General features: G+C 45.3%; 1 protein-coding gene and 1 long non-coding RNA gene across 3 annotated transcripts; both read right to left on the bottom strand.

The window, feature by feature from the left end:
- Window positions 1-165,779: 165,779 nt before the first annotated feature.
- Window positions 165,780-208,502, bottom strand: HAS2 (hyaluronan synthase 2). 2 transcript variants are annotated; one of them, XR_013988273.1, is made up of 5 exons: window positions 207,841-208,502; window positions 182,663-183,289; window positions 172,649-172,750; window positions 167,011-169,786; window positions 165,780-166,479 (listed from the first exon to the last, which is right to left on the bottom strand). XR_013988273.1 is itself a non-coding variant. In XM_081012677.1 (4 exons), exons 2-4 carry the CDS (start codon window positions 183,287-183,289, stop codon window positions 168,857-168,859), a joined length of 1,659 nt encoding a protein of 552 aa, XP_080868803.1. In that variant the 5' UTR covers window positions 207,841-208,502; the 3' UTR covers window positions 165,780-168,856. The 2 variants fall into 2 exon arrangements, 1 of the variants encoding a protein (XP_080868803.1); XM_081012677.1 differs by having other exon boundaries at window positions 165,780-169,786.
- On the bottom strand, window positions 165,780-553,579 carry LOC308480959. The gene is made up of 2 exons (XR_013988357.1): window positions 553,507-553,579; window positions 165,780-166,857 (listed from the first exon to the last, which is right to left on the bottom strand). It is a non-coding gene; the product is annotated as an uncharacterized lncRNA (long non-coding RNA).
- Between the last annotated feature and the right edge of the window lie 23,137 nt (window positions 553,580-576,716).

Here is a 576,716-nt window from a genome sequence, read left to right as displayed (position 1 = left end):
TTTGTTTTGGTCCCCTGGCCACCTTCCCATTTTAAAAGCTGGAAATAGGAGCCGTTTACCACACAAGAATAATCCTGCATAACAAAAACTGTTTTCCCCCTCCAGTCCTTGCATCAATCATCCCACAGTCGAGGTCTGTCACTCACAAAAGGGACTGGAAAGTACAGAATCTTTTGCTTTATTGTTTGTGACTGTCATCCTGTCATGTTTTGTTGTTGTTGTTTAGTCATTTAGTCGTGTCCGACTCTTTGTGACCCCATGGACCAGAGCACACCAGGCACTCCTGTCTTCCACTGCCTCCCGCAGTTTGGTCAAACTCATGCTGGTAGCTTCGAGAACACTGTCCAACCATCTCGTCCTCTGTCATCCCCTTCTCCTTCTGCCCTCCATCTTTCCCAACATCAGGGTCTTTTCCAGGGAGTCTTCTCTTCTCATGAGGTGACCAAAGTATTGGAGCCTCAGCTTCAGGATCTGTCCTTCCAGTGAGCACTCAGGGTTGATTTCCTTAAGAATGGATAGGTTTGATCTTCTTGCAGCCCATGGGACTCTCAAGAGTCTCCTCCAGCACCATAATGCAAAAGCATCAATTCTTCGGCGATCAGCCTTCTTTATGGTCCAGCTTTCACTTCCATACATCACTACTGGGAAAACCATAGCTTTTACTATATGGACCTTTGTTGGCAGGGTGATGTCTCTACTTTTTAAGATGCTGTCTAGATTTGTCATTGCTTTTCTCCCAAGAAGCAGGTGTCTTTTAATTTCGTGGCTGCTGTCACCATCTGTAGTGATCATGGAGCCCAAGGAGCCCGTTTTTTTGATGTTGTCATCCTGTCATAGTATAATAAATCGAGGGAGCTGCCTTATAGCAAGTCAGACCATTTGGTCCATCTGGTTCAGTACTGTCCACACTGACTGGCAGCAGTCAGTTAGGGGACATACCCAACCATCTCTGGGAATGAACCTAGGATCTTCTGTCCACAAAGCAGGGGTGGGCATTCCCTGTCCCCCACTGCAGATGGCTGCACTCCCTTGCAGGTAGTATGTCAGAGGCTGCAAACAGGTGTTGTTTGGGGCCTAGGGACGTTGAAGAATTATGACGGAAATGCGAGTGAAATTTACTTTATTCGAAATTGAATTAGTTAGTTGCTTTATCTTGCCAAGGCAACCCAAAGCGCCTTACAATGATTGAGGCTTGCTCATTCTTCCCATATCTGGAATGGTAATCAATCCAATGGTCTGCATGATCTGTATTTGCTGCTTCTGCTTTCAGCCTGCAAATGAAACATAATTGATTACTCCCCCCACTGCGTTTCCTTTGCAATGGAATCAAATGGTGCGGAATAATGTAATCATTGCACAATTAATTGCGTAAAAATTCTGTCGCAGCAGACAGTGTGAAACCTCATGTCAGAAGCCGAACTGCAGCAGAAAGGAAACAGTGCTGCATGCAACAAACATCTTTACCCTGGCTTTTGACACTTGGGGTGTATCTTGTTAGGACTGTGCATGGGGTGGCCTTAGAACAACTATTTAAAAGATGGATTGCATTTATATCTCATCTTTTCCCTCTGAGGAGCTCTATGTGGCATACATTATTTCCCCCTTCCTCCTTTAATCCCCACAGCAACCCTGTGAGATAGGTTAGGCCTAGAGGCAGTGAATGGGTCAAGGTCACCCAGTGAGCATCATGGCCAAGTGGGGATTTCGATCCTGAGCTCCAAGGTCCAACACTTCAACCACTATATCACCTTGACTCTCTTTGTGTGATTCCCCCTCCTTCTAGGTGAGTACTGTCTGGAGGTAGATCAGGATTCTTTATACTGATCCCAGCCCTCCTAAGAAGCATTCCCAATGATGGTTGCTTTATTTTTAGGGCTGTTGCTTGTAGAAGCATTGAACTTGCCAAGTTTAAATTTCATGTCTTTTCCTCAAATGTTAAGAGAAATCTACAGGAGTCAAGATTTAAGCGTGGGGGGTTTTCAAAGTTGAATTTCATTTCTTTAAAAATCTGAAAACATTTAAAACTCAAAAAAACGCAACAAAGAATTCATTCCAGTGCTGCTTGTACAGAAGGATTTCCTGACCCAGCAGAGAAAATGAGTGGTCAACAAATAGAGGGGCAAAGAATCTTTGTAGAACAACATTTTTGGCATGTTATATATATTTACTGCATAAATTTTGCAGGATAAAGGAAGCAGATTTTTCTTCTGAATTAAAACTCCATGTTTTTAGTGTGTGGTCTGAGTTTAAAGCATTTGGAACTTTTCCAGAAAGATCAAAGGTATCATAGTTTTCTGTCATGTCAATGCTCCTCTCCCTTCATTTATTTACTAACTAAGATTTCAGATAGAAGTGATGCATCTTAACCATCTACTGTGTTCTAAATAATTCAGCAGAGTGTAACCTCTCTGACTATTTTAACAATCAGTCCTTCTACTTTGTCATTGGCATTCGTCTCTCCTGTGAGAAAATGGAGTGTGTCTCTGGGGAGGGGAAGCCCCTGGAGAATCACAGCACCTGGTGTGGTTGCAGAATCCCCTAACTCGTAACTGCTGCCTCCTGTGTTGTTTTTGCTGCTTTAGTGGCACTGAAGTGATATCTCCAGGGTGCAAGCCTAGGCAGCGTGTCTGGAGGTCCTGGGCTTCCCAGACAAGACCCCACCCCTCATCCTTGCTGATGTGGCCCAAAGGAAAGCAGAGCAATATGTATGGCACCAGCTTGGCTGCCGGAGTTGCCGGAAGGAGGCGTACAAGGTACCACCCAACCATTTTAGGGACTCATTTCTGGATTTGTGGACAGTTTACTTTTCAGTCTCTTCTTCTCCCGAAGATGTCCCACAACTTGAAGAAGAAGAAGAAGAGGAGTTTGGATTTGATATCCCACTTTATCACTACCCGAAGGAGTCTCAAAGTGGCTAACATTCTCCTTTCCCTTCCTCCCCCACAACAAACACTCTGTGAGGTGAGTGGGGCTGACAGACTTCAGAGAAGTGTGACTAGCCCAAGATCACCCAGCAGCTGCATGTGGAGGAGCGGAGACACAAACCCGGTTCACCAGATTACAAGTCTACTGCTCTTAACCACTACACCACACTGGCTCTACCATATTTAAGAATAGGGGTGGGCGGATGTCAGGCTTGTGAAATCTACTTTGATTTTTACAGGAGCCCTGGTGTCCATCAATCAAAGCAAAATAGTGGACAGGCATTGAGAAGAAAGGAACAAGGTGCCCCCCAGCACATGCACCCCCAAATCCACCCCCGGTTTCCTCCCAAACATCAGTCCAGTTTAGGACAGAAGGAAGCTTTTAGTTGCTGCTGTGATTGAATGGTTGGGAGTAAGAAAACTTCACTACAAATCACCTTATAAATCATTCTGGCTCAGGTATACGGCCTGCCAGCTCATTTCTAGGTCCAGTTTAAGGTGCTAGTACTAACCTTTAAGGTCCCAAATGGTTTGTGACCTGGGTATCTGAAGGATCACCCCAGACATCAAGATCTACATCTTGGTCCATTTCTCCACTCCACCAGCATCTGCTCTTAGGTTAAGGAGGACTTTCTCTGCCTCTGCCCTGGAATCCCCTCCCTGTCCTGTTCCGGTTCCAAGGAGGAGCCAACATGGCAAGGCTGCAGCACCAAGGAGAGCTCCTAGCAGCAGTGACCCTCTGTCTCCAGTCCACCTCTTCCATACTCTTCCCTTTTGGAGAATTAGAGTCTCTTAAAGGGGCAATACTTTGCTTAAACAACTCCAACCTGATGCACTTCCTGTTTTGTGGGACTGCTGAGGTCCTGTAGGAGGCACTAGACTCCTTGGGTGCTCTGATTCAATGAGTTTGTCGCAGTGTGAACCAACTCAGTGAGCTCCTGCTTGCCAGTCTCTGGTTCAGTGGGCCCCTCACCATCTTTCTTCTTCTTTGGTGATCGCTCTTAGCCGAGTAAGATTGTCTTCCATAAACACGGTTTTAACAGTGAGTCCATAAGTGACTGTGGAGGCCAATTCTGGATCCTCATGTCTTTCCACACTGGGAACACAGGTTTCCAGGCAGGAGGTGATCACGGTGAGGGTTTGTTAAACATGCTTTCCTCTTAGCACATTTCTCCCTTTTGTCCTGAGTTTGAGCATCTTCAAAGCCCATGACACCTTTGGTAAACGCTGTTCTCCAATTGGAGCGCTCGCAGGCCAGTGTTTCCCAGTTGTCGGTGTTTATACTACATACTTTTAGATTTGCCTTGAGAGAGTCTTTAAACCTCTTTTGTTGACTACCAGCATTACGCTTTCCATTTTTAAGTTTGGAATAGAGTAGTTGCTTTGGAAGACGATAATCAGGCTTCCGCACAACATGACCAGTCCAACAAAGTTGATGTTGAAGAACATTGCTTCATCAGCAGCATTAGGTTCAGAGCCAAATTCTTGGTCCAGCAACTCAGGTGGTATTACCGATTTGGAGTTATTACAATTCCCATAGAAATATATAAGGCTCCTTCTTTGCCAGCCCGCAGGAGAGCTTTATGAGGCTTATTCATGGTTGGTGTGAAAAGTGTGAACTTATCAGTTTGTATAACCAAATTATTCCATACACAGACTGTGCACTTATTTAACATCACATGTGAATACCTGTGCAAGTGTACAGCTCACTTGTTGAATGTACCATGTGAACACCCATACTTCCTTATTACAGCCCCCTTATGCATACTGTTCTGGCGCTGTGTTTTAGGTAATGATTTATCTGCTACTACTTCATTTTAATAATCTGGATTTTTGGAAAACTGTTATTGTCATTTGGTTATGGAAGTATCTGCAACTCCTGCAAACAGCCTTGTGAGTACTGGCACCCTGAAAAGGTGGGTTTAAAACCTATGGATAAATAGAATCAGTAAATAAAATGTAGATAAATCTGGAAACACAAATTGCATGCTGCCTCACTCCTATTGGAATAGTTGATAGCACATAGAATTATGTTGTTTTCCAGCCCTTTTATTCACCCAACTATCATTTTTTAAACTAAATATATAAAATTAGCTTCAATATGGAAGAAATCTAGTGTTCTTGTTTAGACAGTCTATGCTTTGGCACCATATGAACCCATTTCTGCTCTCTTGTGGTCTCTGGTAGAAATCAAAACTAAATAAGCAAAGAAGGGAACAAGAACTCTGAAAAAAATAAAGCAAAATATCAGAATAATTAATTCAGAATGAGTTTCCGCTCGGTCCTTCTCACATGTAACAAGAAATGCAAAAGAGTGTTCAGAATCCTAATGGTTTAAAATGAAAAGTTATGGATAAAAGGAAACATTGCCTCTCTGTCCTAGAAATTTTGCCAAATCCATGAGGCCATAATGAAAGCTACAAAAACCAACACTGACATCCTCCTTCCATATTTACTTTTCATAAGCAGAGCAAAGGAAATGTGGGAAGCAATCAGGAATTCTTATTCACACACAATGACCAAATGTTTCTGATTAGAATAAATGAAAAGTAAGGTCATTGGCACCCACTTTTCGTAATATACTTTTTATTTATTAAATGTCTACACCACCCTTCCTCTGAGGATCACAGGGCAGTCTGCAATATAAAAACACAAACATACACAATTGTACTAAGAAACAAAAACAGTATTTTTGCTGTTAGTGGTGTTATGGTTATTATTTACTACTTCCTTGCCAAGGTGGCTTCTAAGGAGTTTACACACATGAAAACAATAGCAAAAAATACACACACAATTAAAATACGCAATCATTTTCATCAAACTTTAAAATAAGCACCCACAATTAAAATGTGCAGTAAAGAAGGTCATTAAAACAGCACAACAATTAAAACAGTGAAAAATAGCAATTGTCAAGGCCAGGAGATCGGGGGAATGCTTTTCTAAACAGGTGTTTCTTCAAGGGCCAACAGAATGCCAATACTGATGGGGCCTTTAGCATTAATGTATTTTGATTATATTTTAAAAGTTTTTAAATGGTTCTATATGACTCTTACATGTGATAATTTGTTGTAAGCCACCCTGGGTAGTGCTTAAGCTTTAGAAGTACAGTGGTATCTCGGGTTAAGTACTTAATTCGTTCCGGAGGTCCGTTCTTAACCTGAAACTATTCTTAACCTGAAGCACCACTTTAGCTAATGGGGCCTCCTGCTGCCGCCGCACCACCGGAGCACGGTTTCTGTTCTCATCCTGAAGCAAAGTTCTTAACCTGAAGCACTATTTCTGGGTTAGCGGAGTGTGTAACCTGAAGCGTGTGTAACCTGAAGCGTATGTAACCTGAGGTACCACTGTACAGGATAGAAATAGATGCTAGACAGACAGACAGAAAGACAGAGATATGAAACAACTTATACTGAATCAAATCATTGGCCCAGGTCTTTCTTGACTCTCTAGGCCAGTGGTGGCTCAAGGGTTTGATGACCTAGATAGGCAAGGATCTAGGCAAGGATGTCTAGAGAGAATGCTGTCAAGGAATCTCACTCGAGGGAGAAGGTTAGGTTAAAGTTAGCAGAAAATGAACCAATGGGGGGGGGACTGAATAACATTATAATCTTAGACTATCTAACTGTGAAGATACACAGAATGAAAGGGTTTAAGGTCAGTGAAAAAGAGGAGGATTGGTTTGAGAAGATATTGAATTATTTAGGTAGGTTTGAACAATTTGGGGCAATTAAAATGTTAAAAGTTAAATAAACCTTGTGGATGGAGGAGTGTTAACGTATATAAAATTGTACATATGGTTAATTTGAATATGTTATTATTGATTATGTATACCCAATGTATCAGTTGCCTGGGGGTTTCACTGTTCGTGCTTGGTTGTTGGTAAAAAATAAAAATGTTAAACATTAAAAAAAATTTAAAGGGTCATCAGAGGAGAAGATTTCCAACTGCATGACCATGAATAAGATAATAAACACATGTTGAAATAATAATTTTAAAAAAGTTAGAAGATAATGTGTGTGTCTGTAATATATGTGTTTGCGTGTTGCAAATATGTGTCTTTGAGGGAGTATTTAAACAAGCAAGTTCTCTGTCAAGTTTCTGACATGTTACAGTCCCAGGAGGGGTATGCCATCGCCTTTTTTCTGAGTGTGCAGACTACCCTTAAACAGGTAGGCGAATAATTTTTAAAAACATATACTGGAAGAATGGAAGTAGAATCTAGAATTGCTTTAAAAACAAAAACCCACTCTACTCTGTAACTCTGCATAATATTACAAGAAAAATATTTACACAGAATAAAATCACTATATATTTTGGATGAGTATCACTTTCTGCTTGAGTTTCTGAATTAACAATTATAAAGGCACAAGAAATATTTTTTCCAGACATGGATGTTTTATATGTCAAAGTTGGTGGCTTTCAGTCATAGGAGCTTTCCCTTAGCTTTTGGAGAAGCTTCCTGGCGGTGGTTGTGGTAAAGAATGACAAATCAATAGCTGAAACTTGAAGACCTATACAAAAATATGGCACAGCAAAGAGGAAATTTGCTTTTTAGAAATACCCTTAAACGGATGCTTTTTTCTACTTAATCAGAACAACATTTACTCTTGTCAGAGATTAGAAACTAGAAATGTGGGTTACACATGTATTCACTTAGGGCTTGTTCATTTTATCCTGGTATAGAAATCCTTCAGCTAGTCTTAGCCTCTTATGCCTTCCCCCAACATGGTATTACAGACCCCCCTAAAACTTAGACATTAATAAATGGTAGGATTTTGATTATTTTGGAGTATTGAAGGGATGATTGAAGGCCAGTGGAAAAGTAAAGACTAAGCTTTCTTTCAAAGCCAGGACCTCACCTGGGATAGAGGCATTAACAAGACCAAAGGGGTTGATGGCCCACCTGAGAGCCTGGGAAGACAGAGGTTGCCATGGTGATGGGTGTGGGTTCAAAGTAACAGGAAAAGAGAGCCTTTAGCAAGGTGTGCTGGGAAGAAGAAGGGGAGGGAAAAAAGACTAGGATCCATATTGGACTGGCCGGCCAAAGGGGGTGAAATATACTCGGAGTTGAGTGTGGATTTCATGCTCTTTATTCAGCTCATAGTAGTGAGGAGGAATGGAAATTCCCCCGCAATGTCTCCTTTATATACATTATTTACACAATGGGCCCCATGTGATTGGCTAATTCCGGGATTCTCCTGTAGGCCAATCAGGTTGCGGATACACTTCCACCTGGACTTGGATTGGGTGGCTCCTGCGGACCAATCAGACTGCTGCATTCTGGATCCTATTGTTCTAGGGCCAACCAGACTGCTGCAATTTGGATCCTATTCAACTCAGTACATAACAGGGTGGTTGGGACTCCCTCCATGCAGGCTGCAGGTGTAAATAGGTGAATAAATCATAGTTCTTAAAGCTACAGCAGTCTCCGCCGTGTCTCAATTCTCCAAAGGAACACAAAAAGCCTGGAACCCCCTGGAATCTTGCTACCGCTTGACAGAGAGTGTGGGGAGGCACCCAGCTTTTGTAACAATTTGTTCTGGACTGCAACTGGCATCAGTTCTATCCAGCATTGCCAATGGTCATTCCAAATAGAGAAGGGTAGAAAAAAAAGCTACTGAGGAATATTGAAAAAGAGGCTCTAGATAACCAGGGGGGTCTGTGCTTCTGCCTCCTCCTTCAGTAAGTGACAGTGCAAATGATCAAGATGGGCAGTTTTTTTGGGTATATAGCGGTGTGCTGATTTTAAAAATCCTTTGTAAGAGCACAATGTCTTGAGAATAAGCCTAACCAGGAAATATGCATTGCAGAGCCATCATGCAATCCTTTATACGTACATGTGGGAAATGGTTGTTGAGTCACAATGGCCATGTTCAATAGAACTTTAGCACCTTTCAGATGATCTGATGCGAGCACAGTGGATGACCATAAGGGGAATGGGACCATGATAGCAAGTCCCAGTCTCCCCACCATACATGTGTACATTTCCACAAACGCAGCAGGCCTATATGTGTCCAAAATGTATTCACAAAGACTTGTATGTATAGCTCCAGACTGGCTGCGACCCACATGTATATCTTTACATATGTACAATTCGTATGCATTGTATGTGTGTACGTGATCCTATTCCTGTGTGTGCATTTGTTGCATACACTTCTGAATAGTGCTAAAATTTATCACCATTTAAACCACAGAGCCTAGGACTTGCCGATCAGAAGGTCAGCGGTTCGAATCCCTGCGACGGGGTAAGCTTCCGTTGCTCGGTCCCTGCTCCTGCCAACCTAGCAGTTCGAAAGCATGTCAAAGTGCAAGTAGATAAATAGGTACCACTCTGGCGGGAAGGTAAATGGCATTTCCGTGCACTGGTCTGGTTTGCCAGAAGCAGCTTAGTCATGCGGGCCATGTGACCCAGAAGCTGTACACCTGCTCCCTTGGCCAATAAAGCGAGATGAGCGTCGCAACCCCAGAGTCATCCACGACTGGACCTAATGGTTGGGGGTCCCTTTACCTTTACCTTTTTACCTCAACTCCATAGGGACGCGGGTGGTGCTGTGGTCTAAACCACTGAGCCTAGGGCTTGCCGATCAGAAGATGGGTGGTTCGAATCCCCACGACGGGGTGAGCTCCCATTGTTCGGTCCCTGCTCCTGCCCACCTAGCAGTTCGGAAACACGTCAAATTCAAGTAAATAAATAGGTACCGCTCCATCGGGAAGGTAAACGGCATTTTCATGTGCTGCTCTGGTTCGCCAGAAGCGGCTTAGTCATGCCGGTCACATGTCCCAGAAGCTGTCTGCGGACAAAACACCAGCTCCCTCAGCCTATAGAGCGAGATGAGCGCCGCAACCCTAGAGTCGTCCGCGACTGGACCTAACGGTCAGGGGTACGTTTACCTTCACCTCAACTCCATGACTGTTCTTTTTATGTATGGCAGAGCATTCCAGAACGTCTTTGCTGACTGTGGTTATTCTTAAGTCACTGCATGTTCATTGCAGGTTAATCTAAACAGTGTTAACTTTGTGTTCCCAATCATGCGTACAAGCCAAAATTCTTTCTCTAGTGCAAAGAAAGCAATGCTGATTGGGGAGATCTCTAGGCGTGCCCATGAGGTGGTGAGTTATTGATAAATGGGGAGTTGCGAATACGTTTAATCCTGGGTTCAGTTTCATAGTGAAAAACAGATGATCAAAGCCATTTACAATCAATGACATGTTTATGCCTCCCACTGTATTCAAAACTGAGGACGTTTTCCCGCTTGGCCTTTGCTCTAGCAGGGGAAATGAGAAAGCAGCTGAGGAAATGAAACCAGAGTTACAAAAAGCCACAACACAGCAGAACCCAAACTGATACTTTGCATGGAAACCCCCCCCCCCAAAGTATATTGTTAATTCACCCGTTGTTCTCACAAGAAGGGATGTGGGAGGCATTGATTCATTTCAGATTTTAATGTGAGCCTATCAGATTGGCACTTCCCAAAACTAATACACAAACTGAAAAACACAGCAGTCCTCTGAAATTCGCACTTCTCTGAATTTTGTGATGCAGTTCTCTAATCAAAGTATGTTTTTTTAAAAACCACATAGGTTAGTGAAAATAATGTACAAAACATGTGCTGGGGAGAATTGCTTGTGAAAGTGTGTGTGCTAGACAAAATTGCACAGAAAAATGAATATATTTGGAGAAACGCACACTTGGGCACACATGGAAATTCAAAAGAATGCAGAAATGGGGGAAATGAACTTATTCTTAATAATAATAATATTTATTACATTTGTATACAACCCTTCATCTGTAGTTCTCAGGTTCACAACGTAAAGCTTAAGATTGGAAAAAATGAGAAATTGAAATTGGCAGATTCATCCATCCTCACAGCATTCTGAATTAGAGCTGGGGGGTGGCACTGCGGTCTAAACCACTGAGCCTCTTGGTCTTGCCGATCAGAAGGTCGGTGGTTCGAATCCCCGCGATGGGGTGAGCTCCCATTGCTTGATCCCAGCTCCTGCCAACCTAGCAGTTTGAAAGCACACCAAAAGTGCAAGTAGATAAATCGGTACCGCTCCAGGGGGAAGGTAAATGGTGTTTCTGTGTGCTGCTCTTGTTTTGCCAGAAGCGGCTTAGTCATGCTGGCCACATGACCCGGAAAAACTGTCTGCGGACAAACGCCGGCTCCCTCGGCCTGTAAAGTGAGACGAGCGCCACAACCCCAGAGTCATCTGCGACTGGACTTAACTGTCAGTGGTCCTTTACCTTTACCTTTTTATCATTTAAAACAAAGGGAACCACCACTCTATCCTCCCACCCCCACCAAATAATAATAATAATAATAATAATAATAATAATAATAATAATAATAACTGATTGTGCATAAAACAGAAGATACTCAATTGCTGGCTTGCTAAAGCATAGATGATCAAGCCTGAAGTAAGTTATGAGACCATGTTTTCCCGCCTCCTTTCCTTGGCACTTCCATCTTAATTTAATTAAACCAAAGTGTATATTTATTCCACCATCACCTTTAGTCCGACAGGCTTCAGATACATGCAAAAAACTGTGTGACTGCATGCGCACCAGAGACATTGATGCCTCTCTCATTTCACCTTAAAAAAAACACCATCCGAATCCAGTCTGAAAGGCTTAGGTGTGAGACGCTTTTCCCCAGTTGCATGGGAAAACATTGGGGACGATGCTTCCAGTGAGGCTACTCTTCTGAGCTCTTGAATGAGAGGCAGCGCAAAGACTGCATGTTGTTTCTTGATCTCTAAGTTAAAGCAGCTGCGTCTGTATACTTTAGAGTTAATTGGAACATCTGGTTCTTATATCTCCTGAGAAAGCTAGGATCATAAATGTTTAAAGAAGAACTTTCCCATATTACCACAACTGGTACTTCTATATCAGCCCCGCAGCCAGGAGGTACTGCTGTTTGCTGACTCAACAACACGGTGCCGTCAATGACTGTAGTGGCCAATCTTGCTTTATCAAGGTGTCCCACCAGACTTCAGCACAAAGTCACTAAGGCTTTCTTACATTATCCAAAACACTGGTCTTAGATCTGCTTGTTTAGGCTTTTGAATGACTCCATAAGACATTCCTTTAAAAAAATGTGCCTGTTGTTTACAAGCAAAGTACACAGCTTTCAGTAAAATACACCTCTGTAGTTTTTAAAATTACGCTCCGCTCCAATAAACTACTTGGCATATAACACCTCAACATTGCACTTTTTAATTGCAGTGAACAAGAGAAGTTAATGTTTTAATTTTGGGAGTCTGGGCATTTCACTAAGCACAACTCCGAGAAGAATAAGAAGGAAAGGAGCATGCAGCTTTCCCCCAGTTATTAAGGTAAAGGGACCCCTGACCATTAGGTCCAGTCGTGGCCGACTCTGGGATTACAGGGCTCATCTCGCTTTATTGGCCAAGAGAGCCGGCGTACAGCTTCCGGGTCATATGGCCAGCATGATAAGCTGCTTCTGGTGAACCAGATTATTGGGAAACTGCAAATCTCATTGCAAATTTGTATTCAGTGAAATTGATTCTATTCATGTGGATGCTGGGGAACATCCATAAAATGAATAATGAAGGAACCTCCCTGAATGTGATGGGGCAGCCTAGGAAGAGTCCTGAGGGCTATAAAGGGAGGCTGGGTGGGGGGTACATTCAGCCCACAGACCCATGATTCTTGGACCCTGATTTAGGGTAAAGTCTACTCTGGCTTGCAGAAGTCCATTATTGTCTCTAGTACAGTAGTACCTCGGGTTACAGACGCTTCAGGTTACATACGCTTCAGGTTAGAGACTCCACTAACCCAGAAATAGTAGCTCGGGTTAAGAACTTTGCTTCAGGATGAGAACAGAAATCGTGCTCTGGTGGCGCGGCGGCAGCAGGATGCCCCAGTAGCTAAAGTAGTGCTTCAGGTTAAGAACAGTTTCAGGTTAAGAATGGATCTCCAGAACGAATTAAGTACTTAACCCAAGGTACCACTGTATGTAGAATTAAAGCATATCATTCTTCTCTACCTCTGGATGTAAGAATTTATTTATACACGCTAAAATATTCTACCATGAATGTTTAGGTTCATTAATCCTTGATATCTGTGAACTTGATTTGAGGAGCTGCTAACCTAGACACCCCCTGATTATGTGAAACAGAGAGCAGAAGCATTGTCTCTGTAGAATATATATATTATGACAGCCTCAGGGCACGCATGGTGGTTACTTTCACAGATTCAGATCTAGCCAATTTTATTTATAAACTCAGGGAGTTCTTCATAAAAGGAAGCTAAAGATTATATGATTTTTTGAAAATCAGGAGCCACCGACCTCTCCCCTCTGTGATATGGCCGCCGAGTGCAAAAATAAAGACTTTCTGAAACCAAACAGCGATGAGAGGCCAGATCAACCCACTGCAGTCCTGAATGGAAATGACTCTCCAGATTCAGCGGACAGGGCAGTCCCAGAAGAGGAGGATTTACTGAGTGATTTTACCAATTTACCAGATGAATAGCCGAGGGACATTATCATAAAACGAGATAAGTTGCGGTCCAGGTTGGCCCAGATGCAACGCCATGGATGGCAGGACGTTGTCGCTCAGCCAGGAGTTCGCAGCCACTGCCTCAGGGTTGACCCTCACCATGTCATGGGGGGGTTGGGATTGCAGGTCCGCATCTGTGCACTCAGATGTTCCTCTGGACATCCTCTTCTTGACTATACATTTTTGGGAAATGGAGGCAGTGGCTGCGAACTTCTGGCTGAGCGATCACAAACTAGCTCCAAATGAGATAGTTACTCCTCTCCTGAGAACCGAGGAGTATACCAGCACTGCTGAATGGGTTTCTACTGATGGAAGGAATGAGACCATGTATTTTAGACAAAACAGGATATCTGGACAAGGTGGAAGCGATGGGCATAGAGCCTTGAGAGAACAGGGGTTAAGGCTGTTGTCATGGAATATAGCATGTTGGCGCTCAAAGCAGAACGACAAATTAGTAAAAATTGCTCTGCTGCAGAATGTAGGATGCAAAGCAATAAATGCAAACTGATCTCATTTTCATAGGTCGAAACTGAGATGCATAATCTGCTTCTATAGGTTTTTGCATTGTTGCCATGATCTCTGGTGAGAAGGTGGTATAGACATATTTTTATAATTGGACAAAGAAACAGTTCTCAGTGCTACATTTTACTTTTAAGGGCCTAATATTCCATTTTCCTTTGCTGAATTCTAAACACTAGGACGAGGGTGAATTCTTACTGAGTATCCAAACTCTGGTTTCATGTTTGGTTTGTCGCATTCATATTAATTGGATTAAATTGGGATCTCACAAAGTCGGCGATGTGACATGTTTTCGTTCTTTGGTGGTGGTGGGGAGGGGGAATCTGTAATAATAATCTTGTAAAGAAAGCCAATTATTTCCTTGCCTTTGTTCTGAAGTTTTCATTAAAGCAGCAGAATATGAATAGCTGTTGCCTACGGGCTAAAAAAATAAAATAAAATCTAGATTACCATAAGACTGGCATTCTTTTTTGAAAAATCTGGAAGTAACTGAGGAGCATAAGTGCTGTTCTATTGGTGGGACAAAACTAGACCCAAATAAGAGTAGTCAACATGGTACCATCCAGATGATTCACACTACAGCTCCCATCAGCCCCTGCCTTCATGGCCATTGACCTATGTTTCAGCTTAATAATAATAATAATAATAATAATAATATTTTATTACCCAACCTCAAGGGTGGCTCATCCTGTTTTGCTGCCTGAGATGAAACAGGAAAGTGCCGCCTCCCACTCCACCCCCCCAAGCCGATGTCATGCGGTTGCGGCTTCCAGCAACCAAGATGATCAAGGGTCTGGAAACCAAGCCATATGAGGAGCGGTTGAAGGAGCTGGGTATGTTTAGCCTGGAAAAGAGGAAGAAGAAGAAGAAGAGTTTGGATTTGATATCCCGCCTTTCACTCCCTTTTAAGGAGTCTCAAAGCGGCTAACATTCTCCTTTCCCTTCCTCCTCCACAACAAACACTCTGTGAGGTGAGTGGGGCTGAGAGACTTCAAAGAAGTGTGACTGGCCCAAGGTCACCCAGCAGCTGCATGTGGAGGAGCGGAGAAGCGAACCCGGTTCCCCAGATTACGAGACTACCGCTTTTAACCACTACACTAAACTGGCTGAGGAGACTGAGAGGAGATATGATAGCCATCTTCAAATATCTTAAGGGCTGCCACATGGAAGATGGAGCATGCCTTCTTTTCTCCTGCTCTGGAGGGTAAAACTAATCCATTTACAGCAGTTCCGATCTTAATCCTTTATTTAATGGCCACTGGTTTCTTGACTTTCATTTGTGGTTGCAAATTTATTAAGTTGCAAAAGGTGATAGAACTCAAAGCAATGGCTTCAAGTTGCAAGAAAGGGGATTCTGACTAAACATTCGGAAGAACTTTCTGACAGTAAGAGCTGTTCAGTAGTGGAACAGACGCCCACGAGAGGCGGTGGCCTCTCCTTCCTTGGCAGTTTTTAAGCAGAGGTTGGATGGCCATCTGTCATGGATACTTTAGCTGAGATTCCAGCATTGCAGAGGGTTGGACTAGATGACCCTTGCGGTCCCTTCCAACTCTATGGTTCTATGAGATGTTGTGGAGCTCACACAAGATTTCACAGAGCTCTCAAAAGATCTTGTGAGAATTCTGTGGGACCACACGAGAATTCCACAACATCTCACGAGATCTCACTGGAAGCCACAGCTTGTCAGGAACCGGGGGCAGGTGAGGAGAAGTGGTGGAGAGAGGGAAGAGAAAGGGAATATGGGTCCGGGTTCATGGTGTTTTGAGACAGGGCACACCCCAGAAGAAGGAAGGAGTTGGTAGATAATGGGTGGTGAAGAACAGAAGTTAGAGAGCAGGTGAGTTAGCCCTGAACAGAGACAAATTTCAGATGTGTTAAAAACAGTACAGCAGCCCAGTGACATGCTGTCTCTGGAGAGGATGCTAGAGACTCCCCCTTATGCTAAAACCAGGCACTTTCTTTGTGTCTCGGAGCAGAAAGCCAAACAGAGGCAGAATGATTTCCTTGCTGGCCACCGTAGGCAGCAGGAGGGGTCTGGGAGCTTGGTTGTAACTGCTGGGGTGGGTGGGGAGCAGGCACTCTGAGCAACAGCTCAAGAAAGAGAAAGCACATCCCATGTCTCCATGTATTTCTGTTGATTTAAATAAAAGAACGGAAAGAAGCTCTCCGTGTCTCTGATTTCACTAGGCAGTTACCCCGGTGAGCTGTTGACGGCACCCTCACGACACGGCTGGGCAACCCCAGTAGTGGTGGGAGCTGTGGGTGGGGATTCCACAGGGCACCAGCCCATGGGATTCTACCACCCGAGGCAGTTGCTACAATTCGCCTCATGGGTGGGCTGGCCTGGCCCACCCTTCACTAGGAGGAGGACCAAGGGTGGGTGATAACAATTTGAAATTCAGAATTAGAAACAGTTCAAACAGATTAGTCACAGGGATAAGATGGATGCTGAAAATGCGCACCTCAAGTGTCAAAGGCCAGAGAAAAGATGTGTGTCTTAGGCGATAACCTTAGGCATGAAGGATTTAAACTTCTTATTGTTCTACCCAAGAGGCTGGAAAGAAACTAGACCCTAGAAATCTTTCCTGGCTGAGCCACTCATTGGTATCCACAAGGTACTGTTTTATTTCAGATTGGGTCAGGTTTTCCAGTGAGCTCATGATCACGCCTTCAAGCATGCCTTCAATATCCAGCAGCTGTAATAAAAAAATAAAAAATAAAAATGAAGGATTAACCAAGCTTGTAGCCAAGCCAATTTTACAACCTATATCTCATGGCTCCCAATCCGGTGTCTAATTGCTTTGAAGATGAATAGGACGTTTTCAGAGGGGTGAGAAAAGCAATTTTAATAAACAAGGTGCCCATCGTCTGACATCAGACCACGGATTGCCCTTGAACAACATTTTCCACCATATTATAACCCAGACATGAGAGGGGTGGTGGGATGTGTTGCAGTGGTACTAACAATTAGCTATACTTGGCACGAGGGACCAAAAGAACAGGTCTGGCAGTAGATGAAGTCATAGAACCTCAAAGAACACCGTAAACCTAAAAGGAGCAGATGCATGTTTATGTGAACAGGGCTTGTAACATCAGTCCCTTAGCAAATGCATAGTTAATGTTTGCATCCTTCTGGGTTTACACATTTCCAGTAAAACGTCTTGCGAGTTGGGAAGGCTGTTCAGTGCCATAATTACGAAATGTTCCATCACTTTCAGCAGCCGTGTCTGAAGGATGAGAAGACAAGCAGGTATCAACAGAGGTTGATCAGCTGGCTTATTGAGGAAAAGAGAAATAAAGGTACCATTCTGTGTCCACCACAGAAAGAGCTAATGTGATTTTAGCATCTACACTATACATATAATGAGCACTCAGACTTTATATGTGGGTGCCCTTTGTGGGATCGCGCGTGGGGCTACAGTTCCCAGGGAACTTACTAGAAATAGAAGGCTGGCTTACTTCTCAGTGTTATTATTCAGAGGTTCACGCCCAGCCGCAGTAATCTAGTTTCTTGCTGGGAGGTGGGGCCAGCCCCAGTTTAAAAAGGGGGTGAGAGCCGATAACAGACAGGCAGTCGGCTCTGGAGATTCACCCTCCCTTTGTTTAATGTTTTCTTGTTTGCAGCTTAACTTTTTCTTCCTGTTTAGCGGGTGCTGCTATGGTCTATGACTGGTTGCTGTAGTGTTGAAGGACCGGGAAGAAATTTTCCTGCATTGGCAGGTTTTGTCTTCCTCATAGCAGGTTGTCACAACTTTGGCGGTTATGGCCTTGGGTGGAATCCTTTAGTATTTTCTTCCCTATAATTGGGGGGGGGGCGTGAAGTGGTGATTCACCCCCCCCATGGCGGCGATTCCAGGGTCCCCCTCTTAAAGGGTTATATATATGGGTGTCACCGGCCATACAATGAAAGGTCGTCAGTGAACGACCCTGCGTGTGGGGATATGGGTTTGGCTGCCTGATACACTTACGTCCCACAGAGCACCCCCATATCCCATTTACCCTGATGTGCCCCAGTTCCCCTGGCTGGGGGGCTGGGAGGGATACACGCTCAAGGCCTAAGCCAAGGTCTTCCTGCATTCGAAAGTTTAAATAAAGTTGTGGCCGAATGTTAATTCCATATAATGACAGAGTCTTTATTCCTTTCTTGTGATCCCTGGAGGCTGGGGCTGTTGCGCCTGGTTACGCAAAGCAGTATCACGTCACTTTAAACAATCACGGCTTATCCCCCCCCCCCGAAAAATGAGGAACTGTAGTTTGTTACGGGTATTGAGAGTTGTTGAGAGACCCCAAGTCTCCCCACAGAGGTGCAATTTACAGAGTGGCTTAAAGGCCAATCCCTCTTCCAAGGGAACTCTGAGAATTGTAGTTCTGTGAGGGGAATTGTCTTGTCATGTAGTTCATAGCTATCCATGATAGTTTCATTGCAAACAAGGATTTAACATTACAGGGTTTTTGTAAATGTGCCGAAGAAGAAGAAGAAGAAGAAGAAGAAGAAGAAGAAGAAGAAGAAGAAGAAGAGGAAGAAGAGTTTGGATTTGATATCCCGCTTTATCACTACCCGAAGGAGTCTCAAAGCGGCTGACAATCTCCTTTCCCTTCCTCCCCCACAACAAACACTTTGTGAGGTGAGTGGGACTGAGAGACTTCAAAGAAGTGTGATTAGCCCAAGGTCACCCAGCAGCTGCATGTGGAGGAGCGGGGAATCGAACCCGGTTCACCAGATTACGAGTCCACCGCTCTTAACCACTACACCAGCTCATGTGGTTAGCTTCACAGCAATAATTAGTTTCAATGAGAGTAAGGGGTTAATACATGAGCTTGACCAAACTGCGGGAAGCAGTGGAAGACAGGAGTGCCTGGCGTGCTCTGGTCCATGGGGTCACGAAGAGTCGGACACGACTAAACGACTAAACAACAAGGGGTTAATATTTTTTAAAAAGCAACCTGATCAGTCTGAGAAAGCTGACCACACATGGGCAGGATCTCAGTTTACATTATGAGCTGAATAATAACTTCTTGGGGGAAACTAATACTTGATTCTTAATATGTCTCCATGTTACAAACTGGATAAATTCATATTTCAGAGTTGTGAACTTTGGTAGCAACTCTGATGAAGAGCGCTTCAACATGAGTAGGCTTCAAGCCAAACCACTGCCCTTTTCAATTCCCCAGATCTCTGCTTGAAGGGCATAACTCTGGCACGCATCAGATTCTTGCTGGGATATCTACAGGCTCTGCTACGCTGGATCAACATCTGTCTCCTTAGGGAGCCATCTTCTTGGGAACCTGTTCCTCTGTTCCTCTGTTTTCTAGAACTCGTTTCCGGCTAGTGAACGATTCCAGCTGAGGTCAGTACCCGCCATCTGGCTCAGTGCCTCGCAAACTTGCAGATTTTGTGCAAAAGGACACTCATTGTCACCCAGCCCTGATGCAGGAATGCCAGGCCACCCTCAAAGCACCAAATCAGGCATGGGAACCACAAGCCCTGTTTCCTCTCACCCGCTTTTTGTCATCTAGAGCCCAGGTCCTCACCGGATGGGCAAATCTCACTCTTGTGTGACCAGCCTCTGCTGTGCCTAAATGAATTTGACAAGGACATATTTACCCCCTTCTGGCCTTGCACAAGGCACTGCTGAAATCAGAAAGACCAGAGTCCACCCCTGCAAGGGAGTATGGTCTTTCAGAACATAAGAAGAGCCTTTTGGATCAGGCCAGTGACCCACCCAGTCCAGCATCCTGTTCTCATAGTGGCCAACCAGATGTGTCTGGAGAACCTGCAAGGACCTGAGCACAAGTGTATTCTCCCTTCCTGAGGTTTCCAGCAACTGGTATTCAGAAACATTACTGCCTCCAGCTGTGGTCTGTTGAATGGTTGCATGGTGAAATGTCAGCTATCTATAACAGAACCAGCAACTCTAAGACTGCCTACTTATTGCTGGCCCATTGTAGCCAGTGAGTTGGGTCAGTATGGTTGTCAGGAACAAGCTAGCAGTAAATCACACCAACCACAGTTGGAGTTAACTCTTTATTAGCAAAAACACGATCTGCACAGACTAGGCGGAGTGTCAGTCTAATTAGGACACCAACTCATCTCTGGTAGGTCTTGCCCTCTGGAAGCAGTTGTTGAGACTGAAGGTCCTCACCTGCAATGGCCTGGGACTCGGGCTCGGACTCGGAGCCAGAGGAGTCTCAGTCTGCACTGGATCCTTTGCCTCAGGAATCATCTGAACCAAGTCTGGGGCCTGACCCTGAAGAGTTCCAGTCTGCACAGGTTCCCCTGCAACAAACACCAGCTGGGCCGAGTCAGGGGCCTGAGCCTACCCTGGCTCCAGATGTGGGGATTACCTCATTGCCTTCAGCTGGGCCATCACTTACAGCTTTTCCACTACCGGCTGGGTCAGGGGAGGCTGAGGCGGCCCCTGGGTCTAGTAACCCACCGACATCTCCTGAGCTGCAGATACTAAGGTCTGAGAGAAGGAGGGACCTGAGTACTTGCAGGAGGAGTGCTCGCCTTCGGGCGAGACAGGGAGGTGAGTTGCCGGGGGATCAGGACCGGCTGTTACCCCAACAAAGATAAAAGGCTGTCAGACTGCACCCCAGGTTGCGGGAGCAACGTTGCCGTATGCCAGGTCCTGCCTGAGATCCTGTACCTATCCTTGCCTGGTTTCCTGCCTCATGTCCTGCCTTGGCCCTGTCAGACTGACTCCCAGAGGAACCTTCGGATTCTGGACCGGTCCTGGACCATCTTTCACAGGTTACCCTCAGGCCCAGCACACCACCCCTCCACAGCTGTCCAAGTCCCCTCCACTCCTGGGTTATTTCCCAGCAATTGGAGACTGGATATGCATGTTGCCAACCTTTCCTGCCTCCTTTTCCTGCCTCTTTTGTGCCTCTTCTGGTTCTGGGAGACAAGTGTGGAGGGCAGCTTGTCACAGCAGGAGGGGGACACACTTTTTTCCAGCCTGTCTTATCTCTGCCTCGTGGCTTCCCTCCTTCTGCTTCAGCTTCTGCCTCTGATTCTGGACTTCTCTCTGCCACAGACTCTCCCAGCTTGCTAAGCCCTGTTGCCTCCTCAGCTTCCGACACCTCCTCTTCCCAGTCTTCTCCCTCTGACCACTCTTCATTGTCCCACCACCGCTCCCCGGGTTCTGAGCTTTCTTCCCTTGGTGGTTCCCCAGCTGGTTCCTCCCACTATTCCTCTGTGTCTGTCAGAAACTGGGCAGAGGAGGAATGGTGGAGACCACCTCCCCAGTCTGACCCTTCAAGAGAAGAAGAAGACAGTTCAAAATTACAGCAAGGGTTTGAGGGAGGTCACAGCTCAGAGGAAGATGAGGGGGAAAGCTGGGAAATAATGGGAGAGGAGGAGGAGGCAGACCTGGAGCAGGTGGCTGACACTTTATCACTAGAAAGCATTCCAGACCCACCATCTCCCAGAACCCGGCAAGCTTTAAAAGTAGGAGAGCAAAGGGCTCAGAGACAGATGGCCCTAAGCGGCAAGCATAGGGGGGGTAGTACTGTTGATGAATTGGGACACGGGTAGCACTGTGGGTTAAACCACAGAGCCTAGGATTTGCCGATCAGAAGGTCGGGGGTTCGAATCCCCGTGACGGGGTGAGCTCCCGTTGCTCGGTCCCTGCTCCTGCCAACCTAGCAGTTTGAAAGCACGCCAAAGTGCAAGTAGATAAATAGGTACCACTCTGGCGGGAAGGTAAACAGCGTTTCCGTGCGCTGCTCTGGTTCGCCAGAAGCGGCTTAGTCATGCTGGCCACATGACCCGGAAGCTGTACACCGTCTCCCTCGGCCAATAAAGCGAGATGTGAGCCGCAACCCCAGAGTCGGCCACGACTGGACCTAACGGTCAGGGTCTCTTTACATTTACCTTACCGTTGTATGTTAATGTTAATGTTGTATGTTAATGTTGTATACATTTACCTTACTGTTGATGAATGAGGAAGTATGAGAGAAGGAGGGAGAGATTTACTTGGAGAAACACTGTTATTCCAAGTGGCTACATTTCCAAGCCTCTCTCTGTGAATATTGAATAAAAACAGATGGTAAGGACTTCCCTTGTCTTATCCCGTTCCTGGCAACCTGCCGTGTGGGTTGGATTCTCTGCCCCCTGAGCAGTGGTGGAGGAAGGGGGTGGGGGCGGCCCGCCATTGGTGCCATCCCTGAGGGGGGTGACAAACCTTTCCCTACGCTGACACCACAGGGCGTGGCGGATCTCCCCCCTACGCGCAGCTTGCCCTGCCGCTGGTATTTAGTGACGCCAAGTGTGCGCTGTACATAGCAGGGCTGCGCATGTGCCTCCGAGCGGTTCGCCCCACACCAGGTGCCAGAGAGCCCTCCTTCACCTCTGCACCTGACAGTGTCCAGCCAGTCTATGACAGTAATATAATAAAAATAAAAATAAAAATAAAAATAAATAATTTATTATTTATACCCCGCCCATCTGGCTGAGTTTCCCCAGCCACTCTGGGCGGCTTCCAATCAAGTGTTAAAAACAATACAGCATTAAATATTAAAAACCTCCCTAAACAGGGCTGCCTTCAGATGACTTTTAAAGTGAAGATAGCTGCTTATTTCCTTCACATCTGAAGGGAGGGCATTCCACAGGGCAGGCGCCACTACCAAGAAGGCCCTCTGTCTGGTTCCCTGTAACCTCACTTCTCACAATGAGGGAACCGCCAGAAGGCCCTCGGCACTGGATCTCAGTGTCCGTGCTGGATGGTGGGGGTGGAGACGCTCCTTCAGGTATACTGGACCGAGGCCGTTTAGGGCTTTAAAGGTCAGCACCAACACTTTGAATTGTGCTCAGAAACGTACTGGGAGCCAATGCAGATCTCTTAGGACCGGTGTTATGTGCCCCCAGTCAAGAGTCTAGCTGCCGCATTCTGGATTAATTGCAGTTTCCGGGTCACCTTCAAAGGTAGCCCCACGTAGAGCGCATTGCAGTAGTCCAAGCGGGAGATAACTAGAGCATGCACCACTCTGGAGAGACAGTCCACAGGCAGGTAGGGTCTCAGCCTGCGTACTAGATGGAGCTGGTAGACAGCCGCCCTGGGCACAGAATTAACCTGCACCTCCATGGACAGCTGTGAGTCCAAAATGACTCCCAGGCTGCACACCTGGTCCTTCAGGGGCACAGTTACCCCATTCAGGACCAGGGAGTCCCCCACACCCGCCCGCCCCCTGTTCCCCAAAAACAGTACTTCTGTCTTGTCAGGATTTAACCTCAATCTGTTAGCCGCCATCCATCCTCCAACTGCCTCCAGGCACTCACACAGGACCTTTACTGCCTTCACTGGTTCTGATTTAAAAGAGAGGTAGAGCTGGGTATCATCTGCATACTGATGAACACCCAGCCCAAACCCCCTGATGATCTCTCCCAGCGGCTTCATATAGATATTAAAAAGCATGGGGGAGAGGACGGAACCCTGAGGCACCCCACAAGTGAGAGCCCAGGGGTCTGAACACTCATCCCCCAACACCACTTTCTGGACACGGCCCAGTAGTGGAGGTACCATGCTGATACTGGTGTTGCTACCACTTACGGGGATGGGGCAGGGCAGAGCATGGCGACAAGGAGATAGAAGATGTGTGGGCACATTGGCAGAACCAAGGGCTCTTCCTCTGGCGCACTCCCAGAGCCCTGACCTTGACACTGCTGATGCACTACCCAGGCAAGCACCCTCAATGCTGGCATTGAGAGGTTGGCTCTGCTGTACCACCTCATTGTGCCCTGTGTTCCTGTCACATGCAGTGTTGCACTTGGATACTCTTTAACTTGGAACAGCTTGTCCTGTCTCCTGCCCAAGAACAACAGCAGGTGTACTTTCTTGTAAGTAAGAAGCCAAACTTTATTCTAACATGTAAACTCACCAACAGCAACTTTTTTCTTTTAAAGAGCAACTTTTAAAGATGGCCTGCATGAAAAACTATGGAGGTAGACACCTGCGATTTGACATGCTTAATCCTCACTTGCAGGGGCTACCTAACAACAACAACAACAACAACAACAACAATAATATTTATACCCCGCCCATCTGCTGGGTTTCCCCAGCAATTCTGGGTGGCTCCCAACAGAATATTAAAAACATCAAACATTAAAAACTTCCCTAAACAGGGCTGCCTTCAGATGTCTTCTGGATAGTGCCTTCTGGATAGCGCAGGATAGTGCGCACCCCGGAAATGATCTCTTTCAGCTTCTGCCTTCTGGAAGAAGGTACAGGGTTATAAAGACTAGGACTAGCCACCTGAGAAACAGTTTCTATCCAAATGCGATTTTGGTTTTAAACATGGTGTAAGGAGTCTCTATGGGAGTATACTGTATACAGAGTTTTTAGGGGGCTAACCAGGTTGGGATAGCTGGGATAGCAGGCTTGTTGGTTTTGAATGTCTTATGTAGATCCCCCCTCCCAATTTCATTGTTCTGTATGGGACAATGACAATAAAGATTATCGTATCATAAAAGTCGGATAGTTGTTTATTTCCTTGACATCTGATGGGAGGGCGTTCCACAGGGCGGGTGCCACCACCGAGAAGGCCCTCTGGCTGGTTCCCTGTAACCCCACTTCTTGTAGGGAGGGAACCGCCAGAAGGCCCTCAGAGCTGGACCTCAGTGTCTGGGCTGATCAATGGCGGTGGAGACACTCCTTCAGGTATACTGAGCCGAGTCTTTGTTAGGGATAGATATGTAAAGATATCCATACTTAAGCAGAACTACGGCCCTGGTATTAACTTTCTATCTACCCTTGTAGGCTGCCCAGGCCCAACTCCCCCAAAAACCCTACCCAGTGTTTATGCACCAGGAGGTTACATTCCCTCCCTGAAAACACGACATTTAGAATCAAGAAAGCATCTCGTAATGTGAAAATGGGCTGATAATAAACTTCGCATGGTTGGCGCTGACAGAAGGGAACCTTGGCGTTTCATTCTTAATTAAGCTCCGATGTCCCGGGTTAGGCAGCAGAAGCAGGACCTCTTAGCTTGGCAGGAAATGAACTTACGGAGGCTTCAATTGTTAACATGTGCTACAATTATGGATTTATTCAAATTAAAGGGGGAAGAGAGAAACCAGAGGTGCTCAGGAGTCCCTTGTGCCGCTCTGAAGCTCTGTGTGGCACAGATGCGGGCTGACACAGGCCTGTACACTTTAATGCTAGGATAATGTAATAAAGATACGTGTGCAGAATTATCCCCATGCTAAAGTGCACGAGGAGGGGGGACCTGCTCCTACAGAGCTTGCTGTTTCCGTTGAACAACTGAGCTGAGATTTCAGACGCTGAAAAATCCATTGTTTCTCTTGCAGAACGATAGCTAAGCGCCTCTTGATGGTTGGAAGTGCAGCAGCAAGGATCATTCAGTTTGTAACCGAAGGGTTAATTCTGTTTCTCTGTAAGTCAGCTAACCCAGAAGGTTGAGGTAGAGGTGCTGCTTGCCGTGAGCACCTACTTTCATTTAACACTTTTTAAAAATTGTGTGCTCATCGCTTTGAGATAGTTGTTTAGAAGGAGATTAATAACACTGGGGAACAAAATTTTTGTTGCATTGACACCTGCAGTTGTTCTAACCTAATTTCGACGTGCTGATTTCATATCTGAAGTTGGTTTTGTTCTCTGTGCTCTAGTTTTCTTGCAATTCATGTTTTTCACTTTTCACCATAAGCTTTGTTTTTCACAATGCAAGAATTCAATATTTTATTAAACACATAGCCAAAGTAGTACAATATGAGTATAAATGTAAGTGACTTAAGTGGTTAGAGGGTTGGACTAGGACCTGGGAGAACAGGGTTGATAATCCTCACTTAGCCTTGCTCACTGGGTGACCTTGGGCCAGTCACTGCCTCTGAGCCTAACCTACCTCACAGGGTTGCTGTGGGAATTAAAGGAGGAGGAGAAATATGTGTGCCACTTTTATATCCTTGGAGAAAAAAGCTGGGATATAAATGCAATAAAACGAATAAAAATAAAATTATTATTTTCTGCCCAGATTGAATTCCAGGTGTGTGTTTTTTTGTGAGATTAAACATGCAGAACACCACACAGAAAAATATGGCCGCAGAGTGGGGTTGTGGGTAGAACGGCAATGGAAAATAACAAGTGCAGAAAGGATAAGTAGCCACAACCAACAAGGTTTTAGAAGATGTGGCAAGCTCCCAGTCTGCGCTGGAGAAGCAAAACAACCTAGTCTAGCATGTTCTCATAATCAGTGAGACTTTGTAATTGCACACCGAGCTTAGGGAAAATATATTGGTACGCCTTAAAAACATTACGGGAGATGAGATTCCGTTATTATTCTCGCAGGGTACATGGAGATCTGTGCAAAAAAACATAGCAGAGATATCTGATTGCAAATGTGTTGGTGGCAGGCAGGACTTCATTGGCAAGACGCTGGGAGCGACATCAATTGCCAGCGGCTGAGTTTTTGGAAATGCAATATATGGAATATTATGTTGATGTACAAAACCGAGTTGACTTCAGATATTGTTGGAAAGGGAAAGTTGATTCGGGTGATGCAATGGAAGCGCTCTGATCCAGTATTACAGCAGAATGGTGGCATCTGAGAATGGCAACGCAAGGAGTGTATTGGCTCTGATACAATGGGTGGGGTATAAATAAAATTATTGTTGCTGTTGTTGTTGTCTGATACGGACTTGCAGTGCATAATGATTGACACTCCATGTCACATTTTTCCGCGGTGTTTGGCATTTTCTTTGGGTCATACCCAATGGTAGTCATAACTTATGTCTATTGATTTTCACAGGTCTACTCTGATTATGACTAATGCTGAATGCCACACGTTAGCCATGTTATTTTAAATATATCTAAACACACACACACAGCTTATTTACTCCAAAGTTTCCCCTATTGCTGTGTTTTTCTCTCCGACAAGAACAGCTATCGAGGTTCTAGAAAATATTTTGTCTGTTTATTTCTAAATAGCCTTTCCAGACCAAGACCTTCCAAGGCAGCAAACAGCTATATAAACATGCAGCTATATAAACACGCAACTTATTTTTTACGCTGCCTTGTGAAAACCTTTTTCTGAAAGGTGGGATATATATTTATTAGTGGAATTTTGATTTATTAGTTATTACTGTAGTGCAGCATACTAGGGAGTCAGACTAAGGAGATCCAAAGTCCAATCCCCATTTGGCAATGAAGCTCATTGGGTGTCCTTGGGCCAGTCACAGTCTCTCAACCTAACCTACCTTACAGGGTTGTTGTGGAGGGGAGAAACAGTGGACACTACCTTGAGTTCCCTGGAGGAAAAGTGGGATATAAATGTTATGATAAGTTGTCCGGGGCTGACGGAATCATATTTTAAAGCAGCGTTTCCCAAACTTGTGTTTCCAGTAGTTTTGGGACTACAATTCCCATCAACCTTGACCACTGGTCCTGCTAGCTAGGGATGATGGGATTCGTTAGCTCAAAAACAGCTGGAGACCCAAGTTAGGGAAATCCTGTTTTAAAGCATTTCTGTCTATTTTTTGGAATTAATTTGAAATCAAATTTCAAATAATGTCAGGTGTTTAATTCTAAAAATGCCGAAATACAATCCAGCCAGCTCATGTCAAATTAAGTCACATCATTTCAAAACAGACAGATTTCCAAAGTCTTTTTTTTTTAAGACGAACACTGAAGGTGGGTGATCTGGTTTCTCCACATGGAACCCTATATATCTATATCCTGTTCTGTTGGGCATTGGTGCTCACAGGGGAACAAATGGCAACGACCAGAGTCTCGCAAAGGCATTGCTGGTAGCAGCTGCCAGGGGCTTCTCCTGCCTGAGCTTTGGAAGACCTGATTGTAGCAAAGCGAGAGAATCATCTGAAGGTTTAAAAAGACTGGCCAGTGGATGCTTAAAAGGATCTGTGGCATTTGCCCTCCTAGGTGTGTGACATCATACTGGGTTCATAGGGAAAGCGTTAACTAATTGTAAAATGACTAACCAATGGGAACCCAGGGGGCAGAGTTAACTGCACACTATGAAATCTCATAGTACCGGCAGTCCTCGAAAGATTCCATCAACGGTGTCTCCGAAAATTTTTACGCATCACCTGGGAAGACAGGCAAACTAATGCTAGTGTACTGGAAGAAGCAAAGAACACCAGTGTCGAAGCAATGATTCTTCAATATCAACTTCGTTGGACTGGTCATGTTGTGTGGATGCCTGATTACCATCTTCCAAAGCAACTAATCTATCCCATACTTAAAAATGGAAAGCGTAATGCTGGTAGCCAACAAAAGAGGTTCAAAGACTCTCTCAAGGCAAATCTAAAAAAAAATGTAGTATAAACACTGACAACTGGGAAACACTGGCCTGCGAGTGCTCCAATTGAAGAACAGCCTTTACCAAAGGTCTCATGAACTTTGAAGATGTTCGAGCTCAGGATGAAAGGGAGAACCGTGCTAAGAGGAAAACACGCTTGGCAACCTATGCCCCCACTGTGGAAGGACGTGTGGATCCAGAATTGGCCTCCACTATCACTTACAGACTCACTTTTAAAACCATGTTTATGGAAGACAATCTTACCTGGCTACGAGTGATCGCCAAAGAAGACTTGGTCTGGCAGGACGGATGAGTTGAAAACCACTCATGCACAAGAGAAGGACAAAAGAATACTAGCAAAACAGCATCCTTGGAAAAGTTTGCTGTAAAGTGGGGTTTTGAGGGGACAGAGGAAGGAGGGCTCCACTCCTGAGATGGAATTCCAGGTGCATTTATTTCAAATTGCCTAGTTTTAGTTTCTGAAGCTGAGCAGCCATCGTCACAATAGAGTAATTTTAGACTCTTAGATGGACTTAATGGCCTTTCAGGGAGCAGGGTCTATTTTAAGTGGTAATGTTCATTACGTCACTTCAAAATATGGTAAACAAACCCTGCTGGATTGGGGGGGGGGGGGCTACTCCTGCCCTGACAGCACCACTCTGACAGAGTCTGCTATCTCACAGCTACATCGTATGACAAAAGTAGGATAATATTCTTATGAGTTGGTTGGGAAAGGAAATGAGTGCCCACCAAATTGTGGATATTACTTAAAAAAAAAAATAAAACAAGAAGAGAAGTCCCCTGAATTGGACAGTAACCATCAGTCCTCCCCCAAGGCTTTGGAGGAGCTTGAATCTAACAAAGTTATCCTGGAAGCCTCTTGCCCTAGACAGAAAGCAGAACTCGCTGGTCCCTTCCCTTGACCCTCTCCTTCCTTAGCTCGTTCATCTCCTCCCATGAAACCCTAGACTTTATCTCTGATGCCGCTGCAATTATGAAATGCAAGTTCGCCGTTTCCACAAGGCCGTATTTACATGACATCATGGAGACAGATGGCACTTTGCAAATTACTTGGCAATGATGCATCCCAGATCCAAACCGCTTAACGGCGCAAGACAGACAGGACAGGACAAGCCATGACAGAAGACAGAGGTGGAGGACAGGAAGGAAGGAAAGGACAGCGGCTGTAACAAACAAGGACCATATGATATCTTTTGCAAAGCAGCCCGCATCTTAGGGAGTTCCAGCCGTCCCTATCTCACCCTCCTTCTTCTCCCCACTCCTGCCCTGAATCTTTCAACATCCTTGCAGGGCAAGGGAAGGAGAAAGAGCAGGGATAACTCATCCCATGGAGATAACTGTAAGACACAGGGACAAATACCATTGTAGATTAAGGGCCAAACCACATGTGGTTTTTAAAAATAGAATTCAGCTTTTATTTTTTTGTTTTTCCCCCCATTCCTGCCTCATTGCACTTTGCTTTTCATCCAAAGCCCTATAAATTAAACACTTCTCCTTTTTCCACCATGCTGCTGATCCGTGTGGGACGTGACTCATGCATCTGCCCAGTTTCTTTGCAGGGCAGTGGAGTAGGCACAGAGCAGAACATCGTGCGCCCGGCGGGTCAATGCATGTAGAGGTCTGGTGGCATGAGGGTCTGATAGGCACGGTTCTTTCCCCCTAAGTAAAAAATGGTACCAATCCGCCTTATGCCCATGCTGTCCTGCTCCCTGCGCCCCAGTGTCACCCCAGGAGGACTTGAATGAAGGTGAATCAAAAGCCACCCACCCAGGGAAGACCCCTTAGCACTCCTGTCCTCCCAACCTGGGGACGTGTCTCTCGCATCACTCTCAGAATCCAGTGAGGACCTTCCTTGTAGCGCCTTCTGTTCTCCAGTGCTGCCAGAGCCAGGGGCTTGGGAAAGGGGGTGGTGGGGGTGGATCACTGAGGGGGGTGACATTTGGCACGCCACTCGCCCATGACTCCCAAGCCTACCTCTAGTTATCGGGGTAAGGGGGTGGAGCTGCGCTGCTTTGCCAGCGGCATTCCCCATTCCCCCTTTCATTTTGACAGCTTAGGAGAGGCTTGGGAGTCGCGGGTGGTGCACCGAATATCTGCCATGGGCGGCTCAGTCCACCCCCGTGGGTAGCTTGCTCTGCCCCCTGGCTGCAGGGCACGCGCACCACTCCAGGCACTCAAGCGGCTATCCTGTGCCTGGGAGGGCACCCTCTGCGCCATGCCCCCCACAGGAGCATGCACACCCTGGGCAGTGCAGGATTATTCTCCCCCACTGGCTGGAGCATACAAGGCTACAGACCCTCACACAGGGTCCCCGGATGTTTAGTGGTCTATTGATCCCTGTGCCACCACTGTGCTTGCTTCCCTGCAGCCACCAACCAGTTACTCTCTGGTAAAACACTGAGTCCAGATAGTTGTTAAAATGAACCAAAAAAAGGGGGCAGTTCAGGGCCAGCACCACCAACCAAACTGTTTGGCCGAATTCTGGCTGAAGCTCAGGGGCTTCTCAGCCAGCAAGCAACACCCCGAAACGGCTTGTACATCTGTGCCATCAAGTAGATGCGATGTCCTGTCCCCTCCTCATCTGGCTTTTGAGCTCAGAAGAATGAGGAGGAACAACCAAGAGTGTGACTTATGCTCCTAAGAGTGGAGGGACCCAGAAGGGCTTGAGCAGATGTTTCTGGCTTACTCAAGCCGAATGCATGTGGGTTTGTGGTTTCTCTTAAGTGTTTGCTAATATTTACCACATTGCACAGTCAAACATCCTTTCTCAACTGAGCTGGCTGCTCATAATGCAACACAGATGAGTTCATCAACAGTTGTCGGGGCCTTTTCTCTTCTTTTTTGGAGATGTGTGAAATCAAATGTTCCCCTCCCAAATCCATTCATTCCATTTATGCCAGAGGCTTTCAAGCTGTATGTTTTTTTGAGGTGGGGGAGGAGTGGAGACTGGTTTTTCCCTGGGTTCCTCAGTGAGAAGATAAATCAAGGTTGCTAGATGTTCATAGGGGCACTGGGAGAGTTCTGCTGGATCAAGCCAAGCTTCTATTTCATCCAGCACCCTCTTGCACGCCACTGCCAAGGATGTGAGGAAGCCCCCAACAAAAGCCTGAGTGAAAAGCAATTCTTGTTGCTGCCATTGCTCCAATATTATTGATGCATCTTGAAGTGGGCTTGCTTGCAAATGAAAAAGAAAATGACTGTTGATATATCCTGTAGAATGTTATGTCTCAGAATCTGACAGTGAAAAAGCACAGCCATTAATTGGAAGCTAAGAGGAGCTCTCAGTGAAGTTTTGTAGTTTTGCAAGAAAGAGGGCTGGGAGGTCTTAATTCAGACCATCACTCCCCTTCAGCCGATTGGTAGAAATTTGCATGTTCTTTAAAAGGAGTCTATGAACACAGCCCCTTTTTACACCTCCCCCAAATCACCAAAAATGAGGGTTAGAACCCCCTCACTTCTTGCCTCTGCTAAATGAACCCAAGTTCCTCCAATTTTATTTCTCTCTTTTTGCCTTCTGCCTTCTGGCAATGCCTGCAACCAAGCTGATGAAAAATGTATTGCTCTGTTTTCCTTTGGACCACATCAGTGATGCTGAGAGGGGTTTATTTGTCATCTGAGCAGCCCAGGACCTCCAGACACACTGCCCAGGCTTGCACCCCAGAGAGGTCACCTCGGTGCTGCTAAGGCAGCAAAAACAACATGGGAGGCAGCAGTGGCGAGTTACCAGTCTCTGCAGCCACAGCAGGCGCTGTGATTCTCCAGCAGTTTGACTTCAGCCCTGGAGGCACACTCCATTGTCTCTTGAGACAGATGGTTGCCAACAACAAAGACACTTTATCTTCCCCAAGGCAACCGAAACCAACATACAACCAAACAGCCTACAAATGTACGCAGCCTAACTTTGCACATCTCATTCCCCACCCAGCTAGGAAGTCTTCTTCTGCTTAGCTGAACTGGGGCAAAAAACAACAACACTTCTAGCAGTTGCCATATGTAAAAAACAACAACTAACCACACATATCATATGTGTAGTCTGGGGTTTCTATAAATATACAATCACTAGTCCAGTGTAATTAATCTTTGCATTCAACAAAGATGTTCTGATCTCTTTGCAATGCAGAGAGGGTTGGTTTACATTAGCTGCCCCAAGTAAAAGATTTCATTCTTTGACTGACATTCTGGGCAGCTTTGATCTTTGCATTATCTATTGATCCCCCTTGCATTGCAGCTTGGCACCGCAGCCAGTCAATGCTTAAAATGAATCAGCTTCCTACTTGGACCACCACTGGCTACTGGATCAAGCCTCTGGCCCCATCTAGTCCAGGATTTATGCTTTTGAATTATGGTACTGGAGGAGATTCTTGAGAGTCCCATGGACTGCAAGGAGATCAAACTGATCCATTCTTAAGGAAATCAGCCCTGAGTGCTCACTGGAAGGACAGATCCTGAAGCTGAGGCTCCAATACTTTGGCCACCTCATGAGAAGAGAAGACTCCTTGGAAAAGACCCTGATGTTGGGAAAGATGGAGGGCACAAGGAGAAGGGGACAACAGAGAACGAGATGGTTGGACAGTGTTCTCGAAGCTACCAGCATGAGTTTGACCAAACTGCGGGAGGCAGTTACAGATGGGTAGCCGTGTTGGTCTGCCATAGTCGAAATAAAAAAATTCCTTCCTGTAGCACCTTAAAGACCAACTAAGTTAGTTCTTGGTATAAGCTTTCGTGTGCATGCACACTTCTTCAGATACACATACACAGGAGGCAGTGGAAGACAGGAGTGCCTGGTGTGCTCTGGTCCATGGGGTCACGAAGAGTCGGACACGACTAAATGACTAAACAACAACAAGTCCAGGATTCTATTCTCAAAGTGGTCAACTAGGTACCTATGGGAAGCGCACAAGCAGTACCTTGGGCACGAAAGCAGCCTCCGTCCCTGCATTTCCCGGGAAGTGGCATTCAGAAGCAAGTTGTCTCCGACAGTGCAGGGACAACTTAGCCATCCGTATTAGTAGCAGTGATTTACTGTGTATGGAAGAACCAGAAGACACTTTGGGGTGACGTTCAGAAGAATTCCACTAGGGGACGGAATTGCGTTCTGAATTAACTTTTAGCTTGTTGGAAAAGCGATAGCTTCCAGAATCTTAAATCTTTCAATGTGGGGACGCAGACAAAGTCCTCTTGTTGCTGTGGGAACAGACCAAAGCAGAGGGTAAATAATTTGACAATAACGAGAGACCATTTAATTTTCTTCCCACTTTTTAATGCTGCAGGTGGGGTTATTTTTTGGGAGGGGTGTGTTTGCATTTTTTAAAACCACTTTAATTTTCAAATTCTCCTTTCGCCCCGCTGTAATTGGATCCATCATTTGTTGCCTAACCTGAGAGCTGCTCTGTGAGAAGTCTGGGGAACACAAGACCCTCCCTACTGCCAAATGGGATCATGGCACATAGGTCTATTTAGACGCCATGCATTCAAAAAGCCCTGGCTGCCGGTACTCCCCGCTCTCCATTTCCTTTCATCTCAGCACCTCACTTTGAATCAAAAAGAGCAGCTGCATTCTTCACATGGACTGACTGGCTTTTTCTCAGAAAGATATTCTGAAGTTGAACGTATGATGTACACAAACACCCTCACAAATTTGGGTTCGTCAGCAGAAACAGAAATTTAGAAGCTGACATTTTATTTTACTGCTTTCGAGCCAAAGGCAACCAGCTCATACCCTCCAACATTTCTCTGATGAAAATAGGGATGTCTTATTCTATTATTAAAAGGGATTTGGGTGGCGCTGTGGGTTAAACCACAGAGCCTAGGACTTGCCGATCAGAAGGTCGGCGGTTTGAATCCCCGCAAAGGGGTGAGCTCCCGTTGCTCGGTCCCTGCTCCTGCCAACCTAGCAGTTCGAAAGCACATCAAAGTGCAAGTAGATAAATAGGTACCACTCCGGCAGGAAGGTAAACGGCATTTCCGTGCACTGCTCTGGTTCGCCAGAAGCGGCTTAGTCATGCTGGCCACATGACCCAGAAGCTGTATGCCGGCTCCCTCAGCCAATAAAGCGAGATGAGCGCCGCAACCCTAGAGTCAGCCATGACTGGACCTAATGGTCAGGGGCCCCTTTACCTTTACTATTCTATTGTTGTTGTTGTTGTTGTTATCCCACCCATCTGACTCTGGCCACTCTGGGTGGCTTCCAACATATATAAAAACACAAAAAAGTAAACATAAAAAACTGCCCAATACAGGGCTGCCTTCAGAGGTCTTCTAAAGGTTGTATAGTTACTTATCTCCTAGGCTCAGGGGTTGCATAACTCCATACCATCTAACATTTCTTCGATGTAAATAGAGACATCCTAAGGAAAAGTGGGACATTTAGGGGTCAAATAAAAAACTGGAATGGATTCTGTATGAAACAACCACCGCCCCTAACAAATTTAGGTTCATCAGTGGGAATAAGAATTTAGAAGTTGACTTTTTATTTTACTGATTCCGAGCCAAAGGCATCCAGCTGATTGCGGCTGGTGGGGAGTGATTCTGGTCATCTGTGCTGCCTGTATTAAGTGACCCTCCTTTGAGAAATACTGAGTTCTCTCTCTTCCACCAGAGATATGTTTAGTAGGGCAAATGGGGGCAATGGCCTACTGTGGCGATCAAACAAGGTCCCCGGACGTTTAACGGTCTATTGATCCCTGTGCCACCACTGTGCTCGCTTCCCCGCTGCCACCAACCTCTTACTCTCTGGTAAAACACTGAGTCCAGACAGTTGTTAAAAGTGAACCAAATACAGTGGTACCTCAGGTTAAGTACTTAATTCGTTCCGGAGGTCTGTACATAACCTGAAACTGTTCTTAACCTGAAGCACCACTTTAGCTAATGGGGCCTCCTGCTGCTGCTGCGCCGCAGGAACATGATTTCTGTTCTCATCCTGAAGCAAAGTTCTTAACCTGAAGCACTATTTCTGGGTTAGCAGAGTGCGTAACCTGAAGCGTATGTAACCTGAAGCGAATGTAACCCAAGGTACCATTGTAAACAAGTTTATTTTATAAACATTAACAAGTTTATGGTTTCTCAGATAATATTCCTGTCAGTATCTATACCTTCCTAATACCTTCTCACTGATTATCTCAACTGTTTGACTGACTCCTCTTAAAAAAAAATTCTCTCACTCTCTCACATCAGACTAGCCCAACCCACAGATTTATCCTCTCTGTCTCTTTTAACTCAAGACTGTCTTCTCCACCCTAACTCTCTCCAAAAAAACAAAAACAAAACCCTCTGTGCTTAAACCTTATATACACTTAACTCTGCCCCCTGGGTTCCCATTGGTGAGTCATTTTACAATGAGTTAACCCTTTCCTTATGAACCCAGTATGATGTCACACACCTAAGAGGGCAAATGCCACACCTAGAAACTTCAGCCTGCCCTGAGCCAGCTCCCGGCTGCCTACTTTCATGTGCACAACCGCAAGGAGGGTAGCCAGGCCCAGGGAGAAGCGGCATGCTGGCATTTTCTGGCGAGAACTCATGAGATTTTGCTGATATATCCACTGGCAGAGCGGGCAGGGCACAAAGGCAGCCTGCTATGGCTTGCCTCACAAAGCAGTGCGGGGGGTACACTCGTGTGCCGCAGTCCAGGCGAGGAAAGAGTGGCGAAGCTGCTGTCAACTCTCCTCCTCTCCTTGTCTTTTGCCGCTAGTGATGCTACAGTCACTGTCCTACCAGGCAGAGGGCCTTCTTGGTGGTGGCACCCTCTGTGGCGATCACACAGGGTCCCCAGACGTCTGACAGTCTATTGATCTCTGTGCCACCACTGTGATTGCTTTCCCGCTGCCACCAACCCGTTTCCCTCGGGTCCAGACAGTTGTTAACATTAACAAATAATCAAGTTTATTTTTATAAGCATGAACAAGTTTAAGGTTTCAGTTAATCCTTCTTGTCAGTTTCCTAATCTTAGTTTCTTTACTGACCTATTCGTTCCTAACAACTTCAAACTGATTACCCCAACTATCTATCTGACTCCACCTAACAGTTCCTCTCACTCTCTCACAACACAACTTGACCAACCCACAGACTTCCTTCTTCCTTCTCCAACTCCCAACTCTCAACTGACTTCCACACAACTCCCACTCTAACTCCTCCCCTTGGGTTCCCACTGGCCAGTCACTTCACACTCATTTAACCCTTTCCTTATGACCCACCTAGGAGGCCAGCACCACACCCGCCCTGTGGACCGCCCTCCCATCAGATGTCAAGGAAATAAACAACTATCCAGCTTTTAGAAGACATCTGAAGGGAATGTTTTTAATGTTTGAAGATTTATTGTGCTTTCAGTTCTGTTGGAAGCCACCCAGAGTGTCTGGGAAAACCCAGCCAGATGGGCGGGGTAGAAATAATAAATAATAATAATAAATATTATTATTAATAGGCTCTGACCCTGGCATGGCAATAGTCTGTGCAACACCCAGAAATGGATGTGTTTGCCTGGTGAAAAATGAGCCGTCCTTTCCCCACCAGTGCTAGGAAAAGTAAAATGCAAATAAACCCATACTTTAAGTGGGGGGGGGGGGAATGATCCTAGGGGTATTTTCTTTACTTCTGCTTGTGTGTATGATGCCTTGAACAAGCGCAACATTCAGTTTTTCTGGGAAATTCTTTGCTTTCAAGTCGCTGAGAGATCTAAGCAACCTTGCTGGTAGCTCCGGGAAAGTTTTACAGCATAAACACACCTACCCGAGGTTCTGTATTTTAGCCCACTAATTAGCCAATAATTATCCTCTCAATGCGTCTTGGAAGTGAAACCACGGCTGTGACACAGGAGAACAAGGTCAGGCTTTGATTGCCTCGCTGCCTCACTTCTTAGCTGAAAAGCAGCCAATTATACCTGTTGTAAAGCGAGGTCAAAGCATCAGGCTGGCGATATAAATAAATTAGATCCTGTTTGGGTTCTTAGACGGGGGTGTATTAATAGCTAGGCACAAATAGCTTAGGTTTGTTTGAATGCCTTTCAAGGAAATGGGGGGAGGGAATACACTAAAAATCATTCTAGCTAGATCCTGGAAAGAGGATAAGATTTGCAAGCCTAAAACCAGCCGTTTTGTCATAAAGGGGGCCTGAGGATACATTAGGAGAGGGTGTGTCATAAGTTGATGTGAAACGGCGCACAAAGCTAAACTAAATTTTGTGTTTCAATTTAAGGCCAGAGCAATCTGAGAGGGAGACCCAGGCAGAGGAACCTTTTCCTATATGACCTGCCAGCTCTTGCCAGCAGAATGGCAGGTGGTAGTGGTCACACAAAGAATATCCTCTTCTATGGACCTTTACCTTTCTAAATCCCTCCTTCCTAGGGTTGTCATACGTCCAGAATTTCCTGGACATAACTGGGATTCTGCCGTCGGAAACTGTGTCCGGGCAGAAATCGCTGAAACATCTGGGAAAATCTGGACGTTTGGCAACCTGTGTCAGTACAGTGGTACCTTGGTTCTCAAACTTAATCCGTTCTGGAAGTCTGTTCCAAAACCAAAGCGTTCAAAAACCAAGGCGCACTTTCCCATAGAAAGTAATGTAAAATGGATTAATCCGTTCCAGACTTTTAAAAACAAAACAAAATTCATGTTAAACAGCAATTTAACATGAATTTTACTATCTAACGAGACCATTGATCCATAAAATGAAAGCAATAAACAACGTACTGCTGTCACACAATCAATCCATCCGTAGCTAAACTGGGTTCCACACAGTCACAAAAACAAAACAAAAAAGCCGCAAAAACATAAACACAAAATAAATAGCAAAAACAAACTTCAACACAACACTCAAAATGGGTGGCACTCAAATCGGAAGCGTAACACTCAAAATGGAGCACGTTCAGCTACCGAAAAACGTTCGCAAACCAGAACACTTACATCCGAGTTTGCAGTGTTTGGGTTCCAAGTTGTTTGAGTAACAAGGCATTTGAGAACCAAGGTACCACTGTAGTGTAGATTCTTATGCACTACCAAAATAGCTCTAAAGCTTCATTTATGGCAACCCTACTCTTTCCATTTCTCCCCATTTGAAAAATCTTCTGGCCCACACTCCCAGGCACCAAAGGATTGCACCCTAAGAGCATTTAATTTATTTTATTTCATGTTCCTTGCTTGATGACTGCAATGCTGGTTAGTGGATTGCATGTGTGAATGAGCCTCTCCAGATAAAAATGCAGACAGAACTTTCATACCTCCTTATATGTGCTGAAAGGAGTTAGTTTGTGGATTAAGTCATGGGTCACCAATTAGCACCCACGGATGTATGTATGAACAGAAGCCTTGCCTGGCACCTGCAGGGACTTCTCCCCCCTCCACCTCAGTTGAGCTCGACAAAAATTAAAATAACTCCTGGACGTTCCAGAGGGTTAGCCTATTGCAGATTTTAATCATTAATTTAAAAAATCTACACATTGTTTTCTAGTGGCACTTGTTGTTGTTGTTTAGTCGTTTAGTCATGTCCGACTCTTTGTGACCCCATGGACCAGAGCACGCCAGGCACTCCTGTCTTCCACTGCCTCCCGCAGTTTGGTCAAACTCATGCTGGTAGCTTCGAGAACACTGTCCAACCATCTTGTCCTCTGTCGTCCCCTTCTCATGAGGTGGCCAAAGTCTTGGAGCCTCAGCTTCAGGATCTGTCCTTCCAGTGAGCACTCAAGGCTGATTGCCTTAAGAATGGAGAGGTTTGATCTTCTTGCAGTCCATGGGACTCTCAAGAGTCTCCTCCAGCACCATAATTCAAAAGCATCAATTCTTCGGCCATCAGCCTTCTTTATGGTCCAGCTCTCACTTCCATACATCACTACTGGGAAAACCATAGCTTTAACAATATGGACCTTTATCGGCAAGGTGATGTCTCTGCTTTTTAAGATGCTGTCTAGGTTTGTCGTTGCTTTCCACCCAAAAAGCAGGCGTCTTTTAATTTCGTGACTGCTGTCACCATGTGTGGTGATGATGGAGTCCAAGAAAGTAAAATCTCTCACTGCCTCCATTTCTTCCCCTTCTATTTTCCAGGAGGTGATGAGCCCAGTGGCCATGATCTTAGTTTTTTTGAGCTTCAGACCATATTTTGCGCTCTCCTCCTAGTGGCACTATCTCATTTATAGTGCCATTTCACCATTAATCAATCAATAAAGAAAAGAATGGGTGGAATTCTTTTGGGGTGATTTGATTCATTTATATTTCTATGCCACTTTTCATTCAAATGAATCCCAAAGCAGCTTACAAACAATAAAGGAGAGGAGCATTTGTCAATGAAACGAAGAAGGAGTCAAGTTATAGTTATTCCGCCTCCCCCTCCCCAAAAATATGTAGATCAGAGCAAATGTGGAGAGCGGAGACAACTACTGCTATGTGGAGGAAGCTTCCATCTCTCCTCATTCTGCAGACAGATGTCTTCCATCAGTGGACCAACACCCATCCACCCTACCAAGAAAACCGACTGTGTACTGCATCCAGGGCGGGAGAAAACATCCCTCCCTGGCCCAGCTTGTGTGTTTTCATAACTGTTGCCTTGAGCTCTTCCCCTCCCCCCCAGCTCTTTATTTTATTTTATTTTGACCAAGTAATAATTATACATAAATAGGAATAAAAATGTGCACCCCACCACCGAGACCATTCCACTGTAACTATCCAACCTCCCAAAATTCCAACACCTCTTGCGATGGTTTGACCCCTTTCCATTTTAACAGTACAAATTCTACAAACACCCTCCATATCTCCTCAAATTCATTTCTCCTGCATATTCCTTGTCTTACCTCAATGGCACATGTTAATTTATCGTTAATAGCTGTATCCTACACCTCTTTATACAGTGGTACCTCTGGTTAAGAACTTAATTTGTTCTGGAGGTCTGTTCTTAACCTGAAACTGTTCTTAACCTGAGGTACCACTTTAGCTAATGGGGCCTCCCGCTGCCACCATGCCGCTGCCACCGCGCAATTTCTGTTCTCATCCTGAAGCAAGGTTCTTAATCCAAGGTACTATTTCTGGGTTAACGGAGTCTGTAACCTGAAGCGTCTGTAACCTGAAGTGTCTGTAACCTGAGGTAAAGGGTAAAGGTAAAGGGACTCCTGACCATTAGGTCCAGTCGTGACCAACTCTGGGGTTGCGGCGCTCATCTCGCTTTATTGGCCGAGGGAGCTGACGTACAGCTTCCGGGTCATGTGGCCAGCATGACTAAGCCGCATCTGGCGAACCAGAGCAGCGCACGGAAACGCCGTTTACCTTCCCGCCGCAGCGGTACCTATTTATCTACTTGCACTGGCATGCTTTCGAACTGCTAGGTTGGCAGGAGCAGGGACAGAGCAACAGGAGCTCACCCCATTGTGGGGATTTGAACCGCTGACCTTCTGATTGGCAAATCCTAGGCTCTGTGGTTCAACCCACAGCGCAAGCTGTGTCCTGCAACCCGAGGTACCACTGTACTATTCTTCCATTTTATTTTCTGCTTGTCCCTTCCACTTCCTAGCCATAATAACTCATGCAGCTGTCAATAAATTTGTGAGCAAGTCCTTCCTGGCCTGCGAACCTTCCACCCCATCATAAATTGATAATAATTTTGGACTTTTGGTTAGCATTATACCAGTGATTTCTGTTATCTCCTTAAACACCCTTTGCCAGAAAAATTGTACACAGCTACACCACCACCACACATGAACATTATTCCCGGTTTCCTGGCATCCCTGCCTTGAGCTCTTGTGTGTCTGGATGGAGGCTAGAAGCGAGTGTGTGCAGATATTAGCCTAAAAGCAAAAATTGAATTTGCTGCCCTACCCACCTTTGCCTCTGGCACCACCCACCGGCGGTACGTTGTGTACAGCAGACCGTAGCCCTCAGGCTAATACACTTCCCCCGCTCCCGAAAGAGAGGAAAGCCAAGATAGATGTTGGGGACGAAGGACGTTGCAATATGTTTTTGCCGGTACACAACTTTTAATGCTGCTATAAACCTGTTGATGTCCCAAACCACTTGCGGTACATTCAGACACAGCAATTGCATTAAAAGAGAGAGAGCTGTGATGGATGATGTTTCAATGGGCAACATTTTCCAGAGCTAAAGGGGAACTTCGCAACTGGAGCAGAAACCCACCCTGGTTGAGCTTCTCTTGCAGCTGAAGCTAGAAGATGACCTTTACTAAAGCAGACCCTCGAGGCTTTACCTTTGAGTCAGTTTCTGAGTCACAAGCACTATTGGTTTTCTTCTTAAAGTGCTTCGTCCCCACCCCCAACCTCCTGTTAGATGCAGGATAGTTGAGAAGCCACTGGGGTGGTTTTTTGTCTCTCAAGCACCAACTAAACTTTAGTTGCTAAAGCCTCAGTTTGCCCCAGGAAGAAACATGACACATTGTGAGAACTTACTTTGAAAGTAATTCTCTTCCCCATCCATCCACCCGCCCCCTTTCAAATCCCTGCTTTTATGGATAGTTGGAAGGAAATAGAAATTAAAATAAATAAATTCCAGCTGGTGCCTTTGTAATTTGCAGATTCATAGGAATCCATCAAGTTATCCGATTAGCAGTTTCTTATGGCTCTTTGGTGAGATTTTACCCAACCCACTAGGCTATGCATAAACTTTTTAAGTCAGTGGGAGAGGGGTGGAGGGAACAAGCACAATGCTAGTAAATGCATTGATTAAACAGGAGCTATTCCTGTTTGGGTGGGTCTATGAACAAGCTGATTTACTCATGCCAAACATCTGTGGTTGTGGGATAAATGTGCATCTGTTTATGTATGCAGTATGCAAATTCATGGAGAGAGAGAGAGAGAGAAATGTCACTGAAAGCTTTGGATGCACATCTGGAACATACAAAATCAGGACTGGTGCTGTAGTGATTAGACAGTTGGACTGGGGCGAATCTGCACTGGCCAGTTATAACATTAAAAATGTGTTATAGAAATGTAACACCAGAGGGCGCTGCAGAGCAGCGATCTGGGGGAATGGGAAATTGCATTGAGAGCTATGTAACTTTTTTTTCATATAGCCTTTAATAGCGTTTTTGCATATCAGTGTAGATCCAGCCTAGGACCTGGGAGCCCAGGGTTCCAATCCCTGCTCAGGCACAAGGTCTACCTTGGTTTAGTCACTAGCTCTCAGCCTAAATTCCTCACAGCTTAAAGACCACCGCCACCACATGGGAGACAAATTGAAGAAAAGGAAACACAAATCGACCGTGCCCCATAGCTTGACCAATCGTGACTATGGGCTAGGTGGAGATCTAAAAAAAAAGTGTAGACTTGTACATGCTTGCCAGCTTCCATTTTGATTTGAAATGTTTGTTTTGGGCTTCTCAGAAGTACATTAAAGCATGAAGTCTGTGAGGGGATCACTGGCCTGCAATGGCGCCCACCTGAGAGTTGCCCAAACTGCACTCGGGAGCGCTCCAGCTGAAAAAAACACACTGATCATAGGGCTTATCCTCATGTACCTTTTACCTCACTTTTTCCAGGCACAGGTCCATGCTTAAAAACTCTGTGTCCAAGCAGTTTCCCCCCCTCCTTATCCCCAGAGCTTTCCGCACAAAAACCTGCTCTTTAAAGCTGAATCAAAACAAACATCAGTTTGGGTTTCCTGCAGATTGACGTTTGTTCTGATCGAGCTTTAAAGCTCCGGGATGAAAAAATGGGACTCTTTCCTGGAAAGAGCAGAAGAAAGGTAAGTGTGGATAAGCCCATAATGTAAAGAGATGGCAATTTTGGGTCTGCAGCCAAAGCCCACTTATTACATGGGTGGGTGACTTGGAGGGTCATGAATGTGCAATTAAACATGTTTTGCCTCTCAGCAAGTGCCCTGTACTGAATTTTGTATTTTCAGTGTGTAACAGTTACCCCCTTTCTCAGAAACAACTGGCATTTCTTTTCTGTTAATAGTTGCAATTAGCCACGATTATTCAGCCAAGGCAAGTTCAAGTTTCCGTTCTTAAATGTCACTTGATCTTCTGGAGTTAGAGGAGTGTTGTGTGGCGACTGAATTCCTACGAAAGTATTTTCAGGTCACCAAAATGTCTTCCCCCGACAATATTTATCGCATGTAATGGATCCAGGCCATTTGGGTGGGAGCTGCTAAGAACTCTCTCGCTGCAAAGTGGAGTTTTAATGACATGGGTGCGATCTTGCTCTCCAGAGTATTTGAAGTCTAGTTTCTAACAGCAAAATTGCCCCGTGGTATGCTATGTCAATTACAAGAACGAGCTTGAACCATATTTGAGTGAACTTTGATGATAGATTGTAATGCAGCTATCAAGGCATCTTATATGATGGCTGTTGTCGAGGGGTGAAGCAGAAATTAAATGCTGCTTTTGTCTCTCCTCTAAGCTGATGTGGGGAGAAAATTTGGAGGGCATTCCTCTATATGTTGCATTATTCTAATTCACTGGAAGCTCACTGCAAATTTCTGTATTGATATAAGGACTTCGTTACTTGCCTCCCCCAATCATGGCTGAAATTTCTGGATACTTTATTATTTACTTATTAATGAATTGCCTTCCCCATTGGTCTCAGGGTGATTTACATGTAGAAACTTTGGCAATTAATGTAAATACCTTAAATAACAATAATAATAATAACAATTTATTTATACCCCGCGCATCTGGCTGAGCCTCCCAATTGAGTGTTAAAAACAATACAGCATTAAATATTAAAAACTTCCCTAAAAAACATAAAAAGCTTTGGTTAAAATTACAAAATAAAACTGAAGGTCTTGTAAAAGCAATACAAAATGAAAATAAGTTTTAATGGTTGTCAGACTTATGCAAATTGACTCTAGACCTGACCTGCGTGATGGTAAACAAGTGTAGCAGTTAATGTTTTGTTGAAATCAATATTTTCTTTATAAGTTTTATGCTGGGTTTCCATTTGGAAGGTGCAAAACGTCCGATGGTCTTTTTTGTTCTTCTTCTAACCGATAGACAATACAAAATTACTTGTTAACAACTATAACTTCTTACTAATACTGGATTTTTTCTGTGGAAAAGGTTCTATTTATTTTTTTTAAGTGATATTTATTAAAGTTTCAAAGAATACAAAAACAGAAAATAAAAATACAGGAAAATACAAAATACAGAAAAAAGAATAAAGTTTTTAAGATATAACAAAAAAAAAGAAAAAGAAAAGGAAACATGCAAAATAAAAACAATTAAAAACACATCGTTAATTTTCCATAACATATCTTCCTTTCACTTATTTCCCCGGACCTCCTCGTACCTCCCTTTTTTGTATTCCAGTTCAGTTTGTTAGATCAGCAAGTCCTTACCATTAAGCTTTTACCCATTTATAAAACCTTTTTTCGTATCTCTTAAAGCATTACAGCTGGAAACCACTTAGTTTCTATCCAACATCCTTCTAAAATTCCTTAATTTTACAATATTTCTGTAAATAGTCTTTAAATTTCTTCCAGTCTTCTTTCACCGACTCTTCTCCCTGGTCTCGGATTCTGCCAGTCATTTCCGCCAATTCCATGTAGTCCATCACCTTCATCTGCCATTCTTCCAGAGTGGGTAGATCTTGTGTCTTCCAATACTTTGCAATGAGTATTCTTGCTGCTGTTGTGGCATACATAAATGTTCTATGTTAGATCATGCGAGAGGGAGACATCTATCTCAGAACTTGCTGCACCTGCTACCATGTTGAGCTTATATTAGGCTCCAACACAGTCACAGATGCCTGACTCCAGAAACATCACCAGATGCCTTCAGGTAATGTCAATCTAGCCTCCTTTTCTCACAGTGGCTGACCAGATTGGGGGGGGGGGTTCAGTCCCATCCCCACATACTTCGGGGGGGGGGTGTGCTGAGATGTCCTCAGACCCATAGAGCCTGTGTGATTTGTGCTTGTTATGGGTGCTTGGAAAACACCAACAAAACAGTTTTTTTATCGACTTGCCTAAGATCCAAGACAAAGCGCCACCTTTTGAAAATTTCCCCCGGATGTCAATTCCACCTTTGAAATCCCGGTGATGCCTGGGAAGTATGGCAGCTCTATGTAACAGCCCTCTGCTAGCTGGCAATGTGGGTCGTTTTAAGTCACTACCTGTATTCCAGATCCCCTCAGGAGCACCTGTGCCCCTTGCTATTATGGAATACAGAAAGGTAACCATAATAACGTGGGACGCGGGTGGTGCTGTGGGTTAAACCACAGAGCCTAGGAGTTGCCAATCAGAAGGTCGGCAGTTCGAATCCCCGCAACGGGGTGAGCTCCCGTTGCTTGGTCCCTGCTCCTGCCAACCTAGCAGTTCGAAAGCAGTTCCCGCTCCAGCGGGAAGGTAAACGGCATTTCCATGCGCTGCTCTGGTTTGCCGGAAGCGGCTTAGTCATGCTGGCCACATGACCCGGAAGCTGTACACCGGCTCCCTCGGCCACTAAAGCGAGATGAGCACCGCAACCCCAGAATTGGCCACGACTGGACCTCATGGTCAGGGGTCCCTTTACCTTTACTTTTAACCATAATAAATGCTTTTAAATGTACAACTTTGGATTTTAATTTGAGCCTACCCAAGAGCCGGCCTATAAATCTGACTCCCATAGCCTGTGTTCACCTTCCCTGCTTCCGAAATCTGAAATGGCGTCCTTGATGAAGCCACTGATTAAACCAATTAAGCTCGCAGCCCTGGCTGTTTGGCAGTGTCAGAACAAATTTCCAGCGGCCTTTTAATTGGGTGCAATTAGTTCATCTTTTTACCGAAAGGAAGGGGAGAGGGGGAAATTGTTGTTGCACTGGGGCTGTGGGGGAATGGCAAGCTATTAAATTTTACCCTTGAACAAATCTAGATGATAACAAGGGCACTAAAAGGGGGGCTGAAGAAGGTGATTGGTTTTGTTTTGTTTATCTTTATGGTTTCTTTCTTTCTTTTTTTGCATGGAAGTGTTTCGATATCGTAGTTTTCTTTGCATCTTTTCATCTCTGTTTGGCAAAGAGCTAATTGTGGCCTCCCGTTCTCACGTTGCGCTGTGCTGAGCTTTCTGCCCTTGCATGAAATGCCTTGATATATCCAAAACACAAATATATACAATTTGGCAACTCCCCTTGCGCTTGCCTTTCATGCCAAGATTAAAGGGCTGCCGGCTGCGCTCTTTTGGAGCTTTTCAAAGTGAGCAGAAAGGCCCCTGAGTCTCTGATGACCAGGCTCACTATAGCTTTAATTCAACTCCCAGGCTCCTATAGAGTTCAGGTTTGAAGTTTTCCTATTCGTTAACCTCTTCACTGAACCGAATTTTCCTCTGATTCTCTAATTAGGTACAGTCTAAGCTTTGGTAACTCTTTAAGAGTTTCCTCTTGGGGAGCTTAGGGGAACAAGGTTCAAAAGATGAGCTGGCAAGGATGCTTTAGGAGCCCTTAGCTAGACAGTTTGATCAGAGGACAACAAAACTCTGCCCACCCCCTTATTTGTGGGTGAAATAAGCAGCGGAGGAGATTAAATCTGCAAATGCCTTAAATGCTTCATTTAAAGTCGTGCTGGTGCCAAGCCTTGCCCTTAGGTGTCTGGAAACTCTTTGTCCCTTGTGAAATGAACTCCCCCTCCACCCCAACTTAGGATGTTCGAGAAATTCTTTTATAATTTCACTTTAGCGACAGAACTTGTACCCCAAGCTCCTCACCTAGAGGGGCAGTACCCTGATGCTACCTTTCCAGAAAGTTTGTTGTTGTGTTCACCGGGAGCGGTGAGGCATCAGGGAGGTTGGCACAATGCAGGTGAAATGACAGAGCTAATTTGGTACTGCCATTGCTGTGCCCACACTGCGACAAATGGGGTCATCTTAATAGATGGTCCTGGTTGCGGGCAGGCTCTCAACCTGGTTCCCACCACCACCCTGGTGTGGGTGGAGCTATCGCGCATGCCAGGGTGGCACCTCAATCACCCAGGGCTATTGCCCAATCATGTCAAAGGGTGATAGTGGGGGAAAGTATAAAAGCAGCAGCGTGATGTGTGCCAGGCTCCTGCTTCGCGCTGCTGAACCCTCCCTTTAATTTAGATCCTTTGGCCTTGCTTTGGACTTTGGTTGGTTGCCTGGCTTGAGTCGGGGGCCGGGTAGGAGAAAGCATTTGGCTACAACAGCCTGAGACTTCCCTCCTCCTCAACTAATGGTTTCCCCACTTATTATCTAATACTGCATTTTGGGGTTATAATTATTACTATTAAATCCTAATTGTAAATCAATAATTCTTAAATTATACTTTTCAAGAATTGATAAAGTCCGCCTTACAAAACTTCTTGCAACCCTACTGGCGAAGTTAGTTGTTTTACAGTTGTCTTTCAAGTATTCTGTAAATTTATTCCAGTCTTTCGGGAAAGTCTGGTCTTGCTGGTTCCAAATTTTCCCTGTTAGTTTCGCCAACTCGTTGGTACTGATTCACACACACACACACACACACATGCTCAAATTTTGCTCCTGAGGATGGGGAGACTCACCAGAGTGGATTCTAGGTGTGTTCTGGAGGAAGAGAGGGTGTTTGGAAGAAGTCCTGTGGCATGAGCAGATCTCTGTGCATGCAACATTGGATATAACCCATAGTATGCTAGGCACCACTAGTCAGGTCTTCTCCCCCAGTCGTGCGGGGCTTGGAAGTATGGGCAGGTTTGCTCGTTTATTGAAAGGCAAACAGTTGAGGGGAATGGGTATAGATTTTAAACAAGAGGAAGGACGTGGGTGGCGCTGTGGGTTAAACCACAGAGCCTAGGCTAGGACTTGCCGATCAGAAGGTTGGCGATTCGAATCCCCGCAACGGGGTGAGCTCCCGTAGCTCGGTCCCTGCTCCTGCCAACCTAGCAGTTTGAAAGCACGTCAAAGTGCAAGTAGATAAATAGGTACCTCTCCAGCGGGAAGGTAAACGGCATTTCCGTGCGCTGCTCTGGTTCGCCAGAAGCGGCTTAGTCATGCTGGCCACATGACCCGGAAGCTGTACGCCGGCTCCTTCAGCCAATAAAGCGAGATGAGCGCCTGGTGTGCTCTGGTCCATTGGGTCACGAAGAGTCGGACATGACTAGATGACTTCCTTGAAGACATTGCTTGTACTGTATTATCTAATATTGCTTGTACTGTATTATCTAATATTGCTTGTACTGTATTATCTAATAAGAAAAAGTATGTGTTTGCTTTAAAGTCATTCATTTTTTTCCCTGCTTGCTAAATTTTGCAGATTATATCAGCTAATGAACTGAAACTAATAGGACGAATCCCCTAAGGATTCTTTAATCGAGTAGTGGCTGTAATGCTAATGCCAAGACCTCTATGGCCCCTTTGTTTATAATCAAATAAATTTATTGCTGCATAAAGCATGTGGTATCTTGTCTGGCCCACCACAGCAAATTGTACATGTTGCTCTTAGTAGCTGTTTCCTTGATTTGGTTTGCGCAGGGAATTATTAATGAAATAAACTAGTCTTGAAAGGCCCACCTGCATTCAGAACCTGGGGGCAACAGCACTCTCGCCTCCTGAGGTTCCAAGCAACTGTTATTCAGATGCATTATTGTCCCTGACCATGAAGGTTGAGTATCGCCATCACAACTAGCAGCCCTCTCCTCCATGAATTTGTCCAATCCTTTTAAAGCCATCCAAGATGGCGGCCCTCCAGGCCTGCTGCGGGAGCAAGTGCAATAGTTTAAGTCTGTGTTGCATGAAGGAATTTGTTTTATCTGTCCTGAACCTTCCAACATTCAGCTCCCTTCTTCTTAGGGTTACCAGCTATTCCATGTTACTGGAATAGGGAAGAGTTCACCTGCTATATCTTCTACCCCACCAAGGGAAACATCATTTCCTTAGCCACTGGCTGCTTCTGCTTTTTCTGGCACCTGCACACATGCCTCAAGCTTTTCCTGCATTTCTGTGGTTTTATTTTTGTGTGTGACGATCTGTTGTCTGCATAAATATGCATTGATGATTGATGGACTAGTGCAAGGAAATACAATCTCTATTTGACTGCAAAGTAAAGGTGGCATCCAAATGTAGCTTTAGGGTTATTTCCTGTACTGAAAAATCCCTTCTGCATAGGGATTAACACGAACTCTGTAGATAGTTGATTGCATGAAGATTTTAAATCCAGCGCTAACCCAAGACATTTTGCTCCCAGAAGTCGAGCGGCAAATGCCATCAGTTGCCCAAATTAAGGTGCAGGCTAGTCTCAGGCTTGTCAAGTTATTTTGGTGCCTGAGTTTTCCCAGCTTCTCATTATTCCAGCCTTAAATTCAGTTCCCACCATTTCCACATCATTTTGCAAATTTGCTTGTAAAATAAAAGTCCTCGTGAAAAATCACCAGCATCTTAGTGAGAATTTCTCCTAATGCACAAATGTTGCTACGCAATTTTGCCTAATAGACACAGACCCTGGCGGACGGAAGGAGCTTCCTAAAGAGCGCTGCTGGCAACTTACCATGTAGCCTGTGAAATGTTATTTACAGTGGTACCTCGCAAGACGAATGCCTCGCAAGACGAAAGAGTTTTTGGTTTTTTGAGTTGCTTCGCAAGACGAATTTCCTAATGGGCTTACTTCGCAAGACGAAAACGTCTTGCAAGTTTGTTTCCTTTTTCTTAAAACCGTTAATACCCAGGGTGCATTGCTTCACAAGACGAAAAATTTGCAAGACGAAAAAACTCGCAGAACGAATTAATTTCGTCTTGCGAGGCACCACTGTATCTATTTAAGGGATTTATATATGCCCTGCTGTTCAGCCCCCCCCAATACCCCCAGAATGGCTTTCAAAAATCAGTAGATGAAGAAGAAGAGTTTGGATTTGATATCCCGCTTTATCACTACCCTAAGGAGTCTCAAAGCGGCTGACAATCTCCTTTCCCTTCCTCCCTCACAACAAATCCGCTGTGAGGTGAGTGAGGCTGAGAGGCTTCAGAGAAGTGTGACTAGCCCAAGGTCACCCAGCAGCTGCATGTGGAGGAGCGGGGAAGCGAACCCGGTTCACCAGATTACAAGTCTCCCACTCTTAACCACTACACCTCACTGGCTCACTTGTTCAGTAGCAAGATGGTCCCTGTCTTCATGCTCACAACCTAAGCCTGAAGGCATAACACGTGAGAGAAAAGAAATGGAAGGAAGGCTTGTATGGTGACGTCTAAATGGACACACACCCCAATCCAGCAAGGGATTCTCCATATGGAAGCAGACTCTGAATATGAATTCCCTTGCAGGATTGGGAGCCTGATGGGCAAATTGGATGAATCAGGCTCAACAACTGCATTGCAATGCAAAATATCTAAGCACCGTTATCCGCATTTACCGCAGGAAAGGAACAGAGATTTGTGTCCTCACCTGTGCTGAAATGCAAAAGGGTTTTCTGCTGGCTAATCTGCTTTATGCAACACAACAGTCACATGTAAGTACAATACGCTCCAATACGATAATCTTTATTGTCATTGTCCCATACAGAACAACGAAATTGGGGGGAAAAATCTACAAAGACATTCAAAACCAACAAGCCTGTTATCCCAGCTATCCCAGCCTGGTTAGCCCCCTAAAAACTCTGATACCCCATTTTTAAAATGCAATAGACTCCCATAGAGACTCCTTACACTGTGTTTAAAACAGAAACTGTTTTTCAGGCGGCTAGTCCTAGTCTTTATAACCCTGTACCTTCTTCCAGAAGGTGCTCACTGGAAGGACAGATCCTGAAGCTGAGGCTCTAATACTTTGGCCACCTCATGAGAAGAGAAGACTCCCTGGAAAAGACCCTGATGCTGGGAAAGATTGAGGGCACAAGGAGAAGGGGACGACAGAGGATGAGATAGTTCGACAGTGTTGTCGAAGCTACCAGCATGAGTTTGACCAAACTGCGGGAGGCAGGAGCGCCTGGAGTGCTCTGGTCCATGGGGTTGTGAAGAGTCAGACACGACTAAACGACTAAACAACAACAACCTTCTTCCAGAAGGCAGAAGCTGAAAGAGATCGTTTCCGGGGTGCGCATTATCCTGCACTATCTCTGCAGCTTTCTTATGGCACCTGGAAGCATAGATTTGATTTAGACATTGTGGGAATGCTTCTCAACCCTGGCTTAAATGTACCACTTTGGAAATGCACTGGGGGGGCGGTGCGCGCGAGGGAAACCCAGGTGTACAACCATTACCTATTGCATCCTTACACAAGGTTTCCCTGTGGACGTCTCCACCTAAGATGCGAGGTTCGACGAGCGTTGTGTTCGAGGCTGATGATTTGCCTCGTTCTGACTGCTCCCCAGTGTGGATACCCAGCAGAAGATGCAGACCACCAACTCTCCTTTGTCTCCTAAGCCGCTGCATATGGATCATATGGTAACGATGTTTGTTCACTACCTAGCGGCGAAAGGCCCTATATCCTATTACGGATCCCTTGGGCTGTACAGTTGACTTGTTTAGAATTCTGTCAAAAGAAATCAGGGATGTTTTTACAACAGGGAGAAGGGGAGGCAGAGGGGGTGGGTGCAAAAGAAAAACAGAAGTGTGTGCAGGAACAGGCATGTCTGTCCACCAAGCTACTATTAGTTTTGGAAGAAAGCCAAGAAAAGGAGAGGTTACCTACTAACTTAACATCTGTGAACAAGAGGTCATACTGGGTGCAAGAGTGAGTTGCCGAATCCTATTCCCATCCCCTCCCCCTCCCTCCGCGCTGATACTTTGGGGGCTTGTGGGATTGTCTGCTCTTGGGTTTGAGTTAGGATGGGCTGAGGCAGATGCTACTTTGTTCTCACATTTCACTTCGTTCTCTTCATTTCGCTTTTAATTTGCACACTGCTTTTCTACGTTAAAATGGTATGTGGCAAATATCACACGTCGTATAACGGCCCCATCTTATGCACATAAGTCATGCTAAGAATATGACTTTGAAATAAACCTATATCAGATAAAGGTATATTCAATAACCCATTAAACTATAAGAGTAAGGTAAAGGTAAAGGGACCCCTGACCATTAAGTCCAGTCACAGGTGACTCTGGGGTTGTGGCGCTCATCTCACTTTACTGGCCGAGGGAGCCGCCGTTTGTCCGAAGACAGTTTCCGGGTCATGTGGCCAGCATGACTAAGCCGCTTCTGGCGAACCAGAGCAGCGCATGGAAACGCTGTTTACCTTCCCGCCGGAGCGGTACCTATTTATCTACTTGCACTTTGACGTGCTTTTGAACTGCTAGGTTGGCAGGAGCAGGGACCAAGCAATGGGAGTTCACTCTGTCCCAGGGATTTGAACTGCCCACCTTCTGATATGCAAGCCCTAGGCTCTGTGGTTTAACCCACAGCGCCAGCCACTCGTGTCCCAGACTATAAGAGCACACAATAAAATTAACTCTCAAAATATCAGCAACTAATTAACCGGGAATTCACTCTCAACAATTGCAATAAATGTTACCAAACGATAATCACCAGTGTTAAAATATATTCCAATACCATTTGTATTTTTGTTACGGCCAATGGTTTTCAGCAAATAAATTTGATGGACTGACTCATGAATGCACATGTCCCAGTGCTGGGAAATTATTATGTTTATTTCCCACCTTACCTCTAAGGTGCTCAAGTCTCCCAGGTACATGGTTCTCCTCCTACTCTGTTTTATCCTCACAACCACCCTGTGAGGCGGGTCAGGCCGAGAGAGACTGTGACTGCATCAGGCAGTGAGCTTTGTGGCTGAGTGAGGATTCGAACCCTTGTCTCCCAGGTCCTGATCCGACACTGCGACCATAACACCATACTGGCTCCCGATTCCCCTCTAAGAGGAGTAGATAAAGGGAGTCTTGTTATAGTGAAAGAGTCTGGCTTCTCTCTCGTCTCCCTGTAATTCAAGTACCAGCATATCTTCTTCTTCAGACGCCCTTCCTTCCTCTCCTATTGACGAGAATCAGCTTGTTGCAACAATATCGTGGGTTCTGTTATCCTCGCTTTCCCCCTCCACAGTTGTTCGACATATGAGCCTATTTGCTCGTCCTGGTTGGTGGTCCCCAATTGGTGGGTGAGGCCAGAATGGAAAGAATAACTTTTCTTTCACGATTGCAGTAGGACTTGAATAGCGTCAAAGCCCCTCCTAGAGGAGGAACGTACGTAGTTTGTTGCAACTGTGTGCTACAGACCTTTAGGGCCTCTCCTTCCACCACGTGCAATAAAAGAGCAACTTCAAAGGCTGCTCCTGAGACTATCGTGGAAAGCCAAAAGGGGTCAGCCTGCCTTCCCACAGAGACTTCCTATGGTTGTGTGAGAGAATCTGTAGCTGCAAAACTTCTCTGTTTCACGCAAGTAATAAAAGGCTCCTCTAGGCTACCTGTTTGTTAAGCATTTTGTCCTGATTTGCTCATGCAGAGGTAAGACAAGGGCCCTGCCTGTATGATACATTTTACCACTTTGAAAAGTCATGGCTTCCCCCAGAGAATCCTGGGAAGTTTGTTTGTTAAGGGAGCTGATCTTCTTTTAGGAGACGCCCTCTTCCGTTCCAATTCCCAGAGTGGTTTGTTTGTTTATATTATTTATTCAATTTATATACCACCCTTTATCTAAGGATCCCAGGGTGGTGTACAGTGGTACCTCAGGTGAAGAACTTAATTTGTTCCGGAAACTGGTCTTAACCTGAGGTACCACTTTAGCTAATGGGGCCTTCTGCTGCCGCCTCACCGCTGCCGCACGATTTCTGTTCTTAGCCTGAAGCAAAGTCCTTAACCCAAGGTACTATTTCTGGGTTAGCAAAGTCTGTAACCTGAAGCGTATGTAACCCGAGGTACCACTGTACAATGTTACAAACACATTATAGAACATCAATGATAAAAACATAATATAAAGCGTACCGACAGACAGCCTAATAATAAATAGTCGTCATAATAATAGAATCATAGAGTTGGAAGGGACCATAGATTATTTAATAGCCAAAGGCCTGGATAAAGAGGAATGGTTTTGCCTGGTGCCTAAATATAAATATATGTAACGATGGCACCAGGTGAGCCTCTCTGGGGAGAGCATTCCACAATCAGGGAGCCACCACAGAAAAGCACTGTTCTCTTGTTGCCACCTTCTGAACCTCTCTGGGAAGTGGGGACATAGATAAGACCCTTTGATGACAACGGCAGGTTGTGGGTCGGTTCGTATGGGGAGAGGCGCTCTTTAAAGTGTTAAGGTCCTGAACCATGTAACAGTCAATCCTTCTTACTCGGGAACTTTTGGAATTGTAGATTTAAATATTTAGCGCAAATGAGGCCTATATCCACTCTAGCCTATCTGGTCCAGCACCCTGTTCTCACAGTGGCCACCTAGATGCGTGTGGGAAGTTCAGAAGCAGCACAATAACCACTCTCCTCTCCTGCAATTTCCAGAAACTGGCATTCAGATTAACGCTGCCTCGGGCAGTGGAGGCAGAACAATAGCCATCGTGGCTGGTAGCCATTCACAGCTTTGCCCTCTGTGAATTTGTCTAATCCTCTTTTAAAGACATCCCAGTTGGTCACCATCGCTGCCTCTCCATCGTCAGTGGGTCTTCCAGAAAGCTTCACAGCCCCTTCTTAAGGCAGCAAATGAATATAACGCAATCAGAAAATTGCACAAATGGAAATAATAACCGAGCACCAGATTACCGATTTAGAAAGTCCACTTTATACGCTACCAAATGTCTAGGCAATACACAAAGGTTTTCAGCTTTGGTGTCTCAAAGCTAATGGAGTTAGGGCTAAATCGCTGAATAACATCAAAACCAAGCTGAACACAGTAATACAGTCTTCCTTTCTCAAGAAATCTGGCTCGGGGAACTAATACTGGCTCTTACATTTCATGGTCTTTCTGGCTCCGCTATTGACATTTTTCTCTCTGTATTCATGTATCTATATAGCTGCCAAGTGAACAAAACACTTTACGCGTCTGGCAAAAGGGAACCTAATGCTGCAATAAATCTGACACGGCCCAGCCCTGTGCATGCTTATTTGGAAGGTAAATCCTGCCGAATTAAATCAAAAGTTTTAATTGTGCATAGGATTGCAGCCTTGTAGCACAATCCTAAATGCATTTATCTGGAAGTGAGTTGCATTTGTTCAGTGTTATTTCCAAATAAGTGTGAGCAGCCAGGCACATTTACTGTACAATAATCCTATGCATTTACCGTTTACTCAAAATTAAATTGCATTGTGTTGAATGTGGCCTGTACCCTGGCAAGTGGGTCTAGAGGCCTGCAGCCTTAATATTTAAGGCGCTACAAGACTCTTGACTAGTTTTCACTGTGATGTGACTAAAATGGTTCCTATTTCTCTGGGACGTAACTAGAAGACCCAGATGTTCTCAGGAATGGTCCCTGGCAGAGCACATCTTTGCAGAAGAAGGTCATTAGGACGCAAGGCTATCTTATGCTCCACAGCTGCAGCGCATTGGGAGGCCAATGTGCTTGTGTGGCCTAGCCGAGGAACAAACACCAAAGCTCAAGAAAGGAAGATGAGTAGCAATTTGGCCAAGGCGGCTTGTGGAATCGACTGAGAACTGGAAGAGGCTCTCTCTGGAAAACCCCTCACAGGAAAATGCTGACGTCGGAGAGGGACTTGCCTGGCAGTGCCCATCTTTTCCCACCTTAAGTCGTGCTATGCCTCCATTCCATGGAGAGATTTTTAAATATATATAGGTTTTTGAAAAGATGCAAAGCAGGCCAAGTGCCTGGTGCCAGCAAATAAACACCAAACATAAGAAGTGAAACAAACGTAGAGTCGTTTATGAATTCTGGATAGTTGGCCTTGGTGAAGCTTTGATGTTTTCATCCCCCCAAAGTTTGTGATTTGAGTTTCTACTGAAATGAGGCTGCATTTTAATGTTGTATTTTAATCTTGTTTTTAAGTTGTATTTTAATCAGTTGTTTTTATACTTGGTGTTAGCCACCCTGAGCCCGGTCTTGGCTGGGGAGGGTGAGGTTATTATTATTAAGAAGAAGAAGAGTTTGGATTTGATATCCCGCCTTTCACGCCCTTTAAGGAGTCTCAAAGCGGCTAACATTCTCCTTTCCCTTCCTCCCCCACAACAAACACTCTGTGAGGTGAGTGGGGCTGAGAGACTTCAGAGAAGTGTGACTAGCCCAAGGTCACCCAGCAGCTGCATGTGGAGGAGCAGAGACACGAACCCGGTTCCCCAGATTACGAGACTACCGCTCTTAACCACTACACCACACTGGCTCTCGACACCACACTGGCTCTATTATTATTATTATTATTATTATTATTATTATTATTATTATTCAGAGTCATTTATGCATTCTTCATACTGTAGCGGATGCTCACCAAGAGTCCATCCTCTCAGTTAAATTGTTCTCAGTACAGTGGTACCTCAGGTTACATACGCTTCAGGTCACAGACTCCGCTAACCCAGAAATAGTACCTCGGGTTAAGAACTTTGCTTCAGAATGAGAACAGAAACCGTGCTCCGGTGGCACGGCAGCAGTGGGAGGCCCCATTAGATAAAGTGGTGCTTCAGGTTAAGAACAGTTTCAGGTTAAGAACGGACCTCCAGAACAAATTAAGTTCTTAACCTGAGGTACCACTGTATATGCTATCCCTGCAACAATGGAGGTGGGGTCTATACTGCATTTTCTTTTTACACTGGTACCTTGGTTCTCAAACTTAATCCGTTCCAGAAGTCTGTTCCAAAACCAAAGCGTTCCAAAATCAAGGCTTGCTTTCCCATAGCAGCCGAGGACTCAATTTACAAATGGAACACACTCAACAGGAATTGGAACATGTTCTGCTTCCAAGGCAAAGTTCACAAACCAAAACACCTACTTCCGGGTTTGCAGCGTTCTTAATCCAAGTATATCCTATTATTGAGTCCCTACCAGCTGCTCTTCTGTGTATTTTGCTCCAGGGCTCCAACAGGTAAGTGGCACAGAGCAAGTGTCAAAGTTTTTGAATATGGTAAACAGTAGAAGACCACTTATGATTTCCTGATATCTGTATATCTATATCTGTCTATCTGTGTGTGCACACATACACACACACACACACACACAGAGAGAGAGAGAGAGAGAGAGAGAGAGAGATACAAACACACAGGACTCAGCTACATTAGTAAAGAAACAGCAGTTTGAATGCGCTATAAACATGCAACACCAGATGGTGCCAGAGAGCAGGGAATTTTAAAACACAATTTTACATAGAGATTTTCCCCCCCTTTGTTATAATGATCTAATTTCTGAGGGTGTTTTTTCCTGGGTCTAGATGCACCCACAGTTTAGCATTATAGTCCTGTGTTTTCAGTTGCATTAAGATTTATTTTTATTAATGTTATTGCCAATTGTTATAAGATGATTAGCAATTGTTTCAATGGTCTGTTGACTGCAAATAAAGTGATGATGATTGTTCTAAAGGGGAGGGTGACTGCAGCGTGGGGAGGGATTGGCAGAAATCCAATCCCCCCTTCTCCACTTATGGAAGGGGCTCCTATGTTCCACCCCAGATGTTTCCCACACATGGGGGGGGGGACAGAAAAGTGTAAGACTTTTTCTATTACTATGAAGAAATGTAACCAAACACTGCTCTGGCAGTAGGTGCTGCTGTAGACCTTGTTTATGTTTGCATGTTCACTTCCACCAGGTCAAAAGAACCTTTGGAAAAGATTGCAGCAAAGATATTGGTGGGGAGGTGGAAATCCTGCGCAGGACCAGGAAGAACCAACAATGCAAGAGGGGAAACGGGATTTCAGGGGGTTAGAAATCGCCACAAACACTTGCCGATAAGCAAACAGCCCTTGGCTGAGAGGAAATCTCATTATTAGTGAGCCAGAATGGCTGCCTGCTGAAAAACCACTGAGCTGAAAACCTAAAAATAGGTGTGTTGAGACTAGAATGAGGCTTGCCAGCTTTAAAACAAACAAAAGCACAAGCCCTGCTTCTGTGCTTTGAAGAACAGCTTGACATGCGGAAATTAAGGAGATAAAAAACATATAGCCCGGCATCCTGTTCTTACAGTGGCCAGCTAGATGCTCATGGGAAGCCTGTGAACAGGACCTGGGTGCAAGAGACCTCTGCCCACTTGTGAATCCCAACGTCTGGTATTCACAAGCAGACTCCCTCCGACAGGGGAAGCTTTTCCCGTTCTTTTATGTTCATGCCCGAAACAGCTTCCTTGGGTCATTTTTTTGCATGCTTGGTTACAGTTAAAGCCACAGCCTTGCAGCCAGTAAAAACAGCTGGCAGCTGTAACAGGAACTTACAACACTGCCTCTTTTAAAAGGGACCTCCTTATATCATGGGCTGCAAGCTTCTGAATACTGGAGGGGTGTTATCACGATCGGAGCAATCATTTAGCCCAGTGAAAGATTTTAGTGCAACCCCAAAGCTTGCACATCTTTAACCTGCAACAGAAGTGGAGAATGGGGAAGCTGTAGCCCTCAAGATGTTGTTGGGGCTCCAACTCCCATCATCCCTGGTCACAAAGGGGTTGGACTAGATGAGCACCGTGGTCCCTTCCAACTCGACAATTCTGTGATTCTGTCACCATCTCTGAGGCTGACCATAACCAGCTGGAGGGCCAGAAGCTCCCCACCCCGGCAGACAGGTTGGTCCAATTGAGCATACATCTGCGCTGCTACTCTGTTTCTGTGGGGCCAACATAAGGTCCATATATATATATATGTATATGTGTGTGTGTGTATATATATATATATATATATATATATATATATATATATATACACACACAGTGGTAAAGGTAAAGGGACCCCTGACCATTAGGTCCAGTCGTGGTCGACTCTGGGGTTGTGGCTTTCATCTTGCTTTACTGGCCGAGGGAGCCGACGTAGGATTTGAACGAGAGTTTTCCTAGAACTGGTCTGACACCCACAGTCATACTTATTGGGAGCTATTTCTTGCTTGCCACCACAGGAGTTAAATGGCTAATGAACAGACATTGCCAGCAGTGATCTCCGGGTTGGTGTGACCCAGCCTACAGCTAGTGGAAGCTGCAGTTACTGAAAACAAAAGGCATTGTTTTTATTTTATTTCTAAATGTTACCTTTAAGTCCAGGAGGCAGAGAAAGCTGGATAACCTTGGTTTTCTATGGGGATAGGGGCCTCCCAGAACCCTCACCCCTAAAATCCCATTCTGCATCAATTTACTAGCGGACTTTTCCTCTCCAAACCACCCATGGTAGTGTACACAAAATACACAAAAGGTCCAAGGCGTTTCTCCTTTCCCCCAAAAGATCCATTTATTGTCTTTGTTCCTCTGACAATACATTCTCTCTAATTGTTTTAGCTGCACCAGGGGGAGCCCTGATTAGATTTTAAAGACTTTGGGACTGTGTGTGTGTGTGTGTGTGTGTGTGTTGCATATCAATTTTTCCAGCTGTGTTAACAAATTGAAGGAAAACAGATGGTGGGGAGGAGGATGAAGAAAAAGCTCAAAAGGGTCTCTGGCACTTGGGCAATCATTAACACCTTCCAACCTTATGACTGCCTTCATAAAGTAAATCTTCACCTCTTGGTAAGGTCAGGAGGAATTCTTTGCAATGTTTTCACATCATACAGGGAAGGAGACGATCCTTTTTATGAGGAAAGGGTCCAAATCTAATCTAAGCAATGTAAGAAGAGCCCGCTAGATTTAGACCAGGGGTAGGCAACCTAAGGCCCATGGGCCGGATGCGGTCCAATCGCATTCTCCATCCGGCCTGCAGATGGTCCAGGAATCAGCATGTTTTTACATGAGTAGTATGTGTCCTTTTCAGGACGCGGGTGGTGCTGTGGCTTAAACCACAGAGCCTAGGACTTGCAGATCAGAAGGTCAGCGGTTCGAATCCCTGCAACGGGGTGAGCTCCCGTTGCTCAGTCCCTGCTCCTGCCAACCTAGCAGTTCGAAAGCACATCAAAGTGCAAGTAGATAAATAGGTACCGCTCTGGTGGGAAGGTAAATGGCGTTTCCGTGCGCTGCTCTGGTTCTCCAGAAGTGGCTTAGTCATGCTGGCCCGGAAGCTGTACGCCGGCTCCCTCGGCCAATAAAGCAAGATGAGCACCGCAACCCCAGAGTCGGCCACGACTGGACCTAATGGTCAGGGGTCCCTTTACCCTTTACCTTTATGTGTCCTTTTATTTATAATGCATCTCTGAGTTATTTGTGGGACCTGCCTGGTGTTTTTACATGAGTAGAATGTGTGCTTTTATTTAAAATGCATCTCTGAGTTATTTGTGGGGCATAGGAATTCGTTCATTTAAAAAAAAAAAATAGTCCAGCCCACCACATGGTCTGAGGGATGGTGGACCAGCCCACGGCTGAAAAGGGTTGCTGACCCCTGATTTAGACCAATGCCCCCATCTGTCCCAGCACCCCATGCCCTCCAACATTTCTCTGATGAAAACAAAGACGTCCTATTCCATGACAACAACAATTTTATTATTTATACCCCACCCATCTGACTGGGTTGCCCCAGCCACTCTGAGCAGCTTCCAACATATATAAAAACATAATGAGACATGAAACATTAAAAAACTTCCCTATCCAGGACTGCTTTCAGGTGTCTTCTAAAGTTTGTATAGTTACTTATCCCCTTGGTTTGTGGGTCGTATAAGTCCATACCCTCTAGCATTTCTCTGATGAAAACAGGGACATCCTAAGGACATGCCATGGGACTGTCGCTGGAAAATAGGGCCACTTGGAGTATCTGTGCCATCAGTCCTAGCCAACATGGGCAATTTTCCAGCTGTAGACATTTGGAGGGCAGTGGTTGGAGAAGGCTGATTTAATAACATATGTCGGGAATGTCTTTTGCATAAAGCGAAACACTCAGAACTGGAATTCACCATCTGCTGATCGACGTCTTCTGCTCCAAGAACTCTGCCGCGTGATTCATCTTGAATGTGTACACCAGCCCCGGGTAATTGCAAATGTCAACACTTGCAAACAAAACAAACAACAACAAAACTCCGCCTGATGGCCTGCTTCTGGGGGTCTATTCATATGGCTACTGGCATGTGAGAGCAAGAGGGGGAAAACCTGTCTTTTGTTTCAGCTGGAGGGAGAACAAACTTGGGAAGCGGTTTGCTGGACTCCAGCTCCCATCCCAACATTGCCAAGGATGATGTAGTTGGCCAACATCTGGAGTACCGCAGGCTCCACACCCTCAGGCTATGTTAACAGCTTCGTGGGAAAGGTGTTTTTATTGTATTTCTTAGGAGAGATCTGAAGGATGAAAGAGAGAGTCGGCTGCTAGCACCGCAGGAGCCCTTAGCAGGCTTTCAGTATGAATTTGCAAAGAGAGCCTCAGGTATGAGTGAGATTGCCTTGCCTTCTAGATGACACACAATATTGTTACAGAAAAATCTAGGTGCGAGGCTGCTCAGTCACCCAGCTCGTCGGGCAGAGCCCGCGGGTCCCTGCGGAATAAAGGAAGGAGTCCAGCCACCAACTGTATAGCTGTAGACCAAAGTTTATTGTGCAACAGGTTCAAAGGGGAATTTTGAATCCTGAGGATAGGATGACAAGGACTTTTTAAAGTTTCTATCTTATCCCAGCATACAGTTCATTAAGCATCATCACTACATCATTGCTACATCATTGCTGAATCCTGATTAACATAGGAGGAATGTGTTGGGGCAACAGGTGGATACAGGATTTGTATTGGGAAGTACATTCTAAGCACCTACTACAAAGGGACAACAGAACTTTGGTTTGCATAGTCTGCCACCTGCGCAAGTCCGGAGGAGTGCCTTTGCCCAGCTATTGACACCTATGAGTACCTTCCTGTGAGTATGTGACCTCCCGCTTGAGGGATTATGGCGGGGACCGAGTGGTTTCCAAGTCCTTGTCCAATGAAGCAAATTGGCGGTAGAATGAAGGAAACTGGCAAAGGAGTTGATTTTATATGATTTTTAAAGCTAGGTAACTTCCCTGAGCTGTCAAGTCAAAAGGATACATTTATGCATAATATTTGTAACATCTACCAACTTTAAAGATGTGCCCGCGCCCCGTAATTTCCGTAACAATATGCATCAGTCCCAAGGGGACCTGACACACTTCTGCACATGGAATGCCCTCCACTGGGAAGCTAAACCCCAGTCAATCAGGGTTCACATCCTGGCAGAGGGAAAATTATAGGTGTACACGAATAGCACTCTTCCTACTGGTGCCAATCATGCACCAGCCAGGCACTCCAAACATTTGTTGAACTACAACTCCCAGCGCCCCCAACCATTAACTATCTAGTTGGGGCTGATGGGAGTTGTAGTCCCAAACATTGGGTGTGTGTGTAAATCTGTCAATTTCAGTTTCTCAGTTTTCACAAATCTGTCAATTTCAGTTTCACTCAGTTTCTTATTTTTCTAATCTTAAATTCATCTCTTCACATTTCTGGAGCAGTTCACAATAGTTCTTTTGTTTAAAAGTGCTCATGAAAATCATTCAGCACTCTAGTTTGTATTTCTCCTGATACCCATATTTTTGTCTGCAATGTTGCCTAATATGCACACTTTTGCAAGGTAGTTTCCTTGAATAAAATGTATTTTTTAAATGTCATCTACAATGAATAAAGGAATTTATATGCATGCTTGCCTTTATTTCATTTCATTTATCATATTTCTATGCCACTTTTCACTCATATGAGTCACAAAGTGACTTACAAACAATAAATGACAACAACAACAATTTTATTATTTCTACCCCACCCATCTGACTGGATTGCCCCAGCCAGACTGGGCAGGGCAATAACATAATAGAACATCACAATTACAGCATAAACCATATAGAATAATTAACAATCAACAGTAAAACAATTGCAAATCATCAGTAAAACAATTACAAATCATCAGTAAAACAACCACCTTCTATAAAACACCATTAAAACAACTAAAAAAAATTAGGCTAAACAGCACAACCATAACAAAAGATTCACAAATCTTTACGGCACTCATAATCCACAAAACAATGCTAACAAGACGTAACAACCCAAAACAAACAAACACTGTTCAATTTATCCTAATACACACACTAATGTACACATTATTTGGTTGGAGAATCACACCACAAAGTGCAAATTCCAAATGAAAGCTGTGTTTTGGCTTTTGCATATTGTTCTGGAAATTGCAGATCAGATGGGCTTGCATCTGAACCAATTTGAATTTCCTCCCTCTTCACATATTCATAATGTAGGTAAAAGGTAAAGGACCCCTGGACGGTTAAGTCCAGGCAAAGGCGACTATGGGGTTGCGGCTCATCTTTTAGCTTTCCGGGTCATGTGGCCAGCATGACTAAACCGCTTCCTGCGCAACACAAACTGACAAACTGGAACGTGTACAGAGGAGGGCAACGAAAATGGTCAAAGGCCTGGAAATGATGCCTTATGAGGAACGGCTAAGGGAGCTGGGCATGTTTAGCCTGGAGAAGAGGAGGTTAAGGGGTGATATGATAGCCATGTTCAAATATACAAAAGGATGTCACATAGAGGAGGGAGAAAGGTTGTTTTCTGCTGCTCCAGAGAAGTGGACACGGAGCAATGGATCCAAACTACAAGAAAGAAGATTCCACCTAAACATTAGGAAGAACATCCTGACAGTAAGAGCTGTTCGACAGTGGAATTTGCTGCCAAGGAGTGGTGGAGTCTCCTTCTTTGGAGGTCTTTAAGCAGAGGCTTGACAACCATATGTCAGGAGTGCTCTGATGGTGTTTCCTGCTTGGCAGGGGGTTGGACTCGATGGCCCTTGTGGTCTCTTCCAACTCTATGATTCTATTCTATGATTCTAACAACACCGTGACGGAAACCAGAGTGCACGGAAATGACGTTTACCTTCTCACCACAGCGGTACCTATTTATCTACTTGCACTGGCATGCTTTTGAACCTCTAGGTTGGCAGGAGCTGGGACAGAGCAACAGGAGCTCACTCCGTTGCGGGGATTCAAACCGCCAACCTTCTGATTGGCAAGCCGTGGGCCAGTCCACCGTCCTTCAGACCTTGTGGGGGGCTGGACTATAGTTTTTTGGGGGAAATGAACAAATTCCTATGCCCCACAAATAACCCAGAGATGCATTTTAAATAAAAGCACACATTCTACTCATGTAAAAACACGTTGATTCCTGGACCATCCACAGGCTGGATTGAGAAGGTGATTGGGCCGCGTCCGGCCCCCAGGCCTTAGGTTGCCTACCCCTGCCCAAGAGGCTCAGCGGTTTAGACCACAGCACCATCTTTACCTGCATAATGTAGACCAAGATAAGGCTATGATTGTATAGGAACAGAGTCCCAGGCAGCAGAGACAGCAAAGAATTAGAGAAGTCTGTTAGGCGAACAGGCAAGTTATCAGTAACTGAATTTCCTAGACTGTAGGGGGTGGGGATCTTGTAGATCTATGACGCAAGCTTGCACCGTTTTCCAGTTGTTATTAGAGGGTAATTAAGTGCCTGGAGCTAGGAAAGGGGTGCATAGACCTAATTGTCGTTTAATTAGATTTTGACATGAGAGAAGGAGGGTTTAGCTTTGAACCTGGCTTGAGAAACCATGTGTAGCAGCTACAGCATCGTCTATGTTTCTCTTACAGACAGATTCCCATGTTAAGATCACACACATACTGCTTGGGGGAGGATTAGTTCTCATCCAGTTGTTTAAACCATGATGGCATCCAGATTTATTTTCCTTGTTAATTAACAACGGCAATGCTTAGGTTTACATCCATCTGCGCGGACAAAAGCGTAGCGTTGCCAGCAGGCTGCACATGTTAACATCTGCTGGCTTATGTGTTGATTACTGGGAAAAGCTTATATACAGTATTTACTACCCTGTGGTTTTGAAAGACGTGGACGTGTTAAACAGCTGGAGATTGTGGCACCCTGAACTTCGGGCTCTTCAAGCTTCCGTCTGCAAGATTTTACCTGGGACCAGCATGCTACCTGTGGGACAAAATGGGCAGATGGCTGCAGCTCCGTTTTTAATATAATATACAAATCTTTATTACGGTCATAGACCAGCATAAAAGGGTGGGATACAGTCATTTAAAATCTGAAAAGCATTTTGGAAAGCTAAAGGGTCTTAAGAAAGAAGGTGAATATAAAAGTCGATCAGAATTTAAAAGAAGCTAAAAGAATTACAAGAAATGGATAGAAGCAATGGGCGGGTGCGGAAGAGCATGAAAGGTTGATATATAAAAGACTTTAACTAGTAATTTACCAAGCACTCTGATGTGTTCATTAAATCTAGTTTGTGGCACAGGTAATCCTCCAACGAATTTTGAGTGCTGCTGTGCAACATTATATGCTGTAGCAGGATTGGTATCTGAGAGCAGCAGGGTGGTTTTTTAATATGAAATGGTAGGAATCAGAAGGCAAAGAGGTTGATTGTTTAAAAAGGCAATAGGACTAAACAGCAGCATCAAAATCAGTGAAAATCTGTTGCTTGCATTTATATGGTTTAGTTCTAGATGCTGGTTTTTATTTGCTTGAAACAGACCTTATGTTATTAAAATGTGCCCAGCATAACTATTCCTCGCGAAGGTTATAAATAATTCTCAATCATCATAAATTATCATGGAATAGTATTGAGTTATTATTACGGTTAATGATTGCATTTATAATCTTGACCTATATATCAGTTTAATTTATTGATTGTATTTGGTGCTACTGATTGCCATCAACCTAGAATTCGTTTGAATAAGGGAATATGAAGATGCAATTAGGTTGGGTAACTAAGAGGTATTCTTTGAATATTGAGTTGATTGTATAAATATTATCAGTCCCTTGATTATTCTTCTTGATTATGAAACTTGATGGTAAGTAAGTGCAATTACATGTGTATATGCATAAATACATTTAAATAGTTTTTTAAAGAATAAACTAAAGGAGAAGCAAAATAAAATAAATAAAAGTTACAAAATTTATGTTGTTGCAAAAAATCTTCTGCAGGTGGAGCTGAGGAATAAAATGGAAGCTGCTGTGAATAATATATGCCTAACCTTTTCACAATTACCACCTCTGTGATTCCCATTTTACAGGTGAGATACCAAGCCCAAGAAAAATTCATTGGCCGAGGTCATTGCCACAATGGTGGTGTAGTGGTTAAGAGCGGTAGTCTCGTAATCTGGGGAACCGGGTTCGCGTCTCCGCTCCTCCACATGCAGCTGCTGGGTGACCTTGGGCTAGTCACACTTCTCTGAAGCCTCTCAGCCTCACTCACCTCACAGAGTGTTTGTTGTGGGAGAAGAAGGGAAAGCGGAATGTTAGCCGCTTTGAGACTCCTGAAGGGGACTGAAAGGCGGGATATCAAATCCAAACTCTTCTTCTTCTTCTGAAATGGTGTCTTTCTAAAATAATGCTGGCTTACTTATGAATTTTAGGATCATAGAATTACTGAGTTTAAAAATTCTGAGTTCAGCAACACAGTAATTCTATGCCAGTAGTTCCAAACGTCCTCCCACTATGGAACACTTAAAAACTGTAATGCACCATGCAAGATGCTAGATGATTTTTAATTGTATTTTTAAAAATTAATTATGTAAAGCTTTCATCTACCACTTACTCGTTCACATTTCAAAGAATTCCATGGAATCCAAATTGTCATACAATAAGGATACAGTATAAGAAACAAATGGGACGCGGGTGGCGCTGTGGGTTAAACCACAGAGCCTAGGGCTTGCTAATCAGAAGGTTGGTGGTTCGAATCCCCACGACGGGGTAAGCTCCTGTTGCTTGGTCCCTGCTACTGCCAACCTATCAGTTCGAAAGCACGTCAAAGTGCAAGTAGATAAATAGGTACCACTCCGGTGGGAAGGTAAACGGCGTTTCCATGCGCTGCTCTGGTTCGCCAGAAGTGGCTTAGTCATGCTGGCCACATGACCCGGAAGCTGTACGTCAGCTCCCTCGGCCAATAAAGCGAGATGAGTGCCGCAACCCCAGAGTCGGCCACAACTGGACCTAATGGTCAGGGGTCCCTTTACCTTTACCTTTATACAAAACAAAAGAAGCTTCTAATTCTATTTAATTGCTGCTTTTATTTCTTATATTGTGTATTATTGTAAATAGTCATATTGTTACATCAGTATTGAATGTGGATATGCCCCAGTCCACCTGAATGAACCATGTTGACCACTGGTGGTCCAGTTTGGGAACTCCTGTTCTGTACCCAGTTACCCATAGTAGATGAGCAAATATGATTTTGATGATCCTCTTCTATAAGCAGAGATCAGAAAATGCCAAAATGCACTGAGTGAACCAAGGACAAAAATTTCATTGCATGGTGTCAATATGCTTTCTTGTTAATCATATCTTTCACCCACCCTTTTCAGTGCATTTCTCTGTCCTAACCACAAAAAAGTCCTTAAAAAGGAAAAGAAAACAGTGGAATTGTTATGCCAGGACCTTTGAATGCAATATAATATTTTTAAACTGCCTTGAGTTTAAAATTCTATAGTTCTACGATTTAGACTTGCAGCTTGGGGAAATGAATAAATATCAGTGTTCAAGAGGTGAACTTGCTTGATATGGCACTTTGCATCACAGCTCAGCTTTTTTTATATATTTCTAAAAGTACTAGCAATTTAGCTTGGAAAGAGCGAGCTCAGATGTTGGATGAATCCATTGCCAATAGCATTGTTTAGGCATGAAGGTAGGGCTTCTGTGATGGAACAAAAAACAAGTTAGGAGATTAATTTTCAAAGCCTGGAAACCAGATACTTCCTGATTATAGCATTAGCAGTTGTGGGGGTGGGAGGAGTGAAATCTAGTTAGAAGCACACCAACGAAGGTATTTGGAATACCAGGGAATATGGGGCTGACATTCTCTATAAATGAGACCGTTTGAGGACACGTTAGACTTTTCCTTTCAGAAATGTAATTCTCCTGAGTGGAATCTTCCGTCAAGGTATGACGGCAAGCGTTAGCTGCAGAATGTATAAACAGAGCGAGCCAATTCATTTGCTGCATGCTTAATGAGCCAGGCTTTTAACATGGGAAGACACCAGCTTCTTTCTTCCACCTCCTTGTTTGGTCTGCAACAGACACATTGAAGCCAAGAAGACGCCATCATAGCATTCACGGTCAAGTCAGCTTCTGCGGTGCAACAAAGTGCTGTTTCATGTTACCCTAAGATGTTGCTATACTCTGTAAGATCTGTAAATTAAGGAAGAAGGCCTCAAAACACCTCCCTTCTGAATCAAAGCATTAATAGGCACTCAAATTCTCTGCAAGATGAGAGAATGACAACAACAACAACAACAACAACAACAACAACAATTTATTATTTATACTCCGCCCATCTGGCTGGGTTTCCCCAGCCACTCTGGACGGCTTCCGACAAAACACTAAAATACAATAACCTATTAAACATCAAAAGCTTCCCTAAACAGGGCTTCCTTCAGATGTCTTCTAAACGTTTGGTAGTTATTTTTCTCTTTGACATCTGGTGGGAGGGCGTTCCACAGGGCAGGTGCCACTACCGAGAAGGCCCTCTGCCTGGTTCCCTGTAACTTGGCTTCTCGCAGTGAGGGAACTGCCAGAAGGCCCTCGGTGCTGGACCTCAGTGTCCGGGCAGAACGATGGAGGTGGTGACCCTCCTTCAGGTATACTGGACTGAGGCCGTTTAGGGCTTTAAAGGTCAGCACCAACACTTTGAATTGTGCTCGGAAACGTACTGGGAGCCAGTGTAGGTCTTTCAAGACCGGTGTTATATGGTCTCGGCGGCCGCTCCCAGTCACCAGTCTAGCTGCCGCATTCTGGATTAGTTGTAGTTTCCGGGTCACCTTCAAAGGTAGCCCCACATAGCAGTAGTCCAAGTGAGAGATAACCAGAGCATGCACCACTCTGGCAAGACAGTCTGTGGGAAGGTAGGGTCTCAGCCTGCGTACCGGATGGAGCTGATAAACAGCTGCCCTGGACACAGAATTGACCTGTGCCTCAATGGACAGCTGTGAGTCCAGAATGACTCCCAGGCTGCGCACCTGGTCCTTCAGGGGCACAGTTACCCCATTCAGGACCAGGGATCCACTTCCCATGAAAGAAAATGCCACTGTTATGTCCATTATGAAAATTATACTTGTATCTTCCATTGCTGTCAGGCAAATGGACTTTTACAAGAGAGAAAGAGAGAGAGAGAGAGAGAGAGAGAGAGAGAGAGAGAGAGAGAGAGATGTGGGAATGTTCAGGGATGCAGGAGAGGATATATTGTTTGATCATAGCCTTTCCAACTTGTGTAAACAAGATCACAATTTAGCAGAGTAACATTCTCCCTTTTAAACTCACAGTGGATGCATTTGCTTAGGCTCACTAAAGCCTCTATAATAACTGTTCTGGTATTTCCCCCTTATTCCCTCATAAAAGGTAAGACATGACACAGTCTTCTATGAAAGTATAAAAAGAGTTTACTCACATTCTGTTCACAGTCGGATACCAGTAGGCAGACCTAGCTTAGAAAAGTAACATACACCTGGAGAGTCCCTTTGTCCCCTCTTGACAGTCCCTTTGCCCCCTCTTGGCAAGAGAGCATCTTTGCCTAAGCAGATGTTACTTCTTCAATGCATGTAGTCAAAGAGAGAGAGATGGCTGCCCTGCCCTGTGCTTTTGTTGTTACCTGCACAGGTGAGGCCACACCCACCTCTAGTCACATGCAGAGGAAGTCTGTCCCAGCCCAGAAGGAAACAGGAAGTTTACCTGCTGGCTGGACAAACATTCCTCCCCGTGTGTAAACATGTTCACTTTAGGAATGTTGTACTTGACTGCTCTTGTGTTTCACACAAGAAACACAAGAGCCAGTGTGGTGTATTGGTTAAGAGTGGTGGACTCGTAATCTGGTGAACCGGGTTTGATTCCCCACTCCTCCACATGCAGCTGCTGGGTGACCTTGGGCTAGTCACACTTCTCTGAAGTCTCTCAGCCTCACTCACCTCACAGAGTGTTTGTTGTGGGGGAGGAAGGGAAAAGGAGATTGTTAGCCGCTTTGAGACTCCTTAGGGTGATGATAAAGTGGGATATCAAATCCAAACTCCTCTTCTTCTTCTTCTTCTTCTTCTTCTTCTTCTTCTTCTTCACATCCCACAAGAGAGAGAGAGATGTAGAAACCCAAGCTAAATCTGCTTTTGTGGAGTTCTGTGACATAAGCAATGGGAAAGGTTAATTTAGGTAAGTGTGGAAAGGCTTCTCTTGTGGAACCACAAAAAAATGGGACTTAGGGGTCCCTCCTGATTTGGGGGAATGGAAGCTTCCCCTCCTGTACTTTCTTCCCAGTTCCTCAGCTCCAACCAGACTTGGGGGAGGAGGAAATTTGTTGCCCTGTGAGTTGGGCAGATGCAGCAAGACAAATTGTGGCTTTTTCTGCTTTGACAACTAGAGAGGAGGAAGAGGGAGGAGGAACATGCTGATCGACAGATGTGAGAAGCTGCTGCAGCTGGAATGCATTTCACAGCTGAAGGTCTTGCTTGCCTCCCTCCAGTCATGAGCAGCTACAAGTTGAAAAGCCAGAACGCATCCTCAGCTATAGCGTCATGAGTTGGGAGTAAATCCATGCAGCTTGATGGGGTCCCTCCCATGTCGCTGGAGTGCAAAACAGGGCCTGGCTTTCAGTGAGGCAGATTGGACAGGAGAGATGGATCGGGCTGTTCATCAACATTTGGGAAACTGAAGCCCTCTGAGTCGAAGCCAAGAACTTGACACTCCTATGTTTCCTGCATTATTTCAGACTATGCTGATTTAGTTCTGCATGGCTTAAAATATTTCAGAATTACATATATCAGCATTTTCCGATTTGGGGTTGTGCTCTGATATATATTGGATGCAGCATGTTCTTCTCGTCGTGCCAAGACCACTGGTAGCTGCTAGCAACACGTTTTTGCAAAGTTCGTTGGGCAAATTGTATAAACAGTAGCTTTGGCTGCTGTCGCCCATTGCAAATGCTTAGATAGATGAGCCAGCTATGACTCTACAGGTTTCTGGGTTGCGGATGTTAGTTAGATGTCAACACCTTGCTCTGAAATTTACCAGTTTTGAAGCATGTCTATGTTATACTTTGGTATATTTCCAGAAAGTGCCAATTTGGGAAGTTGACCTTTAAAATAGATTGGATTTCTTCCCCCATCCCTAAGTGCACTTTGGTTTGGCACCTTGACAGACTGTCAGGCAGCCATGCTAGTGTAGGAACAAATGCATAAGTTTCTCAACTGCTGTCAAAACCGTGTATCTCACCCTGTCCCCAACCTCATGCAGACATGATCTAAGATTTATATGCCTTTGCACATGGCGAAATGTTACATGCACTTCTCACCTGTCACCTGCAAACAAAGGAAATGATGGATACTGGTCTGGCACAACCAGAAGAAGAAATTAGGCAAGCAATTTGGATAATTCAAACGCAGCTTCTGTTCTCAGCCACTCTCTGCTTCCTTTTATTCAAAGCAGGGTCATGGCCTTTGCTATCTACTGAAGATGTTTAAAATTGTCTTAATTAACCTGAGAGTTGCTTATCTGAAACGGCTCTTCAATATCAGCCTTGAATTCAAGATAATCTCGGAAGAGCATCTTGTGTTTAAAAGCGGAGGGGCAGCAATCTTTCATCCTCTGAGGAAAGCTTCCCTCGCTTAATTGTCTCCTTTTAAGTCACCCGTGCTTTGTTCGAGCCAGTAGCCCTGTCACAAAAGAGGACAGGGAGGAAGAGAGGTTAGAAAGTTAAAGAAAGGACAAAGAGATTATCAGGGCTCTGTGGCTTTGCGTGAGGTCGCATTAGGTCAGCAAGCCTCTCTCGCTGACTTTGGAGCACTCCCATTGAAATCTAACATGGGACTAATTTGGGACACCAAACATAGAAGGAGAAAAATCACAAGGATAACCCTGTGAAGAAATACATGTTTGTGTGGTTTTATCAGACCCTCCAAATGTCCTTATTTTCCAGGGACAGTCCCGGATTTACAGAAGCCATTCTGGTTTCTGATTTGATCCTGGAAGGTCCTGCTTTTCCTTAGGACGTGCCGACTTTCATGAGAGAAATGTTGTACTGAGTTATATGATCCCCCAGCCAGGGAGATAAGTAACTATACAACCTTTAGAAGACATCTGAAGGCAGCCCTGTATAGGGAAGATTTTTAATGTTTCATGTTTTATTATGTTTTTATATATGTTGGAAGCTGCTTGGAATGGCTGAGGAAAAACCCAGTCAGACGGGTGGGGTCTAAATAATAAAATTATCTTCTTCTTCTTTGGTGATCGCTCGTAGCCGAGTAAGATTGTCTTCCATAAACACGGTTTTAACAATGAGTCCGTAAGTGACTGTGGAGGCCAATTCTGGACCCACACATCCTTCCACAGTGGGGACATTGGTTTCCGGGTGGGAGTTGATCATGATGTGGATTTGCCAAGCGTGTCTTCCTCTTAGCACATTTCTCCTTTGCGTTCTGAGTTCAAGTGTCTTCAAAGTCCATGACACCTTTGGTAAAGGCTCTTCTCCAACTGGAGCGCTCGCAGGCCAGTGTTTCCCAGTTGTCGGTGTTTATATTACTTTTTTTTAGATTTGCCTTGAGACAGTCTTTAAACCGCTTTTGTTGACCACCAGCATTATGCTTTCCATTTTTAATTTCGGAATAGAGTAGTTACTTTGGAAGATGATAATCAGGCATCCGCACAACATGACCAGTCCAATGAAGTTGATGTTGAAGAATCATTGCTTCAACAATGGTGATCTTTGCTTCATCCAGTACACTGATATTAGTTCGCCTGTCTTCCCAAGTGATGTGTAAGATTTTTGGAGACACCATCAATGGAATCTTTAGAGAAGTTGGAGATAGTGTTTGTAAGTGGTCCATGTTTCACAAGCATACAGTAAGGTTGGTAGTACAATAGATTTGTAAACAAGCATTTTGGTTTCCCTGTGAATGTCCTGGTCCTCAAACACTCTGCACTTCAGTCGGGAGAAAGCCGCACTCGCAGAGCTCAGGTGATTCTGGATTTCAGCATCAACGTTGACCCTTGTGGAAAGATAACTGCCTAGGTAGGAGAAGTGATCAATATTTTCCAATGTTACACCATTGAGTTGGATTTGTGGCAGTGCAGAGGGGTTATTTTGTACTTGTTGGTGCAGCACTTTGGTTTTTTGGATGTTGGGTGACAGGCCAAGCTTTTCGTAAGCTTCTGTGAAGATATTTAGGATGGTTTGGAGGTCATCCTCTGAGTGTGCACACACTACGTTGTCATCAGCATACTGAAGCTCTATGACGGAAGTTATGGTAACCTTACTCTTTGCTTTCAGCCTGCTCAGATTGAAGAGCTTTCCATCTGTTCAATATATGATTTCTACCCTAGTGGGGAGTTTCCCTTCGACAAAGTGTAGGACCATGGCAATGAAAATAATGAATAGAGTTGGGGCAATAACACAACCCTGTTTAACACCTGATCCCACTATGAATGATTCACTTTGAGAGCCATTGTTATCTGTGATTGTTGCTGTCATATTATCATGGAGCCGAATGATGTTTACAAATTTATCTGGGCAGCCAATTTTCAGAAAGACAGTCAACAGGGCATTACGCTTTACAATGTCGAAAGCCTTAGTCAGGTCCATAAACACCATATACAGGGGGTGGTTTTGCTTTCTGCATTTTTCCTGAAGCTATCAAGCGGTGAAAATCATGTCCATTGTCCCCCTAGAAGGCCAAAAACCATTTTTGGATTCAGGAAGGGTCACCTCGGGTATTGTTAAGAGACGGTTTGCTAAGATCCTTGCAAGAATTTTGCTGGCTGCAGCTAATAGAGAGATGCCTCGATAGTTTCTGCAATCAGTTCTGTCACCTTTTTAAAAGAGATTGATAATTAGGCATCCCTAAAGTCTGCTTCTTATAATTATATTATTAGTCTGATAGGTGCTTCTCAGCAGTTTGGAGGTGGGGACAATTTTTGCAGCCACAAAAGGGCAGAGATTTGGATGCAGCCCTGATCTGGATGTTTCCAGTATATACAGGAACAAACTAGTATTTAATTCAATGTTGTTGTTGTTTTTAAAAGACCCTAGAAGAAACTTCTATTTGATTCCATCCGGACCCCACAAGAAAATTTTCTGGCTCCCAAAACTCTACCAATTTTGGCAGCATCTGCAAAGAGGAGAAGGAAATTAAAGTAGACACAGTGCCTGGGTGGGCAGAGCTCAGGGCCCTGAGGAGGATGCAAGCCATCCCCTACCCATCCATCTTTTTTTTAAAAAAAATGATATTTATTGAATTGTTTTTTTTAAAGTTACAAAAGAAAAACAAAAGAGAAAAAGAGAAAAACAAGCCACTTCCAGTCATACATATACAAATTCAAAATAAGAGAGAGAGAAAACAAAAATACACCACAAACATTTAAAAACATTTAAAAACAAATCCATTATTCTCAACTCCTCAACTGTCATTACCCTCTTTCCTTGACCTCCTCCTCCTCCCCTTCCTTGTATCCTGGTTGTTAATTGTCACAGCAAATCCTTTCCATATTTCATAATATTCTGTCATTGCATGACCTTAAACTATTTTAATCTTATCTTACTATAAAAAACCTTGAAACTTAAAACTTAAATCTTATTTTTACCAACTTCTCATAACCATAATATTCTTGCATAATTCTTTAAACATTTTTACTAAAGCCAAGTAATTTCATTCCAACATTTTTCTAACATTCATCAATTTTATAAAACAGTCCTAGTAGTGAAAAAGGAAATAAAAACAAGTCCAATCCAGCGTCCCTTCCTCCTGGTCCCGGGTTTTGTCAGTCCTTATTATCCCATCGATCTGGCGCATTAACCTGGTAACCTTATATCCGAGGCCCTTAAGTCTCTTCCATGTCCCTTCCGCAGCTCTTCTTCATATTTGTAACTGTATTTTCCCTTGTCTCCTGCTCGTTTCACTCGTGGGAACTCCAGCTTAGCAATATTTTTGACCCTTCTCGACAGATCAGCCCCTTTTCCATAATCGACACTAAATTCCATGTGGTATTTAAAAACATGTTTCAAAATCCCTCCAAAATTGAGAGCCGCCACAATCCCAAACATCTCACGGCCCATTGCCAGACTTGACAAGTCCAAACATCCCTGTATAGGAGGGTCTATCCAACCCCCCATTTCCAAACCAAACCAAACTTTTTCTTTCCAAATCTGGCTTTTTCCAAGTTCATTTGTCAAATCCGAAAGCTCATATTCCTGTTGGGCCTGTTCTGTCAGGGCACACTCCTGATTTAATTCCTGGGTGGGCTCCACATATTTTCCCACTGCCTGTTCAAAATTTCTAATCGAATCAGCCATCAAATTCGTCTTCTCATGTAGCTGTTCCAGTAGGGCATTTGTTTTATAGAAAGCACACAACAGAGCTTCTGAATACATTGTCCTGAAGGTCAGATGTCTATTCCCACGATTGTAATCTGTGACAGCTGCCAGCTCCCAGGAGTTGGTTACAGTTTCACAGTCTCCCTCTAGGGGGGAAACTTCTATTTAATCTTTCTTTTAAAGACAAGTCTAGCAACAGAGTTTCCTTTTTTCAGATATTTTGTCAATATTTGTTCCTTTAAGGTGCGAAAGGAAACAATGGAATCACTATGTTTCTCTTCTTTTAGCTATCTGTCAAAAGCGTTTGTCTCTGGTCAATGAGCTTCAAACGTCAGTCCTGACACCCCGCTCCAGGGTCAGGACGGTGGAAAGTTACTTTACTTTAAACTCACTTCTGCAGGTTTAAACAGTCCAGAAAAGATCCCCCTTCTTCTCCTGCTGCCGAAGGGGGGTTCAACAATTTTAAATGATGAAAGACAATCCTTTAGAGGTGATTTTCTGAGCTCTAGTTTACGATGTCTTTGCTTTATTCTGTCTACAAAGAAACGGAAGGCTGACTTCCTGTTTAGACCTTCCCATTTCAGTACCAAATTGAAGTAAAATTTTTAAGTCCAATTCCTTTCTGCTCGCAATTCCTTATTTAAAGTCCAATTGTTCAAAGTTTAAGTACTCACGGGTGCTTATTTTAGAAGCCAAATTGTCCCAGGAAAAAGGCAGCGCTCTCCAGCAACGGCTGTGCGGCTTCGCTCCACGGAAATAGCAGTTGACTCACAGCACCGCTCCACTTCCCCCTCTTCGCTTCGGAGCCCGTTAGTGGGTTCCTTTGCGGGTTGGGGGGCGCTAAGGGTGCCCGCCAAGTCCCATGGTCACAGGCTTCATCCACCTGTGATTTTCAAAAGGGTCCCCGCTTCGCCGTAGCGGAAAAGACCCATTTCGCGCGGAGCTAGTCCCTCCAATTCAGAGGGAGTCCGCCATTGCCGATGGCGCCACCCCGGAAGTCTCCCCCCTACCCATCCATCAGATCAATCATTTGATAAGCATAGAGGGGGGAAAACCTCCTCCTTCCTCCTCTGCTGATTTGCATGGCTGGAAAGACGAGTTTCGTTATCACCTTTGAAGCTAGGAAAAGGAGAAATAATGTGTAGAGAAGGATACAAGCATTCCTCCATCCCGGTAATGAGGCTTGTGACAAAAAAACAGCATAAAACTATTGCAAAAGTTTGCCACTGGTTAGAAGAGAATTGGACAATGTTGGGTTTTGGGGGGATACTTACGGCCACCAGTTTGAGTATCCATTACTCAATTTGGAGGAGTGGCATGAAACTCCTTGGAGGCGGGCTACAAATTCAATAAATAAATAAAGATAAAATATAAATAAATGTGATAATAATAATAATATATTTATACCCCACCCATCTGGCTGGGTTTCCCCAGCCACTCTGGGCAGCTTCCAACAAAATATTAAAAATACAATAAAATATCAGACATTAAAAATGTAAATAATAGTATATCCATTTTTGTACATATTACTTGGCTGGAGAATGGCATTGCAAAATTCAGCAGCATGTGGATTACTATTATCATTTTTATTTCATAAAATTCATACACCTTTTGATTTTAGCAAAAGACAAAACCTCAAAGCAGTTTACAAAAAAGTATAAAACAATCAAATTATCAGTAAAGAAACCCTTCAGCAATGACTTAAAACAGACAAAAAGTTAAAACAACAATAGACTGGAACAAATTAAAACTCTAATCAAGTTTCTAAACACCTGGGCTTGTCTAAACGAGAATGCTTTTAGCAGGCGCCGAAAAGAGTACTGTGGAGGCGCTTGCTTGAGGTCAAAAGGCAGGGAGTTCCAATGTTTATGTGCTGTCACTAAACCTTGCAAATCTTACAAATGCAGAATGGGTGTGTGTTGGTTTTCAAAAAGTGTGGATTGGTTCGCCTTTAAATGAGAACTGAATCAAATTTCTCCCCCTCCATGTTGAGGGTCTGCAGCAGATGTTCAGGAGTTCCTCTGCAGAAATGTTAGTGGGGAGAAATCTCTGAACATAGGGACTTGGAAGAAAGCATTTGCACTCGAGGAATCAAGTGAAACACAAAATGTCACACAAAGAAATGACTTGCACTCTTCCCACCCTGAGAGAAAACCATCACAAGATCTTCCTTGCTCGTGTTTTTAGCCAGAACTGTACTTAACATGGATTTCTCAGTTTTTGGCTCTCTCTGTTTCCATGCAGCTGTGCTAGATTACTATAAAGCCAATTGAGTTAGAAGGAAATTCATCTCTCTCTCTCTCTCTCTCTCTCTCTCTCTCTCTCTCTCTCTCTTTCTCTCTCTCTCAATCTTCTTGCATTTCAAGATGGGAAAGTGAAAGGAAGAGAAGGGGCTTCCATAGAGCAGCAAGTAGTTTCAGTGCTTGATGAACAAGTTGGTAACATTTGAAATACAATTTGAAAACTTACAATTTATTAAAATCAAGGGTCGTAGTACAATTAAATATGATTAGGAGTAAGAGCAGATGAATCTGATAATTTCTCATTTATTCCAATCTTCAATTTTCCCCATTTCTTCATAAATTTGCGGCTCAGAGGTGTGTGGAGGAATCAAATGTCTCCAAATATATGACATTTCACCCAGGATACAAGCATTTGCAAGCAGTTTCTCCCCCTAACAGAATGCATTTTTGGATGTTATTTGATCATCTATGCATTGTTCCATTTTTCACTAACATACAAAGTTTTGAACTGCATCCTTTGGTTTCGGAACTGCATTTCAAGATTTGGAAGAATGCAGATTTCAAAGGAGAGCTGTGTATCAGTTCTTGTATTGGTCTCAGAATGTGTGAATTTTCTAGCCTGGTATTGAGTCCTGAACTAAACTATTTCCAGACACATTTTCAAAGGCGGTCCCATGTACAATACATTAAGATTTTTTTAATTAAAGTTTTTCATAATACAGTAAGATATGGAAAACTGTTGTAATTTTTTTAACAACAGACAAAAACAGCTACAAATTTTTTTAAAAAAGGAAAGGAAAAGAAGAAAGAAGAATCACAGTTATTATTTGCGGCATGGTATCACAAAAAATGTCACAATGGGTTTATCAGTCTTTGGCTGCAACCCTAACCCCACTTACCTGGAAAGAAGTCCCACTGAATTAATTGGAATTTGCTCCTGAGTAGACATGGCTAGGACTGCAGCTTCTAAGGTGCTACAAAGGTCCATGTTGCTCTTGGTTCATCCTTAAAAAGAAAGACAAAACAAGTAGTAAACATGAAGTCTCTGTGACTTCTTTCCTTGCATTCTTCATAGCAAAGGTTGCAAAGTTTTTAGCTGGGGCAATCAGAATAAGAGCCACTATTTGACTATTGATTCAAAACCCTAAAATGTATTTTATATCATTGACATTTCTATTCTTTGTATATCGTATTGTTGTTTTATTGCTATGGCCGATGGCTGACACAAAGAAAGATTCATTCATTCATTCATTCATTCATTCATTCATTCATTCATTCTTCATAAGTAGCATAGGACTGCCCTCCCCCTTCCACCCCCACTTCAATAATAATAATAATAATAATAATAATAATAATAATAATAATAATTTATTTGTACCCCACCCATCCGGCTGGGTTTCCCCAGCCACTCTGGGCGGCTTCCAACAAAGATGAAAAATACATTAAAATGTCACACATTAAAAACTTTCCTAAACAGTATTGTTCCCTGAACAATAAAGTTTTAACAATTGCTAGGTTGATTAGATTAATGCAGGAATGGGGATCCTCTGGCCCTCTACATCCTGTTGGACTGCAAATCCCAGAAGGCACAGCCAGGATGGCCAGTGTTCAGGAATGATGGGAGTTGTAGTCCAACAACATCTGGAGGGCGCCATGTTGGATATTCGACTGGATCCCTGGTTTTTATTCTTGCTTGTCTCTTGCTTTCCCCCCTCCTCTGCTCTTAACTGCTGTTTTACTTTGAGATTTTTAAAGCGTTTTGTAAGGAACCTCTGGTGCAAAGTCAACAGAAGCCGTATCAGGTTGCGTTACCTGGTGGTTGGAAGAGGTTGCCTCCCAAGAGAATATCCACAGGGCTTCCACCTTAGTTGTGGTCTCGCCGTTTGTGGTCTAGCTCCAAAGCACCCCTTTAGTGCCGAGCAAGTTGCCTATGCCTCTTGCAGAACATCTGGTGTTCCTCAGCGCAATTAGATTTAAGAGTTTGGGCAGGCCTAGACCAACACAAACATTTTGACATTAGCAAAGATCCCACTGAGGTAATATGAAATAGCAAGAATTGTTTTGACTAGATTTCTCTAATGAGCGGAGGGAACAGAACACATTTTAAAATAAGAATGTTTGGGAAATGTCTGCCCTGTTTCTATTCAATTCTAAACAGGAGGAACGCCACAATGGCCGATGTGGTTTAGGTACAGATGTAAAGGGTAGGAGAGGTTTAAGATAATGTAAACAATTCGGTAAGGAGGCACTTTGGGAAATCTATCAAAATAAGCCAAAAGGAAGCTAAAAGGATATTGTATTTAGAGAAGCGGGGAGAAATAGTCAGCGCTGATTTTTAGTGGATATCTCCAGCAGCTGTAGTGGATTCGTTATGCATACATACACAATCTATGCAGCGGTCCAGGGGGAACAAAGAGAAAATTGCTCCATTAAAGAAACAAAACGAAACAATTGGAGCAGGAAATCGAAGCCCTCAGAAAAGGAAAGGGAACGCATCGTCCATTTTGCTTCTTTCTGTTCTGAAAGAGTGTGAGGAGGAGGAGAAAAATCAAATGGCAATTTGTGGAAAGTTGAAATAATTAGTAGTCAATGGAGCCAAAAGCGTATTGTGTGTGTTTGTGTGTGTTGACTTTGAAGAGCCCAGCTCTATCTCATATATTAAAGCTCCACAGAAATGTTGTTATATTTCACATTAACGCACCAGCGCCTAGGACATTTATTCCGACGTAACACTGATTGGCGTGTTCAAGTAATTTTCGGATTATTGTAATTTTGTAATGTTGGGGGTGGGGATGAAGGGAACCCTGAAAGCTTATACTCTTTCTGCGATCTTTTGCATTTGTTTACGTAAACTACCAAACAGATGTATTAGATGACTTCGCAATTCTTTACTATAAAAATCAGCATTTTACAGAAACAAACATAGGAGAGCCAGCTATGGGGAAATCCTGATGTGTTGTTTGGTCATCTTATTTATTTCTTGGAACACTCCTCCAAGCCTTTAGGAGATTTTAGTCACACAACCATGGATATGGAGAAACTAAATGAAATATGTTGAATATTTTAATTGCCTCTTTTGTTTGGTCCCCCCCCCCCCCGGCAAACCAGCTCTGAGATCCCTTGTGATAAAAGGTGGGATATAAATCTTATAAATAAATAAAGTGTGTGTGTGTCTCCATATCTCTATAGCAGGGTTTCCCAAACTTGGGTCTCTAGCTGTTTTTGAACTACAACTCCCATCATCCCTAGCCAGCAAGAACAGTGGGTAGGGATGATGGGAATTGTAGTCCAAAAACAGCTGGAGACCCAAGTTAGGGAACCCTTGATCTATAGTGTGAGAGAATGCTAAATTTGTTTTATTTGTTGTAAACCACCTTGGGAGCTAAGGTGGGGTATATTTATACACAATAAAAGTATAAAAGGTGCCAGCTATAAATGCCAAGCTAGAACCAGAGTCTAGGGACACAGGTGGTGCTGTGGGTTAAACCACAGAGCCTAGGACTTGCCGATCAGAAGGTCGGCGGTTCGAATCCCCGTGACAGGGTGAGCTCCTGATGCTTGGCACCTGCTCCTGCCAACCTAGCAGTTCGAAAAAGTGCAAGTAGATAAATAGGTACCGCTCCGGTGGGACGGTAAACAGCGTTTCCGTGAACTGCTTTGGTTTGCCAGAAGCAGCTTAGTCATGCTGGCCCCATGACCCGGAAGCTGTACGCCGGCTCCCTCGGCCAATAAAGCAAGATGAGCGCCGCAACCCCAGAGTCGGCCATGACTGGACCTAATGGTCAGGGGTCCCTTTACCTTTACCTTTAGAACCAGAGTCATGATTCAGTAACACAATTCAGGTAAGGGCATGTGGGCTGTGCAGATAAGGGAAACCTCATCAGAATATACCTGGTTCAGAGGCAGAAAAAAGGAAGTAGTGTTTTTGATAGAGAAAACATAGAAGATGGAGAGGAGCTTGAAAGCTAAGCACGCCTTAAAAGGGGGACAATAGGAATATAACTTTGCCAGCATTTGCCAACTTGGTGTCCTGAAGTGGTTTTGGACTCCAATTCTCATCAGCCCCAGCTAGCATGGCTGTGTTGGCTGAGGTTCATGAGAGCTGAGGTCCAAAAATTCTGGGTGATACCACATGGGAGTTGGAGTAAGCTTGTTTTCTCCTGCTCTGAAGGGTAGGACCTGAATCAACGGCTTCAAGTTACAAGAAACGAGATTCCGACTAAACATAAGGAAGAACTCATCAGGAAGAGCTTCTCAACAGTGGAACGAACTCCCTCAGGAGGTGGTGGACTCTCCTTCCTTGGAGGTTTTTAAGTGGAAGTCTGTCATGGATGCTTTAGTTGAGATTCCTGCATTGCAGGGGGTTGACCTACATCAGGGGTAGGCAAGCTAAGGTCCGTGGGCCAAATATGGCCCAGTCGCCTTCTCAGTCCGGCCCGTGGACAGTTGAGGAATCAGTGTGTTTTAACATGAGAAGAAGGTGTCCTTTTATTTAAAATGCATCTCTGGGTTATTTGTGGGGCATAGGAATTTGTTCGTGCCCCCCCCCCAAATATAGTCTGGCCCCCCACAAGGTCTGAGGGACAATGACCGGCCCACAGCTGAAAAAGTTTTCTGACCCCTGATCTAGATTGTCCTCATGATCCGTTCCAACTCTGCAACTCTGTGATTCAGTCCTTCTTTGTTGTTGTTGTTTAGTCGTTTAGTTGTGTCTGACTCTTCGTGTCCCCATGGACCAGAGCACACCAGGCACTCCTGTCTTCCACTGCCTCCCACAGTTTGGTCAAACTCATGCTGATAGCTTCGAGAACACTGTCCAACCATCTTGTTCTCTGTCATCCCCTTCTCTTTGTGCCCTCCATCTTTCCCAACATCAGGGTCTTTTCCAGGGAGTCTTCTCTTCTCATGAGGTGGCCAAAGTATTGGAGCCTCAGCTTCAGGATCTGTCCTTCCAGTGAGCACTCAGGGCTGATTTCCTTAAGAATGGATCAGTTTGATCTTCTTGCAGTCCATGGGACTCTCAAGAGTCTCCTCCAGCACCATAATTCAAAAGCATCAATTCTTCGGCGATCAGCCTTCTTTATGGTCCAGCTCTCACTTCCATACATCACTACTGGGAAAACCATAGCTTTAACTATACGGACCTTTGTTGGCAAGGTGATGTCTCTGCTTTTTAAGATGCTGTCTAGGTTTGTCATTGCTCTTCTTCCAAGAAGCAGGCGTCTTTTAATTTCGTGACTGCTGTCACCATCTGCAGTGATCCACCTGGAGCAGGAACCGGCAAGCCAATCCAGTATCCCTGCCAAGAAAACTCCATGGACAAAGACAACAGTCCTTCTTTAGCAATCCTAAATTTCCTTGAAGAGGAACATCCTAGCTTAGAAGGCAAACTAAGGAAGCAGGAAGTGGAAATAAATTGCATCTGGAAAAGGGGTAGAAGCCAGACACTGGAGTCTTCTGAGCTTGGGATATTGTTGCTTTGGCAGCAGCTGAAACTTTCCCCCTCCACCTCCGTTGCCTCAGACACATCCTCCCTTCTTTCTTTCCTCAGGTGGAATGTATCAAGATGCTCTGGGAGGAAGTGGTTTGGCCCCTTTACTCCTACACCACCAAGACCATTCTGCCAGAGTCACAGCAGTGCCAGGAGTTCGCCATCTTCATTTGACTGGCTGGAAGTGAGGCGGAACGTTCTGGAAAGTAGGCGTTCCTTCCACAGTCCTGAGTTCAAGCCAACAGCCAACATAAGCAGTGTGGCTGGGGATTTCAGTCTGCCATGAGGCTCCACCGGCTTGGAAATGATGGCAGAAAAATAGGCAGCACAGTTTTCTGGGTGGACCTCAGCCCTCCACCTCCCCTGTGGTCCTGCCTCTGTTTGTAGCATGTCAGTCTACTAATGTAGCATGTCAGTATTTCAGCCAAATGTTTGGATCTATTTTATTCTTTTTTAAAAAAAACAGGACATTTTTATTTGTTTTAAAAGGTTTATTATGTATCAGGCAAATGCCACCACTGTTGTTTTTTTGGTGCCGGCCAAAGGCTTTTTAAAGAAAAAGATGGGATTCAGTCGGTGGAAGAAGACTGGAAAAAATTTAAAGTATATTTACAGAAATATTGCAAAATTAATGAATGTTAGAAGGATGCTGGAATGAAGTCATATGGTTTTAGCAGAAATGTTATAAAGAATTAAGTAAAAATAGATCGTTAATGGACCAAAGTGGAAAATTTAAGGTTAGAGTGTCTCAAGTTAAATTTTAGAATGAAAATCGAGAAAGATGGAAAGGACTTGCTGAAATAGCTAATTGAACTAGAATACAAAAAAGGGAGGTGTGAGGAGGTCGATGAAACAAGTATATGAAAGGTAAAGATATGGAAAGGTTGGATGTGTTTTTAAATGTTTTTGTTCTATTTTTCTTTGTTGTTTTATTGTATTGTTTTATTTTTTCTTTGATGTATTGTAAGGTATTGTTTTGTTTTGTCTAATTCTTTATTGTTTTATTTTCCTGTTCTCTTTTTCTGTAATTTGTAAACTCTTAATAAATATCTTTTTAAAAAATAAAGAAAGAAAGAAAAAGATGGGATTCTTATCAAAGCTACTGAGTGCATCAGTAGCAGAGAGAAAGCCGAGTCACACAAAATGGCGATGTGCAGGCATTCTCCTCATACACAATGGTTTGTATCCAATGGAGTGCTAAGCAACTGTCCTGTCCGCACAACCATTTACACTTGTGCAATGGGACCTTCCTCCTCCCCTCTTATTTGTGCTGCTAAATCTACTCCTTTCAGCAACCTTTCAGAGTAGATTCAGCACAGCTGTTAACGTTTCCCTTTTTAAAAGGGAAATTCCCTTATTCCGAATAGGATTCCTTGCAAGAAAAGGGAAAAGTTGACAGCTATGAGATTCAGGTAGGTAGCTGTGTTGGTCTGGCGCAGTCAAAATAAATAATAATAATTTTTTTTATATATTGTCCGGTAGCACCTTATATGTGGGACGCAGGTGGCACTGTGGTCTAAACCACTGAGGTGTGAGGCTCTGTCAGGATCCTGCCTCCTTTCCAAAGCCTAGTTAGTGCTTTCCCAGCTTACCTTCTTACCTGCCTTAGGGAAGGCAACACAATGCCTTGCACAGGATGCCATACTACCCAAACCCACCACTGTCCATATATTGTTGGACTCTAATTCCCACCATCCCTGACCACTGGCCATTGTCTCTGGGGCTGATGGGAGTTGGGGTCCAATAATATCTAGAGGGCCATCGGCTGCCCCATCCCTCCTTTAGAGGCTGCAATATTCAACTTATCCACATTTACAGTGCCTGTTTCATTTATTAGTGACTGTGTACATGTGCAAGATAGGTATGCAGGTGGTGCTGTGGTCTACACCACTGAGCCTAGGGCTTGCCGATCAGAAGGTTGGCGGTTCAAATCCCTGCGACGGGGTGAGCTCCCGTTGCTCGGTCCCTGCTCCTGCCAACCTAGCAGTTCGAAAGCACATCAAAGTGCAAGTAGATAAATAGGTACCGCTCCAGCGGGAAGGTAAACGACGTTTCCGTGCGCTGCTCTGGTTCGCCAGAAGTGGCTTAGTCATGCTGGCCACATGACCCGGAAGCTGTACGCCGGCTCCCTTGGCCAATAAAGCGAGATGAGTGCCGCAACCCCAGAGTCATCTGCGACTGGACCTAACAATCAGGGGTCCCTTTACCTTTACATGTGCAAGATAGTGCTGCAGGTCATACTAAAGGATGGTGAAAATAAATAACATAAATCTAATCTTATTTAAATAACGTCATTCATGATGGCAAATATAATATGTTTTTTAAAACATCTTATGTAAAATTTTAGGTTTTAAAAGAGGCGAGCGCAGACTCTGTGTATTTGAGCCAAAGATAACCACTGACCATTTTTTAATAAACAATGTGACAGAATAAATGATTAGATTTCTTACAGCTGAGAAAACTATATAAGCCTAATAAATAGTTTGAGAAATGTAACATTTCCAGTTAGCTTACAAGTACAAGCATGTCTGCGCCAACAGCTGCACTAGCAGAATATATCCCATAAGGTAAAGACATCGATTGCTATTGTTGAATGTTAATATTTTGGATCTCTTTATTTCTCTCTGCAGGAGGAAGAAAAATGTGTTTGCTATTTTGCCTCCGTTCCATATAGTAAAATGCCTGTGCCCGTTCTGTGCAGTGCAGTATTATAACATAGAAGACTTGGTCAACTCTCATTTGAGTGGGTCTTCGATGACCACTAGGCAGTAGGTCAGGCTTGTGGCAAGGAAAGAACTACACCACCGTTAAAGGTTCAAGACCTCCCTTTGCACTTAATCTCTTCCTTTCTCTTTCTCTTCAAAAAGAAGGCCAAACAACAACAAAAGAAAGAAAATACAGGTGTGACAGATGTTGGGTTGCAGCTGTGTCTAATTCGGGTTGCAATTGCAGCCCACAAGTGGAAAATCAGTGCATGGAACCAGGCTTAGGGCTTGGCTTGCTGAAATCAATGGATACTGCCTGAATTGTTTGCTGGAAGGAGTAATTGAGGTAAGATGGGATTGGGATCTCATTTCCTTTCTGGCAGAGGTACAACCATTCCTCCATTTTTAGGCAAACATCACTGAGGCTGGTTAATAATAATAATAATAATAATAATAGTAATAGTAATAATAATTTATACCCTGCCCATCTGGCTGGGTTTCCCCAGTCACTTTGGATGGCTTCCAACAGAATTAAAAGCACAATAAAACATGAGACATTGAAAACATCCCTAAACAGGGCTGCCTTCATATGTCTTCTAAAAGTCAGATAGTTGTTTATTTCCTTGACATCTGGTGGGAGGGTGTTCCACAGGGAGGGCGCCACCACCGAAAAGGCCCTCTGCCTGGTTCCCTGTAACTTGGCTTCTTGCAGTGAGGGAACCGCCAGAAGGCCCTCGGCGCTGGACCTCAGTGTCTGGGCAGAACGATGGGGGTGGAGACGCTCCTTCGGGGTTTTTTTAACAATAATCATTTCCCACATACTCTTCAAATCTTTATATGTCTTTTCCCAGGCCTTCTTAATAATTTTACATTGCCACCACATATAAATAACCTCTTATGCTTTTTACCCTCCCTTCCTGTTTCTTCTCTATCCCATTCAGAAGCTCCCAAATCATTTCACACGAGGTGCCATTTTTGTCAGTCAAAGCCTCCCAAATCATTTCAGGTGAAGCACCATTTTTGTCTCGGACTACTCTTGCTTTCCCTTGTGTTTTCCTCGAACCTCATCTCTCTACCATTTCCATGGCTTTAAATTAGGCCCCGTAGCAGCATATGGGCAGGATTGTGTACTCAGGCTAGCAGCGTCAACCCAGCAACTCAAGAAGTTGTTCCAGACATCACCTGGAGGCGCAGGGAACCAAACCTTGTGTCTGCAAGGCAGAAGCTCCCTCACCAGCCTATGTTCCCAACCTGGTGGGAAAATGCTGGCTTCAGTGGTAGCCTCAGTCACCAATGCAGCTGTGCGAGAGCACAAAGCGGGTTCTCCTTCATGGAGAGCACGTGCTGCGGTGGGAGCAACCATGACATCCCCTGTTGCTGGGCGGGTTAGCTTGGATGGCCACAAATTTGATTGGACACCTTCAATTGTTGCTGTGGAAAATTTACTGTTGCAATTTTATTTGATTGATGGGGATGCTATATATGCACAGTATTGAGCTTCCTCTTTTTGCTGCACACATCGGATTACCCACCCACCCTCCCTTTATTTAGGGTTTTTTCGTGCTGACCTTGCTATGCCTGTCATGGGTCGTCTGCTTTGGGGCAGGGGCCTGGTAGGAATTTTACCATATGGCTGATTGTCTGGTGCCATTTGGGTTTTGCCCAAGGTAAAGTTAAAGGGACCCCTGACCATTAGCCAGCATGACTAAGCCGCTTCTGGCGAACCAGAGCAGCGCACGGAAACACCGTTTACCTTCCCGCCGGAGCGGTACCTATTTATCTACTTGCACTTTGATGTGCTTTTGAACTGCTAGGTTGGCAGGAGCAGAGACCGAGCAACGGGAGCTCACCCCGTCGCGGGGATTTGAACCGCCGACCTTCTGATCGGCAAGCCCTAGGCTCAGTGGTTTAGACCACAGCGCCACCAGCGTCCCTGGGTTTTGCCTACTTCATAGCAAATCGTCACAACTTGTAAGGTTGCAGTTCGGCATTGGTTAATTTTTGGTTAGTGGAGGGGATGTGGTTGGCTGTGCCTGCGCCTCCAATGCTGCTGCTGCAAGGGTATTCCGTTAAAGGAATCCAGGGGCTATCCGTGCTTTGGTCTGAATCCCTGGCAAGGGACTAGGGTCATGCAAGAGCCCCTGGGAGCATTTGGGGAGAGGTGAGAGCCTGGCACCCAGCTTTATTCTCTCCCCAAAATTGTTTACCCTTACTGACTTCTGCAAGGGTGTGGTTGTCAGTTCTGTTCCTACCTCCAAGTGGGAACAGATAGTCGCTAACCAATGCCTAAGCAACCACTCACATACTCTAATTCAATAAAGTTGTGGCCAAAATTATGCCAAAAACAAAAATGATGTGTGAACCGTATTTTTATTCAGGGGTGTCTTGGGGGTCCTTGACACGCAAACGTCTATTGCAATTGAAAAGGGCAGCTTTACCGATTTGGTTGCATGGATGCGTATTTTATGGAAGCTGTTTTCAGCCTCTGTTGCGGCGGGTGGTGCGGGGGAGCACGCTATAAATTTCATAAATAAATACCCAGCCTGAACCCCAGTTTTAACTACATTTGGCAACCCATCGGGATAAAAGCAGGCTTTTCTTCCTCTGCCCAAAGCTTAGTAAGAGAATAGAGCATGTCATAGTTCTGCCAGAGTCAACTTTTCCCCCAGCCAGGGATTCGAGCTGAAAAAGTTACTAGGAAAGGTTGATTCTGGCAAAGAGGCCAACTGTGCAAACCTGCCAGTATGGCTCAAATAGGAGTGTGTGCCAACCTTCCAGTTGCACTGGCTCATCTCACCTCACCTCACCGCCCTTTTCCTCTTAGCAAGACTTGCTGCCCAGTGTCAAACCTACTATAACAGACATCAGGAAATGTGCTCATACTGAAGTCTGAGAAATCTTGCACACCACCCCAATCCCCAAAGGGCGCGAGATTCCAGGTGTTCCAAGTGCTTAGTCAGGGTTCGTGTTTCCTTTGGAATGAGGCACGGTGAGGACTGTGGTGTCTTAATGATACATATTTACACATATATACAACCTGAGTCTACAATGGAGGGGCTCACACCCCAAAAAGGGTACTGACAAAGGGTATTGAAAAAATTGTTTAAATATAAAGGTAAAGGTAAAGGGACCCCTGACCATTAGGTCCAGTCGTGACTGACTCTGGGGTTGTGGCGCTCATCTCACTTTATTGGCCGAGGGAGCCGGCGTACAGCTTCCAGGTCATGTGGCCAGCATGACTAAGCCGCTTCTGGCAAACCAGAGCAGTGCACGGAAACGTCGTTTACCTTCCCGCCGGAGTGGTACCTATTTATCTACTTGCACTTTGACATGCTTTTGAACTGCTAGGTTGGCAGGAGCAGGGACCAAGCAACGGAAGCTCACCCCGTCGCGGGGATTCGAACCACCGACCTTCTGATCAGCAAGTCCTAGGCTCTATACTTTCCCCAAAAAACCAGAAGTATTCTTGCTGGGGTTGATAGGAGATGAAATAAGAAAAACAGATCAGAGATTATTCATGTATGCTACGACTGCTGCCAGAATCTTAGCAGCCCAAAAATGGAAAACTCAGGAAATACCAACATTAGTGGAGTGGCAGACAAAAATGGTTGAATATGTGGAATTAGCAAAACTAACCCACAGAATCCGTAACAAAGTTCAGAAGTGAGTGGAGTAAATTTGTGGAGTATATACGTAATAATTGTAGAAGTTTAAAGACTGTAGTAGGATTAAAATAAATCTTATGACTTGAATAGGATGGTGTTAAGAACCTGTGAAAAAAGGAAAGATTAATATGAAAACCTCTGAAGGGAGGGAGGCAAGTCCGTGCTCGATAGAGCCTTGAGAGAATAAGTGTACATAAGATTGTAGAACATTGGTGTATTTATTTTGTTTTGTTTGTGTTAAAGAAAACTCAATAAAAAGCATTTTTTTAAAAAGGGTACTGCTTTTCGCATAGCTGCAAAAATTGGGGGGGGGGGACGACGACAGAAATTAGGCATCACTCTGTCTCTCTGGCTTCCCAGCCTGTTGCTTCCATTTCTCCCTTGTAGTTCATATCACTAAGCTATGGCCTTATTCATTCTGACTACCAGTGAGCTAAGGGAGGGCCCCCCCCCATTTGAAATCTGGCACAGATCCACTTCCTTTGTTACCTTGGCTGTTCCAAGAATTTGGATCCTTGGTTAGATTTTAACATTTGCTGGATCCAGGGATTGGAAGAGTCTTGGCATGAAGCCTAACCCCCACAAACTCATAACACTAATTTCATTTTGGAGTTACATGGAGTTACCTGCATGGAGTGCACTTTCTTTTATTAATTTACAAAAGTGTAATAACCAATTCCAATATCAAGTAAATGACTGTATGAATCCGAATGTGGACAAATGCATTGCATTCATTCACAGATTAAGACCACCACTGTCATGGCTTCCCCCAAAGAATCCTGGAAATTGTAGGTTTTTTAATGGTTCCAGGAGTTATTAGGAGAACCCTTATTCCCCTCACAGAGTTACAATTTCCAGAGTGGTTTAGCAATCAGTCCCTCTTCCCAGGGAACTCTGGGAATCGTAGCTGTGTTAGGGAAACAAAGGATCTGTTCAGAAGAATGAATTTTGAAGGGTTGCTGTGTGGGGAATAGGTCCTAGCTTCCTTACCAAACTACAGGGCTTCATAAGTGGTGTAATAGTGCTTTAAATATAAGTTGCAGGATATTTCGACAACTGAAGAATGGCAACAGAAAGTATTGGAGTATGCAGAAATAGCAAGGCTAGCTGGAAGAATCTGACAGCAGGATGATGAGAAATTCCAAAAAGAATTTATGGTATACTTAGAGAAAACTGTACATAAATAAAGACACTCACGGGACTGAAATAAAACTCCTAACGTTTATTGTAAACATTTGGTTAGACCATAAGATGTAATGCAGTAATATAATAAGGACTGTATGTTTAAAGTATAATACAAAAAATTATTAAGGAATTATAGACATCTATAGAATGGGTATATCGTAAACACGCTTAAGTAAGAGCAATGTAGAGAAGCCAGAAGAGGAGTGGAGGTGAGTTAATTCGGATAAGATATAGATTTTAAGGATAATAATATTGTTAAGCTGTATTGTGCTTAAGATATTTGGTGCAGATATAAGGTGCAGATACATACCCTACAACATTCATCCAATGACAATAGGGATGTGCTATTCTAGGGATCAGCAAACTTTTTCAGCAGGGGGCCGGTCCACTGTCCCTCAGACCTTGTGGAGGGCTGGACTATATTTTTTGGGGGGGGAGAACGAATTCCTATGCCCCACAAATAACCCAGAGATGCATTTTAAATAAAAGCACACATTCTACTCATGTAAAAACACCAGGCAGGCCCCACAAATAACCCAGAGATGCATTTTAAATAAAAGCACACATTCTACTCATGTAAAAACACCAGGCAGGCCCCACAAATAACCCAGAGATGCATTTTAAATAAAAGGACACATTCTACTCATGTAAAAACATGCTGATCCCCAGACTGTCTGTGGGCCGGATTTAGAAGGCGATTGGGCTGTTTCCGGCCCCCGGGCCTTAGTTTGCTTACCCATGTGCTATTCCATAATAATAATAATTTTATTATTTATACCCCGCCCATCTGACTGGGTTGCCAAAGGCAGCTTCCAACATATATAAAAACATAAACAAACATTAAACATTTTTTTAAAAATTCCCTGTACAGGCTCTTCTAAAGATGGTGTAATTGCTTATCTCCTTGGCTGGGAGTTGTATAAGTCCATACTCTCTAACATTTCTCTGATGAAAATACAGATGCCTAAGGAAGAGGAAGAAGAAGAAGAAGAAGAAGAAGAAGAAGAAGAAGAAGAAGAGGAGGAGTTTGGATTTGATATCCTGCTTTATCACTACCCTAAGGAGTCTCAAGCTCCTGCCAACCTAGCAGTTCGAAAGCACATCAAAGTGCAAGTAGATAAATAGGTACCACTCCGGTGGGAAGGTAAACGGCATTTCCGTGCACTGCTCTGGTTCACCAGAAGTGGCCAAGTCATGCTGACCACATGACCCAGAAGTTGTACGCCGGCTCCCTTGGCCAATAAATGAGATAAGCACCGCAACCCCAGAGTCGGTCACGACTGGACCTAATGTTCAGGGGTCCCTTTACCTTTACCTAAGGAGTCTCAAAGCGGCTAACAATCTCCTTTTCCCTTCCTCCCCACAACAAACACTCTGTGAGGTGAGTGAGGCTGAGAGACTTCAGAGAAGTGTGACTAGCCCAAGGTCACCCAGCAGGTGCATGTGGAGGAGCGGGGAAGCGAACCCGGTTCCCCAGATTACGAGTCCACTGCTCAACCACTACGCCACACTGGCTCTCCCAGTGTGGGACATTCCGGGATCAAATCAGAAACTGGGACGGCTTCAGTAAATCAGGGACTGTCCCTGGAAAATAGGGACACTTTGAGGGTTTGCAGAGATGGCCTAATTAGAAAGGATAGCAGGGCATGTTCATAAAGTCAATATTAAAGAGGCACTAACTACTGGTGATATTTTATAAACACAATCCATATCTAACAGTGCCAACCTTTTGGGAAACGGATTGTACATTTTCAAGGAAGGCGCAAACCACAGCAGATACATACGAAAGCCTCTTCCTTCCTTCAGGAAGCAACTGGCTTCTCTAAACTAAGCTGGTGGCCTTATGATTCCTTGCATTATTCTTTTAATGTCACGACCTTTATGTCAAAGTGAGAGGCTAGATGTGGATTTTTCTTGTCCTTGAAAGCTACACTTTCTCCCGAGACAAAGAGCCCCTTTTTTACATCAGCGTCAGGGGCTGCCATGAGGTGGGAGCTGCAAAGCTCTGCAAGTTTGGGCAGTGTGTGTGCTGACATTTTTCATTCCTCATGTCCCACAAGTATTTCCTTTTTCAACGGGCCTTCTGTGTGAGGTGGGAGGCGGGGAAAGGAAGGAGCTTTTCTCTTGGCTCCAGTACATTTGAAAATCCTGACGAGGTTCCCAATTTCTTTGCGGCTTTGGTCCCACGCAGTAGCGACCGGTGCTCATTGGGCAGAAGGCAGAGAGTCTGACAGTAGGTGGCGCCGCAGCCAATGACAGGAAGAGCTGACTAAATCAGGAGCCAATGGGAGCACACGACACCAGGAGAGAATAGCACCCAATGGAACTAGTACAGCAAACGGCAGGGAGACAGACAGTAGGTGGCGCCAGAGCCAACGAGAGGCACGGTCAAGAAATACCAGTTTTAACTCCATCCTCCCCACTGTTGAGTTCTACAAAGGCAGTGCTGAGATGGGTAGGCAACGTAAGGCCCAGGGGCCTGATCCGGCCCAATTGCCTTCTAAATCTGGCCCACAGACGGTCTGGGAATCAGTGTGTTTTTACATGAGTAGAATGTGTCCTTTTATTTAAAATGCATCTCTGGGTTATTTGTGGGGCCTGCCTGGTGTTTTTGCATGAGTAGAATGTGTGCTTTTAATTAAAATGCATCTCTGTGTTATTTGTGGAACATAGGAATTCGTTCATTTTTTTCTTTCCCCCCCAAAATATAGTCTGGCCCCCCACAAGGTCTGAGGGACAGTGGACCAGCCCCCTGCTGAAAAAATTGCTGACCCCTGGCTGAGACGAAGGAGGAAGATGCTGATAGACGGTATCACCCCCTGGGCTGGGTAGAAGTACGAAGGCCAGCAGGTTGACTGAATTAAACTATGGAACTCACTCCCACAAGAGACAATGGTGGCCACCAACTTGGATGGCTTTAAAAGTGGACTGGGCAGATTCACGGAGGATAAAGCTAACAGTGGCTATGAGGCATGATGGCCATGCTCTGCCTGCGTAGTTGGAGGCAGTGATGTTTCTGAATACCAGTTCTGGAAACCACAGGAAGGGAGAGTCCATAGGTATCTTCAGTGCTTTTTTCTGGGGGGGACACGTACCCCCTAAACATTTTGTGAATCTTTGTACCTTTGTCCATTTACAGTGGTACCCCGGGTTAAGAACTTAATTCATTCTGGAGGTCCATTCTTAACCTGAAACTGTTCTTAACCTGAGGTACCACTTTAGCTAATGGGGCCTCCCGCTGCCACCACGCGATTTCTGTTCTAATCCTGAAGCAAAGTTATTAACCTGAGGTACTATTTCTGGGTTAGCGGAGTCTGTAACCTGAAGCGTCGTCTGTAACCCGAGGTACCACTGTATGTGCTCAAAGGAGTTAGTTTGTGGATTAAGTCATGGGTCACCAAATTAGCACCCACGGGTGTATGTATGAACAGAAGCCTTGCCTGGCACCTGCAGGGACTTCTCCCCCCTCCACCTCAGTTGAGCTCGACAAAAATAAAAACAACTCCTGGATGTTCCAGAGGGTTAGCCAATTGCAGATTTAGCGGAGTCTGTAACCTGAAGTATCTGTAACCTGAAGCGTATGTAACCCGAGGTACCACTGTACTGTATTCATTTTCTCCGATTTGAACTATAATATGGTGATTTTCTTGAGTTAAAACGAGAGTACCCCTAAACATTATTTTAGGAAAAAAGCACTGGGCATCTGGTTAGCGACTGTGAGAACAGGATGCTGGACTAGGTGGGTCATTGGCCTGATCCAGCAAACTGATATAGATATAGATATAGGTATAGGTATAGGTATAGATATAGATGATATAGATATAGATATAGGTATAGATATAGATATAGATATAGATATAGATATAGATATAGATATAGATATAGATGATATAGATATAGATGATATAGATATAGATGATATAGATATAGATATAGATATAGTTTTTATTAAATTTTTCTGATTTACATTTCAAAACATTCATTTAGACAACCTTAAATCAATGACTTCCCTTCTTCTCTTTCCATGCTTCATTTTGCATACCACACCTCCCTGCATATTTTACATGAACTCAACCATTCAGTAATCCATTGTTACCCCATCAAAGCTCATTTGCACTGTTGAATTTATCTTAATGCTACCAGTGTTTTTACATGTACACAATATTCACCCATATAATCAACAAACATTTTCCAGTCTTTAAACGTATCTTCTCCTTGTTCTCTTATTATATATGTTAAATCTGCAATCCTTTTAGTTGGGGATAATTCAGAAGGAAATCCCCAGGTGTCAAAAAAAGACCATTTATGTATGCTACTACTGCAGCCCGTGTTTTGCTAGCCCCCAAATGGAAAACGAGCAAGGTCCCAACCAAAGAAGAATGGCAACTTAAACTTGTGAAATACACACAGCTTGCAGATCCAGCAGCCTCTTCCACTGGTCATATGGAAATACTTTTCACATAGCCTTCTTTCCTTTTTAAATAAATGAATAAACAAAAGAGTAGAAAACATGTATTGTTCTTTTCTGCCTACCAGCAAACAGGACCATTAAAATGAATTTCCCCTTCCCGAGATGGCCGCATAAACTATTTTTCCACAAGAGGCTGCTTATCACCATTCACCTCAGCAGTGCTCAAGTGGGCAGAACCGGCCCCTGAAAACGAAGCATTTCAACCCCCCCTTAGTAAACACTAATGACCTATTCATAAAGAGAAGGGCAACAATTTCACACAATAGGAACATTCAGATTCAGCACGGACTGCCAAAGTCAGCAGGAGAAGACGTGTAAATCAGTTTCAGAGGAAATCCAAAGAAATTCTGAGGAAATAAGAACATTCTTAGCAACAATGCGGAGACTAATTTCATTATTTATGGCTTTGAGGAAAGGCATCCCTGGAAGACTGCCTTGGGAAACCCCACGTAACGTGCCTCAAGTTCGGTGGAAGAAAAGCTAAGTACAGTGGTACCTCAGGTTACATACGCTTCAGGTTACATACGCTTCAGGTTACAGACTCCGCTAACCCAGAAATAGTGCTTCAGGTTAAGAACTTTGCTTCAGGATAAGAACAGAAATTGTGCGGCGGCAGCAGGAGGCCCCATTAGCTAAAGTGGTACCTCAGGTTAAGAACAGTTTCAGGTTAAGTACGGACCTCCGGAACGAATTAAGTGCTTAACTTGAGGTACCACTGTATATCATATAAATGTCTTCCTATGCAGGGCTCTCAACATAAAGAGAAATGTTTCCCGCTGAGAGGGCTACAAGGTTATTGGATAGTGTCCATTTATTACCTGCACTCAGTGCTATTTTTCTAGAAAAAGAGGGGCCGGAGCTCATAAAGAACATTTCCCTTGTTCTCTTGGAATGGCAATGGCGATCACCTGAGAGATGCCAGAGTTGAGCTCCAGTGACCTCTGGCTAAAAACAAAGCCCTGCCTGTACCCCTAAGATGGATCTTTGGCCAAGGTCAGAACATGCAGTGCTAAAAAAGAAATACCCCCCCCCCATTTAATTTACCTGCAACCTGCAGAACCAACCCAGCAGATTAGATGGTCAACCTGGTGCCGGATTTACGTATAAGCTAAACAAGCTATAGTTTAGGGCCCCACTCTCTTTCCCTCCCCCCCAAATTGTGAGTCTTTGTAAACTGTGTTTCTAAAAGAACTTTTGTTATTGCCAAATACCAATGTGTTTGCATTATTAAGTTTGTTATGAATAAAAAATCATTTTAAGTCGGAGCTTAATAATTATTTCACAATTAATATACTTCTTCTTAATTGTATTTCACTATTAACATACTGGAGGAGACTCTTGAGAGTCCCATGGACTGCAAGAAGATCAAACCTATCCATTCTTAAGGAAATCAACCCTGAGTGCTCACTGGAAGGACAGATCCTGAAGCTGAGGCGCCAATACTTTGGCCACCTCATGCGAAGAGAAGACTCCCTGGAAAAGACCCTGATGTTGAGAAAGATGGAGGGCACAAGGAGACAGGGATGACAGAGGATGAGATGGTTGGACAGTGTTCTCAAAGCTACCAGCATGAGTTTGACCAAACTGCAGGAGGCAGTGGAAGACAGGAGTGCCTGGCATGCTCTGGTCCATGGGGTCACAAAGAGTCGGACACGACTAAACAACAACAAATTAATATACTGCTTTTAATTGTATTTCAGTTCAACAATTACTTTGATAAAATACATATTTTGTTATGTGCAAATGGCTTTAGATACCTATTAGGTCCATAAATTACTATATAGCACATATTCAACACAAAAAACAGCGACAATTTGTTGTTGACAAAAGACAGCTGGGCATATAAAGGGCCCCATTACCTTCAGTAACTTAGGGCCTCATCAAGCCTAAATCTGGCCCTGGGTCAACCCTAGCAGAAGACAACTCCATATATTTATTGCACTACATTATTAAAATCTGCAGAATTATTATTATTATTATTATTATTATTATTATTCCTTGGGCTGGAAATCAGTTTGCAACAGTTCCCCCCCCCCCCGCCCCACTCCTTTAATGGAAGACAAAGCTAGCCACAAACTGCTGAATATAAATATGCCTCACTCTCCCCCGCAGATGGGATGCTCTCTTCTATTGTGATTTACATTATCCTCATCGAACCACTGTCAGCCTATCGCGTGTCCCCTTGCACAGTTTACAATTCCCGTTTATGAGAAAGCATCCTTGTGAAATTGGACAAGGCTGCCTGTCCGGATATGATGATTCAACCCTGGAGAATTCCTTTTGGCTTTGGACGTTCTCGAAATGTCAAGACCTATAAGGACTCTTGTATGGTATTGTTACACTGGGAAAGAATCTGCAGAACAGGAGTTCAGTACGACGTAACGTGACATGGGACAGCATATTGTCACGGGTTTGTGGGTACCAAAATTTAATCAAAGCAAATGTTTCCTAACCAGGAAATCATCTGGGGTGATGGGTTACTCTTGCACTGCTCAGAGATTGAGCTGGCCTGCAACAATTTCCTTTCGTTCCTGTTTCCTGCATTGCCTTCAGCCTGGAGAAGCACTTGAATCTCATCTGGGGCAATAGCAGTTTCTCTACACTCTAGAAAGATTATTCTGTTTGCTTTTGTTGCTGTTGTTAACCCTTCCAAGCCTTGGGGATAGGACAGGCTATCAAGCTAAGCTGCATGCATACACAAGCAGGACTACAGTATTTTTCTCTCTAGAAGACGCACCAGACCACAAGATGCACCTAGTTTTTGGAGGAGGAAAACAAGAAAAAAAATATTCTGAATCTCAGAAGCCAGAACAGCAAGAGGGATCGCTGCGCAGTGAAAGCAGCAATCCCTCTTGCTGTTCTGGTTTCTGGGATAGCTGCGCAGCCTGCATTCGCTCCATAAGATGCACACACATTTCCCCTTACTTTTTGGGAGGGAAAAAGTGAGTCTTATAGAGCAAAAAATATGGTAACTGCTTCAGCAGTCTTAAAGACTTCATAATCCATAATGTATTGTGGCTGTGAGTAAAATTGCATTCATGAAAATATCTGGCTCTTTGAGGACCTGGGACGGCCAAAGAAATGGAAGCACAACCAAAATCCAGGCAAAGAGGCAGGTGAATTTTCCATGGAAATGCACAATGTGTGGTTGTAAAAATAAATAAAAATGGAGTTGAGTTGTTGTTGTTGTTGTTGTTTTAATCCACCTGCAGTTTTTTGCCCTGCAGCACTATTTAGGATGGTGGAATAAGTGAAGATGCTAGCGTTCCAGAAATGTTTGCAATTTAGAAGGACAAAATCCTGGCTGAGAGCTTTGGGTATTTGCCACTGATCTTGGTTGGACCAGGGTTTGGCTGAAAAGGTCAAATTTGTTTACCACTTTGTGTGAAATCTCAGTACAGTTAAGACCCATGGCAGGCCTCCTGTGGCCTCCTGTGAGATTAGATTTGGCCCTGAATAAGCAAAAAAAGACACTGTTTTGTTAAGTAAGGGGTGGACACGCTTTTCAAGTCCAGAGTGTCTGATTTATGTGTCATAGATTTTAGCTCCACCCTTAATCATCAGCGCTGGCTGCAGTATTTACAAGACTCCAAGGTGGGAAGAGCACATGCGGCTGCCATTGGCAAGTTTGTGCAGTTGCGGAGGACATTTTAATGAGATTGTGCTGTGACCTCAAAGTAAACAGAATCAATCTGTTGATAAAATGTGCAATTAATTAGTCTTAGAATCATAGAATCATAGAGTTGGAAGAGACCACAAGGGCCATCGAGTCCAACCCCCTGCCAAGCAGGAAACACCATCAGAGCACTCCTGACGTATGGTTATCAAGCCTCTGCTTAAAGACCTCCAAAGAAGGAGACTCCACCACACTCCTTGGCAGCAAATTCCACTGTCGAACAGCTCTTACTGTCAGGAAGTTCTTCCTAATGTTTAATGTCTTCTTCTCCTCTACTTTTTATTATCATTATTACAAGAATTGACAAGGCCATGTGGGAGGTGTTCAGACAGCCACTTTGAGTGGCATAATTCGGACAGCCCATCCTGATCTCCCATAATTGCACCAATAATAATAATAATAATAATAATAATAATAATAATAATAATTTATTATTTATACCCCGCCCATCTGGCCGGGCCTCCCCAGTCACTCTGGGTGGCTTCCAACAAAATATTAAAATACAGTAATGCATCAAACATTAAAAGCTTCCCTAAACAGGGCTGCCTTCAGATGTCTTCTAAAAGTCTGGTAGTAGTTGTTTTCTTTGACATCTGGTGGGAGGGCGTTCCACAGGGTGGGTGTCACTACCGAGAAGGCCCTCTGCCTGGTTCCCTGTAACTTGGTTTCTCGCAGTGAGGGAACCGCCAGAAGGCCCTCGGCGCTGGACCTCAGTGTCCAGGTAGAACGATGGGGGTGGAGACGCTCCTTCAGATATACTGGACCCTAATCTGAACTGTGATGATTTGCACAATAAGAAGCTGCCACACACTATGTTGGACCACTGGTCAGGGCCGGCCCACCCATGAGACAACATGAGGAGACCGCCTCAGGTGCCAGGATCCATAGGGACAGCAGATCCTGATGTAGATCTTTATTCCCCCCTTTGTTCCTGATGAAGTTCTTCACTCACTCCTTCTCTGGTGGGGAGGGGGTGCCATTTTGTTGTTTTGCCTCAGGTACCAAATTGTCTTGGGCTGGCCTGCCAGTGATCCATCTAGTTTGCTAAGAATTATTTACACGTTGTTTGACAACACCCGTCCAGGGTTACAACCAAGGGTCTTTCCCATCTTGGGATTGCTGCAGGTGGCAAAGGAGGAAGAGGAGGCAGAGGCAGTAGCAGCATGGGGCATGGAGGTGACACCATTTTCTGTTTTGCCTCAAGCAGCAAAATGTCTTGGGCCGGCTCTAACTCCCACCATTTCTGACCATTGGCCACTCTGGCTGGGGATGATGGGAGTTGTAGACCAAAACACCAAAAAATCCAGAATGCAGCAGCTAGACTGGTGACTGGGAGTGGTTGCTGGGACCACATAACACCGGTCTTGAGAGATCTGCATTGGCTCCCAGTACGTTTCCGAGCACAATTCAAAGTGTTGGTGCTGACCTTTAAAGCCCTAAACGGCCTCGGTCCTGTATACCTGAAGGAGCGTCTCCACCCCCATCGTCCTGCCCAGACACTGAGATCCAGCACCAAGGGCCTTCTGGCAGTTCCATCACTGCGAGAAGTGAGGTTACAGGGAACCAGACACAGCGCCTTCTCGGTAGTGGCGTCCGCCCTGTGGAAGGCCCTCCCTTCAGATGTGATGGAAATAAGCAGCTATCTTCTCTTTAAAAGACATCTGAAGGCAGCCCTGTTTAGGGAAGTTTTTAATATTTGATGCTGTACTGTTTTTAACACTCAATTGGAAGCCGCCCAGAGTGTTTGGGGAAACTCAGCCAGATGGGTGGGGTATAAATATATTATTATTATTATTATTATTATTATTATTATTATTATTATTATCTTGGAGGAACCAGGGTGTGGAAAGCTTCGCTGAACTACAGCTTAACTTGCAAAAGTTAGAAGTATCCTTCACCGAGCTATTGTGAGCTACATTTTAGGTTAATAGTTTTTATTCTCCTTTCAAACCACACTTTCAAAATTCAACTTGGCGACAGGAGATCCCCGGAATGGTCTGCTGTGGAATGCCAGTGTGTTGCAAAGGATTCTGGGGCATATTGCCGGGCACATGTTCAGATCATGTAGGGCAGCCTGATAGACACCCATCCTTCTCCCATGTTAAAACTTCACTGGAAGAGATCAGCAAGCAACTTGAGAAACGGACATTTCTCTGCCGTCGTTTTTCTTCTTGCTAAGGGCCCCCTGGCAAGCTTCCCAGTTTCCCGAGAACACAGTTTGCAAACCACTCGTGTAATGAACTGGATGGCATTGCAATGGGAAGAGAAGTCGGAGAGGCTCAAGATTCTGAGACCGTGCATAACATTTGTCTCCAGGTGCAGCAAGGAAGCGCATTTCTTTGAGCAGATCTCAATAAGCCTCACTTGCTCAGCAGTTTCCAATATCCCACAGACAATTTCTGAGTCAAAACAACAGTTTGTATACAGCTGTGCTAATAGCTGCCACTTGCAGTCAGAGGAAGTCCGCTTTCAATTCCAACCATCTGGACAGATTGTGCAGCCTACAGCAAAAATATATTTCCAATTTCTCAAAAGGGGGGGGGGCACATTGTCCACCTTTGCAGTAACTGTGCTATTGTGTGGTTGGGCGATGTGGGACAGATGTCTTTTTGGAAATGGTTGTCAGCATTTCATTAAAGATGACTCAGCCTACTCTCCACCTTTAGGTTTTAGGTGCTTTGAACAAGAGGGTTCAATAATGTTATGTACTGAGTTGAATAGGATCCAAAATGCAGCACTCTGATTGGTCCTAGAACAATAGGATTCAGAATGTAGCAGTCTGATTGGTCCTAGAACAATGCAGAAGTATGATTGGTCCGCAGGAGCCACCCAATCCAGCTCCAGGTGGAAGTGAATCCACAACCTGATTGGCCTACAGGAGAATTCCGGAATTAGCCAATCATGTGTAGCCCATTGGGTAAATAATGCATATAAAGCAGATATTTGGAGGGAACTTTCATTCCTCCTCACCACTATGAGCTGAATAAAGAGCATGAAATCCATTCTCGACTCCGAGTATATTTCAGATAACAACAACAACAACATCATTTATACCCTGCCCATATGGCTGGGTTTCCCCAGCCACTCTGGGAAGCTCACAACATATATAAAACATAGCAAAACATGACACATTAAATACTTCCCGATACAGGGCTGCCTTCAGATGTCTTCTTAAAATCCCAGGATGAACATACAGTGATGAAGAACATAAGAAGAGACCGCTGGATCAGGCCAATGACCACACCCCTCAATTTCCCCACTTTAAGTGGGACATCCCAGAATTACAGAAGCCACCCCAGCTTCTGATTGGATCCTGGGGATGTCCTGTTTTCACTCCTGCAAGAGCTATTGTGGAAGTCACTTGGTTCCTGCTAGAGTGTGGTCCCGAAAGAAACACACCCCAATTTTCCTCTGTGGCTTATGGAGAGACTCGTAGACTTGGAATGAAGTACAGTGGTACCTCAGGTTAAGAACTTAATTCGTTCTGGAGGTCTGTTCTTAACCTGAAACTGTTCTTAACCTGAGGTACCACTTTAGCTAATGGGGCCTCTTGCTGCTGCTGCACTGCCACTGCACGATTTCTGTTATCATCCTGAAGCAAAATTCTTAACCCGAGGTACTTTTTTTGGGTTAGCGGCATCTGCAACCTGAAGTGTATGTAACCTGAGGTACCACTGTAGAGGCGTACGCAGGTGTGAGCTTCTGGTTTGGCTTGGGAAGGCATTCCTTGCCCAACCTGAGAAAAGATGTGGCCGCTGGCATTTGGAACGCGGTGCGGGCAAACGGAGGCGGGGCTTGCGCAGCACTGGTTGCACCGCGTCTGTGTCGCCCTCGCCACACTTACCCCATAGCCTTATACCCCACTCTCTTTTCAGTGTTTCAGCAGTTAAAACATGTCTTTGCACAGAAGCCGATGGAGCAAGCCGGCTTGCATGCAAAACCGAACTCTGGATTTTAGTCCTCGCTGACATCTGGAGGGTGTTTTGCATCTCCTCCTTCACTCTCTTGGGGGTCTGCAAATCCAAACCAGCCTTGACACGGCCGGGCTGTTGTAAACTGTGGTCTGCCCTAATCCGGAATATAGGGAGAAGAACATACAGTATGGATAGCCTTGCTTACCAGTGGCCCTTTTCTCACAGTGGCTGACCGGAAGCCCACGGGAAACCCTCAAACAGGACTCACCTCTGCTGTAGCAGCAACACCGCCAGATAGAAGAGAGATTGTGTGAGTGAGAGAGTCACCTCCTTTTCCAGAGCAGTAGCAGCAAAGAAACTGAGCAGGCAGTCAAGTAAATCGCAGCCAGAGAAGAACTTGGGCGTTTGTAATATTTGCCTTTTATTATGAACCCTGCATTCCAATGCAGACACCTGTGTTTACAGACAAGTTAGATCCATGTGGTTGAATTAAGAAGGAAGAGAGCAGAATCTCTCTGGAGGATACTGCGAGGGGTAGATTTGCATCCCTTTTGGGAAGACTTGGTGCATGAGTTTTGCTGCGCAGTCGTGGTCTAATTAGCATACTTGCGGTCCACAAGGATTCTTCAAGAATCAGCTTTCCACTTGCGATGGCCAGACTTCCCAAAACATGAATAACCCATAAAGATTATTAAATTTGTATCACGGTCCTGCTTACCAAAGCGTGCTTTCTTCACTTTTCTCACATATAAGAACAAGCAGGCAGTATTTAGATGACCATAATTAGGCCTTGGCCTTTTCTTTTCTCAAGTGTGTGGAAGGATAATCATCACATCCCACAAAAGCTTCCAAATGCATTGTTCTGGGATCGCTTTGTTTTTCCATTGCTTAAACTTTCCATGTTTCTGCTAGCCAAATTTCTGTGCTTTGGGTTTCGTTCCGCATCTGTTGGTCTCCAGACCAGGGTGATTTTGTTATAGCTGGGCATCTATTTCTCTGAAACACCAAGTGTTGGAGAAATTTAAAAGGGGGTTTCTAGACTGGAGGTATCCCTTCCCAGAAACTCCCAAAAAAGGATGCAGACTCCAAGTGAAAAGATAAAGACAAGGTAAAAAGGTAAAGGTAAATGACCTCTGGAAAGGTAAATTTCCTGCTTGGCTCGATGGCCCTTGTGGTCTCTTCCAACTCTATGATTCTATGATTCTATGGACAGTAAGGGGTTTAGTCATGCTGGCCACATGATCCAGAAAACATACAATACAAATGTGCATAAGGACAGCCTCAAAGGTAAGGAGGAGACTGCAAAGAACCATATCCAAAGCAATGTTTTTAATACACTTCCAGATTACACACACGATTTCTAGTCACCAATCAAAAGATCACAGCAATCTTAATAGATGCAACCCAATGTCATCATCCTGAACCAATCAAAAGCATTTGGCTCTTCAGAGCAGCAGTCATCATAATAGCATGTGATTACATAGAACCATTTTTTCAGTCTATTTCCTTATCAAGACTTTGACTAATTTTCCTATTCATTAAATGTCTCCCAATCTGTCTACAAAACAATTCAAGATTAATAACAGTTGACATGCCTAGCCGATTCTCTTTTCATGCATACAATGGTCAGCATGGATTCTAACAGTTTATTCTTTTCAGTGCTCTGGAATGGACATTCGCTACGTCCAGTACTAGTTCTGTATTGAGAAAGGTAGGCAGGCACAGGCCTTTTCAGTTTAGCCAGGCCATAATCTCAAAAGAAAATGGAATCATCAAAATGGTAGAGTGCTGTGAAATTATCATTTTCTCGATTACATATACTGTTTGGATATATTCTGAGCATAGAAGGGTAGACCATAATTGACTGCCATTTTATTGTATATGTAAAAGGTAAAGGTACAGGATCCCTGACAGCTCAGTCCAGTCGCAGATGACTCTGGGGTTGCGGCGCTCATCTTGCTTTATAGGCCGAGGGAGCCGGCGTTTGTCCGCAGACAGTTTTTCCGGGTCATGTGGCCAGCATGACTAAGCCACTTCTGGCGAAACCAGAGCAGCGCACGGAAACACTGTTTACCTTCCCTCCAGAGTGGTACCTATTTATCTACTTGCACGTTTTGGCATGCTTTCGAACTGCTAGGTTGGCGGGGATTCGAACCGCCAACCTTCTGATCGGCAAGCCCAAAAGGCTCAGTAGTTTAGACCACAGCGCCACTCACGTCCTTTATTGCATATGTACTTGGAATTAAATCCAAGAAAGGAGATTCCATCTAAACATCAGGAGGAACTATCTGACAGTAAGAGCTGTTCAATAGTGGAACTGATTACCTCAGGAGGTGGTGGACTCTCCTTCCGTGGAGGTTTTTAAGCAGATGTGGAGGCTAGAGTATGGGTGACCATACTCAACTATTGGCTCAGTCTATCTTTATTTTCCCTTGGACTTGCCCCACTAACTATGAATGGTGATTTTCAATCCACATGGAAACAGGCAGTGGCAACTGAAATCTCAACCCGGTCTTCTACTCAGCATGGGATACGATCAGGCCAAAGCACTCATTAAACAACGTGTAGCAGACACAGAGCACCATTTGGATCTAGCCAGGACCCCAGCTTTTATTGCCAATGAATCCATCAGGTACTCTGCCTCGCCCATCACATATCTAACTAATCTCAAAGTCCCTAAGCACTGCAGGGCCTTTACCCTGGCACAATGTCATGCCCTCCACTCGGCTGTCATTGAAGGTCGATACAGGATGATTGCTTACATGGAGTCTGTCAGTGTGATGGCCTGGGACTTGGGCTCAGACTCGGAACCAAAGGAGTCTCAGTCTGCACCGGATCCTTTGCCACAGGCGGCATCTGAACCAAGTCTGGGGAATGAGAGTCCCAGTCTGCACAGGTTTCCCTGCAACAAGCACCAGCTGGGCCGAGTCAGGGGCCTGAGCCTGCCCTGGCTTCAGATGCGGGGATTACCTTGTTGCCTCCAGCTGGGCCATCACTTACAGCTGTTCCACTACCAGTTGGGTCAGGAGAGGGTGAGGTGGCCTCTGGGTCTAGTAACCCACTGACATCTCCCGAGCTGCAGAGACTGAGGTCTGAGAGAAGGAGAGACCTGAGTACTCGCAGGATGAGTGTTCGCCTTCGGGCGAGACAGGGAGGTGAGTCACCGGGGGATCAGCACTGGTCATTACTCCGACAAAGATAAAAGGCTGTCGGACCCTGCCCCAGGTTGTGGGGGCAACATTGCTGTTTGCCAGAACCTGCCTGTGATCCTGTGCCTGACCTTGCCTGGTTTCCTGCCTTTGTGTCCTGCCTTGTCTCTGTTGGACTGGCTCCTTGTGGAATCCTTGGATTGGGGGCCAGAACTGGACCGCGTTACTTGGGTTAACCCCCGGGCCCAGCACAGTCAGCTGTCTCTCCTCTGGTGCGTCTTCCTCCTCCTCCTCCTCTCCCATTATTCCACAGCTTTCCCCCTCATCTGCCTCTGAGCTGTGATCTCCCACAAACGCTTGTTGTAATTCTGAACTTTCTCCTTCTTCTCTGGAAGGTGCAGGCTGGGGAGGCGGTCTCCAGCGTTCCTCCTCTGCCCAGTCCCTGACACTACCTCTGACCATGGAGCAGAATATAGCCATCGTGACTAGCAGCCATGATAAAATCAAACCGATCAATACATAAAGCAGTACATCCTATGAGCCATTGCCAGCAAAGTGGGAAATGAATTGTTTCCAGGGTTTGGGTTATTTATTGAAACACTAGAGATATATCAAGACATCCGAGATTATTTTTGGCCAGTTTCAATCCTCTCTTCTAAAGCTGACAGCATGTCTAAATATGGTCTCCAGCATAATTTTCGCTTGTGAATTCGTGTTAACCTCACTGGCTCGTTCTAATTAGCACTTTGGTTTAGTCTGCAAGAAATCAGCTGTACTGAAGTGAACAGCGTGCGCCTCCGGCTGTGTTTTCATGCCCCCCCCATGTCCCTCATTTATCTTCCTTTTCTTTTCTTTTTGTTACGTGTCCTTTGCAAATCACTGCCCCTCTCTTGGCATTTTGGAGGGTGAAAATTCTCTCAAATAAAAATGTTGTTAATGCAAAATTTGGGGGCTGAACAGAGTCTCTGCTCACCCCCCCCCCCCCGATTTGCAGGTGATGCCAGGCATTTAAATTGTTTTCCGGGGCCAGTGCATGAACATTTGCACACTGTTTCAAGGTGGGTGGGTGTGTATGGAGCCAGAAGCTTCTCCCCTCCCAACTTATTTTCATTTAAAAGCTGCCTGAGAGGTCACCCAGCAGCTGCATGTGGAGCAGCAGAGACACAAACCCGGTTCTCCAGATTACGAGTCTACCGCTCTTAACCACTACACCACACCATACATTTAAAGCATGTGCAAAGCGCACGCACACCCAAAGCATCATGGGAACTGTAGTTTGCCAAGGGAGTTGGAATTTGTTGCTCCATGGGGGGAAACTACAGTTCCCAAGATTCATTGGGGAAGCCATGTGCTTTAAATGCGTGGTGTGGATGTGACCCAAGGCAGAACCGCAAGAGGCAGAACCAGGAGGCAGAACCAAAGGACAAGCCAAAATGCAAGGACACACCAGAGCCTTGTTGCTCGGGCAAGGTCCTCCCATACTCCTTCTTGTCCAGGAGGACCCAATGGGCAGCCTGGGTGAGAGGAGGAGAAAGTTGTCACTCACAGTTCAAATGTCCAATCATACAGGGGAGCTGCTTGCAAGCAACTCAGGCAGCCTTTTCGACTTGAGAGTGGGGCAATAATGCTTTAAACAAGCAACCAAACTTCACTGGGTCCACTTTGAGTGTTCGGTACAATAAGGGTTGCCATACATCCAGAATTTCATGGACATAACTGGAATGTGTCGGAAGCAGTGTCTGGGTGGAAATTGCTGAAATGTCTGGGACCTATGGCAACCCGTGTCAGAAGTATGTTGTTGTTGTTGTTTAGTCGTTTAGTCGTGTCCGACTCCTCGTGACCCCATGGACCAGAGCACGCCAGGCACTCCTGTCTTCCTCTGCCTCCCGCAGTTTGGTCAAACTCATGTTGGTAGCTTCGAGAACATTGTCCAACCATCTCGTCCTCTGTCGTTCCCTACTCCTTGTGTCCTCCATCTTTCCCAGCATCAGGGTGGTCTTTTCCAGGGAGTCTTCTCTTCTCATGAGGTGGCCAAAGTATTGGAGCCTCAGCTTCAGGATCTGTCCTTCCAGTGAGCACTCAGGGCTGATTTCCTTCAGAATGGATAGGTTTGATTTTCTTGCAGTCCATGGGACTCTCAAGAGTCTCCTCCAGCACCATAATTCAAAAGCATCAATTCTTCAGCGATCAGCCTTCTTTATGGTCCAGCTCTCACTTCCATACATCACTACAGGGAAAACCGAAGTCTAGACTTTACCAAATTTCCTTAAGAATAGCTCAAAAGGGGCAAATAATATATATTTTGAGATTTTCCAAACGCTAGTACAATCTTGGCTTTTAGGAGGGAATGCCTTCTCCACAGAGGAGGGGACTGGGAATGAGAGCTGGTATGTTATGAAGGTGCCCCTATTTTCATCAGTGACATATTTGAGGGTACGCATTTGGCAGTTCAGATTTGCAGGATGGTGGCAGCTCTTTGATCAGAGCCAGCCTCCCCCCTGAGACTATTAAAAGCTTGCAGCTCCTGTGAATCTATTGGGAGAGATCCTCCTGTCAGCATGCAAGCCAAACGTCTCCATAAATATGCAGAGAATGCCAAGACTAATTGAGGAAAGCTACGGCACATAAATAGGAAAGCTTTTAATAAATTCATGCATCCATCGAGTGGTGTGAAATCTGCTTGGCTGTTCTTCGCATGGAAACCGGAGTATTGTGTAAAAGCATTGAATAAGAGTTGGTTGTGGCACAGAATGTGAACGTCAGGGCTTCAGTTCTTCACCGATTTGAAGACAGGTTTCAGGCTAAGCTGACATAGCTCAGTTGGTAGAGCATGAGACTTAATCTCAAGGTCGTGGGTTCAAGCCCCACGTTGGGCGAAAGATTCCTGCATTGCAGGGGGGTTGGACTAGATGATCCTCGTGGTCCCTTCCAACTCTACAGTTCTGTCATTCTAAGAAAAGCTGTATTTCTCCATTGATGCAACTGGCAGAGCCAGCATCACGGATTGGCACAGTTGGGCTGAAAAGTTCCTCATTCAATAGTTAATAGTCATAGCAGACACATAGCTCACCCAATCACAGGCTTCCCTACTTTAATGAGATGCATTTCTGTTTAAACTATCACCATTGTGATAGGAATTTTGTGGTCTTAGATATATGTTAAATGTTCATAAGTGTACCAACCAAGCATGTACATAGATCAGCACAGGAAGACCGACCTGAAACCATTTTTGATTCCCAAACTGACCAAATGTTTTCTCTGCAGGGTCAAAGGAAAATGGAAAAAGCCTCCCCATTGTTTTTTCCTTCACAAATCCTGTCCTAAGGGCACATTTAAGATATGAATAGGGTGTGAGCCTGTGACCTGGCTCAGGAATTAAGTATTTGTCATTACAAAAGACTGGCCAGGCTCCCCAGGCAATCCAGTCAAGTGACCATTAAACAGGTAACCTGGCAGACAGGAGGTAAACAAAGCACTCAGATTTCTGCTGTAGACCGCCCTTTCTGTGGTGTAGGTATGATGTATCTGGGGGGTGGTCTTGAGCTACACCCCTTCTGTGATGTATGTATGATGTTTCTGGGGGGTGGTCTTGGACTCCAGGGAGGGAATTTAAAATGTCTATATAAGGGCTTGCACACCATTGTTCTGGGTTCCTCCTCCCTCCTTTGTGTGGTGAGTGAGGACCCTGTTGCAACAGATCAATAAAGATCAAGCTTACTAGCTGCTTTGCTTCTTTGTTTTTTTTGGTTTTTTTTTATAAGATATTTATTGAGATTTTCCAAATGTTACAATATAAAAATGAAAAAGAAAAAAAAAAGAAAAAAGGTACAAAATACAAAATAAAAATGATTAAAAACCACTCAATTTTTCCATTACTTATTTTTCCTTAGCTTGTTTCCCGGACCTCCTCATACCTCCCTTTTTTGTATTCCAGTTCAATTTGTTGGTTCAGCAAATCCTTACCCTCTTTGTTTATCCTAATCTTTGGTCTTAAAATAGTAACGTTAGATTTTTACCTATTAACAACCCATTTTTCATAATCCCTTAAAGCATTACAGCTGGAAACCACTTAATTTCTATCCAACATCATTCTAACATTCATTAATTTTACAATATTTCTGTAGATAGTCTTTGAATTTCTTCCAATGTTCTTCCACCGACTCTTCTCCCTGGTCTCGGATTCTGCCAGTCATTTCTGCCAGTTCCATATAGTCCATCAACTTCATCTGCCATTCTTCCAGAGTGGGTAGATCTTGTGTCTTCCAGTACTTTGCAATGAGTATTCTTGCTGCTGTTGTGGCATACATAAAAAAAGTTCTGTCCTTCTTTGGCACCAATTGGCCGACCATGCCCAGGAGAAAGGCCTCTGGTTTCTTCAAGAAGGTATATTTAAATACCTTTTTCAATTCATTATATATCATCTCCCAGAAGGCCTTAATCTTTGGGCACGTCCACCAAAGGTGAAAGAATGTACCTTCAGTTTCTTTACATTTCCAGCATTTATTATCGGGCAAATGATAAATTTTTGCAAGCTTGACTGGGGTCATGTACCACCTGTATATCATTTTCATAATATTCTCTCTTAAGGCATTACATGCCGCAAACTTCATACCTGTGGTCCATAACTGTTCCCAGTCAGCCATCATTATGTTATGTCCAACATCTTGTGCCCATTTAATCATAGCAGATTTCACCATTTCATCCTGACTATTCCATTTCAACAGCAAGTTATACATTTTTTACAAAATCTTAGTTTTGGGTTCTAACAGTTCTGTTTCTAATTTTGATTTTTCCACCTGGAAGCCAATTTTCTTGTCCAAATTATATGCCTCCATTATCTGATAGTAATGCAGCCAGTCTCGCACTTTGTTTTTTAATTTCTCAAAACTCTGCAATTTCAGTCTATCTCCATCTTGTTCCAGAATTTCCCAATATTTCGGCCATTTGGCCTCCATATTGAGCTTTTTCAGAGCTTTTGCTTCCATCGGTGACAACCACCTTGGGGTTTTATTTTCCAATAAGTCCTTGTATCTTATCCAGACATTAAACAATGCTTTCCTGACAATATGGTTTTTAAATGCTTTATGTGCTTTGACCTTATCATACCACAGATATGCATGCCATCCAAATACATTGTTGAACCCTTCTAGATCCAAAATATCAGTGTTTTCAAGAAGCAACCATTCTTTCAACCAGCAAAAAGCTGCTGATTCATAGTAAAGTTTAAAGTCTGGCAGGGCAAATCCACCTCGTTCCTTTGCATCTGTTAATATTTTAAATTTTATTCTAGGCTTCTTGCCCTGCCAGACAAATTTAGAAATATCTCTCTGCCACCTCTTGAAACAGTCCATTTTGTCCACAATTTGCAGTGTTTGAAACAAAAACAACATTCTAGGCAATACATTCATTTTTACCGCAGCAATACAGCCCAACAGTGAAAGCTTCAAATTTGACCAAATTTCTAAATCTTTTTTCACTTCAGCCCAGCATTTTTCATAATTGTCTTTAAATAAATTCCCATTTTTTGCTGTCATATTACTCCCCAAGTATTTAACTTACTTAACCACTGCTTCTCAATATTCTTTGGTTGGCCTCTGTTATTTTCTCCTACCAACAGAGAACCTACGTAAGGACTTAATATGGGCTCTTGGATACTCCATAAGGGGGAAAGGGGCAGATTTTTGTTTACAACATCATTATTTTGGAATAATGCCTGTAAATTAACATATGCACATTTTATGCAAATCTGGGCCCTCTTTTTGTCTTCTTTTCAGTGACGCATTTCATTTTCCTTTGGGGGGGGGGATGCTGTGCAAGTGGCCACCCAAGGAGGGAGATGCAAGCCAGCCAAAAGGAAGCAGTAATTCTCATAGAGATCACTCCTCTTTTTAAAGGTATCTTGTATATGAAAGGCTGCCTGGTCCAAGTCCTGTTTATGGATGAAGAACAACAAAAAGAGAGAACAGGGAGGGGGCTTGAAGTCACCTGTCAGTTGTTGGTCCCTGAGCATCCGTCTTCCCTATGATTCTAAGATATATTTCTCTCTGAATTATAGCAATTATCTCTGGGTGTGCATCTGTGCATGTAACCTAGCACACCTGCTTTGGGTGCAGAAGTCCCAGGAAGAGAACCCTATTGAGTTCTTATTTGATATAAAATATATTCACTTTGTAGGCACAGAACAAGAGACTGCTTATTGATGGACAACCTAAAGCACAACTACAAAGGAATCACAAGACAAGGTGGAGTCTTTGCTGTGTGATAGGAATTTTGAGGTCTTAGATATATGGGAAAGTTCATAAGTGTACCAACCAAGCACGTACATAGATCAGCACAGGAAGACGGACCTGAAACCATTTTGATTCCCAAACTGACCAAATATTTTCCCTGCAAGGAGGGGGGGAGGGTCAGGGAGCCTTCCCATTGTCTCAGGAATTGAGTAACCAGCATTTTAATAGGTGACAGACTATCAGGAAAGGCAATCAGGAAAGGCAATCAGATAACCTGGCAAACAGGAAAAACAACATTCAAATTTCTGTTTTAGACCGTCTTTTCTGTGATGTATGTATGATGCTTCTGGGGGGTGGTCTTGATCTAAAAAGATAAAGGGACCCCTGACCATTAGGTCCAGTCGTGACCGACTCTGGGGTTGCGGCACTCATCTCGCTTTATTGGCTGAGGGAGCCGGCGTACAGCTTCGGGGTCATGTGGCCAGCATGACTGAGCTGCTTCTGGCGAACCAGAGCAGCGCACAGAAACGCCGTTTACCTTCCCGCCGGAGCGGTACCTATTTATCTACTTGCACTTTGACATGCTTTCGAACTGCTAGGTTGGCAGAAGCAGGGACCGAGCAATGGGAGCTTACCCCATCGTGGGGATTCGAACTGCCAACCTTCTGATCAGCAAGTCCTAGGCTCTGTGGTTTAACCCAGAGCACCACCCGCGTCCCATGGTCTTGATCTACAGGGTGGCAATTTCAAAAGTCCATATAAGGCCTTGCGCACCATTTTTGGGGATTCCTCCTCCCTCCTGCGTGTGGTGAGTGAGGACCCTGTTGCAACAGATTAATAAAGATCAAGCTTACTAGCTGCTTTGCTTCTCAATATTCTCTGGTTGGCCTCTAATTTTCTCCTACCAATAGGGAACCTACCTAAGGACTCTATATGGACTCTTGGATACCCCATAAGGGAAAAGGGCAATTTTTGTTTACAACAGCTGCAACCCATAAAAATTGGAGACAATACTGCAAACCCTGCCTGAAATCTGGGGGTGATGCTGCTGCTGCCAGCCAGTGTAGACAATACTGTGCTAGATGGGGTAATTGTTTGAATTGGAGTAAAGCATCTCCCTCTGTCCCCGTGTCTGGTGAAGTGCCACCACTTATTTCACAGCAGAGACAATGACGTCATCTGCTGGCGTTCAATTTGCCAATCCTCTGCATGACAAACAAATAAGCTTTTCTTGGAGAGAGAGAGACCCACGAAAGAAGCTAAGCAGAGGAAAAGAAAGGTTGTTTATATTAGCATGCCTATAAGGGTTTAGCAGGCACTTTTTTATTATGGGGGGGGGGGAGTCCTTTTATCTATGACCCAACCGAAATGTCACAGGAACAAGGAGCAAGACTTTGGGTCCAACAGAACTCTTCATCAGGCTGGATACTGAGCAGCAGGAGGAGGAGGTGGGGTAATAAAAAAACAAAGCTGGCTTGGTAATGAAGCCACAATGTCTGCACTAGTCAGATCAAATCTTTATTGTTATGGTCAAGGGCCGGCAAAATAAGAGGCACGTAAATCACATTATGCAAACGTGTACAACAGCAGTACAAAACAAGAGGAAGAAACTAAAAAAGTAAAGTAAATAAAAATAGCACAGAGTGAAATAAAACGGGATCAACATTTTAAAAGCTGTAATCATGTCATGAAATCCCAGGAAGAAAATGCCTGGGGGTCAGTTCCTCGTGGGTTCTGCTTGCTGCAGCACAGTGCTTGGCCAACCTGAGAGTGAAACATGCATTTTGATCTGAGAGGAGCAGGAGGACACAAAATGGACTTGATTGCCATGTTGTTGGCATCCATCTTGTTATGTACTGAAGTTCTCACCCTGGGCCAGCAGGGGGATACTGTAGATAGTTATGCAAATAAGGGATCGAAAGTGACGTTCAGTGATTGGATAGTTTTAGAAAATTGTTACAATTACGTTGTACTGGAGCTCTATATAAGCAGGCTGACTGAACCCTTCAGTTCAGTTTTGTTCTGGCCTGTGAATAAACAAGAGCTGTTTGAAGAATTGCTGTGTCGTCTGATATGTTCACCCACAACTTAACACATCTGGCTCAAGAGGCAATGGAGTGTGCTTCTGGGGGTGAAGTCTAACTGCTGTCTTAGCAGCACCAAAGTGACCTTCCTGGGGTGCTAAATTTCATTAGGGTGTCATGAGCAAGAATTCGCAAATATTCAGAGACATCACTGTCCATTTTTCTTGCCAAAGCTGAAATTTCTGCAATGTCGGCTTGTAGCAATTTTAGAGGCTAATAATAATTAAGAAGAATAATGTTATGTACTGAGTTGAATAGGATCCAAACTGTAGCAGTCTGATTGGTCCTAGAACAATAGGATCCAAAAGGCAGCAGTCTGATTGGTCCTAGAACAATAGGATTCAGAATGCAGCAGTCTGATTGGTCCTAGAACAATGCAGCAGTATGATTGGTTGGCAGGAACCACCCAATCCTGCTCCAGATAGAAGTGAATCCACAACCTGATTGGCTTACAGTAGAATTCCAGAATTAGCCAATCATGTGCAGCCCATTGTGTAAATAATGTATATAAAGCAGATACTGTGAGGGGACATTTATTCATTCCTCCTCACCACTATGAGCTGAATAAAGAGCATGAAATCACTTTGCGACTCTGAGTATATTTCACTGGCGACGAGGATGGGATCCCGCTGAGCTGACTGCCACACACAGCACCGCAGCACCGCCAACTGCCGCACCGCTGCCTCGCACCGTGTATCCAGGCTTCAGCTCCGGGGCACAAGGAACTCAGAATGGCAGCCAACAGCAGCTTCTCGCCATTCAACCCAGCATCTGGAGACTGGGAAGCGTACGCCTCCCGTTTCACCTTCCTCCTAGAAGCCAAAGGGGTCACTGACGAAGAAGACGCCAAGAAGAGGGCGATATTCTTCAGCGTCTGCGGAGAGGAGACGTTTGAAATCGCCCGGGCTCTCCTTGCGCCTGAAGACGTCGCTACTGTTCCATACAAAACAATAATGGAACAGCTGAAGGGGCACTTTTCGCCGCAGCCCTCAGTGGTGGCTCGTCGAAATGCCTTCTACGCAAAGCGGCAAGCCCCTGGGGAAACCATAACTGGGTTTGTGACCTCTCTCCGCCAAGCCGCCCGGTTCTGCAACTTCTCAGAGCTGGAGAACATGCTTCGTGACCGCCTCGTCGGTGGCCTGAAGGATGAGAAGCTGCAACGGCGCCTCTACGCTAAGAAGGACCTAACGTTCCAGGTCGCTCTGGAGGAGGCCCTGGCAACAGAAGCTGCCGAGAGGTCGACCCAAGAGGCACGGCCGAGCCTGCCATCCCAACCGAGGGTCCACCATGAAGACCTCACCGACGACTCAGGATCCGACAGGGAGGAGGTGCACCGAGTACAGCAGCGCACTCAAGCAGCGCACAGACCACAGCTGCCTCGACGAGAAGGAGGGAACTGCGCAAGCTGCGGGGAGAGTCACGAGAGGAGGACCTGCCGTTTCCGCAACGCAGAGTGCAGGCAGTGCAGAAAATCGGGACACATCGCCCGGGTGTGTCGGGCTCGGCCCACCCGACACCAGGCATCAGATGACCAATCCAAGAGCCCCAGGTCCCGGGGCCCAACGCACCAAGGCAACTCGACGGAGCTCACGGACTTCCAGGTATACCAGTTGCCCCACCCCAACGTAGAGAAAATTTATGTAGAGGTACAGATAGAGGGGGCCCCATGCCGCATGGAGCTTGACACGGGTTCAACTCTATCCATAATCTCGGCAAGGACCTTAAGGAAACTGTGTCCCACTGGGGGTCCCAAACTCAGGCCGGCCCCATTCACCCTCCGGGACTTCCAGAAACGTAAGGTCCCCACAATGGGGGTGGGGACCTTCAGGGTGCAATACCGAGGGCGGACGCGGCAACTGGACTTGCTTGTGGTCAAGGGCCCCTACATTAGCTTACTGGGATTGGCATGGTTTGGACCACTGGGGCTAGCTGTCACCGGGGTGAACCACACTAGCTTACAAGTGGACGTGGACGCCATATGCAAGGAATTTCCAGGGGTTTTCGATGGGAAATTGGGACAGTATACGGGCCCCCCCATTGCGCTACAGCTTGACCCCGCAGTACGACCGGTCAGGCTCAAGGCCCGCCGGGTCCCGTTCGCCTTGAAACCCCGTATAGACGAGGAATTGGACCGACTCGTAGAGCAAGGAGTGCTGGAGCCGGTGCCTAATGCTCCCTGGGAAACCCCAATCGTCACACCCGTCAAGCCTAATGGTTCGGTCCGCATCTGCGCAGACTACAAATGTACCATAAACAAGGCCCTCACGGCCCACGCATACCCAGTGCCAGTGGTCAGCCATGTCCTTGCCACCCTGGCTGGGTCGAAAATTTTTGGCAAGCTGGACTTGGCCCAAGCATATCAACAGCTGCCAGTAGATGAGGCCACAGCAGAGGCACAGACGATTGTGACGCACAGAGGAGCGTTCAGGGTAAAGCGGCTGCAATTCGGTGTCAGCGTGGCACCAGGCATATTCCAGAATATAATGGACTCTCTCCTTAAAGGGATTCCTGGCGTCACCCCCTTCTTCGATGATGTGTTGATTGCCGGCCCCACACCAGAGGAGTTTGAGGACCGCCTCCGCACCGTTCTGCATCGTTTCCAGACGGCGGGTCTCAAGGTGAAGCGGGAAAAATGTCTACTAGGAGTGCCTCAGGTGGACTTTCTGGGATTTATGGTGGACGCAGAAGGGGTCCACCCGACTGGGGACAAGGTACGGGCCATTTGTGATGCCCCAGCGCCCAAGAGCAAGACTGAACTTCAGGCCTTCTTGGGACTATTGAACTTTTACCATTCCTTCCTTCCCCACAAGGCGGCGGTAGCGGAGCCCCTACACAGACTCCTGGACAAGCGGGCCCCTTGGGTGTGGGGCCAGCGCCAGGAGGCCGCATTCCAGGCAGTCAAGGACTTGCTTGTCTCAAACTCGGTCTTGGCACACTTCGACGAGAGGCTGCCGGTGGTGCTAGCATGCGACGCCTCACCCTATGGCATTGGAGCTGTCCTGGGGCACCAACTCCCGGATGGAAGAGAGGTACCGGTGGCGTACTTTTCCCAGACACTCAACACAACCGAGCGGAACTACTCGCAAATCGACAAGGAGGGTCTGGCAATCGTAAAGGGAGTAAAAAAATTCCATGATTTCTTGTACGGGCGGCCCTTCACCGTGGTGACTGACCACAAGCCGTTGCTTGGCTTGTTTGCCCCCGAAAAGCAGACCCCCCAAGTGCTGTCTCCTCGCGTCCTCAGGTGGTCAATTTTCCTTGCCAGCTACCAGTATGCACTGATTCACCGACCTGGGAAGGCGATGGGCCATGCGGACGCCCTCAGCAGGCTACCACTACCGGAAACAGGCCCTGACCCAGCACCTGCACAAGAGGTTATGAGCCTGGAGCTGCTTCCCGACCGCCCCATTCAGGCACAAGAAGTTGCACACCATTCCAAGAAAGATAGGGTCATCTCCCGGGTCCTGGACTGGGTGTGGAGGGGATGGCCCAGCAGCAGCCCCGGGCCAGAATTCGCCGGCTACACAACCCGCAAACATGAACTGTCGGCCCACAAGGGGTGCCTGTTATGGGGAAGCAGAGTCGTTGTTCCCCAGCCCCTCTGCAAAAGGGTCCTCACAGCCCTACACGAGACACATCCAGGGGTAGTAAGAATGAAGGCCCTTGCCAGGAGTTATGTGTGGTGGCCGGGGATCGATGGAGAGATAGAGGCCTGGGTCAAACACTGCCAGGCCTGCCAAGAATCCCGCCCAGATCCCCCAAGGGCCCCAGTCCAGTCCTGGGAGTCCGCCCGAGCACCATGGTCACGCCTGCATGTGGATTTCGCTGGCCCCTTTCAGGGGAAAACATTCTTCATAGTGGTGGACTCCTACACCAAATGGCTGGAAGTCGCACTGGTACCGTCCACTTCCACGTCCGCAGCCATCCGGGTACTACGCAGGCTGTTTGCAACCCACGGGCTCCCTGACACTCTCGTCTCAGACAACGGGACTGCATTTACGTCAGGAGAATTCCAAACCTTCACAGCGCAGAACACCATCCGCCACATCCGTTCGGCGCCGTTCCACCCTGCCACCAATGGCCAAGCAGAACGCATGGTGCGGACCACCAAGGACACCCTTCGCCGCATGACGCAAGGGGACTGGGAGTACCGCCTTGCCACATTCCTTCTAGCACAGCACAGCACCCCCAGCTCAACGACTGGCCGGAGCCCCGCTGAACTACTAATGGGTCGGCGCCTTGCAATCAGATTGGACCGCCTTCACCCCGATAGAGCTCAGGATGAGGTAGTGGTGGGGGAAGGCAGGAACCCCCGGACCTTCGAGGCCCAGGACCCAGTGTACGCAAAGAATTTTGGGGCAGGCCCAGCATGGGTACCCGCCACAATCACCAGGGTCACTGGCCCCGTGTCGTACGAGGTGCTAACGGATGGGGGGCAATGCTGGCGCCGCCACTGCAACCAGATACGGCGACGATTCCCGGGAGAAAACCAGGAGGAGGACAGGTCAGAGGAGTCCCAAGGGAACAGCGGGGCAGTGAGGCCCATAGAGCAGGAGGGGCCAGCAGGAGAGGCAGAATCAGTAAATACAGAGAGGACCCGTGAGGCCGAAAGGACACCGGAACCAGAACCACGACTGAGCGAGCCGGTTGCACCAGACCAAACAGCCGCATCACAGCCAGCATCCTTGGAACACGAGCCAGAACCCGGAGCCCGGACCAGGGAACACCCCAGGCCACAACGCACACGTAGGCCGCCGGCATACCTTGAGGACTATGAATGCGACCTCCCGGGCAGGACTGGAGCTTAGAGGGGAGGGGTGTTATGTACTGAGTTGAATAGGATCCAAACTGTAGCAGTCTGATTGGTCCTAGAACAATAGGATCCAAAAGGCAGCAGTCTGATTGGTCCTAGAACAATAGGATTCAGAATGCAGCAGTCTGATTGGTCCTAGAACAATGCAGCAGTATGATTGGTTGGCAGGAACCACCCAATCCTGCTCCAGATAGAAGTGAATCCACAACCTGATTGGCTTACAGTAGAATTCCAGAATTAGCCAATCATGTGCAGCCCATTGTGTAAATAATGTATATAAAGCAGATACTGTGAGGGGACATTTATTCATTCCTCCTCACCACTATGAGCTGAATAAAGAGCATGAAATCACTTTGCGACTCTGAGTATATTTCAAATAATGTGCTGGAAATTATGAAAGTTAGCAACCCTGAATATTGCTCTTTATGGTCTTGCCAAATACTTATGGGACATATTCCAGAGAAATGGTGATGTTCTTTCCCAGATAATAATATGCATCTTGACAATCAGAACTCTGAGCCAATATAAGACCAAGAAGCTGTGCTTTTTGGACTTCTTGGCTGTAAAATATCAAATAGAAAATATGGGGGAGAAAGACCACAGCTCATGCCCAGATCCTATGAGAAAGTTCATGTCTTCAAGAGATCTTCTCATTTCCTCTTGGTTTCAGCTGCAATCTAATATGCACACTTAACGGAGAGGAAGTCCCAATGAAATTTATGTGGTTGACTTTCTTCTAAGCAGATGTGTATAAGATTTCACCGTCAGTGACTTTTGATGTATGCTTGCTCCCATACTCAGCTTCTAATAATTACCTGGATATGGTAGGCTGCAGGTTCTGGGGTTGTTTGGGGCTCTCACCAAGCCACACACCCCTTACTACCTACCCTCTTTGAGTGTTTGGGCCTGGCTGGAATGTGTCCTTGAATTCTGACAGTACCTTCAGGTTCCCTGGATGGAGTACAGTGTGTGTGTGTGTGTGTGTGTGTGTGTGTGTGCAAACAAAAACTACATTTGTTGCTGTGATCACTTTTGCCTCTGCCTCCACTGGCACTGCCCTGTGGCCCCCAGAAAGTTATCTACAAAGGAACATGGCCCTTGGACTGAAAATTATTTCGCACTCCCATTGTTGACTTCCATCTGTCTTGAGAGCCAATGGAGTGTGCCTCCGGGGGTGAAGTCAAACCCCTGTGTTAGTACCACCCAAGTGACCTCCCTGGGATGCAAGGCTGGGCAGTGGTTATGGGGTGCTGGGCTGCCCAGATGACAAGGCCCCCCTCCTGATCTCACTTATGTGGTCTGAAGGAAAGCAGAGCAATGTGTTTGGCCCCAGCTTGGCTGCAGGAGTTGCCGGAAGGAGGCGTACAAGGTACTGTCCTGGGGGCTCCAAATTTGTTAGGGTTGCTAGGTTAGCAATTTCCACCCTGACACTGTTTCCGACTGCCATATTCCAACTGTCCCTGGGAAATTCCGGCCGTATGGCAACCCTAAGATTTGTGTACTCCTTAGCCTTTTCTTCTCCCAAAGATATCCCACAAGGAATCAGAGGTTTAGGATCAGAGTTTTCCTTCCTGTATATAGCATGAACAGAAACCACCTTCATGACCGAAGGAGCGTCTCCACCCCCATCGTCCAGCCTGGACACTGAGGTCCAGCCCCGAGGGCCTTCTGGCGGTTCCCTCACTGCGAGAAGCAAAGCTACAGGGAACAAGGCAGAGGGCCTTCTCAGTAGTGGCGCCTGCCCTGTGGAACGCCCTCCCAGCAGATGACAAGGCAATAAACAACTATTTTACTTTTAAAAGACAACTGAAGATGGCCCTGTTTAGGGAAGTTTTTAATGTCTGATGCTGTATTGTTTTTAATATTCTGTGGAAGCCACCCAGAGTGTCTGGGTATAAATAATGAATTATTATTATTATTATTATTATTATTATTATTATTATTATTACTGGGGGTGGGGTTTGATCTTCTTGCAGTCCATGGGACTCTCAAGAGTCTCCTCCAGCACCATAATTCAAAAGCATCCATTCTTTGGCAATCAGCCTTCTTTATGGACCAGCTCTCACTTCCATACATCACTACTGGGAAAACCATAGATTTAACTATATGGACCTTTGTTGGCAAGGTGATGTCTCTGCTTTTTAAGATGCTGTCTAGGTTTGTCATTGCTTTTCTGCCAAGAAGCAGGCGTCTTTTAATTTTGTGATTGCTGTCACCATCTGCAGTGATCATGGAGCCCAAGAAAGTAAAATCTCTCACTGCCTCCATTTCTTCCCCTTCTATTTGCCACTAGTGGCTCCATTTCCATCCTTGGGGTCAGCGCCTAAAGCAGCCAGGCAGGCCTAACTGCCAAACTAGACAACTCTCAGCAGTTTTCCTTTGGCATTTGCAAGTGCAAGATATTCAGACAATGGACAAAGGATTCCAGGAGAACCCACATAGTCTGCGAGAGCACGAAGAACCCAAATGGCACTCCAACCATGGAGCTCATTTCGGATGGATTCTGCATCTTCAACACCACCCCAATCTCTGCTGAGGGGTAGCAACATTCCACCAATGCCAGGCATCTTTCTGTGTTGAGAATTCAGGGCACAGCAGAAATTAAGATATATGGTTCATTTGTTGATGCTAATTTTATTTAGTTTTCAAAAGTTTACGTACTTAAGCATCAACAATACCTTGAATTTATCCATGGACTTCTCATTCCACCCCCATGGTGTTCTGTGTTTATCAATTAATGCTGCATATTTTAACTTATAACTCTCCATAGGTACACATCCTACATTATTAGCCTAAATTTCTCTTAACCGTTGCTCATATTTCGTATCCTGCGCGTGTTTTCATGCACTTGTAATAGTTCAGGGGTCAGCAAACCTTTTCAGCAGGGGGCCGGCCTACTGTCCCTCAGACCTTGTGGGGAGCCTGACTATATTTTGAAAAAAATAACAATGAACTAAATTCCTATGCCCCACAAATAACCCAGAGATGCATTTTAAATAAAAGCACACATTCTACTCATGTAAAAACATGCTGATTCCCAGACCATCCGCGGGCTGGATTTAGAAGGCGATTGGGCTGGATCCGGCTCCTGGGCCTTAGTTTGCCTACCCATGTAATAGTTCTTTAGATATTCTACAAAAGGTTTCCAACCCTAAGATAATGTGTCGTCATTTTGATCTCTAATGTTTGCTGTTAGCTTGGCGAGTTCAGCATACACCATCATTTTAATAAGATGTTCTTCCTTCATGGGAACCTCATCCTCTTTCCATTTTTGAGCAATATACAGTTTATTTTACACTTATATACATCTGAATCTGCATGGAGAGGAAGACAATTCATAGCATTTCATCTCCAGAGAGTCCCTTCTTGCTTCTCCAACAGCTTCAGCCATCTTGAGTCCAGAGCGGCCAGCCATGCTGCCAAAGTCTCTGGCTTGCAGCCTCTCCAAGATGTCTTTGCCTACCTCCTCCTCCTTCCCAGGATTCTTTCCCAAAAACCCAAACTCCAGCAAAAAAGCAGCACTCCCTTTTCACATCCCTCCCCATCTCCTTGGCAACCTCTGCTTTGCACAGACCTGAGCTCCCTCTTTTGATGTGCTTATGACCAGCAATCAGCACCTTTGCCTGTTAATGACTTTGCTCTCAACTTCATTGTCTGAAGCGTTTCTGCAGCTTGCATTTCCCCTTCCTTTCCCTTGCATTAACCCAAATATTAGCAAGAATCTGATATTCAGTATCAGTGCTCCCCCCCCCCAGTAAAATAGGTGCTGATATTCACCATGAAGTTGTTACAGTAAGTGTCACACTGTTTAACAACAAAAAAAAACACTAAAACAAAAACAAAAAGAGCCGGTACTGTGTACCATTGAGTACCCCCTGGGGGGAACACACTGTTCCTTATTTGGACATTCGGCTTCTGAAAGAACGTTCGAAAACCGGAACACTCACTTCTGGTTTTTGATCGTTTGGGAGCCAGAACGTTTGACTCCCAAGGCATTTGGGAGCCGAGGTACGACTGTATGGAGTGGGATGTCCCTATTTTTATCAGAGAAATGTTGGGGGGGCATGTGAGCACTCTAGCACTGAGCTATAACTCTTGCCTACTGTCTCTGCATTGTTCTTGATTTCTTGAGAACCTGTTTTCCTGATGGCAGAACCCTGGGTCTGGCTGGGTCCTTCTGGGATTGGAGAGGCTGGGCTCAATACCTGGTGGCTATGCTTCTCAGATGTTTGCATGGACCCTTCCTTCCTTCCTTCCTTCCTGGTGAGCCAACTCTTAGGGGTTGAAGTCCCTTTGGACCCCACAATAAAATATTTGAGGCCCCCCCCCAAGTTGATGGGCATTGCTATTCAAATGGTGTGCATGTACCTTCTCATGTGATTACTGTACGTATGTGGGGCTTACCTGCCCCCCCCATATGTTATTCAAGTTGGTGCCCCTTCTTCCTTCCTTCCTAGGGAATCCAGTGATGGAGCTTCTTTGTCATAAGCCCCGACATAGTGTAAACACTCCTTCCTTTAAGAGATGGCTGCAAATATGCCTTCAGTAATGTCTGGAGCCCTAAATATCCAAACCCCTGCTGAAAACAGGGGGTTTGAATTCGAAAGACCTCAATTACAGCAGCTTAAGAGCCAAACAGTTTATAGAATGGTGCCGGGTAGCAAACACAGAGCTGCCCTGCTGTTTTGCAAATGGAGGGTGAGCTCATGCTCTGACTTTCATCCCAGGGATATTTCGCACTGTAATCAGGTATTTTGCATCGCTCTTCCTGCTGGCGGTAAAGAATGTGCCTGGACAGAAGCAGTTCAATACCGGAGCAAAAAGTGTGAAAAACCCCAGCTCAGAATTGGAAGACGTTGAATGTACTTTGGCAAAAACAATGATGCCTGCGTGTGCTATTATGCTTGGGTGCAGAGAGCAGGAAAAGCAAAATGCCCCCTCCTCTCTCCCTCTTTTGCCCTGTGAAATGGGCTATTTGAAATGGCTGATGTGTTTAGATTTCAGGTGCTAATGAGATGGGTTTGACATGAGGAATTGTGGAGGCTGACATAACTTGGTACACTGACTGCAGAAACTGGCCAAGAGCGTCGTCATGTTTCCTTTGTTTGCTATGGAAAGAGAAGGTGTGGGGGGTGGGGAAGCAATGACAGGGCCAAGCTGGAGTCCTGGGCACCAGTAACCAGCTCCAGTTCAGAAGTGTGCGTCCTCCAATACCACAGTCCCTGAAGTCAGTTGCTGGAGCTTGGAGAACGCAGCAGATTGAAGAGAATGCTGTGTTGACTGGAGAAGAGCAGAATCTCAGGCTGTCTGTATTTATATTAGGCCTGCCACTTGTACTGCCTTCACTGCCTAATATTTATATTACCTCAACCAACCTGTTGCTTGAAGCTTCAAGAGATGAGAGTGCTGTTGTGCTTGAGTCCTGCTTGGGGGTTTACCACAGGCAACTGGTTGGCCATTGTGAGACTAGGATGCTGGATTAGATGGGCCATTGGCCTGATCCTGCAGGCTCTTCTTAAGTTTTTAGGCCTGTCTAATCCTGGCTTCATAAAGCCTCTTTGGGTTTCTCAGTTGCAAGAAGCCATGTCAGTGCATTCATGCCTCCTACAGAACTTTGAGCTAAACCTGTGAAGAATGGGTACATAGGAGTATATAAACCTGCCTTACGCTGAGCCAGACTATGGGTCCACCTAGTGCGCCCAAGGGAACGGGGGCAATTGGCAGGCCCCCAGTTGGCTCCAGCCCACTGGCCGGTTGCTGGTTGAACTCCAGTCCTCGGTTCTGCATCAATCAGCGACTCAGAGTTTCAGAAGCTGAGCATGCAAGCCACAGAGATAACAAACTCTTCATGACAGAAGGGTGGACAGAGGCATATGTAAAGCATATTTACAAGCAGTTTATTCAGCATAGATCAGGACAAAGAAAACATGTCTGCTCTCCTTCCTGCCCAAGCAAGAAGCAGCCTAAGGCAAAAGCTATGCACAAACGGAAGTTCCCAGCAAGCTGTGCTGGAATGTAAACAGACATGTGACATACAACAGCTCCACACATCTGTTTAGGTGCAATGGAGCATCAATATCCTAACAGTGACTAGTTGTGGTTTCAGATGGAGATCTCTTCCAGTCCTACCTGGAGATACTGCGGATTGAACCTGGGACCTTCTGCACACAAAGCTTGTGCTCTACTACCACCAAGCCATGGCCCAGTGGAAGGGGCATGGCCATCACTACTGGGGATGAGGCAGAGGGGCTTATCACCCCTCTTTACACCCTTTTCTCCTTGTGTGTGTCCAGGCTGACTGCCTCATGAGGGCTACAGTGCCTTCCAGATAGGGCTACGGGATCTCATGCTTTGGTCCAGAGACTCAGTTATCACCAAGAAGAAGGTACAAGCGGCAGAACCTGGAGCAGGGCTGGGAATCACAGAGATGCCCAATCCAATCTGGAAGCAGAAACAGTTTTTTAGGGGAACTGTGATCTCTCGTTTCCAGTGGCAATGTGGAAAATCAAAAAACGATGGTGATCATGCGTGTTCCTGCTTCACAGAGGGCTGGGAGGGCTGTCAGAGGAGAGTCCTCTATTTGAAGGGCTGTCTGGTCCATATTCAAAACAAGAAGAAGGAAGACAGCTTTGATCAAGTCATTTTTCCAACTCCTCACTCCCTCTTTCTTGTTCTAGTCCATGGGAAAAGCTGCTGCAGGTCCGAGTGAAAAGCCTTCCTGGGGAGCAGTATATAACCTTGTAAATCAGAACTGCCAATATGGCAGTTTTGGACTACAGCTCCCATCATCCCTGATCGTTGACCATGCTGGCTGGGGCTAATGGGAGTTGTAGTGCAAAACATCTGGGGTGGTATTCAACTAAGTTTTACCCAGAGAAATTAATGGTTCTAACTTGGTCATCTTCATTAATTTCAGCGGGTCTACCCTGAGTAAAACATAACTGAATTCCACTCTTGGCTACCCCACTTTTAAGTATGTCAGTTTTTGGTTAATTTATCAACACTTGTGTATGGTCTGATTTTAATTACCAAATTTTGCAGAAAATATGGGCGCTATGAGAACTGAACAGGAATGGTAATTAATCTCAGATGAGAAAGCCATCTCCTTCTCAGTCCATCTTTCCTTCTAAGTCCCAAATTGGTTATCATCAATATCTTATTGATGCATAAGGGCACATTTTCATTCTCCATTGAGGTAACTCTGTCCGGGCCACACAAACAAGTAAGATAATGATCGGCGTTGATGTGGCGCTCCAAAAGTAGCCTATCAAGTGAATCATACATGGTGGGCTCCTTCCAGTTGGCAAGGACAGAGGTGTCGATGGCCCTTCTTGTTCATGGTATTCATGGGAAAAAACATTGCTCCACTTGTCTGCTGGAGCAGGACTGCACAGAGTAGCACTCAGCATGCCACTGGAGAAGATAAATCAGTCACAATATTTGGAAATAACAAGAAGGGAGCTTTATAATATTGTGCACAATGAACGTTTCCCAGACTGGTCCAGCACACAGATGTACAATGGACTATTTGTTATGTTTCTAAAATATGATTTGGAATCTCTGAATAAATTACTTTCTGCTAGGCAATAAACAAAAAGAAAGATGCACATGGAATTGATTATATCCCCCGCCTCCCCCAAAGGCTTGCAGATTCTTGACTTGGCCGCTGCCTGGCAACTTTTGTAGCAACAGTGCCAGCAAGGACCCAGCTGGCTTGGCAATAGCCACCATGTTGGGCCTGGGCTGGCATATGAACAACGGGCTCCCTTGCAAAACTTGGGCTGGTTCTCCTTGTTAGTGGGAAGCCAGAGATGGGAAGCAATGACATTCCCTTAAAAAAGGGTGAGGGAAGTGTGTGTGTGTGTGTGTGTGTGTGTGTGTGTGAGAGAGAGAGAGAGAGAGAGAGAAGCCAACAGGTCTAAGAAATTTGTGGAGAATTTATGGCATTACTCCAAACACAGAAGCTGATACGTTGACGAGGAGTGTTCAGGGTTCATGCCATGAACACATAAACAGACTCCCAGCACTTGTCCTTCTGCTCCCAGGTGTCCATATTGCAGTGCATATCCAAGTGATGTATGGAAGTGAGAGCTGGACCATAAAGAAGGCTGATAGCTGAAGAATTGATGCTTTTGAATTATGGTGCTGGAGGAGACTCTTGAGAGTCCCGTGGACTGCAAGAAGATCAAACCTATCCATTCTGAAGGAAATCAGCCCTGAGTGCTCACTGGAAGGACAGATCCTGAAGCTGAGGCTCCAATACTTTGGCCAACTCATGAGAAGAGAAGACTCCCTGGAAAAGACCCTGATGTTGGAAAAGATGGAGGGCACAAGGAGAAGGGGACGACAGAGAACGAGATGGTTGGACAGTGTTCTTGAAGCTACCAGCATGAGTTTGACCAAACTGCGGGAGGCAGAGGAAGACAGGAGTGCCTAGCGTGCTCTGGTCCATGGGGTCATGAAGAGTCGGACATGACAAAACGACTAAACAACAATCCAAGTGGCACCCATATTAGGTGTTTGCCTCTCTCCTCTCAAAAGAACCACTTGAACCACTGTGTGCAGCACATAGTTCAACTATGGAAGTCACTTTGACAGAAGGCTGTGATGGCCACCAACTTGGCTGGCTTTGAAGAAGGATAAGACAAATTCATGGAGGAGTTGGCTATCAATGGACCATCTTGGCTGTGAGACCTGGAAGACCTGCTTCCTGCCTTGCAGGTATTTTCCCACCTGGCCTGGGAGGATGGGGCTCTGATGGACTCCAGCTACAAAAAAACCCCCAAAAAAACCCCAAGGCTGTTGAAGAGGCCTGAAACCATCTTGGCTATCACTGAGCTGCAGCCTGCCATGAACCCCATTTGCAAGATTGGCAGCAACAGCAGCAGATATTTTCTATGCTTATGATAATATTTTATTCTCTTCCTAATTATGCTGTTTCAAATGTGTGTTTTATATTTGACTTCTTTTAGCAATGTTTTCTTTTGAAATGCTTAAGAAAAAAAATTCTGTTAACTTTGCTGCGTTAAATGTGCATTCTGTAGCTGACCTCCTTTGTAATGTTTTATTTTGGCGTCTTTAAGATAATATTTTAGCTTTCTGTTAATTAGGTAGCTTTCAATATATACTTTCCACTTGACTTTCTTCTGTAATGTTTTACTCTGGATGATTTTGTTTGATGTTTTAATTTAGGTTTGAAACTGAGTTTTTTGTCTTAAAATATAATAATAATAATAATAATAATAATAATAATAGCCATGATGACTATGTTCTGCCTCCCCAGCTGGAGGTAACAATGCTTCTGAATACTAGTTGCTCTGGTGCTCAAATCCTGCTTAATAATAATAATAATAAAATTTTATTTATATCCTGCCCTCCCCAGCGGAAGCTGGGCTCAGAGCAGCTAACCACAATAAAAGTAACACATAAAATCACAATCAGTTAATTAAAATACATTTTAAAATCAATTCATTCTATAATCAATTCAGAATCAAATTAATGGCAACCATTGGGCTAGAGTTCTATGAGGATTACCAAAGGACTGTGCCTTGGCCAAAGGCCTGGTGGAACAGCTCCATCTTGCAGGCCCTGCGGAAAGATGTCAAGTCCCCCAGGGCCCTAGTCTCTTGTGACAGTGCTTGCTGGTTTTCTATAGGCACCTGGTTGGCCACTGTGAGAACAGGATATAGAGCTAGACGGGCCATTGACCCCATGCAGCAGGCTCACCTTATGCCCTTATGTTAATAGAATGCTCATTCCCACCTCTCTCATTGGCAGTTTTCCAGATTGCAGTATACATGGCTCACAGCCAGCTCCAGGTCTGAGGGGGAAGGGGGCTTGGTCGAATGTCTTCTGGTAAACCACAGAGCCTAGGACTTGCCGATCAGAAGGTCAGCGGTTCAAATCCCCACGGCGGGGTGAGCTCCCGTTGCTCCTGCCAACCTAGCAGTTTGAAAGCACAGCAAAGTGCAAGTAGATAAATAGGTACCGCTCTGGCGGGAAGGTAAACGGTGTTTCCGTGCGCTGCTCTGGTTTGCCAGAAGCGGCTTAGTCATGCTGACCACATGACCCAGAAGCTGTACGCTGGCTCCCTCGGCCAATAAAGCGAGATGAGCGCCGCAACCCCAGAGTCAGTCACGACTGGACCTAATGGTCAGGGGTCCCTTTACCTTTACCTATATTGCAAAATTCTCACCAGGATAGAATTCCTTGTCACCAATAGCCACCTGGCGAGCTTTACATAGGGCCATCTTCCATTTGAATAGCTGCCAGAAATTGCTCCTCTTTTTAAACGCATCCTCTAGTTGAAAGGACGCCTGGTCCACAAGAACCATAAGACGATAGAACAGGGAGGGGAATTGAGCTTGCCAATGAATGGTTGGTGCCTGAGCATCCATTTCCCCCTATTGTTGCGAGATATATTTCTAACTGAATTATAGTAATTAGCTCTGAATGTGCATCTGCACATATAAACTAGCACATGCAAATCTTTGTCCTCTTTTCTATTTCGGTGATGCATTTAGTCTTGTATGCGAAGTGAGTGCTTCAGCACAGAGCCGCTTGGCAGCCATGTATCTCATCAAGAACACTTTTCAGAGCGGGACAAGATGGGGTTTCTGCCTTCAGGAGCCTCACAAATACGAGTGTTTTCCCCGCCAAGGGATGGGAGCCAAACAGTGTGCTTAGGAAACAATATTAGAGCCCGGTTGGGAAAGTGCAATCATGATTTTGGAGGGAGCAAAAGTTGTCTTAGGCAGGCCCCAGACCATTGTGTTCTTTCCCTTCCCCTCCTGCCTGGAAGAAATATAACACAAACTTTATTTGCTAATGAATGAAACGAGCGTAATGGCAAAATTCTCTCCCTCACAAATAACCTTGTGGAAGCATTTCTCCTTGGACCTCTGCCTACGCATCTGGTTAGTGGGAGCAATTCAAACCGATTGAATGGGGTGCCGAGAGATGTCCTACAAATTACAGCAAATCTGAGCAACATCGTGATGGAGCCTTAACAAAAGGGTGCAAGAAACAAGTTGTGTGAATCTTATTATTGCCCCCTTTACAAACCCTTCTTCTTCAATGGAGAAATGGCTGGATGCTGGCACACAGGTCAAACCCAGCTATGTCACAATCCTCACTGCCCTGCCCTGCACCTCTTTTCTTGCTAGGCTTGAGAGGATGAGTTGATGCAAAGGCCTTGGAAGACACCCTCTTTTGGAGGCCATCTCATTCGGCAAATTCATGGAGGATAAAGGTGTACCGATGGCTACTAGCCACGATTGCTATCTTCTGCCTCTGCAGTTGGACACAGTGTGCATCTGAATACCAGTGGCTGGGTACTGCAAGTGGGGAGGTATCTGTCGCGCTCAGATCCTGCCTGGGGGCTTCCCACAGGCATCTGATTGGCTGCTGAGAACAAAAAGCACAACTAGATAGGCTTGATGTAGCAGGGCTCATCACACCTTGATGATGGTTGTCATGATCATTCCATCACTCTCCTACTGCCTTCTTGTCATCTCACCATTTCCTATTCTGTTCTGGACTGTTTATGATGTGGATGTTATATTCACCCTAGCACATGGGGTTGAATTTTCATGTACGCAGCAGATTGAGCCGAAGAGACCAAGAGTGGGTCCAACGGTCAAGAAGGTGGTTTCTGAACATGCCCTAGAGCAGTGTTTCTCAACCTGTGGGTCCCCAGATGTTGTTGGACTACAACTCCCATCATGCCTAGCCAGCATGACCGGTGGTCAGGGATGATGGGAGTTGTAGTCCAACAACATCTGGGGACCCACAGGTTGAGAACCGCTGCACTAGAGGGAAGTGAGGGGCAGATGGGGCTCATCCACCTGGGAAGGTAACCCATCTAGGAGAAGGAAAACTCTGATCCTGCTGCCCTGTGGGATATCTCTGGCAGAAGGAAAGGCTAAGGAGGAAACCCTACACAAATCCAGAGTGGGGTCCCTCAGACGGTTGGATGGCACCTTGTACATCGCCTTCCTGCAGCCAAGCTGGTGACAGACATACCACTCTGCTTTCCTTTGGACCACATCAGTGAGATCAGGAGGGTGGCCTTGTCATCTGGGCAGCCCAGCACCCCATAACCACTGCCCAGCCTTGTGTCTCAGGGAGGTCACTTGGGTGGTACTAACACAGGGGTTTGACTTCACCCCCGGAGGCACACTCCATTGGCTCTCAAGACAGATGGAAGTCAACAATGGGAGTGTGAAATAATTTTCAGTCCAAGGGCCATGTTCCCTTGTAGATAACTTTCTGGGGGCCACAGGGCAGTCTCAGTGGAGGCATAGGCAAAAGTGATCACAGCAACAAATGTAGTTTTTGTTTGCACACACACACACACACACACACGCACACACACACACACTGTACTCCATCCAGGGAACCTAAAGGTACTGTCAGAATTCAAGGACACATTCCAGCCAGGCCCAAACACTCAAAAAAGGTAGGTAGTAAGGGTATGTGTGACTTGGTGAGAGCCCCAAACAACCCCAGAACCTGCAGCCTACCATATCCAGGTAATTATTAGAAGCCTAGTATGGGAGCAAGCATACATCAAAAGTCACTGACGGTGAAATCTTATACACATCTGCTTAGAAGAAAGTCAACCATATAAATTTCATTGGGACTTCCTCTCCGTTAAGTGTGCATATTAGATTGCAGCTGAAACCAAGAGGAAATGAGAAGATCTCTTGAAGACATGAACTTTCTCATAGGATCTGGGCATGAGCTGTGGTCTTTCTCCCCCATATTTTCTATTTGATATTTTACAGCCAAGAAGTCCAAAAAGCACAGCTTCTTGGTCTTATATTGGCCCAGAGTTCTGATTGTCAAGATGCATATTATCTGGGAAAGAACATCACCATTTCTCTGGAATATGTCCCAAAAGTATTTGGCAAGACCATAAAGAGCAATATTCAGGGTTGCCAACTTTCATAATTTCCAGCACATTATTCTTCTTAATTATTATTAGCCTCTAAAATTGCTACAAGCCAACACTGCAGAAATTTCAGCTTTGGCAAGAAAAATGGACAGTGATGTCTCTGAATATTTGTGAATTCTTGCTCATGACACCCTAATTAAATTCACATTCATGAGTACTTATGGGGGAGGGATGAAGGCAGACTGATCGTCTCCGTCAGCAGCCTGCTGGCTGGAGTAAAGCACATTAAGATAGGTAGAACTAGCTGCTGCGTGTCATAGCAACAGAACTGGTGTGTATCTAGGAGTAGCTGCAATCACAGAACAGCTTCAACTGATATAGAAGCTGTGACTGTTCCTGGAGCAAGATAGCTTGACCACAGTAGTTCAGACTTATTGGTAACTTCAGATTACTTCAAAGGGCTTCCCTTGCAGTTGATCTGGAACCTGCAGTTAGTGCAGAATGCTGCAGCACAATTGCTGACAGAAGCGAGAGTGTGTTTGCATATTAAACCTGTGCTCAGATATCTGCGCTGGCTGATGATTTGTTACTAGGCCAAGCTCAAAGTGTTACTGTTGGTGCATAAAGCCCTTAATAGCTTAGGACCAGTTATCAGTGTTTCTCAAATCTGGGTCCCTGGCTGTTGTTGAACTACAACTCCCATCATCCCTAGCTAGCAGGAGCGGTGGTCAGGGGTAATGGGTGTTGTAGTCCAACAACAGTTTCAGAAACACTGGAGGGATCACCTTATCCCCATATGAGCCTATTTGGTTTCTTTGATCTACAGAACTTATATGTTTTGCATTTGCAACGAGTCTTTCTGTTAGTGTGGTAGCAGTATTACTTTAGTGCAGTGTTTCTCAAACTTGGGTCCTCTGCTGTTTGTTGGACTACAACTCCCATCATCCCTAGCTAACAGATCCCTTCCAACTTGATGATTCTCTGATTCCTGGAAACATACTGGAAGCCAGCAAAGATGTGTTTTAGCTTAGCCTTATGAGCATCAGGTGATTGAGGTTTCATTGACGCAGCAGATTCTCTGACCTCATTGTTTGGCCTGCCCTTCGCTTGTGGTCTGCCAACATTCAGCCTTGCTGCTTTGGAGAACTGGGTGGTTACCCCAACAAACGAAATAAAAATCAACCCTCAAGGGCGCAATCTGTATAACCCACTGGGCCCCCACCCCATTAACGTGGAGGTTTGTCAGAATAAAATGGAGTTGGCCAGCTCTCCTGAAAGAGCATTTAAGGGCTGGATAAGGGACATCAGCTTAGTCCTGGGAAACATTTTGCTCAAGCTTTTTGGTTAAGTGTAAACATATTGTTGGCTAATTAATGGAACCAGATGTTTTCGCAGTTCAAGGAAACCCATTGTCTGGCTGATTCTCGTCACTGGGAATTGACAATTTTGTCCCTGCCAGAGAAAGGGAACTCTGTGAAACAAGAAAACGGAAAGCGATTGCCCAAATCTAATAAGTCACTTCCAATGAAATTCGTTCCCCAGTTAAAAATCTGCCTTATAAGCAACAGAAACAGTTTGCCTAAGAGTAAGTCATACTTCAACAAATTCTAATGAGGCAGAAACACGGAAGGAAATAAAAATGTTATCTCTGTGCTACACATGTTTTCCCCATGATGAGAACATAATGAAATCTCATAACTTTCTAAGAAAACAAAACACACACACACAAAAAACTTCCAACGTCCCACACCTACCTACTTTGATCTTTTTTATTATATACTTTTCATCCCATTGCCTGGCTGGGTCACGGTTGCCTCCCCATTAGGTCCCTGAGGTAAAAGGTAAAGGACCCCTGGATGGTTCAGTCCACTCAAAGGCAACTACGGGGTTGTGACGCTCATCTCGCTTTCAGGCCGAGGGAGCCGGCGTTTGTCCACAGACAGCTTTCCGGGTCACGTGGCCAGCATGACTAAACTGCTTCTGGTGCAACTGAACACTGTGACGGAAACCAGAGCTCACAGAAACATGGCGGTACCTATTTATCTACTTGCACTGGCGTGCTTTGGAACTGCTAAGTAGGCAGGAGCTGGGACAGAGCAATGGGAGCTCACCCCGTTGCGGGGATTTGAACCGCCAACCTTCTGATCAGCAAGCCCAAGAGGCTCAGTGGTTTAGACCACAGCGCCACCCGAATCCCCTGAGGCACAATGCAGGTAGACCAGAGCCAGGCAGGCGAAAACAACAGACTTCTAAAAGGGGTTTCAAGTCAGGCTTCTTGGCTCAGCTGAGCAGCAAGAAAACTTGACCTGCTCCACCCAGAAATTCACGACCCTGAGATCTGAGATTTCAGGAGTTTCCAGTGCTTACCCACCAGGTTTGGTTTCTTCGGAATGAGGTTACTAGAGACTGTCTGGTGTTTTATGATCTTTGATTTACTTACACATATATAATGGTTGAGCACAGGTGGAGATTCACAGCATTAAACAATGGGGTTTCTAGAGCTCGTTGTTTCTCATCAGCCATTGCACTGCTGGTCCATTCCTGACCATCCAGCAAAGAAAGGAAGAAGGATTGAGAATGAACAAAGATGGCCTATGAGGAGCGAGAAGGGGCAGAGAGTTGCGCTGAGCACCTTTTGCTGGTGCCTATTCTAGAGGACTGTTGTGCATTTTTCTCTGCTGGGAAGTTGAGCTTTCAGTTTAAGGCTGCTAGCCCTGGCCTCTCTGAATTTTTACTACTATTCGTATCAATTTACTTTCAATGCTTCTATTTCAATGGCATTGTTTCAATGCTCTCTGCAAGGTAAAAGTTTTTGAATACCCAGTGCAAGATCTGTGCTCAGTCTGTTTAATAATAATAATAATAATAATAATAATAATAATAATATTACTTACACCCCACCCATCTGGCTAGGCCTCCTCAGCCACTCTGGGCAGCTCCCAATAGAATATTAAAAACATGATAAAACATCAAACATTAAAAACTTCCCTAAAGCCTTTGCCAGGGCTGCTTTCAGAAGTCTTCTAAAAGTCAGATAGCTGTTCATTTCCTTGACATTTAATTGGAGGGCATTCCACAGGGCAGGCGCTACTACTGAGAAGGCCCTCTGCCTGGTTCCCTGTAACCTCACTTCTCTCAGTGAGGGAACTGCCAGAAGGCCCTTGGAGCTGGACCTCAGAGTCCGGATTGAACGATGGAGGTGGAGACACACCTTCAGGTATACTGAGCCCAGGCCAACACATGCTCCATTGCATCACAGAGCCTGACTGCTAATGTTCAAGAGGACACACACCTTTGGGTGTCCAATGTGACAATAATTCCCAGAGGTTCGCTGCAAAAAGAAAAATTCAAGCCAGGCAGGAATTGAACCTGCAGTCTTCTGATCCATCATCAAACAGGTTATCCATTGCGCCACTGGCTGTACGGCTGCCTGGCAAATTCTGACACAAAGAGAAAGAGGAGCAGAAATTTTTAGTGTTCACTTACTTCTCCTAAGTCCGGAATGGAAATCAAATCAGTGAATCAGTATTTGCTGTTGTTATGGCTTGCATTGTGCAAATGTGAGGTTAATGATTCCTCCCCATCCCTTCGCATGTGTTTCCTTTGTACTGAAATGAATAGGAGGGAATAGGGTCATGACAACGCAACTTATGTTAGTAATTATGTAAATTACATGTGCAGGTTTGCCATGGCAGACAGCGAAATGACTAACGTAGCTTTTTGTGGGAGGCGAACTGCAGCAGAACGGAAGCAGGGTTGCATGAAATGAACACAGGGTGGAATGGAAGAGGATACCTTCTCACATTGCCATTGAAGGGGAGACCTTTGATGTTCAGGCTGATGTTACCAAAGACAGGAGAAAGTGTCAAGGATAAAAGAAGATGACCAAACACAAACTGTGAGAAGAAAGAGAGCAATGTGAAAGAGGGCATATCTGTCCAGCTTCCCTCTATGTGAGGTTTCCAGTCCAAAGCAGAACTTCAACACAGTACTATGATGCTACTGGTTCTGGCACCTCAAAGGGTAATGTTGGAGGGCAGAATTCAATTTGGTTCACCTTTTAATGCAAACCTAGCTAATTTGCACTTCCTGAAATAATACAGCAGCACTAACACAGCTACCCTTCTGAATTTGTACTTGCCTAAATTTTGGAAAGCTGTAATCTGTTCAAAAGACATATACAGAAATGTGTACATTACAGGTAAAGTGTCACAGAAATGCACATATTAGTGAACATAACATACATTATATTGGGGAAAATGGCTTGCAAAAATGCAAAACTGTGTATACTGCATACAAAAATGGTTTCATTTGGAGAAAAGTGCATACAAACGACAATGAGTTTCTGGAAACATTTGAAAAAGAAAATGTACAAGCTGATGTGGAGCTGTGGCAAACTTAAGATTGGGAAAATAGGGAATGGGGGTAAACCAAGATAGACAGATTTGCTGTCACTAGGTAACATTGGGTCGTGGGTGGCTCTGTCGTGTAAACCACAGAACCTAGGGCTTGCTGATTGGAAGGTCAGCGGTTCGAATCCCCGCGACGGGGTGAGCTCCGGTTGTTCGGTCCCAGCTCCTGCCAACCTAGCAGTTCAAAAGCACGTCAAAGTGCAAGTAGATAAATAGGTACCACTCCAGCAGGAAGGTAAACGGCGTTTCCATGCACTGCTCTGGTTCGCCAGAAGCAGCTTAGTCATGCTGGCCACATGACCTGGAAAAATTGTCTGCGGACAAATGTCGGCTCCCTCAGCCAGTGAAGTGAGATGGGCGCCACAACCCCAGAGTCGTTCGCGACTGGACTTAACTGTCAAGGGTCCTTTACCTTTATCTTTTTAGGTAACATTTATGCTGGTGGGACTTGAAGCTATATCAGAGGTAGCCAACATTGCGTGCTTCAGATGTTGCTGGACTCCAGCTCCCATCATTCCAGACCACTGGCCATGCTGACTGGGCCTGATGTGATGGGCAGGTTGGAACAGCTAAGCATGTGTACTTTGGAGCAGAATTTGTCAGCGCAGTTATGAAACTGACAACCCTTTGGACTAGGAATCCAATGACAACTTGATTGATTCCTATTTGAAGCACGGCTTCTTCTTGGCGTGGCGGGGGTCCCGTTGGAACAATGCCCCCCGCAGGCGTAATGATGTCATTATAGTTTTCGACTTGGCCATTTTTCTTGACGCTGACAGAGCAAAGGAAGCGGGCGCCAGATATTTTCAGAACATCCCAGCTGTTTTGCTGAGGCAGATGATTAACGACGTCTCTCCCGGATGCTTGATTAATCATTGTAACCTTAAACTATCTTGAGAGCAATTTCAGCAAGTGTTCTTCATGCGGATAATAACCCCAAGCATCTATTAAAATGTCCCATTGTGAAACCTAATCAGACCCTGCAATCATGAAGACCAACCAACGTTCCGTTTAGACAAAAACGTGAGTGGATCAGGCAGGACTGAGGTGGAATATTAAGCGCTGGAGAGATAAATATTAAGGGCTAGAGAGAGAGATCCTTGCAAGCGAGGAAACCAGAAGCAAATGGAGATGTATAAATGGGTTTTTAGAACATAAACAGTAGTAGCACAAGAAAACTCAGCCCACCGAGAACGTTCAAAGGTTTAAATTAAGCAAAGTAGGCAATTGTAGTGTTTTTATGACACATTCACAAAAGATAAATGTATGATGGAGCAAGTCCTGGTTTTGTTTGTTCTTCTTCTTTTTTTTTAAAGACCTCTGAGTTGTCCTGGGATTAAAGAGTAGCTCCAGCAGCTGCAAGGCTACGTCTGTAAGAGAATCAGCAGGTCCCCAAACAGCAGAGGAAGAAACAACTGCAAGCAGGTGTTTCAAGTGGTGTTTTTCAAAATTAAAACTGGGCAGCCCTTTGTGTTGTAGCTCATCATTCAAGTCTTGGGCAGGGATCATCTGTGTGTTCCCTGAACAGAGGTGGACTTGGGTCTTTCAAATTCCAGAAGCACCCTGTGTGAGGCCAAAATTCAGCATCCTCCCGCCTCCCATTCCACTCAATTCATGACATCATAGTTGTGGTGCCCTGCGGCGCCCCCTAGGCTCAGTGCCCAGTGTTGCAGAACCGGTCGCACTGCCCTAACTCCACTTCTGCAGAAATCACATTGGGGAGCGAGCATGTTCTTCTCCTTTCGAGAGAGAAGGATGCAACCCTATTGAGAAATCTTGGTCTGGGTGGGGGAATTGAATGCATAAAGCACCAGAAATTGATTAGGGTGTCAATGTTTCACTGAACTATGTCAAGCTTCTGATTGGTTGATTGATTGATTGATTGATTGAATCTAGAAAGAAAAAACTCAAGAAGGGTGTAGGGTTTGGTTGGAGGTGGTGGCGGCCCTGGGAAAGTCCTGAAGACCAGACAGGAAGGACTGAAGGCATTGTTCAAATACGCAGCAATAAAGAGGGTATCAGGGACTGGACTGAAAAGGAGGAGGACTGGTGGAGATCACACACACACAAACACACACACACACACACACACACACACACACACACACACCACTTTCTCCTGTAGCTTCCAGAGAAGAAGGAGCCAATGTTGAATTACAGCAGAGCTTTGAGGGAGATCAAAGCACAGAGACGGCTGAACAAAAGACGTGAGAGGTGATAGGAGAAATGGGAGGGGAGGTAGAGCCAGCTGACATGTTGTCAATGGACAGCATAGCTGATTCCCCCGTCCCCTAGAACTTGGTGCTCGTTAAGAGTGCAAAAACAAAGGATACAGCGACAGTTGACCATGGGTATGTCGACATGCAGAGGGTCGGGAGGCCAGCTGGCAAGCCCCAGCTCCGCCGACTCCTTCCATCGGCCCATGCTCCAACGTAAATCAGCGACCCAGGCTTCAAAGCCAAGGCACGCTATCAGCAGAGAGAACTGCGCCCACAGAATAGGCGTGAGGCTTGTGGAAGCATACTACAACTACAGATTTATTAATCATAAATCAGGACAAAGAAAGATGTGTCTCTCTCACAGCGTCTCAGAGAGAACAGCTAAAAGCAAAAGCTATACAGACAACGGAAGTTCCCAGCATACTGTGCTGGAATGTAAACAGACATGTGACATGTAACAATCCCATGGATGTTCCTTAAGGTGGAATGTCAACAGGGTGGACACCATAGAGGCAGATGCTGTTGCTAGAAAGGCAGAGGTAGGAGCTCAGAGTGAGCAACTGCCATCAATGAGGAATGACTGGATTTCTTTGTCTTTCGCCATGATGACTGAATAAACTCTTAAGCAAGGACATTCTTGTTTCCTCCCTTCTTCTTGCTGCCAACAGGGGAGGGAGAGAGAGTTCCTCAAGCCTGACAGAGGGACTTCAAGTGGGAAGCTACCTTGCGGCTTGCTCAGCTGCTTCCCTCTCTGCAACCTGAGAGCCTCACTTAGTTCCATTGGTCATGATGGATGGCAGTGTTGGCTGCTGCCCATTGGTAGGGCAGAAGGCAGGGAGACCAACAGTAGGTGGCGCCAGCGATTTGTCCCCATCCTCCTTCGCCCTGCTAAGTTCTGCAAGGGCAACACTTAGACTAAGGAGGAAGAAGCTGACTGGGTTTAAGCAAGACTGGATTTAAGCAAGAAGGCAGACAGGTCTGACTGAGGGCAGACTGCGGTTGGTGGGGCAATGCCCCATTTGCCCTAATTGACGAGCTTCTACTGATTAATGATCATTACTGCAAATGTCATCAGAGAACCTAACATTCACCCCTTAAATGTGGTGCAGCTCTAATCACGTCTGATTAAAGGCTTGCTTGTGCTGATGCTTTATTTGCAGAACTGGCTGGAGACGTGTTGCTGCCTGAGGTGAAGGACGAGATTCACCTTCCCCTCCATCCCATGAGCAGAGGCCTGCTGGACTGGCACTGAATATTACTTCACTGGTAAGAGGGCAGTGCCCTCCACTGCTCCTGAGGGCAGCAAGGCTAGCTTCAGGAGTGTGGCAACTCTGGCCTCCAACACTTTACTGCCTCTCCCTGCCCCCCAATACAGTGGTACCTCGGGATGCGAACAGGATCGGTTCCGGAGCCCCGTTCGCATCCTGAACAAAACATAAGACGCGACTGTGCATCTGCGCATGCGCGGGTCACATTTCGCCGCTTGCACACATGCGCGTGACGTCATTTTGACTGCGCATGCGTGAGCGGCGAAACCCAGAAGTAACGCACTTCGTTACTTCCTGGTCCCCGTGGAGCACAACCTGAAAATACTTATCCTGAAGCGTATTTATCCCGAGGTATGACTGTATCTGCCCCCTGAGGCAGCCACTCTTGCTGCTCAGTGGTAGAGCCAGAGGTGAAGGAAGTGGGGTGCGGTGGGTGTGGGACGCCCCAGGTGTCATCTCTGAGGGGAGTGACAAAATCCCCCCTGGGTGGGGATCGCCGCACCAATCTCTTCCCTGGGCGGGGATCACCGTGCCAATCTCCCCCCTGAGCGGGGATCGCCGCCGATCGCCTCACTGATTGACCCCTGGGCGGGGATCGCTGTGCCAATCTCCCCCCTGGGTGGCCCACCCTGCCCCGTGGGCAGCCCACTTCCGGGTGCACAGCACGTGCGCCGCTCTGGGTGCCCGAGCAGCTAGCTAGGCCACTGGGTAGAGAAGGCCCTGTTAATGACTCTCTGTTTCCTAGTTATTTGATGTAGGGTTGTCTTATACTCCTATGTTTTGTACTGCTTACAGTACAAACTTATACATGTCTAGACACAGGTCTATTTTTATTGTATGTTGTGTTTGAGTGTTCCTTGTCTTATTTTTTTAATGTTGAAGAGGATATTGTGTTTCACTGCTATTTATGCTGCTTTAAATGTGGGCTTTTATTGCGTTTTTGTATTTGATTTGCATTTGTAATATTTGCTTCTGGTATTTTGTAAATGTTGTATTTGTTGTTCTGCAATCTGCTTAGAGGGCATGAAGATAGGGAGATAGACAGAGAGAGCTATAGGAATGAAATGAATTGGGAGTGGAGAGTCTTTTTCAGTCTCAGGGCTGCATTCTCCACTGAATTAATTACCATGTTTAATTTAAATTTCATTCAAATGGGTCTATTCTAAGTAGACCAGGTGTGTATATCTGATGGGTCTCAAACCCTTGCAAATCCTGCATGTGAAGACAGGCTCCAGCAGATAGAGCGGACAAGACCAATAGTGGGTCCAATGGTCAAGAAGGCAGTTTCTACTGGTGCCACAGAGGGAAATGAGGGACAGATGGGACTCGTCAAGCTGGGAAGGTAGCCCATCTAGGAGAAGGAAATCTATGATTCCTCTGCCTTGAGGGATATCTTCAGGAGAAGAAAAAGCTAAGGAGTAAATCATACACAAATCCAGAGTTGAATGTGGTTGGATGGCGTCTTGCACACCTCCTTCCAGCAGCTCCTGAAGCCCAGCTGGTGCCAAATGTATTGCTCTGCTTTCCTTTGGACCACATCAGAGAGGCGAAGAGAGGGCCTTCATCAGTGCCGGAGTTACGTATAAACTACACAAGCTATAGCTCAGGGCCCCACTCTCTTGGGGGCCCCCAAAAAATTAAAGGGGGAAAAACTGGATGTACATTTCCAAAATATAAGATTAAAAACAAATAAAATAAATACAGCAACAGGGTTTTGTGTTGTGTAGGCTCCTATGATGTAAATAACAGGCTCCGCCTGCTCCCTAAAATATCAATGGTTTGCTCATTTCTATATATAAGGTGCCTACATTCTGCATGTGCAAATGGCTTTAGATACCTATTAGGTCCATAAATGACCATATAGCATATATTCAACACACAAAACAGCGACAAAGGACAGCTGGACATATAAAGGGCCCCATTACCTTCAGTAGCTTAGGGCCTCATCAAACCTAAATCCGGCCGTGGCCTCCATACACACTGCCCTGGCTTCCTCCCCAGGGCAGGAACCACTAACACAGTGGTTTGACTTCCCCTCCAGAGGGGCAATCCATTGTCTCTTGAGACAGACAGATACAAACAACAACAACAACACCTCTGAATAAATAGGATATTTATTCAACAACACCTCTGAATATAGGATACAGTTCCATGATTCTATGATACATTCCAGTGAAATTCTATGATACATTCCAGTGAAATTCATGATAATTAATGATACATTCCAGTGAAATTCTATGATACATTCCAGTGAAATTAAAAATTTAAGGTCATATTGTTAGGATATTTGAACCTAAGGGGTCCGGATCCAGTCACCTCGTGCCCTTGCCGTTAGCGTGAAGGAGTCAAACAAACACCAGGGTGGGTTTCACAGAGAAAAAGGTTTATTGCAGAATCTGCGCAGAGACAGCCAGTGGAATAGCTTCCAAAGACTGGCCGCCCCCCCTATTGTCTTCCGAGCATTCTTATACTGAAGCTGCAAGCTTGGCTCCCCAGTTGCTCCCCAATCAACAGGCAGAGATACACTTTATTACCTTATTAGGCTAGCTAAGCCCCCCCTCCCTTTTGCAGATCTTTGCAGATATTATTTGCTTCGCATTATAAATGTTTGCATCTTTCCACAGCTGAGGCGGGAAGTCAGACAGGAAAACCACTACCGGCCTGCAGAGCTGGGCATCTTCAGCTCAGCTATGTAGGAAGCCAGACAGGAAAACCACTGCCGGTCTGCAGAGCTAACCTGCATAGCTCGAAGCAATTGTTAGCTGGAGCTAGCTAAAACACGATGGAGTTTTACCCCCCCCTCCCTTCACTCCCTCCTCTTCTTCTTGATCACCGTCAGGTGCATCAACAGGGACAGGGCGATACTCCCTCAGGTAAGCTATCACACGGGGGCCCATCATGCGAGACATCATTTTCTCCATCATATTCTGCATGCATTGCATCAAGCAGGGAATACAGAAGCAAAGAAGCACTAAAAGCACCAAGGGGCCTGCAACCATAGTGAATATCCTCCCCATCCATCCGGGGGCGTTCGTGCCAGCAGAAATACAAAAGCATCAAGAAAATCAGGGGCATACACAGAACCCAAGCCCACCAAGTCCCGGGAGTCCAGGGCTCCTCCCACCACATATCAGGCATGATAGGGGCGTGGGGAAGGGCTTGGCTATCAGGAACGTTGGGGGTACTGGCGTTGGGTACCCCTCCCATCCTCTCTCTTCAGCCGTGCGTAGAGCTATCAGCTTCCTGGAGTGACAGCCGCAGGGCAGTCGTCCGTCGGGCGCCTGGAGATGGTCAGCCGAAGAGGATCTTGCGGGTTAGGAGACACAGTCCAGTCTGATGATGCCGCCTTCACACGAGTATGGCGGACCCAAGGGGCGATGCCAGCAACCTTGACAGCAGTGGGTGTAGAGAGAAGCACAGTATAGGGTCCCTTCCAGCAAGGCTGTAGCGGAGTTTGGGTCCAGTCTTTCACCCACACATCATCGCCTGGCTTGAAACGGTGTAGGGGCTCGACCAGCACACACGGGGTACGAGCCTGGGTCCACCTGTTGAGAGAAAGAAGAGTGCGGGAGAGTGACTGCACATAATGATCTGTTTCAACATCCTGGACCGGGGTGGGGGAAATCATGCGTACATAGGGAACAGGTCTCCCAAACATCAGTTCAAAGGGAGAGAGATGGGTTCACTTGGATGGGAGACTTCGAACCCGGAGCAGGGCAAGGGGCAACATCGCTACCCAATTGGACCCTGTCTCTTGTGTCAATTTGGACACTTGATTTTTCAAAGTCCTGTTCATCCTCTCTACTTTTCCAGAACTCTGGGGTCGGTATGCACTATGTAACTTCCAATTTATCTGCAAGAGCTTAGCTATCTCCTGCAATACTTTGTGCACAAAAGCTGGACCATTGTCCGACCCTATGGAGCGGGGCAAGCCATAGCGGGGAATGATTTCCCGGAGCAGACACCTAGCAACTTCAGATGACCGCTCAGTCTTGGTGGGCCAGGCCTCCTCTCCCAGTGTCCCTCTTGGCGGCAGATGGCGCACTGGTTGCGTCCCAGGCGGCCGCGCCCTCCTCCCTGGGCAGGTTCCCCCGTGCCGCTGTTGCTGGCGCGCAGAGCCATGAGTTTCTTAGCCTGGTAATTTTCTTTCTTCTTCTGGGCTACCTCATCTCTCTGGTTATACGTGGTTTGTGCCACCTCTAACATCCACTCCAGCCCATGGCCCAGGAACCCTTCGGTTTCCTGAATTTTTCGGCGAATATCGGGAGCGGCTTGGGCCACAAAGGCTGCCTTAACGACCGGAGCATTGGCAGGATCGTCCGGGTCCAGAGGGGTAAACTGCCGGTAGGCTTCCTTCAGGCGCTCCAAATAAACCCCTGGCGACTCATCTGATTTCTGGACCACTTCAGCCACCTTAGCCAAATTAGTGGGCTTCCTAGCTGCCCTCCTCATTCCCGCCAGTACATGGTTCCTGTATGTTGCCAGGGCGGTCCGAGCATTCTGATCCTGATAGTCCCAATTAGGAGTGGCTCGGGGGTAGGCATCATTCATTTGGTTATCATTTAATTGTAACTGCCTCAGATGCGCCCTTGCCTCACTATGGACCCTCCGGACTTCTTCCGTTGTTAACAGAGAGTCCAAAAGATATTGAACATCATCATAGGTAGGGTCATAAGTTTTAAAGATCCCTTCAAAAAGTTTGATGATTTTGGCTGGGTTCTCCTCAAAGGAGGGATTTTGATTGCGCCAATTGCAAATATCAGCAGTTGAAAAAGGCACATGTTGGATTGTGTAGGTGCGTGGTGCTGCTGCCCCATTCTCCCCTGGCGGTCCCGGGGGGTCATAAACTACCCAGAGGGGCATCAAGGCTGTAGCCTGATCTTTCTTCCCTCTCTCTCTCTCATGGTGGGTGGTGACTCTACGTGCTGCCTCCAGCCACCTCTTTTGTTTCTTCTTCCAGCGCCCATCCTCACAACGTGCCACTTCTAAAAGGTGGGGACTAACATCCACCTGGTCTTTATAGGGGTCCACATAGTCCTTTATCCATTTGTCTTGCTTCTTACTCCACTTCTCCCCCTTCTGTACCTTCTCTTCCAACATCTTTAACAGTGTTTCCTCATCCCCCTCATCATTGTCACTTTTGTCCTCCTTATCTGTCTCTGATTTGGTGGGGTTTTTATCCTCAGGGGTTGGGTTGATAAGGCTGCCACCAACTGGGTTCGGGGGGTTATCCTGGGGATTATTCTGCGGGGGTGGATCATTCTGTGGTGGTAGTGGGGCCGGTGCTGGGGGGGTATAAGGAGGTGGCCTCACAATTAGCTCATCTTCCTCTGTGTCTTGGACAACAAGAGGTAATTTCTGCTGCCGGACGGCACAGATCCTTGCCCGTGGTGGAGCAGTTCGGCAAGCCTGCAGCCAAGGGGGGTTTTTATCCACATTGGTTTTCCACGTGGAAATATAGGGAATTTGGTCTGGATGGTTTGCAATTACTCTCTGCCACAAGGGATTGATCAACCGTCCATCAAAACTGCCCTGGGACGGCCAGGCAGTCCCCTGCGTCGGCCAGTCCACTTCACAAAGGGTCCTAAGCCGCTGCTTCTTCAACTTAAACCCCCAATCATCATCCTTGATGGCCAATTTCCAGTTGTTCAGGAAGCATTTCAAAGGGGTACATTTACTGCTTCCTGAACCCATGTTTACCAGAATACTCCGCTCCTAGCCAAAATCAGCACCTTGCCCACTTCACACGCTACAGACTGTGGCTTGGACGAGCTCGCGCTGCCAAGAACCACACAGCCCTAGACACGCTTGGCCACGGAGACGCTAAGCCCCGACCTCTCACACATTCATCCTTTCACTGGAGTATTTGGCCATACAACACACAGTCGACCTCCACACCCACCACCCTTTTCCTTTCCACACCCTGGCAGCAGGACCCCACTGTCCCGGCCAACCCTTCCTGGGGGCACGTTATTGCCACACCCAGGTGAGACTGATCAGATCTCAAGCTCTTCTCTTTCCCCAAGAGCTTACCTCTATGTCCTGAGACACACCCTGTGTCCTCCCTCGGCCGATCCTTTTTCTCCCACGACCGGACGTCTCCACTCAGGAACGGAGTGATTGGTTCCCCCCACAACTGGCGGGTGTGCGCTGGAGCCGTCTATGCCGATCCAAGCTGTTCGTCCAGTCGAGCCTGGCCTTCACGCTCAACCAGCAGGAGAGGTGGGTTCCCGGCCAATGCACCAGATATGTTAGGATATCTGAACCTAAGGGGTCCGGATCCAGTCACCTCGTGCCCTTGCCGTTAGCGTGAAGGAGTCAAACAAACACCAGGGTGGGTTTCACAGAGAAAAAGGTTTATTGCAGAATCTGCGCAGAGACAGCCAGTGGAATAGCTTCCAAAGACTGGCCGCCCCCCCTATTGTCTTCCGAGCATTCTTATACTGAAGCTGCAAGCTTGGCTCCCCAGTTGCTCCCCAATCAACAGGCAGAGATACACTTTATTACCTTATTAGGCTAGCTAAGCCCCCCCTCCCTTTTGCAGATCTTTGCAGATATTATTTGCTTCGCATTATAAATGTTTGCATCTTTCCACAGCTGAGGCGGGAAGTCAGACAGGAAAACCACTACCGGCCTGCAGAGCTGGGCATCTTCAGCTCAGCTATGTAGGAAGCCAGACAGGAAAACCACTGCCGGTCTGCAGAGCTAACCTGCATAGCTCGAAGCAATTGTTAGCTGGAGCTAGCTAAAACACGATGGAGTTTTACCCCCCCTCCCTTCAATATATATATATATATATATATATATATATATATATAATGTTCATAAATGCACCAACCAAGCACATACATTGATATATAAACCACATGTCTGAAACCCCACAGAAAGTCCTGAAACCATTTTGTCCCTCCCAAATTGACCTCAAACATTTCTCTGCAAAGCCTCCCCATTGTCTCCTCCTCCACAACTCCTGCCTTAAGGGTATGTCTCTGTATGAATAGGGTGAGCCTGTGACCTGGCTCAGAAACTAAGTATTTGTCATTACAAAAGACTGGCCAGGCACCCCAGGGTATCCAATCAAGTGACCATTAACAGGTAACCTGCCAGATAGGAGGTAAACAACGCACTCAGATTTCTGTTGTGTGATGTAGGTATGATGTTTCTGGGGGTCGTCTTGGACTACAGGGCGGGCAATTTAAAATGTCTATATAAGGGTGGGCACACCTTTGTTTGGGGTCCTCCTCCTGCATGTGAAGGGGGCAGCCTGTTGCAACAGTTCAATAAAGATCAGGCTTACTAGCTGCTTTGCTTCTCAATATTCTCTGGTTGGCCTCTGTTATTTTCTCCAACCGACAAAGGACTCTATAAGGGCTCTTGGATACCCCATAAGGGAATAAGGACAGGTTTTTGTTTATTACACCAGTCAAGCAAAAATGCTCAAGTAGACTGGAAAGTATTAGGAACACTTACCGAGGTGTGGCCTGGGGGCAGTCTTGGAGGGCTTTTTTTGGCCACTGGGCCTGACATTCCCTACCCATGATATAAATAAATACAAAATCAGTGATTAGAGCCTTTCTCTCCCCCCCCCCCCCAATCAATGAGACTTGCTCCCAGGTACGTTTGTATGGGATTGCAGCATTCATCAGGTAATTTTAGAACACATTGAGGAGCTACATGATGCTGTCCACATGGCTGACCTCTGCAGGCTGAAATCAGAGTGTCATTAAGGCAAAAAACTGACACCGTCCTGGTTTGTAAAATGTTTGCTTTATGGTTCATTCAGGGACGAGTCAGTAGGAAAAGGACTATAAAAACACTGCTGCAAGTTTGGCTATGGGACGCCCTTCGCCTGATGCAGCCAGCTTCTACAGAGGTTGTGCCTCTTGCAGATGGATGATTATTTGGTTATCCTAAACAATAAAAAGAATTATTATTTTTTACAGTTGATGGTACAAATCACTACATTTTTAAACACAAACACGCACCTCCTCCCTGTATAATAGAGGGGAAATGTTCTCATGACATCACAAAATGCACGAAAAGATGTATTTGTTTGTCTTTCCAATAAGATTTCCTCCAGCCTTCCTGTACCTCTGTATGGGCAAACATTGGCATGTTATTCTCGGATAGATGTTTCTGAAACACTGACAGATGGTAGTTAGAATAGGGGCCATACTTTTCCTGAGTCTGAAGCCACACACACACACACAAAACCCACGGTATGAAGTTCTGGACACATACAAGGACGTAATTGTTCTGATGGCTTGCTCCACGATGTTCTTTGAATGTTCGCATTGCTCACCCACAGGTATATTTTGGGAAAGCTGACTCCAAGCCTCCCGAATGGAAACAATTTGCAATTGCAGAAGGTAATGCTTAACCAGTCCCTCTGTTTTCAGTGCTCAGAGTTATCCGTAGAATCATAAAACTGTAAAGTTGGAAGGGACCCCGAGGGTCATCTAGTCCAAACCCCGAGGGTCATCTAGTCGAGGGTCTGGGGGCTGTCTGTCAAGGGCGAAGCGGGGTCCAAGGCAAGGAGCCGGGCGTGGTCAGGAACTCTGGGAGAGCAGGTCAGGGTGCTGGAAGGAACAGGTTTCCAGCGATGTTGCTTCCGCAACCTGGGACTGGGCTGACTGGCCTTTATCTCCTCTGGGGCCTAGGGCGGTCCTGACCCACAGGTGGCTCGCCTCTCCTGGCCTTAAGGCGAGCACTCTTCCTGATAGAACTTAGTTCCCTCCGCCTCTCTGCCCTGAGCCTCTGCAGCTCAGGAGAGGCTGGAGGGTTACTGGACCCAGAGGCAGCCTCACCTTCCCCTGACTGGGCTGGGAGAGGAGCACCTGCAGGCAATGGGTCCTCAATCACCCCCGGAGCCAGAGTGGATTCATCTGGTGTCTGCTCCTGAGGATCCGGCACAGGTGCGGGCCCTTCAGATTCAAGGCCCTGCCCTGGCTCAGCCAGCCCTGGAGGTGGAGACTCCTGTGCAGGCTGGGATTCCTCCGGTTCAGCCTCTGAATCAGAGTCCCAGGCCATCACAGTGAGAATTTCAACACACAGTTCCCCATCCAATTTGAAACCAAACTGGACCCCGCTTAGCTTTGCAAATGTGTTAGCAGCTTTATTGCTGCTGTTGTAAACAAAAAACTGCCCTTGTCCCTTATGGGGTTTCCAAGAGTCCATATAGAGTCCTTAGGTAGGTTCCCTATTGGTAGAAGAAAATAACAGAGGCCAATCAGAGAATACTGAGAAGCAAAGCAGCTAGTAAGCCTGATCTTTATTGATCTGTTGCAACAGGGTCCTCACTTACCACACGCAGGAGGGAGGAGGAACCCAGAACAATGGTGTACCTGCCCTTATATAGACTTTTGAATTCCCTCCCTTGAGTCCAAGATCACCCCCAGAAACATCATACATACATCACAGAAGGGGTGTAGCTCAAGACCCCGCCCCCCGATACATCATACCTACATCACAGAAAGGGCGGTCTACAGCAGAAATCTGAGTGCTTTGTTTACCTCCTCTCTGCCAGGTTACCTGTTTAATGGTCACTTGATTGGATTGCCTGGGGAGCCTAGCCAGTCTTTTGTAATGATAAATACTTAGTTCCTGAGCCAAGTCATAGGCTCATACCCTATTCATATCTTAAATGTGCCTTTAAGACAGGATTTGTGAAGGAAAAGACAATGGGGAGGCTTTTTCATTTTCCTTTGACCTTGCAGAGAAAACATTTGGTCACTTTGGGAATTAATATGGTTTCAGGTCGGTCTTCCTGTGCTGATCTATGTACGTGCTTGGTTGGTACACTTATGAACATTTGACATATATCTAAGACCTCAAAATTCCTATCACACTGCACAGTGCAATTCCATTTTTAGCCAAAACGGCACCATCCATACACAAGAGGGAGGTATTGGCCATCTCAGGGGAGCCCTGTGGTTTTCAGAAATCTCCCCCCCCCAAAAAAAAAAATATGTAGGGGGCAACTCTTTATTTTTGTGGGAGAGGAAAACAGCAAAAACAGCTTACTGAGAACTGACTGTGCCCAGTGGCTGCAGAAATGCTGACTATACTTTGTCATGGGAAAGGGATGTTGGTAGCCGTTGAGAAATTTTCAGTGGTTTGTTCCTCTCAGTTGAGTTCAGTGGTAAATATTTTCCTTCCACCAGCCCTGTGGTGGATGAAAAGTCCTGTCATCAGAGCTGCACTGGCATAATTTTTGAACCAGTGTTTCTTCTTTTGCCAGCCCAGTGAGACTCCCTCTATATCCTACACCCCTCAACCAGGTTATTTCAAGCAAATGATTGCACCCCACTGTTGTAAGGAAACAGAGAGGGACAGACAGAGACAATTTCTGAATTCGGTGTTGATTGAAAGCAGGCGCAATGCTTTAAGGGGGGTGGAGGGGAATGAGCTGATGCACGATTCAAAGAAATAGGTGTTGATTATCTTCCCAGCAGATCCTTGAAGTGTTAATCAACTTTTATAATAGCTTCTGTAAGGACTGATCCAAGAACAATGAGCCAAGCATCTCCTCTTTCATAAAAAAACTCTCTGATACCGATTTGCATTGCCAAACATTCCTGCATGGGTTGCTTTTCCTGGTGTTAACCAAATGCCAGAGAGAGCCACATCAGCCAAGCTCAAGGAAGCCAGAGAAGTAAAGCTAAACTAAATAGGTACGAAGTCAGCTTATTATATGGGAAGGGCTGTAGCTCAGCAGTAGAGCAACTTCTTTGCATGCAGAAGGTCCCAGGTTCAATGCCTCCGAGGAATGGGGGTGGCTCTGTGGTCTAAACCACTGAGCCTCTTGCGCTTGCTGATCAGAAGGTCGGCGGCTCGAATCCCCGCAACAGTGTGAGCTCCCATTGCTCTGTTTCAGCTCCTGCCAACCTAGCAGTTCGAAAGCACACCAGTGCAAGCAGATAAATAGGTACCGATGTGGCGGGAAGGTAAACGGCGTTTCCATGTGCTCTGGTTTCCGCCACAGTGTTCTGTTGCACTAGAAGTGGTTTAGTCATGCTGGCCTCATGATCTGGAAAGCTGTCTGTGGACAAACACCGGCTCCCTTGGCCTGAAAGCGAGATGAGTGCCACACCGCATAGATGCCTTTGACTGGACTTCACGGTCCAGGGGTCCTTTACCTTTTACTTTTTCAATCCCTCCACTTAGGGCTAGGAGAGCCAGTCAATGTAAACAACACAGAGATAGACAGATTAATGGTCTGTATTCTTTCTGAAGGCTATTGAAGACTAGTAGATATCTGGTGGGGGGTTATGCTATTTTCTGCTTCTGTGTTCTGTCTTGCGCCTGCGTTTTGCCCACTCACTATATATTCTTCACTTCGTTCTTGTTGATAGACCCCTTGGATAAGTTAGTATGCGTGCGCGCGCGCACACACACGCACACACGCACACACGCACACACACACACACACACACACACACACACAGACTCCATCTGGGTCTGTCCGAAAGCTCATGTGCTTCAGTGTGGTGAGAGCCAGTGTGGTGTAGTGGTTCAGAGCGGTAGTCTCGTAATCTGGGGAACCGGGTTCGTGTCTCCGCTCCTCCACATGCAGCTGCTGGGTGCCCTTGGGCCAGTCACACTTCTTTGAAGTCTCTCAGCCCCACTCACCTCACAGAGTGTTTGTTGTGGGGGAGGAAGGAAAAGGAGAATGTTAGCCGCTTTGAGACTCCTTAAAGGGAGTGAAAGGCAGGATATCAAATCCAAACTCTTCTTCTTCTCTTCTTCATGTTCTCACCGGTGATGGCTGTTGCCCCTTGGAGCTGATAAGGGGCAGAAGGCAGGGAGAGCTACACTTAAGTAGAGCAAGAACCAATAACAGGTAAAGGTAAAGGAAAAGGGACCCCTGACCGTTAAGTCCAGTCGCGGATGACTCTGGGGTTGGAGTGCTCATCTTGCTTTATTGGCCGAGGGAGCCGGCGTACAGCTTCCGGGTCATGTGGCCAGCATGACTAAGCCGCTTCTGGCGAACCAGAGCAGCGCACGGAAACGCCATTTACCTTCCTGCCGAAGCAGTACCTATTTATCTACTTGCACTTTGACGTGCTTTCAAACTGCTAGGTGGGCAGGAGCAGGGACCAAGCAATGGGAGCTCACCCCGTCGTGGGGATTCGAACTGCCGACCTTCTGATCGGCAAAGCCCTAGGCTCAGTGGTTTAACCCACAGCACCACCCGCATCCCAAGGAACAGGTAGTGCCAAGTAATTCTACTTTTGGCCCCATCCTTCTTCCTGCCAAGTTCTGCAAGGGGTGGCACTGAGACAGAGGAGGAAGCTGGTACAGGCAGTGACACTCCTTCAACTGGTTGTAAGTAAAAAGACAGGCAGGAGGAGGGTGTTGGCTGAGTTTGGAGGCCACTGCCTGAATGGGCTCCCCTCGGGCTCACAGCAGCCAACCAGATGCCTATGGGAGGCCCACAAGCTGGACCTGAATGTGACAATACACTCTTCACTTGTGAGTGCCAACCGCACCCGATTTAGGGCTGTGCCTTCGGTTTCCCTGCACAGGGTGCCAAGCCAAAGGCTTGCATTATTATTATTATTATATTATTATTATTATTATTATTATTATTATTATTATTTCTGGTTTTGTAATAATCTGGTGTAGCAGGAACCCCCCACCCCAATCATTCAGTTTGTACAAACTTCACACACTCACACTCACACACTACATATGCCACACTTCTGTTATAAATTCATAGAAAAAAACAACCATACATCGGATTTGCACTGTTCCATTTTTATTTTACTCCATATGACAAGGACTATCAAAGGGGGGTGGCTTGGTTCTGGTCAGCCATAATCCCTTCACCATCCCAGCACATCCACGGGAGCCCTGCCCAGTTGCTATGCCAACCCTGATGGTCCTAGACAGAAGACCATCAAGATCACAAAGAACTTGCATATGGGAGTGGATTCAGCATGGACTGAAACAAAGGACAATGATCAGATCTTCCCTCTGGGGGCAGGAAACTGCCAACTCCCCTTTGTCTCCTGGAAGTGACTCATGGGCAGGGGGAAAGGAGGAACCAGCCAGGTGACAGGACACTCAGGTTACCACCACAACTCCTCCCTCAACCCCTCCTTTCTGTAATGTATGCATGATGTTTCTGGGGGTGGGCTTGACCTAGAGGATGGGAATTTCAAAAGTTTTTATAAGGTCTTGCACACCATCTTTCTGGGTCTTTCCTCTCTCTTGCAAGTGAGGGGAACACCCTGTTGCAACAGTTCAATAAAGGCCAAGCCTACAGGCTGCTGTTTTGCTCCAAGTTATCCTGGTTGGTGTCTTTGTTTTTGTCCAAGGGAGCCCTCGGATTTTTCCGGTAACACTGGTCTCAGTGAGCCTATTGAGAAGATATGTTTAAATAGCAACTGTACCCAAAGGAAATATTGTGAAAATAAGAAATATTTTTTTGGGGTGCCAAATTTTGTCCTCACTCAGGGCGCTATATTAATGGAGGTAGAGCCAACCCACTGTGGCTAGCAGCCATTGATCGCCATTATCCTCCATTCATTGGTCTAATCCTCTTCCAAATCCATCCAAATTGATAACTGTTACTTTTTCCTGTGGGATAAATATCCATTGTTTGCCTATGCACCGTGTGAAAAAGGTGTTTTTTTTGTGTTTCCAAATTCTTCCAACATTCAGGTCGTGACATAACCCAGGATCTTACTGTGAAATCAAAATCGAAATAGCTGTATGTATACATAGATACAACACTGACTTTACACCTATTTGGTTTCCTGGCTGTGCTTATCTTGGAGCTACAATTTAGCACCTCTGGGAGAGATCTTGCATAGATGCTTGAACTGAACTGATAAATGAAACAAAAAAATATATGAATGAAGGCCAGCTGTGCTTTTGATTGGAGAGATTAAGAGCTGCCGTTTTACACAATATGTCTTGCGCTACACATACCAGAAGAAATCCTTATGCAGCCCAGTCTTATGCAATGAGGCATAACTAGAACTGCAACCCCATCTACGTTTACCATAAGCCCAGTGGAACACAATGGGAACTAGCCCTGAGCAAATAAGCACAGGCTTGCATTGCAAACCAGTTTCAATCCCAACTCTGCCAAGGGTGAGGTTCTTATAAAACAACATGTTTGCAAACCACCCTGTTTGCATTGTCTACTAGATATGGGGGGGATTCCATTATGTTGCTGGATTTTGTGAGTGGGATTCATTCACATACAGCGGTACCTCAGGTTACAGATGCTTCAGGTTACAGATGCTTCAGGTTACAGACTCTGCTAACCCAGAAATAGTACCTCGGGTTAAGAACTTTGCTTCAGGATGAGAACAGAAATCGTGCTTCAGCGGCATGGCAGCAGCATGAGGCCCCATTAGCTCAAGTGGTGCTTCAGGTTAAGAACAGTTTCAGGTTAAGAACGGACCTCTGGACGAATTAAGTACGTAACCAGAGGTACCACTGTACTAACATTTTTAGGTCATGCACATAGTGAATTTGGGCTCATGCTCAGCAAATTCTCTTCCTGTTAAAAACTGGATTTATTAAGGTAAGGGAAATGAAGGGGAAATGCAACAAGAAACCGAGGTGGAATCTACACACATATTAGAAAACACTGTGAAAATGCTTTTAAAAAAACGTTTTTTTGGGGGGGGAAATACATTGAATTTGCCATAGCTCACTGTTGCCATCTAGTGTCACGTTTGTATATTGCACTTTACAACACACTGAAAACGTTTTATTTGCAGTTGTGTAGCTGATTCCTCAAGTGTCATTGGGCAAGACTTGTGGAATGCTCTGTCAATAGGGATTAAGCAGGCGACATCTGTGCCAACTTTCCTATTCTGCCAGAGAGTAGCTTACGCAGGCAATTAAGACTATGTTGTTGTTTAGTCGTTTAGTCGTGTCCGACTCCTCTTTGTGACCCCATGGACCAGAGCACACCAGGCACTCCTGTCTTTCACTGCCTCCCACAGTTTGGTCAAACTCATGCTGGTAGCTTCGAGAACACTGTCCAACCATCTCGTCCTCTGTCGTCCCCTTCTCCTTGTGTCCTCAGTCTTTCCCAACATCAGGGTCTTTTCCAGGGAGTCTTCTCTTCTCATGAGGTGGCCAAAGTATTGGAGCCTCAGCTTCAGGATCTGTCCTTCCAGTGAGCACTCAGGGCTGATTTCCTTCAGAATGGAGAGGTTTGATCTTTTTGCAGTCCATGAGACTCTCAAGAGTCTCCTCCAGCACCATAATTCAAAACTCCATGGACAATTAAGACTATATCTCCCCACAATTGTTAATTTAAGTTGAGATTTTTTTTACATTTTCAATCATTTCTATTGTATGCTTTTATGTTCTATTGCTGTAAAAAAGCTTTGCTGTATTTATACTGACCTAATTGTATATCAATATATTTTTTAAAAAATAAATATAGATAAATAAATAAATAAACCTGGCAAACAAATTGGAATGAATGCTCAATGATACACCCACATTGACCCTGAGGTCTCAATACTGGTAAGCCACAACCAGTTCAGACCCCATATGAAATTATGATATATATATATTTGTCCTGACGTTCATCAATTTACACTTGTCCACGTTGAATTGCATTTGACCGTCCTTTCAATCATTTTGGAGAGATCCTTCTCTTTACAATCCCTTTTGGTTTCAAAGATTATATGACTCCTCTAAAAGTTCTGCAGACTGAAGCAGTTGTGTCAGCATTTGAGGTTAACATAATTAACATATTTATTGTGTGAAATGGTAGTCAGGGTAATTTAATTATAACGCACATGCTTACTTTTGCATGGCAGATATTCTTGAAAAAGAGCTTAAAGCTTGAAATGTGTTGACCATATTATAGACTTAAGCTTGTAATTTACAGCACTGTTTGATTATTTTCCTCTTAAGAGTGGGGCAGGGAATTAGAGATTTATAGGTTGCTCTGCTCCTGAATGTGGCAGGAAAATATCAGATAAAACCATTTGACTGAACATTGCAAAGACATCCTGTTAAAAACATGGGAGGGAACTGAATTCTGTTTTGGGCTCGAATTCGAAGTTGATTTTCAATCAATTGCAAGGCGGCACTTTTCTTTTTAAAGACCTCTATTGAAGTGCTTATCTTCCTCTTCTCCACCCCACAGTCAGGCCAGGATACTTTGTAAGTTGTCTATTGTCAAAATAATTCATTGCCGCTGGGAGAATCTTGAGTTCAGAAGCAGTGGCCATCTCCGGTTTAACAGGGGTCAGCCACATCAAAGGGAGAAATAGATGTGTTCAGTCTCGGGGGTGGGAATGGTGATCATCACTGCTCTTGAAGTTGCCAACTTCCCCTTTCAATCCAGAGTAGGAAATTTACTCCAAAGATGAAAAGCAAAGTGAAAGAGAAATTGGCATGCGTGCCAGCTCTGTTCCAATCCTTCCAGCCCAGCAGAAATCAGGGCAGACAAGGAAGCAATAGGATCTTATTATCTGGTCCTATAAAACTAATTCTGGGTTCGCTCCTTGGTCCAACTAGCATCGCTTAGGAGCAGACTGACGTGCCTTCTTTTAAAAGAGAGTTTTAAACTTAGGCAACCTAGTCAAGCCAAATGACTTATTGAAATCAACACAGACTGTGGAAGCTTCACACTGGACTTCAAGCATCTGGAATTATGTGCCTCCCCATTCTTCCTCCAGACTCTGGGTCCTTGGTTTCCAAATGAGATGCAAAAGCTGCTCTCATCAGAAAAGAGATTTGGGGAGCCATGTCATCAGCTGGTGTTGGTCCACTGTGCTTCATTAAGTCCAGGGTCAACACAGCCATCTACCAGGAGATTTTGGAGCACTTCACGCTTCCTTCCGCAGACGAACTTTATGGGGATGCTGACTTCATTTTCCAGCAGGACTTCGGTACCTGCCCACACTGCCAAAAGTACCAAAACCTGGTTCAATGCCCATGGGATTACTGTGCTTGATTGGCCAGCAAACTTGCCTGACCTGAACCCCATAGAGAATCTATGAGGCATTGCCAAGAGAAAGATGAGAGACATGAGACCGAGCAATGCAGAAGAGCTGAAGGCTGCTATTGAAGCTTCTTGGTCTTCCATAACATCTCAGCAGAGGCACAGGCTGATAGCATCCATGCCACGCCGCATTGAGGCAGTAATTGATGCAAAAGGGGCCCAAACCAAGTACTGAATACATATGCATGCTTCTACTTCTCAGAGGTCCAATATTGCTCTATTTGCAATCCTTGTTTTGCTGATTTCATTTAATATTCTAATTTTCTGAGATTGTTAATTTGGGGTTTTCATCAGCTGTACGCCATGATCATCACAATTATAACAAATAAAGGCTAGACATATCTTGCTTTGCATGTCATGAGTCTATCTCATATATTACCGGTAGTTTCACCTTTTAAATTGAATTACTGAAATAAATGAACTTTTCCACAATATTCTAATTTTCCAAGTTTCACCTGTAGATTGGTTTGTCTGCGAGTGCGGTAGAAAAGGTGGAACCATTTGCTTAACAAAACAGCTTGAAGTCGCACCAAAAAATTACTAGAAAGCTTCCCTCACATCTTCACAATGTTCCAGGTGGCTTATGATAAGAATCTCCCTAAGACTACTGTTGCACTAAAACACACACACACAAACCCATTCTCTGCCATCGATTTAAAAGCACTGTGTTTGTCTAACCGAATGATTATCCCAGCCAATAGATAATGAATGAGCCCACAGGTCATTGTTCTGCTATTTGACTTCCTAATCTGAAGTCCTTGCAATACCCTGAGACAGTTAGCCCAAAGGCAAGAAAAAAAGCTGCTTCAAAAACCAGAAACAATCTCCAGACATGGCTGGCTACCATCTTAATTGCAATCAATTTCTATATGGCTGCAACTTACCTAAGAGGAAGTCCCATCAAAGTCAATGGGGCTTGCTTGTGAACAGAGTTCATGTCAGCATAAATTGGTTAGTCTTTATGGTGCCACAAGACGCTTCATTCTGGTTGCTGTATCTGACGAACATGGCCACCTACCCACCTCCTCTGCCGCCGCGGGAAATGGATAGGATACTTAGGATTGTCACTGTAAAACTCAAATTCTATACTCACTTGGGAGTAAGGGCTTATCCCCACTTACCTTTCGTCCCCTTCTTTCCAGGCACAGGTTAGCACTTGAATGCTCTGTGTCTGAGCAGTTTGTTTGTAAGGTAAGTGTGCTTTTTTTTTGGAGGCGAGTTGGAGGATGGCTGGCGGCTAACAGATTGAGGTTGAATCCTGACAAGACAGAAGTACTGTTTTGGGGGGACAGGGGGTGGGCGGGTGTGAGGGATTCCCTGGTCCTGAATGGGGTAACTGTGCCCCTGAAGGACCAGGTGTGCAGCCTGGGAGTCATTCTGGACTCACAGCTGTCCATGGAGGCACAGGTCAATTTTGTGTCCAGGGCAGCTGTTTATCAGCTCCATCTGGTATGCAGGCTGAGACCCTACCTGCCTGCAGACTGTCTCACCAGAGTGGTGCATGCTCTAGTTATCTCCCGCTTGGACTACTGCAATGCGCTCTATGTGGGGCTACCTTTGAAGGTGACCCGGAAACTGCAATTAATCCAGAATGCGGCAGCTGGACTGGTGACTGGGAGCGGCCGCCGAGACCATATAATACCGGTCTTGAAAGGCCTACATTGGCTCCCAGTACGTTTCCAAGCACAATTCAAAGTGTTGGTGCTGACCTTTAAAGCCCTAAACTGCCTCGGTCCAATATATCTGAAGGAGTGTCTCCACCCCCATCATTCTACCCGGACACTGAGGTCCAGCGCCGAGGGCCTTCTGGTGGTTCCCTCGCTGCGAGAAGCCAAGTTACAGGGAACCAGACAGAGGGCCTTCTCGGTGGTGGCACCCGCCCTGTAGAACGCCCTCCCATCAGATGTCAAAGAGATAAACAACTACCAAACTTTTAGAAGACATCTGAAGGCAGCCCTGTTTAGGGAAGCTTTTAATGTTTAATAGGTTATTGTATTTTAATATTCTGTTGGAAGCCGCCCAGATGCACATTTCAGCTCTCTTCTCGTTCTGGAAGACCAGACGGGAGGGGAGCTTGTTGTAAGGGGAGACACCCAGGACTGTTCACCAGCTTCACTCATCTCGGCCTCTCGGCCTCCCTTCTCTTCTCCTTCAGCTTTTGCCTCTGATTCTGCACTTACCTCTTCCACAGACTCTCCCAGCTCACGGAGCCCTCTTACCTCTTCAGCTTCTGACACCTCCTTCTCCCTCCATCATTGTCCCACCACCAATCCCTGGGCTCTGAGCCTTCTTCCCTTGCAGGTTCCCCAGCTGGTTCCTCCCACCATTCCTTTGTGTTCAACCAAACTGTAACTGCTAGCAGAGAGAGGCAGCCACAACATGGTAGAACCAACATGGTGCAAGGTTTCAATGCATCTTTGCCAAATATATGCCCTTTTGCAAAGGAATTTCTCCTAACACGAGGCTTTTTGTGTGTGCGGATATTGTAGAAATGTGAATTTTCGAAGGATGGCTGTGTTTCAATTTACATGTTGTGTTAGAAAGTGAAGACCTTTAAATGCACTCTGAATCGGATTTCAACCCATATCCAGAACTGTACCAGCATAAGGCTGCAATCCATTGGCCCATTAAACCCCTGTTTAAATATGTTGCATTTAATCCTCCTTAACCAAGGGTGAGATTATTCAACCCTGTTTATTTAACCAGGCTGATTTCATCAGAGAATATCTAAGTGTGAGTGGAGCGTGATTGGTATAATGAATTACTTTGGGTCAAAAGATTGTTCCTTTCTCTGCACGCAAAATACCATTCCTAGAGGTTTGCTGAATTTGCAGGAACAAGCCCAGGGCCTCCTTGAAGAGATCTTTTGCAGCAGTGACGTGCTCTCCAAACCTGTTCACCCAGGGTGGTCTGACTGCATGAGCAGTGTAATGTTGGGAGGAAAGCTTCAACATGAGATTACGGCTCTTTTGCCCGTTTCCACCTCTTTCTAAGTAGCTCCAAAATGTCCTTATTTAATCATACAGCCTGCTTTGCTATATGTTCAAATCATGGCAAACCACCATACCCTCCAATATTTCTCCAGTGAAAATAGGGACACCCTATTCCGTTGTTGTTGCTGCTGCTGCTGTTAATTTATTTATACCCCACCCATCTGACTGAGTGGCCCCAGCCACTTTGGGTGGCTTCCAACATATATACTAAAACATAATAAAACATTAAACATTTAAAAACCTCCCTATATAGGGCTGCTTTCAGATGTCTTATAAAAGTTGTGTAGTTGCTTGTCTCCTTGGCTCACATAACTCCATGGTACCCCAACATTTCTCAGATGAAAACAACAACAGCAACAACAGCAACAGCAACAGCAACAGCAACAACAATAATAAATTATTATTTCTACCCTGCCCATCTGGTTGGGTTTCCCCAGCCACTTGGAAGGCATCTGAAGCCAGCCCTCTTTAGGGAAGTTTTTAATGTTTGACGTTTTATTGTATTTTTAATGTTTTGTTGGAAGCCGCCCCGAGTGGATGGGGATAGTCGGATAGCTGTTTATTTCCTTGACATCTGATGGGAGGGTGTTCCACAGGATGGGAGTCACTACTGAGAAGGCCCTCTTCCTTAGGGACGTCCTAAGGAAAAGCGGGACATTCCAGAATCAAATCAGAAACTGGGACGGCTTCTGTAAATCTGGGACCGTCTCTGGAAAATAGTTAGAGGGTCTGCACCACTAAACCAATATTGAGGAGGCTCCATCTGCAACTGAAACTTCAGGTTTTGCTAGGTGCTTTCAGGTAGCCATGTGTTCTACTTTACAGAGGACTGTCCTCTGTTCGAAGGAATCTTCTATTTGAAGGGATAATTAGGCCCTGGGCAGCTTGCCTCAAGTTGTTAAACAAAACAAAGGGGTTCAAAGAAACTTCTTATATGCGTTGGCATGTTCTGTTCTTTAATGTACATGAAGGCTTAGAAAGCTGGATGTGAATTCTTCTTGCTTTGCAGAGGGAAGTTCTTTTTGAGCTGGCTCATTTTGGACCCTCAATGGAAGAAGACTGTTGCTGCTGTGGATCTTTTCTCCAAACTTACTGCTTATAATTCATCTTCATTGCTGTGATTTTGAGTTAAAGATATTGTTGAGGAAACAGATCCTCTGTGTTGTAAGGGGCATAGCTCGGCTTTAGAGGACCGGTTCTGCCTGCAGGATTTTCCAGAGTCAATTCCCGGCTTCTCCAGGTAGGACTGGAAGAGAACCCTGTCCAAAATCCTTGAGATCTGCTGCCTCTCAATGTAGCCAATACAGTGGTACCTCTGGTTATGTACTTAATTCGTTCCGGAGGTCCGTTCTTAACCTGAAACTGTTCTTAACCTGAAGCACCACTTTAGCTAATGGGGCCTCCCGCTGCCACTGCGCTGCCGCCGCACAATTTCTGTTCTCATCCTGAAGCAAAGTTCTTAACCCGAGGTACTATTTCTGGGTTAGCGGAGTCTGTAACCTGAAGCGTCTGTAACCTGAAGCGTATGTAACCCAAGGTACCACTGTAGTGAGCTAGATGAAGCAAAAGACTGGCTAGTTATAAGGCAGCTTCACACACTCATGCAAAATTCACATCACGTACAGCTGCCCGATATCCTCTGTTAAAAGAACTAAATATCTTTGAAGAGAGTCCCATTTTAGGCTTGGAGTACACAGCACTTTAAAAAAAAAATACCCCAGAGAAATGGAAAACAAATAATAATAATAATAATAATCCCCTGCAACAAAGGTTTTCAAGCTAAGTTTATAAGTATATTTCTTAAGCTATAATCAGAACATAGCAACTTTAATCAGATGCCATGTCTAAATTCCCCACAATTAACAGCGTTTTTGTTTTTTTTAACCCTCTAATTAGATGTACCCTGGAAGAATTTTGGCTACCAAAATATGCCTATTTCATATTTAGGTTTGGGGTGTGTGTGTGCAGACCAGCTTTAAAATAGAAAGTCCCCCCTCTCTTTTTAAGGATCCTTTTACATAATCCGTATTTGCCTGCTCTTGCCTAAGTTTCTTCCTGCTGTTGAAAAGGGCAGTGATCAGAAACAAACACACACACACAAGCTCATAAGCAATTGCACACTGGAACAGTTTTGGCAGCCAATGAATGATGGGCTTCTTTGCCCTCCTATTAAAAACGCTTGCTAAAAGAGACGTTCTCTTTTTTTCAGGGGCTGCCTTTGCGACGTCCTGATCTGCAGCTAAATGAAGGCACTCTGTAGTCAGGTCTGAAAGAACTGCTCTCCCCCAGTCTTACATCTGTGGTCCTCCCAGCTCAAAAACAGGGCCATGTACAGTTTGTTTTGACACCTGCTTAAGGCACACCACCCTGAAGTGTGACCCCAACACCCTGCTTTATTACATTTAAGGTTGGGTCTTCAGAATACGCCCCGCAGTGTGTTGCGGTTTGCAACGAAGTGTCAGTTCGATTCAGGACTGAGACCATCTGACAAGCTCAGGCTCCCTTAAGGCTCAAGCTATGAAATGGACATCTGAAGGCAGCCCGGTTTAGGGAAGTTTTAAAATGTTTGATGTTTTATCGTGTTTTTAATATTCTGTTGGGAACTGCCCAGAGTGGCTGGGGAAATCCAGCCAGATGGGTGGGGTATAAATAAATTTATTATTATTATTATTATTATTATTATTCATTGCTTTCCATGCAGAAGATACTTGGGCCACAGTTTCTCCAGGTAGGGCTGAAGAAATGTCCCATCTGAAACATCGGAGACCCATTGCCGATCAGTGTAGACAGTAGAGCTGAATGGATCCATGGTCTGACTTTGTATCTTGAGGCAACTTGGTTTTCAACACATCTTGTTACACCCTAAACATCTTGCAGATGAAGGTGACCCGGAAACTACAACTAATCCAGAATGCGGCAGCTAGACTGGTGACTGGGAGTGGCAGCCGAGACTATATAACACCGATCCTGAAAGACCTGCATTGGCTCCCAGTATGTTTCCGAGCACAATTCAAAGTATTGGTGCTGACCTTTAAAACCCTAAACTGTCTCGGCCCAGTATACCTGAAGGAGCGTCTCCACCCCCATCATTCAGCCAGGACACTGAGGTCCAGCTCCAAGGGCCTTCTGGAGGTTCCATCACTGTGAGAAGTGAGATTACAGGGAACCAGGCAGAGGGCCTTCTCGGTAGTGGCGCCTGCCCTGTGGAACGCCCTCCCAGCAGATGTCAAAGAGAACAACAACTATCTGATTTTTAGAAGACATCTGAAGGCAGCCCTGTTTAGAGAAGTTTTTAATGTTTGATGTTTTATTGTGTTTTTAATATTCTGTTGGGAGCCCAGAGTGGCTGGGGAAACCCGGCCAGATGGGCAGGATATAAATAATAAATTATTATTAACTATTATTATGGAACTGCTGCACCAGGTGAAAAAGCCCCTTCCCAAGAGGGATTGTCAGCTGACACAATTTCTCAGGACTTATATTTTTGAATTGTTCTAGGTTTGTATGGGCTGCGTTCATTTATTGAATGTATTGTTTGCTATTATGCTACTATTAGAAATGGGTGATTTTGTCAACTTTGTTTTCTCTCGTTTTTCCAATCTCAAATTCAGTTCCCCACTTCATTAGTGTTCTAGTGTGGGCTTCTCCATATGCACATTTTATATGCAATTCCCCGAATAGACACATTTTTTCCGCAAAGCATTTTTTCTGTAACGCAATACATCTTTGTATGTTATTTTCATGAATCAATGGATTTTTACACACATTTAACACATTTTTTTGCACAGGTTACTGGGCTGAAGAACTGCAGTGCAAAAGTTGAAGAGGGCAGATTTCAAAGGATGGCTGCATCGTTCCAGTTCACTTCTAAGAGGTTTGGGAAAGTTTGAATCTGCTAGGTTTGTCTTTAAATATTAACTGAATCAACTTTCTCTTCCATCCCTAGTCATTGTGTTTCGATAGGACTGTATTGGTGGGAACGCTGCTTTTCTAAAATGCTTTGTGTTTGTTGTGGGCCGAGTTCAATGTTGCTATTGGAAAAGTGCCAAATATCAAACCAAATTCGTCAACTTTATGTGCATCATGGGGAAGTTTAAATCCCCTTCATATACAGCAAGGGTGGCCACATGGTGCCCTACAAATTCCAGCAGCCCCAAATGTCATGTCCAACAGCCATGGATGATGGGAGTTGTAGTCCAACAACATTGGGAGCTCAACACCAGGGGCATCAACTTGGCCCCCAGATTATGGGTGCCCAATAGCACCCACACTGTAACTTGATGTTGTGACGTCATGTCACTTGCATTGTGTGTGCTACACCAGTGGGGCCTCAGAGGTCACATCTGAGGCCTCCGTTGTGACCTCCAGTTTCTACTAGAAGTCGCATCTGAGGTCCCATGAGGTCTCAGACACGACTTCCAGGGTCTCACGAAGCACCAGAATTCGCATTAGAGGTGCCCGAATGATGGAGTCTATGTGTTCAGCTGGTGCTCCACCTAGAAAAAGGTAAAAGGTAAAGGTAAAGGACCCGTGGACGGTTAAGTATAGTCAAAGGCAGGCACGTCCAAAGTCCAGCCCAGGGGCCAAATCCGGCCCCCTGGTTGATTTAATCTGGCTCCTCAAGCAATTCTGAGAAATGAATCTGTTGCAGCCTCCAAGCTCCTGCTGTTCAGCTTGTTCTGCCCAGGAGCCAACACACAGACGGAGAGCTGAAGCTCTCCAGCATTGACCCTTGGAACCGCCCACCCGCCGGATCGCGCATGCACCCTATTCAGTTTTCCTGTTGCTGGTTGGCTCGTGCAGGTGCCCTGTGTGTGGCTCGTCCTTCGACCTGCCTGCAGGTTCCTGCAGCGGCTCACCATGCAGCTTGCTTTCATAGTCGCTCTCGCCAGTACAACTAAAAGAAAGCTCAACAACTTCAATCCTAAAAAACTTCAATCAACAACTTTGGGGTAAAATCCTAAAAAAAAAAGGGTAGGCTGTCTGAATTGTGCATTGCTTTGTAACAATTGGTTGGGTCTCTGGACTGTAATAAAGATTGATTGATTGATTGAAAAAAAAGCTCAACAACTTCGGCTGGCCCTCATGCATGTTTACTTCATCAAATCTGGCCCTCTTTTTTGGACACCACTGGTCAAAGGTGACTATGGGGTTGCGGCGCTCATCTCGCTTTTCAGGCAGAGGGAGTCGGCATTTGTCCACAGACAGTTTTCCAGGTCATGTGGCCAGCATGACTAAACAGCTTCTGGCGCACGGAGGACCGTGATGAGTGCCAGAGTGCATGGAAACACCATTTATCTTCCCGCCACAGCAGTACCCATTTATCTACTTGCACTGGTGTGTTTTCGAACTGCTAGGTTGGCAGGAGCTGGGACAGAGCAATGGGAGGTCACCTCATCACTGGGATTCGAACCGCTGATCAGCAAGCCCAAGACCAGGGGTTGGCAAGGCTTACCTTGCCTGGGCTGGTTCACTGCCACGGAGCCCCCTCCATGGACCAGATCGCAGGCGTGCGTTAGCGCGTGTGCGACCAATTTCCGGCATTTGCATCTGCACAGACGCGATTTCCAGCGCTGCAAAAGCGAGTCCCTGTGCCGTGCTGTGCTGGTTTAGTACAGCGCATGGGGACTCGCCAAGTGGATGGCTCTGTTTGGGGGCAGCTCATGGGCCGGTAAAGCGACCCTCATGGGCCGCTTGTGGCCCCGGGGCCTTAGGTTGCTGACCCCTGCCAAGAGGTTCAGTGGTTTAGACCACAGTGCCACCTGCATTCCTCCACCTAGAAAAAGGTGCATCTAGCCAACAATAGGATCAGGTGAGCATTGTGATACGAATGCTATCACATTCGTGTTGGTTGCATATATAAAACCAGCTGCTGTGCAGGTCCTACATGGTAGATTTGGGCTCCTTTTAAAAATACATGTAAGAAGCTCAGGAAAGAACACCAACTGCTCACAATCGTATCAAAAATATTTTATTTATTAAAGTAGCAATTGTACTAAACAACCTATACTTGAAATGTATTGAATAATTGCTAGAATAAATACAGGCAATTATTTCAAACCTTTAAAGAATGAGAGGATTTTTATTTGACACTTGAACGTTGTTACCCCAAAGCTTTAACTTATACAATATAAATAGTTAAAAGGCAAAAGTCAAGTTTCTTTTCTTTTTTTTCTCATTTGTGTCATTTGCATGGTTGTTGTTTTTTTAAAAAAGAAAATTTAATACTGATCCATTTGGTCACCAAAAAGGATCGATTTTCTCCCCCAGTTGCAAGCAAATTAAGGCAAATAATTTTGCGAGCAATGAGATCTCTGTATCATCAGACAAGGTAGTATGGGTGTGACACATTCCACAGCAGAAAAATCAAAGTCATACAGTGGTGCCCCGCAAGACGAATGCCTCGCAAGACGAAAAACTCGCTAGACGAAAGGGTATTGCATTTTTTGAGTCGTTCCACAAGACAAATTTCCCTATGGGCTTGCGAGTTCTTGCGAGTTTGTTTCCTTTTTCTTAAAGCCGCTAAGCCGTTAATAGCCGCTAAGCCGCCAATAGCCGCTAAGCCGCTAATAGCCGTGCTTCGCAAGACGAAAAAACCGCAAGACGAAGAGACTCACGGAACGGATTAATTTCATCTTGCGAGGCACCACTGTATCTGCATTTTCAGGAAGACAACCATATAACCCCCAAAACAACCAGATGAGCTTCCGTTTCACCACAGTGATGGTCCATGTCAAAAAGAATAAGAATAAAATATAGATCAGTATGTTGTTGATACTCTTCCGCTTTTTAACAAATATTCTTAGGGATTAATATGACATTAATTTGCCTATGCAGGAATTGGGACCCATATTTTCCTCTTTTTTAAAAAATGTATTTTTAGGCATTCTTATAATAATAATAAAAAAAACTTTGATAGGTACATCATTGTAAAGATTCATGTTATTCTTCCATTAGGTTGGATCCAGACTTAAGATGTAATCTAATACACATTCACCTGGGAATAAACCCCCCTGAACTCAGTGGGACTTACCTTATTTTTCCGTCTATAAGACGCCCCATGTATAAGATGCCCCCTATTTTGGGGGACTCAGATTTAATAAAAGTCCATCCTCGGTACTATCAGTGTATAAGACACCCCCTAATTTTTTATATTATTTTTTAGGGGGGAAACCTAGTCTTATACCCGGAAAAATATGGTAATTCTGAGTTGACATGTATGGGATTCTGCTATATGTTACTCATGCTTTAGCTCATTGAAATCAATTTGGACAAGTTAAGTCATGATTCAGATAAATCCCATTGATTTCAGTGGGACTAAAGCTTTACTTTAGACAGGACCTATCCCAATAGTTTTCTCTGGAAGCTAATGGATTGCCAACAGCTTCCATTCTAGACTGGAAACGATTTCCTCACTGGGTTGGCATAATTTGAACAAACCAAGATATGCAACCGGGATTTCACCCATCTTTACATATTTTCTAAACTGGAAACCAAGAGTTTCATTCCGGCAACAACACTATGTTTTCATTCATATATATATATATATATATATATATATATATGAGAGAGAACATAGCATTAGGCACCCGGTGGTGGGATGGAAGACTGCTTTTAATGCCTGTGTATCATCTGGCAGAGGGTTATAAGTTTCCTCTTACAAAACTTTTATGGGGAGGAGAAAAAGATTGCACGTATCTATCCCATTGGCCTTTGTGGGCCCAATCCCGCAGAAAGTTCTCCTCCACAATTCGCACTGAAATTGGTGGGAGCTGTGCAGAACCGGAGGTGGAATTTGGGGCTCTGGATTTAATGGTCTCATTGCAACATCAATATTTGGTTAAGTCAAACCTGGTGTTTTTGTCCTCTCACTCTAATTATTCTACTATGTGGGGCACTGGACATCTGCCCAAATGGTGCCCCTGAAGCTGTTTGTGATCATTTAACGCAGCTCCCATGGATTTCAATGGGGTTCCAAGGAGGAGAATATCCTGGGGATTGTGCTATTCCTTGCGCGCACAAAGATTTTGCCTCCAAAAATTGACAATGATGTTAATTTTCCCTTCCACCCCTCAAATAAAGTCAAAAGCACACATTTAAATACTTTCACAGAAATAAACATTCATCAGTTTAAAAATACAGAGACTTTTTAAAAAATTCTTCTTTCAATAGTGGGAGGGGGAAAAACTCAAATCAGCAAACCATTTTCACATTGTGGGCAAGTCTTTTTCTTTTCTTTTTTAAGGAGGAATTTTTCAAAGCCTATTTAGAGGGGGGAAAGCGAGAGAGACTGTAAGAGTGGCGGGGAGGGGTGAAAATAGTGTACTTTTTGGCAGAAATATAAAATACGAGGTTTTTATTTATTTATTTTTTTAAAAAAAGACTGGTGTAAAAAGTAAACAGAGACAAATAATTACAATTATATAAAAATACAAACCCTTGGTCATCAAAACCCTTATAAAAACTTGACTTTGGAATTACAGTTTGCAGCCTAACACACACACACACACACACACACACACACACACACCACATGCTCACTCGCACCCCTTCCTAGGAAAAAAAGTCACAGAACAACAAGAAGGTTCATAAATTAGGTTGCAGATCCTAAAATGGGTTACCAGATCCTTTGCTTGTGTCTCCAAAACTCCCTTTCTTCCATGTCCGCCCACAGGAGCGTGGCCAATGAGGTATATAGGACGTTAACACTTTTGGGCGTACGCACAACAGAAGAAAGTGCATCGTTGGGAGACGACCCACAGGAATGGGTTGAATCCGTGTGATTTTCTTCTCCCCCCTCCCCCACCCTTTCCCGACAAAAAGGCACAATCACATTTAATTATTATTATTATTATTGCTTTGGCATGGTCATGAATTCGTTCATGTTCAAGTCCCAGCAGCAGTGATCCTTTTCCCTTGATGATCTCAAGTACCACAAATGCTAGAAGGTTCGTCGTGTGACAAGAAAGATTCCATGGGCAGCAAAAGAAGAAAATAAAAACAATGGGGTTAAGGGAGGCACAGTGGTTGAATCATACATCAAGCACCATGTCGTACTGTTGTTCCTTCTTCCTCCTTCCGCATTTGGTGATGAGGACCAAGTACAAAGTCAAGAGCATCACCCAATAGCAGGCGTAAAGTATCGTACCAATGATTAGCACGGTCTGTTTCGATTCAGTGAATGGCTTTTTGGATTCCTTGTATATCGTGAAAATGACGCCGCCCAAGAGGATTGTAAACCAAATGGAGACAGGGATGAGTCCTATGAAGTTGACCACGATGGTTTTCCGGCCCGACGTGCCCCAGCCTGCTTTGTTTATGGTGGCAATGGCAAACATCTTTGCCGGCAGTAAACTGGACATGTACAACACTGAGTAGAGAGACATGAAAACCATGACAATGTTCCCTCTAAGGCAGCTGGCAAAGGAAGACTTGATAAGGCCCACCAGCTGGACTGTCAACAAGAAAAGGAGGATGTTCCACAGCTTCCCCCGGTAGAAAAGCTGGATGACAGTGGCAATGAGGAAGAATGGGAAGAAGCCAGTGATGACAGCCTCATAAGTCATCCACAAGTGATGCTTGTGGAACCACATTGCATTGTATAGCCACTCTCGGAAGTAGGACTTGCTCCAGCGGGTCTGTTGGTTCAACCACCTGAGATATTCGATGGGCGTTTCGGTAAGGCACTTGGACCGAGCCGTGTATTTCGTTGCATAGCCAAGGCTCAGGACTCTGTTAGTGAGATGACGGTCGTCTCCAAAGCTGCACTGAGATCCCATGAATTCTTGATTGTACCAGTCTTCCACAAATTCGTGGAGCAAGGCGTTTCTGTACATCCCCAAGGGCCCACTGATGCACTGCACACAGCCAAAGTAGGACTGGCAGGCCCTCTCGATGTTAAACGCCATCCAGTATCGAACGCTGCTGAGAAAGGAGATCCACGAGTCGTACTTGTTCAAAATCTGCAAGCAGCAACAATGAAAAGGGAGTTTTAGAACAAGAAAAAGAATGTGCAACTGTGTTTTCATAAAAACAAAACCCATAAAGTGTATGTCATAAAATACTGCCATTCACATTTTTTTTCTTTTGACATAGTAATAATCATAAAGAAATTAGAATAAAAATGTGCACCCCACCACTGAGACCATTCATTCCATTGTAACTATCCAACCTCCCAACACCTTCAACACCTCTTGCGATGGTTTAACCCCTTTCCGTTTTAACAGTACAAATTCTACAAACACCCTCCATATCTTCTCAAAATAATTTCTCCTGCATATTCCGTGCCTTACCTTAATGGCACATGTTAATTTATCATGAATAGCTATATCCCATACCTCTTTATACAATTCTTCCATTTTATATTCTGCTTACCCCTTCTCCTTCCTAGCTATAATAATGTTTGCAGCTGTCAGTAAATTCGTGAGCAAGTTCTTCATAACCTGTGAACCTTCCACCCCATCGTAAATTGATAATAATGCTACCTCTGGACTTTTGGTCAGCTTTAACCCAGTGATTTCTGTTATCTCCTTAAACACCATTTGCCAATTTTATTTTATTTTTTTACATATTTATACTTCCACCACATGTGAACATAATTCCCTTTTTCCTGGCATCCCCTCCAACATAACACCGGATATTCCTTGTTTATTTGGTTTAATCTGACTGGTGTTAAATACTATCTCCAAATTGACTTATAATAATTTTGCTTTATTCTTACATTATTTTTAATATTCTGATACTCCCTCCCACCCATGTTTTCATAGAATTATAGAATCCTGTAATGCAAGAATCATGCACTTTGTGTTTGTTCTCTCTCACACAATACCAAAGTTACCGATATTTTGTGGCAGTGGTTTTCAAACTGCGTGCAGATCAGCACCATGCATTTAAAGTACATCTGACACACATTTAAAGCACATAACTGCCCCCAAAGAATCCTGGGAGTTGCAGTTTCCCCCTCATAGAGCTACAAATTCCCAGCATCCTTAACAAACTGCAGTTCCCAAGATTCCTTGGGGGAACCAGTGTACTTTCAATGAGTGTGGGGTGTGCTTCAAATGGATAGTGTGGCTCCGCCTTGTGGGATAGGAGAAGACCTGGAATTGCTCAGTGCCTTATCTTGGGGTTCCTCCTACACAGGCATACATATCGTTTCCAAGTTCACAGTCTGCAAAGCCAACAAAGTTCCCCAGACCAAAGTACTCTGGTTTCTGTATATTTCTAGACTCCAGCTTTTCCCAAGGTCTGGTTTATTTTGTTTTTGGCTACCTGAAAATCCACTTTGACTGCACAACTCCACTTTGATCTGGGCACAGGGCAGGCCGAGCCGTCAGGCAGCATAGGGCCCCGAGCCACCGTGTAAGTACCAGGCTCCGCGGTAAATGCCGCCCCCATGGTTTGCCATTTTGTCACCCCCTCAGGGATTACACTGCACCCCCTGCACCCCCTTCCTACTTCTCCACCCCCATCATTCTGCCCAGACACTGAGGTTCAGCGCCGAGGGCCTTCTGGCGGTTCCCTCACTGCGAGAAGCCAAGTTACAGGGAACCAGGCAGAGGGCCTTCTCGGTAGTGGCACCCACCCTGTGGAACGCCCTCCCACCAGATGTCAAAGAGAAGAACAACTACCAGACTTATAGAAGGCATCTGAAGACAGCCCTGTTTAGGGAAGCTTTTAATGCTTGACAGACCACTGTATTTTAATACTTTGTTGGAAGCCTCCCAGGGTGGCTTGGGAGACCCAGCAAGATGGGCGGGGTATAAATAAATTATTATTATTATTATTATATTATTATTATTATTATATTATTATTATTATTACGTCCCTGCTCATTGACACTAAGCACAGCCAGATCAGCAGCTCATTCCATCCCAATCACCCATCTCTGTCTTATGCTCTTTCCTAATCATGTTATTTTACCCCTATATAATTAGAATCTGAACCTTGCCCTATGAGCAAATAAGTCTCCTGAAATGCAATGACTGATTCCAAGAGTCAAAGCTTCATGTGGACTATATTGTGTAAGAATTAGGCTTGGCAGCACTGTAATCAGCACACTCTATTATCTTGTCTCAGTCAGTCTTTTGTGCCCCAGATCTTTTACATTGGGGTCCATTTTATCTATACACGCCCCACACAGGCTTTTCAGATTAGCAGAAAAGCTCAGTTATCCAACCGCCAAACCATCTAAAGGCAGGGATGGATAGGGATGTGTGTGTGTTTAATGTCTTGTCATGTTTTTAGATATGTTGGAAGCCACCCAGAGCGACTGGGGCAACCCATTCAGATGGGTGGGGTACAAATGCTAAACTAATAATAAATATTATTATGGAATAGGACGTCCCTATTTTCATTGGAGAAATGTTGGAGGGTACATGGCTCATGTACAGACAATGACCAATAAAGACATGTGACAGGGTATGGAAGTGGCTGGAAAAGGAGGCAGAAAAGAGGGTGTGAGTGGGCTTATGTCATGCACAATGGCCCAGAACACAACCCTCGTGCAAATCGGGGTTGCCTGAATTACCATTTCCTACTCGGAATGAAATAGCAAGCATATTGTAAATGCATGAACTGTGGCATAACATAGGAATGTCTTCTGTGGAAAGTTCATGGATCAATATTCCCAAATCCAGCCTAGATATCCAGTGGCTTCTGGATCTATGCATCCACTATAGAAGAAATGTTCACAGTGCACATAAAATATGCATGTTACTTCCTGCGTGACTATCAATCTTCACTTGCAAAATTTCAAGGGAGCACATAGAGGCGGTCCTAAATTTACAGTCTTTGATGCAGAGTTTGAAAATTGCTATATTCACCTGCACATCTCCCCCAACGCCTCCAACCATTGGATCTTCTTCTAAAACCTTGACCATTTCCACTGATGAAGCTGGATCAAGCATTGTATCAGAGTCGCAAACCTGTCCATGAGAAAAATAAGTAAATGTGGAATTAATAAAGGAACCAGAGTCAGCACTGCCGAAAACTATGTGTTTCACAAATGGTGCGTTTCGAAACAAATCCTATCAAGCAAATCACAGGTTGTGGGACCCACGTTGGCAAAGCCAGTGTGGTGTAGTGGTTAAGAGCGGTAGTCTCGTAATCTGGGGAACGGGGTTCGCGTCTCCGCTCCTCCACATGCAGCTACTGGGTGACCTTGGGCTAGTCACACTTCTCTGAAGTCTCTCAGCCCCCCTCACCTCACAGAGTGTTTGTTGTGGGGGAGGAAGGGAAAGGAGCATGTTAGCCACTTTGAGACTCCTTCAGGTAGTGATAAAGTGGGATATCAAATCCAAACTCCTCTTCTTCTTCAAAGCTTAGCAACACTTACAAAACTTGAAAAAAGGTCACCCCATTCACATAAGGGGATGATGCCTTTGGCAGATTTCAAATTTTAACTGCAAATTTCAACTATGCACTTTTTCACATTGTAAGGCTTAAAGATTCTCTTTGTTTCCTCACATCTGACTCCGCTCGCTCTAAAACACTTCCCACCGGAATCTGCAATGTTTCTCCTTTTAAACCCTATTTGTGTCAAGCTAGCAGGCATACCCTTTAAATGTAAAAGCAGTTGTGTGAGTACTGTGGCTATAAAGAAATGACTGTTCTCAGAATCAGAGGTAGCACATTGGATCAACTTCTTTGAACAAGGACCGTGTTCATGAGATGAGGCATGGAGAAGAGTGTGTGTTTGTGTGTGTGTGCGTGTGTTGGGGGGGGGACGACTTTGCGGGTGTTCTGCACTTTTCCTGATCCCATTTGACAGAAGGAAACCGGATGCATTTGGTGCCCCCAGTTCAAAAGTTTCCCGCTGTCCTAAGGGGGGAATGAATGATGAGTGAACCTACAGATGCTTATAAAAATTGGCAGAGGATCTGGGAAGAAATACGATAGCCCCCTTTTTTTTTCACTCACAGAAGGTTTAGCCATTCATGTATATATGATTCCAGAAGCTGATTCTGCCAACCAGATCTCTTTGAACCTGCATTTCATGGAGCGCTCCTCATTCACAACACGCCTATAGAACTGTTTCTCATAATCACACACTCGCATTTTATAGCATTTAATGTTGCTCTGCTTGTTATTATGCTCTCGTATTGTTTCAAAAGGGATGCGGGTGGCGCTGTGGGTTAAACCACAGAGCCTAGGACTGGTCGATCAGAAGGTTCGTATCCCCGTGACGGGGTGAGCTCCCATTGCTCGGTCCCTGCTCCTGCCAACCTAGCAGCTCGAAAGCACATCAAAGTGCACGTAGATAAATAGGTACCGCTCCGGCGGGAAGGTAAACGGCGTTTCCGTGCACTACTCTGGTTCGCCAGAAGCGGCTTAGTCATGTTGGCCACATGACCCAGAAGCTGTATGCCGGCTCCCTCGGCCAATAAAGCGAGATGAGCGCCACAACCCCAGAGTCGGTCACGACTGGACCTAATGGTCAGGGGTCCCTTTACCTTTACCTATTGTTTCAAAGGACATTCTGATCTCATTTCTAGCATGTTTGAAATGTTCTGCAGGTATGGCTTTCTTCTCCTTTGAAAAGAGTTGTTGCGGAGTAAAATGACCATGGCAGCAGATGCTCACTTAAGGGCAGAAGACAGAGCAAAACCAGCACAACCGTGAGGCTGAGTGACATGGCTGCCTCAGGTGGCACCGCACAAGGAGCATCAGCCCCGTTCCGATGCCCGGTTTTGCTGCTGGTCTCACCAACCTCTAGGGACACAGACTCACAGAATTGTAGCAACGCAGAAATCTCAGATAGAGCATCCATGACAGATGTACACCCAACCTCTGCTTAAAAAGGAAGGAGAGTCCACAACCTCCCAGGGGAGACTGTTCCACTGTTGTAACAGCTCTTATGGTCAGAAAGTTTTAGTCAGAAATCTCCTTTATTGTAACTTGAAACCAGTGGTTCGAGTCCTACCCTCTGGAGAAGGAGAAAACAAGCTTGTTCCCCCCTTCCATGTGACACTGAATGAATTTTCATGAGGATTGCTTTGAAAAAATGCAAATCGCTGCAGAAATCTGGAGAAGCAAATTTAATATTGGAAAAACGAGCAACGGAGAGAATTGAAATTCAAAGTTCCTTCCACCCACTAATTGTTGCAAATGTTTCTATTCTAAGCGTTCTTCTAATGAGCTCTGGGTAACATTCACTTGGGCCTATCCTTCCTCCCCAGTTATCCTCAAAACAACCCTGTTGAGCTGACCAGTCATGATCAGATCACATAGTGAAACTTCGCAGATCAAGCAGGAGTTCAAACCCAGGCCTTTTATCACCAACTAAACCAGGAGCAGGTCATAGACCTGACAGTGACCCTAGGTGAATCTGATAGGTCAAGGGACAGAGCCAAGGGTGGTGCTAAGAGGTTATAGGGGAGCCTGCTATAAAGAGTTTATTAGTATTTCTGACTCCCATTCATTAGTTTCCCAGTTAGACCAATAGATTAATAGATTTTTTTTTTGATTTTTTTTTTTTGAACTGGAATACAAAAAAGGGAGGTATGAGGAGGTGTAGGGAAGATAGGTTTGGAAAATTAATGTCTTTTTAACTGTTTTATTTTGTATGTTTTTTTTTTCTTTACTTTTTTGTTATATTTTAAAAAACTTTACTTTTTTCTGTATTTTGTATTTTTTGTATTTTTTGAAACTTTAATAAATATCATTTTTAAAAAAATAGATTAATGGGTGGCAAGCAGTTCTATTCACAGCTGGCATGAAAGGCATGAATACTGAAATATGAATGTAAATACACCTTTCCCATTCACTAGATCTACAAATTTGTACCCTCTTCATTTAGAAGCACGGGGGGGGGGTGTTACAGTCACTTGCATATGGGCTTAGAGACCATTAGAGGTACCTTTTTGTCCATCTGGCAACAAAAACAGCCTTCAAAATGCTGATAAGGGGAAGAACCAGTTAGGGGTGTTCGTGCACCACAATGTGGCGATTCTGCTTTGCCTTGGACGTCAGGTGTGTCATGCGACAGGTACATTAACAAGCAAGCTCTGTGAAGCATTGGGTAGCCATATTCCCTGATATTTATGATAAATCTCACTTATTTGAAAGAGCTAATGTGGTGTCATAGGACCTGGGAAACCAGAGTTCTAATCCCTATTTTGCCATGGAGCTAGGAACAGGAAAGATCTGTCCATTTTGGTTTCTTCGGGTGTCCCTCCCCCCCCCCATTTTTCTCCCCATTTCAAAATTGGTTTACATTTTTAAAAAACCCTCATGAAAAATTGTAAGCATTTTAGTGCAAATTTCTCCGGATAAGCACAGTTTTTGTATGCCCTTCTCCTCCTATGCATGATTTCACAATGCTGTTTTCCCCAACAGAATGTATGTTTCCATGCTATTTTCACTAATATAGAAATTTATATCCACACTTTACTATAGAAAACACATTTTTGTACAAATTACTTGGTGGGAGAACTGCGTTGCAAAATTCAGAGTGTTGTGAATTACAGAGGACAGCTGTGTTTTGGTTTGTGTACAGTTTCGCAAAGTGCAATTTAGGTAAATTCACCTTTAAATGAGAACTGAATTAAATATTTCCCCCATCCCTACCTTGGCCTTAGGACGAGGGTGGCGCTGTGGGTTAAACCACAGAGCCTAGGATTTGCTGATCAGAAGGTCGCGGTTCGAATCCCCGCAACGGGGTGAGCTCCCGTTGCTCGGTCCCTGCTCCTGCCAACCTAGCAGTTCGAAAGCACGTCAAGTGCAAGTAGATAAATAGGTACCACTCCGGCGGGAAGGTAAACAGCGTTTCCGTGCGCTGTTCTGGTTTGCCAGAAGCGGCTTAGTCATGCTGGCCACATGACCTGGAAGCTGTACGCCGGCTCCCTCGGCCAATAAAGCGAGATGAGCACCACAACCCCAGAGTCGGTCACGACTGGACCTAATGGTCAGGGGGTCCCTTTACCTTTACCTTGGGCTAGTCACCGGCTCTCAGCTCAACCTCTCTCACAGGGTTGCTGTGAGGATGCTATGGAGCATGGAAGAACCATATCTGCCACCTGAGGCTAGAAATGAAATTATAAATAGTGAATCAAAACATTAAAAAGCCCTCTCCCTCCCCCCTTTGCCAGATGTATTGCTGGGATCCGAGGCCATGATTCATTTTGTGAGAAACTCTGAGGCACTCATATGCAAACAGATGCTCTTGCTGCTCAGAAAGAGCATCTGAAAGGATTGGCAGAGTCTGCAAAAATGGAGAGATTTTAAAGCCCTATAAAAACTTGTTAAGAAGCAGGGAGAAGGCGGCGGTGGCTGGGTGGGGAGGAGGAGGGGAGCTTAGAAATACAAACAGGAGAGATCCCTCAGCCAAAGAGTGTTGGCTTCATCCTTTACAGCTGCATTACCTCACTCAAGGCAAAAGCTTGGCCTTTAAAGCCTCAGTGACACCGTTCACTTAAAAATGAATTAGGCAGCACCCACCCACCCCCTTTGCAAAGTACAAGCTGCAGGCAAGGATTATTTGCCAGCTGGGCTGCATCTGACATAGACACCCCCCCCCTTCCTTACTAGGCCTGGTAAAATGTAAGGGGCAAAAAGCTTACAAAGAAAGAACTAACTCACGCAGGCTACTTGTATTTATAATTGCCGTTCGAGCTTTGGGGAGGAATACATGGGCGTGGGTTTCCCCCATTTTATCCTTTCAAAAACTCACGAGAGGTAGACTGGGGCCAAGAGACAGAAAGAGGGAGGGAGGGAAGGAGACAGAAAGAAGAATGTCCCAATAGGCCACATTCACATGTTTAAAGTACCACGATACCACTTTAAACCATCATGGCTTCCCCCAAATAATTATGGGAGCTCCTTGTTGTGGGTGTTGAGAGTGGTTAAAGAGGCCTCTACTCCCCTCACACCAAGCCACAGTTTCCCCTGATTGTTCAACTACTCTGAGATCTGTAGTTCTGCAAGGGGAATGAGCGTCTCCCAACATCTCTTGTTGTTGTTTAGTCGTTTAGTCGTGTCCGACTCTACGTGACCCCATGGACCAGAGCACGCATCTCTAAGCACCCGCAACAAACTACAGCTCCTAGTATTCTTTGAGGGAAGCCATGAGCGTTTACTAGTGGCACTGTGGTCTAAACTACTGAGCCTCTTGGGCTTGCCAATCAGAAGGTCGGCGGTTCGAATCCCCGCGACGGGGGGAGCTCTTGTTGCTCTGTCCCAGCTCCTGCCAACCTAGCAGTTTGAAAGCATGCCAGTGCAAGTAAATTAATAGGTACCACTGCGGCGGGAAGGTAAACGGCGTTTCCGTGCGCAGGGGTCCTTTACCTTTTTATAGAAGTTTTACATATACAGTGGTACCTCTCTCTGGTTGCAAACAGGATCCATTCCGGAGCCCCATTCACAACATGAGCAGAACGCAACCCGCATCTGCGCATGTCACGATTTGCCGCTTTTGCGCATGCGTGTGGCGTCATTTTGAGTGTCTGCGCATGCACGAGCAGCAAAACCTGGAAGTAACCCTTTCTGGTACTTCCGGGTCGCCGCGGGACACAACCTGAAAAGATTTAACCTGAAGCAAACTTAACAAGAGGTATGACTGTATGGTGTAAATGTTGGCCCCCAATGAGCTTCAGGGCTGAGTGAGGATTCAAAAGCTGATGTCTGCTACCAAAGTTCAAGGCTCTTCACTGTGGAGGAATGCAGATAGGCAGGCCCTGGTGTGAGACATTTGCGGCACAAAGACACTGCCACAGATTGACAGTGTGTTGGGTGTTCAAGGGACTGGGGTGAATTCTGTGTGGCAGGTGACTCCCATATCCTAATGACTGTGGTAGGGCCACTGAAGGCTGCTCCATAACCCCAATGGGGCAGTGCCCAAAAACCTCAACCTACCCCCCTGTCTGCCTCCTTATTTACAACCAGCCATGAGGTGGGGGTCTGCCGCTCATTGGCTCTGGTTTCCCATATTGTAGTCCCCTTGCCTTCTGCCTTACCAGCCCCACTGGGCACCAGTCACCACTGGTAGGAGCACCCAGGACCCAGGCTATGGTACAGATGCTAGGCTTCATCTCCTGGAACAGAGAGGAACACTTGAAGGAGCTGGGTATGTTTAGCCTGGAAAAGAGAAGACTGAGAGGAGAAATGATAGCCATCTTCAAATATCTCAAGGGCTGTGACATGGAAGACGGAGCATGTCTGTTTTCTTCTGCTCTTGAGGGTAGGACTCGAACCAATGGCTTCAAGTTACAAGAAAGGAGATTCTGGCTAAACATTCAAAAAAGGTTTCTGACAGTAAGAGCTGTTAAAGACAGTGGAACAGATTGCCACGAGAAACCGTGGACTCTTCTTCCTTGGAGGCTTTTAAACAGAGGTTGGATGGACATCTGTCATGGATGCTTTAGCTGAGATTCCTGCAGGGCAGGGGGTTGGACTAGATAACCTGTGGGTCCCTTCGAGCTCTAAGATTCTATGACCTTTCTAAGAGAGACCTTATTTGCAAGCAGCAGCAACACGAATGATGCTTTCAACAATTTGTAGATATAAACTAAGCCAGGTTTTTTTTACACCAGTTAAGAAACTGGCCTAGTTAAATAACACAGTGAGGCAACTTCAATCCCATTGGATTGGGTACCCATTACAGTGGTACCTCAGGTTAAGTACTTAATTCGTTCCAGAGGTCTGTACTTAACCTGAAACTGTTCTTAACATGAAGCACCACTTTAGCCAATGGGGCCTCCTGCTGCCGCCGCGCCGCTGGAGCACGATTTCTGTTCTCATCCTGAAGCAAAGTTCTTAACCTGAAGCACTATTTCTGGGTAAGCGGAGTCTGTAACCTGAAGCGGATGTAACCTGAGGTACCACTGTATATATTTTTTGCTTAAAAGCAACTGAGGCAGAAAAAAATTGCCAGAGATCTTGGGTCAACCCCTTCATAACAGCATAGGACACTCTTGTACAGTCAGGTTATGGGACAATCTCGTCTACTATCATCTAAACTTGCTGCCACTGAAACACCTCCATAGGAGCCAGTTCCAGTGGGCCAAGGGTGCCCTGGCACCCACAATAATATATAATTGTGTGTGGGGGGGGTGTAAACACCCACAAAGTCAATGAGAAAAGCTCCACCCTCTGCAACCATTGAGTGGGGCATCCTTTTCTGGGAATGGGGCTCAGATGTGGAGGCAGAGCCTCTGAGATCCTCCCTATGGAAAAGGGTGGCTCGCTGGCTGTGGGGAGGCATGTGTGTGTGATGTCACACCCACAATCCTGAGGGCAAGATTCTTCCCCCCCCCCCCACACACACACATCACCTGTGTTTCACACAGGAATCTCTTCCCTGGAGATGCTGGGTTTGAAACTAGGACTTTTCTGCACAGAAAGCATAACCTTTTCCACTCAGTTCCAGCCTCTTGTCCCTTCCATTTTTCCATGTTAAATTGCTACTTCCTGTAGCTCAGCAAATCAGTCTCTTAAGCTTAAGCCAAGAAAGAGTATTCTCTGTAAGACTGAATAGCAATATACGTATCAAGACTTTGAGATTAGATCACTGAAGAAGCCCGGAAAACTATCTTGGGAGTGTGCTACCTGCAAACCCCATTAAAAGGGCCCCATCGGGGGTGAACAGCGGCCTCTTGATTACTTGGACTGCCAGGGCGAAACAGGTGCAAAACGCAGGCACCCTGTCGTCTACAACTTCATTAACATCTATCTACAACTCCACTAGCATCTCTCGGTATTGTGAATAACACCGAACTTACCTTTTGTTGGTATCTGCATGAACTTATCTAAAAGACTGAGTTAAGCATTTGAAAAACCTATTGAAACCAGACATTATAGGTTCATCTTAGGTTGGGTAGTTCACAAGTCTCTGTGGCTTTGTTTAATGTTTTGTATTTTTCTCAGAAGGTTGATAAAGAATGTATAATTTATTACTCTGTGTATATTAATCGCCAACGTGTTGCATGAGTCGCACTACTTCCTGTAGCTCAGCACTGGTGAAACCTCTGTACTGTGGGCGTAAATTGGGCCTGGTGTGAGTCCCAAGTTTGCTTGCTGAGCTGCTTCTGACAAACTGTGCCCTATACCCCATCATAGGTATGGGGTACCTCTGGATGCAGCCACAAAGGAACAGCTGGGCACTTAAAATTGAAATCCAGAGTGTCCCTTTGTAAGTTGGACTTTTTGTTTCTGACTGGGAGCTCTGCTAGGATCAGCTGCAGTTCAGAGTTCCTCGTTGGGAACTCCCTAGTATAGCTCCATCGCTTTTGCCTTTTGAAGGAATTGGCTTGAATTCAAGTAAGTTCCCAGAAACAGAGCATTTCCCCTAATGATGTAAGCTAATAGATAGTGGGAGATCCCCTCTGAAACAGTTACGTGAGACAAGTAAATAGCAACCCACACTGAAACTGCAATGCTCTTCTTCAGACCAACAGCCCACTGAGAGTCTATAACTGCTGTCTTTGCAGTCTTATAACCCTGATTCATTCGCAAGCTGCTTCTGCTAGTAGCCATCATGCAGGTTACCAGCAGTGGTCAGCAAGGTAGGACAGTGGTGCTTACCTGACCTACTGTCACCTGCATCACTGCAGTGTACTGGGAAGGGTGAGATAGCCATGAATGAGTTGGCCGTGAGGTCGGCAGAATGCAAACGCACTTGGCAGCAGCACAGGTTGGCTCTGCCAGCGCATTTGCACTGCGCTGGCCAAACCACCACCTCTCCCTTCTCCTTCTCAGTAACACAGGTGATAGGGCAGATAAGTGCTACCACCCCACCAACTGCTGTTGCGGGTTATGTAATTCAGCAAGTGATTAATCTACGGATTTAGAAACAACTGCCAATAAACAGATATGGTAAACAGAAGCATGTGTAAACAGAGGCAAAGAATCTATCCCTGCTTTAAAAAATATGACTGGGGAAAGAATATCATTTAGCGAAGAAATGGCTGCCACAATGTTTGTCCCAATTTCAAACTGGTGATGCTTCGGGGTCCAGGTAATCATAGATATCATTTGCAGGTTTTGGGGTGCTCCCCTTACCATATTCATTGCATACTGGACCATGAGTTAAGGTCCAGTATGCAATGAATATGGTACGGTAATCTCTTTGTGAGGTTAGGCATTGAGGTTGGGCATTGGGTAAGCCTTTGTTTGGATGGAGGGGAGGTTGTAGCCTTTGCCTGCCCCTCCTCAGTAAGGGTATCCTGTTAAAGGGATCCGGGGGTGTGGATTCTGTCCGATTCTGTCGGACGTGGGCTAGGGCCATGTCACAACCCCAGTAGGAACCCCTTGGGGTGCCCCTATTTGATGTACGTCATAGGGCTCCCCCTATTGGTGGTTTACTCTTAGATGGACTTCCTGCAGGCAGGTTGGAGTAGAGATCTAGCCTGGCTTCACCCAATGCCTAAGCCAAACTGCTCACATCTGTAACCAATAAAGTTGTGGCCTATTTGAACCCATAAACCAAAATACTCGTGTCCATGTGTTTATTGTCCATTAGGGAACTGCGGGTCACGGGGCCTTGGCACGTAAGTGCCACACACATACCCCAGTGCACTGGTGTCTGAATTTGTTATGGTTTGTGGACACTCCTAAGTTAAGTAACTGCACAGCTCAGTGTCAGATTCTGCCCATCCCCTTAAAACTGGCCCTCCACCAGCATGACGTGTTACTGTGTACAATCTAACCAGCCTTAACTATTTCAGAAGCTAAAGCTTTTCAACAGCCCTGCTGTTTTCCAAATGGAGAGTGAAAGGGGCGCTCTGTTCACTGAGGGACTAGGATAGGCTACGCGCTGCAACGTCCAGCACAAGATGTACAAGACCTGCTTTCTTTGGAGGCTTGTTTTACTTGGCAGTGAAGAAGGGCTTTTTCATACCTACCTGCACATAATCCACGCTTCTCCCCAGTGCTTTGAATGCTGTGTACATCACTTCTCTTTTCCCGCCCCATTTTTGCATGATGCAGACACTTTTGTTGGATAGGACAAGTTGAGTGACTTGCTGCATGCTCTCTTTATGCGACTCTTCCGTCTCCTCGGGGCCTCTCTGGTGGAAGTTATTCCTCCAGACGTAAGTAGCAGACTTATCCCTGCCCATGATTTCGCTAAAAATGTCCATCATGTAAACGTCATCTTCAGAATTCCCATCGATGACCATAATCACCTTAATTCCAGGGTAGGTGAGCCTTTTCACGGAAAGTAAACATTTCCTTAAGTAGTTGGGGTCCTCCTGGTAGGCAGCAATGCAAAGGGCAACAGTTTTGTTCAGCTTGATGGGCGTCTCAAGAGACCGTTTCATTTTCCTGTGTTCGAGGAAGGCAAACAGGCTTTGGATGATGAGGTGCGATGCCAGAATGGCACCGTAGAGTCCAAAGGAGAAGTAATAGTTGTCCGTTTGGATAAACTGGTAGCCAACAATGTAAGCAGCGGAGATCCCAAGCAGGAGGGACACCCCAAAGAGTGTGGTTCCAAGTATTCTCAAGATACATAGAAACCTCTCGCAATGCATCTGCAATGGATCAAGACAGGTCATGGTTACTTAAGCATACTTCTGGATAAAAGAGATGATCGGGTTAGTTTAAGGCAGGGATAAGGAAACCTGTTGGGACGCAGGTGGCGCTGTGGGTTAAACCACAGAGCCTAGGACTTGCCGATCAGAAGGTCGGCAGTTTGAATCCCCGCGACGGGGTGAGCTCCCGTTGCTCAATCCCTGCTCCTGCCAACCTAGCAGTTCGAAAGCACGTCAAAGTGCAAGTAGATAAATAGGTACCGCTCTGGCGGGAAGGTAAACGGCATTTCCGTGTGCTGCTCAGGTTCACCAGAAGCAGCATAGTCATGCTGGCCACATGACCCGGAAGCTGTACGCCGGCTCCCTCAGCCAATAAAGCGAGATGAGTGTCGCAACCCTAGAGTCGGCCACGACTGGACCTAATGGTCAGGGGTCCCTTTACCTTTAAGGAAACCTGTGACACTTGTTGGACTCCAACTCCCTAGCTGATGTATTCAATAGTCAGGGATGATGGAAGATGGAGTAGCAGTGGACTGCATGGCAAGGCTACACTGCTTACCTGATCTTCCTCTGCCTGAGTTGCTGTTATATTCTTGGATACGGGGGCAGTGAGGCTGGTGCGGTGCAAACAGGCAGATGGGAGCACTAGGTAGGCTCCACCTGTGTATTTGCACTGAACCCACCACAACCTCTGCCCCTTCCCTTCTCCATCCTGGGATGCAGCATCGACTCAGCCACAGGGAGGTCAGGTAGCCTCACCAACAACATCTGAAGGACCACAAGTTCCCCACAGCTAGATAGAGGGAAACAGGTTTATGACACCAAAGACACAGCTATAAGCTGCAAGTTATAGCTTCCAGATTCCGATTGAGGGGGGACATATGTAATATTGAAAAAACAGGGAGCAATAATGGTAGAATCATTGCAAACAATCATGTGCAATCTGGTTATAGTTCTACTCAAACTACATAAAATGCTGGCGCGTATTTATCTATCTTGGATGCTGCATTAACAACGGAGCCAAATGAATCATGTTTTGAGCTTATAAAAAGCTACTTCTTCACCATGAGAAATGTAGTTCAAAATTCCCAAAGCGTTTCTATAGAATATCTTGGGAAATGTTAGGTTTTGTCAATAAACTTTTGTACTTGCTACTTTGTCCTGTCTGATACCTGTTGATTGGATCTTGTGCTACAAGCCCAGGCAATAATCACCAGATAAACCATTGCTTTGTTATGGGCTCCATGGTGGGATGTGATGGTCTTCCATATGTTGGACAGTGGCAACAAGGTAGTTGCAACTGTGTGTGCCAGGAGAACATAGCAAGTCTCAGGTCCCTGCATGTCTACTTAAAATGCCTTGCAAATAAGAGCAAAAGCAGGGGGGGAAATGCAAGTCACTATCATTCACCCTTGATTCCCCCCATTTGATGTTCTGCTCCCCTACAAATGTAAGGGCTCTAAATGACCTGGGTTTATCTGGATCAGCACCACGGTGCCTCACATCGCATTGTTTTCTTAGGTCAACGTGACCTGGTTCATGTAGGGTACAACCAGAGGACAATTGAAAGCAGCTGCAGAGAAGACGCAAGCAAACTATATTTCTGGATGCAATTCTGCTTATCTCCTCGGAGACAGATGTGCATTAAGGGTCCTTTTTACGGCTGTATTTTATGTTGCACAGACCAAAATGCAAAACAAGAAAAACACACTAGTGGATAATGGCTCACTTAAGCTGGAAATTGCCAATTCCTACAAACTATGGTGTATCTTATCCCTCTCCTCATATGACTACACCTCTTATTTATGGACTTGAACCAGGATTGTCTACCTAGGAGATCCTTGATCCCCTAAGGAATCAAGTTAGGAGATTGAACCAGGGACTGGCAGATCAAACATTTTGTCCAAGGAATAGAAATTGGCAGTGGCCGCAGTCTAAACCCATTCAGTGGTGCCACATTGCATGGCTCAATTCCAGGGTGCTGTCCCTTTAAATTATCTTTCCCATTTGGGATGTAACTCCTGTAGTCTCTGGGAGCTCTCCCTGGTCCTGCAGTACCAAGATGTAACAGAACCAGCTGCTTCTAACTACCTCTTGTAGTTCATAGAGAGTTGGAAGGGAATTCAAATGTCATCTAGTCCAACCCTTGCTGATGTAGGAACTCTGCTGCTAGAGCATCTCTAATAAGTGGCCATCCAGCTTCCATTGAAGGTTAGACCAGCACTATTTGAAGCAATCAGGTCCACTGTTGAACATCTTCCTAATGTTTAGTCTAATAAATCCCTTTGACTTGGGTACCACCCTCTGAGTTGACGGAAAACATATCTGATCATTTTATATGACAGTTTTTTAAAAAAAGGTTTTCATATAGTCTTTTAATCATATCTTGCAACTCCTTCAACCTCTCTCCATAAGATTAGATTTCCACTCCCTTTTCTGCATCATTGCCACTCTCCTCAGGACACATTCCAGTTTACTGATATCAGTCTTAAACTGTGGTGCTCAGAACTGGGCGTAGTACTCAAAGTGTAGTCCGACAAAAGTAGAATAGAGAGGTACTCAATACTTCTTGAGATCTAGATACTATGCTCCCATTAAGGCTTCTTGTTAGATTCCTGACCTAGAACTGCTAAGTCCCAATGCATGTGTAATAAAAGAGTTGTCCTTTTCATAGCCTTCCTAGTACCTATAAATTGCATATACAAGGAATATACAGTGTAGCAGCAAACTAATGTGTGCAATTCCCTAGTTCAAAGTTCATCACAGCAATCAATTCACAAGGTGTTTTGTATGATTCACTGTTTTCTTGGTCTCAACGTTCCCTCCACAAGATGGGGATAAAATTTGCCTGCCTTACAGGGAGGGAGAACTGAGAAAATGTATATTAAATGCTTCGTACATTTGAAATGCACCATACCTGTATTACGTTACACACCACCAAAACAATATTTGAGATGAAACCCAGCCTTTCTTGGGTATGGAATTCCTATTGTTATGCTTTCATGAATTTTAAATATAAACCACCAAGAGTGACCCCATATTTTTTCAAGCCTAAACACACACACACAGTTTATAAGCTCCCTTTAAAAACAAAACCCTAGAGCAATCATTTTTCCAAGGTGACAAAACCATGAGCAAGAGTTCCAAAAATTCGTACACTTGTCAGTCGGCTGTTACAAGTGTCTCGGAAAAGTTGTACAATATCCTCCAGCTTCAAGTCTTAACTTGCTAGAGAAATCTTGAAGCGCAAAGTGACTTCATCAGCTGTGCTGTTCTTCCGTGTTGCTTATACTAATATTAGAAGGTCTTTTTTAAAGAGAGAGAGAGAGAGAAAGGAGGTGTCAGACTATATATAGGCTGAGCCCTTTCAGAACTTGAAATAGAATCTGGCAACTTTTGGCATCCTTAGCTTGTCTGTCTCTGGAATCTCCGTAATGCTAAACTCCGCAAGTTATGCATGATCTAACAAGAATGCAAGACTTAACAAGTGAACAAGATGCGAAGGCACCACAGTAATAAGCAAAGTGTATATATTAAAACCTTTCCAGGAACAGAGAGACTTGCTGTTTAGCACTGTGCATCTTTACTCAGAAATTCATTGCACAATGCTCAATGCGGCTTACTCCCAGGTCAGTATGCATAGCATTGCGTAAAGGTGGGGATAATTTCAACAGGCCTTACCTCTGAGTAAAGATGCATAGATTTGCATTGCATGGGGGGTGGGGAGAGACAGTATCTCAGAAAGTTCTGCTTTAAACCTGGGTTGCATTTCAATAGGGCAAGACTTAGCACAACCCTTCAAGTCCACTCAGCCTAGACGAGTCTATTCAAAGGAGTTCAATGGAACTGTCTCCCAGAAAACTGGCTATAGGCTGCTTATATGGGCCTGGATCTGTGAGTGGGTCACAGCAGAGGCATCAGCAGCAAGTGACATACTCCTCAGACCCCAGGGTTAGAAACTCAGATATATGTTAGGTACTAAATGGCTCCTTGAACCAGGATTACAGTCACCAAAACAGAATGCCTAGTTGTCATTTTGGGGCCAGACAGCTCAAAGACCGTATTTTCCAGTATGACTTTTTGGTTCCTGAAATTCATTCTGATTGTGCAGATAAAATGTAACAGATAGAATTCTACAGGATGCGATATTTGTGTGTGAAAACAGTCAAGATCCAAGGATAAAAACAGTGGGGAGGAGGAAAAGGAAGGTGGTAGTTAGGGGTGGGTAATCTTGTCAATTTCAGGTTCTCTCGTCTTCTCATTTTTCCAATCCTAAATTCAGTTTTCCACATTTCCACAACAATTTGTCAATCTTCTATTTAAAAAAAAACCTCATGCAAATTTATCCTACTATACAATTTTGTGTGCAATTTTGCCCAATGTAATGCATTTCTGTATGCAGTTTAAAGTAATATACAGTGGTACTGCGGGTTAAGTACTTAATTCGTTCCGGAGGTCCGTTCTTAACCTGAAACTATTCTTAACCTGAAGCACCACTTTAGCTAATGGGGCCTCCTGCTGCCGCTGCACCGCCGGTGCCCGATTTCTGTTCTTATCCTGAAGCAAAGTTCTTAACCTGAAGCACTCTTTCTGGGTTAGCGGAGTGTGTAACCTGAAGCGTATGTAACCCGAGGTACCACTGTATGCCTCTTATGTAATCTTTGCCATAGTATATGAATTTTGTACACATTACGTGAAGACTGGACAGCTAAGTTGAAAAATTCAGAGAAGTGTGAATTCCAAAGGGTTGCTGTGTTTCGGCTCGCATTGTTTCAGAGTGTTAATTAGGCAGGTTTGCCTTTAAATGTTAACTAAATCAAATTTCTCCGCCATCCCTAGGTGGAATAGACCCCCTCCTACATTTCAAACATTTTTATTTGGCATGTATCCTCAGCTCTCATATATAGCAATCAAACACCAGACTTCAAACAATACAGGGAGGGAAAAGGTACCATATGTACCAGTTCAGTGGCACCCAGGGTTGCGTATAATTTTTCTTAGCTTTCAGCAAACATCAAATAAGGGGAAGAACTAGGAGCCTAGCCAAGTCACCATCATTCCTTCATTCAGATTAAGATTTTCCAGCAACTTCTCTGGCTACAATAACTTCCAATTATGATGTGATGCATGCAGTGGTAATATCATGTCAGCCAAGCTGTGCAAGCAACTGAAGTCATTGCTTGGAACAGCAATATTGCAAGCTGCATGCAATCTGAAAAGAGCAGCCCAGAATCGCCTGCAGTTTCAAAGAGGATACTGTAGAATGCTTTCCCCAGGGAGGTTCGGCTGGCGCCTTCATTATACACCTTTAGGTGCCAGGCAAAAACGTTTCTCCTTAACCAGGCCTTCAGCTGATTGACAGCTGAAGCCCTTTTAAAATGTGTTTTGGAAGGGGAGGTTATTGGGTTTTTGCTTTTATTATGTATTTTGTGTTTTTATATTGTGACTTTATGTTGTGAATCACCCTGAGACATGCAGATATAGGGCAGTATACAAATAAATACAGTCGTACCTTGGAAGCTGAACGGAATCCGTACCGGAAGTCCATTCAACTTCCAAAACATTCAAAACCAAAGCGCGGCTTCTGATTGGCTGCCAATCTGAAGCCATGGAAGCCCTGTCGGACGTTCGGCTTCCAAAATAGTTTGCAAACCAGAATAGTCACTTCCGGGTTTGTGGTGTTCAGGAGCCAAAACGTTCAAGAACTAAGTTGTTTGAAAACCAAGGTATGACTGTAATAGTTCAGTTCTTCAACTCCATGGATGGTATTCAGCTTAAGTTTTACTCAAGAGTCCCACCTGCTGAAATTAATGAACATGACTAAAGTAGGTCCATTGCTTTCAATGGGTCTACTGCAAGTAAAGAAATGACTTCAGCTTCGTGCATAGCTTGGCTGGCCATGTGTTTGATCACAGCCAATGGTGGTTGGTGCCCTCTAGATGGAGGGGGCAAATAGCAGGGAGACCATCAGTAGGTGGAATCTGTTGGGAAAAAGCACCAAGGCAAAAGCCAGCTCCAGATGGCTGGAATGCAAAACAGGTTTGCAGATGTACTGTTGGAGAAAAGGTGGAGCCTATTCTCTGTACTGAGCACCGGATGTTAGCTCAGTGTGTCATATGACCTGTACTGGAAGTACAGGGGAGGAGTGTTGAGACTCTTCTGATGGAGACTGAAGGGTGCAGTCACATTTCTATGTACTGTTGAGTGACAGGAATAAAACATGTAGAAAGGACTCCTGTCTGTCTCTTCTTCCCCTCCCTGGGAAGGAATGCAGGGAGGGAGGAAGGAGGAGGGTGTGTCCTGCTCACGTTTGAGGAGGATCGCCGGTTTGTTTACCTAGCCTGCCGGGAGTCGCAGACGGACGGTAAACAACAGTATCTCGCTCAATTGCCTCGGGGGAGGCCAGGTACCTCTGCCTGTGGGCTGAAGATACTGACATATGGTAGCAGAGGGTCAATTAATTCTTGATTGCCCCCTTCCTTCTCACAGCTGCGTACTACAAGGGCAACAACTCTAAAAACATAATACAGTGGTACCTTTGGTTGTGAATGGGATCTGTTCCAGAGGCCCGTTCGCAACCTGAAAAGAACGCAACCCGCATCTGCGCACGTGCGGGTCGCGATTCGCTGCTTCTGCGCATGCGCATGACATAATTTTGCGCGTCTGCGCATGCGCGAGCAGCGAAACCCGGAAGTAACCCTTTCTGGTACTTCTGGGTTGCCACGGGATGCAACCTGAAAATGTGCAACATGAGGTATGACTGTATGAGCTTGCTGGATCAGCCCAATGGCCCATCTAGTCCATCATCCTGTTTTCACAGTGGCTGAATAGCTGTTTGTGGGAAACCATCAAGTGGGATTTGGGCAAAACAGCCCTTTGCCCTCCTGTGGTTTCCAGCAACTGGAAGCAGAGCATAGCCATCATGGCTAGGTAAAGGGACCCCTGACCATTAGGTCCAGTCGTGGCAGACTCTGGGGTTGCGGCGCTCATCTCACTTTATTGGCCGAGGGAGCCGGCGTACAGCCGCTTCTGGTGAACTACTACTTGCACTTTCACGTGCTTTCAAACTGCTAGGTTGGCAGGAGCATGGACCAAGCAACGGTAGCTCACCCCATCATGGGGATTCGAAGCACCCACCTTCTGATCTACAAGTCCTAGTCTCTGTGGTTTAACCCACAGCGCCACCCGCATCCCTAGTAGCCATGAATAGGCCTCTCCTCGAGGAATTTGTCTAATCCATTTTTAAAGCCATCCAAGTGGGTGGCTGTCACTGCCTCTTGTGGGAGTGAGTTCCACAGTTTAACTATGCACTGCCTAGAACGCTCGTACCTACTGGACCGCCTCTCCTGGTATGTCCCATGGAGGACCTTACGGTCTTCAAATAAAAGCATCTTGGAGATCCCGGGCCACAGGGAGGTTAGGCTGGCCTCGACCAGAGCCAGGGCTTTTTTGGCCGTGGCCCCAATCTGGTGGAACTCTCTGTCACAAGAGACTAGGGCCCTGCGGGACTTGACATCTTTCTGCAGGGCCTGCAAGACAGAGCTACACCAGGCCTTTGGCCAAGGCACAATCTGACCCCTTCCTTCGGTAATCCTCATAGAACTCCAGCCCAATGGTTGCCATTAATTTGACTCTGAATTGTTTTTAGAATGTATTTCGATTAATCGATTGTGATTTTATGTAAACTGTATTATTTTTACTGTTGTTAGCCGCTCTGAGCCTCGCTTTGGCTGGGAAGGGTGGGATATAAATAAAATTTTATTATTATTATTATTTTGTCTGTCCCAAATCTTCCAATACTTGAGACTAAGGAGGAGGCTGACAGTCAGTGCCACCCTCTGGACTGGTTACAAGTAAGAAGGCAAGCAAGATGGCCAGGACTGGTGGATAATGGAGGAGCCCTAATGGAGAATTTCAATGAATTCTGAAGTGCACATGTAATGTGCCCTTATATACAGTCTCTGCAGCATAATCTTACGTGTTTTATCAGAACGAGAGTTCCACCAAGTTCAGTGGGACTTCCTCTCTTTAGAGGGATGTGGGTGGTGCTGTGGTCTAAACCAACTAAGCCTCTTGGGCTTGCCGATCGGAAGGTGGGCAGTTAGAATCCATGTGACGGGGTGAGCTCTGTCTGTTGCTCTGTCCCAGCTTCTGCCAACCTAGCAGTTCGAAAGCACACCAGTGCAGGTAGATAAATAGGTACTGCTGCGGCGGGAAGGTAAATGGCGTTTCCGTACACTCTGGTTTCCATCACGGTGTCCCATTGCACCAGAAGCGGTTTAGTCATGCTGGCTGCATGATCTGGAAAGCTGTCTGTGGACAAACGCCGGCTCCCTCAGCCATGAGTGCCACAACCCCATAGTAGCCTTAGACTGGACTTAACCGTCCAGAGGTCCTTTACCTTTTTACATTTACCTCTCTAATGCAGAGTTTAGGGTTGCTGCCTTAGCTAGGAAAACATATGTGTCACATGGTTAGACTTTTTCAAATGAAATGTATTCCTAAACCGAACTCTGGCAGTGTAGCCAGACCCATCCCCAAACTTCTGCCCCTTTCCTCATTATTCACATTTTCCTTACATTCACTATTTTCTGTGTGCATGCTGATAATATTCAGCACACCATCTGTTGGCCACATCTGATTTGGAACTACACCCTCTGACATCATTATATGCTTGAGGACCATCCCTTTGAAAGGCTGGGAAAAAAGATTTTCTACTTAACTATAGCCATACAACACTCATCAACTGTTTACATTTCTGTCTTACAGGGCTTTACGGCATGGGGGAGGGGAGGATGGGGGCTACACCCTTTTATAACTTAGAAAAGGACGTATTCAATCACTTCTAGCAGATCACAAGGACAGGAGTCAAAGAGAAAGGAATCCTTTTTAGAGATTTTAAAGTTAAGAGTGGGGGAGGTTTAAAGAAGGCAGTAAGCTTGATTTCATGTACAGCTTCAGAGAGAGAAAGCTTATTCCAGATTCTGTAATGCAGACACATTCTTAAAAGATCTAAACCCTTGGTCTGGCAGGATCTACAGAGTCACACCCTAAAATGTGTCGCCAGCAGTTTGAAGTTTGAAGGCTGTTTCTTACACGTCTGTGTCCATCACTTGGTTTCTCACTGCCAGATGACGGAGCAGCTGGACATGTGAACTGGCTCCATTGAAAACAATTATGCAGTGGCATAGCAAGGTCAGGTGGTACCCGGTGTGGAAAATTTCTTTGGACTCTAGTTGAAATCTGGTTGGACTCCCAAGAGACTGCCATCTACTCACAGTATAAAAGGACTGACTGTGATCTACCTATTATCATTGCAAGGAGTTGTTGAGCTTTCTTTAGGGAAGGATTGGCCAAAGTTGTTGAGCTTTTTGTGGTTCCAAGGTTTGGGTCCTGAGTTAAAGGACCTTTTGCTTCTTGTCAGGAGGTTGAATCCTGACAAGACAGAAGTACTGTTTTGGGGGGAGAGGAGGCGGGCAGGTGTGGAGGACTCCCTGGTCCTGAACGGGGTAACTGTGCCCCTGAAGGACCAGGTGCGCAGCCTGGGAGTCATTCTGGACTCACAGCTGTCCATGGAGGCGCAGGTCAATTCTGTGTCCAGGGCAGCTGTTTACCAGCTTCATCTGGTACACAGGCTGAGACCCTATCTGCCCGCGGACTGCCTCGCCAGAGTAGTCCATGCTCTGGTTATCTCCCGCTTGGGACTACTGCAATGCGCTCTATGTGGGGTTACCTTTGAAGGTGACCCAGAAACTACAACTAATGCAGAATAAGGCAGCTAGACTGGTGACTGGGAGTGGCCACCGAGACCCCATAACACCGGTCTTGAAAGACCTACATTGGCTCCCAGTACACTTCCAAGCACAATTCAAAGTGTTGGTGCTGACCTTTAAAGCCCTAAATGGCCTCGGGTCCAGTGTATCTGAAGGAGCATCTCCACCTCCATCGTTCTACCTGGACACTGAGGTCCAGCGCCGAGGGCCTTCCGGCGGTTCCCTCACTGTGAGAAGCCAAGTTACAGGGAACCAGGAAGAAGGCCTTCTCGATAGTGGTGCCCGCCCTGTGGAACACCCTCCCACTAGATATCAAAGAGAACAACAACTACCAAACTTTTAGAAGACATCTGAAGGCAGCCCTGTTTAGGGAAACTTTTAATGTTTGATGTATTACTGTATTTTAATATTTGCCAGCAGCTAGGGAGCATGAGGCTATCAAAACGAGGAGGGAAGGCTGCCAGAGTCGGGGTAGGTGGGAGTCGCGGGCAGACGGTGCATCAAATGTCGCCCCCCTCAGAGTTGACACCTGGGGCAGACCGCCCCCACCTTGCTCCGCCCCTGCTGTTATGCATTGGATAAAGGCGTGATGGGCAATCTGTCTTGCGATGTTCTGTATCTGTGGTGGTTCATTGACACACCGCTTGATGCTGCAACCATCTACAAAAACCAGAATCAACAACCACCCCCAACCCAACTCAATCCATTAAGAATGTGGGCATATTGAAGCAACTACTTTACTAAGAAGACCATGACTATGTTAGGATCATAGAATTGAGGGGTCAAGGGTCACTTAGCCCAACACCCTGCAATGCCGGAATCACAGCTATCAGAACCCAAGCCAACCAGTCCTGTGCATCACCATCATCATCATCATCATCATCATCCAAGTCATCCTGTAAGATCCTAGAGCCGTTTGCAGCATAATCTGACAAAATACAACATCACAGAACAATAGCCCCCAAAGGCTCCTAACCAAACACATCATTAGCAGATTCTGTATAGCAGCAGACAAAATAAGAGCTACCAGAAAGCATCATAAGGAGGTTCCAGATCAACAGAGAAGCCACAGGGAGAGGAAGGTGAAGCCTGAAGTCCTACCTGAAAATAAACCCAGTTGAACTCAGTAGACCATAGCTGGGAAACTTGTGGCCCTCCAACCTCCATCAGTGACAACCACCACAGCCAAAAGGCAGGGATGATGGGATCTGCAGTCTAACAACATCTGTCCACAAGAGAGTTTGCTCAGAAATGGCTTGTGAGGTTGGGCAGAGCTGCTGCACCAGCTTCCCAGAGGGTGGGCCCCTGGAGCAGAGGGAGACTTTGGCCTTTCAAATTTCAGTGGCACCCTGTGCAAGGCTAAAATGGGGTGTGTCCCACTTCTCACCTTCTATTATGCACGTGCACCACGTCATAGTTGCAGCCACCCCCTTGGCTCAGTGCCCAGTGTGGGGACACCGGTTGCGCTGCCCTAAATCCACATCTGACTGGGGTTTACCAGGATGGAGAGGAGCAAGGTGGCAGAGAGAGCTAGGCGTGGTGCAAACACATTGGCAGGAGCACCAGATTCGTTCTGCCAGTGTGTTTGCACCATGCCAACATCCCCACAGCCTTCCCCTCCCGGTTAGCAACAGTGACTCTCTGCCAAAAATCTAGCATAGCAGCTATGCTCAACTTGGTGACATGTATGCCAGGGATGGCCCATCCTGTTTTGCCGCCAGAGGCAAAATGGAAAGGTGCCATCCCCCTGCCGCTGCCCCCTCTGGCCTTCCTTGCCAGGGTTGTGTGGCAATGGCTTCTGGAGAGAGATCAAGATCTTACAGAGCTCTCGCAAGATATCACAGAGCTCTCGTGAGATCTCCCCAGAAGCTGCCACTGTGGCTTCTCCTCGCTTTGGTACATATGGATAAGCACTACTGGTGGAGAAGCAGGGGGCACCCAAAATCTGTATAAGTTAAAAGGGTTATTAGCTTGAGCCAAATGGTCATGTGAAAAAAGGCCCCGGGTGTAGCTGATTAAGCCCATAGTTTCAAATGAATCAAAACAACCTGACAGATGTAATTTGGACTGCCTTGAACTCAGTGGGAGATTTGCCACATACTTAAAAGCACAGCAAAAATCTGTGGGAAATTCTTTGACTTCGGTAGCTTGATATGAGAGTTTAGCCAAAGACTGTAGACTTTGCAGCAATGTGACAATTAAGAGATCCCTGCTGCTTGCGGTTGCTTTACAGTTAAGCATCCTGTAGGACTTACAGTAATCTCTGTATCTCACTCACTCTTTCTCTCTTGTTCTCCCTCCCTCCCTCCTTCCCTCATAGCTGTCAACCTTTCCTTTTTTGCGGGAATTTCCCTTATTCCAGCGCCGTTTCCCACTGCTTCCCACTGCTATCCCGGATTGTTAGATATCCCATAGACTGTCCCTGGGACAGGTGAGGTTGCCAATTCCTTATTTTCGAGGCTGCTGATCCCTTATTTTCAAATCTGAAAGTTGACAGCCATGCCCTCCCTCCCCACGCACCCCCAACCTGGCACACAGAATTCATTTATACAAAATACATGTTGAAAGCATGATACCTGGATAGCTCAGCTGGTAAGAGTGTGGCGCTAATAATGCCAAGGCTGCAGGTTCAATCCCCTTCCAACTCTAAAAAAAATATATGATTCGTTTTTCTGCATTTAATTTCATTCCAACCAAATGGAAGGTGTTCACAAGGACATAGGAATTGGCTTGTGGGGAGTAGGCAAGATGAGGTGCCTACGTCAGGCAGCAGATGCTGGGGTTGTGTGGTAGGCCTCCACTGGAGACAAACCCCCAGCCTTTCCCCCTCTGTAATTATCTACATCGACTGGCAGTGGCTCCCCAAGATTTCAGACCATTACTTTGGAGATGCTGAGATTTGAACCCGGGTCTTGTGGTTAAGAGCAGTAGTCTCGTAATCTGGTGAACCGGGTTCGCTTCCCTGCTCCTCCACATGCAGCTGCTGGGTGACCTTGGGCTAGTCACACTTCTCTGAAGTCTCTCAGCCTCACTCACCTCACAGAGTGTTTGTTGCGGGGGAGGAAGGGAAAAGGAGATTGTTGGCCACTTTGAGACTCCTTAGGGTAGTGATAAAGCGGGATATCAAATCCAAACTCCTCTTCTTCTACTACTAGCTACCTTCATGGGCTGAGGTGACCACTCTCTCCCCTATACCTGGAGGTGCTGGGGACTGAGCCAGAGACCTTCCACATGCAAAAGCTCTGTCACTTGCCGCAATGCAATCCATCAGTGCACAAGCTAAATTGATATCCCCAAGCACTTTCCCGATCTGTCCCACTATTAAGACTGAAATCTTGAGTTGCTTTGCCCAGAATCCTGAACACAGCTGAAGCCAACGGGTTTCCAGCAATGTAGCCTTGGGCAGGACTGCAGTCATAGCGAAACACGGACATTTGATACAGGACTTTGCTATCTGATGCCCAGGATCTGATAGTTAAAAATCGGGACCGGATTGTGGCAGCCAATGCTGCTGCTGCGGCTGCTGCTTGGCACCATTCCAGTCGCCAATCTGCTCGTTACAAATTTGATAAGCCTGCAAGAGGAAAGACTTGGTGGCTGGAACAATTCCAAATAGCCAGGAAATCCCACTTGAGGTCAAAAACAGCCACAACTGGAGAATTCCTCACTCACTCGTCTAGCCAAGACAGGCTTTAACCCCCCCCCCCCAAACAAACTGGAAACCTAAGGACTCTTGCTCTGGTTCAGGTTCAAATAATGACTGTCAAACAATGGCTCACGTTCTGCTCTGTTCCAGTTCAAGGGTGAAATAATAATAATAATAATAATAATAATTACTAAAGTCTTGGGTTTTTTTGCTTTTTTCTGTTCTAATTTCATATTGAGGAGCTTTCAGAAGTGATCTCAAAATGACTGCAAGCTAGCCAGGGGTTGGGGAACAAGTGGCAAAGCCCTGGAGCGGATACGGGAGATTGGCACTTGCTAGAAAAGGAGTATCAGGTTAACACCTGTTACTTTCAACCCACTTAGAAAATGAACTGGAATGGACCACAGTCCACGAATGCCTCTCCTATAGTACTGGATTCCCTGCATTGCCCGGGCTTTGACTAGATGAATACACGAAGGACTAAATGATTCTATGTAAATGAGTAAAGTTTCAAGACCAGGAGCAGCATAAATACGTCACATGACTTAAACCACCGAGTCTCTTGGGCTTGCTAATCTTAAGGTCAGCAATTCGAATCCGTATGACGGGCTGAGCGCCTGTTGCTCTGTCCCAACTGCTGCCAATCTAGCAGTCCGAAAGCACACCAGTTCAAGTAGATAAATAGGTACCGCTTCGGCAGGAAGGTAAACAGTGTTTCTGTGTGCTTTGGTTTCCGTCACAGTGTTCCATTGCGCCAGAAGTGGTTTAGTCATGCTGGCCACATGACCCGGAAAGCTGTCTGTGGATGAATGCCAGCTCCCTTGGCCTGAAAGTGAGATGCGCACCGCAACCCCATAGTCTCCTTTGACTCGATTTAACCACCCAGGGGTCCTTTACCTTTACTGATTATCTTTATTCTTCTACCCAATTATATGCTTCTCCACCTCTGCCTAAAGATCTCCCTCACATGACTTGACTTATTCTCCTCTCAGACTGCCTCTTTTCCAGGAACAGCCTCCTCAAATTCAAGACATGATTCTCTATTGTGCCAGGAACCAGTCAGATGAACCAGAGATCTGCTGCATCCTTCAGCTTCCAAAAAGCTGTAGGAGGAGTTTCAGAGGGTGGTCATCTCTACATTCACACTTACTGTATTTACATTCGAACCGTACGCAGGCACCTGTAAATTATAACATTAGCCGATTGCTACATTAGCCGATTGGCACCCCCATTTCTGGGAAGCTGGCTGAGACTTAATTTTGGCAGCAGCAGAAGCAAATCCATCTTTGAAGTACAAATGATTCCCAGCGTTCATTCATTATGAACATAAAATAGCTGTCAGCATTCTTTCCCCTTCCAGTTTTAAGAGCCAATGGAAGGGGAAACTGAACAGTTATGTTACATCTGTACGGCTTTACTGCTCTGCAGCCCAGTTGCCTTAGCTCATTTATCATTTCCAGATTTTTTACATGTCATTGATCTTCGCTGCAGGGATCAGACAGAGCCGATGTCAGGTCTCTGTTTTAAGTGCAAATTAAAGAACAGGAGAGAGCCCAGCTTTCAATAATGAAAAAAGAAATAATAAAAAAAAAATCAGGCCATTATAAACATGAAACCAGCTGTACATTCTCAGAGACCCCAGTACGGGGTCTCCGAGTAGCATTGAATTAAAAGGCGTGGGGCCCTATTCTGAACTGTCAGTTTGCCTACGCCATTGCTCTCAAGTCTTACACCTTTTAGCTGTAGGCATGCTTCGTTAAGGTACGAGGGCTTGCCGATCGGAAGGTTGGGGGTTTGAATCCCCGCGACGGGGTGAGCTCCCGTTGCTCGGTCCCAGCTACTGCCAACCTAGCAGTTTGAAAGCACGTCAAAGTGCAAGTAGATAAATAGGTACCGCTCCAGCGGGAAGGTAAACGGTGTTTCCGTGCGCTGCTCTGGTTCACCAGAAGCGGCTTAGTCATGCTGGCCACATGACCCAGAAGCTGTATGCCAGCTCCCTTGGCCAATAAAGCAAGATGAGCGTCACAACCCCAGAGTCGTCTGCAACTGGACCTAACGGTCAGGGGTCCCTTTACCTTTACTTCATTAAAATGAAGGTCTCTCCCTGCTTCCAAAGAGCGCAGATAAGTCAAAATAAGGGTTCTAACCAATCTGGATTAGTGATAGGGAGTATAAAATCGGCACCCAAGGATGCCAACTTGAATAAAATCTTGGAGGGGGCCAGATAAGTTCTGGTCCGCATAATCAAGTCAGTAGACATGGCACAAACACACCATTTGAATGGCAATTCTGATCAACTTTAGGTTTGTGTGCCCCCCCCCCCAAAATATTTTATTGAGGGTGCCAAAGGGACCTTGGCCCCTAAGAGTTGGAAAGAAAGAAAGAAAGAAAGAAAGAAAGAAAGAAAGATGGTGCAAATATCATTTGAAGGATGCCAATGAGAAAAGTATGGGAATGCCAACATTTTGGGAAGGAATGTTGAGTTCTTAGTAATAAATGAGGGGGAGGGGTGGATACTATACTGAGAAAAAGGAAGGCTTTTGTGAAGCTGGAAGTACCCAGTGACTCACATAACTAAGCATGTGAATATCCTCCATTGAACAATATTGTGCTGGAAGTGAAAGTATTGGGTGTTTGGTAAGTAAGAATAATACTTTGCATTCATATTGTGCAATCCTATGCATGCACATAAACTGCACTTTATCCAGTGCTGTTTACTCCCATGTAAGTGTGCATAGGATTGCATATGCGTGTGTTCAAAGCACATCCTATTTCTTATCCCTGCAATTGCTAGCAGGCTCAGTAAGGGAGGGCAAGTGCTATTGTTGCCATATTGCTGGGGTGAGTGGTGGCCAAAAAGAGCAAAGAGCGAGCCCTGGTGGATCAGAACCAAATCCCCATCTTGTCCAGCATCCTGCTCTTACAATAGCCAAGTGTGCCCAGACATAGCAAGTCCACAAGCAGGACACACTCACCCAACTTGTGATTTCCAGCAACTCACATTCAGCGGTTTACTGCCTCCTGCACTTAAAAGTAATGCATAGCCATCAGGACTAGTAGCCATTGACTAATCCTTAATAAAACCAGGCAAGAGGTGAGGATTTGCCTTAAGGCCACCTAGTTAGCCTGTCCTGTGACCAAAGTGAGGTTTTATCTGGCAATCTTTCAAACCATTCTCCACGTTAGATCATGCAGTAGCTATTTTGCACATTCCTGTCACGGAGTGATGTGTGCATGTACATGAGCCCCTCTATGAAAAGACATGCTAGGAAATAGTCTCTGCAATACTGGATTGGCTAAAAGTGAACCTAACCCCCTATATAATTAGCAAAAAAACACAAAGCACCTCTAGCAGCTAGTTATGTAGAGGTGGCTAAATGTACACATTGCAGAATCGCAAACTGTGTGAATGGCTGGAACGCTAACAAATATATTGATACAACTGTATTTGCCCCCTGAACAGTGGTCTACAGGAGACCTGCAACACATTGCATTATGCGCCTGCTCAGAATTCTAGCTACTCTGTTTACATTCCTCCCTCCTACAAGTTTTCTGTTCAATGCCTCTCAAGTTAGCCAGCATTCTGTACCCACTGAGCACATTTGTGTACAGACAGTATACAGTGTGTTATGTACTGAGTTGAATAGGATCCAAAATGCAGCAGTCTGATTGGTCCACAGGAGCCACCCAATCCAGCTCCAGGTGGAAGTGAATCCGCAACCTGATTGGCCTACAGGAGAATCCCGGAATTAGCCAATCACGTGGGGCCCATTGTGTAAATAATGTATATAAAGCAGACATTCTGGGGGAACTTCCATTCCTCCTCACCACTATGAGCTGAATAAAGAGCATGAAATCCACTCTCGACTCCGAGTATATTTCACAGTGGTACCTTGGGTTACAAACGCTTCAGGTTAGAGACTCCACTAACCCAGAAATAATACCTCGGGTTAAGAACTTTGCTTCAGGATGAGAACAGAAATTGTGCGGTGGCGGCGCGGCAGCAGCGGGAGGCCCAATTAGCTAATGTGGCACCTCAGGTTAAGAACAGTTTCAGGTTAAGAATGGACCTCCAGAACAAATTAAGTTCTTAACCCGAGGTACCACTGTAGCCTTCAAAGCACCTTCAAGGTACATTCTTCCCCTCAAAGAATTCTGGGCACTGTAGTTTTTCAGGTTTGTGAGGAGTGTAACTGTGAGGGGCAAACGACAGTGCCGAGAATTCTTGGAGGCAAAGAAGTTGTTTCAAATATGCTTTAGAAGGTATAGTGTGCATATACTCTTAGTCCTCATCATTGAGCTGTTTTTGGAGTTTCCCCTTTCTATAGATTTGTCATACTTCTGCAAACCTTGGGGTTTCCTCAAGCCTGCTGATATGTTCATGTCACATGATCATGTTACACAGGACAAATGCAACTAAGGGTGAAGGAATCACTGGTTTCTCCTGCTGTAAAAATATGCTGGAGAACATGAATCTCAGCCCTAAAGGTAAAGGTAAAGGGACCCCTGACCATTAGGTCCAGTCGTGACTGCCTCTGGAGTTGCGGCGCTCATCTCGCTTTATTGGCCAAAGGAGCCGGCGTACAGCTTCCGGTCATGTGGCCAGCATAACTAAGCCGCTTCTGGCGAACCAGAGCAGCGCACAGAAATGCCGTTTACCTTCCCACCGGAGCAGTACCTATTTATCTACTTGCAGTTTGATGTGCTTTCGAACTGCTAGGTTGGCAGGAGCAGGGACCGAGCAACGGGAGCTCACCCCGTCACGGAGATTCGAACCGCCGACCTTCTGATCAGCAAGTCCTAGGCTCTGTGGTTTAACCCACAGCGCCACCCGCGTCCCTTGTTCTTCTTATGTATGGGTTTATTTACCATCCTAGCACACAGGTCTTGATACAGCGCAAAGCAAAAGGAGCACTGTTATCCTTGGATTAATCAGCAGCAATTATATTTTGAACTATCAGAAGCTAAACTAGCCTCAAGTTCCAGTTCTCTAATCAATTAACTGGATTTTGCAGCAAAGCGAGCCTCATCTATTTCAGTGGAACAGGCTTCCCAGGGATAGTTTGTGCCTGTGCAGATTTCCTCAGAAGAAAGTCCCAGTGAATTCAAGGAGGCTCATTCCTTTGCATGCCTGTGTTGGACTGCAGCCTCCGCTGGCTTGCAGATTGATGCATCTCATTTCAGTGGGTTGGAAGAGAACTGAAAAGGCCAAGTCTCAAGTTTCAAAGCTGTCTCATTGTCCTGTTCCCTGTGCAGACTGCTGGGTGGTGGTAGGTTTTATTTTCTGCTCCTGCTGATAGCTATTACTTAAAGATGTGTGGAAACTAGAAACCACTGGGGATAATATATGTGGCTTGTCAGTTACACACTATTTCAAAGAGCATTCGGTGGCGAGCCAATGAGGTCCAGTCTGCCTTCAAGGCTGGTGACTAATCTACTTATGGATTTGTTGTGGCCTTGAGAAAGTTATTTCTCTCTAATACCCTGATCCTAAGCATCTTTGCTCAGCATTATCCCATTGATTTGAATGAAGCTTGCTTCCAGTATGTGTGCTCGGGTCCTTGGTTTCTTCAAAGGATCTGAGCACACGTGCTGGATGCAACCACCAAGGTCTTTTGATACAGCCAATTATTAGTTTCCATTGTTCTGTGCTACCAACCGCGATGCCTTTGCTTTGTTGGTCAATCTGGGGCAAGAGGAAGGAGTGCAATTATAGTCATAACTCATGTTACGTTTGCTTCAGGTTGAGCATTTTCAGGTTGTGTCCCGCGGGGACCCAAAGTACCGGAAAGGGTTACTTCCAGGTTTTGCCGCTTGCGCATGCGCAGAAGCAGCGAATCGTGACCTGCGCAGACGTGGGTTGCATCCTGCTCATGTTGCGAACGGGCCTCCGGAACGGATCCCGTTCGCAACCAGAGGTACCACTGTATTGTGTGCATGGAAGGAGGGTGTGGCGATCACACAGGGTCCCCGGACGTTTCACCGCCTATTGATCCCTGTGCCACCACTTTATTTCTCGCTGCCACCACCCAGGCCCTACCTGGGACAATACTGAATCCAGTCAGGGTTAAATTGAAACACACTTTTGTTATTTCTTGCAATTTAACAAGCATGTGGTTTCATAAACCGTACTGGTCAATTACATTCATGGGGTGCCTATCCAGACCTATAACTTCTGCTACCTGCTCTCACTCACTAAACCACCTCTCAGATATTTACTTGTCTTCCTAGCCCCTAACTGTTCCTGACTCAGCCTATTTCGCTACACTAACTCAACCTACCCACAAACTATCCCAATTCACTCCCACTCCAACCAACCACCCAACTCCCAACGACCTTCTCCCTTTGCCCCTCCCAGAGCTGGTTTTATGGTCCCTCTGACTCCACCCCCCTGGGTTCTGATTGGGTAACCCATTTAACTATTTCACCTCCAGGATTCTCTCATATGTTAACGCCACAGAGGGTCCCTTCCCATCATCTCAAACCCCGAGTTCTGTTTATACAAACAAAGCCCACAAATCTAAGGTGGGGCATCTGTGACCTTCCACATGTTGAACACCCATCGTTGGGGGCAGACACCTAGGGGCCAAGGCAGTTTTGGCCCCAACGCCAATGTATTTTTTGAGGGGGCCGGGACCAGGCCTCTTCAATTTCCAGAGGGCGCTTGGCTCCACCCCCTGACTCCCTGAGACTTACGTCAGGCCCCTCAATCATCTGGAAAAGCTGGCACCTTTGACTCCCGTCATCCCTGACCACTGGCCATGCTGGCTAACAATACTGAGAGAGCTAGAATCCAACAACATATGAAGGGCCACCGATTCCCCACATCTGTTTTAAATGGTTAAAATCTAAAATAATCCTTTTATTTGGGAGTGGGGTCACTCTTCCCCGCCCCCAGTTATTTTCCTTTTGTACATGAAACATGTTTACTAAAATGGTAAGACAATTCTCATGCTTCTGTAGGCGAACATAACTGCCTTCCAACGCAGGTAAAACGTTATTAGTTGCAGCCTGCATCTATGGAAATAGGTTTTGTACCTGGGTGACTCCTTTTCGCCTCTGTTTCCTTTGATTTTATTGTACACAACCTTGTGTATTGTATACCTTGGTTTGCAACTGTTTTGGATTACAACCACGTCAAACCCAGAAGTGCGTGTCCCTTTTTTTTAATTACAACCCATTTAAAAAAAATTACAACCCCCCCTTTTTTTTGAGGCCCCATTGGCGAAAGCGCGCCTTGGGTTACAACCTGTTTTGGTTTACAACCGGACGTCCAGAACGGATTATGGTTGTAAACCAAGGTACCACTGTACTAGGAAAAGTGAGCACACGGACTCATATTGAAGTCTAAGGAAATAAATGCAGTTTGTAAGGCAGGGGCTAGAGAAAGGCAAGCCTAAGCATGTTTACAGAGCTCTGTGGGACTCGCTCCCTAGTATGAAGTCACCATCTGAAGCACACAATCACCTGCTTTAAATCTCCCTCCCAACCCCCAAAATCAATGGGATAAAAAAAAAATGCTTAACCTTCAAGCCCCATGTTTCTAGAGCAGTTATATGGTATAATAACCCATCAGCTCTCAGACAGGATGGCAAGCGTGATGGGAAGATTCAAGGGCAATCAAAGAAACAGTTAAACATTTCAGTGCAGTATAATATCAAAATAAGTTAATTTAATTTATCTTTTCAAAATAAGAGCAAGAACATCAAGGGATATTGAGGAAAGTTATCATCCTTATGGTTGCTATGTTTCAAAAAAGTAAAAACCAGGACACCCCAAAGCTGCTGAGCTTTCTTTAGGAAGGAAACACAACACACAAAAACCTGCGCTCTTTTGTAAATTTTCCCCGTCAAATTTAAAAAAAAAAAAAAACAGACGTCAATTCCGCCTATGAAATCCCAGATGTATGGCAGCCCTAATCATCCTATAATACTTAACGTACATATGTAAGAGACTCATTTATAGTTATAATTTGGGAGCGTATCCTTACGCAGATGCTGATTTAAGAACTTTATACTTGATTTTATACTTTCTGGATGTTCTATTTTGTAAATTAAGTACTTCTAGGAGTCCCCGTCCCGCCCCCAACGTATTTCTTCTTTGTTTTCCAATCCATTTCCACATCTGCTGTGGCTCAAATTTTTATTCTGAAATAATAAAAAAGGGGGGGGGGAGGGAGTTTGAGCTCCGTGGGAGAACAGAAGATCCCAGGTTCCATCCCCTGACTCTCTAGGCAGGGCTGGGAAGTCGAAAGGAGCTTCTTATGCTAAGAACCCCCTTGAAACGTCTCCTTTTTCTCTTCCCTCTCAGAGGCGCCAGCTGTAGAAAAAGTCCCCATTTCCCTCATGCTTGTCTCACGGATCGGCCGGGGGAACCCCTTCCAGATCGCCAGAGCCAATCAGGAGACGGTGCGGCGCCGCGTCATAAAGGAGGAGGCGGACCCTCCCACACAGTGACCTCATCGTCGGCATTCCCTGCATCTCGGGTCTTGCCTGCTGCCACGTGGGTTCCCAGCCTGCAATAAAAGTCTGCCTGGCTTTTTGCTGAGCGACCTCGCTCTTCTTTTTTTTGCTCGCTCTGCAAAAAGGGAAGGCGGGGATTAGGAAGCGGCCGGGGCCCCAGACGCCTCTCCCCGGGCTTGCAAGGGGGCGCGGGGCTGCAGGCAGGCCGGGGCTTATTTTCATGCGCTGGAGGGGCGAATGCTTCACACGTGTGGGTCGCCTCTCTGGACTCTGGCCCATAACCACGGTCTCTTCTCCCCGCCTCCCCATAATTGAACCGCTCCAGCTGCGCCCTGTCGAAGCCTTTTGCAACAGGACCCTGCTTTTAAACTCGCTGCGCCTTCCCACGAGGGAAGAAAGGCTGCTGAATCCGGAGCAATAAAAGGGGGGGGGGAGCAGTGGGAACGAAACAATGAGGTGGCTTCTATCCAGGGCATGGAGAGAGAGAGATAGGCATCTTGGAGCCCGGCAGGCGGTTGCCAAGCCGGGGCCAGCGCAGCCTCCTCTCAAGCCTGTCTCTTTGTCCTGCCCCACGGATGGAGGGAGAGCGGATCGGCCCCTGCCTGCACGCGCGCGGCTCCGGAGCCGATGCCACGTCCTTCCATTTCCCTCGCCTGCCGGCGCGCCCCATCCTCCAAGGCAGAGGATCTCAACCCTGCCCACCCGGAAAAAACCAAAGCAAAACCCTCGCCCCGATCCACGGCCACACACCGCACTTGGGTAGCAAAGCATTGAGCCTTGCAAGGCCTGGAGGCGAGGAGTTGCATTGCTCCTCTCCTGTAAAACGGCGCCCAGCTGCGGCAGCGATCCTACGCATAGACAACCTGGGAGTAAGGGGCTTTGAAGCCAGCGAGGCTTAAGGCCTGAGTAAAGAGGCACTGGCAGATCTTGAGGGTGGGGTGGAGGAGTCAGGGTGCCCACGTGTTAATATAGGGTGGGTACCTATCTCTGCTTCCCTCCCCCTCCACGAAGCATTTCGAAGCGTCTTGCAAAAAGGGTTCACCGAACCAGACACACCCCTTTCCTAACACCGAGCAGACAGATGTTTCTTCCATAGAGGGGAGGGGGAGACCGGCTCTCCAGATGTTGCTGGACTCCAAACTCCCAGCAGCTCTGGCCATGGTCGCTGGCGGGGGGGGGGTCAATAGCCAGATGTTCCTCACTACCACCGCAGCATCTGGCTATTCAGATTGCATTTGAACACGGCTCCTTCGTTTCACAGCCTTTGCCTTGACAGATCTGTAGCTCCCATCAATGCGTCTTTCAGAAAAAGAAAAACGAAAGATGCCAAGAGCGCGCCCCAGCCACCCAGCTACCCTCCCATATTGTGGCAGCGCGTTCCGTAGGTGGAAGCGTTGCGGAGCAGCTCCTTTCTCCCGCCAGTCAAATGTATTGGCCGATTCTGGCTCGGTTTGTAGGTTGCTGAGACATCCTCTCCCCACTTCCTTAAATAAATAAATAAATCACTGGGAATCTGACACCCACACCCCTCCCCCTCTCGCCTTCTGCTCCTTCCCAGGTTCCTTCTCCACTCTCTTCCACCCATTTGAAACCGGGAAGGGAGGGGAGGGCGTGGCAAAGTCACGTTTCATGTTTTTACAAGTGTCTAAATAGCTACAGTGTATGCAGTCCAAAAGAGAGAGAGAAGGGGAAAGCAGACCCGCCTTCCGGGATAGACTCGCTCCTTTGATATTTTGGAACCAGATCAATGTCTCCAAATCTCCCAAGAACCTTTTAGCTTACATAGGTGTGTTCATACGTGTGATATATATTTCTTGCAAGCCGAGAGGAAAAAACTATTCCTTTACTTAGGCGTACAAGACACGCCCCCCCCAGTTACTTGCGAGTAGACTTACTGATTTCCCTCCATCGATTTTATGGATGTTCCCACAATTATCACGGAAATGAGAGAAGAGACTAGGAGGACCTAGATGCATTTACTCCTCCACAAACCCCTTCCAATGGGGTTTACTCGCGAGTAAGTTCTGTTCTGCCACAAAACCCTGGCGCTCGATCCTCGATCTTTAATGCATTTGCAGAACTCGGGGTTGGTAAACGATTTATAGACCAGGATAAGGAAAAGGGGCAAGATCCGGCTAAAGGTGAACACTTCCCAATACCATTTTCCCCCAGTAGAAGAGAAGCGCACCCCCCCCCAAAAAACCTAACTATGCTTAGGCCCACACGAGCTTTGCTCCCAAGTAAGTACGCGCAGAATTGCAGCCTTAAAACGCGGTTGACCTTGGCAGGATCGTTTCCTGCGCCCTGAAGACGCGCCCAAGGTAGCCTAGGCGTTAAATTTAGCTTCCCCAAGACAGGATGCAGTAAAGAGATGCACAACATTATCTGAAAGAAGCTTCAGGTGATCAACGGCAATTAAATTAGGCTGTTCCTCGGGGCAGAGACCTGCGTTCCCATCGGTTTAAAAGGCAGACGCGCGCAACGAGTTGCCTCGATGGCGCTCCACAAACACTAACATTTCTCTGTCCCCCTCCTCGGAAGCAATGTCCGCCTCTTATTTAAAAATAAATAAATCCCCCCCAATCCCCCCCACCCGATTTCTTGCAAGAAACCTAAACAGAAATAAAATTGCCATTATTATTATTTTTTAAAAAAGCAACCCTCACTCACCTTGCAGTTCTTCTCTGCTCATCCAAGATCTACAAAGAGGCCGTCGGCGCGGTGCGGAGACCGGGAAGCCCTCTCCCCCCAGATTGAGGTAATAGATCAACTCACGCTTTCGGGAGGGTGTTTGGAGGGGGTGGATCCCAACGGCCTGCAAACCATGGGGAAGAAAACAGGGAGCAGAAGGGGGATCTTTTCTCCCCCACCTGGATCCCAGTTCCCTAAAAAATTTCAAGTTTCTGGCCTTTTCTTTCAAATTTCCTTGCCCCTTCCTTTTTTTTTTCTCAAAGCTGGCTTCCAGAGAGATGGAGACGGTGGGCTTGTTCCTGGCGGTGGAGAGTCCAGGCGCCCGCCGCAGAAGTTGCTAAGAAAAGTTGAAGGCGGCGCAGCATCAACAGGCAAAAGAGGGAAGAAAAAAAAAGTCTCACTCTCTCTCTTTGGTCCGGGCTGAATGGAACTTCTATCTCAGGCTCGGCGGCGGCGGCGGCGTAGCAGCAGCAAGCAGCCTCAGCAGTTGGAAGTAGCGGGTGGATAATATTTTCCAGACGTCTCTTGCCTCTTTCTCTCTCTCTCTCTCTCTCTCTCTCTCTCTCTCTCTCTCCCCCGTCTTCTTTTTCCTGCCTCCCCTTGGCTGCTGAGATTCTGCCTGCTCCAAGTTAAGGGGTCTCTCTCTCTTTCTCCTTTTTTTTTTTTAAACCAGTGAAGGCTTGGAGGTTGTTTTAATAGGGTGGAAAGGGTGGGGGGGGAGAGGAGGAGGGAGAGAGGGAGGGAACTCCTGTAAGTTGGAAGGGGGGGGGGAAGAGCGAGAAAGAAGAGGGAGAGAACTGCCCATTCAACAGGACCAGTTTAAACTCGAGTGAATTCAATTAAATTAATTGCAAACAGAAATTGCAAAAAGAGAGAGAGAGAAATACAATACACATGTGTTACTACCACCTGATTTCCTCTTCGTGTTAGAAGGGGTGGGGAGAGGGGAGTTGGGCTTTTGAAATCCCTCCATTCTGCCACTCATTTCACCTCCCGGAATCATATTGTATGTTTTGGGTAGTAAATGATTTCTGGTGCACATTGCATTTAATTTTTTTAAAAAAAATATATCCAGGTTTCATATTTTCCCCCTCCTTCTCTTCTAAGGAAGCGGGCTGGAGGGATTGCTTCTCTGATGATTTCTTAATTCATTGGAATTGCTTTACACAAGCTGGCTTTGCTTCCTTGATCCAGCCCAGCTTTGCGAGATAATAAGGGATATGGTTGGAAGGAACTCCAGGCGATTGGAAAGGAGAAATAAACCCATTCACGGTCCCTCGCCAACGAGCCTGGCTTTGGAGAGCAAGCCTGGAAGAAGGGGGAGGGGACGACAACTACGAAACAGTCTTTGAAATCATCTTTGCATCAGAAGCTCTGGTCCAAATCCAGCTAGAAAGATCCATGTGCAAAACTGGGCTTTTCTGTGCAGGCAGCTGTTGGGAACATCTTGATATGCAGACACATGGCAGTGCCATCATGTTCATTGAGCCTAGGACTTGCCGATCAGAAGGTTGGCGGTTCGAATCCCCGCGACGGTGTGAGCTCTCGTTGCTCGGTCCCAGCTCCTGCCAACCTAGCAGTTCAAAAGTGAGTCAAAGTGCAAGTAGAAAAATAGGTACCGCTCCAGCGGGAAGGTAAACGGCATTTCCGTGCGCTGCTCTGGTTCGCCAGAAGCGGCTTAGTCATGCTGGCCACATGACCCGGAAGCTGTACGCCGGCTCCCTCGGCCAATAAAGCGAGATGAGCGTCGCAACCCCAGAGTCGGCCACGACTGGACCTAATGGTCAGGGGTCCCTTTACCTTTACTTTACACTGACTGGCTTTTTGATGGGGAGGAGTGGGTGAATGCACACCCCCATCGTGTTAGTCGTGTGAGTTGTGTGGTTCATGACTAAATGTGCACAACTAGATCTGAACCAGAACCTCTCCATTTCTTCCTTTAGTTCAGGTGAGGCGAGAACCTGTGGAACGTGAGATATTGCTGGACTCCAGCTCCCATTGTCCCTCACATTTAGGCCATGCTGGCTGGGGCTGATAACACTAGGAGGCCACCAACAATTGGAGGACCACAGTTTACCCACTCCTGATATCGATCATCCCCTTTAGTTCTCATGTTCTGGGTGTGAATGCCAAAACAGGACCACTCACACACAACTGAGAGGTGTTGGCAGGTTTGGGTGAGTCCTGAGGTTTGGAGATGTAAAAGGTAAAGGTAAAGGGACCCCTGGCCATTAGGTCCAGTCATGACAGACTCTGGGGTTGCAGCGTTCATCTCGCTTTATTGGCAGAGGGAGCCGGCATACAGCTTCCAGGCATGACTAAGCCGCTTCTGGCAAAGCAGAGCAGCGCACGGAAATGCCGTTTACCTTCCCGCCGGAGTGGTACCTATTTATCTACTTGCACTTTGGCGTGCTTTCGAACTGCTAGGTTGGCAGGAGCAGGGACTGAGCAACGGGAGCTCACCCCGTCGCGGGGATTCGAACTGCCAACCTTCTGATCGGCAAGTCCTAGGCTCTGTGGTTTAACCCACAGCGCCACACACACACAAAACCCCCCTTCTTTCGTGGGGATGAATCCTAAGGGAGTAAACTCAAAAAAGCAGCCTATTGAAAACACAGCGTGCTCTGTGACCCACAGAAGGATGAACACGATGAAAAAGATAAGAAAGGAAATGGAGAGCGTAGAATCCTGAACAGGGAGCCCTACACATTGCAACATTCCCCCCCGCCCCCAGACAACGATGATTGAGTGCTTATATTTATATCCTGCCCATCTACACAACGGTGCCCAATACACTTAATGAAATGAATGGGAAATTAGATCAGTCCTGTTACCAATTTTGCTGCTGCCTTCTGCTTGCTTACATCAATATTGTCAGCTGAGAGAAATGGAACTGCTGTGATCAATCAGTGCCCCCCTTTTCTCTGCTGGTGTACAGAAATAATGACTACTAAATTCCTGTCAATTCATGGTACTATTTCATATATATATATAACATTATTTGTGGGGGGTGATCACTCTACATTTTCCCTCCAACAGATTTTCAAGAAAACTGACCACCACCAGGTGGCACTGTTTAGAAAATTATAAGCCATGCGGTTCCTCTGGTCTAGCCAAAGGTCATATGATTTCTAATATTTTTTGCAAATATGTGCACATGGACCCGAGTGAAAAGCTTGTATCAATCTGCCTCCCCTGAGGTTGAATGGCAGAAAAACGCCAGCTAGCTGTAATGCGTCAGAATGGCTTCTCTTGACAGTTCCCATTCATTGAGCATCTGGTTCTGTTAAACAGGCATGCGGATTGTCTTCCCTGACATTTCCCCTTATTAGTATGTGGGCAAACTCCCCATAATCTGCTTCAGATAGAATCCTGAGCGAGCAGTTTGCTTCCTGGACATCTGCTGGATGTCCAGAGGAAGCTAACCCTGAGGAAGGATGCAGGAAATCTTCAGCCGAAGAATCAAATCGGCATGTGGCATTCATGCCTCCTATCCCAGCCACCTGGCCATGGTGCTGCAGTGGCAGCGGAAGCCAAAAGCTGGCATAATCCTATGCCTTTCTATGCAACTCTTTCTTTGCCTTTCTGCGCAACCCTTTCATAAAGGTTTTGCAGCAGGTTCTAGTCTCTAGACCAGGCCTGCCAAACCTCAGCCCGGGGGTCTTAATTTGGCCCTTTATTCCTCTCTTGGCTGGCTCTCAAAACTCTCCTCAGGCCACAAATCTTCCACAGCCACATTCGTTCTCGCCCCTTATCTACTTAAGGGTTGTCATATTTCAAACAGTGACGTTTTCGAGCTATTTTAATGGAAAATCGGCAAAGACGACACCGCTAACATGGGTTGCCGTATGTCTGGATTTTCCTGGACATCATTTTCTGACTTCTGCCTAGACATTGCTGCTGACTGAGGTATTCAATGTAGGTCCAGAAAATTCTGGACATATGGCATTCTGGACATATGTAACTCCCTCCTTAAATGTTTTTTGCCAGGCTATAATGCATCCTTTTTAAGAAAGCAGAGACATCACCTTGCCGACAAAGGTCCATATAGTTAAAGCTATGGTTTTCCCAGTAGTGATGTATGGAAGTGAGAGCTGGACCATAAAGAAGGCTGATCGCCAAAGAATGGATGCTTTTGAATTATGGTGCTGGAGGAGACTCTTGAAAGTCCCATGGACTGCAAGAAGATCAAACCTATCCATTCTTAAGGAAATCAGCCCTGAGTGCTCACTGGAAGGACAGATCCCGAAGCTGAGGTTCCAATACTTTGGCCACCTCATGAGAAGAGAAGACTCCCTGGAAAAGACCCTGATGTTGGGAAAGATGGAGGGCACAAGGAGAAGGGGACGACAGAGGACAAGATGGCTGGACAGTGTTCTTGAAGCTACCAGCATGAGTTTGACCAAACTGCAGGAGGCAGTGGAAGACAGGAGTGCCTGGCGTGCTCTGGTCCATGGGGTCACGAAGAGTCGGACACGACTAAACGACTAAACAACAACAAAATGCATCCTTGGGGTGTAAGGGGTATTAGGGGAGGAATAGTACCCCTGGTGGGGGCACGTCATGCCCCTTCTGGGGTAATTTGTCCACCTTTGGTCCCCACTCAGCTCTCACCTGTGGCTCCTGGGAGCTATCAACATGCAACAGCAGCCGCACGCTGGGAACAGCTTCAACTGACTGGCTAAACTGGGCAAAGGTAGCCGATGGTTCTCAAACCCTCTGTGAGTTAGGGACTTCCCCTACATGTGAAGACAGGCTCCAGTGGATTGTTTAGCCAAGACAATGGTGGGACCAACAGTCAAGGCACACGATTCAGCGCACTCATTTTTTAATAAGCATTTTTAAAAGAAGGGACTCCTGGCTTTGTCGGTAGAGAAATCCTGAATAGCATCATTCTTCCCAAAGGCTCAAGGTGGCCAACACGCATTGATTTCGCTTCCCTCTGTGATGAAAATTATTTCATGTGAAAATCTGTCAGGAAATGCTGTTCCTAAAATTCATAGGCATATACACACAAAACAAAACCTGTTATAAAATTTACTTATTTTTTTTTAAAAAAAAACTTCTCAAGAGACGAACTAAAAGTGGGGGTGCTCTGATATTTACCTGTGGAAAGAATTTGGCCTGTTAGATTTGGAACTTGGCAACCTCTTAACTCTTGATGGTCTAGTACTTAACTCCTTTTGTTTCTCCTTGTTTCTCCTTCATGACAACAATAATAGTTGGCTGGCTTCTGATTTCAACCTTTTTATGTGTGGGGGTTTTTTTTTTGTGTTTACAGCTTTATGTAAAACTGTTATACACCACAAACACACATGGAAGAGTGACATATAAATGTTTCTATAAGTATAAAAGCAAACTCCACCCCTGTATGGAAGATAAGGTGAAGAGAGAGCTAAGTGAGCTTTGTGCCATATATATATGGAGCTAAGGCTTTGACCTCATTTGCCTAGTGGTGACTCTGCTCACCAAATCTCCTTTGCTTCCCCACTTTCTGTCTCAGCCTTTAGCCTGCCCTGTAATAGCTTCCTCTGCCTGTTGGCTTTGCCTTCCTGGAATAGCCTTCCCTAACCTGATACTTTCCAGATGTTGCTGCAGTCCAGCAGCCCATGGCCAGGGATGATGGGAATTGGAGTCCAGCAAAGTCTGGAGGGCACCAGGCTGGGGAAAGCTGGTCTGGAGTCTAGCCCCCAAATGCATCTTCTGGAGAGGGACTCCACAAATCTGTAAGGAAGGTGGGATCCAGGTTATTCACCAGCAGTTTAAGTTGATAATACTGTAGGGATGTTAGTCACCTATTTCAGACCTTGTTCCTGCTGCTGATCAGTCTTAATTTTAGCCACTGATATTGTTGTTGTTTAGTCATGTCCGACTCTTCGTGACCCCATGGACCAGAGCACGCCAGGCATTCCTGTCTTCCACTGCCTCCCGCAGTTTGGTCAAACTCATGTTGGCAGCCTCGATAACACTGTCCAACCATCTCGTCCTCTGTCGTCCCCTTCTCCTTGTGCCCTCAATCTTTCCCAACATCAGGGTCTTTTCCAGGGAGGCTTCTCTTCTCATGAGGTGGCCAAAGTATTGGAGCCTCAGCTTCAGGATCTGTCCTTCCAGTGAGCACTCAGGGCTGATTTCCTTAAAAATGGACAGGTTTGATCTTCTTGCAGTCCATGGGACTCTCAAGAGTCTCCTCCAACACCATAATTCAAAAGCATCAATTCTTCGGCGATCAGCCTTCTTTATGGTCCAGCTCTCACTTCCATACGTCACTACTGGGAAAACTTATATTACACTGCATTATTGTGCCTATTTTACAGATGGCTGTAAGACAGGGGCTTGCCCAATGCCTTAAGGCCAAGTTGGAACAGTTGAGGCTGGAACAAGTGAGACTGGGATGCAAGTCAAAATCAATTGTCTGCTGAACCAAGTGAGCAGATAACGTCATTAATGCTGCCATATTTATATAATATGATTGAGTGACTGATGTAAGTCATGATTGGCTGTCATATTCTGACAGGCTTTTGGCAACTGACTGCTTTTAAAGGAAAGGGCTTTAAAAGAAAATATGTGATTGTGAAGTTAATTGATCAGTCGGCATCAGTTCTGCACTGAAGCTGATGCAAGAATTGACACTTCTGATTCCTGCAAATATTCATGGGAGACATTGGTGCATATGTAAATCCCTCCCTCTGAAATCCATCAGACTTCAAACTGTGCTGTGTTGTGCTCCAGTTAATTTAATCTCTACTGAGAAGTCTTAGTTCACACTGTACTATCTTCCACAAAGAGGAATCCTTGCATTATGCCAGATGGAACTTCTTGTCTGAGTTGCCAATGACCAGCTTATGCTAATGGAAGTTGTCAAAGTCCTCTCCTGTTTACTATAATCTGATGTGATCTGTCAGAAAACGGTTCCTATGCATTTGGCCTTATCTGACTCCTCGGAAGAGTTGATATGCTAACCTATTTGATTATGAGCTCGGAAGAGCTAATCTATTCAAGATGCTCAATTCAGAGGATCCCATCTTAAGGTGCCAAAGGGAAAGGAGATATACAAAAAGAATTTGATGAAGGCCAGTCTGATTCTGACAGACCAAGCAAATAACCCTCCAAACATTTGATTTAATTGAACTGCTTGGGCTTATATCATGAAATTTATGTACCACTTAAAAAGCAATTTAAAACATTCTTAAATGATTAAAATTAACAGTACAAGAGATGTAAACTTATCAACATCTGTCTGGAAAGGCTTGCCTGAACAAAAATATTTTAAGCGGACACCAGAAAGAGTACAGCAAAGGCACCTGCCTGTAAACAGAGTTTCAAATTGTAGGTGCTGCTACACTGAAAGTTCAGTTTTTTACAAGTGTGGAAGTATTATAAGCACCTGTGCCAGTTCTGCAGATCAAGCGTTTGAGTGGGCATGGATGGAGTAACGTGATGCCATAAGTAAACTGTCCCTAACCTGTTAAGGGTTCTCTATACCAACAATAACACATTGAACGTGGCCTGGTATTTTCCTATTTTGATATTTCTGATTGAATCATAGAACTGTAGAATTGGAAGGGGTCCAAAAGTATAAACAGCTTTCTGAAAAGCAGAAGTAGCTTTTGTTAATGCTTAATGCTTTAATATTTCTGTGTAAACACCTCCACCTGAAAAGTTTATATCATACGCTATGCGTGTGTACATACATAAATTTGGTGCAGAATATGGGCTACAGGATGAAATTACGTATGTTTGGGCTTTGTCGCTGAAGGGGATGACGAGCAAGACATGGTTCTAATTATCCTTGAGTCATTGTGGTGTTTGTAGATTCAGGTAGGTAGCCGTATTGGGCTAACGCAGTTGAAATATATAAAAAATAATAATAAAATTGTCCAGTAGCACCTTAGAGACCAACTAAGTTTGTTCTTGGTATAAGATTTCGTGTGCATGCACACTTCTTCAGATACACTGAAACAAAAGTCACCAGACCCTTATGTCTCTCTCTCTCTCTCTCTCTCTCTCTCTCTGTGTGTGTGTGTGTGTGTGTGTATGTGTGTAGTGGGAGGTTGGGGTGGGATTTTTCTTAGGAGGGTAGTAGGAGATGGGTGATTGACTCAATGGGTATGGTAAACCTGTTGACGACTGTTAACGACTGCAATTATCCCTACAGGGATAGTATGCAGATGATTAGCATATGTAATGAGACAGGAATCCAATATCTCTGTTAAGACCAGGTGTCTCCACAGTTTAGTGATAAGTTGCAATTCAGCAACTTCTCTTTCAAGTTTGTTTCTGAAATTATTTTATAATAAGACAGCTGCTTTGAGATCCTGTATTGAATGTCCTGGGAGATTGAAGTTTTCTTCTCCTGAGAAGAACTCCACCTAACCCTCCCACTATATATAAGGGCCTGGTGACTTGTGTTTCAGTGTATCTGAAGAAGTGTGCATGCACATGAAAGCTCATACCAAGAACAAACTGTGGTGTTTGTGTTAGACTCACATTGCTTGACGTGCTGCTCTAAGACAGCTTGACAGGTAGCAAGAGAGTGAGAGAGATGTATGCATTTCATAGCCGAAGTACTAACAGGACTATGACTTCTGAAGGTGAAGTTTTTTTTAATTCGTGGAAAAGCAGCCCATTCCAGGCAATCACTGTAGCTTTATCAAAACTCATTTACGGATTAAGAGTTATGTCTGCTGAAGTTTGATACTATCATCACGTTCATAGCCTAAGGCATTTGCCTGCAATCAGTGTGTATCTGCACAAGCTAATTTGCAGGTACTGATTGAATTTCTAGCCGGGTGTGATAAATGGTGTCTTTACTTTTCTGGCCTTTGTATACATTCAAACATGAAATCAGCCTCAGTTTGTGTGTCAATGTAAATATTTTAGCCGTCACAATAATTAAACCTATACTGATAATGTAAAAATTGTGCTCCTGTCTCAGATAACAACTCTTCCAGACCAATCTACTGTAGGGTTTTTTTTGTTTTGTTTTTTAAAAAGTCATTATGGATATTTGAAGGCGAGGCAATAGCACATAGGGGAAATGTATACGTCTTCTTTTTATAAAGCCTTTGAGGCTTTTTGTGATTAAGCAGTGTAAAAATTTTATGAAATGAAGTTTACATAATGTGTGTGTTTCAGGAGGCCCAATTTAATAGGTTGTTCCCACATGGGTGGCAGAAGTGGTAAAGGTAAAAAAGGTAAAGGACCAATCAAAGACGACTATGGGGTTGCGGCACGCATCTCAATTCAGGCCGAGGAAGCCGGCGTTTTTCCACAGACAGCTTTCTGGTTCATGTGACCAGTGTGACTAAACCGCTTCTGGAGCAACAGAACACCGTGATGGAAACCAGAGCACACAAAAATACCGCTTTCCTTCCCGCCGCAGTGGTACCTATTTATCTACTTATACTGGCGTGCTTTCGAACTGCTAGGTTGGCAGGACCTGGGACAGAAGAATGGGAGCTCATCCCGTCACAGGGATTCGAACCGCCGACCTTCTGATCAGCAAGCCCAGGAGGCTCGGTGGTTTAGACCACAGCGCCACCCACGTCCCCCAGCATACCAAGCCAACCAATAGGGCAGGATTGAACCTATAACTCAAAGGGACAGGAGAAGAGCTTATCTGATGTATCACATGAAGAGACTGTAGATGAGTTTGTTTGGTAAATGCTAGGATGTCCCTCAAGATGTTGATGACAACACACTCTGAGCTTCCCTTCTTTGCAACAGTAGTATCAAACCTGCGCAAATACTTAGGGTTATTTTCTACACCCATGGGGCACCCCTTAATTTATTATCACTCAATCACTCAAAAATTCACAGTTTTGAGCCAGTGTGGCGTATTGGTTAGAATGTTGGACTAGGACTTGGGAGATCAGGTTCGAATCCCCACTCAGCCATGAAGCTCAATGGGTGACCTCAGGCCAGTCACCATCTCTCAGCCTAACCCACCTCACAGGGTTGCTGTGAGGATGAGATGGGGAGGAGGAAAAGCATTTAGGCCACCTTGGGATTCCTGGAAGATAAAGGTGGTCTATAAACAAAATAAATAAATATCGTGTGGACAGACTCTATGGAAAGGCAGGTTTCTGGAGTAACGTGAAACCTCTCTCCCTGCTGCTTGAACTGGAACGGCTGCTTCCATTCGATGGCAACCCTCAGTTGTTCTCCATGTAGTCTGTGAAATGGCCATAAAATACCTGCCACAAACAGGCGTGCCGGCTGGGAAAGTGGAACGGCCATTTAGCAGCAGTTCTGGGTAACAATGTGATTGCTGTCAAACAGTGGTTCCCCCACAAAAGGAACACTTCTTGCAGGGCAGGAATTTGGCTGTTTCAAGCCACGGCTTGTAGAGAACGGCGGTGTCAGGAAAGACCCTGTCTGCTGGGACAGATGGACTGGGTTTCACAACAGAAGTTATTCTTCAGTTCCAGCAAATCAGTGTTGTGACCCCTTTTTTATTTTAGCACACTCTGTTCGTGTGTGGCCTCTTCCTGACCTGCCAAGTCTGCTCAGACGCAACTTCCTGCTTGTTCTTGCCCCTCTTTCCAGAAAGCAGTCAATCTTCATCTTCCCAGGACGCCTGTGTGGGCCTCTTGAGCTGGCCACAGCAGGAAAGACTCATCTCTCCAAAGGACCCTTTCTTTCTCTTATCTTCTGAGTCCTCTTTGGGGAATCCCCAGACTCATTATCACTTGCTCCCCCACACACACATTAAGTGGGAGAAACCAAAATGATGAAAGTGTTGCTAATTGCTCGGCAGACACCCATCAATTATGACTGGAGAACAAAGGGGGCAAAATGTTTATGCGTGTGTTTATAGGGGGACCGCTTACCAGTGGAGGGGGGGGGGGAAGGAAGGATTGCATCACCAAAAAAAGAAGACAAAAGAGGGTGTGGATTTGCATAAAATCTGCACATGTCTGTTCTGACTGCTTTTTAGGTGCTAAATGCGAGTGGTCAACTGCAAGACTCTTATGAGCTCTCCTCTACCCTTTAGGGTTCTTAAATCGTATTTTTTCAGATTTCCAATATTTATACTGAATGGAAGCAATGCAATTTTACAGCAATCAAAGCCACATACATTAAGAGTTAGTTGTGTGCAGTGCTTTTTTTCTGGGGGGGGAGGGATGCAGGGGTACGCACACCCCAAAATATTTGTGAATCTTTGTACTTTTGTCCAATTACTGTATTTATTTTCCCCGATTTGAACTGCTGTCTAAAATGGTGATTTTCTTTTTTAAAAAAAATACATTTTAATTACCGTATTTTTTGCTCTATAAGACTCACTTTTTCCCTCCTAAAAAGTAAGGGGAAATGTGTGTGCGTCTTATGGTGCGAATGCAGGCTGCGCAGCTATCCCAGAAGCCAGAACAGCAAGAGGGATTGCTGCTTTCACTGCGCAGCGATACCTCTTGCTGTTCTGGCTTCTGAGATTCAGATATTTTTCTTCTTGTTTTCCTCCTCCAAAAACTAGGTGCGTCTTGTGGTCTGGTGCGTCTTATAGAGCGAAAAATACGGTAATTTTTTTAACATATCAATTTCAACAGTCATGCAACATAACTTCTCATCTTATACAATATTTTAGACTTCCGTCAACACCTCTGATGGTTTTCCGTTCTGTATCTCTTATTATGCATTTCCTGATATCTATATTACATTTAGTTATCCTTAACTAATAATTCTCCATAGTCTTTCTTGCAATATTGCAAATAATTCACCTTACAAAACTTCTTGCAATCCTACTAGCGTAATCTGCTCATCACAACTGCTTTTCAAATAGTTCGTAAATTTACTCCAGTTTTCTGAGAATCTCTGGTTAAAATGGTGATTTTCTTGAGTCAAAATGAGAGTACCCCTAAATATTTTTTAAGGGAAGAAAAAGCACTGGTTGTGTGTGGCAAACTCATGTTATACTGGTTTCACTGGCACCTACTAGTTGGATTAAAGTCCCGGAGTGCAATGCTGGCAAATGTTTACTGGTTTTTGTTTTTTGTTTTTTTTTTAAATTCTCTCACTTACTGCCGCTGCAGGTCTTTGGGCACTGTCGTTTTCCCAAACCAGTAGCATCCCTCTGCCTTTGTTGTTGTGCGTTTTAAAGGAGAAAGGAAGAAATTGCTGAAATCTGAGCCGTGTGACTGGATGGAGGAGAGGAGGACACAGGCGAGATGAGGTGGTAATTTGACCCTGCCCCGTATTTATTCATCTGAAGGAAGCCTCTTTGAACAGCGCTTCATCCTGGGAGCTCTCCAAAGTTCAAAGCAAAACTGAAGGAGAGCTTGTGTCACTCTGGGGCCTTAATCTAATCACAATGTCCCCTTTGATTTAGAAGTCCACTTGGGAGGTAGACAATACCTCTAGGGAGCTCTGAAATAGGGTGGTTTGACTTACTGCTGCTTCTCCCCACTCAATCCACTTTCCCGCTCAACCCAAAGGGAGAAGGATAGGCAGGCAGCAGGCTTGTGGGATCAACTTTTATTTTGTTTTATTAGAACCCCAGAATCCATCCGTAGAACCATGCAAAATAGTGGCATGGGGAGTGGGGGAGGCACGGGATTAAGGGTAATAATAATAAAATAATTTATTTATACCCCGCCCTCCCTGGTCAGAGCCAGGCTCAGGGCAGCTAACACCAGTAAAATTACAATTAAAAAAACAACAACAATTTAAAATATAATTTAAAATGCAGCCTCATTTTTAATAGTTGCCCATAAATCAAAACCATAAGAGGAGGGAAACGTAAGGGTCAGACTGAGTCCAAACCAAAGGCCAGGTGGAACAGCTCTGTCTTGCAGGCCCTGCAGAAAGATGTCAAGTCTCGCAGGGCCCTAGTCTCTTGTGACAGAGCGTTCCACCAAGCTGGGGCCAGTACTGAAAAGGCCCTGGTCCTAGTTGAGACCAATCTAACCACCTTGCAACCTGGGACCTCCAAAATGTTGTCATTTGTGGACTTTATGGTCCTCCGCGGGACATACCATAATAATAATAATAATAATAATAATAATAATAGAATCTATGCAATGAACACCTATTACTCCTGAAAGTGCATCTCCACAGAACTTTGCTGGATTTATTAGAGGGTGGAGGATGAAACCCTAGCATAATATAATATGTCTGAAGCATAATTTTGCTAGTTCTTTGAGGGACCTCTTGTCCGGAAAAAATATATATCTTAATAATTTGTCATAGGTTGTCCACCTGAGTGTTGAGTTTGTATTATATTCATATAATACAAGCATGTGGGATAGCTCTTACCCTCAGAGTTGTGGGTTTGAGTCCCATGTTGGGCAAAAAAAGATCCCTGCATTGCAGGTGGCTCTGCAGTCTAAACCACTGAGCCTCTTTGGACTTGCCGATCAAAAGGTTGGAGGTTCGAATCCCCACAACGGGGTGAGCTCCCATTGCTCTGTCCCAGCTCCTGCCAACCTAGCAGTTTGAAAGCACGCCAGTGCAAGTAGATAAATAGGTGCTGCTGTGGCGGGAAGGTAAACAGCATTTCCGTGCGCTCTGGTTTCCATCACGGTGACCCGTTGTGCCAGAAGCGGTTCAGTCAAGCTGGCCACATGACCCGGAAAGCTATCTGTGGACAAACACTGGCTCCCTTGACCTGAAAGTGAGATGGGCGCTGCAACCCCATAGTCGCCTTTAACTGGACTTAATCGTCCAGGGGGCCTTTACCTTTTTACCTTTTACTAGATGATCCTCTAGTGATGTATGGAAGTGAAAGCTGGACCATAAAGAAGGCTGATCACCCAAGAATTGATGCTTTTGAATTATGGTGCTGGAGGAGACTCTTGAGAGTCCCATGGACTGCAAGAATATCAAACCTATCCATTCTGCAGGAAATCAGCCCTGAGTGCTCACTGGAAGGACAGATCCTGAAGCTGAGGCTCCAATACTTTGGCCACCTCATGAGAAGAGAAGACTCCCTGGAAAAGACCCTGATGTTGGGAAAGATTGAGGGCACAAGGAGAAGGGGACGACAGAAGACGAGATAGTTGGACAGTGTTCTTGAAGCTACCAGCATGAGTTTGACCAAACTGCAGGAGGCAGTGGAAGACAGGAGTGCCTGGCGTGCTCTGGTCCATGGGGTCACGGAGAGTCGGATACGACTAAACGACTAAACAACAACAACAACAACAGATGATCCTCATGGTCGCTTCCAACTCTGTGATTCTGTGACTCACAGCATTGGCTGGGACCAATCCAAGACTTTTTACTGCTTGAAGTCAAGGATCCAAATGGTGCTTTCCCTCATTGTAAATGTGTACACATACTCCTGGATTTATTGAACGGTATACTTATCACCAAGGTATTACAGGTTTTTTTCCAGCAGCTGAGAAGAACCTGATCAGTTCTGTTTGGTCTACTACTGGATCAGCCACCATTTTCTGTGTTCGGGCAATTTTAGAGGAGCTGGAAGCAAAATAGGAATTAAATCTACGCTGAAATAACAGGAACTATTGGGCAATGATCCCTACTCTGTGGTATGTTTAGCATAATGATTAATCTATCTCTCAAAACATGCCAGCCCAACTTGTTCTACTGGCACCAGGACCCTTGAATTCAAAGACTGTGTCTTCGACAATGTACGCAGCATTGTCTCGTTCTATGAAATGTGGCCAGATTTGTGTGTGTGTGTTTTTTACAATAACTGCTGCTGTTTCTGGTAAACCAAAGGTTATTACCTAGAAATTTATAATTTGCACAACTGCTAATCACATTAAACAAACACGAGGAAGGAACGCAAGCAGCCAGAAAGATATCTCAAATCCATCTGTGCATGTTTGGTACTGGTGCGTTTAAAGAATAATTCCAGATTAGATGACCAATTTTATAACCTCAAATGATGGCGATCTATCCACCAAACCCCTTGTTTCCGTTCACACAAGTCTAGCAAATAAATGGAGCTGAGTTATAAAAGCAATAGGCAGGCCACATCTGAGATAGCCTCACAAAATGTTGCTCTCAGTTTTCCAGGATGTGAATTTGGGTCAGTACTAATAGCCTGACCGACGGCCCATTTAAGTTGGTGGATGTGTGTGTTTAAGCTTAAATATCTCTGTTGACTTCAATGAAATGGGATCAGTAAAGATTCTGCTTAACTGGGTTGTGGGTTGGGTTGGTAGGCAGCACATCCAAATCTGTGGGTTGTATCATCTAAAATGACTTAACAAAACTGTGACCAGCAATTCCAGCTCTTAAACATTCATTCTGAAATGCTTAATGTGGGTTGCAGCTGTGGCTAGCGGTCAAAGAAAATAATAACTTCAGCTCGTTTTTTTTCTTTTTTTTTACCAGCATAATATTTTAATCTAAACTGTTATTTTTAAAGGAGAAAATGTTGTTTTTTCTGGAGAGATAGGAGCAATATATATTCCGTTCCTTCGATTTCCCCCTTTCAGAGTTTATATAACAAAGGGCTAAACTCATTTCACGGCGGTGAAGCTGGAGTAAATTGTGGTACGTTCCACATGCAAAGAAAATAACAGATACACAGGAACCAGGAAGGGCATGACACCTGACATCGCTTCTGGATGATTCTGAGTCAGTAACCAGGAAACAGAAAGCTGTGGTTTGCCTGAAACAGTATTTCCCAACAGCGTGGGCTCTATCATTAGACAGGGGGAAGTGGCTGCCTCAGGCAGCAGTATTTGGGTATCATGAAAGGGCAACAGACACCATACATTTAAAGTATATTTAATGCACATTGCTTCCACCAAACAATTCTGGGAACTGTACTTTACCTCTGACAGGGCTCCAGCACCCAGAACCATAACAAATTACAGTACCAAGGATTCTTCGCAGGTGTCTTTTTATTTTTTTATTTTTTGTATATAGACATATTTGTTTTAAAAACTGTTGACTTTAGCAATGTTTCAATACAGTGGTACCTTGGTTCTCAAATGCCTTGGTACTCAAACAACTTGGAACCCAAACACTGCAAATCCAGAAGTAAGTGTTCTAGTTTGCAAACTTTTTTGGAAGCTGAACGTGCTCCATTTTGAGTGTTATGCTTCTGATTTGAGTGCCGCACTTCCGCTTTGAGTGTTACGCTGAGGTCTGTCTGTTTTTGCTTTTTAATCTGTGTTTTTGTTTTTGCGGCTTTTGTGATTCTGTGGAACAGGTGTTCTACTCTAGTGCAGTCATCTTCAGCTGGTGGCTCAGAAACCACTACCAGCTTGTAGCCTAAGTTCGGTTAAAACAGTGGCACTACCAGAATTTTATGAAAATTTTTACACATCACTTGGGAAGACAGGCGAACTAATGCCAGTGTACTGGAAGAAGCAAAGACCCCCAGTGTCAAAGCAATGATTCTTCAACATCAACTTTGTTGGACTGGTTATGTTGTGTGGATGCCAGATTATCATCTTCCAAAGCTACTACTCTTTTCTGAACTTAAAAATGGAAAGTGTAATGCTGGTGGTCAACAAAAGAGGTTTAAAGACTCTCTCAATGCAAATCTTTTAAAAATGTAGTATAAAACCAGCAACTGGGAAACACTGGCCTGCGAGCACTCCGATAGGAGCACAACCTTTACCAAAGGTGTCATAGGCTTTGAAGATGCTTGAACTCAGGATGAAAGGGAGAAACACGCTAAGAGGAAGGCACGCTTGGCAAACTCTCACCATGACCAACTCCCGCCCGGAAACCTATGTCCCCACTGTGGAAGGACATGTGGATCCAGAATTGGCCTCCACAGTCACTTACTAACTCACTGTTAAAATCGTGTTCACGGAAGACAATCTTACTCAGCTACGAGTGATCGCCAAAGAAGAAGACTTCCAAACTTCCAAAAGATTTTAACATGGGGTCATTCCCGCCAAACATGTTCATGGAAGACAATCTTACTTGGCTACGAGTGATTGCCAAAGAAGAAACTACCAGACCCTCTGAATGTCCCTATTTTCCAGGGACAGTCTGAGATTTAAAGAAACCATCCCGGTTTCTGATTTGATCCTGGAATGTCCCACTTTTCCTTAGGATGTCTCTATTTTCATTGGAGAAATGTTGGCGGGTATGTAGTTATGTGACCCCCGAGCCAAGGAGATAAGTAACTATGCAACCTTTAGAAGACATCTGAAGGCAGCCCTGTATAGTTTTATTATATTTTTATATATATTTTGGAAGCTGCCCAGAGTGACTGGGGAAACCCAGTCAAATGGCCGGGGTATAAATAATAAAATTGTTATTGTTGTTATTATTGAATAAGAGGTCCCTATTTTCATTGGAGAAATGTTGGAGGGTCTTCACTACCACCCTACCAATTCTTGGTGAGAAATTCAAGAAATGGGTCCTCAAATGTGTGTTTGTGTTAAAGGCAGGTTTGGGCTTGAAAAGGCTGAAGACTGCTGCTCCAGTGTCTTACGAAATCTTTGGGAATCCACCCAATTCGGTAATAACATGATGAGACTAATTTATTTCTTGACAAGCACCAAGGCAGTATACATTTTTTCCTGGATGCACACCCTCAAAGAATCTCTGCAGGAAGTTGAGGGCTTTCCCTCTTCATTATATTATTATCTTAATCCCGGCTGCTGGAGTTTGTCATAGATGTTGCTGATAATAATTACCACATCTCTTCACTGTCTAGGAGTTCGGAAGTCAGATTTCCCCTCTCACCCCACCCCCTCCAAACTTTACATCATCCTTCTCACTTGGAAAACTCTTCCTTTCTTTATAGGCCGTCTGCTGCGAAATGCTTTAGTCATCTCCGTGCCCCCAGCCTCCCTCACATCTCCCCGTTGACTTCAAAGAGCTAGCTTGCGTGATGCGGGGTTCATCCATGACAGTGAGATTTACACAACCTGACCCTACTGTCCATTGATGTAAAGGAGGCGCTTTATGGAGTCTCCGTGAAGCCGGTCGTAAAAATCCCAGCCAGCCTGGCCTGATTAATGACCAGTTTCATAGCTGATTAACATAGTCAAAAACCGTTTTGTGGGCTATAGTTGTAACGCACAGGAAAATCTGCTAATTCACAAAACTGCTCCAGGCAAGCTTTAAATGACCGCCCAGCGACAAACAGAACGCTTCTTGTGTGACTTTTCTTCTGTCTGGAAATGGAGATTCACCTACCAACAATATTCTTGTGCAATAAACAAATTTAGCCCCCTGAGGTATTCCTTGTGTGGAAAATCGAATCTGGTCATCAGTGGCTTATTGTAGCAATTGCTTGTGATTAAAATTATTTGTGTTTTGAAGTAGTGGGACGTTATTCAGATTGAGGAAGGCATTCTATTACCAGCAACCTTACAGGGCCTCTATGATATAGCCATATAATAATAACAATAATAATAATAATAATAATAATAATAATAATAATAATAATTTATTATTTATACCCCGCCCATCTGGCTGAGTTTCCCCATCCACTCTGGGCGACTCCCAATCAAGTGTTAAAAACAGTACAGCATTAAATATTTAAAACTTCCCTGAACAGGGCTGCCTTCAGATGTCTTTTAAAGATAGGATAGCTGCTTATTTCCTTCACATCTGAAGGGAGGGTGTTCCACAGGGTGGGCGCCACTACCGAGAAGGCCCTTGGCACTGGACCTCAGTGACCGGGCTGAACGATGGGGTTGGAGACATTCCTTCAGGTATACAAGACCGAGGCCGTTTAGGGCTTTAAAGGTCAGCACCAACACTTTGAATTGTGCTCGGAAACGTCCTGGGAGCCAATGCAGATCTCTCAGGACTGGTGTTATGTGGTCTCGGCGGCCACTCCCAGTGACCAGTCTAGCTGCCGCATTGTGGATTAATTGCAGTTTCCGGGTCACCTTCAAAAGTAGCCCCACATAGAGCGCATTGCAGTAGTCCAAGCAGGAGATAACTAGAGCATGCACCACTCTGGCGAGACAGTCCGCGGGCAGGTAGGGTCTTAGCCTGCGTACCAGGTGGAGCTGGTAGACAGCAGCCCTGGACATAGAATTATAAGCCCATTCACCTCCTGTTCTGCAGATTCAGCAGCTGTAGCCATAGGCGCCAGCTCTATGGGGCTGAGGACACCTCAGCCTCCCCAAAATATATTGTAACAGGGCTGAGGCACCCCCTCCCCCCGATCTTGAGCGGTTGGGCCTCCCCGCAGAATCAGTGGACCTTGTAGTCTTTTCCCACTGCAAGACGTCACACGTGTGCCTGACATCACGTGGGCATGATGGGGTCTTCTAAAGTTGGGCAGAACCCAGCACCGATGGCCGTAGTTCAGTGGCAGAGCTCCAGGTCTGAGATTCAATTCCTGGCAATTCTTGGTAGAGCTGGGAAAGAAGAGCCCAGTCTGGAGAGATTCTGCACCCAACAGAGACAATACTAAATTAGATGGACTGTTGATCTGGTATGTAAGGCACTGGTGCTGTCTCCAGGAGGATCAAAATGATTGGGAGAAGGGTCATGTCTCAGTGGCAGAGTAGATACCGTGTGCAAAAGGTCTCAGGTTCAGGCTTAGCATCTTCAGGTCAGGCTGAGTAAGATTCTTGTCTGACTCTCTGAACAGGTGCTGCCATTTAGTGAAGACCAGGGGTGTCTAACCTTTGGCCTCCAGGAGTTATTGAACTACAAATCCCATCATCTCTGACCATTGGCTATGCTGGATGTGTGTGGCTGATGGGAGCTGGAGTCTAACCACATCAATAGACAGTGCTGAGGTAGACAGACCAATGATCTTACTCAATATATAAGGCAGCTGGGTAACTCAGTTGGTTGGCATGTGGTGCTGATAACGCCAAGGTTGCAGGTTCGATCCCCGTAAGGGGCAGGTGCATATTCCTGAACTGCAGGGGGTTGGACTAGATGATCGTCAGGGTCCCTTCCAATTCTAGGATTTTGATTCCTACGCTCCTAAAGCTGGGAAAGTCTGGTCACTGATTATGGGGCTGTATATTAAGCCTGTTTTTGGAAGTGTTGGGGGATTGGGGTGAGTGAAGACTTCTGAAGTTCCAGTTTGGCGATAAAAGTGCTGAACTGGAATCAGAAAGCGATTCCAAATAATTCTGCTATATGATATGTGTTTTTGTTTAAAGGTCAGGTAGATTTCCGGTGGTGTGTTAACATGTTTGGGCAAGAAAGCTGCGAGTAATGCTTAATCATCGCCTGTGCCAATTACATTAGTCTATATTGACTCTTGAACATTTGTGTGTGTGTGTGTGTTTTTTTTTTTTAAACAAACCCGGAAAGCTGCTGTTTCCAGTAATCAGATTCACTAGCCAGACACCAGCACCAGTGTTTTAGAGATTAGGGTGAAGGTGATAATCACAGGTAACTTCAGCCCAGACCCTGAGGGAATCAAGGGTGATGGAGGTGGAAGAGAATCAACAGATAAGGGAAAGGAAGAGACACAGAGTCATAGGCTGGAAGTGTATCCTGTGTGTGTGTGTGTGTGTGTGTGTGGTTCGTAACTAGAAATGCAGAGGTGTATAAAATTATGTATGGCTAGAGAAACAAAGGGACGCGGGTGGCGCTGTGGGTTAAACCACCGAGCCTAGGGCTTGCCGATCAGAGGGTCGGCGGTTCGAATCCCCGCGATGGAGTGAGCTCCTGTTGCTCAGTCCCTGCTCCTGCCAACCTAGCAGTTCGAAAGCACATCAAAAGTGCAAGTAGAAAAATAGGTACCACTCCAGCGGGAAGGTAAACGGCGTTTTCATGCGCTGCTCTGGTTCGCCAGAAGCGGCTTAATCATGCTGGCCACATGACCCAGAAGCTGTATGCCGGCTCCCTTGGCCAATAAAGTGAGATGAGCGCCGCAACCCCAGAGTCGTCTGCGACTGGACCTAATGGTCAGGGGTCCCTTTACATTTACCTTTACCTTTAGAGAAACAAATGTTCTTCTCCCTCTGTCATAAAACCAGAACTTGGGGCCAGCCAATGAAGCCGAATGCTGGTATATTCGGAACTGAGAGAGGGAGGCCGTTCTTCACACAGTGCAGCAGGGATGTTGTGTTTGCCAGAATGGGGATGGAGCTGGACAAAAGGCAATGGAGAGCACTAGGATGGCAGCATCAGCATCCTGTAGGTGTGCAAGCACCTGCACAGGGGCTTGCAAAAATTAACCCCTCCCTTTCCCCTTTATGTTGGGAGGGTTGCGGAAAACCTGGTTCATTGATTCATGTTTGGTGGGAGTGACCCCATGTTTAAAACTTTTGGAAGTTTGGAACTCTTCTTCTTTGGTGATCGCTCGTAGCTGAGTAAGATTGTCTTCCATGAACACGATTTTAACAGTGAGTTTGTAAGTGACTGTGGAGGCCAGTTCTGGATCCACATGTCCTTCCACAGTGGGGACATTGGTTTTGGGGTGGGAGTTGATCATGGTGAGGGTTTGCCAAATGTGCCTTCCTCTTAGTGCGTTTCTTCCTTTCGTCCTGAGTTCAAGTATCTTCAAAACCCAAGACACCTTTGGTAAAGGCTGTTCGCCAATTGGAGCGCTTGCAGGCCGGTGTTTCCCAGTTGTCGGTGTTTATACTACATTTTTAAAGATTTGCCTTGAGACAGTCTTTAAACCTCTTTTGTTGACCACCACCATTACGTTTTCCATTTTTAAGTTCAGAATAGTGTAGTTGCTTTGGACGACGATAATCAGGCATCCGAACACTATGGCCAGTCCAGTGAAGTTGATGTTGAAGAATCGTTGCTTTGACACTGGTGATCTTTGCTTAATAAAGCATTCTCCATTATACCCGCAATTCTCCCCCTTTCTCCAAGTCCTGCCTTAGCCCAGCTATCTTTAGACATAGGCTAAGGCTCCACCCTGCATCACAAAGAACTAAAAGGCTTCTTACTGACCGCAGCATGATTAGTGATAGCTCAACAGTGAGCGACCAGGATTTTGAGGGTCCTTTGGCATGGCAACCTCAGTGGCCCTCTTAGCTGGGTGCTGTCCATCTTGCGCTAACTCATGACAAGGCCTTCTTGGAGGTGGTTCCCTGTTTGTGACATGTCATCCCTAGTGAGGCGCATCCGTCCCCCTCATTATTAGCATTCAGGAGTAATTTAAAGCATCTTTGTTCACCCATATATTCAGTGGCTGAAAGATACAGTTCCTGGCAACCTTGAAATTATTAGCTGCAGGGACAGGTGACTGATCTTAAATGGTTTCAGGTGTTCCTGATGTTTTAGAATGTCTGCAAAGTCTTTATGCTTTTTATTTTTTATTGCATTGTTTTGCTGCAAAGAGGTAGAGTATGGAAATTCTCCAGCGCAGCACCTAATCTTCTTGGATACTCTTTGCAAACGTGTTGGGGTTGCGGGTTCCCTGCTTGCTTGAGGCCCTGGCAAATGCTCAGCTGTACCACTTCCCGAAGCCAGTCCTAAGTGCATAAATACCAAGTGACTCAGCCCAAGTCTAAATCTTGGCAAATCCAAAAGCAACAAAACGAGAGATGGGAATGGTCAGTCGCCTGTGTCCAAAAGTATAATTGTGATAAACAGAGCTGGGGACTGAAAAATAAATAGACTTTCTCTGCTGCTAAGCTCCGTCAACGAGAATGGAACAATGGCCTAGGATGAGGACAGATGGCAGCCGTTTCCTAAACACCACCTTCTGACGCAGCCAGGACCTCCACCACAGGGTCCAAAATGTGTAGAGCAAAACATGCATTTCTGATCATTTCTCTCACAGTAGGTCCTGGGAACCTGGCTTACATCAGACACAGTACAGTGGTATCTCGGGTTACAGACGCTTCAGGTTACAGACTCCACTAACCCAGAAATAGTACCTCGGGTTAAGAACTTTGCTTCAGGTTGAGATCAGAAATTGTGCAGCGGCGGCAGCAGGAGGCCCCATTAGCTAAAGTGGTGCTACAGGTTAAGAACAGTTTCAGGTTAAGAACGGACCTCCGGAACGAATTAAGTTCTTAACTGAGGTACCACTGTATTATTATTTTTTAATGAGGAAATTATTTCTTCTTCAGTTAAATGCAAGTCACTCAGCTAATACAGACGGAGTCTATATTCTTATATTACTGAGTCCAGGCTCAGATGTTTTTCTTGTATCATTGTGAATTTCATTTTGCATCAGGTGCAGAGGTGTGCTAAAAGATTGGATGGATTGTATAGCAAAGCAATTTTAGGGCATCAAAAGAACACAGAAAGCAGCCTTATACCGAGTTGGACCCAAGAATTAATGTTTTACATTTAAGGGCCATGTGAGCTAGAGTTTCCACCAGGTGGGCATTGCATGGGCAGATCCTATCTCCTTCTGCCATACCCACAAACCTACCCCTACGTGATAAATGGGAACCACACCGGGGTGAAGGCATCCTCCTTTTAAAAAAATTTATACTTTTCAGATATATACATTTCACTGATTTTACAGTCATTTTGACATTTTGAAACTTGACTTCCTTCCCCCCTCCCCCCTCTCTCCCCCCAAATTCTTTGCTTATTTATCTGTTTTGCAACACAAGAAAATCTTTAATAAAAACTAATTTAAAAAAGAGAGAGGATAAGACAAATCCATGGAAATGTAATAAACAAAAATCTGCCCTTATTCCCTTATGGGGGACACAAGAGCCCTTATAGAGTCCTTTGTAGGTTCTCCATCGGTCGGAGAAAATAACAGATGCCAACCAGAGAATATTGAGAAGCAAAGCAGCTCGTAAGCCTGATCTTTATTGAACTGTTGCCACAGGGTGCTCCCTTCCGGTAAGTTTCGCCATTTCTGCATATTCCACCAGTTTTTGTATCCATTCTTCCTTTGTTGGGACTTCTTCTAGGGGTGAAGGCACCCTCCTCTGTCCCCGTGCTAGTTTGAGTTGGTTAGCTTTTCTAGTAGGGTGGTTTCCCATACATTTGGGCAAACGTGGTCCATGTTCACTCCTCTGAAAAGTATCTACAGATGGTACCTAACACCAAGGAAGTGGTCTTACCCCCTTTTAAAGCCATCCAGGCTGGTGGCCGTAACTGCCTCTTGTGGGAGCTAGTTTGACAATACACTGCTGTACTGAAGCACTTTCTTTTATCTGTCTCAAATCTTAAGAAGCATGTAAGCCTAATACTCACTGCAGATGGTGACAGCAGAAATTAAAAGACGCCTGCTTCTTGGGAGAAAAGCAATGACATACCTAGACAGCATCCTAAAAAGCAGAGACATCACCTTGCCAACAAAGGTCCGTATAGTTAAAGCTATGGTTTTTCAGGTAGTGATGTATGGAAGTGAGAGCTGGACCATAAAGAAGGCTGATCACCAAAGAATGGATGCTTTTGAATTATGGTGTTGGAGGAGACTCTTGAGAGTCCCATGGACTGCAAGAAGATCAAACCTCTCCATTCTTAAGGAAATCAGCCCTGAGTGCTCACTGGAAGGACAGATCCTGAAGCTGAGGCTCCAATACTTTGGCCACCTCATGAGAAGAGAAGACTCCCTGGAAAAGTCCCTGATGTTGGGAAAGATGGAGGGCACAAGGAGAAGGGGACGACAGAGGACGAGATGGTTGGACAGTGTTCTCGAAGCTACCAGCATGAGTCTGACCAAACTGCGAGAGGCAGTGGAAGACAGGAGTGCCTGGTGTGCTCTGGTCCATGGGGTCACGAAGAGTCGGACACGACTAAATGACTAAACAACAACAAAAAGCCTAATGCGTGCTGTGGCTCGTTCACATCTGCACCTGGACCATTATCTTTCAGAGGCATCACTGCAATGTGCTTCAGAAGTCCATCGTTTTGTAATACCCTTAGCTCCTTGATGCTGACTTTCTTACCGGTAGGGTTTCAACACATATACTATTGGGTAATGATGGCAAACAGAAAGCTTTTCTCAGCCTGAGCTCGCAAGGATAGAAAAATATACCATTTTGTTATTTATCTCTCTGGGATTTTGGGTGAAGGGGAGGCAGGGTAAAGGTCTGTGCTGGAAAATCCCAATCTCAATTCTTCATGGTAAAAGTGTACTAAAAAACTAAACCACTGGCAATTGGGTGCTGAAATCAGCCTCAGCTGAATCACATCACCTTTCCCAATGGTAGGGCCGGGTCATCTGGGAGAGGAGCCAGCATGCACAAATTCAAATCTATGATAAGCCATGACATCCATATGGGGAAATTGGCCTTGGGGCAAACTGACAGCTTTTAATGGAGAACAAGGAGTGTCACCAGTGGCCATAGTAGACATTACTTGGTTAGATGGACCAACAGTCAAAATAGCATCATGCATGTTCACTTTAAATAAGTTGGCAATCAATTTGTTTGACAAGGACATCAAAGTTTCCTATCAAACGAACATTAAAAATGGAATAGTTTTCATTGTTAACCTGGTTTCATAACTTAAGACACTCCCAATAATAATATATATATATACTTAAGCTGCATTGTGCTGATTGAATACTTTATAATCTGAATATTTTTGGAATGATATTTGCCCAGCAACTGGAAAAAAAGCTTACCTTTGTGGTTATTATTATTATTATTATTATTATTATTATTATTTTGAAGTGAAGTGATTAACTTTCTGGGCCAGAAATTAGCTCCTTTAAATATATGAGCTAAATAATTCGTGTTTTATATATAGATGAATATATATATAGTGTTTGTGTGTACCTTGTGTGTGTGCACAGGCAGATTTTATGAATATAAAAACATCCTCATTTTTTGTGATGTATTTCAGAAGCACACAAGTAATGACCCTAGAGAAGGAATTTTTAAAATTCCTTTGTAGAGTTTCCATTACTACTGTATTCCTTACTAGATGCCTGAGAAGAGGTAACTTCTTCTTAGACATGGGTACTTTTACTGCTTTTTAAGAATACAAGAGAAGTCCTGCTGGAACAAGCCAAACACCCATCCATTCTATTTCTCTGGTAAGATCTGAATACCTTAATTGACAAAAAAAAAAAAAACCTTTAAGCGGTTTGCAAAACCAATATAAAATGTTTGTCCAAATGCAGTTAAAACCAAACAGTAAAAACAGATTTACATAGAAATTATCGATACGGGTAAAACCAGCCAATTAAAACAGATATAAATAATAAAATTATATTTCTGGGACTCTGGCTAGAGTTGCTTAAACAAAAAATATATATTAGCAGGTGCTCCAAGCAATGCAGGGAAGGCCCCTTCCTAATATTAATCTAGTCCAGCTGCCTTTTATCTGACAAACATTTAGTAGCCAATCCGCCACAAACTAAAAAATAAGAAGTTCACAAAACCACCTTGCCGCCTCTGAACTGGAAATCCATCTGGATCTCCCCATTCAGTTTTGAAACATCATCTTGGATTAAGACGGCCATGTAATTGCACCCTGACTTTGACCAAAACCAGGGGAACTGAAATAACATGCCCAATGCATGTTTCTGATCCAAGAAGGATTAGGAGTGACTGGAAGTGTTGTGAGAAAGCCTTTTCCCAGGAGATCTCTCGCTCAGATAGTTGACCAGAGGCCTCTTTTAGTTTGTGAACTTCCAAGGCACCTTTCAGCATCCTTTGATGTGAGCTCTCTGCTTCCTGCCATGCCAAAATACAAAAAACAACAACACCCACCCTCGCTCTCAACATTGTGTCGATGCAAATCGAACTTCTTTGGTCAACATTAACTCACCTAAGCCTGCGCTTTGAACTGCTAACACCTGGGAGACCAGATCCTTGTAGACCTTAAAGATGGGGATTTTAGAAGATGCTCTGTTATCTCCTTCTTAGCAAGCTCTCAAGGCATTGTATTAACTTAAACAATGGAGGAGGAGCGATTTGCTTTGAAAAGCAACACAAGCCAGGAAAGAGAGTTAAAGTTCAAACTGTATCCTTTACTGCTCTCTCTCTCTCTGTGTTTAATGCAGTTGTTTGTGGGCAGGATGGATGCAGGGGGGGGAGGTGTCTTCAGGCACACTATATTTGTCAGAGTCCTTAAACAAATGACTTAAGGATGGAGTTTCCAGTCTTTAGAGCAATAGAGAGAGAGAGACTCCTTTGTGTTTGTGGATTCAAAGCAGGCTGTTAATGATACCTGAATGTAATTACTGTTTGTTATTGCTATGTGGTGTCTTCTTAAATAAAGGAGAAGAGAGGAAAGCAGAGGGTAAACAAACTTCATGGAGACCAAGGGAACTTCAAAAGCCAAACTAGGGCCACCCCAGAGTCCAAACACAGCTTTCCTGCTCCCATCCCCTTAAAAGCAACAAAAGAGTCTTGTGGCACCTTAAAGACCGATTAGCAAATTTATTATAGCATAAGGAACTTTCATGTGGTAAAGTCCCACTTCATCAGATTCATGAAGACATCGCCCCGAATTGCAGGCACACATTTATGCACATACACAAGGCATGGTTGGTTGGCTGAAATTGCAAGCCATGAGGTCAGAGGGAAATGAAATGCAAAAGAGTACAGAGAGTAATAATTGTGTACTTAACAGTGGTAATTCACAAAAATTTAAATTTTAAAATGGTAATTTTAATTTAAAATCCTAAACGGCCTCGGCCCAGTATACCTGAAGGAGCATCTCCACCCCCATCGTTCAGTCCGGACACTGACGTCCAGCTCTGAGGGCCTTCTGGCAGTTCCCTCACTGCGAGAAGCAAAGTTACAGGGAACCAGGCAGAGGGCCTTCTCGGTAGTGGCGCCCAACCTATGGAACGCCCTCCCATCAGATGTCAAAGAGATGTTTAGAAGACATCTGTAGGCAGGAAGTTTTTAATGACTGATGTTTTAATGTACTTTTAATCTTTTGTTGCAAGCCGTCCAGAGCGGCTGGGGAAACCCAGCCAGATGGGTGGGGTATTAATAGTAATAATAATAGTAATAATAATAATAATTTATACCCCGCCCTTTTGACTGGGCTGCCCCAGCCACTGTAAGGTAATCATGAATGGAGTTGTTCTGCCTCATGTCTATTTTTGCTTCTTCTGATGGCCTGTTTTCTTAGATAGCCGCAGTTTCCAGAACCTTCTTTCCCCTTTTCATGCTGTCATCCCTTTTAGCAGAGTGTGTTGAATTTTTTTCCATGCCTTTAAAGTTGCACTTGGATTACTTTCTGTTGTCACTTTAGGCGCTGGGCCAGCTGAACACAGGCTGAACTGGGGGTATAAATTTCACTTTCGTGCGCACGCGAATTGCACAAACCCTGAACCGTATGAAGCCTTCTATCCAAAAATGACATAAAATAATAATTGGTTTGTGCAATCCTTTACATATCAGCGATGGAACTCGTGACTATTAGGAAGCAGCTTTTAAGGAAGCCAATATTTATTCAATTTCCCAGTGCACCCCATGGCCCGAAAGATTTGGGGGACTTCTGGTCTAGGTGCACACTGTACCGCTTGAATACCTGTGGGCTTCTCCAGATATCAAGCTGAACATGCCTAGGGGGTTGGAAAAGATGCTTGAGGGCAGAGGAAAACTGCAGCAAAAACTAGGTAAAGGTAAAGGGACCCCTGACCATTAGGTCCAGTCGTGGCTGACTCTGGGGTTGCGGCGCTCATCTCGCTTTATTGGCTGAGGGAGCTGGCATACAGCTTCTGGGTCATGTGGCCAGCATGACTAAGCCGCTTCTGGCAAACCAGAGTAGCGCACGGAAATGCCATTTACCTTCCCACTGAATAGGTACCTCTTTATCTACTTGCACTTTGATGTGCTTTCGAACTGCTAGGTGGGCAGGAGCAGGGACCGAGCAACGGGAGCTCACCCCGTCGCGTGGATTCAAACCGCCGACCTTCTGTTCGTCAAGTCCTAGGCTCTGTGGTTTAACCCACAGTGCCACCCGCGTCCCTGCAGCAAAAGCTAGGCCTGCTATAAAGCTTTATTGAAAAGGAGTGAGGTTTGGAGTCATTTGCTTGGAAATTCCTGCCCCCTGGGGAACATGATCTTGGTAACTTCAGGTCCGCTAGCCATGTTATAACATAATCCTGCATCCCATTTTATGTGTGTTGCATGCGCAACAGTATTCTTAGACTCCAAGGAGTACTACTGGTTTCTAACCGACAAAGATGTATTGCAGCAGGAATTCAAAAGATACAGTGACATGTGCAGAGGGAGGGAGATCATCTACACACATTTACACTGAGAGGGGAAAATCGAGTGCTGTTTTACAACTGGAGCAATATTCCGAGAATCAAATCCACCGAGGGATAAAGTCAGCCCAGACTGTAAAGTGAGAAAAGGGGGCGGAAAAATGAAAATGTTCCATAGGCTTTAAAGGTCTCGGAATTTTAATACAATCTAATTTGACTGGCTGTGCTGTGGTCAAGGCTTTGGCGCTAGAGACAATGGAGGGGGAGGTTGCCAGCCCTGGCCCCAGAGAGTGCTCTGGTAACTTTTGGAAATGTTGCAGTACCCGTTTTTAAAGATACAAGAGCCTTCGCAAACTCTGAAGCTTGTAACATAGAGGCAGGAGACAAAATTAAGTGGTGGGGGACAAAATCTAGACTTGGAACTTGTATCAATGTTTAGTAATTTCATGGAGAAGGGCAGTGCAACATCTGCCTTGGTTCCCAACTTCTTAATGTGGGCACTAGAAAGGCTCCCCTTTTTTCTTTTTTTGATGATTTTTTCCCCTTTAAATATTTTTTATTAGGAGTTTCAAAATAACAATCAGTCAAAAATACATCACCCTCATTTCCCCTCCATTTCCCCCCTCCCCTCCAGAATTAAAAAACCCTTTCCTCCCACCCCCACCCCCCAGACTTCCCTCAGGTCCTCTCTCTGTTTTCTCAGCACATGTTAATCTCTGCATGTTATAAAATTGTAAAGATCCTTAAGTTATCTATATATATCAATAAAAAGTTTGTGTATGTTTATTCAAAACCTGCCAAGGAGTCCAGTTCATTTTGTTGTTTCTTTAAGTACCTTATGAAAGGTTCTTTGAAGTCACAGTCATCCTTGTCATGTAGTTTGTGTGTCAATTTCGCCAGTTCTGTGTAATCCATCAATTTCTCTTGCCACAGTTCTTTAGTGGGGATTTCCTCGTTCTAGAAAGGCTCTCTTTTTAAACCCCTGGAGTCATCCCAAAATTCTAGGTGTGTGAACCTGATACCTTCCACAGAGACTTATCCATTTGTAATCTTGGAGTCGAGTCTACAAATCGTGTCCTCCGCCCAGAGAACACGCGTTGCGGTGGGATTATCAAGACCAACCTCACTGCTGTTGTGGGTGGGAGCAATTGGATAGCCACAACAACCCGATTGGTGGTACCTTGGTCGCTGGGGGTAAATCTGGCCAACGGAATCGATTCATGCATTAACTGAGGGACTTTTATATGCCGCTGCACGTTGCGTTGAGCTTCCTCTTTTTCGCCTCGTGCACCGGATCACCCGCCTACACTTTTCCTATATTAGGGTTCATTATAACCTTGCTATGCCATCGTGGGTCATCTGTTTTGGGGGCAGGGGCCTGTGGTAGGAATTTTCCCATTTGGCTGATTGGCTGTTGCGACTTGGGTTTCATCTGCCACATAGCAAATCGTCACAACTTTGTAAGGTTTGGCGGTTAGGCATTGGTTCAAGGTGTGGTGGGGGTAGGTTGTTACACCTGCCCCTCCCATGCACGAAAGGGTATTCCGTTAAAGGAATCCAGGGTGTTATGTACTGAGTTGAATAGGATCCAACAGGCAGCAGTCTGATTGGTCCTAGAACAATAGGATTCAGAATGCAGCAGTCTGACTGGTCCTAGAACAATAGGATTCAGAATGCAGCAGTCTGATTGGTCCTAGAACAATAGGGTCCAGAATGCAGCAGTCTGATTGGTCCACAGGAGCCACCCAATCCAGCTCCAGGTGGAAGTGAATCCGCTACCTGATTGGCCTACAGGTGAATACCGGAATTAGCCAATCACGTGGGGTCCATTGTGTAAATAATGTATACAAAGCAGGCATTCTGGGGGAACTTCCATTCCTCCTCACTACTATGAGCTGAATAAAGAGCATGAAATCCATTCTCGACTCCGAGTATATTTCACAGGGGCTCGCCTTGCTTTTGTACGATCCCCTTCCAGGGCTTAGGGCCACGCCAGAGCCCCTGGGAGCATCTGGGGTGAACTTGAGTCTGAGTCTGGTCCAGTGCTCCCCCAAGATGCTTTCCCTTCCTGACGTCTACCAGAGTCCAGGCGTCAGTGCTGCCCTGCTGAGGTCAGGTGCAGCTAGTCGGAAACCGATGCCTAAGCAAACCACTCATGATCTGTAATCAATAAAGTTGTGGCCAAAATTATGCGAATCACCTTAAACTAAATTCCGTGTCAATTGTGTCTTTATTTATTGAGGGAGGTCTTGGGGTCTTAACACACAAGCTGACCTTATAGCTACAACATCCAGGGTAATTTCTGCCATTTCCCCCTGAATCCCTCTCTGCCACCTGATTAGAAGATTTGGTGAACTTTAAAGCTTGCCACAATTTTGTGACCTTTTCGTTGGTTCTAATAAGGGTATTGCTCAGCTGCAGATATTTGAGCTCCCCTCCCCCCAAGGTTTTCTATGGACCAAGATGATTACATTTCTTTAAAAAAACCTGAGACATGGTCCCTGCAGCCAGTGATTTGATGAGTTGCATGCTGCCTTGGGGACCATACAGTTGAAAAGCAGGATGAGAATACTGTAAATAAATAAAAAATCTAAACTTCACGTCTTGGAAGGTGGACTGCACAACTTGATGTTATAATCCTGGATAAGGAACAATGCCTTTAAGGTTTGGGGTAGGGGAATTACGCTCTAACAAAATGTTTTGTTATTGTATTGAATGTCAAATTCGGATCACATCCTGGGGTAAATGCTCAGTGTTTATTCAAACACCATGCTGTTTCCATGAAAATCGGGATGTCTGGACAACTTCACTTGCATTCGCATCTGGCTGAGATGTAGCAAAGCAACAAGCAACAAAAAGATGCTCACTTTAGCCAGCTGTTGGGCTTATCCACACTTAATTTTCTTCTGCTCTTTCCAGGTCTATGCTTTAAAGCTCAACTGGAGCAAACATCAATCCAAGGAAGACCTGAATTGATGTTTGCTCCGACTGAGCAGTGAAGAGCACGTTTACATGGGAGGAAGCTCTAGAGCAAAGAACCCCCAAACACTGAACTTTTAAGCACAGGCATGTGCCTGGAAAGTACAGGGCAACAAATAAATGTAGATAAATAAGCCCACATCACAAATGAGGATTGTTGTTGTTTAGTCATTTAGTCATGTCCGACTCTTGGTGACCCCACGGACCAGAGCATGCCAGGCACTCCTGTCTTCCACTGCCTCCCGCAGTTTGGTCAAACTCATGTTGGTAGCTTCGAGAACACTGCCCAACCACCTCATTCTCTGTCGTCCCCTTCTCCTTGTGCCCTCAATCTTTCCCAACATCAGGGTCTTTTCCAGGGACACTTCTCTTCTCATGAGGTGGCCAAAGTATTGGAGCCTCAGCTTCTGTCCTTCTAGTGAGCACTCAGGGCTGATTTCCTTCAGAATTGATAGGTTTGATCTTCTTGCAGTCCATGGGACTCTCAAGAGTCTCCTCCGGCACCATAATTCAAAAGCATCAATTATTCGGCAGTCAGTCTTCTTTATGGTCCAGCTCTCACTTCCATACTTCACTACTGGAAAAACCATAGCTTTAACTATAGGGACCTTTGTTGGCAAGGTGATGTCTCTGCTTTTTAGGATGCTGTCTAGGTTTGTCATTGCTTTTCTCCTGGTTTATGTTAAAGGGTGGTTGAAGAACAGCGAGGTAGCTCAGTTGGTTAGAGCGTGGTGCTGATAATGCCAAGGTTGCAGGTTCGATCCCTGTCTGGGACAGCTGCATCATCCTGCATTGCAGGGGGTTGGTCTGGATGATCCTCAAGGTCCCTTTCAACTCTACAATTCTATGATTCTATCTTAAGGGAGTCCCTGAGGTGGAGGAATAGAGGGACAGGGCTCTTGGGTTCACACTGGCAGAGTGCAAGATAACCTGGCAACTTTTTCCTTCTTTCTCTCTCCCACCCCATCCTTCTCTTTGCTGGCCACCAGAAACAGCTGAGAGATGGAGGTGAAGTCACGATGCTTGCTTCCCACCAGGTGGGTTGCTGTTGCAACAATTCATAATTTGGTTCTGGCAGATCCTGCCAATGCAGTGCAGTGATTCAAATGTCAGGCTCCGATATAGAAAACCCTCGTTCCAATCTCTATCCAGCTTTGAAGGCCACAGGCTAGATCTGAGCAAATCACGTAGACTGCTTACACCTTAACCCACTTGTATTACCAAAACAAGTAGTTTTTTCTCTCACTACCAGGAATCATTCATGCTCAATTTCAACATGCTTCTTTCAATCTAGATTGATTCCAGATCCTGCCAATCCACAAAGGTGAGTGTCGTTAATTGTTTGGAAAGCCTTCCTTTGGTTAGTTTATCCATGGATGTAAGCTAGCCTTCCTAATGCTTACCCAGGATGGAGACAAGATGAAGATGGTAGACAGGTTTCTTCAAGACGCAATGAGGATCTGTGAATGTTATGCGACAGTATTTTGATTTCTTGATGCAGATTTTGCTGAGCGATTTTATTGCACTGCACCTTTCAGAACTTTGTCTATACAGTGGTACCTCGGGTTACAGACGCTTCAGGTTACAGATGCTTCAGGTTACAGACTCCGCTAACCCAGAAATAGTACCTCAGGTTAAGAACTTTACTTCAGGATGAGAACAGAAATCGTGCGGTGGCGGCGGCAGCTGGAGGCCCCATTAGCTAAAGTGGTACCTCAGGTTAAGAACAGTTTCAGGTTAAGAACGGACCTCCAGAACAAATTAAGTTCTTAACCCAAGGTACCACTGTATGCCAATAAAGGCTGGAGATTGAAATTGGGTTAACCAAAAATTTTCTTCTTTGCACATGCCCTGGGTGAATGAAAAAAGACATGCTGATTGTGATCTTAGTATACACCCACCTACCCAGTATACACCCACCTACCCAGTCATTGGGCTAGTGTGCATACACACACACACCCCCATTTATTTGGTCCTCCTACATTTGTTTTCAATGTGCAATGAGCTTTTACTTTCAGAATGAAACCAGCTTCTCAAGAAGCACTTTTCAGAGGCTTCTGTTGCAGTGTCCTGTTGTGCCAGAAGCAGTTTAGTCATGCTGGCCACAAGACCCGGAAAACTGTCTGCAGACAAATGCTGGTTCCCTCGCCCTGAAAGCAAGATGAGCACCGCACCCCATAGTCACCTTTCACTGGGCTTATCTGTCCAGGGGTCCTTTGCCTTCACCATTACCTTTATTATGCAATATATCAAGACTGGGTGTGGACTATGTAGAAAAATACCAAGTGCTGGGTATCCACTGATTCTAGGATAAAATGCTGTGCATTTGCAGCCACGATGTAGAGCCATGATTTCACCAAAGCATCACTGAGCAAAACATCACACCTGGTGACCTGTCTAAGTCTAGGTAGTTCTGTAGTAAGGTAAAGGTAAAGGGACCCCTGACCATTATGTCCAGTCGTGGCCGACTCTAGGGTTGCGGCGCTCATCTTGCTTTATTGGCCAAGGGAGCCGGCGTACAGCTTCTGGGTCATGTGGCCAGCATGACTAAGCCGCTTCTGGCGAACCAGAGCAGCGCACGGAAATGCCGTTTACCTTCCCACCAGAGTGGTACCTATTTATCTACTTGCACTTTGACGTGCTTTCGAACTGCTAAGTTGGCAGGAGCAGGGACTGAGCAATGGGAGCTCACCCCGTCACGGGGATTCGAACTGCCAACCTCCTAGGCTCTGTGGTTTAACCCACAGCGCCACCCGCGTCCCAGTACTGTAGTAGAACAGAACTACCTAAATTGTATAGAAGTTTACTTATGTATGCTACTACAGTAGCAAGAATGTTACTTGCCCCAAAGTGGAAAGAAGCAGAAGTCCCAGAAAAAGAAGATTGGATACAAAAGCTTAAGGAATATGCAGAAATGGTGAAACTTACTGGAAGAATAAGAAATCAAGATAACAAACTGGAAATGGTTTATTGAATATTTACAGGCAGGTTCTAAACAGATAAAAACATTAGCAGGATTAATGTAATAACCTGCAGTTTTATAAGAGTATATATTTACAGTAGATAAATAAATGAGCAAGTTAAATGAACTTGGATATGCAGAAGATATTAAAAATTAATTTAAGGAACCGTAGAAAGAGGGGGAAGGAAGTCAAAATTTGGAAATGTTAAATTGATTGTAAAACTAATGAACTGTATAAATTTGAAATATATATAGAAACTATTTTAAAAATGGAATTCAAGAAGTCTAGAATGGAGTGATCAGTGGAGGCTCCTGAGAAATTCAGCTTTCTTTTTATTTCTTTAAATGACTCCTAATAAGTTTCTTGGCATTATGGTTGGGAAGATATGCTGTGGAACCGCGTGCAATTCCTACTGGCCTGAGAAGTGCCTGAATAAGATTCCTAGTAGCTTATTTCAGGACTAAATAGAGGGAGGCAAAGTCCTTGGTCTCCACTGAATCTAAAATAAAACTCATAAAATCATAGAATTGTAGAGTTGGAAGCAACCCCCAAGGCTAATCTAGTCCAACCCCCCCCCCCCACAGTGTCCAACGTGGAGCTTGAACCCACAGACCTGAGATTAAGAGTCTTGTGCTCTACCGACTGAGCTATCCAGTTATGTGTACATAAGCATTCAGTTGGAGGGTGAGTAATGTCTGACTGAGCCCTATCCTACCTTACAGGGTTGTTGCGGGCCAAAATTCCACCCCAGTTCCTCAGGAGAAAGGTAGCACATAGATCTAAAGGCAGCACGTAGACTCTCCAAATGGCAGCTTCTTCTTTCCTTGTAGGGCGCCCTGCCAAACCCCTGTTCCTCTCCGCAGCAAATCAAGAGCTATAACCAGCGGGTAACAACTTGCAGACACAACTCACTGGCTGGAAAATGTTCCTGACAGCAACAAGGAAGCTCACATTATCCATCCCTCATATCCGTGAAAAAAGCTTAAATCAGGTACGCCACAGAGCAGGGTTTACTGATCAAAGCAAATTCATTCCAGACAGAAACAGAAAGGAGGCTCAATTATTTCCTAGTAGGGCTTAATGGGCTGCAATTGAGGAGAAGCATTTTTATGAATTAAGGGGTTGAGTTATGGTGATCAATGAGGTGCCAATCAAAGGGCCCTTCCTCCCAGGCAGGTGATGAAGGGCGCTTGCTACAGTGCAGCTGAAACCACATGAAATGACCTTGACTCTAGTTAGCAACTGGAAGGATGCCAAGTCATCATATTCCATATTAGCACAGCAGATGTGAGGGTGCTGGTCCCTTGAAGCCTAATTATCGGTGCTGCTAACCATCCCGGTTGCTAGCACAGGACCATCAATGGGCACACTAGTTCAAGGTGTATAACAATTACTGCTGAAGTTGCTTCTGATACTGTAGACCCAAGTATTTACCCAGTTATGGCCGATATGCCCTTGTGGGCCAGATTAAGACCTTTGCTGGACACAGGTTGGTCCATGTTCACCCTAAGCCCTCTTGAGACATTATAACTAGGGGTTCAGCCAATGCACGAGGGAAGGGCAATAGGAACAAGTGTGTAGATCTTGCTCTCTTACTATTCTGGTTTCTTTCCACGGCTAAGGGAGCTGGGCATGTTTAGCCTGGAGAAGAGGAGGTTAAGGGGTGATATGATAGCCATGTTCAAATATATAAAAGGATGTCACATAGAGGAGGGAGAAAGGTTGTTTTCTGCTGCTCCAGAGAAGCGGACACGGAGCAATGGATCCAAACTACAAGAAAGAAGATTCCACCTAAACATTAGGAAGAACTTCCTGACAGTAAGAGCTGTTCGACAGTGGAATTTGCTGCCAAGGAGTGTGGTGGAGTCTCCTTCTTTGGAGGTCTTTAAGCAGAGGCTTGACAACCATATGTCAGGAGTGCTCTGATGGTGTTTCCTGCTTGGCAGGGGGTTGGACTCGATGGCCCTTGTGGTCTCTTCCAACTCTATGATTCTATGATTCTATGGTTTAGGGTACGATTCCTGTTTTTCTCAGGGCTTGCTTGCTGGAATTTTTTTGCCCACGGTGAGACCAGGATGCTGGAGAGCCAGTGTGGTGTAGTGGTTAGAGTGTGGGACTAAGACCTGGAAGACCAGGGTTCAAATCTCTGCTCTGCCATGAAGATTAGTGGGTGAATTTGCAGGGGCGGAGGAAGGGGGGTGCAGTGGGTGATCGCTTGCAGAGGGATTTTGAAATTAGGCTAAGCGCTGAAGGTTGATCACCTCTCATGTGGAGCCGAGCCTGTTGACATTTCTTACTGAAAGGTGCAATGGGGAGTGAGAGCAGTGTCAGTCTGGGTGGGGCAGGCATGCCAGTGAAAAATGAAGGCACTCTAGGCTCCATCAAGCATCACAGACGAGCAAGGGATGCGAGAAATGGACAGAGCCCTTTTGATATTTGTGAGGATGTCAAAGAGCCAGATAAAATGGCTAAAAGGAGAGGGAGAATCCATGGCTGAGGGTGGTGTGCCCTCCTGTCCCAGCCGCCCTTTCACAGGGGCAGAGGGCCTTCTTGGTAGTGATGCCCGCCCTGTGGAACACCCTCCCACCAGGTGTCAAAGGAAAAAACAACTACAGTGGACACTTGGGTTGTGAACGTGATCCATGCGGGAAGCACATTCGCAACCCACAGCGCCGCATTTGCGCACACACGGGTTGCGATTTGGCGCTTCTGCGCATATGCAAAGCATGATTTAGCACTTCTGTGCATGCACAAGCACCAAAACCCGGAAGTAACCTGTTCCAGTACTTCTGGGTTCAGCACAGTGCACAACCCAAAATCGTGCAACCCAAAGCATCTGTAACCCAAGGTATGACTATACCAGACTTTTAGGAGACATCTGAAGGCAGCCCTGTTTAGGGAAGCTTTTAATATCTGAAGGACTATTGTATTTTAATCTTTTGTTGGAAACCACCCAGAATGGTTGGGGAAACCCAGCCAGATGGGCAGGGTATAAATAAATTATTATTATTATTATTATTATTATTATTATTATTATTATTATTTGCTCCATTAAATTGCACAGCTTTTATCCTGATAGTTTTGCAAGAGGACACTGGTTGCTGGTTATAGATGTTTGCCTGTCGAGAAGAGCCAAAATCAGGCACCCCTATGCATACATCCCCAGAGTTTTGCTTCGTAATTTCTGTTTCTCCTTTCTGACTGAAATTTCACCAGAACTGGGGTGGGACAAAGGCTTAAGCTAATTCCTGGAATCACAATTAAATCCAGCCAATGGGGCACATAAGGTCTGGGGGAAATCCCATTGAGATTTCAGGTAGGATTCAATCACGTACCAGTAAACTGAGGTCTCAGAATCGGAGCTGATCGGGAGGTCTTGCACAACGACCCTGCTTCCCCAAGCAATTAGACTTTTTGCAATAAGTGACCGGGGTGTGTGTGTGTGTGATGCCTTGGGAAAGCCTATGGTAATGCTTTGAACGCACCCCCACCTAATCTCCCTGCAAACGAATCAGGATGAATATTCAATGAACAGGTAAACTAGAATGAGCCTTTGTGAACCACTTGCATCCTTTGTGTTATGTGTGCAAATCTCTCTCTCTCTCTCTGTCACACACAATGCTGAAATCAATTGGGTATTGGTTCTAGTTTTATTATTGTTAAAAGCGGCTAGAAAAGGAGTCGGGGAGTAGCCTTCCAAGGAATAATAATTCCTTGAGACCCTGTCTGCCTTTCTTGGCACTGTCCCACACGAGGCAGCTGGCCTGTAATGGCATTTTAATGGTGTCATAATACGGTGCTTCTTTTAGGCGTGTCAAGCAGTAATGCTTCATCACACTCCCACTTTTGGCAGGCGCTGCACTAAGCATGGCCTGCGGGGGTTTCACATAAGCAGCCATGTCTGCATCCAAGTATACTTTCAAAGTCTATATTACCAAAGATCCCCAGAGGCCACAGCAAAGAAAAGAAGGGAAACGAAAGGAACATATATCTCCGTGTTTCTCCCCCTTCCAACCCCCACCTCTATTTCTCCTTCTGTGGCATATTCTCATCTAACTTTATGCAATTCATACAGCTGCATAAAGCAGTTTATTGCAGGGAGTAATTTTGAATTGTTTCTTCAACTCACCTCAGGGTGTTGTGACCCAGCGTAGTTTAACCTGGGTTATAAAGTGTTCGTGCTGCTTCCGTTGCGAGGAAAGTGGGATTTTGTGAGTGTTTTCGGGGAGAGATTGTCTTTTTTGGTTTTGTTAATTATTATACGTTTTATGTTTGGGTATTCTCTTATTTGTGTGCACCATTGGCTATGCAAATGTAATAAGTGACACTGTGGGTTAAACCACAGAGCCTAGGGCTTGTCGATCAGAAGGTTGCCGGTTCAAATCCCCGCGACAGGGTGAGCTCCCGTTGTTTTTCTTAGTTCCTGCCAACCTAGCAGTTCGAAAGCACGCTAGTGCAAGTAGATAAATAGCGGCGGGAAGGTAAACGGCATTTCCGTGAGCTGCTCTGGTTCGCCAGAAACAGCTTAGTCATGTTGGCCACATGACCCGGAAGCTGTACGCCGGCTCCCTCCGCCAATAAAGGAAGATGAGCGCCACAACCCCAGAGTTGGTCACGACTGGACCTAATGGTCAGTGATCCCTTTACCTTTACTTTAACTAGTAATAAGATGAATTCATCTGATTTTTACACCACCCACTTTATTTGAGATGGGATGGGATGGAATGCATAGTCTTTTGTCCTCCTGACCCCCACCCTGTATAGCAAAGGGCCATCTATGGTCTCAGAGGTAGGCTGCAGTCTTGTATGTATTTACTTGGGAGAAAGTCCCACTGAGCTCAATTGGGCTTACTTCAGAGGAGACATGTACAGAACTGTACTGTTATAGGTGCTTATTGAAACCAACGAACTCACATGTCCTTGCCTTTGTACTGACTTGTGTTTTTCAATTAAATTGTACACTGTCCTGCACTTACTTCAAGGTCTCAAATAGGCAGCTAGACCGAGCTTTCTGTAATATGCACATGTATTTGAGCACAACTGATTAATTGGCTAAAAGGCAGAAGGTTAACAGTGCAATCCTATACATGCCTACTCAGAAGTTAAGTCCCACTGAGTTCAATGGGGCGCATTCCCAGATAGGTCTGTATAGGATTACAGTCTTAATCCACACACAAAAATACTCACCAAAAACTCCCAGCCTTCAAATCAGTTGACAGCCCTAATGGCTTCCATTCTAATCTTAACAGAATTTAAGCTTACCAAAAAGAAAAGGAAATGGTTTACATCCTGCCACTTGGTACTGAGGGGCAAAAGAAGGAGGCTATTAAAAATGTATATAATATGAAACTAGGAGGTCACTACAGGTTACTCTCCAGGAGCACCGACAGAGCCATGCGGAGAAATTAATGCCTGCCTTGAAACTGTTCCACTAATATAAGTTTCCTCCTAGCTCTGTATAAAATCAAACGGATTGCTCAGTGTCTCATTTCTATTGAAATGTGTTTCCAATTTAGAATTTCTTCCCGCCCGCCCCCCCTTGCACCCGCTCACTTCCAAATCCACCCGCTAATATCCAAAAAGAGGGAGCCCAAACTCTGTTCTGACAAAATGTCCCTCTATAGCTTGTGGGTAATGAAACCCAGACGAACCTGCCGCCCATCGAAGAACGGCAAATGTGGTTTTCAAAATGATGGGTGGGTAGGCAAGGGAATAAAGGAGCAAGTGAGGAGCACCACTTGGGGAAGCGAAACAGTACTGAAGAGATAGCAAAGTGGGACAGGAAGAGATGTAGAAGATGGGCGAATCTGAGTATTTTGGTTTCTTTCAGTTTCTTGTTTTCCCAATCTTAAGTTCTGTTTTCCATCCGTTTTTGAAAAACCGGCCACATGAAAATTCATCGCCATGTTCTTGGCATGGAGAAAGTGGACAGAGACAAGTTTTCCTCCCACTCGAATAACATTTGAATTCATGGACCTCCAGTAAAATTGAAGGCTGGGTGGTGCAGTGCAAAGCTGGACTATGGAACGCACTCCTGCAGGAGGCAGGATGGCTTTAAAAGAGGACTGGACAGATTCATGGAGAAGAGGACTATCAATGGTTACCAGTGGTGTAGTGAGGGTTGCCAGTGCCCGGGGCTCCATGGAGAGGCGATGGGAGGGGAGCAAATGGACAGTGTATGCATGCACATTTGACTGCCTAACCACATCCATGTCACCCAGGAGATTGCAGCCACAGAGATAAGAAAAGAAGAGTTGTTCCGTTATCTGGAGAGGTCACACCAGGCATAGGCAAACTCGGCCCTCCAGATGTTTTGGGACAACAACTCCCATCATCCCTAGCTAACAGGACCAGTGGTCAGGGATGATGGGAATTGTAGTCTCAAAACATCTGGAGAGCCGAGTTTGCCTATGCCTGGGTCACACACACAAGCTGCTTTACTAAGTCAGACCATTAGATCATCCAGCTTACTGCCAACTGGCAGTGTCTCTTTAGAGTTTGAGACAGGAGTCTTTCCCAGTCGAAGAAAAAGAAGAAGAAGAAGAAGAAGAAGAAGAAGAAGAAGAAGAAGAAGAAGAAGAAGAAGCAGCAGCTATTATTTATACCCCGCCCATCTGGCTGGGTTTCCCCAGCCATTCTGGATGGCTCCCAACAGAATATTTAAAACATGATAAAACATCAAACATTAAAAACTTCCCTAAACAGAGCTGCCTTCAGATGTCTTCTAAAAGTCAGATAGTTGCTTATTTCCTTGACATCTGAAGGGAGGGCATTCCACAGGGCAGGCACCACTACCGAGAAGGCCTTCTGCTTGGTTCTTCACTTATTGCAGCTTCACTGCCAGAAGACCCTCAGAGCTGGACCTCTGTGTCTGGGCTGAATTATGGGGGTGGAGACACTCCTTCAGGTATACTTACCCAGTCTTACCTGAAGCTGCCGGTGCTTGAACCTGGACCTTTTGAATGAAAAGCAGATGCTCTTCCACTAAGCTGTGGCCTTTCTCTGTGCTTCCTCAGGCTTCCAGAACTCTCCTTGGCTTCAGAACCTCCTCACACACCTCTCTCACTATTTCTGATTCCCAGAAACCTATATTCAGAAGTATCACTGCCTCCAGGCAGAGCGTAGACCATCATGGTCAGCAGCCACTGAGAACTTCCATGACTGCATTTTCCCTGGTACATCTTGTTCACCTTGCAGGAAGCAGCTAGGCCTTACCTACTTGTTATGACTCCTGACCTGCGCTCTGGCCCCAACTCAGATCTCCATGCGTCAGATACACCAATCGGCCTGCAATGCCCCTGTTGATCCATCTGCATTATATTATGTCCTCATTTATTACCAAGTGTGGTTTTCAAAGGGGATTCATTAGAGAGACGCAACCCGTTGCACAACGAAGGGACTGTTTTTCTTCCCACCGCTCTCGCATTCCCACCTCTTCTCAAGTTTCTCTTTCCCTCCCTTGCGATGGCAGGGATATGAGATGCTGGTGGGACAATATTTTGGATCCAACACCAGTTCATCTGTTCTGGACAATTAATGTGGGTGGCAAACAATACCTGACTCAACCCTTTCCCACCTCTCCTTTCTTTTTGGTGGCTGCCAAAACCATGAGAAGTGGTTAATTATCTTCTACAGCCTGTCTCTTACTTAATAAGGTGCCGGACCGCTGCACTTCAGTCTGGAAAATCTGGCTTCCTCCTAAGAGAAACAAAGGAATAATTATATGCCTGTGCAAAGAAAGAGAGAGAAAATAAATATGTTTCATAGGAGAAATAATTTCAATAAGTGCCTAATTTGTGTTTTAAGAAAAAGCTCCTAGGATTCATATGTTCAGGCCCAATGCATAGTCCACACCTAGGGTAGCCACTTATCCATTGCCGCAAAGAGGACACATATTTGCATAAAATTTGTATTTGCTCATTTATATGTATAGACTCATAGTCTAGTCCAACCCCCTGCAATGCAGGAATCTCAGTGACTGGGGCAACCCAATCAGATGGGCAGGGTATAGATAGTAAAATAATAATAATAGTAATAGTAGTAATAATAATAACAATAATAGAATAGGACGTCCCTATTTTCATTAGATAAATGTTGGAGGGTATGTGTCAGGGCTGCCTCAGGTCTCAGCTCACAAAAGACCAACGCCAATTTCTTCTTATATACAAAAGTGTTTATTGCAGTTCATTGTTTGCTTCACATCCGAGGCGCGCAGCCCCACGTCTGTTACGCGTAGACCGTTGAAGTCCCCTCTGAGTCAGTCCCTCCCCTGCACCAGTTTAAGAGGCTTGCGCTGCTCCACCTCTTCCTCTCTTTCCTTTTCCGCAGGGTCTTCCTGCCCGCTGGGGTTTCGCCCCTCCTGGATTCCCCTGATGCGGAATCCCCAGATTGCTCTTGCCCCCTCCTGCGGGCTTTGGGACCTGGCCCCTCCTCCGGGCTCCCTGTACTTCCGCGCGCCTCCACATTTGAACTTGGCACGCGCGCCCAACCTCTAACCTTCCTTTTGACAGCTACACTACTCCCTTCACTACTCCCCTCCCCTTCCGGGAGGGTGGCTTGCTCCGACCTCCCTCCCTTCTCTGCTGCCGGAGCTGCTTCCCCTGATACACTGGAACCTCCACCCCCTTCGCTGCACTCTGGCGGGGAGGCTGGTCCTGACGCCCAGCTGCCACTTTGGGATCCCCCGCTGGCCCCCTGCTCCTGACACGTTCCCCCTGGGGCTCCCCTGGCCTTGACCACCGGCGCCCCCTTCTGGGAATCCTCTGATTCGCTGGAAAGACTCATGGAATCTCTTGAGTCATTGTCATCCTCTTCCTCGCTGTCTTGGGATTCATCCCCATCGCTCTCCATCTCCTGCCTACCCTGTGCCTCTGTCCCTGAACCCCTGACAGTATGTTTCACCAGTTTTACTGGGACATCCTGAAACTACAGAAGCCATCCTGATTGTATCCCGGAATGTCCCATTTCCTGCCTTCCAGCACCACAACTGAGCCCAGGGAGGAAGATGAGCTTGCAGCCCACGCTTGAGCTTGCAGTGACGCTCTGCTCTCACACGAGTCAACTGACACCCACGAGAGTGCAGCAGCAAAAGACGTGTGAGCTGGGATGGCCCAATCGGTAGAGAATCATAGAATTTGCAGAGTCGGAAGCGACCACAAGGGCCACCTAGTCCAACCTCCTGCAATGCAGGAATATTTTGCCCTTGAGACTCTTAATCTCATGCTCAACCAACGGAGCTATCCTTCAGATGGGAAGTGGAATAACCATGCATGCTGCCACCTTAAGCTTCTTGGAAAAGGAAGGCTGGGATGAACAACAGAGAAATGGCGCCGACCATCAAATCCAACTTTTCTTGCATAGAATGCACTTATGCATATCTTCTACAGTGGTACCTTGGGTTACATACGCTTCAGGTTACAGACTCCACTAACCCAGAAATATTACCTCGGGTTAAGAACTTTGCTTCAGGATGAGAACAGAAATCGTGCTCCAGTGGCACGGCAGCAGTGGGAGGCCCCATTAGCTAAAGTGGTGCTTCAGGTAAAGAACAGTTTCAGGTTAAGAACGGACCTCCGGAACGAATTAAGTACTTAACCCGAGGTACCACTGTATAAGGAAAAACACAGATCCAACCTATTAACTTCAAGGAGTTCCCTTGCTGCTGCTGAGATCAGCCGATCAGAGTTGGAAATCTTCTGTCATTACCTGAAGTGCATTGACCAGAAAACTGACACTGTGTGGCCCTGAGTTGTCAGTTGAAGTTCTGATGGCAGAGACCCCTCCCCTCACTTGCCACCTCCTTTTCTGACATCTGGTAACAAAGTGCAGCTCCCTTCTGAAGAAGTCCGTGGGAGGTTAAAGGCTAATGATATCAAAAACCCGATGCTGTCTGGTTTATTGTAAGCCTTGTTTGCTTTAGATCGAGCTCGTTGATCGGAACGAAACACCCACCACTGGGAAAGGAAATGTCTTCAAAAGTGATTTAGCAGCCTGGGTCTCAAAAAAGGAGATTGAGGTGGAGGAGCTCGGGATGGAGTTGGCTTTCAGAAATAGGCTGCAGCCTCATTAACTGGAGTTAATTACGTTTTCCTTCTCCTAGATGGGCTGCCTTCTCAAGCTGATGAGCCCCACCTGCCCCTATATGAAATGTAGGTTCACATATACCACCTTATAAAGCCTTATCCCATCAGAGCTTAGCATCCCTAGAGGAGGGCGTTTGCGCAAAGGATCAAGATCCTTGCTGGGTACATGAAAGTAATCATACAGTTCTCTGTTGGTGTTATGCACTGAGTTGAATAGGATCCAAATGTAGCAGTCTGATTGGTCCTAGAACAATAGGGTCCAGAATGCAGCAGCCACCCAATCCAGCTCCAGGTGGAAGTGAATCCGCAACCTGATTGGCCTACAGGAGAATCCCGGAATTAGCCAATCACGTGGGGCCCATTGTGTAAATAATGTATATAAAACAGACATTCTGGGGGAACTTCCATTCCTCCTCACCACTATGAGCTGAATAAAGAGCATGAAATCCACTGTTGACTCCAAGTATATTTCAGTTGGTGACCTATTTTATCCACCTAGCTTCCTAGCTACCAGCACTAGACCAGCAGCTATTCCATCAGGTTACAACTGAAGAGGGGACAGAATGGATGCAGGACCATGCCATCAGCATATCTGAGAGACCAGCAACTTTCGTTGCAGCCTCTTAATGAATTTTTCCACTCCAGCCGGTCATTAGAAGAACCTGCAACTGAGAACTTGAACCCGAGTTTGCTTACTTGCTCCTCCCTCCTAGTTCCTTTTCCTTTTGAATTGTGTCTTTAAGTCTGAGCCGGTCATTTACGTATTTATTTTAGTGACTTGTAAGCTGTTCTGGGGATGTGGGTGGCGCTGTGGGTTAAACCAAAGAGCCTAGGACTTGCCGACCAGAAGGTCAGCAGTTTGAATCCCCATGACGGGGTGAGCTCCTGTTGCTCGGTCCCTGATCCTGCCAACCTAGCAGTTCGAAAGCACATTAAAGTGCAAGTAGATAAATAGGTACCGCTCCGGCGGGAAGGCAAACAACGTTTCCATGCACTGCTCTGGTTCGCCAGAAGCGGCGTAGTCATGCTGGCCACATGACCCGGAAGCTGTACGCCGGCTCCCTCGGCCAATAAAGCGAGATGAGCGCCGCAACCCCAGAGTCGTCCGCGACTGGACCTAATGGTCAGGGGTCCCTTTACCTTTACCTTTAATCTGCTCTGAGAGCTCACTCCCTTTTCTTTTTCTTTTGGCTGGTGAGTTGGATAAAGGGGGTGGGAAAACATATTTAAATAAATAACCCTCGCATTGACTACTCATGTGATAGAGATGCCTAAAGTCGTGATAGAAAGGAAGCAGTTCAGTGGTATTTTGTGGGCATGTCCACACAAGTATCGAGAAGATGCACTCGCCATGTGCTCACATGCAAATCAGGAGCTTCTAGAGATGCGGGTGGCACTGTGGGTTAAACCACAGAGCCTAGGACTTGCCGATCAGAAGGTCGGCGGTTCGAATCCCAGTGACAGGGTGAGCTCCCGTTGCTCGGTCCCTGCTCCTGCCAACCTAGCTGTTTGAAAGCACATCAAAGTGTAAAGTAGATCAATAGGTACCGCTCCGGCGGGAAGGTAAACAGCTTTTCCGTGCACTGCTCTGGTTCACCAGAAGCGGCTTAGCCGGCTCCCTCAGCCAGTAAAGTGAGGTGAGCGCCGCAAGCCCAGAGTTGGTCATGAGTGGACCAGGGGTCAGGGGTCCCTTTACCTTTACCTAGAGATGCAGGGAGGGGAGTGAAATTTGAGGGAAGCGAATGAACACACATGGAGACTAACACTCCTTTTGAGAGAAAAAAACCCTCATTCCTCAAAAGGTAGCATTTGGTCAGGGACAAGTCTCTATCTTCTGAAAAAGGGACTATCTTTGGTAAACACAGGGAGTTAAAACAGATCAAACAATCTTTGTATATGACCACACATGATAATGTTTCTCCTGATAATGATCCTGTCACCTCGTCATGTTCAGGAAATCTTGGGGCATATGAGGCAAGTCACCAAAGCATACAAGAGATGTCCCTGAACTGAACTGAACTGAACTGAGATAGAACTCAGTTTATATTTGTTTTCAAAAAACAAAACAAAAACCCAGAGTCCTTTTGTTGGGGATAACTCAGACGACAATTCCCAGTTATCGGAAAAGGTTATTTATGTATTCCACTACTGCGGCTCCTGTTTTGTTAGCTCCAAAATGGAAAATGAGTGAAGTCCCAACTAAAGAAGAATGGCACCTTAAACTGAAGGAACATACGCAGCTTGCAGACCTAACATATAGAATAGAAGAACAAGAAAAATATATGTTTAGAGAAGATTGGAAAATGTTTATTGAATTTTGGGGGGGGAATTGTGTATATTTGAAAATGTGGGCAGCATTAAGATAAATTCAACAGTGTAAATAAGTTTTGATGGGTGCAATAATGGGATACTGAATGGCTTTGTTTATATAAAATATGCAGGTATTTATGTTGTGCAAAATGAACCATGGAAAGAGAGGAAGGGAAGTCATTGATATTTTAAGGTTATTTAAGTGAATATTCTAAAATGTAAAACTATCTATCTATCTATCTATCTATCTATCTATATATATATCAGTTTATAAGCCCACAGGTTTTCATATGTCCATAGGCCGCATGTGGGTGCAGGATCTGATCCCCTTGCAAATACTCCCTTTTTGGGAAAGGTCATTGACAGGGTTATTGTGCAACAGTTTGCAAGCATAGAATCATAGAATCATAGAGTTGGAAGAGACCACAAGGGCCATCGAGTCCAACCCCCTGCCAAGCGGGAAACACCATCAGAGCACTCCTGACATATGGTTGTCAAGCCTCTGCTTAAAGACCTCCAAAGAAGGAGACTCCACCACACTCCTTGGCAGCAAATTCCACTGTCGAACAGCTCTTACTGTCAGGAAGTTCTTCCTAATGTTTAGGTGGAATCTTCTTTCTTGTAGTTTGGATCCATTGCTCCGTGTCCGCTTCTCTGGAGCAGCAGAAAACAACCTTTCTCCCTCCTCTATGTGACATCCTTTTATATATTTGAACATGGCTATCATATCACCCCTTAACCTCCTCTTCTCCAGGCTAAACATGCCCAGCTCCCTTAGCCGTTCCTCATAAGGCATCGTTTCCAGGCCTTTGACCATTTTGGTTGCCCTCCTCTGGACACTCTTGGATGAAAGTGATGATCTTACCCCATTCCAGCTGGGGTCTGGCCTGGTTATGGGACTGAATCACCCATGGTCGCCCTGATGGATGACCTTTGTTGAAAAAACGACAGGGGGAATGCGACCCTATTATTCTTACTTGTTCTCTCAGTGGCTTTGGATACCATTGACCATGGTATTCTCTTGAATTGACTTTGTGAGTTGAGGGAAAGTCAGCAGGGTGCAGTGGTTAGAGTATCCAACTAGGATCTGGGAGACCAGGGTTCAGATCATCACTCTCTCACTGGGTGTCAATGGACCAGTCACTGCCTCTCAGCCTCAGCCATCTCACAGGGTTGTTGTTGATTGAATGAGGAGGGGAAGAGGCATGAATGCTGCCTTGAACTCCTTGGAGGAAAAGGTGGGATATATAAGCAATGCATAAATAAATAAATATAAGGGATACTGTTTTACAACAACAACAATTTTATTATTTGCATGCCACCCATCTGACAGGGTGCCTCGGCCACTTTGGGCGTCTCCCAACAGAATATTAAAAACACGATAAAACATCAAACATTAAAAACTTCCCTAATGTCTCTAAGAGGGATGCGGGTGGCACTGTGATCTAAACCACTGAGCCTAGGGCTTGCCAATCAGAAGGTCACAGTTCGAATCCCTATGACGGGGTGAGCTCCCATTGCTCGGCCCCAGCTCCTGCCAAGCTAGCAGTTCGAAAGCACGTCAAAGTGCAAGTAGATAAATAGGTACCGCTCCGGCGGGAAGGGAAACGGCGTTTCCGTGTGCTGCTCTGGTTCACCAGAAGCAGCTTAGACCCGGAAGCTGTCTGTGGACAAATGCCGGCTCCCTCGGCCTATAGAGCGAGATGAGCACCGCAACCCCAGAGTCGGCCACGACTGGATCGAGCATGCTCAGTGGCTACAGAATTCTGAGTGTCTGATAGGGAAATGGAATACTGCAGGGAGGGGGGATGGAATAATGGAATATCTAAATTGTAAATTGCTTGGAGGTACCTCTAGGGAAGCTATTTATCAATCAAATTAGCACCAAATAAATAACATCATCCCTTGGCGCATGCATAAAGAAGCCAAGGTACTATCAGTCTCTTTGAAAATTCCTGGAGTAGATTTCAGAATCCGAAATAGATTCTTCAGTGCATTATAGAGTTTTGGTAGTGTAGAATGCATTCCTTCTGCCACCCACCAATACCTTTTGGAGTAGAACCAAGATGTTCCTCAACTCCGTATTCTAGACAGTACAAACCAGTTAGCATATGGTTTGCCAGTGAAATGAAAGTTGCAGCATTTGTCCCGATGGCATCTATTTGCTGAGGAGAGCATTGGATATAATCACACTTACATTTTTGATTCAGGTAGGTAGCTGTGTTGGTCTGACACAGTCTAAATAATAATAATAATAAAATTAAAAATTGCCCAGTAGCACCTTAGAGATCAATACCCAGAGCAAACTTAGTTGGTCTCTAAGGTGCTACTGGACAATTTTTTTAAACATTTTTGAGTATAACAAAGTGACGACTTTCTGCTTAGGTTCATGGAAAGGATAATCCAGAGGAAAACACCCAGCATTTAGATAGGGAGAAGACATTCTCACTTCAGACTTCAAATATTAGCATTTAGCTAATCTTTACAGTAATCCCATTGCTCTTTTATCTCTTTAAGCACCTTTATGCTATTAGCGATGGCATTGTTCCCCCCACATGAACAATTCATTCTGCTTCACCTTATCGAAACTGGATCTAATCAGTTGATGGAACCATTTAGGAACAGGGTCTGAAAAGATCTGTAGTTATTTTATTGGCACAACCCTAATGCCTTACAGCTCAGGTATCTTTCTCATAAGGGCCTGCCTTAGAACAATGTGACAACTATCACATTTGCCAGAGATAAGGAGATGCAATGCTGCTTGAAGGCCCAAAGAGGCAAGGAAACCCTGTGAACTGAGTGACCCCTGTGTTGGGCCATGAACTGCAGCCTGAGATGTCAGGAGCTGGGAGGAAGGTCACTGGTCTGAAGCAATATGCAAAGCAGAGGAAGGGGCCATAGCTCAGTGAAAAAGGTTTCCAGGTAGGGCTGGGACCAAACTATGGAGCCACCTTTAGTCAATACTGAGATGTTCCCCCAAAAAAGCTCATCAACCTTGTCCCCAATTCCCTATTAAAGGAGAAACTAGAGGCTAGGACCATGGGCTAAGAGACCATCCAAAAAGGCAGCCTAAACCATAACCAGCATCTTAAAAAGTAGAGACATCACCTTGCCAACAAAGGTCCGTATAGTTAAAGCTATGGTTTTCCCAGTAGTGATGTATGGAAGTGAGAGCTGGACCATAAAGAAGGCTGATAGCTGAAGAATTGATGCTTTTGAATTATGGTGCTGGAGGAGACTCATGAGAGTCCCATGGACTGCAAGAAGATCAAACCTCTCCATTCTGAAGGAAATCAGCCCTGAGTGCTCACTGGAAGGACAGATCGTGAAGCTGAGGCTCCAATACTTTGGCCACCTCATGAGAAGAGAAGACTCCCTGGAAAAGACCCTGATGTTGGGAAAGATGGAGGGCACAAGGAGAAGGGGACGACAGAGGATGAGATGGTTGGACAGTGTTCTCGAAGCTACCAGCATGAGTTTGACCAAACTGTGGGAGGCAGTGGAGGACAGAAGTGCCTGGCGTGCTCTGGTCCATGGGGTCACGAAGAGTCTAAACGACTTAACAACAACTACAAAACCATAACCAAGGATGCTGGACCATGCAGAGTTCTCGTTGCTCGTGCATGGCTCAGCTGGGAAACGAAACACTTTATAGTTTTTCTTGCCCAGAAGAATCCATGAGCAGTGTGGGTAGGCAGAAGCTTCTTCTCTGAGGAGCCTGCCAGCTGCAGTTCAAAGCTTCACCACATGGGGCAGTTGCACACAAATCCCAGCCGCTCCTCCAGACAGCAACCTAGTGGAAAATACCATTGCACGAGGGGGATTTGTGGTTGATGAAATAATATTGATTTGTCATAGGAACCCCCGGCCAGGTATGTATATACGGCTTCAGATCCCAAGCCGTTTCCATGGTGACCCAGCTGTTGTTAATGTAACAAAGGAGATGCAATTGCAGAGTCTTTCCATTCTTCGAGCACCTGATTATATATGTTATCTGCCAGCAAGGAGATGAGAAACGCTTAACGCTGTAGCAGGGAGGAGGGATGCCACATCATAACACGGGTGATGGATGAGCCCAAACTGGGAACTGTAATATGTACACTCCCACTCCCCAAAGAATAACCTCTGATTTTGTTAATGCTTTGGGAGGCCCCTGAGGGCTAGAGAACAGCAGTTGTTAAAATGAAGTACAATACTTCGGCTGGCTCCCCCCTTTTCACCCCAGAATACTGGAAATGATTCCAGGAAACATCCAGATAAGATAGAAAATGGATGTAACTCATTTCTCCCTGCTATATTATGCTGTCATAGGAACATAGTAAGGTGTCTTATACAGAGTCCAACCCTTGGTGCATATAGTTTAGTAGGTAAGGTAAAGGTAAAGGACCCCTGGATGGTTAAGTCCAGTCAAAGGCGACTATGGGGTTGCGGCGCTCATCTCGCTTTCAGGCTGAGGGAGATGGCATTTGTCCACAGACAGCTTTCCGGGTCATGCGGCCAGCATGAATAAACTGCTTTGGGCACAACGGGGCACTGTGACGGAAACCAGAGCGCATGGAAATGCCATTTACCTTCCCGCTGCAGTGGTACCTCTTTATCTACTTGTGCTGGTGTGCTTTTGAACTGCTATGTTGGCAGGAACTGGGACAAAGCAATGGGAGCTCACCCCATCGTGGGGATTCAAACCACCGACCTTCAGATCGGCAAGCCCAAGAGGCTCAGTGGTTTAGACCACAGCACCACCAGCGTCCCTACACAGACTGGCAGCAAATCTCCAGGGTTTTAGGCAGGGCATCTCTCCCAGCCCCACCTAGAGATGCTGGGAATTGCACCAGGGATCTTCTGCATGGAAAGCTGATGCTCTACCACTAGGTTTGGTCCTTCTCTCCAATGTCTTAATGCACCGTGGTGCAGTGGTAAGTTTTGATGTGCAGAAGCTCATCCCCACAGCCCCACAGCCATGCCTTCAAGGAGAACCCCTGAATGCAGGCGGTTGTGTCATGACACCAAACAGGGAAGGGTAGCTATGGCCACAGAAGATCGAATCGGGATTCAAGATGACCGTAACAAATTGGAGAACTGAGCCCAAACTAACAAAATGTGTTTCAATAGTGACAAATGTACAGTTTGCACTTAGGCAAGAAGAACCAGCAGTGCAATTATATTGTTTTTTTAAAAATGATATTTATTAAAATTTCAAAAGAAAAAGATCACATTAATAAGAAATTTAACAATAAAAAGAAAAAATACAAAATACAAAGTACAAAAAAGAAAAAACAGTTAAAAACAATTCCATCTTTTTTTATCACTTCTTTTACATTTACTTGTTTTCCGGACCTCCTCATACCTCCCTCTTTTGTATTCTAATTCAATTTGTTAGTCCAGCGATTCCTTTCCCTCCTTTTTAAACCTGATCTTTAATCTTGATATATTATAACATTAAATTTTTAGATATTAAAAACCAATTTTTCCATATTCTTTTATACCATTAACCGCCTGAAACCGCTTAACTTCAATCCGTCATCGTTCTAACATTCATTAATTTTGCAATATTTCTGTAAATAGTCTTTAAATTTCTTCCAATCTTCTTCCACCCCAGCAGTGCAATTATAAGATGGGGGACACCTGGCTTGTCAGTAGTACATGTGAAAAAGACCAGGGGTCATAGTAGATCACAAGCTTAACATGGCAACAGTGTAATGCAGCACACAAAAAAAGGAAAGCTAGTGCTCTTCTAGGCTGTGTCAACAGAAGTATAGTGTCCCTATCAAAGGAAGTAATAGTCCCTGCTCAGATCTGCCTTGTTCAGACCACACCTGAACTACTGTGTCCAATTCTGGGCATCACAATTTAAGAAGGATGCTGACAAGCTAGAATGTGTGCAGAGGAGGGCAACCAAGATGATCAAGGGTCTGGAAACCAAGCTTTTTGAGGAACAGTTCAAGGAGTTGGCCTGGAAAAGAGGAGACTAAGGAGATATGATAGCCATCTTCAAATATGTAAAGGGCTGTAAGTTTAAAGATGGAGCAGGTTTGTTTTCTCCTGCTCTGGAGGGTAGGAGCCGAAGCAATGGCTTTAAGTTACAAGAAAGGAGATTCCGACGTCAGGAGGAACTTTCTGACAGTTAGAAGAGTCTCCCTTGGGAGGTGGTGGACTCTCCTTCCTTGGAGGTTTTTAAGCAGAGTTTTGATGGCCATCTGCCATAGATACTTTAGTTGAGATTCCTGCATTAGTCTCTCATGTCTTGTTACGCTGCTGTTTCTACGGGGATATACGCTCGGTATTTATCACTCCTGTTATACAAAAATCTCCAAATGGGTCCGAACTTCAATGTCTAAAACTCCTGGTAGAGGACAAGGATCTAGAGATCATGCTAAGGGTGGCCAAATTCTGTGCGACTGCCATAAAACTTAGGGAACAAACTGTACTACCAAAATGATTAAGGTTTTAAATGACAATTTTAGGTTATATTTTAATGATCAAGATTTAAGGTATATTTTTAACTGCTGCTATATCTGAATTGTCTCTGTTATACCCAATTGCAATCCAATGTATTCCTGTTGTGTTTTATGATTTTTCTGATATTGTAAGTGAGCCGGAACTGGTCTGTGACCGTAATAATAAAATTCATTCATTCATTCATTCCTGCATTGCAGGGGGTTGGACTATATGGCATTTGGAGTCCCTTCCAACTCTACAATTCTGTGATATTGTTTTGGAAACTGCAAATTAGAGAGGTCTGCCTTTAATGCAAGTTTAATTTCTTGCCCATCCCTACCTAGGAGGTTTGCCATTTGAGCAGGATTCACCTTTTCCTAGCAGATTTCCTGAAAACCTTTTAAACGCTCCACATTTGCAATATGGTAGCACCCACCAAGCTTGCAAACACATCAACATGTGTCAGAAAAGACAACTCAGCAGATCTTGGAAGGTGAAAGGAACAGCTGAAAAGTGTTGAATCATAACAGCGGCACAAAATGAAGCCTTTGCATGATTGGTGCAATGTGTGCCAACGTGCTGGAAAAGTCCGCATTTGAGAACCTCTCTGCTAAGTGGCACAGTGGTACAAAGCTGGAGTCACACAGAAGCGGCATTAAATTGCCACGTCGGAGTGGGTTGACGTGTAATTGAGGACGAAAGCATCTTTGCCCGCCTGAATGAAATCAGCCTTTGCTGTAGGCATTCTCCAAGCCAGTGAGAAGGAAGAGGCATTCTGATCGTTTTCACATGTCCTTCCCTCTGAAGGAAACCCCTTTTCACTGTGGCCACAGATTTATGTCCATTTCCCTTCCTGTCTGGTTCTTAAAAAAGGAGGAAATCAAGTCTTGAACAAATAACACCAAATGGGAGTGAGCGGAATAGATAGCCATAGCAGAAAAGGTTGTCTGCCAGGGAGTAGAATTCTTTTTCTGACATGCAGAAATCTTTGCCTTCCTGTTCATGCCTTCTCAAAGATTAAGCAAGGGAAAGTCACAAAAGTTAAAAACTTGTGTAGGTCTTCTTACCACATCAGTCACTCTTTCCACCTTGTTTAACCTGAGATCCATCTCCTTCTGTTACTAAGTGATATATAAAACCCTGGCGGAAAAGCCAAATGCCCTAATTAGGAAAAGAGATTGTGCTATAGAATACAACATTGTTTGGGAGACAACTTAGTTCTCCACTCTTGCTATCTGCTCCTCTTAGACACGACGTCGTCCCTGAAGAAAGCCAGACCTTCTGAAAGCCCCCGTCCTTGTCTAAAAATAAGGGGTGTTGCCTTTCTCTTAGTTTCTGCCCCCTTTAGAGGCCTTAAAATAACCCATCCCATTCTTGAATGCAAATAGAGATCTTGTGGCTGGTACGACTCTCTTGTTTTCATTGTTTAGAGGTACAAAACAAATTAACAACACTGGGAGAAGGAAAAACAGCCCTTTGTGGATTGAGCATGCTCAGTGGCTACAGAATTCTGAGTGTCTGACGGGGAAATGGAATACTGCAGGGAGGGGGGATGGAATGGAATATCCCAGAAAGGGGCTGGAGACCTGAGCAGGAGCAATATGAAATGCAACACGTGGTTTCAGGACCCACTTGTCTAATGGGAATAACCAAATGTGATTATGACGCCTTTGTCCCACACATACTGATTTCTCTCTCTCTCTGAACAGCACGGAACAGAGATGAGCTATTTTACAGCTCCTACCCTCTGCAGACCTCACTTCTTTAAACAAAGGGAGACCAATGCCAGATTTTAGTGGGTTTCTGGAGAGATCTTGAGTGTGAGGGACATTTCTTGCCCAGCAGGCCAGATCTTTATCTACCCACACACCACAAGCCAACTTTAGCTGGGACAGGACCTACCTGTCAAACATTTGATGTCAAAATGATGTCAGGTGGTTGATAGATAGGTGAGAAATAGTGACCAAGCCAGGATTGAACCATGCAGCAGATGTGTAGGAAGTTCATTCCTGCTGAGGAAACAGAAGCTGATAAGACAGGGAGTTCAATCTGGCTTTTTGTAGGATTTACATGAGAGAGATATTGCAGGTATGAATATTGCTCAGCTTGAAGAAGCACATAAAAGCTGACTCCTCTTGGAATAAAACGTTGTCCAGACCCATAAGTACCGTTCAAAACTTTACTTGCAGAATTTTCTTCAAAACAGAACAAAAACAGTCAGTAATACATCCAAATAATTCCACAAAACATGTGCTTTTTCAAGCATAGGTTCGGCATCTCCTTAGTATTATAATATAATTCCAAACAGACCTAAAATCAAAGGTCTATCTCTCATTACAGCCTCCATCAGCCTGCATTCCAGCCTGAGGCTCATTTGCAACATCCTTTGTTCTCACCGTGGCTTCTTGAGAAAGATTAGCAGGCAATTCCCTTCATGATGGTGATTTGCAACTGAGCACCTTCATGTGATCTAAGGTTAAACACTCGCATGAGGACTGCCAGAGAACAACAACAGTTAATTATCAACTCAGCTAGAGCTCAGAGAGAGCTGTTTCTAACTTAGTGTACTCCAATAGATTTTCCAATGTTAAACCCTTGACAACCGACACACGGGCATTCTCTGTTTCAGTGTGAATTTAAACAATTATACTTAACAAGAGAGAGGTCCCTGTGCACCCAAACCAAGCAGGAATGAACTTCCTGAGCACCGACAGGTGCAGGGCTTGGGTGTGAGAGGGAGTTCCACGTAAGGTCAGCTATTGAGTCTAACGGCAAGTCTCAAGCAATGCATGTAGGCCCGTTTTTTATTTAACATCCAAGTCGAGAGCTTTGAGACTTAGGAAAAAGGGGTAACTAATGTGGTTTCTGCTGCACAGGTTGTATATTCAGGTCTCCCAACATCCACCAAGAGACAAGCAGTGGCCTTATGCACCGGTTGAACAGAGCACATTGCAGTAAGCAGCCTGTATCCTGGCTGTAATGGCGGTCTTGATCTTTGGCAGAGATACCTCTACTTCATCTTCTCCGACTCCATTGAAGTTGACTAGGCAGGATCCCTCGTCTTAATAAAAAGAGCTTAACAGTAGTTGAGTAACATTCCAGGCAGCTCGTCGCCAAGAGTCTGTTTCAATTTATGAAAGGCAATAGTGTCGACAATAGGATTTTTATTGTTTCCTGCACTTCCTGCCTGGTCCCTTCTGCTTGCCACTACCTGCCAGTAGTATGCTTGGTGGGTTCATAAGATGTGAGACGAGCCGAAAAAGAAGGATCTCAACTGTCTGGGTAATAAGTAGCAAGGCACAACAGCAATTAGATCAAAATCTAATGGTAGGAGGAGAAGCCTTGCTAGGGACTGGTGGGAGGGATATGGCTATATTTTACTAGTAAAAAAGGTAAAGGTAAAGGGACCCCTGACCATTAGGTCCAGTCATGACCGACTCTGGGGTTGCAGCGCTCATCTTGCTTTATTGGCCGAGGGAGCCAGCATACAGCTTCCGGGTCATGTGGCCAGCATGACTAAGCCGCTTCTGGCAAACTAGAGCAGCACACGGAAATGCTGTTTACCTTCCTGCCGGAGCGGTACCTATTTATCTACTTGCACTTTGACGTGCTTTCAAACTGCTAGGTTGGCAGGAGCAGGGACCGAGCAACAGGAGCTCACCCCGCCACGGGGATTCGAACCACTGACCTTCTGATCAGCAAGTCCTAGGCTCTGTGGTTTAACCCACAGCGCCACCCGCGTCCCTTTATTTTACTAGTACAAAAGGTAAATGCAAAGGACCCCTGGAGGGTTAAGTCCAGTCAAAGGTGACGATGGGGTTGTGGCGCTCATCTCACTTGCAGGCTGAGGGAGCCAGCGTTTGTCCACAGACAACTTTCTGGGTCATGTGGCCAGCATAACTGAACTGCTTCTGGCGCAGAAGAACACCGTGACAGAAGCCAGAGTGCAGAGAAATGCCATTTACCTTCCCGTTGCAGCAGTACCTGCTTATCTACTTGCACTGGTGTGCTTTCGAACTGCTAGGTTGGCAGGTGCTGGGACAGAGCAATGGGAGCTCACCCCATCGCGGGGATTTGAACCTCTGACCTTCTGATCGGCAAGCCCAAGAGGCTCAGTGGTTTAGACCACCACGCCACCTGTGTCCCAATCTTACTAGTAGGTACTCATGACAGCCAGTCTGTAGGGTTAAGGTGCTGAATTAGGACCTCGGAGACCAGGGTTCGAAACCCAATGCAGCCATGAAGCTCACTGGGTGACCTTGTGCCAGTCACCATCTCTTAGTCTAACTTACCTCACAGGGCTGTTGGGAAAGAGAAATGGGGAGCAGGAGAACCATGTAGCCCACCTTGAGATCCTTCGAAGATAAAGATGGTATATAAATGTACTAAATAAATAAAACAAAACAAACAAATAGAGGCCCAATTGGTTTCAACTAAAAGTCGGGCATTTAGTGTCATTGGCCTCAATAGAACAGTGTTTCAACAGAAATTTGGCAGGCATCCTCACTTTTGGCTTTCGGGCATATATTGAAAACTTTGTGTTTGTGTGTGTGTTTGTGTGTGTTTGTGTGTGTGTGTGTGCCAACAGGCCTCTGAAGTGGTTTAATTTTTATTTAGTCAGTCACCTGAATCTGCTTTTTTAAAAAATTAAATAGTGCACCCCACCTTGATATATTTTACGATGTGGTGGTATGCTGTTGTTGTTTAGTCGTTTAGTCGTGTCCGACCCTTCGTGACCCCATGGACCAGAGCATGCCAGGCACTTCTGTCCTCCACTGCCTCCTGCAGTTTGGTCAGACTCATGCTGGCAGCTTCAAGAACACCATCCAACCATCTCATCCTCTGTCGTCCCCTTCTCCTTGTGCCCTCCATCTTTCCCAACATCAGGGTCTTTTCCAGGGAGTCTTCTCTTCTCATGAGGTGGCCAAAGTACTGGAGCCTCAGCTTCACGATCTGTCCTTCCAGTGAGCACTCAGGGCTGATTTCCTTCAGAATGGAGAGGTTTGATCTTCTTGCAGTCCATGGGACTCTCAAGAGTCTCCTCCAACACCATAATTCAAAAGCATCAATTCTTCGGCAATCAGCCTTCTTTATGTGGTGGTATAGAAATACTTTAATAATGAATAAACAAACAAACACTGTCCCAGGTACCCCTGACAAGCTGTGACAAAGCAGCATCCTTGGAAAGAGCTTCTGTCATACTTCTGGAGACTGAGCTCTGACGCTGTTGTTTTGGTGGCCCTGTAGGATGCAGTGGTGCAAGTATCTTAGTCATGCTTACAGCCGATGCACTTAAATCAGTGTGGGACTTTGGTTAGTCACTCCACCAGCCTAAATCTCATGGATTTCGGTGGGACGACTAGAAGTATGACTAAGTCTCAATTGAACCCACAGTCTGTGGTTGTGGGGTAATTGCAGGAAGTCTGGAGACAACAGAATCCAGGGGAAAAAAGAAACTGTTCTCAGCTGGGTAGGTGCGCACACTTTGTGAGCATTTGCCAATTGTGTGTGTGATATTTTAGGGATTTCTTCTCCCAGAGGGAGTGCTGCAGGCAAAACACCGAGCCAGACAGCCTGTGTTCATCTATACCACTATGCATGGTGATCAGGCATCCACGTTCTACCATGAGTCTCCTGTGGACTACACCTCCCATCATCTCCAGCCAGCCTGGTCATGAAAGATGGGAGTATACAACATCTGGAGTACACCATGTCAGCTGCCCTTGCTCTACATTTTCTTTGTTCAGCTACAGCTTCCATGCCATTTTTGCTGCTTTTTTAAAAAGCCCCTCATCACAGTAACCATGATGTCAGATTTGGCCTGATGATCATGTCACACAGGACAAAGGGTGAAGGCATCGCTGGTTTCTCCTGCTGTAAAAATATGCTGGAGAACATGAATCTCAGCCCTAAAGGTAAAGGTAAAGGGACCCCTGACCATTAGGTCCAGTCGTGGCTGACCCTGGGGTTGCGGCGCTCATCTCGCTTTATTGGCCGAGGGAGCCAGCGTACAGCTTCCGGGTCATGTGGCCAGCATGACTAAGCCGCTGCTGGCGAACCAGAGCAGCGCACGGAAACGCTGTTTACCTTCCCGCCGGAGCGGTAGCTATTTATCTACTTGCACTTTGACGTGCTTTCGAACTGCTAGGTTGGCAGGAGCAGGGACCGGGCAATGGGAGCTCACCCCGCCGCGGGGATTCGAACCGCCGACCTTCTGATTGGCAAGCCCTAGGCTCTGTGGTTTAACCCACAGCATCACCCGCGTGACTATAAAAGCTGTAGCAACTGGAGATGGTGATGAAGAAGAAGGGTGGAGCAAAAGAGCAGATAAAACCACATTCCCCTCATGGCACTTTAATTCTCAGATTTCCCTGTGATTGCTTATTAAACCACTCTGGTAATTACATTTCTGTGAGGGGAATAGGGGTTTCCTAACAACTCTCAGCCTTCTTAACAAAGTACGGTACACTCCCAGAATGTATGAGATGAATGTTTAAAGTGGCATCGTAGTGCTTCAAATGCATGGTGTGATTGTGGCCAAAGATGAAGGAGAAGTGGTAGGCTGAGGACAAGTGGCGTGTGGTGGCTGTCAAAGGAAAAGTCGTGGCTGTGGTGAGGCTCATCCCCCTTCTCCGAAGCCTCCCTTCATTTTCATCTGGGTACATATAATCAACCTCCCTGCATGCCTGTCAGATGTTGCCATTGATATAGAGAACGGATGAGTCATGCTAGAATATGATGCAAGTGACAGGGCAAGGCAGAGACAAGCTTCGTGGTCACACGATTCCAGAGAAAGAAAGAACCCATACCTGTCCTGGCTCCCACTTGTGGACATAGTCCTGGGACTCCTGGCTATATTATTCCCAAAGGCTTCATTCAGAAAATCATTGCACAAATCAGGTTTTGACAATAAATGGTTAGTTGCTCACTCTGGATATTCTATGCCTGTCAGCTCCCATGACAGACAGAGTGAAGAGCCTACAAGTGTCCCTATTTTCCAGGGACAGTCTCAGATTTACAGAAGCCATCCCAGTTTCTGATTTGATCCCAGACTGTACCGCTTTTCCATAGTACATCCCTATTTTCGTCAGAGAAATGCTGGAGGGTATGGAGTTATCTGACCCATGAGCCGTCTGAAGGCAGCCCTGTATAGGGAATGCTTTTAAAAAAATGTTTAATGTTTTATTATGGTTTTATATATGTTGGAAGCCACGCAGAGTGGCTGGGGCAGCCCAATCAGATGTGCAGGGTATAAATAGTAAGATTATTATTCTTATGGAATAGTAAAGGTAAAGGGACCCCTGACCGTTAGGTCCAGTTGTGGACGACTCTGGGGTTGTGGCGCTCATCTTGCTTTACTGGCTGAGGGAGCCAGCCTTTGTCATCAGACAGCTTCCGGGTCATGTGGCCAGCATGACTAATCTGCTTCTGGCGAACCAGAGCGGAGCACGGAAACGCCGTTTACCTTCCTGCCGGAGCAGTACCTATTTATCTACTTGCACTCTGACGTGCTTTCGAACTGCTGGGTTGGCAGGAGCAGGGACCGAGCAACGGGAGCTCACCCCGTTGTGGGGATTCGAACTGCCAACCTTCCGATCAGCAAGCCCTTGGCTCAGTGGTTTAACCCACAGCGCCACCCACGTCCCCTATTATGGAATAGGACGTCCCTATTTTCATCAGAGAAATGTTGGCGGGGATGAGAGTAGAATGACTCAGTGGTGTGGATGGTGTGCTCTTGAGCTGGTGAGACTTTCATGGGCTGTCTGTTCATGTTAAGTGTGTGCTCCCCATTCAAGCTCATAGAACATGTTGCTGTAGTGGTGTGTGTGTACATGTGCGCATGGTCTGAACATGCCCTCCATCTTCCCATCGCAGCCATCCTTTCCCTTCCATCCCAGTGCCTTTTTGGAGTGGGGGAATCCAGATCAGCTGTTCAATAAATACTGGGAAACGGCATCCTTTCCAAGAAGGAAAGGGTTAGGAGAACACATTGAGGACAACAGATTTGCTCTGGTTTTATTACTCCAGCTGAGATCATTCTCATGATGTGCCTCTGTTGCTAACGGCCCTATCTTGGAAAACATCAGCCCCCGTTATCTCCTGCATTACAAGCGTGTCTATGGGATCTGGACATAGGTCTCTCTGCTTGCACTCATGAAGGCCAACATAAGCAGCAGATGTGCAGGAGATGGACAATGACGTCTGCAGCTTTAAGTAATAATAGATCAAAGAATGCAAAGGAAACAGCAATTGTCCATTCAGCAATGGCATGTTGCGGTTTTTGTGCCTTTGCACGAAGCAGCTAACTTCGCACATGTACAAACAGCTAACTAATCTGTAGCTAAGGGCCTGTTCACTCGGAGCGTGCACAGAGAGAATTCAGAAAAGAGAGCTTGGGTCATGTTCACACTCATGCTGTAATAAAGATATGTGTCTAGAATGTACTAGCAAGCTGAACACAAGCATGTCAGTTTCGCTCCTAACATGGACAATAGAGATGTGCATTCCCCCCCACCCCCGCCACAATTTGAGCCCAGGGCCCAATCCAGTGTCAGATTTGTGTATAAGCTAAACAAGCTATAGCTTAGGGCCCCACTCTCTTGCCCCCCCTGAAAAAAAAATTAAAGGGGAAAAAACTGGATGCACATTTCCAAAATATAAGATTAAAAAATAAAATAAAACCTACATACAGCAACAGTGTTTTGTGTTGTGTAGGCTCCTATGATGTAAGTAATGGGCCCTACCTGCTCCCTAAAATATCACTGGTTTTATCATTTCTATATATAGGGTGCCTACATTCTGCATGGACTGGTTGCATGGCAACATGCGCAAATGGCTTTAGATACCTATTAGGTCCATAAATTACCATACAGCATATATTCATCACACACAAAACAGCGACAATTTGTTGTTGACAAAGGACAGCTGGACATATAAAGGGCCCCATTACCTTCAGTAGCTTAGGGCCTCATCAAACCTAAATCTGGCCCTGGCCCTATCCAATACTTCAGTGAGTGGACGGTTCAGTCGTTCTCAGTTTGGCAGCACACACACGTTTCCTTGCTGGGAACTAAAGTACTAACATTTTATTATTGCATATGTTTTTGTGGTCTAGAGTCTACTGAATCATAGTCCACGATTCCTCAACTTGGTTCGACTCTGTTCATTTGGGTCTGAATAGAGACAATGGTTTTCTTTCCCATGACTGCTTCTAATTAACTCAGCATTGTCAACTTGAAGCTTGACAAATGCTTCAGGAATAAACCCCCCTGAGGAGAAATCTGTGCCCACGGCCTTGATGGACATCTTTGGGAGAAGAGAAAGCTAAGGAGTAAACTTCATGCAAATCTGGAGTGGAGTCCCTAAGATGGAGAGAATAGGGTCTTGTACACCTCTTCCAGCAACTCCAGCAACCAAGTTGGTGCTAAATGTTTGCTCTGCTTTCCTTTGGACCACATCAGTGAAGCTGAGCGTGGGGTCTTGTCTTGGCATACCAGGACCTCCATACATACTGCCCAGGCTTGCGCCCCAGGGAGGTCACTTTGGTGCTGCTAACATAGCAAAAATAATATGGGAGGCAGCAGTTATGGGTTACTGGTCTTTGCAGGTACTGTGATTCTCCCTCGGTTTGACTTCAACCCCTGGAAGGGCACTCCAATGTCTCTCAAGACAGACAGATGCCAACAGCAACAATCACCTACTTGATTGTTTTATCACTTGTTTTAAAGGGTCGTTGCCTTATCGTGCATGCCTTCTAGCTCTTATTAAATTGTGACATCATGTACATATATCTACAACTGAGGATTACGCTTCATGCATCTGATGAAGTAGGCTCTATTCCATAAAAGCTTATTGTTGCTGTTGTTGTTTAGTCGTGTCCAACTCTTCATGACCCCATGGACCAGAGCACGCCAGGCACTCCTGTCTTCCACTGCCTCCCGCAGTTTGGTCAAACTCATGTTCGTAGCTTCGAGAACACTGTCCAAGCATCTCATCCTCTGTCGTCCCCTTCTCCTTGGGCCCTCAATCTTTCCCAACATCAGGGTCTTTTCCAGGGAGTCTTCTCTTCTCATGAGGTGGCCAAAGTATTGGAGCCTCAGCTTCCAGTGAGCACTCAGGGCTGATTTCCTTCAGAATGGATAGGTTTGATCTTCTTGCAGACTCTCAAGAGTCTCCTCCAGCACCATAATTCAAAAGCATCAATTCTTCGGCGATCAGCTTATTACGCCATAATAAATATGTTAGCTGGTGTCACAAAGCTCTTTGTTGGTATGAAATATACTGTAGATATACTGTGGATGCAGCTCTTAAGTGAAGGGTACTATTTGTCCTAATTTCGAGGAACAAAACGGAATGAAAAACAACCAGGTTATTGCAGTTGTAAAGCTGGAGGCAGAATTGTTTTATTGACTAGGGAAACATAAAAATAAACATCTGTCTGGAGGTGGGAATATGTTCAAATATAAAGCGTGCCATGGAGGTGGGCCTTATCGGTTTAGTTTTTGAACATCTGTGGGGCACTTTATGGAGGGTTTTTTTAGTTTCCATGCCATTCAGTGGAGGAAGGAGGAGACAATGATGAAGATGCCTACTGACTTAGGAATACTGGAAAACTTTTCTGATTCAGTCAGCCTGTGCAGGACACAAGGTTTTTAGTTACATCTGTTTTAGATATTTTATTTGTTTTAGACATTTCAAATCCATTTTTACTTTATCTTAATTACCTATTTTTTTATTACGAAAAGAAATGTTTGCTGCCCTGGGCTCCTTTGGGGGAAAGGTTGTTCCATAAACATAATAAATAAGTAAATAAAGCTTCGTGTCCGCTTTTAGGGCACAACCCCCCCATTCCTGAATGTGTCTTGTTGCAGGGCTTTTCAGGATCACACCTGACCAGGGAGCTTTCTGGGATATTGTGAAGAAACAGCTGGAGCACATTAAAGGCTCAGTGTTGGGTACATGTTACTGCTCCCGTGTGAGACCTCAGTTTAAAACAATGTGCATAGTGGATCCATGAAAATATGTTGTGGAGGAGGAGGAGGAGGAGAGTAGATCAAAGAATTCTTTCCTCTTTTTATCTTCCTTCTCCACCCCAATCTCATGCTTCCTGGAGCCAGATCCAAGTTCAGCCAGGGCCAGCTCTTGACTAAATGTTGTCCCGCCAAACCTCTTTGGTGTTCTTCCTTCATTAGTTCAACTTTGGAGTAGCATTCCCCCCCCCCCCAATTGGCTTTTGTAGCCTATTTCACAACTTCCAAGCATGATCTGCAGGCATGATTGGCCCTGTCATGTTGCCATATATTGTACATCTTCCCATGGATTAAAACAGGCGTCGCCAACACAATGCCTTCCAGAAATTGTAGACTACAACTCTAGCTAGCATGGGCAGTCATCAGGGATTGTGGTAGTTGGATTGGTTGAATGCAGAGGAACCATGTAGTTGGATTGGTTGAATGGTGGGAGGAACCAGCTTGGGAGCCCCCAAGGGAAGAAGGCTCAGAGCCTGGGGATTGTTGGTGGGATGACAATGAGTGATCAGAGGGAGAAGACTGGGAAGAGGTGGTGTCAGAAGCTGAAGAGGTAACAAGGCTTAGTGAGCAGGAGGAGTCTGGCAGAGAGAAGTCCAGAATCAGAGGCAGAAGCTGAAGCAGGGAAGGAGGAAGGCCAAGAAGCAGAGATGAATCCTGCTGGTGAAGAAGCACAGGTGTCTCCTCTCCCTGCTGTGACAAGCTCCCCACCCCACTGTCTTCCAAAACCATGAGAGGGCTGAAACAGGCGGAGCAGCGGCGGGTCGGAACAGTCTCAGATTGTTTGGAAACAGCCCTGGAGAAGAGGGGATTTAGATGAATATGGGGAGCTGAGGACTTTCAGTCTCAACAACTGATTCATGGGGTGAGACCTACCAGAGATGAGCTGCTGTGCTCCTTAGGCTTGACACTCAACCAAGTCTGTGAAGGTGGTGGTTTTGCTAATAAAGCCAGTGTGGTGTAGTGGTTAAGAGCGGTAGTCTCATAATCTGGGGAACCGGGTTCGCGTCTCCGCTCCTCCACATGCAGCTGCTGGGTGACCTTGGGCCAGTCACACTTCTTTGAAGTCTCTCAGCCCCACTCACCTCACAGAGTGTTTGTTGTGGGGGAGGAAGGGAAAGGAGATTGTTAGCCGCTTTGAGACTCCTTAAGGGGAGTGAAAGGCGGGATATCAAGTCCAAACTCTTCTTCTTCTTCTAAAGAGTTACTCCAACTTCAAAGAGTGTGATTTACTGTTGGCTTTTTGACACAGGCCAACAGTGAAAAGATTTCATTGGGGGAATGGCCCTAGCTCAGCAGTAGAACATCTGCTCTGTGTGCAGAAGGTCCCAGGTTCAATCCCTGCTGCTCCAGGTAGAGGTGGGCGAGAAGCCCTGGACCTGACCTGCTGCCAGTCAGAGTAGGAATACTGAGCTAGATGGACCTGACTCATTATAAGGCAGCTTTCTGCATTCCTGTGTTTTGTTTGGCTTCCTCAGTCCAGCTCTAAGGCTTTCTGCCTTTTCAGACCCCCGTGCTGACAGCCTCCTGCCAAAATCATGTGACTTTACTGGTCAGAGAAGTCTCGCAACATCGATTTGGCAACTGTGCTTGCCATGTGCAGAGGTGATCATGTGCCTGGACCGCCCCTGAGTGCTTCCACCAGAGACATTTCCTTTGACTTTATGACCCATAGTCTCAAATCTCCTTCCCACCAATGACCAAAACGCTCAGCGACTCCATGTTCCATTTTGATCATAAACACGGCACTCTCCCTTGGATAAATGGCAGCCACACCCCTTTCTTTTCCCTCTCTCTTTTTACGGAGCTTTCACTCCCAACTCAGACACTTGTGCACTTTGGTATTTTAGAGATAGCCAAGTTTCTTCTGCAGATTACATCACCTTTCTTTGGCAAAACACATCTGCTTCCACTTCCACGGTCTCGCTGCTTTTGCTGTCGAAAGGGAGGGGGTTTCCTTAATAAATATTCTTCAAAGCATTATATGGCCTCCAATCACTGTTTCCTCCTCCTATTCCAGTGAAATACCCTTGTCTCAATGACTCCTTTTGATTTGGTTCTTCAAAGCCAGCGGAGCCAAAGTCGTGCCCTCCAGATGTTTTTGGACCTTGACTGCCACCATCATCTCTGACCATACTTGCAGTGGCTGATGGGAGTTGGAGTTCATAAAAAGAGACTACTGGATCAAGCCAATGCCCCTTTTAGTCCAGTAGCCTAATCTGACAGTGGCCACCCAGAAGTCAACATTGGCTATCCTGGCTTTAAACGGTTCCATTTTACCTTTTGATTATTTTAATTTAAAACATTTCTATCCTGCCCTGCTCATACAAGGTAAAGGTAAAAGGTAAAGGACCCCTGGACGGTTAAGTCCAGTCAAAGGCAACTATGAGGTTGCAGCACTCATCTCGCTTTCAGGCCGAGGGAGCCGGTGTTTGTCCACAGACAACTTTCCATGTGGCCAGCATGACTAAACCACTTCTGGCACAACAGAACACCGTGATGGAAGCCAGAGCACAAGGAAGTGCCGTTTACCTTCCTGCTGCTGCGGTACCTATTTATCTACTTGCATTGGCATGCTTTCGAACTGCTAGGTTGGCAGGAGCTGGGACAGAGCAATGGGAGCTCACTGCCGTCGAGTGGATTTGAACCGCTGACCTTCTGATCAGCAAGCCCAGGAGGCTCAGTGGTTTAGACCACAGCACCACCCGCATCCAGATAACAGCATCTTATTAAAACAACACATTATATCTATCATACTACACATACCCCACATAATTTAACTCTATATACCAGTTCCCCAAAATAGCTTTCAGGTATTAAAAAATCAATCAATCCATGAAAACAGTTGCTTATTTACTGCTTTTAGATTCCACAGTCCCTCCAAAGAGCTCAAGGTGACATATGTGGTTCTCAGCCCTTTCCTTTTATTATTATAATACACACACACCCACTTACACATGTTTTGCTTATGTACTTGGGGCCCCAGAATCTAACCCCCAAGTAAGTGAAGAGATGCCTGAATATATCATCAATCTACAATATTGGCACTTCATATATAGGTCAGATTCCTCCCATGCTGGCTTCCAACATGACACAATAACTTCTGCAAAGTGTCAGGATTCAAGTGAAACAAGCTTGCCTGGAAATGGTCCACATCCAATGCTCCTTAGATGAGCTGCATCTATTGTTTTCAAGCTTTGTTCCCTCGGGGATGCAGTCTCTCATCCCATTTGTCAACTGAGAAGCCACTGAGCTTCTGCTGCAGAACTTCTAAGTCTCATCTCAGCCCTGCTCTGCTAGGAACTCCAGGGATCCCACACAATTGCTGGGTGATGTTCCTCAAGATTCTTTTAGAGACTATGAGCCGCCACCTCAGAAACTTCCATTGCCAGAATTCTGTGATGGATAAACCAGTTGGCCTTAGTAATGCAATGCTCTCCAAAACAACAGCTCATAATTAAATGCGCAGAGAGGAACACAGGAAAAGTGATTAATGCCAGGGCAGACTATCATCCAGCTAGGTCAGCATTTGGCTGCTCTGATTAGCAAATTGCTGTTCAGCAGAAGTCTTTCATGCAACCTTCTAACTGGTTCTTTCAATGGAAGACAGCAGAAAATGAACCTGGGAACTCATGTATCTACACTACCCCAGACCCCATGGCTTCATGCTTGTGTAATTGTCAATACAGTGGGACGTGGGTGGTGCTGTGGTCTAAACCACTGACCACCTGGGCTTGCCGATCAGATGGTCGGCAGTTTGAATCCACTCTGCAGTGGTGAGCTCCCATTGCTCTGTCCCAGCTCCTACCAACCTAGCAGTTCGAAAACACACCAGCGAATGTAGATAAATAGGTACTGCTGCAGCGGGAAGTAAACGGTGTTTCCGTGCACTCTGGCTTCCGTTACAGTGTTCCGTTGCTTCAGAAGCGTTTTAGTCATGCTGGCCACATGACCCAGAAAGCTGTCTGTGGACAAACACCGGCTCCCCTGGCCTGCAAGAGAGATGAGTGCCAGAACACTATTGTCGCCTTTGATTGGACTTAACCGTCCAATAGGAAGCAACCCTGAGTTGCAGCCATGCCATACATTTAAAGCAATCTCCTACCACTTTAAATAGGCGTGGCTTTCAAGTGGATATAGGCTGTAGGGTTAGAAGATAGTGTATTTTAAAATAGTATTATTTGTAAGTGATAAACTGTGAAGTTATTTTAAGTGTGATTAAAAAGATGGTTAGAAAATATGATATATGTAAACTGCTAAAGATGAAGTAAAATGAAAATCAGATAGATGGGACTTGGGGAAGCCCACTTAATAATGTTTAGAAAAATAAGGATATGTTTGTATTGTTTGTTTTACTGTTTGTGTTCTTTATTTGTGTTATAAAATGAATAATTGTTTTTTGAAATAAATAAATAAATAAATAAATGGGCGTGGCTTCCTGCCAAGAATACTGGGAACCGTAGTTCTTTATGGATGTTGTGTATCGTTAAGAGTTTTCTGTTCCTCTCACAGACCTACAGTTCTCAGAGTGCTTTAACAACCAAGTTTCTTTTCCCAGGGAACTCTAAGTGAAACCCTAAATGACTTATGCCCCAAATATCTGAAAGCCCATCACCATCCCTAAAGAGGGGACTCACTTGGTAGTCCCATCATCCTCAGAAATTCAGGGGTTGGCAGTCTGGAAAAGGACGTTCTCTGCAGTAGCCGCTAAGCTGTGAAATCCCCTCTGTACAGAGGTGAACCTGGTACCTTCATGGCGTAGTTTTTCATCTGAAGATGCTCCTCTTTACCTGGCCTTGAACACCTGAGATATATATTTTAAGACCCACCCTGTTATCTGGTTTGTAATCTCTTTTTAATATTGCATTTTCCCATTGTTATAACTTGCCCTGGGACCTCACAGTGAAGAGCAGGTAGGAAATATTATTATTATCGTTATGGATAATGGTCGTGAGGTTGTTGGGAGTAGCCATTGAATCCTGCAAAGGGGAGTGGCTGCAATTCCAAGTTTTCCAAGCATAGGGTTTCAGACCCTATGCCAAATAGTGAACAAGTGACCCTCATCCCAGATTGTCTGATGTTGGAGCTAATCCTTCTCCTGTCCCCAAATCACAGCCCCAGCCTATCTTCTGACTTCCATCTGAATTACTCCAGAATTAATCAAAACAGCAGTCAAGAGTCTTCTGTGGACTCATTGTTGGATGAGGGAAATATTGTGAGAGAATTCCCCGCCCACCCCTCTTTTGGAAACCTCTCTGCTTCTCTTGCCCCCTCTTTTTCCATTTGAGGCTGCTGATATGATTTCTTATAATTGTTGGGTGGAGCGGGAGACAAACATTGATGTCACCCTTGTGACATGTTGTGCCGCAGGTCAGGCTAGGGTAGCATTTATTCTGTTCAAACAGTTGGCTGTAGCAGCGAGGGCTTTCACGAGCCTTCCACACACTGCAGTTGCAAAAGTATCTGTTCCTTCCAGCAAGCTGAAAGCCACTGCCAAGGAGCTGGAACCTAAAGTAATCAGGTCTCCCCGAGAATTCCCATGGAGTTCTTTTGCAAATTGTGGTTGTTGTTGTTGTTGCTGCTGCTGCTGTTATTAAAATGTGTATACTGCCCTTCAACTGAAGATCACAGAGGGCAGTTCATAACATAAAAATACAAAATGAGAACACAAAATACATAATAAGAAGAAAAACAAACCACATATCACTATGGCCTGTGTCTTTCTCCTCCTGTCACATAGGTAATAAATTTGTATTAATATGATATAAAGGTCCATTAGGTCCAGTCATGGCCGACTCTGAGTTGTGGCGCTCATCTTGCTTTACTGGCTGAGGGAGCTGACGTACAGCTTCCAGGTCATATGGCCAGCATGAGTAAGCCGCTTCTGGCGAACCAGAGCAGCTCACAGAAACGCTGTTTACCTTCCCGCCAGAGCGGTACCTATTTATCTACTTGCACTTTGACGTGCTTTCGAACTGCTAGGTTGGCAGGAGCAGGGGCCAAGCAACAGGAGATCACCCCATCACGGGGATTCGAACTGCCGACCTTCTGATCGGCAAGTCCTAGGCTCTGTGGTTTAACCCACAGCGCCACCCGCGCCCTTGATATGATATAGTTTTGTGCTATATGTGGTCATGTAGTGGAATGCTATGCTTTCAGCATCATTAAGTCATGCACACAAGTGCACATAGGAGCCAACTCCAGTGGGCCATAGGTGGCTTGGCACCCACAATAATATAATTGCGGGGGCCGGCACCCACAAAGTCAATGAGAAAAGCCCGCAGGTGGAAGCAGTGCTGTCTCCGAGAGAGAAGCAGTTCAGCTCTGCCCTCTGCCCAGGGTGGGAGCACTCCTGAGGGTTGTGTGGCATGTTCCGGAGGGGGACATGGTGCGGAGGGTGCCCTCCCAGATGCAGGATAGCCACTCGAGTGTCCGGAGCGTCACACACACCTTGCAGCCGGGGGCACCAAACCCTACATATAGTAAATAAAATAGAAATATCGCCACCCGGCCCCACCCCCATCCATCTCCCCTCCCCTCCTCCACCTCTTTCCCCCTTTTCTTCCTAATGTCCCAACAAATGAAACTGATTTGTAAAAATGTTACATGTGGGGGGAAATATGAGAGAGAGATAACACTTTTGTAAATCAAGAAAATCTTTAATAAAAATAAATACAAACAATAAAAAGGGGGGGAATAAAGGGGGAAGGGGGAAGATTGCTGCTGGCAAAGCGGTGCAGTTCCCCCCTTACCCTGATAGCTCGGGGTAGGCTTGGGAGTTGCAGGCAGGAAGCGCGCCGAATGTCACCCCCCTCAGTGAGGGCACCCAGGGTAGTCCGCCCCCAATGCCCTCCTTCCTATGCACCTGCCTCTACAGCCAGCAAGGCACCATTTTTGGTGAGGCTCTGATGCCTCCAAGTCTGAGCCCCTCCCTGTGGAAAAAGGGTGCCTCGCTAGCTGCAGAGAAGAAGAGTAGAAGAAGAGTTTGGACTTGATATCCCGCTTTATCACTATGCTAAGGAGTCTCAAAGCGGCTAACAGTCTCCTTTCCCTTCCTCCCCCACAACAAACTCTCTGTGAGGTGAGTGGGGCTGAGAGACTTCAAAGAAGTGTGACTGGCCCAAGGTCACCCAGCAGCTGCATGTGGAGGAGCAGGGAAGCAAACCCGGTTCACCAGATTATGAGTCCACCGCTCTTAACCACTATACCACACTGGTGGAAAAGGGAGAGGAAAAGGAAGAGGGAAAGGAAGAGGAAAAGGAAGAGGAAAAGGAAGAGGCGCTGATGTCGCTGCCTGCTGCAATGCTCGTGTGATGCCACACACACTACATGCAGGCGTGTGCATGTGGCGTTGCACATCTGCATTGCGGCAGTGGGCACCCACAATCCTGAGGGCAAGATGGCACCCCTGCAAGCACAGATGTTTGAAGAATGCACATCTAGGTCTGGTGGGAAGGTTGACCTCTTTCTTTTGCAGATGTATTTTTTTCCGGTGGCCACAGAGTCAAGCATGCTTTCGAGCTGAGTGTTTATCTTTGGAGGAAAAGCAGCATCAAGGAACTGTCAAAGTGTCCACCAGAAATATCCATTGCTTTGAAAAGGCTTCCACTCTGCCCTTTGCTAGGCATGTTTGTCTTTCCTATTACTTCCATCTCTTCTCCATAAATCCCACTCTGTCTCCTCCTTCTTGATGTTTTTAATTTGTACCTCTCTATTTGGTCAGAGCTGGGTTCTTGGGTGAAGGGGTTTTTTTCTGCCTTTCTTTTTTTCTTTTTTTAAAAAGACTTTTGAGTCATTGCAACATGAATCACAGAAAACTTCATTCATACAAAATATGGGCCCATCGTGTAAGCAACTCTATACGGCGTGGTTTAATAATGAAAGGGCAATGTGTCTGTGTGTGTTGCTATAGATGTTGTGAGCTTTTTCTAATATGAAAAACACATGACAGGATGTAGCCTGGTGCTTGCCTTATCTTGTGCTTTGCTTCCATAAAATTACTAATGATGATCTATTACAGTGCTATATAATGTTTGCACAGTACCAGCCTGGAGATAGGTGCTGCACAGACCATTCTATGAGTGACAGGATCCTTGCCCCAGGGTTTATCAGCTGCATTATTCAGGCAATGATGGTAACTAGGAGCAGAGACAGGACAGGATGGGACTGGGGCACAAGGTCAGGGATGCAGCAGCGATGCAGCAGGCTATTCCTTAAGGTGGATTTTTCAAAAATGAGTGGCACACCAAGCCAAATACGAAACATTCTTTTAATTTCCATTCATTTTTGAAACGTGTATCCCACACCGTTCATCTTTAGAACCCGGGGCAGGTTGCAAATGTAGCAGGCTGTAGACACATATAACGATCAATAAAAGTACATCGTCCAATACAGCTAAATAAAACCCAAGCCATCTGTAAGATATCACTGGATGGGCCAATTTCCTAACTTCTGAAGGCCTGGGGGGGGGGAGTGGCTACTCTTCAGATGTTTCCTAAAGATCTGGCTGACATAGGTGCCAGCCTCTGGGGGATAGACTCCATAACTGGTGTGCTAATGGTGAGAGGGTACTCTGCTGACCCCCAGACATGCCACTTTTGAGATAATAGGCTGGCTGGGCCCAATGGGAGTTGGAATCTAACAACATCTGGAAGACCACAAGTTCTCCAGTTCTTTAAATAAAGACACCACAATACAATTCTAGGAATGCCTAGTGGTGTCCTCGCCCTTCTTAACTAACTAAACACAATGCCCTTTCCAACATGCCCCATATCAGAATCCGACCTGATTCTGAAGTTGTTGTTTAGTCATTTAGTTGTGTCCGACTCTTCGTGACCCCATGGACCAGAGCACGCCAGGCACTCCTGTCTTCCACTGCCTCTCACAGTTTAGTCAAACTCATGCTGGTAGCTTCGAGAACACTATCCAACCATCTCGTCCTCTGTCGTCCCCTTCACCTTGTGCCCTCTATCTTTCCCAACATCAGAGTCTTTTCCAGGGAGTCTTCTCTTCTCATGAGGTGGCCAAAGTATTGGACCCTCAGCTTCAGGATCTGTCCTTCCAGTGAGCACTCAGGGCTGATTTCCTTCAGAATGGATAGGTTTGATCTTCTTGCAGTCCATGGGACTCTCAAGAGTCTCCTCCAGCACCATAATTCAAAAGCATCAATTCTTTGGCGACCAGCCTTCTTTATGGTCCAGCTCTCACTTCTATACATCACTACTGGGAAAACCATAGCTTTAACTATACGGACCTTCATTGGCAAGGTGATGTCTATGCTTTTTAACATAATAAAACAGCATTCCTCCCACCCCCAGAAACTTTAGGGCCAGTCACAGTTTTGAGGTCCCTACTGCTTTACTCTAGCAGTTTTCTGTAACTCTATAACTGTTCACTTTCATTTGTCAGAAGAAACCAATTTGCTTCTGGCGGTTGCCAGGCAACCACAAAATTTAATTGTCAGAGAAAGCCCTCAACCACTGAGGGATGTTTGGGGACTGTATCTTGTTGGTTGCCTAGCAACCACAAGGTACCGATTCTCCCTTGGTCTGAGGTCAACAAAATGGCTGACCTGGGGCCTCACTCCCTCACCATCTGGGATAAGAGAGACAAGAGCAGTATGTTTAAGTGAAGGGTCTGCGTTGTCTTCCACTGTTTATGTGGAAACTCATTAAAAGCTAAGTGGATGGCTAACAAGCTTTATTTCTGATGACACCTGAGAGCCTGCATACAGTAGTACAGGCATAGGCAAACTCCGACCCTCCAGATGTTTGGGACTACCATTCCCATCATCCCTAGCTAACAGGACCAGTGGTCAGGGATGATGGGAGTTGTAGTCCCAAAACATCTGGAGGGCCGTGTTTGTCTATGCCTGCAGTAGTAGCAAACTTCTCCAGCTAGGCAACACCTCCAAGTCTGCTCTCCAGGAGCTGTCCTCCTGAGTCATAGCTCATTCTCTTAAAAGGGCCAGTTGATAAAGCATACCTTATCAAGAGGACAGCATTCACACAGATGTGTGGGGAGGCCTGTGGGGCTTAAGCCAGGATAGGATAGGGAGGACACCCATAAGAACATGGGACACAGTGGCCAAGCAGGTGCCTATGGGAAGTCTGTAAACAAGACCTGAGCACAACAACACTCTCCTCTCCTGCTGTTTCCTGCAACTGGTATTCAGCGGCACACAGCCTCCAACAGTGGAGCAAAATATAGCCATTGGGGCTATGAATCATTGAAAGCCTTATGCTCCATAAATTGGAGATGAGTCACAGTACATCTGCTTTGCGTGCAGAAGGTCACAGGTTCAACTGAGAAAGAACCCGGTCTGAAACTATGGAGAGCTGCTGTGATTCCCAGCAATGGGGTGTCAGAGGCACACTATGTGATGGCCTGGGAATCTGATTCAGAGGCTGAACCTGAGGAATCCCAGCCTGCACAGGAGTCCCTGCCTCCAGGGTCGGCTGAACCGGGGCAGGGGCTTGAACCTGAAGGGTCCTCGCCTGTGCCGGATCCTCAGGAGCAGACACCAGCTGAATCCCTCTGGCTCCGGAGGTGATTGAGGACCCATTGCCTGCAGGTGCTCCTCTCCCAGCCCTGTCAGGGGAAGGTGAAGTTGCCTCTGGGTCCAGTAACCTTCCAGCCTCTCCTGAGCTGCAGAGGCTCAGGGCAGAGAGGCGGAGGGAACTAAGTTCTCTTAGGAGGAGTGCTCGCCTTAAGGCCAGGAGAGGCAAGTCACCTGTGGACTGGGGCCACCCTATGCCTCAGGGCAGATAAAAGCCAGCCAGCCCAGTCCCAGGTTGCGGAAGCAACATCGCTGGAAACCTGTTCCTGCCAGCACCCTGACCTGCTCTCCTGAGTTCCTGACCACGCCCAACTCCTCGCTTTGGACCTCGCTTCGCCCCTGACGGACAGCCTCCTTACCCTCGACCTAGGACCGGACTTAGACCATGCCGCACGGTACACACACACACACCCGGGACCAGCACACACTGCCTCCGACAGTAGACATATAGCAAAGCCATTTTGACTACTTGCCACTGGTAGCCATCTCCTCCATTAAATGAGTTTGCTCATTCATTTATTTATAAAAGTAATGTATTGTGTTCATGGGTGTTAGACTACCCTAAATTACTGGGTTCAGTAGGTGTTAGAATTTAATTAAGTCTTAGAACTCTGCTAGACCCGTGTGCATTTAAGATGTGTATTAGATGCTTCTAATCCTCTGGAATCAGCATGTGTCAAAAGCTAATTAAGCCATGCTGGCGCTTCCTGTGATGTGTCAAAAGTTAATTAAGCCAGAACTAGCCTCTTGTGTGAGATGATAGCCTGGGGATAATGACCCATTAGGAAAATACTGAATTAAAGGAACCTGCCAGGGATGGCAAATTGGTGGGGCCCCATTCACTCTACAGATAAAGGGAAGCAATATGATTAAGATTGGAAGAGTTAGGAGTGAGGTAATAGAGATATGGGACGCGGGTGGCGCTGTGGTCTAAACCACTGAGCCTAGGGCTTGCTGATTGGAAGGTCGGCAGTTCAAATCCCCGTGATGGGGTGCGCTCCCGTTGCTCGGTCCCTGCTCCTGCCAACCTAGCAGTTCGAAAGCATGTCAAATGCAAGTAGATAAATAGGCACCACTCTGGCGGGAAGGTAAACGGCGTTTCCATGCACTGCTCTGGTTCACCAGAAGCGGCTTAGTCATGCTGGCCACAAGCTGTCTGTGGACAAACGCCGGCTCCCTCGGCCCATACAGCGAGATGAGCATGCAACCCCAGAATTGACCGTGACTGGACCTAACGGTCAGGGGTACCTTTACCTTTAACAGAGATAATAAAGCAGTGGGCTGGAGACAGAGGCAGGAGCGTTCTGAGGGTGGGGTGGGGTGGGTCTGTCCACTCCAGGTGCCATTCCAAAGGGGGGGGGAGGACAAAAGGCCAACCCCCAATTGGTGGCACCCCCGTGGGCGGCATGCCACACCCCTCATGGGAGGCAAACCACGTCCCCTGGGAGAAGCGCTGCTCCGGGTACAAAGATTCACAAAATGTTTAGGGGTATGCATACCCCGGCGTACCCCCAGAAAAAAGCACTGGATACAAGCCATAGTTTGAATTCCCTCCTCATCTTGTTCATTTATTTAACAGAATTTGTATGCTGCTTACTAAAACGACTAGTTCACATTTTACATGTGTTGCCTGCCCTCTCCCTCCTTCCTCCATCTGCTCTCTCATGCGCAGACACAGACACACATTTTGATTTTTTTTAAAAAAATGGCTAAATCATGCCTTAAATATTTATGACTAAACGTTTAACCCAGATCAGAGAAAGGTGACCATGCTGTTCTTTGGCTCATTCCGCCAACTGCTTTTGTTCTCCCCCCAACACACACACACACCCTTTTCCCATGCACAGTAATTGAAGTGGGCTGTGTATGCAGGGAGACCCGGCTTTTTGCCTCCATTCAGAAATCTCAGCTCAGGGATTGCTAACACGGAGCTGCTGAGTAGAAACATGTGAGGGAGGAGCTGGACATCCCCACCCCCACCCCCACCAGGGCCCACCCAGCCACTGTGCTCGGCAGATTAAGGGTCCCTTTCCAGGCTCGCCCCGTGAAAAATTGAGCTCAAACAACTGTCAGGATCACAAAAGCCGAGAGACAGATGAAAAACACCATGATGAATGTCACAGGAAATTGTTCCACTAGAGCTGGTTGGCAGGTCTCTTGTTTAGACACTGAGCGGTGGGGGTGTCAGGTAAAGAAAACAAAACACAACGCGTAGGTCACCCTGGAGCGTTCAAAAGCTACAAGGATGTTTAAACTGCTTGCCCAGGCCATTCCTCACGTGTACCCTCAAAATGGGTATTTGGGGCCTACCCCCAGAGGTGAGTACAAAAATTTGAAGAACCTTTTGGATTGGGCCAATGGCCTATCTAGTCCAGCATACCTCCCTCACAGATGCCTGTGGGGAAATGAAAACAGGGATCCAGCCCCAGAGCCCTCTCTCCCGTCATCTGTGGTTTCCAACAACTGGTACTCAGAAGTATTATTGCCTCCATCTATCTGGCATGAACCAGGACTAAAGGTGAAGGGTGCAAGTTCTCTGAATTGCTCCCATGTGTTTTAGGATCAGCTGGTGGGACCTTCCTGCCTTAGAAGCCATGAGTGGTGGTAATGCATGAGAGGGCTTTGTCTGTGGCCACAGGCGCCGAGTTGTGCCCAACATTGGGGGGACTGCGCATGATGACTGTCACATCGGGAGAGGCTTCCCAGGTCTCCTCCCGATGTGGCTGGGAGACTCAGCCAGATGGGTGGGGTAACAATAATAATAATAATAATAATAATAATAATAATAATAATAATAATTATGACATTTTCCACTTTCCTTGGAATTCTCCATCTTCCCTGTTCATGACAACCAAGACATCAACTGTTGGGCTACAATTTCCTGTTTCCTTTCAAAATACATCTTCCAAGAGTATTGTTATGCTGGAAACAAGCTGAGAAGAATATATAGTCATTAGTCACCCAAGCACAAAAATTAAACACATGTGGTGATTGCAATAGGCATTCTGAATCTCCAAACACCATTCTTTGGTTCAAACCAATAAAATAAAAAAGGAAGATGGTGTATTTTAAAAGCACAACTGGACTTTCATTAGGCAGAAGTTTCACTGAAGTGTACTCACATAATGTACCAGTTGAGCACCAGTTCAGCAAGAGTTCTTGGACTTGAACGGATTCATTTCAGCCTCCTCCCTTGGTTTCTCCTCATGTTGCTATGGTAATATTGGGAATCATGAAGGCAGGTCCTGCTGCTCTCTCTCTGCTGGGCACTGATTGGGTAGGAAGGACTCACATGATTGGCACCATCCATGTGGTCCTGCGCTTTTGCGTATTACCATGACAACGTGGGAGGAAAGCCACAGGGAGCCTGTCCATATCCCACTGTGATAATGAAATGAAGCAGGCAGCCCCAATTCTCACCTAAATGTGATTTACTATGTGATATACTTCTTGGATTTAAGTTTATTTATGGCATATATATATATATATATATATATATATATATATATGTAAAGGGACCCCTGACCATTAGGTCCAGTCGTGACCGGCTCTGGGGTTGTGGCGCTCATCTCGCTTCATTGGCCAAGGGAGCCGGCGTACAGCTTCTGGGTCATGTGGCCAGCATGACTAAGCCCCTTCTGGCGAACCAGAGCAGCGCACGGAAACGCCGTTTACCTTCCCACCAGAGGGGTACCTATTTATCTACTTGCACTTTGACGTGCTTTCGAACTGCTAGGTGGGCAGGAGCAGGGACCAAGCAATGGGAGCTCACCCCGTTGCAGGGATTCGAACCGCTGACCTTCTGATCAGCAAGTCCTAGGCTCTGTGGTTTAACCACAGCGCCACCTCTCTCTCTCTCTCTCTCTCTCTCTCTCTCACACACACACACACACACACACGGTGACAAACAGGGGGTCTCCATGTTGGTTGGCAATATGATGAGTGGCAGTCTGGAGAAGGAACATTTGCATTTGCTGTAGAGAAAACAGTTGGTAGAATGAGGATGGGGAGCCTTAGGCCCAGGGGCCAAATGCACTCTCTGTTTGGCCCTTAGGACTCTCCCCTCCTTGAGTGTCCTTGAACTCTGGCAATGCTGCTTGCCTGTCTGGATGGAGGATGATTATTTCAGAATCTATAGTTGGACTGAGGATATTGGACACACTAGAATGTACCGCTGACATCAGCGGATAGAAACAATCTCAATTTACGTGGGCCTTTATGTGACCGTCCTGCTGGGGAGTACGCCACAGCCATGAGGTAGAATGGAAGGTGAGAGCTGGGGGGCACTCAATTTTGGTGTTGCATGGGGCACTGCTGAAATTTGAGACCCCCAAGGTCCGCCATTGCTTGTGATAACTCTTTTTTTAAAAAAATTGTCAAATAAACATACAAACTGTCAGAGTTGCTTCCAGATCCTAGCTCACAGAGGATCACGCTAGCCAGCGATCATTAAATAAAAGTCTTTATTGAGTTACAGTTTCCATTCTCAAGCTGCTGCGTGCAACCCTACGTCTAATGGTTAGATCGGCGAAGCTCCATCTGAGTCTCCGCCCCTTGTACACCAACTTAATATCCTAGCCTTGCTCCACCTTTTCCGCCTGACTGTTCTTCTCTGGGTCCCTCTGCCCCCCGGGGTCTCTTCCTTCCGGGATTCCTCTGACGCTGACGCTGACCCCCCTGACTCTTCTCCCTCCTTTCGGCGGGCTTTAGGACCTGGCTCCCTTTCCGGGCTGCCTACTGCGCCACTTTCCTGTGCATTTGAACTTGGCGCGCGCGCCCAACCTTCCACCTTCCGTCTGACCGTTTCTTCGCTCCCCGATGGAGGTGTGGCCACTCCTGACTCGTGCCCTCCCTCCTGTTGTGAGCTGCCAGCGCTTGATCCCTGGCGCCCTTCCTCTTCCCTGCTCTCTGGCGGTGACGCCGGTCCCGATTTCCAACTGCTCCCCTCTGAGTCCCCTCTGGCTCTATCTTCCTGGGGTGTCCCCCTAGGCTCCCCCCTTGCCCTGGCCACTGGTGCTCCTTTCTGTGAATCTTCTGATTCACTGGAAAGACTCGGAGATCTCGGGTCGTCGTCATCACTCATCTTTTCTTCTGCCTCCTCCCCCTCGCTCTCTGTTTCCTCCCTTGCCCTTGCCTCTGCTCCTGAACCCCTGACACAAACACATAACAAAAACAAGATGATAATCCTTTGTGGATGGGGATGATGCCTCAGCTGTTCTTTGAATAAAGAGTTAAATTCATTGATACCTTGTGTATTATAGCTGACCTGCTCCCCTGACAGATATACTGGGTTCAAGCAGCCCCTGAGATACCATGGACCTGTTCAAGGCTTTGTAAATTAATACAAGGACCTTGACCCTGGCTTTTTGTTTGGATTTGATATCCCGCTTTATCACTACCCGAAGGAGTCTCAAAGCGGCTAACATTCTCCTTTCCCTTCCTCCCCCACAACAAACACTCTGTGAGGTGAGTGGGGCTGAGAGACTTCAGAGAAGTGTGACTGGCCCAAGGTCACCCAGCAGCTGCATGTGGAGGAGCAGGGAATCGAACCCGGTTCACCAGATTACAAGTCCACCACTCTTAACCACTACACCACACTGGCTCTCTAGCTTGGTAAGTAGATAAGCAGCTAGTGCAAATGCTTTAACAAAGGTGTGGCATATTGTCGGTCAGATGCCCCCATCAGCAATCTGCACCACCACAACCAGGACCAAGGGCAGCTACGCATAAATGCCCAGATGATTTATGGACCAAACTGAGAATACTACTACTACTACTACTACTACTACTACTACTAATAATAATAATAATAATATTTTTTTATTCATACCCCGCCCTTCCCGGTTCAGAAAACCGGGCTCAGGGCGGCTAACAACAAATTTAAAACAACTGATGCAACAAAAAACAGCATAAAATACAGTATAAAACATGAATAACAATAAATTCAGAATTCAAAAATCAATTCGGGGGAAATCCATCCAATAAACATTAGATGTTCACCAGGGCTAGCTAGCTAAATTAGTCCTATTTGGGCCAGTGAGGAGACCAGGGGAGAATTAGCTGTGGGATCCCAGAGCGGGTAATCTTCACAAAAAGGGGAGGGGGAGGGAAGGAAGGCGAATAAAAGATCAGGCTAAGTTCAAATTGAAAACCAGGCAGAATAGCTCTGTCTTACAGGCCCTGCGGAAGGAAGTTAAATCCTGCAGGGCCCTGGTCTCATGGGACAGAGCATTCCACCAGGTCAGAGCCATCACTGTGAAGGCCCTGGCCCTGGTGGAGGATAATCTGACTTCCTTAGGGCCCGGGACCTCTAAAATGTGATTATTCATATACCTTAAGGTCCTCTGTGGGGCATACCAGGAGAGAAGTGTTCACTCATCTAACCCAACTAATTGGTTGGGCAAATGTCCAGAAAAATACGAACCATTGAGGGTGTTCACCATGTTTTCCTCCATCCAAGACCATTTCACTTCCACAGTGGGGCCCTACCTGCATCGGTTGCTTCAACGCTGCAATTAGAAAATAGCGTTAAGTGCGGCGAAATGCTCATCTGCAGAAGATTATGAAAACTGGATTGAGTTTCCAAGAGGTCGCAGCTGTTCCAGTCCCTCGAGTGAACGTGTACTGCTGTCTTTCTGTGCCAAGTCTGGGCCCAGATTGCCTTTTACTGGCTGAGAGTTGCAATAAAACTTTTCAAGCGGAATTTTACGCAACCCAAGTTCTGACATTGTGAAGGTTGTGGTTGGGTCTCCTAAAGTAACCTTAGAAGGCCCCTGCCAATGTCATTTCCCAGATTGTGTGCTCCCATGGAAGATGTCTCAGGCAGATATTACCTATCACAGTACACTTGCTGCGTTAAACAATAGATTTTTTCGGCTAATGCACCTTGTAGTTGATTCATGTCGCACAGTATCCGGTTTCTTGCAAGAGCCAACAGCTGATGCTCCAGAGGAGGTTTGAGACTTCTGCATTAGGCACATGTAAAAATAACATTCTCTTTAACAACAGCAATATTTGCCGAAAGTTAAGTGTTCTTTAAGTCCTGTGTATTCCAAGGAGGGGACGCGGGTGGCGCTGTGGGTTAAACCACAGAGCCTAGGACTTGCCGATCAGAAGGTCGGTGGTTCGAATCCCTGCGACGGGGTGAGCTCCCGTTGCTCGGTCCCTGCTCCTGCCAACCTAGCAGTTCGAAAGCACGTCAAAGTGCAAGTAGATAAATAGGTACCACTCTGGTGGGAAGGTAAACGGCATTTCCGTGCGCTGCTCTGGTTCGCCAGAAGCGGTTTAGTCATGCTGGCCACATGATCCGGAAGCTGTACGCCAGCTCCCTCGGCCAGTAAAGCGAGATGAGCACCGCAACCCCAGAGTCGGCCACGACTGGACCTAATGGTCAGGGGTCCCTTTATCTTTACCTTTTATTCTGAGGAGAGAGGTGTGCAGCCTGATACCAGGCAGATTGACTTGAAAGAATGCCCCACATGCAGTGGGGCTTACTTCCCAGTGACTACAAGCGCTTAAATGCTTGCTCAACTTTTCCAGGGAATCAATGGCACTTTCAAAGTTTGCTTTCTAAGGCTTTCACTAGATATCAGGACAGGCACATGTCTCTGGCTCAAAGCAGCAGCTCATAACCTTTTCCTTCACTCTTCCCCAGTGATGCTTATTTTGTTTTTGTTTTTTAAGAGATAACTTTACACTGCTTCCTTTAAAAAAAATCTTGGTTTACAACACTAAAACATGCATTTATATTTATTTATTCTGAAATGTTTATGTTCAGCTAGCTAGGCGTTTGGCACAAGGACATGATACTAATAGTGCGGTATAGTGGTTAGAGCATCGGACTAGAACCTGGGAAAGACCAGGGTTCAAATCTCCACTCAGCCGTGAAGCTCACTGCATGGCCTTGGGCCAGTCACACTCCAACCTACCTCGCAGGGTTGTTGTGGTGATTAAATGAGGAGGGAGAGCACTATATACACCACCCTTAGTTCTTTGGAGAAAAAGCTGGCTAGTAAATGCAATAAATATATTTGTATAGCACTTTGTTCAAAGTGCTTCACATGCACCTTCTAATTGCAATCTCTTAGGCATGGGATGCTGGTTGCATTGTGGTCTGAACCACCGAGCCTCTTGGGCTTGCCGATCGGAAGGTCAGCAGTTTGAATCCCCGTGATGGGGTGAGCTCCTGTTGCCCTGTCCCAGCTCTTGCCAATCTATCAGCTCGAAAGCATACCAGTGCAAGTAGATAAATAGGTACTGCTGCGGCGGGAAGCTAAACAGCATTTCCATGCGCTCTGGCTTCTGTCACGGTGTTCCGTTGTACGAGAAGCGGTTTAGTCATGCTGGCCACATGACCTGGAAAGCTGTCTGTGGACAAACACCGGCTCCCTTGGCCTGAAAGCGAGATGAGTGCCGCAACCCCATTGTCACCATTGACTGGACTTAACTGTCCAGGGGTCCTTTACCTTTACCTTTAACCCCTTAGGACACCATCAGGCTCTGGGGATGGATGTCCAAGTCTCAGAATGCTTACCCTAGCTACGCCGTCTCTGCTCAGGCCATACACATCACTGACCCTGCCTTTCTTTATTTAATTTTGGCATGGTTGGAATGTGTCCTTGAGCTCTGAAAATGCCTCTGGTTTCCACCATATTGACTACCCCATCACAGTTTATACATGCAGCAGAGTCAAGCACCAGGATGCAAGAGAAGAGTAAATATTTCAATATTTAGCTACACCATGGGGAAGGGGGTGCGACAGCACAACGGCACTTTTCCCCCTGGCACCGTTGGGGCAACCCTCACTTAAATATAGTGCGACCATCTCACAGAACACCAATTACACGGATTTCTATAAGTTACCCCAGATTATCTAGTGGAGGACTTGTGTGAGGGAAAACTTAATGATTTGGAGTCTTGGGCAGGATTTGATCAAATAAACAATAATATTTTTTTATACAAAATAAGTTTATGACATAAAGGATACTTCAGGTTATAAGGTTATTTCAGGTAACCGTTCACCTAATAATTTTTAAATTAAGTCTAACTGATGTTATGGACTTCTGATCAAGCGCAGTTTCTTTTAAACTTCAGTGGTTTATGTTTAGTTACTTTGGTTCAGTTAGATGCTACAGCTTTTTAGACTAAAGGGTAAATTCTCAGCTTGTTTCCAGTTATTTCACTTCAGTTCTTTCTCATTTGTTGCACAGCTGTTTGCTGCTTAATACTTTGGTTCTTAAACAAGCTGCTACTTCATGTCAGTGACACACCCCATAGACAACCCTACTCCTGAGGTACTCCAAATAACAGACCCAAGGGATCACCACATTCTGCAGCAGAATCTCTCCCCTCCTAACAGGAATGAGACCTACCGTAAGTAGACTGTATCTTTCCAGCTTCTACTTCTCTTGGTCAACCTCAGCCTCCCAGTTAATTCATGGGCTATTATTCTCACAGGACGCCACACACTGTCCTTCACACTAAGCTCAGAGACTCCTTTCTCTAGCTTTTGATGGTGTTATGTACTGAGTTGAATAGGATCCAAAATGCAGCAGTCTGATTGGTCCTAGAACAATAGGATTCGGAATGCAGCAGTCTGATTGGTCCTAGAACAATAGGATTCAGAATGCAGCAGTTTGATTGGTCCTAGAACAATAGGATTCAGAATGCAGCAGTCTGATTGGTCCTAGAACAATGCAGCAGTATGATTGGTCTGCAGGAGCCACCCAATCCAGCTCCAGATGGAACTGAATTCGTAACCTGATTGGCCTACAGGAGAATTCCGGAATTAGCCAGTCACGTGCAGCCCATTGTGTAAATAATGTATATAAAGCAGATACTTTGGGGGGACTTTCATTCCTCCTCACCACTAAGAGCTGAATAAAGAGCATGAAATCCACTCTCGGCTCTGAGTATATTTCAGATATATTCCTCAGAGTGGATGTTTCTACCCAGAACCAACTCTCTACCCTCCCACTCCCTATCTCCCAACCTGACTCCTAACCTATCTCCTAACCTATCTCCCCCAAACCTTTTCTTTGCTACTCCTTCTCCTGGAACCCCAACCAGTCAGAAGCTGCTGTTCGTTAACCGTTTGCTGGCAGGGAAAATGAAAAAGAAAACACCTGGTGACCCAACCTGCCCAGCAAAACAAACTTTAATGCCACAGGGGAGGGGAGCAGTTTTTGCACCTAGAGATGGGGGATAAATTTGATTTAATTCACATTTAAAGGGGAATCTTTCTATTTTACACTTTCTGAAACAACGCAAGAACCCAAAACGCAGCTGTCCCTTGAAATTCAAAATTCTTCAGATTTTGCAATAAAATTGTCACATGCATAAAAAATGCATCTACTAAAGCAAAAATAAAAATAAAAATGCACATATTGGTAAAAATGACACCCAAATACATTGTTGTCGGAGAAGCTGCTTTGCAAAAATGGTGTATATTAGGTAAAATATGCGCATATTGGGATATACTTGAATGCTGATGGCCATCTGCCAGGACGCACGGGGTCCCTTCCAACTCTACAATTCTATGATTCTATGAATTTTCAGAAGGACTTTTTAAAAAACCATAAAGTGATCTGGGAATGTGAAGAACTGAACTTAGAGTGAAGCAGGAAAATAAAACGGGCAGATACACCCATCCCTAAGGTAAAGGTAAAGGGACTCCTGACCATTAGGCCCAGTCATGACCGACTCTGGTGTTGCGCCGCTCATCTCGCTTTATTGGCCAAGGGAGCTTCTGGGTCATGTGGCCAGCATGACTAAGCCACTTCTGGCGAACCAGAGCAGCGCACGGAAACGTCGTTTACCTTTCCGCCTATTTATCTACTTGCACTTTGACGTGCTTTCGAACTGCTAGGTTGGCAGGAGCAGGGACTGAGCAACGGGAACTCACCCCGTCGCAGGGATTTGAACCGCCGACCTTCTGATCGGCAAGTCCTAGGCTCTGTGGTTTAACCCACAGCGCCACCCGCGTCCCATCCCTACTTGTACCTAAAAAAGTAATATCATGCTAAGCCGTAGGCTAGAATGATCTCTTCTGCAGAACGCACTTTGTTTTCTACATGAATGGAGGTTTTGTCTTTGCAGGCAAGCCTTCAGCTGCACTACAACTCATCACCTGCAGCCTGAAATGGTACAGTCCAGGTAAAATGTTCACCACCCGATGCTCTTTTATGCATATGTTGGGTCTAACACTGCCTCCATTCAATGCAACCACATCTCATCCATATCGCCGGGCATTTTGCATCTTTATTGGCTCACCACTTATGGTTCATCTCCCACATTGTGGTTTGTCTCCATGCCACTTCAAGTCACGATGAAGGAAGGTGAAGAGGTGGAGGATGCCTTGTAGAGCCCTTTCCAAAGCTCAGGAGGTGAGTGGTGGTTTCTTTTCTTCCTCCTTGACACGAGTGGCAATCACATGAATTTGCATGCATGCCCTGCCGAGAGGCGAAGTCTGCTTTCTGTGTAGCAGACGCCATGTGGTTGAATGCAAAACCATGTAGATCTTGTTACGTCAAGCCAGGGAACATCCCGAATGTGACATTGCAGTGGTCAAGAGCAGCCATCTGCAGCCTGGGCCTGCCAACTTGCTTTCAAAGTGATCTGGAGAGAAATACAGTCTCCAGCGTTCATTGCTTTTTTATTAATATTTTAAAAATCATATATTAAAGACAGCACTTGGGAGGTTCCCAAATTGTCCAGATGCAGCTGTCCTTCTGGGGGAATCATGTGTTTCTTGCGTGAATAAAGGGTCCATCCTGGAAGGGATCAGAAACATTTGTACTTAATTGGGCTGTGTCAAAAAAGGAGAAGAAACCTTAGAGCCCAGCATCCCAGCTTTTTACACACATCATAGGATGGAGGCTTTTCTTGTCTGATGTCAGGAATCTTGCAGCGAGTTGACAAGGATTTTCTTTAGCTGTCCAAATGGAGCAGGGTTCACCATAACATAAGTGACGGGCATTTTTTATTTCCCTTCTTCTCGATAATAACATGGAAAGCAAAGGCCCTGGAGGTCACCTGGAGGTCACAGGTGTCTCAGTGCACATTAAATCAACAGGAAGGACCAAAGAACCGGCCACTTATGTATCTGCCTCTAAAAGTTCTGCTTCCAGTGTTTCAGCCTAATAGGACCAGGAAGCCTTGATGGGAACAGAAAAAGAACATCACAGGAATCCTTTTATTTGTATGCCGCCTTTCCAAAGTTAAATCTACACTCCACATAAAAAGATTTACATAATTACAAATGTAGCCAAAGTAATCAGAAACAATAAACAAAACGCATCAAATTGTACACGACAATTTCCACATAAATCGTAAGATCCAGAAAGAATGACAAAGAATTATTACCAACAACAGCAACACTACTCCAATGCAAGAGTCTGTTCAGAAGCCTCAGCTTTTGTAGTTGGAGTCAGTCCAGCCCTGCCTTCCTCCCAGGTGGAAAAGGCCTGTAAGGCAGGGAGCAGGTCTTCCAGGAATTGTAGTGTATTGCACTAAAGCTTGGCTAAATATCCATGGCCCACATCTGCAAGCCCAGTGCTTTTTCTTCTTCAGGGGGTACTCAAAGACACACAGTACCGGCACCTTTATTGTAGTTAAAAAGTGTGACACTTACTGTAAAAACTCCATGGTGAGTCTCAGCACCTATTTTTCTAGGGGGGAAAGCACTGTGTAAGCCTATTTGTCCACTGAAAAAAGTGTTTATGAGATATTTAGCAACTTTTTAGACGGAGTGTAATTCTAAGAAAGAGAGAGAGAGAAGCAAAGTAATGTTTGATCACTTTGCATTGAAGGGCAAGAATTACAACCACTGAAAATTCTTAAGGATTTATCTACTTCCAATGTTTAATCCATTTTTCAGGGGGATGTTTCACCCCATTCCAAACCCTGAAATAAAAAAACTTTACTAGATCGGTCCAAGGATCTATCTAGTCCAGTGTTTTATTTCAAAGAATGGCTGAGCAAATGCCTCTGGAAAGTTCACAAGGAAGATAATATACTTCTCCTGTTATATGTTCCCAGAATCTGGTATTCAGAGATATTGGGGTGTGGGCGCATGCAAACCTATGACAAGAGCTATCAGAATGAGCAGCTTAATAAGCTGTGGATCTCCATCAATTCAGCTGGTGTTGAGTCCCCAGTCCCAGCTCAGCTGAAGATATACAGCCATTACTTGCTCATTCAGGGCTCAGACAGTTGAGCGAAAGATGGCAGGTTCAAGGCCAGTGTAAGTCCAAAATAGGGGCATTTGTGGAGGGTGGCCGGGCAATGGGGGACTTAATCTGGATCATAACTCAGTTCAGTCTTGTGACCTGGCAAAAAGGGCAGCATAAGTCAAACTCAAGTTTATTTTCCCTCTGACAGGCTCATCCAGCAGTAGTTTTGCTCCGGGATAGGGTTTGGCTCTGGAATAATTTTTTTACAAAGGGACGCGGGTAGCGCTGTTGGTTAAACCACAGAGCCTAGGACTTGCCGATCAGAAGGTCGGTGGTTTGAATCCCCGCGACGGGGTGAGCTCCTGTTGCTTGGTCCCTGCTCCTGCCAACCTAGCAGTTCGAAAGCATGTCAAAGTGCAAGTAGATAAATAGGTACCACTCCGGCGGGAAGGTAAATGACGTTTCCGTGCGCTGCTCTGGTTCACCAGAAGTGGCTTAGTCATGCTGGCCACATGACCTGGAAGCTGTATGCCGGCTCCCTCGGCCAATAAAGTGAGATGAGCACCGCAACGCCAGAGTCAGCCACGACTGGACCTAATGGTCAGGGGTCCCTTTACCTTTTATCTAATTTACACCAGCTTGCTTTATGCCAGATTCTTGGGTACAGGATTCCTCCCACACTGCCTCTGAGTGAATTAAGAATCCATCCCTCTTCCTGGGCAGTTCTGGGAATTGTAGCTCTGCGAGGAGAATAGGGGTCTCCAAACAACCCTCAGCACCCTTAGTAAGAGACAGCTTCCAGGATTCCTTTTGGGAAGTCCTGATGTGGCGTGAATGGGCGAAAGAATTGATGCTTTTGAATTATGGTGCTGGAGGAGACTCTTGAGAGTCCCACGGACTGCAAGAAGATCAAACCTCTCCATTCTGAAGGAAATCAGCCCTGAGTGCTCACTGGAAGGACAGATCGTGAAGCTGAGGCTCCAGTACTTTGGCCACCTCATGAGAAGAGAAGACTCCCTGGAGAAGACCCTGATGTTGGGAAAGATGGAGGGCACAAGGAGAAGGGGACGACAAGATGGTGGGACAGTGTTCTTGAAGCTACAGACATGAGTCTGACCAAACTGCGGGAGGCAGTGGAAGACAGGAGTGCCTGGCGTGCTCTGGTCCATGGGGTCACAAAGAGTCGGACATGACTAAACGACTAAACAACAACAACAACGATGTGGCGTGAGAGTGCTTTAGATGTGTGGTGCAGATGTGGACAAGACCGAGATTTGATTATAGTTGCCCACTCCACTGTCCGGATCCTGAGAGGAAGTTTGGGCGGAAGGTGTTTTAACAGAGGTGTCTCCTAGCAGGTCAGACGGCTGATGGGGATGAGTTTCAGCAATGTGTTATCGCTCTTTGCTTTCTCAAAGCACAGGCGAGCCTAATCTGCAAACCTCGCTTTCTACACCCACCACCCCACAGTGAGTCATGCTTATATGGTTCCCTGAGGGATGGCCTTTGCTTCTGATTGCTCTTAGTTACAAGCTCAGGCTGATTACCCTAAAACTTCAAACCTGTGTGAGGTCTGGGTGGCTGGAGATTTTCACCCTATCTATCAGATTGCTGCAGAGGGCCTCTCCACCCATCACACCCACCCTTCGTTCTCTTTAAATGAAAATTCCATACGTTATGAGTTTGCAATAAAATTCCCATATTTTGGAACCGTTTATATTTCCTCTCTAAAGTGTTGCATTATATAGATATAAGTCGGCAACTGCTTTTACAAACATGGAGTTTAATTTGGTATTGGTCTCGGCTGAGGGTTGTAAGGTTAGATTGCTGCAACCCGTTATTCATGGGGCTGCCTCTAAAGACGGTTTGGAAAATTCAGCTGGTGCAGAATTTGGTGGCCATGTTGCTCCCCAGGACAAGATGGTTTGAACAGATTTCACCAATCCTGGCCCAACTGCACTGACTGCCAATTAGTTTCAGCGCCTAATTCAAAGTGCTGGTTTTGACCTATAAAGCCTTAAACAGCTCTGGGCCACAGGAGTGTCTCCACCCCCATCGTTCAGCTCGGACACTGAGCTCCAGCACCGAGGGCCTTCTGGTGGTTCCCTTACTGCGAGAAGCAAAGTAACAGGGAACCAGGCACAGGGCCTTTTCGGTAGTGGCACCTACCCTGTGGAACGCCCTGCCATCAGATGTCAAGGAAATAAACAACAATCTGACTTTTAGAAGACATCTGAAGGCAGCCCTGTTTAGGGAAGTTTTTAATGTTTGATGTTTTATTGCATTTTTAATATTCTTTTGGGACATAGCTGTCAACTTACAGATTTGAAAATAAGGGACCAGCAGCCTCGAAAATAAGGGATCAGCAGCCAAAATAAGGGATTTTCCGGGCACAGGTACATTCAACTTCTGAGCCCCTCCGAGCCAAAGGCAGAAAGCCCAGCCAGCAGCCAAACGAAGCCTCATCAATAAGGGACAGCAGCGGGACATGGCACTGGGATAAGGGACTGTCCCGCCAAATAAGGGACGCTTGACAGCTGTTTTGGGAGCTGCCCAGAGTGGCAGGGTATAAATTATTATTATTATTATTATTATTATTATTATTATTATTATTATTATTATTTTATGCCTCAAGGACCATTGTGCTAGGGGTTGGGTCCTGCTTCAGCTGTGAATGTTCAAGCCAGCTGTGTGTATGTCTGTGGAGAAAACATATGAAAAGGATCAAGCTGAATATCAGCAGGGTCTTTCCCCCAGAGTTTCATGGGTTTGGTTCCTCGTACAGATAGGGATGGAAGCTTTGTGCTCCACACCCAGCCCTGGAGAACAACAGCATTTAGGACTCAAATCGGGGGTGGGGGGCTGTTTCCATACAAATCACCATTGCTGGAAGCCTCCAGAAGCCTATTGGCTCGCCCCAAAGGCAACGAAGGAGCTTTTTGCTGCCTGAGAAGCATTAACACATCCGCGTCACCATTAATTTCACCTTCTGAAGCTCCTTTTTTCTGGGTTGGGAAAGCAGAGGAGTCCTCCCTCTGCGGAGAAGAAATTCTAGGAGGGGGAAATGTTGTGACTCATCTCCGTGGCAACCCTCAACTGATGATGTGAGTGGTGCAAGATGTTACGCATGTTTAGCAACAACTGGACAACACGAGCGCCTTTTCAGTAATCTGAAAAATCCTCGGACGATAATGAGTTCCCCACGACTGCCTTACCCTTGCCAAAGCACCAGAATATATTGCACGGCACATCTGACATACACAGCATTTTATATTTCCTACCTGTTAAGATTCAAGGCAAGGGGCAGATAAGATTTAAAATCAAAACCGTGCAAAAAGCACTGGGTGCGTGCTGTGTTATACCCTTTTGTAGCTCAAACCCCTAGGGCTGTGTGTCTTTCATAATTCTGTGCATAAAGAAGTCATGGTTTTGAGCATGGGGTTCAGCATTCTGAGACTCTTCATTTACTTCGTTGTTGTTTTAGAAAAGCCTTCTTCTATGCTTTTCTATTTTTCTACAGCATTCTCTTATGGCTGCAATGGCAGACTAGAAATAGTCTGGGTGCATGACTGGGGTCCCCTGCAGATCTGCTTGCCCTCCTCTCCTGTGACTGGCTGAACAAGTTATGCAAATACAGTGGTACCTCAGGTTAAGAACTTAATTTGTTCTGGAGGTCCATTCTTAACTTGAAACTGTTCTTAACCTGAGGTACCACTGTAGCTAATGGGGGCCTCCTGCTGCCGCCGCGCAATTTCTGTTCTCATCCTGAAGCAAAGTTCTTAACCCCAGGTACTATTTCTGGATTAGTGGAGTCTGTAACCTGAAGTGTCTGTAACCCGATGTATCACTGTACAGTGGTACCTCGGGTTACAAACACTTCAGGTTACAGACTTTGCTAACCCGGAAGTAGTACCTCGGTTAAAAACTTTATCTCAGGATGAGAACAGAAATCACATGGCCCCATTAGCTAAAGTGGTACCTCAGGTTAAGAATGGACCTCCAGAATGAATTAAGTTCATAACCAGAGGTACCACTGTAGTAGTATTGAAATAGTCCCTCTTAAGCTCTGAAGGCTTACCAAAGTGCTGGTTTGGCATTATGCGAATACAGTGGTATCTCGGGTTACAAACGCTTCAGGTTACAGACTCCGCTAACCCAGAAATAGTACCTTGGGTTAAGAACTTTGCCCCAGGGTGAGAACAGAAATCTCACGGCAGTGGGAGGCCCCATTAGCTAAAGGGGTACCTCAGGTTAAGAACAGTTTCAGGTTAAGAAAGGACCTCCGGAACGAATTAAGTTCTTAACCCAAGGTACCACTGTAGGCAGATAATATCTGTGTCGTTCACACAAGTGTCAGAATTCAGCTTCTTGTGAGGCAAAATTTAGGCAACTTTGGCACAAACGTGTGTTGTTGTTTTTGGCCTCTATATTGCTACTGCTATTAACTGTCCCAGGGCGGATCACAACAATTAAAATTTAAAAATGGATAAACCAGGTTGCAGTCACAGGAAAACACGCATCTTAGATGTCAAAGGCCAGGGTAAAGTAGCCTTCTATCCACAACACACACCCTCACACAACCCTCCCAAGGAGCATAAGGTTGCTCCTTTATTTTATGTTATTATATTAAATTTAATATTTTAACATTATGATCCCACCATTTTGGCGGCAAACAAGTCCTCGTGGCTGCTTGTCAATAAAAAGCCTAATACAAATTAAATGCAAGCAGCCAACATCCCATAATCCGGAACAGTCCTCTGATAAAATAGTCCTAAACACCTCAACACATACACACACATTATTGCCATACTTTTCTCCCTGTAATGTTTTGCTTGAAAGAGAATGAAGAAAGAGAGGGATGGGGGATGTTATGTATTCAGTGATTTGTGTTTGCTTGAGCTTGAGTCTGGACGAAGGATTCTGAGCCCCTGTGTTCTGATTTGATACATGATATCCAATCACAGAACATTTCAGGATTTGGGCTTCTGCCATTGGCCCTTAAACTCTGAGTTATATGATTCGCAGCTTGGAAGCTGAGACAGCCAATCATGTTGGGAGTGGGAGTGGCCCAGACCTTCAGAAATGTATATAAGCAATTGCTTTAGCCCTGTTGTCCAGTTCTGTTAGTTCAATAAAAGTTCTTGCTGTTATCACTGTGTCATGGCTCGTGGGAACCCACCTACACTTCAGAGGATGTCTCCAATAATTACTTCATGTGCTACAGAAATGAAAACAGAAACAAAAAAATCTAGGCAACTACTTCCCTATTCTGGCATGTTCATGCTATTTTTTTTATTATCTGTTTTGTTTAATAAAAAGCAATAACAAAAAAAGCATTACATGGTCCCCCCACTGGAAATAATAACATATCACAAATCACCACTCGTTCAAACAGCAGAAAGAAGGTAAAATATTGCATTAGTAGCCCAAGGAAAAAAAGTTCAACAGGACAGCTACAGCTTGCGAAAGAGTCACAGCTCAGGAATAGAGCACCTACTTAATCATGGAGATGTTCTATCCCTGTCGTTACTAGTTAAAAGGTCAGGTAGCAGGTGATGCAATCTGGAAAGACTCTGGAAAGCTGTTGCGAGTCAGAGCAGACAACACTAGGTTAGATGGACCAGTGGCCTTACTTGGTGTTCATCTATCCAAATGCTTCTCCCTGGTCAGTTTGAGCACTGGCAGACTTGTTTGCGAAGCCTTTCTCACAAGGAGAAAGCCATACCTCAGCACCCCAGCAGATCCAAATTATCTAAATAAAGAGCAGGATTTTCCTGGATGATCCTAGAGATGGTTCACACCTGTGAATGCATTGCTTGATTCCTCAATGTGAGAGAAGCTTAAGAATTTCAATTTCTGTTGATCCCAGTGGGTTCGGGCCTGATTTGTGCTTCCTGGGCCGATGAGCGGATTGAAACGTAGTTATCCTTCACATTTTGCAATTCCCTGAAATTTATGATACAGTTCTCAGCTAAAAAGTAAAGTACCAAAATGCATTAAAATGCATATATTTTGTTTTGTTTTGATAATAAGTTTTATTGATTTTCAATTATTCTTTGGCGATCACTCGTAGCCGAGTAAGATTGTCTTCCATAAACAAGGTTTTAACAATGAGTCAGTAAGTGAATGTGGAGGCCAATGCTGGACCCACACATCTTTCCACAGTGGGGACATCGGTTCCTGGGCTGGAGATGATCACGGTGTGGATTTGCCAAGCGTGCCTTCCTCTTAGCACTTTTCTCCCTTGGGTCCTGAGTTCGAGTGTCTTCAAAGTCCATGACACCTTTGGTAAAACCTCATTATGACAATACCAATTTATAATACAATTAATAATATCAATCATTCATTTACCAAATTATATAGTTTAGATAAGGTGGCCCCCCTCGTGCTATAATTGATCATTTTCTTTTATTTCTGCGTTCTAAAATCTTACTGATTTCAATTACATTCCAGTCGTAATAATAATCCCTTATAAAACAGCTGCAATATTTATAACTTCTATTCGTGTTGACACATTAAATGATTTTTATAAAATGCAGATATTAAGACAGTACATTTGTGAATTTTTGCGTATTATTATTATTTGCAATGTGCTAAAACAGGACAGAATGGACTTATTAATTAACACACATGAGATTGACTTGGGCTGAAAATAAGCAGAGCTGCCTACCCTTACATCCTGGTAACTTTTAGCTGAATGTTTGATCTGCCTGCATACGTCCATGTTGATTTTTTTTTTTTTTTTAAATGTAAACCATCAGAAATAGGGTGAAATAAATTCCCAACTGGAAAATTGAGAAACCAAGAGAAACCAAATTGGGCAGATTTTTCTATTCCTGGTGATAGGTCATCCACATCACTCCTGGAAGTTGCCATTTGATGCTATATATGATCAACAAGCCCTTACAGCGAATGTGTGACAAAATACTATTTTTGGAGTCTCATCTATATTTTCTGTCCATATCTTAGTACCTAACTTAAACGTGTGTGATGCAGAACTCACTGAAATGCCCTCACCCAAAGGAATAAATGTTGCTAAAACACCCAACTTTAATTGTGAAGGAACGATGCCTCTGTGATATACAGGCCTTTAGGGGAAAGGGAGTGAAAAAGCAGGATGACATATGTAATGGGTTAAAATAAGTTGTTTTAGGTGGACTCCCTGCAACCTAGGGAGTCTTTGGTAGATGTTTTGACTACAAGGGAAAACATCTGTTGTTATTCAGCCGTGTGCTATAGCTGTCCATGCTTCTATGCAGACACGGTCATAAACCTCTGAAAAGATACTGTTGCTTGGAGGGTCTGTCAAGAGGCCCTGGGATGGCGGGCGGGGGGGAGAAGATCCACCATCTTATTTGTTATTTATGGCACTCTTGGCTAGGACCACCACCCTCTTTCCAATCATGGGCCCCATTTTGTTAAACGCTGTTCAATAACCAAACCAAGAATGACCTTTGCCTCCACATTCCAGAATAGTACCTGTGTTCTCCTGTGACAGCAGAGGCAACCAAGAGTCTTGTAGAATCTTAGAAACCAGAAATGAAATCCTGTACTCACTTAATTGGGAGGAAATCAAACATCCTAACACTAATTAGGGTTGCCATGTTCCCCAGAGTGAAAATATCAAGAAAAGGTTGTTGAGCTTTTTTTTCTTTTTTCTTGCCTACTTGCCACACATCCAACAGCCTGTCAACAGCAGTGGGACAGCAGACTGATATAAGTGCTATTGTAAAGGTAAAGGGACCCCTGACCATTAGGTCCAGTCATGACCGACTCTGGGGTTGCGGCGCTCATCTCGCTTTATTGGCCGAGGGAGCCGGAGTACAGCTTCCGGGTCATGTGGCTAGCATGACTAATCCGCTTCTGGCGAACCAGAGCAGTGCACAGAAACGCCGTTTACCTTCCCGCTGGAGTGGTACCTATTTATCTACTTGCACTTTGACGAGCTTTCAAACTGCTAGGTTGGCAGGAGCAGGGACCGAGCAATGGGAGCTCACCCCATCACGGGGATTCGAACCGCTGACCTTCTGATCGGCAAGCCCTAGCCTCTGTGGTTTAACCCACAGCGCCACCCGCATCCTATTGTATTTCTATTTATAGAAGTGCTATTGTACTTCTATTTAAATTTACAACTGTTTTATGGTTGTGTCTATGATGGCACGACCCCTTGGGTCTTATTTTGTACATTGTCCTGATGATTATGATTATGGTGATTAATACCCTGCCCATCTGACCGGGTTAGCCCAGCCATTCTGGGTGGCTTCCAGCATCACAAAAACACAGCAAAACATCAAACATTAAAAGCTTCCCGATACAGGGTTGCCTTTTATCAGAAGGTCGTATCATGGTTTATCTGTTTGACATCTCATGGGAGGGCGCTACTACCCAAAAGGCTCTCTGCCTGGTTCCCTGCAGCTTCACTTCTCGCAGTGAGGGAACCAGCAGAAGGCCCTCAGAGCTGGACCTCAGCGTCCAGGCTGAACGATGGGGGTGGAGATGCTCCTTCAAGTAGACAGGGCATAGTTGGATAAGAATGGCTTTAAGATAATCAAATAATCGCTAAAGCATATGCAAATCTTGTGCATATCCATGCCCACTTTTGTGCCGTGGGTGGGTCTGCTGCATTTCTTTTGGTGATGTGTGAGAGGCCACCATAGCTATACCTAATGGCAAGCTTCCCTCCACTGATGAAAGAAACTTTGATCCTGCACAGGCTTCCATCAGTGGTATGGTGAGAGAGGCAAATCTTGCTATTTCTTCTTTCTCTCTTTCCTCTTCCTGTTGTTTAGTCGTTTAGTTGTGTCCGACTCTTCTTGACCCCATGGACCAGAGCACGCAGGCACTCCTGTCTTCCACTGCCTCCCGCAGTTTGGTCAAACTCATGCTGGTAGCTTCGAGAACTCTGTCCAACCATCTTGTCCTCTGTTGTCCCTTCTCCTTGTGCTCTCAATCTTTCCCAACATCAGGGTCTTTTCCAGGAAGTTTTCTCTTCCCATGAGGTGGCCAAAGTATTGGAGCCTCAGCTTCAGGATCTGTCCTTCCAGTGAGCACTCAGGGCTGATTTCCTTCAGAATGGATAGGTTTGATCTTCTTGCATTCCATGGGACTCTCAAGGGTCTCCTCCAGCACCATAATTCAAAAGCATTAATTCTTTGGCGATCAGCCTTCTTTATGGTCCAGCTCTCACTTCCATACATCACTACTGGGAAAACCATAGCTTTAATTATACGGACCTTTGTCGGCAAGGTGATGTCTCTGCTTTTTAAGATGCTTTCCTCCTGCGGCCCCTTATATTCTGTCAATCAGCTCTGAGTGCCAAGGGACCCTTAGGAAAGGTCGGCTGTTCAAATCCCCGCGACGGGGTGAGCTCCCGTTGCTCAGTCCCTGCTCCTGCCAACCTAGCAGTTCAAAAGCACGAAGTGCAAGTAGATAAATAGGTACCGCTCTGGCGGGAAGGTAAATGGCGTTTCCGTGCTCTGCTCTGGCTCGCCAGAAGCAGCTTAGTCATGCTGGCCACATGACCCAGAAGCTGTACGCCAGCTCCCTCGGCCAATAAAGCGAGATGAGCGCCACAACCCCAGAGTCGGTCACGACTGGACCTAATGGTCAGGGGTCCCTTTACCTTTACCTTAAACACTCATAGACTGGGGCTGCTCTTCAGCCACAAGATGGAATACTGTTGATGTAGGTTAGGCTTTTAGTCATCAAAAAAGGAAGAAAATTTAAAAAAACAATAGCACCATATATGATCATTCAGCCTGAACACAGTAATTACTCTGAGGCTTTGATTCTTTACTGTGAATGAAAACCAGCCAAACCTTTGGGAGGAGTGTGGCATATGTTAGTGTCTATAGTCATTACATTTCTCTTTCAACGTTCCCCTTCTTCAAAGTGTCATACTCATGAGCCTTGATCCAGACTAGTAGCCTAAAGCAATGGGTGGGAAGTCTGAGACTCCACCACAATGTGGAGTTTCTAAGGAAGTGTGTGACAAATTGTAATGACAGGGTTGATTCGGAGCATTTTGTAAAGAAGCGGCGATTGTTTACTACACAAGATGCAGACAAAGGGAAATATGGAATGTGGATCGAGGTCAAATCATTGTGAACCAGAACACTGAAATTTCAACTCAGATTTGGATCTGAATATCTGAGAAGTACAGATCCATAAACTTTGTTGTCTTAATAAGTTTCTCGGCTGACGAAGTAGGACTCCAACACTTAAAGTTCAGGTCTTTGTACCCATTGACAACAATTACATTTCGACACCTTATTTTAGGAGCATGGAGGTGACAGGACATAAAATTTAAATGTGAAACATTTTGACCATTGATAAATTCATTCTTGTTGCCAAATAAGATGGCCGAAATTCAGCACGGAGTTAGGCATACTTAACCCGAATGGACTTAAGCGTACTTAACTCTCTGCTGGATTTAGGCCATGATGATTAATCAGATCTTCAGCTTGAGCCAAGCCTATCCACTAAGATGTGCCAAAGGAAAGTTTAGTGGAGTGTAAGACCAATGCTCAAGACATCCTGTCTCTGGCTGGGGTGTTCCTTACTATGCCTGAAGGAGGGGCAAAGACCCAAAAGATCTTAGGGGAGATCAAATGTACACCACCCATGTGCAACTGATTATGCATGATGCTGCAGTATGGCCATGGTGCCTATGTTCAGAGGTGGTGTACCAAATACTAGCGGGGATTTAAAACAATAAATCACGGGACAGCTATCACCACCATGCCCTGCAGATTGAGAGACTAGGTATGTGTACAACCAGCTGGGGGAATTCAATTTTGGCCTCTATTTCTTGAGTTTGAGCATTGGAGATCTGCCCATCCAGTTTTCAGAGAGTTCCTATTTATCTACACAATGGTGTTTTATTTTTCACTTTAAATAGAGACACAGTATATTTTTGTACGCTGAGTATTTCGGCAATAGTGTATGCATAAATGTGTTTTAATGACTACTTGCCCATGGGATAGCTCAGTTGGTAGAGCATGAGACTCTTGTTTGCAAGGCCATGGGTTCGAGCCCCATGTTGGAGAAAAGATCCATGCATTTCAGTGGGTTGGACTAGATTATCCTTGTGGTCCCTTCCAACTCTACAGTGCTATGTTTCTATTGTAGAATTCAGCATCATTCTAAGGTATTCTTCTCCCAAACTTCCGGAGCAGATTTGGAGAGGGAGAGGGGAAACCGGGTGTGGGGGGACTCATTGCACAAATTTTTATTTTACATTTGTTTTCACCCATGCTTATTGTGTTTTGCTTACATGTACAATGTGCATTGGCCTGGGTTCCTTCAGAGGAAGGGTGATCAACTGATAAATAAAGTTACATTTTCATTATGTTTTCATTGCAACCTGGATTCTCTGGTTTTATGAACTTTCTCTGCTGTTAGTGCATGAAAGGAAAGAGTGGAGATGTGTGTGTTAGCATTGACCTCATTACAATTCTGGTTGCTCTTCACAATCCATAGGACAAACTTCTGAAGTTGAGAGTTCTAGAACCCCAGGTGAGCCTCTATGAGTAGCAGAGGTGGGTGGGGAATGGTCAGAGCCCGCTCCCTTATCCTGTCTGCCTTTCTTTGCCTGTTAACATCAAAGAAGATGCGCTTGATGAGGGGAACAGTTGCTTGACTATTGGTTCTCAAGCATGTGTGTTTGCAGGGAAGAATGGTGGAGGTTTGGGTCAAAGTATCGTGACGCAGTACATGAATGCAGGTGCTCTGGGACAAAATGTTTCTTGCAGGTTGAGAATTTTTCAAGAATATACAATGTGAGAATGTAATGCTGTGAGAACACACACCACTTCCTTAGGCCGGCGTGATAAATGAAGAATGATCAGAAGCAGATTTCAAAATGGCCGGCATAAATCTTGAGGAGCAAGGTCCAGAAGCATTAGGACCACCATGTTGTTGTTGTTTAGTCATTTAGTTGTGTCCGACTCTTCGTGACCCCATGGACCAGAGCACGCCAGGCACTCCTGTCTTCCACTGCCTCCCGCAGTTTGGTCAAACTCATGTTAGTAGCTTCGAGAACACTGTCCAACCATCTCGTCCTCTGTTGTCCTCTTCTCCTTGTGCCCTCCATCTTTCCCAACATCAGGGTCTTTTCCAGGGAGTCTTCTCTTCTCATGAGGTGGCCAAAGTATTGGAGCCTCAGCTTCAGGATTTGTCCTTCCAGTGAGCACTCAGGGCTGATTTCCTTCAGAATGGATAGCTTTGGTCTTCGTGCAGTCCATGGGACTCTCAAGAGTCTCCTCCAGCACCATAATTCAAAAGCATCAATTCTTCGGTGATCAGCCTTCTTTATGGTCCAGCTCTCACTTCCATACATCACTGGACCACCATACAGCACACCATTTCTGTTTTCTTTTCAGCAGTGGCATTAGCTTCGGCCGCAGCCTCTCCTTATGCAGCTGCAGCTTAAGCAGACCCGGAGCACTGGGATGTAACTTTGGCAGGTGGGCTGCAGGGTTGTGTGTGTGTGTGTGTGTGTGTGTGTGTGTGTATGCATGTGTGTGTGTGAGAGAGAGAGAGAGAACGAACAAACCAACACATTTTAAATTACAGGCACAAAACAAAGCTATTGCCAACATTGCAGCAATGACTCTACAATATACATGAAAAGGTTGATAATATTGGCGCAAAGGCAATAAACAAAAGCACATTGAGGCTGGGTTTGTTTTTGTAAGATTATCTCGAATGCAGACTTTCTATGACCGTATCGATGCTTTTGTTTATTTGTGTAACCAACTTCCCTTGTAAAGCTGCGGCAGATAAAAAAAAGGCAAAAAAAGCAGAGAGCTCTTCCAGATGTGTGAAGAAACCAGGCAGTTACTTTGGTCAGACTTTATAAATCATGGTGCTAGCCTCCTCCTTAAACCACTCCACCCCACGTCACCCCAAAAAACCCCATAGCAATTTTAACTCACTCATCATTGTTTAAAATGTCTGGAGTTCCCTTTGTAAACCAACAAGAAAAGAGATATGGATAAAAGAAAACCTCTGTCTGTTATGCAGCTGAAACTTTGGTGCCAAATAAATGCTGGTCATTTTCAAAGCATTTGTACTTTGAATCAGGGATTTTGATCCTGAAAAGGTTGTTTTGGTAGTGCCATGTGGGTGACAGGAGGCTTGGGGGTGTGGATCAATGCAGCATAATTTCACAAAACACTGGAGTTGGCACGTCTGTCTAATATTTTATTTGGATTTAAACAGCATCTGTTACTTTTTACACAGAGACACGAGGATCTACACAACTGTAAGTCAGCGTGGGGGAAAATCACATTGGATTGGATGGGTGTGAGAGAGTCAATGAGATGTTGTGTACCTTTCGACAAGTGCAAATTTTGTTTTAGATGTGGTAATACAGTTGTGAAATTTTAAAAAATTGTGGATGGAGGGTTAGGATTTGAACTAGGATAAATTCTTAGTCCAAACTCCTCCTCGGTGGGTCAAATAAATGTAAAACACAATAAAACACAACAAAGCAGTATGCAAAACATTTCGTTTTCTAATAAAAAGAAATCAACCCTAACAATCTCATATCCTTTCAGCCATTGTTTTGTTAGGTATATTTTTTAATGAATTACATGTGTTTCTGCATAAGCATGTTTGGTGAAAATGTGCTTTTATAATGATGTGTTTTCACTTGAGCTTTTGCTCTTAAACATGTCGCAAGTTGCTTGCATACCTTTTTGAGTAACAAGCAAGTAACAAATAATAATGTATTTGCTGTGCTGTGCCCTGCCCCCCGGAAGGCGATTAGCTCTCACCACTGGACACTGCCAATACGTAGAGGTCACATCAGGGACCCGGTCATTGTTCACTTACAAATTCTCCAAAGGTCAGATTCATGTGCTTTTCTATACAGCATTCAGAAAAAGTTGCACAGGCAATAAAACGTGGCTTGGTTACAAAGTTTCTAGATTATTGGTATAGGGACACAAGAATGGCTTGTAAGAGCCATGTGCTGCAGCAGCCAACTCAAAACCTCTTTACACAATCTAGTTGACTGAGGTACAACAATAGGCTTGATTACCTTGGCGGGACAGCTTACTCTATGGCATTAACCCCTTCATGCATTAGTTGGACTTAAGCATGTAGGTTACACAAGGCTGATTATCCAGCATTCAGCAGGTGTGCAATGCACAGGTGCTGAAATAGCAGCTCCTGTTCACCCACTGCCGTCTCACAATGCCCTCTGTCAAGGGCATTGACAGCAGAACTCAGTCGAGGAAAATGAAGATTTTCCAGCAAGTTCCCCATGAGCTGTTGCTGCTGCACACAATTATGTCTGTAAAATGCCATGAAAGGCAGAAGAAAATAATTAGGACAGCCGCTGACATATCACCAAACAAAGAGAGGAAAAGCATCATCAAAGAAGAAGACAAAACAGGGCACATATTTAAATAGATGCACATTTAGAAACAAATACCCAGGGTGACATTCGACTAAGTTTTACTTCAATGAGATCTATTGAACTTAATAAGCGTAACGAATCGGGTTTCTTAATTTCAATGGAGATGATAGACATTGTAGTCCTGCAATGTCTTGGGAAACCAAGGTTGAAGAACTCTGAAATAAAGGACTGTCCCCTGCAAAGTATGACGCATGGTCACCCTAAAAGGTAGCGCTTAATTTCTAACAAAACAAAAACAAAAAACAGAAAACTTGTCCTGGTTCTAGTAATTCCTCTGAAAGTCTTCTGAAAAAAGTTTAGAACAATGGTCACCTTCAGAGGACCACCCCCCCCCGCCACAAACAAGCATTGGCTCTTTAGCAGTATATCTGACCATTGCCTATAGGCCCTGACCTCTGAGTTTATAACTAGCCTGATATAAGATCCTGTGTGTTTCCTCTAAGAAAAGGCCTTTTTGATACAAACTGGGTTCCTTTTCTTTCCCCTTCCCTTTGAAGCAACGCTACTGATGTTGAATTGACACGGCTGGACCCAAGCCGGTTGAGAAAGGCACTGCCAGGAAACTGGGGATTCTGCAAAAGCTCATGGGGAAGCAAAACAGCTGATGGGGCCATGCATTTTGCGTCGTTTGTTAGCAAGTTTTTATACGATTCTTAAATTTAATTACTTCCATAATCAAACAAAGGCTTTGCAGCCTTGCAGAAGACTGCAAAATGTCAAGAACAGCACATATTGTTGAAGGGTGACCACAACACTTCCTACGTCTAGGACATCTTGTGTGTGTGTTTTGTTTTGTTTTAAATACATTTCCAGTTTTCTTTCTTTCAGAGCATGTAACTAGAAATCATCAAAAGACCCTGCTTCAGCAGTCAGTATTTGATGGTACCATTCAAAAGGAGGAGGAAGGGTCTTATTAAGAAAGGTGGAAAAGACCACAACATTTGCAGGTGAAGGGAAAAACTAAGATTTTATCTACTTCATGTCCAACCATGGGGAATGTTTGTATTTCACAGAGATTTTCCCTACGGCTTACAGGTCCTAGAGGCCTCACCAATTTGGAAGGGGACCAATACTAAATCAGATTAATTGTAGAAGTCTGCTGGACTCCTCCATCATGTGCAAGACTGCAGAATTAACTTGAACTGGACATGTCATCAGATCTCATGGTAACACTAGAAAAGAGCTAGTCAACATGGCGCCCTCAATATGTTGTTGGACCACAACTCCAGCCATCCCTGACCAATGGCATTTACTGGCTGGGGTTGATGAGAGAAAGAGTCCATCAACATTGGGAGGACCAGAGGTTGGCTACCCCTGCCTTGTTGTTGTTGTTGTTTACCCACCATTCACCCAGTGCTATACCAGCTGCACTGGCTCCCGGTGGAGTACAGGGTCAGGTTTAAGGTGCTGGTTTTAACCTTTAAAGCCCTATATGGCCTAGGACCCTTGTACCTGCTGGACCGCCTCTCCTGGTATGTCCCACGGAGGACCTTATGGTCTTCAAACAAAAACATCTTGGAGGTCCTGGGCCACAGAGAAGTTAGGCTGGCCTGAACCAGAGCCAGGGCTTTTTCGGCTGTGGCTCCGATCTGGTGGAACGCTCTGTCACAAGAAACTAGGGACCTGCGGGACTTGACATCTTTCCGCAGGGCAAAAGCTCAAGTGAAAACATATCATTATATCCACCAGGCCTTTGGTCAGGGCACAGCCTGACCCCCTCCTTCGGCAATTCTCACAGAACTCTAGCCCAATGGTTGCCATTAATCTGATTTTTATAATGAAAAGATTTTAGAATGTTGTATCATTTTACTGTTGTTAGCCACTCTGAGCCCAGCTTCGGCTGGGGAGGGTGGAATATAAATAAAATTTTTATTATTTATTATTATGATTATTCACCCTAAGGTCAGAGGGCTGGTTAAAACACAATATTAAAAACAATTTAAAACATATTCACAGAAATAAGATGGGCCTTGAAAACATGCATCTCAAGTGACAACCTGAACTCTGCCATATGGGAATCCCTTGCAGATGACTGTAGGGCCTCAAGACGGACAGTCAGGTCATGAATCCATAGCAATGGACTGCTGGGAGGAGCACAGAGAGAAGAAACGCCATGGTGCGCTTGTAGCAGCAAAACCGGACGCCTTCATCTGCCCCAGCTGCAACAAAACACGTCTCTTTCGTATTGGTCTCTCCAGGCACTGTAACTCTCCAACAGTTTGACTTCATCCCCGATAGCACACTCTCCCATTGTCTCCTGAGACAGATGATGCCAACAGCAAAGGTCAAAAGCCAGAGTCAAGAGATGTGTCTTCAGCATGTACCAAAAGCTGTGTCAAATGAAGGTGTCAGACACACTTCCATAGAGAGGGAACACCCTGGACTGCCACCCGCAAGCTTCTGAAGGTAGTGGAACAACCAAGAGCGCCCCTTCACCAATACAGTGGTATCTCAGGTTACATACGCTTCAGGTTACATACACTTCAGGTTACACACTCCACTAACCCAGAAATATTACCTCAGGTTAAGAACTTTGCTTCAGGATAAGAACAGAAATTGGGCTCCCGCGGCATGGCGGCAGCAGGAGGCCCCATTAGCTAAAGTGGTGCTTCAGGTTAAGAATGGACCTCCGGAACAAATTAAGTACTTAACCCGAGGTATTAGCACCCATGAGGGTCTGTAGGAAAGGAGGCAGTCTTTCAGATATTGGTGGCCCGAGTCATAAACACCAGTGTGAGCACCTTGAATTTTGCAGTTATATGAGATCCAAATGGAATCTGCATTTTGGACCAACTGAAGTTTCTGAGTCGTCTTCCAGGACAGCCCCATGTAGAGCTTATAGATTATCTACACCACCACCACTGCATAATCTATACTTTTTAAAAAACACACACATCGGCGCCTGTGAAATTCTTGTTACATACCTGCTATGCAGTCTTCTCTCAAACAGCAGGGCAATAGACTACCATTGAAGCCAGCCTCTCCTAAATATTATTAATCTTCCCAAGTGGATGAGGTTTTCTCATTTGACAAGTTGTTTCCATTGGAAAGAAAGAAGCGAGAGAGCATAATGTAGCCCATATGGTAGCCTTTCAGAAGAGCATGTCTCTGCCACCATGGACTTCAAGCGGTAGTATTTAATTGTTGCAGCTCTGCAGTCAGTCATAGAAATGTCTTGCTTAGAGGGGAGAAAAGGAAATAGGAAAATGAAGAGCAGACAACAGATGAGCTTGTGGAGAATGAAATGAATCAGAAATGATATAAGAATTGACAAGGGAGACAATATAGGTGGGGACAGAGGGCTGTAATACTGGGAATTAGAAACCAGAAGTTGATGTTGATCATGATAGTGTCAAATTGCAAGTATGCATTTAATAAACAGAATGATATTATAAATATTGGGACTGTTCCTACCGATTTGTTCAAATCCTGAATTACAAACCAAATCAGGCTGATTTCTATCAATTTGTGCCAAATCAACACCAGGTCAAGGCAGCTACAAATCGTTACAGAGCAAGTCAGGTGCACCCAAATTAATTCAGAACTTTAAAAATGGTCTGTCTAAAGCCAGACTGACCGTCTCCAAAGTGTTGCAGTTAGTAAGTGCAACCCATATAAGGAGAATGCCAGGGTGGGAAGAAGGAGAGGAGAGGATATAGACTGCATTCATTGAGAGCTCTTTGGGGCTTGGGTGTGTGTGAAGCCTTAAAATTCAGCAAGTTCACACTGCATGCATTCTTTTGTAAGTTCTACCTCTACAGTGATAACATTCTTCAAAGTAGTGATGTGTGGACCAATTTGGAACTCTTGTGTGTTTGTTTTCTTTAAAAAGTGTGGGGGGGTGTAATTTGTCAAGGAGGGACTCCAGACTAGGGTAGAGAAAAAGAGAGCCCCCAACTCTTGAGTAGATCCAGCTTGGATCTACCCCACCACTTCTCCTGAAGTGTGTTCATCCATTCACTAAATTCGACTTCTAATCCAACATATGCTTTCCTTATTTAGATCTGTTAGCGTTGACAGTTTCCCGTGCTCTTCAGAAGTCCTCGGAATGTTGGCCTCTCCTCCGAGTCAGAAGAAATCCGACAGAGACATTTCAAAGGCAGAAATTACAAACTCAGCCAGAACAGGGACACCATTGCCTTCGGAAGTCAAAACAATCACACTCCATGTGTGGTTAAAGCAAATACACTGCCCGAGAAAATAAGCAAATAGGTCTACGGACAATGTGGGATCAAAAGGCAGCCAAATCTGCTTATAACACAACATTGCTAATCAATGTCAGGAGGGTCTCTTCTCATGGCCTTTTCATGTGAATTATGGGATGTAGGCTGTCTGCTCCACCAGCATAAATTCTGGCTGTATGGTGCAGTAAGCTTCCGGTTACTTTTTCAGGTATTCTGATCAGCAGACAGCCCATAATTAACTATGCCTGCATTGGACCAAGTTCTCACATCCAGTGGCAGCAGTTGGAATGATGAGGCCTCTGTGGAGACCCAGGAGCAAGCAGAGCCTGACCTTCAACTGGAGACATTGGAGCAATTGTCATTTTCCAATGGACGAAGTGCTTGGTGACAGACGAAGAAGCGGAACTTGAGATTCATGTACCCCCAGGTACGTGAAATACATTCTCCAACATGGCGGCCAATCATGCTGGCGTGCCCATCAGTACCTCCTATGGTGCCTGCAACAGGTCTGAATTAGTATCCTCTCAGAAATCAGCACTGCGTGAGAGACTGCTTCTTGTTCTTCGTGCTCAGTTCCTGTTTGCGCTGGCTCAACTTCTCCAGACAAGAAGAGCTTCTCTCTGTGAGCAAATGTGACGGTGGCTGTTTGTGTTGGCATCCTTTTGTTGCTATGAATTATCTTACGGAACGAAAATAATTGTACAGAATACTAATGCACCGAAACATTTTCTACCCCACATCATTGACCCTGATCATATTCTCAGGTATTTAATAGAGCTTAGCTGTGTGTGTCACCCTACCCCTGGGTGGTGTTTTTTAAAGCTATGGATTTTAAGGTTCCCCGTATTCTTTCCTTCCTCTTCACCTTCCCTCTGAACAAAATCTGCCCATCAAATTCAGACCCCTTTGCACACGTGCAACCATATCCCCTTTCCAAATCTCATATTTCACCAGCTCATTACAAGAACCCCTGCCAGGGCGGTCTAAAGCTTCACAGAAAGGCCCATTCACAGATACTTCCCCTTAATATCTCTTCGGAGAATGCAACTGAAACGAAACAGCGTGACTCTCCAATTTAGCATTTCCTTCTTGTCTGTCCTGGGGTTGACAAGGCTAGATCACGGACAACCCCATGCCGTCATCTCTTGTTAAACCCACTTACAGATTCTGTTTCGAAAAGGAAGCATAGCTTAAAAGAATCATGAAACGTGAGTTCTTACCTTCTGTGACCCACAGAGCCATTTGGAGGTGAATGCTTCTTGAGGGTGGAAATGAAGTGGAATAGTTGGGGGCTTGCAAAAATTCACAGGTTTTTTCCCCCTCACATACAATGCCTTCCCTGTGTCTGTAAGAAGGCATCGTTTTTGTTCCACCCTCTGTTCATTACAGGCAGAGCTGTTTCTGTTCCGCTGCATTTTGCCTTCTGTCAAAAACAATGTCATCTGTTTTGCTGTCCAACCTTGGGGAAATTACATATCTGACTACATTGCCAATACATTATCCACTCGATTCGTTTCAGTGCAAAAGAAACACCATGCACCCTGGTCCACTACAACAATGGATTCCCCACCCACCCATCACATTTGCAGTATATGCATTGTAATAAACAAAAATCTGCCCTTATTCCCTTATGGGGGACACAAGAGCCCTTATAGAGCCCTTTGTAGGTTCTCCATCAGTCGGAGAAATAACAGAGGCCAACCAGAGAATATTGAGAAACAAAGCAGTTAGTAAGCCTGATCTTTATTGAACTGTTACAACAGGGTGCTCCCCTCACACGCCGGAGAAAGGAGGAGGAATCAAAACAAAGGTGTGCCTGTCCTTATATAGACATTTTAAATTGCCTTCCCTGGAGCTCAAGACCACCCCTCCATACATCATACATATATCACAGAAGGGGTGTAACCCAAAACCACCCCCACAAACATCATGCCTACATCACAGAAAAGGTGGTCTACAACAGAAATTCGAATGTTGTTGCTTTTCCTGTCTGCCAGGTTATCTGATAATGCCTTATCTGATTGCCTTTCCTGGTAGTTTGGCCATTTCTTTGAGAAGGAAAGGTGGAAGAGAGATCGGAGTAGCCAGACCCAGGGCTCCATCTCAAGAATATTTTAGTGGCTTGGAAATTTCTTTAATTAATTAATTAAAATTAAATAATTTAATTAATAATTAATTAAAAAACGGCCTTCTATGCTTCCTAAAATCAAGCCAGGTTAATCACTGCTTATTTCTGGCTTGCGTCCCCTCATTTGGAGTTTTCACGTTGCATTATAACAGTACCTCCTTTGCCTTCCATAGTATTTTACAGCTTCCTTTGTGGGACAGATTCATCCTATTTGCTCTTCTTCTGTTTCTTTTTTTTTTTTTTTTTTTTTTGGAGTAATATGCTCATTTCCTGAGCCTGAAGTATGTTTCTGATTAGAATCTAACACCCCCTTCCTTCTGATTCTTCTTTACCCCCACTGTCCCATTCAACTCTTCAACATTATTATCTTCATTTGCTAAGAGATGAAATGGAATAATCTCCTTTTAATCCTCCTTTAGTGATAACCCCGATATTTACCCTGAACCCTCGTTCATTGTGTCAGTATTGTCAAGGATTTGTCTCCTTTCCCCTCCAGGGCCATTCCTTCAGTGGAAAAAAAGGAAAGGTCATGCATTGTCTCCACAAATTTTCCATCTCCCCCTTGTTGTTTTAGGAAGTCACCTGCTGATACCCTGTGACAAAACAGCCTGATTGCTCTCTCTGTGTGTGTTTCTTTAGCATCCACACATCCCTTTGAACATCTATGCACAATGGTGGCTGAAATCTAAGGACAAAAGTCTCCCATACTATGGCTTGAGATAAGATTAAGGGGAATCGTGTCAGAGTCTGCCTCCAATCATTCCAGGATTCACATTACAACTCAGTCAGAACAGTGGCTTTCCATATAGAGTGGTACCTCGGGTTACATACGCTTCAAGTTACATACGCCTCATTCTGACCCCCTCCTTTGGCAATCCTCGCAGAACTCTAGCCCAATGGTTGCCATTAATCTGATTTGAACTGATTTTAGAATGAAAAGATTTTAGAATGTTGTATCATTTTACTGTTGTTAGCCACTCTGAGCCCAGCTTCGGCTGGGGAGGGTGGAATATAAATAAAAAAAATATTATTTATTATTATTATTATTATTCACCCTAAGGTCAGAGGGCTGGTTAAAACACAATATTAAAAACAGTTTAAAACATATTCACAGAAATAAGATGGGCCTTGAAAACATGCATCTCAAGTGACAACCTGAACTCCGCCATATAGGAATCCCTTGCAGATGACTGTAGGGCCTCAAGACGGACAGTCAGGTCATGAATCCATAGCAATGGACTGTTGGGAGGAGCACAGAGAGAAGAAACACCATGGTGCGCTTGTAGCAGCAAAACCGGACGCCTTCATCTGCCCAGATGCAACAAAACATGTCTCTCCCGGATCGGTCTCTCCAAGCACTGTAACTCTCCAACAGTTTGACTTCACCCCTGATGGCACACTCTCCCATTGTCTCCTGAGACAGATGATGCCAACAGCAAAGGTCAAAAGCCAGAGTCAAGAGATGTGTCTTCAGCATGTACCAAAAGCTGTGTCAAATGAAGGTGTCAGACACACTTCCATAGAGAGGGAACACCCTGGACTGCCACCCGCAAGCTTCTGAAGGTAGTGGAACAACCAAGAGCGCCCCTTCACCAATACAGTGGTATCTCAGGTTACATACGCTTCAGGTTACATACACTTCAGGTTACACACTCCACTAACCCAGAAATAGTGCTTCAGGTTAAGAACTTTGCTTCAGGATGAGAACAGAAATCGGGCTCCGGCAGCGTGGCGGCAGCAGGAGGCCCCATTAGCTAATGTGGTGCTTCAGGTTAAGAACAGTTTCAGGTTAAGAACGGACCTCCAGAACGAATTAAGTTCTTAACCTGAGGTACCACTGTACTCACATTCACATTCAGAGATGTGTTTTGGTTTGCATATTGTTTAATAATAATAATAATAATAATAATAATAATAATAATATTTATACCCCACCCATCTGGCTTGGTTTCCCCAGCCACTCTGGGTGGCCTCCCACAAAAGATTAAAAATACATCAAAACATCAGTTATTAAAAACTTCCCTACACAGGGCTGCCTGCAGATGTCTTCTAAAAATCAGATAGTTGTTTATTTTCTTGACTTCTCACAGGAGGGCGTTCCACAGGGTGGGTGCCACTATCGAGAAGACCATCTCCCTGGTTCCCTGTAACTTCGCTTCTCGCAGTGAGGGAACCGCCAGAAGGCCCTCAGTGCTGGACCTCAGTGTCCGGGTTGGACGATGGGGGTGGAGACGCTCCTTCAGGTATACTGAGCCAAGCCGTTTGGGCTTTAAAGGTCAGCACCAACACTTTGAATTGTACTTGGAAACGTCCTGGGAGTCAATGAAGGTCATTGAAGACCAGTGTTATGTGGTCTCGGCGGCCGCTCCCAAGCTAGATAGCTTTGCCTTTAAATGCAAACTGAATCAAATTTCTCCCTCAACCCTACTCCACACTCATTGGGATCCAAACGCCAGCAGAAACAATACTTACTTGAAGTGCAAACTGCAAAGAAGAGGAAAGGATTTAACCTGGCAGGAAGTTCCAGAATTTGGGGACGTTCTTTCATATGTGGTGGACTTGTAAAAGGGTAAAAGAGTATTTGGAAATGATCCATAATGAATTGAAAAAAATGTTTAAAAGTAGTTTCCCCAAAAAACCAGAGTCCTTTCTGTTGGGGATAATTCAGACTAAAATTCCCAGCTGTCAAAAAAGGTTATTTATGTATGCAACAACTGCTACCCGTGTTTTGTTAGCCCAAAAATGGAAAATGAGTGAGGTCCCAACCAAAGAAGAATGACAACTTGACAGAATATGCACAACTTGCAGACTTAACATATAGAATAAGAGAACAAGAAGAACATACGTTTAAAGAAGATTGGAAAACATTTATTGAATATATGGGAAATAATTGTGTACAGCTGAAAACGCTGGCAGCATTAAGATAAATTCAACAGTGTAAATAGGTTTTGATGGATGCAATAATGGAATACTGAATGGTATAGTTTTTGTAAAATACGCAGAGATTTAAGGTATGTAAAATGAACCATGGAAAGAGAAGAAGGGAAGTCCTTGATATCTTAAGGATGTAAAATGAGTATTTTAAATTGTAAAACAGAAAATTTAATTAAAATTATATATATATGAGAAGTTCCAGAATTTTGGCCCCATCCCAGCTAATCTACCATTCTATGTGAGGTCATAAAAGTGTTCTATGACAACACCAGGACCGATGCTGCTTCAAAACTTGCTAGCCTCCAACTCCTAACCCCAGCCAACATTGCCAGTGGCCTGGAATGATGATATCTCCTCAAAATCTGGAGGACGCCACGTTGGCTATCCTTGTGCTAAGGTATGGGCCCTGTTGTTTCTCCTGAAACATGGCCTTGTCTACTACAGCATACCAGGATCTCTTAACTGTGGACAGAGTTCTTCAGGGCTATTCTTGGCTGATTTTAATGTCTAGCTGGGAAATGGGCTAGATAAGATGGGGAAAATCTCCGTCTTCTTTTAAATGAAACGAAGGAGGGCCGTCACCAGCAACATAAATAGATGGCGGTGCAGGGAGTGGGGGGAGGGGGTGGATCTGGGAAAAGCAGCCGAATAATGAGCCCTCTTCAAAGCAGGTTAAAGGCAACTTCAGAGAGGGGAAAACAAAGTGTCTAATCTAAGTCGCACCAGACCCTAAACAACCCGTGCCTCTCTGCTCCTTTGTTCTTAGAAATTTCCCATGTAACACTCTGAGGAGGGAGTGGGGGTGTCAGAGAAACGCTGCTCACTATTTTTGTATACACAGAAGCTGCGGAGTTCACCCCTGAGAAAGAGACATTTGGGGGAACGAAATGACCCCTGTAACAGGATAGGCGAGATTCCACCCTACCCCCCACTCTGCAAAAGTGGCGCATTCATTTTGCCAGATGACAAGAGAAAGCCTGAGAGGAACTGGTCCAGGAACTGGCTTGGGAGTGAATGCTAGCAATTCTGGAGGACCAAAGGTGAGCCAAAGGTACAGATGCTTTTGAGGAGAGCCACCAACAGGCTCAGCATTCTAATGACGCAACATCAAAGGCAAGCCCAGCCCAGCCACCCAGCAGAAGAGTAGATGTGTTTTCTATTTATCATTCCTGTTATACAAAAATCTCCAAATGGGTCCGAACTTCCATGTCTAAAACTCTTGGTAGAGGACAAGGATCTAGAGATCACACAATGGGTGGCCAAATTCTGTGCAACCGCCATAAAACTTAGGGAACAAGCTGTACTACCAAAATGATTAAGGTTTTAAATGACAATTTTAGGTTATATTTTAATGATCAAGATTTAATATATATTTTTAACTGTCACTATATCTGAATTGTTTCTGTTATACCCAATTGCAATTCAATGTGTTCCTGTTGTGTTTTATGATTTTCCTGATATTGTAAGTGAGCAATATCTGGTCTGTGACCGTAATAATAAAATTCATTCAGATGTGTTTTCCACTCACTCGCCACTTGCGTTTTGCATTTGGTCTTAACACCGAGGAAGCTGCCGTGGTAAGAAAATTCAGAAGATGCAAGAAGTTGATCGATCAAACATGAATTGTGGGAATTTAAGAGTTGGGGTGTATGTAGAGAGAGGGAGGGGTGTTACTGCATTCTTCCCTGACTTTCCCCAAGATTCAAAGCAGAAGGACTAATATGGAAGTAGTGATTAAACTAAACACATTTAGATTACCCATCAATATAACAGTTCAGTAGATGGCCTCATATAGGAATTGTTATTTAGTCGTTTAGTCGTGTCCAACTCTTTGTGACCCCATGGACCAGAGCACGCCAGGCACTCCTGTCTTCCACCGCCTCCCGCAGTTTGGTCAAACTCATGCTGGTAGCTTTGAAAACACTGTCCAACCATCTCATCCTCTGTCGTCCCCTTCTTCTTGTGCCCTCCATCTTTCCCAACGTCAGGGTCTTTTCCAGGGAGTCTTCTCTTCTCATGAGGTGGCCAAAGTACTGGAGACTCAGCTTCACGATCTGTCCTTCCAGTGAACACTCAGGGCTGAATTTCTTAAGAATGGATAGGTTTGCAGTCCACGGGACTAAGCATGGTATAAACTGACAAAATATCCAAAGGTTCCAAAACTTAATGATCCCAACTTTTTCCATATCAGTAGCAAGCTAAGCTTCCTGTAGTTATTGTTCCTGAAATGTCAGAACATAAGAAAAGCCTGCTGGATCAGACCAATGGCTCATAAAGTCTAGCATTCTGTTCTCAAAATGGCCACACAGATGCCTTTAGGAAGCCTGCAAACAAGACCTGAGCACAACACCACTCTCCTTACCTATTGTATTCAGACATATACTTCCTCCGACAGAGAAGGTAGAACACAACCATCACAGTTGGTAGCCACTGATAGCCTTCCCTTCTATGAATTTGTCTAACCATCTTTAACGCTGTTCAAACAATTAAAAAACCACACAGACGCTTGGAAGAATGTGTCCACTCAACAAACTTGGGCATGATCATGCCACTTGTAATTTTATTAATATTCCAGTTACTTGAGCCCAGCTGCTCATGGTGTCATGGTCTGGTCTATGGGCGATCGAAGTCCCGGCTGAGGACGTCGGGACCGGGGGTAAGATGGCGGGGTGGGAGCAGGAACGAGAGTCCAGAAGCCAGGGGTCAGGAAGCAGGGAGTCAACAAAGTCAAGGGTCCGAGGGTCAAGAAGCAAGGAGTCAAAAAGCCGAGGTCCAAGGATCAGGAAGCAAGAAGCCAAACACAGCAAGGCAGGAAACGTGTTGCTGTGGCAAAGAGCCAAGGGGAAATGCTGACCTTATATCCCTTCCCAGCTCTTGCCACCAGGTGCAGTGAGTTACCAAGCAACCTCACCTGTGCGGCCGCACCTTGCCACTCCAGAACAAACTTAGGAAGGCCCTAGTCCTGCGAAGCCCAACTGGTCACAGGGCCTGGCTCCTGCACGCACTCCTGACACAGGGTTTAAGTTTAATTCCCTACCTGCAACTAGGCCCCATTTCCTAGGCCAGGCCCAATGCTAACAGCGACAGGTCTGAGGCGAATAAGGCATTCCGAAGCCATCTGAGCAACAGAAAAATCTCACTGAGGATGTGTGTCTGAAAGTTGGGCTGTTTTTTGCCATATGCCAAGATTACATTGGCATTTTAGAGTGGCCATTTATGCACCAGAAAAGTAGAGGGCAAAAGCGGACACAGACTTGCATAGAATTTAAATATGCTAATTTATGTGCATGGATGCAAATTTAGGGGGGGACTGCTATAAATTAAATACAATGACATTATGTCTTATCATAGTGACCTGTCTGCCCACAGAGAAGCTAACTTCAAGGCTCCTGTTATCCCTTTTTCGGATCCTATATCCATAAAACAGGCTTGGGCCAGAAAGCCATTCATTCGAGGCTGCCTTCAAACAGAGGGCTGTTCTCTGCCAGTTCTTCAAACAAGATATTCAGACATTCACAAGGTAGAAGGAGTTGTTTGATAAAGACCCAAGCCTGGGAATTTGGACCACTGTAAAATATTTGCAGAGTGGAGAGAACACATGATTGGAAGTGAAGAAGCAGCAGTTGGGAGTGATACCTTAACCCTTCCACCATCCACTGTTTTTCCTCTGCAACTCCTAGCTGCTCTCTTCCTCACAAGGCAAGGGCATGAGTTTGTTGTATTGGGTGTGAGGATAGCTAAGGAGAGGCAATTGCAAAGGGAAAGCACTGTGGAGAGCATATTAACTTATGGTCTGTGTGTGTGGTTTGGGAGCTGCACGGTCAGGGAAAAAACAATGCTATCCAGGGTTGTAAAGACTGCAGAGAGAATAATTGGGTGCACTCTTCCCACCTTGGATCAAATCTATGCTGCCAGGTGCCACAAGAAAGCGGCAGAGATAGCGCAGGATAGTACGCACCCCAGAAATGATCTCTTTCAGCTGCTGCCTTCTGGAAGAAGGTACAGGGTTATAAAGGCCAGGACTAGCCGCCTGAGAAACAGTTTCTACGCAAATGCAATTCTGGTTCTAAACGTAGCATAAGGGGTCTCTATAGTATAGTGTAGGGACACGGGTGGCGCTGTGGGTAAAAGCCTCAGCGCCTAGGGCCTGCCGATCGAAAGGTCGGCGGTTCGAATCCCCGCGGCGGGGTGCGCTCCCGTTGCTCGGTCCCAGCGCCTGCCAACCTAGCAGTTCAAAAGCACCCCCGGGTGCAAGTAGATAAATAGGGACCGCTTACTAGCGGGAAGGTAAACGGCGTTTCCGTGTGCGGCTCTGGCTCGCCAGAGCAGCGATGTCACGCTGGCCATGTGACCTGGAAGTGTCTCCGGACAGTGCTGGCCCCCAGCCTCTTGAGTGAGATGGGCGCACAACCCTAGAGTCTGTCAAGACTGGCCCGTACGGGCAGGGGTACCTTTACCTTTACCTTTATAGTATAGTGTATTTTAGTATAGTATAGTGTATTTTAAAATGGGGTTCAGAGTTTTTAGGGGTTTTTGAATGTTTTATGTAGTTTTTATGTAGTTTTATGTAGTTTTATGTAGTTCTTATGTAGTTTTTCAATTTCATTGTTCTGCATGGGACAATGACAATAAAGATATCGTATATCGTATATATCATTTTGGGAAGGGTTAAGCCTCCCCTCCCACCCACTATTTCTCTACTTCAAGTTGTACTCTTCTTTTGCCACTTTGTAGCTGTTTGGCAGAGAGCCAGGCACTTGAGTCTCCACTGAGCATCTACAGTTGTTGTTAGAGAATTTTTGCTCCTCAGATGGATGCTCAGAAAAAGTTGGCGCCAGAAAAAGAAGAGAAAAATCCAAGAATTTGTTTCAACATAAACAACAATCCTTTTGTTATTGTTGTTGAACCACCAGCTTGATGCAAACATACAGCAAATATACCATGAAAGTGAAACTAGTAGCTCCCCATCTCAGAAATGTCTTCTGAGCATCAAGCTAAAGAAAGAAATTCTGTAACTACAGCAGCAGGCACCAAGCACATTTCAAGTTCACAACCCGGCTAATTCCTTAGGAAATGTCAACCAACACTAGGTAATGTCCATTTTTCATCCCCACTCAATTTGTACATGGGTGGAACGCAAAACACCATTAATATTGATAGTAAAGAGTAAAACCCATGGTGAGAGATAAAATTGCAGTTCAGTCTTGAGCTGCACATGTGTATTGTCTGGAGACAAGCAGATGTCTTCTTTGTGTGCACTTCTGGGGCGATCTGCCAGAAGCTGTGCCGTAGTTTCTGCAGTTCTTGAATCTTTAAAAGAAAGAATCTGTGTTGGTAGATGCCTAACAGAGAAACCAAAGGATTGAGGAGCATCCTATGGTCTTTTTGTGGCAGTGAGAACAAAAGGAATGCAAACCACAACGATGCACTGAGAAATTATTCATACAGACCAGCCTTTCCCAAGCTGGTGTCTTCCAGATGATTTAGACTACAGTTCCTATTATCCCAGGCTACACGCTGGGGCTGATGGGAGTTGTGGTACAAAACATCTGGAGGGGTGCACCTTTGGGGGTGAAGTCAAACTGTCGGAAGGTTGCAGCACCTGCTGTAGCTGTAGAGACCAAAAGGAAAGAGGCATGTTTGGCTAGGATACAAATAATAACATTATTACTATTATTATTTGTAATGCTGAGTTGGTCTGCCAGTGGGCCTGGCACCTGAAGCCAGCTGCATGTAGAGCATGTCCTTGGGGATCCTGTCATCTTCCATTCTGTGGACACAACCAAACCAGTTGTCAAGGACTAGGCAGAGGAGGAACAGTGGAGACCACCTCCCCAGCCTGACCCTTCCAGAGAAGAAGACAGTTCAGAATTACATCAAGGGTTTGAGGGAGATCACAGCTCAGAGGCAGATGAGGGGGAAAGCTGGGAAATAATGGGAAAGGAGGAGGAGGTAGAGCTGGAGCAGCTGGCTGACATGTTATCACTAGAAAGCATTCCAGACTCACCATCTCCCAGAACCCGGCAAGCCTTAAAAGTAGGAGAGCAAAGGGCTCAGAAGCAAAGGGCCCTCAGCGCCACCCGTAAAAGAGATGGCGAATGAGGAAGTGGGGGAGAAGGGGAGTGGAGATTTACTCGGGACAACACCATTATTCCAAGAGGCTACATTTCCAAGTCTCTGTAAATACTGTAAATACTGAATAAAAACCGATGGTAAGGACTTTTCCTTGTCTTATCCGTTCCTGGCAAGCTGCCATGGGGGTTGGTTCCTCTACCACCTGACACCAGTGTTGATGTCGCTGAGACAGGAGTCATGTGGCAAGTAATGTGTACAAAAATGCATGCAATGGTGTAAAATGCATACATTAATGAAAAATCACATAGAAACGTGCACCATGTAATTATTTGCCAAACTGTGTATGCTAGACAGTTTGTAATTATTTGCCAAACTGTGTGTGCAAGACAAAATTGCATACCAAAACATGTGCATTAGGAGAAATCCACACCAAAATGCAGGTGGATTTTCATCCGTTCTTTTTTTTAAAAAAAAAAAAGTTGTAGACTGAGGGGGAAATGTGGAGAACTGAACAAGATGGGGGGGGGGGGGATAGAAAATGAGAGAAAACGTCAGCTTTGCACATCCCTGTCTGTGGGTCTCCTGCATTAGCCCTTCCATGCTGGGTATTGAAATTGGGCCTGGTAAAGATAGAGAGATATGAGCGACGCAACACAGAGCACCGCTCTGAAGCAAAGATTTCAGTGCTGAATGGGAATTTGTAAGAGTGGGATGATCAAATAAAGATCTCCCATTTATACTCGTATACAGTGGTACCTCGGGTTACAGATGCTTCAGTTACAGACTCTGCTAACCCAGAAATAGTACTTTAGGTTAAGAACTTTGCTTCAGAATGAGAACAAAAATCGTGTGGTGGCGGCGTGGTGGCAGCGGGAGGCCCCTTTAGCTAAAGTAGTACCTCAGCTTAAGAACAGTTTCAGGTTAAGAACGGACCTCCGGAACGAATTAAGTTCTTAACCAGAGGTACCACTGAACAGCGGCGAAGCAAGCCAATCAGGCACCCAGGGCAGCATGCGTGGGGCGGAGCGAGCTGGGGCAGGAAGCTCTGTGGGGCCTCTGAGGAGTCTGCCTGTCTCCTCCCACTCAGCCACCCTACAGCTGAGGGGGAGGCAGCGGGCAGGCCGTTTGCGCAGTGTGGAGCCTGCATGCGCCCAAGCCAACCGCGTCTCTCCCAGGAGAAACGCATGTCTCGGGCACACTGTAGGCCCCACGGTGAGTGACACCCGGGGTGTCCCACCCCCACCGCACCCCCCTTCCTCTGCCCCCGTGCCTATATGCTACCAATTTAAATTTTTGCAAGCCGAAACAAAGCAAAGACAACCGTTTCCTTGTTCCGACGCATCAAAGGTAGCTTGTGAAGCCGCCCTGTTGTTTCAAATCATTGCTTTTTCCTTCTGTACTGAAGACAAAGAAAATAGACTGCCTCTCTTATTGACTTGAGCTAAGGCCAAAGTCATAAATGCCCAAATTATTTCTGTGTCGGATGGTACTAACAAGTGTTTCAAGGTTGTGGGAGGAGAAGGGGGCTGGCAATTTGCTCTGCAATAACTGCTGCTGCTGCTGTGCTGGAACAGTTCCCTCAGCTCAGCTCCACTTGGCAAATGAGCGTCTCCTGAAAAGGATGCCGCCACACTTGGCTTGTGGTCTGTGTGGGGATTCTTTGGGTGACAGGACCTACAGCGCTAACTTTCTGGGAAATTCTTAATCGTCTTATTTCTTCAGCCAAATGAAAGGGATGATTTAAAAGCCTGCCCGTTTAATAGACAGATGCTGCCAAACTTCAGAAACACTAAAACTCTTTCCCATATTCTGTTTTTTTGTTTTTTTCCCCTTTTTCTTTAATGCACTTACTGGATTCGTGGAATCAAACTGCACATTTCATTGAGACTTATTCTTCTTTTCAGGAAAATAAAGCAACTGGGGGTGGGGAATCGCTTGCCTACTTCTTTCTTGTGATTTCATTGCTGCTTCTGCGTTTCCTGGCACAGGAAACAGATGTAAATTGAAACGCTTCTTTAGCAGACAGAGAACTCTGACATGCTGTTTCCCTCATATCTCTTTCCCCCTCCCCCCCAACAACCACTCACTTTCAGATTACCTGTCATTCCAAGCTACCCTCCTACAAATGCACAAATGCTTTTACCAAAAATAAATAAATGCCTTTCTCCGTCTCAAAACACACACACATTTCAGATAATCTGGTTGGACAGACATCCATTGATCAGAAATGCTCCAAACGCCATGATTTAATGGGCATTCTATTGTGTTGCATCAAGTGGAAAAGCAGACTTTGGGATAAGCGAATAGCTGAAGTTTTATTTTAGCTCCAATATATATATATATATATATATATATATATTAAAAACAGTGGCACTCACGAGTTGTTCAATGACTTCTGGTAGTTGTTGGCTTCCAAGGGGAATTGCACCAGTGTGGGGGGAAGAAAGTGGCTGTCCCGATTTTTTATAGAAAAAAACAAGAAACCAGTCAGGTTTTTCTGTATACAGTGGTATCTCGGGTTACATACGCTTCAGGTTACATACGCTTCAGGTTACAGACTTGGCTAACCCAGAAATAGTACCTTGGGTTAAGAACTTTGCTTCAGGATGAGAACAGAAATCGTGCTCTGGCGGCACGGAGGCAGTGGGAGGCCCCATTAGCTAAAGTGGTGCTTCAGGTTAAGAACAGTTTCAGGTTAAGAATGGACCTCCAGAATGAATTAAGTACTTAACCCGAGGTACCACTGTAGTTCCTCCTGAGAGCTGCAGCGCACCGTCAAGACCTGCTCGCTTGTAGGCAGGAAATTGCTTTGTTTTCTAGGGGCACAGCAGCAGAAACCCGTGTTCTTGTAAGTGCCCATTGTTACTTTTTAAAAACAACTAAGAAAAGATATAGAGGCAGCCCTTGGGCTACCTCAGGCTTCCTCAACCTCGGCCCCCCAGATGTTTTTGGCCTACAACTCCCATGATCCCTAGCTAGCAGGACCAGTGGTCAGGGATGATGGGAATTGTAGTCTCAAAACTTCTGGAGGGCTGAAGGTTGAGGAAGCCTGGGCTACCTCATATGAGATATGTAAGATGAGTGGAGCATCTGGCAATATGGAGATTTAGGAGTGGGAATAAATCCAGACCACACATCATTCCTGATGGTGAGGATCAGGTGATTCTGCTCCTGGTTTTGCTTTAGGTGAATTCCTGCCCGATCCCTAATTTTAGCCCCGCCTGTTTTATGAACAACTCCAGGACCTTGCTAGAGTGCATGGAGCCACATCAGAATAGTTCAGTACAAGGAACGGCTTATGAGGAATGGCTAAGGGAGCTGGGCATGTTTAGCCTGGAGAAGAGGAGGTTAAGGGGTGATATGATAGCCATGTTCAAATATATAAAAGGATGTCACATAGAGGAGGGAGAAAGGTTGTTTTCTGCTGCTCCAGAGAAGCGGACACGGAGCAATGGATCCAAACTACAAGAAAGAAGATTCCACCTAAACATTAGGAAGAACTTCCTGACAGTAAGAGCTGTTTGACAGTGGAATTTGCTACCAAGGAGTGTGGTGGAGTCTCCTTCTTTGGAGGTCTTTAAAGCAGAGGCTTGACAACCATATGTCAGGAGTGCTCTGATGGTGTTTCCTGCTTGGCAGGGGGTTGGACTCGATGGCCCTTGTGGTCTCTTCCAACTCTATGATTCTATGATTCTAAGGGGACTTCACATTCCCTGCTTTAACATGCATACATCAAAGTGAGATAGGTTCATGTTCTATGGGTTCACTGGGTGACCTTGGACCAGTCACCACATCTCAACTGAACCTACCTAATTGTTTGCTGTGAGGATAAATTGGGGAGGGGGGAAATCATGCACTCCACCCTGAGCAACTTGGTTAGAAAGGTGGGGTACATTTGTGTGCTGGGCCCAGGGGTAACCCGCGAAGCGAAGTCCAGGACCGGTCCAGAATCCGAAGGTTCTGCTAGGAGTCAGTCTGACAGGGCCAAGGCAGGAAACCAGGCAAGGACAGGCGCAGGATCTAGCATACAGCAAGGTTGCTCCCGCAACCTGGGGTGGGGTCCAACAGCCTTTTATCTTTGTCGGGGTAGCAGCCACTCCTGATCCCCTGGCGACTCACCCCCCTGTCTTGCCCGAAAGCGAGCACTCCTCCTGCGAGTACTCAGGTCTCTCCTTCTCTCAGACCTTAGTCTCTGCAGCTCGGGAGATGTCGGTGGGTTACTAGACCCAGAGGCCGCCTCAGCCTCCCCTGACCCAACCGGTAGTGGAGCAGCTGTAATTGATGGCCCAGCTGAAGGCAACGAGGTAATCCCCGCATCTGGAGCCAGGGCAGGCTCAGGCCCCTGACTTGGCCCAGCTGGTGTTTGTTGCAGGGAAACCTGTGCAGACTGGGACTCTTCAGGTCAGGCCCCAGACTTGGTTCAGATGATGCCTGAGGCAAAGGATCCAGTGCAGACTGAGTCTCCTCTGGTTCCAAGTCTGAGCCCAAGTTCCAGGCCATCACAGTATGTAATAATGAAGAAATAATAGGTACATGAACATTTGATGCTATAGAGTATGTGAAGCAGATCTTGCTAGGAAAGTGGCAAGAATTGGCTTAACAGCTTCACTGGACCTTCTTGTTGTCATCCTTCCCATTTCTTTCTTGCTCTCTTGCTTAGTGCCTCAGTGAGGATCTGCAAGGCAGTGCAGATGTTTGGAAGGAGGTATGTGCATGCATGAAATAGTCTCTCTCTCTCTGTGTGTGTGTGTGTGTGTGTGTGTGTGTGTGTGTGGGAGAGAGAGACAGACAGACAGACAGACAGACGGAGAGTACCGTAATTTACTCTCACAGTTACTTCTGTGCTACTTGAATTTTTATACAGGTTGGATATGTGAATGTATGTTCAGTTCTTTTTTAAAGGGATTATGCACATTCAGTTTTCTTTTTATTGCTATATGTTTGCTGAAGTGTAGGTGGGTTCACACGAGGCATGACACAGTGATAACAGCAAGAACCTTTATTGAACTAACAGAACTGGACAACAGGGGCAAAGCAACTGCTTATATACATTTCTGAAGGCCTGGGCCACTCCCACTCCCAACGTGATTGGCTGTCTAAACTTCCAACCTGCGAATCATGACTCAAGAGTTTAAGGGCCAATGGCAGAGGCCCAACTCCTGCAATGTTCTGTGATTGGATATCATGTATCGAATCAGAGCACAGGGGCTCAGAATCCTTAGTCCACATACAAGCTCAGGCGAACACAGACCACTGAATACACAACATTAGCTCAAAATATTAGGCCTATACAGTGGTACCTCGGGTTGCATACGCTTCAGGTTACATACGCTTCAGGTTACAGACTCCGCTAACCCAGAAATAGTACCTCAGGTTAAGAACTTTGCTTCAGGATGAGAACAGAAATCGTGCTCCAGTGATGCAGCAGGAGGCCCCATTAGCTAAAGTGGTGCTTCAGGTTAAGAACAGTTTCAGATTAAGAACAGACCTCCGGAATGAATTAAGTACTTAACCTGAGGTACCACTGTAAATCTAAAAGTTGTTGGGAAAGCAACTGAATTTGGACAACGTAAATAATAGTAACTGTTAGAAACTGGCCACCCACGCATTCCCTAGTCAAACTAGATTGTCAGGGAAAAGACAAGGTAGAACCTTTCCCTATTTTCTAGGGTAGAAACCAACTGTTTCTCCACCTATTTGTCCGAAACAGCCAAACAAGGGATTTCATACATCAGTGTGAGTCACTAAATATTTTGCTACACACACCAACATTCTTCAGCATTTAGATCTGAGCAAAAAATTGTTAGAGAACATGTTCTTCATTGCCACCACCACCAAAAAAAGAAGGGCCTGCGTGAACACTAGTTTTCTGCAACCTAGTTCTCAATTGCAGAAGGACTGAAGCTAAAGGGTAGGGCATTTAGAATCATAGAATCATAGAATCATAGAGTTGGAAGAGACCACAAGGGCCATCGAGTCCAACCCCCTGCCAAGCAGGAAACACCATCAGAGCACTCCTGACATATGGTTGTCAAGCCTCTGCTTAAAGACCTCCAAAGAAGGAGACTCCACCACACTCCTTGGCAGCAAATTCCACTGTCGAACAGCTCTTACTGTCAGGAAGTTCTTCCTCACTTTGCATGCAGAAGGTCTCAGGTTCAATCCCCAGCATCTCCAGGTAGGGCATGGAAAGAATGCAACCTGAAGCCCTGGAAAGCCTCTGCCAGTCACTGGCGACAATACTGTTGTCAGGAGTCCAGGTTCCCAGCTTGATAACACAGTAAGCATAGGTAATTAAAAAGAAGGATTTATTGCAAAACCAAACAGATAACTCCGGACAGCTCTAACAAAGCCTCTGGCATCATTACTCAAGATGACCCTTCTGAAGACGCCTTCCGGTTTCTACAGAATATATTGAACTTTTGCACCTTACATCTCTTGTTTTGCTTCCTGTTTAGCAGTCCTCCCCTTCGCTGACTGTGTGGACTTATTGGATCAGCTCCAACATCTTCCTTTTCAGAGAGGCTGTCTCTGAGTTTGTTCGCTCCATTTTGTGCTTCCTGCGAGCTTTGGCTGTGCTCTAGACTGCTCTCAGCTCCCGTCTTTCTTATCAGTCTGCACGTCAAAGTCAGGAAGAGCCAAAGTCTGCAGCTGCTGGCTCTCCCCTGCCTGACTAACATCTAAGCCTCTCTGTTCCCGACTGATTTCTGCCGTTGGCTGCAAACTTTCGCTTGGAGCTGGCACATTCCTGACACCTGTAATAGATGGACCCATAGGCTGGCTTGGTATAAGATAGTTTCCTCCTTTTCTATGCTTCTGTTTCATTCCACTTGCTCTTGACATTTTCATTGCATGCCAGTGTGGCCAGGAAATACAATCAAGGGTGGGGTTATGTAAATATGGATGGCTGAGATTCCAACAGGTCCCATGGAGCTATGAAAGACCAAGAAAACTAGCTGCAGTTTGGGACCCAACGGATAAGGAAACAAAACCAGCTTTTCGTGCCAACCGCAAAGCAGGAGGCACTTTTTGCAGGAGTCCCTGCAATGTACAGGCCTTCCCTACATACATATTCTACCCACCATGATGACGGACATTTTCTAGTACATAAATAAAACAAACTTTAAGTATTTAATATTCCCCCTGTGGTATGTTTCGCTGCCAATGTTAAAGATATAAGTTTTATAAGTACCAAATCGGGGAAAATATAGTCAAGTTTCATTTCCCTTGTATGCCATCCAACAACGTTTGGCTCCAATTATTTGGAATAAATATTGCTTTACAACTGTGTCCACACACACACATCAACCTTAGAAACTGCTTGTGTTCTTCTGGTTTCTTCTTTGCAACAAAGTCTTACACTACGCCGTAACAGATGTTAGGAAAAAATTAATTGCTTCCAGAGTCTAATGGTCTAAAGCTGGCCACTCTGAGGTCGTAGAAAAGGACTATTGAGGGAAGCCCATGTAGAACCTGGAAGGCATAAACACCACCATATGGACCTGATCCAGTCTCTCCTCGGGGGTTTGGGAGCCCCTGCTCACTTTGATGGAGGACATGGTTTCATTCATACAGAGTAGAAGTGGGTGAGCTTTGCCCTCCCATCCTGCTGATTTCATTTTGCGTCCAGGTTTTGTTTTTTAAGCTTCCTTTGGGGGGGATACAGGATTGTGTCTTTCCATCATAACATTAGGAAAGGGGACAATTTGGCTACAGGTAGGCAAATCCATGAATGCTGCTCCTTCAATGTCTAGCCACACAGGAGCATATTTAAGAATGTCAATGAATTTAATTGGGAGGCATATGAAATCATTTTTCATGGTCTTCACTGGTTACTGGAGCCAGTGTGGTATAGTGGTTAAGAGCGGTAGACTCCTAATCTGGGGAACCGGGTTCGCGTCTCCGCTCCTCCACATGCAGCTGCTGGGTGACCTTGGGCCAGTCACACTTCTCTGAAGTCTCTCAGCCCCACTCACCCCACAGAGTGTTTGTTGTGGGCGAGGAAGGGAAAGGAGAATGTTAGCCGCTTTGAGACTCCTTAAAGGGAGTGAAAGGCGGGATATCAAATCCAAACTCTTCTTCTTCTTCTTCTTCTTCCCATGGAGCCTGGCAAGAACAATACTCCCGAAATTCTCCTTTCTTGCTGGAGTGCATGGAATCTAGCATTTCCCATGATTTCTGATTTATTATATTGGAAGGGACAGGAAATTAACTAAAGTCTCATCTACCTCTGTGACAAATGATGCTCCTGAATATGCAAACCGAGAAGCCGATAACGCCATTCCTGTTTCCAGTAACTCCTTCCTGCTGCTAGTTTCAACGCCTTTGCAAAGGTTTGGTCCAACAGGCTTTCCCAGCTGGATCAATGGGACTTCACCATGTGTGTCCACTTGTTTGGGTTTCAGTCTTGTGTTAAATCTAATTGTTGCTTTTGTGTTCTTTACTGTTTTTTTGATTATCTTATGTGTCAATCACCTTGAGACCATGGATTAGAAGGTGAACAGTAAATGAACCGTAATAATTGTAATAGGTAAAGGTAAAGGTACCCCTGACCATTAGGTCCAGTCGTGACCGACTCTGGGGTTGCGGCGCTCATCTCGCTCTATGGGCCGAGGGAACCGGTGTTTGTCCGCAGACAGCTTCCGGGTCATGTGGCCAGCATGACTAAGCCGCTTCTGGCGAACCAGAGCAGCTCACGGAAACACTGTTTACCTTCCCGCCAGATTTATCTACTTGCACATTGACGTGCTTTCGAACTGCTAGGTTGGCAGGAGCAGGGAGGGACCAAGCAACGAGAGCTCACCCCGTTGCGGGGATTCGAACCGCTGACCTTCTGATCGGCAAGTCCTAGGCTCTGTGGTTTAACCCACAGCGCCACCCGCGTCCCTATAATTGTAATACTAATATTAAATAACATCCTCAACTGCACGGATGTTGATCAGCGGGGGGGGGGGGGAGCTAATGCTATTCTAGGCTGCATCAACAAGTGCAGTTCAAGCGAAGTAATAGTAGCATTCTATTTTGCCTTGGTCAGACCGCACCAAGAATACTTTGTCTAATTCTGGGCACCACAATTTAAGGAGGTTGACAAGCTGGAACGTGTGCAGAGGAGGGCAACCAAGATGATCAAGGGTCTGGAAACCAAGCCTTATGAGGAGCAGTTGAAGGAGCCAGGTATGTTTAGCCTGGAAAAGAGGAGATTGAGAGGAGATATGATAGCCTTCTCCAAATATCTCAAGGGCTGTCAAAATGGAAGATGGATCAAGCTTGTTTTCTCCTGCTCTGGATGGTAGGACTTGAACCAAGGGCTTCAAGTTACAAGAGAGGAGATTCCGATTAAATATACGGAAAAACATTTGGACAGTAAGGGCTATTAGACACCATGGAATGGTCTCCCTCAGGAGGTGGTAGACTCTTCTTCCTTGGAGGTTTTTAAGCAGAGGTTGGATGGCCATCTGCCATGGATGCTTTAGTTGAGATTCCTGCATTGAAGAGGGTTGGGCCAGATAACCCTTAGGGTCCCTTCTATGACATCAGACCCACCAGTATGGGAGGCAGGTTGATCAGTACAGGAGAAGTTGCAGGAGCTACAACAATGATGCCAGTAATATAATAACCAGTGAAGACCATGAAGCTGGAGAGAGCTGTTTGCCAGACCTTCGAGCAGAGAGCTATGGACATAATCCACTGGGAATTTTATTTTGTGCAAGCCTCTTTGTCCCTTTCCAAAGCTCCTGGACATATGGAGATTGTTACAGCCCCAATAAAGAGTGAGTCAGAAACTGAGCCACTGGACAGTCCAGCTGCCAGAGTTTTCAAATTGCTAGAAGCCTGGGAGAAGAGCATATTGCTGGAACCATAAGGGAATGTTCCCAAGGAGATCACTGTGTCATAGGTTTATGGGATTGTTTTTGGTCTCCTTATGTGCACAAGGCTCATCCATCCAGATCAGAGCAGAGGCTATGAGGGAGAAGGCAGGGAAAACATGGCTAGAGCAATAAGAAGGCAATGAACTTGTCTTCTGTCAGCAAGCATGCCACTCTCATTATGTTAAAACTGAAAAAGTGGACACACTGTTCCCCGCTACAGCCTTTGAAACTTAACCTGAAGTACCACTGTACATACCCCGCCCATCTGGCTGAGTTTCCCCAGCCACTCTGGGGAATATAATATAATAATAAAATTGTGCAGCAAGAAAAAGTGAAATTCTGCAAGTTGTTAAAATCATTCTGGGACTGTCCCTGGAAAATCGGGACACTTGGAGGGTATGTGATTGGCAGTCGCTCTGTAGTGTTTCAGCAAGGGGACATTCTGGGACCGACCTGGATATGCCAGGAATTGAACCTGGAACCTCTTGCCTATAAGGCAGATGCTCTTCAGCCTCTGTGATTATGACTCTGGAAGAAGATTTTGCATTTCCCTCCTCCAGCCACCGAAAATAAAAATAGCAATTGGGAGTGCAACTCTTGAGCCTCTGTTTCCTCCTCTCCACCCTGTTTGGGGGCAATCACCAAACATCACAGCGTTAATAGTTTTCAACATCAGGCTCTTCGGGGAGTCTGCTGGCGACACCTGGTTTCTGTAGCAGAGGAAGAGACAGGGCCACCAAAGCTGCCGATCTAAACGAAGCAAATGATTCATGGCCCTTCACCAGCCAGGCTTTCTTCCTACTCACCCACAGCAAAAGCACAAAGGAAAGGTTTGGCACCACGAGAATACAAAGACCTAATGTTGGTTTCCTGTTCTAGCTTCAGTTTACAGCTCTGAGAGCTTTGGAGCCGATCTCTTGGCTAAGCCATTTGCATTTGCTCTTGCTACCCAGTCTCTCATGGGAGAGCCTTTAACTCAAAGATGGGGAATCTCAGGCCCAGAGGCTGAATGCAGGCCTAAGCCACAACCGCTCCCCAAGATGCACCACTCACTGGCCCTGCTGCACACCCTCCAGGAGTGCTTTTGCCTGCCTGGCTGGTAGCTCTTGCTCACTTGGGTGGACAATGGAGAGATGGGCATGTACCTTTGTTCATGTATAGGCTTGAGTAATGCACATGGCAGATAGTTAACTATTTATTTTCAGAGATAACACTTTCAGTCACTTCTACGGCTCTGAACACCTACTTTGCACACCAATCTAGCACCCAGGCAGCTATCCCCCAGGTCCATGCTCTATGGAGCAGTTGCAGCAGGGGGACCACTCCACCTTACCCCAATGGGCTGTGTGCTTACATCTGGAGACTACACCAGCATGGAAGCTGCCTCTGCTCTTCCCACTTCATATCTGGTCCCCTGAAGAACCAGGTGCACAGCCTAGGAGTCATTTTGGACTCACAGCTGTCCATGGAGGCACAGGTTAATTCTGTGTCCAGGGCAGCTGTCTACCAGCTCCACCTGGTACGCAGGCTAAGACCCTACCTGCCCACGGACTGTCTCGCCAGAGTGGTGCATGCTCTAGTTATCTCCCGCTTGGACTACTGCAACGCGCTCTACGTGGGGCTACCTTTGAAGGTGACCTGGAAACTAAAATTAATCCAGAATGCAGCAGCTAGACTGGTGACTGGGAGTGGCCGCCGGGACCACATAACACCGGTTCTGAGAGATCTGCATTGGCTCCCAGTACGTTTCCGAGCACGATTCAAAGTGTTGGTGCTGACTTTTAAAGCCCTAAATGGCCTTGGTCCTGTATACCTGAAGGAGCGTCTCCACCCCCATCGTTCAGCCCGGACACTGAGATTCAGCGCCAAGGGCCTTCTGATGGTTCCCTCATTGCGAGAAGTGAGGCTACAGGGAATCAGACAGAGGGCCTTCTCGGTAGTGGCGCCCGCCCTGTGGAATGCCCTCCCACCAGATGTCAAAGAGATAAACAACTACCTGACATTCAGAAGACATCTTAAGGCAGCCCTGTTCAGGGAAGTTTTTACTATTATTATTATTATTATTATTATTATTATTATATCTCTCCTGATTCTAGGAGACAGTTCTGCAGGAGAGGGTGAGGAAACACCTGGCCCTTCACTTGCCTGGCCTGCCTCTTCCTCCTCTTCCTCCAGCTCTGAAGCTTCCCTTGCCTCTGCATCTTGCCTCCTGGCTGGTACCGGTTCCCACAAATCATGGCCTCCCTCTCCCAAGTCCGGCTCCAGCCTCCTTCCCTCAGTGTGCACTCCCGCACCCCTTCCTGCCAGTCTGTGACAGTAAAGAAATTTCTGGCATTTGATTGGCTGGAATGTTGCCTACAGTACAGAGTCGCACCAGTTGCCCCACCCACTTTTCCTCTGGCCATGGCCTGGGGCAAAGATGACTCTTCTACAGTCAGCTGCCACATAGTTCTGACTAAGGCACCACTTGCCTCCACCATCACCTCCCAGCACCTGAAAGATTTCCCCTCAAGGGAATTTGACCCTTGGGTTCCCTACTCTTGCCTTTATTTCAAAGGCTAGGCATTGAACCTGAGACCTCTGGTATGTAGAGCGTGCAGAAGTAGCTTGCCAGGTTGTGTATAGCGACTACACTGGCTTCCCAGAAGGTGGGTCACGTACTAGGAGGGACAGGAAAAGGAGCAAAGCTGTACGGCAGCTGGCATGTGCACTGGCTGGGATGGCTCCTCCACAGCAGTGTGGCCAGGTCTGGAAGATTTAAAACTTAGACACTCCCTGTCAGAAACACCTGAGAGTTCAGAGGATCTCTTTATGTGTAGTGTGGTCGCAAGGAACTGTTGTTGTTGTTGTTGTTGTTGTTGTTGTTGTTGTTAATGATCATCATCATCAAATTTATATACAGTGGTACCTCAGGTTACATACACTTCAGGTTACATACACTTCAGGTTACAAACAGGTTAAGAACTTTGCTTCAGGATGAGAACAGAAATCGTGCTCTGGCGGCACAGCGGCAGCAGGAGGCCCCATTAGCTAAGGTGGTGCTTCAGGTTAAGAACAGTTTCAGGTTAAGAACGGACCTCCAGAACGAATTAAGTACTTAACCCAAGATACCACTGTACTGCCCTGTACCCAGAGATCTCAGGGCAGTTCACAGAATAAAATCAAAATATAAAACCACAAAATACATAATCAAAATTTTAAAAAAATAATGTTGAGGTTCCTGTGACTGTTGAGGTCGAGGAGGAGTTTATTTCCTGAACTGGGAGTAAATGGGAATTTTTTTTTTTAAAAAAAATGATATTTATTAAAGTTTCAAAGAATACAAGAATTACACAAAAACAGAAAATAAAAATACAAGAAAATACAAAATGCAGAAAAAGGAATAAAGTTTTTAAAATATAACAAAAAAAATGAAAGATAAAAAGAAACATACAAACTAAAAACAGTTAAAAACACATTAATTTTCCATAGCATATCTTCCTTACACTTATTTCCCCGGACCTCCTCGTACCTCCCTTTTTTGTATTCCAGCTCAGTTTGTTAGTTCAGCAAATCCTTACCATTAAGCTTTTACCCATTTGTGAACCTTTTTTCGTATCTCTTAAAGCATTACAGCTGGAAACCACTTAGTTTCTATCCAACATCCTTCTAAGATTCATTAATTTTACAATATTTCTGTAAATAGTGTTTAAATTTCTTCCAGTCTTCTTTCACCGACTCTTCTCCCTGGTCTCGGATTCTGCCAGTCATTTCTGCCAATTCCATATAGTCAATCACCTTCATCTGCCATTCTTCCAGAGTGGGTAGATCTTGTGTCTTCCAATACTTTGCAATGAGTATTCTTGCTGCTGTTGTAGCATACATAAAAAAAGTTCTGTCCTTCTTTGGCACCGATTGGCCGACAATGCCCAGAAGAAAGGCCTCTGGTTTCTTCAGGGGTATATTTAAATACCTTTTTCAATTCATTATATATCATTTCCCAGAAAGCCTTAATCTTTGGGCACGTCCACCAAAGGTGAAAGAATGTACCTTCAGTTTCTTTACATTTCCAGCATTTATTATCGGGCAAATTATAGATTTTTGCAAGCTTGACTGGGGTCATGTACCATGGGAGTAAATGAAAAATTAAGCACAATGGAAACAAAACTGGAATTTTATTAATAAGCACTCAATGAGGGATAAAGCTTAGTGGTTTCTCCAATAAAGGCACAGAACTTAGTTTCCATCAAAATGTCTCTTGCAGATGTAATTAAGAACTTTCCTCTGTTTCTAATAAATCCAATTCCTTCTAGAATGGCTATCTGTTTTACCCTGCCTATAAAACAGCTCTAGCCTCTTTCTTCCTTTCTCTAGGGAAATAAAAAGTTGTGGGTGAACATATCAGACGACACAGCGATTCTCCAAACAGCTCTTGTTTATTCACAGGTCACAACAGAACTGAACTGAAGGGTTCAGCCAGCCTGCTTATATAGAGCTCCAGTACAACTTAACTGTAACAACTTTCTGTAACTATCCAATCACTGAACGTCACTTTCGATCCCTTATTTGCATATGTGGACCTGAGTGAGAACTATCTACGGTATCCCCCTGCTGGCCCAGGGTGAGAACTTCAGTACATAGCACCCTCCAGCATTTCTCTGATGAAAATACGGATGTTCCAGGATCAAATCAAAAACTGGGACAGTTTCTGTAAATCTGGGACGGTCCCTGGAAAATAGGGACACTTAAAGGGTCTGTGACTGGGAGAAGGGTCTCCAGGAGGATGACCCAAGATCTATCCATCACTGAGATGGCCTGGGACTCAGGATCGGACTCAGAACCAGAGGAGTCTCAGTCTGCACTGGATCATTTGCCTCAGGCATCATCTGAATCAAGTCTGGGGCTTGATTCTGAAGAGCCCCAGTCTGCACAGGTTCCCCTGCAACAAATACCAGCTGGGTCGAGTCAGGGGCCTGAGCCTGCCCTGGCTCCAGATGCGGGGATTACCCTGTTGCCTTCAACTGGGCCATCACTTACAGCTGCTCCACTACCAGTTGGGTCAGGGGACGCTGAAGCAGCCCCTGGGTCTAGTAACCCACCGACATCCCCCGAGCTGCAGAGACTAAGGTCTGAGAGAAGGAGAGACCTGAGTGCTCGCCTTCGGGCGAAACAGGGAGGTGAGTCGCCGGGAATCAGGACCAGCTGTTACCCTGACAAAGATAAAAGACTGAAGGACCCCGCCCCAGGTTGCGGGAACAACATTGCTGTATGCTAGATCCTGCCTGAGATCCTGTACCTGTCCTTGCTTGATTTCCTGCCTTGTATCCTGCCTTGGCACTGTCGGACTGACTCCTAGCGGAACCTTCGGATTCTGGACCGGTCCTGGATCACTTTTCAAGGGTTACCCCTGGGCCCAGCACAATCACAACCTCCACTCCCCCTGGCCCCTTCTGGTCAGAATAGTGACCAGGAAGCTAGTATGGTGGCTTCTCCACAATCAGCAAGCCTTTGGAGGACATAAGAATTGGTGCTGCTGAGCTAGTCAACTCTATGCACTGGGTGCTTGGCACCTTCCAAAAGATGGCAGCTGGAGTGGACCTTCAGCAAGCTCTTGGATTTTTTGGTGGGGGGCAGTTAAGAGCAGGCAGGAAGGCCTGTGCTCTTCATGGTTGTCGCCTTGAATTTCTAAGTGCTCCAAGAGTCCCACCACACAAGAAGCTTCCTCACAACTCGTAGAATCAAATATTGTAGGCCTCTTTCATGTTTTCAAACTGCATGGCTTGTTGCCTGCTGGAATCAGACAGTAGGCCGGGTAATATTGCAAACTCGAGCCTTTAATCTGAATTCTTATTAACTTTAAAAGCCCTTTAGAAGTTCAAACGTGTCTCAGATACCACTGAAGATACTGACAGGAGACGCTGAGCACATTTTCAGACCCAGACCTTAAAAAGAAAATAAAAATAAAAAATAAAAATAATCCTGTCGCATATAAATTCAAGCTACTTCCTTATCTGGAACATCAAGCACCAGGGATGTAATTTTCTAAATAAGAAACTGCATCATATATAGCAGTTTTCCTTAATAACTTTTGCAGCTGCCATAAAGCAGCGTTTCAGCTGAACACAGAATTCTGAGGGGGAAAAGCAACCAAACTAAATCCGTCGTTCTTTGGTTAAAAAAAGGTTCCATGCTTTTTAAATGCATTTAAAGGGAGGGTTTCTTAGATCAAATCAATTGTTTTTTTTAAAAACAAAAACACCTCAAATGCCAAAGGGGAACGGTTTCACAGAGTTAGCAGCAGAAGTTGCAGGGGAAAAAATAGATGTTTTTGTTCAGGGAAGCTGCTTGCAAACATGGAAGTGGTGTTGAGAATTCAGAATCCTTGTTCTGTAGAGCATGGGCAGGCAAACTAAGGCCCGGGGGCCGGATCTGGTCCAATCCCCTTCTAAATCTGGACCGTGGACGGTCCGGGAATCAGCGCATTTTTACATGAGTAGAATGTGTCCTCTTATTGAAAATGCATCTCTGGGTTATTTGTGGGGCCTGCCTGCTGTTTTTACATGAGTAGAATGTGTGCTTTCATTTAAAATGCATCTCTGGGTTATTTGTGGGGCATAGGGATTCGTTCATTATTATTTTTTTCAAAATATAGTCCGCCCCCCCCACAAGGTCTGAGGGACAGTGGACCGCCCCCCTGCTGAAAAAGTTTGCTGACCCCTATTCTAGAGTTCAAGGTTTTCGAGTTTTGAGCAGAGCAGGGTGACGTGAGGGAGCCACAGGTGTGGAAGCGAAATGCAGCCAACTGAATGTTTTTGTCTGGCTGGAATATGTCATTGAACTCTGATGATGTCCTTTGCTTGTCTTCACAGTGCGTGAGAGAATGTGGGTAGAAACAAGCCTACTTACAAAGGCAAAACTTTACACTGTCCCATATCCCGTGTTAAAATGGTAAAGATGCAATAGAAGAAGAAGAAGAAGAAGAAGAAGAAGAAGAAGAAGAAGAAGAAGAAGAAGAAGAAGGTAAGGCGCTAATAGAATATAGACCCTCTCCCCACTCCAATGGATACAGCCCATCAGAGTTTCTTATGAGTTGCCGTATCAGAACCAATAGTGCCACAACAGTTCCTTTGCCAACAAGTGAATATGGAGGAACTTACCGACTGGGAAAGTTGCAGAAGATAGAGATAAAGAAGAACAAGGATCGCTGTTATGGAAAACAGCCCTGTGGTGAACTGGAACTGGGAGAAGTTTGGTTTGGTATCATGAAAAATGGAATCTGGGGGGCAGAATCTTCTGGCACCTCTAAGGTGGGCGCCATTGCCATTCTAAGAAAATGAAGGAGGTGTTCATGTGGTGAGTTCTGGCACCTCTTTTTCTAGAAAAATAGCTCACAGTTCTAGATCGTATTGGGTAACTATCGCACAGGGTTAGCTTAGAAGTGGGATAAAAACCTAAAATAAATAAAATAAAACATTAGCAAAGTTCACTGCCACACAGCAAGGAGCTTCAATTATCGGCGCGGAGACAACTGAAGGAGGAAAAATGGAAGAGACCTAGTGAACTAGAATCTCCATCATCACCACAGCAAACCAGGAGTGGTTGTGAAGTTAGGTCTCCCCAGTGGATGAACTTGTAAACCTGAAAGGGTGGGGGGGCAATCCTATTGGAGCTAAAATTAAAAGGGGGGTTATGTATATAGTCAGTTCCTGGGTCAAGGGTATTTGAAATTGGATCTTTCTGTAGAGGTGAGTAGGAGAAGGGAGCAGCCTGGACCTAGAGGCTAAGAAGTAAGCAGGGCTTCCTGTCGACTACGCTTCAATAAAGGGATAGCTCAGCTGGTAGAGCATGAGACTCATGATCTCAGGGTTGATGAGTCAAGCCTCACGTTGGGCAAAAGATTCCTGCATTGCAGGGGGTTGGACTAGATGACCCTCATGGTCCCTTCCAACTCTACAGCTCTATGATTCTATGTTTGAGTTTCCCTGAAATGCCTGAAGTCTGTTTCTAAGAAAGGCAGCCCTGTCAGGCAACAATACAATGAGGAAGTCCCATGTGATCGATTGGGATGGGGAGGAAAACTGGCAAACAAGTAGCAATTGAGGAGACCTGAAAGTCCTTGTTTTTCTCCCTTCCAATTAGTACAGCCTTCAAGGCTTTAGACCGTTTATTGCAACCCTATACCCAATTTGATAAGCTTGAGAGTAAGCCCCATCAAGCATAAAGAAACTTCCTTCTCAATAGATATGTCTACATTGTACCATAACGTACAACTGCATCATGATTTTGTTTTAATGAGTTCCTGGACTTTAGCCTAACTCTTTTCATTTGTCATGGGGGTGGGAGGCGGCTGTCTTTAACATCCACCCACACGCTATTTGCATGTCTAGAGAATACCTGTCTCATATGCATCCTGGCTTCCATGGATAAAGGAACAGCAAAGCATGAGTCAAGAAAAAAACAACAACTGGAAGCAAGCAAGTCTTGAGGACCCTGGAGGATTTCTATTGCTTGGTGTCCAAAACATCTCACTTTTGCTCATTGGCTGAAAACATGGAATCAAGTTTTGCTTTTTTCTCTTTTTTCTTGGGAGAGGGAACTAATGGTTTATCTTTTCGTGTGTGTGTGTGTGTGTGTGTGTGTGTGTGTGTGTGTGTAGCAGTCTCCCCAAGACACTGTGGTTTCTCATGAGGTCCTGGGCCCTAGCTGCCAGTGGCCCCACCTGAAGATCCTATGACACATGTCTTCTCATGCAGCTCAAACCTTCTCCATGAAGAGGGCATATGGAGAGGCCGCCCCCTGGTTGCTAGCTAATGCTGTGGGTGCTGAGCCAGTGTGGTGTAGTGGTTAAGAGCGGTAGACTCGTAATCTGGTGAACCGGGTTCGCTTCCCTGCTCCTCCATATGCAGCTGCTGGGTGACCTTGGGCTAGTCACACTTCTCTGAAGTCTCTCAGCCCCCCTCACCTCACAGAGTGTTTTTTGTGGGGGAGGAAGGGAAAGGAGAATGTTAGCCACTTTGAGACTCCTTCGGGTAGTGATAAAGCGGGATATCAAATCCAAACAACTCTTCTTCTTCTTCTTCTTCTTCTTCTTCTTCTTCTTCTTCTTCTTCTTCTTCTTCTTCTTCGTTGTGCAAGGTGGGCAGAGCAATGCTAAGTTTGCCTGCTACTCTCAGTTACAGCAGAGGATGCTGTCCCATCGCCTATATTTAATGAAGATTCAAGCTAGTTGGCTTCCGTACGTGGAATGGAGGAGCACCACCTTGTCCTTTGTCTCAAGCAGCAAAATGTCTTTGGCTCCCCCAAGTTGGAGCGAGAGTTTAGGCGTTGTTGTTTTTTGCTTTTTTTGCAGCATAAAAAAAGAAGCGACCGTCAGAATTTCCTGCCTGAGAACATAAGGACCAGAGTGCTGCTCTTGACCACTCAGATTTCAAGACCAACTATTCCCACAACCCCATTTCATTGCCTCAAGCATATTGTTCTACCCTACTGTAGGGTCTGACTAATGTGGCAGCTTAAAATTCACCTTATCAGGCTTCCCATTTTTTACAGAGGGCATCTTTTTATGACTAAGGAGATCAAAAATGCCAATCTGTCAAATTTTCCAACCATGTGGGCCACCAAGAACTCATCCCTAACAGAATATTTTGCTTGTATTTTTTTAAAAATAATATTTATTACTTTCCAACAATTTGAACATACATAGAAAAAGAAAATAAACAATACAATACAATACAAAAACAATACCTAACACTAAACTAACAAAAACAATTTAAACTAAGAAAACAAAACAAAAACAATTTAAAACTGTAATGAGTATGGGTTGCTCGTGCGTAAGTTGCCGCCTCTCCTGGCTTTGTTGCCTTGTTAAACCTCTCAGTCTGGACAGCCCTTCACTTCGTGGCTGCCTCAGTCGCTAGCAGAATCCGTCAGTGGGCGTTTCTTAAACCTTTTCCAACATAAAAGTTGTTTGACACCCAGTCTCCTCCTACTCTCTCTGCGCGGAAGTCTTCTGCGCAGGGAGGGCGTGGGTAGCGGAGGACCCGTGCTCTCCCTGCTGGTGTCCGGTGAAGAGTCTGGGAGCCCTCTTGCCGATTCCCCCATCTGCCCCCCTTTATTCCTGGTGTTGCGCTGATTTGCTTCCCCATCTGCTGAGCTGCCTCTCTCCCTGCTGGGCCCTTCTCCAGCATCATTTGAGAGCCTTCCCTCCGCCTCTAGCTCCGATGTCAGTTCCCTGACAAAAACACATCAAATAATTTCAATCTTTCATTCACTTATTTCCATGACCTCCTCACACCTCCCTTTTTGTATTCCACTTCTATTAGTTGTTTCAGCAATTCCTTTCCATCTTCCTCTGCTTTCTATCCTATAATTATCTTAACACATTTTAACCTTATTTTTCCCTTTAATTCTCTATTAATCTATTTATACTTAATTCCTTATAACATTTCTACTGAAGCCATATAACTTCATTCCAACATTTTTCTAACATTCATTAATTTTAAAATATTTCTGTAAATAGTCTTTAAACTTTTTCCAATCTTCTTCCACCGACTCTTCTCCCTGGTCTTGGATTCTGCCAGTCATTTCCACCAATTCCATATAGTCCATCAACTTCATCTGCCATTCTTCCCGGGTGGGTAAATCTTGTGTCTTGCAATACTTCGCGATGAGTATTCTTGCTGCTGTTGTAGCATACATAAAAAAAGTTCTATCCTTCTTTGGCACCAATTGGCCGACCATGCCCAGGAGAAAGGCCTCTGGTTTCTTCAGGAAGGTATATTTAAATACCTTTTTCATTTCATTATAAATCATCTCCCAGTATGTCTTAATCCTTGGGCATGTCCACCAAAGGTGAAAGAATGTGCCTTCAGTCTCATTACATTTCCAACATTTATTTTCGGGCAAATGGTAAATTTTTGCAAGCTTGACTGGTGTCATGTACCACCTATAAATCATTTTCATTAAGTTTTCTCTTAGGGCATTACATGCCGTAAATTTCATACCTGTGGTCTATAACTGTTCCCAGTCAGCCATCATTATATTATGTCCAACATCTTGTGCCCATTTAATCATAGCTGATTTCACCGTTTCATCCTGGGTGTTCCATTTCAACAGCAAGTTATACATTTTTGACAAATTCTTGATTTTGGAGTCTAACAGCTCTGTTTCCAATTTTGATTTTTCCACCTGGAAACCAACTTTTTTGTCCAAATTATATGCCTCCATTATTTGATAATAATGGAGCCGATCTCGCACTTTATTTTTCAATTTTTCAAAGCTCTGCAATTTTAGTCTGTCTCCCTCTTGTTCCAGAATTTCCCAATATTTCGGCCATTTGGCCTCCATATTGAGTTTTTTCTGTGCCTTCGCTTCCATTGATGACAACCATCTTGGGGTTTTCTTTTCTAACAAATCTTTATATCTTATCCATACATTAAACAATGCTTTTCTAACAATATGATTTTTAAACGCTTTATGTGCTTTTACCTTATCATACCACAAATATGCATGCCAACCAAATGTGTTGTTAAAACCTTCTAGGTCCAACACATCAGTGTCTTCAAGTAGCAGCCATTCTGTCAGCCAACAAAAAGCAGCTGATTCATAATAGAGTTTTAGGTCTGGCAGGGCAAATCCACCTCTTTCTTTAGCATCAGTTAATATCTTAAATTTTATTCGAGGCTTCTTGCCCTGCCAGACAAATCTGGAAATATCTTTCTACCACTACTTAAAACAATCCATCTTATCCAAAATTTGTAATGTTTGAAACAAGAACAACATCCTTGGCAGCACATTCATTTTTATCACAGCAATTTGACCTAATAATGATAACTTCAAATTTGACCATATTTCTAAGTCTTTTTTCACTTCAATCCAACATTTTTCATAATTATCCTTAAATAAATTTACATTTTTAGCAGTCATATTAACCCCTAGATATTTCACTTTCTTAACCAATGTTAGTCCTGTCTCTTCCTGAAATTTCTCTCTCTCATTTACAGTTAAGTTTTTCTCTAAGACCTTAGTTTTCATCTTGTTCAGCTTAAAACCTGCTACTTGCCCAAATTCTTGAATCAATTCCAATACCCTCTTTGTGCTAGATTCTGGTTCCTGTAGAGTCAATACTAGATCATCAGCAAATGCTTTCAATTTATACTGTTTAACTCCCAATTGTATACCTTTGATCTCTTGGTCCTTTCTTATCATGTTTAGCAAAACCTCAAGGACCGATATAAAAAGCAGTGGAGAAATTGGGCAAGCTTGTCGTGTCCCTTTGTCAATCTTGAACTCTTCTGTCACCAGAATATTTTGCTTGTAGACCCAGACATCAAAATGTGATGGACTGCTTTTCTATTTTATGACCAGACCATCAAAAGTTGATGCTCTTCAGAATCTTTTACCTGAAAACACAGGCATCAGTATGTATGTATGTATGTATGTATGTATAAACTGGGATGCGGGTGGCGCTGTGGGTTAAACCACAGAGCCTAGGACTTGCCGATCAGAAGGTTGGCAGTTCGAATCCCCACGACGGGATTAGCTCCCGTTGCTCGGTCCTTGCTCCTGCCAACCTAGCATGGCGTTTCCGTGTGCTGCTCTGGTTCGCCAGAAGCGGCTTAGTCATGGTAGCCACATGACCCGGAAGCTGTACGCCGGCTCCCTCGGCCAATAAAGTGAGATGAGCGCCAAAACCCCAGAGTCAGCCACAACTGGACCTAACGGTCAGGGGTCCCTTTACCTTTACCTATGTATTAACTAACTAACTAACTATAGTGCCCTTCACTCAAAGACCACAGGGCAGTTTACAATATAAACCGTATGTGATGTGATGCTGATTTTGATGACTAATCTATTTAGTTAGATGAGGTGTGAAACATGCTAAAGCATTTGTCCTTTCCTTAAATGATGACTGTGTGAAGAAGAGATTGGGTACTATTTTAAAAATAAGGCAAATTATGGCAAAAGCATATGTGATGACTGTATAATTCAGCACTATGACCTATCTTATGAATGAAAACTCCATTAAAATAATCTGTATTAAATAATCATGACTGTGGTCTAAAACAACACAATTAGCTGCATATTACATTTGAACCAGCAGACACTAAAGGACCATATTGCTCTCTCATCACTGAGAATATTTTCCCCTACTAAAATGTGTTCAGATATAGAATATTACCATATAAGCGACTCCAAGATCTCAGCCGCCCACCTGAACTCCCAATTTGCATATCCACATATCCACAGAGAGGTTCCAATATTTATTGCTTGCATCCGACAATGGATCATCATTCTTTTTCACTTGTGATTCTTTCCAAGCATCTGGTAGGATAATGGCTTTGCAAGGGATTTCAACTTCATCGAAGTTGGCTGCAGCCAGGTCACCATAGAGGAAAAGGGGTAATCTGATGCAATTGTTTTCACATTTCATATAATGGAAAACGAAGTTGTACTACCATCTGCTTCATTTGCATGTATGCTTGCATTTATTTTTTTATCATTAACAACACTATATGGTCTCTGGATAATTTTTGACATATTGCGGAAGTGTTCGTAATTCCCAAACGATGGATCAAGGCACACCAATGGGAATCTTGCAGAATATCGATATATTACCAAGATGCAGGAAATGAGCATTGGCAGCAATGTAACAGAAGGTGCTCAGTGTCCTTCACTTCTGGGACACAGTTGGAAGTCCATACTTAAATCCCATGCCTTATAATCAATTAACTAGTCATAAGATTACAGTTTACGATACAAAAAGTGAAATTTGGAACTGTTCAAATTGGAGTAAGCCGTATCCCCCAAGTAATCCCATGACTGTGTTACACACTTCATTGATTTCCTTATTAAGTGGGTAATCCTATGGCAAGATCCACCAGGAAGAACAACTTTGAATGCAGCAGATCTCCAGGTCAGTTGGCATCACATCACCAAGTCCAGTTCAGACGAGGTAAAGGTAAAGGGACCCCTGACCTTAGGTCCAGTCGTGGACGACTCTGAGGTTGCAGCGCTCATCTTGCTTTACTGACAGAGGGAACCGGCATACAGCTTCCAGGTCATGTGGCCAGCATGACTAAGCCGCTTCTGGCAAACCAGAGCAGCACACGGAAACGCCATTTACCTTCCCGCCGGAGTGGTACCTATATATCTACTTGCACTGCGTGCTTTCGAACTGCTAGGTTGGCAGGAGCAGGGACTGAGCAACAGGAGCTCACCCCATCACGGGGATTCGAACAGCCAACCTTCTGATCTGCAAGCCCTAGGCTCCATGGTTTAACCCACAGCGCCACCTGCGTCCCTTCAGACAAGGTACACCAGCATAATTTGTTCAGCCAGTTTTCTTGTATTCCTTGATTGCTAAATTTACTCAGGTGTCTTAGGTGAGCTACTTTGTAAAAAAAAAATGCCAAAAAAGATTCTTTGTGTCTTTTGCTTTGCGGGTCTTTAAGCTGAAAAGCAATATATGAATAAAACAGCATAGAAAATAGAAATTTGAAAACTTCAGCATGGTTCGAGTTTCAGCATGTTCTGAAGTTGGATCTTCTCTATAAACTTACAACAGTTGATAGCCTTTTGTCTGCATTTAGTGTAATAGCTTAAGAGCAATAGATTATGAAATTCACCTAGGAGAGTCCAGCTCCTCTTTCTTTCTTTCTTTCTTTCTTTCTTTCTTTCTTTCTTTCTTTCTTTCTTTCTGGAAGTGGACTATCCTCTCCCACTCTGTGTTTCCTGGGACTGCTTCCAGTCTCTCCCTGAACAGCTGAACTGCAGCTGTACCTGGAATTCTAGGCTTGACTTCTCGACAGCAGAAATATAGCATGGACCTGGAGTGGAGACCATTCACAGGAGCACATTAAAACATGATCTGTGAGGCTGAAGGGAATTGGCTTTTGGCTTGATGACATTCAAGGTGTGGACATGACAGCAGCTTGCAAATATTTTAGAAGGAAGTAAATGCCAAAGAGGGAAAGGGAAATGCAGGGGTGAAGGAAGGCGTTGTGACACCCGGGGTGGGCATCACGACGTAGGGTGCATGTGCGGCGTTACTACGTGTGACGCATGTGCCGTACATAGCAATGCCACACATGCTCTGTGTAGCAGTTTGCCGCCAGCACCACTCCAGCCCCATACAGGCGGTGCCGGGATCCCTCTGGTGCCGCTACAGCCATGAACAGAGGATCCCACCACTGTCCGTACAGCACTGGAGTGGTGCCAGCAGCAAACCGGTAAGTACAGCGCATGTGTGGCATCACATGCATGCGCTGTACGTAGTGCCGCCGCACATGCGCTATATAGCAGTTTGCCGCCAGTGCCAAACATGGCTGTAGCAGTGACGGAGGGATCCTGGCACCGTCCATATGGCGCTGGAGCGGTGCCACGGGCCAACCGCTTTACAGCGCATGTGCGGTGGCGCTACGTACAGCGCATGCATGTGATGCTGCACGTGCGCTGTACTTAGCGGTTTGCTGGTGGCGCCAGGATCCTCTGCTCTCAGCTGCAGCCACGAATGGAGGATCCTCCAAAGGTGGCTAAGGCGGCGCGATGGCTGCTCGCACCACCGTGAGCCCCTGCGGAGTGACTTCTTGTCGCCCCCGCAGGTATGGAACCTGGGGCGTACTGCCCCCCCCCCATTGCAATGCCACTGGGGAAATGTTTAGCAGAGAGAAGGTGTGGGGATCTGAGGGTCTGGGCTGAAGGCACATGAGGTCACCATTCTTGCTGAAGCTAAGCAAGTCTGGATCTGATCAGTGCCTGAATGGGTGACTGTCTGTGAATTGAAATTGAAATACTTTATTGTCACTTGTACACTTGGCACACACAATAGTGTGGATTCAATGGTGGAAGAAAAGTGGGGTCTAAATGTAAGAAAACAAGTAAATATGAGTGGGGAGGGATTCAAAAGCAGTTCTTGAACTTTGAGTCCAATTCAAAGTGATGCTTTTAAATTATGGCTTTGTTTATTTTTTCTGTGTCCATAATTTTTATTGATTTTCATACAATTTAACAAAATCCATTCAGTTTCCATACAATATTCCCTTAACATTTTGATTTCTCATCATCACTTCCATGATGTTTCAGTTCAAATCCTTTATCTGCTTCCTTAAATGTAATACTTATTTCCATAACATATATCCTATGTTACATTCCTTTATCATTCTCATTCTTGTGCTTATATTTCCAGTCCTGCCTGCAATTTCAATAGACTATTATATTTTCTCAGATAGTCTGAAAAGGGTCTCCACTCTTCCACAACCATTTCATCTTTTTGCCCTCTTATTTTTGCCATCAATTTTGCCATTTCCATATAGTCCAATAGTTTTAAAGTCCACTCCTCTGTTTTGCAAAACAGTTGCTCTAGCACTAAACTATGGCCCTTTCCCAAATCATTCTTGATTGGCAAAGAAACTGCTTTCATGATCTGACAAGTCCTTTCCACTTTTATCTGTTGCGGTTCTGCTTGTGAATTTTATCTGAAAGTAGCTATAGTGAGATATTTTTGCTACCTAAATTCCATTCCCTTTAAAAAAAAAAAAATGCTTCACTTCCTCTTCCTTTTTATCTGCACATAGATTTAAGGGCACTAATTTCCTGCCTCTATGTTGGTTTTGGATTTTTGTTCTACAAGAATGCAAATTGCCATTGATGGAAATGTAAAGGAAATGGATGTTTGGTTGCCACTTCTCCCTGTCCTTCTTCCTAGATCAGTCACCTGTATGATCTTGCCCAATCAGGAATCATCCATGGGTGTGATGACATCCCTTTTGTTGTTGTTGTTGTTGTTGTTGTTGTTGTTGTTGTTGTTTAGTCCTGTCTGACTCTTTGTGATCCCATGGACCAGAGCACGCCGGGCACTCCTGTCTTCCACTGCCTCCTGCAGTTTGGTCAAACTCATGCTGGTAGCTTCGAGAACATTGTCCAACCATCTCGTCCTCTGTCGTCCCCTTCTCCTTGTGCCCTCCATCTTTCCCAACATCAGGGTCTTTTCCAGGGAGTCTTCTCTGCTCATGAGGTAGCCAAAGTATTGGAGTCTCAGCTTCAGGATCTGTCCTTCCAGTGAGCACTCAGGGCTGATTTCCTTCAGAATGGATAGGTTTGATCTTCTTGCAATCCATCGGACTCTCAAGAGTCTCCTCCAGCACCCTAATTCTAAAGCATCAATTCTTTGGCGATCAGCCTTCTTGATGGTCCAGCTCTCCCTTCCATACATCACTACTGGGAAAACCATAGCTTTAACTATATGGAACTTTGTGGGCAAGGTGATGTCTCTGCTTTTTACGTCCCTAAGTACCCTATCTAATATGGCTACGTGATGATGTCACTGAAGGTAAATGAGAATGTAAGAACACAAGAGGATCAGGCCAATGGCCCATATAATCCACCATCCTGTTCTCACAGTGGCCAACTAGATGCCCACAAGCAGATCCTGAGAACATCTGCACACACCAAACTTGTGATTCCCAGCGACCGGCAGTAATGAGAACGAGGGAAAGTTAGGGGCAACACGACTAAGTGGACATTTTTGCATGGAGTGCTTGAAATAAAACTCGCCCTGAAGAAAAAGTGTTTTTCAGCGCTGCCATAAATCTTGGTGAAAAACGGTGTGTGGTGTATGCTCAGCTCTAATTCACTCATGTTCCAATTTTGTGGTTTGATACAAAGCACTGCACATAATCAGGCGAACACTCATTATGGCAAATTTACTCTAATCTCTAGAAGGTTCTAAAGAACGTCAGCACTTGGGACAGGTGCAAGCCAGACTGCTGTTCTTCTTTTTTTTAGGGGGGGGGACTATTACATTGAACATGATCTGTCTTCTGAGTATGATACTATTGTGCATTCCCTGACATGTCAGAGGAAAAACAAAAACACTAATATACTGAGACAGTGGGGAAATATATATATATATATATATACACACACACACACACACATATACATACGCTCCATATTACTGCATATCCACATGACTTCTTGATCTTCCTCTACTGTTGCGCTCCATTTATCATTGCCAGATGAGTTGGCCATATGCCTCCATTTACCCAGGTTCAATGGTCCAATAAACAAGGGAGGGGGTGAGTGGGGAGGAAATCCTGGCAACCTATTTGATGCATATAGTTGATGAAATAATGATATGTAAATAAAACAAGAAAGGCCAACGGAGAATAATTTTAGCCAATAAAGTCCTAGAAGAACATGAAATTGAAGCCAGCTCCCCCCCCCCCCCAATGAACTATTACACGAGTGGCCTCGATTTCTAAGCAAAAATCTGACAGCTACCGGGACAAGCTGTTCCCGAACCCATGAACATTGCTCCTATTAGAAATCTGGCTTGGTTTCCAAATGAACCATCTTCATTAACCAGGGGGCACTAAAGGGAACAGGATGTTAACAGGTCTAAATGCCCACCCCACTAGACCTCTAGCAAATGTTGTTCACTGTTTCACAATAGTCTGAAAATAATCCAAGCAGGGTTTTCCCCCAAATAGATCTGTCCTGTGTATCAATTTCCCGAATTGAATCATCCACCTTAACCACTTTTGTTGCCATTGACTAAACAATAAGGGCTTGTCTGGTTAATGAATTCAGACACTCCTGGTTCACCAGATGCATTAGTCACTATATCCCAGGCTCAAGCTGGGAAGGTAACAAAAGCTGTCATTATAAAAATCACCCCAAAATCCTTGCCTTGGACTTTTGTTGTTCCTTGACACACACTCTGGTTTTAGGCAAGTTTCCTCCCTTCCAATTAGTCACATGTAGGATACCACCCAATCAAGGATCATGCAGTAGATTAGGTGACATCCCTAAATAGCCAATCAGATATGGCAACATGATGATGTCACTAAGGATAGTGAGAGTATGGCAAATAAGTGAATGAGTAAATGGACATTTTCATTCTTACGCTCCATCATGTGATGCAGCACAGTTGATATAAAAGAGTTTTGAGCCAGGATAGCTTTCTGGGTCCTCTTCAGCTTCCTTCTGAAGAATGCTGGGCTGAGATTCTTCTACTGATCCATTGCATTTCTCCTCCCCAGTTGACAAACTGTTTCTTTCGAAATTGGGCACTTAGGTTTGCAGTCCTGATAAACTCAGAAGTTAGTCCAGTTGAAACCAGTAGGCTTTTTTTTGGAAGGAACATGGGCTAGAGATCATCCCGTAACAATGATGTTTTGTTAATTATCCTGATCCTTGTCACTCCCAGATTAATGTCAACTCCAAAAGGGGCTCAAAGTAAGTAAAATTCAATACACAGTGCTGGTGTGTCGTGTCCATACAATGCCAATAAGTGAAGGGGTTCAAAGGCAGAGCATCTGATTTAAATGTTGCAATTCAAGCCCTGGCATTCTCAGGTAGGGCTGAGAGTATTCCCTGTCTGTAACCCTGGAAAGCTCCTGTCAGTCAGACAATACTGTTGCATGTCACCTCAATCTCTGAGCGATGCAAGATTCCAGCGGTTCCAGGCACTTACCCAGGGTTTGTGTCTTCTTTTGGAAATGAGGCAGAGCAGAGACTGTAGTGTCTTTATGATATATGGTTTATTTACACATCTATACGATGGAGGGGTTCACACCCAAATGGGTCCTTTTTCTCCCATAGCCACATTCAAGCAGAGCTCTGCCATGGATCTCTCTCTCTGCCTTTGCAGACTGCAGCTTTTCCTCTAGCTCACATAACTCCTAACTCTAAACTCTGGCTTTATTCCCTCTCACTATCTACAGCTTATTTGCATCTCTCACAGAGCCCGTTCCTTTGCTCTTCTTACACTTCACCAAGGAGGCCAGCCTGGCTTGATTCAACACTTGTTGGATCGAGAGATTAGAAGTCTGGTACCCAGTTTAATGCCCCCAAGCCTTGATTAAATTCCAACACTTGCTGGATCCAGGGATTAAAAGGTGTCTGGCACTCACAAACTCATACAATGACCAATGGATTCACTCAGCATAAGGCACTTTTTAAAGTTCCTAAAATAAGATACAGGCCCAGCCCTCAAGTTTACAAATTAGAAGACAATACAAACCAAGGAAGGGGAGTGACCATCCAGTGTGTGCCCTGGCAGTTTTATCCTTTTTAATTCTTGTTATGACAGAGGTGGTGCAGCTAACAAGTAATGCGTGGTCCTCTGACTCATGGCAGAGGACTTAGTGTCATTCCCTCACCTCTGCAGTCATATGTATCTGTCAGGGACTGAGCAGAGGAAGAATGGTGGAGGCTGTGATGGCTTGGGACTCTGGCTTAGACTCAGAGCCTGAGGAGTCTCAGTCCGCACAAGATGCTTTGCCTCAGGTGGCAGCTGAACCTAGTCTGGGGCCTGATTCTGAATAGCCCCAGTCTGCACAGGTCCCCCTGCAACAAGCACCAGCTGGGCCGAGTCAGGGGCCTGAGCCTGCCCTGGCTCCAGATGCGGGGATTACCTTGTTGCCTTCAGCTGAACAATCACTTACAGTTGCTCCACTACCAGTTGGGTCAGGAGAGGCTGAGGTGGCCTCTGGGTCTAGTAACCCACTGACATCTCCCAAGCTGCAGAGACTGAGGTCTGAGAGAAGGAGAGACCTGAGTACTTGCAGGAGGAGTGCTCACCTTCAGGCGAGACAGGGAGGTGAGTCACCGGGTGATCAGGACCGGCCGTTACCCCGACAGAGATAAAAGGCTGCTGGACCCCACCCCAGGTTGTGGGAGCAATGTTGCTGTATGCTAGAACCTGCCTGTGATCCTGTGCCTGACCTTGCTTGGTTTCCTGCCTCGGCCCTGTCGGACTGACTCCTTGCGGAACCCTTGGATTCGGGACCGGACCTGGACCGCGTTACTTGGGTTACCCCTGGGCCCAGCACAGAGACCGCCTCCCCAGCCTGACCCTTCCAGAGAAGAAGACGACAGTTCAGAATTACAACAGGGGTTTGATGGAGGTCATAGCTCAGAGGAAGATGAGGAGGAAAGCTGGAAAATAATGGGAGGAAGAGGAGGAGGCAGAGCAGGAGCAACTGGCTGATATGTTGTCACTAGAAAGCATTCCAGACCCAACATCTCCCAGAACCAGCAAGCCTTAAAAGTAGGAGAGCAAAGGGCTCAGAGACAGATAGCCCTAAGCAGCAACCGTAGAGGGGGTAGTGCTGCAGACGAATGAATAAGTGGAACAGAAGGGGGTGGAGATTTACTCAGGACAGCACCATTATTCCGCAAGACTGCATTCCTGAGCCTCTCTCTGTAAATATTAAATAAAAGCAGGTGGTAAGGACTTTTCCTTGTCTTATCTGTTCCTGGCAACCTGCCATGGGAGTTGGTTCCTCTGCCGCCTGACAGTATCATGTGAGGACATAAGAAGAGAAGGTGACCCTGAGGGATCAGGCCAGTGGCCCATTTAGTCCAGCATCCCATTCTCACAGTGGTCAACCAGATGCCTATAAGAAGCCCCCAAACAGGACCTCTCACCTCTTGCACTTTGCAGCAAATGGTATTCCAGAAGCATGAAGGAGCGTCTCCACCCCCATCGTTCTGCCCAGACGCTGAGGTCCAGCGCCGAGGGCCTTCTGGTGGTTCCTTCATTGTGAGAAGCAAAGCTAGAGGGAACCAGGCAGAGGGCTTTCTCGGTAGTGGCGCCCGCCCTGTGGAACGCCCTCCCATCAGATGTCAAAGAGCTAAACAACTACCTGACATTTAGAAGACATCTGAAGGCAGCCCGGTTCAGGGAAGCTTTTAATGTGTGACATTTTAATGTATTTTTAATCTTTGTTGGAAGCCGCCCAGAGTGACTGGAGAAACCCAGCCAGATGGGCAGGGTACAAATAATAAATTATTATTATTAATTATTATTATTATTATTATTATTATTATTATTATTCCAGTGAAGGCAGAACATATCCATCAGGATATCATTTCATCTCCCCAGCTGTACCCATAAACAGCTTTCTGGCTGGAATTTGCTCACCCTTTCGCTAAAAGAATAGGGAGCACTGACCAACAAGGCCTAGTTGGACTATGGAATTTACTTCTGCAATTTTCTAGCTTGGATGGCTATAAAACGAAACTAGGCTACCAATGGCTGCTAGCGGAGATAGCGATATTCTGCCTCCACCACTGAAGGCAATACGCCTCCGAGCACCAGCTGCTGGGAATCAAAGGTGGAGAGACTGCTGTGCTCAGGTTCTCCCTGTGGCTTCCCATCACTCATGCAAATCCCTGCAATAAGGTACTTCCTTATACACACACGTCATTAGGTCTAAGGAAAGCATAATGTGACTATTGACTCACCGTCATTATATGGATTGAAATTCTTACTCAAAAAGTGCTTAGCGCCTCTGACCCAGATGAGGAGCCTGCTGTCTGACCCACCTTGGTTTCAGAAACTGCCTGAGAAGGAGAGAGTTAGGAGCAGTCATCAAGGTGAAGAATTCCGTGGTTTTGCTGTGCTAGACTGGACTTGCTGGGTGGGAACCACACACAACTCAGAATACTGAGGGTGGGTGGCTGTTGTTGCCTTGAAATATGAATATGACAACAATAAAAGTAAAATAACTTCACAGTACTATAGTGGTTGTTCAAAGAAGGTTTAAAAATGACGTGGAAAATAAAATAAGTTGCAGCCAACTTTTTTTTAAAAAAAGAAAGGTCTGGAAAGGAAGAAGAAAAGGCAACAAAGTAGTTGCCTACAGCACAAAAGACAGAATATTCCATAAATTAGCATCTAACTTAGGGGGTGGGGAAGCTATTACCCTCCAGATGTTGCTGAACTACGGTTCCCATCATCCCTGACCTTCGGCCATGCTGGCTGGGGCTGATGGGAGCTGGAGTCAAACAATATCTGGAGAGCTACTGGTTCAGGGGAGGGGTAGTACATCTGGTGAGGGACATGTCATGCGCCTTCAGGGGTAGTTTGTCCCCAGTGGCATAGGAAGGGGGGCGGAGGGGGAGGGCCGCCCCGGGTGCCACTCTGGGGGGGGGGTGACAAGATGGCCCCTGCCTCCCCCCAGCTGTAGAGCGGGCGAGGGCACCCGCAGTCCATATGGGCGCCACTTGCACAGTGTCCGTATGGGCTGCCTCTCACACGGCGACCGTACAGGCTGCCGCACATGTGCAGTCCGTGCGGGATGCAGCTCGCGCTGCAGCCCGGTACGGCCACTGTGCAAGCGGCAGCCCGTACGGACTGTGCATGTGCAGCATTCTGTACGGAGTGCACACGTGCGGGATGCTGCACATGCGCAGTCTGTATGGGCTGCGCCATCCTCGGTGCAAGAGAGGGTTCCTCCACCACTGTTTCTCTCACCTGTAGCTCCTAGAAGCTGTCCTCATGATACAGCAGCCACTCCCCAGGAACAGCTTCAGCTAAACCAGGTGAGGGTAGTTGATGAGTCTTAAACCCTCAGTGAATTAGGGACTTCCCCTGCATGTGAAGACAGGCTCTGGCAGACTGAGTGAACAGGACCAATAGTGGGTTCAACCAGTGTTAGAAACCGAAATATGAAAGCTAGGAGCTAAACGGCACCTTAAACCTAAGTTATGGGCGCAACAACAGAATGTCTAGGCACATTATTTATAACAAGAATACAAAGCGGAAAATGAATGAACTGCAACTAAAATATTCTGTTCATTTTTCACATGGTCCAGTCCTTCCCCTGCCCACCCCCCTAATATTCTTAAGAGGGTCTCTTCTCCAGTCTTCAGAGAGTAGCTGGAAGTGGGGAGGCAGAAAAAGGTCCTCCTTTCCTTCCACTTTGCAGTTTTAATCTGAAATCTTAGGAACAGTACTGCGCCCAGAGCTCAGAAACTGCTCACGCTAATGAAATTTCCTGTCACAAGATGTGCCTAGAATAATGGGAGTTTCAAACTCTGGGTCCAACAGTCAAGAAGGTGGTTTGTGCATGTGCTGTAGAAGGAAGTGAGGGACAGGTGGGCTCATCAGTCTGGGAAGATAGCCCATCTAGGAGAAGAAAAGCTTCTTGATCCCAAAGCTTTGCTTCCTTAGAGCTATACTCATTTCTGAGAAAGACTTTGGGAGTAAACCCCGAGGAAAAATCTGTACGCATTGCCTTGTGGGACATCTTCAGGAGAAGAAAGGGCTATCCTTTAAACCCTATGCAAATCTGGAATGGCGTCCCTAAAACAGTTGGATGGCACCTTGTAGCTGTCAGGAGTGCGTGCAGGAGCCAGGCCCTGTGACCAGTAGGGCTTCGCAGAACTAGGGCTTTCCTAAGTTTGTTCTGGAGAGGCAAGGCGCAGCCGCACCTGTGAGGCCAGCTGGTAACTCACAGCACCTGGTGGCAAGAACCAGGAAGGTATATAAAGTCAGCATTTCCCTTTGGCTCTTTGCCACAGCAACATGCTTCCTGATTCTCTGACCCTTGACTTCGTTGACTCCTGGTTTCCTGACCCTGGGACCCTTGGCTTCCTGACTCCTGGCTTCTGGACTCTCGTTCCTGCTCCCACCCCGCCGTCTTGCCCCCAATCCCGACATCCTCCACCAGGACTTTGACCGCCCATAAACCGGACCGTGACAGTATCCCTCCTTCCAGTAACTTCTGCATCCAAGCTGGTGCCAACCATATTACTGCACTTTCCTTTGGATCACATCAGCAATCCCCAGAAGTAGGTCTTTGATGTCTGGGCAGCCTAGGACCTTCATATACATTGCCCATGCTTGCACCCCAGGGAGGTCACTTCAGTGTCGGTAATGCAGTGGTTTGACTTCATTCCTGGATGCACACTCCATTGTCTCTCAATACAGACGGATACCAGCAGCTGGTTCTCTGTCCTTGCCCTACAGAGAAAAGGAAAAACTCAGCTCTTGGGTTTTCCGTTGTCTTCTACCTCTGACTATGGGTGGCTCTGCTCCCGCAGACAAGCATCTCAGTGGGAATTGCAATGTGTCTCTGTGCACCCAGGAAAGCGTCGCATTGGGACCCACCCACCCAGAAGACCAGGCACTCCCTCCATCACCACCACCCTCTCGCCAATAATAGTGCTGAACATTTTGCTAGTATATTACTAAAGAGAAAAAGATTGAATAAGACATTTATGTTCAAAGCAGGCCTGGTTTAAAAATCTCTTAGGATATATTTATGCCTATTTATGAGGGAAGTAATGACTCTACAGCAGAACAAACATACATATGGTATTAAATTTAAATCATATGAATGTATAGACAGAACATACATTTTCTCACAGATGCAATGTTGATTGGAGCATGCTGCTAAATAAGACCACAAAAAGGGAATATGCATTTTATGAGGTTCATTAACATCTCCCAAGATGCATGCTTAAATCTTAAGAATGGCTTTCACCCAGATATATGTACAGTGGTGCCTCGCAAGACGAAATTAATTCGTTCCGCGAGTTTTGTCGTCTTGCGATTTTTTTCGTCTTGTGAAGCACGGTGTCGGGAAAGTTTTGGAAAAGCTTCAAAAATCACCAAAGTCTTTAAAAACCTCAAAAAAGGCTACCACACCACGTTCTATGAGTTGTTCCTCGAAGTCAAGTCGCAACTGTATTAACGGTGTTAAGAAAAAGGAAACAAACTTGCAAGACGTTTCTGTCTTGCGAAGCAAGCCCATAGGGAAAATCGTCTTGCGAAGCAGCTCAAAAAACAAAAAACCCTTTCGTCTAGCGAGTTTTTTGTCTTGCGAGGCATTTGTCTTGCGAGGTACCACTGTATAAGCATCAGTATCCCATAAGTTAGAGGCATCTGAAACTGTCATGCATAGTCAAGTTCTCTGTCAAGTAAAACATGGCTTAGCTTCAAAGTGGTGAAAGTTCCTAAATTATTGATATAGCAACACAAGAATGACTTGCGAGAGCCATGTGGACTGAACAGGAGCAAGCAGCTCAGACCCCGTCAAGTGCTGAGCTTCTCAGGGAACAAATACATGATTACCTAGTTCCTCCCAATGTTAGGGGAAGTGGACAGCTAAGCCTGGGAGGACAGCTTACTCTATGGTATTAACCCCTTCATGCATTCATTAGACTTAAGCATGTTGGCATATGGCTGCTTATCCCACAAGGTTCATCAGGTGACCTTGGGCTAGTCCCTCTCTCTTGGCCTTATCTTCTTTACTGAATTGTTGAAGTGAAGACAGGGGAGAAGGGAAATCAATTTTTGTGTGTGCCATCTTGATCCCCTTGGTAAAGGTAAAGGGACCCCTGATCGTTAAGTCCAGTCACGGACAACTCTGGTGTTGCGGCTCTCATCTCGTTTTACTGGCTGAGGGAGCCGACGTTTGTCCGCAGGCAGCTTCTGGGTTATGTGGCCAGCAGGACTAAGCCGCTTCTGGCAAAACCAGAGCAGCACACAGAAATGCCATTTACCTTCCCATCGGAGTGGTACCTATTTATCTACTTGCACTTTGATGTGCTTTCGAACTGCTAGGTTGGCAGGAGCAGGGACCGAGCAACAGGAGCTCACCCCGTCGTGGGGATTCGAACCGCCGACCTTCTGATTGCCAAGCCCTAGGCTCTGTGGTTTAGACCACAGTGCCACCCACGTCTTTGCCCCAATCAAAGTCAGGAAAAAAGGTGGAAAATGTTTGAAGTAATGACTACAGCGATGAATGATTTATGTTTGAAGATTCTTTGAGCACCATTTGGTGGAAAGGTAGATTATAATTTAGCAAACCAACAAATAAAATGTTCTCTTTGAATTTAATACATTGGTTTGTTTTAGATAATTGGTTTTATTGCTTTATTATGTGTTTGTTTGCATCATAGACCCTTCCATCCTATTAGGTCCTTAGATTCCTCATACCCTTCATCTGGGCTTGTGCAACATACATATTGTCTTAATCTGCCTTTTTTTTAAAAAAAAAGAAAAGCAACAGCAATTCTTGCTCTTGATTCGTTTATTCTCCTCCTCCTCCCCATTTCCTGTTCAGTGCTGCCAATGACCTCTTGTCGCAATTGGACAATGAACCAATGTCAAGTGCCAAGGAGGGTGGGATCTCTGGCACCGAGGAACCTCTCTGAAGAAGAAACTCTTCCTGGAGATGCCTGAATTTGGATTACCTTTTGGAGGCTTGTGAAGCTTCCTACCAAGTTACTACTGGACTCTTGGGCTGAGCACAGAATGGTTGTTTTGTTGACAATATATATGAAAACAAAATAAGAGGGGCAGGGGGGAATATCTCCTCCACCGAGGATTATCTTTAGGAAAAGAAGAAGACGGTTGTGGAAATCCTTCTGTTTATTGGTGCTTGGGGGTCACGCCTAGCAGTACACAGTAGAAAGCACTTTCTGGTTAAATCCCAACAGCACAGCTGTCCTGTCACAGAGAAACAGTAGGATATTTTATATGTGTGTTTTTAAATAAAAAATAAAAAATAGAGAGGGAGAGCGTGAAAGAGAGAAATATTAGGATTAGCCATGTGGTTTGACTTTCAAATTTTATTTTTCTTTCCTGCTCATTTAGGAGGGAACTTATAAAAATCCCCTCAGGGCTGGATGAAGAAAAGAGAGCTACTTTCATTTGGCCATGTAGGGGTGCTGGAACACATCTGCTTGAAAAACAACCATAAATCTTCAGTCTTCCGTAATGTACTTCTTCACTAGGAGTCCAATTAATAGAGCCTTTTGCGGCTCAAAAGTAAGGTAAAAATGGCTGCTGTTGTCTTTACCCACTCCCTTACGCCATTGGTTTTCAAAATGTGTTCCGAGGAAAACTTGGGTTTCCTAAGAAGCATATTCAGTAGGGGACACCAGCCTTTTGAGACCTGTGGGCACATATGGATTTTTGAGCAAGGGCCATAGCCATCACTTCCTCCAGACACTTCTCCCCCCCCCTTCTCCTCAGGATCAGCCCCCACCTTTGCATAGGAAGAGATAACAGTGTACCCCCCCCCCAGACTTTGCTTTTCCAATGGAGCTGAGTAGAAGTTGGATGCAGTGGAATTAAGAAAAACTGAAATACAGCCATACTTTGAAATGCATATTCCTCTGAATTTTTCAATCCAGTTATACAGTCCAAAGAGGCTAGGGTTAATCAGCTGTATCAGAAGCGTAAGCATGATGGGCTGATAGAAAGACCTGTACAAAAAGCAACCTTAATCTGGGTTCCAGGTGGGGAGTCAAGGACCATGTAATATATTGGCATCGACAACAATGATGGTAATCCGTGCAATGTTTTCTTTTCAGCATGGGGCAGTTAATCATGTTTGTGAGACGGCAGATGAAAAGCCACTTTGCTCAGACGGAAAGCTGGTTTTCCTTGAGGCTCTAGGGTGAATCCACCCACTAAGGCTGGCCAATGAACAGGGAGGGGTACAAAGGACTTCCTATTCCAGTTGAGCCTTGACTGAACAACATGGCCTTCCACAGGGCTGGAGGGCTCCTTTCTCTTTGGTTATCAGGCTTCTAGTTTGACTTCAGTCCTGATTTGTTCTCTGGTCTGGAATCCCATTTTGTCCTTTGACGACTTCTTGCTCACCTCAGATTGCTGTCCAAAACCCTTTGCAGCCTCCTCTGCAGATAGCTGGGGTTCACGTGAGCTTTTAATTACTCAGTTGATTGCTTCATGGAGCGTCATATGTGCAGGGTGTGTGATGTAATATAGGTAAGGTAAAGGACCCCTGGACGGTTAAGTCCAGTCAAAGGTGACTATGGGGTTGTGGCGCTCATCTCACTTTCAGGCCAAGGGAGCCAGCGTTTGTCCACAGACAGCTTCCAGGGTCATGTGACCAGCAGGACTAAACCGCTTCTGGCACAACGGAACACCGTGATGGAAACCAGAGTGCACGGAAACGCCATGTACATTCCCGCCACCTACCGCATTTTTCGCCCTATAGGATGCCCTTTTTCCCCTCCAAAAATGAAGGGGAAATGTGTGTGCGTCCTATGGGGCGAATGCAGGCTTTCGCTGAAGCCTGGAGAGCGAGAGGGGTCGGTGCGCACCAACCCCTCTCGCTCTCCAGGCTTCAGGAGACCGGCGTGACTTTGCGCTGGTCTCCCGAGGGCTGCGTAGAGCTGCCTGCAGTCCTGGGCTTCGTGCAGCTCTGTGCAACCCTAGGGAGCCCGGCGCGAAGTCGTTGTGCAGAGCTGCCTGCATTCCGAAGCCTGGGGCGCACTGAAAAGTGTGCCCTGGCTTCATGCAGCTCTCTGCAAGCCTGTGGAGACTGGCGCAACTTCCCACCGGGCTCCCTAGGCTTGCGGATAGCAGGCTGTTCTGGGGGCTGGGGTCAGGGGTCAGGGGAAGCTCGGGCTTCCCCCGTGCCAGCCCCGCGCCTGGGGGGGGAAATAAAATTTTTTTCTTTATTTCCCCCCCCCCAAAAAAAACTAGGTGCGTCCTATGGGGCGGTGCGCCCTATGGGGCGAAAAATACGTTATTTATCTACTTGTAGTGGTATGCTTTCAAACTGCTAGGTTGGCAGAAGCTAGGACAGAACAACAGGAGCTCACCCTGTCACGAGGTTTCGAACTGCCAACCTTCTGATTGGCAAGCCCAAGAGGCTCAGTGGTTTAGACCACAGCACCACCTGTGTCCCACGCAATATGTCTCTGGGTACCAGTGGCTGGGTATCACAAGTGGGAGAGCACTTTTGCACTCCAGTCTTGCTTGTGGCCTTCCCATATGCATCTGGTTGTCCACTGTGAGAACAGAACAGTCCTCTTTTGATATTCACCCTTCTCCAAATTTTGCAATGCTAAATTGCAAATCCCCATTTACATTCCTGCCACAGCGGTACCTATTTATCTACTTGTACTGGCATGCTTTCAAGCTGCTAGGTTGGCAGGAGCTGGGACAGAGCAACGGGAGCTCACTCCACATGGTGAGGAGGAGGCTGAGTGTGTAGCCCAGCATAGTGCAGCTTCAATGGCTCCTCCTCTTCCACTCTCAGCAGGAGCAGGCCACTGAAACCATGCTACACTCAACTCCACACTCAGCCACCTCCACCCCCTCAAGGGGTTGGAAGGGCCCAGCCCCTTCCCAACAGAAATCGAGGGAGCCAAAGATACCTCAGCCCCACAGAGTTGCCACGCCTGAACTGAACTGTTTCTCAACCAGCCAGCGCATCTTGAGCACAGGCCTAGACGAACGCACAAACCAACAGACCCTAATTGTTTTAAGGACCAACATGAAGGTTCTTTCTCTCAACGGCATCCAGCGTAATAATTTTCTTTTCTTCCCAACTCCTGTTTGCAATTACGATACTCATTGTGAAATGCGTAATTAGTGCGTTTCCCTCCACAGCAATAATAATAATAAAAGAGATATTGAAATATAGATTTGGAAATGGAGCTGCTTTAAATTAAGAGGAAGAGCGGGGAGGGGGAATTAATCCCATCATACATCTTTGTTTCAGACATGCATGTCCTCAGGACAAGTTTGGTGCTGATGCAATCTGTTGTATTGGGCAAAAGGGAATGGAATGGGGGGAAAGCATCGCTACTTTAAGAGTTGTGTTGGACCTCTAATGTGTTTAATGAGGCACAGTGGGCTAACATTGAATATGTGTGTGCTCTCCTAGTCCATCACTCTCCATCTGCCATCTGTACATGTAGGCCGATGTGTAACAGTCACTCGGGTGTGGCTTATGCAATGCATCACTGCCAGTGGGAGCCTTTGAAGAAAAGCCGCACACCTGGGGAGTGAGGAGCAGCAGCAACTAGTAACTTTGGTCGGTTGTCAAGGCTGCAAGTTGAAACTGAGGTCGATAAGCAATTCCAGATTAATTTTCATCACATGACTTTTCATTTTGCGGGGAGCCAGAGCAAATTCATCGTGGAGATCTCCTATCTCAAGTTGCTCCCACTGACCACAACTGCATTAACTAGAATAGGACAACATGTTAAGTTCTCTTGCATCAGGGCTGGCAGTGAAGCAGGGAAGGGCAGTCCCAAGAACAGCTTGCTCAGGTGTAAGAGCCAGGACAGTTTAATAGGGCCAGGAGGAACCTCTTTTTTTGCTCCTTTTGACACCTGATCCCTGCCGAGCTGGTAGTTGCTATGGCACCTGCTGTCCATCAGAAATTGTGGTAATGCAATGCAGCAGATAACAAGACCGTGGCTCTTTCCTTTGGGAAACTGCCATGTTGTTGCCAAAAAAAATATTGCTGGAACACATTGCTAGAGTCCCCAGGTTGGGGATCTGCAACACAGTATGTCAACAAATTGTGCAAGCACAGCTACGATGTTCTAGGACTGTCAGTACAAGTCCACCCTGCTATGTAGCTATTAGGAGTGAATAAATTTCTCAGTCTCAGTATCTCTCTGTTCCTCATTTTTCAAGTCCAGTTCTCCACATTTCTACAATAGTTTGTAGCTGTTGTTTTTAAAGTCCGCTTGAAAATTCACCAGCGTTTTAATGCGAAAATTTTCCTGATACACACATTTTTGTATGCAAGTTTGGCAGATATGCACACTTTTGCAAGCAATCTTCCCAAATAGAATGCCTTCTTTATGTTGCTGTTTCCACCAATAGATGTGTTGTTGTTGTTGTTGCTGTTGTTGTTGTTGTTGTTGTTGTTGTTTTGCAATCTCCAGCTGGCACAAGTACAAGATGGCATCAGTGGGGTGGAGACACTCAACTGACCTCTGGCTGGTTGCATTGCTGCTGCTTACCAGGAGGTAGAGGGGAGGGAGTGAGGGGTGGTGGTGGTGAGGTGGGCACAGTGCAAACACACTGGCAGAGCCAGTCTTGTGCATTTGCACTGCACTGCCCTTGCTGCTGCCTTGCTGCTCCTGATAAGCAGCAAACATATGACCTACCAGAAGTTAAGTGAGAACTACCATCCCACCACATGGCCTGCTACTGGCCAGCACTAATTCTACTCCTCAACTTATTGAAGTCAGACGGGCCTCTACTTATCAGACTGTTTTCACAGTGGTGAGTGTCCTTCATAAAGGACTTTTTAAAAAATATGCTCAAAGAATGCAAATTATACAAATACAAAGAATACAAACAGCACTATGAAATTGGTATTAAAATGATTAAAATGTATTTTCTGTACATGCGTCACTGCAGTGTGTGTGTGTGTGTGTGTGTGTGTGTGTTCCTGCTGTTTTAAGGCTCTTTTTGAAGAACCCACTTGATTGGGTGTTATATTCATACATTTGCATGTATCAAATACTAGATTAGGTAGTATTATTAGTAGCCCCAGTTGATGAGCGTTCTTTTAAAAATATATTATGAGAGCAATCCTGTGCATGAGAAGCTGGCGTAAAGTTACACCAAATCAAAACCCCTTTAAAATAATGTTCTATGCCGGGTTGCCAAGTCAAGGACTTAGGATCCAGTAGAATTGCCATATTTCAAATGGGAAAATCCAGACTCAAGAGTTTCTGAGCTAGAGAGGGGTTGTCATAAGTCTGGATTTTCCCGGCCTTTTAAGCGAATTCTGTCCAGACACTGTTTCAAACTGCCATATGTCCGGGAAATTCCAGACTTATGGCAACCCTAGGATCCAGCTACGAAGTGCTTCTACCAGAAGCAGCTTTCTAAGCCACTATCTGAAGCACTTCCTACTGCCTGCCCTTCATTAAACCTCGCTGCACGCACATGTAGCATCTCACCTTTGCCTTCCTGCTGCTCCTCCTCACCCTGCAGTCGGCATACCTGATGCAAACTGCAGAGCGTGACGACACCTTACATTTCTATGTATATAGGAGGAAATACATAATTCTGTGAGCCCCTTGAGGGTTCTGATCGATAAGAAAGTGCCTCGGTGAATGGAAAGGGAGCTCAAGGGTTCATGCATGGTTCTTTCCCTCCAGTTCTTTCCAGAGCCAGTGTGGTGTAGTGGTTAAGAGTGATGGACTCGTGATCTGGTGAACCAGGTTCGCTTTCCCGCTCCTCCACATGCAGCTGCTGGGTGACCTTGGGCTAGTCACACTTCTTTGAAGTCTCTCAGCCCCACTCACCTCACAGAGTGTTTGTTGTGGGGGAGGAAGGGAAAGGAGAGGAGATTGTTAGCCGCTTTGAGACTCCTTAGGGTAGTGATAAAGCGGGATATCAAATCCAAACTCCTCCTCTTATTGAAACCACACAAAAACTCTGTGAGGTAGGTTAGGCTAAGAGGGAGTGACCAGCCCAAAGTTACACAGTGAGCTTCATGGCCCAGTGAGGATTTGAAACCTGGTCTCCCAGTCCTAGCCTGACATTGTAACTGCTATACCCGCCCCCCACAATCTCCTCATCACTGAAATAAGGGATACGAAGAGACTTGCATTATTTCCCACCCCCTCCAGTAAAACAGTGGTTAAACTGTTTAGTGTCGGCAGCATATTTGTCATAGCAAGAAAGAAATTGGAAGATAGAAGGGCAATATTGTGGTCGGACGACGTGCGCCAAAGCTTTTCAAAGAATCAACACATTTCAAAGAAACTGATACAGCTACTGGCAGCCCCTGAACACACAAAAAGATTCAAGTTGTGGCTTCCAATATGTTACCACTGAAGAAAGCCCTTTCCTTGTAATGAGTGCTTGCTAGAGATTTCACAACCCATCATCAAGTTGCCCACAGCCAGTAATCATCATTCTCAGTGAATTTCTCACATTCTTTTCTTTTTAAAAAAAAAAAGTGTTTTCTGCCCTGTGAAAAACAACAACCCCGGTCTCAGAAGATGGGGACAGTGGATGCACCTCTACAGCAGAAGCAGCTTAGAGTCCTGGGGCACTATAGAGATTAGCAAATTTATTGTGGCATAAAATTTTGTTTTTATTTTCGTGTGAGTCAGAGCCCACATCTGGTAGAGAAAGCTTTGGACCATGAACGCTTAGGCTACAATAAATTTGTTTGTTTTGAGGATGCTACAGGACACCAGCTTGTTTTGATAGCCTACGGAATGAATCCACACCCTTGCTCTGAAATTGTGGAGGTTTGAATAAAATACTATGGGATTTTTGGTTGACCGATAATGTAAGTAAATCATATCCCACATAACCGAGATAGATCATATTGATCCTCGTAAGCACCATTATTGCATATTTTAATTAAAGGTAAAGGTAAATAGACCCCTGACTGTTAAGTCCTGTCGTGGACGACTCTGGGGTTGCGGCGCTCATCTCGCTTTAAAGTCCAAGGAAGCCGGCATTTGTCATGTGGCCAGCATGACTAAGCCGCTTCTGGTGAAACCAGAGCAGAGCATGGAAACACCATTTACCTTCCCGCTGGAGTGGTACCTATTTATCTACTTGCACTTTGAAGTGCTTTCGAACTGCTATGTTGGCAGGAGCAGGGACCGAGCAATGGGAGCTCACCCCGTCATGGGATTTGAACCACCGACCTTCCAATCGGCAAGCCCTAGGCTCACTGGTTTAGACCACAGCACCACCTGCGTATTTTAATTACATACACTTTAATGTTATTTGGTCAGATTCAACTAATGAGTCCCGCTAGCAAAAACCTATACAAGGACTTCCATAAGAACCGTGAGGCTTTCCCCATCCCAGAACTACAATTCCCAGAGTGGTTTAACAATCAATCCCTCTTCACAGGGAACTCTGGGAACTGTAGCTCCTTATTTATTTATTTATTTATTTATTTATTTATTTATTTATTTCCAGAAGTCTCAGGGCGGATCAGAAACAAGACCACAACATATAAAATCAAACCAAAAACAAGCTCAATTAAAAAAACACCCCAAAAGAGCCACATTCTAAAAGGGTGTTGGATGTCAATAAGATCAACCAAAAGCCTAGTTAAAAAGGAACATTTTTGCTTGGTGCCTAAAGGTGTATAATGAAGGCACCAGGCGAACTTCCCAGGCGAACAGGAGTCTCCTAACAACTCTCATCCCTCTTAACAAACTACAGCTCCCATAATTATTTGGGGGAGGACATGACAGTTTAAAATGTTATCGTAGTGCTTTAAACACTTGATGTGAATGTGGCCAGTGTTGAATACAGTTCAGCGCTAGTCATACTCACAGTAGACCCATTTATATTAATGACCAAGTCTATGAATTTCAATAGGTATACTCTGAGTAACAGTTGGCTGCGACCCATTGTTACGATGGTTTTGGCAACTTATGCACAGTTCACAGCATCATCCCGGGGCATCGTGGGGCCATGGAATGCCCACCACGATAAAAAAAAAGATGGTGACTGCTAGCCAAAGGGTTGGGGGAGACCCTCCATGGCCACTAAAGATGTGTCTGCTTTGAATTTAGCACATACACCCCCATAAAATCAGAGACACCCGCCCTCCATTTTCTGCCTGCAGACAAGACTGCAATCCATCCTTCTTCTGTACCAAGAAACAGCAAACAATGTTCTGCCTTTCGATCCCATCCTTTGCTCATAAATATCCACAACCAGCCTGGTTAACGCAGAAGACCGTGGGACATTTTAGGCGAGGAAAGAACAAGCAACGTGTTTATTTAACATGAGCTATCTTTCTTTCCCTTTCTCTTTTTTCCCCTTTCACACAATCAAAGCTGACAAGTCCGCTCAACATTTGTTTGGCAGAGCTCCCTACATAATAACAGCCCGGCTTAATTGGGCCTCCTAACCGTCTATATGTTCTTGCAGCAGGCAATCCATCTGTTCGGCATTCTGTGATTGCCTTTGAACATAACTAAATCCAAAGGGCGGAGTAGGGAGGGGCGGGTGGAGCGGGGAGGCCCTTTACATTAAAACAATGTGGGGAAATCTGATGTAAACAGGGACCCTCCTATTCTGTCTACAGTTTAAATTGTGGGGATGGATTTAGATCCTCCAGGCAAAATGCAAGCATTTCCCTTCTCCTCCCTACTCCCCACATCAATGCGCATGCGCACACACACACCTTCATCCACTCAGCTGTTGGTTACATTCTGAAGCTTAAAGGCAGTCCACACAAACAGGAGTAGAAGCAGTGCAAATGTTCCTGAACTGCACCACTTCCAAATTTGTTGCTGTTTAGTTGTTTAGTCGTGTCTGACTCTTCATTACCCCATGGACCAGAGCACGCCAGGCACTCCTGTCTTCCACTGCCTCCCACAGTTTGGTCAAACTCATGTTCGTAGCTTCGAGAACACTGTCCAACCATCTCATCCTCTGTCGCCCCCTTCTCCTTGTGCCCTCCATCTTTCCCAGCGTCAGGGTCTTCTCCAGGGAGTCTTCGCTTCTCATGAGGTGGCCAAAGTATTGGAGCCTCAGCTTCAGGATCTGTCCTTCTAGTGAGCACTCAGGACTGATTTCCTTCAGAATGGATAGGTTTGATCTTCTTGCAGTCCATGGAACCCTCAAGAGTCTCCTCCAGCACCATAATTCAAAAGCATCAATTCTTTGGCGATCAGCCTTCTTTATGGTCCAGCTCTCACTTCCATACATCACTACTGGGAAAACCATAGCTTTAACTATACGGACCTTTGTTGGCAAGGTGATGTCTCTCCTTCGTGGATCACTGCCTTGCCATGGCGAAGGGGCTTGAATAACTCAGAGAAGCTATGAGCTATGCCATGCAGGGGCACCCAAGATGGACAGGTCATAGTGGAGAGTTTTGACCAAACATGATCCACCTGGAGGAGGAACCGGCAAGCCACTCCAGTATCCCTGCCAAGAAAACTCCATGGTCAAAGACAACAGGCTTCCAAATTAGATGGGAGCCAAAGAACTAAATGCATACTTCCAAGTTTTTCACACACACACACACACACACACACACACAAATGAAAAGAACTTCGCAGAGCCCTTTTCAGATGTTGGGAATCTATGTAGGGGGACTGTGCCCCCCATCCCTGTCGCTGACCTGTGTGGCCCCATTTGCCCAGGGTCTTTGGCCCTTTCCAGTGGAGGCTGGTGCCCATTGGTACTCGGAGGGTGAAAGGGAGAAAGGCCTGAGCTAATGACAGGCAGAGATGATGAATTCTAGTTTTGTCCCTAAACTCCTCGCTGCTGCTGAGTTCTACAAAGACCACCCAGAAACTAAGGAGGAAGAAGCCAACAGCTAATGCCCATAGCTGTCAACTTACAGATTTGAAAATAAGGGACCAGCAGCCTCGAAAATAAGGGATCAGCAGCCAAAATAAGGGATTTCCTCCCCACCCCACCATGTGCCCCCGCTCCAGACAGACCTTTTCCCCGGCAAGGGTGAGTGGGCCGTCGATAACGTATCCATCCGATTCCAATTCCGAGCACAACTTCTGAGCCCCTCCGAGCCAAAGGCAGAAAGCCCAGCCAGCAGCCAAACAAAGCCTCAAGCGGTGGTTCCCACTGTGCAGCAAACTGGCAAAGGGGATGCAGCAAGGAAAACCACCGTCACCTCTCTGCTGGGAAGCGCTGAGCAAAGGCGGGTCCCCAGGCAACATGGCCGATTTGATCAGCACAAGGCATGCAAGCTCCACCCCCCAGTCGTTCTTAGACTCCTTATTGTGTGAGCAACGCAGCCAAGCAACACAGTTGGAGCCTCCCTCCCTGGCCAGCAGGGAGGGAGGAGCTGCTTCCTTTGAAACCCGGGAAATTTAAGGGACATCATCAATAAGGGACAGCAGCGGGACACGCCGCTGGGAGAAGGGACTTTCCCGCCAAATAAGGGACGGTTGACAGCTATGCCAATGCCCATCACTGGACTGGCTGGAAGTAGGAAGCAGGCAGGCAAGAGCTTGTTGAGGGCAGGCTGCGCTTGGCAGGGGCAGTGCTCCACTTGCCCCAATGCACCAGCCCCCACTGGCACCTTCAGTTTGTTCTCCTCCCTGCATTCCTTGACCATTTGGCCTCAGCAGTGGCCCCCTACATCCATGCACCCCTCTGGCCACTCCACGATGCCTGTGTGTTCAGCTGAATGTACGAAAGGGACCTTTCCACTGTTAACAGTGGTACGGATGTAGGAGCCCTTTTTATAAATCCAGGTGAGAGTGCAGATATCAAGAGCGGGGCCACAAGGATGCCTGCACATCAAGGGTGTGGCTGGTTGGCATGATGCTGATGCCTCCTCCAAGTCTTCAGGGAATGCATGGGACGAAGAAGGGACATATGAATGTGCAATAGACCATGTGAACACAGAGCCAGTCAATGCATGGAGATTCAAGGCATGAAAGCAGGCATGGCTCCCTTTACACACCACACACATTGGGTTGCATTGAGCGCATAGTAGACCCATTGACATCAGTGGACCTAAGCTAGACCTGCCTATTGATTTTAATTGGTCTGTTCTGAAGTGGCCCAATTACTGTATTTTTCCATGTATAAGACTATATTCCCCCCCCCCCCCATATTTTTAAAGTTTAAAATTGGGGGTCGTCTTATACAGGGAATGTTGCAATTAATTATTTCTTAATTTTGGGCTCAAAAAATAGGGGTCGTCTTATACATGGGGACATCTTATACATGGAAAAATACAGTATTTGAACCCTTAAGAAAGTCCCAGAATTCTCTGGGGGAAACCACAAGCATTTAAAGTGGTATCACAGTCCTCTAAATATATGGTGTGAATGTGACCCAGAACTAGCATTGGACCCGCTATATGCTGAGTCTGCGGAGATTCTTCCAGAAGAGTTTGCACGCTTGGGAGAAGAGTTCAAGCGTAGACATCTCCCTAATAAGCTCTGTGCAGACAAATATTTTTCATGGGGAAGCATTCCACCATGCAATCTCTAGCGTTTCAGGCCAGTCAGTATTTCTTCAGTTAAAAACAGGATCCCATGTTAGAAATTAGTCACTGACCAGGGTGCTACACTTAAAAACCCAAACCAGCAAAACAAGTAAACTGGAAGCTGGCATCAATAAAATTGTTGGAAGCGAGGCTGCCTTTGGAAAGGAGAGCTGGAAAGGATTTCAGGATTTGGAGGCCTTTTGTTTGAGATAAAAACTGAAGTGAAACAATAATTGGGCCTTCTCAGATGGTTTCGATTTGTCTGTATAATCCCCCAGAGAGACATGCGAAAAAGAGAGAGCACATTCTGTGATCGATCAAAATCGGAACAATATGCTTTTAGCAAGCACAATAAAAGAGCATAGAAGCTGGAACCCTTGTTGGCTGGAGGAAGAGGGAAACTTGCTCCAACCATCCCTTACTCCCTCTTTCTTTCTCCCGGGAAAGAAAAATGTGTAAAAAACCATGACCTGATTATGCAAACATTGTTTCGTTTCTTCGTTCCAGCTGAATGAGCCACAACCATTACAGGGAATGGTGGCAAGTGGCAAGTTTCTTACACCGCTGGCCCTCTCATGTTATTGTCAAATGCAACACACTGGAGGAGTTGGGACCATCATGTCATCATTGATGCACAAATCATTCACGTGGGGGAAAACATGGGCCATGTTTACACTACACATTTAAAGCACTTTGAACAATTATGGCTCCCTCTAAAAAAATAACTGGGAGCTATAATTTGTTAAAAGTGCAGAAAGTTGCTAGGAGACACTTATTCCCCTCTCAGAACTACAGTTCTCAGAGTTCCCTGAGAAGAGGGATTGATTGTTAAACCATTCTGGGAACTGTAGCTTCATGAAGAGAATAGAGGCCTCCTACAAGCTCTCAGCACTCTTAACAAACTACAGCTCCCAGATTATTTCAGGCGAAAGCCATGCCTGTTTAAAGTGGTATCATAGTGCTTTATATGTACAGTGTGAACATCACCATGGTGTGGTGACTCTCTGGTTCACCAGCTGAGGTTCTTAAGTGCAACACAGCCATGTGGGGGATACTAACCCAATGGTAAATGCACCCTGTACACCAGGAGTGGGGAACTGGATCCAGGAGGTTCTAGTCGATCATTGGAGCGATTCCGATTGTCCTGCAGTTCTTTCAACACAATAGAACACACAAATCACACCTGGGGAGGGTGTGATAGGACTGAACCACAAGGGTTGAAGAGGCAATTTGATTTACAGTGGTACCTCTGGTTAAGAACTTAATTCGTTCCGGATGTCCATTCTTAACCTGAAACTGTTCTTAACCTGAAGCACCACTTTAGCTAATGGGGCCTCCCACTGCTGCCGCCGTACTGCTGCCGCACGATTTCTGTTCTTATCCTAAAGCAAAGTTCTTAACCCAATGTACTATTTCTGGGTTAGCGGAGTCTGTAACCTGAAGCATCTGTAACTCGAGGTACCACTGTACTGTCAAATGCCTAGGAAGGTACACATGATTTCCAGCTCCCTAGCACAGGAAACATAATGGTACTCCTTCCCCCTTTTCAGTCGGTGCAAATGTCCATGTGCATTCATCATCGTCGTTATTCAGAGACCTCCTAGCTGGAAGGCACAGCCTTGCCACCATCCTTGTACTCAGACAGTGAGTCCTTTGCAGTGCCTCCATTTCTCCTGCTCTGCAGAAGGCAAACATTGCAAAGTAAGGGGAAAATTTAAAAACACAAGACACCTCATCCAGGGGCTGCATCTAACCATACTGTAGATCTCCTCAGCTTAGCTACGCATTTGGCTGGTTTTTACTCTCCACTGGGACAACACCTTCCTGTAGCTGCCATAAGTATAGCAGAACTTCATTCTGCAAGGCCCACTTGGAGCTGTCCAAGGTACTGCTTTTGACTGCCCTCTGCATAAAAGATGCCTTTGCCTACCTCGACCAGACTTCACCTGCCATGGCTTGACTTTGCCTACCTTGCCTGGACTGTTTGATTGGAGCTTGCTGACCTTGCTGCAACCGTGCTGACCTTGCCAGGACCATAGCTGTCAACCGTCCCTTATTTGGCAGGAAAGTCCCTTATCCCAGCGCCGTGTCCCGCTGCTGTCCCTTGTTGATGGTCCCTTAAATTTCCCGGGTTTCAAAGGAAGCAGCTCCTCTCCCTCCCTCCCTGCCGGCCGGGGAGGCTCCAACTGTGTTGCTTGGCTGCGTTGCTCACCCAATAAGGAATCTAAGAATGACTGGGGGGTGGAGCTTGCATGCCTTCTGCTGATCAAATTGGCCGTGTTGCCTGGGGACTCACCTTTACTCAGCGCTTCCCAGCAGAGAGGTGACAGTGGTTTTCCTTGCTGCATCCCCTTTGCTAGGTTGCTGCGCAGTGGGAACCACCGCTTGAGGCTTCGTTTGGCTGCTGGCTGGGCTTTCTGCCTTTGGCTCGGAGGGGCTCAGAAGGTGAACATACCTGTGCTCTGAAAAGCCCTTATTTTGGCTGCTGATCCCTTATTTTCGAGGCTGCTGGTCCCTTATTTTCAAATCTGTAAGTTGACAGCTATGGCCAGGACTTAACCACACCTGACTTGACTTCCCCACCTACAGAACCTTGCAGAGAACTCACGTCATCGCGGTGCAGCACTTCAGTTTTACTAACGCAGATTCACACATCACCTGACAACATCACCATTCCATGGTTGTCTGGCCTGAGCCACAAGGCCTAAGATGAGATGGGCACCAAGAGCAAGGAGGTGCACCCATGGACTAGAAAGGAGGGATGGAGTTGGGACTGGAGAGCTTTGGTTTCCAAGGCCAAGGCAGGAGGCAGGACCAAAGAATTGCAGCAACAGGGCTCTACCCATGCCCCATGTGACCTATTAACCTGTGTACACATGTTTATTGGTTGCACAGGGGTTCTAATGAATGCATATAGTCTGTGGTGGTGGAGTCTGCTGCAGTGATCTCACTCTTACCCTGCATGCATTTATTGCAATATGTTCAAGGGTCTTGCAAAGAGATACATGCCTACAGTTGTAGGAATGCATACAAGGTCTCTCCATGTAAGATACTGAACAGGTTGGATCTTCTGCCTGATCCCATGCCCATGTTAGCTTCTCTGAGAAGAGCTAAGACCTAAAGGAATCCACCCACCAAGTGATATGCATCTATTTCTGAACCAGACCTTGGTGGTGGTGGTGGGAAGTTGCTGCTGGAGAAGAGAGGGAAACTCTTTAATCTAGGTGATGTTTAATCTATGGCTTCTTTCTGCCCATCTGTACTGTGTGTTCCTTTTTGCATCCCCATTGCAGCAAACCGAAAACCAGCCTGCAGCTATTTGTGTGAGGCTTTTAAATGCTCATTCAAGCTGTTTACCTTCCGTTGACTCAATTACATCTTGTCAGGTCTCTACTCAACCATGCGACGCGGCTGCTGGCAGGGACCTGGGTTCTCTAACCGCTGCATTCCAAGCAACACACAAGACCCTCCGTTGCACACACACAATGACTTCGCTCCGCTCTACGAAGTTTAGAAACCTGTTGGCGGAATGTAGCAATTCTGTGGGCTATGTAGCAATTCTGCCATCCTTCGGTTGTATTAGCAGCCAGTCTTAGGCTTATATCCGCCAACCTGGGGTGTCAGTGTAAGACACAGATTTTCCATGATCTCTTTTTAAGTTGAATAGTGTGTGTAGCAATTGCAGAAGTTATGACTAAAGGGTGGTTTGGTGATTTAAAAAAAAAAAAAACACACACCAAATACTTAAAGTTTTTTTCCCTTTATATCCCAGTTTTCAAGGTAAAAGCCTTCACAAATCAGTCTACTATATTATTATTATTATTATTATTATTATTATTATTATTATTATTATTAAACTGCCCTTCTCCAGAAGGTTCCAGCACAAGTGACAGCAATATAAAATGCAGCATTAAAAACAGTTTAAAACAAATTACAATCACCACTAGAGTTGGTGCGTGTGTGTGTCTGTGTGTGTGTGCGTGTAAGTAGGTAGGTAGGTAGGTAATATGAGGGAACTTCTTGAAATAATTGTATACGCTTTCCTTCCAGCTTTATTTAAGTCAATTGCTGAATTTTATGTTTTAATGTATTTCTATATTGATGTTTGCCGCCCTGAGCCCAGTTATTGTTGGGGAGGGCGGGACATTAATAATAATAATAATAATAATAATAATAATATTTATAATTTATACCCCGCCCATCTGGCTGAGTCTCCCCAGCCACTTTTGGTGGCTTCCAATCAAGTGTTAAAAACAATACAGCATCATAAATTAAAAACTTCCCTAAACAGGGCTGCCTTCAGATGTCTTTTAAAGAGAAGATAGCTGCTTATTTCCTTCACATCTGAAGGGAGGGCATTCCACAGGGCGGGTGCCACTACCGAGAAGGCCCTCTGTCTGGTTCCCTGTAACCTCACTTCTCGCAATGAGGGAACCACCAGAAGGCCCTCGGCGCTGGATCTCAGTGTCCGGGCTGAACGATGGGGGTGGAGATGCTCCTTCAGGCATACAGGACAGGTATTAGTAGTAGTAGTAGTAGTAGTAGTAGTAGTAGTAGTAGTATAATTATTATTATTATTGCAAAAATATCACTGGGGGTTGTTTTGCTAGAGCTCCAGATCTGCAACCTGAATTTGCTGCTATGTGATTGAATCCTACTCAAAAACAGTGACAAGCGTGGAAACACCCAGTGAATTAAAATAGAATGAAAGATAAAGCCAGTTGTAATATTACTGACTTACACTCGCATGCATGAGGAGTTAACCTGAGCCCAGAGCTCAGCTTACAAGTGGGTGTGGCTTAGCAGAGTTCCAGCAGGCTCTGCTCCCCCTCCCTCAGCTTTTTCTCTTTGTGCTTCCTGGAACAAGCAAAGAAGGAGCCATGTGGCTTGGCTCCCCACTTAGCAAATGCTGCATGTGATTGAAAAGAATCTGTCCCAAAAGGATATTTTAAAGGCTGCATCTTTGCTAACTGAAAGATTATGTGATTCTTTTTGTAAGTACATTTCTTTCTAAGTCATTTGGAAATAAAAAATATATTATTATTAGAACACTCTTCCTTCAGATGTCGAGGAAATAAACAACCATCTGACTTTTAGAAGACATCTGAAGGCAGCCCTGTTTAGGGAAGTTTTTAATGTTTGATGTTTTATCGTGTTTTTACTATTCTGCTGTGAGCCACCCAGAGTGGCTGGGGAAACTCAGTCAGATGGGTGGGGTATAAATAATAACATTACTATTATTAACCTTTTCTTCTTCTTTGTTTTACTGCAACAGATGGAGACTTTTTGATGCAACTTCTGGAACTCTGTGAGCAAGGTGTTCCATTATATGCAAAGCTAGGTGTCTGTGATTTATTCTAGCCTAAGTATTTTTGTGAGGAATATTTATTTAAGGGTGGATGGTGGCAGCAAAATCTAACCAGGTTTTAATATATTTGGAGCTATCACCATTGTGCTAACTCGGCTCACTCCCAAACCTTTTCCTCCAACATAGCCAAGAAACCCTACAGATATATCTGAAACTGCAGTGGGGCCATTGATGAATTGCAATTTTCTATTTCCTTGCAGGGTTAGCAGACCTCACCTAAATCATTGACAAAACCAGGAAAATCTCAAACCAATTTGGCTCCCCGCCAAGGTCTCTGACTGGTGACTGAACACAAAAAGATCCACTCCAAATAGCTAAAACAACTGCCAGCCGCAAAGTTGCTCCATTAAGTACAATCCCTGCTGCAGTTTGGAGTGAACTTTCCTGCCTGCAGACCCCTGTGGTCAAATGAATCAACAAAGGGGCTTTTGTAGGCGGGTGCCTTTTAAAAGACTCGCCATCAAATTGCACCCATTATGCTAGGTTATGTTCATTTGCTTGAAGTGACACAACCTCCCTCCTTTTGCAGTTGGTGTCATAAATCAGTCCTCTGTTGAGTTTTAATGCTTGGCTCTTTTTATTTTCTAGGAATATGCTGGCAAGTGCTGGGCTGTCTGCCACTAGACCCCGGTGCTCAGAGTAAGGTCTGTTTATGTTGGCGAGATACAGCCTTTGAGAGACTGGCGATTTGCAGTCAAAGGCAGCAGGAACAGAGGAAGGAAGGAAGGAAGGAAGCTTGGACCACCACGGACTCTTTTTCCATTCTCCTGCCTTTGTTGATGCCATTAGGGGTCTTGAGGCTGGTTTGTCAACCCAGGGTTCTCCTGCCGTATCAACCCTTGGGCTGGAAATCCTATAATCAGGGCTGCAGCTATTGAGTGCTGCAGTTCCAATGACATTCCGAGCCCTTCCCTTAATTTTCAGCTTCCATTCGTTTAAAAAAGGGCACATCTCTAGTATTTTTTACTTGTGGTGATACAAGTTACAGTCAGTAGTCCATCCAATTGCTCATTAAGAAGTAGAACCTGCATCCATGTTCCATTATTCCAGCCAAAGAGTGCAAACACTCAGGGATGGTTAATGAGGACTGGCCCCTTATTTTTACATTTAGCTAAAACTGATTTTATTAACATCTTACAAAGCAAATATTATTTTTTGCTATGCGCACTGCTTAGAGAGCTCAAGTGGACTTACTTATGAGTAAACATCATGGAAGGCTCTTATCCAGCATTGTTGTACAATGTAGCACCATGCTCCCAACTAATTATGAAAAAGCAATGCCTCACAAATGCTAAAAGGCTATTGTACAGAAGCAAACACAGGCAGCACTCTGGTGAGAGCAAAAGAGGCAGCATGAGAGCTTCCCTTTTCCTTGAAATTGCCGACTGCTGTAACTGATAGCTTTGGCACCAAACCAGATCGGGTCATTTCCAGCAAAATCCCCCTTTATTTTAGGATGATAAAACCCTTCAGTTCTTGACCTGATCCGAACTTACTTTAATTTTGATTTGTCGTCTTAAAATTAAAAGCACCCTCTGAAAAGCTACCATAAATAAGGAAAAGCTAGACAAAATAATAAGCATTGCCCTGCATGGATCATACAGTTCTTAGCTGCTTTCCCATAATATTTTATTAGTAAGCCTTTGTCTATGTGTGTTGTAAGTCGTTCTCCTTGCCCTCATCCCGTTGATCGGTTGCGTCTGAGCTAATAACCCTCTCCGGCACCATAGTCACCTGCTGACGTTGGGATTTCATCTTTCATTTTGGAAATAAGCAACCCAAGCACGTGAATTTATTTATTCAAACTGATCAAACAAGCTTTGCCTGGGATTTTCTTTGGGCTGCGTGCATCCAATGAAAATAAAGAGTAGGTGGGTTGCACTGTAACGAGATGAGAAGATTTCAGAAGCAAGCGGGTGACCATAAACAGCCCCAGCTAATTCACACAAACAGCAGTTTGGCATTACAACGGTTCCTGGAATGGAAGGGATTGTATTATTGAATGGATATTTATGTATATGCAAAAAACAAACCTCATGCATATGAAAAACAAGATGTCAGGGAGTACGGTTTAAGCCTCCATGGTGTGTTAATTTTGTATATGCAGGGATTTCACTCCCACAGGAAACCGCTTGCCATTCCTTCCTCCGCACATCAGAACTAAATTATTATTATTATTATTAACTATTGCAATCACCTGTACTTTGTAGGCTGCCATCCCATGGTTATTTTAATGGCCCGCCCTTCTGTGTCACCTCCTAACCCATCTTTGCCTACTCACTAAGTCAGCCTTGTGAATAAGCTCACAAAAGTTAAAGGTAAAGGTAAAGGGACCCCCAGGTCCAGTCGTGGACAACTCTGGGGTTGCGGCGCTCATCTCGCTTTATTGGCCAAGGGAGCTGGTGTACAGCTTCCGGGTCATGTGGCCAGCATGACTAAGCCGCTTCTGGCAAACCAGAGCAGCGCACAGAAACACCGTTTACCTTCCCTCAGGAGTGGTACCTATTTATCTACTTGCACATTGACGTGCTTTCGAACTGCTAGGTTGGCAGGAGCAGGGACCGAGCAGTGGGAGCTCACCCCATCGTGGGGATTCAAACCGCTGACCTTCTGATCGGCAAGTCCTAGGCTCTGTGGTTTAACCCACAGCGCCACCCGCGTCCCTTCACAAAAGTTACTAGCCTGCAAAAATGTTTGCTAGCTGGTAGAGCATTGCATCCCTCTTGCATTTCTGCCAACCTAGCAATTCGAAAGCATACCAGTGCAAGTAGATAAATAGGTACCGCTGTGGCAGGAAAGTAAATGGCATTTCCGACACTTGTCACAGTATCCCATTGAACCAGAAGCGGTTTAGTCATGCTGGCCACATGACCGGTAAGCTGCCTACAGACAAACACTGGCTCCCTCGGCCTAAAAAGCAAGATGAGCGCCACACCCCATTGTCTCCTTTGACTGGACTTAACCGTCCAGGGGTCCTTTACCTTTTTACTTTTACCTCTAGACCAGTGCTTAAATGCAAGGCTGCACTAGTTCACCTTATCAAGCTTTATTTCCTCCTTTCATTTTCATCCAGGCCACATTATCTCAGTTTGTATGAAGACAGGGGTTGGGAACCTCCTGCCCACCAGCCTAATTAGGCCAGCCAAGCCTTGACCCATGATGTTGTTTTGGCCATCAAAACCCACTCACTCTACATCTGGTGCCATATAAAGCATCAAGTACGGGGCAGGTAAAGATGAAACTGAGTCAAAGGAGTGTTGCAGACATTGGTAATCAGCTGATCAGCCTCGGTGATCACCTCCGCAATGAATAGGCAGTGAAGGTCTTCTTCTCGGGCAGATTTAAAAGAGGATTAGACAGAATACACCAGAGAAGGTCCTGCCCTATGAAACCCACCTGACATATCTCAGCAAATAAAGTTCATAGTTCAGATTTGGATCTGCAGAGCAAGAGTTGCAGTCTAGCAGGTTGTCAAGAAAGCCCACCCAAAGACACTCAGTTGCTAGATCAGGGACATTGGCTCTATCAAAATACAGTGGTACCTCGGGTTAAGTACCATACTTAATTCGTTCCGGAGGTCCGTACCTATCCTGAAACTGTTCTTAACCTGAAGCACCACTTTAGCTAATGGGGCCTCCCGCTGCCGCCGTGCCACCGGAGCACGATTTCTGTTCTCATCCTGAAGCAAAGTTCTTAACCTGAAGCACTATTTCTGGGTTAGCAGAGTCTGTAACCTGAAGTGTATGTAACCCGAAGTACCACTGTATGTATAAGCTTGCTTAATGAAAAGTTGAGGGACCATTTGCAGTGAATGTTGTTGGTTGTTGTTTTTTTTTTTTAAAGCAACACATGCTGTTGACTGTGTGTGTGTGTGTGTGTGTGTGTGTGTGTGTGTGTAAGTGTAATGGAAGAGTAATATCTGACTAATATGTTTTGTTTGGGGAGGCTTTGAAGCTGACAAATTCTTGCTTTTGGTTTTCATTACTAACATCCTGCTGCAACGTTAGATCAAACACAATCCATGTGACCATCACTTGCCACCCTGTCCTTTGGCCATGCAAAATTCCAAGTTGTTAATCGGCAGATGGTGGGGTATGCATAAACCAGTCTATTCCTCTCCCTTTCAGCAGGAAAAGCTTAACAGCGGGCTGGTTGTGTTTACATAATACCAGCAATTGGGAGATAGAAAAAGATAAAGGAATCTTCACTGGAAATGCCTCTGCTGCATGAATAGTGGGGGCAAAGTGAAGGCAGCCCCATGATGTGTAGGGCTGCAGGCTGAAATCTGGTCAATGCAGGAGTAAGCCCACATGTGTCCTCTTCATCTGAGGCAAGGGGGAGTGGGCTTCCCGACACACAGCAGGCCATTTTAACAGGTGCGGGTAGCCACCCACCTGTCAGTCTCATGTGATGGCACTATGGTTTATTGTCTAAAAGCAAGGTCCAGCGTGCAAGAGTTTGAGATTAGCAATAAGCAGAGGCACTGCCTTGGGTTGAGTGGTGCGTTGTGTGCATGACATCGCGTCATCAGGAGGAGGCCATGCCCAGCATCACGCAGTGTCAATGGTCAGAGCTCCTTTCCTGTGCTCAGGAGGTGCCTTCCTTTGATTCTGCTGTGTGCTTGGCTCAGCTGTTCAGCCTCCTCCATCCCCTCAATATTGTGTGTGTGTGTGTGTGTGTGTGTGTGTGTGAGAGAGAGAGAGAGAGAGAGAGAGAGAGAGAGAGAGACCCCTCCTAAGGAATATTGAGGGGACTGACAACACCTCCACCCCCTAGAGTTGGCATGCCTGATAGCACGAGTTCCAATAATAATAATAGTAAAATAATAATAATTTATTTATACCCCGCCCATCTGGCTGGGCTTCCCCAGCCACTTTGGGCAGCTTCCAACAAAATATTAAAGTAAAGTAATGCATCAAACATTAAAAGCTTCCCCTAAACAGGGATGCCTTCAGGTGTCTTCTAAAAGGCTGGTAGTTGTTCTTCTCTTTGACATCTGGTGGGAGGGCGCTCCACAGGGCGGGTGCCACTACCGAGAAGGCCCTCTGCCTGGTTCCCTGTAACTTGGCTTTTCACAGCGAGGGAACCGCCAGAAGGCCCTCGGCGCTGGACCTCAGTGTCCGGGTAGAACGGTGGGGGTGGAGACGCTCCTTCAGGTATACTGGGCCTTTGAGGCCGTTTAGGGCTTTAAAGGTCAGCACCAACACTTTGAATTGTGCTAGGAAACATACTGGGAGCCAATGCAGGTCTTTCAGGACCAGTGTTATATGGTCTCGGTGGTCCCAGTCACCAGTCTAGCTGCCGCATTCTGGATTAATTGCAGTTTCCAGGTCACCTTCAGAGGTAGCCCCATTGCAGTAGTCCAAGCGGGAGATAACCAGAGCATCCATGACTGTGCGGGCTATGAAGTTGGTCCAGTGAGTTTCTCTGCCTACCAGCCAAGCTTTTAAGAGGAGGAGAACCACCAGCTACTCACAAGAACTTGCATCCCATAGAATTCCTGGACTGCAGGTGGGTGTTCCACTTAAGGGTCTGAATCTCCTCTTTGGTCTTGATGTACCAGCTCTCCCTGGGAGACAGCGCCAGACATCACCACCACCCCAAAAAGTATTCCCACTCTGTCAGAGCGAGTCGGTGTCCTCATCCTTTACCACCCTCCATGGGGAGAGAAGGAGCACATCACTGGACCTGGGCACACCTGGGGGCAGAGGGGAAACCTCATCAAGAGGGCTGTGCTCCATAGTCTCTGAAATATACTCGGAGTCGAGAGTGGATTTCATGCTCTTTATTCAGCTCATAGTGGTGAGGAGGAATGGAAGTTCCCCCAGAATGTCTGCTTTATATACATTATTTACACAATGGGCCCCATGTGATTGGCTAATTCCGGGTTTCTCCTGTAGGCCAATCAGGTTGCGGATTCACTTCTATCTGGAGCTGGATTGGGTGGCTTCTGCAGACCAATCAGACTGCTGCATTCTGGGTCCTACTGTTCTAGGACCAATCAGACTGCTGCATTCTGAATCTTATTGTTCTAGGACCAATCGACTGCTGCATTTTGGATCTTATTGTTCTAGGACCAATCAGACTGCTGCATTTTGGATCCTATTCAACTCAGTACATAACGGTCTCATTCTCCCATCCTGTCATTCTGAGTGGCCAAAGCAACGAGGCTGCTGTTCCATCACGATTCATTTTAGAGCCCCCGCCCCACCACAAAAAATTGCTGGGGTGGGACTTTGTTGGGATGAGGGTGGATGGGGGAGACTGCAAGCACTGGCCCTGCTTTGACTTGCCTCAAACTGCCTTGGCATTTGCCACCCCTATTCCATGATTAATACAGTGATCCCGAACCTTTGTGGGTTGTGGGCAGTCCTTCTGCCTCACGGACTTCTCAGAAAACCAGCCCAGGATTTCAGAGGAATAACGAGGGAGAAACTCACTAGGCATTTCCCAACCAAGACATTTCTGTTTCCATTGCCCCCCCCCCAATTTTCTCCCTGGGGTGGAGTTTTAATGGTGAAACCGACCTTCTCTCACTAGACTTGGGGGCTGGTTGTTTTTAACAGCTTGGTTCAACTTGGCCAGGTTCAAGGGTTTTGCCAGCTGCCAACTGCACCTCTGACTTGTTCTGCAATTAAGACTGTGTTATGTTACCACAATGCTTACTGGAAAAGATTTTTTTGGGTAAAGGGTAGTGTTTCATTCTCACATTCCCAAGTGGTGTGGACATCAGACTTGCATTTGTCGGATCCATTTCTTCTTATTCATTCATATATATATATATATATATATATATATATATATATATGTATGTATATGCTTTTGTGATCTCTTTACACAGGATATACCACCAAGAGGTTGGCCTATCGGCTCTGTGTTGAATGAACTGTGTCTTGTGTGAAAAAGAAGAACTCTCTTTGTGGGGAAAACTAGCACATAAGGCAAAGGTGAGGATAAAAGGTGTGGGTTTCTAAGCCTATTAAGCTTACCAGAGTTCGACAACTGGCTGCCCCTATCTTGTCAGTAGAGGGGGAAGCATTTGGGGATTCTCTTCCAGGCAAAAGATTGCAAGTCCTGCTTTCTTCTTCTTCTTCTTCTTCTTCTTCTTCTTCTTCTTCTTCTTCATTTCAAGCAGTAGCACCAACACTGGCCTGGAGGCTGCATTTGGTGCAAAATGTTGAGGGTGACAGACTATCTTCAACACATTAGCTTGCCCCGGCTGCCCACGGGCTACTGGGAGAGGTTCAAGGTTCTTGTCTTATTTTACAAGGCCCTTGACAACAAAGGCCCACAATCCCTCAAAGACCATCTGATCTCTTATCTCCCTGCCCAGTCACTGAGGGCCTTAGAAGGAGTTGCTGTTAGTGGTCCAGATGCATGGCTCAAATCTACCAGGAACCACGCATGTGGTATTGTTGGCCCAATTTTGTGGCATTCCCATCCAGCTGAGGTCAGACATCATTCATATATATGCTTTTAATTGAATTCCACTGTTCAGTAGTGGAACAGACTCCCTCTGGAGGTTATGGACACTCTTTCATTAGAGACTTTTAAGCAGAGGTTGGGTGCTTGGATGCTTTAGTTGAGATTCCTGCATTACAGGGAGTTGGACTAGATTATCCTTGGGGTCCTTTCCAACTCTACAATTCTATGAATTCTGATGTAAACGTTTAAATTCATTTTTAGTTTCACTACTTAGAGATTAATGTATTTAAGTGTTATATGAATTGTTGAAATAAATAAAGTGGTTCTGGGAAGGTGATGGACAGACTATTGTGGGGCAATAGTTGTGGACGATCATAATGTGCTCTGTGTGGGGCTTCCCTTGTGTCTAGACTTGTGACTTCTACTGAGTCAGACCATTGGTCCATCTATCTCTCTTTTTTTTTCTTTTTCTTTTTTTTTGCAAATAATTTTTATTGATTTTCCAATATAAATTTATACAAAATTAAACATCCAATTATCACCAACATCCTCTTTTTGGACTTCCATCAGCATGTCTGATAATTCTCCATATTATCACTTTCTCCACATTTCTTAATTTAATATTGCACTGTATAATTATTTTGCCTTATCATATTATTTAAGCAATATTTCTACTATACATTCTCACAAAGCTTCCTGAAAACTTACAAACATTATCTGTTCATCACAAATATTTTTAATATATTCTGTAATTTTTTTCCAGTCCTCAGTGAATCTCTGGTCTCGTCGGTTCCGGATCCTCCCTGTTAACTTATTCAGCTCTGTGGAGTCCATTAATTTCATTCTCCATTCTTCAATCGTAGGCACTTCTTCTTGTTTCCACTTCTGGGCCAACAAAATTCTTGCTGCTGTTACTGCGTATAAAAATACCTTCCAATCCTTTTTATTAATTTCATAACCTAATATTCCTAATAGAAATGTTTCTGGTTTTTTAATAAATGTATATTTCAAGGTCCAAACTACAAGAAAGAAGATTCCACCTAAACATTAGGAAGAACTTCCTGACAGTAAGAGCTGTTCGACAGTGGAATTTGCTGCCAAGGAGTGTGGTGGAGTCTCCTTCTTTGGAGGTCTTTAAGCAGAGGCTTGACAACCATATGTCAGGAGTGCTCTGATGGTGTTTCCTGCTTGGCAGGGGGTTGGACTCGATGGCCCTTGTGGTCTCTTCCAGCTCTATGATTCTATGATTCTATGATTCTATGATTCTATGATTCTAAGGTCCATCCATCTCTTTTTGGTTTCAGGCAGGGATCTCCCATGATTCTACCTGGAGATGTTGGGAATTAAACCTTTCTCCTAGGTATCATGTAAGAGGAAATAAAAAAAACGGTCAGACCAATATTTATGTATGCAACTATGGCGGCAAGGTTATTGATTGTCAAAAATTGGAAAAGCAGCAGCACCCCAACTAAAACAGACTGGTTATCTAAAATGATGGAATACTTCCATATTGCCGAACTAACAGGGAGGCTAAGAGGAGATATGGTACAAAAAGTGAATAAGGTGTGGGCTATCTTTAAGGAATACACCAAAATTTATGTGGAAAAAGTAGAATTTCTGACAGATATTGCGTGAATCCAGAAAATGATTAGAGTGAAAGGAAAGGAAAGTCAAGATGGAAGAAGAGATTGAAGAAATAATGAAATGCGTTTACGCTAGTTGGAAAAATAAAGCAGCGTAACAAGAATGGCTGGAAGTCAAGTCACTTGGTGGGTGTCCGCATGGGGTAGGTGTGTAGGTATGTTGATATGTACAGTATAGGTACGTATTATATAGAGTAATGTAGGTATGTTTTATGTTATGAAAATAAGGTAGTGTGTTATGTATGTATACTGTGTAAATGTACAGTGGTACCTTTGGTTAAGAACTTAATTCGTTCCGGAGGTCTGTTCTTAACCTGAAACTGTTCTTAACCTGAAGCACCACTTTAGCTAATGGGGCCTTCCGCTGCTGCCGCGCTGCCGGAGCATGATTTCTGTTCTTATCCTGAAGCAAAGTTCTTAACCCGAGGTACTATTTCTGGGTTAGCAGAGTCTGTAACCTGAAGCGTATGTAACCTGAAGCGTATGTAACCAAAGTGTTGGTGCTGACCTAAATGGCCTCGGTCCAGTATATCTGAAGGAGCGTCTCCACCCCCATCGTTCTACCCAGACACTGAGGTCCAACACCGAGGGCCTTCTGGCGGTTCCCTCACTGCGAGAAGCCAAGTTACAGGGAACCAGGCAGAGGGCCTTCTCGGTAGTGGCGCCCTCCCTGTGGAACGCCCTCCCACCAGATGTCAAAGAGAACAACAACTACCAGACTTTTAGAAGACATCTGAAGGCAGCCCTGTTTAGGGAAGCTTTAAATGTTTGATGTATTACAGTATTTTAATATTTTTTTGGGAAGCCGCCCAGAGTGGCTGGGGAAGCCCAGCCAGATGGGTGGGGTATAAATATATTATTATTATTATTATTATTATTATTATTATTATTATTATTACTATTATTATTATTATTATTATTATTATTATCATCATCATCACTGTATATGTATGTGTTTTATATGTTTAAACAAACAAACAAACAAGCAAACCTTGGACCTTCTTCAGGCAAAGCAGATGCTCTACCACTGAAAGTCCAAGGTTTAATCTCCAGCATTCAGTCCCTTTGGATTTTATCAGACTATATTATTCTCAAAAGGCCTTATACTGTATAGTTTGACACTGGAGTTTCCTTGCAGTTTCTGAAGAGAACTGGGAGATTTTGAAGAAGAGAGCAAGACTAAGACCTCAGGGGAAAGGTGGGTTTTGAAGAGGGCACCATGTTGGTATTCTGAGGGAAGGGATCCCAAGAACAAAGGAAGCCAGGATAGGACCCAGCATAGCACAGCCCCTCGCCTCTCCTCATTTTCACATGCCCACACCAAGCCCCAACACAAGCCAGTCAGAGTGAGGTGAGAAGACAGCTCTTCCAGAATGCGCAAATCCCAAGATAAATAGCATTGTATTAACATCGACCCATATTAACCGCATTCAGGCCATCTTAGATAACGGAGCTGGGAGATGGGGTGGAAGGGCTTAAAGGAAATTAAAGGAAAACAAATGCAGAACAGATGTGGGGAAGCACACTTTCATTCGGAGAATAATAAATGTGTGGAGCGCCCTGCCAGACAGGGTTACAAGGGGCAGGAACACCGAGGTCACTTAATAAACAATTAGAGTCCTTTAGGGTGGAATCAAATGCTAACAGACAAACCTGGACGTCTGACATTTTGCCATAATCACATCTTCCTTCCCCTCCGAGTTTATGAGATCTGGTTCCTTTTTTTATTGCCAATATTTTCAGAATCACTTTCCCCTTGAGGGATGTTACCTGAGGGGGCTTTTCCCCCTCTGAAGGAATACTGGCAACTGCATGCTCCTTCATGTTCGCTTTGCAGTGTGTACATGAGGTAAACATTTCTGGGCCTCCCCCACCACTGAACCAATGTTAGAAAACCAGCCTAGACCACCAACACATTTTGACATACAGTAGGTCAATTAACAGCTGCTCTGGGTAACTACTATAAGACACCTCTAAGCTTGGATTGGATTGGAGCATGTCCCCCTCACAGTGGAAGGACCCGTTAACCCGTTGTTTTCCTGCTGGTTCCCTTCGAAAGCATTTTGTGTTTGGATTGTCTGAGATCTCCGCTAGAGATGGAGGAGAGATGTGATTCAGTTCTAATTTCAATCACAGTCTTCCTCATCTGGACTTTCTAAAATGATATGGGAACTTGAAAAACGCAGCAATACTTTTTATTCATACTTCTCTGAATTTTGTAGCATGGTTCTCCAGCCGAGTAATGTGGACAAAATATGCGTATCCTGGAATAAAGTGTCCATTAAAAATGCATGTGCTTGTGAAAGAAGCATATAGAAATAAATAATTTTCACAACGTCTGTATTCCAATAACTCAAGATACTATTAGGAGAACTTCCTTAATGCAACGTGAAATCTGGCTGCAGCAAATGAAGAGGGTGTGATGGCCTGGGACTCAGGCTCGGACTTGGAAGCAGAGGAGACTCAGTCTGCACTGGATCCTTTGCCTCAGGTATCATCTGAACCAAGTCTGAAGAGCTCCAGTCTGCACAGGGTCCCCTGCAACAAGCACCAGCTGGGCCAAGTCAGGGGCCTGAGCTTGCCCTGGCTGCAGATGCGGGGATTACCTCATTGCCTTCAGCTGGTCAATCACTTACAGCTGCTCCACTACCAGTTGGGTCAGGAGAGGCTGAGGCGGCCTCTGGGTCTAGTAACCCACCGACATCTCCCGAGCTGCAGAGACTAAGGTCTGAGAGAAGGAGAGACCTGAGTACTTGCAGGAGGAGTGCTTGCCTTCGGGCGAAACAGGGAGGTGAGTTGCCGGGAATCAGGACCGGCCGTTACCCCGACAAAGATAAAAGACTGACGGACCCCGCCCCAGGTTGCGGGAGTAACATTGCTGTATGCTAGATCCTGCCTGAGATCCTGTACCTGTCCTTGCCTGGTTTCCTGCCTCGTGTCCTGCCTTGGCCCTGTCGGACTGACTCCCAGAGGAACCTTCGGATTCTGGACCGGTCCTGGACCGCGCTTCACGGGTTACCCCCAGGCCCAGCACAGAGGGGTTGAAGAGGTATGAAACAGAGGGCATGACCTCTGGCTGCCCATATCCAGTGGAACAAGGGGTATAGAGCTCAGAGGGGCTCTTGAATACCCAGGGATCACCCCCCTCCCCACAAAGGCAGGTGAATACTAAGTCTATGGCAAAGCTGACAGCAATATTAAGAAATTAACATGATGAACCCTTTATAGAATAATGGATGCCTTTTTGGAATATCTGGAAAAGCACTACAAACAAACGAAATCACAGGCAGAATTCAAGATCAGAGTAGCGGAAGATAAAGGAATTGAACAAGAGGGATATTGGTAATAGATGAGAATTTGACATATAATGAAGTAGAAAAGAGTTTGAATGAAAACACTCTGGAGGTGGAGTGGGAAGCCAATACATGAAACAATGTAATTGTTTAATTTGAAGTTCATTTGTAAAAAAGAATGGAAACTCAATAACAATTATATTGGGGGGGAAATGAATGCTATGCTAAGTCCCAAACATCCTCTGTGGGCATGAAATCCTGACTGAATTTCAGTATTGTATATTCTGCTCTTGGTATTATCACTGCCATTATCATTACTGTTTTAATTAATGAATAAAATGATGACTCGCCTTTCACATAAGTCTCAAGGCAATTTGCAAGCACACAATATGACACACACACTCCCCCTATATGTGTGGAGTGAGATATGGGGCACAGCTGGCCTCATCGTTGCTGCATGGAAATACAGAGGAAGTTATTGTTCTTCCAAGTGCCCCTTAATTTCTTTCTCCAATGCAATTATTAGGGATGACAGCTTTAGAGAGCAATATTCAAAAAAAGAAATGTCAGAGGGCTGGTTTTGATGGAACAAGCCAGCGGATGGGCTTTGCTGGAAAGAAGTTAAGTATAATCATAAAAGGCATCATCACTAATCCCCCAGCTGGTTTGCAGACAGAAAGGATTCGGGTCCAGCATTTGGAACAGTCGAAATGCAGACCTACCTCCCAATTCTGAACTCTTTTGGATTTCCGCCTTGTTATTTCAATGAAAGGGAAAATCAACTTTCTAATTCTTTTGATCTTGGAACCATCCTACAATGCGTAACATCAGGGCAAGCATCTGTTCACAATGTTGATTTGCAGAGTAAGCTATGATGTGGGGCACGTTGTAAATCGCTATATCATGAAAACAGGGGTCTAGGGTGGAAAACATTATGAGAGTTGGTTCTTTGGAAGTTTCATGTTTCTTCAGCCGCAAGGTTCCCAGAGTGGATTTCCTATCCATACAATGAAATGATAATGGGGAGGAAAGTATAGTGATTAAAGAGGAGAAGAACAAAACACTGGAGTGGCCAAGGCAGATAAATGTGGCTCAAAAATGCCTTTTGAGGTGACTGGGAATGTATGGAACTCATCAGCAGGGAACTCACAGTCATTTTGTACTTTAAAGTATTTTAATATTGGAAAGAAAACACTCTGCTGATATTAGACATATTCACGGATGGCTCTTTTTTGTAGCACCAGACTGCCAGTATTTTAAAAAGATCATTGAATCATATAATTGTGGAGTTGGAAGGGACCCCAAGGGTCATCTAGCCCAACCCCCTGCTATGCAGGAATAACAGTTAAAAAATCACTGACAAATGGCCACCCAACCTCTGTCCTATATCAAAGCTGAAAAATTAATTATCATCAGCACTGCACCATCAAATGTACGTAGTAATTGTTGTAAGTCAATGATCAAAGCAAAAGAAATGATCCCTGGCCTGAGAGAGGTTATATTCTCATTTTTTGACGGGGATGGGATTAAAGGGAGTCACGGTTCCCAAGTTCAGAAGACCTGGCTCATTCTCCTGGCAAATGGGACTTTCTACTTAAGGGGAGATGATGGGGGAGGGGCACATGATGTGGGGTTATAATATCATTTTAAAGGGCCATGTTTGGGGTTTTTTTATTAGCATAAAAAGCCCTGAGCAACTCAGAACAAGGTTTCCTGAAAGTCCGCCTGCCCCCTGTAGACCTGGTTCTGCACCCTACAGAATATCATAAAAAGGTAAACGGACCCCTGACGGTTAGGTCCAGTCGCAGACGACTCTGGGGTTGCGGCGCTCATTTCGCTTTATTGGCTGAGGGAGCTGGCATACAGCTTCCGCGTCATGTGGCCAGCATGACTAAGACACTTCTGGCGAACCAGAGCAGCACACAGAAACGCCGTTTACCTTCCCACCGGAGCGGTACCTATTTATCTACTTGCACTTTGACGTGCTTTCGAACTGCTAGGTTGGCAGGAGCAGGGACCGAGCAACGGGAGCTCACCCTGTCGTGGGGATTCGAACCGCCGACCTTCTGATCGGCAAGTCCTGGGCTCTGTGGTTTAACCCTCGGCGCCACCCGCATTCTACAGAATATCATAGGTGACCTGAAAAATGGCATTTTCTGCTATTACCCTTGTATGATGGAATGACCTTCTGTCTGCCATACATGAAGCAGCAACCATCAGTTGTTTCAGATGTCTTGTAAATAAATCTCTTTTTGCCCAGGCTTTCCCTAACCCATAGGATCAAGGCCCCTGGTTTCCTTTTAATTCCCTGGACATGTTTCCTACTACTGCATTTTTATTTTAATGTCGTACACCATGTGTGTGTGTGTGTATGTGGTTTATACATTCTTTAAAACAAAATAAGTAACTCCCCAGTTATAAAAACTCATTGTCATAAACTGAAGCAAATTACCATCAGATTTAAAACAAAACATTCTCAGAATATGTGGAACTCCTTTTTCTAAGATGTTGCAGTGGTCGCTGGTATAAATGGCTTTTGTAAACAAAGATTCAGGAAGCAAAATATTGGAGGCATGTATTCTGTAGCCGCATGACAACCAAATCATCAACCCCTAGTTCAGCATGTTGAAAGAAATGCCCCTTGGGTCTTGTTTAGACTCCCTGTCCTATCATTCCCACAGAAATTTAAGGCTCAGGGCTTCTCATGAATATATAAGAGATCACATGGCTTGTGTCATTCCCCCACCAACATGATTTTTATTTGACAAACTAAAAGCTTGCAATCTGGAGCGCTGCAACAGCATGAAATTGCTCTACAGTTCCCATTGGCCGTGAGCCTCTGTTTTCTGGCATTAAAATGGTTTACTGCCCATACATTTTGCATCAGGAAAGTTGCATCTGTCTTCGTCAGACAGTGAGCAAATCCCAAGAAATTTCCCACAAGCACCTCTCGCCCCAATCTCAGTTGCTACTAAGGTCATTAGAGGTTTCCCTACCATGTTCCTGGGTTGTGTGTGAAACCAAGTAATGCACAGGTGTCCCAAACCGAACGTGCTCCAGCAAATAGATGTTAAAAGCTGATACCTGACTCTTAGGTGTTAACAATGATGAAGCCATAAACTTTGCTATTATTGACTCATGCTACTAATGTAGTCTGCTAATATAAGCTATAGATACTTCATTGATTATCCTGTTTCAGCTGTTATCCAGGTTAAGACCCAATAAGAATAGTTATAGGCTAGGAAGAACCTTTTATCACATTAATGGGGAGGGAGAACTCTTACATTAGCCTATGGTCAGCTCCAGACAGTTATTATGTTGTGAGTGAGATTCAGTCACAGACCGGGAATTTAGATTTGTGTGGTTAAAATGGATTAAATCCCTCCATAGTGTAACAGATCCACTTAAAAAGACTTTTGTGGTTATGAAAGTGACAGAGAAATGAATGAAATGTGTGATATGATTGATTGATTGATTGATTGATTGATTGATTGGAAGACCCCCTAAAAGCAAATCAATTATTTGTCCTAGCTCCCATCCCAACACTTCCACAGAGGATCTTACATGTAAGAAAGTACATTTTATTGAAGGTTTGCAGTGGTACAGCTAAAGATTATCTAAGGCAGGGGTGGCCAACTCCCAAGAGACTGTGTTCTACTCACAGAATTAAAAACTGAAAGTGATCTACCCCATTTTGGGGGGGTTCAGGGAAAAGTTTTGGAGCTTTCTTTAGGGAGGAGGAAAGACCCGTTTTAGCGAATTCAAGTCTAAGTTGTTGCCCATTTTTAGGGAGAAAGGGGAACAGACACTCACCAACAGATCGCTGGGGAAACAAACAGCCTCACTGAGTAAACTCCGTCTTCCATTCTGCAGATCGTGCAACAATGGAGGGCAGAGCGAGGGGGCAGGGATCAATTCTAATTTACCAACGCTATGGAAAGGGACCCAGCGATCGACCGCGATCGGCCAAAACATCCCGGGGATCTACCAGTAGATTGCGATCAACCTGTTGGACATCCCTGATCTAAGGCATGTCTATAGAGTTGAAGAACTTTATCAGGAGTCTGAGACAAGAAAAAAGCAAGAAGGATGTCTCAACAACTGGGGCATTCCAAGGGCAAATACCACCTCAGATATACCAGATGTTTGCTCACGTCCTGCAATACAGGGTGGGAAAGTCACCAGATTTTCAGTATAAGATAGGGTTCTATCTCTATACGACAAGCTGGAGGGGATAAGATAATGGGTTTTGTGTGAGAGAGTGTTTCTAAAAAGAGTGCATTAGGAAGATTTGCTTGCAAAAATGTGCATATTGTTGAAAATAATAATAATAATAATTTATTATTTATACCCCGCCCACTCTGGGCTGCTTCCAACAAATAAAATACAATAATGCATCAAACATTAAAAGCTTCCCTAAACAGGGCTGCCTTCAGATGTCTTCTAATATAAACTACTTAATGTCAAAATTAGGCTTCTAAACAACTTACAAAATATAAATGTGCATAACTGAAATACACCCCCCCCAAAAAAAACCCCATTAAAAAAACACAGCAATTAAAACAGGAGACTCAAGACAAGTGATCAATGCAGTATATTAAGGAACAGTATTTTAAAAATTCATACACTGGGCATACCTTTTTAAAACAAATAAATTGCAAACTGAGGCAGAAGTGGGGCAAACGTAGCTTAAGATTGAAGAGAAACTGCAAGGAACTGAAACGGATAGATTTGCCCCCCTCTAAAGAAACTCACACTTTTGCCCTGTCGACTATCCTTTCCTTCCCTCCTCCCCCCTTTAGAATCAAAGCAGCAGCCACAAAGCGATGATGATCATGGGGCTCTTTTGCCACATCCCATAACTTGCAATAAAACTGTCAAGACTCGCCATCCCGCCAAAGCTGGCTCCATTCCAGTGTGACCGGCCATATCTCACTCTCGTAATGGGTAAAACCGTTAAGCACCTTGCTGGTGGCCTTCTCGTTCTCAGAGGTATTTGGTTTCACAGAAGGAGCGAGCCTCCCCTGTCGTGGAGAGAAGCAAGAGGACATGCTGACTTTGCATGCTTACATGATTTGGAAGGCTGACGTGCGCAGTATAAAATGGGGTGTTGGTTACAAATCTCCTAGCATGTTTACAAGTGAGAGCCAGCACAACTTGACAGGAAGGCTTGTTCTCATTGAGCAGAAGTGGAGTAAATGGTACAACATGAACATGAGACCAAAAGATCTGCTGGATCTGAACAGAAGTTCATCTAGCCCAGTGGTCAGTCTGGGCCAAACTAGGAGTGACATTCAATGATGGATGTTCCACTCTGTCCACTTCAGATTCTTATTTTTCCAATATTGTGCTCAGTTCTCCACCGTTCTGCATGTTTACAGATCTTTTTTAAGCCCACATGAAAACTCACCAGCATTGTAGTACGAATTTCTCTTAACATACACATTTGTTTGCAATTGTGCACTTTTTCTTTTTTCTGCAAAGCAGTTTCCCATAATATGACATACCTTTGAATGTTATTTTCACCAATACGTGCATTTTCATGCATGCCTAACCTAGCATACAGTATGCATTTTTGTACATACAGTGGTACCTCGGGTTAAGAACTTAATTCGTTCTGGAGGTCTGTTCTTAACCTGAAACTGTTCTTAACCTGAGGTACCACTTTAGCTAATGGGGCCTCTCACTGCCGCTGCCGCACAATTTCTGTTCTCATCCTGAAGCAAAGTTCTTAACCTGAGGTACTATTTCTGGGTTAGCGGAGTCTGTAACCTGAAGCGTCTGTAACCCGAGGTACCACTGTACTGCTTGGCTGGAAAAGTGCACTGCAAAATTCAGAAAAGTGTGAATTTCAAAGGATGGCTGTGGTTTGCTTCTCATGTTGTTTGGGGAAGTGAAAATTTGGTAAGTTTACCTATAAAAGCAAACTGAATCTTTTTTTTTTATGCCCCATCCTCACCTCTGACACACATTTTGCATTTAATGTGCAGTGTCCCCCCACAAAGGCAAACACAGGCAAATTGGGAGGACTGATGTGTATTGGTTTTGGAGCAAACACAGAGGGAGGGACTGTATCCCTTTACTCCCAGCTGCAATCCTACGCAACATCCCTCCTTTAAGGCTGCTATTTGCATGGGGAAGAAAATCACTATTGGTACCACTGGAGGTATCTGATCCCCTTTTGAAACCATCTAAGGTAGTGGCTCTCATTGCATCTTGGGTGCAGAGATCTTTTGACCAGTAAAAGAAACTGACTTGGCCAGAAGAGTCAACTGTTTTGTTGTTGGACCTTTGGTGCCAGCTATCAGAAAATCCAGGTGCTCTTTCTGCACCCCTATTCAGCTGAATATTTTAAGTGACTAGATAGCTTCTGTGCTGGTCACACCACTGACTTTTGCCCCAGCTCCACAATGAGATCTGATTCCTGGCCCCAAGTGCCACCATGTTTTATTGCATACTGTTAAAATTGGTGCTGTCAGGAGCTTTCTGTTACTGCTCTATTCTTGCCGGAGAGAGGTCATAAAGTTCTTGTCTGGCTTGCTGACTGGTGTGCCTTCTAAGGCTGCCATGATAGATGATTCCAGCATTGCATTTTGTTATGGCATGGACTTGCAAATTAGAGGAAAATTTCAATTCAAGGCATGACAAAGGGAGGAGCTGTTTATGCAATGCAATATGTTGCTAGGGCAGTAGAGTATCATAGTATGGATTTGAGATGGAGCACATTTGCCAAAGCGTTTGGCTGCCACAGCTCTAAATGGGTATCTCCATATCCACCTCCCAATAGTCTATCTGTGTTGGCTTGGATTTTTTGTAACTAAGTGTTTGAGGAAGTTGTTTTGTTTTGTTGCTGGTGTGCTTTTAGATTGGAGTTGGGATAAGATGCTGAATGACTCTTCGTGTGACTCATTCCAAAAATGTATGCCTGTCTCTGTGATAGGCATAATAAACCCTCTGTGTGCGATGATGAAATGGTATTTTCCACTTGTTTCAGCCGTCTGTTATCATAACCCCTGCTGGATTATTCCAGCAACTGGGATCTGTCCAGGCTCTCTTAAAAACAAAGGAACATCTCATTGTCCAAAAGGGAATTAAGAGAAGGTATCACTGTACCAGCCTGCTGTCTCAAATCAGGCTCCATCATTTAATCATGGGTGGATCCAGACATCATGGGGCCAGGTTGTTATTTGCTTCAGTTTCATGCCAAATGAGAGGGAGAAAGGGGGAAACACTGGATTTCTCCCAAAGTAATGAAATTTACAAAACTTTGCTTGTGGATCACTATATTCATGTACCTCTGCTGTTTCTATGTCTACAGGCAGCAGGAGATGGCAAGGTGGATCACAGGTGGGGATCACCAACAGTTGCTGTGCAGCAATCAGAGGAGAGAATAATCTAGTGCTACTAGCCACTGATTGCTATGTTCTACCTCCACTGCCAGAGGCACAATGCCCTTGAAAACCAGTTGCTGGGGACTCACAAGCAGGTAGAGTGGTGCCACACTCAGGTCCTGCTTTTGAGTTCCCCGTAGGCATCTAGTTGGCCACCATGAGAACAAGATGTTGGACTACGTTGGCTTGATCCAGGAGGGCTCTTCTTATGTTCTTAATGTCGAAGGTAGTTGCATGCCAAGGCACCTGAGCTGCAAAGTTCCCAGGAGAACAATAAAGCACATGAACATGAAGTATTTTGGTTTATGGGTTCAAATAGGCCACAACTTTATTGGTTACAGATGTGAGCAGTTTGGCTTAGGCAGTGGGATGAAGCCAGGCTATATCTTGACTCCTGCCCATCTGCAGGGAGTCCACTTAAGGGTAAACCACAGATAAGAGTGCCCTATGACTTACATCATATTGACACACCCCGAGGGGTCCCCGTAGGGGCTGTGACATGGCCCTAGCCCACGTCCAGGTTTCGGAAAGGATTCACACCCAGGTCCCTTTAACAGGATACCCTTACTGAGGAGGGGCAGACGAAGGCTACAACCTCCCCTCCAACCAAACAAAGGCTTAAAAGGTAAAGGTAAAGGTACCCCTGCCCATACGGGCCAGTCGTGACCGACTCTAGGGTTGCACGCTCAAGAGGCCGGGAGCCGGCGCTGTCCGAAGACACTTCTGGGTCACGTGGCCAGCGTGACGAAGCTGCAACTGGCGTGCCAGCACCAGTGCCACACATGGAAACGCCGTTTACCTTCCCACTATAAAGTGGTACCTATTTATCTACTTGCACTTAAGGGTGCTTTCGAACTGCTAGGTGGGCAGGAGCTGGGACCGAATGACGGGAGCTCACCCTGCCGCAGGGATTCGAACCGCCGACCTTACGATCAGCAAGTCCTAGGCACTGAGGTTTTACCCACAGCGCCACCCGCGTCCCATAAACAAAGGCTTACCCAATGCCTAACCACCACTCAAGCCCACACTGAGAACTGATTGGCCAGTGGTCTGGCCTGCTCGGTACTAGAGTCTTTCCACACTAGTCCTTTTCTCCTATAGTTAGTGACAGCATTCACACACACCTTGCTTTCTGATATTCCAAATGGTCTTTGTCCAAAATGGTAATGTTCTATTCCCCCCCCCCCCCACTTCCAGGTGTCATCCTGTGTTTAAGTTACTCATCTGTGGTGATGGACTAGTTTTCTGTCTCAGTATCTGGCATCTTCCTGTGTTCCTCTCACACACACCCAGTTACTGCACTGCCTTTTTGTAAATTGAAACATGCACTGTGTCACCTCACTGTAATGTTTAGCGGGGTTCCTTTATGGGGGAAGGGCTCCCCCAGGAGCAGCAGCAGGTGCTCTTGTTAAAGGTAGAGGATGAGTGAAGTTAGTTATCTGTGCATAGCACCCAGTCCCCACCTACTCCAGAACACACACATGCATCCCACCTATTGTTTGGGGACTAGATATTGCAGAAATCTACACAGTGCTTGGAAAAGCCACGAAACTCATACCCACAAGAGACAGTAATGGGCACCAACTTGAATGGCCTTAAAAGAAGATTGGATGAATTCATGGAGGACTAAGCTGTGGAGGTTGTGCTGTGGGTTAAACCACAGAGCCTAGGACTTGCCGATCAGAAGGTCAGCGGTTTGAATCCCCGCAACGGGGTGAGCTCCCATTGCTCGGTCCCTGCTCCTGCCAACCTAGCAGTTCGAAAGCACGTCAAAGTGCAAGTAGATAAATAGGTACCGCTCCGGCGGGAAGGTAAACGGCATTTCTGTGTGCTGCTCTGGTTCACCAGAAGCGGCTTAGTCATGCTGGCCACATGACCTGGAAGCTGTACACCGGCTCCCTTGGCCAATAAAGCGAGATGAGCGCCGCAACCCGAGTCAGCCACGGCTGGACCTAATGGTCAGGGGTCCCTTTACCCTTTACCTTAAGCTATCAACAGTTACTAGCCAGGATGGCTATATTCTGCCTCCACTGTCAAAGGTGCCATGCCTCCGAATGCTAATTTCTGGGAATTGTAGGTGGGCAGAGGACTGTTCTGCTCATGTCTTGCTTGTTGGCTTCTCCCAGTCATTTGGGTAGCCAGTGTGAGAAAAGGATACAAGACCAAAAGGCACCACCTTCAGCAGCCTCTTCTCCTGTTCTTTCTATTCTTACACCTCATGTCCTTCCTATTAAAGGGATGGTAGCACAAACTTCAAATTTTGGATGCTGCCTGGAAGGACACAAGAGGACATATGCTTCAGACAGCAGTGGAATGCCACAAAGGACATTTACTAGAAGGTTCAGTGTACTTGCAGGCTAGCAAGAAAAGGAACTGCTCTTCACTGAGCTTGCACGGAAGCCAAGTTATGAACTGACAAAATATACAAGTCTTAAACACCTCATCCCTGTTGTAGCCACAGTTGCTTCCACTGTATCTTCACACCTCATTGCCGAACAGTCGGCGTGGATGAGAGCACGTCTAGGGTCATCAAGACATGGTCCAAGGAATATCCCCACTGGCAGAACCTCAAGCAACCTTTCCTGCAATAAAACCGGGTTCATTAAACGGGTTGTGCAGCTCAAGTGATCTGGAATGCATTAAAACACATTGATGTTGAACAGTGAACACTCATCCATTAGAATGTGCCACGCTGCTTATCAGGTATTAGTCTACATCTGCTCCACAGTTAACAGCCAGCTGACAACAATTTGTGGGCGCATTAATCCCTGCCATCATTAGACAGAACATGCGTGCACTAAACCAGCCACCAGCCATGAGCAAAACATGTGTAGCTTATGAAACCACGAGCTTGTTAAAGGATTAAAACTCAGCTACATGTTCGAGGGGGAGCACAGGCTACAGCCCTCCTGACTGAATGATCGCTTATGTCAAAGAGGAGAGCCATAGCTTGTGTCAAGGCTCTGCCAAGGCTTTGGGAAAGCTATTCCTCCCCCGGCTGCAGCAAGATCAGAGAAAACAAGGCAAAGTCCTTTTTGATGAGTTTTATTCAATCCGAATAGCGAGAGACAAAAGAACACAACAAGCCTTAACAATGGCGTTGCTGCAAAGTGGGCTTCTTCCCCCGCCCTTGCAACCTTCTTCCCTAACAGTGGCCACTTGTGGCCAAATGCCTCTGATTGTGTTGTTCCTGCATTCTCACCAAACATCGAGTTCTGGGAGAAGGGGGATCAGAAATACTCTCCCCCTCAGCATTCCCCACCCCCTTCCTTCTTCCAACACTGCCCAACCACTCTGTTCATCTGTCTCTGAGCTGTGACCTCCCTGGAACTCCTCAAAGCCCTGCTGTAATTCAGTGCTGCCTTCCCCTTCTCTTGTAGCTTCAGGAGAAGGCGGGGTGTTGATCTCCATCACTCCTCCTTCTCCATCTTGCCCTCTTGAGTCCAATTACTGACACTTTGGTGGAAGAGCATGTGTTTTGCAAGCAGAAGGTTCAATCCCCAGCATCTAGGTAGGGCAGAGATGACCATTGACTGAAACCATGGAGGCTTGCCAATCATGTATAAACATCAAGGAAGACTGGAAAATGTCTGTGAATATTATCTGCTTCGTGGCGAGTGAGCATGACTTAAAAGCAAGAGAGGACAATGCTCCTTGTACTGTTGGTTAGAGGTGTAGAATGCCTCAGGAGCTAGATGAACCAATGGTACGATACGATACAATACGATACGATAATCTTTATTGTCATTGTCCCATACAGAACAATGAAATTGAAAATCTACATCAGACATTCAGAAACCAACAAGCCTGCTATCCCAGCTATCCCAGCCTGGTTAGCCCCCTAAAAACTCTGATACCCCATAATTAAATACAATATCCTCCCATAGAGACTACCTTACACTGTGTTTATAGCAAAATCACATTTGAATAGAAGCTGTTTCTCAGGTGGCCACCTAGTCTGTATAACCCTGTACCTTCTTCCAGAAGGCAGCAGCTGAAAGAGATCATTTCCAGGGTGCGCACTATCCTACACTATCTCTGCAGCTTTCTTATGGCACCTGGAAGCATAGATTTGATCCAAGGTAGGAAGAATGCACCCAATTATTCTCTCTCCGGTCTTTACAACCCCAGACAACATTGTTTTTTCCCTGACCGTGCAGCTCCCAAACCACACACACAGACCATAAGTTAATACACTCTCAACAGTACAATGGTAAAATGCCATCAACAGGTCCTTTGAGAGGTTATTTTTCCAGAGGATGGTCTATGATGGTCTGACTCATCGTAGAATTGTAGTGTTGGAAGGGACCCTGAGAGTCATCTTGTCCAGCCCCTTGAAATCTCAAGGATAGCATCCATGACAGATGGCCATCCAACCTCTGCTTAGAAACCTTCAGTGAAGGAGAGTCCACCACCTTCCAAGGGAGTCCATTTGAGTGTCAGACAGCTCTTACTGTCAGAAAGTTATTCCTGATATTTAGTCAGCTCCAGAGTAGGAGAAAATAAGTGTGCTCCATCTTCCATGTGGCAGCCCTTTAGATATTTGAAGATGCAGAGGGTTGGGCTACATGGCCCTATGATTCTATGGTCGCAGCTGACTCATTGGATGAGGAAGTCAGTGGGTTTAAACTGTTTGCTTCATTAGAGGTTATGTCAAATACTTCTTTTTCCTGCTGAAGCTCAGCCAAGGCTCTCTGTTACTTGCCTTTGGTATATACTTGGCCAAAATGCCTTACCCCTCCTGGAAATGACTCTGTGCGCAGTATGAATGGAATACATCAGGCTGTTGCTAAAAAGTCCTAGGAGCCAAAATCTCCCAACCTTTGCCTTTGCCTTCAGACATAATGGATTTTCTTGGGAGCTCTTGGATCTCAATAGAAGCGTTTTTTCTCATCAGTTTATTTTGTGTTTGTGTACTTTGGACTACTGGAGGAGTTGCTGGGAAGGTCGTGCTTTGGAATGCAACTTTCCAACCTTTCTGCCCCATTGTTAAGACACGACATGTGCAGTGTGACCCCAGCAGGCTTCATCAGAAGTGAGCTCCATCAAACCATTTAGTATATGTGCTTAAGGCTGCCTACAATCTTGGAGTGCACATAGCTTCTCCTTAATAATAAAACATAGCACTTATATAGAGGATGCCCACTTATGCCTCAATGGCTACTAGGCAGGATGACTATGCTCTGCCTCCACAGTTGGAGGCAGTATAATGCTTTCAAATAGATAACCATCCAGGGGTCCTTTACCTTTTTAAGTCCAGTCAAAGGTGACTATGGAGTTGCGGTGCTCATCTCGCTTTCAGGCCAATGGAGCTGGTGTTTGCCCACAGACAGCTTTCCAGGTCATGTGGCCAGCATGACTAAACTGCTTCTGGTGCAACAGGACACTGTGATGGAAGCCAGAGCGCACGGAAACACCGTTTACCTTCCTGCCACAGCGGTACCTATTTATCTACTTGCACTGGCGTGCTTTCAAACTGCTAGGTTGGCAGGAGCTGGGACAGTCTGCCGACTTTCTGATTGGCAAGCCCAAGTGCCTCAGTGGTTTAGACCACAGCACCACCCACACCCCTGCTTTCAAATACCAGTTGCTGGAAATCACAGATGGGCAGGGTGTTGTTGTGCTCAAATCCTGCTTGCGGGCTTCTCCAAGGCATCTTGCTGGCCTCTGTAAGAACAGGATTCTGGGTTAGATGGACCATTGACCTGATACAGTGGGCAGCCAAATGCCCATGGGAAACCTGTAAGCAGAATTTGAGTGCAACAGCACTCTCACCTCCAGGAAGCATCAATGTCTCTGGCCATGGAAGCAAAGTGTAGCTATCATGACTAGCAGCCATTGATAGTGTTCTCCAGGAATTTGAAGATCCTTTCTTGGATAATTCCACATTATTTATTTATTTTGGTTACTGTTTTATTTCATTTCCTGTTTTCTTTTAGTTCCTTGGTTTTTAAAAAAGAAACCAAATGAGGCTGAGTTGAGTCAGTTGGTAAAAACCACTGCTTGATCTTAGGGGTTTTCGCAATTGCTACTTCTTAATCCTTCAGCTGTAAAATGAAGGGGATCTTACACGTGTGGCTGCTCTGAATCAAGTAACAGAAGTGGATCATAAGGTGTTTCATGAATTCATTGTGCTATACAAGAGAAATCTGATTCTGTTTGCATTTAAAGATGGTTCTATCAAATTCTCACTTTCCAAGAAGCAAAACACAGCAAGCAATGTGTCAATTTGTAAAAAAATTGGAAATTCAATAAAAATATATATTGTGGAAAAAAGAAGCAAAACACAGACATCCTTCAAAATTTTCACATGTGGATTTTTCGATTCAGTTCTCCAACCCATGTTTACAAAATTGTATATATTAGAGGCCGGTGTGACATAAAAATGAATATATTAGGGATAGTAACATAGAAAAATTGTATCACCTGAGGAGAGATTGCTTGCAAGAATACAGTATGTACAGGTAACTTGAACTTACGCATTTGTACATATTCAGCTTTGCATGTTTGGCAAAGGAAAAAAATTAAAAGGGGGTGGAAAGAGGCTGAGGGGAGAGAGACTTTAGCAGTCACTGGACCCAATGTGTTTTGTCTATACACAATTTTGGTTTTAAGTGCTAGCCCCAGAATAGAACCCCTGTGTAAGCAAAGAGTCGCCTGTACATTAATCAAAACTGCCTACAAAAATTTGTTTATCTGGAGAAATTCACACTGAAATGCTGGATAATTTTCGAGAGGATTAAAGAAAACAAATCACAAAATTGCTGTAGAAATGTGAAGAAGTGAATTTTATAACCATGAGGAAGGTGAAAAACTGAGAGAATCGAAACTGACAGATCCTTCCGGTAATTCCAGAGAATATATATTAATTTACATGACTCGGAGAAGTACTTGGTAATGTTTGGTCAAGCCATATCTATTTCTATGGTTACAGCAAGAAGACACACACCATCTGTTGACAGCAAACGGTTATATTTGGCAGAGGCAAATTGCCCCAGTACTACTTCCCCATCCATTCAAAGAAGCCCAGGCTCAGGAAGTGAAGAGCTTTAAAAAGTCTTTTTATCTATGTGCAGAGTTGTGTTTCATTAAGTGTCCATGTATACAAGCTTGTAACTAAGGATTGGGACTCCAGAAAGATAGTCAAAGCCCTCAGAGTTGATGATGTTTATACAAGGGTTTCAGCAACCAGGGACTGAGCCAAAACTGTTCTTGGATGTTCTCTTTTGCTTTCTCTTTTCCCCAAATTTGCTAAATGTTCTTGACTTATACGACAGAGAAGCATGTGGAATTTCAAAGGCAAACAAATATGCTGTAACATTGGGGAGAGTGGTTTGGAGGGCCAAAACCTCCTGCAGGAAGTATATTTAAGTGTTTGCCTGGTTGTCGTAGATATGAAATCCTTCATTCAAAAGAGGTTCCTCATCCCTGCTATAAATCATTTAGTATACAGTGGAACCTTGGTTTCTGAGAATCTTAGAAGCTGAACAATTTGAAACCCGAACTCTGAAAACCCAGAAGTAATTGCTTCTGTTTTTGAATGTGTCTCGGAAGTCAAACATTTTCAATTTTTCCCCATTGGCTTTGCAATCAGCCCTTTGATCCTCGGGTTTTGGATGTTTTGGAAATCGAACGGTCTTCTGGAATGGATTATGTTTGAAAACTGGGTTCCACTGTAACATGTGATTTGGCCTTAACATTGGATCAATACCATTCTCTCACTTGTTCCTTCTTTTGGTTAATGTGCTATGCTAGTTCCATTTTGTCTTTTCCTAATGGTTTTTTCCTTTAGCAACAAACTGCATTTAAGAGTTTTCCCAGTCAGTTTAACTTCCTGGCTAAATCTATTTTGGTGTCACAACAAAGTTGAAAGATTTAAGGCATGTTCCATAAAAAAATAATCTTACCGAAATCTCTTAAATCCTGCATCAGCATGAATGATGGCTTCTTGCATTACCCAAAATAATGTTCCACTTGTATCTCATCTGTCTGGCTATTTCCTTGATAAGCAATGCCAAAGAATACATCCTATGTTCTTTCACAACCAGAAGATGCAAGGCTGGGAAGCAAAGTGTAGGAGGTACCATACTAAAACAAAAAGAACACTTTGGGCAGCCCTGACCTCTGTTAAACTGTGAGAAACTGGGGTCCTGTCTGAACTATACATTCGAAGTAGGATCATACCACTTTATTTATTTCTTTTTTTAAAAAAATATCTATATACTGCTTGATTTTAATCAAACCTCTAAGCCAGGAGTCAGCAAACTTTTTCAGCAGAGGGCCGGTCCACTGTCCCTCAGACATTGTGGGGGGCCAGACTATTTTTTGGGGGGGGGGTGAAATGAACGATTTCCTATGCCCCACAAATAACCCAGAGATGCATTTTAAATAAAAGGACGTATTCTACTCATGTAAAAACACGCTGGTTCCCGGACCGTTCGCGGGCCAGATTTAGAAGGCGATTGGGCCGGATCCGGCCCCCGGGCCTTACTTTGCCTACCCATGCTCCAAGCAGTTTACAAGGGAAGAAAGATGCCCATAAAAACAGTTTTAAACCATTTTTAAAAGCATGTAGGGATAATTAAAATTGACAGCTGGATAGCTCAGTTGGTTAGAGCATGGTGCTAATAACACCAAGGTTTCAGGTTTGAGCCCCGTAAGAGACAGCTGCATATTCCTGCATTAGTCCTCAGGGTCCCTTTCAACTCCATGATTCTATTCTATTCTATTCTATTCACAGTAAAAGAGATGAAAACATATCAACAATTACTTACTTATTTACTTAGGTAAAGGGTAAAGGGAGCCCTGACCATTAGGTCCAGTCATGGCCGACTCTGGGGTTGTGGCGCTCATCTCGCTTTATTGGCCGAGGGAGCTGGTGTACAGCTTCCGGGTCATGTGGCCAGCATGACTAAGCCGCTTCTGGAGAACCAGAGCAGCGCATGGAAACGCCGTTTACCTTCCCGCCAAAGTGGTACCTATTTATCTACTTGCACTTTGATGTGCTTTCGAACTGCTAGGTTGGCAGGAGCAGGGACCGAGCAACGGGAGCTCACCCCGTCGCGGGGATTCGAACCGCCGACCTTCTGATTGGCAAGTCCTTGGCTCTATGGTTTAACCCACAGCGCCACCCAGGTCCCTATACTTATTTACATACTTACTTACTTATTTTATATTCCGCCCTATACCCGGAGGTCTCAGTGTGGTTCACAGAAAAGATCACAATATATAAAATCAAAACAATAACAATAACTCAATAACACCCCCCCCCCCAAAAAAGAGCCACATTTTTAAAAGGGCATAGGATGTCCATCAGGTCAACCAAAGGCCTGGTTAAAAAGGAATGTTTTTGCCTGGCACCTAAAGGTGTGTAATGAAGGCACCAGGTGAACTTCCCTGGTGAAAGCATTCCACAGATGGGGAGTCACTGCAGAGAAGGCCCCGTTCTCTTGTTGCCATCCTCCGGACCTCTCGAGGATATTTATATATCAATAGTAACACACTAAATACAGGTTAGCAGCATATCAGCAACCAGTGCATACACACCTCCCAGGCCTGAGCCCCAAAGAGGTCATGCAGCAAAAACAACACATGGGGCAGCAGTTATGAGTTGCCAGTCTTGGCAGCCTGCTGCGATTTTCTGGCAGTTTGGCTTCACCTCCAGAGGCGCACTCCATTGAATCTCGAGACACAGGGTTGCCAACAACAATTTCCCTCCGAGAGCCACGATCTCCAGAGTGGTTTAAACAACCCATCCATCTTCCCTTGAAACTCTGGTTAGTTGAGTCCAGTAGTAGCCCATCACTAGCATGGAGATAACTCCCACAAAGTAAAACAGCACAGCAGAATAATTTAAGTACAGTGGTACCTCGGGTTAAGAACTTAATTCATTCTGGAGGTCTGTTCTTAACCTGAAACTGTTCTTAACCTGAGGTAACACTTTAGCTAATGGGGCCTCCCGCTGCTGCCGTGCCACCGGAGCATGATTTCTGTTCTCATCCTGAAGCAAAGTTCTTAACCCGAGGTACTATTTCTGGGTTAGCGGAGTCTGTAACCTGAAGCATCTGTAACATGAAGCGTCTGTAACCTGAAGCATCTGTAACCCGAGGTACCACTGTAATGCCTGGGTTTTATTTGATCACTTGCACTAAATAAGTAAAACTGAATAGCTGGCGTATGTTAATGCTCCTTATTATTTGGCATATGTAAGTTTGTTTCCCTTCTTCAGTTCCAATAGTATTACAGTGGTACCTCTGGTTAAGAACTTAATTCATTCTGGAGGTCCATTCTTAACCTGAAACTGTTCTTAACCTGAAGCACCACTTTAGCTAATGGGGCCTCCCATGGCTGCCGTGCCGCCAGAGCACAATTTCTGTTCTCATCCTGAAGCAAAGTCTTAACCTGAGGTACTATTTCTGGGTTAGTGGAGTCTGTAACCTGAAGCGTCTGTAACCTGAAGCATATGTAACCCGAGGTACCACTGTATAACACAACACAACCCCCCAACCTATTTAAGACACCCAGCAAAGCCCTGCATCTGCTGCCACACGTACAGGAGAGAAAGTGGCCAGAGGTGTCTCAGGATTGAGCGGAAGGACCGACGAGTGGAAACATGTTGCTTATATCTCTAAGCCGGTACAAAGAAAGCTACAGAAAGCGTAGGAGGTGATATGGAGCCTGAGAATCGCACAGAGCATCCTGCGTTAGGCTGGCTGACAGGGGTCATCAGAAAGGTCTAGCTTAGGCCGGAACCAAGTGGTAATTTGAGATAACGCCGTCCCTTAAAAACCAATCTGAGTTTCCAACAACCGTGGAAACTCGTAAGTTTTTCTTAGACACAATCCTCAACTTTTGTGCCACAATGAAAATAGGGTGGAATGGGGGTTTTATTTGTTTTTTTGCTCTTTTCCTTTTTAAATACACAGGTTTTTTAAAACTACAGGCCCTGTCTGAGCCAAAACGAATAATCAGAAGGTCCACTCTGTTGCTGGACTGTATGACACTACACACTGTGCATTTAAAAAAACATATCTATGGCTGTGCACCAAACTGTGGGAGGCAGTGGAAGACAGAAGTGCCTGGCGTGTTCTGGTCCATGGGGTCACGAAGAGTCGGACATGACTAAACGACTAAACAACAACAGTGGCTGTGCACACACGATTTAAGCACATTCAAAACACATTATTTCCTGTTATGTACTGAGTTGAATAGGATCCAAAATGGAGCAGTCTGATTGGTCCTAGAACAATAGGATTCAGAATGCAGCAGTCTGATTGGTCCTAGAACAATAGGACCCAGAATGCAGTAGTCTGATTGGTCCACAGGAGCCACCCAATCCAGCTCCAGGTGGAAGTGAATCCGCAACCTGATTGGCCTACAAGAGAATCCCAGAATTAGCCAATCACGTGGAGCCAATTGTGTAAATAATGTATATAAAGCAGACATTCTGGGGGAACTTCCATTCCTCCTCACCACTATGAGCTGAATAAAGAGCATGAAATCCACTCTCGACTCCGAGTATATTTCATATCCCTTGAGGAATTCTGGGAGCTGTAGTTAAGGGCTGCTGTGAACTGTAAATCTGTGAGGGGTAAACTACAGTGCCCAGAATTCTTTGAGGGAAAGAATGTGTTTTGAATTTGCTTTAAAGATATAGCACAAAACAGTATATGTTGAAGGGAAACAGTGCAATCCTATAGACACTTTCCTTGGAAGAAGACTTCCAGTCAGTGTTGTTTATAGCAGAGTAGATGTGCATCATGATACTGTGTTAATATCTTTCTCTGTGTGCTATGCCAAATTTGCATAGTCAGGGGAACTTGTATATGGCGGAATCATCAAAGGAGTGATCTACCCCAGTGCTTTTCTGGAACAGTTCAGCCAAGCAATGGAGACATCATTTATTTGTCTGCATCATTTCCTATTCTTCCTGTTGAGGATGAGGAGCCTATGGCCCTCCAGATGTTGCTTGACTCCAGGTCCTAGCCAGCATGCCAAGTAGTCAAAGAAGATGGGAGTTGTAGTCCTACAGCACTTGGGGCTTTGCTGATTTAAGTCTGAGATCCCAATACGTGGTTCTTATTTGGTAAAAAATGTTCTCTGTTTGCCGGGCACCATTTGTGCAACACTATAGTTGTTGAGCATTACTTGTATTGCCGTGAGATAAAGCAAAGGGAGCCACAATATGTCAAGTGACCAGAAGCCAAGGAAGATGGAGCAGCTGTGCCTTCAAAAACGAAGTAGAAGAAGGAATTTCAGTACATACAGTTTGACATGCAGGAGTTCCAGCTGGGCTTTTCAAGTTGGTGGGCTGAAAGCCTCTGGGGTACTGGAGCAGGAGGTGATCAATCGCAGAACACAGGGAAGAGAGAGCAAACAACATGCTGATACTCTGATTTTGAGGACCTTCAAGAACTTCCTATGGTTTTCCCAGTAGTGATGTGTGGAAGTGAGAGGTGGACCATAAGGAAGGCTGATCACTGAAGAATTGATGCTTTTGAATTATGGTGCTGGAGGAGACTCTTGAGAGTCCCATAGACTACAAGAAGAACAAACCTATCCATTCTTAAGGAAATCAGCCCTGAGTGCTCACTGGAAGGTCAGATCCTGAAGCTGAGGCTCCAATACTTTGGCCACCTCATGAGAAGAGAAGACTCCCTGGAAAAGACCCTGATGTTGGGAAAGATGGAGGGCACAAGGAGAAGGGGACGACAGAGGACGAGATGGCTGGACAGTGTTCTCAAAGCTACCAGCATGAGTTTGACCAAACTGCGGGAGGCAGTGGAAGACAGGAGTGCCTGGCGTGCTCTGGTCCATGGGGTCACGAAGAGTCGGACACGACTAAATGACTAAACAACAACAATAAGAACTTCCTATGGACATCCTGTGGAGATGGGCAAGCTCAGGTTTAATCCAGAATGCTCTTGGCTCACATCAGTTCAGATTCAAATCAGGTCCCGGTTAATTCATCTGTGCTTGGGCTCAGTTTGAATCGGGCCCAGGAGAGCTGCTTGCCATCAACCAACTCACATAATCTTTACTTGTGGAAGTTCCCTGGTGGGTGTCCATGGTGTAGCTAGCCACATGCATGTTTCCTGCAAACTCTGAGCATTTCCTGCAGTTGAACTCTTGAGTAGCATCAGCATCATTGCTAGAAAAAGAACTGGTGCTGGACATCTGAAGGAGACTGAAAGGAGAATCATCTCATTGTGGTCTCCCGTTTTCCTCTTTCCTTCCTCAAGTGTTTCCTCCTTCCAGTCATGATAGAAAGTAGATGTGTCTCGCAGAGATAGCTCACGACTTGTCAGAACGGGTACTACTTTCACCTATCACTCAGCGCCTCCTTAGGTTTCTTCCCTTAAACCTCTTAGCACTTGATTAAAGATTCACATCTGAGTTTACAAAGCCAATTGATAATAGGCAATTTGCAAATGCTCTGTGGTCAGAAATCTGTTTTCCCCATCACGCGCAAGCATGTTGCCAAAGACTCAGCAGCAAAACGGGGGATTTGAATTCTACATATTAAATAGCAAACCATGCACACACACATGAGGACGGTATCAGCAGGCTTCTGAAAACCTAGAGGTTTGTATAAGGAGGGGGGAAAGGGGGAGGACTGTAAATTAGTGGGCAGCACAATGAAAAATGTCATTGTTTAGTCGTGTCCGACTCTTCGTGACCCCATGGACCAGAGCACGCCAGGTACTCCTGTCTTCCACTGCCTCCCGCAGTTTGGTCAAACTCATGCTGGTAGCTTCGAGAACACTGTCCAACCATCTCGTCCTCTGTCGTCCCCTTCTCCTTGTGCCCTCCATCTTTCCCAACATCAGGGTCTTTTCCAGGGAGTCTTCTCTTCTCATGAGGTGGCCAAAGTCTTGGAGCCTCAGATCTGTCCTTCCAGTGAGCACTCAGGGCTGATTTCCTTCAGAATGGAGAGGTTTGATCGTCTTGCAGTCCATGGGACTCTCAAGAGTCTCCTCCAGCACCATAATTCAAAAGCATCCATTCTTTGGCGATCAGCCTTCTTTATGGTCCAGCTCTCACTTCCATACATCACTACTGGGAAAACCATAGCTTTAACTATAGGGACCTTTACGGTGAATGGAATGAATGTCCCAGAAGAGGGAATAGCTGGTTAGCTAAACAGGAGAAATCAATATGGCATCATTTTCATAGAATCACAGAGCCGGAAGGGACCAGAAGGTTCATCTAAGTCCAACCCTCTACAATGCAGGAATCTTTTGCCCAATGTGGGGCTTGAACCCACAACCCAGTGATTCAAAGTCTCAAGCTCTACCAACTGAGCCATCTACAATTCCCATAGATCCCTGCTAAGTGGGATTGGTTGTTAAATCACTCTGGAAAATGTAGCTCTGTGAAGGGAATCAGGGTCTCCTAAGTACTCACAGCTCCCTGAACAAACTACAGCTCCCAGAATTCTTTGGAGGAAGCTGTGACTGTTTAAAGTGGTATCATAGTTCTTTAGATGGATGGCGTGCTGGTCCCGTGGGTTATCCAAGAGGTGAGGTCCAAGTCTGGTCTGTGGTCAAAGGTGCAATGTGGAGGCAGTCCATAGTAGCTGAAGCTGGGTGCAGGGCAGGGAGTCGGGTGAAGTCAGGAACAGGCTTGCAAGCAGGCAGCCAGGGCGGGTCAGGAGCTCTGGCAGAAAAGCAGGACAGGGTTCAGGCAGGAACTAGCAACCAACAACGTTGCTCCCGCAGCTTGGGACTGGGCTGGCCGGCTTTTATCTGTCCCGAGGCATAGGGCGGCCCCGATCCTCTGGTGACTCGCCTCTCCTGGCCTGGAGGCGAGCACTCCTCCTGCGGGAACTTAGTTCCCTCCGCCTCTCTGCCCTGAGCCTCTGCCGCTCAGGAGAGGCTGGAGGGTTACCAGACCCAGAGGCAACCTCAGCTTCCTCTGATGGGGCTGAGAGTGGAGCACCTGCAGGCAATGGGTCCCCCATCACCTCAGGAGCCAGAGCAGGCTCAGCTGGCGCCTGCACCTGAGCATCCAGCACAGGTGAGAACCCTTCAGGCTCATGCCCCAGCCCCAGCTCAGCTGGTTCTGGAGGTGGGGAATCCTGTGCAGGCTGGGATCCCTCAGGTTCAGCGTCCAAGTCCGAATCCCAGGCCATCACAGATGGTGTGGATGGATCCAAAGTCAGAATTTCCTCCCTGCCATATCTATACCCAGCTCTGTGGACTTGTTCAACTGGGTGGTTTCTTTCCTGAAGGCTATATAAATAAGTTGAAGTCAGCATGAACCCTCTGAGCATAGAAACCACTTTATTTTATTTGCCGTCGATGAAAAAAATAGACTGAACCCTGCTAAGTTTAAGCACATCTTAGAATATCTTTTTCAGCAGGAATGTGGTACAGCATTATTCTTAGCACAGGCTAACTTCACAATTTTCAGATGACATTATTAGTCTGTGGGTGTTTGGCATCTGTGAGGCTTTCCATGAACAGTATGTGCCTTTACAGAAAGGATCTATATCTTAGCGCAGAGATGTTAGTTCATATATTTAGAATATACACCAGGGTGAGATATTTAAACTACAACTGAGTAAATATTTTATTTCTTTGGATGCTCTCTTTGAAGGAACCACATGGAAGTACAGATGGAATCAAGGTATGTGTTAGCTCTTCCCTCCTGAATCAACCTTATAAAATGGAATTGCCCCTCCAATATTTAGTCATAGACGGATGCTATACATGTCTCCTCAAATGTATGTTGCATGCAACATAAAGATGGACAAACCTGTCCGTTCCCATCCAGTGCCCACATTAACCTGTGAATTAAATAGTAATAATACAAAATGTATATTATGTATAATGCAATGCAATGCAATACGATTCACACATTACCCTACAATATGCATATCTGTTTCTGAAAGTGTATATTAGGCAGATTCGTCTTTAAACCTGCACAGAATCACATTTGTACCCAGGGCCGGATTTAGGTTCGATGAGGCCCTAAACTCCTGAAGGTAATGGGGCCCTTTATATGTCCAGCTGTCCTTTGTCAACAACAAATTGTCACTGTTTTTTGTGTTGAATATATGCTATATGGCAGTTTATGGACCTAATAGGTATTTAAAGCCATTTGCACATAACAAAATATGTATTTTATCAAAGTAATTGTTGAACTTATCTTATATTTTGGAAATGTAAATCTAGGTGTTTTTTCCCTTTAATTTTTTTGGGGAGCCCCAAGACAGTGGGGCCCTAAGCTATTTTTTTAAAATAATATTTATTGAATTTTAAAGGGTTACAAAAAGAAATAATTAAAAAACAGCATATTTAAGAAATACAAAGCATCACATCACCATAATAAAAAAAGAAACAAGAAAAAAAAGAAGGAAAGAAAAAAGAAAAAATACAATAAATCTTCCCATAACTTATCTTTCATTTGCTTATTTCCTTGACCTCCTCACACCTCCCTTTTTTGTATTCTAGTTCAATTAGCTATTTCAGCAAATCCTTTCCATCTTTTCCAGTTTTTGTCCTCTATTCTATCTTAATATAATGTAACTTTACTTTCCCTCCTTCACCATTTAGCAATCTATTTTTCCTTAATCCTTTATAGCATTTCTGCTAAAACCGCATTATTTCATTCCAACATCCTTCTAACATTCCTTAATTTTACAGTATTTCTGTAAATAAACTTTAAATTTCTTCCAATCTTCTTCCACCAACTCTTCTCCCTGGTTTCGGATTCTGCCAGTAGTGGGGCCCTAAGCTATAGCTTGTTTATCTTATACGTAAATCCGGCATTGTTTGTACCCCATCCCTAACTTTGCCCGAGCAAAGCAGTGACATGAGGATGGTGGCTGCACAGTTTGAGCATCTCCAGTCACCCATCAAAACACCCTGAAGTGCCTTGCATAAAGAAGCAAAGCGGCTGATGAGCCACTCTGAGCTGCACCTCAACACAAGCAAGCTGGATGCTTTTGCATTAGGCAGAATCAAGAGGGAGGCATGGTCTACTGGGGAGAGTGTTGGACTAGGACCCGGGAGACCAGAGTTCAAATACCCACTCAGCCATAAAGCTCGCTGGGTGACCTTGAGCCAGGCAGTCTCTCCACTGGACCTACTTCACAGCATAGCTGTCAACGTTTCCCTTTTCTTGTGAGGAATCCTATTCGGAATAAGGGAATTTCCCTTTAAAATAAGGAAACGTTGACAGCTTTGCTTCACGGGGTTGTTGTGAGGATAAAAATGGGGAGAGCCATGTGCACCACTTGAGCTCTCCGGAGGAAATGTGGGGTTTCAGTGTGGCAATAAATGAACAAAATGCAGTTCACCTTCAAATATATACAGTGGTACCTCGGTTTTCGAACGTCTCCGTCAACAAACATTTCGGAACTCGAACGCCGAAAACCCGGAAGCAAGTGCTTCCATTTTTGAATGCGCCTCGGAAGTCAAGTTTCTCCGTTTTCTCAATTAAATTTGCAGGCCGTCCTTTGCACCTCGGTTTTCGAACATTTCAGAACTCGAACGGTCTTCCAGAACGGATTACGTTCGAAAACCGAGGTACCACTGTACTTAAAACAAACAAACAAATAAACAGGTTTTCCACTTCTTTTTGCCGAAAGGCTATTATTCAGCATGCAATTTTTTAATTTTTATTTTTATTTTTTTAACCTCATACTACACAGTAATATTTGTGACACCACCAAATGTCTGCACAAATATAAAGCGACACGATTTCCAGAACCGTCCTGGACAATGCTAACACACCCGACACTCACTGTGTCACTGATGCAGGAAAACATAATGGGTGACAGAAGGTCTTGCAGGCACTGCTGGAGTACAAATAAACAAATAGTAGCAAGCTGAACTGTATCGCTTGGCTTGGTGCTCTGGCTTGGTGCCTGACCACTGTCCCCAGCCAAGCATATTCCCTTCAACTCAACAGCAGAGATGGATTTTTCAAACACAGAGCGCTGTGTTGACATCACGTTCTCACTATCCAGCATTCACAAGGTGGGGCCCCCTACACATATGGTGTGATCGTAACGCCTCATAAAAATTAGAAGGCTTCCAGGAAACTTAAGAAATCAAAGGCTTGCACACAATGTGTCTGCTGGTTGTTTGCAGTTCGGCGGCCCCACATTTCAAGGGGGTGGGACGGTTTTGCTGATAGGGTTGTAAAATGGACTAATCTGAGCATGATTGACCCAGCTTCGTATGGTCACACCCAGCAGCAGCCAGCTCTGAAGTACTGGGTCCACCTTAAATGACTCGAAATGGCTGCTTTGAGCATATATTATCAGAGGGAAGCAACCAATGTGCTTTTTCTGCTATGAAGGAATACAGGAATCTGTCTTAGGCATCATTGGCACTGAACATTTAAAGCGGTAGCATGCCGCTTTAAGAGTCATGGCTTCCCTCAAAGAATTCTGGGAATTGTGGTTTGTTAAGGAGGCTGAGAGTCACCAGGAGACCCCGGTTTCCCTCCCAGAACTTCCCTGCAGCTCTAAAATAGTTGTTTAACAGCTATTCCCCCTCTGTAGGGAAGTCTGGGAGGGGAGTAGGGGCCTCCTAACAACTCTCAGCAACCTTAGCAAACTACACTTCCCAGGATTCTATGGGGGAAGCCATGGCTGCTTAAAGTGGCATGATACTGCTTTAAATGCATAGTGCTACCACAGAATTGGACACAGGTGGCGCTGTGGGTTAAACCACAGAGCCTAGGACTTGCTGATCAGAAGGTTTGTGGTTTGAATCCCCATGACGGGGTGAGCTCCCGTTGCTCGGTCCCTGCTCCTGCCAACCTAGCAGTTCGAAAGCACGTCAAAGTGCAAGTAGATAAATAGGTACCACTCCGGCAGGAAGGTAAACGGCGTTTCCGTGCACTGCTGTGGTTCGCCAGAAGCAGCTCAGTCATGCTGGCCACATGACCCGGAAGCTGTACGCTGGCTCCCTTGGCCAATAAAGTGAGATGAGCGCCGCAACCCCAGAGTCGGTCACGACTGGACCTAATGGTCAGGGGTCCCTTTACCTTTACCTTTTACCACAGAATTGTCTACACTTAGAACTCATCCACACTTACCTTTCCCTCCATGCTTTCTAGGTACAGGTGTGCTGTTTCCTGGTCCATGTCTGAACATTGTTTGTTTGTTTGTTTGTTTGTTTTCCCCCACTACTTTCCCCATGAAAACACACTCTTTACTGCTGAATTGGAGCAAACAGCCATTCAGGTTTTCTGTGGTTTGTGTGTGCTCTGGTTCATTGATAAAGAGAGTGTTTTCATGGGGAAAGCAGTGTGTCTCTCCCCCACCCACAAAAAAACCCTGTCAGACACAGACCTGGAAGGCCTGGGCTTGTGCCTAGAAATGTGGAGCAAATGTAAGTGTGGAAATCAGCTCTTAGTGACAGATGTTCCTCAGGGTGCTGGCCAGGGTTTCAGACAGGAGATTTTTTTTCATCCCTGCCTAAAGATGTTGGAGGGACGTGGCTGGTGCTGTGGGTTAAACCACAGAGCCTAGGACTTGCCGATCAGAAGGTCAGCAGTTCGAATCCCCGCGATGGGGTGAGCTCCCGTTGCTCGGTCCCTGCTCCTGCCAACCTAGCAGTTCGAAAGCACGTCAAAGTACAAGTAGATAAATAGGTACCGCTCCAGAGGGAAGGTAAACGGCGTTTCCGTGCGCTGCTCTGGTTCGCCAGAAGCGGCTTAGTCATGCTGGCCACATGACCCGGAAGCTGTACGCCGGCTCCCTCAGCCAATAAAGCGAGATGAGCGCCGCAACCCCAGAGTCGGGCACGACTGGACCTAATGGTCAGGGGTCCCTTTACCTTTACCTTTAAAGATGTTGGAGGTTGAACTTCTATATGCAAGGCATGCATAAATTGCAAATGTCCTGGAAAAACCAGGACATCCCATGTTTTCCTGCAAGAGCACGCTGGCCAATTTGGTTCCCATGACCTTGTGTGATTTCATGCCGAGATCTCACTCCAAAAAAGTGCTTTTTTTCCAGCACTACAGTGTCTCACGGTGCTCCCAAATGCACATTTTTTGGTCCCATGAGAGCACAGCCCTGAACAAGTGCGTGTTTGGGGCTCTGTGATCTTATGCATGTTACGTCACAGATGGGAAGGCGTGTGTCCCGGTTTTGGGACTGAACATGTTGAAGGGCATATGCTCTTCCACTGAGTAACAGACCTTCAATTTATGTTGTAGATCAAACCTATCCATTCTGAAGGAAATCAGCCCCGAGTGCTCACTGGAAGGACAGATCCTGAAGCTGAGGCTCCAATACTTTGGCCACCTCATGAGAAGAGAAGACTCCCTGGAAAAGACCCTGATGTTGGGAAAGATGGAGGGCACAAGGAGAAGGGAACGACAGAGGACGAGATGGTTGGACAGTGTTCTCGAAGCTACCAACATGAGTTTGACCAAACTGTGGGAGGCAGTGGAAGACAGGAGTGCCTGGTGTGCTCTGGTCCATGGAGTCACGAAGAGTCGGACACGACTAAAAGACTAAACAACAACAACAACAACTTGTTTGGAACTTGAGCACAGTTAATTTCAGCTGGATTGCAGTCCATGCACTTATAGGGAGGGGGAAAGCTTCAGGCGACGGATCTACAAATTATTTCCTTGTCAACAGCAATACTGTATTATTGATCTAGAGGTCAAAGCTCCTCAGTTCAACTATCAAAAGGAAGAGAGTTTGTGCATTTTGTCCAGCTTGGAACTCAATTTAATAGTGTGGTTATTACTTCACTCCACAACCAACTGGCCTCTTGAGAATATGGTGGTTAGAATGACAAAGGAATCAGTCATAACTGTGATAAAGGCCATAAAGATTAATAGGGAAAGAATGTTCGTGATTAATCAGGCCATTAAAGTAAACGTGATGGAAAGATTTGAAGACACAACATTATGCTGCTCAAAATTCCTTCAGAGTAAGCAACATTGTGCAGGGAGGGGGGCAGAAAAATAAATTGGGAGCAAAGGGTGCTTTCGGACATCCGTTTCTCAAGATTCATGGCTTTATTTACTTGGTTGTTTATTGGGCTTATATCACAACTTTTTTCTTATAAGGTGGCTCACAATCATATGGGTGGTACTCGAATGGTAACCCTAGTCACAGTAGACCCATTGAAGTCAATGGACATGACCAAATTTAGAGCCAATTACTTTTATTTGGGCTACTCAGAGTAGGACTTAGCTAAATACCACCGGCGTAAATTGATCACATTTTAAAAGCAGTGTATAAAAGCATCAGTTTAATACAGTGGTACCTCGTTTTACGAACTTAATCCGTTCCAGAAGTCCATTCTTAAACTAAAACTGTTCTTAAAGCGAGGTGTGCTTTCCCTAATGAGGCCTCCCATCGCTGGTGCCCTTCCACCATTCGGATTCCATTCTTAGACCGAGGTAAAGTTCTCAAACCAAGACACTATTTCCGGTTTTGCGGAGTTTGTAAACCAAATCCTTCTTAAACTGGACTGTTCTTAAACCGAGGGACCACTGTACTAGAATACAGTGGTACCTCGGGTTAGATATGCTTCAGGTTACATACACTGCTAACCCAGAAATAGTACCTCGGGTTAAGAAATTTGCTTCAGGATGAGAACAGAAATTGTGCAGTGGAGGCGCGGCAGCAGTGGGAGGCCCCATTAGCTAAAGTGGTGCTTCAGGTTAAGAACAGTTTCAGGTTAAGAACGGACCTCCAGAACAAATTAAGTACTTAAATCGAGGTACCACTGTAAGCACAAAAATATTTTTTAAAAAATAAGAAACTGCAGTAGCCAGTGATAACATTAAAGCAGCACTCTGCCCAGCAAAACCATAAAACCACGACATCAGGGGTTTTCACATGTTACTTTCAACGAGTGTACAATCTGTGAACCTGTGCATAAGCCTCAAATCAAAGATGAAGCAACCCTAATAATTAAAGCAGCCTTCAGTTATGATGATGGTTTTCAACTGCTGGACCAGGACCCAATAGCGGGTCATGGCCTGTTCTAAGATGGGTCACATCAGCAACACTTCCACCATACCTATAGATGCTTGAAAAGAAGAAGAAACCTGTCAACAAATACATATTTGGGTTAACGATGGGTTCTAGGTCTGAAATAGTTGAAGTCTACCAAATCAAACCTTTGAACTACATAAAAGCAGCAAACTGAAAAGTGTTGGATCCTGTCAAATCTCTAATTCAAGATTGTTATCGCAGAAAGTACGCATGCCAAACATGTCTTTACGTGCATCGATTGATGGTCACCAAAATTTATGAAAGGTAAGCCTAGCAACGGCTATTAGTCCATGGTCAAAAGCAGATACAGTAGATGTTCGGGTTGCGAACATGATCCGTGTGGGATGCACGTTCGCAACCCACAGCGTTCGCAACCCGCAGCAGCGAGTCTGCGCACGCACGGATTGTGATTCGGTGCTTCTGTGCATGTGCAAAGCACGATTTAGCGCTTCTGCGCATACACGACCACCAAAACCTGGAAGTAACCCATTCCAGTACTTCTGGGTTTCGGCGGTCCGTAACCCAAAAAAACGCAACATGAAGCATCTGTAACCCGAGGTATGACTGTATCAGGTGCTGAAGACAAATACCAAGCTAGACTCATTACCTATATGCCTGCTTTTCACTTGTGGCTAGTCACTATTGAAAACAGAATGCTAGGCTACATAGGTCTTTGGTCTGATCCTAAAATGATTGTCCTGTTTTGTTGCAAAAGCTGAGCAGCACCATGGGGGCAGGGGAAGAGGTGCACAGAAAGGCACCTTCTGATGCTGCAAAGGCCCCCCCACACACACACACCCCATGCCATCCCTGTGTGTAGCAAACCTCCTGGAAAAAGCCAAGAAAACCCACAGAAAACAGTTGTTCTCTGTAATCCCATGTTCTTGAATGCATCTTTAGCAAAGTGATTCATCTGTCAAATTTAATGGGATTGCTCACAGGCTTTAGAGGATTCCTCTTCCAACCGCCTCCCTAAATGCTCGCTTTAAGCCTAATGGATTTTTACCATGGGTAGATAAGGGGAAATTGTTTTTCTAGAATCACATTGGCCGTGAAAGACATGCTCCCCTTGATCTCGTCAGCGGGGAAGGCCTGTTGCAGAAACCGGTGAGCTTAGTGTGAAAAAGCCCTAATAACAAGTGTGGGGAACCTTTCGCCCTCCGGATGTTGCTGAACTACAACTCCCATTGGCCCCAGAAAGCATGGACAACAGTCAGGGACGATGGGGGTTGTAGTTCAGCAACATCTGGAAGGCCAGAGGTTCCCTACACCGGCCCTGTAACAAACACCAACTCCAGCAGGGCTCCATTGCACCTGGATCCTGAGAACAGTGTGGGAGATACACAGGAATAATAATAATTATTATTATAATTATAATAATTTATTTATACCCTGCTGTGGCGATCACACAGGGCCCCCCGATTGTTTGACGGTCTACTGACCCTGTGCCACCACTGTGATTGCTTTCAGTAATTTCTTCAAAAAGGGGAAAAGAGAGGACCCAAATAATTACCGCCCAGTCAGTCTGACATCAATACCAGGGAAGATTCTGGAGCAGATCATTAAGCAAACAGTCTGTGAGCACCTAGAAAGGAATGCTGTGATCACCAATAGTCAGCAAGGATTTCTGAAAAATAAGTCATGTCAGACTAACCTGATCTCGTTTTTTGACAGAATTACAAGCCTGGTAGATGAAGGGAACGCAGTGGATGTAGCCTACCTTGATTTCAGCAAGGCATTTGACAAGGTGCCCCATGATATTCTTGTAAAGAAGCTGGTAAAATGCGGTCTTGACTATGCTACCACTCAGTGGATTTGTAACTGGCTGACTGACCGAACCCAAAGGGTGCTCATCAATGGTTCCTCTTCATCCTGGAGAAGAGTGACTAGTGGGGTGCCACAGGGTTCTGTCTTGGGCCCGGTCTTATTCAACATCTTTATCAACGACTTGGATGATGGACTCAAGGGCATCCTGATCAAATTTGCAGATGACACCAACTGGGAGGGGTGGCTAGCACCCCAGAGGACGGGATGACACTTCAAAACGACCTTGACAGATTAGAGAACTGGGCCAAAACAAACAAGATGAATTTTAACAGGGAGAAATGTAAAGTATTGCACTTGGGCAAAAAAAATGAGAGGCACAAATACAAGATGGGGGACACCTGGCTTGAGAGCAGTACATGTGAAAAGGATCTAGGAGTCTTGGTTGACCACAAACTTGACATGAGCCAACAGTGTGACGCGGCAGCTAAAAAAGCCAATGCAATTCTGGGCTGCATCAATAGGAGTATAGCATCTAGATCAAGGGAAGTAATAGTGCCACTGTATTCTGCTCTGGTCAGACCTCACCTGGAGTACTGTGTCCAGTTCTGGGCACCACAGTTCAAGAAGGACACTGACAAACTGGAACGTGTCCAGAGGAGGGCAACCAAAATGGTCAAAGGCCTGGAAACGATGCCTTATGAGGAACGGCTAAGGGAGCTGGGCATGTTTAGCCTGGAGAAGAGGAGGTTAAGGGGTGATATGATAGCCATGTTCAAATATATAAAAGGATGTCACATAGAGGAGGGAGAAAGGTTGTTTTCTGCTGCTCCAGAGAAGCGGACACGGAGCAATGGATCCAAACTACAAGAAAGAAGATTCCACCTAAACATTAGGAAGAACTTCCTGACAGTAAGAGCTGTTCGACAGTGGAATTTGCTGCCAAGGAGTGTGGTGGAGTCTCCTTCTTTGGAGGTCTTTAAGCAGAGGCTTGACAACCATATGTCAGGAGTGCTCTGATGGTGTTTCCTGCTTGGCAGGGGGTTGGACTCGATGGCCCTTGTGGTCTCTTCCAACTCTATGATTCTATGATTCTATGATTCTTCGCTGCCACCAACCCGTTTCTCCTCACAGGTAATCACAGAGTCCAGATAGTTGTTAACATTAACGAATACCGTATTTTTTGCTCTATAAGACTCACTTTTTCCCTCCTAAAAAGTAAGGGGAAACGTGTGTGCGTCTTATGGAGCGAATGCAGGCTGCGCAGCTATCCCAGAAGCCAGAACAGCAAGAGGGATTGCTGCTTTCACTGCGCAGCAATCCCTCTTGCTGTTCTGGCTTCTGAGATTCAGAATATTTTTTTTCTTGTTTTCCTCCTCCAAAAACTAGGTGCATCTTGTGGTCTGGTGCGTCTTATAGAGCGAAAAATACGGTAATCAAGTTTATTTATAGGCATGAACAAGCTTATGGTTTCAGTTAATTTTTCTTGGCAGTTTCTTAATCTTAGTTCCTTAACAGTCCTATGCATTCCTAACAACTTCAAACTGATTATTCCAACTATCTATCGGACTCCCCTCTAACGATTCCTCCCACTCTTTCACCACTCAACTCGACCAACCCACAGACTTATATCCTCCCTCTTCCTTCTTCAACTCCCAAGTCTCAACTGACTTCCACACAACTCTCCCTCTAACCCTAACTCCTCCTATCAGTTTCCACTGGCCAATCACATCACACTCATTTTTAACCCTTTCTTCATGACCCACCTAGGAGGCAAACGCCACACCCGCCCATCTGGCTGGGTTTCCCCAGCCACTCTGGGCGGCTTCCAACAGAACACCAAAATACAATAACCTGTTACACATTAAAAGCTTCCCTAAACAGGGCTGCCTTCAGATGTCTTCTAAAAGTCTGGTAGTTGTTGTTCTCTTTGACATCTGGTGGGAGGGCATTCCACAGGGCAGGTGCCACTACCGAGAAGGCCCTCTGGCTGGTTCCCTGTAACTTGGATTCTCGCAGTGAGGGAACCGCCAGAAGTCCCTCGGAGTTGAACCTCAGTGTCCAGGGAGAACGATGGGGTGGAGACGCTCCTGTTGATAAGCCTTAGAGTCTGCCCAAGATCTGATTCATTCATTCCACCATCTTTAACTCACTGGCTGATCAAAGCAGTCTTAGTAGCAGGTAGCACTTTGGGAGGTCGTGCTTAGAAAATGTCAATGTCATGCCTTGAAACCAGACTGGAGGAAATATAGTATTGTGTCAGGCAAGGGTGGGAGAAGCCCCAGTCTGAAACCCTGAGAGCCACTGCCAGTCAGTGTTTGTGGGGAATTATTGCAGTCAAACCAACAATTCATGTTTTGCCAGATCACGGAGCTTTCCTGTAAAATTTGATAGAGAGAATTCTGTGAGATCACTTCCTTTGTTTTCCTTAGCAGGAAGCTGTAACACTACATACTTCCTTCCTGCCTGGGCATCTTTATCTTTCTTCATCATGCCTCCAAGCTGGCTACACGTGCATGTCTGAGCTCTGTAGCTCAAACCCCATTTTTAAACTTAAGTTTTCTACTTTAGTAACTTAGATAGTAGTTATAAACCTACCTTCCTTTTGCTACTGTAACTGCTGCTTCAGGACCCAGATCATGTAAGTAAATATTACTTTTACTTCTTCACAAAACAATCTGTGTGTGACTATTATTTTTATGGGGGTGAAAAGGGGTAATATCAGGGGAAATCCAGTGGATTATTCTTTCTAGAAGGTTAAACCAACCTTGTCTTGGCTGCTAAGTTTAAAGCTGCAAAGGATGGTACTCTACTGATTTTACACACATGAGCAAGAAAGGATAATAACTAAATAATATAGATAAATAGGTACTGCTGCAGTGGAAAGGTAAACGGCATTTCTGTGCGCTGCTCTCGTTCGCCAGAAGTGGCTTAGTCATGCTGGCCACATGACCCAGAAGCTGTACGCCGGCTCCCTCAGCCAATAAAGTGAGATGAGCGCCGCAACCCCAGAGTCGGTCACGACTGGATCTAATGGTCAGGGGTCCCTTTACCTTTACCTATATCTTCTCCTAGTGCCTAAATCCATTCCTATAGTGTTGACAATGCTGAGCAAGATGGACCAATGATTTGAATCAGTAAAAAGCCCTACAGATATTGTTCGGCTCCAGCCCCCCTGACAGTGGTCAAGGATGACCATTGGCCATACTTACTGGGGCTGACAGGAGTCCAACAATGTCTGGAGGGTCACAGATCAGCCAGTACTGATTTAGAGACAGCCCTGAGACCACCTCCTAAACCTGGAAGTAATGGGGTCCACATGCCAATTTTAGTCCATTTTTGAATGCAACTGGATGGAACGAACCACGAAGGGAATGAAAGCATGAGAGACAGGGACTAGGAAACAGATGCTTTCTCCGTGCCTACATGGCAGGCCACTTTCCCAACCTTCATCACTTCTTTAGAACAGAGCCTGTCTTGTGGGGTTTCCACCGGCTAGAGAGAGCGTGGGACAGCCTTCTCCATCTAACAAGCTAGTAAATACTTGGCCTTTTGGCATTCAGAATACTTGGAAGTGAGCTAAAAAATGTTTTCTGATTGCTGTGTTGTTGTTTATTTATACATTGCTCCTGTGAAGCATCTTGAAGCAATTTCACAATAAAATAAAAATGGACCTGAAACCATTGCATATGTAAAAAGCAGTTAAAGCAATTGCATATATAGAGTCACTGAAAATGCAGTAGAGGTGGTACCTGCCTGATATGACACTGGACAGATTTCCAGTGGGTAGGTGCCACCACACTAAAGGCCCAATTCTGACACTGTGCAGAACAGACCTCCTGATACGTTGGCTGGGTATATAATATTTTTGGTATCCTGGTCTGAAGCAGAGAAAGGCAGTGTGGTACAGTGGTTAGAATGCCAGACCTTGCAGACTAGGGCTCAAACTCTGCCCTGAAGCTCACTGAGTGACCTTGGGCCAGTCACAGCCTCTCAGCCTAACCTACCTCACAGGGTTGTTGTGGGGCTTAAGCACCACCTTGGGTTCATTGGAGAAAAGCTGGGATATCAGTGCAATAAATAAATAAGCATTATAGGGCTGATGAGGAACGCGGGTGGCGCTGTGGGTTAAACCACAGAGCCTAGAACTTGCTGATCAGAAGGTCGGCGGTTTGAATCCCCGCGAAGGGGTGAGCTCCCGTTGCTCGGTCCCTGCTCCTGCCAACCTAGCAGTTCGAAAGCACGTCAAAGTGCAAGTAGATTAATAGGTACTGCTCCAGCAGGAAGGTAAACGGCGTTTCCGTGCGCTGCTCTGGTTCGCCAGAAGCGGCTTAGTCATGCTGGTCACATGACCCGGAAGCTGTACGCCGGCTCCCTCGGCCAGTAAAGCGAGATGAGTGCCGCAACCCCAGAGTCGGCCACGACTGGACCTAATGGTCAGGGGTCCCTTTACCTTTACTTATAGGGCTGATGCACCTTGAACTTAGCCCTAAACTGAGCTGGAATAACAATACAATTTTTTTTAATCCATTGGGGTATACCTGTGCTTGTCCTGGCTTCGAAAGACGTAGAATCATAGGTTTGGAAGGGATCACAAGGGTCATCTATTCCAACCCTCTGCAATGCAGGAATCTTTTGCCCAGTGTGGGTCTCTGTTATGTACTGAGTTGAATAGGATCCAAACTGTAGCAGTCTGATTGGTCCTAGAACAATAGGATCCAAAAGGCAGCAGTCTGATTGGTCCTAGAACAATAGGATTCAGAATGCAGCAGTCTGATTGGTCCTAGAACAATGCAGCAGTATGATTGGTTGGCAGGAACCACCCAATCCTGCTCCAGATAGAAGTGAATCCACAACCTGATTGGCTTACAGTAGAATTCCAGAATTAGCCAATCATGTGCAGCCCATTGTGTAAATAATGTATATAAAGCAGATACTGTGAGGGGACATTTATTCATTCCTCCTCACCACTATGAGCTGAATAAAGAGCATGAAATCACTTTGCGACTCTGAGTATATTTCACTGGCGACGAGGATGGGATCCCGCTGAGCTGACTGCCACACACAGCACCGCAGCACCGCCAACTGCCGCACCGCTGCCTCGCACCGTGTATCCAGGCTTCAGCTCCGGGGCACAAGGAACTCAGAATGGCAGCCAACAGCAGCTTCTCGCCATTCAACCCAGCATCTGGAGACTGGGAAGCGTACGCCTCCCGTTTCACCTTCCTCCTAGAAGCCAAAGGGGTCACCGACGAAGAAGACGCCAAGAAGAGGGCGATATTCTTCAGCGTCTGCGGAGAGGAGACGTTTGAAATCGCCCGGGCTCTCCTTGCGCCTGAAGACGTCGCTACTGTTCCATACAAAACAATAATGGAACAGCTGAAGGGGCACTTTTCGCCGCAGCCCTCAGTGGTGGCTCGTCGAAATGCCTTCTACGCAAAGCGGCAAGCCCCTGGGGAAACCATAACTGGGTTTGTGACCTCTCTCCGCCAAGCCGCCCGGTTCTGCAACTTCTCAGAGCTGGAGAACATGCTTCGTGACCGCCTCGTCGGTGGCCTGAAGGATGAGAAGCTGCAACGACGCCTCTACGCTAAGAAGGACCTAACGTTCCAGGTCGCTCTGGAGGAGGCCCTGGCAACAGAAGCTGCCGAGAGGTCAACCCAAGAGGCACGGCCGAGCCTGCCATCCCAACCGAGGGTCCACCATGAAGACCTCACCGACGACTCAGGATCCGACAGGGAGGAGGTGCACCGAGTACAGCAGCGCACTCAAGCAGCGCACAGACCACAGCTGCCTCGACGAGAAGGAGGGAACTGCGCAAGCTGCGGGGAGAGTCACGAGAGGAGGACCTGCCGTTTCCGCAACGCAGAGTGCAGGCAGTGCAGAAAATCGGCACACATCGCCCGGGTGTGTCGGGCTCGGCCCACCCGACACCAGGCATCAGATGACCAATCCAAGAGCCCCAGGTCCCGGGGCCCAACGCACCAAGGCAACTCGACGGAGCTCACGGACTTCCAGGTATACCAGTTGCCCCACCCCAACGTAGAGAAAATTTATGTAGAGGTACAGATAGAGGGGGCCCCATGCCGCATGGAGCTTGACACGGGTTCAACTCTATCCATAATCTCGGCAAGGACCTTAAGGAAACTGTGTCCCACTGGGGGTCCCAAACTCAGGCCGGCCCCATTCACCCTCCGGGACTTCCAGAAACGTAAGGTCCCCACAATGGGGGTGGGGACCTTCAGGGTGCAATACCGAGGGCGGACGCGGCAACTGGACTTGCTTGTGGTCAAGGGCCCCTACATTAGCTTACTGGGATTGGCATGGTTTGGACCACTGGGGCTAGCTGTCACCGGGGTGAACCACACTAGCTTACAAGTGGACGTGGACGCCATATGCAAGGAATTTCCAGGGGTTTTCGATGGGAAATTGGGACAGTATACGGGCCCCCCCATTGCGCTACAGCTTGACCCCGCAGTACGACCGGTCAGGCTCAAGGCCCGCCGGGTCCCGTTCGCCTTGAAACCCCGTATAGACGAGGAATTGGACCGACTCGTAGAGCAAGGAGTGCTGGAGCCGGTGCCTAATGCTCCCTGGGAAACCCCAATCGTCACACCCGTCAAGCCTAATGGTTCGGTCCGCATCTGCGCAGACTACAAATGTACCATAAACAAGGCCCTCACGGCCCACGCATACCCAGTGCCAGTGGTCAGCCATGTCCTTGCCACCCTGGCTGGGTCGAAAATTTTTGGCAAGCTGGACTTGGCCCAAGCATATCAACAGCTGCCAGTAGATGAGGCCACAGCAGAGGCACAGACGATTGTGACGCACAGAGGAGCGTTCAGGGTAAAGCGGCTGCAATTCGGTGTCAGCGTGGCACCAGGCATATTCCAGAATATAATGGACTCTCTCCTTAAAGGGATTCCTGGCGTCACCCCCTTCTTCGATGATGTGTTGATTGCCGGCCCCACACCAGAGGAGTTTGAGGACCGCCTCCGCACCGTTCTGCACCGTTTCCAGACGGCGGGTCTCAAGGTGAAGCGGGAAAAATGTCTACTAGGAGTGCCTCAGGTGGACTTTCTGGGATTTATGGTGGACGCAGAAGGGGTCCACCCGACTGGGGACAAGGTACGGGCCATTTGTGATGCCCCAGCGCCCAAGAGCAAGACTGAACTTCAGGCCTTCTTGGGACTATTGAACTTTTACCATTCCTTCCTTCCCCACAAGGCGGCGGTAGCGGAGCCCCTACACAGACTCCTGGACAAGCGGGCCCCTTGGGTGTGGGGCCAGCGCCAGGAGGCCGCATTCCAGGCAGTCAAGGACTTGCTTGTCTCAAACTCGGTCTTGGCACACTTCGACGAGAGGCTGCCGGTGGTGCTAGCATGTGACGCCTCACCCTATGGCATTGGAGCTGTCCTGGGGCACCAACTCCCGGATGGAAGAGAGGTACCGGTGGCGTACTTTTCCCAGACACTCAACACAACCGAGCGGAACTACTCGCAAATCGACAAGGAGGGTCTGGCAATCGTAAAGGGAGTAAAAAAATTCCATGATTTCTTGTACGGGCGGCCCTTCACCGTGGTGACTGACCACAAGCCGTTGCTTGGCTTGTTTGCCCCCGAAAAGCAGACCCCCCAAGTGCTGTCTCCTCGCGTCCTCAGGTGGTCAATTTTCCTTGCCAGCTACCAGTATGCACTGATTCACCGACCTGGGAAGGCGATGGGCCATGCGGACGCCCTCAGCAGGCTACCACTACCGGAAACAGGCCCTGACCCAGCACCTGCACAAGAGGTTATGAGCCTGGAGCTGCTTCCCGACCGCCCCATTCAGGCACAAGAAGTTGCACACCATTCCAAGAAAGATAGGGTCATCTCCCGGGTCCTGGACTGGGTGTGGAGGGGATGGCCCAGCAGCAGCCCCGGGCCAGAATTCGCCGGCTACACAACGCGCAAACATGAACTGTCGGCCCACAAGGGGTGCCTGTTATGGGGAAGCAGAGTCGTTGTTCCCCAGCCCCTCTGCAAAAGGGTCCTCACAGCCCTACACGAGACACATCCAGGGGTAGTAAGAATGAAGGCCCTTGCCAGGAGTTATGTGTGGTGGCCGGGGATCGATGGAGAGATAGAGGCCTGGGTCAAACACTGCCAGGCCTGCCAAGAATCCCGCCCAGACCCCCCAAGGGCCCCAGTCCAGTCCTGGGAGTCCGCCCGAGCACCATGGTCACGCCTGCATGTGGATTTCGCTGGCCCCTTTCAGGGGAAAACATTCTTCATAGTGGTGGACTCCTACACCAAATGGCTGGAAGTCGCACTGGTACCGTCCACTTCCACGTCCGCAGCCATCCGGGTACTACGCAGGCTGTTTGCAACCCACGGGCTCCCTGACACTCTCGTCTCAGACAACGGGACTGCATTTACGTCAGGAGAATTCCAAACCTTCACAGCGCAGAACGCCACCCGCCACAATCACCAGGGTCACTGGCCCCGTGTCGTACGAGGTGCTAACGGATGGGGGGCAATGCTGGCGCCGCCACTGCGACCAGATACGGCGACGATTCCCGGGAGAAAACCAGGAGGAGGACAGGTCAGAGGAGTCCCAAGGGAACAGCGGGGCAGTGAGGCCCATAGAGCAGGAGGGGCCAGCAGGAGAGGCAGAATCAGTAAATACAGAGAGGACCCGTGAGGCCGAAAGGACACCGGAACCAGAACCACGACTGAGCGAGCCGGTTGCACCAGACCAAACAGCCGCATCACAGCCAGCATCCTTGGAACACGAGCCAGAACCCGGAGCCCGGACCAGGGAACACCCCAGGCCACAACGCACACGTAGGCCGCCGGCATACCTTGAGGACTATGAATGCGACCTCCCGGGCAGGACTGGAACTTAGAGGGGAGGGGTGTTATGTACTGAGTTGAATAGGATCCAAACTGTAGCAGTCTGATTGGTCCTAGAACAATAGGATCCAAAAGGCAGCAGTCTGATTGGTCCTAGAACAATAGGATTCAGAATGCAGCAGTCTGATTGGTCCTAGAACAATGCAGCAGTATGATTGGTTGGCAGGAACCACCCAATCCTGCTCCAGATAGAAGTGAATCCACAACCTGATTGGATTACAGTAGAATTCCAGAATTAGCCAATCATGTGCAGCCCATTGTGTAAATAATGTATATAAAGCAGATACTGTGAGGGGACATTTATTCATTCCTCCTCACCACTATGAGCTGAATAAAGAGCATGAAATCACTTTGCGACTCTGAGTATATTTCAGTCTCGAACCCACAACCCTGAGATTAAGAGTCTCATGCTCTACCAAATGAGCTATCCCAGGACAATGGTCTGGTTTCTGTCCTGTTGCAATCAGGATGCAGCAAAAAGCAATTAAAGTTGTGCTTTACAGTCAAGCGGTGTGTCTTCATTTTCTTGTTTTTGACATTGTCCCATCTGTCTCCTATTCCATAGGAGGGAGACAGCCCCTGAATTGCAATGGCCCAAAAAATGTTTGGGTCCCATTGTGAAGTCCGACGAAGCAGTTTCAGTTTGTCTAAAGCCTGTGGAAGAAAGAAAGGGGGAAAACACACCAGAGGATTAGTATCAATGTTTCAGCAACAGGCTGGTGTTGTGGGTTTGTGCGTGAGACGGGAGGAAATCTGACGTCATTTTTAATTAACTCTCCCAGCAATTTAAATATCTCCTCTGTCTTTCCTCACCCCTCTGCTTCCCCCCCCCTTTTCAGTAATCCCAGCCTTATCATTTTGGCTGTATCTTACGGTGCCCATAGTGATACTCGCAGTTTCAGAAGACTTCGGAAAGCAACCGTCGCCTCTGCTGATCCCAATAGCCACCCATTGTTCCATTGACGGAAACAGGCCCCCTGGAAGAAAAAAGGAGCTCTGCTTATTTTCAGGAAGCCCATTATTGCCAGAAGCTCACTTTCTCTCTCTCTCGTCTAGACATTCGGGGCCTTGTCCCAGCATGTCAGTCACTGTCAAGTGACTGGCATCCCTGGAAAGGCCTGCAGAGAACTGAACGTGGACAGTCCTCCTACGTTGCGGCGGCAACAGATGCAGTTTTCACACACGCAGGCCAGTGATGAATGGAATGGAATGTAAACTTGACTTCCCTGATAATTAAGCGCTTTGTGATTGGCGGAGATCATTGTGTGAGGGAGAGGGGTGGATGTCTCCATTCATTCTAGGCAGTCAGGGTAAACACAGTTTCTCCACAGCACGTTTTCCTGCTCCAAGCTGGCCACATCCGAAGCATTCCAAACAGGAACATCCAAATAGCAGCAAGGAAGCTTAGAGAAAATAAGTTTATAAATTTAGCGTGGAGAAAGCATAGAGGAAAAGGGTGGGTTCCCCTCTCCCCATCACTCATAATACTATAATGGAAGAATCAGGGCAGTTTTTTAAATGATACTTTTTCACACAGTGCATAGTTAAATTATGGAATTTGCTCTCACAGGAGGCAGTGATGACCACTGTAATAATAAAATTTAAGATTATATATATACAGTACAGTGGTGCCCCACAAGACGAATGCCTCGCAAGACGGAAAACCCGCTAGACGAAAGGGTTTTCCGTTTTTGAGTTGCTTCGCAGGACGAATTTCCCTATGGGCTTACTTCGCAAGACGAAAATGTCTTGCGAGTCTTGAGATTATTTTTTTTGCTTCCCCCCCCTTTTTCTAAGCCGCTAAGCCTTTAATAGCCTTTTAGCAGCTAAGCCGCTAAGCCTTTAATAGCTGCTAAACCGCTAATAGCGCTAATCCGCTAAGCCGCTAATAGGGTTGCTTTGCAAGACGAAAAAACCACTAGACGAAGACACTCGCGGAACGGATTAATTTCGTCTTGCGAGGCACCACTGTATATATATATATATATATATATATATATATATATATATTCATAAATGGATTTCGAAGGGGCAGAGGAACCAGAGACCAAATTGCAAACATGCGCTGGATTATGGAGAAAGCTAGAGAGTTCCAGAAAGACATCTACTTCTGCTTCATTGACTATGCAAAAGCCTTTGACTGTGTCGACCACAGCAAACTATGGCAAGTTCTTGAAGAAATGGGAGTGCCTGATCACCTCATCTGTCTCCTGAGAAATCTCTATGTGGGACAAGAAGCTACAGTTAGAACTGGATATGGAACAAGTGATTGGTTCAAAATTGGGAAAGGAGTACGGCAAGGTTGTATATTGTCTCCCTGCTTATTTAACTTATATGCAGAATTCATCATGCGAAAGGCTGGGCTGGATGAATCCCAAGCCGGAATTAAGATCACCGGAAGAAATAGCAACAACCTCAGATATGCAGATGACACAACCTTGATGGAAGAAAGTGAGGAGGAATTAAAGAACCTTTTAATGAGGGTGAAAGAGGAGAGCGCAAAATATGGTCTGAAGCTCAACATAAAAAAAACGAAGATCATGGCCACTGGGCCCTTCACCTCCTGGCAAATAGAAGGGGAAGAAATGGAGGCAGTGAGAGATTTTACTTTCTTGGGCTCCATGATCACTGCAGATGATGACAGCAGTCATGAAATTAAAAGACGCCTGCTCCTTGGGAGAAAGGCGATGGCAAACCTAGACAGCATCTTAAAAAGCAGAGACATCACCTTACCAACAAAGGTCCGTATAGTTAAAGCCATGGTTTTCCCAGTAGTGATGTATGGAAGTGAGAGCTGGACCATAAAGAAGGCTGATCACCGAAGAATTGATGCTTTTGAATTATGGTGCTGGAGGAGAATCTTAAGAGTCCCACGGACTGCAAGAAGACCAAACCTCTCCATTCTGAAGGAAATCAGCCCTGAGTGCTCACTGGAAGGACAGATCGTGAAGCTGAGGCTCCAATACTTTGGCCACCTCATGAGAAGAGAAGACTCCCTGGAAAAGACCCTGATGTTGGGAAAGATTGAGGGCACAAGAAGAGGGGACGACAGAGGACGAGATGGTTGGACAGTGTTCTCAAAGCTACCAGCATGAGTCTGACCAAACTGCGGGAGGCAGTGGAAGACAGGAGTGCCTGGCGTGCTCTGGTCCATGGGGTCACGAAGAGTCGGACACGACTAAACAACTAAACAACTAAACAACAACAACATGTTCATAAATGCACCAACCAAGCACGTACATAGATCAGCACAGGAAGACCGACCTGAAACCACTCTAGCGAGACAGTCTGCGGACAGGTAGGGTCTCAGCCTGTGTACCAGGTGGAGCTGGTAGACAGCTGCCCTGGATACAGAATTGACCTGCACCTCCATGTACAGCTGTGAGTCCAAAATGACTCCCAGGCTGTGTACCTGGTCCTTCTGGGGCACAGTTACCCCATTTAGGACCAGGGAGTCCTCCACACCAGCCCGCCCCGTGTCCCTCAAGAACAGTACTTCTGTCTTGTCAAGATTCAGCCTCAATCCATTAGCCGCCATCCATCCTCCAACCGTCTCCATCTTTTCTAGATGTTAGAATTCTAGGTGTTCATGTTAAAGGATGTCAACCTCAGGCTTCCAAGTGGAAAGGTCCATATATTTCAAATGTCCCTATTTATCAGGGACAATTATGATTTACCGTACTTGTACCTGTGCCCCTTGATGTCATCAGCCTATTGTGATTCTGGGTGTGGATGGTAGGGACAGTAGATAAGTTCATTGCTATTTGCATTTTAATGAGGAACTATCTCATCTGTACTTCTCATGCAAATATGCAGTCCAAAACTCAGCTATCCAGATCTCCAGCCAAACCATGATTACACAGATGCATATATTAGGGAAAGTGTGCCAAGCAATGAATACATTAATGAAAATAACTTCAGAAATGCACGGAAGCAGGAGGAAGTTGCATGTGAAAATGTGTATTTGTGCATTTGTAAATTGTGTTTTTCACGAGACATTTACACTACAACGCTGACGGATTTTGACAAGGATTTCTCCTATTTAAAGGAAATCACAAAATGCTGAAGAAATGTGGAGAACTGAATTTAAGATTGGAATAATGAGAAACTGAGAGGACCGATATTGACATCTAGGCATCCCTAGGTACTCTGGCAGCATGCACAGAAGGGCCATTCAGTGCGGCCGAGGCATTGAAGTTCCACAATCAGCTGGAAGCAGAATCCAACTGTGGTTTCAGTTGACGTTAAATAAAATGGCATTTTCCCCATTCAAAGTTGCAATACCCTGGCAAATGGCTATGGGGGAAACAATGCCAGCTGTTGAAAATAATGAGAGGAAAAGACCACTTCCTAAGTCAATTTATTTGAATTTTATATGTTACACCAGTACAAATGCTGGATTGTATTGTTTCATTTTAATGCATTGCAAAAAGCCTGGATAATGACATGAGGATATCCAGATCTCAACTTTGAAGGGCTCATCTTGCTCTTCTCTGGAACCAGAAGAAAGTGGTGTGATCTCCCACACCCACAAATGGGCTCTTTAGCCTGAGTGGGTGCTGAAAACCCGCTTCTCTGGAGCCAAAATTTTGGGGGGAAATTAATGTGGTCCTCTTTTTCCAATGTGAGAAGCCAGCAAGGGGTGGGAAAGAGAAAATTGGCACTACAGGCTGAAATCCCTGCAGTAGCAAAGATGTCCTGCTTATTTGTCATTCCCTGCAAGCTGAGGACTCAGGCAGCAAATGCCTTGCATGTTGGGCATCTCCCTTTATTTATTTATTTTTTATTAAATCATTTTTATTTGGTTCTGTTCCTGTAAATAGTCCACTGTATATAATAAACACCTAACTACAAGTTCCTGGTTCCTGCTTCGTCTATCCTGTCTGCAGCCAAGTCGCCAATTGCTTCCGTGGATTCTGTGTGTGTACTCTGCTAGGTCTGGCTAAGGTCCTGCAACTAGTCAGAAAGTTGCGAAACACCAAATAGGTTTTACCAATACATTCCACCACAGCAGACAGCAAGACACAAATAGTTTTGGTAGAAGCGGAACTGCAGCAGAATGGAGACATGCAATGAACCTGGGTAGGAATGGGGATCAGTGGGAGTGGGGCATCATGTACAACGCCTTAAGCTTCTCTGATAATACGTGGGACATAAATATAAATAATAATAAACAAGCATTTTCTGGATTCCCCGTAATAGCTGAGTGAGCCAAGGATGGCAATTCCACACAAGAGAATTAGTCAAGAAGCAACTTCTGTTGAACTGGCCAGGGTAAAATTGGCAATACTATAACTTAAAACTGACAGGTTCCCACAATGATCTTATCTTTTTCTTGTGCTCCGTAAATCCAGAGCCCGGGATTTGTTTTGTTTTGTTTTTTCAAAGGGGAGGAAGAATTTGAGATGGTGGCGAAAGATCTCGGGATAATTTGACAATGAGAATTAAGCAGGAATCGTTCAAAGGCATGGAATGAGGAAATTATCCAACTAAAACCACACTATGTTGTTTGTTTGTTTTTAAAGGCAGATCAAGAAATGTTTCTTAAGATATGTGTGTAAGCTCCATTGGCTCTATATAAGCCCTGTTGAAGACACACCTTTTTCAGCAAGCTTTCTGAGTAAAGGCTTTTAACTTGGTTGATATCTGCACTGAAGTTGAATTGGTTCGATATATGGGTTGCTGTTTCAAATTGCTTTCATGTATATAATTGTTTCTCTTTGCTCTTATCTACAGATGGGTGCACTGAGGCTCTAGTTTTTGTATTTAGTGACTATGGTAAAAATGTGGAATGTAGTTAATATTTACTGTATATCTCATTTGTGCATCTATAGATAGATTGAGTTAGTCTTTGGAGTTGGGTATTCAATAATTACATTCATGAAAGTGTTTTAAAATAAATAGCTCTTTAAAAATAAATAAATAATGTTTTCCATTGTCTTCATATATACACGAGTTTTAGCTCTTTTTGCACATGCAGTTGTTGGTGTGTATGGTTTTATTTAATTGTAAATTACTTTGGGATGCCTTGTGGGAAGTGGTTCATGAAGGAAGAAGAAGAAGAAGAAGAAGAAGAAGAAGAAGAAGAAGAAGAAGAAGAAGAAGAAGAAGAATGCTTGCTCGGGAAATTATATGTGCAAATCATAAACTCACTATCCACCCTGAAATGTGTTTGTTGAATTGTTGTTGTTGTTGTTGTTTAGTTGTTTAGTCATGTCTGACTCTTAGTGACTCCATGCACGCCAGGCCCTCCTGTCTTCCACTGCCTCCCGCAGTTTGGTCAAACTCATGTTCATAGCTTCGAGAACACTGTCCAACCATCTCGTCCTCTGTCGTCCCCTTCTCCTTGTGCCCTCCATCTTTCCCAACATCAGGGTCTCTTCTAGGGAGGCTTCTCTTCTCACGAGGTGGCCAAAGTATTGGAGCCTCAGCTTCAGGATCTGTCCTTCCAGTGAGCACTCAGGGCTGATTTCCATCAGAATGGATAGGTTTGATCTTCTTGCAGTCCATGGGACTCTCAAGAGTCTCCTCCAGCACCATAATTCAAAAGCATCCATTCTTCGGCGATCAGCCTTCTTTATGGTCTAGCTCTCACTTCCATACATCACTACTGGGAAAACCATAGCTTTAACTATACGGACCTTTGTTGGCAGGGTGATGTCTCTGCTTTTTAAGATGCTGTCTAGGGTTGAATAGGGGTGTACAAATCTGTCAGTTCCGGTTTCTCTCTCAGCTTCTCATTTTTCTAATCTTAAATCCATTTCATTATGTTTCCACATTGATTTGTGTTCTTTTTATTTAGAAAATCTGCACCAAAATTGATTTGCAACTTTGTACACATTTCTCCCAATACTGTATATGCATTTTTACTGAATATATGCATTTTTGAAAGCCGATTCCCCTAACAGAATACATTTTTGTACATATTTTCCACCTACATACACATTGTTGCATGCACTTTCCCCTAATACTGTTTTTGTTGTTAAATAACTATATCACAAAATGAGAACTGCAATTTTTGAAGGATAGCTATATTTTGTTTCAAAGAATCATAGAATTGTAGAGTTGGAAGGGACCACATGGGCCTTTTAGTCCAAACCCCTGCAATACATGAATCTTTTTGCCCAATGTGGAGGTCAAACCTATGACTCTGAGATTAAGAGTCTCATGCTCTACCAACTGAGGTAGCTCATTGATGGTTGGGGCTACTCCACTCAGTGCAATCCAAGTATCAGGTAATGATTTACCTTTGAATTAAGTTTGGTAAACATTTTAGAATCCACATTGCAGTTACGATAACTTGAGTTTATTCCTCTGGTGTCAACGAAAGGAAGAGTTGAGTCAAATCACGAGCCTGTCATCCAAGATGCTGACAGCCTGTTCTTACATCATTAAACCCATACTCCAAAGCTAGCTTTGCGAACCATTAGAAAACTGCCCATAGATGGAAAAATTCAAATGAGTGCAGGAGTTACAAGAAATCGAGCCACCAGAGCCATTCTGAATCGTTGCCAAAAGGACTGTTTCAAGTTTACTGCTAACCCCAAGCAAGTCACGTGTGCACTTCTCTTGGTTCTTGGGGTTTTCTGACATTTTGCATGATTGGATTACGTATAAACAAAAATAAAAGCATAATTAATGGCTATTGTGCGAAGAGGACGTAAAATGGAAAATCAGCAAGTGAAGTAGATTAATGGGGTCCAGATGTCATGCTGCTCATTTAATTTTTATTTCTTCATTATCTTTGGGTTAAATTTTGCCTGTAGGCAAGAGTCTGGTCATGGCAGCAACCTCCATACCTACCGTATCACCACTCCCATAAGCCTCAACTGGGAAAGGTGTAAGAGGGGAAGGGAACCATCACCACTGGACATCCAATGAAGATGAGTGTTGGAAGATTCAGGACAAAATTTGACTTTGACCTGTTTTTAGGAAGTAATTCAATTATTGTTTGATTTTATACTAATGTTGTTGCTGTTTAGTCGTTTAGTCGTGTCTGACTCTTTGTGACCCCATGGACCAGAGCACGCCAGGCACTCCTGTCTTCCACTGCCTCCCGCAATTTGGTCAAACTCATGCTGGTAGCTTTGACAACAATGTCCAACCATCTCGTCCTCTGTCGTCCCCTTCTCCTTGTGCCCTCCATCTTTCCCAACATCAGGGTCTTTTCCAGGGAGTCTTCTCTTCTCATGAGGTGGCCAAAGTACTGGAGCCTCAGCTTCACGATCTGTCCTTCCAGTGAGCACTCAGGGCTGATTTCCTTCAGAATGGATAGGTTTGATCTTCTTGCAGTCCATGGGACTCTCAAGAGTCTCCTCCAGCACCATAATTCAAAAGCATCAATATATATCTGATATTAGCCGCCCTGAGTCCAACTTTGGCCGGGGAGGGTGGGATATAAATAAAAGGTTTTTTTATTATTAGTACCCCTTCATACAGCACTGGAATTTGTCCCACGAGAGGCAGTGATGGTACTAGCTTGGATGGTTTTACAAGGCGATTAGACAAATTCATGGAGAAGTCTGTGGGTGGCCACTAGCTATGAGTGTATTACTACTGCTACTACTACTACTACTACTACTACTACTACTACCCAACCATTTCCCCTGACATGACTAAAGGCGGCTTACAGATAAAATAAGAACAGCTAAAAACATTGGAGCAGAGGGAACAATAATTTTAAAACACACACATACCATACCACACACACACACAAACACATATGATCTATTAAAAACATGCAGACAATCACAACAGAAACAGCATGGCACCAGCCTCCTCATTAAAACTAGATGATCCCAAAAGACTGTTGAAAGACTATCTGCCAGCAGAAGAACAGCAAGAAGAGAACCAAACTAGCTTCTCGAGGGAGGGAGTTTGAAAGTCTGGGACCACCCACATCCCTGCCAAGAATGCCTGTGAGGATGATGGAACCAAAAGAAGGGCCTCCCCCAAAAGATCTCAGAACCTGGGCATGTTCACATGAGGGACAAATGTCTTTCAGATAGCTTGGAGCTAAGCTGCAAAGGCTTTGTAGGTCATAACCAGCACTGTGCCCAGAAACAGAAGGGTAACCAATGGAGCTGTTCCAGCATAGGGCGGATCTACACTGGTCAGTTATAACGTTAAGAATGTGTTATAAAAATGTGACACCAGAGGGCGCTGCAGAGCAGTGACCCGTCGGCAATGGGGAACTGCATTGAAAGCTATATAACTTTTTTATAGCATTTTTACAGATCAGTGTAGATCCAGCCATATATTCTCTATAACCAGACCCGGTCAACAATCTGACTGCAGCTCTTTGAGCCTGTTAAACTTTCTGAGCGCTTTTCAAAGGCAGCCCCACTTAGGTGTATGAGTGTGTATCAAAATTAGCCTCCTGTGCAGAGGTAAAATTTACATTCATTAGCCTGCCTACTTTTGCATCTGGCCCTGCCTATCACTGGTATGTGACGCCCTGGAGGAATGCCCAGAAAGGAATATGACACACAAGCCAAAAAGAAGTTCCCCCACTAAACCAATATGATCTGAACATGATGACTACACCCATTCTTTTGTTCATTTTCCTGCAGTCCCATTCACACTGCTCTGGCACAGGGAGTGAAAAAAATCTTGGTTTCCATCAAAGAGCTTCTGGTATTGAGATTCCTCAGAAGCTCAAGGGAAGCGAAAGCAGCGGACCCCACAATAAATGGACAATAGAATTTGCATCTTCCTTCCCCACTGGCTTCCTTAATGCCTCCGAGAGCGATTAAGCTGGCTGAAATGTTGCCAGGGCCGATCTTCTCACAGTATTTCCACTCTTCAGCAATGCAAATAGCAGAAGGGAAGATGTTCAGTCCCTGCAGAACTCTCCGGAGCATTGAGAAAGCTAGTGGAAAATAGCTTTGTATGCATAGATACCTTTAATGTTAAATCCAAGGTGCCTCCTTCACACCCTTTGGACTTTCAGTGAAATGAAATTCTTCTAACTCGGCATTTAAGAAAGGCATTGATCTTCCCAAATAATGTTGGATGTAACTGCAAACCTGTCTCTGCTGCAATAAACCCTCATTGGAAGGAGTGCACCTAAGGGAGTTTCCCCCAGGGCAGTAACTCTGTTTTTACAGATCCATTGGTGTCTTTGTGGCATCCACAGATAGAGGGATTTGATTCCGCTCAGGCACTTTTCAAAACATTCTATGTAGGCAAATAATAATAATAATAATAATAATAATAATAATAATAATTTATTATTTGTACCTCACCCATCTGGCTGGGTCTCCCCAGCCACCCTGGGCGGCTTCCAACAAAGATTAAAAATACAGCAATTCTTCAAACTTCACACTTATCCAAATTTTGCAGTGACATTTTTCAGCCAAAAGGTGTGCATATAAATGCATACATGAGTGAAAATGTCATGGGGAAATCCACTAAATTGAGGGGAAATGTTTTGGAAAGCGGTCTATATTAGGGGAAATGACATACAAAAATGTTTCTATGATGAAGAACATCAGGAAGAACATTCTGATGGTACGAGCTGCTCAACAGTGGAACAGTCTCCCTTGGGAGGTCATGGACTCCCCTTCCTTGGAGGTTTTCCAGCAGAGGTTGGATGGCCATCTGTCTGGGATGCTTTAGTTGAGATTCCTGCATTGCAGGGGGTTGGACTAGATGACCCTTAGGGTTCCTTCCAAATTTAGAGTTCTATGATTCTAGGAGAAATGCACACTAAAACGCTGGGTTTTTAAAAAATATGATGGTTCTTTAAAAAAATTCATAAACTGGTATGGAAATGTGGAGAACTGAATTTATGATTGGAAAAATGAGAAACTACAAGTGACATACACACCCATCATGATCCACAGCTATTGCACCCATCCCCACTGTCATATTGAGTCCATCTGCACTCCCAGTGCCCTACATATCTCATACAAGGTAGGGAGTGCCTTGCAGATGACCACAGTGCCTGGAGACAGGCAGGTCGTGCAACCACAGAGGAGGAAAGACTACAGGGAGGACGCCATGGTGCATCTGCAGCAGCACAACCGGATGCCTTCATCTGCCCCAGCTGCAACAAAACATGTCTCTCTCATATAGGTCTCTACTGCCACAGCAGGTGCTGTAACCTTCCGACAGTTTGACTTTACCCCCACTCCTTCATTGTTTCCTAAGGCAGATGGATACCAACAATGAGGGGACATTGGTGGCAGCCTTTAACAGGCCTTAGCATCTTTTAGCAGGCCTTTCACTAGTAAGATAAGATGTTGCTGTTGTTCTTGTTGTTGTTTAGTCATTTAGTCATGTCCAACTCTTTGTGACCCCATGGACCAGAGCACGCCAGGCACTCCTGTCTTCCACTGCCTCCTGCAGTTTGGTCAAACTCATGTTAGTAGCTTTGAGAACACTGTCCAACCATCTCGTCCTCTGTCGTCCCCTTCTCCTTGTGCCCTCCATCTTTCCCAACATCAGGGTCTTTTCCGGGGAGTCTTCTCTTCTCACGAGGTAGCCAAAATATTGGCACCTTAGCTTCAGGATCTGTCCTTCCAATGAGCACTCCGGGCTGATTTCCTTCAGAATGGATAGGTTTGATCTTCTTGCAGTCCATGGGACTCTCAAGAGTCTCCTCCAGCACCAGAATTCAAAAGCATGTATTCTTCGGCGATCAGACTTCTTTATGGTCCAGCTCTCACTTCCATACATTACTACTGGGAAAACCATAGCTTTAACTATACGGACCTTTGTTGGCAAGGCGACGTCTCTGCTTTTTAAGATGCTGTCTAGGTTTGCCATCGCCTTTCTCCCAAGGAGCAGGCGTCTTTTAATTTCATGACTGCTGTCACCATCTGCGGTGATCATGGAGCCCAAGAAAGTAAAATCTCTCACTGCCTCCATTTCTTCCCCTTCTATTTTCCAGGAGGTGATGGGACCAGTGGCCATGATCTCCTTTTTTTTTATGTTGAGCTTCAGACCATATTTTGCGCTCTCCTCTTTCACCCTCATTAAGAGGTTCTTTAATTCCTCCTCACTTTCTGCCATCAAAGTTGTGTCATCTGCATATCTGAGGTTGTTGATATTTCTTCCGGCAATCTTAATTCCGGCTTGGGATTCATCCACTCCAGCCTTTCGCATGATGAATTCTGCATATAAGTTAAATAAGACACCGATGTTCAACTCCAGCAAACAATGTCCACATGTATAGTGTGCATTGAACTACAATGCACATTCAAGAGTAGAGATGAATGGACCTGTTAATTTCAGATTCTCTCCATTTCTCTTTTTTCAATCTTAAATTCAGTTCCCCACATAAATTTGAGGGGGTTTTTTAATTAAAAAAAAAAATTGTGAAAATTCATCAGCATCTCAGAGCGAATTTCTCCTAATAAACACATTTTTGTGTGCTGTTTTAATTAATGTACACATTTTTGCAAGCAATTTTCCTCAGTGTGATATATTTTTGCATCCTATCTTTACTAATATATTCATTTTCTATGCCCGCCTTCCCTTACTATAAACATCGTTTGAAGAATTGCATCAGAAAATTCAGGTTTGCAACTTCTGAAGGAGCATTAATGTATTGGTCTGAGAAGTTTGAAGGAGGTAGTTAAACGAATCACCTTAATCCCTGTTCAAGGGCAAAGCTGTTCACACTACTTCCTTGTCACTAAGATCTCTGCAACCACCATTTTCCAGCACGTATACACATGTTGAGCTTTCTTTTATTCCATTGCTTTCATGGAGCGATTATGTTGGTTTGCTAGCTCTGGAAGCCATTATGCATGGCCATGCTAACTCAGACCACTTGGAGGTTTAGTCCTGAACATCTGGAGGATGCCAGGCTGACAAAGAATGGTGCAGTTGGCGTTCTGGAAGCACAGGCAAGTTAAGAAGCTGCTCACTCTGGCTCCGAACCTCCCCCTGCTTCTGTCCATATGCTGTCCTTTGCTGTCCTATGAAAACCAGCTGAATTTGGTTCCCAGATACAAGCAATCAAGTACCTTTCTACTTCTGGCATATATCAACGTCCAATCTCCTTATTACTTAAATTATCTTCGCTAGAGACTGGTTTTGAAACAGAATATTCTTTTCAATGCATCAAAGGGGAAGCGCTATAATCTTCGTTTAGAGCATGAATTCAAAGATTCAGGCTATCTGATTGGCTGGCGCTCAACGTTTTCGGACCGCATTTGTAGAAGCAGCTACATTTACTTTTTGGCAGGGAACAGGCCTCTTCTGAATCTATTGGAGTTTGGAAACATTTGTCCGCCTGGAGTAGTTCACTGGGAACTGATTATATTGGCACCAATTGCGAGATTTCTGGAATTCCCCTATTCTACAGAACATGGTTGTTGGTGTTTCTGTTTTGTTTTTTGCAAAAAGCGAATAAACGTAATCCAAATTTTGAAAGCGAAGCACAAAAAAGCAACATCAGAAATATTATCTTGAAATGAGCTTATTTTTTTCAATTGCCATTATGATTGAATCAGAGAATATCTAGGAAACCTTCCTATTTCGTGTGGAAACACCCATGCAGTTAACAGCTGGAACGGAAGTGTCAACTTGTCTGGCCTGTTGCCTTCACAGGGATTCCTTTACTCTTCTGGCATGCAGCAATTCTTCCCACAAGATGCTTCCCACATTAAATAAGCGACCATTCCAGCAAGCCTGAGTCTACGTTCCCTGCATGCCTCAGATTCCCACCTGCTTTCATAATATCTTGCAAATGGATTTTGATCGCCATGCCCCTATGGGTATCCATAGCATCCACGCGGGTGGAGACTCACAAATACTAATACATACATACACTCACAGACTAAGAAATCAGAAATGTCCACGACTGGAAAATGGGACACTGACCAACACAGACAGGTGCGATTTCTTTTTTTATTATCATGATTTCGAAAAGAGAATGTGGAGAAAGCAAAATTGTCTTTTCAGGGTCTGATTGCCATAACAGGAGGCAATTTGCAAATGTCCTTGCACATTGCGTTGGGTGGTGACTATGGTTGTTTTTCATCCATTTATCCATTTTCATCCATTTCATCCATTTCCATCCATTTACATGTGGCTATATATGCTCGCTTGTATTAACTGGGTTTTATTTAATAGACAACCTGACCCTGTCGATCACTCCAGCTGCAGGTTGAAAATTGTGGGGAAAGTCCTGCTAGATGACACCAAGCGTCCATCTATTCTAGATTTCTGTTTCCAAAAGTGGACAGCTGGATGGTTCTCATGCTTCATTCACAAGGCTGCTTATTCGGTTTCTCCCATTTCTGCATTATATCTGTGCTTTCACAAGACATAAAAGCACCACTTCTGGAAATCTAGTGGAATATCGTGGTAGCTGAGAGTTCATTTCCATGTTAATTGCTTCCATTAAATAATAATAAAAAAAACCTATCTGTGACCCCATTGACCCAGAAAATTGTGGGAGTAAAGGGACAAAATTTGAGGTGGGACACCAGCATTCAGGGGCACTGGTTGTCAGTTTCCTCCTCCTTAGCCTAAGGATTGCCATTGCAGAACTCAGCAGGGAGCAGGATATGGGCAAAACAAAACTTAGTTGGCTCTGTCACCTGTCTGTTCTTCCTGCCATTGTCTCTGTCACCACCTACTGTTGGGCTCTCTTCTGTACCAGTGGGTACAAGCAGCGGTGTCAGCTCCTGGGGGCTGAGCCCTTCCCCCCCCCATTTTTTTTGGGGTGTAGTGGCCTCCACCCCCAATGTCCAGAAAGTGCAGAGGCAAAGCATGAATTCAAGACAGACAAAAGAAAGCACAATTGTGGAATGCACTCCCACCATACGTAGTGATAGCCACGACTTTTGACGACAGTAACGAAAGATTAGACAAATTCATGGAGGGCAATGCAATCAATGGCTACTAGCAACGATGGCTATGTTCTCCCTCTGCTAGGGTTGTAGGGCAACCCTACCTCTGCTGTTGGGGGGTAATATGCCTCTGAATATGGGTTGCTGGGAAACCCAAGTGGAGAGAGGACTGCTTCACTTGCTTATGCACCTGGTTATCTGGTTGCCCACTGAGAGAACAGGCTGTTGAACTAAATGGGCTCTTATTATTATATTCTTATGGGTTTCTAAGTGGAAGACAGGGGTGCCTGGCGTGCTCTAGTCCATGGGGTCATGAAGAGTCGGATACGACTAAACAACAACAAATGGGTTTCTAACGGTGGAACATGGAACAGAGTGTCCTATTATGCTTACTAGATAGCTAAAATATGTCTCCACAGCATAATTTTCAATGAGATTCCTTACACATGCAAGCCATTATAACCTAAATGTTGTCATGATGGAGTGATGTACACGCTTTATGAACTCACCCTTTAGTTGCCGCCAAAATCAACTTGACCTGAACTAAATCATATGCATGTGAAGGGAGCCCTGAGGCTAGTCATAAATTCTTTTTCCAGGTGAGACCTCCTGGTGTCTTTTCAGCTGCACGACCTTGAAATCATTCCCTTTTGTTCACCGTACTTAAAGGCTTTTGTTTTGTTGCTATATTATTTTGCACCGCACTTTTTCTCCAAGGAGCTTAGCATATACAGTACATTGATTATGATCTACTGTCCATCTTGCCTCACCTCCATATGTAAACTGGCTTTCCCCTAATGATCAACTCTTCACCTGTGCAATAATATCTCAAGAAGAAAAACAAGCTGTATCCAGAGGCCAGCTTCACACAGCTTGTTAGGTACATAGAAAATTCTCTCAGACCAGGTCCATTGGTTCATCTTAGATCACTGGTCCACCTGGCAGTAGTCTGTACTCCAGAGGTTGATGATGTGGTCCCAGTGCACTCACCAATTTCCCCAGGGTACCCTCAAAAGCTCTAAGTAAACGTCCCCTCAGATATCCACAATCCACAAGAGTTGGTGTGTTCTTCCTGCTCAATTCCTGTTTGTACTGGGTGAGCCTCTCCTTTTTTTAATATATCTTTATTAATTTAAAATAAATACATTTATGAAAAACAGACGTGCATACAAGTAAACAAACATACAATCAAACAAATAACAGAAAAATCAAACAAACCACCACACTATAAGATATAAGAAGATTAATATCTTCCATCTTGCCAAAGGTTGCAGGCAGCTTTACCTGCAGCAATAGCATGTTGATTGCCCTCTTAAAAGACAAAGTCCAGCAAGTGGAGGAACGTGTAGCTATGCTCCAAAGAATTAGAGAGCTGGAGCTCTTCTTGGAAGCAACAGAGCACACCGTCTCCACCAAGGAGGAGACAGGGGACTCCCCTGAGAAGGAGGCTAGTTCACCAACACAGGAGCCAGATATATGGAGAAACGTGACTCAAAGAAGGAGGCCCAGGGTTCGCTCTGATTGTTTAGAAATACACAATCGCTTTGAGGTCCTCTCCCCTAGCATGGAAGACGAAGAGCAGACTCCATTTGAGGATCTCTCCCTCATTACAGTCGATCAGGTATATGAAGATGAGCAGCAAAGTCAGTCCTCAGGGAATGTGTAGGCGACCTTGGAACGGACAGCTCACGTAAGAACCCTGACCAAACCTAAGAGGAGGCGTGTAGTGGTGATTCCCTACTGAGGGGAACAGAAGCAGTGATCTGTGGGCCTGACAAGATGTCTCGGGAAGTGTGCTGTCTCCCCGGGGCTAAGATCCAAGATGTAACTGAACGACTGCAAGGAATCATAAAACCCACTGACAAATACCCCTTCCTCTTGGTTCATGTGGGAACCAATGACACTGCAAGCAATAGCCTCCAGAAGATCAAAAGAGACTACGAGGCCCTGGGCAGGAAATTGAAGCAATTAAATGCACAAATTGTCATCTCATCTGTCCTCCCAGTTGAATGACGTGGCCCAGGGAGAGAGGGAAAAATAGTGGAAGTGAACAGCTGGCTTCGCAAATGGTGTAAACAGGAACGGTTTGGATTCTTAGATCACGGACTGCAGTTTCTTGAAGATGGACTTCTGGCAAGCGATGGGCTGCACCTCACAACGGTTGGGAGAAATGTTTTTGCCAAAAATCTCAGAAACCTCATCAGGAGGGCTTTAAACTGACTAATGTGGGGGAGGGAGACAGTGCTCCTGAAGGTAGGAGTCTATCAATTGATGAAGATGATCATCCAAATGTCATAGACCAAATGGAGCAAACAGCACGCAGACCTAGTGGTGGGAGGAAAAAATCCTTAAATAAGAGCCACGGGGGAATGATTAATGGACTTCTGTACACTAATGCGCAAAGCATGGGAAATAAACAAGATGAGCTTGAGCTCTTGGTACAGCAAACTAAATATGACATAATAGGCATCACTGAAACCTGGTGGGATAAGTCCCACGATTGGAATGTAATAATGGGGGGATATAATCTATTTCAGAGAAACAGACCAGACAAGAAAGGAGGAGGAGTGGCGTTATATGTCAGGGATGTGTATACCTGTGAAGAGATCCAAGATTTAGAACCTCAAAGCCAAAGTGAGAGCATTTGGGTCAAAATTAAGGGAGAGAAGAATAACAGTGACCTCATTGTGGGAGTTTACTATAGATCCCCAAGCCAAACGGAGGACATGGATGATGCCTTCCTGGAACAGATGGCCAAGCATGCAAAAGGAAGGGAGATAGTAGTAATGGGGGACTTCAATCACCCGGATATTTGTTGGATGTCAAACTCAGCCAAGAGCATAAGGTCAAACAGATTCCTCAATGGCCTTGCAGACAACTTCATTGTCCAGAAAGTGGGAGAAGCAACAAGAGGAACAGCCATTTTAGATCTGGTCCTAACCAATGTTGATGGCCTGGTTAGTGGGGTAGAAGTGGAAGGATCATTAGGCGCGAGTGATCATGCTCTTCTGAAGTTTACCATACAGCGGAAAGGAGCAGCCAAGCATACTAGGACTCAATTTCTTGACTTTAAGAAAGCCGACTTCATAAAACTTAGGGAAGTGCTGGGTGAGATCCCATGGACAGTAATACTAAAAGGAATGGGAGTTCATGATGGCTGGGAGTTTGTTAAGAGGGAAATAGTAAAAGCACAACGTCAGGCAATACCAATGAGACGGAAACATGGAAGGTGCCTAAAGAAGCCAGGGTGGCTATCTAAAGAACTTTTAACTGAGTTAAGATTAAAAAAGGATGTGTACAAAAAATGGAAACGGGGGGAAACCACCAAAGAGGAATTCAAACAAATAGCCAGCACGTGTAGACACAAAGTCAGAAAAGCTAAAGCACAGAATGAGCTCAGGCTTGCTAGAGAGGTTAAAAGCAACAAAAAAGGCTTTTATGGGTATGTTCGTAGCAAAAGGAAGAACAAAGAAACAGTGGGATCACTCAGAGGAGAAGATGGTGAAATGCAAACAGGGGACACAGAAAGGGCTGAACTCCTCAATGCCTTCTTTGCCTCAGACTTCTCCGATAAAGAAAACAATGCCCAACCTGAAGAATTTGGAGCAAATGATTCAGCAGAGGAAACACAGCCCAGAATAACTAAGGAGATAGTACAAGAATACTTGGCTAGTTTAGATGTATTGAAGTCTCCAGGGCCAGATGAACTGCATCCAAGAGTATTAAAAGAACTGGCAGATGTGATCTCAGAACCACTGGCAGTCATCTTTGAGAATTCCTGAAGAACAGGCGAAGTCCCGGCAGACTGGAGGAGGGCAAATGTTGTCCCTATTTTCAAAAAGGGGAAAAGAGAGGACCCAAATAATTACCGCCCAGTCAGTCTGACATCAATACCAGGGAAGATTCTGGAGCAGATCATTAAGCAAACAGTCTGTGAGCACCTAGAAAGGAATGCTGTGATCACCAATAGTCAGCATGGATTTCTGAAAAATAAGTCATGTCAGACTAACCTGATCTCGTTTTTTGACAGAATTACAAGCCTGGTAGATGAAGGGAACGCAGTGGATGTAGCCTACCTTGATTTCAGCAAGGCATTTGACAAGGTGCCCCATGATATTCTTGTAAAGAAGCTGGTAAAATGCGGTCTTGACTATGCTACCACTCAGTGGATTTGTAACTGGCTGACTGACCGAACCCAAAGGGTGCTCATCAATGGTTCCTCTTCATCCTGGAGAAGAGTGACTAGTGGGGTGCCACAGGGTTCTGTCTTGGGCCCGGTCTTATTCAACATCTTTATCAATGACTTGGATGGTGGACTCAAGGGCATCCTGATCAAATTTGCAGATGACACCAAACTGGGAGGGGTGGCTAACACCCCAGAGGACAGGATCACACTTCAAAACGACCTTGACAGATTAGAGAACTGGGCAAAAACAAACAAGATGAATTTTAACAGGGAGAAATGTAAAGTATTGCAATTGGGCAAAAAAAATGAGAGGCACAAATACAAGATGGGTGACACCTGGCTTGAGAGCAGTACATGTGAAAAGGATCTAGGAGTCTTGGTTGACCACAAACTTGACATGAGCCAACAGTGTGACGTGGCAGCTAAAAAAGCCAATGCAATTCTGGGCTGCATCAATAGGAGTATAGCATCTAGATCAAGGGAAGTAATAGTGCCACTGTATTCTGCTCTGGTCAGACCTCACCTGGAGTACTGTGTCCAGTTCTGGGCACCACAGTTCAAGAAGGACACTGACAAACTGGAACGTGTCCAGAGGAGGGCAACCAAAATGGTCAAAGGCCTGGAAACGATGCCTTATGAGGAACGGCTAAGGGAGCTGGGCATGTTTAGCCTGGAGAAGAGGAGGTTAAGGGGTGATATGATAGCCATGTTCAAATATATAAAAGGATGTCACATAGAGGAGGGAGAAAGGTTGTTTTCTGCTGCTCCAGAGAAGCGGACACGGAGCAATGGATCCAAACTACAAGAAAGAAGATTCCACCTAAACATTAGGAAGAACTTCCTGACAGTAAGAGCTGTTCGACAGTGGAATTTGCTGCCAAGGAGTGTGGTGGAGTCTCCTTCTTTGGAGGTCTTTAAGCAGAGGCTTGACAACCATATGTCAGGAGTGCTCTGATGGTGTTTCCTGCTTGGCAGGAGGTTGGACTCGATGGCCCTTGTGGTCTCTTCCAACTCTATGATTCTATGATTCTAATATAATTATCATCATATATACCCCTGGTATTGAACACAATTATGAAATTTATAGAAAAGAAATTTAAAACTGACTTCCAATTAATCTCACTGTCCTTTGTCTATGCATTACTTTATACCGCACAGTTACATATTTCATTACATTATATATATATCTATTACAGTTATATATATTAAATATATGTGTGAGCCTCTCCTATACTGAGCATGTCCTTAAACATGTCCACCTTTCAATGGATGCCAGAACTGGACACCCGCTCCTCTATTTGTTCCAAATAGAGGATAGCTGTAAATAACTCTCTGTGAGTGAGCACAGTGGCAGCTGGTGAAAGTGCCTTTTACCACATTGCCATGGTGGTCAATGGGGAAGCATTCACTGCAGGCCAGTGAGTTTCTTTGAAGCTGTGATCCCTACCCTCTCACCATGCCCTTGCTGATTCTCGTGGAATCAAATAGGCAATTAGACACAGATGCTTAGCAACAGATTTCCTGGGTTACATGAGCACTCGTCTTCATTCATGGTTCTCTCCCACCCCAACCAACCACACCCTTCCATTTTTGGCTGAAAGTAAAACACAGCAATGAAGATGCGTTGAAAGCATCCATTAAACTGGCTGCACACCTTCCAGGTGACTGAGAAGAAATAAGGCTTCCTTGTGCATACTTGCAAGGGTGCTGCCCGTTTGTGTAATTCACATGTCACCAGTGTGTGGAGCCTTTTTTTCTGAACCAGGCAGTGATTGGTGTGGAGGGAATCCTATCTGGGATCCAGCAGAGTCTTCATTACTAAGAGGCAGAGTGTGGTGGATGTATCAGATGGCAGGTTTTGGTGCAGGTCCAACCCCAGACATTTTCCTGCAAGTTGGGACCTGTCTGTGAAGGGCGGGTAATAAATTTTAAAATGAATTTAACAATAACAATCAATCAAGAGAATGTGATCAGTGTTGGCTGCTGCTTTCTGTCCTCATATTATTTGTAATTACTTATGCTACCACCTCATTTGCATTGCATTACTTCAATGCCGAAATGAATGGGGTGGAATGATGTAATGGCAATGTAGTTTACTTAATTTGCATCATTAATTGCACATATAATTTCGCCACAGCGGACAGTAAGATGAAGAACGTGTCTTTTGGCAGAAGAACTGTGGTGGAATAGCAACATGGCTGAATGCGAGAAATACAGGCTTAAACAGATGCCTTCTTACATCGCTAAACTGGAGTACATTGAAGTGGTTCTGTTCCTGTTTGAAGAGGTATGGTTCCTATAGGCATGCAGAACATTCAGTGCAGAGAGAAGAACAAGCAGCAGCCCTGGAAAATGTATGGGCAGAAGGGAAGAGAACTTGCGAACCCAGGATCATCTAGGAACAAGCTTTATCTTTCAAAGGATTCAATGGGAGGGGAAGTATTCTAAATGAAAAATAAAATAAAAGCTCTGAAGTTGCTTCCACATACCTCGAGAATCCCTAGATGCTTCTTAGATGTGTTTTAGGGACACTTGAGTTGGCCGAGGCTCTGATGAACTGAATGGGCAAACAGCCAATTCACAGGGACCTGGCCTTGATGCTTGTAGGAAATGCAACCAGCTCCGCGGACCTTTTGCCCTTTCTTCTACAGAGTGCTTTGTGTGGCTTTCTGAAGCTGCTAAGTGAATTCCAGATGTGTTTCATTACAGTTCAAATGGGGGGATCTGTGCATTTGGAGCGGGGCTGTATGCATTAAATCTGATGGGTGCTTATGAGCTCTGATTTGCAGGCTCATGGTGCGTATCAGATCTGTTTGTGCAGCTAATGCGTAACACCCTTTGAACAGAATTCAGTGCTTGTCTTTGGCATAGAGGGCTTTGTATGGAGGATTTGGAAATGTTCATAGTGGATCCAGCAGCAACCTTTGGTCATTACACCTGAGCTCTGAATTCCATACTCCTTGTCACCTCCAGACTGGATTATTGTAACTCGCTCTACGTGGAGCTGCCCTTGAGATTGACCCAGAAACTCCAGCGGGTGCAGAATGCCGCGGCGAGACTCCTTACGGGGTCCTCGCTGCGAGATCACATTCACCCGGTGCTATACCAGCTGCATTGGATCCCGGTGGAGTACAGGATCAGATTGAAGGTGCTGGTTTAAACCTTCAAAGCCCTATGCGGCCTAGGACCCTCGTACCTACGGGACCGCCTCTCCTGGTATGTCCCACAGAGGAACTTACGGACTTCAAACAAAAACATCTTGAAGGTCCCAGGCCACAGAGAGGTTAGGCTGGCCTCAACCAGAGCCAGGGCTTTTTCGGCTGTGGCTCTGATCTGGTGGAACGCTCTGTCACAGGAGACTAGGGCCCTGCGGGACTTGACATCCTTCTGCAGGACCTGCAAGACAGAGCTGTTCCACCAGGCCTTTGGCCAAGGCACAGTCTGACCCCCTCCTTTGGTAATCCTCATAGAACCCTAGCCCAATGGTTGCCATTAATTTGCTTTGAATTAATTTTATAATGAAATGATTTTAGAATGTTTTATCATTTTACTGTTGTTAGCCGCTCTGAGCCCGGCTTTGGCTGGGCAGGGCGGGATATAAATAAAAATTTTTATTATTATTATTATTATTATTATTATTATTATTATTTTCCAATGATGGAGAATCAGGACTCTGAAAAGCTAAGCAGGGGTGAGGAACTGTGGCCTTCCAGATATTGCTGGATTCCAGTTCTACTCAACTCCTGCAAACAGGGATCAGGGATGCTGGGAGAGACAGCCACCTGCTGTAAATGGAGACTCCCCAGCTTAGCTTGCTGGAGAAGGAGCTAAGATCTTGCAAGGTCGCCTTGCAAGCCCACTAAATCCAAGCCGAACTATCAGCTGAGGTTTAGCAGCTTATCTCAAGTCAGTCGCAAAGAAGCCAAGGCCTTGCTTTGATCTTGCAACACAGTTTTGCGAGGCTTATTTTAATTAGCTTCCACAGAAACTGTCTTGCAAAATCCTTCGCTTTGATCTGGCACACTTAGGTTTTGGAAAGTTTTATTGTCAATTACATTGTTTAGGAACTTTTTATGGGGGCGAAAATGATGAGAAATAAAGGGGAAATCAGATTAGATGTTAGAGCAGGAAGGGGGAGGGGGAGACACCCTGAAAATAGGGCTGCCTTATAAAAGCCCAGACGTTCTCAGGTCTAGCAACCAGGGCCAGCAGAACCATAGAAGCATACTAGTCACTGCCTAGGGTGCCAATTTTTCAGGGGTGCTTGAAATTGGAGAAAGGAGGGCCACTTCTTGATCTTTGAGAGGAGGTGCACAATACTCATGCAATGTTATAATGTTAGGCTTGTTTATTGGGAGGTAAGCCCTACAGAGTTCAATGGGGCTTACTCACAAATAAGCATGCATAGGATTGCAGCCTTAGAAGCACATTAATAATCACCATTAGAGAACAAAGAACACCTCTCCTAGAAATGGCAGTGCTCCCAATTAAGGATCACACACCCCTCGTGCTCCTATTAATCTACATCACTCCTATAACTTGTAATCTGAGCTTGGAACCTCTGTGCTTTCTGTTCTGCCACTTTCTGAGCTCTCTGTGACTTTGGAGAAAGGGGATGAATGCTGTCCCGAGACTGTGAGTCCGTTAACCCTCTCTCTTCCAGTGTTCCTTCTCCTAGCTATTCCCCATCCAGTATTTCCCAGCTTCTGCCTTCTGAACTATGTCCCTCTGCAAACCGCTGTTCTAAATCTATACAGTGGTACCTCAGGTTACATATGCTTCAGGTTACATACACTTCAGGTTACAGACTCCACTAACCCAGAAATATTACCTCAGGTTAAGAACTTTGCTTCAGGATGAGAACAGAAATTGTGCAGCGGTGGCGCAGCGGCAGCAGGAAGCCCCATTAGCTAACGTGGTGCTTCAGGTGCTTCAGTTTCAGGTTAAGAACAGACCTCCGGAACGAATTCAGTTCTTAACCCGAGGTACCACTGTACTGTCCTCCTGCTTCTGGGAAGATTCAGGATCCAGATCAGGAGCATTCATCCTCAGAGCAGCCCTCCTCAGTACAGTCCCTGACACTAGCTTACAAACCTCTAACAAAGAGATTCTACCACCTTCCAGGGCAGTCTGTTCCACCATCAAATAGCACACAATAAGCTGGCAGTGGCTCTCCAGGGTTTCAGAAAAGTGTCTTCTCCAGGCCTACCTGAAGTGCCAGGGATTGGACCCAGGGCATTCTGTATACAAAAGCATGTGCCCTGTTGCTGCAGGTCTTGAATAAGGGGGCTGCATCTGGGGATACAAATCATCCTCTAATCTGATTGATTCCCAGCCAATTTACTTTCCCATGGCCTTTGAACTTCAGCCTCGGCATACCAAAGGAGGGCACTGCCTATGTCCTCTTAGCTGCAACATTTGTGCAAGCCAGCCATTTCCTTTAAAAGCACTGCCATTTGCCCTAAGAACATGGATGTGTTGCTTTTCAAAACAAATAATACAAGCCACTCATTGTCAGAAATGCCAAAACAATCTCACCATAGCTTCTCTTCCACCTCCAGCCACCCTCCCTTGCACTTGAGCATATACTGGATGTTATTTCTTTCCTGCAGTTGGTAAGGAGAGAGGAGGAGGGAGGGAGAGAGGAGAGTCTCCGCACATCTGTTTCACATCTAACCTGGAACCAAGCTTCTACACACTGCTTCTCTTTCCTCTACTGTATATTGATTCAATTACCATCCACGGCTGGTGCAAGAGAATGGCGTTGTACAACGCCGACACAAAAGCCATCGTGTTTGCCCATGCCAGAGCCAGAGCCCTGAATTAATTAGAGCACAAACCACTTCAGTCAGGAAGGTTTCCTCCTGTGGGAGAGGGGCAAAACCTTGACGGAAGAAAAGTGGGTGAGACTGAATTGGGGGAGCCACCTGGGGTGCATCTCTCGAGCTTGAATATTTTGCTCATTGCGATCCGTGAATCTCTCTGACCACCATGTCAACTTGACCTGATAAAGAAGATTGTGTGTGCTGATGGGAGCCTGGGTGGGAATGTCCATCAAACTGGATTTGGGCAGAGATCCTTTGGAAATGGTCCTGTTGACTAGCGACCATATTGTTCTTTGCGCAGATCTCCTATCATTTGGAGCCAGTTCATTACAGGGATGCAGGATGTGCAAATGGCACGGACTGGCATCTCATTTAAAGGGTTCTCAACCTGGCAGCTTTTGAGGTCTTCCTGATGATTATCTTTGAACCAGACTTGGACTGTCCTTCAAAGAGAGGACTCTTCTCCGTCAGCCATTTAAATAAAGGTAAAGGGACCCCTGACCGTTAGGGGGACATCGAACTGCTTGTTCGCAGTGACTGACTCTGGAGTTGCAGTGCTCATCACGCTTTATTGGCTGAGGGAGCCGGCGTACCGCTTCCGGGTCATGTGGCCAGCATGACTAAGCCGCTTCTGGCGAACCAGAGCAGCGCACGGAAACACCATTTACCTTCCCGCCGGAGCGGTACCTATTTATCTACTTGCACTTTGATGTGCTTTCAAACTGCTAGGTTGGCAGGAGCAGGGACCGAGCAACGGGAGCTCACCCCATCATGGGGATTCGAACCGCCGACCTTCTGATCGGCAAGTCCTAGGCTCTGTGGTTTAACCCACAGCGCCACCCGCGTCCCATGCCATTTAAATAGATGCTTTCAAAGTAGGGCGCAGAGACAGCTTCACCCACGCACCCGTGAAGCTTCACCCATGCACCCTAATCCTAACCCTAACCCTGTAAGCTGTAGTGACACTGGTGAGTGGGTGTCATTTAAGTGCCCCACCAACCACTACTGCCTGATTGGCCTTTGTGGGCTGCCTTTGGCTCCTCCTCTTCAGCATTCAGGAGTTATTCCACCAGGCTTCAGCAGAGGAAGGGAAAGGAAGCAGGGCCATCAGACTTGCTCTGCGGAGAAACCAGCCTCCTTTTGCCTGTCCTTTTCCTGAACTGTTCTATTGTAGCTAGCCACTTAAAAGAAAAGAAAAACTTATTTTAAAAAAATAGTTATCATTTTGATTATTAATATTTCCAAAATTACATTCATGTTTAAATATACATTTCCACCGTTAATAACTTTCTCTTAATAAAAGCATTAAATGACTTCTCTTCTTCCCCTTCCCAGGTTCCTTTAATTTCCCCACCATTCCTGCATATTCTCATATATCCATTTGGGTAGCTTTCTCCTCTTATTCTTCCTTTATTCTTCCCCAAGTACCCAGGAGCCAGAAGAAAAAATTATGTATGCTGCTGCAGCTGCTCAAATCTTGTTAGCCCCAAAATGGCGGGTAAGTGAGATCCCTAAAAAGGAGGATTGGCAATTTAAAATGTTAGAATATGATGCAGAGTTAGCAGGTATAACAAGTAAAATAAGAGAAAAGAAGATCAAGTATATAAAGAGGAGTGGAAAAACTTTGTGAAGTATCTGGAAAACAATTGTAAACAAGTGAAAATGCTAGATATATATAAAACTTTAAATATTGGTGCCAGAGGGCTATACTAAATGGAATGGCATTCACACAATTAGCAAAGGTGTGGATGGCTTTTAAAAAGCCAATTGCACCCTATCATGGAAAGCAGAAGGGACTTTAACCATTTGAACACCCTTTGCACTCATCTACTACTATTTGTTTTGTTGTTGTTCGCTCGTTTAGTCGTGTCCGACTCTTCATGACCCCATGGACCAGAGCACGCCAGGCCCTCCTGTCTTCCACTGCCTCCCGCAGTTTGGTCAAACTCATGCTGGTAGCTTCGAGAACACTGTCCAACCATCTCGTCCTCTGTTGTCCTCTTCTCCTTGTGCCCTCCATTTTTCCCAACACCATGGTCTTTTCCAGGGAGTCTTCTCTTCTCATGAGGTGGCCAAAGTATTGGAGCCTCAGCTTCAGGATCTGTCCTTCCAGTGAGCACTCAGGGCTGATTTCCTTCAGAATGGATAGGTATGATCTTTTTGCAGCCCATGGGACTCTCAAGAGTCTCCTCCAGCACCATAATTCAAAAGCATCCATTCTTTGGCGATCAGCCTTCTTTATGGTCCAGCTATCACTTCTATACATCACTACTGGGAAAACCATAGCTTTACCTATACGGACCTTTGTCGCCAAGGTGATGTATCTGCTTTTTAAGATGCTGTCTAGCAAATGAGACTATTTGCTGCTGACACACAAACACTACAGGCAGATAAAATGGCACATAAATTTGGGCACTAGAGATTAAAAACCAACCCTGCTTCTATATCTGTGCTCAGAGCTTTCTCTACATTTTTCAGCGGACTGGAAAGTGTCTCCCATCCAAACATGGGCTCTATTGATGAACCTCAGAAAATATTCTCACCAACAGCTAGTTACCAGAAATGTTTCTCTTTTGCCTGGAATATCTGCACAATAGATTTAACTGAGCTCTGTGGCAGAAAGTCATTTGAGCTTGGAATCGGCCTTTGGGGTTTTATAAAATGACAGGCACAATTACAGCAGATGGAAACTAGCGGCGGGCATCTCGTTTTGCCTGTGCGTACTTCGTGTGGCTATTCAAACCAGACCCAAAAGCTGGTAACCATTTAGAATAGCTGGCAGTGGGTCAGGCTGCCGAGAGAAATTTGATTCACTTCACGTTTAAAGGCCAGCCTGCCTGATTCACACTTTTTGAAACAATATGCAAACGGAAGCACAGCCATATTTTTCTCCCCACTACAGATGGTCACTGTCTGCAGTTGAGCTAGTGCACTCATCCCAGCTAATCTCTTCTAGTAGACACTCCCCTCGCTGTCATGTTCTGCTTTGATGGTGAGGCTGGAGGTGAGGTTGCTGGACCATGGACAGCAGCAAGTGAGCAACTTGCTCCAACAAAGGTTGGGGTCAGACTAAGGCCTTTTATGCCTCTGTCTCAAGACTACCTCTCCTCGCCCCTTGAGAGAACTTGTCTATAAGAACCAGTCTGAAGATGGGCAGTCCTCCTTCATTCCACAGCACCCCTTCCTGGTGCACTGCTGGCACTGCTGAACTGGTGATATGTGGTGGGAGGCATCTAGATTCTTCCAGGTCAGGGGAAGGTGTCTGTGAGGGGCCAGGCCCCATAGACCCTGGTGGTCTGGGAGGTCCCTCTGGGAGTTCAGGTGCAGTGGCTTCCTTATCTTCTGCAGTCAGCTCTGAACCCAGGCCCAGACTCTTCATCCGGGGCCCCTGAATCCTCTGACTCTGTTTCTAGATTACTGCTGGATATTGGGGTCAGGACATCTTCCAAGCTATCTGCCAAGTAGATCTCATGGTCCCTGAATCCAACAGAAACAGCCACTGTAGGAGGGATATGTGTCACTCAAAACCATAGATGAGCAGCTTAGAGCTTTAATCACTATCTAAAGCAGCACTACAACACACAATTTCACACTATGGCACCATACCTTGAAATTCTTTGCAACATAACATGAGTGGCAGGCCTCTTGTGGTCTGTTTAGGCATGTAAACCATCAGTTGAGGCTTTGGGTTTCATTGACAAACCTAGACAGCATCTTAAAAAGCAGAGACATCACGTTGCCAACAAAGGTCCGTATAGTTAAAGCTATGGTTTTCCCAGTAGTGATGTATGGAAGTGAGAGCTGGACCATAAAGAAGGTTGATCGCCAAAGAATGGATGCTTTTGAATTATGGTGCTGGAGGAGACTCTTGAGAGTCCCATGGGCTGCAAAAAGATCATACCTATCCATTCTGAAGGAAATCAGCCCTGAGTGCTCACTGGAAGGACAGATCCTGAAGCTGAGGCTCCAATACTTTGGCCACCTCATGAGAAGAGAAGACTCCCTGGAAAAGACCCTGATGTTGGGAAAGATGGAGGGCACAAGGAGAAGGAGATGACAGAGGACGAGATGGTTGGACAGTGTTCTCGAAGCAACCAGCATGAGTTTGACCAAACTGCGGGAGGCAGTGGAAGACAGGAGTGCCTGGCGTGCTCTGGTCCATGGGGTCACGAAGAGTCGGACACAATTAAACAACTAAACAACAACAACAAAAGAGCAGCTCAAGCTCCCCTTGGGAGCAATCTGCAGTCCTGTAGTACCTGGATCTGACTAGCTGCCTGCTATCTGACACCTGTTCTTTGCCACCACATCATGCTGTTGTTGCTCATTGCTTTCTGCTCCAGGTTGATTCCCCTTGGATCTTGCCTGCCATCCTACAGGCTCCTGGCCCAGCTGAGACCAGTAAGAGTTGCCTAAGGTGTATCCCACTTTTCAAAGACCAGTTCTACTGGGCTACTGGGGAAGCAGTAGAGTCAGCCACACCGGGGTCTCGATGTTATTGAAAGATCATGAGATCACCACCTTCTGTGGACCACACAATGAATCTGTGCACAGCCAGGTCAAGTAGAAGTACCATGGTTCAATGGTAGAGCATCTGTTTTACATGCAAAAGGTCCCAGGTTCAGTCCTCAGCATCAACTCTCTGGAGAGCCACTGTCAGTCATTGCAGATAATTCTGAACTAGATGCCTCCATATCACACAGCTTCCTGTGTTCCCTGGCCTAGCAGTTCCTTGCCATATGAACTGTGTGGCTTCCAAGGTAGAAGTCTACTCAAATAATGCACTTAAATCCTCCATTGGGGTGTGCCCTTACAGGCAAAACTCCCAGGCAATTTCATGTAAAACTAGCTGCGCTAAAACAGGAGAAGCTGGTGCCAGGAAAATAACAGGTACCTGATGCAGATCTATGAGAAGTTTGCTTGATATTAACAGGCGCCCCTTAACGTCTATCTCAAGCTAACAGAAGCAGACAAAACCGCACAAATGTAAATTTTCTAACTAGCAAATCAAGTGCGAATATAAACCATGGAACAAAACCTTGGCACAAAGCTCCCAATCCCCTGGAAGAGGAAATATCCTTCCCTTGGGCAGTCTGGTATGTAGCTCTATAGTGATGATAGATTGTGAAACCGTGTGGCTCAAAATGTTGAGGCTTAAATCTTCTGTTGCATTGGGCAGACCACATTAGAATAAATAATTCTTTAATGCGTTTCAGATGTGGAGGCAAGGAGGACTCAACAGGAATAACTGGAATGGGTTTCCCTCCCCCGCCCCCATTGCTTAAGAATAAAATTGATGTGTTGTCCCCACTTGAGGTTTTTGAAGTACATATGGGGAAATTGGACCGGGTGAGGGCATAGGGACACATTGGAAAATGCACTGGTGGTTTCAAGGTAGATACAAACATGGTATGTGGTGGGGTCCACCAAAGGGTACTGGATCTAATGGGTGCAAGCTATAGAAAGGTAGAATGCTCAGTGGAACATCTCAATAATAATAATAATTTAATAATTTATTATTTATACCCCACCCTTCTGGCTGAGTTTCCCCAGCCACTCTGGGCAGCTTCCAACAGAATATTAAAAATATCATAAAACGTCAAACATTAAAAACTTCCCTAAACAGGGCTGCCTTCAGATGTCTTCTAAAAGTCAGAGAGTTGTTTATTTCCTTGACATCTGATGGGAGGGCGTTCCACAGGGCAGGAGCCACTACCGAGAAGTCCCTCTGCCTGGTTCCCTGTAACCTCACTTCTTGCAGTGAGGGAACCGCCAGAAGGCCGCTGGAGCTGGACATCAGTGTCCGGGCTGAACAATGGGGGTGGAGACGCTCCTTCATAAGAGCAGATCCACAGTGAAAGAAATAACATGGAAGAAGGGCTGAGCCTCACCAGAGATCTTGGCCTGAAGGGTTCTGGATTTTTTACAAACGTTATTTTAAACATCTTTACCAATCCATTGTATATCACTTTCCAGTAAACTTTAACCTCACTATAAGACCACCATATATGATAAAAAGAACCTTCTTTCTCTTTACGGTTCCAACACATTTGATTTTGATTTATACAATTTACTCGGTGTGAGAAACCATCAATATAACAATTTCACATAATTTTCTCTCAAACCATAGCATGCTGTGAATTTTATATCTGTATTCCACAATCGTTCCCATGCTTCCATATCTATATTATAACCAATATCTATTGCCCAATGTATCACTGAGGATTTTACTCAACTGTGAGGGCTGTCATGATGAGCTATACCTGGTCAAAACTTACACTAAACCACTGGCTGCCTGGTACTTACTTTAATCTATTACATTTATATTCCACCTTTCCTCCAGGAAGCTCAAAGTGGCATACATGGTTCTTCTTTGCCCAATTTTATCCTCAAAACAACCTTATGAGGTAGGTTAGTCTTGAGAGACATGTGACTGGCCTAAGGTCACCCAGAAAACACCCTGGTTGAGTGAAGATCTGAACCTTGGTCTCCTAGGTCTTAGCCCAACATTCTAACCACTAGACCACACTGCTGTCACTTTTGTCACCAAGCAAATTCCATTTTTAATGTCCCCGGGATTTTTAGGCCTGTTGGTTGCTTTTAAATAAGTGGATTTCTAACATTTTGCTGAACTCTTGTGTTCAGGTTTTCATTATTTGCACTTTAATTGTAAACACTTCCATACATTGAAGAGCGGTATTAAAAGGTTGATACTAAATTTACCTTTTCCTATTATGCAAGCGGAAGCTGAAACTCTCAGGATATGAGTATCGCAAATGACTGTGGAAAAGCTGTACTTATAAGCCCAAATAAATCACATTATTTGTTGCTCTGGCACACTGCTAATGAACACCTGCCTAGCCCATTTGCTGATCATATGCGCCGATGAAATTTAGCACATTATGGAAAGCATGTTTGTTTCCAGTGTGCGGGGAGGGTTGGGGGTGAGGCTACATTGGTCGGATGGTGCAACGGCGTTGATTAACGTTGTTACCACATCTTGACAAGGTTATTACATCCTGTGGTAGAAGGCTTGGGCCAATCACCCATTTCACTTTTGCACATGTCGCACAGATGTTGCCGAAAAGACAGTCAAAGCGGAATCATTGTTCAAAAGTCCACCATGGAAGCATGAAACTGTTTATAGAGCTAGGAACATTTACTAGTCTCAGAATTAATAATGTGCATTTATGACCTCATTTGAAGACCAGGTGAATTTCAGTACAGTGGCTTAGGACGCAAGCTACATGTACGTAAAAGAAGGGGGGTTATGGAACACATCTGTGGAATAATATTAATTTCCTTCTGGGTTATTTTCAAGCCATTTTGCCCACTTAACTTTTCTTTTGAAAACTGATTAATAAGATTTTAACAACATCCAGATTTCTTTTTTTAAAAAATCCAGAACCGTTTTAATTAGATTCCCCCCCCCCCTTCTCCTATGAATATTTACAAGAGTCAGCCCAGCAATGGATCCCAAAATGTGTCCCAGAGTATGGTCTGAAGGCATATGAGGCCACCACTTTGCTGAAGCTAAGGAGGTCTTGTTCTGGTCAGTGCCTGGATGGGGGACCACCTAAGAACCAGATGCACATCAAGGTGGGTTCCATTTTGGAAGAAAAATGTAAGTAGATAGACAGATAGACAAAAATAGAATGTGCAGGGCAAATCCACACCATCCATTCATAGCATATCCAACACATATTTGAAGTATGTTACTTCCCCTAAATAAGTCATGTGTCTCAATAAATAAATAAATAAATGTGGAGACTGGGATTTAAGATTGGGGGGAAATGAGAAGACAAGAGAAGCCAAAACTGACAGTTTCATCCATCATTCACCAGAGTCCCAGGCCTAGCCCACATCTATTTATGGGCAGGTCTAGGACAGAGCCATGTTCAGATCAGGGAGGACAACATGGTACTCTGCAACTTTGGATGGCTTGCCATGTGAGGAGTGAGTGCTCATCTCTGAAGGCTTCTAGCTCAAATCCCACATCTTTCAGATGCCACCGTTTGCCTCCCAAAATCTGACAGACGAGCAATATATGAAAGTGACTGGACATCCCAGGCCCCCTAGATAAGCCAGGGGGACCCCGGCTTGGAGATGAACATTTGGAGCAGCCTTTCTCAACCTGTGGGTCCTCAGATGTTGTTGAACTACAACTTCCATCACCCCTAGCTAGCAAGACCCACAGGTTGAGAACCGCTGATTTGGAGAGTCATGAGAAGATGGGCACTTCAAAGCTCACACACAGCTGCAGAAAGGATGTTTACAAACTCAAGCCAACTAAGGTCATGGACACCTGCTAGAGGGGGGGAAATGGCATTAGCCCAAATGGAGAACCTAGTGAGACTTCCCTGCTGTGCTTACAAAGTCACATAATGTTCCTCTTTCTGATCATTCGTGTAAAATTAACATCACACTGGCTTATGTCCGCTCGTAAGAAATCCTATAATATGCTTGTCTCTGGGACACCCATTCTTAGCGAAGACCAACACATTGTCGGGCCTCTTTTATTGTCGGAGGTGTTTGAGTTGGACTCAGATAAATGCTAATTTACAAGGGGACCTCCACCGATGGCATCTCGCATGTGATGCTATAAAGAATTATATTGTTCACTCACGTTATATACCGTGGATTTGAACTTATCTAGCACAGCATCCTTGTTGCGATGCTGCAGCTTGTTTTCCTGGAGACGTGAGGCACACATCAATAGTCTAGCACAGTCTTTAGCATACACCAGCTGACCTCATTGCCTTGGGATGAAGCGAAGGTTTGTGAGAGAGGGAAGGGTCCTTGCAGGACCAGATTTATGTTTGAGGAGGCCCTAAGCTACTGAAGGAAATGGGGCCCTTTATATGTCCAGCTGTCCTTTGTCAACAACAAATTGTTGCTGTTTTTTTTGTGTTGAATATATGCTATATGGTAATTTATGGAGCTAATAGGTATCTAAAGCCATTTGCACATAACAAAATATGTATTTTATCAAAGTAATTGTTGAACTGAAATACAATTGAGAAGAAGTATATTAATAGTGATATTTTAGGGAGCAAGCTAGCAGGCGGGGCCCATTATTTACATCATAGGAGCCTACACAACACAAAACACTGTTGCTGTATTTAGATTTTATTTTATTTGTTTTTTATCTTATATTTTGGAAATGTACATCCAGGTTTTTTCCCCTTTAATTTTTTGGGGGGTCCCCAAGAGAGTGGGGCCCTAACCTATAGCTTGTTTAGCTTATACGTAAATCTGGCACTGGGTTCTTGGAATTCACCCCAACACAAAATTAGAGTGGGTCTCTGAAAATGTCACTTTCTTCTCTTCCACTAACGCTCATATCCTCCATGTGCCCTGCTTCACCACGCATCCTGCACCATCCTAGTAAACGGCAATGATGTTGCTGTCAGGAGGGACTTCCAGCAAGGGTGCCAATTTGAATAAAATATCAATTGCAAGACGTGGCACATCTATGCCATTTGGATAGCAATGCCCATCAACTTTGGGGGGTTCCAGCCGCCTCAGATATTTTATTATAGGAATTGGCTACACCTCTCAACCTGTGGGTCCCCAGATGTTGCTGGACTACAACTCTCACCATCCTTGAGCTCTGGCCTTGCTAGCAAGGGATGATGGGAGTTGTAGTCCAACAACATCTGGGGACCCACAGGTTGAGAACCGCTGGCTTAAACTCTATGTCCCTGCTCACTTCCAGCCTTCCTGCTCTGAAAACACTTGATCCATTTTGCTCAGAGACTGGAAGCGGCAGGGGCGTAGCTTGAGGGGGGAGGCAGGGGAGTGGAGTCCCAGGCGCACATTTTTTAGGGTGGGGTGATCCTTGCCTCACCCTGCCTGCCACCAGGAATCTCTGAGCCCCTGAGCCTGGTCTGGCCCTTTTTTTTTTTTTTGGTCCCCCCATATAATTTTTATTGCTTTTCAAATTTTAGCTATTATATAGTTCCATAATATAACAACCATTATCTCATTTGCTCTGCAGAGCAAACGACTTCCCTCCATCCTTTTTCTGGTTTCTTTCTGTTACATTTTATTTTGCACATTTGTAACATCTCCATCCTGTATTTATCTTAACTTGTCTTAACACCCTCTTTTATCTCAAAGAGAATGTTAATTCTTCTCACGAAGTGAGTCTTATCTCAGTCCAGCTAGTGTCTTTAGTAAAGGTAAAGGGACCCCTGACAGTTAGGTCCAGTCACGGATGACTCTGGGGTTGCGGCACTCATCTCACTTTGCTGGCCGAGGCAGCCGGCGTACAGCTTCCGGGTCATGTGGCCAGCATGACTAAGCCGCTTCTGGCGAACCAGAGCAGCGCACGGAAACGCCATTTACCTTCCCGCCAGAGCGGTACCTATTTATCTACTTGCACTTTGACGTGCTTTCGAACTGCTAGGTTGGCAGGAGAAGGGACTAAGCATCGGGAGCTCACCCCGTCGCGGGGATTCGAACCACCAACCTTCTGATCGGCAAACCCTAGGCTCTGTGGTTTAGACCACAGCGCCACCCACGTCCTTATATGTGTACAATAAGTCTCTAAATATAGCATAAATTTAGTCCTTTCTTTCTGGAATGCTTGATCACACTGGTTCCGGATCCGTCCAGTCAGCCTTGCCATTTCTGCATATTCCATAACCTTCATCTGCTACTCTTCTTGCCGCCGTTGTAGCATACATAAACAATTTCTGATCTATTTTTGGTATTTCCTCTCCAGCCATTCCTAACAGAAATGCTTCAGGTCTCTTTGGAAAGGTGTACCTGAACATTCTTTTCAACTCATTTTATATATAATTCCAAAAGACCTTGTCACAGGTCTACCACATATGGTAAAAATCACCATCTTTAACATAGCCCGGTCTGGCCTTGTAGTCACATCCCCAGCCCCCTTGCTGAGTGGCCACATGGCCAATATCAGGGGGGATTTGCCTGCCAAAGGTGAAGTCGGCTGGTCGGTCCCCTCCCTGCAAAGGTGGGCAGGGGCACAGTGCCACCCTTCTTGGTTCCAGGGCTGAGCTAGCGCATGGGCTCTGTGAACGCTCTGGGCCCTGTGCATGAGTGCCCGGCAGCATTGGCAGTGAGGGCTGGCCTGCCACAGTATGTTCTGTTGACCAGGCATGCCCTGCCATTGCCCATGCCACTGGTAAGCAAGGGTGTGTAGATCCAAGGATAGATCTGTGGGTTACAGTGGTACCTCTGGATGCGAACAGGATCCGTTCCGGAGCCCATTCGCATCCTGAAGCGAACGCAACCCGCGTCTGAGTGTGCGCGGGTCACGATTTGCCGCTTCCACGCATGCGTGTGACATCATTTTGAGCGTCTGCGCATTCGCGAGCAGCAAAACCTGGAAGTAACGCATTCCATTACTTCCGGGTCACCGCATAGCGCAACCCGAAAATGCTCAACCCGAAGCTACTTCACCCCGAGGTATGACTGTATTTGCATTAGATAGGCTTGGATTTCTGGTTCCCAATTGTTTAATAATCATGGCGACCGAATGATTCTCTCCCCAGCCTCCGAATTAGGCTGCTGAAATGAATAAGGTTTGTGGAGCATGCAGGAGCATGCAGAAGGCTTGCGAGCTCAGCTCAGTTTTGTTACTCAAAACAAACCCCTGGGTTCAGCAGCTGCTCAGAGCGAGACACCATGTTCTTTCACTCTTAAGTGTTTGCGCCACTTAGCTGACTCTGGTTAAACCTTTTGGCCATTGCCGTGTAGCCCGTGAGTAGTAATTCATGCAGAGAGCAACAGATCATTGCTGTTTTCTTTTCATGTTGCTTTTGACACGTTAGAACCCAAATGACCTTTCGGCTTCCTACTGTCTTAACGCAAACCGCAGACCCCACAGCAAGGGGCACTCTCATGTTATCACCTTATCATTTGTCACTAGCAGATTAGGCTCCCAAGTTGACCTTGGTTTATCGGGGTCTCGGACACACTTGGTCTCAGCTAAGCCCCGAGACTGTTTATATAGTAATTATAGCTTGGCCAGTTAATTGAGAACACCTCTCCTCCCAGCCAATCAATCACAAAGGAGGTTTGTTTGTTTCTCCCTCCCTCCTCTGAGAATGGGAAGTTTTACATTTGCCCTTTGTAAAGGTGAGGGAGGGAGAAAGGAAATCAGCAGACATATTGAATTTGCAGAAGAGAGTTTGACTTGGTGTGTTTCTTCCACAGTTATAAAGCATCCAGTCATTCATCATTAAAGAGGGAAAGAATCAGAAGATGTCATCTAACTAAGGTCTCGATCACACCATTCATTTAAAGCTCTATTGTTCTACTTTAAACAGCCGTCCCTTCCTGCAAAGCATAATGGGAAGTGTCGTTTGTTAAGGGCTACAGTTCCCAGAGTTCCCTGAGAAGAGGAATTGGTTGTTAAACTACTCTGAGAATTTTCTATAACTGGAAGACAGTGGGAGAGGCTGAAAGGGAGGGTCTTGGTGATGAATGAGTATGGCGCAGGACAACTTCCATCAAATCGCCCAACTCCCCCCGTTTTTTCCTTCATAGCTGGGGGAGGACCATAGCTCAATGATACATCATCTCCCTTAGAATCATAGAATTGTAGAGTTGGAAGGGACCCAATGTTAGTGAAATATACTCGAGAGTGGATTTCATGCTCTTTATTCAGCTCATAGTGGTGAGGAGGAATGAATGTTCCCTCAAAGTATCTGCTTTATATATATTATTTACACAATGGGCTGCACGTGACTGGCTAATTCCGGAATTCTCCTGTAGGCCAATCAGGTTGTGGATTCACTTCCATCTGGAGCTGGATTGGGTGGCTCCTGCAGACCAATCATACTGCTGCATTGTTCTAGGACCAATCAGACTGCTGCATTTTGGATCCTATTGTTCTAGGGCCAATCAGACAGCTGCATTTTGGATCCTATTCAACTCAGTACATAACAGTTAGTATGCCTTTCAACCAATGTCAGCGACTGGGCTCAATAACTAGTTCTGCCCCGACTGGGCTAGGCGACTAGAGCACTTTCAGAGACCTTCCTGGAAAACAGGTCCCAGTGCACTGGACCCACAACTGTGCATGCAAAGTATAAATAACGCGGAAGCTAGCTGTGAAGCATAACTCCTTTTATTTCTAATAACTACTACAAACTAACGAACTACTGGCTTGCATGAGTGTTACATCTCCAGCTCAGCCATTTAGTCACTGCATAGATAAGACTCTCTCCACACACAGGGTCAGGCCGTCAGTCGGGAGCGGAAGAGTAGAAGAGCAGTTTCTGCCCCTTCCTTTTTCAAAACATCAGATCAGGAGATTCTGTCAATGGGAGGGGTGAAAATATCAACACCCAAGGGTCATGTAGTCAAACCACCTGCAATGCAGGAATCTCAATTCACGGTCCCCCATCCAATTTGAAACCATACCGGCCTCTGCTTAGCTTTGCAAATGTGCTAGTAGGGTTGTTGTTTTTTTCTCCCAGGTTCAATCTTTGGTACCTCAAGGTAGGGCTGGGAGAAAACACCTCCCTGAAACCCCGACATGCTGCTGCCAATCAGTGTAGACACCAGTGAGCTGGGGAGATAGTCTTATAAGGCAGCATCCTGTGTTTCTTATGGAGCAGTCGGTGAGGTGGGGTGCTGGGCTTCCATTTGACTGCAGCAGTAGCATTGGGTGAGAGCTTAATCCACAGTTTAAGTCACACACACACACACACACACACAGAGAGAGAGAGAGAGAGAGAAACACACGTTACACAACACTGTTTCCATTATTTGAATCCCCATCTCCTCCTCTCCTCCTCAGTGGCAGGGGCGTGGCAAGGTCAGGGCTCCCCTCTTTTTTCTTCTTCCTCTTCCTCTTTCTCTCACTTCCTTCTCCTTCTCCTCTCCTCCTTCTCCCTGTGTCAGCTGCAGGGTTTTTACTGGCCCGGGAGCACCGCTGGGCAGTTGGCCGGGTGGCCAAGCGCTCTCGCTCCCAGCTCAATTTGGGTCGTGTGAGGGGGTCAGCAGTTCCCCCAGTTGACGTGCCGTGCATCCCTGGTTCCCCCTTGGCAGGGGTGGTGGCAGCGGCAGTCTCAGGAGCCCAGAGTCAGCCTGGTAGTGCAGTTGGCTCTGGCTGGCTTGAGGAGCTGCTCGCTGCCGTTGCGTCCGCCATTTTGCCTCACCCATATGATGTGTCTTGTGCAGTTGAACCAATCACACAACATTCATTCCATACTAATAAATCTACAACACTTAAAATATAAATCCAGGGACATTAAATGAAATCTGGGGACAGATTTTGTCCAGGGACAGATTTGTAAATCCGGGGACTGTCCCAAGGAAATGGGGACGTCTAGTGACTATAGTCTACTAGCAACTTTGGAAGGTGATGGGGTTTAAATCACAGAAATGGTCAGGGCTGAAAGAGTTACCTCTCCCCAGCATCCCTGTTCCATTCAAAGTTAGAGGCTGCCAAGGCTGCTTTGAAGTAGAGAAAAAGAAGGCAGGCAAATCCAATTGTGGATCTTCTGAGTCACATCTGTTTTGGCCCTTAGTTTCAGTTACACTTTAAGTATTTCTTATAATCCAAAATAAATCTAGTCTTCCATAAACGTATTAGATAAAACAAGCCACTTAGTTCAATGACCAGAAGTATGCTGAAAAAGGAAGGTTTTGCAATGTTGGTTAAGAGAAATCTAAGTTCGGTGGGTCTCCAGAGGATATTTTCAACCCCTAAATGCCCAAGGCAAGATGGCCAAGGCTGCAACTCCACATGGTCAAGATCAGTGGTCCGTTTAGGATGAGCTTTGGGGGAAGCATCATAGCTGAAACATTGGCCTTGCGTGCTGAATGTCCCAGATGCAAGCCCTGCCATCTCCAAGCAAGACTGGGAATGTCCCCTGTCTTAGACATTATGCTAAACTATAGTTTGGTGTTATGAGGACAAGCCACACCTTGGAATGGCCTGCTTCCCCTCCCCTCTTATTCTTCCCCTCAAGGAGATGAGAAGCTTGTACTTACATTTTAAACTAACCTCAGTTTAGCCTTTCATCTAAACTGAGGCTTCTTGCAACTACAGTTTGCTTAGTAGCCCATGGTTTGAAGTTGGGCTGTTAACCACAGTTTCCCTGAGTTCAGATGTCACAGCAAACCATGGCTATTCTAAAAAGGAAACAAAAGCTTCTGATCCCCTCAGAGTCCTCTCGTCAGGGAAGAAGGAAGAACGGAGGGAGCCTGAAGCTCACCATGGTGTGAACTGTATTCACTCCACGTTTTGGAGGACCTTTGGTCAAGAAACCCTCCATGGGCCTCCTTCACCAGTGAGTCCACCTTCTCACTGCTATTTTCACCAGTTGTTGTTGCTGCTGCTCCTCTTCCTTATTATTGCTACTTGCACAGGCAGAGAGCCGGTGAGAAAGTACAACGCAGCATCTCCTGCTCCTCAACAGCACCGTGTCAGCAGATTGCAATGATGAAAATAAGGTCGAAACGTTCTTGTCAGTGGCCCTTGTGCTGCAGTTTGGGCCCTAGAGAGATGTCCGGTCCCATCAACCACTGACTCTGGCCCTGCATGCAAATGTGGCCATTCTGGAGGAAGGAGACTGTTTGCAGGATATGCAATTTTACATGCGGCATAGCTGGAAAAGAGAGCCTATGAAAGCACCCTTTCTCCATAGCCTGGCCCCTCCCCATCTGATGGACTGTCACAGTCAAATAATAGTCTATCATTTCCAGTCTGATTCACTTCATTTATTGAGTCAAGCGGGGGAAGAAAAAGCAAGGAGTGATGCATTGACTCTGGAATCTCCATCTGTTCTTTGACAGGAGCATCTCAGAAATGCGAAGCTAGAACCAGAGCTGTAAGCTGGAGTTATCCTGTGGATGTTCCAAGAAGAGATCTGCTGCTGCTGATGGGATTTTTCCAGGCTCAGTAGGAAAGATATCACTGGGTACACCAGAGGAAGGGGCTGGGGCAAGCAAACTAGCAGTGGCATTAAGTGGTTGCATTGTACCACACAGGGAGTCTGAATGGGGAGAACAGCGCCAACTGGAGGGGACAGGTTGGTAGCAGACAGGGTCTCCCTGGTGGACCTTGGTGGATCAGGGTCTCATTGGTGTCACCATGCTAAGTACCAATTAAAGTCTGGTGCTGTCCCTGCACCCCATTTCCAAAGCATTTCCCCTTGTTACCCACCATTTTAGAAGGATGGTGTGCAGCAGAGCGGTGGTTCTTCGGTGTTCCAGGAGTGACTGTCAAAATAGTGATGGTTGAGGAACGTGAATAGACTTTTAGGGGGGGGGGGTGATCAGCTTAAAACACGGCTGAGGAACCTGTAGCACTGTCACCGGATTCCTGAGAAGAAGGGCTACTTCTGCCTCAAATGACAAGAAAATATTATATTCTCTCCTTATTGCTGGTTTTGAATGGTGAAGCAGTAGACCAGGAATGGGTAGCCTGTGACTCTCAAGAAGTTGCTATGACTTGTTTTTTCTGGCTTGTGGCCTGTTGGGAATCTGAGGTGAGATACCTGTGCAGAAGATAAAGGCTTCAGTACTACAGTTCTGGGCACTGATATATACCAGGTATGACCAACAGGTAGATTGTGATCTACTGGTACAGCACTGGACATTTGTGGTAGATCACTGGGCTGGGCGTCTGTGGTAGATCGCAGCACATCTCCCCCCCCCAAAAAAAAAGCTTTGGCTACACCCAAAAAAGCTCCACAACCTTGCCTCCCCCCAAAAAAACCTCAACAACTTTGCCTTTCTTAAAGAAAGCTCAACAACTTTGTCTGTCAATAATAATGGGTAGATCACAGCCAGTATTTTTATAATGTGAGTAGATCACAGTCTCTTGGGAGTTGGACGTGCCTGATATATACATATAGCTTGTAGGCTTTGCAGACACAGATATAGATACGTATATACAAGTACAAAGTATTTGTGTTGTTCCAGCAGCTCAAGATGTAACACAGATTCTGACTCATAGTCAGACTCACGGACCCACTAATGAGCTGACATGCCTTAATCCCTTATATAGTCAGTTCTGAGCTGTTACCATAGCAACTGGTTTGGCTGACCTTGCACCTGTTGGCTTGCCTCAGACCATGGGGTGAGTTAAACTCATGAGGGAAATTAACCCTTTCCTCCAACGTGTCCAGTTCCCCCAACATTGCCATCCTGGCTGGGACTGGTTGGGGTTGGGGTCCAAGGGCATGTGGAAGACCACAGGTATAGAGGTATCCTCCATCCCTGGTATACAGAGAGCACATAAAAATAAGACTAGATCTCAGGATTGCTCAGTGAAATTTATTGGTGGTAGGTTCAAGACTTACCCCACACAGTTTATAAGTAATTTATGGAATACAAGTCATGATGGCTTTAGGCATACAAGTTAGGAAGCGGCTTTCGTCCATCTAGCTCAGCATGCTCTATGCTAGCAGTGCTCTCTATGGTTTCAGAGAGGGGTCTCTCCTAGTCCTAACTAGAAATGCTGTGGATTGCACCTCAGATCTTCTGCATGGAAAGCCACTAAACTATGGTCCTACCCTTCCAAGTGCACAGAGGATAGGTCCCACCATCAGCACGTTCAGTGGCAACCAGCTTTCCCCAATGCCTGTTTTGTTAGAAGGATCTGGTGGGCTTCCAAGGGCAACAGAACGCTGTACTAGGTATGAGTTGTATGTGATTGATATGGGCTGTCTGTATGTGCCTATGGCCTTCTGCATAGCATTGTATAAGAGGTCTCAGGTGACCCTGCACCAAGAAAAAATAGAGCCACAATACCCTCCATGAAGCACTTTCTATGGCCATGCGCACTCACAGGTGGCCTCACACAATTCCATTCTTGCTTCTCCACACACAGGTGTAGAAAACATGGCCCAAAGAGAGACAGGCATTTATAGGCCTTTGGAGAATCCTTCGATTGTACGTTCTTTGGACTGTTAATAGCAGAGGTTATTTATATGCACATTTAGCATGGGAAATTAATTATTAGTTATTAGCTGACATGGTGCAATCTTTGAAGCTCTGGAGAAGTTTACAGACTGATTCACTCCATTAACTGAATCAGCAATCTGGGGAAGTGATGCATTAACTCAAGAATCTCTGTTGATTTGTTGCCAAGTGCACCTCAGAAGTTCATTAGAAAATTCAAAATCGTGCTCAGAATGAGACAGGCTTTCTATGGAATAATACAGATTGGTGGGTTAGGAAAATCCAATGGACAGGATGGAAGTGGGGTCGTGTTGCTCAGGTTGTGTCCTAGCACCCTTCCAACCCACCCCCTCAAGGATCATCTAGTCCAACTCCCTGCAATGTTGCAGGAATCTCAAGTAAAGCATCCATGACAGATGGCCACTCAACCTCTGCTTAAAAGCCTCCAGTGAAGGAGAGTACACCACCTTCTGAGGGAGTCTGTTCCACTGATGAACAACTCTTTCTATCAGAAAGTTCTTCCTGATTTGTGTGATGGCCTGGGATTTAGACTTGGATGTTGAACCTGAGGGATCCCATCCTGCACAGGATTCCCTGCCTCCAGAACCAGCTGAGCCGGGGCTGGGGCATGAGCCTGAAGGGTCCTCAGTTGTGCTGGATCCTCAGGTGCGGGCATCAGCTGAGTCTGCCCTGGCTCCTGAGGTGATGGAGGATCCATTGCCTGCAGGTGCTCCACTCTCAGCCCCTTCAGAGGAAGCTGAGGTCGCCTCTGGGTCCGGTGACCCTCCAGCCTCTCCTGAGCTGCAGAGGCTCAGGGCAGAGAGGCGGAGGGAACTAAGTTCCCGCAAGAGGAGTGCTCGCCTCCAGGCCAGGAGAGGCGAGTCACCAGAGGATCGGGGCTGCCTTATGCCTTGGGGCAGATAAAAGCCGGCCAGCCCCAGTCCCAAGTTGCAGGAGCAACATTGTTGGTTGCCTGTTCCTGCCTGAGCTCCTGACCTGCCCTGGCTCCCTGCTTGCAAGCCTGTTCCTGACTTCACATGACTCCCTGCCCTGCACCCAGCTTCAGCCTCCACGTTGCGCCTTTGACCATGGACCTCGCCTCTTGGGTAACCCACAGGACCAGCACAGTTTTATTTTTGCATTTTCTATTTTACATATACAAGCAAAATAAAAACATGAACATGTATTCTCCTTTGACTTCCCTCCCATCCCTCATTGTGGATCTTAATTTAATGATTTTCCCCTCTGCATCTCTTTCTTCCTTATTTTAATCAGAATCTCCTTTCTTGTAATTTGAAGCCATTGGTTCAAGTCCTATCCTCTGGAGCAGGAGAGAACAAGCTTCCCCCATCTTCCATGTGGCAGCCCTTGAGATATTTGAAAATGGCTATCATAGCTCCTCTCAGTCTCCTTTTCCCCAGCCTAGACATACCCAACTCCCTCAACCGTTCCTCATAAGGCTTGGTTTCCAGACCCTTGATCATCTTGGTTGCCCTCCTTCATTTTCCCTATCAAAATTCACTTTGTTAGTTCAGGACCAGTTCGCCTGGTCATCTCGAACCTTGATTCTGTTTCCTACTAACTATAATTCTAGTTCTATAATTCCATGGATGTCTATAAAAACCATGTATGTCACATGGAATTAAATGGCAGGATGGGCAAATGATGGGTGGTGAGGCCAAAGGAAAGGAGAAGGACACTGCAGAGAAAAGTAATATCTGAGAAATATTATCCCACCCACACCTGCAAGCATTTTTTCTGACTGCATTTAAAATGCTAACTTTCAAAATGAAAATCAAAACTGGGGACTATTTGGCACAGCCTTCGAATAAACTCTCTAGCTTTGGAGGTCTGAATTATAACTTTCCATCATTTAAATTCCCTAAGGATTGCTGCTTAAATTGAATGTACATATCCTTTTCATTTAGCCCTAATTGTTTTAGAATTAGCCCTGACACGTGTATCGGGTTTCACACAGTCGCCTACAAACACAAATTATTTTCAAGCAAGCATTCTGAAGCAGCGTTGCGTTATGTCACCACCACCATTGATTTCCCTTCCCTTTAATGGCCTTCCTTGCTGACACTTAAAAAGGGAGGTGTAGGATCTGAATTTACAATGGCTCTATCTTATATTTAACGTGCCGCACTGAAGCAGAGGTTTAAATGAAGCAAGCCATCGCCGGTAGTAGAAAAAGTAAGGGAGGAGGTGGAAAGGGAAAATAAAGCTCTAGACATTTGAACTCCTAAATCTTTCACCACCTTTTTAAAGCTCTATAAGTTTCACTCGTGACACTGTTTTCTGGATACACCTTTCCCGATCTGCGGAACATCAAAACCACTGTCAAATTAAAATTTCCCCCTGCTGATGGTATTGTTGACACTCCTATCTTGTATTTGCCAGGGCAGCATATGGGAAAAATTAACGTTGTTCACAACTGGGGCATATATGTTGGCTCAGACTACACTTACGTCACCTTCACTAGGGGCTGGTCCATTCGGGTGAGTGAGGCACCGCTCCACCAATCACAGTCTGCCCTCAGCCAGCCCCCACCTGCCTGCCTGCCTGCCTGCCTTATTTTCAGCCAGTCCAAAGGATGGTTGTCAGCTTCCTTGGTCTCAGTTTGGCCCTTGTAGAACTGAAGAGGATGGGGACAAACATAGATTTATTCTCTGCCTGGCATTGGCACTGACTCTGCCTACGGTGGGTACCAGCCACCACTGGTCACCTGATCTGCCAGCTTCCCTCCTCCTCAGCCTTGAAACTGAGGACCTGAAAACACTGGTTTTCCTCCCAATATGAACGAGTCTCCTCTTCATTCCTAGAAGATAAGTGGTGATGGGGCTTTCACATTTTTCATATTTTAAGGTAGGGTGGCACTGGACTCCCTCATACAATGCCAGGCATCACTCGCTGTTATTTATTTGATGATTTCTACTTTCAAAGGAAAGAGCTTTTTTTAAAAAAAAAAAAGTTCTCATACAAACCATGCAAACAAATATGGACAAAACAGAACAAGGGCTGAATGACCAGCTTCTTGCAGCCAGCAGGTATAATCATAAAACACAACACAAGTGAAGCCCCCTCATGTTCAAGATCAGACACAGGGACATAAGAAGCTGCCTTATATTGAGCCAGGTCAGTGGTCCATCTAGCTCAGGCATCCCCAACCTGCGGCCCTCCAGATGTTTTGGTCTACAACTCCCATGATCCCTAGCTAACAGGACCAGTGGTCAGGGATGATGGGAACTGAAGTCCAAAACATCTGGAGGGCTGAAGGTTGGGGATGCCTGATCTAGCTTGATATTGTCTACTCTCCAGCAGCAACTCTCCAGGGTTCCAGACACAAGTTTCCCCCAAGATTTCACAATGAAATCTAGGACCTTACTGAAGCCTTTCATGCATTGACATCTGGAGGTGTTCTGTCTCAGTCTCTAGTTGCATGTGGCATATGCAGGACTGTCCTTGAAGGCCCTTCAAAGTTAGTCCAGAATGCACTCATGACCTGGAGTTTAGCAGTGACACCAACGTAAACCCAGAGGCTGAAGGAGCAGTGGTGCCAGTGGAGGCAGCATTGGGCTTCAGCACCATCACTACATAGTAGACCCAAGGTACCAGAGACCTCCAAAACAGAAATGCCGGATATTATTAGATTTCAGCTGGAGACCCCCAAGTCAAAGACTCTTGAGCCTGAACTAAAGGTCTACAGTCAGAAGCCCACATCTAGCAGGGGTTCAATTTACCTAACTACAAAAACTTCACCCGAAAGACCACAAAAGCTGATGCCATAATAAATTCATTAGTTTCTAAACTACTCCAAGACTTATTTTGTGGTGCTTCCTTTTGGTGGGAAAGGGAATTTTGGGAATTGTATCAGGGACCACCTTAATCCAGCCTTCCTCAGGGTACACATAAACAGGATCTTGATTTGTATTCCTTTTGTCAAATTGGTGATGTTCATGGGTCCTAAGGCTTGTGTATTTCTTTAGAGATTTTAGAGGTCACTGCCTACAAAGACACAGACCAGTGAGAAGAACCATCCATGGACCTGGCAATGCCCTGTGATTATACCATGAAAAAGTTGAAAAACACATCTCCTGCCCTGTGAGCATTTGGTTTAGCAGGCCAGTTCATGCTTCAGTTTGTTCTTTCTTCACCCTGAATAATAATCTCCTCTCTCACTTTGTTCTGCTGGCTTCTGATTTGCATCAGTGGAAATCAGATCATAATCGGACCATAAACTTGATGTCTCCCAAAAGAAACAGAAATAAATTGTTAAAGGCTTGGTGGCTAATGCAATCCACATGAATCTGCTGTTACCTATCCAAAAGAAAGCTTAAACTTAGGCCCCATCTGCATTGCAGATTTAAAGCAGTATTATACCACTTTAAACTGCCATGGCTTCTCTCAAAGAATTCTGGGGAGTGTAGTTTTCTGAGGGTGTTAAGAGTTGTTAGGAGCTGTCTTAAAGACAGCTGTCTTCAGACAGCTTCCTATGTTCCAGTGTCAAGGAGGCAAGATTTCATGGCAGGAAGAAGAATGGCTAGGGTCTTTTAAAAGAGCAGGATGCCATCATGCTCTGATGCTAAACATTGTCTTAGTAATTAAGCACCACACAAGCTTACCTTACATTCATTCATTTTCATCCCCAGCCACGAATGGCAAAGTCGTCTTTAGGCCACTGCTGACTGACCTGTGCAGCTGGCAATTTGGAAAGCTTTCCCCAGCCAGAAGGAAGTTAAAATATGGGCAAATATCCATTCAGAATCAGATCGACACAATCTAGTTTACTTTACTTATGACTGGAGCCAGATGTGAGTGTGGAGATTCGAGAGGTGAAAGGGTCAGTTCATGCATCTGTAATGCCATCTTAAAGCTTCTCAGGAAGGCATTGCTTTTTTCAGACCTCTCCTGGTGACACATGATATTGTGTGTGTGTGTGTGTGTGTGTGTGTGTGTGTGTGTGTGCTTGAGAAAGAGAGGGAGTCGAACCAAGCCACACTGTAATGTGAAATGACTGCTACGCATTTCGGAAGGGGTTGTGCAACATCACTGAAAAATTCAGAGAAGCGCAAATTTTGAAGGATAGTTGCGTTCCCATTTGTGTGTTGATTCAGAAAGCGCAAATTAGAAATGTTCACATTAAAAGGTGAACTGAATGACTTTCTTCCCCTATCCCTAGCTGTTATCCACATATTCCCACCCCTGTCGTTCAGTGGCATAGCAGGAGAGGATGACAAGTGTGGCAGGAAGATTCAAGGACAATCAAAGAAATGTTTAAACATTTCAGTGTAATATAGTATAGTAAAGTATCAAAATTATATATATATATATACACACAACCAGTATCCACGCCTCTCTTCAAGAGCATTGACTATTCTTCTACAGTTCTCCACAACATATTGCTGTGAAGAGGGATTTTCAACTCTGACAAATATGAAAGAAAAGAGAAAGGCTTTATTGTGTTGCTGGGGAGCTGAGAGTTTGTTTGTCTCAAACTAGGCCTAGTATGTGTAAATCAGATTACCCAGCAAAAGCAAGCTCACACCTCCCATTGAGTTTGTATACATCCTTAAGGTACGTATGTGTGATGGGACGATGAGCTGCTTGTGCGTAAAATCCAAGTCCCTCAGAGTTTGGTCATGTTTCCAAACCTCTGTCTGTAACGGAGCCCCTTAAACATGGCTCTGTCAGTCGCTTGCAGATTCCGACAGTGGTTGCTTTCGGAATCGCTTCCAACATAAAAGCTCCTTAACGGAAACACGTCTTCTGGACTCTCTGCGTGACAGTTTCCGGCGAGGAGTGGGTGTCCCTACAGGAGGTCCTGAAACCTCCCCACTGTTTTCGCTGGAAGTGTCTCGGAGCCATCCCTCCTGCTCACTTTCCCTCAGCTCAGCTCTTCTCCCCCTACTGGTTCCCTCTTCAGCTGCTGAGTCTCTCCCAACCTGTGTGAGCCCTTCCACCTCCCTTCCTTCCGATGGCAGTTCCCTGACAGTATGTAAGAGATTCATTTATTTTGAAAATGATTCCTATTCTTAGGCAGCTGAATTGTTTCATACTTCCTGGGTGTCTCGTGATCATATTATAAAGTAGTTTGTGTTCTGTGTAACAAATCAAGCACTGCTAGGAGTAGTTCCTTTTTGTTTTCCAATGTACCTCTTATGCATAAAAAAATTGGTGTGGTGCAAGAAAATTGTTATTCTGAAAGTGTGGCCCAGAAAAAGCAGTTCGAGAACCACTGCTGTAGTTGGTCTGTGTGCTACATGCAGAAGCCCATGCATAGACACAACCCGTTTAATGAGCATTCATTCTGATTTGTTTGCTGGGAGATTAGATGATGTTGGCTATTTAATGAGCGTTCGTTATAGTTTGTTTGCAGGGGGATTACATGACGTTGCTTCAAGGAAAGAGTTGCTGCAAGCTTCTCATTACTCAGTGAAGGAGGAGCATAAAAATATACATATGTTACTCAGCATAATGGACTTCCATTGAAACAATGCTTTGAGATTTATTATCATATGGGTAATCATGGAGAAAATTATTATATAGCCAGTTATGGAGGAAACTGTTCATTTCTCTCTGCCATCTAGTGACAAAAAATGGAACTGGGGAGGAAATAGGGCTTTTCGCAGCTCGATTTATTTTATTTGGTTAATTAGTTACATGGGGTTTATCCATAGGGATGGCTGGATATGTCAATTTTGAAGCCTCTCAGTTTCCAGGTTTTTTTCCAGTTGTCAATTCAGTTCTCCACATTTCCCCATCAGCTGGCTATTTTTTCCAAAAGCCTTCCTGAAAATTCATCAACATTTTAGTGTGAATTTTTCCTATTACCATATATGTATGGAATTTTGCCCGAAATACACATTTTTGCAGATATTATTTTCCCAAATCTAATGCATTTGTGTGTTCTTTTCACTAACGTGCTTTTTTATGCATATTCTACCCTGGTATATGGGGATGCGGGTGGCACTGTGGGTTAAACCACAGAGCCTAGGACTTGCCGATAAGAAGGTCGGCGGTTCGAATCCCCACGACGGGGTGAGCTCCCGTTGCTCAGTCCCTGCTCCTGCCAACCTAGCAGTTTGAAAGCACATCAAAGTGGAAGTAGATAAATAGGTACCGCTCCTGCGGGAAGGTAAACAGCGTTTCCGTGCGCTGCTCTGGTTGGCCAGAAATGGCTTAGTCATGCTGGCCACATGACCCGGAAGCTGTACGCTGGCTCCCTTGGCCAATAGAGCAAGATGAGCGCCGTAACCCCAGAGTCGGTCACGACTGGACCTAATGGTCAGGGGTCCTTTTACCTTTACCTTTACCGTGGTATACATGCCTTTCCGTAAATATTGTTTGAGTAGGGAACCGCAGTACAAAATTCTGAGAAGTGCAAATCTCAAAGGACGGCTGTGTTTCTGTTTGTAAGTCATTTTTGAAAGTGCAAACTGGGTAAATATGCCTTTAAATGTAAACTAAATCAAATTTCTCCCCCATCCGTATATATCCAGATGAAATCTGATTGATTAATTGGAATGAATTCTTCGATCTGCAGGACAACACTGGGGCTTTGGGAGTAAACTCGGGTGTTCAGCAGGAACTAAGAGTCCAGGAACCCAGATCTTCACCGAATACCTTCACTGAGCTGGACCATAAAGAAGGCTGATCGCCGAAGAATTGATGCTTTTGAATTATGGTGCTGGAGGAGACTCTTGAGAGTCCCATGGACTGCAAGAAGAACAAACCTATCCATTCTTAAGGAAATCAGCCCCGAGTGCTCACTGGAAGGACAGATCCTGAAGCTGAGGCTCCAATACTTTGGCCACCTCATAAGAAGAGAAGACTCCCTGGAAAAGACCCTGATGTTGGGAAAGATGGAGGGCACAAGGAGAAGGGGACGACAGAGGACGAGATGGTTGGACAGTGTCCTCGAAGCTACTAACATGAGTTTGACCAAGCTGCGGGAGGCAGAGGAAGACAGGAGTGCCTGGCGTGCTCTGGTCCATGGGGTCACAAAGAGTCAGACACGACTAAACGACTAAACAACAACAACAGCCATGATGGCTATGTTCTCCCTCTGCTAGGGAGCAACCTTCACTGATCTTCACTGACTACCTTTAAGCTGGTGCTGGCATGCTGGGTGAGGGTGTCCTGGATTTGGGAAAGAAAAGGTTGTAAGTTATGTATTCCTAATAATTCGTTTGGCAAAGCTACTATCTGCACACACAAGACTGTGATGGAACACAACCCTTCTATCTATGTGCTTGTGGTGTTTCTGCTCCAGCCACCTGAACCAATGACAAGCTCCATTTCTGGGCCTTTCCAACATCACCCTGTTTTCATTTGTCATGGTACAAAGCAGTGGCTAGAGCCAACAAAATCTACATTACTCACCAACCCCCCTCGAGTTCTTCCAGTCTTCCAGGGTTTTTTTTACTTCATGCTGAAGCAGCCCTGAAATCCAATGACTGCAACTGGTCCGTCCCGTGGGAAGTGAGTAAGGTCATGGCAGAGTTATCTCATTTCCTCAGCAAAATAAATAAATAAGTAAATCCCACCCCCTGCCCCCACCACAAACCATTGCAGGAGAGCTGAGTTAATAGACCTAATGAATACCACCGGAGGGTCTGAAGCCTACACCTGTCCACCTAGTTTCTTAGAGACGAACAAAATGTTACACAAAGTTTTGAATAAATTTCATCCATGATTCCTGAAGCCGAAAACAGGCACAAGAGGCAGCCAGTCAAGGGCTGGCCGTGAGAGATTGCTTAACACTCTCTCCTCTGTGTCCACCTCCCCACACCATCAAAATCCCTTCCTAGCCGCTTTTTTCATGTGCAGGAGAATAAAAATCAAGATAGGGTAAGGAACCTGTGGCCCCTAATATGTTGTTGGACTACTTCTGAGAACCAGTTAAGATTTTCCTTCTAATCAGCTATTGCCACTAGCAGTCACTGGGACTTACTAGGAGGGAGAGAGGTGGCGGCAAGGTGCAAAAGCACTGGAGCCAATCCAGTGTTCCAGGCAGTCCGTTTGCACCACGCTGACCTTCCCACTGCCTTTCCCCTCTACCACTTTCCTTTCCAGTAATCTGCAATGGTGATGACAATGGAAAGTCAGGTCAGCACTGCCTCAGTTGGGATTCAAGGTGGCTTACAACTTTTAAAAACAGCATTATAAAATACAAAGGAGGAAGAAGATGAAGATGAAGAAGAAGAAGAGTAGTTTGGATATGATATCCTTCTTTATCACTACCCTAAGGAGTCTCAAAGTGGCTAACAATCTCCTTTCCCTTCCTCCCCCACAACCAACACTCTGTGAGGTGAGTGAGGCTGAGAGACTTCAGAGAAGTGTGACTAGCCCAAGGTCACCCAGCAGCTGCATGTGGAGGAGCGGGGAAGCGAACCCAGTTCACCAGATTACGAGTCCACCTCTCTTAACCACTACACCACACTGGCCTAAATACAACAATTAAATAAAATAAAAACAATCTAGCTAAATACAACAATTAAAACACACCAGAACACAACTGGAACCAGCAATAAAAATACAGCATCATCTGCACTGTCTGAATAGAAAGGTCTTAGTCTGCCAGAAAAAGGGTAACCGTATTTTATGCTGGTTTCTTTTGTAGCATCAATTAAGTGTTTTAAATTTGTTGTTAGCCGCCCTGAGCCCAGTTTCCTGAACCAGGAAAGGCGGGGTATAAATAAAAAAATATTGTTATTATTATAAAGAAGGAACCAACCTAACCTCTCTCAAGACGGAATTCCACAATATGGGAGCAGCCACAGAGAAGGTCCTCTCTCATGTCACCGCTAACCATCCTTCCTGAATTTGTAATGGGTTAGACTAGATAACCCTTCCAACTCTACAGTTCTGTGATTCTTTGATGTTGAGGGGACATGCATACCCTCTAATCCATGTTGGAAGCCAGTTAAGACATGAACGTCACCCTGTGTTGAGATCCACATTCTTATGTGAACTCTTTTGCAGGGGACTTTTGCAGGACCCACCTCTCTGAGTGTTAAAAACATGCGACACTTGGATAAACAATGGCATTCCATGAGGAGGAGAGCTCGTTTTAACTTTAAAAAAAAATGTGGCAAGAGTAGCAAAGCAATCTTCTTGCACCACAATCCAGCAATTCTTCTCCCTCATTCAGCAAGGACTTTTGGGGAGTATAGCTGGATCAGAAGCAGAACATCAGCCAGGAGGAAATAGCAACTACATAGGAACAGGTGGTTAGCAAAAGGTTACAGCGTAATGAAAAGCAGACTCAGGTTATTGCAGTACTTTGGACAGCTCCAGGGTAGCATAGACATTACTCCAATACAAGGCAAAACTCCACTGAGCCCTTCAATCCTGGTGCTGCCCAAACTCTATGCTCTGGAAAGGGATTGCTTGAGAAGAAGCATGGCTCAGTGCTAGAGCATCTACTTGCAAAAACCCCCCAAGGTTTTAACCTTGGCAGGGCTGAGACAGGCACATCCCTAAACCCTACCAGTCAGTGTAGACAAGTTTGACCTGTGTTGCCATTTCTGTGAAGGTGGCACTTCACAGGAATGAGTGGTAAAGGTCCCAAAATTGAACAGAAGAAAAATGCAAGCGATCCCCTGGGATTGCACCAGCTGGGAGCCAGCCCTGGTATCAGTGCCAGAGAAGTAACAATAAGCAGGGCTGTTTTGCCATTGTTTGCCCTTCAACACTTTCTCCTACGTGCCCAGTGGTGCCAAGCAAATACCATGGAAGAAGAGCTGTGAGCAAAACAAATGCCTACGACCAGACTGGAGGGAATGTGTTTGTAGACGAAGGTAGCCAGCACAGTGACCTTAAGAGGTGGTTGGACTACAACTTCCATCATCCATAACCATTGACCGTACTGGCTGGAACGGTTGGAAGTTGAAGCCCAACAACATCTGGGGTGCACCACATTGATTATCCCTGCTTTTGCAGAAACTGTCCATGTAACATCTATGGTTCTCTTTCATATTTCACAAGGCCTAAAAAACTTGGTGTTTGAAATTCTGCAGAATCCACTATGATTTGTAATGAGAAGCTAGACTCCATAATTTCTGCTTTTGTAAATCTAGGATTCCCAGCTGGAGGAAATGAAACATAGGAAATGGTTTCAGATGGCTTCTTTTGTGTTACATTCTTAATACTTTCCTCCTTTTTCTCTGGTCTGCTTTACATGCTGGAAAGTTGTTATTTTCTTTATATCCAAAGACCTTTCAACACACATATATCAGTGGGGGGGGGGGTTTAACTTAGTGTTTCATTTGCAAAAACTCAGCTCATCAGACACCTCCATGTGTCAGTACTGCGGATGAACTAAGACCCCTTTAAATATCTAGTGGTTTTCAGCTAGTACAACAATCATCTCAACAACCCTGTGGCCCTCATTGATTTCTATAGTGAAATGAATTTTTACCTGTTCTATTTCGGTAGCATGCACTCACTACAAAGCCAGAGATGTCTCAGGAGAATTCCCTCGCTTGGAAGACATCCCTCTTTAGACAATGATTGATTAAGTTCTTCCCATGACTTCTTAGAATAATCCTGTGTGATCTTTTCCTCTCCAACAATTTTATAGCGGGGAGAAAAATTTTACAAGCAGCTAGAAGAGAGAGAAGGAGAGGGAGATTTCTTGCAAAAGTTTCCTTTAGTTTGTTAATTCCAGATGGACAGGGTGAACTACAGCCCAGATAGAAGACATGGAGGACAGGACATGATCAAATTAGTTGTGGCCTGGAACATTTGGCACGGTCAGATTTTCTAAGTTTTGAGAGAGGGGCAAAATGCCCCTCTTGAAGACTGCCTTGATAGATTTTAAGGAACTTTTTAAAATATTCTAATATCCATCACAAAACTTTACAATGTGATACATATACAGCTATTTCACTATACAGAGATCAACTCTATACCATACCCAAAAGATAGTTAAAGGGCAAGATCTACTGGGAGGATCTACTGGCAAGATCTACTGGGATGCGCAATTTAGGATGCAGTAGATATCCAGCCCAGTGGATCTCCAGTCCAGCCAGCTGGTTCCTGGCTCAGGCAGCCTCAGCCATTGTCAAGTTTATAACCCCAGTTCAGCCGAATTTGCACCAGCTTAAATTTATCGTCCTGGCTCAGCCAGGGCTCAGCCCACTGGGCTGAAGCCAACTGAGACAAGCCCATTGCCAGTCCCCAAGAAGGGGGCATTATGGGGAGGTTGCAGGGGTGGGACCAAAGGAGGGGGACTTAGGCTGGATCCTAAGCCCGTTCAGCTCAACCTGGCATAGAACACTTTTTAAAAGCTTGTTTTCCCTCTGCCAGGCTTCTAATGAATGGTTTTGGTTCTGGTGTAACATTTCACCGGCTTAACTTACACCAGCCTTTTGTGAACAGGATGGCTCCCTAAAATTGTGTTTGAGCTACGCCGTGCTTTTGGCCAGCTTAGCTTCCACTGGGTTGCCAGGTCACATGACTGGACTGAGTGGGTTTAGGATCCAGCCTAAGACCCCCCAACTCCATCCCATCATGTCCTTGGAACACCCCTTTTGCAGGGTTTCTGCCACAGAGCTTTTAAGATCCACAGAGCTTAGCTGAATAAGGATGAGGAAGATACACCAGATACATCTCCAGCTGAGCCGAGGATGAGGAAGTTATACTGGCTTAGCCTAGCTGTACTGAGAACCTCCTGGCTCAGCTGGATCCTAACCTGCTCATCCCAACAGATTTATCCCTGTGTCTGTGAAGTGCAGGTGAGTTCTGGTGTGACCCAAGACCGAGATTCAGCTCAAAAAAGAATTTATCGGAACATCAGGAACAAAAAGAACAAGAATGACAAACAAGGGTAAAGGTAAAGGTAAAGGGACCCCTGACCATTAGGTCCAGTCGTGGCTGACTCTGGGGTTGCAGCACTCATCTCGCTTTATTGACTGAGGGAGCCGGCGTACAGCTTCTGGGTCATGTGGCCAGAATGACTAAGCCGCTTCTGGCGAACCAGAGCAGCGCACAGAAACGCCGTTTACCTTCCCGCCGGAGCAGTACCTATTTATCTACTTGCACTTTGACGTGCTTTCGAACTGCTAGGTTGGCAGGAGCAGGGACCGAGCAACAGGAGCTCACCCCATTGTGGGGATTCAAACCGCCGACCTTCTGATTGGCAAGTCCTAGGCTCTGTGGTTTAACCCACAGTGCCACCCGCATCCCTGACAAACAAGGGTACTTGACCCAATATGGTATATACTTTAAGCCAGCCCAGGCAAAACACACACACTGCCTGTGATAGGTTGCCTTGATGCTGCAGTTAGCAAATCACAACACTGGCCCCATCTCAACAGGGAGCCTGCCAGCTACTAGCAATGCCACTGGAGGGTTTTAGAATTCTCTCCGTCTTTTGTTATGCAGATAAAGTTCCTGAGCCCCAGGAGGCCTGAAGACCCAGGCTTGCATTGCATGCCTACGGACTGGCTTCAGCCTACAATGCCTTCATACATAACAGTCTGTCAAAAGCAACAAACGTGGTTTCCCCTCTGACTGTAGATTTCCAAGTGTCCCTGAAGTTGCAAGTGAGAAAGAAAGTTTGGTGGGTTCTTCTGGTGGGTTTGGAATGTGGCTGATGGGACCACAGTTTAGGATTGGCTCACTTAATAATGAGACCCTTTCCTAATTTCCACTTCCCAGAAGAATGTCATTTGACATCCACACTTCTCCAAATCTCAGAATGTACTTCTCCAACCTAAAGCTGTGTTCAAAAATGTGTATGGTGCAGTGAAATATGCATAAAAAGGTATGTACTAGCAAAAAAAGAGAAAAAAATCACATGCAAAAATGCATTATATTAGGTGTTTTTTTAAAAAAGAAAAGGTGTTTATTAGCAGAAAAAGGTAAAGGTAAAGGGACCCCTGACCATTAGGTCCAGTCGTAACCGACTCTGGGGTTGCGGTGCTCATCTCGCTTTATTGGCCGAGGGAGCTTCCAGGTCATATTGCCAGCATGACTAAGCCGCTTCTGGCGAACCAGAGCAGTACATGGAAACGCTGTTTTTACCTTCCCGCTGGAGCGGTACCTATTTATCTACTGGCACTTGATGTGCTTTCAAACTGCTAGGTTGGCAGGAGCAGGGACCAAGCAATGGGAGCTCACCCCGTCGCGGGGATTCGAACCGCCGACCTTCTGATCAGCAAGTTCTAGGCTCTGTGGTTTAACCCACAGCGCCACCCGTGTCCCCCTTATTAGCAGAAATGTGCATTAAAATGCTGTTGAATTTTAGTAAGAACCTATATTTAAAAAAACAACAACTGATGAGAAAATGGATTTAATTAAGACTTGGAGCAAATGGGAGAGAAACTGAAATTGATAGATTCATCCATCTCTGCCACAGCTTAGCCACAGCAGTGGAGCACATTGAAGTAGGCAGGTCAGTGTGTCTGGCCCAGAGCAGATGATCTAGATCAGAGATGGGCAACTTGTGACCTTCCTGTTGTTGGACTCCAATTCCCATCATCCCCAGTAAGGTGGGGCCCCTCCCCACTGGCCACTGAGCTTAATAAAGACTAACCAAATCCAAATGAGTGGAATTTCACACATTCTGGGATGTGGGGGAGACAATAAGAAATAAATGAAAGGGAGAAATGGTGGGTTTGGTCTAAATTCTAGCGAAAAAAGGACAGACGCAATAGACACGAATTGACATGGATTCCTATGTATATGCTCACTGCTCTTCAGCCCATGTCTGGTTGACCCTTTCGAAATTAAACCCTGCTATCCAAATGCTCAAGTCACACAAAGAACTCCTGACCTTTATAACCCCTGTCAAAAATTGTTTATTGCCCAGGGTTGCTGAGCATTTCCCTCAGTGGATTCATACCTTGAATTTATTACTTCAGAGCCTAACTGAGCTTCCTGACAAGCAGAGGAAAACACCATTTATTTCTCTTTAAATAGCCTTCTTCCTCAATTAAATGTGTAAATATTACCCTCCTCTTCCTTGTTTTTCCATTCGCGGAAAAAAAATACGGGGGGAGAGGCATTTCCTATCATCTTTGTTTTATGAGAAATGTCATCCTGGCCCAGTGATATAATTTTGGGGGGTGGGGGAGAGACCACTGGAAACCCATTTCTCCTGAGCAATTGGAGAGCATGCAATTTGTTCCTGCTCAAAGATGGAGGTGAGTCGTGCTACCCACATGATGGTCAGCAGTGATGTCCTACAGTGTGTGATGTGGCCATGACAACATTGAGCTGCCTTCTGCTTCTCCAGCTAAAAATATTGAGCAGATAAGGATGAACATCCAGTGTATATGTAGTTGTAAACGGAGGACGCTTCAGATCTTCTCATCTCAATTTCTCCCTGGAAGGAGAAGTTCCAAATGAGATGGTCTTCTTCCCAACATCTAATTTGGGACTAGAGCAGAGATGAAGGTTTCTCCAGAGATATTAGGCAACCAGGAGAAAGGAAGAGCAAAAGAAAATAAAAAATAATAATCTGAAGCAATCTGAAGTTTGCAGCATGTTATTCCTTGAAGGAGAACTACTTGAAAATGATTTACAGATGGTATTTAGCTCCGAGTAGGCTTGCTAAGATGTATAAGACTGAATCAGATAAGTGCTGGAGATGTAATGAAGTTGAGGGTACATTCTGTCATATGTGGTGGACCTGTAAAAGGGTAAAAGAGTATTGGGAAATAATTCATAATAAATGGGGAGGGGATGTTTAAAAGCACTTTCCCCAAAAAAACAGAATCCTTTTTGGTGGGGATTCAGACAGAAATTCCCAGGTGTCAAAAAAGGTTATTTATATATACCACTACTGCAGCCCATGTTTTGTTAGCCGAAAAATGGAAAATGAGCAAAGTCCCAACTAAAGGGGAATGGCAACTTAAGTTGACAGAATATATGCAGCTTGCGGACCTACCATATAGAATAAGAGAACAAGAAGAACATACATTTAAAGAAGACTGGGAAAATGTTTATTGGATATATGGGGGGAAATTGTGTACACTTGAAAACGCTGGCAGCATTAAGATAAATTCAACAGTGTAAATATGTTTTGATGGATGTAATAATGGAATACTGAATGGTTTAATTTATGTAAAATATGCAGGGATTTATGTTATGCAAAATGAACCATGGAAAGAGAAGAAGGGAAGTCGTTGATATTTTAAGGTTGTTTAAATGAATATTCTAAATTGTAAAACAGAAGATTTGAGAGAGAGAGAGAGAGAGAATTAAAAAATAATAAATATGCAGAAGAATTAGGCACCAGACATACCGGTAGCTACCACTTAAAGGACCCCCAAGGTTTGAAGAAGCACACCCACTGCCCCAAAAAGTTGGCATCTGCAGAGGTCTAGCCTGGCACCATGCAAAGCAAGGCTGTGTCTTTTTGAACAGTCATTAACCAGACTTTGATATTGACATGTTGCTCCTCAATCCTGGAAAGGACTTTTGTGTCACAGTATATCCTACTTCTTATGGCTGCCCACCAAAACCTCTTCTGCATGTACTCAAATTCCCCAGGAATGATAAACGCTTCTTTACTTCCTGTGCACTGATTTATAATCTAACATTCTCTAATAAAAAGTTTGATCTGTTCTTACCCACGTGAAAGAGCATTCTCATGGCTTGGGCCGTGAAAGAAGGCTACAGATTTCCCTTTAGTTACAAATGCGAGTTTTGACTATTCGGGCTATTGTAAAACAGAAACAACCCACTATCATCCATGAATGTGAAGGGAGTTGTTGACAGATGCACAGCTGCTCCTAACAGGCGTACCCCATTTTAACACACTAAATAAAACATAATGCCTGTTTTATGGTTTATTGTTGTGATATTTAGACACACACACAAAGAAAATAATCCCTCTCATAATAATGATCTTTGCTATTTTTACTTTGTCCCTTCCCCACCGCAAAAAGCAAACCAGGGTTGTTGATGTTTTTTAAAAAAGGAGAAAGATACAGCAAAAATGAAGCAGAGGATGTGTGGTACGGCACATCCAAATATTCTGCCACAAAGAATGCAAGTTAGGGAGCATTGCATTTCTGCATAATTTGATTCCAAGATTTGGGTTCCCAAAGAATCTGGAATTTTTGGCAAGGACAGTGGAGATGAGAGTTTATATGACCACTAAAATATGCACGGAGATTAGTCATGGGAGAGGAAGCGAAAAATATGTGAGGCTCTTCCTCCAGTTTCCCTCATTTAAAAGCCTCCACCAGCTACAGTCTAGCTGCATCTTCAGGTTTTGTGTACCACCATCAAGGTCAGAAACATTTTTTAATTGTGACTTGTAGATCCAAGAACATCCCATATTAGGTTCTACCTTTGCACGGTGACATAGGAAGCTAATACCAAATCAGCCCTTTGCTCCATCTAGCCAAAAGCACCAACTCTATGGGACTGAGGACAGCTCAACTGCCTCCCCAAAGTATGCAGGGGCTGAGGTCCTCCCCCTAAAATCTTGAGGGGCAGTGGGCCTCCCCGGACTTCGTGGCCTTCTTCCTCCCAATGTGCATGACGTCACATGTGTGTGTCGCACACGTGACATCACACACATATGACCAATCCCCCCCAATGACTCATGGAACCCAGCGCCTCTGCCACCTAGCTCAGTATTGCTCTCCTGGCCAGCAAGAGCTCTCAACCCTACCTGGAGAACCAGCCTTTTTGAGCCCACCAGCATCTTCAGAATGTTGAGCAAGTCTCCCAGATGCCACCACAGATGCCTGTAGTGTGGACTGTGGTAGAAATTCTGCAGAACCCCTTATCAGTGAGGCATGTGCCCCAACGTAAGAGTGTGGTCTGATCACAAAGCCAGTAAGAACCAGTTGAAAAGGTAAAGGGACCCCTGACCATTAGGTCCAGTCATGACCGACTCTGGGGTTGCGGCACTCATCTCGCTTTATTGGCCGAGGGAGCTGGCGTACAGCTTCTGGGTCATGTGGCCAGCATGACTAAGCCACTTCTGGAGAACCAGAGCAGCGCACAGAAATGCCGTTTACCTTCCCGCCGGAGTGGTACCTATTTATCTACTTGCACTTTGATGTGCTTTCGAACTGCTAGGTTGGCAGGAGCTGGGACCGAGCAACGGGAGCTCACCCCGTCATGGGGATTCGAACTGCCAACCTTCTGATCGGCAAGTCCTAGGCTCTGTGGTTTAACCCACAGCACCACCTGCATCCCTCCAAGAACCAGTTTAGGTGGAGCCTCATACTGACTGTGAAAAACAACTCCAGGTAAGACGCAAGGAAGGCTCTGTGCATGCAGAAAAAAGGAGGGCTAAATAAGTGTTTTCAAGGACTATCTTTGGATGGTGAGGAGCTGGGGTGGTGGAAAGTGGCAGAAGGTGACTGGCTGAAGAATAAACAGACAAGATGATGTACTTCTTCTGTATAACAGGTGTGCTAATGGAATGCTCTCCCAGGCCTTTTTGGACTCTGTCCTGTAATGCATTAAGGAATAAATGTCTGACTAATTGGGAATCTGGTTTGAGCCTTCGTATTCAACCCCCCAATGGGAATTTTATCCCACGGGACATGGCCAAACAGCTGTATGTGTGGACACAGCCTAACACAGCCGCGGTGGGTTTGGTAAGCCACAAAATGGCTGATGTAGCAACATGTTGAGTCCAGGCAACTTTAGCAAGAGCAGCCTATCACACCACATTGAAAGCAGATATATTGATTAGATAGATAAATGAGAGAGAGAGAGAGAGAGAGAGAGAGAGATGATTAGATAGATAGATGATAGATAGATAGATAGATAGATAGATAGATAGATAGATGATAGATAGATAGATGATAGATGACAGATGATAGATAGATGGATAGAGATAGATAGATAGATAGATAGATAGATAGATAGATAGATGATAGATAGATAGATAGATGATAGATAGATAGATAGATAGATAGATAGATAGATAGATGATAGATAGATAGATGATAGATAGATAGATAGATATAGATAGATAGATAGATAGATAGATGATAGATAGATAGATAGATAGATAGATAGATAGATGATGATAGATAGATAGATGATAGATAGATAGATGATAGATAGACAGATAGATAGAGGTGGAAGTCCCTGAATGGCTCTGCCTTCTTACTTTTTTTTTTTTTAAGTCTTTTATAAATTTATAAATTGGAGAACAAGAGAGAGGAATTGGTGGATCGGGAAGAATAATTCATTGCATAGAGAAGAAAGTGCTGACAGCTTTGAATGAATCTCTTTCTTCCTCCAGGACTTGCTGTGTTTGGTCCAACTGTGTTTAAAGATTAGTCACTAGGAGGAATCCCAAAACAGCCATGACTTCCAAGGAACTCCTGGAAATGATTAGGAAAGATGACAGGGAGAGAGGGAAAGCAGGGAGGAAAGAAGTCTTTCAACCGTTTACATGGAGAACAGATTTGCTGAGAAAAAGGATTATGTCTTCTGGCTCCAGATTTTAATATGTGTCTAATTTCTCACCCAACAATGGCCTCCTGTTCTGATAACAACCCGAAGGAGTTCAAGAACTGGCTCAGCCTGACACTCCTCAAGAGCAATAGGGACCTTTTAAGCATTTGTATACTGAGTCAAATATTTTATCTCCATAATCTGTACAATAACCCCGTAAGGCCAAGTGGTATTGTTGTTTCCCGTATTTCAAATGGAGGAGCAAGAGGGTAAGATGCTTGCTGAAAGCCCCCTAGCAAGAGCTTGTGGCAGAAAGGAGAAATATGTCAGGGAACATCACCACCCACAACTCTGGCCTACACATAGAATCATATGCAGCAGAATGGGGTGGTAGACTATGTGGAAACTCCCTGCAAGCAGAAAGCTAGAAGATCAGGGAGATTACTTCTGGCTTACTCCTTTTTTTTTTAATGATCTTTATTAGTTTTACAGATTTTACAAATTTCACCATCATAATACATAATACATACCTTATTTCTTTTATCCTTAATACTTTAACTCTAAACGAGTTTGTACTTCCCTCCCTCCTTCTTCTGGTTTCTCTATATTTTCTTTATATTTACACATTTGTCATGTTTACATTCTACGTGCACTTAATACTATGGAATAATACTATTCAAAATTTCATTAAATGTACATCCTTCAATTGTTGAAATATATTTGTTCAATGTTCTTAAATCCAAAACGAATGATTTTTAATAAACATTACGAGGTCTATTTCAGTCCCGCGAGTGTCTTTATTTGCGTATAGTTCTTTTCTATGTATGTTGTAAATTTCATCCAGTCTCTTTGGAATGCTTCGTCGCTCTGTTCTCTGATTTTTCCAGTCAATTTTGCTATTTCTGCGTACTCCACGAGTTTCCGCTGCCATTCTTCAACTGTGGATATTTCATGTTGCTTCCATTTCTGTGTGAGTAGTAGTCTTGTCTGGCTCACTCCTTTGTGTGCTAGTTTTTGACCTGCAAGGTGTGCCAAATTGCTACAGCCCATTCTATCAGCTCAGATCTCTACCATCTTGTTCTGCTGCACATGAAGCCCATACCTCAATCTTAGGTAACTATGGGTTGTCACTTTGTATTATAAACAGAAACAGCTCACAGGGCAGTGCAGAGCCACGATCCTCGCTTCCTAGCATGTGAGTCACTGTTGCTTAGCCAGAGGGGGAGGTGTGAAAGTGAGGCAGCAGAGAGGTCAGCATGGTGCAAATGCACCGCCAGAGCTAATTTGGTGTTCCTGCTAGTGCACTTGCACTGTGCTAACCTCCCTACTGCTTCAGCCCTCTCCATCCCAGTAAGCAACAGTGACCCACATGTGTGCCCTGGGACACCGTTTGGGAATTATCTGGCTTTTTCACACTTTGCTGCATTACTCGATCATTATTAGCAAGAGTAGATCATATGGTTTCCCCTGTAGTGATCTATGGAAGTGAGAGCTGGACCATAAAGAAGGCTGATCACCGAAGAATTGGTGCTTTTGAATTATGGTGCTGGAGGAGACTCTTGAGAGTCCCATGGACTGCAAGAAGATCCAACCTATCCATTCTGAAGGAAATCAGCCCTGAGTGCTCACTGGAAGGACAGATCCTGAAGCTGAGGCTCCAATACTTTGGCCACCTCATGAGAAGAGAAGACTCCCTGGAAAAGACCCTGATGTTGGGAAAGATGGAGGGCACAAGGAGAAGGGGACGACAGAGGGCAAGATGGTTGGACAGTGTTCTCGAAGCTACCAGCATGAGTCTGACCAAACTGCGGGAGGCAGTGGAAGACAGGAGTGCCTGGCGTGCTCTGGTCCATGGGGTCATGAAGAGTCAGACACGACTAAATGACTAAACAACAACAACAAAGATCATAGAATCATAGAGTTGGAAGGGACCCCAACCGTCATCTAATCCAACCTCCTGCAATGCAGGAATCTCAGCTAAAGCATCCATGACAGATGACCATCCAACCTCTCTTTGAAAACCTCCAGGGAAGGAGAGTCCACCATCTCTCATGGGCGTCTGTTCCACTGCTGAACAGTTCTTACTGTCAGAAACTTTTTCTGAATGTTTAGTTGGAATTTCCTTTCTTGTAACTTGAAGCCATTGGTTCAAGTCCTATCCTCTGGAGCAGGAGAAAACAAACATGCTCCATCTTCCATGTGGCAGCCCTTAAGATATTTGAAGATGGAGATCATATCTCCTTTCAGTCTCCTCTTTTCCAGGCTAAACCTACCCAACTCCCTCAACCGTTTCTCATAAGGCTTGGTTTCCAGACCCTTGATCATCTTGGTCTCCATCCTCTGCACATGTTCCAGCTGGGCCATATCCTTCTTCTGTCACCCAGAACTGGACACAGTATTCCAGGTGTGGTCTGCCCAAGGCTGAACAGAACAGAACAATGACTTCCCTTAATCGGGAGACACTATACTTCTGTTATTAGGACCTACCATGTAGATGTAATGATTTCACCACTTAGCATCCTCATCAATAACCTACATCACCACTTCATTAAGTTTCTAAGTTTCCCAGGTGTACATCCTTCACCTAACGCAGAAGCCCCTCCTTCCCTATCCTGGATTACTTTCTTTACTGCAGACCCAGCCTCATTATATTTATTTATGGCTGTCTCATCCATGTAACAAATGATTGTACAAAAGTAGTGCTGTGTTTCTGAGCCACTGATGCACAGAACACAGTCATGTCAAAAATTGCTGCAGTTTATTTTGGATTATACATTTCTTTTTTGTCTCTCTGTGTGTGTCTCTCTTTTTCTTTTCAGCAAAAGCCCGTAGTGTTTTTCAATTAGACCAAGCCCTTGTTGCACTGATTATCAAAGACCTGCTATCAGAAAACATCTGTACCAAATATTAAAACATCTGTATGTGGTTGTGTGTGTGTGTTTATATATAAAGAAATAAACTTCTCCCTGGACTCATTTATTCAGGAGGTTTTTTTCCCATAAAAGACCCTTTTTTCCACACTTCCCCCCCCCCCCCTTCTGAAGGACATGGTGTTTTAAAAGCCACACAAGGGGAAGACTTCAGCTAGTGCAGAAAGATGCTGTACAAAAGCCTCAGGTCCAAGTCGACACTCATGTCCATAACCCATTTTAAGACTATGTTGCAGGGAGAAATTCAGTTTGGCTGACTTTTTAATGCAGACTTCGCTAATTTGCATTTCCCTAAACAATGCACAACCTGAAACATGGAACTCTTTTGAAATTCACACTTCTCCAACCACAAAATGCATACAAAAATGTGTATATTAGTGTGCATACAATTGAAAGCAACATAAAAATTCATTGTATTAGGGGAAATTGATTGCAAATTTTTGGGAGAAATGAACACTAAACATTGATATCTTAATGAATATATTATATTATTTTCTGTAAACAGTTTGGAGTTTTATTTAGCTGAGGAAGTGGTTTAGAAATCTTGACAGAAATCTTAGAAAAAATGCACCTTTAAATATGAACTTTGAGAGAAAACACACATTTAAAACACTTATTAAAATGTATAGTTAAGTTGAGTTGTTGTTTTTTGAAAAGCAGATTAATGTTGAAATGGAACAGGATAAAGTTATGCATAAAAACATGCAGAAATGACACATGCTCGCCGATGAAACGTTGGTGAGCATAATGTTTTGCATGAGGACAGCATGGCAAAAGACTAAATGGGGAATTTAGGGGCAGGGAATTGTGTCCTCAGTTAAGGGACCAAAGCTGGTCATCCAGTCTGGGACAGCAAAGCAAGAAACTGAGTGAGAGATGATCACCAAGAACAGACAAAGATCTGAGGAGTCGATCATAAAGGCACAACCCAGGTTGGATGGAGAAAGGAAAAGGAATAAAATCCTATGGGCCAATAGATACAAGTAGGAGCAGGAGGAACTAGCTAGAGTGTAAGCAAAGGAGAAAAGCAAGATGGAGAACCTTTGTATGTGTTCTTTATTATTTTGTGTGCTGTTTCTTATTCATTCTATCCATTTCTCTGACAGCTGTAGCTTAATAAAACTTTAAAATCGGTTGAACTATCACTGCTTGGCTCAGGTGATGGAAAGACTTCAGTGAATTCCAGGTTTGCACCTTCCAGCAGGATGGTAGGAAAGATCATTGGAGAGTGTTGGGCTCACATTATAAAAATCTAATAACCAGAAAATAAAATCTCTACGAACTGAGACCCAGTAAACCTGAAAGAGTGCCTCCACCCCCATCGTTCAGCCTGGACACTGAGGTCCAGCTCCAAGGGCCTTCTGGCTGTTCCCTCGCTGCGAGAAGTGAGGTTACAGGGACCCAGGCAGAGGGCCTTCTCGGTAGTGGTGCCTGCCCTGTGGAATGCCCTCCCATCAGATGTCAAGGAAATAAGGAACTATCTGACTTTTAGAAGACATCTGAAGGCAGCCCTGTTCAGGGAAGTTTTTAATGACTGATGTTTTAGCATGTTTTTAATATTCTGTTGGGAGCTGCCCAGAGTGGCTGGGGAAACCCAGCCAGATGGGCGGGGTATAAATAATAAATTATTGTTATTATTATTAGGGTGGACCTTAGCGCATGCTCCAAAATCCCAGGCAGCCCATGGGGAATCTTCAGCCAGATGTGAGAGGGTTCCTCAGACAAAACCAAACATGGAGAAGATTCCCAAGGGGAGTTTGCTCTAGCTGGAGAGTTTATGCAGACCTTTCAGAGTGGTGACTTCATGCAACCAACATATGTTTAACCCTTAACCGCTTATTCTGACAATCTCCCAATTGAAAAGCCCAAGCTTTTGTTGTTCTTGTTGTTCCCTAAATTAAACATATCAAATGAATTTTAAAACAATAAGCATATTGAAAATATACACTGACATCTGTGTTTGGAGCGCAAGCTAGGGGAACGGCGGCTGGTTTGCATTACCCGAAAGAAATCAAAGCGTCCCGTGAAGCAGACAAACTAGAAATGGGAAAGGATTAACCATATTGATGCGGAGTTTTTCACTCTTCCTTTTGCTCCGGATTTCTGATGTAATCGAGGTTTCTGAGCTGTGCAAAAAAAAAAAAGCATGAAGAAAAAAAAACTCTGTTTTCAGATCACACAAGCCCCTAATTACACATTGAGAGTGGGAGGTACAGCGCGGAGAAAGGAGATTCTGAAATGTTTGCTTCTAGTAGGGTATCTTGAAACAATCAGTTTTTAGCTGACTAATCGGTCAAAATGACATTATTAGTGAAGGGATTTTTTTTTTTTAAAAAAAAAAGGTTAAATACATTCCATCTGGCTTTCAAAATCCTCTAGTCAACTTCAGAAACTGAAAATCACACAATGTACTGGTCTGTCTTCCCCAAATGTTGGCTTTTCTTTTTCTTTTTCGATATGTGCCAGTCAGAGCTGGCCGAAGGTACTTGGGTGGTTCAAGTAGAAATGGCAACTGGTGCCCACATTCCAATTGTTTTATAACTAGTTCTGTACTGAGCATGCCCAACACAGAGGTAGGCAAAATGGTGCCCGTTCAAATGTTGTTTGACTCCGGCTCTCAACAACCTCAAGCAGGATCACCCATGGTCACAGATGATGGGAACTGGAGTCCACAACATCTGAAGGGCACCTTGTTACCAACCCCTGGCCTGATGGCAGAGTTGTCCCTTTTATTTCTTAGGTCACATCCATATCCTACATTTAAAGCACATGATTTAGCAATCATGGCTCCCCCTGACCAAAGGATTCTGGGAACTGCAGTTAAGGGTGCTGAAAACTGAAGCTCTGTGAGGGGTCTCCTAAGAGTTCACAGCACCTTTAACAAATTACAGTTCCCAGAATTCCTTGGGGGAAACCATGTCTGTTAAAAGTGCTTTGAATTAATTGGGTGGATGCGACAAAAGTCTTTACTGACTTGGTCCTACAGGCCAGTAGCCAGTTGTGGGACAACATAAAACTGGCATTAATAATCATTGCTCTGACTGAAGGGCAGTAATGTATTTCCAGGTCCTTTCCACATCCCTTCCCAGGCAGGTTTTTGATCCATTGACTGGTTCACACACACCACTTGTCATCCTTTAACATAGGGCCAAGACTAATGCATCCCTCCAGATGTATTAGACTTCAACTCAACTCATCTCTGACCACTGACCATGCTGGTGTAATGAGAAATGTGGTTCAATGTTTTCCTTCCCTTCCTTAACACTTCAAGACGGAGAACAGAATATGTGGAATGTCTCCGCTGAAGACAACTGTATCTCAGGTGCCGTCAAGCAATATGAAAAGTTGAGCTATTGATATCCTTTACTTTTTACTGTTGGTTGAGATATTGATCTTGTGCTTTTGAAGTAAAGAAACAAAATCATAAACCTTTGAAGAGGGTTTAAAAAAAAAAATCAGTGGCATTTCACCTGTGACTGTCGATTCTCCACTTGATAATGCGACTGCATGATTGCTAAAAGCAATAGGTATACATGCATGCAGTGATGTATGGAAGTGAGAGCTGGACCATAAAGAAGGCTGATCGCTGAAGAATTGATGCTTTTGAATTATGGTGCTGGAGGAGACTCTTGAGAGTCCCATGGACTGCAAGAAGATCAAACCTCTCCATTCTTAAGGAAATCAGCCCTGAGTGCTCACTGGAAGGACAGATCCTGAAGCTGAGGCTCCAATACTTTGGCCACCTCATGAGAAGAGAAGACTCCCTGGAAAAGACCCTCATGTTGGGAAAGAAGAAGGGCACAAGGAGAAGGGGACGACAGAGGATGAGATGGTTGGACAGTGTTCTCGAAGCTACCAGCATGAGTTTGACCAAACTGCGGGAGGCAGTGGAAGACAGGAGTGCCTGGTGTGCTCTGGTCCATGGGGACATGAAGAGTCGGACACAACTAAATGGCTAAAGAACAACAACATACATGCATGAACCTGCCCCATTAGCTGAAGGATTTTTCTTTGAAAGACTGGAAATTGACAGAACCTATCACTTTGATTAGAGCTCCAAAAAGGTGAAGGAGAAACAGCAATGGACTTTTCTCTTCCCTTGAAGCACCAGCTGATGTTACTCCTGGCGTCTGGCTGAGTTGAAATAAGAGCCATCACTTCAGAGGAGATCCCAAAGGCACCCCCCAGCTTTGTTTCATTAGTCTGGCTTCCATTTTTGGATATTTGCCTGGCATGATAAGAAACCATTATCTGTGATGATCTATCATGTGCCGTTCCACTTGCTCAAGTGTGGATTAATGGCATTGGGAACCCATACTCTAAGCCAGAACTGTAACCCTACAGCTCCATCCATTGCATTGTACAGGGTACCTCTCATTTAGCATTGCTAAACCAAAGAAGATTTATTGGTTTTCTTACAATTCCATCCCACGTTTCCTCCATGATTGAACCTAAGGCAATATATATGTAGTTCCCAGAGGGCCACCATCCAGGCACTTACCAGATCCAGACTTGCTTAGCTTCAGAAAGGTGGTGACCCCAAGTACCTTCAGATCATACCCTGGGACTCGCAAAAGGTCTTGTAAAGCAACGAAACACTAAAGGCAGCTAAATCTGGAATTTGCATTGGATGAGGGGATTGGTGAAACAGTGGGGGGAACATTTGCATGGGATAACTGGTGAGATGGGCCAGTTGCTTTAGGCTTCATCAGTCTGCCTGCAGGAGTACTGAGCTAAGTTCAAGCATCTCATGAAAGGAGCACCTTATGAAAAGTCTCCACCTTCTCAGGAAAGTAGGGCATGTAGCAGAGGCTGAGACTAGCTCTCTGGAAACAATATACAGCACAATATGGCTCAAAAAACTGGTATGAAGCCAATACTCTCCTAATAATATTGGGCATTCTCATACAACTTTCCTATATGATAGACACACAGAATTCCTTATGAACAAATTCTGGGTGGGATTCAGCTAATGAGTCCTGTTAGCAGGAGCCTGTGCAAGGACTTGTGCTTGTGCAATAGGGCTTCCCCCTGCCACTCCTCCAGTTAGAAACTCTAGAGAGCTGCTGCCAGTCAGTGTAGACAATACTAAGTGAGATTGAGCAGTGATCGGATCAGGCAGCTTCCATTGTTCAAGGTATTGGAAATTATTATTATTATTATTAGTAGTAGTAGTAGTAGTAGTAGTATTCTATTTATACCCTGCCCATCTGGCTGAGTTTCCCCAGCCACTCTGGGCGGCTTACAGCACATTAAAAAATTGTAAAACATCAGACATTGAAAATTTCTCGATACAAGGCTGCCTTCAGTTGTCTTCTAAAAGCCAGATAGTTGTTTATTTCCTTGACATCTGATGAGGTGTTCCACAGGGCGGGCTCCACAACCGAGAAGACCCTCTGCCTGGTTCTCTGTAACCTCACTTCTCGCAGGGAGGGAACTGCCAGAAGGCCCTTGGAGCTGGACCTCAGTGTCCAGGCTGAACGATGGGGGTGGAAGATGCTCCTTCAGATATACAGGGACAAGGCTGTTTAGGGCTTTAAATGTCAGCCCCAATACTTTGAATTGTGCTCAGAAACATATAGCAACCACCCCCTGATACCCACAAACCTTCTCTGGGATTCAGATGTCTGACTGTCCAGGCAATAAGATCTTGAATCCGTCTACATTCCATAGAACGTCAATAATCAGCACAAAGCTTCAGTCACTTGAATTATGCATGAAACATTTAAACCCACAGCTGGATACAGGCTGCAAGTGCCAGGTGCCAGCATGGATGGATGCCATCCAACAATCACACCACCTGCATGGAGCCCTGCATAGATCTGGCAGCCATAATAACAAAGGAAGCCAATCAACCTAGTGGGCATGTGGTCAAGCATTCTGAGGAAATCCAAGAAACTGCATTCCTTTCTGTGTAGTGTCACTGTCACTAAAGTTGCAGTGACTTCCCACACAAAGGGAGACCAGGGTCAACTTCCAACGTCCAATTACAGAACCACCAGGTAAAGGATCTCTAGCGGTTGGTGATGGCAATGGCCACTGGGCTGAGATCTTGGTGAACCTCTGCCACTAAAAGTAGACTTCTTCTTTGGCGATCACTCGTAGATTGTCTTCCATAAACACGGTTTTAACAATGAGTCCATCAATGACTGTGGAGGCCAATTCTGGATCCACACGTCCTCTGTGCTAGACAGACAATAATCTGATCTGTTAGAAGGCATCTTCCTACACAGAATGTGTTCAGATGTAGGGTTTGTTGTGCTAGTTTTACTGGTTATAGTGCTAGTGCAGGCACGTCCAACAGGTAGATCATGATCTACTGGTAGATCACTGAACGTCTGTGGTAGATCACTGGTAGATCACTGGCTCCCCCCAAAGAAGCTCAACAACTTTGGCTCCCCTAAAAAAAGCTCAACATTTAGCTCACCAACTTTGACCTGAACCCCCCAAAAGAGGGTAGATCACTGCCAGTTTTTAGCTCTGTGAGTAGACCGCAGTCTCTTGGGAGTTGGCCACCCCTGTGCTAGTGTTTCTCTCCAGATTTCTAATGTTCATTTTACACTGCAGTATTTTTACCTGTTGCGTTATGGAATTGTGGCCTGTCATGCTCGATTTCATTCATCCCAGCAGGCATCTTGCAACACAACAATGAGCAGCCTTGGGCATGTTGCTGTGCCTCCACCCTTTCTGGGCACAATTCACCACAGGCTATGCCAAAATGCCACCCAAAAGTTTGTTACATGAGGAAAACTCCAGGATTGCATGTGTGTGTGTGTGTGTGTGTGTGTGTGTGTGTGTTTTCCTAGAAATGTTCAGCATGGAAATGTTGAACTAGATTCTGCTAATATTTCCAGATGTGGACTTTATGTCGTGTGAAACATCACATCATGGGCAAAAATGAACGAGTAAGGCAATGTCTGGAAGATGGAATAAAGTGCTGTCTGAATGCAGCCTTAATCACACAGGCAATGTTCCTGTTGAAATCAATGAGACTTCAGAATGCTTAAACTTTGGCTGGGTCTTGCCCAGAGTGATTTTCTCCTCCGACAACAACATTGCTTTCAGCCAAGTGAGCTTTGAGCAATCCTCCACCGGCGCTCATGACATATGTGCAAAGCAACTCTATATCCAGGGTCCATGTGCCTGTCAGGAAACATTACGATGCTCTTTGTCAGCGCCTGATCCAAATCACATGACTAACAACCTGGCTTGTTACATTTGGATGAGGTCTCATGTGCCCAGCAGGAAATCTCTCTCTCTCTTTCTCTCTCTTGACTTTTGACTGAAATCAAGTGCTCAGATTTGAAAAGGGCTTCGTTTTATGACACAGTTTCTGGATAGCTGCAGATGATGTGTAATTAAAGTGCAGATGGATTTTTGGTCAAATAGTACCAGATGTTATGCTTGCAATGGCTCTCCACCCACCCCGCTCAGCGCAGATCTACCCCCTACCGTGAGGAAATGTCGCATTGCACAACTACTGGCTGTTCGCTTGGCCAGTGATAAAGTTGGACGCAGCTTAAATTGTTGTCAGAGCCCAAGACTGCGATGAAGAAACACCCCGTGTGTTGTGTTTTGAGATCCCCACAACTATCAGAACAAGCCCAGGAGATATATATATATATATATATATATATAATCTGTGGTAGAGCAGAAAATGGCACATGAACACGCACTCTCCACTCAAGGTGAAGAGTCTCCAAAGCTGGCCAAGTTATTTTGGCATCTGATGAGGGGAAATGAATACCACAGGTGCTTCTTCCACTCGCCAGCTGTCAAAATACAGTGATAATATATTAAATAACTGAACACTTTGCTGACTTTCATGACACCCAAGATCAGCTGACTGAAGCAGTCGCCTCAATTTGTCTAATAGTAGGATGGGCCTTATAAATTGAACATTACTCCAACAACTGCATGAGAGTTGCTGATGGGTCACCTCTTAGTAAACAGCTAGTGTGCCTGAGGGGCTATTTGACACCTGTTCTGTCTTCAAATACAGTACATATTTGAAATATGCCCCTATTAAGTGGCAATAGTTAAAGAACATCATTCTCTTCTTGCGTAAGCTAGCCCTTCCCTTTCCATTTGCTTCCAATTAGTAGGGGTGTGCATTGGCTCTGTGTGGGGCCTGAATTATGAGGCACATTGTGGTTGTTAGTTTTTTTACCACCCTCCAAATCAAAACACATTGTCAGGAATGCCCTCCCCACCCCCCAAGTAGGATCAGGGCCTCCGCAAAGTATTGTGTCACACTGCCTCTCAGATGTATCTCTAATTTCCTGCCCCTATAGCTCTCTGTTTTCTTATATCTCTGGGTTTCTCTATCCATGGGCCTTTCAAGAAGGGAGGCTGTCCAAAATATTGCCTGCAGAGCGCTGAAGTATTCAGGGTTCTTTTTTCTTTCTTTTTCTTTTTGCAAAACAATAGCAGCAGAGGATACATTTAACAGATACACACACACACACACACACACACACACACACACACACACTACATTGCTTTGCTTTGCTTTGCTTTGCTTTAACTAGCGAAAAACAGAACTCTTTACAACTCTGAAGGCAATTACCTAGACAGCCTCACTTTGTAGGGTATATCAGAGGACACAAACAAACCGCAGAAAGGAAAGCAAGCTGAAAAGTCTTTGAAAATGTACACTCAATAATACGTACCACTCAGTTGCCTCTTAATTATTTTAAGGTAAGAAAGAGCAAGAGGCAAACCTCCATTCTTTCACAAGAGATAATAGAGAAAAGTAAATCTGTTTGAATTCCTTCATGAAAAGCCCCTGAACCTATTTGTCTGCAATTTGATTACCTTAATCCACTCTGGAGTGGCTCCTGTGCTTGCAAATTTCATCCACTTTGGCCAAAAAGGGAGAAAATTATACCTTAGATCCTATAACAGATCACCTGTTATAGTGAATGGGGTCCACAGATCTTTGTTTTATACAGAGTGGCTTCAAACCCAAATTACAGATCAAAACAGAGAGAGCACAGTAACAGGTGCAAGGTGGATTTTGGGACTGGCAAACACCCACAGTAATTAGCACCATGCAATATAGGCATTGAGGCAGCCACAGATTGTTGTGGGTCAGGTTGGTTGGCCCAGAGTGATCCAGAACTGTCAGTTGGCATGGCATGAGGCAGGAAGAAGAAGAAGAAGAAGAAGAAGAAGAAGAAGAAGAAGAAGAAGAAGAAGAAGAAGAAGAAGAAGAAACCATAAAAAGGACCCACCCAGTGGTTGTGTTTTCATGATAGAAGGTATCAGTAAGTGGTTGTCTTTTCTTCTCAACCTCTCCTTCATCCCACCCCCTGGAGCAGCACTGCACAGGAAAGAATCATTCTGCTTACGAGCTGGTAAGTGGAGGGTTCAATCCTGTGTGGTGCCACCTGTTGTTCCTTTGCAAGAGACTTCCTTGGTTTTGTAAGTAGGAGGACCCAATCCTACATAGTGCACTTCACTGGTCGTTCGTGAGCAGCTTCCTTGCATGCAGGAAAGCCACTAGCAAAGGAACAGCACCCTGTAGGATTGAATCCACCAGCTCTAGGTTGTGGGGAGGGAGATCAGGATTTCCTCCTTCCCTGGGCCCCTTCCAATCCTAAATGAAGCCCCTCCCCCAAATTGCTTCAGGGATGGATCTGGGGCAGCCCTAGCCTCTGTAGTATATCACAGAGAAGATTTTAGTCCTGAGTACAGAAGCTACAGTATAGAGCATTAAAGGATGGGCTTTCTATTATATTATATTAAGATTAAAGATTGGGATTAAAAAAGAGGGAAAGAAATTGCTGGACAAACAATTTGAACTGGAATACAAAAGAGGGAGGTATGAGGAGGTCCAGAAAATAAGTAAATTTAAAGATGGAAACGAAAAGGTGATATTGTTTTTAATTGTTCCTTTTTTTCTTATATTTTGTTTTTTTTTTTTGTTCTTTTTTTTTTTCTTTCTTTTTTGGATTATGTATTGTGCTTTTTTGAATTGTGTATTTTTCGTTTATGTTTTTTTGTTCAATCTTTTATTGAAACCTTAATAAATATCATTTAAAAATAAATAAATAAAGGATGGGCTTTCTGGCTTCTGTGCCTATGATTGGGACACTTGCCTGGCAATGCTGCCATGGTCCTGTCTGAGCTAACAAGCACATATTTTCCCCGCCACAATGAATATACTTATTAAACTTATCTGTACACTGCAAAATATTATCCAGCACTCGTCCAATTTTTTCCTAGATGTCTTGAGCAATACCCCTTTTCCTTGCCCTCCAACCCCCTACAGACTCTCTTCACAGTTCTACATCATTGTTGGATGCTGATCCCCCTATTATTCAGACTGCATTTTCCTTGGCACTCAGTTGCATCTCATTATCCTCAGCTCTACCTTCCCCCCCCCCCCCCGACAGTCTGAGATGGAAAAGGCTCAAGAGGACTGAGAACATTCAGCTTTCCCTTTCCGTAACATTATGTCCCATGGTCTGGAAGAGACTGCACTGGTATTGACACCTGGGTCCATGAACTTTGGAGAGTATTGTTTTAGAAAACTAATACAAAAATACCAGCCTTTGTTGGAATCCACGGGGGAGAGCAGATTGTGAATGTCAATTTGCATCGCCAGAGAGCTGCAGCCTGATGATTTGCCTGTTTCTTACCCACTCCACCTTTGATTGGTCAAGCAGACCCTGGTCCAGGGATGGGCAGCCTCTTTGCCTACCCACCCCCAGGAGCACATATGAAGAAGGGTGGTTGATGGTGCAAGTCAGGGATTGAGGCCAGAGTTGGAGGTGGACATGTCTTGAGTCAGCAATGGGCAGGGCCCAAGCCATTTATTCATTCATGGATGAATTCATGGAATCGTAGACCCCAAGGGTCATCTAGTCCAACCCCTTGCAATGCAGGAATCTTGACTAAAGCATCAAACATCCATGGCAGATGGCCATCCAACCTCTGCTTAAAAACCTCCAAGGATGGGGAATCCCCCACCTCCCGAGGGGCACTGTCCCACTGTCAAACAGCTCTTACTGTCAGAAAGTTTTTCCTGATGTTTAGTCGGTACAGTGGTACCTCTGGTTAAGAACTTAATTCGTTTCAGGCGTGTTTAGCCTGGAAAGGGGGAGACTGGGAGGAGATATGATAGCCATCTTTGAATGTCTCAAGGACTACCACATAGAGGATGGAGCAAGCTTGTTTTCTCCTATTCTGGAGGGTAAGACTTGTACCAATGGCTTCAAGTTACAAGAAAGGAGATACAGTGGTACCTCGGGTTACAGACGCTTCAGGTTACAGACGCTTCAGGTTACAGACTCCGCTAACCCAGAAATAGTACCTCGGGTTAAGAACTTTACTTCAGGATGAGAACAAAAATCTGTGCGGCGGCAGCGCAGCAGCAGCGGGAGGCCCCATTAGCTAAAGTGGTACCTCTGGTTAAGAACAGTTTCAGGTTAAGAACGGACCTCCAGAACAAATTAAGCTCTTAACCCGAGAAACCACTGTACCATTGGGTGGACTTTGTGACTAATTTGTCGTGTTGGTCTCAGAAGGACCTGGTTGCGGCTCCGTTAGTCGGGCTCCAAGTTCAAATCTCCCCATCTGAATATACAGAGGTGGGTCTATGGGGTCAGGAACTGTTGTGGATTCATTCCATGGGCACTGCCAGTGGTGGAGCTTCATGTTCCAGCACTGGGGGGCGGAGGGCAGACGGGGCGTGGCTGGCGCGCGTCCCGGGGGTGTGGCGCACCACTCGCAGGGGTGTAGCACACGTCCTGGGGGCATGACACACCACCTGTGGGGGCGTGGCACCCAGCCCAGACGGGGGGATAGCCGCGATGGCACCCCACTGGGATTGCACTGCCGGGGGCGGTGCGTTCCCCCGCACTCCTCTTCCTCCACCAGTGAGCACTGCCTCCTTTGTGCATGGGAAAGGGAGGGTTGCTGGGGTAGCCACCCCACATTAAAAACCAATGCATCTTGCTGTGTTTTGTATCAACCATTCTGAACCGCTAAAAGCTTGACAAGCTAGATTTCGGCTCGTTGTGGGAATGCCGGAACTTTTCCCTTTCCAATCTCCCTTGCAGGCACTGCTATAATAAACACCTGAACATTTGCAATAAGCAACGTAACCTCCACGAGCAGAGGTTAGTGGTGTTATAAGAGAAACGGGAAGCAAATAATCCAAACAAAACTCTATTTAATTTTATAACTCCCCTGCGATCTGTATGTTTTTGGGGCTCGGGGTCCCCTTTCCACCCAGGTGCATTCCGTCTCCCCAACCCAGTTAGAGCCCTTACCTCTTTCTGTCCCCTTTTCTTCCCACTGCCCCTTTAAGTTCTGTCTGTTAAATATTAGCCCATGACCTTTTGCTGATTGGCTTCAATTAAGTCTCTGGATTTCCTCTTCCTGAACCTAAGTCAGGTTACAGTGGAAGAATAATAAAGGCAAAGGGAACGTGTTGCACTCGTCCAAATAACGGCCTCTGAATGTCAGCAATGGAAAGTGAGCATGACTTTGAGCTCCCACCCACTGGGAACTTTGATGGCATAATTTATGGGCAGCTTTTTGAAACTGCCAGTAGCTCAAGCTCTCCAGCAGCCTGTTTCTTCTCACACTTTTTTTAAGGTGGGGGGAAGACCCCCAAAGAGGGACATGAGGTAGTGGGGTTTAAAATAGAATATTTGAATTAATTTGACAATATTTGATAACCAATTGGGGTGGGAGGGTAGCGTTTCTCTGCAAAACATCTCAACAGCACAGCAAGCTTGTGGGTGTTGTGGAGAGTATTGTATGGTTTCACCCCAATATGATACCATTCATCCTTTACCCAACATACACAGGTGGTGCTGTGGTCTAAAGCACTGAGTCTCTTGGGCTTGCCGATCAGAAAGTCGGAGGTTCAAATCCCTGTGACGGAGTGAGCTCTCATTGCTCTGTCCAGCTCCTGCCAACCTAGCAGTTCGAAAGCACGCCAGTGCAAGTAGATAAATAGGTACTGCTGCGGTGGAAAGGTAAACAGCATTTCTGTGTGCTCTGGTTTCCATCACGGTGTCCCGTTGCGCCAGAAGCGATTTAGTCCTGCTGGCCACATGACCCGGAAAGCTGTCTCTGGACAAACGCCGGCTCCCTCAGCCTGAAAGCAAGATGAGCATTGCAACCCCATAGTCACCTTTGACTAGACGTAACCGTACCTTTTTTTTTACCTTACCAGCTGCCAATGGTATGTGAACTACACAACATGTCCCCCAAAGGAAGGGTCAGAAAATGTACCATAACTCTTTTAACAATGGCTTTTTTAAAAAGGGAGGGGAAAGGGAGAATCTGTTGGGAGTCTATTGAGAATATTCCCCTCATTACCCACCACGCTAGAGTATGAGAGGCATCTCTATAATTCAATTTATTACATGCCATATACACTTTAATGTCATGCCAGAACTGTGACTACACATTTTTATGGTTTTCTGCAAAATGTTTGTTTTTCCTTTGTCCGTTCTCAAGCTGCGCCTGCACACAGCGAAACTAGCTACAATATACATCTTCAGTTCTCCAAAACAATTTATATTTCTTGGAAGAACTGGCTACTAGACGTGATAGTTCAACAGAATCTCCATGCAGGCCTTGTTGTAATAATAATAATAATAATAATAATAATAATAATAATAATAATAATAATTTATTTATACCCCGCCCATCAGGCTGAGTTTCCCCAGCCACTCTGGGCAGCTCCCAATTGAGTGTTAAAAACAATACAGCATTAAATATTAAAAACTTCCCTAAACAGGGCTGCCTTCAGATGTCTTTTAAAGATAGGATAGCTGCTTATTTCCTTCACATCCTTCCACAGGGCGGGCGCCACTACCGAGAAGGCCCTCTGTCTGGTTCCCTGTAACCTCACTTCTTGCAATGAGGCAACCACCAGAAGGCCCTCGGCGCTGGATCTCAGTGTCTGGGCTGAACGATGGGGGTGGAGATGCTCCTTCAGGTATACAGGACCTGAAAGTCAGGTGCAGAACACCGAAGGAGGTCAACAAGAAAATACATCCTGATACCACTTTACTGAGGAAAACAGGGGGAAAGTGCATAATCTGAGAAAGGAACAGAAAGCCTTTTGACTTTTTTTACTTCGGGCCTTGTACATGACAGGGAGGCATTCAACTAAACATACAGTGGAAAACTCTTTCAGAACTAGGCAACCAATCAGGGCGTGTGCTACTTCAGCAAACATCACGCCACTCTGCCTGGTTGAGCTACATCTCCACCCATGTGTTGAGGACACAGAAAAGAGGAAACTCATTCCTGTCCTGCTTCTAATCATTCTGAATTTGCATTTGGCCGTATGACTTAGAAGAGGCAAATTCAGTGCAGATCTGTGTTCTCTTTTTTTGATGATGCATTTCTTCCTTTTAGTTTAGTGGTGCAAATGCGGCCATCACCCCACACCCAACCGCCCACCCTGTAGGTTCCTGGTGGCCTCACATCTCAGCAAGACTTTCTTGAGGGTACAGAGCTTGAAATCCGCTGCTATAAATTACGCCCTTTTTGCATTCACACTCCTTTTGTTTAAGCAAACAAAGCTGATGATGCTTGTTAGGCTGCCATTGTTAAGATAATATATTGTTAGAAAGGCCCGCCGTTCATCAGCCAGCAGTGAGCTTTGTGGTTTGGCGCCTTCTCAAGATCGGAATACATGAATTTCAATGGGGGAAATAGATTCTCTGTTTTCTATGGGAGCAGTAGGGAAGCGTGCTTCACTTCGTGAAATTTAATGTGCAAACAATCATCAGCCTGTGAGACGGCATCTCCCCGCATGCATTTATGTACCACTATAGTCCAGAGATTAGCGACAGATGACTAACGGGGGAGCTAATCAGGGCAATAAATTAAAACCTGCACAGTAGAAATCCCTTTGGTAATATACAGGCATGCAAGCTATTCCCCTCTCCTCACACTGAATCACTACTGTTACTAATCATTACTGTAACTTTTCTTTTCGCTTGCATGAACGCTTGCATACAGTGGGCCCTCACTGGTCCCATCACCTCCTGGCAAATAGAAGGGGAAGAAATGGAGGCAGTGAGAGATTTTACTTTCTTGGGCTCCATGATCACTGCAGATGGTGACAGCAGTCACGAAATTAAAAGACGCTTGCTCCTTGGGAGAAAGGCAAACCTAGACAGCATCTTAAAAAGCAGAGACATCACCTTACCAACAAAGGTCTGTATAGTTAAAGCCATGGTTTTCCCAGTAGTGATGTATGGAAGTGAGAGCTGGACCATAAAGAAGGCTGATCGCCGAAGAATTGATGCTTTTGAATTATGGTGCTGGAGGAGACTCTTGAGAGTCCCATGGACTGCAAGAAGATCAAACCTCTCCATTCTTAAGGAAATCAGGCCTGAATGCTCACTGGAAGGACAGATCCTGAAGCTGAGGCTCCAATACTTTGGCCACCTCATGAGAAGAGAAGACTCCCTGGAAAATACTCTGATGTTGGGAAAGAATGAGGGCACAAGGAGAAGGGGACAACAGAGGATGAGATGGTTGGACAGTGTTCTCGAAGCTACCAAAGTTTGACCAAACCACGGGAGGCAGTGGAATACAGGAGTGCCTGGCGTGCTCTGGTCCATGGGGTCACGAAGAATCAGACATGACTAAACAGCTAAACAACAACATAGTTTGTCTATCGTGGTCACTATGCCCCCTTGCTAAAAGACCCATTGCTCATACAGTGGTACCTCGGTTTTTCGAGCATCTCGGAAGCCGAACATTTCAGTTTTCGAATGCCAAAAACCCAGAAGCAAATGCTTCTGTTTTCGAACGCAACTCGGAAGGAAAACGGCTTCTGCTGCATTTCCTTCTTTTTTTCAATTTTCTCCATTGCAAATGCAGACTGCCCTTTGCACCTCGGTATTCGAACATTTTAGAAACCGGACGCTCTTCCGGAATGGATAGCGTTCGAAAACCGAGGTACCACTGTATTGTCATTTGGGGAGAAAGCAACTCCACGGAGCTAAAGGGGGGGCATGCTCTGGAGTAAGTGTGCATAAGAGTGCAGCCATGATGAAAAAGAGGTAAAGGGGGTAATAATAATAATAATAATATACCACCCTTTGCTCTAAGGTCCCAGAGCACTTTAAAAATGCCATTTTATCAAAGGCTGCAACCCCTCTCACTACGCATATGAGTTCAAACATGCTTTCTAGTCAACCTTCGGAAGTGCTTTTTTAAAGTAAAGGGTAGGGTCAGCCTGCTAATCACCCCACCGCTGAAACAAGTGTGTGACAGGTTACTGGAGAGTGCTTGAAGATTGCAGGCAGAGAAATGTCTTCACTGATGTGTAGTTTGGGGAAGAAAGCTGGGGGTGGAGATGCTCCTTCAGGTATACTGGGCCGATGCCATTTAGGGCTTTAAAGGTCAGCACCAACACTTTGAATTGTGCTCGGAAAGGTACTGGGAGCCAATGTCGGTCTTTCAAGACCGGTGTTAGATGGTCTCGGCGGCTGCTCCCAGTCACCAGTCTAGCTGCCGCATTCTGGATTAGTTGTAGTTTCTGGGTCACCTTCAAAGGTAGCCCCACGTAGAGCGCATTGCAGTAGTCCAAGCGGGAGATAACTAGAGCATGCACCACTCTGGCGAGACAAGGGTCTTTGTTTTGAGAACAGAGGAGTTGCAGGGACACACACTTGCCCTAGTTCCATCTTATATTAAAACATTATATATTTGCAAGGGAAGGAAGGAAGGAAGGAAGGAAGGAAGGAAGGAAGGAAGGAAGGTCATTGGCTGATCAGGCCAGTCTTGAATCTGCTTCCATTGTGGCCTATCCTACTAAGACACCTGGAACTGTAAATGAATAAGTAGTCGTCAATGAAATTGATAGGTGTGTCGTTTTATGTATCCATACCACTGATTAGCTCTTTAATAGACTTCATTGGTGGGCTTTGTGCCATTTCTGGGATAGCTTAGTTGGTAGAGCATGAGCCTCTTGATCTCAAGGTTGTGGGTTCGAGCCCCACGTTGGGCAAAAGATTCCTCAATTGCAGGGGGTTGGACTAGATGACCTGCGGGGTCCCTTCCAATTCTACAATTCTATGTTGCATGTTCTAGATCCTCTCCTTTGTGTTTGTCCACTCAGGCAACTGTTTGTTAATTAGCTAGCTAATTATAAAAATACTCATATACCACCACTTCATAAAGCATGTCAAAGCAGCATGCAATTGATAGGTATACAATAAAAGCCACATAAAAATGACTCTGCCAGAATCTACAAGCTTCGCATATTCTCCCCAAATCATCACCCTTGATCCTGTTCTTCTCCAGTCTCCTTACAACACCAGTCTCTTTGCTGTTATGAGAAAACCTGGGCTGTGGTCTAAGCCCTTTTAAGAAACGCCATAGAAATAAGATTATATTGTGCTTTCTCTTGTTTTACTGTTCTTCCTTGAGTATTTTACAGGGCAAATCTAATCAACTTAACTTACTTGAAGACCATCCTGGTTTTAAAAACCCATTTGCTGCTTCCTAAAAAAATAATAAAAAGTAGACAGAAATCTATTGTTCGTAGCCTTGCCAGTAAACCACATATAAAAAAAATTACAGCGTACGCACAGTCTGGTTATTATTTACCAGTTGCCACAACAAACCACTGTGATAGGCCTTCCTGGTGGGAGCATAGTAAGTCATGAAACTTTGAGTGTGGTTCTGTTTTCTTAAGGATACGATCAAGCCATGCTGTACGGGAAAGTATCCTTTTCCCAGAATCCCTAAGGAAGCCTCACTTGCAGTAGTGAAAGAAACATTTATATCATTTCTTTACAAACACACCCCCATAAACCTCAAGATGAGCAAAGTCCCATAGGTGGCCAACTGGTTCAATAAAAGAGGACTATAGGGAAATATCTGGAGGTGAGAAAAATCTGAATCCTCTAACAGGGCAGATTTAAAAAGCCTGATGAAATCTGTGGGCATTTAGGGACACAGAGGACAAATATATATATCTTGACACAAGAAGACAGATGTAAATTCAGATGGAGCACTCAGCAGCCAACTGTTGATGTTCACAGCAGGGAACGACAATTTATGAGTGCATTGTATGTTAACCATTTGAGCCATTATCTCCAGGTTTCTTCAGGGCAAACTGCATGATACATAAAATGCAGACTTCCATTGTAGCATGTCTGGTTGTTTTGCTGTTGTTAAATGATTAGGGATGGGCAATTCTTTCAATTTTGGCTTGCTTCAGTTTCTCACCCCCCCCCCCCCCGTCTTTTAAAGTTTAGTTCTCCGGATTTCTGCATTGGGCTACAATCCTTTTTTTTAAAAGTCTTCAAGAAAAAAATTATTAACTTTTTTAATTCAAATTTATCCTGACGTACATGTTTTTATCTGTAATGTTTTCCTAATTTACTCGTTTTTGCAATTCTACTTAATAGAATGCATCTCCAAAGGATTTTTTTTTCTTATTATGCAATTTTACATGCACAAAAATACATGCACTTTCGTACTTGTGATTTGGTTGGAAAACTGCATTGCAAAATTCAGGGAAGTGCAAAATTCGAGAGATGACTCAGTTCGCATATTGTTTCAGGAATTGCAAATTAGGTTGAGGTTACCAGATTTTTTTTCAATGAATCTGGGGACACTTTTCAACTTCCTACTAAATAGATGGAATTTGTCAGGAGACTGATTTGTAAATCCAGGGACTGTCCCCGGAAAACGGGGACACCTGGTAACCTTAAATTAGGTAAGTTTACCTTTCAATGCAGGGACACGGGTTAAACCACAGAGCCTAGGACTTGCCGATCAGAAGGTCGCGGTTTGAATCTCCGTGACGGGGTGAGCTCCCGTTACTCGGTCCCTGCTCCTGCCAACCTAGCAGTTCGAAAGCACGTCAAAGTGCAAGTAGATAAATAGGTACCGCTCCGGCGGGAAGCTAAACGGCGTTTCCATGCACTGCTCTGGTTCGCCAGAAGCGGCTTAGTCATGCTGGCCACATGATCCAGAAGCTGTACGCCGGCTCCCTCGGCCAGTAAAGCAAGATGAGCGCCACAACCCCAGAGTCGGTCACAACTGGACCTAATCGTCAGGGGTCCCTTTACCTTTACCTTTACCTTTCAATGCGGCTGGAATCAAATTTCTCCCTCATCCTTAGTCCTGATCAGAAGGATTGTGCTGAACACGGTGAGTGGGTAAGAACATGAAAAGTTGTCTTATAGCAAATCAGGGTCCTCCCAGTTGGCAATTTATTGCTGCTCCTGATGCAAGTTTTGGGCAACATCCATACAGCACCGTCCTCATCAGAATGCCATCTTGATTCCCCTCCCACCCACTCACTTACCATTTCTGCAGGGGGGGGTTACTTCTTAGATTTTATATGGAAACAGTAAATCTGATCTAAAGCTCCATCTGCACTTTAAAAAAGGTAAAGTGGCCCCTGATCTTTAGGTCCAGTCGTGGCCGACTTTGGGGTTGCAGCGCTCATCTTGCTTTATTGGTCGAGGGAGCCGGCGTACAGCTTCCAGGTCGTGTGGCCAGCATGACTAAGCCACTTCTGGAGAACCAGAGCAGCACACGGAAACGCCGTTTACCTTCCTGCTATAAAGCGGTACCTATTTATCTACTTGCACTTTGATGTGCTTTCAAACTGCTAAGTTGGCAGGAGCAGGGACCGAGCAAAGGGAGCTCACCCCGTCACAGGGATTCGAACCGCCGACCTTCTGATCAGCAAGTCCTAGGCTCTGTGGTTTAACCCACAGTGCCACCCGCGTCCCTTCTGTCTGCACTATACTAACAGTGAAATGAGAAAATAGCCTTTAAAAAAAAGGCTGGAATGGGTGAAAATCAAAGAAACCTCAAAACAGCTCAATAGGGAGTGAACCCAATCAATGGCCACAAAATGACAGAGAGGGGTGGGAAACTAGGAGGAGGGGAGAACAAAATAGAGTAATATGAAAGAAAGCATGGCTGGCTGGCACACTGAACAGAATCATTTCTTGCAGACCACAGTTGCATTCTAGGAGTTGCAATTACCTTGTCAATATTCTTTGAATACATTTTATGCAGGTTGATGAGGATCTCTCATGTTTTCCTGACACTCGAGACCTCCTCTGAAAGCTAAGCTCGCCATCTGTTTCGCCTTTCTGATGTTTAAGTTAAAGGGCAAAGGAAATACAATATACAGGAAATGGGAGACACCACAAGAATAATACACTTTCACGTCCATAGTATCACACTTGGCAAAGATGCCCCATTCACGATCACTGATCCATTACAAGTACTAGCCATGCAAGTTCTCAATAGTATTGATGGCAGGAGCATCCTTTCAGGTGGCTCAGGTGCATCCAGTAAGTTGTTTGCATAGCTAAAGACCAGTTTGAAAGCTGCTGAAGAAAGCTCTCATCATATTACTCTTCATATTACTCTGGGAGTGGGACAAAAGAAAGACAGTTGTAACTCTTCCTTGTTTGGAATGAGCCTGAGACTTTCACAAAGCCTCTCCACCACTGATCAGAATTCCTTTCTCCTCGAAGAAAGCCAAGACCTGAATAAAAGAAAGAAGAACATGTTGCCCCACATGTCCCATCCCAGAAGACACATTTGAAAGCATCAACAGGAAGGAATAAAACCAGACTGATGGGAGCCAAACGATTTCTGATTTATAGCCTTGCAGGAGGGACCTCTTCCAGACTTTATTGAAGATAATGGAAAGATTCCCGGATATTTAGATGGGCTCCCTTGCAAAGTTCTAAGGGAGGGCAGCACTGGCAAAGTGGTCTCACGATGAAATGGGAGACCAGTCCATTAAGATCACTGGTTTAAGGCCACATGCCGGAGCAGTCAACAATAAAACTTCATGTGCATTAGAAGCCAGATCTGCTTTTCATAACATATTTCTAAAGGTCACCCCACACACACACACTCTCCTCCAGGAGCAGTAAACACAGCTTCATGTTATGGCCAAAGATTAGAGCAAAGACCAGAGACCAGTAGGGACATTGCTGCTTTCTGGTTTTCAAAGAGGAACAGAGGAAGCTGGCTCATAGCAAATCAAGCCACTGGTCCAACTACCTGAGAAAAGTGCCAGTTATCTCAGATTATGGTCTGAAGACCTCTACCTTGTTTAATAATAATAATAATTTATTTATACCCCGTCCATCTGGCTGGGTTTCCCCAGCCACTCCGGGCGGCTCCCAACAAAACACTAAAATACAATAACCTATTAAACATTAAAAGCTTCCCTAAACAGGGCTGCCTTCAGATGTCTTCTAAAAGTTTGGTAGTTATTTTTCTCTTTGACATCTGGTGGGACAGCGTTCCACAGGGCAGGTGCCACTGCCGAGAAGGCCCTCTGCCTGGTGCCCTGTAACTTGGCTTCGCACGGCGGAGGAACTGCCAAAAGGCCCTTGGCGCTGGACCTCAGTGTCCGGGTAGAACGATGGGGGTGGAGATGCTCCTTCAGGTATACTGCACCAAGGCCTTTTAGGGCTTTAAAGGTCAGCACCAACACTTTGAATTGTGCTTGGAAACGTACTGGGAGCCAGTGTAGGTCTTTCAAGACCAGTGTTATATGGTCTCGGCGGCTGCTCCCAGTCACCAGTCTAGCTGCCACATTCTGGATTAGTTGTAGTTTCTGGGTCACCTTCAAAGGTAGCCCCACGTAGAGCGCATTGCAGTAGTCCAAGCGAGAGATAACCAGAGCATGCACCACTCTGGCGAGACAGTCTGTTGAAGCTGAACAGATGTGGGTCTCCACCTGGGAACCCATAGTGCATTGCTTTGAGCTCCATGATGGAAAAAGATGTGACGTAAACATACGAAAGTAAGTAAGCAATTGATGTAATTTAATCTTGCTGTGCATTCCTCAACTGAGGTATGAGCCTGACTTCCTCCCAGCTTCCAAAATGACAGACATGCACCTGCCAGCAAATCAAAGACTAACTTGACCATTAGTCTTGCTCCTCCCCTATTCTTCAGGCAGGCAGTCTGCCTCGCTTGATTTTAAAACATGCAGAAGAGACTTTCATGTTTCTATTAGACCGTTCTCTCTATTCCTGTAACTAGATTTTAAATCTGCATTTTAAAAATTATGTAACCCACTAACCCACCCTAGGACCTGCTGGTGAAGGGCAGGTAATACATTTGATGATGATGATGATGCCACCATTTTTATAATAGTCTAAAAAATAGTCATAATACAGCATGTGATACTTTCAAACAACAACTGGCTATAAAACCTAATCTTCTCCAAAAGTTTGGCAAAAAAGGTGTGTTTTTAACTGGCGCCAAAACCAAGTAAATTGATGCCAAACACTCTAAGTTGTAAGTTAACAATTGGTGCACATTGGTGTCATAATTCTTTCTTTCTTTCGATAGTCGTGGTTTGTAGTTTCTTTGCCAGATCTTGGCTCAAGGATGCAACTGAGCGGCAGCAAAATTGAAGATTGTGTAGAACAATTTAGCAGCCTCCGTAAAGAGGAAAACAAAGCTCTGTGTTGCCAAGCAGAATTAAGTACTAATATCTCATGTCGGAGCTGCTCACTAAGTTTGCTCTTGGCTCCATCCCCCTCTTCCATGAATTATTTCTAAATCCCCATCCCTCTGGCCCTCATAAGGAAATGTCTCTATATTACAACAATCACTACAACCCAAATGGGCTCCAAAGCTCAGGGAAGTGGGCTACAAGTCCTGGCACAGCAACAGATGCAATGGATCAGGCCTTGCTCCAGGAAAGGGCCTTGGCAAAGGTTGTTGTTGTTTCAACAAATTGCAAGTGCCTTCTAGGGTCTTATAAAGGCTGGCTAGACTAGTCCTGCTGTAGGCTTTGCTCCCTCTAAGGCAGGAGTCGGCAAACTAAGGCCCAGGGGCTGGATGCGGCCCACCAGGCTAGTTAATTTGGCCCGCGAACCTTGCCGACCCTGCCGCCCGCTCAGTCAGTCCCCGCGTTAAACTGGCGCGGTGCAGAGGCCTCGCCATGCAGGGACTGACTTCCATGATACTGGTGTGGCTTCGGAATGGCTGCAGGAAGCTCCCGCGGCCAATCCGAAGCTGCGGACGCCTCTGGGCAATGGCCCTTCCTTCCCGCTGAGGCGGCCGTGTATGGCCAAGAGCCGAGCGGGAGAAAGCGGTGGCGGCAGGGAGGCTGCCTCCGCAGCCCAGGCCAGAGGCATGGGCTCTGCACCCCGTGAACCCCTGGCTGAGACAGAGGACGGCGACGGCGCTGCCGAAGACAAGGAGGCTGCGGTGGTTGCGGCGTGAGTGGCTGCAGGGGTCCTTTCAGGAGAAGGGATGCCCGGCCCCCCACAAGGTCTGAGGTGCAGTGGACCGGCCCCCTGCTGAAAAAGTTTGCTTACCCCTGCTCTAAGGAGATGTCCCATGCCCTTAAATCAGTGATGGGGAATCTCCAGTCTGTTGGCCTAATCCATCCCACCATGCCCTTCCAAATGAGGCCATTTCTAGCAAACACCACCCACCCTCCAATCAAGTAGCATCATCTGACAGTACATGTCAATCCTTTCTAATATGTTTCATGTATTTTATGTGCATTCCTCTCTACAATGTATACACTTGAGGTTCTGGTGGCTTCTTCACCCAGGTCTTTCTCTGATTAAACAAACTATTACCTTTAAAATGTGTCTGTGGGGGGTATTGTTTTGTTTTGTTTTTTATTATTATGTTATGCGGGTGGCGCTGTGGTCTAAACCACTGAGCCCCTTGGTCTTGCTGATCAGAAGGTTGGTGGTTCGAATCCACACAACAGGGTGAGCTCCTGTTGCTCAGTCCCAGCTCCTGCCAACCTAGCAGTTCAAAAGCATACCAGTGCAAGTAGATAAATAGGTACTGCTGTGGCGGGAAGGTAAACAGCGTTTCCGTGCACTCTGGTTTCCGTCACGATGTTCCTTTGTGCCAGAAGCGGTTTATTCATGCTGGCTGCATGATCTGGAAAGCTGTCTGTGGACAAACGCCAGCTCCCTCAGCTTGAAAGTGAGATGAGCGCCACAACACCATAGTCGCCTTTGACTGGACTTAACTGCCCAGGGGTCCTTTTTCTTTTTACTGTAAGCTGCCCTGTGATCTTCACACCTGTGTTTAATTAATAATAAACATATAAATTTAATTAATAATAATAACAAAATAAGTAAATGTACGTAAAATATGTAAAATAATGTAAACTTTTGTTGCTGACACAGAACTATAGGATTGCGCCCTTCAACTGTATGTTCATCAATATTCCCATCAATAATAGACATTTTAAAAGCAATGGAAGCTCTTAGAAGCTCTTAAGAGTTCCCACATTTCTCATCAAACCCATTTGAGGACTTCTAGTCTACAAATACTGAAAAAAGGTGGGAAGCAATTCTGCATTTGCTGTTTTCCATTGCTGTGAGTGTATCATCTGGTGTAAATAATAGTAACAACAACAACAGTATATAAACCTTGATAAACAGAGATCCAAATCTTAATTAATGTAGCTAATAGTATGGTAGACAACTAAAAGCAATAACTCACTATAACCAAACAGATTCTTAAGTATGAATGGTGCTGTGATGGCGCCACCTAACGATTAACATGTTGATCTCCTGCAGCTTCTGACATCTGTTGGTTGCACTCTCTGTTGCTTATGAACTTCTCCTGGTGCTTAAATGATTTTAAGTTAGACATCTTCGCTTCTGACGGATACAAAACCCACTTGCAATATCATTTAAACTGTAACGACCGCTCAGAGTCAGATGCTACTGCAATGATCACCGTGAAATAACTGCAGTGAAGCATCAACAGCTGTGCAGAAACAAAGCAAGAGGTTTTGTTGATGCTCTTCACTCTGTAGCTGCTGAGCAGTGACAGCTCGTTCACCATTGCTAAGAAAGAGGTTCATGCATATTATTATTATTATTATTATTATTATTATTATTATTACCCTGCCCATCTGGCTGGGTTGCCCTAGCCTCTCTAAGATCTGGTTAACATAAACTATTATTTATAAATCTACCTTGGTTAATAAGGACGCGGGTGGCACTGTGGGTAAAACCTCAGCGCCTAGGACTTGCCGATCGTCAGGTCAGCGGTTCGAATCCCCGCGGCGGGGTGCACTCCCGTTGCTCGGTCCCAGCGCCTGCCAACCTAGCAGTTCGAAAGCACCCCCAGGTGCAAGTAGATAAATAGGGACCGCTTACTAGCGGGAAGGTAAACGGCGTTTCCGTGTGCTGCGCTGGCTCGCCAGATGCAGCTTGTCACGCTGGCCACGTGACCCAGAAGTGTCTTCGGACAGCGCTGGCCCCCGGCCTCTTAAGTGAGATGGGCGCGCAACCCCACAATCGGACACGACTGGCCCGTACGGGCAGGGGTACCTTTACCTTTACCTTACCTTGGTTAATGAGTGACCTTTAACTGTTGTTAATAACAAGTTCTGGTTAAGTTGCTGGGCTCGATTTACATGTAACACTAAACCATGGTTTAATAACCATGGCTGAGTGTTATGTGTGCACCAGGCCATTCAAGGTCTGGATTTAGAAGAGTTTGGATTTGATATCCCACTTTATCACTACCTGAAGAAGTCTCAAAGCAGCTAACATTCTCCTTTCCCTTCCTCCCCCACAACAAACACTCTGTGAGGTGAGTGAGGCTGAGAGACTTCAGAGAAGTGTGACTAGCCCAAGGTCACCCAGCAGCTGCATGTGCGCGTACCCGGTTCCCCAGATTACGAGTCTACCGCTCTGAACCACTACACCACACTGGCTCTCCTGGATTTACATGTAGGTTAGCCACCCATAGCTCTAGCACAGCTCCTTGTCCTTCTCCCCTTTGCTGGTGAAATTTGAGATGAAATTGCACATCAGTTATGAGGCAGGGCAAATGGGATTCCCTTCGGTCTATTAATGGACTCTGTCCATGTCTCTGTCAGTAGCATCATAATCACGTTCCTTTTATCTATAGCGCGAGATCGAGCAGAAGCAAGGCAGAAAGAACTTGAGATAGCAGGTACATGGGAGCTACATGGTTCTATTTAACTCAGCTTTATCTGTCATGCCAAAGTGGAGGGAAGTGCCACAAGGATAAGCCTTAAAGCTTCTTCCACTTGCAGGATGGGCAGAAGAAATATGGCTTAAGCCGGCTGGAGGTTGCAACACAGGCACTCAGACAAAAGCCAGGGGATTAGGAGATAAGGCTTCAACTTTGACTCTCAAGCAAGGGAGAAAAGAAGGCCCAGTGGTAAGTCAGAGGCGGGATGTCAACCTTATCTAGGAACTATTTATCACCTTATAAGCCTTACTTTAGAGTAATTGAAGCCATGTGGTTGCCTGAAGACATGACGGAGAAAGAACCAATCATGATTCTAAAAAGAAAAGAACTATGCACTGCAAAATGGCCTCTTAATTCTAAACATGACTGCCATGGTGACCTAGTCTGACAGAGCAGTCCTATCTTACCTTGACAACAGAGAGGGGGGACCCACTGATGGAGCAACCACAAGAAAAGTACATAAGGACATGAGAAGAGTCTGCTGGATCAGGCCAATGGCTCACCTACGTCCATCATTCTCTTCCCACAGTGGCCAACCAGATGTTTGTGGGAAACCAGCAAGCAAGATTTGAGCACAAGAGCCCTCTACCCTCCTGTAGTTTCCAGAATCATTGCTGCCTCGAACTGTGGAAGCCACTGACAGCCCTCCCCTCCATGAATTTGTCTAATCCTCTTTTAAAGCCTTGGTAGCCACCACAGCCTCCTATGGGACTGAGCCCCATAGTTTAACAAGGGCTAGGTGAAGAACTAGGACACGGGTAGTGCTGTGGGTTTAACCACGGAGCCTAGGACTTGCCGATCAGAAGGTCGGTGGTTCAAATCCCTGTGACGGGGTGAGCTCTCGTTGTTCGGTCCCAGCTCCTGCCAACCTAACAGTTCGAAAGCACGTCAAAGTGCAAGTAGATAAATAGGTACCACTCCAGCAGGAAGGTAAACGGCGTTTCCGTGCACTGCTCTGGTTTGCCAGAAGTGGCTCAGTCATGCTGGCCACATGACCTAGAAGCTGTCTGTGACAAACGCCGGCTCCCTTGGCCTATAGAGTGAGATGAGCGTGCAACCCGAGTTGTCCGCGACTGGACCTAACGGTCAGGGGTCCCTTTACCTTTACTAGGTGAAGAATTACTTCCTTTTATTTGTCCTGATTCTTCCATCTTCGTTCAGCTTCATTGGATGCCCATGTGTTCTAGCATTATAAGAGAGGCAGAAAAATCTTTTCTCGGTCCACTTTCTCCAAGCCAGGCATAATAAACTTCTATTGTGTCCCCTGCCCCCATCACATCATCATGACCAGGGTAGGAGGCACAGGAGCCAACTCCTAGGGGCCAAGGTCCCTTTGGTCCCCCAAATAAAACATTTGAGGGGGATGAGTTCTCCCATAATTGACGGGCATTGCCATTCAAATGGTGTGCATGCCACATATCATGTGATTGATTATGCAGGGAGGGCTTACCTGCCCACCCCCAATATTTTATTCACATTGGCACCGCTGGTGGAGGGCAGGGTCAATTTTTTCCTTTTATCCTTGCATTGACTGCAACGGGGTTTGAATTAACTATGCTAGCACCAGAGCTAATGTAAACGTGTGGGGAAATGAGTTTCTGGGGCATTTGGGGGGAAATGAAAGGGCTCCAACACTCTCCTAGCATGCCTTGGTCGCCCCCCCCCCCCATTCCACCAACCAAACACCCGTGCCAGCATAGCTTTACATGAGTGGGGGACTGCTGGCATAAGTGTCATCACACTGATGGCCCAGCCCATTGCTGCTTTCTTGCAATTTCCACCCACTGGTTCTAAGGCAATAGAGAGTATGCCTGCTCCACCTTCTGTGTGACAGCCCATTAAATATTTGGACCCATAAATCTTCTCTTCTGGAGGTTCAAGTGGAGACTGGTCCATTAGGGCAGACAGAGCATTGCCCTCAACCAGACCCTACCTGGTGGCCTTCTTACAACCAATCCAGAAGGTAACCATGCTTGTCACAATGGATTCCTCCATAATCTCAGTTTTATCCTTGTAGGAGAAAGGAAGAAGTAGTGGCTCTCTCCTGCCTGCCATTGGATCCTGCTCTGCTTATTGTTGATCTCTCTGTTTTCTGCTATACCAGTTCCCAATGGGTACCAGCCACCACTGTGCCCAACTATAGACATGTCAGAACCTGGAGAGAAGAAGACAGTGAGTCTTGTCAGTAAAAGAAGCTGCCTCTGACATTCCCAAAGCTTAATTCATGAGCTGATGGCTTTGGCGCTCCATGCCTGCACATGATCTCCAAACTAAGTGCTTTGCAGATGTGCTCTTTGGTCTGCACTTCTGAGTCCTTCATTCATCTTCAGAGAGAGAAGCCTGTTTGCCTTCAAAATTAGGAACTGCACAACTTGGGAGGCTCCCTTTCATTTGTGTAGGCAGGAAAGTTATCGCATTTCATGGAAGATCTGCTTTCAAAGCAAACATGCATACCCTTCAGCATTTTGTACTGAGGCACCCAAGATTTGAGGACAATGGAGAAAGAGGGACTGACAAATTAGCCACTGCTTTTTTTCCTCATATGAACAACCAAGCCTTAACAATGTGTGCAGTTATTTAATCCAAAACCAAAGATCATCTGTTGCCACATCTGTTTTTCTTTCCTGGATCCATAATTGAGCAGAACTTTCAAGACTGTGACATTGAGGTCTTTGCATTTCCATTTCCTTGTTTGCTTTCATCAGAACTTGCTTATTATAGCACCAGATCTCAAAGGGCAGAATAACGTGGTTTTGGCCTTTGCTTTCGCAGCTTCTTTTGAATTGATGGGTTATTCTTCAAAACCTAAGCAAATACAAAGTTCCCCGGGTATGTGCAAACTGGCATGTTTAATGTCTGATAAGAGAGAAATTATTACTTTCACAGGTCCCAAATCAATGCTAAAAAGAATCAGTTTGGGAAAGAGATATAAATCACATTTTGTATTAAGTAGTTCTGGCTGGATCACGCCAATGACCCATCAACTCCAGAACCCTGTTCTCACAGTGGCCAACCAGATATCCATGAGAGGCCCAAAAATCAAGACCTAAACACTACAGCATACTCCCCTCCTACAGTTTCCAGCAGTGGGCATTCAGAAGCATACTCTCTCCAACAATGAAGATAGAACATCAGAGTTGGTAGCCACTGATAGCCTGATCTTCCGTGGAGTCAATCCCTGGCATCACCACTTAAAGACCTTGACTTGAGTAGCAGGTCTAGGAAAAACCCTCTGCCTGAGAACGTCTGGTGAACTTCTGCAAGTCATTGTAGATGTGTGCAACCCAATCAACTGTTTGGTTTAGTACAAGATATCCATTAGTTTGGTTTAGTATAAGGCATCCATTAGGTTTAGTATAAGGCAACCATTAGTATAAGTATCCATTAAAAGAAAAGGCAGAACATGCCTTTTTCTCACTTGTCCTTTGGAAAACTCACTTGTACTCATGGGAAATTTGTCACAGCAAGATGTAGATTGAACCAATCCTTGAGGATTTAAGGTGCGTGATGAAGCCATTATGTGATTGCTAATGCTGAGAGAAATTCAGCTTCGATTCACATTTTAATGAGAACCTACCTAGTTCGCACCTCTCAAAACTGTGCAAACTAAAATGCAACTAATTCACACATCTCTGAATTTTTCTGGCTTGGCCTGATGGGTGTGGTACAGTGGTACCTCGGGTTACATACGCTTCAGGTTACAGACTCCACTAACCCAGAAATTGTACCTTGGGTTAATAACTTTGCTTCAGGATGAGAACAGAAATTGCGGCGCGGCAGCAGCAGGAGGCCCCATTAGCTAAAGTGGTGCTTCAGGTTAAGCATAGTTTCAGGTTAAGAACGGACCTCTGGAACGAATTAAGTACGTAACCAGAGGTACCACTGTAGTCCAAAAACATCTGTAGGGCACCAGTCTGGTGAACGCTATGCTACAAAGTCATGTGAGAGACCACGTCACCTACCCTACGAAAGAGATCATCTAGCTAAACAGAAAACATTTCCCACATATATCATATAGAGTGACGTGTTTCCTCATTCCTGGAGACCTTTTTCAGGCCCAGTGATCTGCAAATAGGTCCATTTTGATGAACAACCGCAGATTAAAGCTCTACGTATGTTTATCTCTCGCATTGTGTCCCAAAAATGTCAGGCCTGAAAGCATGTCATCAGAGATATCACTTTAGTCAGAAAAAAAATACTGAAAGGTGAAAAGGGATCTCTCTTGGAAGTCTTCAACAGGAAGATTTGCCCTTTCCTAAATCCCCATATTGTATGGGCCTTGTGATAAAAGAACAGTAAATCAAAGGACATTTCTAGTGGACAAGTCAAATATTTACTTTTCGGTGGAGCTATTGATGACATTTCACTGCATTAGTAGAATAGCCTATTGTAGTTCCAAATAGTGGCAATCCAATCTTCTAAAACTCAAGCCTAATGTAAACAAGAAACAAAGACTATTCTGCTCAAGGTGATGCTGAGCCTTCAATGAAACCCAACACACCGTTGGCTTTACAGAGCCAAGTATTTTCCTCACATCATTAACCCATTGAGCCAGGACTAAAGAATACCTGAGCAGCAAGCGAGTCACTTTCTGTAGTTTTGATCCCAATTAAGCAGCGTGCAACTAGCTATGCCCAACAATGATGGGTCTCTAATGGGAATCTGCATTTCTCTTGGCATTAAAAGTTGATTCCAGTTTGTCTGAGGTAAGCTTCTTAGAGATGAAAACACTGCTGTGTACCCAACAATACCTAGTATTGGCTATGTGCACAGAAGATTCCCTAGCTGGGTGGAAGTGTGTGTCCAACACAGGCATAGGCAGACTGTGCCCTCCAGATGTTTTGGGATTACAACTCCAATCATCCCTAGCTAACAGGACCAGTGGTCAGGGATGATGGGAATTGTAGTCTCAAAACATCTGGAGGGCCAAGTTTGCCTATGCCTGGTCCAGCACATCACAAGTCCATCAACTCACCACGGTGTCCAATCTGAGGGGTGAGGGGTAGTCAACATGTTGCCCTCCAGATGTTGGCACTACAACTTCCATCATAGTTGACCATTGGCCATGTTGGCTTAGGCCATTTCCATTCAATCCCACCTCCATAATAAATGCTGTTCAACTGTGCAATGGCTCCACTGAACCTTGGAAATGTGTGGTGCCTCAGTAGAGAAGATAATACCAACCTACTGTTGTAATGACTACTGAGATGACGTATGTGAAAGTTTGGAGCACTCCAGGATGGCAGTTCTGGATCAGCTTGCCTGGGAGTAGGTCCCATTAAATTCAGCGAGACGTACTTCCGGATTGCATTGCAAAGTACAAAAATTAACTTGGAAACTGTCTCATATGAAGGTCAGACCACTGGTCCACCTAGCTCAATATTGTTCACACTGGCTGCCAGCAGCTCTCAGGGGCTTAGGAAGGAGACTTTAGGAAGGAGACTTTTCATGGTGCTACCTGGAGAGGCCTGGTATTGAACCTGGAATCTTTTCTATGCAGTGTATGTGCTTTATCACTGGGAGTGGGTGGTGCTGTGGTCTAAACCACTGAGCCTCTTGGGCTTGCATCGGAAGGTCAGCGGTTCAAATCCCCGCTCTGTCCCAGCTCCTGCCAACCTAGCAGTTCAAAAGCATACCAGTGCAAGTAGATAAATAGGTACCACTGCAACAGGAAGGTAAATGGCTTTTCCATGTGCTCTGGTTTCCGTCACGGTGTTCCGTTGCACCAGAAGCGGTTTAGTCATGCTGGCCACATGACCCGGATAGCTGTTGGTAGACAAGCGCCAGCTCCCTCGGCCTGAAGCGAGATGAGCCCCGCAACCCCATAGTCGCCTTTGACTGGACGTCACCATCCAGGGGTCCCTTTACCTTTTACCTATCACTGAGATAGGTATCAGCCTTATACTTAACAGAATAATGCAAAAAAAGCATTGATTCCAGGAACATATTATAAAAATTCTTTACGGTCAACATGATGCAATAACAGTACCATATATCATTTTCTTCACAGACCGCAATATGACTCATATGGCCCTTTCTTATTGGTGTGTGTGTATGTGTGTCACACACATAGACTGATAGACCACAAACATTACCATGGGACCATTCTTGAAGATTGTGAAATATAAGCACAAGTTCAAAAGCACAGTTCTAGGATGGTGAGATGGCCAATGGAACCAAATCACCCAGAATATAAAACTGACCCTTTTATCAAGAAAGTGCATCCATTTCAATGGGAAAGCATTCCTTTCTACCAGGAGTGTAAAACCTGTGACCCTCCAGATGTTGGCAAACTCCAACCCCCCTCGGCCCCAGGCAACATGGCCAATGGTCAAGGGTGGTGGGAGTTGTAACCTAGCCACGTGCTCCCCCTTCCTGCTCTACATAAAATTAATAGAACTGGAGAAGATGAGACGACATGTTTTTGTCATGAGACAAAAGTTCTTGAGAGCAGAAGACCCAGTAAGGCCTACAAGGCCTACACAATCATTCAAGCCTAAGCCTGCTAACTGCTAACTGTTAACAGCAAACTGCTAAGTAAGTCACTGTGACTCATGTCTCATCTTGGGTGATGACTCATTATCCCTATAAAAAGTAGCCAGCCTCTCTATAGGCCTCAGTCAGATAGCTGTATGAATTGTGTATGGAGTAGTGTGACTGTGTCTCAGCCAGTGTGTGTGTGTTGTGTTGTTGCAGACAGAGTGGCTCCAGGACTCTCGTAAATCACTAGCTAAGACTGTGCCTCTGTGAAGAGTCAGATAGCTGCTACGAGCACTCTGTGTATGCTCTTTAACTATGCTGTTTCTGAACAAGTTTGTTTTGCTCAGTTTTATTCTGTTTATCAAGAAGACTCTGCGTTGATTAATTTACCGCTGCGCGGCAGTTTTGCTGTTGCTCATATGCCTTTCTCAAAATATACCAGAGCAGGGTTGCTACGCACGTCTTACTGGACAGGACGATTCCCTGCAATATGCATCTTTAGGGGCATGCACGATTCCCTCAAGAAAGATGTTTCAAGATCCATTTTCCGGATGCGAGTTGCACTGGACTGCTGCAAGAAGGAGTGCATTAAGGAGCAACCTGCCATCTTCTCTGGGCGTGCTTCTCAATCTGAAGTACTCTGGGAACAGTGCGTTCCTTTTCTTAATTATTTGAGTGAACACGTTGTAAGGATAAAGCAGTCATCACCCCTCTTGGACAGATACAAAGCAATAAACTCAACAGTGTGCTTCCTGCCAAACAAGTTATCATCTCTGGCCCTGAAAGGCCCCTGGTCGTTTTCACATACTTGGAATCCAACTGTATTTATTTATTTTTGCCCACATGCACACGCACAAACACTAAGGGCCCAGGGCTTTAGAAAAAAAATCAAGTTGAAATTCATATAAAATACCTTGTAAAGATCCCACTTAAAAGCACCAAAAATGAAACGGTCGTAAAACTCCAGCCCACTAACTACTTAGCCTTCAGCCTTATAGAGTTGTCCCAAACTGACCAGTCATGCAACACTTTCTTAGAAGATGCTAAAGGCCTAACTGAACATTACATGGTGTTCCATTATTACTTCTGGGGGCTGATAATTTCCCCAGTCACTAATGCTTCGGTTCAAAGAAGAGGACCAGTACAGAGGGGAGAGGAGCTTCAGTTGAACGTTTGGGTGCAACTCAGCTTGGCGAAGAGGGTTTTGCATGAGGTTAATAGGCTAAGGGACCTCCAGATTCCCAGACAATCCCTGTATCTTTGACCTCTTTGCTGACCTCCCTATCGCTTTGATGTTTAGACTGATAGGTCTTAGGTTGCATCCTGTTAACAACTTCCTCCTTCTGCTCACGCTTTCCTCTCGGACCTCGAGATGTGGGGTCACCTTGGACCCATCTTCTGAGAACAAAGGAGCAAGCATGGCTGCCTTTCTCTTCTCCACGTCGCTTGGTTAGGTTTGAATTAGAAGTCTTGTGCTTCCTATAATAAACTGTCATTTTCTTACACTATAAGCATCTGAATATGTGTGATCGCAACAGGTAAAATCTACTTTCAAACCAAATTCACACAGACACACACACACATTTCTGTTTTACAATTTAAAGTACAGTGGTACCTCGGGTTACATACACTTCAGGTTACAGACACTTCAGGTTACAGACTCTGCTAACCCAGAAATAGTACCTTGGGTTAAGAACTTTGCTTCAGGATGAGAACAGAAATCGTGCTCCAGCAGCGCAGCGGCAGCGGGAGGCCCCATTAGCTAAAGTGGTGCTTCAGGTTAAGAACAGTTTCAGGTTAAGAACAGACCTCCGGAACGAATTAAGTTCTTAACCCGAGGTACCACTGTACTCATTTTTACATCCTTAAGATATCAATGACTTCCCTTCTTCGCTTTCCATGGTTCATTTTGCATATCATAAACCCCTGCGTATTTTACAAAAAATATACCATTCAATATTCCATTATTACATCCATCAAAACTTATTTACACGGTTGAATTTATCTTAATGCTGCCAGAGTTTTCAGCTGTATTTCCCATATATTCAATAAACGTTTTCCAATCTTCTCTAAATGTATGTTCTTTTTGTTCTCTTATTTTTTTTGCTAAGTCTGCAAGCTGCACATATTCTGCCAAGTTAAGTTGGCATTCTTCTTTGGTTGAGACCTTGCTCGTTTTCCATTTTTGGGCTAACAAAACACGAGCCACAGTAGTGGCATACATAAATAACCTTTTTTTGACACCTGGGAATTTCAATAGCTTCTTTATCCTTCTCCAAACAAGTTGTTTTCCCACTGAAAACTGCTAATCCTAGGCTGTGTTTACTCACACTGGGGGCAAGAGTGCTGGGGATATCAAAGAAGTGCCCACAACTTGAGTAACAGTGGCCTTGGTGTTGGAAGCAACTGCTGAAACACTCCTGGCCAGGAGTGGCTGGTTGGCTGGGGTGTAGCCACTATGATAGCTTCTTAGAAGGTGGGTCACTGTTGCTTTCCAGGAGGAGGAGCAGCAAGGCTTGCCGCAGTGCAATTGTACCAACTCCAGTGCACCTGCACCACAATAACCTCCTTGCTTTCTCACATCTTCCTCTCAGTAATCGACAGTGATCCACCTGAATAAACCAGGGGTCATCAACTGTTTATAATTTTCACTCACAAAATGGCTGCAGTGGCGGTGTGGCATGACACAAAATGGCCACCCCTTCTAAAAGAGCAGAATCGGAGACAGGACCATATAGTCGATAGGTAAAGGTAATGGGACCCCTGACCATTAGGTCCAGTCGTGGCCAACTCTGGGGTTGCAGCAATCATCTCGCTTTATTGGCCGAGGGAGCTGGCGTACAGCTTCCGGGTCATGTGGCCAGCATGACTAAGCCGCTTCTGGCGAACAAGAGCAGCGCACGGAAACACCCTTTACCTTCCCGCTGGAACAGTACCTATTTATCTCTTGCACTTTGACGTGCTTTCGAACTGCTAGGTTGGCAGGAGCAGGGACCGAGCAGCGGGAGCTCACCCCATCTCAGGGATTCAAACTGCTGACCTTCTGATCGGCAAGTCCTAGGCTCTGTGGTTTAACCCACAGCACCACCCGCGATGGAGATGCCCTTATAATTCCCCCACTCTTAAATTACTCCCCCATCAATGGAGGGAGGCACCTACTTCAACCACCACTGTGCTTGCCTGTCGAACCTCTCCTCTGCTCAGAATGGATGGAAGAGAGGGTGTCTGATCCTGGTATGTGAGGGGGTGTTCAGTGTAGGAGATGCTGTGCAAACAGTAGTCAGTGTAAACAGGAAGTAAGCGGGAAGAGCAGTCTTTTAAGCATTGTGATTTCTGAGAACTTTTGCTAGCAACCACAAGAGATCATGGCACATTGGCACCCATGGGTGGCATGCCGGCAACCACTGCAAAGTTAAACAATGAACCTTGTGATCTAGCCAGTGAAGAAGAAGTCATCTCGTTGGGGTGAAGTTGGAGGCAGTAGCAAGACCCAGTCAGTCCTCTGAAGCTGGCTGGTACAATGACAAGAGGAGCCACTATGAGGAATCTGTGCCCTCACAAGGCTCATTGTTGGTCCCTTACCTGAGGAGTCAGTATTAAGGATGCTTGAGGAATCTGTTTTCTGTGAATCCCAGTGTGAAGTGACTGGATCCACCTCTCCTGGAAAAATGTGCTGATTGGAACAAAATTATCCTTCAAATTTCTTACTTCTTTCAATGTTGCAATACCGTTGCCAACAACAACAAAACCCTACCAAAATGCAGTAGAAAATGTGTATCTCATGATAAAACATGCTTAGAACTATGTATATTGAGATTAAATATGGGTTTTGAATGTGGAAACATGATGGAATGGACTTATGAATGAACCCAGGTAAAACTGATACAGACCAGAAAGCAAGATGTTCATACATCCCTAGTTGTCTCCATTTCTGCCTCCATTTCAGGATATTCATCCTCTTTGGGAACACACAGAATTGTATCCAGCACAACCACCAGACTTCTTCATGCTTGAGGAACAGAACTTCCCCCCACCACTCCTCTCTCTGTGTGCCCCTATGCCCCCCAAAATCTACTCTGGGAGGTAGGGTGAGTCTCCAGAACAGATTGTGAGAAGGGGCAAGCAGTAGAGAAGCTCTGTTCTGCAGCAATTTTGTTGGATACAACCAACAGTGCTTGAGTTAAGATCAAGCAGTAATGTTTTCACAGGGCAGATAATAGCACCCAAATGATGAGAAGAGGAAAGTAAGTAGCAAACACAATGTCTAATTCAAATTCTTAGCAGGCTTGGTGCATCCCATATTCACTGGATATAGACCAAAAAATATGAAGAGAGCTAAGAAAGAACTTTGAGCCTTGGGGAAATCTTTGCTGTGGATTTCAACTTTTTTGCTAGAGAGCATCGTTCTCATGGTAGGGAAAATGTCGGACTTAATCTTGCTCTCTTTTTTGAAAACAGCATATTTGATGCGTTAGTCGTCTCTTCAAAAACAGGCAGTTGGCAGCTATCTGATGGGAATGTCCCTCATTCCAAAACCAAAAATGCAGCTTCAATTATTTAATCCATCTCAGACCCATCTAACCCCGTAACATTCTATCTGCTGTGATGTATTTTCAGTTGTATGTGTGCCTCCAAAGGCTGAACATTGGAGAAAGTTTCAAAGTCCAAATGGTGTTGTGACTTTGGACATGGCTGGGTTCATGGGAACAGGAGGGTGGCAAGTGTGTTCTTTGGTAGTGGTTTCACGGCACAGTTGCCAGGTCACTTCCTTTTGTGAGGGAAACTACAGGTGATGTGTTTCCATGGGAACTAACTGTGAGCCAATTGCTTCTCGATGCAGGAGCATTCTGGAATGTTCTGAATAGATCAAAGCGATCAAAGAAGGGGATGGACTTTTACCCACCCACTCCCAGCTAAGGGCGTTGTAACCCAGGGGTCTGCAACCGAAAAGAGCAATTGGCTGGCTGATGGAGTGGTTAAGCTGTACCTCCACCTACGCTTGACCTGTAAATTTGCATTGAACATTACATTACAAACTGGATTCTGACCCTGCAAGAGAATCAGGCAGCCTCTGAACTCATACAATCTGGATTAGTGCACTAAATTGGGGTCCAAACCAAATTTTATGGTTGTTGTGTTCCCCCCAGTATACACCCACATTCCCACTATGATCAAAACATAAAATCATAGTATTGTAGAGTTGGAAGAGACCATGAGGGTCATTAAGTCCAACACCCTACAGTGCAGGAAACTTTTCCCCAATGTGGGGCTCCAACCCACAACCCTGAGATTAAGAGTCTCATGCTCTGCTGTTTGCTTTTTCCTAAGCAATCTGGATGGAAACTATAACGCATCACCAATATGTGGCAGAAAAGAGGGTCTCTTAACCAAATAAAGACATGTGCATCTCAATGGATTAAATCTGCTTTGTCAATTATGATAAAGGGGAGGAAAGGATCTGGAAAACAAATTTCTAACCGCAGTGCAATTTAACAAGTCTTTAGGTTAATATCATATTCCCCGTCTGTTGGTTCAGACTCGCTGATCTTTTTGAAAAGGGGATATATGTGCGTAAGATTCTGTTCTATTTTTTAAGAAAAATAAATATTGCCTGCAAACCACATGACAAACACAGGGCAGCTCATTCTCTGAAACCCATCTTGCATGTAATGTGACTCCATATCCTCTTCCAGCTCCCAAAGGGACAGGCTAGTTTGTACAGTATACCAAGAAAATTCAGCATTTTCTCTTACAGCAATATGGATGGCCTATGGCATTTGATGCTGTGGAAAGGCCTATATATATATATATATATATATAGCCAGGAGTGTAAAAGGAGGGGACAGAATGCTCCCCTCATAAAATTATTCACAAAACTGTTGTTTGACTTCCCACAGGACATAAAGTGCTTGCTAACAATAATGTACAAGGGAGGACACAGCGTGTGCTTTGCATCGAAAGGTACCAAGTTCAGTCTCTTGTATCTCCAGGCAGCAAGCTACTACCACTCAATTTAAACAATGTAAACGTAGCTCATCAGTTGCCTGATTTGGCATAAGACAACTTCCTATGTTGCTGAAGTTGCAATAAGCCAGGGGTCAGCAAACTTTTTCAGCAGGGGGCCAGTCCACTGTCCCTCAGACCTTGTGGTGGGCCGGACTATATTTTGAAAAAAGAAAAAAATGAACAAGTTCCTGGGCCCCACAAATAACACAGAGATGCATTTTAAATAAAAGGACACATTCTACTCATGTAAAAACATGCTGATTCCCAAACCGTTCATGGGCTAGATTTAGAAGGCGATTTGGCTGGATACGGCCCCCAGGCCTTAGTTTGCCTACCCATGCAATAAGCCAGAAGAAGAAGAAGCCAAAATTAGAGGCATCCATGTACTTCCATGTTGCTTTCTGCAACAGGAAAATCCCAATTCTGTGTGGATTCTGCAACCTCCATAAATTATGCAAGCAAACGTGTGATTTTTGCATAAAACATTCTGCTCTTATTGGCATATTCCCCCCCCCCCCCCAGTCCTGCTCATTCTGAGGAGACATCAGGAGCTCTGGCTTCTTAAGATTTCTTCTTACGATTCCTCTGGCTTCTTAAGATTTCACTAGGTGCTGATCACAGAGCTTCTCTTTGTAACAGTCGCGTTACACGCCATCCCAGTCTCCACAAATTGTGTTTCTGTTATAAGAATTTAAGGCCTCAAATATATAAATAAAATGTTCATAAATTTACAAGGCAAACACAGACATAAGTATATAAACCAGGTGTCTGAAATAGTACAAGAGAGCAATCCTGAAAACATTTTGACTCTCCCCAATTGACCTCAAATGTTTCTCTGCAAGGAGGAAGGAAATGGGAAAGTCTCTCCATTGTCTTTTGCTTACCTGTCTTTAGGGCATCTTTGTGTATGAATAGGGTGAGCCTGTGACCTGGATTCAAGAATTAAATTATTTAGCATCTCAAAAGGAATGGCTCTATGCTGGCCTGTTGAAGTGACCATTATCAGTATCCTGAGACACTGAGAGCTGGACCATAAAGAAGGCTGATCACCAAGAATTGATGCTTTTGAATTATGGTGCTGGAGGAGAAGATCAAACCTATCCATTCTGAAGGAAATCAGCCCTGAGTGCTCACTGGAAGGACAGACCCTGAAACTGAGGCTCCAGTACTTTGGCCACCTCATGAGAAGAGAAGACTCCCTGGAAAAGACCCTGATGTTGGGAAAGATGGAGGGCACAAGGAGAAGGGGACGACAGAGGACGAGATGGTTGGACAGTGTTCTTGAAGCCACCAGCATGAGTTTGACCAAACTGTGGGAGGCAGTGGAAGACAGGAGTGCTCTGGTCCATGGGGTCATGAAGAGTTGGACACGACTGAACGACTAAACAACAACATCAGTATCCTGCCAGACAGGATTTCTGCTGTAGCCTGCCCCCTTTGATGTATTTCTGCTGTAGCATGCCTCCTTCTGTGATGTATGTATGATGTTTTGGGGGGTGGTCTTGGGCAACAGGGTGGTCAATTCCAAAAGTCTATATAAGGGCTTGTACACCATTGTTCTGGGTCCCTCCTGCCTCCTGCTTGTGGTTGTGAGCACCCTGGTGCAACAGTTAATAAAGATCAGGCTTAATAGCCACTTTGCTCCAACTTGACCATGGTTGATCTCTGTTTCCTTCCTCCGACCGACAGGTAACCTTTTAGGTTCTTATACGGGTTTCCCGGTATGCCTCCTACAGGCAGGGAAACAGGTTTACTGAATTCCCTTTTCATTTCCATTGGATGCTTTAGGTGAGATTCATGCATTGGACGCTCAGAGTACCTTCCAACTCTATGATTCTATGATGTCACATTTTAAGTCCCGCCTACATCCTTTGAAAAGGCACAATTTTAAACCACCAACTCTGTAACTTTAGGACCGACAGATAAGTCAACACCAATCTGTATCAAAAGTTCGACTGGCCACAGGAGCGGCGAGGATCCTAATTGCTAAAAACTGGAAAAAAAAGAAACTGGGCCAACAAAAAAAGAATGACAAGACAAACTGTTAAGAGTATATTGAACTGGCTAGATTATCAGAGGCAATTAGAGATCACACTAGACAAGAGTTTCAAAAAGCATGGGGGAAATGCAGAGAATACTTCACAAAACAGTGCCCTAAAATACACACCTGGACTTGTTTCGATTAATGACTGCAGGAGACTTTGTAGATATTTAAGTTATAATTAGAAAAATCTTAATAATTATTCATAAAGGAAACAGTTTATAAGAAGTAAATAAGGAGGCCAGATACAGGTTAAAGGAAGTCTTTTATGTGGTTGTTTGTACTGTTGTATGTTATGCTCACTGTATGTTATGTTCATGTTTAATGAGGGTGGATTGTGTATTGGGGGTGGGGGGTTTATGTTATGTTGTAAATAAAATTCCAATAATTTTTTTTTTTTTTTTTAAGTTTGATTGGCATCTTCCTGGATTCCAAGGGTGTAATAGACATTTTTCAAGAAAAGGGGGGGGGGGGACAGAAGGAATTGAAAATAAAACTGCCAATCAAATTTCCATTGTACAAATCTACGTTGTGACGGCATTTGAAATACTATACACAGTTTTACTTGCCTTGCCTTAAAAAGCATAATGTAAAGTTGGAAAAGGTATAGAAAAGGACAGCCAAAATGACCAAGGAGATGGAGTGACTCCCCAATGAAGAAAGGCAGAGGCATTTGGAACTTTTTAGTTCAGACAAGAAAGAGGTGGTATGATAGAATTTTACTGATGGTTATAAAGCAGGATTAAAGAAATTCATGGAGGAGAGGGTTGCCATTGGCTACTAGCCATGATGACAATGCTTTGCCTCCACAATTGGAGATAGCAGTGGTTCTGAATACCAGTTGCTGGAAATCAGAGAAGAGGAGAAGGGCTCTTGTGCTCAAATCCTGCTTGCTGGTTTCCCACAAGCATCTGGTTGGCTGCTGTGAGAAAAGGGTGCTGGATTAGATGGGTCATTGGCCTGATCCAGCAGACTCTTCTTATGTTCTTAAGAAGAAAATGTTCTGCTGGAAAGATCAGGAAAAATCACACAAGGACTTTCATACAAGGGCATTGTTCAGCAGCACTAAAACTTCTAACGTGGGAATTGTGGCCTTCAGCCCTAGTGTTCTAGAGGAAGGATGGATGGGACTGTGCTGTTTGAAAAGGGGGAAAGTTGCCTGGAAACTAGATCCAGCCTTCGCGTCTATATTCCTGAGTCAGTTGCTCTGAATCATTAAGTGAAAACAAGCCATTTGCCATCTGGTAATTACCTCTGGGGCTGAGGTGTAAATCCCTGTTCCTTAATCTTGCCGCCTGAAAGAAAACATTTCCTCATAGGTGGTCCAGATGGTGGGGAAGCTTTTACACAATGAATAAAAGGCACCAGAGATAGGCCGCTTTGGTAGCGAATGGGTTTGTAAGTACCGTCTTCCACAAGCTGCCAGTGTAAGTTTTATAAATTGCAGTGGGTGGACGGACAGACGGATAGATGGAGGGAACATTGGTCCTATGGCACCAGCTGGGATTGGGGTGGCAGGGTCTGTCAGAACAGGAGGAAGACCCCATGACTGGAATTGGGGAGAGTTCTGGCAGTGACAGGGAAGAGGGTTCCAACCCACCATTGCTGAATGTCTTGGCAAGGGAGGAGTTGGCTGAGTCGGTCCACCTCCAGAGAATGGCCATGGGATCAGCTACCATGGAAAGCTCAAAAAGTGGAGCTAGCTGAATTTGAGGGCGAGTGAGAACTGGAGGGGTGGGCTCCCATTGCCAAGGATGCACCATCATCTGCGTGGGTGTAAACAAACCCAGTAGCCTCCCCTTTCCCATAGAAGCTCTTGTTGCAAGTTCATAAGTCTTCTTGCATAGGATGGGAAGAGTACAAATGGTGGACTCTGCCCGGCTCTTTAAAAATGGAGCGGGAAGGGCATGTCGGGTGTTAGGACAACATATTTGCTTATGCCTAGCCATGTATGGGGTGTTAGGAGAGGGGTAATACCTCTGGTTTAAATGATATTTATGATATTTATATTTATTTATAAATAAATATCATTTAAAAAAAAAACCCTCTTGACCTTGACCCTTGACACCTGAGATGTGCATTTTTAGGACTCACCATGTTTTAGTGGTATTAAGTTGCCGTAATCTGTTTTTAGTGTTGCATTTTAAATTGTTGTCACTTGCCCTGGGATCTAAGGGTGAAGGAATGGTAATAAAATAATAATAAAAGCAGCCACCTAAGCTCAAAAAATAAATAAAAAAAAATACCTCTGGTTTAGACCACAGCACCACTCTTGGGCTTGCCACTCAGAAGGTCGGCAATTCGAATCCGTGCGACGGGGTGAGCTCCTGTTGCTCTGTCCCAGTTCCTGCCAACCTAGCAGTTCAAAAGCATGCCAATACAAGTAGATAAATAGGTACCACTGTGGTGGGAAGTTAAACAGCGTTTCCATGCGCTCGTGTTTCCATCACAGTGTTCTGTTGCACCAGAAGCAGTTTAGTCATGCTGGCCACATGACCCGGAAAACTGTCTATGGACAAACGCCGGCTCCCTCGGCCCGAAAGCGAGATGAGCACCGCAACCCTATAATCGCCTTTGATTGGACTTCACCATCCAGGGGTCCCTTTACCTTTACATTTTACCTAGTACCTATGGTCCTTCTGGGGTAGCTTGCCCACCTTTGATTCTCTCCCTGCACTCAGCCCTCACCTGTGGCTCCCAGAATCTGTCAGGGAATAGCTTCGACTAATCAGCTAAACCAGTAGGTTGCAAATCTTTGCTGAGTCAGGGACTTCCGCTGCATGCTCCGGCGGATTGAGCAGACAAGACCAATAGTGGGTCCAATGGTCAAGAAGGTGGTTTCTGCACATGCTGTAGAGGGAAGAAAGAGACACATGGAACTCGTCAGCCTGGAAAGGCAGCCCATCTAGGAGCAGGAAAACTGATCCTAAACTTCTGCTGCCTTGCGGGATATCTTCAGGAGAAGCAAAGGCTAAGGAGTAAACCCAACACAAATACAGAGTGAAGTCCCCAAGATGGTTGGATGGTGCCTTGTACACCTCCTTTTGGCAACTCATGCAGCCAAGCTGGTGCCCAACATATTGCTCTGCCTTCCTTTGGACCACATCAATGAGCCCAATGTAAGGAGTTCAGCCTATACTCGAGTAGGACCCTGGCAGAGACACATGCCCGACTGGCATGTTCTCTCCCTCCTGGTCAATCATTCAAAAGCTTTCTTCTGCCCGAACAACACAGCGACCGATGCCAACCGACACCGGCACACTTAGGGATCCACAGAGTTTGCGTCTCATGCTTGACAGACCTCAGCAACTCAGCATTTTGGCTAATCTACTTTATTTACATATAAACACACACGGAGCACTGCAACATGGCTCCCTCTCCCTCTAGCATCAGACAGCAAAGAGAAAAAGAACAAAGGACAACAGTCCCACTTCACGGAACACAGTAACACAAACATCCTGTCTTCGTCACCTCCCACTCTGTGGAGTCAAAACATACACCGTCATGTGATAGACAACAATCCTATGACTGCAATCATGGAGCAGGAATTCTAACACCCAAATGGGGGGTGGACCTTCATCTGAGCAACCTAGGCCCTCTATACACACTGCCCAAGCTTGTGTCCCAGGAAGGTCACTTTGGTGCTCCTAATGCAGTGGTTTCACTTCACCCCTGGAGGTGCACTCTTATTGACTCCCAAGACAAATGGATGTCAGCAAGCCATCTATCCTAGAACTCTGCTTATGAACCTTTGAACCATGCATCCTGTATACTGAGCTGATGCTGAGACCATGTGTTTAGTTCTTCAAGTGTGTGTACAAACTAACTAACCTTCTGCACAAAGGGTGGGAAACACATTTGTTTATCGGCCCGTTATCGTCTGGGGTTCCACCCACCTCTAGAATGCAGCCCCGAGAAGCTTTCCCAGAAGGAAATGTGGCCCCAGGTCTGAAAAACTCTCTCCCCCTCCAAAGCGGTCCTGCATGAAAGCTCTTCCCCGTGTAGCAGACTGCGGTGTCTGCAGCATCCTTCAGCCAGCCCAAGTCACTGAGCGAAAAGGCTGCTTCGAAACTGCCCCGAGCCCATTAACATGAAACATGCGCAAGTGTGGAGCGCAGCGTTTGATGAGGAACAGTGCCTTGTTGTCCGTAGCCCTCCTCCAGCCCCTTCTTTCAAATGCAATCTTTTATCAAAGTCGCATGTGTTTTCAATAAAAGTCACATGTGGCCGCAGTTAGACCAGGAAACTGATTCACAAGTGCTTTTGAGGCTCTCCTATCTTTCAAGCCCACCTAATGTTTCCTTCGGTAAGAGTACGGAGGGAAATAATCAGAATCACTGCTTCCATGATCTGAATCATAAGTATGGCATTGTTCAAAGGAACAGCTGGTACCAAATTGAAAACTTTACGTATCCCCTCTGAATAAGGAGTGGGGAGCGTTGGGGAAGGGGGAGAGAAAGAGAGAGAGACCCACAAAATCTGTTAGTCATCAACTCCCCCAGGTCTTGATTTAAGGCTACAGTTCTGCCTATTGCTTCCCCGGCTAAAAAGATTAGCTGTTAAGGTTTTCGGAAGGGGACGTTTCCACACAAGGAAAACTCACAAACGCTTCTTTCTTGTCCTCTTATTATCCACAGTTATTGTGCCTTTCTTGCCTTCCCTTTTTTTTCAACCGCACATGGGCAATCACACTTCAAACAGCAACAATGAGGCATTTGAGAACCACTTTTAGAAACAGTCAATTTGCAAAGCTGCCTTTTGACCTCCGGGGCTCGCTCCAGACATCAAGAGGAACTCTTACTGTAAAATCGCCTCCAATTGTATTCTCGCCCCCCCCCCCCCCCCGCAACGAGATACATATGCAGCAAGCGAGCTCTATTTATAGGGTATTTGGGGACAGCAGGAAGGGGAGGCCAGATTTATAAAGGCCGCTCGATATGAATTTGACTTTTAATTTCCATGCTTCCAATTTTATTGCCCTTCAGACAACCTCTTAACAAGGCACAGGAAGTTGGTGGGAGTGGTGAGCAGTGAGCCCCATTACCAAGCCAAGCAACGACTGCTAATTATTATTATTATTATGCTAAGGAGCCCATGAATGATCCTAATGAGAAATTATGGAGGGGACATTATGTCAAGCAGCACATCTCCCCAAAGCATCTCCTCATTGGCGTTTACCAAAAGAAACAAGTGATGTGACATCATCATGCTCAGTGTTTCCTGACTGCCCCCCTCCTGCAACAGCAACCAATGAAGTAGAGTCTGGGGGGACAAGGGATGGAAGAATGCTGAATATAATTTTGTCTGGTCCTATTGCTAGGACAGAAGAAGCGCCTGTCTACTTGATCAAACCAAAGGCCCAGCTCATCCGTCAGTTGGTTCACACAGTAGCCAGGCATTTGAGGCGGGTCTTTGTCTTTGTTCTTCCACTCTACAGTGGTACCTCGGGTTAAATACTTAATTCATTCCAGAGGTCAGTTCTTAACCGGAAACTGTTCTTAACCTGAAGCACCACTTTAGCTAATGGGGCCTCCTGCTGCTGCCGCACCGCCGGAGCACGATTTCTGTTCTCATCCTGAAGCAAAGTTCTTAACCTGAGGTACTATTTCTGGGTTAGCAGAGTCTGTAACCTGAAGCATATGTAACCCGAGGTACCACTGTAATACCATTTGTTAGGCTTTTTACATAATTGTAGACTCGTGGTATTTTCTCAATCATTTATTGACAGAACAGACGGAATAAATCTCCTCCTAGGCTTTAAGTAGATTCTCCTTGAGCAAGGATGGGGAGCCAGTCGCCCTCCAGATTTTGCTGGACATCATCATCATCATATATTATTTGTACCCCACCCATCTGGCTGGGTTTCCCCAGCCACTCTGGGCAGCTTACAGCACATAAAAATTGTAAAACATTAGACATTTAAAACTTCCCGATACAGGGCTGCCTTCAGATGTCTTCTAAAAGTCAGATAGTTGTTTATTTCCTTGACATCTGAAGGGAGGGTGTTCCACAGGCGGGCACCACTACCAAGAAGGCCCTTGGAGCTGGACCTCAGTGAACGATGGACCTCAGAGAACGATGGGGGTGGAGACGCTCCTTCAGACGCTCCTACAGCTCCCAGCATCCATGCGCTTTTGTCTTGCTGGCTGGGGATGATGGGAGTTGGAGTCCAGCAACACCTGGAAGGCTGAACGATTCCGAAGGTTGCCCATCCCTGTCCTTGAGTCATTGTATGTGAAGTTCATGAAGGGGAGGGGATTGAGGTCTTGGTCTCCATCACATCAGGGCAAATGTCTGCAGTGGAGATTTGGCTGTCCCTATGAAGACTCACCATGTGATTTAGAACTCCGATTGCGCAGGGTTCCGATTTGCACAGCAAAGTACAGCAGCCTGATGGGGGAGAAGGCCTTCTCCCCATTTGGGCTGCTGTCTAGCTGGCCAAGCTGACTCCTGGCCCATGACAGCTGTAGGTGTTCAGCCCTTCTGAAATCAGGCCAAAAAAAGAGGTGCAATACCTTGGCTCTCGTGCAAAGGTTGCTTCCACTTTGATTTAGCAAGCTGAGCCCCAGGACTTTCATATCTAATAGGCCTACAAGGTGCTTGATCTCTCTGCAAGACGTCAGCTACTGTGCAAACTAAGATGAACTTTGCTAAATCTGCGGCACCTAAATAGTTCAGATTTCAGATCTAATCCTAATTTAATATTTTTTTTAAAAAATAGACCGCTTTGGAACAAAGGGCACTGCAGAGAGTAAACAGCGGGTCTCATGAGGAAAGGAGAAAGCAGAATTCAGGAACAAACAGAAAAAAATAGATGTGGCTTACTGAGTTTACATGGATATAAACAAGGAAATTCGGCAAAGCTTAGGACATCCTTCACCAGCCAAGGCTCACCACGTCTGCACAACAAACAACCATGCGGAATCCGGCCGCTACTACAAGGCCATCCGCTCTTGGGGAAATCTGGCAAGAGTTCAGTGCCTGCTGCCCGTGAAAGCAAAAGCCACGTTATAATAATAGAACATTACAACTGACTTGGTAACAAAGCGGCATTGAGTAGTTATGACTCCTTTAGTCTTTTACTTGCCTACCAGATGTCCATATGGAAGTGTGCAAGAGAAGTCCGGGGGGGGGCCGAGTGGGGTGTTGCACCTGCCGTTACTCTGCTTGCAGGAAATTGAAAGGCTTCATCCAGGAAAAGAGACTGCAGCACAGCTAACTGGGGCTGGGGGCAGATTCCTTGCTCCCCATGTAAAAGAACTGGAGTGAATGAAGCATGGGAGTAGGTTATGCAAGGGAATATGCCAAGAAGCTGTTTAGAGAAGCAAGGTGGTAGAATGTCTCCTGTGCATCCATATTGCAGGTTCATTCCCCTGCAGTAAAAGGGAGGTCTCTGACTCCCTGGGGGCTCATCATACATGTCTGGCGCACTGTCTTTAGCTTTGTAGATCACAAGCTGCATACCCTCCAGCTGCCCCAAAAACACCGGGATCGTCACAGAAAAACCCTTAAGCCTTCACGGCTTCTCACTATTTCATGCACAATCCCAAATCCCCAAGGGACCTTGCCTTAAGTACAGTGGTTCAACGTGTTACTGGAAGTTCAGACCTGTGTGTCCCTCTACCGCATTTCTTAGATCTATGCCTCCCGCTCCCTTCCGCCGCCGCCCCTCAATATGGCGCCACTTCCTGTTTTTATGAAAACAAGACCTGGGACACTTGAATGCCCCTAGGTGGTTCAACGTGTTACTGGAAGTTCAGACCCGTGTGTCCCTCTACCGCATTTCTTAGATCTATGCCTCCCGCTCCCTTCCGCCACCCCCCCTCAATATGGCGCCACTTCCTGTTTTTATGAAAACAAGACCTGGGTCACTTGAACGCCCCTAGGGAAGTATTTTTCACTGTTTTTCGGCTCCTCAGTTGGTCAGTCTCCCATAAAGAAAGCCGTGGGTCAGGGAGCAAAGGGAGCAGGGCCTGTCCGCAAGGGGTGCTGAAGAGCGGTTGCTACAGTTGCTTAGATACAGCTTGCTTTGTTGGTCCAGCTTGCAGGTTTGGTACATGCAACTGGGTCCCAACCTCTGAGTCCCAGCCTCTGAGGAAGAGGCAGGGCTGGGACACTGATGTAGAATATTTCCCCATTTGCATCTGAGGCTGTACAAGCCTTATATATCATGATGCTCCTTTGTAGGCAGCCAAATGTGGTCCTCTAGTCCAGGGGTCAGCAAACTTTTTCCGCAGGAAGCCAGTCCACTGTCCCTCAGACCTTGTGGAGGGCCGGACTATTTTTTAAAAAAACCAACGAATTCCTATGCACACTGCGAGCCCCAGACCCAGCCACCTTCTCGGTTTGCCGCCTGCCTCATTCGCCGAAGGACTGGTGGCAGTGGCGCAAAACGGACCTCCTCCCTGCCTAGAGAAAAAAGGCACTTATTTCCTAGCAGAATTGAAGGATATTTGTGTATAGTAAATAAATGGAATAAACATCTTAGAGGAATATATGGGAAAAGGTATAAAACAAACTGTGTGATAAAATCAAGGCAATAGAAAAAGTATAATGAAAATGATTGGACGCTTTTCACAGAAGACTTTATTGGATAAGACATGTTGTATAAATATCTGGCACTTTTAATTGTTTGTTGTTTTTCTTGTTACTTTTAAACTTTTTGTACTTTTTGTTGTGGAGAATTCTTTTTTTTTCTCTTTTCTCTTTTCTTTTTCCTTTTTCTTTTTTTCTTTTTTATGCTTAACTTTGTTGTACAGTGGTACCTCGGGTTACAGATGCTTCAGGTTACAGACTCCTCTAACCCAGAAATAGTACCTCGGGTTAAGAACTTTGCTTCAGGATGAGAACAGAAATCATGCAGCAGCAGCAGGAGGACCCATTAGCTAAAGTGGTGCTTCAGGTTAAGAACAGTTTCAGGTTAAGAACGGACCTCAGGAACGAATTAAGTGCTTAACCCGAAATACCACTGTACTTACCTTTATTGTAAGATTGTATTTTAAACCAATAAAGATGTATGTATGTATGTATGTATGTATGTATTTATTTATTTATTTCGAGAAGGCGCTGTGCTTACCTTTACAGGGGCTGCCAACACCACCACCACTGCTGCTGCTGCTGCTTCTCGTGAAGCAGCTAGGCAGAGCAAGCTCATCCATTCTGCTCTCTGGCCCACAGAAGCACCAGGGCGGCGGCCGTGACGGTGGGAGGAGGCCAGGCGGCGGCAGCTCTGCCAATCAAACGCCGCTGAGGTAAACCAGGTGCAGTGTTTGATTGGCAGAGATGTCCCCACGCCGTGCTGAGGTAAACCAGGTGCGGAGTTTGATTGGCGCCGCCGCTCGGCCTCTTCCTCCCCTTGCCATTGCCGGGAGTCTCAGCTTCGTGGTGGGTTTCAGTTTCGCGGCGCAGGCCGGATTTAGGACCCAGGCGGGCCTGATCCGGCCCAGGGACCATAGTTTGCCGACCCCTGCTCTAGTCCTTTTGAGCTGGTCCTTGGGACTCTCTCTAAGCTAGGGTTACTCAAGCACACACTTCCTGGTTGTGTTGGCATATACCCAGGCATTCCGGCGATTTTTCAAAATCCCCCTGGACACTTGAATCCCGGGGAAATTCCAGACGTATGGCAACCCTACCCTAGGCCACACCCCTCCTCAGCCTTTCCCCCTCTTCAAGGCCACACCCCTCACCAGCTGTGCTTCACACCCTCCTTATGTGCTTTTGCCTGGCAGGAATATGTCCCTAAAATGGAGACCATCAATGCCTCTTGCTTGCCTGGAAGGTGTGTGAACCTACTTTAGCAAATGTCTCCTCCATTGCTCCGCCTGTTTGCACATCTGCCCGCACCAGTGACAGACCTTGGAGTCTCAAATTTCAGCAGTGCCGAAATCTGCCCCCCTCACCTCTTGCCTTCCATTTAACATAATCATTGTGACGCCTCCCGGGGCTCTGCAGCCGGTGTAATTGAAGCAGTTGTGCTCCCCTAAATCTGCCTCTGGACGCACCCATAAATGAGCGTAGCCCACAGGTAAGAAAAAGGTTCTCCACTCCTGAGAGCGCCTGTTAGTCCAACAAGCAGCGATGGCAGTTAAGTCACAAAAGGCAATTGCTAAAGGAGGGGGTCCCTCTTCTCTCTCCAAACACATCTGTTTTCGGGCTTGTAGCTTCTGACGAATTCCCCCCATGGGGATCCATTGTGGCTTTACATCTCCGTATGATTCTTCAGACGTGCTTTAGTATTTTCTAAATAGGCTATGACAGTTGATTTGGGGTGTTCCGTGGCTAGGAGGCCTTTCAAATGTCTCCGCTGTCCCCCATTCTTTTCCTAGCTCCTTGGTGGCAAGCCAAGGAGAGAGGGAGTCGTCACAAACTCGTCTGGCATTTGCCAAGGAGTGTTTATGTGTTCCAAGAACACACGTTACATTTCTGAAGAACAGAACTGCACCAAAAGAAGAAGAAAAAGAGTTTGGATTTGATATCCCGCCTTTCACTCCCCTTCAGGAGTCTCAAAGCGGCTAACATTCTCCTTTCCCTTCCTCCCCCACAACAAACACTCTGTGAGGTGAGTGGGGCTGAGAGACTTCAAAGAAGTGTGACTAGCCCAAGGTCACCCAGCAGCTGCATGTGGAGGAGCAGAGACGCGAACCCGGTTCCCCAGATTAGGAGACTACCGCTCTTAACCACTACACCACACTGGTAGAAGGAAGGAAGGAAGGAAAGAGAGAAAGAAAGAAGGAAAGAAGGAAGGAAGGAAGGAAGGAAGGAAAGAAAGAAAGAAAGAAAGAAAGAAAGAAAGAAAGAAAGAAAGAAAGAAAAGGCACCCGTTCGAGATGGAAGCCATCCAGATGACTGAAAAGACCTGTGTTATTCTTCCTGCGAGGACCTCGGCTGGTGAACTCCCAGCTTGAGTGATTTCTTAGGTTTTTTTTAAATGTACACAAACGTGGTTCTGATTTGGTCACTCTTATTTGCAGCCGGATTTTGCCTTCAGAAGTCTGAGGAGGTAAAAGGACGAGGCGAAACCTGAGAACGGTGTGCTTCGCTTCTTGCTCTCAACAGTCCACGGGCCATTTCTAGGGGGCTAATTAGGCTCCCTTCTCACCCTCTCCCTAGATTTTTGTTTTGAAAAAAGAAAGAAATGCCCTGCCCCTGATCAGAATAAATTTGTAAATGTAACAGCTCCTTAGGTAACAGTAAAGTGACCCCTGACCATTAGGTCCAATCGTGGCCGACTCTGGGGTTGCGGCGCTCATCTCGCTTTATTGGCCAAGGGAGCCGGCGTACAGCTTCCAGGTCATGTGGCCAGCATGACTAAGCCGCTTCTGGCAAACCAGAGCAGCACACGGAAATGCCGTTTACCTTCCCGCCGGAGCGGTACCTATTTATCTACTTGCACTTTGACGTGCTTTCGAACTGCTAGGTTGGCAGGAGAAGGGACCGAGCAATGGGAGCTCACCCCGTCGCGGGGATTCAAACCGCCGACCTTCCGATCGGCAAGCCCTAGGCTCTGTGGTTTAGACCAAAGCTCCACCCGCCCCTAGTCTCCTTAGCACCATATATTTCCTCATGCGTAGCAAGGAATAGGAACAGCCGTGGCAAGTTCATGTCCGTCCCCATCTGCCCTATGCTTTTAAAGCAGTATGATCCCAATTTAAACAGTCATGGCTTTTCCCCTAAAGAATTCTGGGGACTGTAGTTTGTTAAGCATGGCTGGCCCACCCAGGGCCGCCTTAAGCATATCCGGCGCCGTTGTGCAAAGATCCCTCCAGCGCCCCCCCCCCCCATTTCCCAGAGTTGTCGACCTTTCCCCAAGCCTCTGAGGGAATCACTCTCCTCCCGCGGAGACTTGGGAAGGAAGCTACATGCCCGCCAGCCATATGGTTGACGGAGCACAGCTGGCGGACGTGCAGGGAAAGGGAAGGCCGCCGGTAAAGCCGCACAGCTCCCCCACTCACTAGGGCGCCCCTGAGAGCCCAGCGCCCTGGCGCAACGCGCCAGTAAGCCCAATAGGAAAGACAGCCCTGGGCCCACCCATGAGGCAGGCTGAGGCAGCAGCCTTGGGCGTAAGCCCAAGAGGTGTCAACCTCATGGACCCCCTGCCCACCACACTACCTCTGCTGCCACTGGAGAAGTGGCGCTGGCAGTGGCATCCACTTTTTGTGAACCATCACTGAAATCTCATGAGATTTTATGTGCTCTGTAAGATCTTGCAAAAGGGACGCGGGTGGCGCTGTGGGTTAAACAACAGAGCCTAGGACTTGCCTATCAGAAGTTCGCGGTTCGAACCCCGTGATGCTGTGAGCTCCCATTGCTTGGTCCCTGCTCCTGCCAACCTAGCAGTTCAAAAGCACGTCACAGTGCAAGTAGATAAACAGGTACCACTCCGGCGGGAAGGTAAACAGCGTTTCCGTGCGCTGCTCTGGTTTGCCAGAAGCGGTTTAGTCATGCTGGCCACATGACCTGGAAGCTGTACACATGACCTGGAAGCTCCCTCGGCCAATAAAGCAAGATGAGCGCCGCATGACCTGGAAGCTGGCCACATGACCTGGAAGCTCCCTCGGCCAATAAAGCGAGATGAGCGTCGCAACCCCAGAGTCGGTCATGACTGGACCTAATGGTCAGGGGTCCCTTTACCTTTACCTTTAAGATCTTGCAATATCTCTACCGTCACCATTCATGGGTGCCACCACACAACTCAGCTAAGGGAGGCTGCAGTGGAGAGCAATGGGACTTTCCCATTTCGCCTTGGGTGGCAAAACAGGATGCGCTGGCCATGTTGTTAAGGGTGCTGAGAGTTGTTAAGACCCCCTATTCCCCCTCACAGAGCTACAATTCCCAGAGAGGTTTAACAATCAGTCCTTCTTTCCAGGGGAACTCTGAGAATTCCAGTGAATTTCCATGCAAGGAAATCAAACATAGGGAGTGGTATCCACTGTTAGTCATACTCAGAGCAGATCCATTGATGGATGTGGCTAACTTAGATCTATTAATTTCAATGGGTCTACTCTGAGTAGCACTTGGTGTTCATGCAGACATGCAAATATTGTGTTAAGTTTTCCTGATTATCATGATAGCACCTTCTGTCGTGTTTTCTAATATTCCTCTAACATGTTCCTGTTGCATAATGGAATGGTAACATACATCATTGGACAATGTCGCCAATCGCCCACTCTTTCCACACATGCATGCTTCTGTTCCCCTACAGCTGACCCACAAAAAATGGTAGAATGTCTTACCACCCCAATTTTTGTCATATTACTCTCACAATTTTCTGGGTTAATGGGGTTGCAAATCAATATTTCTGGAAGCAATTAACATAAAAATCAGTGCTAAACTTTTGTTTTTATTTTGCTAGATTTCCAGAAGAGGCATTTATGTCATGTGAAGCCTCAAATGTAATGTAGGAAATAACGGTTAAGGAAACATCAATGAACTGAAACAAACTGCAGTGTGACTGCAGCCTTAGTTAGATGCAACTCAAAGTGTAAAAATCCTATGCAAATAATAAGAAAATATGCCATGACATGGAATATGACTTTTCACACGGCTCTTCATCACAGTCAAGGATGCGTTTAGAAGAAAGACTGTGATGTGTTTGGACCTGACGGCTGCGTTGCAACTAAATCTTTCTAACTGGGAGGCAGACAGGGAAATGCCTCCATAAAATGGAGACATCCGAAGTGGGAATAAATGTCTAGGAAATTCTCGGCTACCGTGATTTATTTGCTATTCTCTTCAAAAAAATAATAAAAGGCTTCACAGAACAGATGGAACAGTCGTGCAGTCAAAACCAATATATAAGAAATGACACCTTGGGGTGTACTGGTGGTGGTCCAGCCTAGAGGGACTTATCAGGGCTCATTTGCTAAACGGTTACCAAGTGATACCTATCTTCAGATGGTCCTCCTGGACTTAGAACAGTCTTCAAATGTCAATATTCCTTTGCCACAATTCTACCTGCTTCCATTGGTGCTCTGCCACAGAGGGTCTGGCACACACAGCCCTGTTTATGAGCGTTCAACTCGCACAGGGCCATGTTTACGCACGGCGCTGGGAAATAAATAATTATACCCGGAAATGGCAGGAGAGAGCTGCAGAGGCCTCATGGCTCACGAGGAGACCCTTTCCCGGAAGACTTCAGATGTCAGGGACTGGACTGAGGAGGATTGGGGACTGCCCCCCTCCTCCTGAACCTTCCTGAGGACAGGAGGACAGTATAGATTTAGAACAGTGGTTTGCAGAAGGCCATAGCTCAGAGGCTGCAGAGGGGAGAAGCTGGGAGATATTGGGAGATGAACCAACAGGAAGAAGAAGCACCAGGGGAGAGACAGACGACAGACTCAGTGACTTTGGAAAGCATGCCAGAACCACCACCGCCCCAGGTCCCGGCAAGCGTTGAGAGTAGTAGAACAGAAAGCTCAGAGGCAGTAAGCACAGTTCAGCTGGTGCAGGGATGACGTATGATGATGATAATAATAATAATAATAATAATAATAGTAATAATAATAATAATAATAATAATAATTTATTATTTGTACCCCGCCCATCTGGCTGGGTTTCCTCAGCCACTCTGGGCAGGTTCCAACAAAGATTAAAAATACATTAAAATGTCACACATTAAAAACTTCCCTGAACACGGCTGCCTTCAGATGTCTTCTAAATTTCGGGTAGTTGTTTATCTCTTTGAATCTGATGGGAGGGCGTTCCACAGGGCGGGCGCCACTACCAAGAAGGCGCTTTGCCTGGTTCCCTGTAGCTTTGTTTCTCGCAATGAGGGAACCGCCAGAAGGCCCTCAGCGCTGGACCTCAGTGTCTGGGTAGAACGATGGGGGTGGAGATGCTCCTTCAGGTATACTGGGCTGAGGCCGTTTAGGGCTTTAAAGGTCAGCACCAACACTTTGAATTGTGCTCAGAAACGTACTGGGAGCCAATGTAGGTCTTTCAAAACCGGTGTTATGTGATCTTGGCAGCCGCCCCCAGTCACCAGTCTAGCTGCCATGTTCTGCATTAGTTGTAGTTTCCGGGTCACCTTCAAAGGTAGCCCCACGTAGAGTGCATTGCAGTAATCCAAGCAGGAGATAACTAGAGCATGCACCACTCTGGCGAGACAGTCGAGAGATGGAGGAACGGGAGTGCGGAGGGACCGAACCGCCCCTGGCACCACTATTCTGGTAAGGTGCCATTGCGGCAGCCCCCCTGTACATGTGCAGCGCGCACCACCCTGAGCCAGACGCCATGCCCCACAGGTGGCACGTCACACCCCCAGAACATGCCACGCCCCTACGGGCGGCATGCCATGCCCCCGGGATGTGTGCCACACCCCCAGGGCGCCAGCCATGCCCCCGCCTGCTCTCCACTCCCAGTATTAGAGCATGCAGCGTTGCCACTGGACGGAGGGGGTGAGACTTTACTCAGAGGAATGCCATTATCTGAGAGGCAGTATCATCCATCTCTCTGTGTGAATATTGAATAAAATACCATGGTAAGAATTTGTTTTCCCATTTCTGGCTGCCAGCCATGAGGGAGGGAGATCGGATTCCCTGAAGCCTGACATCAGCGAGGGCAGAGAAGAGACTGGAGGTGCAGTGGGACGTTTAGGCTGCTCAGCCTCCCCGTCTAACAGCTGGCTTGCGAGGTAGCGCCACATTTCTGCACATGGTCCAGTCTCCAGTCAGCGCCAGAGATTTAACTTTACTTGAGGACAGAGTTGCGTGGAGAGGGAGGGAGGGAGCTGGAGAGCAGGAAAAAATGTGATTTAGAGGCTTTTTAGTGCTCCCCACTACTTACCATATTTTTCCATCTATAAGACGCCCCCATGTATAAGATGCCCCCTGTTTTAGGGGACTCAGATTTAAGAAAATGAGGGAAGATGTATTCGTGTATAAGACGCCCCCTAATTTTTGACATTATTTTTAAGGGGAAAAACCTAGTCTTATACACATAAAAATACGGTAATTCATTCTGGAAACTGGGCAATTCCAGGTAACTGAAGTTCACAAATAGAATTTTATATCTAACCATGTCTTTACTAAAGTTACCACCAGGAACCCCCTAAGTTTCCATCCCTCACCCTGTTCTTCCCATGGGTCTCCGAATCAGTATTCCATTTTTTTTATTTAAAAAATTGCATTTCTATCCCATCTTCTTCTCCAAAGGAGCTCAAGGCGATGCACCTGGTCCGTCCTCTCCTCATTTAATCCCCACAACAACCCTCTGTTGTTGGGTAGGTTATTGCTGGGAGACAGTGACTGACCCAAGGTCACCCAGGGAGTTTCCTGGCTGAATGGGGATTGGAACCCCTGGTCTCCCAGGTCCTAGTCTGACACTCTAACCACTGTACCAAACTGGCTCTCAGTGGCTTTCTATAGAAGCAGGCTAAGTGATGGGCTTGCCTCCCTCTTCTGCAGCACATAAACTTGCCCTATAAAATAAAAGCAAGATTTACAGGCGCGTCCTCCAAACGCCTCTCCTAATAAACACCAAATGCGGAAGGCTAAGACAACCCCCTACTGGCAAACTACTAGCCCCGTGTCCCAGTTTGCCGCTCTATAGATTTATAATGAAGGAAAGGAAAGACAACTTTTCTTTCAGTCTGATCTAGTGTTTTGGATTATGGTTAATATTTTCTGGCAAGCCGGTCAGCTGTGCTCAAGCATTCCAAAGCAAGAACAGATGTTTGAAAGCTTGGATCGCAGGCCCAACGTGGAGTATCCTCAGCCATCCCTGCAGAGGGAAGTCAGCAGAACACGGGATATATATATTTTTTGAAGAACCTGAGGGGAGTTTTCTTTAAATTAAGAATTTGGAGACAGGGGGGCACTTAACTTTGTTCCCAATTACCATCAATCATTTGGATGGGTGAAAACAGTTGCTTCACTGTATCCTCCTGGCCTCTGGTCGCAAGAGATAAATAGGTTCGCTGATAAATAGGTTGGAGAACCCTTCAGCCTCAATTGCTTATTTCTCCATTGCTTTGGGTTGTACAAAAGCCAAAGGACACTCATATAAGGAGCAAATACAAGAAGTCCTAATTTCCCAATCCTCAGTTGTGTAGGTAAAAGGTTAAAGGTCCCCTGGACGGTTAAGTCCAGTCAAAGGCGGCTATGGGGTACAGTGCTCATCTCACTTTCAGGCCGAGGGAGCCAGCGTTTGTCCACAGACAGCTTTCCAAGTATGATCTTAGCCAACAATTTCTAGACCATCTATGCATTCCAACATGGAAACCAGAGACAGAGGTCATACACTTCTTATTACAGGGGAGAGACCAGGAGCTCATCAAGACAGTAGCTAAGTTCCTCTATTTGATTTCTTGTCGCCAAAGTATGCTACAGGATCCTGCCCTCACTGGAGACCCACAGAGATGAAATAGATTGCTTGCCTCTTCTTCCCTTTGGCAAATGACTGTACTGTTGAAATGGCGAGGAGATCGCACTGGCCTATTTATTCTGAATGCATTTTGAATGTTTCTATGTGATGCCAATAAAGGTTTGATGATGATGATGATTTCCAGGTCATGTGCCGGCATGACTGAACCGCGTCTGGTGCAACGGAACACCGTGATGGAAGCCAGAGCGCACAGAAACACTGTTTACCTTCCCGCCACAGCGGTACCTATTTATCTACTTGCACTGGTGTGCTTTCGAACTGCTAAATTGGCAGGTGCTGGGACCGAGCAACAGGAGCTCACCCCGTCGCGAGGATTTGAACCGCCAACCTTACGATTGGCAAGCCCAAGAGACACAGTGGTTTAGACCACAGCGCCACCCACGTCCCTTTACCTTTTCCCTTTGCCTGAGTTGTGTAGCTGCTGCTCACTCTGCATTCAGACCACATTTTTGTGTGTCTTTTCCTGATATTTCATAGAATCATAGTTGGAAGGCACCCTGAGGATCATCTCAACCTGTGGGTCCCCAGATGTTGTTGAACTACAACTCCCATCACCCCTAGCTAGCAAGGCCAGAGCTCAGGGATGATGGGAGTTGTAGTCCAACAACATCTGGGGACCCACAGGTTGAGAACTGCTGATTCTAGTCCAAACCCCATGCAATGCAGGACTATACAGCTGTCCCTTCTGGGGATCGAACCTGTGACCTTGGCGTTAGCACAATACTCTAACCAACTGAGCCAGCCATTCCTTTCCTGCTAATTTCTGCACTTTATGTGGACAGTCACAGGACTTAAAAGCCACTTCTGAAACTCTAGTGCCAGTCTAAGCGCTCATTTCTTTGTTTATTGTTTCTGGGGACAGGGGGGATCCATTTGCAACCCCATTAATTTGGAAAATCAATGGAGGTTTTTTAAAAAAAATAATCAAATTTTATTTATTTATTATTACAAAGGAAAGTGCAAATCATTTTGTTACCTGTGAACAAAATGCAAAATTTTGAAACTGGATCTCAAGAAGGTATGATAAAAAATAACATGTTTTATTAGTCCAAAATGATAGGATAGACAGGTTGGGCCAGGGAAGTAATTGTGACTTTCACTAATAACTTAAGTACATTTGTACAATTAAAATCAATCCCCTACTTTTATTTTTCAGCATACAACAAAAGTACATCAGAAGAAGAAAAGAGAAATGGAAAATAGAGATGGGCTGTCTATAAATGCCAAACTGTATTATAAAATGTAGACACTTCTCTTCCGTGTGTTGTATTATTTGTATAATTAATTAAGCCGTACCTGACCGCATAAAAATTATTGTGCTTTTTTAGGTCGCCTTGCTAATTTTAATTTTTGCGCTCATTTTCTATGTTCGATAATTGTAAACATTTCCAGGTTCCAGCCTTTGCTGTCCTGTGCTATAACTTCCTTACTCTTTAGTTGTTCCATCTCTAAAATAGCAGAAGCTTTGCGTTGTAATTTCACATGATGAAATTAGGGATGAAATTACAGCTCGTTTCCCCCACCCTTTTAAAATGCAGTGCCACTGTTCCATGGTGCAATGGGTAGAAACTGAGACAGAAGTGCTAGCATTCTAACCAGTAAAACCAATTCAATAACCAATAAAACCAGTCACCAATAACCAATAAAACCAATTCTGAATGCAGCCTCAGCTAAAAGCCTCAGTGAGCTCATTTTTTATTCTCAAGTCCACTGCACGTGCAATGCAAACTTTTGTTAGCCACTACAGTACATTCATTTTCAGCCTCACTTGTGGAAATGGCCCTAGTTCTTTTAAAAAAAAAAAAAAATCTGCATCCCAAACTTCTGTGATCCTTGGTTTTTGAGATGAGAGCTCCCTCTGCTGTTTCAGTTTATTTCCATGATAGGCTGAAAAAGAAGGAGAGAGAGAGAGAGAGAGAGAGAGAGAGAGAGAGAGAGAGAGAGAAGGAAGGAAGGAAGGAAGGAAGGAAGGAAGGAAGGAAGGAAGGTTATTTGAACTTCAGCTCCCATAATTCCCAACCGTTGCCCATGCTGGCTGGAGCTGTCTTCACAAAATAATAATAATAATTGTATTACTTATACCCTGCCCATCTCTCTGGGTTTCCCCAGCCACTCTGAACGGCTCCCAAAAGATTATTAAAAACACAATAAAGCTTCAAACATTAAAAACTTCCCTAAACAGGGCCTTCAGATGTCTTCTAAAAGTGAGATAGTTTATCTCCTTGACATCTGATGGGAGGGTGTTTCACAAGGAGGGTGTCACTACCAAGAAGGCCCTCTGCCTAGTTCCCTGTAACCTCACTTCTCACAGTGAGGGAACCGCCAGAAGGCCCTCAGAGCTTCCAATATCTGGAGAGCACCATTCATCTAGGTTGAATGTTGAATCTCCAAATGCAGATATCTCCTTGTTTATTTCAGCCTCTCACTATCTCCAGAGGTCGGGGTCTGGCAGGACGCTGACAAGTGTGCACTGGGGAAGGGGGGGCTGGAGTCTGACTTGGACAATGGGGGCAGTGATTTGTGGGGACTCAGGCCAGGCAGGAGGCAAGACTCAGAGGCAGGGGGAGCTTCAAAGCTGGAGGGTGGAGGACAGGAAGGGACGGAGGAAGAGGAGGAAGAGGCAGGTCAGGCAAATGAAGGGCCAGGTGCTTCCCCACCGTCTCCAGAACCAGTAGGGGGTTGAAAAGGGATGAGCAAAGGAAGTTTCCACGCAGGAGCAGTCTCCAGCTACATGCATGCAGCCTTTAGGGGGAAGATACATAGAGCACGGACCTAGGAATAGCTGCCTAGCAGTTAGATTGGTGTCCGTAAATATCCAGAGCTGTAGAAATGACTTTGTTATCTCTGGCAATAAATACTTAACTATGTGCCATGTTTATTCCTTTGGCTGCGAAGCACCTTTGATAATAATTTTTGAGTAGTTTTCAATTACATTCCAAAAATAGCCTCATTATAACAATGCCAAATTATAGTACAATTACTAATATCAATCATTCAAATACCAAATTATATAATTTAGGTGGCCCCCATCTCCTTTCTTGTAAATTGAAGCCACTAGTTTGGGTACTATCCTCTGGAGCAGGAGAAAACAAGCTTGTTCCCTCTTCTATGTGACATCCCTTGAGATATTTGAAGATGGCTATCATATCTCCTGGTGACAGCAGCCACGAAATTAAAAGACGCCTGCTTCTTGGGATAAAAGCAATGACAAACCTAGACAGCATCTTAAAAAGCAGAGACATCACCTTGCCAACAAAGGTCCGTATAGTTAAAACTATGGTTTTCCCAGTAGTGATGTATGGAAGTGAGAGCTGGACCATAAAGAAGGCTGATCGCTGAAGAATTCAGAGGCTTGACAACCATATGTCAGGAGTGCTCTGATGGTGTTTCCTGCTTGGCAGGGGGTTGGACTCGATGGCCCTTGTGGTCTCTTCCAACTCTATGATTCTATGATTCTATGAATTGATGCTTTTGAATTATGGTGCTGGAGGAGACTCTTGAGAGTCCCATGGACTGCAAGAAGATCAAACCTATCCATTCTGAAGGAAATCAGCCCGGAGTGCTCACTGGAAGGACAGATCCTGAAGCTGAGGCTCCAATACTTTGGCCATCTCATGAGAAGAGAAGACTCCCTGGAAAAGACCCTGATGTTGGGAAAGATTGCGGGCACAAGGAGAAGGGGACAAAGATTGCGGGCACAAGGAGAAGGGGACGGCAGAGGACGAGATGGTTGGACAGTGTTCTCGAAGCTACCAGCATGAATTTGACCAAGCTGCGGGAGGCAGTGGAAGACAGGAGGGCCTGGCACGCTCTGGACCATGGGGTCACGAAGAGTCGGACATGACTAAACGACTAAACAACAACAACAACAACAACAACAACAACAACAACAACAACAACAACAACATATCTCCTCTCAGTCTCCTCTTTTCCAGGCTAAACCTACCCAGCTCCTTCAACCGTTCCACGTAAGGCTTGGCTTCTAGACCCCTGAACATCTTGGTTGCCCTCCTCTGCAAATGTTCCAGCTTGTCAACATCCTTTCAAAATTGTGGTCTTCTTATGTCCTTATGAAGCATCTCCTGAGATTTTGCCAAAATCTGCCTTCTCATATCTGCCCTTTCGTTCTAGTCCTACCCTCGTGCTGGGCAATGCTCAGACCTTCTCCACATGCCACGAGAGTGCACAGAGCAAGTCCCTCTGCACATTGTAGAAGTCTGGTTCTAGTGAGCAATCTTTCTTTCAGGGATGTTTATCTGCCTTGACCGATCATCCCATTGAGGAATCCCAGAGTTTGGTGAAACACAGTATGAAAAGCACTTCTGTAGCCTATGTACTTAACTTGGCTGTCACTTAAAGGTGATCCAAATATAATATTTCATTTAAACTCTTCCCCCTCCCACTGAGAAGCAGAATTATGCCCCCAGACTAGCATTCTAGGAAGGATATATATATATATCTCACTGAGAAAGCTGAGAAAATCCCAAAGAGTATTTTGTTTGGCTTAAGGCCCGGGCGTTTGTAGTCAAAGCGAATGCTCCATGTGATGTGTTTCCCATTAACATTTTTGACTGCTTAAACTTCATTCATCCACGATGCAAAAAGAGACAATTGCAACGGCTTTATCAGTTTGAGCCGAACATCAGTCAATTTCTTGGCTCAAATTTGCACTCAGATTACACTTTGGTGGAGAGTAGCCATAACAATTCAACACTGAGCACAACCAGATATTTCCCACCCTCCTCTGCATAGAAACATAGAAAGCTGTCTTGTACTATCAGTTTGTATAACTCAATATTGCCTACACGGGCTGGCAGCAGTTCTCCATGATTACATTTCCTTAATTGTGAAAAGTCTCTATGTAACTTGTGCTTCTTCTCTCATGACAAAATGACAATAAAAGTTGTTTTTAAACAAACAAACCAAAAAACAATCCTACATGTTCCTACTGCCCCTTATTTGCCAGGAATAGTCCCTATTTTCCCCTAATAAATATCTGTCCTGATTCTTGCCTTTACTTTTGCCTTGTTAAACATTGCTACAAGTGAGTCGCTAGCATTGCAATCCTGTCCTTCTGTAGGTGTTAATTAGGACAGCAAAGCTGCAATGGTTGCACTTTATCACCAATTACCAGCGTTGTGAATGACACTTTGCTTATCTCATCACACACTGTACTTTTTGCATTTCATTGCCATGAAAATAATTCTCTGTATTCAAATTGCAATATAACAAAATGCAGCATGGGCAAAAAAAGAAGCAATTCAAATGCAATTTTAAAAACCATACGGCATCTAGAACAGTGCATTGCCATTGCTATAGCCGGTTCCCCACACTTTGGCTTAGCATGTTTGCTTAGAGTTCACTGCTTTCCCCATCTCATTAGTGATATAAAAGCATTTTTTTGAAATGTTCTCTTTTTACAAATGAATTATTACTAAGGCTGTGAGCCCCAAATCGGTCCAGAGCTAAAGGGGAATATGTCATGCTGTTCCTAGAGTGACTATGGAAAGAAATGTTTTAAAGTTATAGCTTTTCTTTCTTTTATTGTCCTCACTTACTGGTAACACTAGTCAATAGATTGTATTCCCCCCCCCCCTTCACTGGCTGATAAATAGTAATTCCTGGGATCAGTCAGAAGAGCAGCTTAATTCACCCACTTCACAACGACCCTTATCAATTCCGGCTAAGGAAGATGGAAGTCGCTGTCAGAAATAGCTTCTGAAGGTGATGTCTAGGAGAAATTGTCAGCACATTCTCAGCTGTGTCTTTTGCTTTTCTCTTTTTTGGAATTTTCTTTTCTTAAAAAAATTAAAATACACATCTTTTTATTAAATATTGTTACATAGTGAAAAGAAATGGACAAGCTGAACCTCCCACCCCACTTTTACCCAACCTAAAAGCATAGTTTAAAGGTAAAGGGACCCCTGACCATTAGGTCCAGTCGCGGACGACTGGGGTTGCGGCGCTCATCTCAGTTTATTGGCCAAGGGAGCCGGTGTACAGCTTCCGGGTCATGTGGCCAGCAGGACTAAGCCGCTTCTGGCGAACCAGAGCAGCGCACGGAAATGCTGTTTACCTTCCTGCCGGAGCGGGACCTATTTATCTACTTGCACTTTGACGTGCTTTCGAACTGCTAGGTTGGCAGGAGCAGGGACTGAGCAACAGGAGCTCACCCGTCGCAGGGATCCGAACCGCCAACCTTCTGATCGGCAAGTCCTAGGCTCTGTGGTTTAACCCACAGCGCCACCTGCGATCTCAATAATAACAGTAAAGGTCATCAAAGCACTGAAGTGAAGAGAGAGTGTGAAAACTGCTGATGTCAAAATAAAGGAAGATGTTAACTCGACCATATATTACGGAAGGCTGCAGGCACACTGTGTCCTGTAGAGTCTTTATTCATGTGCTGCAGTTGTGTCTTCTATAAACTCTCTCTAGACCCAACCTGACTGTGCATTTTCCAACCCCGTTTTTCTTTTTTCTTTTCCTTTGTAGGCAGGGGGAGTAAAATGCCTCAGGTGGATTTCACCAGCCAATTTTGCTTCCCTAAGAAGCCACCCAACAAAATTTAAACATCAGTATTGTAGCTCATGGGACGCGGGTGGCGCTGTGGGTTAAACCACAGAGCCTAGGACTTGCCGATCAGAAGGTCGGCAGTTTGAATCCCCACAACGGGGTGAGCTCCCGTTGCTCGGTCCCTGCTCCTGCCAACCTAGCAGTTCAAAAGCACGTCAAAGTGCAAATAGATAAATAGGTACCGCTCCGGCAGGAGGGTAAACGGCGTTTCCGTGTGCTGCTCTGGTTCGCCAGAAGCGGCTTAGTCATGCTGGCCACATGACCTGGAAGCTGTACGCCGGCTCCCTCGGCCAATAAAGCAAGATGAGCGCTGCAACCCCAGAGTCGATCATGACTGGACCTAATGGTCAGGGGTCTCTTTACCTTTATTGTAGCTCCGGCGCTACGTATGATGAGAGATTTACTGGAGCTTCGTTACAAGGGGGGCGAGTTATTGGGTTGTTGTTTTTATTTTGATTATATATTTTGTGGTTTTATATGTTGATTTTCTCCTGTGAACCACCCTGAGACCTCCCGGTATAGGGTGGTATATAAATTCAATAAATATTATTATTATTATTATTATTATTATTATTATCATTATTATTAGTAGTAGTACTATTATTATTATTTATAGTGACTCAGAGCAGGTCCACTGAAATTAACAAACCTAAGTTAGTTGCGTCCATTAACTAGCATTGCCTGCCACCCTGTGTGACTAGGTCTTAGACTCATAGAATTGTAGACTTGGAAGGGACCTCGAGAGTCATTTAGTCCAACCCCCTGAAATGCAGGAATCTCAGCTAAAGCATCCATGACAGATGGCCATCCAACCTCTGCTTAAAAGCCTCCAAGGAAGGAGAGTCCACAACCTCCCAAGGGAGACCGTTCCACTGCTGAACAGCTCTTACTGTCAGAAAGCTCTTCCTGGTGTTTAGCTGGAAGAATTTCCTTTCTCGTAACTTGAAGCATTGGTTTGGGCCCTACCTTCCAGAGCAGGAGAGAACAAGCTTGTTCCCTCTTCCATATGACAACCCTTGATATATTTGAAGATGGCTAAAGCTATGGTTTTCCCAGTAGAGATGTATGGAAGTGAGAGCTGGACCATAAAGAAGGCTGATCGCCGAAGAATTGGTGCTTTTGAATTATGGTGCTGGAGGAGACTCTTGCGAGTCCCATGGACTGCAAGAAGATCAAACGTATCCATTCTTAAGGAAATCAGCCCTGAGTGCTCACTGGAAGGACAGATCCTGAAGCTGAGGCTCCAATACTTTGGCCACCTCATGAGAAGAAAAGACTCCCTGGAAAAGACCCTGATGTTGGGAAAGATGGAGGGCACAAGGAGAAGGGGACGACAGAGGATGAGATGGCTGGACAGTGTTCTCGAAGCTAGCAGCATGAGTTTGACCAAACTGCGGGAGGCAGTGGAGGACAGAAGTGCCTGGTGTGCTCTGGTCCATGGGGTCACGAAGAGTCGGACACGACTAAACAACAACATTCAGATCTCCTCTCAGTCTCCTCTTTTCCAGGCTAAACATACCCAGCTCCTTCAACCATTCCTCATCAGGCTTGCTTCCCAGACCTATGCACACATTCCATCTTGGAATTGGACATTCCCAGAATTGGACACAGTATTCCAAGTGTGGTCTGACTAAGGCTGAACAGAGTGGTACTATTACTTTCCTTCATCTGTACACTATACTTCTGTTGATGCAACCTAGAATAGCAGTAGCTTTTTTTGCTGCTGCATCACGCTGTTGACTCACGTTCAGCTTGTGGTCTACTAAGACCCCTAGATCCTTTCCACATGCACTGCTAGTAAGCCAAGTGACCCCCATTCTATATTTGTGCATCTGGTTCTTCCTGCCTATGTGCAGAACCTGACATTTGTCCCTATTGAAATTATTTCTGTTAGCTGCACATGTAAGTAGATTGTGCAGTTCCACAAAAAAACCTCAAAATTTCTCTCTCTTTGCCTAGGAAAGCTTTCCCTCTGCTAGAACAGCAGCAAGTCTGCCCTGCGTGTTTCCCTGGCTGTTTTCCTTTGATGCCTAACTTCCTGGCTCCCTTGCATATGAACTGGGGGACTTTCCCCGAGATTCACATGGCATTGTCTGAACCATTCTCTTGAGACACTTTGAAGGAGAAACTGTGTGGAGGGAATGAGTGATCTGGGCAAGGAAACAAGCCATGAGACAATTGCTAAGTCATTCCGAGAAAGGCGCTTAAAGCGTTGCTCAGCATGGGCTGCTGACAATGACAATGGCAGCCAGGAGCCTTTTCTGCACTTATGAATGAAACGTTTGTGATCTGCAATCTGCTCAGCTGCGGTAGGTCAAGCCCCAAGAAAAAGTGCACTGGTCAAATCAGCTGCTGCTTAAGCTTTCCCGATGTGAGTGACTCCGAGACTGTGTTCCAGGGAGTCCTGAGTTTCCTCAGCGTGAAGATCCCTGGAAGATGGTTTGCCAGCCTTTACTAACCTCCCCCTGCAGCATTTGGTTCCAGGGGATTGTTGTCTCTGCTCTTGGACATGGGCTATGGGACGCCCCAGAGTGGATCCTGGAACACACACCAGATCCCCTGCAGCTGTTCTCTCCTGAGTGGTGGTCTCGGTCATGTGATAAGACTTCTAAGGTCTCAAATATATAAATTAAATTTCATAAATGTACAAGGCAAACACATAAAGGTAAAGAGACCCCTGACCATTAGGTCCAGTTGTGGCCGACTCTGGGGTTATGGCGCTCATCTCGCTTTATTGGCCGAGGGAGCCGGCGTACAGCTTCCGGGTCATGTGGCCAGCATGACTAAGCCGCTTCTGGTGAACCAGAGCAGCACACGGAAACGTCATTTACCTTCCCGCCGGAGCGGTACCTATTTATCTACTTGCACTTTGAGGTGCTTTCGAACTGCTAGGTTGGCAGGAGCAGGGACCGAGCAACGGGAGCTCACCCCGTGGCGGGGATTCGAACCGCCGACCTTCTGATCGGCAAGTCCTAGGCTCTGTGGTTTAACCCACAGTGCCACCCGCGTCCCATACATAAGTGTATAAACCATGTGTCTGAGATGGTATGGGAGAGCAATCCTGAAGCCATTTTGACTCACCCAATGACCTCAAATATTCCTCTACAGTAAGGGAGGCAAATGGGGGAAGCCTTCCCATTGTCTTTTTGCCTGCAAATCCTGTCTTAAGGGCATATTTGTGTATGAGTAGGGTGAGCCTGTGACCTGGATTCAGGAACTAAAGTATTAGCCATCACAAAAGAATGGCCACACTGCCCAGGTAATGCAGTCAGTGGCCATTATCAGGTATCCTGGCAGACAGGATTTCTGCTGTAGACCGCCTCCTTCGGTGATGTATGTATGATGTTTTGGGGGGGGGGGTCTTGGGCTACGGGGTGGGCAGTTTCAAGAGTCTATACAGTACAAGGGCTTGCACACCATTATTCAGGGTTCTCCTCCCTCCTGCGTGTGGTGAGTAGGGACCCTGTTGCAACAGTTTAATAAAGATCAGGCTTACTAGCTGCTTTGCTCCTCAATATACTCTGGTTGGCCTCTGTTATTTTCTCCTACCGATAGGCAACCCACTGAAGGACTGCATACTGGCTCTTGGATACCCCATAAGGGAAAAGGAGCAGGGTGTTGTTTTTTCTTATAACAGTCAGATGAAGTTCTAGCCCCAGTATGTGTGTGGCATTCAAGGCAGGCACTCAGGTCCTAGCAAACCAAGCCAGGCAAAGTTCAGTTTGCAAGGCAATGTTCCATTCCCAGCAAGGCAAAGTTTGAGCTGAAGGTAGCACCTTGGACAGCGCCATTTGGAGCTCTACCCATTATTTCTGATCCTCTGCTCTACTCTTGAGTATGTCTAACATTGGCTACCACCCAATATATCTTTGGCTGAGTGTCAGAACTCTGCTTACAAGGTCATTTACATGGTTCTCCTCCTCACAACAGCCCTGTGAGGCAGGTGAGGCTGAGAGGCAGTGACTGCCCCAAAGCCACCAATTGATCTTCAGTCTGAGTTGGGATCAGAACCCAAGTCTCTCAGGTCCTAGATCTGCACTCTAAAAATCGTGCAGGGTTGTGTGTGCCCATTGAATTTAACCAAGCATTTGGGGGAGTTCACCTGTTGGATTTATGCTAATGTTAAAAGCACAGGTGACCCACAGAGGTGGGGGTACGGCTATGCCATCCTTAAAAGGCAAAGGACCCCTGACAGTTAAGTCCAGTCGCAGATGTCTCTGGGGTTGCAGCGCTCATCTTGCTTTACAGGCCGAGGGAGTCGGTGTTTGTCCACAGACAGTTTTTCCGGGTCATGTGGCCAGCATGACTAAGCTGCTTCTGGCGCACCGGAACACCGAAACCAGAGCAGCGCACGGAAAGGCTGTTTACCTTCCCACCAGAGTGGTGCCTATTTATCTACTCGCACTGGTGTGCTTTTGAAATGCTAGGTTGGCAGGAGGAGAGACCGAGCAACAGGAGCTCACCCCATCACGGGGATTCAAACTGCCAACCTTCTGATCGGCAAGCGCAAGTGGCTCAGTGGTTTAGTCCACAGCACCACCCGCATCCCTATGCCATCTTTACTGGGATCTAAAATTTGAAAAGAGTCCATAGTGGAAATGAAGGTTGGGGGGGGGTGTTACCTGGTGAATAAATTGGGATGGATAATAGAACTATCAGTGACCAGAAGCAAAGTAGGAAATGAATGCAGACTGCAGAGCATAGAAGGCTTTTGTGTCCTTGTTTTTTAAATGAGTTTGGTGCCATCTAGGGGAGAGAGAAAGAGAAAAGCTTAGGAATTTTATAATCCATGCCATTCATAATACGTGTCCTCACAATCACTTGCACAAACTTGACCTTTTTGCTGTTGTAATAATTTTTATATTTTAAAAATGCAATGAATTGTCAGCATGTAACACCTGTGCTCAGAGAACGGCACCAACTGCCCATCTGCTATTAAGCCAGGTTCAAGGTACACAACGTCCTTAATAACTTGGGACCAGTTTACCTACAAGATCACCTTATCCTAAATGTGCCTACTTGACCGCTTCAGTGGGCAGAATTCACACTACTACAGGCATCACATAATACCCCTTCGGCATTTGTGGAACTCCTCGCCGATTGAGATCAAGCAGGTGCCATCATTGTATTCTTTTTGGCAGCTGCTACAATCAATATGGTTTAGACAAGCCTACCCAGATGCTTAGAGATCCTGCAGTGACTTTTAATCTGTTCTAATAATTTAACTTCTTGAACATATGTTGTTGTTTAGTTGTTTAGTTGTGTCCGACTCTTCGTGACCCCATGGACCAGAGCACGCCAGGCACTCCTGTCTTCCACTGCCTCCCGCAGTTTGGTCAAACTCATGTTCATAGCTTCAAGAACACTGTCCAACCATCTCGTCCTCTGTCGCCCCCTTCTCCTTGTGCCCTCCATCTTTCCCAACATCAGGGTCTTTTCCAGGGAGTCTTCTCTTCTCATGAGGTGGCCAAAGTATTGGAGCCTCAGCTTCGGGATCTGTCCTTCCAGTGAGCACTCAGGACTGATTTCCTTCAGAATGGATAGGTTTGATCTTCTTGCAGTCCATGGGACCCTCAAGAGTCTCCTCCAGCACCATAATTCAAAAGCATCAATTCTTCAGTGATCAGCCTTCTTTATGGTCCAGCTCTCACTTCCATACCTCACTACTGGGAACACCATAGATTTTACTATACGGACCTTTGTTGGTTTCTTGCACATATATACAGCCTGCATCTAGATGGAGGGATTGAAATATCCTGATTTGAGGCATTTGTTTTGAAAGCGCCAACCAGGGTTCAGCTGAGGTGTGTACATTTCAGACAGCCATTGCACATGTGCAGATGAAAGCCTTATTGGAGTTCAGCATGGGGAAACAAATCAGGTAATGTGCATTAGTGAAGACATCCCCACCACTTCCCTGGTGGTTAGTGACGTAGGAATGTGACTTGACATGCTACAGGACCATCTCTCTATATTTCAAGTCTCTGATGTATATGCCTGCTCTGACCTGCAGTGGTTCTCCAGTGTCTCCAACAGAGGTTCTTCTTTTTTTCTATAATTTTCATTAAATTTTCTGTTTTACATTTTAGAATATTCATTTAAACAACCTTAAAGTATCAATGGCTTACCTTCTTCTCTTTCCATAGTTCATTTTGCATAACATAAATCCCTGCATATTTTACATAAACTAAACCATTCAGTATTCCATTATTACATCCATCAAAACTTATTTACACTGTTGAATTTATCTTAATGCTGCCAATGTTTTCAAATGTACACAATTTCCCCCCATATAATCAATAAACATATTCCATAAACGTTCCACGAACATAATCAATAAAGCTTCCAGTGTAAAGAACATATGTTCTTCTTGTTCTCTTATTCTATATGTCAGGTCCGCAAGCTGCGCATATTCCATCAGTTTAAGTTGCCATTCTTCTTTAGTTGGAACCTCACCTGTTTTCCATTTTTTGGGCTAACGAAACACGGGCCACAGTAAAAGCATACATAAATCACATTTTCTGACACCAGGGAATTTCCACCTGAATTATCCCCAATGAAAAGGACTCTGGTTTTGTTTTGTTTTTTTGTTTTTTTGTAAAAGTACTTTTAAATATTTTTTTCAATTCATTATGAATTATTCCCAATAATCTTTAACCCTTTTACAGGTCCACCACATATGATATGAGGTGCCTGTTAAGTCTGCCACTACAGACATTTTAACGGGTTTTTGAAAATTCCGCCCAGACACCATTTTCGATGGACAAATCCCGGCTACGTCCGGAAAATTCCGGTTGTATGGCAGCCCTATGTTAACAAGTCTTTGAACGTGTCCCAGAAGCTGAATGTCACCCATTGCATACTGCCCAACCCCCAGTATTCATCAACCAGCAAAAACAGCAGACTAAATACAGGAGAAAATAAGTTCAATATATAATTAATTAATTAATTCAGCATCAACACCATTGCTTTTGGGGATGAGAGACCCTGAAGAGTCACCATGCCATATGTGGTTGCTATGGAAATAGCTGTCTCCTCCAATGTAGTATACTCAACAATGGAAACCGTTCCTGTGAATTTTTGGTGCATGCTCCACTGAGCATTGAGCGCTGCCAGAGAAGAACGAGAATTTGCAGCTCTAAGCTTCAGTTGTACTGAAAACCAGGAAGAAGAGATATCAGTCACCTGCATGGATGCCGTAATTCCACAGGAACACAAGGAAACAAGGAGAAGGTGCCTTGCCTGCAGAATTTGGCCTCTAAAGAGGCTCAGCTTTCATTTTTTAAAAAAGTTTCCAGTCCTTATGGTTATATTGAAAGTAAGGGGGAAATATCTGGTGAATCTCAGAAGGCGAAGGGGTAACTGAGTGCTATTTCCAGTGGTCCATGTGTCCCTGACTGCTCTTTAGTGCTCCCATGAGGAAGAGAAACAAAATGCATTTTGCAGAAAAGTGAGACATTCTCCATCACTCCATGTCCTACTCTCTTGTGGCATCTGTCTGCCTCGAAAGATTGCTCTATAAATATTAATTTAATCCAATAGGAAGGAACAGATATCTATCCCATCCAAACCTCTCGACTGCCCAAACAGTGGCTTGTTTCGACAAACGGTATCAAATTTAAAATCCTCACGCGCTCTCAGAATCAATTATGGCAACTTTTCATTAATTGGAAGGAAATAATAAGTTTATCCTTTGCTAATGAACTCTTCTGCATTTGGCCTTTGAGTGAGGACCGCTTCAGCAGGAAAACTCAATCAAGCCGAGATAACAGCTAATCAAGAAACGTACATTTTGCTGTTAGGAACGAGAAGCAAAATGAAAAGCAGATTTGGGGGTTTTAGTGTCAGGGGAGTCTGCTCCCCCCACCCACTTGAAAAATCCTTACAAAGAGAAAATGTAAGTCTCCTCCTTCGCACCCCAACGCAGATCAGAATCCTGGTAAGTATTCCTTTCCATAGTTCATTATTTTATCATCATTCTTGTTTGTTTGTGTGCATATTTTGGTCATTCCTTCAACAGGGATCCTATATTAGATCATATCCTCACCCTTTTCCATAATAGTGCAACACACATCCTCATGCATCCGCTGAAGGTTGTTGCAGGAATTTATGTATGGGTTGGGGGGGTTGCCCCTCCAGCAGATATCATGTACATGCAGCCCACTACCAAAATCAGCACAATCCCTTTTGTGGCTTTTGTGATTTGTCCCCACAAAACACTTCATCACAGTTTCTTCCTATCTATTCAAAGGGCCTCTGCTGCAAAATACCAAATGTAACATTTCACTGATAAATGTATCTATGTACTGGCTCACTGGGAAAACTTCAGAAATTCATATAGACATGTGAGCTCAGCTACTCAGCAGCCCCTCTGCCTGAGGGATAATTCCTGGCATCCTGATACCTGAGTGCCAGACAGGTAGCCATTCCAGAAATAACAAACCCAGATGAAGACAAAAGGGTGGGATTAACTTGGCTGGGAAACAGGGAAATGTAAATATCTCTTTTGTTACACTTGATGGGTGTTTGGTGGAGGGCAAGGGGAACCATGGGGCAGGGTCCAGGATGCTCAGATTACTGCCACCAGACCTCCCCTCTCATGATGTAACCATGATGTATTAGTGATGTAGTTTGAGGGGGTGTGACATTGGGATGCGGGTGGCGCTGTGGGTTAAACCACAGAGCCTAGGACTTGCCGATCAGAAGGTTGGCGGTTAGAATCCCCGTGACAGGGTGAGCTCCTGCTGCTCAGTCCCTGCTCCTGCCAACCTAGCAGTTCGAAAGCATGTCAAAGTGGAAGTAGATAAATAGGTACCGCTCCTGCAGGAAGGTAAACAGCATTTCCATGCGCTGCTCTGGTTTGCCAGAAGCGGCTTAGTCCTGCTGGCCACATGACCTGCTGTAAGCCGGCTCCCTCGGCCAATAAAGCGAGATGAGTGCCACAACCCCAGAGTTGGTCACGACTGAACCTAATGGTCAGGGGTCCCTCTACTGGACCTAATGGTCAGGGGTCCCTTTACCTTTACCTAACATGGGGATTAGCAGCTAATAAAAGTTTGTGGGCTCTTTTGTTCAGGGCTTCCACCTTGTTCCATCTTGTGGCAGGTGGGAGTCCTGTTGCGACAGTCTTCAATAAAGACCAAGCCTACTGGCTACTGTTTTGCTCTGGTATTCCTGGCTGGTGTCCTTGTTTTTTGTCCAAGGGAGCCCTCAGATTTCTCTGTTAACAAGGTCCAGCACTGTGGCATGACTCTCTGACAAGCCCAGAGCACCAGTGCCGTGCGTGTGTGTGTGACATCACACACACACACACGCAATGCCTGCCCCTCCCCCAATGCTGGGCGCAACTCGTTGTCTCTGGTTCCCTGAAAACAGATGCTTTCCGAAGCCTTCTTGCTGCTAAATCCAGAGTTTCCCTATCCTTAAAGAATCCAAAAATGGCTTTTGCTGTCCTTTAATAGTGCTCCTGCCAGCTTTCTGTGGACACCTGTTTGTTGTAGTAGTTTTGTTCTTGATGTGGGTGTTTTCTGAGGTGGGGTTGCTCAAAACAGGAAATAGAGGTACGGACTGCCAGGGGACAGCTTGATTATGCAAACTCTGGATTTTTTGGGAAGTCTAAGTGGGCCCTATAGTTTAAACCAGGGGTAGGCAACCTAAGGCGGCCCAATCGCTTTCTCAATCCGGCTCACAGAAGGTCCGGGAATCAGCGTGTTTTTACATGAGTAGAATGTGTCTTTTTATTTAAAATGCATCTCTGGGTTATTTGTGGGGCCTGCCTGGTGTTTTTACATGACTAGAATGTGTGCTTTTATTTAAAATACAGTGGTACCTCGGGTTACAGACGCTTCAGGTTACATACGCTTCAGGTTACAGACTCCGCTAACCCAGAAATAGTACCTCCGGTTAAGAACTTTGCTTCAGGATGAGAACAGAAATCGCGCAGCGGCAGCAGCAGGAGGCCCCATTAGCTAAAGTGCTGCTTCAGGTTAAGAACAGTTTCAGGTTAAGAACGGACCTCCGGAACGAATTAAGTACGTAACCAGAGGTACCACTGTACATCTCTGGGTTATTTGTGGGGCATAGGAATTCGTTCATTCTACACACACCCCCGCAAAAAAAAAATAGCCTGGCCGACCACATGGTCTAAGAGATGATGGACTGGCCCACGGCTGAAAAAGGTTACTGCCCCCTGGTTTAAACAAAGGGAAAGCAACCAGGAAGTCGAGATCTGCATTGTGTTCTCTATTACAGACGAAGGAACAGATCAAATACATAGCCGCCAAATGGCACAGAAAATGTATGGTCCCTTCCTCCCGCCTTAGCACTGCTACATCATGGGTTATTTTCCATGCACGTGCTGTTCTCTCTACATTCAGTGCTTGAGAGTGTCAAACTAGGACTGTCGAGTCCAGCTTTCGAATTAACACAGGCATGAAGCATCTTGGGCTACTCGCCATCTCTCAGCTTTCCCTACCTCACAGGTAGAGGATAGAATCCAGTAGTAATGTATGGAAGTGAGAGCTGGACCATAAAGAAGGCTGATCACCAAAGAATTGATGCTTTTGAATTATGGTGCTGGAGGAGACTCTTGAGAGTCCCATGGACTGCAAGAAGATCAAACCTCTCCATTCTGAATGAAATCAGCCCTGAGTGCTCACTGGAAGGACAGATCCTGAAGCTGAGGCTCCAATACTTTGGCCACCTCATGAGAAAAGAAGACTCCCTGGAAAAGACCCTGATGTTGGGAAAGATGGAGGGCACAAGGAGAAGGGGACGACAGAGGACGAGATGGTTGGACAGTGTTCTCGAAGCTACCAGCATGAGTTTGACCAAACTGCGGGAGGCAGTGGAAGACAGGAGTGCCTGCCGTGCTCTGGTCCATGGGGTCACGAAGAGTCGGACACGACTAAATGACTAAACAACAACAACAGAGGATAGAATGGTGGGGCGATGGGTGGAAAAAAAACACGTTTTTGCTCCTTGGAGGAGAAGCAGGAAATAAATAAAGTTGAATGGGCCAGAGGGAGAAGGATATTCATTTCGTTTACAAGTTGCTTCTCATGAAACGTCTCGGAGCAATTTTAACAATATCATGAATAGCCAGGAGTGGTTTTGAGCAAATGCAGCTGCATACATTTAAGCTTTGTTTCATATGGGGATTTATTTATTTTTTATTTGGGGTAAAATTATTGTTGCATTGGGTTTCTTGTTATGGGTAACGAAACAGAATGGTGCACGTTATATCTCTAGCAATAGCGCTGGACTGAATTATATGTTCAAGACAGGATCCTGCTCCCCCAAGATGCTATATACCATGTCAGCAAAGCAGGAACAGCTTGTCCCTCAACAGGCAGCTCACAAAGAATTACAAACAGCTACGGTAAATTAAGGCTGCATGCAAACCATACATTCAAAGTGCTTCCCGCAAACTGGGAACTCAGAGACCTACAATTCCCAGGACATTTAACAAACTAGAGTTGGCGATGTTCTTTTGGGGAAGCCTTGTAATTTAAGTATGCTTTAAAGCTATGGTGTGTGTGTGTGTGTGTGTGTGTGTGTGGAATGCCCTCCCATCAGATGTCAAAGAGATAAACAACTACCTGACATTTAGAAGACATCTGAAGGCAGCCCTGTTCAGGGAAGTTTTTAAAAGTTTCCCTAAACAGGGCTGCCTTCAGATGCCTTCTAAAAATCTGGTAGTTGTTGTTCTCTTTGACATCTGGTGAGAGGGCATTCCACAGGGCAGGTGCCACTACCAAGAAGGCCCTCTGCCTGGTTCCCTGTAACTTGGCTTCTCGCAGTGAGGGAACCATCAGAAGGCGCTCGGCACTGGACCTCAGTGTCCGGGCAGAATGGTGGGGGTGGAGACGCTCCTTCAGGTATACTGGATCGAGGCCATTTAGGGTTTTAAAGGTCAGCACCAACACTTTGAATTGTGCTCAGAAACGTACTGGGAGCCAATGAAGGTCTTTCAGGACCGGTGTTATGTGGTCTCGGCGGCCGCTCCCAGTCACCAGTCTAGCTGCCGCATTCTGGATTAGTTGTAGTTTCCGGGCCACCTTCAAAGGTAGCCCCACATAGAGCACATTGCAGTGGTCCAAGCGAGAGATAACTGGAGCATGCACTACTCTGGCGAGACAGTCTGCAGGCAGGTAGGGTCTCAGCCTGCGTACCAGGTGGAGCCATAATGCTTCTGAATACCAGTTGCTGAAAACCACAGGAATGGAGATTTTCATACAAAGCACTTGCTCTGCTAGTATCTCACCATTTTGTTGTCTTAGGATCTGTAGCGTGCGAACGTTTTCTTTTTTAAAGAAATAATCATGTGCCACCCTGGCATTCAGGTGCGTTCAGACAGAAAGTGTGGTACATAAAGAGAAAAACATATATCTTGCAAATGAGCAAGATAGCAAGCAGGAAAAAAGCAACACCTATCTTATCCAGAATAGAATGGACCCTGCAACACAGGGCTAGGCAGCAGGGTACCTTTCAGATGTTTTGGACTCCAATTCCCATCAACCCCAGCTAGAATGGCCAGTATTTGAGAATGATGGAAGCTGTAGTCCAATGCATTGGTAGGGTACCATATTGGCTACTCCTGCTGCAAAAGGATGCCCCTGAAACATGCTAATGCTTGGAGTCTTATTCGGGATTTTTATTTTATTTTTGCCCTTGGATCAAAAACGGACTATTGGTCTTGGGGGGGGGGGGGTATGTATGTATGTATGTGCATGTGTGTGCTATTCATGAAATGGCTTTCCCATAAGGGATACAGTTAACCGCTGGCTCACCATCTTTGTCATTTTAATGAGGCAGCCCTTGCAAAGTGCTTAATGATCCATAAAAATTCAGAGCATTTTTGCCGGAGACCTCTTTCTCTCTCGCCTCCCCAAGCCTGCTCTGCTTGAACAAATCCCAGCCAAACAATCCTCAAGCACAACCTGGAGTCAATAGTTTTAGCTCTCTACAGCGCATTGTTGCCGGTAACCCCCTCGTGGGGAACAGCAGGGTCAATGGGCATTGTGCGGTCCATGCAAGGACAACTCGCCTCCTCCACCATCCCTTACACATGCAGCTTGGAACCACTTCTGACCTGGGACAAATAGCAGGTTTCTGGGGTGAGTTTCACCAACTGAGGACTAAAACACTGAAGACAGAGAGGGTTAATCCTCCTGGCCCAGCCCATGTGCTAGAGTCCTGGTCCTGTTTTCTCTCCCTGCAGCTGATGTTTTTAATTGAACAAATCCGTTAACAAATCCGATCATGCATTTGGACTCCAAATACTTAAAGTACAGTAGTTTGGTTCTTGGTTGGTTACTGCCTCTAGAGTACAAGAAGAATACACAATGCAAAACACACACGCCAAATTGGTGGAATAACATCTTTATTTGGACGAACTAGGGTTTGGAATGCTGCGGGCAAGCTTTTGAGTCACACAGGTCTCCCCATCATGTGAAGTATTTGACGGGTGGAAAGAAGAGAGAAAGAAAAGAAAGTGGATGTTATTGTACCAAATAATATCTTCTGCCCACTCTGAAAAATGTTTAAGTCCCTTGAAATAAAAAAAAAAATTAAGGTCATATATATATATACACACACACATATAAAATAAATGTTCATAAATGTACCAAGCAAACACGTACATAAATATATAAACCACATGTCTGAAGCAGCACAGGAAAACAGCCCTGAAACCATTTTGGCTCCCAAACTGACCAAATGTTTTCTCTGCAAAGTCAAAGGAAAATGGAAAAGCCTCCCCATTGTCTTTTCCTTCACAAATCCTGTCTTACAGTAAGGGTATGTATGTGTATGAATAGGGTGAGCCTGTGACCTGGCTCAGGAACCAAGTATTTATCATTACAAAAGACTGGCCAGGCTCCCCAGGGTATCCAATCAAGTAAGCATTAACAGGTAACCTGCCAGACAGGAGGTAAACAACGCACTCAGATTTCTGTTGTAGACCACCCCTTTCTGTGATGTAGGTATGGTGTGTCTGCAGGGTGGTCTTGAGCTACACCCTTTCTGTGATATGTATGATGTTTCTGGGGGTGGTCTTGGACTCCAGGGCAGGCAATTTAAAATGTCTATATAAGGGTGGGCACACCTAGGTTCTGGGTCTCCTCCTCCTCCCTGTTGCAACAGTTCAATAAAGACTAGGCTTACAAGCTGCTTTGCTTCTCAATATTCTCTGGTTGGCCTCTGTTCTTTTCTCTGACCGATGGAGAACCTACAAAGGACTCTATAAGGGCTCTTGTGTCCCCCATAAGGAATAAGGGCAGATTTTCGTTTATTACACCCTCAAATAAGGTGCTGTGGGGTTGTTATTGTTGTTTTGGGGGATACAGTTTGCTTTATCAAATTACAGACAACCAATGGCTGTCAAGGCTTTATGTAACACAACCCTCAGAACACAAAGAAGGAAATGTCAAACATACCTTTGAAAACACAAACTTTTTAAAGGAGTAACCAGTGGTGGTACTATTATCATCATAAATAACTATGGTTTGTTTCATAGTTCAGTAACACTTGTGTGCAGGGTGTCCTAGGTTCAGTTACTAATAACTCTAGTTAAAGGGCTATCAGGTAGTTGCTTGAGATTTTGCAGACTCACTGCCCATCAAGAGGCAATACTTAGCCTGATGGAACAATGAAAGCGAAAGCTTTATCATCTTTACCGTATTTTTCGCACTATAGGGCGCACCGGCACATAGGGCGCACCTAGTTTTTTGGGGGGGAAATAAAGAAAAAAAAATTATTTTCCCCCCCAGGCGCGGGGCTGGGGCGGAGGAAGCCCAAGCTTCCCCCGACCCCAGCCCCCAGAACAGGCTGCTATCCGCAAGCCTTGGGAGCCCGGTGGGAACTCCCCAGGCTTGCGGACATATGCCCAAAGCCCTGGGTGCGCTGCGGAGCGCTCCCCAGGTTTCGGGCTGCAGGCTGCTGTCCGCAAGCCTGGGGGGCCCAGCGGGAACTCCCGCCGGGCTCCCCAGGCTTGCAGATATCTGCCCGAAGCCTGGAGAGCGAGAGGTGTGCACCAA

Source organism: Podarcis pityusensis (assembly GCF_964106645.2).
Source record: "Podarcis pityusensis genome assembly, chromosome: 7".
NCBI classification, from domain to species: domain Eukaryota; kingdom Metazoa; phylum Chordata; class Lepidosauria; order Squamata; family Lacertidae; genus Podarcis; species Podarcis pityusensis.
The sequence above is the reverse complement of the archived record's forward strand: the minus strand, read 5'-3'. Positions and strand labels throughout refer to the sequence as shown.

What these genes read in the sequence shown, in the direction of transcription:
- HAS2 (XM_081012677.1), bottom strand. Translation starts at nt 183,289, where the DNA reads ATGCATTGCGAGAGGTTTCTATGTATCTTGAGAATACTTGGAACCACA. An exon ending in GAAGCGTGGATTATGTGCAG is followed by an intron (nt 172,751 to 182,662) that starts GTAGGTATGAAA and finishes TCTCATGGACAG; the next exon opens with GTTTGCGACTCTGATACAAT. An exon ending in GCGTTGGGGGAGATGTGCAG is followed by an intron (nt 169,787 to 172,648) that starts GTGAATATAGCA and finishes TGCTGCTTGCAG; the next exon opens with ATTTTGAACAAGTACGACTC.